At 41.2% G+C, this 576,716-nt stretch overlaps 15 protein-coding genes across 47 annotated transcripts in view; 8 read left to right on the top strand and 7 right to left on the bottom strand.

Moving 5' to 3' along the window:
* Nucleotides 1-14,442, top strand: part of wdr27 (WD repeat domain 27) — a 43,199-nt gene extending 28,757 nt beyond the window's left edge. The window contains exons 23-25 of one of the 2 annotated variants that reach the window (XM_030440914.1): nt 34-136; nt 3,006-3,104; nt 13,556-14,442. In XM_030440914.1, the coding sequence (XP_030296774.1) occupies nt 34-136; nt 3,006-3,104; nt 13,556-13,669 (316 nt within the window). In that variant the 3' untranslated portion in view covers nt 13,670-14,442. The remainder of the gene's footprint in view (nt 1-33; nt 137-3,005; nt 3,105-13,555) is intronic. The other variant, XM_030440915.1, reaches the window with a different exon arrangement.
* A 13,113-nt stretch (nt 14,443-27,555) lies between these two features.
* Nucleotides 27,556-45,856, top strand: thbs2a (thrombospondin 2a). 2 transcript variants are annotated; one of them, XM_030442544.1, is made up of 23 exons: nt 27,556-27,928; nt 28,191-28,262; nt 28,514-29,067; nt 29,487-29,571; nt 31,915-32,114; nt 33,790-33,930; nt 34,016-34,109; nt 34,514-34,678; nt 35,854-36,030; nt 36,367-36,540; nt 37,532-37,659; nt 37,767-37,919; nt 39,154-39,372; nt 39,467-39,574; nt 39,669-39,828; nt 39,927-40,045; nt 40,133-40,367; nt 41,634-41,861; nt 41,973-42,244; nt 42,329-42,426; nt 42,780-42,919; nt 43,754-43,784; nt 44,138-45,856. In XM_030442544.1, the coding sequence occupies exons 2-23, from the start codon at nt 28,196-28,198 to the stop codon at nt 44,139-44,141; spliced, it is 3,552 nt and encodes a 1,183-aa protein (XP_030298404.1). In that variant the 5' UTR covers nt 27,556-27,928; nt 28,191-28,195; the 3' UTR covers nt 44,142-45,856. The 2 variants fall into 2 exon arrangements, with proteins under 2 accessions (XP_030298404.1, XP_030298405.1); XM_030442545.1 differs by lacking the exon at nt 43,754-43,784 and having other exon boundaries at nt 27,560-27,928.
* Nucleotides 45,857-57,487: 11,631 nt separating this feature from the next.
* On the top strand, nt 57,488-62,079 carry agpat4 (1-acylglycerol-3-phosphate O-acyltransferase 4 (lysophosphatidic acid acyltransferase, delta)). Of its 2 annotated transcripts, XM_030442192.1 has the most exons (10): nt 57,491-57,815; nt 58,507-58,690; nt 58,864-59,033; nt 59,126-59,287; nt 59,386-59,539; nt 59,680-59,782; nt 59,891-59,966; nt 60,764-60,962; nt 61,076-61,097; nt 61,575-62,079. In XM_030442192.1, the coding sequence occupies exons 1-10, from the start codon at nt 57,693-57,695 to the stop codon at nt 61,609-61,611; spliced, it is 1,230 nt and encodes a 409-aa protein (XP_030298052.1). In that variant the 5' UTR covers nt 57,491-57,692; the 3' UTR covers nt 61,612-62,079. The 2 variants fall into 2 exon arrangements, with proteins under 2 accessions (XP_030298053.1, XP_030298052.1); XM_030442193.1 differs by lacking the exon at nt 61,076-61,097 and having other exon boundaries at nt 57,488-57,815.
* A 2,288-nt stretch (nt 62,080-64,367) lies between these two features.
* Nucleotides 64,368-85,458, bottom strand: map3k4 (mitogen-activated protein kinase kinase kinase 4). 4 transcript variants are annotated; one of them, XM_030442188.1, is made up of 27 exons: nt 85,228-85,458; nt 79,830-80,020; nt 78,306-79,726; nt 76,395-76,655; nt 76,113-76,265; nt 75,846-76,003; nt 75,570-75,686; nt 75,360-75,459; nt 75,122-75,205; nt 74,762-75,031; nt 73,795-73,944; nt 72,855-73,016; nt 72,498-72,631; nt 71,474-71,552; nt 71,281-71,359; nt 69,519-69,612; nt 69,011-69,133; nt 67,706-67,806; nt 67,527-67,607; nt 67,249-67,440; nt 67,100-67,170; nt 66,877-66,993; nt 66,629-66,788; nt 66,397-66,519; nt 66,031-66,137; nt 65,367-65,546; nt 64,368-65,274 (listed from the first exon to the last, which is right to left on the bottom strand). In XM_030442188.1, exons 1-27 carry the CDS (start codon nt 85,257-85,259, stop codon nt 65,254-65,256), a joined length of 4,761 nt encoding a protein of 1,586 aa, XP_030298048.1. In that variant the 5' UTR covers nt 85,260-85,458; the 3' UTR covers nt 64,368-65,253. The 4 variants fall into 4 exon arrangements, with proteins under 4 accessions (XP_030298048.1, XP_030298049.1, XP_030298050.1 ...); XM_030442189.1 differs by having other exon boundaries at nt 78,306-79,723; XM_030442190.1 differs by lacking the exon at nt 85,228-85,458 and adding an exon at nt 84,944-85,119.
* Nucleotides 85,459-88,988: 3,530 nt separating this feature from the next.
* kcnk1b (potassium channel, subfamily K, member 1b) lies at nt 88,989-97,167 on the top strand. Its single transcript, XM_030442178.1, has 3 exons — nt 88,989-89,549; nt 91,862-92,257; nt 94,325-97,167. The coding sequence occupies exons 1-3, from the start codon at nt 89,195-89,197 to the stop codon at nt 94,573-94,575; spliced, it is 1,002 nt and encodes a 333-aa protein (XP_030298038.1). The 5' UTR covers nt 88,989-89,194; the 3' UTR covers nt 94,576-97,167.
* A 7,028-nt stretch (nt 97,168-104,195) lies between these two features.
* On the top strand, nt 104,196-165,812 carry slc35f3b (solute carrier family 35 member F3b). Of its 4 annotated transcripts, none has more exons than XM_030442650.1 (8): nt 104,196-104,332; nt 107,186-107,400; nt 151,694-152,036; nt 157,410-157,629; nt 160,310-160,435; nt 160,904-161,096; nt 162,438-162,527; nt 162,813-165,812. In XM_030442650.1, exons 1-8 carry the CDS (start codon nt 104,280-104,282, stop codon nt 163,052-163,054), a joined length of 1,482 nt encoding a protein of 493 aa, XP_030298510.1. In that variant the 5' UTR covers nt 104,196-104,279; the 3' UTR covers nt 163,055-165,812. The 4 variants fall into 4 exon arrangements, with proteins under 4 accessions (XP_030298510.1, XP_030298509.1, XP_030298508.1 ...); XM_030442649.1 differs by lacking the exon at nt 104,196-104,332 and adding an exon at nt 105,918-106,260 and having other exon boundaries at nt 162,813-163,054; XM_030442648.1 differs by lacking the exon at nt 104,196-104,332 and adding an exon at nt 106,334-107,088.
* A 452-nt stretch (nt 165,813-166,264) lies between these two features.
* On the bottom strand, nt 166,265-170,025 carry LOC115596846 (5-hydroxytryptamine receptor 1D). Its single transcript, XM_030442270.1, has 3 exons — nt 169,742-170,025; nt 168,590-168,750; nt 166,265-168,476 (listed from the first exon to the last, which is right to left on the bottom strand). The coding sequence occupies exons 1-3, from the start codon at nt 169,890-169,892 to the stop codon at nt 167,169-167,171; spliced, it is 1,620 nt and encodes a 539-aa protein (XP_030298130.1). The 5' UTR covers nt 169,893-170,025; the 3' UTR covers nt 166,265-167,168.
* A 103-nt stretch (nt 170,026-170,128) lies between these two features.
* On the bottom strand, nt 170,129-185,408 carry tarbp1 (TAR (HIV-1) RNA binding protein 1). The gene is made up of 28 exons (XM_030442268.1): nt 184,274-185,408; nt 183,950-184,019; nt 183,448-183,602; nt 183,300-183,352; nt 183,106-183,203; nt 182,869-183,004; nt 182,698-182,794; nt 181,826-181,915; nt 181,576-181,711; nt 181,209-181,475; nt 180,383-180,480; nt 180,115-180,273; nt 179,793-180,007; nt 179,412-179,655; nt 179,100-179,288; nt 178,780-178,979; nt 178,624-178,695; nt 178,370-178,490; nt 177,936-178,046; nt 177,702-177,851; nt 177,537-177,623; nt 177,232-177,437; nt 177,058-177,139; nt 176,805-176,976; nt 176,520-176,705; nt 175,339-175,463; nt 172,768-172,904; nt 170,129-170,900 (listed from the first exon to the last, which is right to left on the bottom strand). Exons 1-28 carry the CDS (start codon nt 185,294-185,296, stop codon nt 170,720-170,722), a joined length of 4,860 nt encoding a protein of 1,619 aa, XP_030298128.1. The 5' UTR covers nt 185,297-185,408; the 3' UTR covers nt 170,129-170,719.
* Nucleotides 185,409-185,594: 186 nt separating this feature from the next.
* On the bottom strand, nt 185,595-195,801 carry LOC115596845 (FERM domain-containing protein 6). Its single transcript, XM_030442269.1, has 14 exons — nt 195,616-195,801; nt 192,526-192,720; nt 192,306-192,396; nt 190,681-190,760; nt 190,407-190,483; nt 190,094-190,289; nt 189,835-189,990; nt 189,322-189,387; nt 188,771-188,839; nt 188,508-188,682; nt 187,688-187,972; nt 187,263-187,394; nt 187,069-187,136; nt 185,595-186,958 (listed from the first exon to the last, which is right to left on the bottom strand). Exons 2-14 carry the CDS (start codon nt 192,601-192,603, stop codon nt 186,668-186,670), a joined length of 1,764 nt encoding a protein of 587 aa, XP_030298129.1. The 5' UTR covers nt 192,604-192,720; nt 195,616-195,801; the 3' UTR covers nt 185,595-186,667.
* A 2,602-nt stretch (nt 195,802-198,403) lies between these two features.
* On the bottom strand, nt 198,404-215,745 carry fam135a (family with sequence similarity 135 member A). 4 transcript variants are annotated; one of them, XM_030442091.1, is made up of 21 exons: nt 215,456-215,745; nt 213,371-213,500; nt 211,333-211,412; nt 210,502-210,641; nt 209,656-209,726; nt 209,367-209,540; nt 208,959-209,085; nt 207,848-208,001; nt 207,218-207,295; nt 205,867-205,916; nt 204,207-204,365; nt 203,996-204,069; nt 203,705-203,859; nt 201,632-203,582; nt 201,353-201,513; nt 201,162-201,253; nt 200,958-201,055; nt 200,489-200,640; nt 200,212-200,322; nt 199,993-200,106; nt 198,404-199,571 (listed from the first exon to the last, which is right to left on the bottom strand). In XM_030442091.1, exons 2-21 carry the CDS (start codon nt 213,445-213,447, stop codon nt 199,366-199,368), a joined length of 4,224 nt encoding a protein of 1,407 aa, XP_030297951.1. In that variant the 5' UTR covers nt 213,448-213,500; nt 215,456-215,745; the 3' UTR covers nt 198,404-199,365. The 4 variants fall into 4 exon arrangements, with proteins under 4 accessions (XP_030297951.1, XP_030297952.1, XP_030297953.1 ...); XM_030442092.1 differs by having other exon boundaries at nt 204,207-204,362; XM_030442093.1 differs by lacking the exon at nt 207,218-207,295.
* A 1,168-nt stretch (nt 215,746-216,913) lies between these two features.
* On the top strand, nt 216,914-237,231 carry col9a1b (collagen, type IX, alpha 1b). 2 transcript variants are annotated; one of them, XM_030441395.1, is made up of 38 exons: nt 216,914-216,945; nt 217,054-217,127; nt 218,101-218,187; nt 218,534-218,666; nt 218,939-219,335; nt 221,003-221,086; nt 221,738-221,761; nt 222,172-222,234; nt 222,334-222,369; nt 222,464-222,526; nt 223,435-223,488; nt 224,238-224,273; nt 224,381-224,404; nt 224,491-224,544; nt 225,536-225,589; nt 225,823-225,855; nt 225,952-226,008; nt 226,099-226,152; nt 228,166-228,219; nt 228,331-228,384; nt 228,503-228,556; nt 228,645-228,698; nt 228,805-228,858; nt 228,952-229,005; nt 229,107-229,160; nt 229,757-229,801; nt 229,906-229,959; nt 230,047-230,100; nt 230,212-230,265; nt 231,550-231,621; nt 231,815-231,850; nt 231,950-231,994; nt 232,118-232,150; nt 232,258-232,404; nt 234,019-234,073; nt 235,045-235,233; nt 235,345-235,422; nt 236,071-237,231. In XM_030441395.1, exons 1-38 carry the CDS (start codon nt 216,929-216,931, stop codon nt 236,265-236,267), a joined length of 2,781 nt encoding a protein of 926 aa, XP_030297255.1. In that variant the 5' UTR covers nt 216,914-216,928; the 3' UTR covers nt 236,268-237,231. The 2 variants fall into 2 exon arrangements, with proteins under 2 accessions (XP_030297255.1, XP_030297256.1); XM_030441396.1 differs by lacking the exons at nt 216,914-216,945; nt 217,054-217,127; nt 218,101-218,187; ... (2 more) ...; nt 221,003-221,086; nt 221,738-221,761 and adding an exon at nt 221,494-221,684 and having other exon boundaries at nt 236,071-236,267.
* A 1,233-nt stretch (nt 237,232-238,464) lies between these two features.
* On the bottom strand, nt 238,465-357,983 carry LOC115596353 (collagen alpha-1(XIX) chain). 7 transcript variants are annotated; one of them, XM_030441378.1, is made up of 56 exons: nt 357,953-357,983; nt 356,091-356,158; nt 348,851-348,972; nt 347,794-347,868; nt 347,611-347,710; nt 341,259-341,382; nt 340,518-340,793; nt 339,893-339,973; nt 338,332-338,451; nt 337,176-337,238; nt 327,801-327,890; nt 325,916-325,960; nt 322,010-322,054; nt 311,666-311,719; nt 309,783-309,818; nt 308,018-308,047; nt 307,886-307,912; nt 307,350-307,403; nt 287,771-287,815; nt 286,148-286,183; nt 282,170-282,232; nt 282,051-282,095; nt 280,340-280,372; nt 276,380-276,418; nt 276,200-276,244; nt 275,478-275,513; nt 274,852-274,896; nt 273,890-273,934; nt 273,358-273,411; nt 271,152-271,232; nt 269,555-269,596; nt 268,119-268,196; nt 267,697-267,732; nt 267,448-267,501; nt 267,155-267,208; nt 266,427-266,468; nt 264,034-264,138; nt 263,849-263,902; nt 263,371-263,424; nt 262,400-262,453; nt 261,987-262,040; nt 261,532-261,576; nt 260,421-260,471; nt 260,215-260,259; nt 258,640-258,666; nt 257,384-257,437; nt 256,211-256,255; nt 255,829-255,873; nt 255,669-255,731; nt 255,236-255,271; nt 253,599-253,643; nt 252,964-253,107; nt 251,868-251,934; nt 251,650-251,787; nt 246,997-247,074; nt 238,465-242,456 (listed from the first exon to the last, which is right to left on the bottom strand). In XM_030441378.1, exons 3-56 carry the CDS (start codon nt 348,936-348,938, stop codon nt 242,356-242,358), a joined length of 3,486 nt encoding a protein of 1,161 aa, XP_030297238.1. In that variant the 5' UTR covers nt 348,939-348,972; nt 356,091-356,158; nt 357,953-357,983; the 3' UTR covers nt 238,465-242,355. The 7 variants fall into 7 exon arrangements, with proteins under 7 accessions (XP_030297238.1, XP_030297237.1, XP_030297239.1 ...); XM_030441377.1 differs by lacking the exons at nt 356,091-356,158; nt 357,953-357,983 and adding an exon at nt 352,513-352,726; XM_030441379.1 differs by lacking the exons at nt 311,666-311,719; nt 356,091-356,158; nt 357,953-357,983 and adding an exon at nt 352,513-352,726.
* A 7,198-nt stretch (nt 357,984-365,181) lies between these two features.
* On the top strand, nt 365,182-436,505 carry lmbrd1 (LMBR1 domain containing 1). Its single transcript, XM_030441431.1, has 16 exons — nt 365,182-365,308; nt 366,993-367,169; nt 368,829-368,892; nt 382,411-382,508; nt 384,027-384,094; nt 388,062-388,150; nt 396,804-396,877; nt 410,581-410,706; nt 411,639-411,791; nt 415,653-415,717; nt 415,890-415,992; nt 420,142-420,246; nt 420,332-420,481; nt 421,351-421,432; nt 434,513-434,604; nt 435,074-436,505. The coding sequence occupies exons 1-16, from the start codon at nt 365,243-365,245 to the stop codon at nt 435,182-435,184; spliced, it is 1,623 nt and encodes a 540-aa protein (XP_030297291.1). The 5' UTR covers nt 365,182-365,242; the 3' UTR covers nt 435,185-436,505.
* A 6,849-nt stretch (nt 436,506-443,354) lies between these two features.
* Nucleotides 443,355-572,312, bottom strand: adgrb3 (adhesion G protein-coupled receptor B3). Of its 10 annotated transcripts, none has more exons than XM_030441366.1 (31): nt 571,426-572,310; nt 568,791-569,559; nt 519,484-519,594; nt 516,820-516,981; nt 510,532-510,696; nt 509,237-509,401; nt 507,252-507,416; nt 506,645-506,746; nt 501,519-501,625; nt 499,650-499,847; nt 497,749-497,817; nt 494,609-494,717; nt 486,324-486,470; nt 485,252-485,327; nt 482,597-482,699; nt 482,058-482,101; nt 467,249-467,375; nt 466,076-466,179; nt 465,862-465,964; nt 456,873-457,023; nt 454,955-455,024; nt 454,463-454,529; nt 451,939-452,042; nt 451,497-451,595; nt 450,990-451,161; nt 450,166-450,261; nt 449,261-449,300; nt 446,870-447,540; nt 446,725-446,760; nt 445,756-445,860; nt 443,355-444,422 (listed from the first exon to the last, which is right to left on the bottom strand). In XM_030441366.1, the coding sequence occupies exons 2-31, from the start codon at nt 569,542-569,544 to the stop codon at nt 444,234-444,236; spliced, it is 4,611 nt and encodes a 1,536-aa protein (XP_030297226.1). In that variant the 5' UTR covers nt 569,545-569,559; nt 571,426-572,310; the 3' UTR covers nt 443,355-444,233. The 10 variants fall into 10 exon arrangements, with proteins under 10 accessions (XP_030297226.1, XP_030297231.1, XP_030297229.1 ...); XM_030441369.1 differs by having other exon boundaries at nt 444,192-444,422; nt 451,957-452,042; XM_030441367.1 differs by having other exon boundaries at nt 444,192-444,422; nt 499,650-499,844.
* Nucleotides 514,229-576,716, top strand: part of eys (eyes shut homolog) — a 313,003-nt gene continuing 250,515 nt past the window's right edge. For all 5 annotated transcript variants that reach the window (XR_003986886.1, XM_030441358.1, XM_030441361.1 and 2 more), the window contains exons 1-2: nt 514,229-514,335; nt 515,020-515,139. The gene's annotated coding sequence lies outside the window, so the exon portion shown is untranslated. The remainder of the gene's footprint in view (nt 514,336-515,019; nt 515,140-576,716) is intronic.

The following is a 576,716-nucleotide window of genomic DNA, read 5'->3' as shown; positions in this document are numbered from 1 at the left end:
ATTTCCCCACCACTGTGTGCATCTTCTCTTCAGGTGTGTGCGGCGCTATGAGAACCATGTAAATCGCTGCCATCCGTGCTTGTCAGCCATCTCGCCATGTGGTCGGTTCATTGCCTCAGGCTCTGAGGATAGCTGTGTAAGTTGTAATACTCTGGTTTACAGTGTATACTTTATACTACCCCTGTATACATGTCCCTAGTTATACTGTTTCTCAGACTGTCAGGTTGTCTGTAAACCTAATTAGACACTGATTATCAGTGTTTTGTTTTTTGTTTTTTTTTCGTTTATGTCAAATTGACGGGGTGCCAAAGCAATAAAGGAGGCTGCCCCCCACCAATGTGGCCTTTTGAAAGCTTTAGCATGGTTGAATATGTACCTAATTGCATGTCACTGTATATCAGTATCTGTCTGGCCAGTTTACAGGGTCTTTGGTAAATCTGTTGTCAAGAAAATAAGAAAATATAGCAGCTTGTGTGATTTCTACAACATTTTGACAGCTAAATCATGCACACAAGACCATAACGCAAAAGGGACGACATTCCTATCTGGATATTTGTTTTCATATATTGGCTGCCATTTGTGTTCAGTTGTAGTTACAGTTCTTCAAAGGCACAAGAAGCCAAGTATACTGCTCACTACATTGAATTATTTTATATTTTATTTATATTATATCTTTCTTGATCTCGTAAAGGGGCATATCTTATTCAGTTTCAACCCTATTTAAGGTGAGGACTGGTTGCGCTTGACTCAGAGGTTTTTATTTGGACTTGCTCCTTTTTCCATAGAAGTCAAATTCAACATTCATGTTGAAGCAGAAACTGTTTAATTGCTTTTCCAGACTGTGCCTTATACTTGCTTTCAAGACATTTTCAGAAGTCTGCCTCCCTTTTCCTTATCCATCTCTCTTTTCTTCTGGTGTACGTGCTTGTTGAAAGCGGTGGAATAATATATGCATGCTGCTGGTTATTATTAATTATGGGGACTCAGCACAGCATGGACATTTGTGAGCATCTCTGTTGAGATCGGACATTTCCAACGTTTCTCGGAAATTGGGAGAGTGTATGGTAGTGAGCTGCACCATATTTATTTGTAGCTGCCCAGAGACTTCCATACGCCAGACACATTTGTACTTGTCTTAATATATCAAATAGCAATCATGGAAAGAAAGAACCTGAATATTCTAAAAAGACTCCCTAGATCATATTACACATTTTCCAAAGAACTGAAGGCCAAAAATTATCTAAGTGGAATAAGATTTCAGTGTGGTTGATATTAACCTGTTGTGTGTTCATTTGAAATATGTATTATTTTCATCCACACTGACTTTCAGTATTTGATCATCTCATAGGAAGTTCATCATTTAGAATATAGCAGTTTTCTTCTTGAAATTGTTAATCAAGACGTATGCTGGTCATTCGGTTTTCAACCCTTCAGTTAGGGTTGATATAAACTGATACATCAGCAGATCCATGTGATATTTAAGCTTTTCTGAAAGAACTTCTGTCTTCCAAGTTTCTAATGCCCTGTTAGGCACCACACACGTCATATGCTTCAGACAGGAGACACTCTACCCACGGACCGTTTGTCAAAGCTCACTTGAAGCGTTTTGCAGGGATACATAATACAAAACAGCTGCAGGAATCTGATGAGTCGTCGTCTGGTAACAAACATCCCCACATCTGTTTTTATCTGTGCAAATGGCACTGAAGCAAATGATTATAAAAATCACTGATTGAAAAGAAATTTAAAAAAGAAAAACTGCAAGCTGAAAATGGAATTACATATCTTTTTAAACATTTCAAATTTAAGTGTTGATTTTAAGATGTCTATACAAGTATTTACATAAGAAAATTGGCCTGCTTTGAGTATGTTTTGATATTTTAGATTTTATGCTGTGTTCAGACCAAATGCGAAGAAAATATTTCTTAACACGGCATTACACTCGCACAGTCTGTTTTTTCCTCCATTTTATGAGCAATTTAATATGAACTGAAAATCTGGTTTTAGCTCAGTAGCTGAATTTCTTGACTTGCTGCCATAATGTAGAAATGTACTCCAGGGTATTGCAGTTCACACTGGCATCACTGTTGGGCATCGCTACAGGTGAAAAGAGGAAACTTCTGACCACACGCATCAGTGATTCTGGATACAACTCACTTGAGCATTTCAATCACAGAGTTCAGTGAAACACCAACTTTTAGTCTGGTATGAAGTTACTCTAAAGAACAGCTTTGTGTATCAACATTTAATGTTGCCTTAACCAAAGCAGTTGATCAGGGAATCGGGAAGCCTTTGCTGATTTTACACAATTCTGAAAAATGACGCAAAAAAGAAGACACAGAACCTGTAAAAGAACTTGATGCCATATTTGCCAACAGTTTCTGATGCTACAGATGTTTTTTTTTTATTACACACTACTTAGTGTAAGTAAGTATACACAAATTTTCTTTAAATGCACTGTTGAACTTATCTCTTAAGTCATTTGGGATAACTGATTCTGGCACAGTATTGGGTCATTTTATGTGTCTGATTGCTGATATCAACAAGAGCCAAGTCTCAATGTCCAGCCAATCTTTGAACATAGTCACAAACTGGCGGTGATCATTGAGAAAATGTTCAATGTGATAATACTGACAGTAAACTATTATGTAGAAGGAACAGTCTATTGTTCACCCCAAACAACCAGTGTACGTGACAGTATGGACATTAGCTGTACAAACACTATCTACATGTGTATGATGTGTGTCTTTGTACGTGGGCTGGAGCTCAAACTCAAATTGTATGACTGCAAAAATTAAACAGGATGAGCACAAAGGTTGCTTCTACTTGTGTCTTTGTATATGACAACTTTGAATGCAGTTATACCACATCTGATATGTGCTTCTGATCACACTTGTGGGTTTATGTATTGTATATGTTTTATGTTCTACATAAGCACATTACTTCATGGTTACAGTTCAGGCCTGCTATTGTTCATATAGTCCATCTCATTCATTTCATTTCAGGCCTATGTGTATGACATCCGTAGCAGCAGCTACCTCCACAAACTTCAAAAACATGCAGACACGGTTCTCAGTGTGACTTTCAACCCAGCCACACCACAGGTAAGAACATTTCTTTAACTTTTGTGTTTGTGTTTCTGTTGTTTCCCTCCTATTGCAGCATGCATCTAATGCTCCATCTTACAAAGGTGAAATAATTCTTCATCTTAAATGAAGTATTAGTCAAATTTCTATACATGCCAGTAAGGGATTTACCAGAGTCAGACAGCTAAAGTGAAACCAGAGATTGATTTTTCTTTCCAGATGTTGACCTGCCTTAACTCTACATAAACACCCCACAGGATATACATACAGGCATCTCACATCAACACATGTGTTTACCATCCTCTCAACTCCTGATTATACATACACATCAATAATTCATCATAAGGAAATTAGTTTTAAAAATGTATGTTCCAAATTTTCATTTTCCAATTTGAGTCTTAATTTTGCATCCCAAACAAGTGACTCTCATAACAAGTGAAGGAACACCACTTCCCAACACACCATGACACATATTACAGTAATAAGTAGATTTTGTCCTATTTCCAAATGTTGTTCTTTATCTCAAGCATCTCAAACAAGTAAAGAAGACAAATGTTTAAAAACAAAACTAAGAGGTCACAGTCAACAGCAGCTTCTGTTAAAGCGTTAAGGCTTTCACTTGGAAATGTTATAATGCACACATTTGGTAATCAGGATACAGCACAGACTACGGTGGCCCTGAGAGTCCTAACATTACAACATTTCAGGAGACTCAACAACATTCCACAAACAACATCATTTCAGAAAATGGAACTTAATTTTCACAACTACGTCAACAGTTGGTTACACAGGTCTGCTCCATCCCTACTTTCTCTGCACTTCAAGTGTTTATAAAGAACGACTGATATCCTGAGGCTGAAGTCTCATAGCAGGGCATTTTATGTGTTATATTCTGTATATTATTCTGTAAGTGCGTTTCAGTGTGTGGACTAAGTATACTGAAATTGCTATCAAAATGTGAACACCCCGGCATGTCAGTGTGTAATTACACAAACAGAAACTCTGCTGTTATCTACAAACAACAACAATAACAAACTTTTTTTTCTCAATGTTACCCTCCTGGACCGATACCATTTTAATTTAAAGTGAATATCCTCTAAATTGCTCTGTGGGTTTAACCACTGGTGGCCAGTTTATAGTCCAATCAGATAATGACTACCGCTCTTCCGTGCCATAACCCTGTGGGATCTAGTGACTCGCTCTGTGCACTGCCGATGCACTTTTATGACAGGCTGCCTGCAGGGTTGTTCCAGCCTGTGATTGGCTGCACAATTCCACAGTCCACATGGTTGTGCTTGTTTAGTTCAGGAGCAGCTTTACAACTTTCCTGTTGACTGTTTAGCATTGTTTACTAGATCCCTTGTAGTTTAATGTTATGCAGTTGTTAAAGCTGCAACAATCAATGGTTTAATCTATCAAATTGCAAGCTATTTTGATAATTGTGTAATCAGTTTGTCAGGCTTTCTCAGATGTGAATATTTTCCGTTGTCTATACTGCTCTGTGATGGTGAACAGAAGATATTTGGGTTGTGGACTGAACAAGACATTGGAGGCATCATCATGGAATTTGGGAAACGCTGATCTGATTTTTCACCATTTTCTGATATTCTATATATCAAACAATTAAACAATGAATCCAGAATTTAATTGACAGATTAATCCACAAAGAATATATATAGTTGCAGCTCAAGCCATTTGGTTCCTCTCTGCCTAAAGGGATATTGAAGTTAGAGTGAAATGCATAAAACTTGTTCCAGTGCTTCAGTTTGTTGCTGTGATCTCTTTATTTCAGGTTGGTGCCACAATGAATTTAAAGCTGTTTTCTTTGTGTGGCATGCAATAAATCTAAACTGTTAGAAACGCATTGAAAATCAGGGACTGGAGGGAGTTTCGCCAAAGAAAACATAAAGTGAAGCTTAACAATGGGCAAAGACTTTTGTCTATCTTGAATTGTCATTACAGCAAAGTAGGAAATCAAAGTCTACAGTGCTGCCTCATACCAGAATCCTTTCAATGTCTCCAACAAAATCTCCAGAGCATTTCTCAAAGCAACAATTCCCTTTGGAAATGCTTTATTGTCAAGTTAATGATTTTTCTTTGGACTTGTTCAAAGCAAGTTGAATTGAAAAAGAAGGCTTTTAAAATAGAGTATCACATCCTCAGCTGGACATTGTTGGCTGTCTTTTTGGACTTGAGGCACATGTTTTTAATCTGCTTGTCCATCTGTGTAACTCCATTCAGTTAAACTTTGCAGCACAATGATACATTCAGATTTCCGAGTTTGAAAGTGGAAAGTTTGATCCATGGCCATTTACTGGCTGAATTACAGTAATCTGCAGAGTTTGAAGACACACTTCATCACTCACATCATGCTCACTCCCCATCAATACTTCTGCACATCCTGTTTTCTGTGATGTGATGTGTGGGCAAAGCATAAATTCCAAAAAAATCAAGAAAGGTTACCACTATTAACTGAACCTGTTTTGTATTTTCCACCACAGGGGTCAGATGTTTATTAAAGATTAAATCAATATTTTGACCAAACTGAAATAAATAATGAATGATAAATTAGGACACAAATGTGAACACTTAAAGTTGCAGTAATGCTTAGACAAATTATTTCCATGTGGAAATCTGGCCACATTTCTTTAGAAATGTTCAAACTTGCTCTTCAGTTTAATGTCATGTATCAAATTATATCTGTTTTTTTCATCTCCTATTGGCCATCACTTGTTTCTGTTCTCAGATTTGTGTCACTGACCATCTCATACTACAAGAGCCTGCCAGGATTTGACCACATTGAAGTCATAAACTCACAGATGTATGAAAAGTTTGGAGGGCTCCAGAGGGTCTGTAACATTATAAAGAGCAGTGGCTCTTCCCATCCTGAAAATCAGGATGTCCCCAAGAGCACACCCCGATTCAAAAAACAATAAAATGACCTTATATAGAATAACAACAGAGTAAAAGACCTAGCTGGGTACAGTACCTGGGTCTTGTGGATGAGTAGAATTTTAGTGGATCTCATGCTACAATAGACTGTACATTAAAAAAAAAGGTTTAGCTTCATGTTTACTTTGAAACTGTAGTCTGTCTCATTCAATTATAAGTATATAGTAGTTGCTCATGAAATAAACAGATCTGTTCTTGATCAGTGACTTAAATCAACATTTACTGTAGCCTTTTGAATCTTTCCAAGGATCTCTTTGAGGGAGGATGATCTCAGAAATTCTTATCACACTAAGATGAAGTTTTTTCCCAGATAGCAAAGTTGTTCCAGACACTGGCCCATGTACCACTTGGAATGATGGCACTTGGGTGATCCACTACGGTTTGCCAGATCTGAGCCACAAAAGAGAGGTCAACCAAGAGTGAATCTAATAAACCAGAGCTGGCCCAAAATCTGGACCAGATCCAGCCCACCAGAATAGAAATGAAGATCTTGACGGCAATTATTTTGTTATCTAGGTTTGAAACCTAAAGATTAACTTTTTATGTAATTTCATTTTCAGACACAATTTTCACAGATTAGGTATAAGGTTATTTGACAGAACAAATACCAACCTTCAGCTTACAACCGTATCACACTGTCTTCAATAGTGGAGGGAGTTTGCTCAGTTGTCCTGGAGATGGATCTTTTGACATTTGAGCTCAGTAAATGTTATGATTGTAGCCATAGCACTTTTTTATGACTTCTCATCTGCATTAGCGAAGCTGAAGAATGGAGGTTCATTCTTCAGCTCATTCTTTACCTTGGAAATTGTAGTTTGACAAAACAATCCCTACTGCGGGCTCACATACCAGCATTTCCCAAAATTGACTGATTTTTCTTTAGCTGATACAGTTTGCTCACTCTCTATGACTCTTCAAAGCTCTCCTTCTGTCATATTTTCATTTTTGTTTCACTCTGAATAAGAGTTATATCATTTGCATTACATTTACTGATTATTTGTAATACAATGGAAGCTTCAAGTACTCAATTTAATTCTTCAAGATGCATTGTTTGAGAAATAATTCAAAATTAGGGCACTATAAATTGTGTAGGTTTCAGTTTTTAATGCTTTCTAATATTATTGACATGGTTGCCCATGAGAGGTGAACAGTAGTTCAGTCTGTGTCAAAGGACAGTTTTGAACAGTATCTGTGAATCCTTGAGCATTTGTAAGTATTTCAAGATGCTGAGTTGTTCTCTAGTCCAGAATCTCACATCTTGGATTTTGACGTTGATGTCCCCAATGTTTATGAGCAGTCTTCTTAATTCTACTGACAGCGTAAGATGGCTCATAGATACACACAGCAAAAGTTACACAAAGCTTTTCAATACAATAACTTATAAGTGTTTGCTTTCTATTCCGCAGACAGTTGATCCTCTAATGATATATTGAGGTCCTGGCTCAGCTTTGTGAGGCTGCTTCGAGTTCACCTTGATCCATAATATCAACTTAAGCATCTTGTGTTTGTGGTCAAAATAGAGACTAGTAAATAAAGTATGATTAGAACTTGAAGAAGCTGTGGGAAATGATTCCTCAGTCTTACAGTTAAGGCCATTTAAGATCATAAATGGTACCAGAGCTGTATTTCCTGTGTTTCTCCTCATCAAGACATAAACAAATACTGTACCCAACCTGTGCTCACCTTGCTTTTTAGCCACATTTGAGGGCCAGACATTCACCATATTTACTGCTGCAAGAACAGATAAAGCAATGCATATTTTCCACTAATTTTTCACTCATGTTTTCCACCCTAATACTTAAAAGACCATCAAGCAGGCAGATCTACCTCCGGGGTTCATTCCCTCAGGTTTATTCCTGTACTTTTCTCTGTAATGAGAGATCCGAACTTTTACTGTCACTTCACTATGTTGTCTTGTAAAATCTTGTGGGATTTCTCCTGGCATACCTCTGTAAAGTTTTGTAAGCTCCCCTGTGTTGGACCTACAGTAAAAGTTAACTTGGAGAATTATTTTCACACTTCTGTCTCTGTCGGTTCAACACATAAGGAGGTTCTCTTTTTAATTTATTTTTGAGTAGATTTGTAGGAGGCAAGCTGTGTCAAATTCGAATAGTGCCTGAAAACAAGGCAGTGGTGAATCTGTATCTGAAGTGACTGAATATCAAAGCTCCAGGGTCATAAGTAAAGGCAAACAAATACTGTTGCCAGAGGCAAATCAACAGTGACTTCAGAGAAACAGGTTACTGTGTCAGACTAAAGAAATAGACTTCATGTGGCTCTGCTCTATTTGGATTACTCATATTTCTGCACTGTCTCACCCCAAGCTGGTGATAGCTCCAATTACTTTGTTCCACATCAGCAGTGGAAACGTCTTTGTGGTATTTGCCAGAGATCAGCTTATTAGCGGTGTGGATTTCTTTCGAAGGACAGTGAGGTGCCCTCTCTTTTTCCTTTGTTTTTTTGTTTTGTTTTTTTCAGTGGACTATGACTGCTGACAAAAATTGTTCTGACCAACTTTGTTTCTGTTGACCCACATCTGTTACTGTTCTCTGTATGATCCAGTTCTTGAGTATGTACCACCTTGTTTATGTACATTTTTTAAACGTAATGATCATATTCTGGTTACATACATGTTAAAAAAATAGCAGTCATATGTTGTTTCAGCCCTTATTAGATGTGATCCATAATACACAAATTGGAACATTTATAAAAGCTGTAACTTTAATCAGTAGGAGACTTGCTTGATATGAACAGAATGGTTACAGATTTCAGATCAGACAACAAGAAGCCGTGATAACAGCAACATGGTGTTCTAAAGCTAGTGCTGAAGCTGTGCATAGCAACAGGAAACAGCAAACCATTAGTACAATTTTAGTTTACCGAATGCTAGCTGCAGTAACAAAAAGTTTAAAGATTGGTGAAGAGTTTAAAAGAGAGAGGGAAAAGGTCAAATAAGCTTAAAAACACAACATCATTGTGTAATCTCATATAAAAACACGTCCAATTAAAAAGTGTTTGAAAAGGTAGAAATTTAAATCATGTGGGAGAAAGGTTTCCTGTTGTTTAACAAGAGTGTTTGTTTCTGTGAAAGTATCCTTGAGCAAGACAATGAACACTCCCTCTGCTTCAGAGACGCCTCTGCACTCTCACATATCTGGTTGATTTTAAATGCATGCACGTGTCTATTTGTTGGAGGATGAGCAACAACAAAATAGAAACAAACAAACAAATAGAATCAGCATGAAGTACTGTTTTTGGTATCAGTCCTTTGATTAAGTGTGAAAGTTCCCTTGAGTACTTCATTCTACTCATCTGCACTTCATGTGTTGGAGGTAGTGCAGGACTGTGACTGCTCACTGACACAAGCAGCTGTCTCTAAAGTTTAGCATTTTCTATCGCCCCAACTAGGAAGATGAACAATGAGTGAATCATCTCATTGGCTTTCAAGCTTAGTGCACTCTCGTCTCCATATGTCAGCATGTATCATCTTTGCTCTTTGCAGGCAGGCGAAAAATGCAGCTGGCGTCCCACTGGCCCTTTTTACTGTATTTTTCATTTGTGGCCATATGGCATTTGAAAAGCTATCCACACTTCCTTTTTTACATATATATACATATATATATCTTATTTCTTCGTTTCCTCTTTGCCTGACCCCGGGGAGAAAACAGCTCTCTTCTTACTTTGGTGGCCAGACAGCAAATACAGAGCTGTACTCTGCCGTCTGCCCCAGAATGTCACGTTAGAGTGAGATACAGACTGAGCTGAGACAGCCTCTCTGGATCAACTGGCCTGTGTTCAGCACAGCTGGAAACGAGAGTGAACAGGATGTGAGAAAATAAAGAGTTTAAGTCCCATTACAAAGTCATGAGGGACATTTTTAAGTATCAAAATCCTTCACATGTACTGTAGTAGATAGCATTTGCCACGGTGTTAGTCAACAGTGTTGTCTTTTCTTTTCTATTTTGTATAGCCAAAATATGAAATGCCACACATTGTGTTTCTAATTAATGAAAATTGCATGACATGGGGGTTCATGATGAAATACTTTGAATGCATGGACCAAATGTATATCTATCCTCAAACTTAATGAAGCAATAAGCCCCAAGTGGCCTTGCTTTACATTTACCACGTCAGTTTTGCTTTTATTATGCAATCATTTAGGTGATGACATCACATTTGCTTTTAATGTCCCTGAGATATTGACGGGGCTAGTGCTCCAACACTGTCACACTGAAATATAATGTGTTTGGTGAGCGTGTTAGCTTTAATAAACATTCACTATCCTTTTTATTTTCGGTTGTTCCCTGCATTTTTTCCCGAGACAGAAATTCCACATGGACATTCTGGAGCAAACACATGGAGTCTCATTTTTCTGTGCTTCTCTGCATTTCCTCACATTCACTCAGGTGGTTCGTCCAGGGCCGACTTTTAAAAGACTGGCCTGAGGGCAGATTTATGAACAGTCTACATTTACTGTTACTTGTTTTATGTTTTGTGTTTGTGTCTTTTGTTTTAATTGCCATAAATATGAGCTGAGGTTTGATTAATGCCAACTTAATCTGATTACGCTTAAGGAAAAAATCTCTAATGTGATGTGTTTCATTTTCTTGAGGTTTTGATTACAGTTTGACAGTGGCTCATATGGCAACAGCCCCAATATAGCCAGTCACTGCCTAACTGTCAGTTTCATAATTGTTAATTGAGAATGAATTGATATTTCCAACAAAAAATAGGGAGCGATATAAGAGATTGAAAAGATCTCTCTGACATCATAGACATACTATCATCACTATGAACAGACAGTTCATGTACTTGTAAGCCCATTAAGCAGGTGACCCTGGAGACCGTCTGTTCCCTTTTCCCATCTCTCATGTAGATCCTCCGTCCCCTCTCAGCATTCTCAGTACAGAACATCCCGGTATGTTGGCATTTGTCAAGTGTGTTCTACCGCTGATAAATGGTATCCTTTGGGAAGGAAAACACATCGCTCCTCATGACTTCAAAGCCTGAGCGATTGTTCATACCAGTTTGTGCTGGCAGACACTTTCTGTAGTCCAGAATGCCGGTATTTGACAAAAGTGATCATGACTGAAAATCCAACCCACATTGCATTCTTAATCATCATTTTTAGTCCTGCTTTGATCTATTGATTTGTGGCCTTTTTTTCTGTGGTACTGAGCCAGCGCGCTGGACAATAATTTAGATTATGTAACATGCATGGCATGCACCGTGCAAGTTCTCGATCTGATTTACGATCCCAGAGTTCCTAAAAAGTGTTGAATGAGTCTTCATTCTGCAGCACATAAAACAAATAAGTAAAAGATGATAAAAGAAGCAGACCTCATTTTTAACATTTTGTCTCATGCATTACCAATTACTTTGAGATCGTTAACCATTGCAAAACTATGCTTGTGAATGCCTTCAAAACCTCTATATCAATGGTGTCATGATTGCATAAGGACATCTGACATTGCAAATAAATCTTTAAACAGAGATCAAACCTTTAAAACCTGAATTTCTTAGAAGTGGGCTGTTGAAGAAAGCCAAATGCCTATCTTGTGATAGCCCAGCATGACCCCATCCTATATGTCTACAGTGAATCAGCTTGCAACAAGTTTGAACATCTGACCCCGACGGCTGCCCAAAAACTGTCAGTCCTCATCGGCTTTAGCTCGCTTCAGCCTCAGTGGACAGAGGTTGAAGGTTGCAGAGATGGAATGTGTCAGATTATAGATGTTTGCTACAAGCATATGTCATAGAAACTCCATAAAGTTGCAAAGATCATTGCAGTAAATCTGTGATTTAGTTTCCAACATGCTGCATGTTTTCAGAGAGGAGTTAAATGCCGAGGTGATTACACAGTCTCATGATTTTGGGTGGCAGTTGATGAAGAGAGCTGTAGTTGATAATGGAGCTGCTCTCTGACCCCCTTAAGTTTTAAGTAGCCATTTTAGCAGCCTTTGGGCGGGACCCAGACTGTTAGGCTATTGTAGATTAAGGTCATTTGAGCAAGAGGTCATAGTGAAAGAAGCCTCTCTTCAAAATCTTCGGGAGCTTGTGAAATGAGCTCTCAAACTGTTTGTTTCGCGGCAGAGTCTCAAACATGTTTATACACTGAAAAACACCAGTAAAACACATGCCTCTGCAGCTGCAATTTTTTAGAGAAATCCTCTCACCTTTGAGCTCTGCAAACGCCTTGAAATCCTCTTTGTGTACATAGGGAAGAGGCTGCAACAATCACTCGTAAAAAGAAATAAATACAAAATGGAATGCTTGAATTTAGTCCTTGTGTGCTTGAGTCATCCTCAGACCTCAGCTATGTTCACTCCCTTTCCCAGCATGGGCATCTGCTTGCTGGTAAAAGATTATTTCTGCTGGTAAAAGATTATTTATTTCTTTTTATGGGAAAAAATGTTGAACCATTGTTTTACCAAATGTGGTTTTTATCACTCCCTGGCAAATTGTTGTTTTCAAGATTCCAGCTGTTACTTAACAAAGGTACTCTGTCTTTACAACGACCTCAGAATATATGAAATCACTAAAAATGTCACCCACACATTCCCATTTAGTTTGCAGTCATTTGTGCTGTTGGTGGTGATTCTCAGTCACCCAGACCATGTTTTATAAAACAAAAAGTGCTATACAGAGGCAACTGGAAGATAAGATAATAATTTGAGATGTTTTTACTTTTTTTCTCATGGGGGATTTGTAAAGTCCTCTTAGATTTGAAGTGGGATCAAGGAGAATACAAATAACCATGGCTGTTAATAGTATGAAATGGGTTTTAAATGATTTGTTACTCACCCTGGTCATACACATCACATATGCTTGATGATTAAGTTCAAATAGAGCCGTTTATGGAATAATATCATACGCTCTACTTTCGGCAGCTGCAGGTATAGATATACATCATGAGCCACGTTCTATGGAGGGTTTTCCGATTGCTATTACTTCTGACTGGCTGTCAGAGGGTTGAGGTAATGTTCCCTCACCCTCATCTGCTCTGCAGGCTGAGATAATCCTCTCCCCATCCTAAGAAATATCGTTAAGATGTGATTGTGTACATGTGCTTGTCTGTGGTGCTGCATCCTCATGTGAGTAGAGTGTGGGATGTTTGTTGGCACATGTGTATGTTTAAGGGAGTGCACTGTGTGGGTCAATGTTAGTTTATTGATGTGTGGGTGTCTAATTAATCAGTAAACAGTTGACTCACCAGGACTAGCGCTGGCAGTAAACTCAGCCCCACTCCTGATTAAAAAGACATAACATTACATAACCAAAGTTCAGGCCAGGATACTTCCTGTTCTTTGTGATAAATGGCAGGTATGGAAAATCAAGAATTTCTATAAGAAACACAGTATGGATCTTGACCTTGGGGATGCAAGCAGGTGTGCTGTTATGCAACTCGGTCCTCGTAACATAGAGCTGTGAAAAGGACAGTGATGTGTGACACAGATCCTGGGAAATATCATCCACAAGTTGAAGGTGACATCATCTTTTTTCTCTGTCTCTTCTAGCTGCTGACCGGGACCCTGGATGGGAAGCTGAGATTGTTTCAGTCCAGCAGTGGGGCCTGTCTGTCTCATGACAACAGTACTGCTGTGCATAGCATCCCCAACATGACTGCATAATTACAGCAGGCTGCTGCAAAGACCATGCAGATTTCATTAAGGCAGTTCCACCCCTCTGGCCAGGATTTTACTGGGAAAGAAGAACGTAAGGGTTTTGTTTTTAGTTGGCGATAAATGAAGATAGAAAAAATAGATACAAGTTTAAAGAGGGTTGTGTTTCTTGTTGTGTGTCTTTTGTGTTCTTCTAAAAGAGTAAAAAGGAGCCACCCATTTCAACTCACTCGTCCTTGTTAGACGTGCACTATGAAGCTCATTACCTACTGAAATTCTAACAAAGATGACTGTTGACTGTCTGTTATTTAACATATCTGTGGTTTAACCGATTATGTTTTCATCTAACCACATTATTTTGATGCAATATTTACTCAAGAAAATTACAGCCAACCTTGCCAAAAACAATTTAATCCGCCATTTTTCCCATCTGTTGTCCATATTCTAATGATGAAGCATCATATTTTGTTTGTTCAGTATATGGAACAGATTTACTCCTATATCACTGGCTACACAGCTATGACCTCAACTGGGTGCAACCTCTTTAGCTGCCAGACACACAGATGCTACTACTGTTCACACCGACACACCCATCCCTATTGTCTGAGCTGTACATTTACTCTTCTCTGCCTCAGTCACAACACAATGTCAGCTACACTGAACTGTAAGAGAACAAAATATAATAAAGTAGGACTCTGACTCAGAAATTAAAACAATAAAAGGGGCCCCATTGTTTGTACTGTGTATGGCAAGTATGAATAAATTGATAAATCTTGGTTAAATGCCTGTGGCGATTATTTCTTTAATTATGTGTCTTTTGTGTACCTGGTATGAATGCAGCTGTGTGACTGCAATGTGTTAGGTGTACCTCAAGGTTCCACTCTAGGACAACTTCTGTTTAAATTTTTATTAATGATCTTCTGGATTGTATTTATTTTTTACTTGTTATTAGTTACTATGATAGTGTATACAATGGTATATACATTGAAACTATGATAAATACACTACATATGATATACAGTGTACTACTGTAATGCAGTAAAAGGATCCCGGACATCCCATACTATGTTTGACTGCACATGAAAATCTTATTCATCACATATCAACAACATGTTTTTGAATTTGACTTTTACATTCTATAAACTTGGTTGTCAGTTCCCAAAGTCAGTTTAACAAAGTCTTACATAACGGTCTTTGGTATGAGGCCGGACCTCAAATCCAAATCCAACTCTCTGGTTTTTGTTTGCAATGGCAGCACATCTCTCCAGAAAGTTGATAAAATTAAAATGTCTGGGTTTATGGATCGACTCTGGACTTTCTTTTAACCACACGTTGATTTAATTATAAAAACATTAACTTTGATATCGATGCAGTGTTGTTCCAATGAGATTTGCCTCCCAAATGACATCACTGATACTGGTCAACGGTGAAACAGTTGATCAAATTTATTTTAAAACGTCTTCCTCTTAGTGTCGTCTAGTTTCTATAGTTTTATGTAAAGATTAGCTGTTTTTTACTGTCTTTATAAAACACTAGTACAACTTGCTTTTCAAATGTGGTGCTTATCTATATATAAATACAGTATGTAAAGCACTTTGATAACTTAAAGTATTTTCTTATTTTTCTTGGCTTTTCTGAGAATGTCTAATTCTTGTACTTTAAAATAATTTGTATTTGTTGTTTGTGAAGTTATCACTGATAGTTAAGCTATAATTTTATCATTTTTAAGCTTGTTGTACTTCGTTATTGAGTTTATAGTTTGTTGTGTGTTGTTTAGTATTGTATTGTTGTGTTAGCTTTCTTGAGTGGGTGTTTTGGGACCCCCTTGAAAATGTTATAATACAAATTAAGGTGTCCCACATATGTTACATTTAAATAATTAGGTACAATAAATTGACATTTGCTTGTTTTACTTGGGCTCATGTCAACAATCAAAAAGATCCTATGCTAAACCAAGTTCATTTCTGTAGACTACATCTCCTATGCCATGTTTAGGTTTAAGATGAAAATACTTCATAAGCTGTAAATAGCTAATTAATATAAGATGAGGACATTTTTCTGGCATAAACTTTATTTTCTTTGTTAAGTGTTAGGGCACAATTTTCACTTCTCCTGCCCGGTACGAAACTCTTTCTACTATTAATTTCCTCCTGCCACTACCACTGCCGACATGTTCTAACCCACAGCTGTCTTCAGAGAAGCTGAAGGAAAACTCTACCTATCTGAAATGGAATGGTAATTTCAAGCCTCACTCACCCCCCGTCCATTAGGAAAAAGATATTGTACTTGACGCATTATCTGACGCTGACGCCGTTGATAGAATGATAAACCCACTGATAGTCTGCCTTGTCTCAACTCCCTCAGACGGAGATGAATTTTCAGAAGACTTGCTCCTCTCTGCCTTGTCCCCTGTCCAACACTCTGTGTTTGATTTACTCTGTCTTTTTGGACTGTGCGCTCTAATTGATATCGAGGCGGACTGCATGTGAAGATTGTTTCTTTGTGCACCACCAGCCTCAGCTAGATCAGATGAAATATGGCTTTGACGTTGCACAATATCAGCTGCCAGGTTTCCTATCACAAAAACTGATGTTCAACATTAAAGAAAGCAGGACGGGGGCTGCATGGGATTTATGGGGTGGTACCTATTCTTTTGTCATACACTGTGTGTGTGTGTGTGGGTGTGTGTGTCTGTGTAGGTGTTTTTTATGCCACAGAGATAGGTATGTACTGGCAAGATTGAGTCTGCCCTGTCACGGTGAGCTTTAGTGTTCCTGCAAGCAGAAAAGACTTTCTACTGGAACAAAACATAATAAATTGTCTATGGGGTAAATTTATGTGGCCATGTTCTTTCTCCGTTTTAATGCACTGGAATGTGTGTGAGTGTGTGTGTGTGTGTTTATGATCAAGTATCTTCTCTTGAATGAATTAACCTGTTACTCACAAACCGACGATATATTTCGGTGGACACGCACATTCCTTGTCTGTGTGAGGTCGTATTGGGTGCACTCCCTGCATTGATCTCACCCTTGAAGAATGACGTGTTTAGATTTTCAAATAAAAGGATTTTTGGGGTAGCCACACCCGTGCAACAAATCGCAATCTGGTCCAAAGTTGGATCTCTCGAAATACTTTGTCTTTCAGATTGACAAAGAGAAGAATTTTGTCTGCTTCCAACTTCGCAGAGAACTAGGACATGAGATATATACGACAGCACTGAACAGAGCAGAGTGTCACGTTGTGGGAAGATAATGTGCAGAAACTCCTTCTTAAGACGTCCATTTCCATCTCAGCATCATCCACAATTCAAATTTAGCGTGTGCTCGCCTGACGTTGGGTTGTTCAATGGCTCTCTGGCCTGAACTCTTAACGAAGGCCTTCACCTTCCCTCACAAGTGCTTATTATAAAAAAATCCCAAAAAACATATACATCATAGAGCACGTGCAGTTTAACGACCCCCAATGGACCTCTGAAGATCTCTGGTCCTTTGTTTTCATGAACTCAGTACAACCCAATGTCAAGGGAGGGGTATATTTGCACATGTCAAAAACTGCCGTCATATAGCTGTGACTCATGCAAGTCTTACATAAAGGTTTTCTAAATATCACATAATGTTCTCTGAATTATTTTAAAGACGTTTCCAGGGTGGTGGACATTAAAGTGATAATCCTGACATGAGCTATGTTTGTTTAATTGTGTCTGGTAGAGCATCATGGTGCTTTGGCTTCAAGGTGACCAACTTGATGGGAGCTTCCAAAAGCTGCCTTTAACGGCAGCTGTAAACTGATGCCAGGATCAGACAAGATGACATCAGCCTGATCATGGCCTGTTGTGAAAGACTTGCAGCATCAGGAACAAAACTGAGCCACAGTTTGCAACAACTGTTTCTTGCGTGCATTGTTGCCTTCTTTGACAACTTTGACGCGTCGCAAACGTGGTGAAGCAAAAGAGGCATAATGTTGTCGATGCCCTCAGGTGGGAGCGGTCAAGTCGGTCCATGGCGCCTCCTTTCCGATCACTTGAGTCACGCTTTCATCATGGTCTGATGTCTGTCTCTCTACCGACTCACAGCAAGGATCTGATCTTGAGAAGCAAAGGAAAAAAATGTATGCAGTCCTGAAATGTTATTGGGATGTGAAAATGTATTACTCAAGAACTGTCCTCACACTTAATTGAGCTTTATTTGAGTATTTCTATTTTCTGCTATGTCCAACAGCAGCAGCACCAGCAGTATGCTTAGAAACCAGTGGTTTGGGCAGTTAGCAAAAAAACAATGCCACGTGCATGGAGTCAAACTTCATCAAGACTCAGTCAAAACTCCCTCCTGGTCCCTCCCTCCCAGTCCAACTCACTGTAGCACCCAAAAGAAATATTTGAAAAGAGCTGTGCAACAACACCGCGGCAGTGAGCAGCGGCACCAAAATTAAAAGCCTTCTCACTCTACATCAGTTTACAGTAACAGGGAGATAAAAGAAGCTCTGAATATGAGAAGAAGAAAAAATCCTTTCTCCCTGTTAACCTACACATGTTAATGTAACAGTTCACATACATATATATATTTCACATCTTGAGGTGTCAGCCGGCCTGTCTTTGTGCTTATGTGGTCTACAAATTAAAATGACTCATATTTTTGGCTTGAGTGATACAGCACCTGTGTCAGTGTTCCATAACTGTTACGCCGAGTCTTTACAGTAAAGGTAACTGTAAAGGATGAACATGGATGGTAAGCTGGAGAGCCACTTGTAAATATTGGTGAAATATCCAGATGGAGCCACGCGGGAAGAGCCAGACAGGGAAATCAGCTTCTCTGTACTTGACTCATTCCCGAGATGTTCTGTGCTGCTGTGTGCAGACGACGACGGAAATACCGATTAGTAGCAGATGGTGTCATCCAGGGTACAAGGCATAAACATTCGAGCGCTTAACACTCAGATAAATCAACACAAAACCCTCATGGAGTTAGCGGGAAAAATGGGGAAAACAGGAGCACGTAACGCGAGGTGCCAGATCGCTGAATAAGACTGGGGCCCCACAGGACCCCTGAAATTCTAAGAGTGACTCACTTGATCTTGAAAATCTTGATCTTTAAAAACTGGCTAAAAAAGATTCATATGTGGATTAGAATTTGCACATTTATTCCTGGCTCTCTTTTCTAATCCTCTTCAGCCAGTACTCATCAAACCCATATTTGCGTCCAAACAAATGTTTTATAATGAGATTTTTTTGCAGCAGTAAAGGTTGATCCAAGCTTTCATTTGAGCCGAAGAAACCAGTTCGTGAAGTGCAAGGTCTCCCTTCAAGGCCTTCATAAGGTTGAGACACTTCGTCGGCTCCATTAAGCCAAGGTGCAAGGGCGAGATGAGATGATGGTTTGGCATCCGAGTGTAAACCATCAAGTCTCTGCACATTTCTCAGGTTCATTAACTCGCCCCGTCAGCCTAAACTCCAACCTTTGCGCTGACACAAAGATAGCATTTCGACATCGACCTCCACCATTAGCGAATTCCTTAGTTTTTATGACTGAATTTATTTCCTGAAAGACGCAATTTTATGTTTTCCTCTCTAATCGTGTTTAACCAAGCTGGAGAATTAACAGCACATGTGGTCCAGCTCCACTTCGGTGTATGGCTGTGATTGGTACACGTGTCTGTGTGTACAGCTTGTTAATCTTTCTGCTATCAATTTGTGATATTGCATAAAGCTAAGCTTTGGTTTGCCTTTTTTTTTTTTTTACTTTTGCCATAAAATTAAGACACAGAAAAGCTCTGAAGAGAGTGACGTGATCTGAGTGACTCCTCAGGTTGAGTGAGCCAGCACCATTTGAAAACGCATCAAAGTGAGCAACATAAAAGTCCAAATATATCATCTGTCTTCCAGGCTCTAACCTAGTTTTCAGGTTGTGTGGTTGCCAACCAGCCATGACTATCACCTGCCTGACTAACTCAAATCTGAGCAATAACTTCAGGTTATGGCATTTTTCTCTATTTCATACTGTGCCAGGTTTTCATACCCTCGAATGAACTCCAATTCAGCAGCGAGGAAAAATGTCTCAAAATCTTCAGCACTGAACGCACGGATGTAGACAAATGTTATTCCTTCACCATGGCTGCATCACACTCGTTTAACCTGAGAGCTTAAAACTTGCGGTGTACAGACAGAAGCAGGTTGCCAGCTACAAAACCTGGAGTCAATAATGAGCAGGAAATTCTCCCCTGGAACATTTGGTATTCTTCAACATATCATTCCTGCTAACTGCACCTATCCTCAGTGTGTTTCCAGTGAGTGTGCTATTGTATCAAAGTCCAACGTGCAGCACATTCCCTTACTAACTTGACAATAAGTGAAGTGCTTCAATTCATGACGGTGCCAGCCGTTAAGTATTATCACATTTGCTCTTAAAACGAGATAAATGTGCCATTATTCTTGGATTCACGGGTCATTTCTGCCTTAAAAGGATAAGTCTGGCGATATTATATATTTTTCCTCCTGTCAACAAATCCAATGAGAAGTCAAGGCCAAAAATTAAGTATTGTCTACATACCCAAAGTCTGAAATTCTACATCTCTAAGTCAGTAATGTCCATTATTGTCGATAAACTTAATCTGAGTCAAGTCATTGCATGGGACGACATTATGATGAACATGGGTAATATGGGTTGTTCGTTCTCAAAAATATCCATTCACTGTCCCACTATGATAAATGGCATGCCCATTTCCAAATTTCCCCCCTACCCCCCTTTTTTTCGAGTGGCCCCTAGCCCCTCAGAACAGACTTGCACGGGGTAGTGGTTGAAATCTCCCCTTAAGATCAATCGTATTCAACCTCGCTTTATGTAAACAGATGAGAAATGCATCAAAATGCACGACGGTCACGCACAAATCAGCGACAGTGTCACTTTAGCTTGCTTGCTAGCTAGCTACCACAACATCAGCATACTAGCAGCGATTGTTTTATGTTTGTCATGAAGGAAAATCTCAACCTGAACCAGAACTCCCTGTCCCTAGGCGTGAAGGCACACAATGGAGTGGTAGGATTAAGTCGTTGGTCCAAGGGGTGTGTTGAAATCGGCCCAAAATGTGTTTTCATTTTTATCTCACCTTTATATATGGCTGACCATACATACTCTTACACAGCAGCTCCCCATTAACAGTTAGATGAAACACGGAAACAGAGTAAAAAATACGGCCAGAGTGTTGGAGATGATGAGTTTATTCCATTTATTAGATCCTTTATTGATTTGTTTGGGGAAAGGATAGGGTTGAGTAGGGACAAATATGAAACAGAACTTTGTAAATACCTGAATTTCTATTTTTTGTATGGTTGAAATGTTGTATTTTTTTTTTTTTGTTCGACTCTGGATGTTTGGTACGTACAGTGTACAGTATTTGACCTCATCTGCAAAGAAGCTGCCAGGATGAGGTCGAGCTGCTGTCGTAAAATACGGCTACCTTTTTCAAAAGAAGAATTTGAAAACGATAATGACAGTTGTCAGGGCATAAAACCAAAGATTTGTTGACCTTCACAAATCCAGATGCCGTGGTCCTCCAGCAGCATAGACGGCGGTGCTGAAAAGAAATCGTGACCATGAAATCGTAAGTCAAGTCCAGTCATGGATTTGGAGAATCATGACAACCATATCTATGAGAGCAACGTTTCTCCTAAATCAGTTCTGACATGGGCTTGCTGTACACCAATCACCGCAGCGTGTCAAGCGTGGGCCGTAATGCCGCAGCAACAAAGACGTAATATAGATCAGCGATTTTTTTTGCAGATAAATAAGTAACAATATCCCTAATATCCTGAACTGGGAGAAGAACTGCTTCGACAATGCTCTTTGTGCATGTGATGTGATGTTTAACATACTTATCAACTCAAACATTTACTTGTTTAGTTCTCCTCCACGAGCCACAACAATGCAGCGTGTATAGGCAGTGGAGCTTCAGCTATGCTGCAGCACCTTCTGTGCCCAGGGACCCAAGGCCAGAGCTCCTCCTCCTCCTTCTCCTCCTCCTTCTCCTCCTCCTCCTCCTCCTGCTCTCCGCTACGCTGAAGAGATCTCACTCTCACTTTGTTCTCTCTCTCTCACACACACACACAACACTGTTCCTGCTGCTCGCTTGAACTGTCCATGCTCATCAATCTTTCTCTAGGTCCCACATTGTTGTTCCGATGGAGATTTTCCTGGTAATACTTGTACACGTTCTCTTTAAAATGAGCCCAGGATCCTCGGAGTACTTAAGCTCTTATAAATTAGCCCAATATATCTTGCTGATCTGCAATACCTCCACACATCCCATCAGGACAAAGGAGGGAAATGGGAGTCTGGAAGTTATTAGCGAGTGATTGCAGAATCGAAAAGGAAATTTGTAAGAAAAGAAGCAAAGTGGTGATTGTTCTTATGCAATCCCCAACCCATTAACCCAAATGTAGGTAAGTATGAGTCAAAGCACTGGCCCTTTCTTTCTTCTTCAAACAGTGCCTCATATTTATTTGAAGTTCGGAAGTCAAACCGGCAATTTGCGGACGTTTTGATTGCTAGTCCGACAGTTCAAATACACATCTGGGGAAAGGTTTCAGCCCGCTGGATTGACTGAAGCCCGATTACATCACTGTGACAGGCAACGCTGCATAAAGCTGGCAGCGCTTGACCCTCGCTAAAACATGGGCAACCAGTAGGCAATTAAACGGGCTTCTCGCAGCCTGCCATCCTTGGGCAACAAAAGGGAGTAAACAAGATTCCCTCTGCTCACCCTTCCGCTTAGGATATTTGCTAATCACACAAACAAAGGTCTGGCAGGTCCGCAGCGTCTGATTTTGTGCTCTCTGTGGCAATAACATCGAGGTGTTCCCCTGACGCTGTTATGATGGCGAGCATAAAAATCACCCAGGAAATATTTGGTTGTGATGAAAGTTACTAATCGTGTATCAACAAATCCCACCCACATAGGTCACGCATAAACCACTCAGATGGAGGATAAGTCAAACATTGGTTATCTCACTTTGATGCAATGCCTGCTCGAAGCCAAGGTATGCGAGACATTTTTATATGAAAACTGGAATTGGAGGCCTTAAAAGCAAACAGGTGGTATCCTGGATAAGAGGTTTTTTTTTTCCGTGCAACTTTTTAATTGTCACATACCAGATTCTGTAGACAGCACGTATGACACATCCCAATGATGGTAAACTCTACTCGTTATATCTAGTCCTGGTTTGTTGAAAGTGTAGACGACTAGAGGACGGCACAAGTGTGTCAACACAGTTAGACCCTCCATCAAAGCAAGAGAGTCAAACTAGAAGCCCCGCAGTGTTGCAATTTAATGATTTAATAGTGTGTACAGATCAGCTCAAATGTTTTCCACAGTTTTCTTGCTCCCCTGTTGACTTCTCAATTGCCTCACAAAAACCTATAGGAGCAAATCACGGAGCTCTGTTCTGTGAAAAGAGGCCTGTCGCATGGCTCCGATGTCGTTGTAATTTACTATCGCTGACAATCCGTCTCGCCATGAGAGGAAATGCTCTGTACGTCCTGTATTAGAAGTAAGATCAGGACTTTTCGGACAGGATTTTTAAGGCAAGACATTCAAGCGATACTTGAGTGAGCTTAGGAGTATCATCACGGTGCCTTTTAGATATAAATCAAGGAGATTTAAAATGTTGCACTGTCAAAATATTATGGCGTTATCATCGCAAAAACACCGGACAGTGAAGTTTCACTGTCACTGATGTAACTTGTTTAGGTGCACAGACTCAATTGAAATGACGTCACATGAGCCAGTAAACGCACACTCGGGTGCTTAAGTTGTGAAATGTGTAAAAACTGACATTGATTTACACAAACTGTTCTGTTATTTTCCTGGTGAGATTCCAATGATGCACAAGAACGATGTCAGCTTTTCACTGCTTCCTGCAGCCCATGGCAGAGGAAAAGGCTTTGATTGGTGGTTTGCTCTGATGCGGCTCCATACATCAGTTCTAAACAATAAACTGTGTCATCATCAGGTTAAATGAGCATGCATGGCAGGGAGATGCTTTTTGTCTAAATTCTGCAGAAAGAAAATAAGCCAAGAGCGCACAAGTGTTTAGGGACGAAACAAAAACAAATGAAGTCAGCGACATTTAAGTTTTACTGACCTTTGTTTGGCAGTGGAAACACTATAATATTTTGACAGTGCAGATTACTATTGTGAGAACTCTTGAAGAACATGTCCGAAACTACAATTGTCTCTGCCTGACTGTATTTATGGCACACTGATGCTTTTGGCTACAAACATTTAGCATGTGTGCTAACATGCTCACAATGACAATACTAAGATGCTCGTGCAGGTCTGTTAAGCACATTCATTATCTTAAACTGGCATGTAAGCATGCAAATGTGCTACTAAGTACTAATCACAAAGTAGGCTACAGCATTTTGCATGTATTTGACATTTTGACATGAAGATGTTGTTATTTAGTCATTGCAATACACCCTGTGGGGATGAACATTGTCATAGTAATACTAAACCAAAGTGATGGACTAACTAACTAAAACTGGCTCCCCCAAAGCCATTGCTACCAATAGCTAAAAGTTACCTTTAAAGAACTAAACATTACAACTACAATTTGATCTATATTTCTTTTTGGGACACGTGCTTCAAGGTCTTGACCCCTATTAGCATATTGCAAGTAAATACATATATCAACCAGGATCATTTTCTAAGTTTAAACTCACCTCAAGAGTAGGCTGGAGAGGGTAACAGCCACATTGGCTTTGCAGCAGTAACATTTCATTTGATCCCATCGCCATAACCACAAGCAAACTAACACCACTAATGACTGTAGTAAGTGAAAAACAGAGCAAAAGAGCAGTGAGGACGGTAACATCCAAAGAAAATGGTGCTACTCTCCAGATATATGAATGCATGCTTTACATTATGGTGCAATTGTCATGCAAAGGGAGCAGTCATTCCATTTGGGAGATGATGCAACGATCTTTTACAATGCCAGCCATTCTGGCCAAATTTCTTTCATTGGCATTACTCAACTTTTGGCATGATTAACTTAAAGGGGCTATTCGAAGTAAATCTTAACTAAAAAGGCCATTTCTACCTAACCTCTAAATTTTCATCATTCCCAGAACTATTGTATTTTACTGATGCTGTGAGATTTGCATGTTACATATGTGTCACTCTCTCCAGCTCTCAGTATTTTAAACATTTCAGGAGCCAGATTTCCTTTTTGGATTGTGCTCCGAGTCACACTGAACCACTTTTATTTTTTATTTTTTGTTAAAAACACATAAACCTCAATGGTGAAGTCAGAGCTTGGAGAAGAGAGCTGGAAACTATAGTTGTTTATCAACCTAACCGACATCCATCACTTTCGTTTCATGGCTCCCCCAGATCTCTGGTATTCGCAGCATTAATGGAGGAGTCCACGTTTATGTGTGATTCTCTGCAAAAAGGTAGGCTCTGGATTGCGGTGTGATCCAAATGACCCAGAGCGTTTTCAAAAATATCTTAAGAAGCGATGGAAACTTGAACCGGGCCAACCGTGCGTTTTGAGGAAGATATTAGAGCAGTGTGTTCTTGACTCTCTTTATGGCACAGCTTGGTGTAAACAAGTCTGACATGGATTTGTTGCTACCTTTTATCCCCTCTCCTCCCATTTATAAATATTAGATGACTTTGCACGAATAAAAGCCCATTACAGCTCCACTTCCACGGCGTGTTTTGTCTGCACTTTTTTAAGAGGGATTTGGAGAATGTCAGAGTTTACATTTAGTCTGAGCCATTTTTCCACTGCTGTTTGTCATAGGGGTAAAGGTGAGTGGGCTTGTAAGTGAAAGCTGTTGGTCGAGGTGACTGGGTGACAGTAATTACATTCTTAAAATAAAGGTTACTGTATTTAAAGAAAGTCTACCAATCAAAGTCCAGCCACTGAAGACTTTTTTTCTCCCATAACTGTCATTCCAGCTTTGATGAATATGATCTGAAAGGAACGAATTCACACTGATTTGAGACACTGCGATTGTTAAACTGTGACGTTTTCGTGTATGCACGAGTCTGCGGAGCACATCAGCCTTTTTCCAGCCGCGACAGCTTTAATCTGATGTTCCCTGGTCACTGCAGTAATGCTTTTATCATCAGCAGACGTCGTAATATCCTCGTACGTCTGACTGACTGCTCACTACTGTTTCTAATTTTATGTCAGGTTAGTGAATCCATGTCGCTGAAAGGCAATCGGCGTTCGGTCAGAAGCTGTCTGCTCTTCAACCCCCCTTTTTTCCCCTCTAAATGGAATGCACATTTCCAATTGACGCACGCCATCCCTGAGACGTATCCTATTGGTACACAAATGCCTACCCACATCCAGCCCTGTGATCCCTCCGCAGGGCTCCAGGAATGAGACGTTGTATCAGCTTTTCTTTCCCTGACACCGCAGAGGGAAGCCTTGGCAAAAACCAGACAATCTCCAGGCACGGCGAGCCAGCTGAGTGGAAGCATCCAAAGTATCCATTGTATTGGAGGTCATTTTCATGATCTTTTTCAAAAGATGTGATTTAAAGATACAACATGTAACATTTCTGCATGTCTAGACCTTTGTTGTATACTTGTGTTGAGATGTGTAATTAACATTTTCCCAAATGTTTCCAACCCTTTCCAAACCCAGGTTTACACAGGGTAACGGTTCATTTCATTTAGTTGGTTGTCGGTAACTTCCAGGAAAACATCGGATGATGTGTCAGTGACGCAGGAAGTCGGTGAATGTGACGAAACGTAGCGTGAATGAAACTTATCAGGTCAAGTGTATAGGATTTAGTGGCAGCCATCAGTGAGGTTTAGTATGCAATAAACTGAATACCGCCTGCCTCACCCTCCCCTACTTTGATCACCATAGATTTGAAAGGCCCTCTCAAGAGCAAATCTTGGTTTGTCCTCTCTGGGCTACTGTAGAAATAAAGCAGTGTGACATGGCCGATTTGTTCCCTATGTTTATATAGGGAGACAATAATGTTTGATAAAGTAACACAGTATAATTAAAAAACTATACAATGCGACACTTTCAAGGCTTTAGAGGCATTAGCTGCTTAGTGATTATCACGAATTAACCTTATACAACACCAATCGCTCTATGAATGAGTATGAGCGCGGTTTAAAGAATTACAAAGAGGCCACAGCGCCCCCTATACAGGATGGCAATCAGTGCAGCAAGAGGATGGTCACAGGATCACAGGGAATCATGGGGACTAGGAATAAGGTGGATAAAAGGCTCCTTCTAAGGTAACGAATAAGCCTACTGTTCTTAGTTTCAGGTGATAACACTACCAAAAACACAATTACGAATATTATATTCCATTTCTGGTGATGGATTCCCTCAAATCCTGCACACTGGACCTTTAATGCATTACCTCGTGTGGGAGCGTGTCTGCCTGAGTTCCATCAGCAGTGGTGGTTGTTTTAACACTGAAGACAACAAACTGCAAACACTTTTTAAAACATTTTTATTGCAAGACCCCTAGTGGCAGAAATTACACAATGTGCCTTTAAATCTCAGTTTCAATCAAAATGCAGTTAACAACATATTACAAAACAAACAAACTGTACTTTATACTTGTGTAGTAGTTTCATTCTTTTTTTAAAGTGACCTACTAGATTTATTTTTTTTCTCTTTTTTGAAAAAAAAAATCATGATAACTTTGCCCCCTTCAGATTAAAACCTCCCTCCCTCCATCTCTCTTCCCCAGTGAAAGTGAACTGGCTCCACACGCACAGAGAGAAAGAGAGAGAGAGGGAAGGTGGGTTTGATCGAAAGGTGGCTGCGGGCATCAAGGTGAGGGAGAGAGAGGAGAGGAGGGGTCACGACGAGCCCCCCCCCCCCCCCCCCATATCAGCCCGTGTGTGTGTGTATGTGTGTGAGCGGATAAGACAAATTACGCCATCGGAAGATAATTATGTAACCCTGTCTCTCAACAACCGTCCTCGGATCGCTCGGAGCCCGGAGAGACTTTTGATTGACAGGCTCTCCGCAGCCTCTATATAAGGAGGAGGGAGGTGGGAGCCTTAGTCACTGCTGAGCCTCCAGTCCTCCACACTGTGGATGTAGTCAACCGAGGTGGATTGTACGGTTTCTGTGCACGAGGTTTTAGGAGAGCTCACCCCCTCTTCATTCATCCGACCACCGGCTCTCCTCGATTGCAACATTCCCTTTTCTTTCTTTCTTTTTTTTTTTTCTTCTGTCGGATATCTGAGTTTTCAGACGAAAATAAACAAAACCGCAATCGCCAGGTAAGTCATCGTTGAACGTCTAGATAAAGTGATAAAGGAATTCATCACCTGTTGAACTAGACAGGCTGATTTGTCAACAGACACTAAACTGCACATGTGATGCTGTGGGCACTTTGTTTGTTGCTGATTTGTCTCCCATTGTGTTTGTTTCTCTCGCTTTATTATTTATGCACGGAGTTGTTCATGTGTCAGGAGGATGCTCAAGTGCAAAGTCAACATTTGAGGAAGTCTAATCAAAGGAATTTCTTGTTGTTTTCTGAAGGAGACATGATTCTCAGGAGGAGTCTCTTCTTGCTGCTCTTATCATTTAATTTCCTCCACGCATTACCTGAAGGTAAGTGGAAAATGACTGTAATGCTGACTAAAAGTAATGATAATGTAATAATATCATTATAGTAATAATATCAATATAATATCAATCATTAATATGATGATAATGATGCTAGAAGCTGAAGTGCAATCATCCATTCCAGTGATTTATTTAAGGTGAAAGTGAAGGCGGAAGCCATTAAATATGTTTCCATTTCAATAGCTGTTGAGTTTTAACAAACTACCTGTTTGTGTTTCCGCTTGTCTGATTTGTAGATGGTGAGCAGGAGGATGAGACGTCGTTTGACTTGTTTGAAATCAGCCACATCACACGCAAGACTCTGGGGGCCAAACAGTTCCGGGGCCAAAACTCAGACGCCCCTGCTTACCGCTTCATCCGCTTCGACCACCTGCCCCCAGTGAGCCCCCCCATACTGAAACAAATCCTACGACAGATCCAAAACAATGAGGGCTTTGTGTTCGCAGCCAGCATACGCCAGGACCGCGCCTCGCGGGGCACCCTGATTGGTTTGGAGGGCCCCGATGGCCAGCGGCAGTTTGAGATCGTGTCCAACGGACGGGCCAACTCTCTGGACCTGGTTTACTGGGTTGAGGACTCCCAGAACGTGGTTTCATTCGAGGATGTGGACCTGTCTGACTCGCAGTGGAAGAATATTACCCTTCATATTCACGGGGAAAATGCAAACTTGTTTGTGGGCTGCAGCCTGATAGACAGCCACATCTTGGACGAGCCCTTCTACGAGCACCTGCAGGCTGAGGGGAGCCGCATGTACGTTGCAAAGGGATCCATCCGGGAGAACCACTTCAGGGTAAGAGAGAGGCTCCGGCTTTTTGAAAGCTAGGCTGGGATTTCCCAGGATACGGGAGTTTTAGTTGGCTTCCTACTTTGGTCTCTTTGAGAGTTTTCCAGCTGGGCTGTAAGAGCTAAATGACCCTACAACATTCTCATACATTACAAGAGACTAAATTGGGGTTTTAAACACATTTCCAGGAGACTAACATAGCCTCTCTTCAAATTGTGGCAGAGTGGCTCCGTGTTGCCCTGGACTTTCTGTGTGGAAAGGACTCTAAATTTAGACTCTAAATTGCCCCTTGTGTGTAGAAATGATGTGTGACCGTGTGAGAGGGTCAAGAGTTTCCCAATGCATGCTTGAATAGGAATAAGTGCACATTTAATGCCAAAGTAGTCCAGATATATAATTACGACGTGCCTTTTCTTTCCCGACAGGGCCTTCTGCAGAACGTACGCTTCGTCTTTGACACCCCAGTTGAAGACGTCCTGCTGAGCAGAGACTGCGAGGTCTCCAAACAAGGTAAGAGTGATTTGTGTGTGTGCGTGTGTATGTGTGTGTGTGCGTGTGTGTGTGTGTGTGTGTGTTTAAAGGTGCTTAAACCAGCATTCACCCTGACTCTCCAACCATACTCTTGTTAGTGGGAACCATGTCTATTTGTGTGATTTTCACAAGCCAGATGATGAGTCAAAATAATTGTATTTGCAAGCTGTTTGAAGCCTGAAACCTCACAGATGTGATTGGGAAACTCCTTCACATGCGATCCTCTCAAAAGCGTGGTATCTGCGTTTCGTTAAGTGTCGACCACGACAACTTTCCGTACCAAACAGTTCAGCGTTCCCAGTCGCCTCTCTTTTAACTCTTTCGGTCGTTTTTAAAAAATGTCTTTTGCAGAAGTGGGCCAGAAAGCTCGCAGGTTCGATATGAGGCAAGATCTCCCACCATTACTTCATGTTTACGGAAACAGCCGTGTCGACGCGGTGGCTGGAGGTCGAGCGGCGTGCGTGGTGAACAAAAGGAGATACAGATGCTTACATTTATTTCAATTGGCAGTGGACTTGGGATAATGCCCTGGGAAAGAAAAGAGAAAAGAGAAAGTGAACGCTATAGCACAGAGAGGGGAGCTTCCACTTCCAGCTACACGCACACACACACACACAATGAAGTCATGAATTGGCTGACTTTGTTGCTTTTCTCAGCTGAAGCTTTGCTCACATGAGGAATAATACCTCTTGATCCTCACGCGAAGAGTGGCTGCGGAGTAAATATGTTGATAATCATCATTTACAAAGCTAAAGAGGCACCAGACCTGGAAACAGCATCCTCGGTTCACCGTGACAAAACAAATCCATATGCCGTGTGTGTGTGTGTGTGTGTGTGTGTGTGTGTGTGTGTGTGTGTGTGTGTGTGGATTAGTCCATGATGAAGAAGGTCGTTGCCACAAGCAGTGTTGAATTCCACCTCAATGAGTTTATTTGTTTAACAAATGTCACCAGGGCCCCTGGAAGTTTTCTGCACGCTGGCTGGTACCAGTCAGGGTTCTGCACTGGTAGCACTCCTAAAGCCAAAAGTCAGTCATAAAGCCCCACAAGCCGCGCTCATAAAAACCTGTCATGTCGGACATTAATGAGCAGCATTAAACCCAGGCAAGCCTTTTCGGCCCGTTTTTGAATTCTTTCCTCTACCTCTCCGAGAAAAGCGGAGACCGTCCGTCAGTGAGAGAAGAATGTGTGAGCGCTTTCGCAGGCGAGCTAGCACGCGTTCACACACACACACACACACGCAGCGTGGAGCCCCGCGGAGATTTGAATGAATCCAGCAGACTTAAAAAAAAAAAAGGGGGAAAGAAAACACAGCAGCGGCTACAGTGGGACATCATTGGGCAATTTGGACGGCTTCGTGATTTAGAGTCCCCCTGCCTGCCATTAATCTTCACCAATTTACATAGCGAGGTCCAAAGCAGTGGCAGATATGCGCTGTGCTTTGGCTGCCGCGGAATCCCGTGGAGCTTTCATATGTGCCTTGTGTGTTTGTTTTCAGCATCACACGGTAGGAAAGTTTTAGTGGGAGCCTCACGGATAGATGCTCGGGACTTTCATATGGTTTAATGCAAACTCAACGCACACATAAGATCCCCCCCCCCCATCCTGCCTTGTGATGTGCATTTCTGTCTGTCTGCGTTGCACAAAGATCACAGCTGGCAGACCCGTTAATCTGGGGCGGGCTTCCTGCTGCAGATTTTACAGATTGTGCAAAGACTCAACATTTAGCCTCTTTATGCCCATCAGACCCGGTAGCTTTAAAACTGCATCCTTCCACATGGGGGTTTTGAGTGTTATGGGATAAATGATGACTGGAGGGATTTTCACACGCTTTGGTATTCTGCTCTGCCAACATCGAGACGAGGGCATCTCCAAGGACAAATCCATCCGTGTGGTCACTCCGGTCTGTTAAGTTCATGTTGGATGTGTCACATTAGCTCAAAGGTTCGAAGAGAGCCACGACAGCAGTGTGGTTTCACACAAGGAGCATCCGGATTTCAGTTTCTTGTTTTTCTTTTTTTTTTAATGACTCCACATAGCCAACCCTGCTGTCATCCCTGGTGGAAAGATTTAACGTCACCCTTTCAAACAGATACATTTCACAAGTCAAACGCCGCTGACCGAACATCTGTTTTTGGGAACACAATAAACATCGTAATCACCACATTGTTGTGAGCGTTTGTCCGCGTACGAGAAAACAGGAAATCTGAGTCCCTGTGTTTCAATCATCGTATCTCTCAAATATGTTTTCCATCACCGTCATCTGTGTTGCTCATTCGTGTACCTCTCTCGCCCTGACGTCTCGTTTTTCCTGCCCCTCCAGATGATGCTAATATTGTGAGCGAGAGCACAGAAGTTGTGGATGTGAGCCCCTCCATCACCACAAACATCATCGGTCAGAAGACGGATGATGTGGGCGCCGATATGTGCGAGCGCTCGTGCGAGGAGCTCAGCACCATGTTCCAGGAGCTCAAAGGCCTGCGACACGTTGTCAGCAACCTCATTGATGGCTTGCAAAAAGTGGTAAGTATTAGAAGTGACAGAGTGCAAATCAACTCACTCCTTACTTTGACTTTGTTTGTGCTGCACTTAACAACCCAATTTAAGTGACGAATGTGAAATCAGCAAAATCTTTCTCTCCAAGAGGGAAGAGAGTCAACATTTTCAAAGAAAATTGACATTTTAGGAAAATAAATGACCCAATCCTCTGTGCGGCAGCCAGGACGTAAGAGGTTTGAATTAGGTTACTAGGTAACCTACATTGGTTTTAAAGCAAACAGTAAGTAGCCGCAGGACTGTTTATAGAGTCGCCTGTGATGGCTGAACCCGCCTGACTCCCGCTATCTGTGGCAGCGTGAGTCAGACAGATTTTATGACATGTTACATGTGGATATAGGAAGTGTTCCCCTGGCAGCGATGGGGTCCGGCCTAATGTCTGGCTGTGTTTAAACAGCCCATGTGTTTCCTTTGGGAGCCTCCCAGCAATAAGAGAGTCTGAGCATGAACCTTGGGAAAAAAAAGAAAGCGACTGGGATGAGAAGGGTCCCTGAGGCTCTTCCAGACCGAGTGGTGTCTCAGATTCTAGTGCTGCACACTGCTGCCTCCTTTTTCCAAATGGGCGGACGCACACACACTCACACACACACACACACACACACACACACACACTCGCATACACACAGACCTTTGGCAGTAGTTTATCGACTGACAGTTCCCAAGTGTTCAGGCGTCCAGCCAGAGAGCCCCTGGTCTCCAATTGGGTTGGAGGTCACGAAGTCCAAAGCTAAGCAGCACTTTTTCAGTGGGCTGTTTTCCAAGCAACAATAGAGACATAAAGAAATTTAAGTGTTTGCAATTTGCAGTAATGAGAAGCACATTTTGAAATTAGTATTTTACAAGGGTTCTCATTAATACAATGGAGTAGCTTTTTTGAGTTCCTTGCTCTTTCTGGTCCGCGAGCCTCTTTGCCCTCATGAAGCTTAAAGAAAGACGTCTCAAAATGATATGATGCTTCACTGAGCCAGTGAGGGATATATGCCGGTAGGACAGGTTCATTAAAAGTATTACAGCACGCTACATTTAGCCCTTAAAGGTCCTGTATGTAAGAATTGGCCACCCTTTAAATTCATACTCCAAAACAATAGGGGGCAGCATATCACATATCACATATGTCACTTATCACATATCACTGCTAACTGTAGCTGCCGTTAGCTAGTTAGCATAGTTAGCCATGCAGTAAGCAACCAGACTGGGAGTTTGGAATGGTTTTATGAGAAAACAGAGGCCGGTGCTAGCCTTAGAAGACATCTCTGCAAGACAGAGACGTCTGAGAACTCTTATTCCTTCACATCCTGTTGATCATTTTAGTTTATTTTTGACATATTGCAACTTGAAACAGTATGATTTGTGTGGTTGTAGCTTTGCTCCTCAGAGAGTGATATTTGTGCTTTAACTTGACTCATTTTAAACACATGCATGTAATGATTTAATATAAGTTAGTATATATTTAAGTAGGGAATACTATCCCTGTGGAAAAGTAACCTCACATGTGCGCTCTTAAAACCGTCTTGTCAGCAGGTGTGCACCCTCACCTCCACGTACTGAATGGAATGCAGCGCACCTTTCTCGTGAGTTAGTCCTCACCATTTCTGACTGATCTGCGTCCTGACTACAAATCTGTCTGTTGTTGTATGTTCAGACGGAGGAGAATTCAGTCATGAAGGAGGCCCTTGGGAGGATGAAGAACACTAAAGAGAAAAACATGTGCTGGCAGGATGGCCGGCTGTTTGACGATAAGGAAGACTGGGTTGTGGACAGCTGCACCAAATGTACCTGCCAGGTAGTGCCAAGTCATAAGGAAACATGTACAGATATACGGTGGATGTCAGTGACCCTGATGTAACTCTAACATTTATGGGTGGCAGGAGTCCAAGATCGTGTGCCACCAGATTACATGCCCCGCAGTGGCCTGTGCCAGCCCCTCATTTGTTGACGGCGAGTGCTGCCCCGTGTGTCTGCGTAAGTAGTCCGATTAGCCAATGCTTCCAGCATATAAACGTGCTTATAAACACACAGAGTTTTACGCATGCATGCTATTTTAAATTAATGGCTCAGTGTGCTGTAAAAAAACAATATTCCACACGTATTAAATTTTTATACCACAGGACCATTGCAGCCAGTTTGTCTTTGTGAGCGAACCACATATTTATTGGTTAAAATATAAGACACTCAGAGAGGCTACTGTGGGTTTTTTTCAGATGAGGTCATGCGATGAACAGGCTGACATGAAGAATAAAAGCAGTGCGCGGCTGTGATCTCTTTTATTGCCCTGTTTTGACATTACGTGAACATTGAAGGGAAGTGTTTCTTATGCCAGCAAAGGACCAAAATGTTCACTGTGCTTTGATGTTTTCCAACTAAAGACAGTGAGGATGGCTGGTCCCTGTGGTCGGAGTGGACGGAGTGCACGGTCACCTGCGGGACAGGAACCCAACAGAGGGGTCGTTCGTGCGACGCAACCAGTAACCCCTGCGACGGACCTTCTATCCAAACCCGCAAGTGCAGCCTCGGAAAATGCGATAGCCGTGGTGAGCATGTTCTTCTCTCGCACAGTTTTTATTTAAAGTTTCACTCCACCGAATTTACATATTCAAAGTGTGTTTACAGGTGTAGAGGAGTACTGCTGCATGTTTGAAAAAGGTAGTGTAAAGCCTTTTGTGGCTCCAGAGCAAACTGCATGTAATCTGATAAATTACCTCCTCTGATGTCACTCAATGGCTACATTGCATTGTGGGTAATGTAGGTGCCAGGCAATATCTCTGGTTCTGCTGTATTGATTATGATTCCAACAGTGTTATAGGAGTGAAAAGTAAGACCTGGACTGCTTTGGCAAAACCTGGCGCCTACATTACCCACAATGCAACCATTGCATGTGTGTCATCCCTGGGGGCAATTTATCAGATTACACGCAGCTTCCTCTGGAGCCACAAAAGACTTCTTATTACTTTTTCACTTATGCATTCGAACTCCCAAGAACTGTAAAAACACTTCAATGTGTAAAATTGGTGGAATTTCCCTTTAGATATATAGCATCCAGTAGTAATATGAGAGAGGCTCGTGACAGAACTATGGAAAAATCAGAGAGTTAAATATGAGATGAGATCCTCCAAAGTGCGAGTTCACGCTTCCATAAATCTGTTGAAAATAGATCCATCTGAGTGAGGCTGAATCCCAGTGAAGAGCTGGATCTCATGGTCTGGTTGCAGGGTGTGCCCAGTCAAGTTAATTCCAAATAAATCATTGGCTGAGAGGGTGTTCCATAGTGCAATGAATCACCACTGCCTGCCATGCAGAAACCTGAAATATAAATGAATTTGATCATTATATGAACTGTAAGTTTGGTGGGGTGTCAGGAGATGCTTGATTTCCAAACTGATGCATCGGGTGTTCGATAAATTGTGAGGGTTCGCATGTTTTATTGCTTGCAGCTAACATTACACTGCATCTGTGTGAGGGACTGAATCAGCCTAACCACTGGAGAACAGTTTACCCACAATGACATAAATGCTGGCGCTAAGTGTCTTAGAACATCTTTGAAACTGAGCCATCGTCGCCAGAATCACATGTTTACTTTTAAAAAATGTTTTCTACTCCTGCAAATGAAACATGCCTGTAACCATTTGACTGAGTGGAAATCCAGCGGACAATGCTTGACGTCTGTTTTGGTTATCTCTGCCTCACGCGTTTGATGTTTGATACCCAGTTCGGCAGGATGGAGGTTGGAGTTTGTGGTCGCCGTGGTCGTCGTGCTCTGTGACCTGTGGAGAGGGACAGATCACCAGAATACGACACTGCAATGCTCCCGTGCCACAGCTGGGGGGCAAAGACTGCGAAGGAAGCGGGAGAGAGACTCAGCGCTGCACTGCCCAGCCATGTCCCAGTAAGGACTTTTTTTTTTTTTACTTGCACGCAAAAGCAGAATCGATTACCGACTACCAAACTTCATTATGCCTAATAGTTCCCTCAAGGCAACGTTCCCCATGTGTTTTGGACTGACCTCTTGTCTGTCTGTCAGGAAATGTTGACTCAAATCAGCTCAATATGTTTTCTCTTGTGGGATTAAATTCCAGGCTTCTGACTCTCCTGCAGCTATCCTGATTTGAGACTTCAAGTGCTGACATGTTTTTATTTAGAAACAAAGAATTAGAATATTTGTGGAATGAAATGCTCAATGTCAAGATTAACTACTGAACAATCTATTTCCGTATGCTTTTAGTTGATGGTGGTTGGGGTCCCTGGTCTCCATGGGCAACCTGTTCAGCAACATGCGGAGGGGGAATCAAAACTCGAATGCGTGAGTGCAACAGCCCTCAACCTCAGCATGGCGGCAGGAAGTGTATTGGAGAGGCGAACGACGAGGCTGGCTGCAACAAAAAAGACTGTCCAATTGGTGAGTGGCATTCACTTTACATTTTGTTTTCAGCCATGCAGTCGGCAGTTGATCCACCATTTTGGTACCGACACAAATATCTCATTTAGATAATCACGTAGGTGTTTTTAATTAGCGAGGTTAGCCTGTCAGCTAGCTAGGCCTTTGTAATTGAAGATATGCTAGACACATAAAAGTTAAATCCCTTATTAAGCAATGAGGTTGTAGCTTTGCTGCTCATACGTCAGTCACTTTGGTTTTTGGCAGCTCTTCCAAGCAACAAGTGTAAAAAAAAGAGCCATAGCGACCTAACGTTAGCGCGTGACTAGCTGACATTGCTAATGCTTATCTGTATATGTAAAAGATAGTGGAGAATTGTTGATGAATAAACTGCAAAATTATGACATAGCCATCAGCCTTTGCTGTGCTTTGTGTTTAGCACTAATTAGCAAATGTTTGCATGCTTACACCCTGAACTTAAATGCTTAACACCTTAATCATTTTACCTGCTAAACACTTGAGCATATTAGCATGCTAGCATTAACATTAACCCTAAGTAGCATAGCTAACATGGCTATAAACTCGTAGTACTGTTGCTTCAAGTATGTAACTTTATGATTCAACATTTTTGACTGAAAGCAGACTTTAAAGGGTTGGTTCACACAAATTATATTTTATAAAAAAAATGTTCTTCCTATAAGAAACAGGGGTTCTGGAAAGAGTCCCACAAACTCAAACCAACACTTGTCTCGGTTGGTTCAGCCAGAAGGCAATAAAAAGCCAATCTAGGGCATATAAAACCCTCACGTTATGAAACCACAAATAATATGTACTTTTAGGCAATTTGGGTGAAAAGTGCGTCACAGCTGCTGGGGGTTTATCTTGAAGCATCATCATTGAGGTAAAAACCATTACAAATTAGAGTTGGAGGCACTCTGTTCAGATATGTCCAGGAATTTATAAATCAATTTCCCTTGTTTGTATCCATTCTTGTCATCCAAATCCCTTGCAGATGGCTGTCTTTCTAACCCATGCTTTGGTGGAGTGGATTGCAACAGCGCTCCAGATGGATCCTGGGAGTGTGGCCCATGCCCTGCTGGTTTCCGTGGAAATGGTACCCACTGTGAAGACATTAACGAGGTAGGTTCTTGTTTTTCTCGTGTGCATAAACTATACATGCGTTTAAGACTTGAATTATGTAATTGTTAGTTTGCATTTTTACTGACGCTTTTCCCTTCCACCTCCAGTGCGACATGGTATCTGATGTTTGCTACAAAGTCGCTGGAACGCAGCGCTGCGTCAACACTGATCCAGGTTTCCACTGCCTGCCCTGTCCCAAGCGCTACAAGGGCACCCAGCCCTTCGGTATGGGTGTGGAAGCTGCCAAGAAGAACAAACAGGTGAGTTGAAGGTCACTTTGATTCAGTGGTAATAACAGACTGCTGATTGGATGCAAGTCAAACAAGTGTGAACAAAATGGGGCAAAGGAAAGGATAAGCTGTGGGCCTTGAGCTCCAGGCACTGTGGATTTTTGAATGTCAGATCCAAATTTATGAATGATGGAAGCAGCAGCACTGGTGATTTATAAGCCTCATTCTTGCTGTGAGAGTGTTTGCACAGAGTTAGAGGGGAGGCCCTGGGCCACCATATATGAATTAGGCTCACCTTGACCCAGTATCAGCAGGCAGAGGGGGACGGAGAAGAGTTGGGTAACTCTTAACAACAAACATCTGTTATACATCTCCTTCACTGTAAGATCAGAGGCAGATTGGAACAGTACTGTATTTCTACTGTAGACATTGAATGGATCAGTGCTTTTATTCAGGCAAAAATTATGTGAAGCCTTTTCTTTACAGTATTCCCACTTTCCACTCCTGTCATAACTCCTGCTATAATTTAGCTGTACGACAGGTATCTTCCAAATATGTCATATTAATTATGTGATTGGAAGACACTTTTTCTGCTCCCTGAATTCACAGAGTCTCTGGAGAACTAAAAAAAACTTGTTGTGCCACTCCATCTGACACTTACATAACATCCCTTGCGGACCATTTTGTCACTCTGCGGCCTCCGCAGCTGCTCGTCTTTGAGATGATGCCCCAAATTCACTAATTGATTTGGGGAAAAGGGAATTGTTTCATCGCTGGCAAAAAGGGGCTCTATTTCACAGTTTCGATGAAAGGCCCGTTCATACTGTCACTTTCTGCTCGATGAGCTCATGGAGTGGCATCCAAACTGGTGTTCTGTTCATCCTCTAGTAATGAGTGGCAGCTGTGAATACCTTGTGCTGCAATAAAGGGGCAACAGTGGGTCATGGTGGGATGTATGATGCATTCACTGGGTTTTTATAAAAATCAACTGTGCCCAGAAGTGCCCCACACTTTGGCTTTGTCCTGCATTTCTCCACAAGACCTTCACTTTAATTTGCAGCAGCCCTCAGTTTGGAGTGCCTATCCAAAAAGAATCATATTAGAGTGGTAGTATAATCTTGATTTAGACATGTTACTAGAACCTGACATCAAAATGGAAACTGTTTTAAAAAATCTAATAAGAAGGACATAGAGCCACATCTTTCCTCTGTTTCAGGCCTGTTTGGATGTGGTTGGTGACAATTCTGCCTTGTTGTTTCTGTAGGTGTGTGAGCCAGAGAACCCGTGCAAGGACAAGACCCACAACTGTCACAAGTATGCCGAATGCATCTACATCAGCCACTTCAGTGACCCCATGTACAAGTGCGAGTGTAGGACTGGCTACGCTGGAGACGGCTTCATTTGTGGAGAGGACTCAGACTTGGATGGCTGGCCCAACCTGAACCTTGTGTGTGGTGCCAACGCCACTTATCACTGCAAGAAGGTATTTCATTACATTTCTTCAGCTTATTTGATTAAATCCTATCCTGCAGTTATTCTAACCTACACAACTTCTGAACTTCCCACTACTATTTCAGGATAACTGCCCCAGCCTTCCGAACTCTGGACAAGAAGACTTTGACAAAGATGGTCAAGGAGATGCTTGCGACAAGGATGACGACAATGATGGAATTCTAGATGAGAGGGTACGTCAGTTTCTAACACATGGAGGACATGTTTAAATCTGATTCATTTTTTGAATTCTGAAGTTCCCTACCAACCTAATTTTTTCCACCACAGGACAACTGTCCCCTCCTTTACAACCCGCGCCAGTTCGACTTCGACAAGGATGAAGTGGGCGATCGCTGCGACAACTGTCCCTATGAACACAACCCTGCACAAATAGACACTGACAACAATGGAGAAGGGGATGCCTGCGCGGTGGACATTGATGGAGATGGTAGATTAGCCGGGCCTAAATAGATCAAATACTGAGCTAATTATGATGTTTGTATCTTAAACTCTTGAGAGTATATCAACTGCCCCTTTTCTTCTCAGAAATCATGAATGAGAACGACAACTGCCCCTACGTGTACAACACTGAACAGAAGGACACTGACATGGATGGAGTTGGTGACCAGTGCGATAACTGTCCACTGCTACACAACCCAGACCAGGTATGGAACTACACTACATAAAGAATTACGTGATCCACGACAGTAGCTACAGCAAGTGTTAAACTTCTGTCCATATTTATCCAACAGACTGATGTTGACAATGACCTGGTTGGAGATCAGTGTGACAATAACCAGGACATTGATGAAGACGGCCATCAGAACAACCTGGACAACTGTCCCTACGTGGCCAATGCCAACCAGGCTGACCATGACAAGGATGGCAAAGGAGACGCTTGTGACTATGATGATGATGATGATGGTGTACCTGACGACAAGGACAACTGCAGGCTGACACCCAACGCGGACCAGCTGGACTCTGATGGTGAGGGTTGTGACATTTAAAGAGTTGAAAAGTTGCAGTGTTGGGGGAATCAAGCTGTGCATATTTGCCCAATAGTAATACCTTTTAATGCAGTGATGCGTAAATGGCAGTACAAAAATCTTTGGTTTTAAAGGGAAACTTAGCCATCTTTGTACAGTGTGGGTTATTTATGCAAATAAAAAAATGTTTAAGTTCCCTAAACGCCTGCATCTAAAGTTGCCCGCTCTAAAATCTGTCACCGCTGTTGCTCAAACTACAGATTGCACTTTTTGTAAGCTTGTCTCCAAAGCACTAAAAGGACTTTTTGTCCATATTGGCTTGCATTGGAGATTAAGAGTTAATTCCTGACCTGGGAAACCACAGTTGACAAATCAACTTCACCATTAATGGCTTATTTAGCATCTTATTAACATTAGTTAGGAGTAATTGACATATGCCTGGTTCAGTCAATGTACTCCATGCAGTCAGACTCTGTACTCATTACTCTGTGTTGTTCACATCTTGCTTTGGTGCGCCTTCTCCCAGATGTTTTTGCAGTTAGCAATTAGCTTCACTACAGCAGGTGTGAAATGTGGTGGCTGTGGAAAGAGTCAATGACAGGGTTGGCATGGCTGATGTCATTCTGCATGACTTCAGTGGAGGGCACACGCCAGGCTGTGAAAGTTTTATTTCCTTTAAGCTTCGCTCGTGATTAATCCACAGCGTCCAATTTGAGCAGGGTTACCTGGAGTTTGTGCAGCTGTCTGTAACTGGAAACAGACCGCGAAAGGAGGAAGGGCCTGGACACTGACACGTTCACTTTCTTCACAGCTCGTCAGATAGTGTTTATTTGATAGAATCATTTTAGCCCCTCGTGAAATAACAAAGTTGATGACAGAAAGCAGCTAGCTACTCTGACACAGTGGCCTTCATTAGCCACTGGCGTCCTTTCCACTGTGAGATCCTGGCCTGCAGTCTGGCCATAATAGACTTCAGGCCTCAGATAGTTTAGAGTATCAGTGGAAGTTGTCACAGCATGAAATAATGGCTGATTTTCCTTACACTTGGCAAATGTAGTAAAGCCAGTTCCCAGGGAGGAACTGCTCTTTTCCCCACATATTATCTTGGAGAAGCTCCTCAACGCTCACTGCAGTGGGAGTATTATGACACCCACATGAGCTGCCATGGAGATTTTCCAAACCTATGGAAAAATAGGATAATACGTCATTTATATCATGCATGTACAATCTTAACAAAGGTCAATGCTATGCATTTGATATATTACAGGCGATGGAAGAGGCGACGCCTGCAAAGATGACTTTGACAACGATAGTATCCCAGATATTCTTGACGTGTGTCCGGAGAACAACGCCATCAGTGTCACAGACTTCAGGAAGTTCCAGATGGTCCACCTGGATCCCAAGGGAACCACTCAAATTGATCCAAACTGGGTGGTCCGACATCAGGGCAAAGAGCTGGTTCAGACAGCCAACTCTGACCCGGGCATCGCAGTAGGTGAGCAGCACAGCATGTTCACTCCCAACAACCACTTCATATTAATTTGCTCTTTGAAAGAGTTTGAACAGAGTCCTAAGATAGCCTCACATACCTCTCACACCCTCACAGGTTTTGATGAGTTCAGCGCTGTGGACTTCAGTGGAACTATGTACGTGAACACGGACAGAGATGATGACTATGCAGGCTTTGTGTTTGGCTACCAGTCCAGTGGGCGCTTTTATGTAGTGATGTGGAAGCAGATCACACAGACATACTGGGAGGACAAGCCCTCCAAGGCCTTTGGCATTTCTGGCGTTTCGCTCAAAGTCGTCAACTCGACCACTGGCACCGGAGAAAACCTCAGGAATGCTTTGTGGCACACGGGCAACACTCCAGGACAGGTGGGCAGCAGTCTAAGTGCTAGTTGGTCTGTTTTAAAAGGCTGTATCTGCAGTATTAAGTGTTGTTAACTTTTTTTTGCTTAGGTGCGTACTCTGTGGCACGACCCCAAGAACATTGGTTGGAAGGATTACACAGCGTATAGGTGGCATCTCATTCACAGACCGAAGACTGGTTTTATAAGGTAAGAGAAAAAGTTGAGCAGAATAGTTGCGATGATCTGCAACATTTTCAACAAAGGCCCCCTCCACTGCAGTGTTTCTGCCTCATGACCTTTTAGAGGATCATTGAAAGGATTTGAAAGATGTAATATTGTGAGAACAAAGAGAAACAGATCACCTCCAGAAAGGTTTACAATAAGAAATTGCTGAAATGTTCACATACACATAGAGGTGTATTTACCAGTTAATATAGTATAATTAAATTATATTTATTCACTTGTATGATTTACATCCCTGAATATAGTGACAGAATATTCTGAACTTTAATAAGCTTTATAATCTCAAAACACTGAGAATTTTGCCTTTTGTTTTGCAGGGTTGTGGTCTATGAAGGTAAACAGATCATGGCCGACTCAGGACCAGTTTATGACAAGACTTTTGCCGGAGGGAGGCTAGGCTTGTTTGTCTTCTCGCAAGAGCTGGTGTTCTTCTCCGACCTCAAGTATGAGTGCAGAGGTTAGTGCCAACACTTTCATTACCTTAAAGTTCCTACCATAAATGTTTGTCCGTCAAATATCATGTGGGGGAGCTGGTCAAGGCAAGAAAAAATATCCTTGGAGTGTTAGGGTTTTGCATAATTCGTAAATGTAAGAAGCTGTACATGCAAGAGCTCAAGCGCTTATGGCATGTGTCCACAGGATCTGTCATTTCCAGGCTTCCCATTCATTGTCTTTTTAAGCATCGTTCCTGGCGAGTTGCGTTCCCCGCTCCTTATTTGCATAAAGTCGAGGTCTAAGCAAATCAGGTACATGTGGCGCCACTTTCTGCATCAGATAACATCTAGTATAACTCACCGTTTTCGATCTAAAATGAAGACAAATTCAGCAACTAGGTGGCTTACTTCTCACCTAAAACATTTTTCAGAAACACATTTCAGCTAACTCTTTTCCTAAAACATAAGGGGTTTCAAAAACGAGCCGCCATGAGTGGCTCTCGTCCATTCAAGCCAGAAAGTGTGCTTGGTTGTAGGAGCGTGTTTATTCTTTTGGTCAAACTACAATCCTGGGAAGCAGGATTGTGTCCAAAAACTCCCCTGTGGACACGTACCATTAGCCTTGGAGGTGATGAGTATTTTAGGTGTTAGCTATGTAGGATCTTCTTAGTCTGGTCTTGCTTTACTTAGTGTGTGTTTGTATGTAAACTGTATGTGTATGCCTGTTGCAAACACTGAAAGGTCAACACACCTTGATATGTATAGAGTGCAATATTAGAAAATGGGGGAGAAAACCTCCTCCTTGCTAATAAAATGACTGAAGTCTTTAAACCTTCAACATCTTTCTCAAACCTCAGATAAGCCGGAGTTTCCAACAGTGTTCACCAGGTAACGATGAAAGGAATTGTGTGTTGTTGTTTGGCTGTAGCAAGAAAAAGAGTCACGCTATGTTTCTGCCTGTCAGCTTGCCCGTGTACAATGCCCCAGATGCATTGTGAAAGACCTTGTGAGTCGGTCCAAGGACTTCAGATCTTCTGTTGAGTGCTAAACAGTGGAAAATAAGCCTGCAGCCTTGTTCACAATCACAGCCACATAACGGAAGGCACGCTTTTTTTTTTGACGCACACAGAGCACATGTTGCTGCCGCACTCTGGCACTTTGACCGTGTGAATCTCATCGACTGTCCTTGATTTGATTATGAATGTGGCGGTAATGGAAGCTATTTTCTCATCTCTTCGCAGATAACTGAATCAAGCCTGATAGGAAAACACCAGAAGGCAAAAAGACAAGAATCCCTCAAAGTAAACATCACGTCATCGCTGAATCCATTTCAACGTAATTGAGACTTTCCGTACTTTCCCGTGTTTTGCCACTGGAGAGGAAACCGTGGCCGACTTCAGTTTTCCTGTTGATGCATTTCCCACGCTGGGAAAGAAAAAACGAATGAGAGTGGACAAGTTTTTTTTTTTTTTTTTTTAAAAAGCCTCGGCAGATTATCTAATTATAACTATTGTACCTATGTCTACAATTTAAAGGACTCATTGTACAACCACTTACATGCTGTATGTGCTCTCCCACAGTTCCCTACTTCCTAAAGCTTGTAAGCCTCTCGGTTGTTCTCTGTCTTTCGGCTCATCCATGGCTTCTGTTTTAAGAACAACTGATCATAAAGTGTCTGACATCTAACATAAACTGTAACCAAAGCATAATCATCTCTCAAGTCCATTACTATTTCTCCTCATTCCTTTCATCCTGAATGTGTTTTATTTTTATTTTTTTTTACATTTTTTTTCTTCTTTTTTTACGGAGAACTTGAGTGAACGATTTAAATAAGCCATTTTAGTAAGTGCCAAAGATGTTTATACTAAGTCTGTATTATAATTCCTTTTGTAAATTATTTATGCTTCGCCTGTTTTGTTTGTTCGCATTTTTTGCTAGAGTTTGTAAATAATTATTTATTTGTTTACACTGACAAAACGCATAATTGAGTATCACGAAAGTAAAAAATAACACATTATATTGCAAGATCTTTTTTTTAGCGTTGTCATGCACTTCCTTTCCTTAGTTAGATTTTCTTTTCCAGATAAACTGTAGTGATTAACTTCAGCTGCTTGCAAGATAGCAGCTGCAGATGAAGGTTTATTTGGGTAGTATGTGTATGTAAAAAAAAAAAAAAAAAAAGCCACTGTTTTTTTTTTGTTTTTTTTTAGCTGTCCAGACAGTGCCTCATTGTCCTCAAAAGTGATATATCACTTTGGTACACGTGAAACATTTCTCAGTGCTTATTAATGGTCCATCGCCAAAATTGGCTGCAAAATGTGCTTCTGGCACTGCAGCACCCTTTTGTTTGTTTTTTTTACCTGATAATGAAATACTTTGTATCTGTAGCCCAAAAAAGAAAGATTAGGGAGAACACATCAGTGTAAAAGTTGGTGAAATAAAGAGAATTGCACAAGTGCCTGATTCCTTTTGGATCTGATATTGTGTACCGAGCGCCAAGTGACATATCACATTAAAGGCTGAGAGTCAGAGGTTCAGCAGGCAGTCATTATGTGCGATGGAGTCACGACGATCAAATACAGTGAAAATGTTTTATACAAATTACTTTTTTAAATGCATATGTTTGTCATCGGTATCTCTTATGTGAATCTTTGCAGTGTCGGTTGAAAAAAAAAAAATTTAAAAAAAAAAGGAATCCCGACGAAGGTCTCCACAAACAAAGTGTGACTGTGTGACTGTGTCGTGTGGATCAAGGACATGTCAGTGAAAAACCTTTCTGTGGTTAGTCTGTATAGCATTCATGTTCTTTCATGTTTGGTTTCCATCTTGTTCATTTTGTTTGAGAGTTTGCAATGCACAAAATGTAAATTTCTTTTGTATACATGTGTTGTTAGATATACATTTTCTACAAACATTAGTGTAAGGTTGTTCTGTTTCATAAATAAATCACTTGTACACCATTTCTGTTGATTATATACATGAGGACCGACAGGCGTCCCATTAATAGTTACCTTCATAGATCTATAGTCATCATACAAGCTAGATCTAAAACAGCTGCCACAAAAAAAGTTAGTTTTATTTTTAACAGAGACTTGATAATTTCCATGCACAGCTGAGCAATGAGGTTTTTAACATATGTTACTCAAACAGAAGTAAATTGTACATTTGTTGGGGACTATTTTCAGCGGCGGATTAATACACATTTGGTGCACTTATGTTGCTGTTTTATCACAGAACATTTTTTGCAAAAAGAAACATTTGCATTTAAGAATCCCCATCTCAAGCAAAAATATACATTTTTAATCATATTCTATTTTCATGGAAGCAAAGAAACACTGACAATGTAACTTCAATTCAAAGAAAGTGCGCTCAATCATATGAGCACATACATTTTTATTTCCTTTTTAAATGTCCCCACATCTCCTCCTTTGAAAGATTTACAAAGCAGAACAAGTTTGCCCTGACCCATGTATGGGTGAAATAACATGAACAGTCCTTTAAAGCCTCCCCTTTTTCAACTTGAAAGAAAGTCAACCTCCCACCACAAGTCCCACTCTGAAAATTCCCTTCATAGTAAGATAGAATTAGAGCATTTACCCCAACAGAAGTCTTTGTTGTAATCTACAATTATGTTTGCACGAATCAACTCGTATGGTTTAGAGAGATGAAAATGTTTTTTTCTTTGTTTTTTTTTTGCTGGTTTTGCACCAGACCATTTGTCTCACAGTGCTGAAACCGTGTAGTGAAAGGGTTAAGTAAATGACGGCGAGGCCAGGAAAAAAATGCGCTATTAGGGAAAGTGGGAAAGTCTTGCTTGCTCTCGTAGCTTTGTGGCAGAGATATTTGGGTTGAGGCTCTTGGAATAGTCCACGTGGCACACACCAGAGACTATATACTTTGGCTATACGGGTCTGGCACTGGTGGCTGGTTCAAAGCCCAGAGCACGTTCCAGGGTGGTTCACACAACTTTGCCAAAGGATGTCAATGTGTGACACAGTAAACCAGCTTTTTCTGCTGAGGCGGGTATTTAGCAACCAGCAAGTATTTTCAAAGAATGAGTAACGTCAAAGCACACTGGCGGCAATTAACTGAGAGAACACCAAGAAAAGTTCACTTTCACCCACAGTTTCCAGGAAAAAGGTGTGTGGTTGGATTTGGCACCAAGTATGCGTTCATCAATGCTGAACTAGTTAAAGCTCAGATAGTTTGGTGTTGATATGTATTCATCACAGAGGTCCAGATGTGGAGCTCAGCAACCAGATTGTCAGAGACACAGAGAGTTGAGGGCGGATAGGGAAGCGTTTTGTTTTTTTTTTGTTTTTTTTTCAAAGTTTAAAGGGAGAACTGCTCTGTGGTTGATGTTCCCCCACACTCACATCGGTGTGAAATACCAGCCTGTCCAATGCCTAGCTACCATTACAACAGATGATTTTCTGCTCACTGACATTCTATACAAACTGCACTTCCTCTTCAGCCTTTCTTTCAGGCCCACGTATCGCCTTGTAATGTGCCTCTATGAAAATGTGATACTCTGATGAGGCTGGGCAGACTGGAATAAGCCCCAGAAAGGGGAGAAAGATGTTTGGTTTTTGTCTGTTAAAGGGTCACTCCACCAGTTTTACGCATTCAAATGTGTTTTACAGGTCTCTGGGAGTACAGGTACATGAGAAGCTACATCAAATTCTTTTTTCCCCCACATTTGCAGTACTACTCCCCAAGACCTATAAACACACTTTAATGTGTAAAATTGGCGGAGTTACCCTTTAAATCAATAGTTTAACATTTTGGAAGGTACACCACTTAGGAGAGGAGATTGATACCACTGTCATGTCAGCGCCGTGTGAAGATCCAGCCAACAGTCTGTTGACTTAGCTTAGCACAAAGGCTTCAAACTGTTGGAGACAGTTAACCTGGCCTTGTTTAATCGCAATAAAAACTGCCAACCAGCACCTTTATAGCGCACAATAAATTGCGTATTTTTCGCAGAAAATCAAACCCTCAGCCTACGCTTAAAAAAAACCCCCAGCCACCCAGCTTGGTGCATCAACGGAAACATATTTTTGATCAAGGACCAGTAGTAGCTTCGACTCACGGGAAGCGCGCGTTTCTTCCTGCTTCCCGGAATCCAAGTGAGATCAACTTTTAGTGTTCCCAACTGGCTCCCGTAATGAGTGAACCTATGTTTTAGCCGAGCGAAGTAACTGAGGGGCCGCCAAGGGCAAGTGTGAAGGAAAGAAGTAGGTCTGTCATTTGAAATAAAGTCAGTCATTTATTTCAGGGCATGAGCTCCTCTAGTCATTGGGAAAATATCCACGGTCCTCCTCGGTGCCAACCTTGGGGGTGCTCACTCATCGCTCCCAGAAAACAGAGGTGCCAGGAGTGTTGGGGCTGCGAGCTGAAGTCCTGCAGCACCGAGGGCTCCAAGCTGTCTGCATGAACCCAGCTCTTTGATGTTACCCACGGGTTTGAGATGCTTCACTTCAGATGCTAAAAAATGACTGACATCAGTTAGCAAGAAAGCAGGGAAGAAGTAGAGGGAATCTTCAAGTGGAAAAAGAAGGAGAAAGAGAGAAGTTTTCCAAATGCAGCGGTGATTATATGTTTGGATGTTTGCTCAAATCTGAAAAAGGGCTCTCATTTTTTTTAAGGGATGTATATTCAACCAACCCAACCCAAGGAAAAAAAAAAAAACATCCAGGGTGTCAGAGCGAGGCTTGTTCCCACTTAGGTCTTGATGGCACCGGTGTGAAACAGGGAACAGCTGCATCGGGTTCCATTAAATCAGGTTGTGAAGTCTTGGCCCGGCAGTAACCTTATGGAAAACAAAGAGACGGAGCAGATAGCTGCAGGCGCTCAAAAATCTGATTTATCTGACGAATAAAAATAAACTCAGATCAAATGCAGCCCTCATACCTTTTGGAAAGTGGAGACAATCAAGATAACCCGTACTTCCTTTCGCTTGGCGATAAATCACCTCTCTTTTGTTTTTTGGGGGGGTTTTTTGGATGGTGCATGAAATTTTAATATTCGGGAATCCGCGTTGGCGTGCGTCGTGGTGCTGGAGCCAATCAAGAGGTCCCGTGTCACCAGATAAGCATTAATCCTGGGAAACAGCGATGTTAGGCACGAAACAGTCCCCGCCTACTGAAGGAGTCAACTGCCCGGGTCACATAGAAGTCAAAGAGAGACTGAACCTTAGGGAAATGCAGCAAATACAATTCAGTTTGCCGAGCGTTCATCCAAACACTTTGTCTGAATGAGGGTCGAAACGTGAAAAGGTTGAGACGGACTCATGAGTTCCAGCTGGAAACCAGACCTCTGCTCTGCCACGCTCGGTGATGGGTGCTGTCCACGGGAGGCATGTGGAGGGGTGTCAAAGCTTTTGGCGCGCATAAACACTTTTACACAGTCCAGACATCACGTTACACTCCGCCTGCACCTGAAATAACAGCTGAGCCAGACCCGCATGGTGTTGAGAATCGCCACAGAACTGCATCTGTCTGCTGCAAACCAACAAAAGTGCAAAATACCCTGGTGGTTCAAGCGGTATCACTTTACTTGGAGATTTAGCAGATATAATCAGTACATAAACAGCTCACAATCCACTCGTACGTAGTTATAAACATATGCGAGTGTTCACCAAAGTGGAAAAAGGCTGCTTTTCAACTTTCCCTTCCGCCTAGCGTTTCCTTGTGACGCAAAAACAGCGTTAACAACACGGCTACATTTATCCCAATATAAACGGGAAACACGGATCTCAGCGCAATGAGAAGGCAAAGTAAGACAGCCGGACCCCTTGGTTAGAGCGACCGACACTTTCCATTGAGGGCCCCAACGCCCGTCGGCTGACTCTTGTTTGGACCTCAGTTTCTACCACTCTCCCTCTTCACCTTATTTACGGCCTCCAGTCGGCAGGATTCTTTGTCATTCACAGCGCAGAGTTTCCACAGTTATTCCAGTTGTTACCTGGGGATAGCGACCATAGAAAAAACAATTCCCCTTCCTGTTTTGGTTGCGCTGTGGCAGCAATGGCGCAACTGGTGTTTTGACATTTAAGGACAGCTGTGATCATATTTAATGACACGCGATTGCAGACACAAACACATTTTTACAGTATGTTATAGAGCATTCTTTACCACGTGCACATTATTCACATTCATTATTTAATGCACTCTATAAATGAGAGCAGAACTCAGCTGTTGTTTCGTTCTTTCAAATCCAACAGTAAACAGAATGATCCATATCTAATACAGGCAACACATCAAACATCTCTAAAAACATACAAAGCAGTTTGTTTAACGATTTGTTTTACTTTGTTTTCTCTCAGTCCTCCTGTATGCTGAAAGGGGTGACCATATTGCATTACACTTATCCACAATGAACATATCCCAGTAGCACCTTTATCTGCCTGCAACTACAAAGTGTATATGGAGGCACTGAGTACGTCTGCTCCAAAGGCAGCAGAGGCACCGTCAGCCTGACGGACGGACACGACAGGAGACGAAGGCCTCGCCGCGTCTGCTCTGTATGAGCGGGACTACAACGCTACACGCTCCCCTCCCTTTTTTCACCAGTGGAAACAAGTGATCACGTCGTATCCTTTTACATCTCTGATGGGTTTTTCAGCCATGTTGCGCTCTGCTGTAATGGAACATCCACTCATGAAAATACACATGGCAGGCTGTTTGAAGATATCAGCCATTCATTCCTCTCCCTTCTTTTTTTCTTTTTTTTCCCGGAACCACTGGAAAATCCGTCAGGGTTTTTCCACTCGTCGTGCCAAAATAGTTTGTATTAATGACATTTGTAGATATGGAATATTATCTCGCATTTCATAATCTTTTTGACTCAACAACTCACTTGTCCAAAGAGTTGTGGCTTACTAAGTAATAGAAGGACTGAAGTTCATATTTACTATTTATGAAATGATGACCACATGAAGCTTTGTAATACTATATTAAAGGAAAGCTGTGGATTTATGACACATGTCTGAGTTTCTATTATAACTTTGAAGAAATTAGCTGCTCCTGAATAAGTTCTGCCTTTGTTGTGTGCGACTTTAGACTTATCTCAAAAAGAAATACATAGAAACATCTGGAAACGTCATCTTCTAACCTCTAAGACTAAGTGTCTAAGTGATAAGAACGTATACAGCTGTTAAGTGACTGACTCCAACTCGGGGCCAACGCTTCACTTTGATGGGCTGAAGTTGAATCATCTCCAAAACTGAGAAAAAGAGAAATTGTAGCTGCTTGCAACATATATAATACATCTTAGAGAGTATGTGGTGAAGTCTCTGGCTGCACTTGCCGCTGTGCCAGGACGCACCGCCTCCACATCTAATGATATAGCTGGATAATATATATAGTCTGGCTAGTTGTGAAGCCAAGTTTTTTATACGTTAACAGCTCTTCCGACTGCCGTGAGAGGGTTGTTGGCTGCGCACATGTTCAGAAGCACAGCTGTTGGCATCGTCTGAAACGACGCAATGTCAGAATGTGTGTGAAAATCTTTCGAGGCAATTCTTGGAATAGTCTTCATAAGCTTTTTTGGGGGGGGGGGAATTAATGCTTGATGGCCTTTTTATGTCCGTTGGAGCAGTAAAAATGGCCACGATAACGTTGGTCATTAGTCAGAGAAGTTGACACAGAACCATGGGAGCTCACTGTATCTGGTGACGAGTGGCTGTGAGGAGGTAGTGACCGAGAGTTTTAGTTTTGGGTGAACCTTCACGTCATAAACGAATCATCACATTGATCTGAAGTGCTACAGGAACACAAAAGCACAAAAAAATAGTTCAAAATGTGTTCTACTATCCCTTTAAATGTTTGATATCATGCCACTTTTGAGCTGGGTTTATATTTTAGGTGTTTGCAGTTTCAGTCTGATTTATGTTCCCCTTTATGTATGTAGCATTTTCTTGGCTAGCTTTTGAACAATTTGCACTCTGGTACTGATACTTACGCTAATAGTGTTCTGCATCGATAAATAAATACGGACATGAAATACGGATCATGTCACAATTTCATATTAGATTTCAGTGATTTAAAGGCCCAGTTTGAAGGATTTAGGTGATCAAGGATAAACCTCTTTCGCTCAACTATCACATTCTGCACAGAGGCAATGAAACGTTAGCGATATAATGCTGCACTAACAGCACAAACTGCTGCTCCCACACATGTGCAGCTCAGTGACCTCATGTTGATTCACTTTCTCATCCCCCAGCATTCAAATCCCAGTTCTGACATCTGTCAGAGGAGGCAGGAGTAAAAGTTGAGAAAGGGGACATGTAATTGCATAACCATGCAGTATTTTAATCCTCCTCACCTTGGTGATGGCATTACATCAAATAACTTCACTCGGGCCAGCACTTTTTGGCACTCGAGTCAGGCCTCGTGCGTGGGCCCCTGGGTGCAGCCGAGCAGGTGTCTCCAGCAAACCTCCCAGTGTTCCACTGACAGTCGGATGTGTCGGTGGGGCCCGCAGTTACTCGGTCTGATGAACGAGGCCGCGGAGCCGAACCCCGGGAGAAACAGACGCATGCATATACATCAGGATCTCATTACTGGCTTACTGCGTATATACACTGTGTCATATAAGGTTTAGGCTCCAGGCTATGTTGTCACTTTTTCTGATTTGTACTTTTTTCCTGTATGTCCATGAGCCCAATGCATGCATTGAGAAAATCTGAGCGCATTATCTCCTTTCATGACCTTCCAGCGCGCAGTCGTCCGGGGGATATTAATCAGATTTAGCGCCTTATTTACTGAAGCCTGCACACAAAAAAACCCTAAATGAACGCAGCTTTTTCCAGGTCAGAGTTCTCCCTGATTTATTCAGACCATTTGCACAAATGTAGTCACTCACAGTTTTCCAGTCAGAATAACAGCTGATGCAGCTGACTGTGAAGTCTGCTCAAATCATTTGCATCGAATTTGTTGTGCAGCTGCACGGCTATTCTTTTTCTTTTTTTTTTTCTCTTCTCACACTTTCAAAGCAGTCTTTACTTTTGCTTGCACATCTGATGATAAATTCACTGCATGATGGTCATTACACACATTGGCTTTCTCACGGTGCGACCCAAAATCCGAGTGGAGTGTTGAGAAACGTCCAGCGACCATTTACCTTAAAGAGTTACGCAGAGGGGTCGAATGAGTGTTAATTTGTTTCGGGTAAAAGGAGTCCACGCTGGTCACAGTCTATTGATGTGGAATAGCTCATAAATCACACTTATGCAGTGATTTCACTTAATCCTCGGTGCATTCTTCATACAGCGTGCTCATCCAAATCACCCCTGTGTTGCTGAGCCAAAAGTATGGCTCTTCCTGGCTGAAAGCTGCTGGCTCGGGGGCAGCTGCATTAACCTGATTCAGCCTTGACCGTGGAAAAAATGCCGGCTGCAGCCGCTGATTTTTATGAGGGCAAGTAATTAATATCAATGAATAAATAAAGGAGCAGTCATCAGCTGTTTAAAAGTTGTCCGGCGACAAAAGAGAGATTTTGAAGATTGAGGAGGATGTTTTGGTGCTGACTCCCCCAGCATTGTCAAGGAGGCATGTTGTCCAGCTTCATTACATCTGGTCTTCAGTTTGATCTCGCAGGGAAGCTTTTTTAAATTATTTTTATAGTCTCTCCCCTTGATTTAACAGCGGGCGATAAATAAGGGTAGGGGGTTGTCATGCACCAAATGTCGAGGGCTGCACTCAAACTCACGACATTACTCTTATATGGTATCCAGTTGCCTGCTGTACCAAAGGAGGGCCCGAGCAGGGCAACTTTAACAGTACCACATAACTCACTTAATGAAAGCCGACATTTCTTGGAACGGGGTAATTTCTTGTGGTGATGTACCCTCCCCCAGCACCTCCCAACACATCTTTCTGAGTCCAGTAACCTCATATCAACTGCACTTTTTTCCGTGAAAGAGTCGGTGAAATGTGAATGAGACTCTCTCCCTCCTGGCTACCCACTTTGGGTAGGAGGCGCGCTGATGGTCGGTCTTTACAGTTTAACAACCGATCTCAAGACGTATGTTCCCACTGTGATTTATGTTTTCCATTCGACGGTCGTTCTCATGGACGGCCTCATGCATAGCTGGGCTTTCGGTTATGTCCTACAGCTACAGCAAGCGAGGCCCCTCCTGGCGTATATCTAAAAGACAGACAGATGTATGAGGGGTTATTTCAGTTTATCTCGCTTCTATTAGCTTGTTTGACATTGAGGCTACCATGTATGTCGCCTTCTTATCTGCACTTAACTTTACATTTGACCTTCATTGTACATAATACACAGAGTTTGAGACTAGAAGGCTGTTTTCATGTTTATCTATAAAAGGAGGATAGTTTTTGTTTGCTCGACGTGTTCGTACGAGCAGGATTTAGGGACATTACACATATTTTGGAAACCAATCATGATCCAATATTGCAACCCACCTTTCAGTGAAGTAGGAGACATCCTCTATCCACATGTCTGACCCAAAACCGCCAACAACAGGAACGACAAACTAGTTGCTACACATAAATCAAGTAAAATTTGTGACTCTGTGACGTGGTGTGATGTCACAAAGTCACACAATTAAAGGCGGGGCTACTGACGTGGCGTTTCAGGAGCAGTGTTTTCTGTGGGAGAGAGGATGCCATTTGAAAGGATTTTTTTCTATGGGATAACTGTACTTTTGCTCTGCACAAACCATGTCAGACACATTAGATCTCCTCTATGTACACCTTAACACATGTGTGGAGGGGACCTTTAAATGTTTGAGAGAAAAAAATACTCTTAGAAGCTTATTTATTATTATTATGTACCTTTAAATAAATCTCAAGAGGATCTTTAGTACCATGCTTACACAAATTACCCTCGAGAGCTCTAGCGGATAAACTGTACAACCCTAAATTAGGAAGTAATGCATTGCCACTTTTAAATGCTTTGCTGGCTGAAAGTGAGTTAGGTACGCATAAATGTTGACTCTGGCCACTTCGTAAAGGTGCTGTGGGATTTATAAAAGCCAACACATGTGATCAACCTCTGAGTGATTCTTCCTCACTCCGGCTAACAGCGTAAAACCTGCTGTGCTTCATCACTTCTGGAGCTACAGAGTCACTTACTGCACATTATTCCCCGGAGCCCCCTCACCCTGCCTTTTGGTATTTGAACATAAAGGGCTTCCTGAGCTACTTCACTGTACTTTTGAACCCCTTCAGACAAGCACATCCTTCTCTTCAAGGTTATTCGGTCGTAAAGGACATGAGGGTTGAAGCGTTATGGGGCCTGTAAAAAAAAAAAGAGAGCTTGGAAACACTTCTCAACAACCCCCAAGGTGGGACGGTCACGGGACCCCAGTGACCTCCTTCAGGGGTCCCTGGGTTGCGAAGAAAAACAATCAAAAAGCTGTTTGGTTTGGCATTGATGTTCCGTATAGATAAAACAGAAAGTCGATGTGTGCAGACTGAGAAGTCCAAGAGCTTTGTCATCTCTATGCAACAGGGAAAGTCTGGAGCTGTGTTAAACGCATCTTTACTTCCCTCTGGGGTTGGAAAAAGGAAATGATCTTGACGCAGGATTTTTTTTGGTCAAATAAGGTAAGCATTAAAAGTGAATGTCCTGGGTTTAACAGCAGTCAGGAAAAGTATTGAGCGTGGCTGTTTCCACTTCAGCTCTATCTTACTTTCAGCTGAGGCATGATATTATTCTGTGTGAGAGGAGAAGGTCTATCTAACTCAGTGTTTCCATGAGCCAGCTCATACAGATGTAATTATTAGCTGCGAAAAGCCTGATTGATGCCCGACTGCTTGACTCACTTGACCGTGACTTCTCGTTGTGCCTCATGGAGAACCTTTAATTTCGGGAAGTGAATAATTTTGCCTGTTTCAAATATTCATGCTGCAGAGTCAGTGGATTGACCTGACTTGACTTTGTGTCCAGAAAAGTGGTTTTATATCATAATTTAACGAGATAGTGAAAGCTCTCCAGGTTCTGAGCGACAAAATCCAAAAGTCAGACAAAAAGTTGTCAGAAACGTAAGAAAACGAACAAATAATGCTGAAGAATTTTTACTTTAAAGCTGCTTGAAGGGAAATTTGAAGGAACAAGTAGTGTTAACAAGATCAATCCTCATTCCGGCTAAAAGCATCAGATTGCCTTCAGATCTCTCAGGCCTGATACTCCTCGCTGTCACTCTCTCCAGGCTAAGGGGGCTCACAGCAGCTGCCCCAAATCTGTGGAACGGTTTGCAATGTTCCCCCTCTGAAGACACTTAAAAGGCTACACTTAAGATGTTTTCTTAGGTTTTTGAGTGACCTTTAGGGCTTTTGTTTGGCTTTTTACTAATTTTCTATCCTCTACTTAGTTATTTTCAGGGATGAAAATGACTTCTTCCGCACTAATTTTGGAGGCAAATATTTTACTTAGTTACTATTACTAGTTACTATGCAGATTGCAGGCTACAGAGGCAAAGTTGGAAAAAGGCTGAACATTAGATCTGATAATCAGCAAGACTGATAATTGGTAAAAGGTACGGGTAAAGGTACAAGTAAAGTTGAATTAAATTCCACATATATTCACATGTATGTAGATAGTGTATACTATACTGTAGGTCCACTGATTACGCACCTGGAGAAATGTAGGATACAATACCCGAGCATTTTTCAAAATCAATGCAAAAACTTGCAACGTTGCCTCTGATGGAGCATGTCATCCACAAAGTAACTAGTAACTAAATTTAAGTAATGTTTTGAGTAAAAGTAAAAGGTGTCAGAAAATGCATATATTCAAGTAAAGTACAAGCTCCTCAAAATCGTACCAAAGTTCAGTGCTTGAGCAAATGCACTTAGTTATTACATAGAAATATATTGTGTTCTTTTGGCACTTAGTACATTTAGATTCGGAATATCACTTTTCATGTTAAGTTCATTTAAGATCAGATATTGAATTCATTTTGGGGTCAACTGCTCCTTTAAGTTGAATTCAAAACGTCGGATGCAGTACGACGCATCACCAGCAGGTGGTGCTGTCCACCAAGCAGCAGCACCGCTCACCGCTTCTCTGTAAACATCCCTGACATCATGGTGAGGATGGAGGAAGCTGCTCTGTAACCGAGGTCATGACTCATATTCAGGCAGAATGAAACAAGGAAGTAGCTTTGGTGCAAAAAATAAAAATAAAAATAAAAGACTTCCTTCCTTGTGATATTATGTTACATTTGTAAAGAAAAGGCGACTGCGCATGTGTCCCACTCCTGGTTTGACACCCTCGTGCCTTTCCTATTACCAATAAAATTAAGGCAGAGAGGGGGAACAGGAGGAAGAGGGCTCACTCGGTTACAGTTCTGTGGCACCCAGAAACACCTCGAGTAATTGCGTTAGAGTGGGAGGAAATATTGAACTAAAAGAGAAAATGGTTCACGTTTTAACGGTTTATGTGGTCCGAGTCACCAAAACCTACATGTAAGCTCGATGAAAAGAGCGATTTGAAGGCTAATTGATGAAATGTGTGACTTATTAAGTTGTTATAAGGCTATAAATATTCTAACAGAGCGGGGACGGTGGCCAGGAGGTGCGGCTCATGTTTCCCCCCTTTCGCATTTTGCGGACTATAGACGATCTTTGCGGCCGGTGTAGCTCCAGAGTTTCTAGAAGGAAGCGCAGCTCTCGTTCTCCATCCCCGGCTCCAGGCGGGGCTCTCAGATGGGTGTGGCCCCTTGAGTGGGGAAGTTTGCTCTCAGCAGTGAGTCAACTGGGGAAGATACAACTTGCTGTATGAATCACGACTTGAAATCTGTCGGAGGGCGGCTGTAACTCCATGTGGCATGGAAAAACATTGAAGACTGGCGCTATTTTTTATTTTTTTTGGGGGGGAAAATATTTGTTCGTCATCTTTGAAAGGTCAGAGGTGTTTGGAGAAGGACAGCTCTCTTGGATCAAGGTAAATGTCACGTGTTTCAGATAAATGTGGGGCTAAGGTGTGTACCTGTGTTTTATGTTCCTTACAGTTGAGTAATGAGGTGATCCCTGCCAAATGCTGAGTCTGTTTAAATAATGTTTGTCACATGTTGTTCAGCTTCATTACCATCTCTCTTAAACCCAGGATTTGACATGTTATTAGATTTTAGATGCAGCTTACTCTGTTGACATGCAGCCCTGTGTTTGACAATACCACAACTGTTTGATGGTAAATGTGAGGATAGTGTGAGGGGCAGATGAAAATGGGAAAAGCTTCCCATGAGCCGTCAAACTACAGTTTGATGAGCATGCATATAAGAGGATATTACTGAACTACAAATCTATAAATAGCTGATGGTAAGAGTTTCTATCCCTGAAAAAGTCATGTGTCTGTCTGTCTGTCTGTCTGCACAGTCCAGCTCAAAGGCTCCATTCAGCACATGAAATGAGTCCAGTCAAAGGAAACCTTTATGTCAGAGTGGGCTGAGTGGCAGCTAACAGTCGCTGTCACGGCCTGGCCAGCACTAGTGGCTGGAAGCTCTGCCCTTTGACAGGGCTGACTAATGAGATAGTTGCATGTGTGTGTGTGTGTGTGTGTGTGTGTGTGATGGTAATGGTGATGGGAGGAGCTGGTGTTGGTATTTTAAACGCTGAAAGTTGTGCAACTCCTGCAGGAAACAATGGGCGTCCTGCAGCTGCTGAAATCCCAGTTCGTGTGCCACCTCGTCATCTGCTATGTGTTCCTGTTCAGCGGCCTCGTCATCAACCTGTTGCAGCTCTGCACTTTACCTCTGTGGCTGGTCGACAAGCAGCTGGCCCGCAGGATCAACGTCAGGCTGGGCTACTGCATCAGTAGCCGTAAGTACTGGTAGATGGTACTGGATGGAAACTTTGTTGTAATGAACATAAAAAACATAAAAAGGCCAAAGAACACGGATCAATCTGCATGAAGCGCAACACCTTCTCACAAGTGCCCTGTACAAAATAATAACAACTGTCTTCCCATGATTTCGTGTCCTGATGCTCCTCAGAGATGGTAGCTGCCCTGGAATGGTGGTCCGGGACAGAGTGCACGCTCTACACAGACCCGAAGAGCTTTCCTCTGTACGGCAATGAGAACGCAATTGTGGTCCTCAACCACAGTTTCGAGATAGACTTCCTGTGTGGTTGGACCTTCTGCGAGAGATTTGGAGTTCTCGGGGTGAGAGAAAGTCTCCCACAAATGCCACCGATCTACCTTGAGTGCGTTCGTGTTTTTTTTTTAACGTGCTTTAAATGTTATTGTTCCTCCAGAGCTCGAAGGTGTTAGCCAAAAAAGAGCTGAGTTACGTACCTGTTATCGGCTGGATGTGGTACTTCCTGGAGATCGTCTTCTGCAAAAGGAAGTGGGAGGAGGACCGAAGGACGGTGGCTCAGAGTCTCCAGAACCTGCACGATTACCCGGAAAACTTCTGGGTACGTTTCAGCTTGCTGTAAAATCAGTATGACTGAAAGTGATGGTTCAATGATTTTGGATTTGGAATAATGCTTTTAATCTGCTTTCCTTGGTCTAGTTTTTGCTTTACTGTGAAGGAACACGGCTGACACCGAAGAAGCACCAGGTCAGCATGCAGGTGGCTGAGAGCAAAGGTTTACCCAAACTCAAGTATCATCTTCTGCCCAGGACCAAAGGATTCTGGGTAACAGTCCAGAACCTCAGAGGAACAGGTGAGTTGATAAAGTGTTCAAACATGGCCACCAGCCTCTGTGAGCTGGATGTCTGTTTGAGGAGGAGGCTGGAGGCATTTGCCTATCAAACGAGCCCAACAGTCACAGTTAACCGCCGCCGTTCGCTTTGTCCCGTACAGCCGCAGCTGTTTATGACTCCACGCTGAACTTCAGAAACAACGAAACACCGACCCTGCTTGACATTCTAAACGGGAAGAAGTATCACGCAGACTTGTATGTGAGGTACGCAGAGATGTTTCGCAGCGAGGATTGCTTCATTAAATTTCCTGTTAACTGGCGTAATGGTTATTTATCAGGCCGAGAGATCTGACTTCCCCCTCTCGCTCGCAGGAGAATCCCTCTAGAGTCGATCCCTGAGGATGAAGCAGAGTGTGCCGCCTGGCTCCACAAACTCTACCAGGAAAAGGTTGGTCTGCTGAGGGTGGAGGTGTCGGATGGATACAGGGTTTCCCAAAGGGGAAGTTGAGGCAGTAACCAACCACACTGATGATGTGATTGCCTGAACCATTTGTATACAACCTGCGGGGGTTTAAATGTTAAATAGATGTTTAAGTGTCAAATAGCTCTGTATTGTCTCTAACCCTCTCTCAGGGGACGCAGTAAAAGAGGTATCTCTGTCTGGTATCGCTGCCCTCTTCATCCAATGAGGACAGAGAACTCCATAACGAGGCAGTAATGTCTGCCTGGGCAGACTGGGCGACGCAGTAGTCAGATACTGCGGCCCATGCTGCTTTACACACGCCCTCTTAGCTTTAGCTTTAGTCTAATAAATGAAGTCAACTCCCTTCCGCTGTGATCTGAGGCAGACTTATTTCATTTTGCCACCTGTTTGTTTGGAGTGAACGTCAACATGTGGCCAAATCTTGCATATCGCACCTTTAAGGTCAATGTTGCATTTCGTAGAAGTTGGGAAGATTCCAATCTGATTTTAGTGAGGTCGTCTTTATTTCAGGTGAGATGGCCTGCCTCCACCATAAAACACTCTTGGGGACCCTGGAATGTAATGTTGATGGTGGATTTGGCTCGAGTCTGTGGCTTCTCTCATTACTTTTCTGTTCCCACACTTCGTGGGCTTTAAGCAACTCATTAACCTGACCTGGATAATGGTAGAATATTACACAAGATATTTAGATTTTAGACTAAGTCATGTCCCTCTGTAAAGGACTTTGGTTTTGAATTGTTTCTGTATGAATGTGTCAACAGGACAGTTTCCAGGAGCACTACACACAGACGGGGCGTTACCCCGGCCCCACAGTGAGCCCTCCACGCCGACCCTGGTCCTTGATCAACTGGCTCTTCTGGGCCTGCCTGCTCCTCTACCCGTTAGGCCTGCTCGTCGCTCAGCTCATCAGCTCCGGATCGATACTGACCATCTTGGCGTCCGTGGCTCTCTGCTCTGCAGGTTGGTTTCATACATTCCCTCCTGAGGTGAATTCACCCTGAAATAATAATTTAAAAAAAAAGTCACCTTCCTTCAATTTAACCAGCTCCTTTTTGTCCAAATGTTCCATAAAGCAGCAGATTTGCCAACTCAAATGTAAGTCTCCTTTTTGTTGAAAGTACGATTCATCAGTCTTGGGAGCATGTCCCTAACGGCGTGCAGGCATGTGCTCACTCAGCAAAGTTCACTAACACTCAGCCATCTGAACAGACTTAGATGTCAAATGGAGAGATAACAGCATGTCAAAGTTTCCACAATGACTGAGGTCAAAATTACAAGCTCACTCTTAAGTATTTATCAAGGAGTGTCGGTTGAATTGGAGCAAAATTTTGCATTTTTTCCAGACGTTGGTTGCAGTCAGACTTTCCCCTCAGCTTCCGATCTGAAAACGCAAACTGAACGACCACGTCAATCGAGTCCCATCCTGAAAAGGGGGGAAATGTACTCAATTAAGAAAGGGTTCGCTGTGGAAATAACAGTGTCTTGTACAGGATCTCGAATCCCGTCACATCTTTTCTGCAGCTTCCTCGAATAACATTCCAGATGTCCCCTCTCTCAATCTTCCCTCCTCAGCTTCACTGGGAGTTCGCTGGATGATCGGCCAGACTGAGATCGGCAGGGGCTCAAGCTACGGGGACAAGGAGGTTCCTTTAAACAACAACTAAAGACTGCAGACCCGCTCAGAACTGCTTCTTTTGCACAGCTACTAATCAGCAAGATTGCCGGCAGCAGAATGTGTAGATACTCCTCTGACAGGATCTGCTGGTCTAACAAGTGCGAACCTGCTTGAAAAGCACAACCCTGACAGTTTAGTGTCGTCTTAACGGTGCGCTTCAGAAGCTAGAAAACCACGAAATCAGACCGCGATGGGGAGGCTTCCTTCAGGAAATGTGAGGCACGATGAATTACGGCTTTACCACATGCTCCTCGAATCAAAATGTAAATATTTGAATACAGTGGAGACAAATATTTTCTCTGGTACTCAGGCTGAAAGTCAACCAAGTCGAAAAATGGACTACCTCCTTGTTTTTAATGTAAAGCATAAAAGGAATTTTGATGGCAGGAGATAATAAATATTCTACTTTTTAAAAAAAACATCTGAGTTTTTGAGTGATATTTGAGGAGGAACAGGAGTTGTGCTGTGTTTCAGTGTGTGCGTTGGGTTGGGTTGTGTTGTGTCCCGCTGCAGGGAGGGAGAGCAGGCCCCGTTAGTCACGAACAGCTAATCGGCAGTGCATCTCTTTATCTTTATCTTTTACGACCGTAACAAAGGCTTGGAGAGCAGGTATTTCAGTGAGTCTCCTCCCTCAGTTATCAGCTGGAGACTCAAAGTTTGCAGCTCTAAAAAAGTATATGACATCACCAACACTGTGAAACATCAGTCCGTATCTCTCCGTGAAGAAAGGGAAAAATGGGTGGGAAAAAATCACATTGGGTAGGGTTTATTCAGTGGACATGCCTGCATTTAAAGGACAATAGTTTGTTGACAATCACTAAAAAACGAGGAAAAGAATATGGAATATCAAGCTGTAGTGACCCCTGGTGGCGATGTCACAATACTGTTGGCTCTTTAAAAAGGAAGCCTAAACATTTGAGTTATTTCAAAGTTAAACACAAAGGCGAGCTAATCACCAAATTATGAGGAAGATGGTGACATCACGGTGGGCACTGGTGGCTGCGGCGGTTCGTTGAGTCGGGCAGTGAGAATGTGTTTTCAGCTTTTCCTCCAATAAACAATTTTATAAGCCAATGTGACTGGTTATAGCGCGGAGCTCAATGAGGACCACAGCTGATTCTGATGTGGCATTCGATTCAAGTTTGACTGAAGTACCATTCATTAAAACTTTAACGTAGATGCATGCCCTTTTACCATATGTTGTCATTTAATAATGACACAATAACTACATACATTAAAAGGAAGAAAAAAATATATTAGGTTTTCTTTATTTTGATTGTCTTTAATTTCTTTATTTCAATATTAAATTCTGCAGTGTTAATTCTCCATAATGTAGTCTTCTGAACTGGACTCAGCAAAGTTTATATTAGCTTTAGAGACATTACAATCAGGTGAGGAGGGGATTTCTCCACAGTCATGGACTGAGGGATCAAAGTGACCAGTAACTCAAATCAGATGCACGTGTGTTAACCAAGTTTTAAACCTTATTTTGAAGACCTGTAAGCACAAGCTAAACCAATAAATCTAGTGACTATACTTTATATTCCAATGCAGAAAAAAACTGAATAAAGCCTCTGACTTTTCCAAGGGGAAAACAATCTTATTCCCAGTGTGCGCACTGAAACCCATAAACAGTTCAGCATGTATCAGAATCATTTACAGTTTGAACACATTTGAGGGTTAGGTCTCTAGTGTGCATGTACTGATTTCACAAGCACACAAACACATCACAAATCTAATATATTTGAATATTAAACCTCTATTCTTCAATGTAAACTGATATCATCTTGACTTTTGGGAAACGCTCTCACAAAACCACAGCATAGTTGGGCATTGGGAGCTATTAATAGTTGGTGGTGCAGCGGCAGTATTTTACTGAAAAGGTCAGCTGCCCGTGTTGGTTTAGTCACACACCAATGTGACAGCTCCATTCAGAATATGAAAGGAGAAAATCCAATCAAAGTTCATCTGTATGTCAGGAGTGGGCTGGGTGCTGTAAGGTCACACCCTGAGACAACACCGGCCTCGAGCTGATAGGCCTGTTTGAAGGAGCAGAGCTGAGCGATATTACACTTGCGGTGTGTGTGGGTGTGTTCCCCGACAAGGTGGCTGTCTCCTTATTGCATTAACAGGAGACATTGCACTACACTGCCAAACATTTGCATTCCGCATTCATTACATGTCTTCAAGCGCAGAGGAATTGCCCAAAATAAACATTTCTTGTTTCTTTTAGTGCATATTGAACATGACATTTTTACTCTACTCACCTTGTGCAATGTTTACTGAACACTCAGCCTCCTGCAGCCGCTGAAATCCAAGTTCTTGTGCCAGCTCAACATGACTCAGCTGCCTTGTTATCAACTTCACCTCTGTGGCTGGTCAGTAAGCAGCTGGCCTGCTGGCTCAACATCACACAGGGCTACTGCGGCCGTAGCATAAGTATTGTTCTTCCTATCTGTCACACATAAGATAGGTTAGCCAGTGGGAGTCGGCTGACGTTTTGCTGCCAGACTGGCTGATGAAATTATGAATCATCTGCATGTAGTAAACGCAGGCAAACTACGTTTTCAACAAAACAGATTTTTCTACTGCTGTCCGACAACAGAATCAACAGTCACCTGTCTAAACTACTGTATTTTCCTGTTGCTTCAGGAGCTCAAAATGTCAAAGAAAGTAGAAGAAAATAGACATTTCATAAAAAAAAAACGATTGGTTTATTAATATTGTTTGTACATAGCAAACACTGTAAGAGCAGCAGAGGACCAGAAGTTGTGGTGTGTGTCAGTGTCTGGTTGTGTGGATGTTCAGCAGCAGGGAGGGAGAGCAGGCCCCGTTTCTCCTCTCAGTTTTGGCTACGCTCCGGTCACATGAACAGCTCTTCAACCGGCAACCAGTAGACTTGAACATTGCTCCAACTTGACATTTAAACTCCTCAGCAAAGGCAAAGAAAAAATACAATTTAAAAAAAAAAAAAATCCTTCCTAGTGCCCACACTTGCAAAAATGATAAGTCATAAATTCATGTAATATTTGGATGGTGTTCGTTTCAGAAACCAGTCCTTTCAGTGAGGCTTACCACACCTTTTTCAGCCTCAAAGGGCAACTGGTTCTTCCCTCCTCTACTCAACTGCCCCTTGGGTAAACAGTTTAAAAGTGCCATAGATTTCTTCCCTCCCACCCACGCCCTCCCATTTGTTTAAAAAAAAAAAAAAAAAAAATCCTCAATGCCTTTTCAGAGGTCTCTTCACCAGTGAGAACAACACATGTGGCAATAGTTACTTTAACTTTACAATATTGTTTATACAAGAATTAAAGCCAATCCTATTCTTACAGTATATACAGTCCCACCCTGACCCCTCCACCCCCCAGTCCATGGGTACATAAAGACACAAAAACCCTATACTTCATAGGTCCAGTTGTCCTCTGAAATGATATTGTATTAGTTCCTCAGTTTAACTCCATGTGCCTTCAGCCATAACTTCTTCTATTCTCCCCGTCCACAGTTCTTTTTCTTTTGCCAACAGCATGTACAGTAGTGCTTTAATTTGTAAACTTGAAAGCCACAGAGGAGGTCCATTCACTCTTCGTCCGTACAAACCTGAAACAGACGAGAGATAGCAGCTGTGATACAGGAGCTTGTTGGATGCTTTCATGTCATTTCACAGGGTTTTAGCCCTGGAAGTGCCTCACCTTGACAAACGGATGGTCTAGCAGCATGCTAGCTGTCCAGCGGCGCTTGGGTTCGCTCTCCAGACAGTGGCCGAGGAAGTCCTTCCCCTCTGTGCTCAGCTTCTCCGGGATGGGGGGTTTGTGGCCCATTCCCACTTTGTACATGATCTGGAAGTTGTGCTCATACTCGTGCCAGGGCCTCTGCAAGGTGAGAGAAAAGTGAGAACGGAAAATGATTTACATGTGGTTTTTACTTCCGTTTTTGGTGGAGGGTATTTTTCTGAAGTAAAAAGAAAGAGGAAAATGAATCAACCACAATATTGGCAAGAACACTGCCTGTGACACGCGTAACTATTGTTAGGTGATACTCAAAGACAACTTAAGAAGTGACTGAAAAAAGCACCAGCACACTTAAATAGGTGCAAGTTGAAAGATTAAAAGAAGATTTTTTCTTTTTTCATTCAATTTTTAACAGTTTACAACTTTTTAAGAAAAACCACTATTATTTAATTTCTCTAGAAGCAGCAAAAATACTAAAGAGCCAACAGCTCCACAGATCTGACGGACTCAAAGAGCAATTTACTGACAGAACAACCAACTTCTTTATTTACACCTCCTTGATTTGAGACAAATAGATAATATACTGAATGTAATTGTGAAATTCTTCTTCTCCGTCACTCCTTACCTTTCCAGTCACCATCTCAATGAGAACACAGCCCAGACTCCAGATGTCCGCTGCTCGTCCATGACCTTCACCCTTTGCTCTGGTGATGACCTCAGGTGCCATGTATGCTGATAAAGACAAACAATTTAATTGAAAACACTCACATTTGTTATGCAATTATATGTAATAACACATGAAAGAAATGCATAAAATGAAGATCGTAAAAGTCAAGTCATTAACTGCATGCATAAAACATCACACTAAACTAATACAGCACATTACTGTAATAAGTCACAGCATGTGGGTAGAGGCCTATTTGTGAAGGGAAAACATTTAAATGTCACACAACAGTGACCCCTGGTGGAGGCACAGGGGATCACTTCTTACCTGCTGTTCCCAGTGTGCTGTTCACCTCCCCTGGCATCGTGTGAGTGTTGTTCCTCAACTTGACTGAACAACCAAAGTCTCCCAGCTTGATCAGGCCTGATGACGTCAAAAAGATGTTGGCTCCTGATATAAAAACAAAAACAGGGAGAGAATAAGAAGCATGTAAATAGTTTTCTGTACTTCTAATAAGGATAAAAACTCGACAATGCGACAAAGAGCGTGTGGCACCGACCCTTGATATCCCGGTGGACGATGCCGTGTTCGTGGAGGACGTTGATGGCTGTAGTGATCTGTTTACTGTAGAGCCTGATGACATGTTCCTGCAGCCCCAGTCTGGACACCTCCTCCAGAGTGCCCTCATCACAGTACTCCATGAAGATGTACATCTCCTCCTACAGGTAAAGCGCATGGAGATTCATACCAAGCTGCTTCGGTAAGCGCCACATGATGCCTGAACTGACATAAACATATTTCTCTTACCCGATGGAGCTCTACTCCAAAGTATCGCACCAAGTTCGGGTGTTTAATGCCTTCAAATATTTTCAGCTCATCTGCGGTCTCCTTGATTGTTTTGTGATCGTTCGGCTGGAAACGGATCTGATTCAACAGCAAGAAAAGAAATGTGTTACCTCAACCTCAAATGTGTGTCCTTTTAGCTATTTTGATAACTACATACAGTAACTGATACCTCTGGAGTACATACCTCCTTCATGGCCATTAGCTCTCCAGTGTCGACATTGATGCAGGTGTACACCTTCCCATACTGGCCCTCACCTGTTGTCATACACAAAAAAACATAACGTCACTGCCTGCTTGTGCGTAACATAACCCACATCCAAACAAAAGTCATACCTATCTTGTTGCCTCTCTGCCACTTGAAGGTCACCTTCCTGAGCCCAACGTGCATGACGTTGTCATAAGACTTGGGTGTGTGGCACACTTGGCCGATGATGTTGCGCTGCTTCATCACGGCGTAGCGCTTGTCCTCAAACTTGCGAATGGAGCGACGGACGGCCTCCATGGGGCTTTGCCTGGCTGCTGTGTCTGAGACAGGAAACATGATTTAAAAAAACGATTCATGACTGCATATTTTTATAGATCCAACATGCCTCATCACTCGACACTCTTACCCTTGGACTGGCTTATAAAAGTGCGGAGCTCCCAGCTTCGCCGTGCAGCACTGTTAGGGTCTCCCTTAGGATAGGAGGGCTCTGGAGGACGGAATCACAAGAGAAAAGTCACCTGATCAGTGTGGTTATTACGCACAATGTAGATCAAAGCATGCAGACCGATCAGTGACTGTGCCCACCTTCTCTGTCCTCCGTGGGGCTGGAGTGACGACTGAGAGATTTGAAATGCAACTCTGCTGCAACTGACGACAGGCGGTCATTCTCGTGGAAACTGGATCCCCTGCGAGGAAACGGAAGAAACTGATGCAACACTGTCGAGTCGAACACTTCTGATTAAGATGGTGGGTCTCAGTCTGGGGGGTTTTCTTTGTTGTTGGCCCGATTTAAGATCATCAGAGTGCCAGGACTACACTTTATTTTCAAGCTCTTGATATAATATAATGCACTTAAGTGTGCCCTTGACGGACACTCCTTCCTCAAAGCATCCGGACTTGCAAAGCAATCAAGAACATCTTCAATATGAGATAAAAATGTTGCCAGGCTTGCTCAAAATGAAAATGACATAATTACTGTAAAGTACATGAATAATTCAGCCCATCAAATACAAACAATTCTGACAAAATCATCTGAAGTTTCAGGAGAAACAAAGATTTTTAGTATGCCTTTTGAAACCCATTAGCAGTTCAGCATGCACCAGCATCATTAAACAGCTCAAACACACTTGAATGTTAGATCTCCAGAGGGCACGTTCTGACTTCAAAAGCACACACAAAAACACAAGCCAAAAATCTAATGGCAGTGAATCACCAGCATCAAAGCAAGACTAATAGCACTAAAAAGCGCAGTATCATAGCTCACTCTTTCAATGAGGTAGAGTGTGTTTTTTTTCCCATTTTCACACCATGCACAACAATCACAGTCTCCTTCCTTGACCAGGATTGTGTAAGGCCGTTTCTCTGATTTGGTGACATTTTGCAGGGCTCGTAAAAGCTACAAGAACGCTTTTCAGGCTTTCTGTAGCCTGCATCGATGCCATGCATTTTATTAAGAAGCATCTTCATTTAAGCTGTAGCCGGTCTAGATTGTTTAAAGTGATCATAGCTGAACAGCCATGTGGTAAATACTGCCTCAATGCATTAGAGATTTAATTTAAAAAAGAATGGTTCCTGTTTTCCAAAGATCTAAGCTTCATGATCAAAATGAACTCAGGCGACCAACTTTGTGAATACAGAAAATAATCCAATATCTGTCTCACATATTCTTGAACTCATGTTACTTTAGATGTAATCAGAGGGCTTAAAGCAGGAATTCAGCAATCTACAAATCAGAATTATGAATCAAAGCTACAAAAGAAAGCAGACGAAAAAATATATATCTTTCTATAATTGTGCTGTCCTATTGAGAGGGCTGTTGTTTTTGTATCTGAGGCTGTGTTTTGTCAGCAATTTCTACCAGGTGACTTGGGGACATGGGGACATGGCTACCTGACATCACTGGGGCTGCTGCTGGGTGCTTTGGTGTGGCTGTGTTCCCCCGGGCCCTGAGGGACGGGCCGAGGGCCGTTGGGGAACAGCTGGTTCCGCAGGTCGCAGGGGAGACTTCGAGAGCTGTGTGGTGAAAAAACAAACTGAGGAGCTCGGCCTTGGGAGGAAAGGTGGCTTTGTGTGGGATGTGAAAAGATCATGTTTAAGGGTGTGGACTGGGTGGCTGGTTGAGGGACAGACGAACACGCCTACTCTCAGAAACTATACACATTTCAAACACTCTCTCTGTGTACACACACACGCACGCACACACATGCACACACGCACACACTCACACACACACACACACACACAGAATCCAACATCACACAAAAGCTGAACAACTACTGAGCGAAAACACCAGGAGGCATAAAGAGCAGAGGTAATGAGCCATGCAGGAAAGAGTAAGGACAGTAAAACACATTAGGCACACAAGGTTATTTTCAAAACTTCAACTATTGTCACCTACCTGAACCCTTCAGCATTAGGGATGAACAGGTTGGGGTTTGGCGGGTCACTATGGCAGCGAGGGACCTTAACAGGACGAGGACTATTTCTGGGTGCTGAAAAGAAAAATATGAAAAGGTTGTTTTAACCATGCCGCTTACAAAAGGTGTTCGTCGTTCCGGGGGAAATCTAAGATGAAGCAACATCACAAAAGGAACATTCATTCAGCTCTGAAGTGGTGAAGTGCTCATGTTTTGACAACCACATACAGCGGCCACACCACTGTGTTGTGTTCCAACATTTAGTTCTCGGCTCAGCTGTTCTAAGATCAAACTGTCTCTTAGTTTGCACATCGGGAAATTATTTCAGCCACATCTGGTTGTCACCTTTACTAGCATTATTTTTATGCAAACACCACTTTTGTATTTCTTTAATGGGGTACTCCATTGATTTGTATGGCACCTTCATAAACAGATGAATTTAATAAAAGAATGGTCAACATAGATCCAACAGGCAAAATATCCAGTTAGCCCTTATGTTAGCCCTTTGTATGTGTAAAATGCTGGATTCTACAATTCCTGGAAGACCAACGTCTTCCAAACGCCACACTTCCAGTCTTGAAGAGAGTACTATTATGAATGTGTAAACTCCAAGCCCAAGATGACATAACCCTCTAGATGTTATAGTGATGTGATTGGGGTCATTTTCTGGGTCTTCAAAAAGCTCCCACAGAGCAAAAAAGAAAAAAGTAATCTTGATCTTGATCTTGATCTAAATTGCAGAAGGGAGACCGTATTACCTCCAGCAAGAAAGCTATAGTTTTGTCTGTAGGATTATGGAAAAACTACTAGGATGAATCCGAGGATGGAAGGTAGTAGCATGGGCCAAGAAACAGAAATTGCATTTATTTTTACTTTTATTAACATTTCCAGTTGGGCATTTGGCCTTGGTGAAATAAAAGCCATATCTCCTAAAATCCAGTGGGTGGTACTTCAATAGTGATAAAAATAATAGCCAAATTGCAGAGATAAAATGGCTCCATAACACAAGGTTAAGGCAGCCCTGTTCTCCGATTGTCATCAACAAATCAATGCAATGTGCACTCCACTGGTGCAGCCAATCACAATGATTGTGTCTTCGAGCAACTATCCCTCTCAGCATGAGTACAGCAAGGCTCAAGAGACTGTAATGATGGTAATATGAGCATTGTGTGGCCGACTACGTCGACTACGAGCACCTTCATCCCTAAACAGCTTATTTCTGTGCAGTTCTCTTTGCGGTTTGAGTTTGCAGCCGCTGTGAAGTTATAGTTTTTATACAATCCCATGTTGTCTGCTTTGGTGATATTTATCCTGCTGTTTACATGGCAGTTATCCAAGTTGTCTTCTGTCATAGAAGAGTTGACTACTGGCCTTGGCAGATGTCTACACTCTACAACTGCCTATTTTTGTTTAGTTTTTTCTGTCCTTATTTAATCAGAAGTGTTTACTGAGCAAACATGCTCTTCTTCAGTGACATCCGACTTCACAGTCATAGTAGCAGACTTTCACACTTGCCCTGCTTAAAGGAGTCTGAGTAATCAGGAAGGTTACTCAGACTAACAAACGTAAGGTCCATCTCTGCTGTTGCATGGGAACTGATTTGTAATATCAGTGCCTATGTGCCTGCTTTGTGTCCCTGTGACACCCAGGTTATAAACTAACAAAAGAATGTAAACACTGAATTAAATTCTGACCTCCAGATATGGAAGTCACCAACCGTTCGGATCACAACGAGCATCTTACCAATGTACAGGCCGGTGACTGGGCTGTGAGGTTTTCCAATCACATGTCCAATACATTCATTCATCAAAGCTTGTAAATTCTGCAAAGAGACATGTACATTTAATGTCAATAGATAATAAATACAACATTTTTCAAGCATGGTTGCTGTCGATTTGTCAACAACAACAAAGAGAAGAATAAAAGGACGTTTTACCAGGAAGTCATCCTCTGGCAGCGCTGATATGAAGGCAGGTTCGATGGCCTGAAGAAAATCAAAACCCTGAGTCGCCCACCTGGAGGTGAAACAGTTAGTTGGTTAATCAGGGTGTCCCAAAAATAATCTCTTGCTGTTCGTTTCATTCTGTCCCTCTCCGTCTTTTGTGTCTGAACAGAACAAAAGATGCAGCTTCATTTAAGAAAAAAACCCAGCCGTCATTCAGGTACAAATATTGGAAAACATCACATAATCATAATAATACCATCATGTAGGACAAAGGACATGGTCTAAGTGGCTCTTTGTGCTCTCCTCTGTACGAGCAACACAGTTTTAGATCTTATAAACAAAACAACTCAGCTCATGCTCTGACATGTGCCTATTTTTGTTTGTATAGTTGTCATATTTATATATAAAAAGGTCTCCGTTATTCTCCAAAATGTCATGCTACTATTTCAGTTGTATTCCATGAAATAACCTAAAGGCTTCGGTCTATTATCAGAGTACAATGTTGCCATGGTAGCTTGTTATGGGGTCACAACGAAAGCTCTTGACAAAGAGGGTAAAAATAAATGTACTTCAACGCGGTGTCTCTCTTCCACAGAAGATTAATATAACTGGTTGAAAATAACACATCAGTTCTATATACTTCTAACTAACAAACAGAAGGGCGAATAAGGAATTTATCACACAAACAAACCCTAATTAACTACTATGAACTTAGGCAGAGGTGTTTTATGTTTTTAATAGCCTGCAGCTTGTTTAATGTGACAGGGAACATTGTTTACTTTTTACCCAAGATTAATTGCCTCAGTAGGAGTGCTCATTAGTTAATGAGGTTAATGCCCCACCAGAGGGCCTGGCTAAAGCATCTCTCAGCCACATGCTCTTACTCATCCCTCTTAAATGCTGGAACATCACACTAGCTAGCAGAATCTGCACCCAACCACAGGGAAAATAAACAAACTAACAAATTACTTAAAAATGTATGCAAGTGCTCAACTGATAGAAGGTAAAGCCTTACCTTGGCTTGGTGCCCCTGCCACTCTCACATTTGGTCAGGACATAGGTCATCCATTTGCGGGCAAAAGCTATGTAGCGCTCCCCGATCCTTTGTCTGAACTCGCCAGACATCAGGCGCACCACCTCCTTGTGGTACTGAAAATAACACAAAGCAGCCAACAGGAGGACATTTTGATTACAGCCTCAACTCAACCTCCCCTTATCTGCAGACTTCACAAGTACACCCAAAACTCAGTGCTACAGAAATGGACACAGAAATTGACTGTTATGTCACAAGCTCAAAAATCAGTAAAGGCATAGATGGGCTGTGTAGCATCTACAGCATCACATTCCTTAAGAATATACTGTACTGTGTTACCTCAAAGGCAAAATTGTAGCCTTGTATCATCGCCTCCCTGTAGTACTGATGCAGAGTGGCCGACTCAGACTCCTCTACCTCTGCCTCAAACTCTGTAGTGAACATGTACTCGACTCGGTCAATGGCAGTGCTGATCTTAATGCACAGCTGCAGTGCCTCATCCTGTGATGGAGAGAAGAATGAGGAGGAAGAGTTTTATTATTGTGTTCTAAAATCTCCAATTCAAGGTGATCAGTGAAAGCATTCAAAACAAAAACTGAGAACATGAGACATCACAAATGTATGAATTCAACAGATACGAAAGTTTAATGACTTCCCTTTAGAGAATCACCTCTAAAATCTGGCCTAATAGTAGACTTGTAGTTACAAGTAGTTACCACAAAAAAGTGGTCTCGAGACCAAGACCGGTCTCGAGACCACTTTTTTGTGGTCTTGGTCTTGTCACGGCCTCGACAGTCTTTGGTCTCGGGTCTCTCAATGCCTCGGACTGGCCGAGCGGTCTCAAAGGGATTTGTTCAATATCATTATACGCCTCCTTCAAGTGGTACCAATCACATGCATTTTGTGACACAGACGGCGTTGGCGCTCGTCCTCTCACCTCACCCCCCCCCCCCCCCCCCCCCCCCCCCCCCCCCCGACCCCCCCCCCCCCGACCCCTCTAAAGCACGGTCATGGATCCATGGAGGAGGACGCAAAATGTCGGCGAATTCGTCAGTTGTCAGACCTTATAGGGTAGAAGTGTATTTTCTGTTAAGATTGGTTTAATTTCTTATCAACAATACACATGAGTTAGTTGGCTGACAGGAGGAGCAGGCATAGTGCTGCAGTTAAAATACAAATCTGAAAGTAGGACACCAACATGCAGCTGTCTTTACAGCAACATCAAATAAACATGGGGTTTACCAGGTTAGAGATTGTCAGCGTGTGGTCACGTACGTACCTTGAGCTCCTCCAGAGCACTCGCGATGAGAGGCTGACTTGATGTTTGCTCCCGGCTGAGAGTGAGCACGTCCTCCATGGACTGCTGAAAGGCCTTTCGCTGGGCAACCAGATGAGCCGACTGCATCACGATCAAGAGCATGTTCTCCACCTGAAAAATAAAAAAGAGTTTGTATAGCTTTATGGTAAAAGCACTTTTCAACCATTTTCAGTTAAGGAACCTGTTTACTTGAAAACAATTAAAATAAGCCCCATTCAAGCTTATAAACCACGCTGAACGAACATGGTCCAGTGAGGGGCTATTTAAGATCAATTAAAAAATGTCAAAGTCCTTCTAGGCAAGTCATGCCACTCGGCGGCCATCTTGGCGACGCCTCGAAAAGCCCAAAGAGACCAGACCTCTATCTAAATGAATGGAGGCATGGTCAATTCCACCCTTTAACGTGATAGCAGGACGGAAAAAACATACAGACATGCTCGCCAGTGAAATAAGATACAAAAGAAAACCAAAAAACATCGACTTTACCGTAGAAATTATGTTTAAAACGCTCTTTTCCGACAGGGAGAACTCCACTGCGCATGCGCGCGGATTTACGACACCGACGTCCATCGTACGGCTGAATCTGTGCCGGCTGCTGTGCTCTGGCTCTACTCTACCTGACCATTGATGTATGGACCAGATAATGTCTAATACATCATTTATTATCATTCACGCTATAAATTAGATAAAGACAGAGACGTGAAGGACTTTGATGGTCTCTGTCGTAAAAACTACTTGTGCGCATGCGCTGGTGAAACAACATGATTGGGCTATAACTTTCCCGATTCGGCTGTGACAACGCAGGTGATTGGCTGTTGGCGAAAGGGGCGGGATATGCGCCATCTTTGGCGTCGCAGTTTTCCCCATTCAAAATGATCAGAGTGATCTGTCTCTACAATAGTAGAACGTCTCTGAAAATGTCCCGTACCTTCATGGCCCTTAAAGTGTCAACAGCTTCCATCTGGGGGACCAGTTTGAGCAGCTCTCCATCCCACTGAGCCCAGTCAGAGTCAGTGGCAGAGTCCCCAGCTCCGTGTTTACTCATGAGCAAATAGGCTTCGTCCTCTGCAATTTCATCAGGCTCTTTGGAGCAGTCTTTGCCAGCGGCAGCATTGAGAAGCTGCAGAATGAGAGGCCGCTGATCCCTCAAACCACAGGGGACAAACACTTGCAGCTCCTCCAAACCTGGAATTTGAACCTAGGTATAAGAGAATAGGGTTAAACAGGTGCGTAAATGACCTGAGAACTGAGGACAAAGATAAATACGTGCAGAACAAAGGAAACGCACCTTGACATGGTTTCTCTTCTTCAGTGCCTCCAGGAGACATGTCACCCCATTAGTGATACTGAAATCTGCAGCAACCTCTAAGTCCTGCAGACAGGGAAGCAAACAAAGTGTGTGTCAGAACACACAGTCCCAGTTCTTTGGTGAGATGAGAAAACAGGGTCACAGACAGACTGCAAAGTCAGTTTTGTTGTGGCTTTCTCTTTCAAGGGAATGACAATTCATCACTGCGGTCTCTCACCTTGCGAAGCATCTTGGCAAAGCCCAGAGCCTTGGACGCTCGCTCCCTGGCCTCGTGGAACAGCTCTTTAAGTGACCGACTGGTCTCGATAACCGACCGCCTCCAAGAATCAAAAGGTTCAAAGTTAAAAAAGCAACAAAAACATCCAATGGGACAAAATATATCAACAGTGACTGAAACAGAAATCTGATAGTCAGTTATTCCTTTTACCTGATCTCATCTGAGGCAGTGCTGTCATCTGCACTTTCCCAGAATTCATTATCACTCTTCTGGAGGCCGGCATCAAGGAACTCTCCAGTGGATTTAAGCAGCATCCCAGCAATGTCACTGCAAAGTCAATCCTCATTTTTATATAAATAAAACCCTCTTAAAGGTAGGTTGAGATTAATGATTAAGAGACTGGTCCACAAACCAAACTCAATGTAAGTGTGGGGGATAAAATCCACAAAGACTTATATCAGTTTTGTTTTCAGGTAGGGGACTGACCAGAAAAGCTTCCCAGACTGGGCCTCCCCTCCTCGGATGTAAGGAGTGATGACCTTGGTGAAGTTCCACTCCTCCTCTAATAGGTTCTTTAAGCTGTGTGAGGCCTGAGGCAGCTGCTGCAACATCTGGATCCAACTGTGCATGTAGTCAAAGTAGACCTACAAAAACAGTGACAGATGTTGGGATAACCATACGATCCTTAGCGTTCAACTTGAATTTCAATAATGCATAGACTGACTGCGACAAATATACAGGATTTAGTCTTACCACCAGCATCTTGTGAAGGTCCTCTTCAAACTCGTCCATATTGGCATTTGTCTGCAAACCCTGATCATCAGTCACTACACCTCGCAGCATGAACTGATAATACTGCTTCATCAGGAGACCACCTTTAAGAACCTCTTTACACTCGCGCACCAACTGCAAAGCACAAACAACATAAGCATTCAACATAACTAAGATTACGTTGGTTAGAAGTAAAAAGGCATTCAGTCAGGAATGCAGCATGTAGGAGTCACTTAAAAACTCTCCATTTCACTCGCTGCTTGCCTGTTTGATGCTGAGCAGTGAAGGCTCTCCAGCAGGCCTCTGTTCAAGTCGCAGTTTAAGGCATTCGTGAATGACGTTGAGAAGGACTCTGCAGAGTACGAGGAACGCCGGCCGGAAGGATGGGAGGTCCATGTCCAGCAAATCCTCCCAGGAAACCTGGTCTGCCTCGAGCTCGGGATGGGCCGGACCACCGCAGGACTCATGGCGCGACAGCTCTGGCAGGTAATCACTGTACAGCATGGGGTCTGGGAAGTCTGCAAACTGCAGGTGAAAGATCCAGTAAAGTTAATTCAGCATATCTAAAAGAGCACCATTGCAAGCCATTAATGTGGTGTTATATTAAGTGCCTGCATACTCGGATTCATGATAAATTCAAAGCTGTTTTTTTTTTATTTGATTTGCCATTTCATAAATTATATTTGAAAAATGACACATAAACAATGAATTGTTCTGTAAAGGGATTAATAAAGCACATCTTCTGCCTCCTCAAACTGTGTTTTCATTGCTTGATCGATAGGGCCGCACCTGCAAAGATTCTGCAAAGTTGCATCCCTGTTGGATTGCACTACAAAGAAACAGCCCTAGTATTGGGCAAATACATGCTTCAGTTTCCAGTGTTGTACAGCTACAATATGCATCTCCTTCATCACGTTCAGCAAATTAGCAGTCTAGGAAGTGCTCACATTCATCACTGCACACTTACAAGAGCACTGTAGTGTCTGTGAGCCTCCACGTTTTGATCAAAGGTCACCAACACGCTGATGAGCTGATAATTCATTGCAATAAACTCAATAACAGTCCTCTCCTCTTTACTGCTCATTTTTTCTTGTATTTGCTTTCTCCATGTGTCAACACATCCTCTGTTGTTCATAGCCTCCTGGGACTAATTGCATTACTAGCATTTGCACTGCAAACATTACATTTTTGACTGTTTTCGCTCTCCTTTTGACAGCAGTTTCATACGGCAGATGTGACTGCTTTCAATAAGTAAACCACACCGTACTACTGTTTTACCTGGATTATGACATGTACAATGGAAAAAATGATATTGCTGCAATAACAAACAGTAGATTAGCACAATTTTGGGAGACCATAGCCTTGTATTTGACAACACATATTAAAACTGTATGTGATAAAGAAACCTTTACATCCTTAAATTTCTGTGACATTTCAGTGACTATTAAAAATATAAATTTTTTTCAAATTGACCTCAGATTCTACAGTATGCCCCTTTTCCTATAAAGTGAGTGAAAATTGGGCATTTAGTTGTACTGTTAAGCAACAGTGCATGCTTCAAGCTTTATCACTGCTTTTTTTTATAAATCTGAAAAGTCCAACAGAAGTAAGCTATTCATAGGGCTTCGTCTGATGACTATTTAATAGTCAATTAATCTGCCAATTATCTATCAATAAACCGAGTAATCAATCCTTCTATAGAATGTCCCCCCAAAAATGGAAAAAATGCTCATTACAGTTAAACAGATCCCAAATTACAATAGCTTAAATAATTCTCTACTCCTTTACCATCAAAACATGTCACAAAAAAGAACATGTCACATGTTTGACATTATCTCTTCGAATATAACTGAAACGAATAATCGATTATCAAATAGTTGACGATACATTTTGTTACAGTCAGCTAATGTACTACTCGTTGCAGCTCTAGTTTTTATTATTTTTTTACAAAAACACAGTTGTGGTCACCTCAAACATATACCAAAATGTGTGACATAGCTGTGATGTAGGGCTTCAGCCAACATGAACTTCCATTACTGATGATTGATCAGATTTTTAAATGATTATTTAATCAATAAAATGTCAGAAAACAGTGAAAATTGTCATCACAATGTTACTGGATATTGTACTCATTAACTGTGTGGGTAAAGAAAAAGGTAAGACAGATATTCGTACCTCCAGTGCAGGGGTGTGGCGGAGCAGTGCTGCTCTGGACCTCTGTAATGAGCGGTCCATCAGTTTGTGCAGTCTGAGGATCAGTTTACGTAGTCCCATCTGTTTCAGAGCTTTATCCACAAACGGTCTGTAGATGGCTGTGGGGCAGAATACTCCCCCTCCTGCAATCACTTCTGTACTTACTGCATTAGCAGTTGGGAGAAACTCATCTTCTGAAAACATTCGAGCAAACTTAGGAGTCAGGGAGGGAGACAACTCTTCCTCTGCTACATGTCCTAATCCGCACTCCTCCTCCTCAGCGTCCCTTTCCTCTCCTTCACTGTCAGCTGTAAAAGTTGCTGTCGAGTCATTCTCCTCATCATCCTCATTCTCCTCTTCTTCATTACCACGGGAGCAGCGAGGTGAAGGGATCTCAAAGACAGGCCACCCGATACGGGATAGATCATGGAGGCCCAGCACAGTGGCCATGACACGCAGCTTCTGGTTGAGGTCCTGGGTGATATTGAGCCACAGACAGAGCGCCTGCACCCTGCCCTGGAAGTCTCGTGCTGCATACTTTTCATAATCCTTCTGCAGGGCCTGCAAAGAGGGGTACAAAGCTTCCACCGACTCTAGTAACTCCATAACACGCTTGACCTGTTCAAATGCCAGCCGCTGGCGCTGAAGGTGCTCCCTGCAGTCAGCACCAGAGCCCAGAGGCTCTGCTGCATTCATTGCTGATGAGGGCGAGGCACTAAACCCCCAGGGATCTACTCCACAGTGGTTGGTCTCTGCTACAGCAGACTCCCTGTCCTCTCCACAGACTAGATCTGGGACACTATGATAGTTCCCTTCGATTGCTTGAGAACACTGGGCCCCTCTCAGGCTGGCATAGTTGACCTTAAAGTGCAGCACCTCATTGATGATATCAGGGATGGCCTGGCGGGCGGTGAAAAGAAAAAGGTCCTGGTCACCTGTGGAGCGTTTTGCATGCCAAGCCTGCAGCTCCAACCAGATGACCTCGTTGTTGTGACCCATGAAGGCCATGTTCTCCAGGCCTCTCTGCTCCTTCTCCTTCCTCTTGGAGGACATAGACGTGAGCTTGAGCAGCAGCCGCAAAGTTTCAAAGAACTTGAGGCGGTCAGCAGGACAGTCTGTCCTGGAGGTCTGGCGGTGGGTCCGGGCCATATGGGGCATAGTCACAGGAAGTTTGCAAGTGCTGCAGCCCAAGCTCAGGTAATGTTTCCTGGGATCCATGTTGAGGGCACCAAAAGGGCTCGACTTTGAGAGTGGATCTAGCATGAAGTTGTCGAAGGTCTTCTTTTGGTCTCTCTCCGTGGAGCGCAGCGCGGCCCTCTGCTTCTTGCCCTGCTTATAGCTGTGCTCCTCAGGAGCCTCCGCTGGCCGGGGACTCTCTCTCAGGCCAGACGGGCTAAGGTCTGCTGAAGTTAACACAGAAAATACATAAACACAAGTTACTGTCATGCATGTGAAAAAGGCAATATGATTTGTGATTTCCATTTATGAATAGATTCATTAACCTACCCTTGTTGGGAGACCGACCAGCACTCCTCGCCTGGCTGTTCCTTTGATGTTTGCCAGACATGCGTTTCATCTGACGGGGGTTATAAGGAGGTGATGTGCCATACACAGCTTCCTCTTCCTCACTGGGAGAGTCCCAGGGTTCACCCACCTCAGAGTTCTGCTGGGATGCATCTTCCGCCCGCTTGGCCCACCTGTCGACATTTAATGATTGCAGCAAAACAGAAAAGACAAACTATCAACATTTGCATATTTCCAATGAAAGTGATGTTAGCAGCAGGAAAAATCTCTGGCGTGTTATTATGAAACTAATTTCAGTCATATCACAGTCACACGAAGGAAATGTGTGTGCAAGGTCAAACAGTGCAGAGTTGTTTGTACCCATAACAGGGAGTGCACCAAATCTCCTCTAATGCCACAGCAAACAGGTTGCTAAACTGCAACTAGACTGAATGTCTGCTGCTACCTACAGCAGACTGACGAGTTGTCTGTCCTTTGGAGCCTGACTGGCTGCCTCCCAAATGTGCAGCGGCAACGCTCTGTGTACGACCACAGCCCTCCAGACGCAGGATAATAAGCTGTGGGTTCCCTACTGGCACCCTCTCATGGTCTAGGTAAACATGGCTGAACCAGAGAGGGAGAAATAGTAACCCTCATTAAATCTGTCTGCTAAGTCATCATCTGTACTGCAAGATTTCGTGGAACACTGATTCACTCACCCACATTGTGTAGATGTGCAAACAAGCGCTAATGCAAATCAGCATGTCACTTTGTGCGATTACTGTTCCAATAACAACGCTGCTAAACGACATTCCGACTGCAATATTGCAGATAATAGAGAGCCGTTACAGAGTACGCTGCGTCTAGTTCTGCAGAAAGGAAACACTATAATCACTTGAAACACTTCCCCAAGGAAAAAAAAGAAAAAGAAAACCGAGAGTGCAGGCAGCACGCCTTTTCAGATTACAATGTCAGAGGCTGAGCTTTATTCCCTAATGCCTTTCTGAGGGGTTTTTAATAGGATTAGAGAGAAAGGTTGGAAGGTCTGACCCGGCCAACAAAAACAAAGAGAGAAGAGGAGGGCCATGAAACGGGCGTTCTATATGCTCGCCACCATGTGTCTCTCCATCGATCATCTGACTGAAAGGCATTCCCCAACACGCGCCTGTTAGCGTCTGTGCAGGCGGTGTTGAAAGGGGCACACACTCTGGGGGGGGACGTGTGTGTGAGTGTTAAGGGGAGTAATCGGGAAAGCGCTTGCTTAAGCTTTTCAGAGAGCCACACAGGGAGAAAGTCCAGACTTCTATTGCCCATCTGCCCCACTGCAGTCTCTATGCACACACACTGAGTCCCCTGGGAGCAGCTGTGGAAGTACATGCAGGGCAGACAGACACCTGCTGCAAATCCTGCAACTTTATTCGACTCCACATGCAATCAAGACTTCATGAATGAAACATACTGCAAAATGGACATGAAGAGCACAGCCATGTGAACCACAGCGGTATTGAAATTACGGAATAACTCTCGCATGAAAGAACACTGGTGCCTTTATGAGTGTATTGTACGGGAAATTGTGAGGGGGCCTGTTCTGCAGGAGCACGACACGACAGTGATCTTTTCAGTATGCAGACACAAAAAGGCACAGTAAGCGATCTTGTGTGTTACAATAAGGCATTTAGTACAACAACAACAGGCAAATTTTGAACATTTCAAAAACTGAAATAGGAAGCAGGAAACAAATAGAAAGAGTACACGCACAGTAAAAGCTCCCCCTGCGTACATCACGAGTAAGATCAGATCGTGAGCATCTGTAAACATTCCAAAATGTGCACGAGTGTGTTAAGTCTGAGGACAAAAATAGTCCATGCATGTGAGAGAGAACGCAAAAAGACACTTCTCTACGCACACAACACCATGACTAAATCATTCAGGAATGACAGCGGAACCAATGACGCCATTGCCGCCGGTTGTTTGTTTGGTTGCCATGAGACACTTGGAGCACAGATTGTGCTGCAGCAGTAAAGACCGAGCAAATTCCTCTTCTGAATTCTTTGCTTTTTTCCTAAACCTACGCGCAGGCCGCACAGACAAAGTTACTGGCCAGCGTGCCCTGCAGTTAACCATAGCTGCACTATGGTCTTCAAGCTGTCCCTGCCTGGCTGCTGCTGGTGAATTATCACTGCAGATGGTGTCTGGCCGGTCTCAATGGCTCATCTGATGGCTCATTGGGGCTCCAATAAAGGCTGGTGGAATGCTAGAGCCCCTAGGCAGAAACACTGAGTGCATAATAAACAGCACAAAATCGAGAGTCTTTTCTGTAGAGCGACTGAAGCAGTGATATCGAGGGCTGCCAGAGTCAGGGGGGCCTGACCTTTGACACCGACCATCCTCACCATTGTACCAGGAAGGGGCACTCTATTGTATAGTGGTGACACGTGGCCAGTGAGGCCCACAGCTGAATAGCACACAGCTGGTTAGTGAGCACACTTGCTCACAATGCCCAAACTAAAGAGAATTTTTTTTCGAGAGAGAGGAAAAGGAGGAGAATGTGGCCGGGGTTTTTGTAAGAGCATACTCTCCACCAATTAGGTCAGGCTGGCACAACTGATGCTCGATAAGCTAAATCCAGATTGTGATGACCTCCCACTGTAAAAAGGATGTGTGTGCTGGCAACTTATTTCAGTGCAGGGTTAACTGGAGAGGCAGTAAGAATAGACAACCTATTTGTGCACATGAACTGCAAATCAAAATGGAAGTGTAGCTTGTGTATGCACCTCTGACCTGCTGTTTATCACTGATAAACAGGCAGAGCTGATGCACAGAATTTGTGCCGGAGCCCGACAGAATTCACAAACAATGTACACGGCGTACTTGACCCCACCCTTGGCTGGAACAGTGTGACACTGCCAAGAGTGGACCTCCCAGCCTCTCCTACAACTGTGCACACTATACTGTACACCCAAAACAGAGGAGTTTGCTCCTACAAAAAGGCTGCAAACAGCCACTTCAAGTCCCAAAAATGAGAACGTCAATGCATCATTAAAACACTGCTTTTATACATGGCATTATAAACCGCTTGACAACAGAGAATATCCTCAGTCTAAGAAAAGGTGTAGACCTTACTGTACCAGTACAAGCTCATGCCATTACCTACGAGTTACTTGATCTAAATGTATCTAAATGTAGACTGTGCTTGCAGACTGTGGGCTGCAGCATGAGGTAAATGGTGTAATGACATGTTTTTCACCTAATGCCACTTGCATCATAAATGCAGTGCAGGCAGAAGTCTGCTCCACCTTGAAAATTCTATCTGAAACTACAGAGAGCCAAAAGCAACAGATTTATCAGTTTCGATCACTTGCAGGTGTGCACATCATAAATGTCAAATCAAACCTACAAACACGTTATGCTGCATAACTTCACAATCTTCCCCCCCGTTACCTTGTCACTTATCTTTTCGCAGCTTATTGGTAACATCAAAAGTGTTAGTAGTTACAAAGATCCTATTGTTTAAGAGGAAATGGCAGATGAGAGTGACAGAATGTGAGAGCAACACTCATTTCTCTAAAGCAGGTGCGGGCAGAGACAGGATGTGGATAGGAAATGCTACAGGATTGTCCATCTGTATTCTGCAGCCTGTGCTCCTGGCAAATGCAGGCATTAATGAGTTCTGCCCCGTGAGCGTGTCCGGGGCTCCAGGCAGCCATCCACAGCTCACAGTACACCACATCCTGAAATCTATGGAATGCTTGTGAGCCACACTGTCTTCACACTGACTCTGAGAACAAGATATTATTGACAAAGGACTACTGTACTTGCGAGGACAGTAGCGGCAGCTCTCTCTCCATTTCCATGCAATCAGAAGACCTTGAACCAACCTCACATTGAGCGTTAACGTACATACACTCATCAAGGAGGATGCAAGAAAAAAGATGACTCATATCGGCATTTTCTGAGGCCTGTTTTAGTCTGAGTAATGAATTTATGTTTTGTTCCTGCAAACTACGCAACTTTGGCCATGGAACCTTTGGTGTTTACAATGGCCCAAGTTATGTATGTTCTGTTCTAATCCCATTACTGCAGATAAGTAAAAGAGACTGTACAGCAAAGCCAAAGCATGCATGCCTTTCACCTCAACGCTGGATGTATATCTAAAAAAAAAATGTGACAGTGAAACACCTCAGCTAATGGTTCTGTGTTTTTCTCTGCGCAACAATGCCAGGCAGCAATTACAGTAACAGGGCCAGTATTGCACAATCACGCGAGCTGTTTGTGTGTCCACTTCGGACTGAGTGGCCACAAGAGAATAACAACTCACTGGTGCTCAATCATGACTGAAACAGTCGGCACTATAAAAGAAGAAAAAAAAAACAAGCTACTAGCCTGAAGAAAAAAAAAAGGATCATAGCAGATGACAGAGCTGATCCTGCGTGTTAAATGCCTCACTCTCTCTTCTCTGCAGACACACGGCTGCATGAGAGGAGGGGGAAGACATAACAGCAGATTCCTGAGGGGTCTGTCTGCCGGCGGTCAGGGGCAAACACTGCGGAATTTCGATTAGGAGATGTGCACGTATAAGAAAAACATCTCGTGTGTGCGTGTCTGTGTGCATTCCCCTGCGAGATTGCAGGGACGCAAATTATTGTCCAAGCAACCTCGCCACCCGAGCACTGCGACTACATTTGCAAGACAATGTACCACCGACTTATAGACATCTACGTGAGATAATAATGACCCAAAAATGCACAAACTGCGAGCCCATGTCATGATTCAGCAGTGGCGAGCAAGACAACAACAATAACACGAGCGCCAAGTCTAGCTGCAGGATTAACAATAACAGTGGAGCAACATGCTAGCTAAAGCCTTGCCGAAGTTAGTGCTTCGGTGTTATGAGGAAATGCATGGGCTGGCACCATGAAATAATAAACAATACACCGTCAAGTCCACTTTGCGAACCCACGCTGCAAAACGTATCTAACCTTAGCTCGGTCAGTTTCTGTAAGCGAACTTGCGGCTGAACAATAAAGTGACAAGCGACAGCTAACAGTAGATGTTAGCTAGCCCGCTCCCTGACATGTTGCACTGTTACAGCGGTGAATAACTGCCCGTAATGTTACCTCAGCATGGGGCGAGCATGTTGCCTCTCTTTCTAGCGACCGACAATCACATAAGCGGTTGATATCTGCAGCGAAGTGCGCCTGAAAACGTTGCTCCAAAAAGTTTGCAACTCTGGTGTGTTGCAAATGCAGTTAACTGCACGCGTAGCACTATTTGGCAGGAAGTCGTTTTCTCAGGGATGCGCAAGCGCTCCTATAGAGCCCGCTGCAGAGTCGCGTTCAGCTCCCTATTTGGCAAGTGCGAGGTCCTGATGGTGTAGTGTCTGTTCAACAGCTTCGCGTACCTGCTGGGCTTGTTACGATCCGGAGGCTCCATAGCAAAGTAGCAGCTTCTTGGTCCTAGCCGTGCATGGACTAAACCATGTCGCAGCGATATCAGACACACTTTGCACCGTTAAATCCTTGCAAGAGAGACGGCTTTGTGTCTCTTTAGAGCACTTTCTATCCGCCGGTACAGTTGACTCTCGCTTGTGCGTATGCCGTCGCCATCTTTCCAACGTTCATTGAGGAGGAGTGCCACAGTCTTGCATTACTACGGCAACTCGGATAGGTCATCTACGGTCATAGCTCTGCAGAGCTTGTTTTTGCCCTCGGAGTACAGTCACAGTGAATCAGTTATCATATGCTTGCCTCTTGACTGAAATGACGAATTGTCATACTGTAAATCACTTGTTATATAGAGCAGTGGGAGATGTGAATCAGCTTCTAATTACTTGTTCGGATCATTTGAGGGTTTTACTAATTATTTATGATAACCTACTTTGTTGGTGCCAGTGGGGGAATAATTTCAGATGGCACTTCACCATTAGAGAGCACTATGTTGCAAACAGAACTACAGTAGGGGGGGATTCAATGTGACATGATGTCAGGGGCCCAGCAACACCCTGTCTACTGCATGATGAATTAGGTCTTTAAGAGTGAATGCAACTAGTTGACAGATTAACCTGCAAGGTGGACCCTGGGTCAATAAATACAAATAAAATAGAATAAAATAAATAGCTGCTGGGCCCCATATCCCCCCATGTTGACCATCTGTAAATTAGTATTACTGATATAACTTAACATGACAAATCCACAAATTGTTTTAGGAACGAACTCAGTTTGCATACAATGTCAGCTGAAACAATCTTCTTGAAATTGATTTTGAAGCAGGGCATCTCTTCAGGATTTGCCTTTGTCCTGGGCACTGCAGAGATGCCCCTGAGCAAGGCACCAAACCCCTTACTGCTCAGAGCACCTGACCCCCTCATTCTAACATTCTCTATACATTAATGCATGTGCATAAACATGTGTATTTCAGACCTGTGTGTACAAAAATGATGTATTTAATTAATAAATTAATATACTTTTTCATCTTCTTCTTCTGAATCTATTGCTTGTCTGTAGATCCTTGGAGAGTGACCCCTCCCCTGTGGCTCTTACTAAAGTTTATTCCATTTACTTCCCCCCTTCTACAAGGCTTTTTTTTTTTTTTAGGACAGACACAGTTGTTCACTGTACATATTGTCAAACCCACTGCAGAAATACGATTGTGATTTTGGGCTGTATAACTCAAACTGACCTGACTTGACTTGTTCTTTAAACAGGTAAACCATAAGGCTGTTCACATGATAGTTGATACTATGGCCCTCTGGGGGCCCCTGGTGGTTTTAGGGCAGTTGCCCCAAGTTTACATTTCTGTTCATGCAATCATATGGTGACACCTAACCATCTGCAAGCTCACGGGAACAAAATCTAAAAGAGTAAATAAATGAGGAACTCATAACTCGAGAATGAACTTTAATACGTTATGATCTTGCATCATCCCCAAAATGTGCCAATGTTGATCAAACTGCTCTAGGCATTTATGCACAAAGGGTGACTTTAGGTCAGTTGCAACTTCCCACTCACCCCCCACACACAAAACATGTCGAATCATCTATAGCTGTTTGTGATTATCAGACACATCCTGTCTTCGCAAGACAAGAGCTACTGTCACAGTATCTACTAAAGATTGTCTGACTCAAGAATACTAAAGTGCAAAGTACTCAGAAATGTCACACAAGAACAATAGGAACATCTGTTTGTCAAGTCTATATCAACTATAACTTCTAAGAAAGGAAAGGAAATTGTATTGTTTGTATGAATAATTTCAGAACAATTACCCCTTTCAGCTAAAACAGGCTACTGATAAAACTGTAGCCTATTTGTTCGTGATCAAAATGATGTGTCATTTAGGAATAGCAAAATGACTCACTGGAGTTTGCTATAGCCTAATAAATAAACAACACCAAGAAACACTCCAGAGAAACAGCTTTAAAACAATTGCAGACATTATTTAGAGAGGCATTTAAACTTTTATGACGTTTTAAAAAAATATCAACACACTGACACTGGTAGGCATTCTAGACTAAGTCTTTATGGAGGATAATACCACAAAGCCTAGAAGTAAATTCTAAAGCCTAAGATAAGAATTTACCAGTCACAGATCAAAGCTGCATCTATTCCCTGCTGTTAATACAAAGTTTTTGTTGCTATATTATAGTGACTGCTACGATCACAGGATCCCAAAGGTATAGAAGCCATTTCTGCAGGTTAATGACTAACACTAAGTTGCTGCTGCCTCTTAAAACATGTTTTTATTGTATTATATTGTATTTATTATATTTATTATATTCTATTGTATTTTACTTGCACTACATTATATTTTTATTTTTACTTAAATTAAGCACAGAAGTACAGTACATGTCACAAAAACATTTCACTGCGCATCCTGTATGAGTATGTGACAAATAAAACCTTTGAATCTTGAATCTTAATGCACAACCCAGCCTACCTCAATGCTACTTTGCTCCTCATGTATATACTGTTAATGTCTTTTTTTAGTTTATTTAGTCTATTTTATTTTATCTGAATTCTTTGTGTCTGTGTAACTAACGTGCTGCATATGTACTTAATGTGCTGCATATGTACCTAACATGCTGACTAGTTTGTGTCTGTGTACAACTACTCCACATGCCTTTAATCCACTCTAATTATGAGATAAAAAAGGTCAACATGATGCGATCATAATGTGAGATGATAATTTGATGAAATAAGATTGATAATTTTTTATGACTTTAATTTAATCATTTCAACTCTTTATCTCGACTTTCTATCACACAACTCTTACTTTTTTGTCTTTATCTCATAATTAAGATCTTTATCTCATAATTCTGACTTGTTTGACCTCATAATTATGACTTTTTGTCTCACACTTTTGATTTCTAATATCATAAACAAGATTTACCAAGGGGATATTTTTTTGTCAAGCTAATTTCTGTCTTCCTCTTTTTTCCTGCCTTTTTAACAGGTCAGTGATACTGCAGTGTCGGCTTTCATGCACAGGAGTAGGCCTATTTCATTAACTACTTTGAAAACTATTTTCATTAATGATTTTATTCTATAATAATAATAATAATTCGTCTGCTGTCAAACCTGTCTTCTTTGCACTCAATCTGATTTATAGCCAGTTCTTTGTTTGTTTGTTCTTCGTGTGATCGTCCCTTTACTAATGAATGAAACTCGTACGGAGCCAGTGACAATAGCTGTTGACGTCTCCGATGGTCGATTGAAACTGAAAGGCATCCAAACACACCCGACTACCTGGGAGGAGAGACAGTCTGACGTCACAGGCCTTTGTGGCCGCCACCACATCACCCGATGCCTTCACCGTCACTTGAAGCTCGGAAAAGTAAAATATACAGAATCGGCAGCCCTTAACTGCGTGTTTTTCTCTGGAATTCAATATATATTTTAATGGCAGACTAACAAATGTGATGCAGTCGCATCGTTTTTACGAGTTGGGTTACAATTTGCTATTTGAGGCCAAAAATAGCGGCAGAGATTAACTACCGTATGTGACAAATGTAATCGCATGCGTCTAATTCTTGTATTGCCAAGTCTTCTTACATTTGTATTTGAATCTTAATGCGAACTCAATGACCACCCCCCACGACCAGCCTATCACACGAAGTAAGTCAGCTCCTAGTCACAATACTGTTCTTCTCATCGTGTAGTTGTGATATTTCCGAGTACGCCTGAACGCCTCAAGTGCCACAGCAGGTTTCGCGGAGGGGGAAGTGAGTCTCCACTTGAGCTTTGTCTTGACAACATCCCTCTGTAAAGGATATATTTCGGCAGCACAGCAGCACGTGAGACGGTTCAGTTAATAACGTTAGGTTATTATTATCTTCATACAGCCAGTAACGTATCACCGAGGTGGTCTTGAAAATGCTCCAGTCTCTAGCCAGCAATTCGTGTGTGCGGTTGATACAGAGTCACAAATCGACGTGGTATTTTGCATCTCTGGTGTTGGGGTACCTGCTATATCTCGTGTTCGGCGCTGTTGTGTTTTCGTCGGTCGAGTTGCCGTATGAAGACCGCCTGCGTCAGGAGCTGAGGGCCATTAAGAAACAGTTTCTCCAGGACAACGACTGTCTGTCGGAGGAGCGTCTCGAACGCTTCCTAAAAGAAGCCCTGGAGGCCAGTAATTATGGGGTTTCCATCCTCAACAACGCCTCGGCCAACTGGAACTGGGACTTCACCTCTGCGCTGTTTTTCGCCAGCACCGTCCTGTCCACCACAGGTAAGAGTTGGCCTTCGCCGGCAGTGTAGGTGATGCTGCAGACCACCAGGTGCGCAGCCAAGGATATAAAATGTATTAATATATATTTTCCAATCAGAATTATTTTTAAGTGGATTCATGTTTCCTTGCGTGCTCCTTTATTGTGAAAAACAGCATCCTTTTGTCTGACTTGATGTGTATCTGGGCTGCAGCTAGGCCACAGCAAGCTATTAATGAGCAAGCTATGGCCTACCCCACTGATGTAACTAGGCAGGTAGTGGCAGCCAAAAATGTGATCTGACATTTAATATCCTCTACTTCATCACTTTGATATCATTTGATTATATGATATCATCCTATTGCAATACTGCTTATCTTAAGATTTCAGGCCATGAAACTGGTTGTAGCGTCAACCTCAAATGTAAAAATATTGGATGCATTTACCCTTTACCGTTATTTGCGTTCTATTCTGGTACAGAAGCTAAAGTCATATTCACTCTTGCATATGTTGGGACAGTGAACACTGCCTGTACTGTAAAGCAGCGGCCCTCGTCCAAAGTGCACAGTATACTTCTGTTTTCAGGTCAGAAGAGGAAGTGTCGGGTTCAGTAGCGCACACACCTGAGCCAGTGTCTATATCAGCCTCATCCTTCTTTTACCCCTAGGCTATCAAGTATTTCAAATATGTAAACATTTTAAACAAATAGTTTGTATATACTTTCCAAAGGCAGTCGGACAGTTTTTGCAGGACACAGTGCATAGAGTCACCTTGTGTTATCTAGCATCTCACATAACAGCATCGCTTGTAGATGAACGTCAGTCAGGATACCTGGAGAACTTTAGTCTGACCACAAGGCAGCTTTTATCTGTGAGGTTTCAACATGCCTGATTGCGCAGATACCGTGTACCCAGCTGCTTAAAACTCCTCTTCTGTTGCTGCAGCAGAGACTTGACAGACATCTAGATCAGATATAACTCTTCCTCATTTGCTATTTTCAGTCTCAAAATCTCACTCTCAGAATTAGTGTGATCTTCTTTTTCCAGCTATCAATGATAAATAAGACACCTGCTGCTGAAGGTTGTTGGTTTTCGTTTCTAATACCTTTGTTATCCAGCAGTGACAGATCTGTTACAAGATACAGCACCATCATGATGGCATAACCTTTCATTCTCACGGTGTGTAGCCATGCATTGACCTTTTTCTTAGCAGAAGTAGTTGTATAGTATTTAATTAATACCGAAGCAGAAGTTAAAAGTGAATTGTTTCGGATTTTCTTACAACATGTCACAGGCAAAGCGACTGCAAATTGCTCATTCACACAGCCGTGGTATTTTCAACACGCTGGCTAGGGCCACTTCACACGAACATGTTATGTTTTCCTTGCAATGCCTCATTCACTTGAACAAAACTTCAATACTTTTGTCAGTTATCACCCTCAATCTACACGTAGTGGCTTTAATTAAACCTGCAGCTGGATTATTGCCTGTTATTCTGTTTAACAAGTCTTGTATTACTTTTTTATGTCCATTAATGGAACTTCAATTACTATGTCTGTTCCATTTATCAAATTAATCAGTGAAACTGTGCTCAGGGGTGTACTGTATACTCATACAACCTAACTTCCCAGTGTGAATAAAATGAAATAAGAAAGAAACAGGCTGAAATACAAAAACTTTTGACTAAGGCCAAGTGCAAATGTGTACACATATACAAGAACAGTATGAAGGACCACACTGACAAAGTCTATTATCAGTGCTTTTTTAATATTTGTCCCAAAAAGGGCTGCATTAAAGAGCTAATTTAATCAAGTTTGAATTAAAACAGTGGGCATTACGATGTAAATTCAAAGTGCATAAACATGATGTAGCAAAGACGTAATGACAATGTTGTGTGCCAAGTCATGATGTAACATTTGCCAGAATTTAGTACAAGAAGTACTCTTTGCTTCTAATGTTGAATACCCAAAGGCAAAATGGTAGGGATTAGTCAAATGAGTTTGAATTTCTGTGTTGGTGCTACCTTTTCACCTTTAAATATTTAACATTTGAACTAAGTGACTTTGTTGCGGCACAACAAACAAAGCGCTGGGCTGACACATCCTTTGAAAGATCTAACTACATTTGGGTTCCATGAAGTTTAATGTCCATAAAATAAGCACAGATACAGTTATTTACCCCTTTTCTAAAGTAATAGTCACCAAAATTCTGTTGTCCTCTGTGTGAGATGGTCGAAACATTTAAAAGAAACTGTTTTGCTCTCATGTCAGTCTGCTCCAGCAGCAGCTTTCTTAATTATAAGTTAAACGTTTTCTGTCCTGTTTGTTGTCCCTCAGGATATGGTCATACAGCACCCCTGTCAGATGGCGGGAAGGCCTTCTGCATCATCTACTCAGTGATCGGTATCCCCTTCACACTGCTCTTCCTTACTGCTGTGGTGCAAAGGATCATGGTGTTCAGCACGCGGAGGCCAGTCATGTACATCCACACGCACTGGGGCTTCTCCAAGCCACTGGTGGCCATCGTTCACGCCACTCTGCTCGCCACGCTGGCCGTCTCGTGCTTCTTCCTCATCCCTGCTGCCATCTTCTCTGCACTGGAGGAGAACTGGAACTTCCTGGAGTCCTTCTACTTCTGCTTTATTTCCCTCAGCACCATCGGTCTAGGAGACTACGTACCTGGAGAGGCTGTGAATCAGAAGTTCAGGGAGCTCTACAAAGTGGGCATCACCGGTGAGTACTGATGATTCTTCCTATTTGGAGTTATTTCTATGGCAAGGTCGTGGGAGCTTTAAAGTGTCTTTTTATCGTTATTGAGGTGTCTGTTATGGTAATGTGAAGCACTGTGAACAGCATACTGTCGAATTACAGCAGCCAAAATATGTTATGTAACAGAGCAGTGTTAATGTCAGTGCCTCTGTTTCTCATAACCTCCTGTACTCCCTGTTGCAAAGAGGATATTACTGCTTGCATTGTGTGCACTGGAAGAACAACACACATTATGTGAGCTGTAAAGCAATAAAACTATAAAAATCCAGTATACGTGCAACCCTGTGTAACATTTAGTATGATGATAGTCTTAGTTTTGTAAATAGTCCGTATGTCTCAGACTTAATGATTTACTGAACATATATGTAGCAGGTTTTATGATGTAGAACTTTCACCTTCCCAGGTGTGACACATTCAGCTCGGTCTATTTTTTGACCTGTTAACCCTTTAATCTATCTTGCAATATATATATGGCAGTGGTTGTTTTATCTCGGCTTTATACACACTAAAATCACAAACTAGTCATTGCGCTTTAATTTATAGTCCACACAAAACAGCTCGGGTTGATTATAGACCAGAGCATATGTGATATATAGTTTTACTGCCCTGACAGATACAATTGGAATCATTGTATAGATTTTAAAATAGACTGCTATTACAAACTTACTACTACCAACAAAAAACTGTTTAATAATACTCTTACTATTAACACTAGAGAGTTAATAACATGACTCATGATATGTATGTTTTCTTACCGCACACGTCTTAAAAATGCAGAGGGTTCAGTTGCGGGTGTAGCTGTGTTTGGGTGGCTTTTGCATACGTTGAATATTTTTAAGCTGATGGACGCTACTGACAAATCCAAATGATAAATCCTAATGCTATTCCCTACATGTTTAAAGGACTATTAATCTGTCAGGTTAGACAACACAGTGCGGTGCAGGAGAAACATCGAGCCAACGGCAACTAGAATTAAAAAAGCAAAAAGCCAAATTCATGTTGCAGGCGTGCATGAATGCCAAACGCTACCCTATTGAGCTGTCACCGGCATGTGTGTGGGCGTGTGGTACGCACCAGCCAGAGAGACGTCATTCTGTAGGCACAATGTGCCAGTCTGTAGGAGGAGAGGAGGCTCTGACAGAGTGCATTTGTTTGCACAAATAACACCAGACAGATTTGTACAACTTCCTCCAAGAAAAATGACACTTCTGTAATCGGAAGTGACATCAGCACTATCTGTGTACCTCTGGGGCAGTAAAAGAGAAGAAATGAACAGTCAGCCACAAACAATTAACAGTATTTGCCTTGCCAGTGCCTTCGGTAATAAGCCGTCTCTCTTGTTGTGATTTGCCACTCTGTGTGCATAAAGTAAGCTCTTCTGTCTTAACTGAGTCCACTTGAAAGAATGTCAGTACCTGCAAATGCCAGACTGTTTTTCTTACATAAAAGAGACTTCAAATATAATTAGTAATCAGTTATCAGACTCAACATGGCCCTGCTAATGGTGCAATACTCCTGTTGAAAATATTAATGGTAATAATACAAGTACAGCAGTTGCATTGCTTGTATGCTTCTGTTGGCCACCGCTGGTCTGGACACATCTGGGGTCTGGTGGGGTTTTCACAGGGTTTTTCATGTTAAATGCCAAATATGGTGAAAAGTGAAAGTGAAGCAATAAATGAAGTGAAAGTCGGCCACCAACAGTTTTTACCGCTCGCGCTGACTAACAAACCCTTTCGGGGGAATTTCCGGCAGCATCTGAAACTGTTTTCTCCCCCTGAAGAATCTCACCCTTCAGCAAAGCACACACTCCACTGCCCTCTTGTGACGGTTCATATTAACAACAGGTTATGGGACAACAGTAAAGAAATGCATTGCTTGTGTTTACTTAGAGATGAATGTTACAGTGCATTTTTGTCACGGCTGAAGAAGCATGGTTTGATCTGCTGATATGTAACAATACCACTCACTGCAGCTAATCACTCATGTTTCTTATAATCCCCTTCCTTGCCTGGGTGTTTGTTTCTTCAGTCTATCTTATCCTGGGCCTGATAGTCATGCTGGTGGTGCTGGAGACCTTCTGCGAGCTGCAGCAGCTGAAGCAGCTGAGGAAGATGTTCTACCTGAAGAAGGAGAAGCCGCAGGACCGCCTCGCCATCTTGGAGCATGATCACTTGTCCTTCACTACTGTGTCCAAAAGAGCCCAGCATGAGGATAAAACCCATCCGTTTGTTAGTGTCTCGACTCTGGGCTCTCCCAACGACGATCCCATGATCCAGTAAACATCGACAGAGCAAGCATCTGCGGAAGGATGAAAATGTGAGAGTAGGGGTTAATGCACACAAGACTATAACTAGATATAATGAGTTACTCATACGTCTCAGCTGTAGGCATTCTGCAATGCTCAATCCTGCAAATTTAGTCATTAAACTAGTTGAGACTATTCAGATCAAGCATACAGTCTCCTTTACCAACTCTCAATACTGATATTATAGTGCTATGCAGCAGATATTAAATTAATGTGTATTAATAAGGGAGAAAACTAATATTTTAACAGTGACGACAAAGACAAATGCAGTGATAAAGAAAAGCCGTCTGCTGTATTTTTGACTCACAGGAGCTAAGCTCCTGTAAGAGCTGAACTATTTATTGCATTTTAGGAACATTTTAGAAAGTAATTGGTCTCTTAAATCTAGCAAAAACATAGAATAACTGTCTGTAGTCGGTCACAAAACAGTAACATAAATATGTATGTATCCTATAAATGCTTGACAGGTACGTGGAATGTACATAATCAGGTAAATGTTTTAGGATGTACAGTATAGAGACATCTAGGATTAACACACCTTTTAAAGATGAGCCAAAGTGTAGACAAGACATAAAGACAACTCGAGTATTTCATTTCCATTTTGGTTGCATAATGTGGGTCAAATTGTCGACTGAAAGAAAGGTTTCAGTTTTCAGTTCCTAAACAAAGTATCTGAAAGAAGAAACAATACGTTTTATGAACAATAAGTGGGCTGAGCTCAGGAGGAGGTATCCTGAAAGTGTGACTGGAAGTTTGCAGAAACAACAGGTGTTTTTGAAGGAACTGCCGATAAGAAACCGTTTACTCTTCAGTCTATGTTTTGATTTATGTTTGGCTCATCTTTACAAAGCTGTTTACTGTTCTGGTGGCACTCCACATTGTCACATTTCATAGTGAGGGAAAATATTTGTCTGTGTATTTTACTGAACATGTTGCAGTGGTATTTCAAAGTAGTCCATGTGTGATAAGAAGCACTATAACTTATAGATTTTTCTGAATGACTTATTGTGTGCTGGACTGTGTAAAAAGGGAAGTGAGGTTAGCCTGGCCTAAAAGGGAACCACACACTAAGGGCCCCGCTGGTCCGTTGCATTACACTGTCAGTAAACAAAGCTCAGTTTGCACATGTTCTGGAGACAGGCAGCAGTACAGAAAGAAAGGGACATGGTTCCAAAGATTTCATCCGTCACAACAGGAGATATTTATATTGGAAAAATCTTCTCTTTTTTTTTGTAAGCAAAGTTCTTTGCTCTAAGGAAAAGTAAAGAGTGAGACAGTTGAACAGAAACTTCTTAACTGTATTTTCATCATTTGAATGTACAAATGTATATTTTTTAATATGACATGAGGAAGGTTTACAAAATTTTGTTAGCAAATAATGAAATTAATTCTGTACTGGGATCGGTACATGAGGAAAACTTCAACAGCAGCAGGAGTGCAACTAAAACTTCCCAGTTCTGATTATATACCACGTTTGTAATCTGGTCAAAAACCAAGTCCATGTCTGTCCATGACTCAAACTTAAACCAGTTGATATACACTTGCAAGTTTGTACGATAAAGCACTCCTCTGTGTATTTTTTTAAAGTATTTGTATCTGGAGGAAAACCGTTATGACAGAATTATACTCATGTCCCATTATCAGTCTACTAATATTCTGTTTAGTGCAACCCCACACGTACAGTGTAGCAAACTGCTGCAGTGCAGGCTTGTATGTCATATAGTAAAAACTTTACTTCATATTTCTCCGCTACATTACGCATCAAGACACAGTCGCAGCCTTTTATGAAGTCTTGAATGTAATGTTTTTATGCCGTTTGCTACAGTGAGAGTGCAGCAAATACGCCTTTGCTGCTTTGCTGGCTCTGTTAGTTTAGGAGAGCTGCGGCAAAGGTGTCATGACCGCTTGCAAAATGAGCTTTGGCAGTGTCATTATCTGATGTCTTACTCACTGATCTTTATATTGTATTTTATCGATCGACGAGGTTATATTTCATGTTTTTTTTTTCCACCAGTCTAGGCCTTCATGTAAAACTGTGAAGCATTGTTCATTTTGTCTGCTGCGCAAAAGGGAGAACTTGAATTTTGTCAGGGTTGTGGTTTCTCTTTTACTGTAAGATGTTTCATGTTTGGTAGCTATATTGAATAGATTGATGTCAAGGCTTCGGCCCTTCAGCCTGACTGCTCTTGGCAGTATTTGTCACGCACATACAGTTTGTCTTGAAGGTACGAGCTGTCGGGATGACGTAGTTCTGTTCAGGGAGTTAGCATTGTGTCAAACGGAAGCACACTGACATTATTTATTTATGCTGACAAAAGTAACGCATCTGGAATATTTTGAATCGTTGGTTTTCTGTACATATCTCTTCAGTTGGCATTGTTGGTGCGTAGTGTGGATTCACATGCACTGTCCAGTATTTAAGTGTTACGATTTCCAATATTGTAATACAGGATTGACATGGAGTACAGAGGTTTTATGTGAAATTCATTTTAGCAGAAGCAGTGAATCCATGAACTGTAAAACATCATTGTGTCTTAAATAAAGTTGGTGGTTTATAAATACTTAATCTGACTCTTGTTAAATCCTTCTTTTAAAAAGTATAAAAACGAGCTGGTTCAGTGTTAGCTTTTGGGGAATTTTGCTCTGAAACACATATGATTATATAACATATTTACCATAACAGAGTACTTGAAAAGAATACACCCAAGGGCGAGAGGTGTGGACAGCTGCCAGGGTTTTGAACACTCAAAAACACTCTGAAGAGCAGGACAAATATGAAATAAAGGTGATTATCTGTAGAGTCTTGGGCAACATGTTTAAAGAAATACTGTTTTAATCATTTGTCTCATCTGTGAATATGAAATGGGGAGTGTGGACTCAGATGTTTGGCTCATCTTTGTCTACGTCACAGGAGAGCAGTCATTAAAGTTGGAGGTGAACGCGAGGGTTTGTAAGAAGCAATGATTTGCACATCAGACTCATTATATGTGGCACTTCATAAAAGAGAGGACAATGTTCGCCGTTGAAAGACACTGAACCATGATAAAAACCTCTGAAGACCAAGAAAGCTTTAAAATGTGCAGTGTGACCTTACCTTCACAAAGAAATCGGTATAAAATGTGTGTAAAATGTGTCAGTATTCCCTCAACCTCAGCACTCACCCAAGTTCTACAGAATATAGGGTGTTCCTTGGCCGTGGGCAGCTCATGTCTCTCCGAGGAGGGTGAATTTAATTAGGTCTGGGGTGCAGAAAGAAGAGCAACTCTTTTTTTTTTAAATTCAGCGGCTGTATATTTTTATTGAACAGAGGCGTAATTACCTCTAACACGCAGGCACCTCTCCGTGCAGAGCCGCTTAGCCGTCATCCATGTTTTCAAGTTTGACTACCTGAATAAAGATGAGGGGAAGGAGCTCCTGGCAAAGTATTTATTGGCTGCACATTGTGTGAGCACAATCACCTGCGGGTGCACACACAGTGAGAATGAATGTTGGGTGTCAGCCCGTTGTAAAAAAATCCACCATGTTCAGAATCAGGATGGAGCAGCACTTTTGGTTGTTCATGTACACAGTGACAAATCACTGTAATCAAATCAGAATCCCTACTTTAACGGGTGTCATCTGTTTGAGTTTATATTAGGTACTGTGCATTTCCAGGAGAAAAACCTATTAGAGAAAAGGGATTTAAACACAGCAACAGAACAGCCGAACGCAATATGCAGCTGACTCCCCGCCACCATTACATTTATGCACTAAAAATAGTCACAGAAAACTGCTTACAGTGTGTTTATATAATAACATTTGCCAGCACTTTTACATAATTTTTTTTTTAAATATCCACATTCATTCACAGCCTCTCTTCTGCGTGAAACACATTGTAAGCTTCATGAAAAACATAAGTTTGATTTAAACCAGCTGGCTGTCGTCTCATTAAAGCCAAATAGACAACCTTCCCGTTCACGAGTTGCATTCAAACGGCAAGTAATTTCCTCATGTAAATGCATGTGATACATCAAAACAACATATTGCATTCTCGTTTGGAAAGGCACGAGGGGCGATGAGAGACTAGCAAAAGAAACACGACAGCACTTTCGGTGTATTAAAGAGGCTCGAGCACGTACTTAAGTACACTTATCACTTATTCACACTCTTATTATTCATTCATAGCAGTGGTTCCCAGCCTCCAGAGCAAATTGTATAATTTCTTTAAAGTCTGAAATCTGAATATAACCAAAACTACAAACCGTTGCTGTTGAAAAAAACTCAGCTTTTTTTATTGATTGCCTGCAGGTGGCAGCGTCAAAAAAATATTACAGCAATAACTTAATTGCCCTGTAGAAGGTGGCATTTTCTTTTTTTTTTTTTTTTTTTTTTTTTTTTACACTCTCATGTTCAGTCTGCTGCTGCTTGCTTTCCTTTGCAGCAGGTGGCGCAGGTTGGCATGTGTGGACCCGGTCTGACAGTGCCCCCCTCTGGTGAATCTGCCGCCCCTGCGAGTTTGTGACATCCAGGGTCTATGAGAGAACTACACGCCTGTCCACACGCAAAGAAAAACAAAAAACATTGGAGGTTTCTGCATGCACCTGCAAAATCTGTTTACAAAATGACTTTGCATCTTCAGAGACTCCGGCAAATTCCTTCCACAAACCAGCTAAAGCACAGCCTAACATTGGGATGTCATATCTAATCCCCACAGTTCCCCTGCTTTATTTACTTTTCATGTTTTTACTCACGTACATACTCATACACACACCACAATTGTCAGAGGCTGTCAGTCAGCAGTGCATCTGGGCAGAACAGGACGATCCCCTAAAGGCCCGCCTCTACAAACCCGACTGAAATGTACTCACCGCTCCTCGTCATTAATATTGCTGTTTGATCTTTTAGCTTCATTCATATGCAAACAGGAAACTACCTGAGCCTGAGCTGTGAAGATAAAAAAAAAAAAAAACACAGTCTTAATCCTGCAACAGGAATTATTCTTTTTCTTCGTGTTCAAAGTGAGAATCCATGATTACAATGAACCTGAGGGCTGTTCTTCAAGGTAACTGGATACTTGCATTAGTGTACAAATAATGCAAGACGCTCACTTCCAGCCGACCCCCAGGAGCACCACACACTGCAGAATGGCCCGGGGGACTGTTGTGTAATGCTCGACATTTCATCCGTCAGGTTTTACAAGCGAGTCCATCGTTGCAACTTGGGCTCCTCATGCACCACTGGTCCGGAGACTCTGGGGTCATCCGGGACAGGGGGTGGGTCGGGCTGAGCTGAGGCGACGACTGACATTTACCCTATAGCACCGCTTTCTGGTGGTGGAGCTGCTCTATTTATATCCTGAAACACACACACACTGGGACTATGGGAATGCAGGAGGCCTCGAGCACAAACATTCCCCACTGCCAACTCTCCTAACTGCACTCATTTGCTACAGCAAACACAATGCGGTCTTTTTGCTGGAGTATAGGGAGTGCTGATTGTATTTTGTAAATGATAATGTGGATTTACTTTTATTAATGCGCCCAACAATTGACCAAAAAGGAGATGTAGAATCTTGCATTTTAGGTCGTGTTTGTGCCTGCTTTCTTAACATAAATGTATATATGTACAGACACTCACAGAGCAAACAGCAGGACACACACACTGCCCTAGTTATCTCTGTCTTGAACGTGTAAGAGGTGAGACAAACTGACAGGACGGGAGGAACAGGAGGGGCGAATGGATGCCGCAGCCATTGGCATGGCCATCCTCCAGTGAAAGCCTCCATCTCTGCAGTGTGTTCTCATGTTTCATGCACAGAAGGCACATGCACACTTTTAAGGTGCTTGGATAACAAACACGGATGCACAAAAAGAGCAACAGGAAAGCAAAATCAAACTGTGTTGTGATGTTGTTTTACCAAGAGTTCATACTTCTGACAACACCCGTAACCGGTGGAAACATCATCAGTCATGAAGCAACTCTCGGGAATGCAGAAGCACGTTCATGTCTTTCTTATCTTGACGCCCAGGTTAATCAGACCTGAGTGTGACACCCAGCTGAGCGAGAATGTGGAAATGCTGTGTTCCACTAATTGGACAACAAAAGGCAAATATAAATGCGCCTTTGACACAAGCATGTGAGAGAACAATACTGACAGGTTTAACTGCCAGGTCAGGTAAGTGGTCTGATTTGGGAAGATCTCGTCGTCGCAGAGCCTTCACACCCCACAACTCAACGGAAATTAATTGGTTATAAATATTCAAAAGAAGCAAACACTTGTTTCTTCCTTCAGGACTCCGGGAGTTCTCCCTTGCCAACATGGGGCGACCAATTACTCCAAATCCCCTTTGGCCAGGACGTGCAACTAAAATGCAAAGCAGACATTTGCAGCGGGAGAGGTGTGTGTTGTCTGAGACACAAAGAGCGGCAGGATTTACATGGAGTAAATTTTCTTTATTCCTTTATAAAGGATGAATAGCTTGCCATGACAGGAAAGAAATAATGAGCTGCACATTGCATAAAACACCTTCTATCAATACTTAGTTCAATCAATTTATTAATAATTAAAGACTGTGAATGTCTAATGGGTAGAAGAGGAGAGAGGAACTCCACCTCAGTCACTGATTACATTTATTTAATGGCAGAGCGGAGTGTATCGTGTATGTGTTAAAGGGGCACTACGTAATTTGAGAGAAGAAATTCAAAGTCAGAATTTTAATATTTACAATATAAATGAGCACATGATATAAGATAATGGATCGAAAATAAGGTTCCTAGCACACTTGTTGAAGCTAGAAAGGTGGCAGGGTCCGCCACATATAAACAAAGTAAAACAGCATGAAAATGTGTTGTGCTTTAAGGTCAGTTTGTTTATTCAGACACGCAAACAAAGAGAGTCTGTTCAGGCACACAGAGTCAGTCAGTAAAGATCTGTCTATTCTGATTAAAACGTCTTTCCCAAAACTACATAGTGCACCTTTAATGAAAAACATTTTCCATGACACCTTCTGTGTGAAGACTTCAGCTGAGAAGATCCTCTGAAGTGCCATCTTTTTCCCCTGCTATTTCGGAAGTGTCTTTTGATATTAATAGCAGCACAACAGAGAAGGAGCTATGCATGGATACACAGTGCTTTATTCGTGTGTCTTTTATTTTCATTTGTCAGCAAAAAACTTAAAAAAAAAAAAAAAAAAAAGGGATTATCTAAGTTTGGAAATCGGGGCAGTTACGGCTGGCCAGAGAAAGAGACAGAGGATGCCAGTCTCCTCCCCCCACCGGAGCTGCTCGCCTCTGCAGTTCACTGGCTCTCCATGCTGACACATAATAGCATCAGCGGGCCCTCTCATCCACAGAGATTCTGGACACTCTCCAGCTGTGTGTCAACCTTACCAATAATGGCAGCTGAATAACAAATACACCCTAAAGAAATCTCGGAGGCCTCTGAGACTACAGGGAGCCGGTTCCGTGAAGGTTATGTTTCCCCCTGGCTGAAATAACATTTCAACAAATAACGTCTTCTTCTGAAACAAGGGAACAGATGTGATTCTGTGGATCCTAACGATGAATCGCTCCTCATTTTGGCACGTGAACATGCAAAATGCACCAATCAAATTAAATGTTTAGAAAAGCTGTAAGTTCACACAGTGATGAATGTCACGTTTTATTACTGGTTCAGAGTTTCACTTCTCTTCCCGCACCGGCCAATCAGCAGGGGTCTGTCACACTGTTTCCAGGCTGAGAGGTGTGTTAAATATTGATAGTGTGAAGCGAGAGGATATCCATCATGCTTCTCTAAATTGTATAAAAAACTGGACACAGGAGGATGAGAGAGATAATGGAAATGACTGAGAGATTGGATGAGGGTTTACAACATGCCGACTTTTGTTTTTTCCGACTGAAGGGTTCGAGTTTTTGATGTAGCAGAGGAGAGCTAAAGGGGAGGTTATGATGAAGGAGAGTGAAATCTTGATCGGGGTCTGTCAGATAGTATCAGCCTGGAGGCGTCTCACTTCGAAATCCCTCTATGTCCTGGATGTATATGGGCTGTCGTTCTGTATGTTAAGAGAGAAGCTGGATACATTTTGATTGCATTTTTTATTTTATTTCCCAGTACTAAAGGTCATGCTCCCTTGAGAGACATGCCTCGTTCCCGAGATGACATTTCATCACGTCACAGTGGAAAAAAGCACGGGCGCAAATACATAAATTAACAATGGGTGAATTCAGTTATACAGATCCAGTTTCAGCATCCTGGTCACACTGCCATTGTTTTTATTGCCACACTTGAGACTTTTCCTACCAGGACAAGCCATTACTCTAAAAGAATATGACCTGTTTTCTAACACAATTCCTCCATATATAGAGAAAAATAAATAATATTTTAGATATCTTATGACTGATAGAATAGCAAAAAAATGTTTTGTATTAAAAACATTGTTGTCAACAATGGACATTAAAGGTGCATTTTGTAAGAATCTGAGCTGAGTTGAAAACATTCCAGAAAGATTTGAAATGATCAACAGAGTGTAAAGAAATAACCCTTTGGACAGTGGGACGTCTATGAAATGTGTTGCAGACATATATATCCTACAGAAATTAGCGTGCTAACCAGCTAGCCCCGACCCGTCGGGTCCAACATTTCTGCACTGGTGGTATATACAATGGCGTAAACACTCTCCTGCTGCTCCGAGCTCCCAGTCTGGACCTCTAGGTTCACAGCTAACCGAGCTAACGAGCTAACAGCGCCTACCATCAGCAGTTGCTCTGGTGATGGGTGCTGCCCCCTGTTTGTTTTGAGTGTGAATTCAACAGCTGGCCAGTTCATATTCTTACATATTGCACCTTTGAATAACCAAAATATGCATTAAGATTCTTGTAAAATTGATAAACAGAAGATTGGATTTGGGCAGGGCTGCACAAAGTTCACTTTGGCCTGGCCAATGTTTCTCGGCGGGAAAAAATGCCATTGAATGTTTTTTGATATGGGATTGACATTTATCAATCAGTGACTCAATCAGAAGCACTTACATTTTTACATCTTGATAATACAATACATTGCGAGACAAAAGGTGTTCGCTCTCGGCCCATGGCCCACAATCAAGCTCCACTGCATGTGTGTGTGAAGCAACATTTGGATCATTCTCACACCATTCATCTTATCTTTCTGGGCCTTGAGCTTTGGCTCCCACTTCAACTCTGATCCATATTTAGAAAGGAGCGCAGTGCCCTGTAGATTGGGGCGCCAATTAAATCGCTATTAGAGGACTGCTGGAGTGGAAGATGGTGCTCTGGATGGCAGTGAATGACTTGAATATGTCAGCAGTCCTTTTATATCAGCTCTTCAGATATTTATGGGCTGTGTCTCACAGGAGAGGTGTGCACATTATTTTAGTTTTGGCAAAGCAGAAGGTCGAACAGTGAGAATTGATTGGGCTTTGGCTGAGCTGTGAAGTTGAGAGGTGCATTATGCAAGATGAACCCGATCCTCCGCTCCCTGAGACTGTCGATGGGGGGTGTTGACCCGCTTATTGATGACCACACTCTACTTTTTTTTGCTCGAGTAAGCACAGGTCCCAGCCCTCGGTGTGAGGACTTTGGAGCTGTGGCCGGTCATTGATCGATGCAAAACCTGTCTTCAAAAAAACAGCCGGCGTACCGGTGCTGCTGTCCGCAGTCAGGAGCTCACAGAATGCAGACGCAATGCAGCGAGGAGACCACAGACCTGGGACCTACGGGCAGGACCGTCATACAAGGTAGAGCTCCACTCATCCTCATTGCGTGAACTGCATGTGCTGCACGGGTTTATCTAGGGACGGAGGGCATATCAGCTAAAACTTTGCCAAACCGACTGCAAAATTAGCATGGACTGTAACTAAAGCTTGGGCAGTTTAAAACGTTCGAATGCCTTGTTAACGGTCAGGATTCACGTCTCTAAAACTACATCGGAGTGTGAAAAACCTTCCACTCGCACTGCCATTGTTGCACATTTCACACGTCTGATCACGAGAGACAGAGACAATCAAACGATTTTAATTTTCAAGCGGATATAATCACCACCAGTGAACATAATTACCCCATCACTGGAGGCACAGCTCTGATTGGATGTAATCAAATCCCTGTAAGTGTCTTTCGATTCTGCGGGCTTTGAACAGAAACAACACTTTCTACCGTTTCATTTCTGCCTCTGCTCAGCCAGACACTTGGAATACAAGCCAGAATGGCTGGCGGTAAAGTAGACTATGAATAATAGAGCACAGGGGACCCCAGTGGCCCATGAATTGTTGAAGAATCTATAGTGATAGTCCTGGCAAAAAGTTGTCAAAATGTGCATTTTGTGCTGAAGAACATTCTGTGATAGTTTTCATGATAAATAAGGGAGAGACCGTTCTTTCACACCCACGCAGCACAGTTACCGTCAGTGAAAAGTAAGCAACATACCAGTCAAACAGTACTTATGTCTCTCCCTCAGGTATCTTGACATGTGCAGGAGTTTTGTTGTTTCACGCCAACACCATTAAGACAATCCTGCTCGCCTCCACCTCACATTACCACCTCTCTGCTTGACAGTCTCTTGAACACCGCTGAGAAAAAACCCAATACATTTTTGAGCCACAAATAATTGACACGATCGGATTAAAAATAAAACACCTACTTCACTCTTCAAAGTACGTTTTTTTTCTCCATCTTAGGTCAGGGAGACTCGCTGTGCCTGTCTGAATGTGACAGCTCGAGACAAGAGGACCAGAAGGATCTCATTTGTAAAGTATGACTGCTGCTGATTGGCATGCGCTCGCTGATTTGACCTTTCGAGCCACAGAAAAGTATGTTTTCAGACATTTAAGATCAGCTGCGGGAGAGAGGGAGAGAAAAAGAGAGAGAAAGAGCTGAGTCAGTAGCAGGACTGCAGCTACGGATTATTTTCATGATCAATTAATCTGCTGATTACTTGTTTTATGAATAATCGATTAATTGTTTGTCTATAGAATGTAAAAAAATAATAGAACAATTCTTTAGATTCATAGCACAATTTCCCGAAAGTGAAAACTGTTCTACTGTCCAACCAACAGTTCAAAACCCCTAAGACTCTTCATGTGTAGGTATAAATGACAAAGAAAAGCAGGAAATCCTCACATTTAACAGTCAATTTAACAGTGTCATCCTTTAAGATCAGTTTGGCTATTCAGTTTATTCAGTCATGAAAATGAACAGAGTTTATTTGTTTAGTTTGTTTAGACATAAAAAGACACCAGTTAAGATTGTTCTCTATATTTTTAATTATATTTAAAAAATGGTTGGATCCCTCTGCTTACATGTCAGGTCAGAACGCCTTGAATCCATCCTCTCTGTATTGAAGACTTACAGATGATGATATGTCCAGTGAATCCGGTAGATGGCGCTGTTGCAGTGCCTCCTGGACGCAGCAGCATCCAGAGCAGAGCGCACCCTTCGTTCGCTGTAGTGTCCAGGCAGGCGGGCAGGCAGGCATATGTTTATGGGGGTGAGAAGGAGCAGGACGATGGTACTTGGCTCCGCCTTGATGAGAATTTAGATTCCCAGTTGCTGCCCTGTTAGTGGCCTTGAGGATGTACGGTGATGGAGAGGGCACCGTGTGGGACCGGGTCGGACGGCCCCATCGGGACTGTATGTGCTACCTTGGACCTCCTACTACTTTAATGCCGATGTAAGCCATTTCAACTTTTTGACAAATGCGGTGCAGCCGGAGGACAGGAGGCAGGCCACACCTGTTGCGCACTTGGTTTGACGTGCGCATCGATGGAGTTAATTAACTTAATTGGGCAGAAGTGTTAAATTATTGATTAAAGCTGTGGGATGTTGTTTTCTGTCAACGCGTTTCATGTTTTAAATGTAACTGAGGGTTTTTTGTTATTGCCGTGAGCCAGATTAGAAATCATTACGCGGCTCTGATTAGGATCTGGCTGCACAGGGAGAGATTTTACGCAGAGTGGGTCAGTAAATCATCCTTTTACCCCCCCACATGTTGGCGGTTTCATAAAAGCTGTCAGGTCACAGCGCTACTTTGCCAGGTACTTCCCACAACAAACAGCTTCATTTGCGCCGCACGAAGCGATATAGTTTGAATTTTATCTCACCTGCTGGACTTCAACCACCAGTACTTATCGCCTCTGCATTAGAAATGAGATAGGAGGCTGTGCGCAGTTTTGTGCCTTTACATGAAGCCTGGATCTGTCACAAGTGTCCCTCCTCCGTCTCCACAAATCACTCGTCGATTCATTACTTTCAAATTCCTATAAGCCTATACTGGGAGTTACACAGGGCATAGTATACAGCAGTTGCAGGAGCAGTCACTCTGGCTTAGTGTCTCTCACACTGTTGTTGTGCCGACGCAGGGCCAGTGAAGGATGATGATTTCTGTACTGTACAAGCGAGGCGCTGCAGGGGCCCCTAACGCTTGTCTCTGTGGGACACACAGCACTGACCCTCCTGGTGTAGCCGAGAAGGACTCTTGTCTCATCCAGGCACATACAAGGTTCACACGCTATACCTTTCTCCTTATCCAGGTGGTCTCACTTTGTCTTTCTAACGCAGCCAACCCCTCCTCCTCCTCTTGTTCCCTCTTCTTACAGCGGGATGCGCAAGTCGCCCGACGTGAGCCCCAGAAGGCTTTCGGACATCAGCCCTCAGCTCAGACAGCTCAAGTACCTGGTGGTGGACGAGGCCATCAAGGAGGACCTCAAGTCCTCCCGCTCAGTCGAGGACATCAACAGCGCGTCCATAGAGGAGCGAATACTGAGGATCACCGGGTATTATGGATATCAGCCCTGGAGTGCGAGCTACAAGAGTGAGTAAACACACAGTGCAGCTGGGTGGCGTGCTGCAGCTGACACGGTCGGGCTGTGTGTGGGAGGACGGAGTGTGAACACAGGTTAAATAACTGCATGGGAGAGAATAATGTGCATACCAACCTCTATGGACAGTGGTGGAAGGAGTATCGGATTCTGTGCGTAAAAATAGTAACAATAGAGTGTAGAAAGACTTTGTCAGCAGAAAGAGCCATACATAGAAGCATCGTCATCAAAAAGTACAAATAGTGAAGGCTGATTTATGAAAAAATGTTTAAACATCTGTTATATTATTGAATTATAATTATTGATGGATTGACCATCAAAGACCTAGAACAACAACTCTGCTGTATGTATTCTGTTTTCAGTCAGCATCAAGTGCCATACAGCTTTGATTCAGGAGAACCTTAAAGGAGCACTATGTAGTTTTTTTAGGTAAAAGTCAAACTCAGAGTTTTGATATTTACAGTATTAATGAGGTAATAATACAAGCTCAGAGATATTTATTTTGTCCATAGCTGAATAAACGAGCTGTTCTCAGAAGGAAAATAAGTTCCCCAGAACACTATTTGGAATCTAGAAAGGTGGCGGGGTCTGCCACATATAAACAAAGTAAAACAGTATGAAACTGTGTCCTCTTTTAAGGTCAGTTTGTGTGTTCGGTTTATCCAAACAAAGAGAGTTTTGTTTATTAAGTTTATTCAGGCATTAGAAAGAAATCAGTAAATAAAGATCTTTCTCTTCTGCTTAAAATTTCCTCCCCCAAAGGTGCACTGTGTAATTTGGAAAAAGAAATTCAAACCCAGAAAGGTCATATCTACAAAAAGAATAATAAAAACTCCGAAATGAATGTGTTTCAGATGTTTATTTTCTTATATTTCCACAAGTGAATAAACAAGGCGGTCCTCTGAGTGTGATAGGGCCCCCTGAACGCTGTGTGAAGTGAGAAAGCCGGTGACGTAGAAGTTTCCTGCAGTAAATGAATTACAACATGTTGTCCTTTAATAACAACTCTCATCATTTAGTTTGTTCTGTGCCGAGAATCAATGAATGCATATTTATAGCTTCGGATTCAAAACTGCACAGTGCTCCTTTAAGATCAAGTCTGGCTTATTCAAAGTCTCGCTTTGTCTGAGAACAGATGAGTACCTCAGAATTTAAAAGAAAAAGAAAAATGGCGGTTAAAATTTGACTCAAACTCAGACAGACCCTCAAGAAGTTTAGCTTCTTTGTTTTTAAAAGATGCATTTAAATGTTTTAGACTTCCATATGATTTTTTGGCTGTTCTTAGCAAGTTACATCCATTTAGTTTAATATTATAAAGGGCTAGCGCTCCACCTGCAGTACAATAAGAGAGCTCAACATACTCACTGTCACTCACTCATCTTAATTATTATTCTCACTGAATCTAAATTTGCACCCTTCTCTCTGATAATTAGCTGCTAAAACGTCAGTGTTGCTGTTGGTTGCAGCAGACAGAGGAGCTAGTGTTTGCTTCACTGGAGCTCGTCGAGTTTGGAGTCAGACAGCGCTCGGAGCGGTTGATTCTTTGAAGAAAAAAAAAAGTTGTTGACGCAGCTTTTTTTTCTCTCCATTTTATTTCCCTCCATCACTTCTTCAGTTCATCTGCACACCACTGGCTGCCTGGGCATGTGGCTGCCTTCTCCTGCTCCTGGCTGGGTGATGGATTGCATTACTTTCTCCGTGGCTTCATCTCGGAGCTCTGTCTTGCTGCGGTGGTGTCAGGACAAACCGCAGATCTAATAACTGTCAATCCTTCGCTCATTTGTTTGTTATTGCCGCTCTGGTGGGGACACATTGAGTGGGATTTTGCCGGCGGATGGCCTTTGGCTGGTAGCCGGTGGAAAACTTTGCAAATTTCATATGATGTGGTGACTGCAATATTAAACAGCTGCAAGGGTACTTCAAAATTCATGGACCTATACGTAACATCTGAACACTGAACACATCACAGGACAGTTGCTGTTCAGAGCTGAATCTGTCCCTGCTTCTTTTTGTTCCACTAGAGTTGCTGTGACAAGGGAAGGGATAGTAAGCTAAAGAGGAATATTCCATTAAAGCCTGACTGAATGGGGGGGTGATGGTGACCATGACACGAGACTGGAATATAGAAGAGGAGAAGAAAACAGGTATTCTCAGGTCCAATATAGTAGAAAGTGAGATTTCCATTTCTAGATTATAGAGCAGGTGCAGCAGCTATACAAATCAAACTACACTACCCTCACACAAAAGCACACAGTAAGCACACAAACCGTGCCGTCAAATGAGGGCTAAACAGTTGCCGCCCTCAGCAAAGCCTTCAGCACAGATGTGGCTTGAAAATAAAACAGCAGAGCCAATGTGGAAACACAGTGGGGGTCGCCTGCTCTGGCCTGCGAGAGCTGACCAATCAGAGCAGACTGGGCTTTATTGGGAGGGGGGACCTTAAAGAGATAGTAGCTGAAACAGACAACCAGACAGAGGGTGAATAGAGGCTAATAACATTAGAGCATGTAAATGTTTTCAAGAATAAACGTATAAACCTAGAAATTAGCACAACACAGCACCTTTGCTTTGATGAAACTGTAATTTAATACATGTATACATCTGTATTACATTCTTTGATACACATATAGGTACTTCATATCTTAAACAGTGTACCTCCACACCCAAGGAAACCGATGACCTCAAAATTACCAAATGAAGTAGACTTCACTTCTACCTTACTTGATAATTCTAAAGGTAATCGATTTCCTGATTTGAAAGTAAAGCAAACTTTAAAATGCGTGTACTGAGAAGCTTTTCAGCAAAGATAAGTGTGACTTCAAAGAGCACCAGGTTAGTTAGTTTTGGTCATGATAACTGCTAAAATACAAAATGGATCAAAAAAGTTGCTGATATTTATTGATGTAAACAGTAATACATGGAGTTTCCACCTAGTTTGTTTACAGGGGCTCAGATAAAAAAAAAAAAAAGATATGAATGGTCTTCTTAAGGCAATGTAATGAGGAGATCGTTTGAGACCAGAGTAGATTATTGTGGTAGGAAAACATTTGCATAATGGTGCATTATTCATTCAATTGAATCAAATTAGATTCATTTCATATAAGTTCCGAGTAACATCTATTGGTACAAGTTACTTTTGTTGCACAGTTTTAATTAATTATCCTTGCAAAAAGCTTCAAAAAACATGTTGCCAGTGTAAATGATGCCTATCTGTTAAGTATACTTAAACCTCTGACTAAGAATGAGTGGTTCTATGTGCAGGTTATTCATACACTTCATGAAAGTGACTGTCAGAATGATTCAAGCAACTCATCATCTTCTACATAACAGCCCATTTTCCATCATCACTGAATTGTAATCACTGTTGTGGAAGTGTAGCTTTGTCAGAGCGGTTGTGTTTTGATCGAACTGTACGAGACACGAGTGTCCATTTTGCCCCAAAGCACACCGACACGTCACACAACATCCGTGTTGAGTCACACCTCGAATCATCCCCCATAATAGTGCTTTGTGGAGCGCAGTCATATTGGGAATAAAATATTTCATGACGAGTTGCACTGTTGCATCAGACATTTTTCTGTGTGCAGGGCAATCAATGGAAGTGTCGCTCCGCAAATAATTGCTGTTGTGTTTTGCCCTCCGATAAATGGTTTCACCTTGTTTCTGTTTCTATTAAACCAAAAAATAAGATAATGAACAGAAATGTTCCATGTCCACCTAGTTCCCAGTTCCTTCTGGACCACCTACAGTAGTTGCGTCTGCCAACTAATGTAGCAAAATATCGTCATACATTGCACACGATTGCATGCCATGCGTTGAACGGAATCAGCCCACAAGGCCCCTCCAGCACACACAACATGACCACTCAGGACCCACTGGCAACTAGACAGCAGCGGCTAATGGCTGGAGAGCGGCTGGCTGATGCCGAGGGCAGCCAATTTCAGGAGAGGTGGGAGGCTGAGTACTTCTCAGTGGAGTGCAAAGAGATGCAGGTTTATTTCATTTGCCACCAGCCTTTCCAAGCTGGCACACTTTGTGCTCTTACGGGATTTACCAGAGTGAGAGGGAAATGGGAGCTGGTAGAGAACCATGATTTGGGCTGTGGATGAGAGGTGGCTGCGTGACTCAGCTGCTCCGTGCGACTTGATACATCGTCTTAGTATCATGAATATGAGACACTAACATGCAGGATGGTGTAATAGCCGCCCCGGGTGTAACTGTCTGCATGTGTAACACAGCCAGATACGACATGAAAACCTGTTTTGTTTATCAAACCTGCATCCAAGCCGCACTCCCCTGAAAGGTGCAAACTCAAAGCGGCATGAGGCAAGATTTTTGCTTTTGATGGATATAGATATAAGTGGATTACATGGAAGATCTGTCCCTTTAATCACATGTTGCCACAGCTTTACATCCAGGCTGTGTTTATGTTAGGACCAAGCTCTTTATGTGCAGCAGTGCCTTTCGTCTAATTTTTTTTCTAAGACTTTTCTCGGGCAACACTCTCTCCTTTCTGTCTCTCTCAATCTGTTGAATAAGATTGATAAATGCAGAGATACCGCCAAAATGCCAGTAATCAATCCTCCTCTCAGTGAAGATCAGCACACATACTCTATCTGAGAAAAAAACAAAACAAAAACACTCTTACTGCAGTTTGAAAATGGCCATAGATGGCGGGATTGATGTCTCTATCAAAGAAAAGGTCACTGGTGAGTGGAGAAAGGTTACTTTAGAGAGTATATTGAGCTTCAATATCTAAATAGTACAAAAACCTTTCACTCAGTTTTTCTTTGAGCATTTTTCTTCTATTTTTGCACAGAAACTTATGGCTAATGATTGGTTCTAGTATGGCTGAGTGGCAAATGTCACAATTAATGATATAGTAGGCGTCACAGTTTCATAGACCCAAACGCAAAACACACACAGGCAGGCAGGTAGTAAACAAAAACCAACCTTTTAATCAGCAAAAGTCCAAAATCCCCAAATCCCAAATCGGAAAGTGCAAACAATAAAAAAAGCAGGAAAAGGAAAATACAGGAACCACAGGAGACGCGTGGACGTAAACAGACAAACCAACAAAGAGTGAGGGAACAACACCGGCTTAAACACAAACAAAACTAACGAGGGGATGAGGTGCAGGTGGAGAGACACTGGGAACAGGTCAGAGCTAACGAGGCTGATGTGAGACAGGTGTGTGTGTGTGTGTGTGTGTGTGTGTGTGTGTGTGTGTGTGTGTGTGTGTGTGATGGTCGTGGTGGTGGGGAGGAGCACCAGGAACACTGGAGGGAAACAGAACCCTGGGAACACAGGTGAGCAGGAAGTAGAAAGTGACAACCAAGACAAAGGATGATACAACTAAAAAATATAACAGGAGATAATTGACCAAAACCAAAACCATGGCAGTATGTGGTATGTCCCATTTTTGCTTGAATGACAACATGCACTTGTGCTGGCATGGACTCCATAGGTCTGTGCAAAATGTGATGACTCGTGTTATCCCAGCATGATTTTACAGTGTTCCACAGAGGTTCTTGCGTGGCTTTTTCAGTCTTTAAGTGCCCTTCATAAATGTTTAACAAGGGCTGAGGTCAGGTGACTGTGCTGGAAATATCTTCTTGCAAAGCTCAAATATTAACACAGTTAGATTTTGAATCATCGGTGATAGGTAACAGTCTGGCAAGTTTAGTGAATTACATCACTTTACTCTCAAGCAGCTTTTAAAATCAGGGAATGATCAAATTTAGGCCATAACACGATTTAATTGATGATAGTGATATAATGTAGATATATTGCTCAGCCGTCCCATCTGTCTTCAGTCAAAGAAGCAGATGTTTGACAACTTAGAGCAGAATCCCTGAGACATCCACTGCTCAGCTTTGATATGAAGCAGCAGAGCATTGATACCATCAGTGCTGCAGAAACTCTGACATCTCATTCATGTCCATCCACCACGGGGGATTACTTCTGCTGAATTCGAACAAAATGCTATCTTATAAGACCGAGCCACATCATGATTAATAAAACATGAATGAATATCCTTTTTCAGGCTTAGCCTGAACAGAAATTGAGTTTGATATTGCTGCTGCAGGTTAAGGCTTAAAGATACCAAGGGAGCTCTTTTCACATGCAGGAAAAATGGAAGGTAAAACACGTCTTTTTAAATTAAGAGTGTTTCCCCCAGACAGACCGAAGAACCATTTTTTGCTGAAATGATACCACTTAACATCGTCTTGAATCAAATGTTTCTGGACATTTACTTGATCTTGTTTTAGTTCATTTTCTCTTCAGTTATCTTACTGATAAAAGTTTTTGATTGCTTATCTTATTCCTCTGCATTCATTAAATCGCACAGTGGTTCTCAAAGTTAGGTTTGGGGACCCCAAGAAGTCCTGGAGGGGGTTTCAGGAGGAGGTCCTCAGCACTTGAGGTCCGCTTTAATTCCATGCATTAATAACGCAATGACATTAAACATGGTACAGTTTACCCGCATCGCCAAGCCACTTTACTCCTGTTATGTCTTCTATTGCACCATACACCCTATCGCAAAATGGTCTCTAGTTTTATCTGATGTCTTGGGGTGTATGGGAGTGATTGACACTGGGATACAATTAATTTTGTGAATGTGGGCCAGGGGCGTGAAGTATGGGGCCAACTGCCCTTTCCCTACTCCTTGTCCCGCCTACATCTGGTGCCCTTGTTCAGACCACACCCATCTTTAAAATTGGCTTTTATGTGGATCTCAGCTACAAACCTGTTAAGTTTCCTGACTGCATCTTGCATAGTTATGATGCTATTAAGTTGTAAAAAAAAATGTATCCACAGACAGACAGACTGACATAAACACAAGGCAGGTGGCCAAAACTTCTTCTATGGTATTTCCCGCTACATTTTGCCTGGCTGGTCACAAGTTCAGGTAGAAAAGTTTGTTTCACTCCAGATCCTCATAGTAAGAAATGGTGCTCTGTAAGATTAGGCCTGCTGCTTGCCTATAAAAATAGTCCCTTTAGGTCTGTTGTTTTCCCGCTGAGAGGTACCATATTTGTCAGACAAACAGACTTTGTTCTCTTTCCTAATTTACTCGCACTATCTATCACAAATGTAACGTCCCCTCTGGTGCAAATTTAGAGCTTCACGAGGCATGAAATGAGGTCGGATTCTATTTAAAGCTCACGGTTGGACATGGTGAGATGCAACAGTGGAGCATCTTGTAGAGGGCCTATGTACACAGTCATTGCTGGCTTGCAGGACAGCTGGAAGGGATGGGCAAGGTATGGGCTGGCTGTGAGTGACGAATAGAACGCCTCCTTTCAACTCAGCGGGAGCTGTGGAGAAGTACGGGGATAGTTATGCAGATACACGCTCTCGCTTGCTCGGATCCTTATGGTTAGATCCAGCCCGCACACTGACTACACAGAGACTACAAACTACAGTTCAACCATTAATAAGAGAACAAAACCAGTTGCACAAGACCAGAATGCATTGCAGCCATTCCTTTAGAATTGTGAGAAAACGGTAAAGCTCAAACTTGTTCTCACATAGAAGAGCATGTTATTTGCTCCCTGTGAAGAATCATCCGCAGCAGAGTTTCACAAGTTTGAGCTTGTTGTCTGAGGTTTGAGAAAGGCCCTCTGGGAAATGTAGTCAACCGGTAGTGGGTTCTTAAATTCTTCATAATCTATAATTTATTTACCTGATGTTGTGTAAACCGTGCATAATAATGGAGCAGCGCTGGCATTTCACTTGTTCTCTTGTCACAATCACAGTAATAGAGAGGTAACATGATGATTTAGTCAGTGGGTAGAAAACATGGTTTGTGTTATCTGGATGTAGAACTATCAGGGTGTGTGTCTTCTGTCAACTTTCTCCACGTCTGTATCCGTTAATAAAGCCAAGCGACTGCAAGCACAGACCAGGCTCAAGTCTTACCGCATAGGCTGGTGTTCAGTCGAAATGGCACGATCATATAGGTCTGCAAACAGAGTCACTGTTTCACTCATATGTGCACACACTCCCATGAACAAAAAGACCAAAAGAAACAGAGACAAAAACAGTGCAGTGTTTAGGCAAACAATATATTCCCCTGCAGAGGTTCATCTTTAATGTTCTTCTTTCTTTATGCATCCATTTTTAAAACCATGTCACATGTTTTAGTGATATGCATAACATACAGGAAAAAACATATACCCAGAGGACTTGATCATCACGATGAGATAAATATTTTATGGAAATGGGGTTATATGGTACTGGGACACATATTTATGAGTTTGTGGGTAGGCTTGCATACCAAATCCTTATGGTAGTCCTGACAAGATCGTACATGTCTGGTTGGGATAATTCAGAGAAAAACTGTTATTTTCCACTTGCGGGTATTTATGTATCAATGACTGTGCAGTCGTACCCATCACCAGAGGAACTGAGGCATCGTCTCTGCAGGGAAACGAGCGCTAAACCGCAAATTATCCTGCTGCAGCCCTCAGTCTCAGTCGACCAAGGGGACTGTGGAAAGAAACAAACACAATTCAGTGCAAGAGACATTTCTAACGCTGTCTTTTGGGTTTTAAGAAAGTAAATACAGATTCACTGAAATACCAGCAGAGATTTGACAGGAAAACCCTTTTAATTTGGTAAAAAATTATTAACATTAATTAGATTAATTTGTGTTTTTGCTACTGCTTTGAGTGTTGTCATGTCAGAAAGTTTACAAGTGAATCGTCGCCTAAATCATAGTCCAACAGGCCCTAATATAATTTGTTTAACAAAACACTGTTTGAACTCAACAATTCAAGTTTCATGTTCCATCCAAGTGGTGCAAGCAAGGCTCCTCTGAACAAGTGTATTTTAGGCTTTTTTTTGCTGCCTCCAGTACAGTAGGAGCGGCCCGTGTTGCATAACATCACATCTATAATTGAGAAGGATGCATAGATCATCACACACACCTGCTCCTGACATCCAGCTTTGTGCCCAGTGGACTGGAGGAGCTGCAAATCAGCTATAGCACTTTTAAAGATGAAAACCTCCAGTCTTGTCTCTGTCAGCTGCTCGTCTTTACTTCGGGTGTCGTCAGAAGTGTTGGAGCTTAGCGCCACGGGGGGAAGAGAGGAGCAACTGAGACCGTCAGTTCAGTGGCTACGGGAAGATTCAGGATAATTCATACAAGACCACTCCTGTATATCTAGCACAGGGTTACTCTACGTGACGGAAAGCGTAAATATTTGGCAGAATAAATGTGTGTCTCTGAAAACCACAGATATGTTGGAAGTTTACGTTTAATTATGTCACCACATTAAAAAAAATGTGGTTAAATTGTGTATTTTATTTTGTGACAGCGCTGTGTTTATTGGTCTGTTTAGGTTAAGGCACAAAAAAACCCTTGGTTAGGATAAGGAAAACATTATTTTCTGGCTTACTATATCTGTTTTTGTCACTGCAAATACAGCTGAAAATTTTTCCGTAGGTCTTGGGACATTGGTACATCTTGGGTACCGTTCACAGTTGAATCAATACCTAGAATTCTGTAGTGGTTCCCAATGCTACATTTTTTTCGGCGCTCCGTAGAAAAATAAGTCACCAGATGTGACCAGCTTTGCTTCAGGAGGAAGCTGTTCAGAGATCTCGATAACTGGACTAAAATTAGCAAATTATCAGACTATATAGAAAATATTAAAACTGTCAAAAGAAACATCAATAACAAACAGATAAATGTTGGTAAGGTATTTCGTTTAGAGCCAGTTGCTGACTATAACCTATACGAACTAGGATAACATCATCCAAGACAGTGAGGAAAGCCCAGTTATCCCCAACAACTAGCCAATTAATTACATAAAGGTGTAGAAGGTGTTAATGCCTCACCAGTTGTGTAGGAGGGTTCAACTCCTCTGTGAACGAGAGAGCCCTGTGTTGCCCTGCTCAGTGTTTGTATTTTGCATTAAAAATCTTGCAGCGAATATTTCCCTGACTCACTGTGACTCGTTGCAGGTTTCACGTCTCAATCTTTCTCTATAACTTTAATCTAAAGATGTGACTTAATTTACCAAAATTTGCCACAGATTTATTTTTACCCATCCCTAGTTGTAACGCAGTCTTGAACTGCGGTCCCGGCCTTCTCTCCTGTAAGTCCGCCACCATCCCCTCCACCGACTGATATGAAAGCCAGGTCATGAACATGTACATGCTATGAGACTTTTTGTATAAATGTCAGTACAATACGTATCCTATGACACGTACGACTATCTTGTAGACTTTTAGAAACGTTAACATTGGTACATGCGGCACATCTGTATCTCTTATGTAATACTGGTTGTCTCAGCTCAGGACTGTCATTGCTCGTATTTCTCAGAATTAATAGTAGGGAGAAGCGTTAACTGAATTATAGCTGTACTGCTCTGTCCTCGGCGCTCACTCTTCCTTGTAATGGAAATCCTGCTAGTTTCATGCCAGATCCTGTCCTGCTGTCATCCCTTTCTCCTCTTCACTCCTTTTATCTGCTGTTAATTAGAAGTTGTGAAGTGATGACTCCTACATCCGCGTAATTAATCCAAGCTCTGCTGTGGCCATACGCAGCTTATCATTGTCTGCGTGGCCACAGAAGAGCGGTGCTCAGGAACAGGGAGAGCAAAGTGTAAATGGGGGGTGTGCAAGTAATTAGGCTTTTATGGGCACCTTGATAGGGGAGGAAGGGTAGATGGCAGCTTGTGGTACTGATTCACACAGACGCAGGACTCCAGTGACTGCTGTTAAGTACTGTTAATCTTGCAAAACATTATTTCTGGTGGGGGGTTTTCTGCGGTCTGAAGACACTGCAGTCGTCGTTAATATAACAGAAACAATCTCAAGAAAGAGAGATGAGACTTTGTTCTTGACACTTGCATTTGTGTCAAGAGTGTAAGTGTGGAGGAATAAAAAAAGAAAGTCAGCTCTATCTATATCTCGGGCCTGTAGTTTTAGCAGTGGTTTGGGAGAAGAGTGTATCAGCTGACCTAGTTTGAAAAAGTTGAGCACCGCTGCCGTATCCCTGAGCCTCCTCTCATTCACTCCTCTCCATTTACATTTATATTCAATCATGATAAGTTCCCGGAAAATTCTAAGCTTCCCGTGCAAGCTTCTGGCCCCTGTGTACATCATATCACCACCACCCTAACCCTAATCCGTTATAATTAGGGGTGTAAGAGGCAACAAGAAAACATACAGACAAGTTGGAAAGCATATCAGTGTTGTTTTTAACTTCCCAATATGGAGTCATATCTGATTTAAAACCACTGTATCACCTTACTAGTAACTTGATTAAGGGGTGGTTGTGGCTCAGGAGATGGACTGGGTCATCCAATGACTGGAAGGTTGATGATTTGATCCCCGGGCCGTGCAGTCTGCTTGTCAAAGTGTCCTTGGGCAAGGTACTGAACCCAAAATTGCTTCCACTGGCTGTTCTATCTGTGTGTGAATAGGTCAATCAATATTCTCATATTCGTAATGGATCCGATGAGTACTTGCATGTCAAACGAGACAACTGTTCAGCTCAGTGCGTTGTTTCAAAACAGCCCACAACTTTAATGTTTTGATGCATTCTTATTGCTCTCACCAACCTTGTTGTAAAACAAAAATAGTTAGCAAAGTTAGCAACTAGCTAGTGAACAGAGCCATATATTTCACTCAGGAATTGGTGGAGACCAAAACATAGCCAAGAGGTGAGCAAACATTAGACATACATGTGTCTGGAAGCCAGAAACACAACTCCAAATTGAAGATAATGTTTTGTGTTGTTGCTAATACCCTCATTATGACAACAATACATGGCGATACATTCCCATTTTCCGTTTACAGCCTGTTTCTTTTGCCTCTAATTGGCCAACAACTGTCTTTTAGCGCTGCTTTATTTGTTGAGATTTATTTCATGGAACCAATCACATTTTCCACTTTGACTGGCTAACGAAGTGATTGTACGCAGCTGTGTGTTTCAAATATGTGTTGAGATAATGAATGCTGCTTCCATTTTCACAAAGTGAAGTGGGATCACAAAGTGAAATGAGGGTGAAGCTATCAAAAGGCCCTTATCACAGTGGCCAAATCAGTAAAAAAAAAAAAAAGGCCAGTCATTAAAAAACAACCAACATGTTTCGCCTACTAAGTCTTCATCAGGGCTCCAAACAACAAACAACGTGATGAAACCTCACTTATACAGAAGCAAAAGCCAATGGGAGGCAATCACATGACCCTGATAATGATATACCAGTGTGAAACAAATAACAGAGTAATGTTAATATACTGTTTCTCTGACCAAACAAATAGATGTAAAAGCCTAAAAGGCAGCGGATAAATCAAAATATTGTATCACATTCATTGGACAAGACATAAATCATCATACAGTCGGTCGCGTAATGAGAGAAAATAGAAACAAGCATTTATTACTCACTCATGTCCAAAACAGCTCACTTACTCACAGATCATAACACAGGGCAGTAAACATATTGTAAACTAACCGTGAGTAGGTCCAGGGTCAACACACTTGTCATCAGCATCAGTGACTCATGTTGTCCAGAGGCTGACAGTGAGGAGAGGCGATGACTAATTCTTCAAGTGTTCGATTACGCTCGTTTTAAACCTGTTGCTCTGCCCCCAAGATAAATCATCCCCGGCAACAAAAGCTCAAGCGTTCCACAAAATGTCAGGTTTCAATGGGATGAACATTTTTTACGACCCCCCCCCCCCCCCCCCCCCCCCTTTCAAAAGAAAGGTTGCAATGCTGCGGGGAATCATGAATAAAAAAAATACAATCATTTGCAAACAAACTGTGTTCACCGCGCATGAATGGAATATATGACTTTGTTGGAGAGAAGCCTGCTCAGAGAGATTTGCTGGCCCTTATTCGCAGTAAAACTGTTTCCATGTTTGGCTCTCATGCAGAGATTAAAGTGTGATTTTATGGTGTAGCTTTTATAACAACAAACCACTTCGAAATGACAAACAGTGTTACCGCCGACCCACTGACACTGACTGCGGTGTCGCACCACACAGCATCATTTCGCTGTACCGGCGGGCATTACAGTGCTCGCCACGATCGCATATGGTCCAAATACGAGACTTTGCTGGTAGCAAAGATGCACAAAGCCACACTCACAGATATTTTAGCCATCAGCAGCTCCACTGTTTACTTTCTGAGGTGTCTCAAATGCATGATTTTCCACAAATCGGTTATGTAAAGAGAAATGTAGATGAAAAGGAAAAATGTGAAAGTGTAGTTTGATTCCCTCCTAGGATCCTCTGTGCGACGCTCTATTATTATCCTCCTTCCTTCTGCTGCACAGTCAAGCAGCATCTGTTCACGCCACTTTCTTATTTTGTTCACTGTCTTATTGTTTGCCTGTTTTGATATCCCATGTGTTACGTAACGCGAGTGTGACTGAATGTGCGCAACAGAGTGAGAGCTGCAATCCCGTCGACCCACCCGTCCGCTGCCCCCCTCGAACCTTCACAATCTGAACTTCGTCTCTCGGCCTCTCTGTCCTCTCTGTCCTCCTTCCTTTTTCAAGGTAAAGAGGCATGTTGGAGAGTAACATGTCGCAGCTGTTTCAGTAACCACTGCAGCAAAAAAATCAAGTTAGCTGAGCATGTGACGCTTGAGATTAATTTGGAGAGGGTTTCTGTTGTCTCAGGCAAAGCAGGAACAAAACGGGAGCAGCCATGCATGGCGTGTGAAGCACGGTTCTGATTAACAGACACATTTTATCCAGTCTTTGCTTGCTTGAAAAAAACAGCACTAACGATTAAACGTGTGCATTTGGAGGGTATTGCAACCCTGAGCTTATTTTCAGCCCGTTGTTTATTGCAGTGCTTCAGGTATGTTAGTGACGCTTTGTAAGAGCAGTAGTGTTTTTTCCCTTCTCTTGATTTAGAGATGGAGAAGAGGCTGACGTGGAGGATGGGTGGGGGTTGTGATGGTGTAGCCTGGGGCAAACCGGCAGGGGGGAAGAGCGCAATTAAGCCCGCAGGATACAGTGCTTGGTGTTACTGCTGGCGGCAGACGTATTCTCTCAGCAAGCTTCCCTGCCGGCATCACTCTGCATGGAAACACATCTTCACTCTGTTTCTCTCAAGCCTGGGATAAAAGACATGGCTCTACGTTTTGGGAAGGCACTTTCTCGTGGGATGAGACAGTTGACAGCAGTTTCATGTCAGTGAATATGAAGCAAACTGTTAGCCAAGCATGACAACTTGAAACCGACGGAAAACCTAGCCTGTCTCCATCCATAAGTAACACACTCTGACTGCCAGTGCCTGTAAAGCTAATCCACTCCTTACATCCTGCTTGTTTAAGTTCGATTTCACTTGAGAAGCGTGTCAGATGATTTCTTAATTGGTTGCCAGGGAAGTGGAGACTCCGGGGGAAAACAGTGAGCGCGAGAAATTGTCTTACCCATCAACCGCTTAAAACCGCAACAACAACAACGACAAGAAAACATTTTTATTTTTTTTTATTCAGTCTATTCCTCAAAGTAGGTGATGTGTTTCCTGACAGGATGCTGATGCTACTGTAAACGTCTGAGAGCGATTTGCTCTCTGAGTCTGAAGAGACGCATCGAATAAAGAGGATGGAGCTCGGAAGAACAACAAAGACAATGAAGTGGATGAATCTATTTTTAGATGATAGAGACCCCCGTGCTGCCTTTGTAGTGTGTATTGGCTGTGATAGGCTTCTGCATTAGAAAAATTATCTTTGGTGAATGTTTGACAGCTCGTTCCTTTTGTCTGGAACTGTTCAAAGGCGAATATTCTTCATTGTGCACTCTGACTTTAATCTTTTAGGAAAAGTTCTTTTTCGCTTTTGTGCGCTACTTGAACTGAGATTTAAGATTTAACGTGGATAGAAATTTGATTAGTGTCCGTAGTTCAAGTAATGAGGAAGGAGGTAATCAATTGAAATAGATAAGGTTATGCCGATTTATTAATATTACGTCTCGTGGGAATCAGAATCACGTTCGTACACTGTTGTCTCTCAGTCTCTGATTCCACCTCACAGATTATTGGTGTGCTCGCAGGAGTATCACTAATGACCGTGTGAGTCTAAGCAGTTGATTTCCTTAGGAGTCCAAAAGCAATGAGCAAGTGCATCCGACCATCTCTCTGGTTCCTCGCTGCTCGGAGCTTTCATAAATGGTGAACAACAGCGCAGTGAGAGCACAGACAACTCCCCGGTTTTCATGTGTCCGTCGGAGATCTGCTTGAAAGCCTCCGTGCAGCATGTTAAAAACTGTTCATCGTGATGAGTAGGACATGACTTGGGTGATATTTCATCTCCCCCCTCTCATGTACTCTTTCAAAGCCCAGCAGCTGTCAGGAATACATTTTTGAGCAAGCTGTTGCTTACGTTGCTTCTGTGAACATCAACACGGGAGTCTACTGTGTGCTTTTGTGGTTTTATTCGACTTTAAAGAGGAGCTGCACGGAAATGTGATGTTTCATCGTGTTCACGTCATGATCTGATGATTCCGTCGACCACAACTCCAAAGTGATAGTAAGCACTTCATCTGTACAGCTCACAAATCCTATTTTTCCAACAGTTAGTCCAAAACTCAAAGATATTCAATTCACAATCAAGAAAATAAAAGCGGCATAAACCTTATATTTGAGAAGCTGAAAGCAGCTGGTCTTTGGCAGGTTAAAAGATCCCCTCCCCACGTGCTCCAAGGTCAAACATATCTTATATGTTTCTGACATGAACTGAACAACAGCATCAAATCCTAAATGAGACATCTACTCCTTTTCCTTCACGGAATATACTGTATCAATGAGTGGGAAAACGGCCTTCTAGTGTCAGACTCTGCACAGCTCAGACATTTCACTGCAGGAACAAGAAGAAACAGGAGGCTGACTATAATGATTGTTCTTATTCTTAATCATTTTCTTGATTGACTGATTAGTAGCTTAGTCCATAAATGTCAGAGAATATGAAAAGAAAATGCTTAATAATAATGCCATGTTGATGTTTAGCCTGTTGATGTGTTGGTTTTGGCATGGTAGCATGAAAATGTTTAATTTTAAATATGTACAGCTGACAGTTTTGCACGTATTAAACCAAAGTATTGGACAGAATTAAATCTCTGCTGATAACTGAACTGGATGAAAAGTCCAAAAAAAGATTTTCCAAGCAAACCATTCAGTAGTTGTAACACAGTTTAGTTGATGTTTCAATAAAACTAATCAATTATTGACCAATTGCACCGACAATGTATAACTTATTAATATCGATTTATGTAGATTTTTGGTATATTGTGTCATTTCAGCAGTTCAAATGAAACTCACCTCTCTGTTCTTCAGCCTTTCTTAGTTTTAAGTTATCCAGTTTTGTCATCCAGCTGCATTACTTAAAGGGATATTCTGGTGTAAATTTAATCCATGGTCTAACACACCGTGAAACTATGTTAGACTCCCTCTCGAGAGATCAAGTTAGCAGACCGCTAATTTACGGAGTTTTATCAACCTCAGAAACGACCGCACGACAACAATACACAGCAGTAAATGAGTCCAAATATAAACCGTCACCAAAAAGACACAAATAATGCTCAGAACAGCACCAAACTCTTCTGTTGCACGGTCTCATGGGGCAAAGGATAAAACACTAAAATCGTGGTCAGAAGCTATTATAGTTGTTAAGAATCTTGCCTATGAAAGGGTGGGTTAATGGGTGGGGGGGATGCAGATCACTCACCAAGGAGGGAACGATTTTCTTTTGAGTTATGTTTGGTTTTGTTTTGTGTTATTTGTTTTATCTTTAGTCAATTAGGTGCCAATATGTGATTTTGGCTGTGGAGTACTTTGGGCTGGGGATTGGGAGTATGGATGAAACAAGAGTATGGGTGGAGGGCCTTGTGGACATGCAGGGATCTGGACTTAAGTGAGAGAGTGTGTGAATGTGTTAGATTTGGGGTGGGGGGTTGGGGGGTTGACTCTTAGACGTGAGAACAAGTATGGCACCTTTGTTTTTGTTTTTTTTATTTGTTGTTTTTCTTTTATATGTATACTTGTGTTTGTGTATATGTGTGTGTATGTGTGTGTATGTGTGTATATATGCATATATGAACATGCGTGCGTTTGTGTGTGTATGTGATTTTTTTTTTAAAAGTTATATATATATTTTTTTTTTATTTTTTTTCCCCCTGTTTTCTTCCTTTTGGTGTGTGTGTGCTCTTCTTTTCTGTCGCTGTTGTTTGGATTTATTTCGTTATTGTTTTTTTTTTTTGTTTTGTGTTTGCTCTTTAACATACAGTCAATAGTATATTGTCTGCCAACGGGGGAATACACCTGAATGGTCTGTATGTTTTTTTTTATTTTTTATTTTTTATTTTTATTTTCTGTTTTTTATTATACTGATTTACATTTTTTGCTATATGTTGACATGAAAAACGAATAAAAAATTGTTAACAAAAAAAGAACAGCACCAAACTTCAGCAACAGTACAAATAGGGTCACAGCACATAGTCCGGGGCAACTAACCTCCGCTAGCTTAGCTGGATTTCTACTGAAAAGCTGACAAAATTTACCACTCTTCTGCAGCAGCTTCCTGTTGACGGGAAGTCCCAACGAGTGGATTACCGAGTGCAGTAGAGTTCCGCGGCTCATGGATGAAAATGTATGATTATGACTCCATGGAAAAGCAATCAAAGTTCATATGTGTCTTACCTGCCAGTTTATAACAGTTATTATCGAGAGCGGACAGGGAAAAGAACGGAATTGATTATTTCTAACCGTACTCGGTAATCGTCGCGTCGGGACTTCCCCGACCCGGAAGCTGATGGAGGAGTTGAAATCTGTTTTTGGCTTCCAAATAGAAATCCAGCTAAGCTAGCGGAGGTTAGATGCCCCGGACTATGTGCTGAGACCCTATTTGTACTGTTGCTGAAGTTTGGTGCTGTTCTGAGCATTATTTGTGGCTTTTTGGTGGCGGTTTATATTTGGATCCATTTACTGCAGTGTATTGTTGTCATGCGGTCGTTTCTGAGGTTGATAAAACTCCGTAAATTAGCGGTCTGCTAACTTGATCTCTCGAGAGGGAGTCTAACACAGTTTCACCGATATTTAGACCATGGATTAAACTTACACCGGAATATCCCTTTAATACATCTGAATGTAGGAGGAGTAATACAGTCTCTCGCCACAGTTCATTTTGCACTGGTACCACCTGAAAGCGCCGGTGTCACATTATCCGTGCGAAACACAGTTTACTCACAGAAACGCGGCCTCAAACGCGGATTTAATTTAAGTATTAAATCAAGGGCCCTGTGTCGGGGCGACAGTCAGTCGGTGAGAGCTGCGATAGTCAAGGGAGTGACTCTTCCCCAAGCATGTCACTACAAGTCATTATTATAACCCCCAGCCCCCAGCGTACAAACTATTCAACGTGGGGTCAGGAAATCAGGCAATTAAGGGAGCTGTGGACATGGATGAGAGCCGACAGCCAATGGGGGAGTGCAGAAGGAGCCAGGAAGGCTTGAACCTCCTCTCCCCCTCAGGGAGCTGACTGGTCCACATCCCTCAGCCCACTACATGTACGGAGCAACCACTTAATCACAATGCTTATTCAAATCAAGCCAGTGCCCTGGCCTCCATTTGCCCATGTACTTACTATGCACAATCACTCCACGCTTTTAAGGACAGTACTCTGACAGAACTGTTTATGGCTGGAAACGATATCAAGCATTTAAAAGCTTTGATTACTGCATTTCATCTCCGGTCGCTGACAGAAATACGCAGCTTTTAAAAAGTCCTTTCCCTGCCTTTCGACCAAGAATAAATATGGTCACAATGAGAATGTACCACGTTGGATATTAGTATAATTTATTAGGGAAGAGCCTGTTGTTTATAGCAGGGTATTGAGTTCATTAACTGTTCAGACGACTTTTAAAGGCTGATTTTATGTCCTGCCTGAACGGTGCAAATGGCCTGAAACGGAGACAATGCAACCTTCAGATGTGGAGCACCTCACTCGCTCTCCTCGGGGTAATTACCGCGGAGAATGGAGCATGATTTCAGGTGGCATTTGTCACCCATATTTCTTACACCACACTTCTAATGAGGAGACTTCCCTGTAATGAGAACCGGTCTCATTGAGATGATGAATTGCCTCATTTTTGGGCGATCCCATCACCAGACAATAAAGACTAACAGCTCTTCCACAGAGCCCATAACAAGTGCACAGAAGCTGGGCATTTACAGCTTTGGGAACGCAAGGACATCAAGTTCTATTTTTGTCCGACACTGGCGGCTCGCTATTTGCCCGGTCATTCTCTCGCAGTTCGAGGCTGGCGTGAGGAGCGGAGATGGAGGATGGAGAGTAGGAGTGTGGATTTTTGCACTACTGACAGCGCACACACCTGCTGCTGGCCCTTTTGAAGGGCCTCCAAACACCTGCTGCTGTTGTGGATGGAGAGACGGAGTCGCAAGTGATCAGGAGCCGGTTTGATCAGCGTTGAAAGCGACCTGGCTGCACTCGGCTCTCAATCCCAACACTTCAAAGACAAAAACTAACAGATCTGAAGCTGGATGCCATTGTGATTATACAGGGTTGAGTGAACCTCTTTCCTTCTACTTGGGAATCAGTAGATATCCTTCCTCCCTCGTGAAAGAAGACTTTAATATTGTTACTGCTGGAACTGCCAACTGTACTTAACTCCGAGTTTTCTGTTTGAACCTATTCCCCAGCTTTGAATTATTCTCCACAAAAGGCAGAGTCTAATTTCTGTCAGTCTGCCAGGCTCAATTATATTCAAGCAAATTGATTCATATGAACAAATCTCTGAATAATTGAGGTTTAGAGCCTCAGGTGTAATATTTTTACTGTTATTCACCGCTCTCGCTTGTGCACAAGATGTTCTCGGCTCTGTGAGCAGTCTCCATGGCAATCTGCAGCAAAGATGGAGATTGATTGAATCCCTCATTTCAGGTCCCGTGTCACCAACAGGGAGACGGTTTCAGCAGGAGAGGATCCAATGAAAAGTGGTTAAAAAAAAAGTGGTCCCACCGCAGCAGGATCCTGGGCTCGGTCACTGCTCAGGCTCAGATTATGTTCTTCTCGTTTGTCTGCGAGGTGATTTAAGTGGAGCTGCGGGATTGGTCAGGCAGTAAGCAAAGGTCGTCTCCAAACTGGATGTTAGAAGTTTGATCCCCTGTGTGTCCGCACATGTGGAAGCATCGCTCAGCAGCATTAATAACTCCTCACTCCGTCCGCGGGGCTTTTTTTAATCAGCAGTAAACTGGTATGTCTCCAGTGCTGCATCCCAATTAGACAGGAGGAACAGAGGATTTCCCGCTGGAGGATGAGTGAAAGTATATCAGAATTTCAGGGGAGAAGAAATACTGTGCAGCTCGTTGAAGTCCAAGTTTCCAGTCGCTGTTATTGTTACTTAACCTTCGTTAACTGCCTGGATGTAAAATGAACTGCAGCGCATGAGTATATAAAAACTGCCTCATAGTGTCAGAAAAGGAGGACTATTTGAGACCAGTCAAGACGTCAGAGATATCACTCTATTATGCGAATTTTTTTATACCTTCGTGTTTTTTACGAGACCAAAAAGAGTATCTCGGAGGAGGTTTGAATAGTTTGGTTAATTCCAGCTCTTCAGGGCTTGCTGCTTTGTTGCTCACACAAAACAACATCAAATTCCCTCATTTAACACTCACTTCTAAAGTAACTTTTGATTATTTTATCAGTATATATCTAAAGGTACACTTCTCATGTACACATATATTTAGAACCCAACCGGTAAGCGATTTTTGCGGCCAATTCTTCTACATCAAGTTCTGAAAAACCAAGTTTCATATCAGCCGATATTGGGAAAACATATACACTGATATATCTGTGACAGGCCAATATCAGGTACCAATACACCTGTCGGGCTTTTACATATACATCAATACAGTATGTGAATGAAGATCAATTTTCATTTGGTTTCTGTGGGTGTTTCATGGGAATGTGGACCTCTCAGATCAATTTCAGGAGCGACTATGGTTTGCAGTTTCCACATTTTCATTGTGTGCCATGCAGTGTGGTACTCACATTGGTCTTGGTCTTGACTCAGTCTCAACCCCTCAGAGTCTTTGTCTTGACTCGGTGTCGATACTGGATCTCGGTTTAGTTGGTCTCTTAGGTATCAGACAAATACCTGTGTATGTCTCAGACACAAAGAGGGAAGGTTGTAACCATTATAGATCATACACTGTATGTGCAGTATGTTCTTTTGTTTAAATCTGAGCTTGTGTTTTGGATATGCTCTCATTCAACCAAAAGAGCAAAACCAGCAATGATCAGTTGCTTAGTAAAGCTTCCTCTGTGCCACTGAGCTTCATTGCCCTCCTCAAAAGAACGTTAAAAACTGAATTATGATGAACATGGGCACTGTTGTTTTTTTTTAAGTAATCACATTCACCTTCCAGCCGCTGTAATACTCACCAGAGAAACAAATGTGTATTAAACCGTGGCTGAAAGTAGTCGGCAGCAAATGCACTATTTACTCCTGTCCGTGTAACATTTGATAGAAAGCCACAGAGACAGCTGTTTCAGGGAATCATTTGGCCTTTCATAATAATTGAAATACATACATTTTCAGGAAGAACAAAGGAACCAAAGAAGGGAGAGAAGTCGAAAAGCATTAAGAGACGGGCGAGCGCATCATTGGATGTAGTCTATCCAAGAACAGCAGCCTCACCATTTAAATAATTTACTTTCAACCTGCAGTTTTTACAAACGATTTGGTGTCTTTGGGGCTCTGCTAGCTGTCAGATGCCGCTTTTAAAACTTGCATATCAAAGTTTTAGAAACCTTACACGGCTGCCAGTGGAACCGCCAGTGCTTTTCCAGGTCACCCTGGACTCGCTGTTCCATTCTGGCACCTCACTATGAAGGATGTCCCTTGGGAAAAAAAAGAAAAAAGAAAAAGACCTTAAATCAAATATGGGAGTCAGTGTCACACAGTGTGACCGAGCTCTAACAATGTCCTTAGAAAGAGAGGAGAAAGTGAGACGTGATCACAATGGGCTGCTGCTCTTTAGTGTTCTGCACCTGTGTGTGTGTGTGTGTGTGTGTGTGTGTGTGTACTCTAGCAGTGTGCTCATCTAAAATCTTTCATTATGGCCGTGTGCTCCTAAATGTGTGTGTCTGCTTTCATTTGAGTGTGCTGGACAGGTGTGTAAGTGGGTCACATTGTCACCTTTCATTATCGCTGTTCCACTTTTTGCTTCACTGCTGGGCTACTGTTTGATTTCTTGGGTTCGGCCTCTCTCATCCAAACCATGAGCGGGTGTCATTATGTGGGGATTTTTTTCATCCGTGAGTGCATGTGGTCACAGTGCCCCCTACAGGCGCAATGGATGCTCTGCAGTGTCAGGGTGTTGTTCCTACAGGTGTGCTAAATGTAGACGGCATATTCGATATGTGTGAACTTCCTTTTATATCATTTCTTATTTTGGATCATAGACTAATGTAAAAAAAAAAAAACAGCAACATGACATATAAAAGGTGCTGTTTATTTTGGAGCTGTGTGTATGAAACAGTTGTTTTCTGCTTCTCCTCACTGGAACAAAACTCACCTTCCTAGAGCGTATTTTCTTTTCTAGAAAATGTTTCATACTAGGATGGAAAAAGATGATATGTTAGAATGTCATGACCGCACTTTTCTGGCTCAGGTAATTACCTGATATAAATGCAAATGCTGGAGAGGAGCTTTTTTGGAAACAGTGCCCCGCAATTACAGGCAATTTAGAACAATTTGAATAATGTTAAGCTCAGCGAGATAGCAGTTTAAAGAGGAGCCACTTTGGCAAAAACAGACGGGAGTCCTTTTTTCTGTTTCGGGACCACGGGCGGCTCTGAATGTTGAAAACACATTAAATGCAAAGTTATCCACTGAACAGGTGCAATATTAAAATCAGATTCACTGAGGACTACAGTACGTTTGTCCTCAGTTTGAAGTTATTTAGACCAGGGGGTTTCAAAGTGGCTTCAGGGGAGCTTCAGTGTATGGAAGTGAAAACATTCTTCTTACTTTATTTACCAAAAGAAGATTGCATAGAATAGCATCAATGTGTAAGATTTGATGAAGTTTTTATTGTTTTTCCCACTTTCCCAGAGTCAGATACACATAAATACCTCAGGATAGACCTCTGTTGCGTATTTGATGTAATCTAAACTGACGTGAAACCACAATTTTAGTCTCTCTGGGCTCAGAGGATAAGTGTCTACTGGATCAAATAAGATGATTTCATGATCCCACGGGCATTACATTGAGTGAAACTTAGCAAAAAAACTAAGGAGGGGTGAAGGAGTGCCTTTCTCCAAGCTTTGTCTGAAGGGATGCCAACAGTTTCACACTTTAAAAAATACCCTGATTTGAAACTTTGCTTAGTGTCTCCGCAGTGGATAGCAAAAAACAACAATTACATAGTCATGCTGTAGCTCGACAACAGAGGGAGCTAGCAGCATGTACTGGAGAGAATATCTCTTAAGTGAAGCTTCTCTCTTTAGCCACCAGTCGGGGTGCAAGGGTCGGTTTCTCTGTTGCTAGAGTGAGAAGGAGTTACATAGCCTCTTCAAGGATAATTTGACAAATGCAACCCTGTTACACATGGAACCACCACTCTCGTTAGATGTGAGTAAAAGAGGCTTGTGACTGGAAGGTAAGAAATAGGTGTGGAAAGTGGTTTTACAGGGCAGTTTCCAGGCGTTACTGTGTGTCATTTTGTTCAAGGTGCGTCTGAAAAAAGGCATTACATTTACCCTGTTCAAATGAATATATATATATACACACACACATATATATATTTGTTTCTTAAGATGTTGTTTAAGTGTGGTCATTATTCCGAGACAACCTGAAGCAGTACGAGTAGGATGTTGGCATAGGACTCATGTTGCTGCTGTGTCTCTTCAAGCCTTTTTCTTGGCCTCAGCTCAAACACAGTCTGTGTGGCTTAAGCTGCCATAAATAGAGACACTAAGATTCTTCTATTCATACAAAATCAGTGCATGTTCATGTTTGGCTGCATTGTACATTGTGATCTATAGGCAAATGATAGGTGATCTGTTTCTTTTTAAGAAGGGCTCCTTGGACATGTAAGATAGAAGGTTCACCAGCTGTTTGGTGAACCTTCTATTTGCCTGCCGATGTGTGGAGTCCATCTTTATTCCTCTGCTGTTTGGCATCATTGTTTTATTCCCATTGTATCACCAGTTAAAGCGTCTCTGCCCACATGTCCTGCAGTCCGACAGCCTCTGGACCTGCCTGCACATCTGCACCACAAATAAACCTTCAACACGTCACATGTTGTAACTCTGGAAAAACCTTAATTGGAAAGGAGAATTGTGCAGTCGTGGGCTGATTCCTCTCGAGGGATGTAAATTTAATGTAGACTCTCTCTCTTCCTGATTAAGTGTGGGCCACCGGGGTAGAGTGTGATTATAAGGGCTTTCACAAGGTATTACAACTTGACGGCATTTTAATAGATGCTGCTGGACTTTATTAGCTGTGGTTGTAATTAAGAGGAAGTCCTATATCACTTGATTTCGAGTGGCAGCCAGTCTGGCTCTTGGTTTTTCCCCGAGACAGCTCTGTGTTCTGAGTGGGAGGTTACAGGCTCTCTGACCCATGTTCCCTTCTCTTACGCGAGCTCACAGTGAAACTATTTATCTGTTTTGTGAAAGGGAGCATATGTGGCGGGGTGTATGTGATCTAGAGATTGTGATACGGAGCATATGTGGATGTGTATGTAATTTAGAGCTGAAGTAATTACACTAAATTTATCATGACAACATTTTAGCAAAAACTGTCCAAAGCTCACTGGTAGCAGCTTCTCAAATGTGAATATTTGGCTGGTTTTGTTTGTCCTTAACGGAATATCTTTAGTTCTTTGACTGCTGGTTGGACAAAACAAGACATTTAAATGGATCAACTTTTGCATTCTTCGTCATTTGATAGAAACACAGAACGTATCCATGGTTTGGTCTGTAAAAACTAAATAAGGAACATTCCACCTTTATGGCTGAAAAACTAAAAGTGCAACATGCATGCATCTTCTCCATATTTTTTTTACCTGTAGGAGGTGCAGCCCCCGACTTTGGGTACCACTGACTTCGACCATCCACCCATATCCATCTATAGAGAGTGTACAGCTTGGAGCTGCCACTGATGCCTTAAATATCCAGCAGTTAAGCTTAACTACTGGAGGCATATCTTCAGACTGCAGAGAAAAATCACTGAGTGTATGAGAAGTTAACGTTTCCTCAATGCAATGTTTTTTTGGAGGAGTTGGCAATATAGACGACTGCCAGCAATAGCATCGCCGGAGAGGAGAGCGAGTCCCATGGAGCGGATTATCAATCATCACATTACAGTTTCATGCTGCTCTTGTCACGGAGAGAAGATGTGTTACAGTGATACGTAGAGGCATTGATTTATCCCCAGTCCACATGGGGTTGATTTGCAAAAGACTAATTGAAAATCATGCCTGAGTATATCCCATGTGGTATGTCTCTCCCGAAAAACATCCGCCTACAGTTTGTGACAAAGCATTTTTTCAGTTTACGGTTTGGTATGAAAGGTCAATGCAAGCGTTGGCTGCCATGTGGCTCTGTAATGTAGCTAAAATGGAGACAGTGTTTTGGCAACAGTTCTCTCCCTCCTACACCCCAGGGGACCCCGCTGAGGCCATTAATCCAATAAACTGCTGTTGGTTGCAGTACCTTGACAGCCGCTTGCCTCCTCAGATGAGCTGTGTCTGCTCTGAAGATGTATTGCGCCCAGGAAGAGGCAAAGTTAATTTGACTTGACCTTTCTGGTACTTGAAACGAGCTGTTATTTAGGACTCCGCGCTACAACTACCCACCACCACCACCCCACTCCTTTCTCGCGCCCTGGGAGTTGTTTATTAAGTGCGAGGGCAGCGAGACAGACTCCTCTTCAGTAATGAACCCTCAGCTATCATGTTTACAGCACCAGTACCTGTTCTCCACGCGAAGCAGGAGCCAGAAGTGGCCCGGACTGGAACAGTGGAGGGAGAGATAGTTCAGAGAAGATAAAAAAAAAAAAAAAAAAAAATCCTCCAACTAAAACAGTGAAGTCGTCTTTTAACTTAAAAGAGAACACTGCCAATATTTGGTATGAATATTGATAACTTCCCCATTAATATTAATGGGGAAATTAAAAGGAATTGACCCATTTAATTTTTGTGTACATAATCATCTGCTTTGCTCACACTGCAAAACTCGATGATGTCGGATCATTATGAAGCCGGGAAAAGTTTGCAAAAAGTCATCAAAAGAATCAAATAGTTCAACAGCTCATTCCCGAAAGTTTCATTGTACTTGGACATGGCCACGCTAGCATCTCCGCATGCAGTGCTTTGAGTTGAATGCTAACTCTAGCATGCTAATATTCTCACATCGACGAGCACATGCTGATGTTTAGCAGGTATGCTCATTATCTGTGTTTAGCATGTCAGTATGCTATTATTTGCTAATCTGCGATGACCTTGTTATGGCATTAAATGAAAAGTATACGGTTTAGTTGCCTACAATTCATCCTGATGGGAACTAACAATAAAGAATCTGTAGAATCCATTTCACAGTTGTTGGGAAATTTAAGTTTGGACCAAGCAGTGGACAACTGATCAGTGCTGCCTTGCCTGGAGCTACACTGCTAGCGTGGCTAATAGCGGAGCAGCCCTTCAACATTATCTTAACCAGACTTTACTGGTTTTAAACACAAATGTTAGGTGAATAAATTAAATTCATGATGCATAGAACTCCCAGAGAAATGACACCACGAGCTGCTTCATGCTATTCTCATTATGCTGTGTTCAGGAACGCAACTGTCTCCAGGCTCTCTTAATTCCAGCTGAGTTGTTATTGCCGTTGGACAAAGGAATTGATTTATCTTAAATCAGGATTAGCTGTGTAATTGGATCGGAAATGCCAATAACAAATCTGTTAATGTTTTGGCAAAGCGGCAGCTACAACAGCTCCAACAGTCTGCACCAAACACCTGCTGTACACAAATTAGGCCCGGCGCCCGTCCTCACATTTACACTATTGGTTAATTTAGATCACGCAGCAAGAAAATCAATTACTCTTACACACTCACCTTCAAACAGTCCAAGTCAATCATCTTCCACTATCAAGTACCCTGGGCAGTCTGATTCGCAGCTGAGGCACTTTTATGCAAAATCAATAGAATAGATTTCAGACCACCTTGTTTTCCTTCTTCCCATCCTGCTCTGTAGGATTACAGTAAACAGTTGATTTGCAATTGTGAAAGTGTTGAATACCCAATGGATGAAGTAGATACAGATTGTTAACGTCTAATTAGCTGGGCTTTTGTAGTGAGTGAATTACGGGGCAAATTCTTGCTCTTCAAGGTCCGGTGTGTGAGATTTAGGGGGATCTGTTGTCAGGGATGGAACATGATATTCATTAATATGTTCTCAGTGGTTATAATCACCTGATTTTAAGAATGGTTGTGTTTTCTTAGAATGAGGTGTTTATATTGACAGGAGGAGCATGTCCTCTTCCACTGAGTCAACCATGTTACACCGCCATGTTCCCACAGTAGTCCAGACTGGACAAACTAAACATTGGTCTTTTGCATTTTAGATTTGGTGCCACTACAGGGGGTATTTTTTGGCTGCAATCCGCAACCACATAGCTATATGAATGATACACATTAAAGTGTGTTGACAGGTCTTAGGGACTGTATATATGAAAAAAAGTAGTGTAATGCCTTTCGTGGCTCCAGAGGAAGCTGCAGGTAATCTAAAACATTTCCTCCAGTGATGTCGCTCGGTGGCTACGTTGCATTGTGGGTAATGTAGGTGCCCCCGATGGATGTTTTATTAAACTATTTAAGGATTTTTAGATTCGGAACATGTGGAATATGTGGAAACAAACGCAGAATTCAAATTCTTTCTCCCACTTAGTTGTACTTACACACATTTCGTATTATACCATATTTAAACCTATGCTCGTTTTGCATCTTGTTTCCTAATTTCTATTAAAGACGTTTCCTTTATCACGCAGCTTTTTCATTTGATTCTTTTTCGCCGCGATATGAACCAAAATTCTTTCACTGGAGGATCAGCTTCACGGTAGCTTCTTTCAGTTTTTTCTATGGCTACAGGGTAAATCTTCATCAAGGTATATTTATCTGTCTTATACAGCTAACTCAGTTTTGTATCATTTTATTTGCTTAAACTACTGTAAGGGATATCATCATTTTAACTTACCGTTCATTTAGCAGTTAGCAATCCGTCACCACATGAATGGGCAGCATTAATCACCAGACATATCTGCAAACAGTAGGATCCTGCTATAGGACCGCCTCTTAACGGAGTTCTCTGTCCTGATTGGATAAAGTGGGCAGAAAATGTATTTTCTCTTTTACTGCATGAGCCGCGTGAGCAGAGACCAGAGAGTCTATAACAGTGATTGCTATTATAGATTTACAGCTATTTACAGCTGCTTTAATAGTTTCATAGGCTTTACGTGAAGCATTTTCATGCATGGTTGATTTGACCTTCAGTGGGAACATTATAGCAGCACTGATTAGTGCAGATAAAGGTTGTTTGACCTGGAAAATGGCTACTGCAGCATCCCTCATTATTCAGCATGAATAAACATTTAAGAAAAGTACAAGAATCTCCTACGAGTGCATCCCACTATACACGGAAGAATAATCGCCTCTCGTCCCCGGATCTGCTTCTGTCAGTCTCTCGGAAGAAAATGAGGGTTTCAAAAGGCTGAGCTGATGCAACCCTTTTACACTTCTTCATTCCTCACACACACTTACCCCTATTCACATACAGAATGTGAATGTGTGTTAGAGAGCGAGAGTTGTTATGCGGCGTCTCAGAGCATGGACCGGTTTGATCCTCCTCCGTGTTCGCAGATAAAAGTCTATGAGTCACTGACTGGGATCTTTTAATGATCTCACCCGCTCCACCTATTTCCACCTCCCTGTCTTTTCTGTCAATAATAGCATGTGAACAGCGACTAAATTGTCTCATTCTCGCCACATAAGTTACTGGAAATTGACAACATTGGTTCCCAAAGACAGCTGGCAGCTGCAGAGCCCAAATGGGACTCAGAAAAAAAAAGAAAGAAAAAAAAAAAGTGGGATATTTCACTGTCACACACGACAATATAACTCACAGGTGACGTGATGTTTATCCGCCAGACATCCTGTGCTTTTAGTTTGTTCACGCTGAGCTCTTGCACTTCATCCATTAGCTCCCATCCACCTTTCCTGACATTTTCCCATTTTCAAACCCAAACACAGGGGCTGGGAAAGCAGTGAAAAAAAAAATACAGTGGAGGATCCAGTGGGTTTTGGTTGCTGGGGGACGACAGAATGGGTCTGGGCAGAGTGTTTTTAGAGCTCCCTGTCCTAGTTAGACAGGGCAGGGGATTCTCACTTGAGTGTGAGGTAGAGTATAAGCAGTGAATAATTCAGAGCAGCTTCCTTTAGGCGTGCTCAGCGGCTTTTAAACACACATGCAGAACCGCTGCCGACACACGTATGTCTTTGAAGATATTAACGCAGGGTCACAGGGACATCGACGGATCAATACCGACCAGTTCAACTTGTGCCACTGGCAGCTATCTGCTTCCCTCTGATGTATTGTCTGTCTCTGCGTAATGGCTTCTCACAAGTAAAATACGAGTGACATGTTAAATGTCATGGTATTACGCAGAAAGGGTGTCGGGCACGCTCTCAGCCGACCAGATGTTTTCGCAGAGCGAGTTGGACAGCTCTCAGTTTTGTGTTTTGTGAAGTGTTTTGTGAAGCTCTGTCACTTCAGGCTTCAAAAGCAATTTCTGTGCTACGTGGAGACAAGAGACATGAGAGCACTTCTCGCCCTCATCGTGGATGAGCCTGCAAAAGTGACCCACTTCACTCCTTCTGTCGGTACAGTTTGAACTTAGATGACTTTGGTAAAATCATGTTTTGTGAAACTAAAAGCTATCAGGGCTCCAGCCCGGATCAGTCTATCAATCAGTCAGCTGGGATTCAGGTCTCAATTGCTTACACAACATAGCTGACAGGAGGTTCTGATAAGCTAATTGCTGAGTCAGTAGTCTGTTCATGGCAATGATTCTCCAGATCAACATCAGCGCCAATACTAAACATATTAAACAGATCACGTACCGGCCTTGACATAACCAAAATGCATTAAACTCTGTGTCTCTGCGATCATTTGCATTAATTCAGTCAAGGTTGGCAGCCAGCCCCAAGTCATGTTACCTTCCATCAAAACATTTTTCCAATGAGTTCTACACAGTGCAGTTTTTAAATACAGGAACAGACAGCAGTCATGGATCAATACCTCGAGCCTTATTGGAATCTGTACCAGGACATAAAGCTGGAAGGGTGCGTCTCATATCTTTCTGTGCTGATTCAGCACAAAACCCTCTGAGACGCAGACCATCTAGCACGTGTTATGATACTGAAGTAAACCAGAGTGAAGTTGTAAGTTAAATATCCAATTTTCATGGAAAATCTGCAAATACCTAATGTTACCATATCCTCTTTATCAACCCCACCCGGCGGGACATGACAACAGAGGATAAGATAAGAAAAGGGAGAACGAGAAACATTAAAGATTTAATGCTCAAATAGGAAGAATCATTTGCCACAAATGTATTTATGAGGAGCAGGTGGTATATATTCTCATGTCACATAAGGAACAGAAAACCAGAAATTAAAGTAAAAAGTCTGTTTAAGACATTTTAAAACAAGTCCATCCAAGCGCAAGTCCAAGCCCATCTACTTAAGTTGGTGAGGAGAATGCACCAATACTGTTTTGCTCCTGAAACGTTTTGTGGACTTGGAAAATTCACCCGTCTTGAGTGGCGAAGGACTGAGTTTTCATTTTTGGGAGAACTTATCCTTTAACCCGCTATACATACCAATTTTTCAGAGATTTCTTTCAATTCCACAACCACACCTTTGGCCATTCCTCTCTGTAGCCTCTGTCTGTGCTTATTTCAGATATTTTTTTTTTTAAAAAACATAAAACTAAAATGCTTTCTCATTGAAGCGTTCAAGCAACACCCAAAACGCCTGAGCAGGAAAAGCCGCTCCTAAAGCCAGTGAAAAGGCTGTGTTACACAGTGGGGGTCTGGGGACCTTCAGTGAGACTTAATTGAATCCACATGGTCCCCAGATAAAAATAAGGATTAGTTCATTTCATTAGCCTGTAATTCGATTCGCCAGAAACAGCTGTAATTAGAGTGTTTATGGGCTAAGCAGCCGCACACCGCCCTCCAGCCTTCACTGCACTGGTCCCATCATATCTGTCACACAGTCCAGTTATGGCTCAGTTATGGTTTCTCGCATGCAGGGAGAAGCCGGGCACTGTGCTTCGGGACAGGAGGGTGGATGGGTGGGTGGATGGGTGGGAGGCGGCTGTGATCGGCTGATGGATGCGTGACGTTGGCGAATTGCAGCAATTGCCCAACTGTACGTGAGGAGAGACCAGCCAGGACGCACTGGATACAGCAGGTTTTTAAGGAGGGAAAGGCGAGTGGAGGAAGGAAGGAAGGAAGGAAGGGGTGGGGGGATACGACAGAGGCAGAAGAGAGAGAGAGAGAAAGGGGTGGAGAGAGAAGAAAAAAAGAAAAGCCCATCAACAGGGAGTTGGATGGATGCGAGGGGACAGAGAGCAGGAGGACAACGGCTCTAGAAACATCAAGGGTCCCATCCAGAGGTCTGGTGTCTGCACCAAATCAGCTTCAGGGATGTAGTCGAAGCGGTTCAGAGCTCTGCCCATCCGAGCTCATCATCATGAAGAAACACTCCGCAAGGGTTGCCCCGCTGTCCGCCTGCAACAGTCCGGTGCTCACCCTCACCAAAGTGGAAGGTAGGGAGACCGTCTGCAGCCCAAACTGGAGCTGTCGGTCTTTTTTTTAGCCCTAAATTTAGAAGCATCCCTGTTTATTCCTGATAGATGTAGGGGTTGGGGGGGATTTCGGCTGTGCCATTTCTCTCAGCGCTACTCACGCATTCTCATTCAAGACGCGGATCAACTTTAGAAAACCTCACCAGCCTTGAGGGAATCAGCCAGGCGCGCAACTTAGCGCCACGGACGCAACATTTTACGCCAACAGGCAGCGTCCCTTTTCAGTGCCGTGCCACCAAATTCAGCCAGCAATGTAATCGCGTTGTGTATTTATTATTTTTCCTTCATCGTGTGATGCTCCTGGAAACCCCCCCAAAAAATGAAGCCCGGAATCGACTTCCATTGTCGAGATAACTCTGGTATCGACGCGTTGGTTTTCTTTTTTTTTTTTCGGGGGGGGGGGGAATGCGCGACCCATTCTGCTCAGATGAACACTGTGCTAAATGTACTGGTCCGTAGGGAGGATCTTAAGTTGTTATTGCAGCAGGGATTCCCCCTCTCTCACTCTCTCTCCATCCTCCACCCATCACAGAGTCACCGCTCAAATACCAGAGCATCGTGACAAGGGCTGCTGGCAGGTGAACCCCAGCAGTCAGAGAACATGTTAGAGATCCCAGTAAAAGCTCATGCAGACTGTCACACCAGTCTCGAAATGGGTCTCCCTGATCTGCAGGAGCACAATTAGGAAACTGACGATTCCCACTGACATCATTAAGGGACCCTCTGCCTCCTTTAAGTGTGTGTTGCTGCATCGCTCTGAGTCTCCACACATCTGTCCTGATGCCTTGACCCAGCATGGTGCCACCACTGTCTTCCTGATTGTACAATGAGCCTCCCCTGACATGCCCCACAGCTTCGTGCTTGTGCAAAGCGGGGATGTTATGCATTTTTTAATCCACCCCTCAGCACAGAGCACTGACTGTCTTCAGAGTCTGGCTGAGAAACACTGGATTGGCTGCTGATTTCACAGCACGTTAGCAGTAATCCCAGGCAGGGCAACCTAAAGAAAGAGTGAGGATTACAATGAATCAATCAATGATCTGCGTGCACAAATGTGCATTTGCAGCCCACATCTCTAAAGCCTCTGTTTTTTATTCACGCTTGCATGATTAAAACACACACACCTGTCATGGCACATGGAAACAGCCCTAAGAGGTTGTAATGGCTTGCAGGTACTGTTTGATCCGCTTATGAGAGGAGGAGCTTTGCTGGTACCTTTGTGCAGTGCGGTAAAGTAGCGCTTAAATGAACGCAGATGACGCAACTTGTCAGACAACTTGCCAAAATAAAAGTGGAGCCTCTAAGAACAAGCTGCTTTTCAATACGAAAGTTGATTACAAAGACAACAACACAAATGAAGGGAAGTTGTAAACTATTTTTGGAAGGTCAAAATTGGAGCTACAGAGCTTACGGACTGAAAGTCAGAGTTGCCAGGGCAGCTCAACTCTGAATATGCTGGTGTTCGGGGGGGTTCACAACAGTCTGGGGTTAAAACAAATGGGAAAATATCTGGAAAATACTTCACTATTCATAATTAATGACCGGAGCAGCTGCTGGAATATGAATGAGGAATTTCCATGCAGCTTTATTCGGACACACTGCAGAAAACTGTCAAATTAAGATGCTCTAGCTGTTTAAACCGCGCTGCATATATTCAGCCACTGCAAGGCATTCTGGATAACCTCAGAATAACTACAGCTGCTGGATTACCAAAGAGTTTTAAGCTTATTAGCGTGCACGTCGGCTCAAAATAGTTTATTTCGAGAACAAGCGAGACGGCGGGCTGTTATTTGACAAGCTTCTGTATGCGGAATTAACAAAAGCCGCGCCGTGACGACGGAGATGGAGAAAAGGATTGTGGACGTGCGCGAGTGTGTGTTTGTGTCGAAGTGACACGGTATTGTAAATTGTCGAAGAGATTCAGAGCTGTAGAGTTTATGATGCTCAGCTCCCCGTTTCAGCAGCTGCTTTGAAGGAGGAGGGAATCACAGGGGTCCACAGCGGATCAACACAGCTTCTCAGAGACTGCTTATGTAACGCCAGCTCCAAAAACCTCTGTTCTCCCCACTAACAACCTGTGCCCGGCTGTCAAAAGAGTAATTCTTTTTCAGTCTCAGATCTTTTTTTCTTGCTTTTTTTTTTGTTTCTGTCCAACTAACAGCCAAAGTCGCGCACAGAATAAGTCTGGCAAAGTCATTAAATGGCAAGTACCAGGCAGAGGACATGTTGTGACATGTTCACACTAACAGACTTTTTGGGATTTGAATGTGAAATTCGAGTTTTCAGTCATTTAGTGCTGTCACAGTATCACCAACATCCCCTCAGGAGCTGTCGAGTCAGATGCAGTCGCGCTGAGGACAGGTGGGACCGTCGCCAATCAGTTTTGACATCAGAGTGGGTGGTACAGTCGTCACCTTGAGGCTAGTAACACGATCGATCACGGTGCAGCACATCCAGGGATCATCCTGTGTCGACGCTGGAGAAAGGTGTGGCTGAACTAACTCTCATTCTGGTGTAATGGGGGTAAACGCCGTGGCTCGTTTGTATGTCTTCACACTAATCACAATGGTGCCCCCGCTTGCAAAATAGTGTCGCAGGGACTTGTTTTGCATGTGGGGAGGCGAGCCCTGGCATTATTTGACACCACCAGAGTTCTATGAGTGAAACAAAAAATAAGAAATCCCAGGTTTGTAACAATATTATCCAATGTAATGTCAGTTGAGGTTTAAAATAGTTGACATATTGTTGACTTGCGATTTTGGCAACAGTAACACGGAGGTAGTGGAAGGAAGGGGTGGACGCCACCTGAAATAAGCACTCAACGGGAAGCTTAAGCTGCATTCACGTTCCCACTTCCACGGCAGGAGGTCGTTACTCCGACTTGGGTGTGTTCATGTGCGTCAAGTCAGAATGTAGGAGCAGCGTGGACACCAAAAAGAGGTTGTTTTACATTTTAATGCTCAGAGCATTTATTGGGTACATACTAAAATACTGTGTGACAGATTTCATGTGGGCAAAACTTTAAAATTTGGCTTAGTTCAAGTTCTTTTTACCATCAACTCAACTTTGACCTTTGTCCGCCAGCTTCAGCGTCATATGATATCAACTTGGCAACGTGCGTACCATAATTTTCTCCCACTTTCTTTTCTAGTTATACTAACCGTCAGATTAAACTGTACCCAAATGAACTCTCCTCCCCTGAATGAGCATGTGTTTGCTTTGTCCAATCCGGGCTACTGTAGAAACGTGGCAATGCAACATGGCCAATGTTCTAATCCTGTTTCCTGGATGTGTCTCGATGTTTCCCTGCTCAAACTCGCCTGATTCAAACAGCAGAATGACCCATTCATTCGAATCGGGTGTGTTGATGCAGGGAAACATTTACCAACATGCAGGACTGAAAAACCCTGTTCTAAGGTGACGAAAACACACCGATTCTTAGGTTCCTGTCGTTACACATGGATGAAAAACATAATTACGAATATTATATTGCATTTACACCACTAGCTCCCTGTTACTCCTACACACTGCACCTCTGCTGCTGAATTTAGTTTGTCACAAAAGCCAATTTCTAGGCGTCTCTACTGCCTACAGCCATAAGTTTTTCATCTGCTGTATTTACCTCTTCCTTGATCTGTTCCTGTGACAAATTCAGCCGGCCAGCAGCCCATGGATGATAACTATTGATTTCACCTCAAGTTTGGTTCTAGTGATGACGTCTATTGGGGAATGTCTGTGTTGCTCCTGTGTCGCCAGGGTGTAAGAAGTTCATAAAAGTCCCTTTTAATCTCTGAAATGTCAATACGCTCTTTGAAACAGAGCAGGCGTGTGTTGGAAGTGATTCAGGGTACATGCGTCCCCCAGGAAGCAGCCAGTCATATTTCACCAGCCGCTGTTATGGGCTCACTAAACATTTCCCCAAGGCTCCACGCACCTTGACCACAGATTACTGCATGTCAGCCGAATGATGGAAAACTAAGAATGCTCACACACGGTGGATGAACTCATTCAACATGGCTTTTGATCTCCAGTGCTTCCCTGCGAGGTGGATAATGAGGAAGACTACCATTCGATTTGCTTTTATTCCGCCTGCTACATGATTTCAAAGATGTTTTAAGAGACGCAGCAAAGGCAAAGTATCAGACGGATGCTTTGTGTGGATGTTGTTTTAAGCGATGGATGAAAGTTGGTTAATTTGGCCCGTGTGCCCTCGCTCTTTGTGCACGCTGTCATCTCCATCTCAACTGAAGGTGCATTAAGCAGCGCCGCAGCGGCGTTTACCACTGAGTGAGTGAGCCACAAGGTAGTGAGATTGAAACTTTTAACACATGACTCGTTTTGTCAATCGAAAGAGGGTGAAGAACACAAAAAAACACCTGAACGGTCGGCGCTGTTAAAAAAGAAAATAACACAGTGTGTTTACTTCAAGCGCGCTCGGGAAAGCACATGAACAGAATCCTGCATCTTGTGCTCTTGTCTTATTTGTATGTAAATGTAAGTTCAGGAGTGTGTTAACAGCAACAGCCACAGTACGGAGATAGGGCTTCACCTGCCAAAAGAAAGGTCGAGCATACGTGTGTTTCACCTGCATCCGTGGTGTTAGCAGATCACCAGGAGCTGTGACGACTTCCTCTACAGGCGCCTTTAAAATGTCTTACTTTCATCCTTTGACTGTAATTAACTCCGATGGCGGTCCGAGGAGTAACATCTAGATTCATTTTGAAAGCAAGTGAAACAGGCCTTTCTTGCTCGATAAGGCGTGCAATGAATGCACAATTACAGGGCTTTTATTTGGGCTCAGTTTCATTGTAATTAATGAGATTTGAATAGACGGATTGATGTGAGGAGCTAAATTGGTTCATTCGAGGTTTGCTGCCATGGCTCGGAATCTCATTCTTATTTTGATATCAGAAAATGCCCTCTGTAGCAGTGTAGTAGTGTTTTCATCCCCGAGCGCAATCCTCTGCAAAAAGTGTAAAAGCCAAACTCTAATCTCTAATCCTAAATTGAAGGAGTTGATCCAACAGCTTCCTTCAGGATGCGGGAAGGCTGCCGGTCCTCTGCAAATGTATAACACAGCCAGTTGACCAGATTCGAGTTGTGGTGTGCCTAGAAGGCTAATTATTACAAAGCTGAAATAACACAAATATTTTCAGCCTCCCTACGGCAGTTGTAGTAACTGTGACCAGCTGGCGTCAGCAAAAATGCGTCCTGTGTGCCTCATTGCGTTTCATCTGTGAAAACGACTTGGCTGGCACTTCGCTCCATCTAAGTCTCATTTAATAAACTCCCTGTTTCTTTCTAATGCATTGAAAAACTAAACGGCCATCAAACTGTGAGGGGGCTTTTATACATACAGGAAAGATTCACATGTATCTAAAAATAGTGAAGTCCTGAGTCAGGTTCACGTGAGTTTGATAGAGTCCCTGCATTAGCGGTGGTTTAAAGGTGCAGGCAGCGAGTAAAACCGCTGTTTGGGCAGACACTCAGAGTGCACACCTGCGGTGGTTGCCTATCCATTACTTCAACAGGGACGCTGTGGCCAATCTTTTAAATATTGATTTGTCGCGGAAAGTGCTGGGACTCTTGCCAGTTTGTTAAACTGCAGGTCCATCACGCTATATTCACTGCAAGAGAGAGGGAGGGATGCTTCAAATCGGTTGGGCAGTGGACCCGCTGCCAAATATGAGTAATTGGTATTGCACAGACACACACAAACAACAACAACAATCTCTGGCCGGCTTGCACTGGCGTTTTGTCGTGTCACCGACCAGTGAGGCATCGGAGGGCCGCAGCAGTGACCTGCGTCGCGAGCATCTGTTGAACCAGCTGGGCGGGCGAGGGCGGTGACAAAAAAGTTTGCCAATCCGAGAGGAAGTCGCCCTGTTGTCCTTTGAGGTTGAAGGAGAAACAGGTCTGGAGCTAAGGAGAATGGGATCAGTAACAGTCATCCCGCCCTTGTCTGCCCTCCTGGGCCTTTATCCCCTCAGCCCTTGTGGTCCCACCTATCAGCTGGTTTGGCGCAGCAGGGTGTGTTTTCTGCCCGTCTCTCTGTGGTGTTATTGAGCAAGACAGGTCTTGTCAGAGGAGCCTGCTGTGGTGTGTTGAAAGGCCTCTGACTGACAGCTTGGCCTGACCAAACTGTCACAGGCAAGTATCACGGACTCCCACTGTCCGTCAGAGAGAGAGATTACAGAGACAGTTACTGCTGCCTGTCTGTGTGCTGCCTGTCTGTCCGACCAAACTACACCATCCCCCTGTCTAATGTCTAATGTGACATTTGTAGTTCATAGTTCAAAGCAAATTCCTTGAAAATGTCTTTTTAAGCAAATACAAACTGCAAGGCTCAGACTTTGACTTGCATGTCAGAAATGACAAAATGCATTAGCCAACATGAGACTGAAGGATTTATTTTTATGAACAGAACTGAAGCAGTGATTGATATTGTGTGACAGCCAAAGATACATTTAAAGATGAGCAAGTGTTTTTATCTTGCATTTGCACAAAGAAGCACTTTCTGCTTTAAAAAAATCTATATTATTCCACCCAAATGTAAAATTAGGTCTCAGCGAGTACTTCTGCATATGGGAAGGAGTAGTATGAAGTATTTTTGGCTCCAGAGGAAGCTGCATGTAATCTGACGAATTGCCCCCAGGGATGTCACTCAAGTTGCATTGTGGGTAATGTAGGCACCGGGTCGTTGCACAGAAGCGATACAGCAGAACCAGATGTTGCCTTTTTTATTCCGCTCACTCTTTTTCCTTTTGAAAACCTGACGCCTACATTACCCATAAAGCAATTTAGGCACTGGATGACATCACTGGAGGTAATCTGTTGGATTAGATGCAGCTTCCTCTGGAGCCAGAAAATAATTTTTACTCCTTTTTACACATAACACAGCAGTATTCTTGTAAACACACTTTAATGTGTAGAATTGGACTTACCCTTTAAGGTCTTTAATATAAACTGTATCAAGGACTTCACACTATAATGTTTAATTATGTGCATGACAGAATGAGTCACCAGTCAATTTATATTCGTCACTGAGCCGAGGCCCAGCAGACAGTTAAACAAGGTGAAGAGTTGCTCTGAACTGAAGTGTGTGTCGGTGATTGATCTGTTTACCCTCTTGAACCACTGAGGCAGAGCGCTGCAGTGCTCTCACACTCCCCCAGAGGTGTTGCCAAACAGACAGACCTCTCTTACCTCGGCGTCTCCAACTGAGTCCCGGTGAAACACTCCCCCGACAGTTGTACGACCACCCCGGCAAACCAACCCTAGCCTGATGTCATCGTCGCTGCTGCCTTCTAGGATCTTTGTCCTGGGAAGCGGCAGGGCGGCAGAGAGAGCGGTGGATGGCTTGGGCGGTGGCCTTTTCAGGGAGCTACAGAGGGACATAACAGGGCTTTCTCGGCCTGACACAGCCAGGTTCTGTGAAGTGAAAGAGCGCGCAGTCAGGCAGGGCTCTGCTGGCACGTTTGGGATTTGCAGCTATCAGCAGGAGAGATCTGCACTGCAGAGTTTGCAGGGGGAGGGAGGAGAGCGGGACTGGGAATGAGCAGGGAAGCATGGCAGAAATGGAGGAAAAACTGGAATACTGGCGAGTTAATGGCCAGATAAATCTCAACACCAGTCAGGGGGAGGGTTCGACCCTGCTGGGAACAGAATGTATACTCAATGGCTGGCCCATGAGGTGCTCAGCATACTTAAAGACCAGAGGCAGACAAATGAGCATATAAAATAAAGATTGATTTACTGTTCCTTTAGTGTTTACAAGACTGATTCATCTATAGATTTTCACACAGGTGGAAACATGTCCCACAAAACAAGTGGATTTTTCACCTCAAAGTTCAGCTTAGAAGGAAAGTGTTTAGCTGCAGTTTGCTGTGAAAGCGACCCAGCAGGTTTAAAATCTTATTGGTAGTGTTGATAAATGCCTCAAGCACAGAGAAAAATCATCTTTAGACCACAGTTAGCTTTTATATTGAATTCCATGGTGTTAGTAGGCCTTATTTTAGCTGAGTGTTTGGGATGAATAGGTTTGAGCAGGCTACAAGGAGAAGCAATACACGGCTGTCAAAGTGGATCCGAAGCTGGTCCTACGAGGATGCCAGACACTTTCCTGCTGTCGCCAGTGATTTCACAGATGCCTGTTTGGGTGATTTAAGTGCATTTTTGATTGTGAATGTGTTGAACTGGTGCGGATATTTATATCTAGAATTTTAAAAATCAGCAAAAAGCTAACTAGGGCTGCATGATATGGTTAAAAAAGATATTCAGATTGTGATATGATTAGCAATGAGTGGGATTGATCATTTGAGCATCGCAATTTGAATTTTCAGAATGATGATGTCTAGTACAGTGCCCATTCAAAACATGTTGTTAGGCACAGATTGTCTGGTAATGTGAGGGGATTACAGATCCAGTCTTAAGCCTCCCAAACTGCTCACAGACTCAACAGGGCCCGCCCCGATAATATCAAACATGTTTGATATTCATGATTTAAAACCTGGATGATTACATCCATGCTTCCCTAGCCAGAAATCAGCAACCCAGACAGGCATCCCAGAGCATCTGACAGTGCTTGCAAGCAAAGGTAAACATTCTAGCCCTTAAGACTGATGTTAGCTAGCATTCTGCTGCTGAGCGAAACTTTAAATCTCACCTCCAATAGAAAACCAGTGACCGCATCTCTTCACACATTCAGACTCGTTTAACCTTCTGCTTTTCTTTTGTTTTTCTCACTGCAATGCATTACAGCAGCAAGTTGTAGCATCATGCTTATCTCCACTTTGTTCATGTCTGTTTCCCCATGAGATCACATGAGAAGTGTTTGCTGTTTATTTGGTGTTTATTGCACCAAACTCGATACTGCACTTCCTTGGATCCTCAGCAACAAACCTGCTAAATGTTGAGTAGATGGGATGAACATATACGAATCACACACAGACAAAGTTTCCTTACTTTACGGTTAGATGTGAGATTCGTTGGGGTTTTTACCCAGCAGAAATGTCTTCTTACATCTGGAGAACATGATTTGTGGGCCAGGGCGTCTCTGCAGTACAACAGTACTTCATTATAATGCTGTTTTGTCACACATTTGACCTTTATCAAAAAATGATGTTGTTGTTTGTCTGTCTTGGCCACATTGCGATTTCAATGATACTTTGATTAATTAAGCAGCCCTTGTGCTAATACATTAATCCACAGCCACTCCAAATACATCTGTTTTAGGGTTGAAAAGGCTGAAATTAATCATGACGTATTAAGTAAAGAAACAACAACAACAAAAAAACACAAAATGCTGCATTGAGGCTTATTACCGCAGTCATCTTTGTGTCACGGTCTGACCTTGATGGTTGACCGTGGATTATAATCTGATATGGTTAAAAGCTTCCAGTTAATCATTAAGCAGTTAAGGAAGGATACTCTTTCCTGGTGAGTCGTGGTAGTAATGGCTTCAAATGTCATTAGCGGAGGAGCCACTCTACTGACCCAGCTCTCTCACACTGATGAGTCCAGTGGTGCTCCAAACTGTTCATCCCCGGAAGTCAAGGTTGATACAGTATCATTAGTCAGCGTCAGGCTAATGTAAAAAAGAAAAAAATGTGCTTTACGTTTGAATAATTGAGTAAGTGCTTCAGTGGTTATCACATGAATCTACATTGAAGTCTCAGCATTTAATCAAAGACACTTTTAATTAATGATTTATCAAATTCAATGAGAGAGCGAATGTATTATATTCCGAGGCTAGTAACAGCTCCATTGACGAGTGCGGGCTGTGTGACAGGAATATGAAATCGCTTAATGTTGTCATGACACTTCACTAAGTGTGTTCACATGTGCCAGAGCTGGAAATGCTTAGCTGGGCCCTGGTGGCTCTCTGGGGGCTGATTGGCTTGGCCCGTCACTGCATTCGGAAGATTAAACTGTGCTGCAGTACAGAGCTGTGGCCAGGAACACTGGATGTGGGACGGAGGCCCAGAAAGGACAAAAAAACTCAACATCGTGAACAAGAGATGACCTTCAATACAAGACAAAGAGGCTCGCGGCTCAGAATAGAGAAACTTAACTCTCACCCTTGCGCACGAGACTTTTGACAGACATCCACTTGTGTCCGTCTCTTTTCCTGGCCTTTGCTGATTCATCACTTCATTGCGATAACCACAAAATGATCTTGAATCACCTTTCATTGCTGCGGGACTCTCAGAGCTGTCAGGTGCTCGCGCAGCAGCAGGGAGCGTTGTTCAGGATGTCCAAATAATGCTGCATAATTTCATCTTAATTGCATCACGTGTTTATTCTTTAGGCTGTAGATAAACAGAGATAATAGTCTAACGTGCGCTCACAGGAGGAGAGCCTGGGGGAGCCGGGGGCATTAGCATAGGAGGCGATAGTCATCAGGAAGTTAATCTGTGATATGATGGGGCCACTCGACAAGGTCAGAGGCAGCTCTCCCAGGAAGAATGAGTCGCCTCATTGGGCATGATGGACACCCTCTTATGCCGCTCTTTTGTAAAATGTGTAGCAAGCCGGTTGTATCAGACAGTAGGTGTCCCTCTGATTACACAAATCACATGAACATGATGCCAACAGTGCATTCCAGTGTTCCTGTTGAAGCTGTCTGACAATAATCTCCACATTGTAAGTCCGACTTTAGATGTATTCTTGTCTCACTGAGGCCAGCAGTGTACAGTGCAGATGAATCGGCAAAAGGCTCCCTGCGGCACATCATTACCTCTGGGGGCAACATTAGGGAGATCCCTCATTTTTTAACTTGCTGGAAGCTGCAGAAGACGTATGGTGCATGTTATACAAGCATTATGAAACGGTTGATCCAGGGTCCTTGTTGTGCTCATGCGGTTTGTCTCTGATTTATTAGGGCTTTACTGATGATAGCGTTGGATGTCCTTTGTTATCTAATGCAGATAACCCGTCCGAACGAAAATCTGCTGCATGATTTATGTATCTATTGTTGTCTGCAGAATAAAGGTCCCCACAGAGGACCTCAACTATTATACTTATTAGCTTTTATATATTCACACATGATTTTTCAGCTTTAACTGACCTGTCTCATGGAGTAGACAGTAAATCCATAAAGAAAGTTTAATGATTCAAGAGAACTAAATGACCTTGGTGAGTGAATCAGTTTTGAAGCGCGGAGTGGGAGTGAGTGGGACAGAAAACAGCACGTCAACACTTTGGTTCAATTCACACGTTATTGAAGAAGTATGGTGGCTATCAGGTTGTGACAGGAGCAATAGAAAGTTAAGTGTTGCTGTGCGTGCACCTCTGTGTGCTCGGGCGAGCACAAACACACACACACACACCCACACACACACACACACACACATGTCATTGTAACTCGTGAGGTGGAGAAGAGGTTGTCTTGGATTGGATATCAGATCTGCCCTCTTTCGTCCTCTGTTAGGCTGCAGCCTGTCACACTTGATCACCACATTTTTAACTCAGATGTCTGATTGATTACCCTCAAGTTCAATTAAACTGGGAAAGTGTCTATTTTTATCTGGAAAAGGATGTCAAGACGCGGGTGACCTGAGGTCCATCACACAGATAGAAGATTGTCCCATATACGTTTTCACTTATTCAGAAAAGAACCTCACAAACAAAGATATCCAACATAGAAAAAATATATTTTTTCTTTTTTAAATGGAAAATTTGCTTGAATCAGAAACGTTCAAGCCAATTATGTTCCAAACACAATTTCAGTATGGCTGTAATGGGTTTATTTCTGCTCTAAATACACTCATAACTCATTGGCAGTTAAGAAAGATATTAAAATTCTTTCTTATGGGTAATTTATTTAATTTTTTCTGCCCATTCCAATGGATAATGAATCTGAACACAAGACACCACCTCATAATGCAAATATCAAGACCTTGTTCAAAAAACAAGTCCCCTTAGTAGAATATTATGTGTACATAATCAATAGGATGCATTATAAGCTGCTTTTATCTCTAGAGAACTGATCCAGAGCAGTCCATTGACATTCCCATCCTGAGTAAAATCTTATCAAATTTGAACTTGTCTCTCTTTAACATCTCATGTTTACTTCAAACATAGTTCATATTAAATTATGTACTATAACAATATGATTAATAGATTAAAATGTGCCTTACACTTCCTCCTTGCCTCACGAAAAAGAAAAAGGGACTGTGACGCTACTGCTGTCCACTCTCCTGGAGACGGATGGTTATGTCCACCGGAATGGAAAAGAAATCTGAACAATTAACAATAACACAATTCCCTCAGTTGAAGCAGGATTGGAAAAAAAACTATTCATGATCATGAAGAAAGATCAGCTGTCAATATTGACGTTTGTGTGTCTGTCTACAGGAGAAGAACGCGCCAGGGAGAATGTGGTGGGCACCACAGACCCACAGTCGACTGGCGGCGCGGCAGGAGCAGAGCCCAGCTCCAGCAGACGGAGGCTCCACTGCTGCATCAGAGTAACAACTGTGCAGGTACGCAAGGCCCTGTGGGGAGTCGCCATGGTGATGTGCGTGTGCTCATCCTGGGCAGGGTCCACCCAGCTGGCCAAGCTGACCTTCAAGCAGTTTGACGCCCCCTTCACCCTCACCTGGTTCGCCACCACCTGGAACTGCCTCTTCTTCCCCCTCTATTACATCGGCCACCTGTGCAAGAGTCCAGAGAGGCAGACGCCCAGGCAGAGATTCAGGTGAGGAGACTGTCACTGCACCAAAAGCAAGCAAGTAAACAATGTTTATAAAGCACTTTTTTTTAAACAGACAACTTTTTAAACAAAGTTAGAGAGGGCCACAGGGAGAGGAGAAGAATTTCAATGTGTAGGGGTCAACTTAACAGCATACTGTGTCCAAACCTTTAAGAAAAACCCGTCAGTGTTTAGTCACTATAATTCTTCGGTTTATTTAATTGCTTAACGTGTTTCCTAGAATTGTTTTTTTTCGCAATGTCACGGCTTACAAGCCAAATACACATGGCACAATATGAACAGAAACAATAAGAGAAGAATATTAACAGTAAATGTCAAGTCAACGACAGTCAGATAGAATTGTTATCTGTCTACACTCGCTGATGATGCAAAGACTTAAACAATCATGCCATTTCACATCAGAGAAAAGAAAGCAATTTTTTCCATCGGCAGCAGCCTCAGTGGACCAGAATGCATAAATCATTTTGGGGAAGGTCTTTTTTCCCACTGATAACAAATAGTCTCACTGTTCTTCTCTGTACAGATAAAACCCACAGCTGAAATAAGCTGAAATAAAAAGTCAAGCCTTAGGTCCAGTTTAGATGTTTCTTCTACTCAAAATGCAGTTTTTTCGAGTGTTTTCTTTAATCCTTGTCTTTTTCTCTTGTAAATGTTGCTTTTCTCTAACTTCTTCAGGCCCTTTACTCACTATCACTCTTTGGCTGAAGTTTTATCACTTCTTAAAAAAAAGTACCCCAAAGCAGACACAGAGGCAGGCAATAAACCAAAAGCATTCACAATCCAAAATGCAAATAACAGAGGGCATTCAAAAAGAGAAATACAACTGACAACAAACCTGGAAGAAACTCAGAGTTCACATACAGGACAGCAGCCAGAGTATATGATGGGCAAACAAAGAAATACCAGGAACAAAACAGGAATGACTTGGGGAACAGACAAAGAGCGTGAGGAAAAAAGATAGGCCCAAATGCACAACAGCTAGTGAACAAATGAAACTCAGGTGTACACTGAGAAAAGGCGGTAAAACAGCCAAAGACAGGAAGTGGAACGGAAAACATGACATATGAGGATATAAGCTATAAGATAAAACAGGAAAAGCCCAAATCATGACAGAGGTGGTCACAAGTCAAATCAGCATAGACATCCAACAGAATAAATCCATTAAAGGTACAATTAAGAGGCCACAAAGCAACATTAAACAGCAGAGATGTATGATATTAAGCTGTTTGCACTCGGGGGTATTTTCCCTTAAGGCAGCAGATGGTTCGTTATGCAGAACCATCTGGGAAGCTGCTGTTAGAAACTGCATGGAAAAGGACAGGCACTTTGAGAAAATGCTTGGTAGGTGATTGGACGAACCATCTGTCCATCACCGGCTAACTGCAACAGGTCAGGTCAGCAGTAGGAGCCGCTCCCACCGGCAGAGCCAGTTGGTCAATCAAATGAATGGCGAAAACATCTTTTCTATCGAGAAACGCCTTCAGTGCCGTTCTTTGCTCGTCTCCCAGTGAAGTACAACAGGTGCTCACTGCCATTTTCAAACGTCACCTCTCGCTTGTCGTCACACCTAAACCACGCCCGTAGCTAACATACTTTCTTTCTGTATGAGGAACACACACTGCAGGTTTAATCTGTTTGGCCAACTGCTTAGAAATTAGAATAGCAGCACTCTGTGAATTAAAGGGCTGAAGTTGTTTATCTTTCCATGTTTGCTGGTTGGTTATGCACATTCACTCCATGTTCATATTTGATTTCCAGAAATAGCCCTTCATTTTTGAATATCACGCTCCCATGCCATCTTTTGTTGTGCTGCCGCAGCAAACAGAGGGGCTGTAATCCAAAGTGTGGTAGAAGTGCTTTCACAGTGGAAACAGTCCTTAGACAAAAGTCTTATCTCTGCTACCTGCTGTGCTACTCTAGCACAGAGAGACAAAGAGGGTGGTGGTGTGGAAGTGCAGTGGGAGGCGGGGAAGGTGCTGTATTCCTGCTGCACATCTGTGATGTAATTCTTCCTTTTTTGAGGGCTTACATGAGGATCTGGGGCTCCCTCTCCTCGGCCCGGAGCCGATGTGCTCCGAATATCAAACGCTCTGTTTCCTTTGTGTTTATTTAAATTGCATCCTGCTGCTGGATCTCAGACAATGCGGAGGAATGGAGACCAGTTGACATTTGTAATAGCTGTCCTGTCTCTATTTATGAAATAGTGGCCAGTAGAGTAGAAGCAGAGGACCAGACATGTTAATGGTAATAGCTGACTTCTCTCCTCACAGATATGAGATGATTCACACAGTAAGAGGGGCGTTTTATCGGTTCATCACAGAGCCTGCTGTGTTGAGATGTGCCTCATACCTGTTCATAAGTCCTCATAAGATACTATTATCATGATGCATTACTAATAGCATGTATTGTTGGATTAAAAGACATGGCACTCAAGAGAAACTTAATAATAATTCAAAACTTTTTGGATGACCTCATGAATCGAGCATTGAATTTTATTCCTGTCCTTAGCCTTTTATCTTACAGGCTTGGAGATTGCTCAGTTGAGTTGCTTAAAGGGGCAATATGTTAAACAAATATGGTGCATATCACTAGAGTACCTCGTGACTGCTACTAACTACAGTTGACATTAGCATGTTAGCTCAGCTAGGACGTGCTGCTAGGTTCGGACAGGGAGTTCGGAACGCCGGGGAAGTGTTGGTGTTTAGCACAGGAGCTTTGGACCGGGATGGGTCCAGCTAACCTGTTAGCATGCTAACTTCGGTAGATATCTCTGCAACACAATACATCACAATGCATACAACTATTATTTCTTCACATTCCGTTAATAATTTTTGTCGATTTTAGAATGTTTTTGACTAAAATTCGTACATATGGCCCCTTTAATTGAGCAAACCATGTAGGAAGTACACCAGATGTGGTCAAAAGCTTGGATAAAAGGTTAAAAAGTAGACCACAAAAGGGTCATTAAAATACAATCATAGAATATTTTCTGATCCACTTTGTAAGTGAATTCATCATTTATCACTAAATCATATTGATGGCGGGGTTCTTTAAAATGTCTAGCACCAGAGACCGAGCACCTAATCTGACATACTTTGGCTTGAAATGCAGTTCCTAGGAGTCTACCGTCAGGAGGTGCTAGAGCTAGTTTCTTTTAAGATCTGCTTCTATAACACCTGCCTCAGCAGCTGGAAGTCTTTCAAAACCTCAGTGCGGGGCCGAACCCAAAGAATGTTCTCGCTAAAACCCTCACAGACTTAGCTGACGTCACCTGGCAAGTGTTTGAACGAGAAAAGGTTCCAAGAGGATGGGAATGGCATAAATAGAAAAGGGAGAACACTTTGCAACATTTCATTTAATGTTGTGGGTTTGGGGTGTTATTTAATTTTTTTTTTTTTTGGAGAAAGGCCAGATCTTAGGTAGTGATACAAAAAAAATCTGTTTGTGAATGGAATGTTCAGTATTAATTGGGTGTTCAAGAGAGCCATTATCTCGATATCATTGTTTTTCCCCTGATAACCCTGTATATAACTTCACAGCACTATGAACTGTGGGTGATTCCCTCAGGCAAAGTCTGCAGGGATGCAAACTTACGAAAAAGTGGCCATAAAGCGCTCAAAATGTCCGCGAGAGAGCCCGCATGCTCGTCACGTTTTACCACTGGGTCAGTCCTAACCCCACGCTGACTCACCAGGGGCGCTCATCAAAGTCTGTGAGTGTGTGAGTGTGTGAGTGTGGACGTTGGGCTGGTTCCAAAATCACACGTCCCTCAAGTTCAACAACAGAGCAGAGACAAACCACAAACTGTTATTGAGTTGGAATTGAGGGTGGCGTATCAGGAATCTGTAATGAAGTGATTATCGACTTTTCGTGTGATTGTCAGTGCATCGCTGTTGTGTTTGTAAAGGCAGTGTGAGCAGTGTGTTTATTTTAGTGCAGACTTAGCCCCCCCCCCCCCCCCCCCCCGGCTCCTCAGTATCCGGCAGGACCAATGTGCTACCTGTCACTCCTCATTTATTGCCGCTTCATCACTTTCGCGGCGGCCAGATGCTTTTGGGATAAACTGTGTAACTCGAAGAACAACGTGAACGGCAGCAGTCAGAGCGCCTCAAAAAAAATGCAGTGTTGCTGTATTTTCACTCGGGGAAGAACACTTCAAATAGAAGAGTGGACAGGATCGCAATCACTTATTTTGATACTGATGCACAATGTTACGGTTGCAGTTTCTCTCTCACGTTACATCGAGTGTGACAAATCGACTGTCAGGCCAATAGTGTTAGACCGTCTGCTTTTATTTAAGGGCAGTTCCATCTATTTGAAACATGTGTAGAGTTAAACCTCTTCAAGACGGAGATAAAGCGCGGACTTAAAAGAGACATATGATGCTTATTTTTCAGGTTCATCATTTAATTGTGGGTGACTACTAGAATAGGTTTACATGCTTCGGTGCTCCAAAACACATCAGTTTCCTCATATAGTCCAGCCCTGCATTACTGTATTCACCCTCTGTTTTAGCTCCTCTTTCTTTAATGTCCCCCTTCCTGAGTCCCTGGTCTCCTCTGATAAAAGGTCGCCTTTTAAGCAGAATTTGGGAAGATGAAACACATCCATGACTAACCTTTATACTAATTGAATAAATTAAGTAAAATGTCAAATTGTTTCAGTTTTTTCTCTACAAAGTATAACTGAGCTGGCTATGATTCCTTATATAATGAGTCTTCGCTACCTTTCCAGAGAGTGTCGCTCGCGTATTTATAAAATATTGACATGTTGGAGCCTCCAGCACTGCACGCATATGGAACTCACCTGGAGACTGAACTTTGAGAGTCAAGGGAAGAAGACGAGAGAAACTTTTTTCTTTAGTCCCAGTAAAACTATAAAATCGCAGATCTTTTGGACAGGGTTTGATATATTGCTTCAGTTCCATTATTTCTACACATCTGCTTAGACATTGCCCCGATTTGTGCTTGTGCTCTAGAGGATAACAACAAACAGGCAGACAAGTCAATAAAACACCTGAGGAGGAGGTAAACACTTTGAGTTTCATGAACTGTAAAATTAGCTCAGAAATATTTAACTTAATGCATCTTTGTGGTCTCACTAGGTAAATAATTAGTTATTTTCTCCAGTAGAGTAGTGTTGGTCCCACAGGTAGTGCGACGTAAGTGTTAATATGGGATTTATTTTTCACACGTATTGCTCCGTGGTCTCTTTGGTATTATTTGTTTATGAAGCTGCTCAAGTTTATGAATACTGATTGAATTCCCAGACCGTAATCATTTTTTTATCGATTCTGAAATGAGTCACACCTCATTTTCAATATGTTAACGCTCTGCTCTGCATTGTGTCTCTGTACAGGGAGTGCTGTAGGTTTTTTGGGGACGACGGGCTGACGCCCAAGGTGTTTTTCACCAAGGTGGCTCCGTTTGGCCTGCTGTGGATCCTCACCAACTACCTGTACCTGCAGGCCCTCAGGAAGATCAACACAACAGACGTGTCGGCGCTCTTCTGTTGTAACAAGGCCTTCGTCTTCCTGCTGTCTTGGATTGTACTCAGAGACCGCTTCATGGGGGTCAGGGTGAGTCCATCTGCCTGTGTGTTAGTGTGTGTGTGTGCGTGTGTGTGTGCATTTTTCTTACCTATTGGGGACCTTGTCTGGCACACGACCATGTCAGGACTGATACTCCCTATGGGGATCAAAGAGCGGTCCTAATGCAGCAACATGATTTCTGAGGTCCTGGTTAAGTTTAGAGGGAAGGTAAGAGTTGAGGTTAGGTTAAGGTTGGGGTCAGGCATACATTGGTTAGAGTTAGGGTCAAGTCAATGTCAAGTCAATGGAAGTCAGTGTAAAGTCCTCACAAGAATGGCTGCGCGCCTTGTTATGCACAGTTTTTAACCACCTGAGAGGAAACGTTGCCGCTGCATTGAGTTGACCACAGGCCACAAACAGTATTTTAATATCTATATTATAGACTTGACTGAAGATCTTGTAACGTGTTGATTATCTGATTCATGAGGGATTCTGTCCTTCACAGACTGATTAAATTTGACCATGTTCAGAGGCAAAAGTGTTCAGTTTCATGAGGTCAAGTCAAGAAATGTACCTGACTGTGTGCAGCAGCAGTGTGTTCTCTCTTCTTTTCTGTCCTGTAAAACATCTCAGCGTCTCGGTTTATCTTGCGAGCCCTCGGAGGGGTCATGACTCTCTGGTTTGGAGCCATCGGCAAAGACCAAATGTTTGCTTTGCTATTTACATTATATACATTATCTGTGACAAGTCAGTATCATCTACTAATATTGACTCACCAGCGCGTCATTCTTTAGTGTGTCTGAGATACACTGCCGCTGCAAAGGGCTCCCTAACAGAGAGATAACAAGATGACCTTCACTCGCCCTCGGGCTTTTTATTGCATCTCTTTTTGCTTTGATGGAGAGAAAAAAGTCTGTTATTTCCTCTCGGTGTCGTGGACTGTGTGTCTCTCCTCTGTTGTGCAGGAGTTCGCTCACGATGACAAAATAAGCTGGTGTCTGAAACCCCCACAAACGGCTTGGATTCCGTCTAACGCGTGATCCGCACACACACGGCACGGTCGAGTAGCACGCGTGTCACCTGTGTGGAAGCAGTAATGTGTCATTCATATGTGCCTCCTGGTGTGTGTGTCCACGCGTGTTTGTGCGTGACTTTTTTTTAGAGGAGCAGCTGGACTATAGCTTTGTGAATTGAGGTATTTCCCCCCCCCCCCCGCTGCATCTCCTCAGATGCTCTCATATCTGCAGCCTGTCCTGCACTCTGCACGATGGATTCCCCCCTCTTTTTTTCTTCCTCGCACACGCTCCCGAGCAGCCCATCTCTCCCTCGTGAATGCCCCTGCTCCCCACCCCCATTATGTGCGATGAAAGGCCTCAGTAAGAGACAAATACTGTAATAATCCTGCTTCTCTCTCTCTCTCTCTCTCTCTCTCTCTCTCTCTCTCTCTCTCTCTCTCTCTACTACACCCACAGCCTCTCTCTCTCTCTCTCTCTCTCTCTCTCTCTCTCGCCTGGTGGTGGGGATTGCAGTGTTTGGATGTCTGCAGCAATGCAGGGGATCTTGGACGAGTTTGTCATGAATGTGAAGGGGGGGGGGGAGAAAGATGGAGGATGCTAAATCATCCTTGTTGAAACAGAGACGTACATTAAAAAGGACGGCTCAGTTTTATTGGCGTTAACGGGCAGCGCAGATCAGCAGCTTGTTAAGTCTGAAGAGCCCTTTTTTCGGTTTATGTGTGACGAGAGTTTGGATTTTTTCGAGCCATGATGGGGAGTCGGGCACGGTTTTAATCCACGCCCACACATTGCGGTAATAACACAGTAAATCGCATGAGCTTCTCCATGCGCAGGTGCCTCTGACCCCTCGCAGCATTGTGCTGAAACGTCTCGAGAAGCTAAAGCACCGACACACGCAGGGTCGCCGACCTTGCAAGGCGAACGTTCCGTCACGAGAAATGCAAGGTGTGAGTGTGTGTGTGTGTGTGTGACTGACAGGCGGCCTGCAGTGCAGAAAGAGCCGTTTTGCCAGAGGTGCCCAAGGGCTTTCGCCCAGCAAAAACACACGGCTCATTTATCTTCCTGACACCTCCTTAATGCAGAGCTAATCCACTCAGCTGGACTGCACCCTGTCCCCCATCGCTGTTCTTCAGCTCGGAGCACTCATGGGCGCTGTTATGGGCGCATGCACTTTAAGATGTAGGAAAGGCAAATGTCATAAAGCACGGATGACAGAGTTCCTTGAAGTTGTGAGCGGGATCAAACAGATGGTGTGTGTTTTTTTGATGCTGTGATAATCACAGAGGCATGCAGTGGGAGTGAGTGTCAGAGGTGGGGATTGGTGGATCGACGGGAGGGTGGTGGGGGGGGGGGGTTGGTTTGTAAACATGAAGAGCAGTGTAACGAAAATCAATGTCAGACAATGAAGCCAACGCTGTCGAAGCCACCCGTCCCGTGTTGGGAGCACTTGCTGTGAATCCAAGGACATTTGTGCGTGTGAGGGGGGAAACATGGCGGCCAAATGAGCCGTCTGTTCACAATAAAACAAAACCAACGTGTTAATTATGCCATTACAAGCCCTGTCCTGCGAGGCTTGTGATTTCTGCGGTGAATAACCAAGTGGAGGCAGCGTGCGCCTGCCGGTGTCCCTGCCCGGCTTTACCACCACGCTGCGAGCAGCGTGTCGTCCATCCGTCACTCTCTGACGTCTCCTCCATCCCTCTCCTCCACAGATCGTAGCTGCTATCTTGGCCATAGCAGGCATTGTAATGATGACCTACGCCGATGGATTCCACAGCCACTCAGTCATCGGCATTACCTTTGTGGTGGCCTCCGCTTCGATGTCAGCGCTCTACAAGGTATCCGCTCACCTCGCCTCCCTCGGTGTGACGCCTTCATTTGGAGCCTTGAACAAAAAATATGTAAAAATAGCTAAAACATATGTATGAATGGGCTGATCTTACGTAATAAATCCTGGACTAGTTCCCCGCCTCCTTATGTAACCAGGTGGCTTAAGTAGAGAAGCAGAGTATGAAATGTGAGACTCGGCTGACAGCAGCCTGTGATATGTGAGGTTTTGGTAGCTGGCCCCCAGGCTGCGATGTCCTGATCAAGGAGGTTACGGGGCAGAGAGCTATATTTTGACGGGGACTCTGGCCTCCTCCGCCCTGCTGTCTGCAATACCTAATGTGATAAACAGACAGCAGCGGCCCTGTGCCAGAGACGTGACAGGTGCTTGGCAGGTGCGCCCTCTTGCAGCACCCCTCTGCTCCTCCAGGGGGAAGAGTTTGTGCACTGACAACCCTTCTCTCGCTGTTTGTCCTCAGGTGCTCTTTAAGATGGTCCTCGGCAGTGCCAAATTCGGTGAGGCGGCACTCTTTCTGAGCATCGTCGGAAGCGCCAACTTCGTTTTCATCAGTTTCGTGCCGGTCATCTTGTATTTTACACGCGTGGAGTACATTGGCTCGCCTGCAGACATCCCCTGGGCGTACCTATGTGGGGTTGCAGGCCTGCTGTTTGGTACGGAAGGATGACATGTGAAGCAATACTGTGCATTAAAGGGTAGCTCCACCACATTTTGCACATTAAAGTGCATGTACAGGTATTGGGAGTACTACTGCATATGCAGGGGGAAAAAAAGTAGTGTAGATGAGAGCAGGCATACGTCACTTTTCTGTAAAATTGTCAGCGGCAGGTTGAAAAAGCTAGTAGCACCTTGCCTAAAAGCTGTTGTTTTGCATTTTATATCAAGCTATAGAAAGAAATACCACAGTTAACGATTTTCTGTATCTCCCCAAAGAACAACATAAAGTAAAAGAAGAACTCTATGGTTTCAGGCCAAATGATAATATTAACCAGCTAATAGGCCCATGTGTCAGACCGTGGCAAATTTCATCACAGGCAGGGGCGGCTCCCATAGGGGGGCCTGACAAAATAATTGGCCACCCGAAGAGCCATCCATTTTTGGAAAGTTTGATTGGCCATGTGCCCAGTGGGAGGTAAGAACTTTATTCAAAGCAACGGTTTGATGAGAAATGTTTAAATGTGCATAGTTTTATTTTGCATGTAGCCTACTTTTGGGAGACACAGTTTGTTTTTGATGACTTCAGATATGCTATGCAACTATGTAAGCTTTATTTTGTGTTTGATAAATCTGTCTCTGGTGTGTTGTGATTGGCAGGACTAAAATGGAGGGCGCTTTGGATGAAAGTGTCAGCGAATCAAATGTGATATAAAACAGGAATGTGATAAACTGTGAGACACTGTAACTAAACTACATGAGTACTATTCCAATCTGTGTGTGTGTGTGTGTGTGTGTGTATACGGGTGTACATCCTTCATGTCACCACTGCATACGTCAGTGTCCCACTTGGACCATCCGAGTCAAAGAAGTCTGGACACGCCCCTGATAACCAGTTAATTAATGATGTGTGTGCCGATTGGACCTGTAGAACGAATTAGATCAGAAAAGAATCTTCGTGATGCTTTTAGAATGGAGTTGGTTAACAGTCTGTCCACACGAAAGACCACAAAACCAGTGATATTGCCTTTTTTATTCCATGAGTTCTTCTTCCTTTTCAATACCAAGTGCCTACATTATCCATAATGCAACTTGGCCACGGAGTTACATCACTGGATGCAATTTATAAGATTTCCTCTAAAAGGCTTCAGATTACTTTTTTTTTTTTTTACCTATGCAGTAGTACTTCTCGACCTGCAAACACACTTTCAATCATAAAATTGTTGGAGTTACCCTTTAACTTTAATGACCTAATCATGAATATCATTTTTGCACGTTTTTGAGGTTCGACAGCCTCATTGTGTCGTCTGCAGCTGCTCTCATTTTGCTTCTTCCAACAGCTTTCAACGTGCTGGTGAACTTTGGCATCGCTATAACATACCCTACATTAATCTCCCTTGGCATCGTCCTAAGTGTTCCTGTCAATGCCAGTAAGTTTTCTTGGCTTTCCTCCCAGAACTAACTTTTTTTTTTTTTTATTTGGTCATTTAATATTTGATGGCAGTGAAATCTCCCCCGAAGTTGCCATCTATACTTGATGGAGTGCAGAATTTAAATTTCAAAATTGGTTTCCGTCTCATTGTATAACTTGTGATGACTCGGTGTGATTTACCTGCCTATGTGAATATTGATTGTTTTTCGTTAATCCCATAAAAAAAAAAAAAAAACACAGTGTTTATGAACTCCTACTAATGCATTTTCATAATTTTTTTCAGTGGTGGACCTCTACACGTGCGAAATCCACTTCAACACAGTGCGCCTCATCGCTGTGTTCATCATCTGCCTGGGGTTCCTCATGCTGCTGTTACCTGAGGACTGGGACCAGTGCATTATCCAGCTCAGCACGAGGCTGCGCAAACGTGATGAGCCAGCAGAGAGCAGCGCCGAGGCGGGCGCCACCACGGGGCTCAACTGGAGAGGGAGAACCAGGACCTCCATGTCAACATTTGCACATTGACTCCATGAAATATGACCATGCAAACACACACACACACACACACACACAGATAGACATAGGGAGGGAGACATATTAACACCTGTTAGTGTTTATGTCAGGACATGTGACCTGCCCTCTGCCCTCTGATCAGTAACACTTCGACCTAGGGGGGGGGATGCAGGAGGCGAAGACTGTGCATCATCCATTTGGCGTCCATTCTGCTCAGAAGTTATCCGAGTTGGTGCACGGACTCATATCAATTGTAATCCTTCTTACCCCCCCGAAAAATCATCAGGTATAACTGATTGAGTCATGTTTTGATTTTTGCTGTACCTCTTAATCATTCCATTTCACGACATCCTTGCGCCTGGGAGCGACTTGCCAACTTGCCTGATATTTTTCAGCTCTGAGAAATAAGACAAACACTTTCCAAGGCAGGCCAAACACATTGTGGACTTTGTCTCTACCATGTACACATTTACACACCTTTAAGATCCAAAGAAGAATGCCTAAAATGCTGAATGCCTGGAAACAAAAAAGGGAGGCCCGCAGCGGCGTCCCTCAGGTGTAGACTTAATGACAAATACCTGCCTTTCATGCACTGTACATAGCTGTGTTTCACACCTTGGATGTCCTCGAGCTGCGGACCCAGTGGGATCATCTGGTGTGAGGGGACCTGTCTGGACATCTGAGGATCAATCTGAGCTGAAGAAGCTTTCAAAACGCCTCACTGTGTTCATCCTGGCCCCCCTGTGGTTATGTGCTTTCCTCGGGACTGAGCTCCCACTCTTTCGATGCTGAAACCCATTGCTCAGGCCCAAAGTTTAGTCACGGAAGATCTAAGACCAGTATCTCTGACCCCATTTACAAGTGGTATTAAAATGATCTGTTTCCAGACACGTTATCCACGTGGCTCGCATCATGTTCAAAAAGCCTTGCTGGCATCTGCACACAACATAACATTAAAATGGAAATTTTGTTCGCCAACCCAACATACAGTTTTGTCTTTCTCAAATTCAGAGTGTGGCTAAGCAGGAACTAGTAATTATACATCTATTCTGTGCCATGGAAGATGCATTATTCAACGCAACTGTGTGGGAAAATGAAAGTAATACCAGTGTGAAATGAATGATACGCACTCGTGTTTGATAGTGTGTGATGCACTCATCTGTGCAGCTGATCTGCCGTTTGTGAGGCATATCATTTATCAAATGACAGAGTAGCCTACAGGCCTGTGCTGACACGGTTAGGAGTATTACATCTGCCGAATTTACAAGAAGGGATACATAATTACGAGTTGGCTGTACACAGCGATTCGCAAAGGTTAAGAAGTTTTCCCTGACTCGAAAACTCGCAAAAATATGTGTTTTTTTTTAAAGGGGATCTGGGGCTGATTTGCGACACATTGCAGCACTGGTTTTGCTCTGAAGGACAGAGATCTGATCTGAGTGAGGACTACAAGAAACCCCCCCCCCCCCCCCCCAGCATAGAGTAACATTTTAATACCAGGTGTAAATGGGGTGTTTTCAGTGCATGAGATATGTGTGTAATGTGAGTGTTTTCAGTGTATCTGCCGTGCACTTGCCTCACATTTTCTGTTGCCTGGCAACAAAAAGTGAAAAATGCTATTAACCGAGCAATACAGGAAAAACATGTATTTACAGCTGTTGTCATTATATATCAGATTGGCTGTTCAAACTATGATGTAACCTTTTCTTTTTTTCTTTTTTTTTTAAAATGAACGCTTCAGGCGCCCCTGTCTTTGGATTGACTAAAAGCACGAACAGCTTATAATATGACAGGCGGGCTTTCGTGAAATACTTTGAACTACCCCTTTAATAACTTTGAACATTACCCGTAGCTATTGCTGAGCCTCCCCTTAGAATTCTTCTCACATTTAACGTTCTAGACTCGTATGCACACAAACTCATCATTCTTTTCCCGGAGAAAATAGCGGACAGTGGACGAAAAACTGTCTCACTGTGGCTTGAGGAGGGGCGTGTCGACACATGAGAATGGCTCACATTTTTCCACCTCTGCCACCTTTGTCCCAAAAAAAAAAAACTAAACAAAAACAAAAAAAAAGGTCTTTCTATGTCTGTTTTTTCATGAATCACATTTCTGAGGCAAGTTAACAGCCGAGACGAACCCGAGAGCAAAAAGAGGCGCACGCCTTGGTGAAGCGACTGGTGGAAACTCTGCCTTGCTGCGAATGTATGAACATCACTCGACCACACACGCTCGCTATCTGTTTTTTACAGCGCCACCACAGACTGCTGCAGAGAGACTCTTTAATACTATCCGTTCTTGTACTCATCTGACCGAGTTGCATTTTTTTTCGGAACAAACTCTCGACGCATCGTACAGGACTTTTTTTTTTTTTATATATATTTTTGCATTCGGTTGCTTACTAACCTCGAGGGGACAGTGAGTGACTTCTGCAGGACGAGCATGCACATACTGTACGAGCAGATACAGCTGACAGAGTCCACTTCACTGCCTTTTCTTTGTTTTGCAATAGAGTACAATAGCACTGTTTCCCATTGTCATTCTCTATGACAATAAATAATAATATTGTATTCCTCTGGAATTATTGCTAGACATAAATGTAAACCTTTGTAAGGAATGATGATTTTTACACTGAGATGCAACATATGATTATCACAACTGAGGCGGAAAAACATTTAGAGCGTGAATAAATGATGGGTTTGTTAGATCTGCTGTTGGGTGTCTTCGAGTGTAATCACATGTACTATATAAAAGATTTCTTTTCAATACAGTTCTTTGTCCAAGTTTGATTTTTCCTTCGTTTGCTTACAACTGGAAATGGCCACAGACAGCATTAGTACGAGTGATCAATCGAAATGAAATCAATTTGCTGTTTGGATCATCTTTGAATATTTTTAGTCAGATCTGAAGAAGAATGCAAACAGCTGCTGGTTTCTACAGCTTTTCTTTGTCTTATATGAGAGTAAACTCAACATTTTGGTCTGACAACACAAGACATAAGCTTGAATGATTGATTGATTGATTGATTGATTGATTGATTGACTGATTGATTGATTAATGAATGAGAAAATTCATATTTTCATAATTGCTTAACCATTTAAGTTATTCCTATTAGCAAAAATGACAAATATTCACTGATTTCAGCTTCACAACTGTCAGGACATAAACTCCTGCACACTGTTCATGTCACTTCCAATCAAGAATTTTAAGAACGCTTCAGTATGAAGATTATCTCGAGGTTTTATTCTGAATCTCCACAAATCTGAATATTTGCTAGTCTTTCTGTGATACCGAAAGTAAACATTTTTACAGTGGTGGAAGACACATTAAGATCATTGACTTCAGGGAAATTACTAATACCACAACACACTCCACTACATGTACACATCAATCAAAAGCTCACATAAGAAAAAGTTAGTTTTATTAGCAAAATGTACTTATCAAAGGTAAAAGTACTTATTCTCCTTTGTCTGTGTCACTATTTTCACATGGCTGAAGCATTGCCTTCCTGAGAACACTTATCTCTAAAAATTCAACTTTTCATGAGCTCAAAAAAAAAAAAACAGCTTGATTTCAGCTTTGTGACACTGCATTTTCCAGCTAATCCAAGAGGATTTGAAAATAGTTTATTTAGCATAAGAAGGTGGAGAATTTCCTCAACTCCTTTTATGATGAAAGTTGGGAGATACATGTTTTTATACTGGATAGGAAGTGTATGACGGATTGTAATCTGCAAAGAAACAAGTTACTCAGGCTGTCAGACAAATGTAGTAGAGACAAAAGTGCCACATGTTCCTCTGAGATGTAACAGAGGAGAACAATAAAATCAGAATAAGAATGCTAAACTGAAAAAAAACAAAAAAAAAAAACAAACTCAAGTAAGGTACCTTATATTTGTATTAAAGTACAGTACTTCGTCTCTACCACCACTGGACTTTTGAATTGTTGACTTTTGGACAAACCAAAACAATGCGTATGTTTTATTTTCTGGCATTTTATGGACCAAATGAGTCATTTAATAATCACTCAAGTAAGTCATTAAGATACAAATTGATCGTGGAGATCAGTGTTAGTTGCAGTCCGAGTCTGAAGGGCCACGGGTGAGAGTTTTTCCGCAGAGATCAGACTAACAAACATCGTGCTCCACTGTCACTGTTATCTGGCCGTAGAAGAAAGTGGCCTGGCGCTCCTGGGTGAGCGCAGAGAAAGGTAGTCTGCTGCCCTCTTGTGGCCGAGAGGGGACGTGCAGGCAGTCCACCCTCCTGTCGGCCCCAGCATCTTGCCACACCGAGTTATTTTCGTGGTGACAGACTTTGCACAGGTGCTCCTCTGTGTTCTGTGTGAAGTCGGTGCTTACGGTGAAAATAGAGGAGGAATACCTGTTGCTGTCGCAGGGTAAAGTCGCCGAACTGGAGGAGGGTGGACTAGGATGGGTGGTGGTCAGGGTGCAGGGGTCGCTGGTCCTGCCGTCCTCCCCCTCCGCCCTCGTCTCCTCTCCCCCCCGGCCCACCACGCTCCCCAGGCGCGCTCTTATTTTCTGCCTCAGTCCCTGGAGAGCGCCCTGGAAGCGCTTGCTGAGCAGAGCGTACAGCAGCGGGTTGATGTCAGAGTTCAGCAGCACCAGCCAGTACGAGAAGGTGACCGCAGAGGGTGGGACGAGGCTGGACTGGCCTGAGATTGCGGTCTCTGTGGCCTGAAGCAGTGCCACGCCGATGTAAGGGGTCCAGCAGAGGAAGAAGGCTGCGATGACCAGGAAGAGACGCACCACTCCGTGATTGTGCTGCTGGGAGTTCTGCAGGGGAGGCTGGGAGGCGCTCTGGGCCAGGAAGGAGAGCAAACGCCTGGGTGAAGGATTATTCTGCTCTGTGGTAGACTCGGGGAGAGCAGGGCTGATGTAACCCCCCTCTTCTCCGCTGACCTCGGACACAAACCGTCCACTTACATGGTAGATCAGCCTGGAGGGGCCCTGCAGGCCCCCGCAGTGCTGATGAGAGGAATCACTCTGTGCGAGGGACGAGTTTGAACTCCTGCTGCGCTGGACAGAGTCCTCCAGTGTGTGGATCCTCCTGGCGTGGCTGCGGGCCACCTTCACAATGTTCACGTAGCAGAAGAGGATGACCACTGCCGGGATGAGGTAGGAGAGAGCGGCCATGAAGGCGGTGTAGCTGGGACTGCTGGCCCAGTTCACCGCGCAGCTGTACATGGGAGACACAAAGCTGACAGAGCTCCAGCCCAGAAGGGGAGGGCAGCTGGTGACCAGAGCCTGCAGCCAGATCCACAGGACCACAGCGCAGGTCCTCCACAGGGTGCAGCGGGAGCTGTAGCGCAGGCAGTCCATGATGGAGTGGTAGCGGTCGAGGGCGATGGCGGCTAATGTCAGGACAGAGGCTGTGCAGTACACAGAGGAGGTGTAACCCACGTACAAACAGAGGTCCTGTGAGACAGCAGAGAGACACAATCTCAATGGAAAAAGTAGGCCTAAGTGTTATTACATGAGAGGTCGACTCTACGGCCTATTCAGATGTCACGGGGAGAGAGGTGACGTACAGTGAAATCCACCCATCCGCGGTTCATGACGGAGAGAGCGACAAAGGGCATCACGCCGACACCCACCAGGAGGTCGCTGATGGCCAGGTTCATGATCAGCACCGACGTCACCGAGTGGAAAGTCTTGGTCGCAGCCACGATGACGATGACAAGAATATTACCTACGCAGAAAGACACACACACACAAACACACAGCGCGCGCACACACACACAGGTTGGAATACAGATCACAACAATGCAAAAAGACAAAAATCAAATCAGAGGGTCTCTCGATTATCTTTCTCAGTCCTCCTTTACTTGCATGATTTTCTTGTTTAATACACACTGTATGAGCGAGGTTTAAGTCAGTCTGAAAACAGGGATTTCACTGCCAGCATAGAGAAAAAGACCTTGAGCCTTTTTCTTCTAATAATTAATAAGGGTTCATGGTTATACAAGCCGTAAGTTTGGCATTTACAAGTGTTAACAAAGTCAATAATAAAAATGTCATGACATTCTGACTTCGTAATTAGACTCATCAAGTCTGATGGCATGAATACAGAGAAATTGGTCTGACTTTCAAATAAACCATGTAGCCCCAAATGTCAAATCAAGTCAGGTAAAAAAACAAAAAACAACTTTTCTCCACAGCTATGTTAATTGTTTTTTCATTAACACATTCTGGTCCAGATGCTTTGTACTGCTTTTCCAGGTCAGATGGTCTTTATGATGAACTAAAAACAGACACTGCAAAAGTCAAACTGGAGGAGGATAAACACCGGACAGATAACTCACAACCTGGTTAAAATTGTTCTTATCAGTAGAATTTATGACTCATTATTTCAGCATTACCAAATGATTCACCAACAAACAATGAAGCCATTGGTTACAAATCTTTTATAAAGCACGTTTTATGAGAACAAATTAAGAATTTTCCATTTGTGCAGCTATAAAAAAAAAAAAAAAAAGAGTATTGCATCACTATTTTAATGGTGTGATATCACTGAGGTGGAGGAACAAGGAAATAAAATGCTAAATTTATGTGTTTATTGCCTAGCTGTGTGGACACGCGGCTCTTATCACAAAAAATGTAATCCGTTGAAAACAGCAGGAATCAAATATTAGATTAAGTCAGATTGGTATTGTTAAAAATAGTAACAGGGAATCGTGTACCTGTCACTGCGCCCAGACACATCAGCACCATGAGGATCTCCAGGACCAGCTGAGCCCGCCGGGACACTCCTGGCCCTGCGCCCTGCGTCCAGCTCGCGTTGACCGCCGCTGGCGCCTGCAGAGACGACCAGGAGCCGCCCTGGTCATCCATCTCCCCGCCTCAGACTACTGCTATCCTCACATGATGGGACACGGGATAAAAAAAGAAAAAGAAAAAACGAGCGTGATTAAACGCGCTCCATCTGCTGCCTCTCTGGTCCGACGGTCTCCAGGTGAACCGCCTCCCATACTCTTAACGGGAGGGAGGAGGATGCAAGAGAACACCTAGTGTACCTTGTTTAACCCCTTCAGTGCTCCCAAGCAAATAAAAAAACAACAACGTGTAAGTAAAATGGATATTGGAAAGTTTTATTTATTTATCAACAATATAAAAAAAAACGACAATGCAAAAGGCCAAACTGCCATAAAAACAGTGAGAACGTCTATAAACAAAAGCAGCTTTTAAACATCACGTGTAATAGCATTATTATGGATATTGTGGTCCAGCCCTGGTGCTGCTGCTGCTGCTGCTGAGACAAAAACTAATTGCTCACATAAACAAGACACCTTCTCCCTCAAAGGGGAACATTTCCATGTGTGCTTTTGCTCTGCCAACACAGAGACTGCCTCCATTAATATTACAGCATGCCCAGTGGAATATTTAGATGCAATAACCACAGCCCATCTCTATTCATGACTCTCATTAAGGCGCGAGAGCAGCAAACTGACGGCTGCTGACCCGAACGCACAGAGCATGAATATCCTCAAACGACTGAATGGAGCGTCATCGTCGCGGTCGGTCGCTGACATATTAAATTCAGTCCCCCGAAGATGCTTTTCACGCTTGCCGGCCGGACAGGAGAGGTCAGAGGTCAGAGTTCAGCGTCTGCGGGTCAGATGTCTCGTCCAAAAAGAAGGCTGCAACCGCCGGCCTCCGCCTCAGCTGCGCTTCGAGTCGGCCCCGGACGGACCGGAGGAGAGGTGCTGCCGGGTGTACTCCCAGATCAGCAGGGCGGCGCTCACGTGCACGTTGAGTGACCGGATGACCCCCTGCTGGGGGATCTCCACACACACATCCAACATCTGGAGCAGGTTGGCAGGAATACCTTCTCGCTCATTGCTGTAAAAGAGGAGGAAAAAAATATGAATATTTAGCATCAAGAACACATTCATGTCTGTTTTTTTCATGTTTGGCGCCCAGTATTTGTTAATGAAGCCACTGAGAGTCAGGTCATCTGGTGCTGACAGGTGCCTTTAAAGGAATAATTACAGATTTTAAGAAAAAATTGCTTTGTTGTTTAGATTTAGATGGGAATCTTGATACCCTTTGTCGTGAGCCAGAGTCAGCAGCTTGCTGGCTGCGCTTAGCTTAGCAGTAAAACCTTCATTTTTATACTTTGGTGTTTATACAGATTAAATAAACAAGATATAACACTTTAATTAGAGAGCTTTAGAAGTGACAGTGAGTGTACTTTGGACAGAGATAGCCGTTTCCCCCTCTATCTGCAGCCTTTGTGCTAAGCTATGCTAACCGGCTGCTGGCAATACTTTCATGCTCCTATCAGCAAGAAAATAATTAGAGATTATATTATTTTTAGTGTTGTTGTTTTTTTACCCTATGCCTTTTTTTCAGGACCGATACCGATACTGGTTATTAATGATCAAGTAGACTGACAACCGATATTTGGGGGAGATTTATATTTGTAGTAAAAATTTTAATCTTAGTGCAAAAATGTAGGCTGTGCATTGTACAAAATGTCTGTATTTAAGTTTTTTTTTTTTTTTTTTTTTTTTTAGGTACTTTATCCGTTTATTTCCATTTGCTGCCACTTTCTTCACTACTTACTTTGCAGGATTTGCATTGGACAGCAATAAGGCGACTGAAATATCCGACATTAACACCAGATCTAATCTAATCCTAACGTGCATCAAATACACCACAATTAACATTTTTGTTACCGGTTGATTTTAATTTCCGCTTTCATTAATCTCAATGATGCTATCCAGCTGATTTTAATTTCAGAGACCCTTACCACGAGCAGCCGAGTTAATCCTTCATTTTCTCAAGTCCTTACCATTATGAGTAAGACGCGTTTTTACGCGGATGACTCATGGGCTTAAACCCGAGAGCAATTCACACTGTAATCAACTGAGTATATAGTGAGATCCAGCAATATGGGCCATGCAAAGCAAACATAAAGAGGTAATGAGCTCGGCAGTCAATGGGTCCACGGAGGGTGGCGCGCAGCAAGGAAGCATGATTTGATGAGCTACACTTATCCTGAGTGCAACTGGGGGAGATAATAGCAACGTGATGAGAGATTAGAGCCGGGCCGTGCTGCGCTGCGCTGCGCGGGAGAGACTGCAGCTGTGAAAGCGCTCAAGATTCAGCTCACCAGCCAACAGCGCTGCTCACACCTCTGTGACAGAACGGGCTGAAACAAAACAGGACACCCACACAGACAACACGATAAATATTAATGTCCCTCTCTCTGCCAGGCCGGCCGCGCAGCTGCAGTTCAGTGAGGCGGGCGAATCCCACAACCACTGCTGCAAACTGCACACTCTTCGAATTTCAGTTCTGAGCGGCTACAGTCGGTTCAACAAAAGGACGTTCTGTTTCCTGTTGGAAGCCACGGGGCAATGTCAGGACTCAAATCCCGCTCGATGAAGGTTAGAGCTTTTTCTGCTGCCGTCATCACGCCGCCCGTGTTAATTCACTTCCAGCGCGTTCCTCCTCAGGGAGAGCCAATTACAGGCCAGCATGCCCCGACAGGTACACCGTGGAGAGGAAAGGCGGAGGGCCCCGCAGGGTAACACACTAAACCGGTGAGATAACGTTTAATATCCTCGTCAGCTCACACCTTTATTTAGGTGAGAGGCCCAGGGGAGGACAAAAGCTTACGTCCATTTACGCACAACTGACTGGGAAAAAAGGACTTTTCTGTGCTTTGACTGCAAGACAGAGAGTTTAAATGCTGTCATACCCCAGAAGAAGCAGGGTCTTCTCGGGGAACTTGTAGTCCTGGAGGCTCTGACTGTTGGCTGTCTGCTCCACTCCAACAATACAGTAGCCTTCGCTCTTCTTTAGCTGCAGGAAGTCAGTGAGCTCCATTGGCTTCACCTAGGGGGGGGGGAAAGAAGAAATAGGTTCTGAGCAGTGGCGGCTGGTGACTGAAAAAATTGAGGAGGACAGGAGGAAAACCAGTCCACGGTGTCATGTTATTTTATACAAGACAACTACTTATCCCTACTTTCTTATATTTAATGAAAACTAAGCAATAAAACAATGACTTAAAATAATTCTTTAAAAAACATTTTATTAAATGGCTAATATACAAGACAAAAAAAAATACCACTGTATATCCCTTACGGAATTTGATCCCCAGTCACCTGCTCTACTCACTGCGCTACCACAGCAATCAATGTACATACTTCAGGACAGCACAGGACATCACACACATCACTCATCACAATCGCCCGGTCGTGCCGCTAACGTTATGTCCTCCAGCAGGACGAACGAAACGAAAACTATGAATTATTTTTCTGACTGCTTCGCTCTGATTTCTCCCAACAGTTTTTTTTCTATCAGAAATGTGCTTATATTTCCTTTGAAACCGATTCCAATATCGCTGAAAACTCCATATTTCTTGTCCGAGCATGGCGAGCAGTGAAAGCTGTAAAATACCATATTGACCCGAATATAGGACGACCCTGATAATAAGACGACCCCTCTTTTCAAGACTAATCATCAGAAAAAGACTCTGATATCCAAAATTTGTTTCACAGTAACAAACTCACACACCTTCCTGTCAATCTCTTGGAAGCGGCCGCTTAGAGGACCACGATAAGCTTTTCTCTTACTGTTAGCGTTTTCAGACGATCTTTTTGGACCCGCCATCTTCGGACGTTACACTCCGTAACTCCATATTTCTTGGCTGGCTGACAGTTGTTTGGCGCCTCCGCTGCATTGATCTCATTATCTTAAAATCAGCATAATAGCTCCGCCTCAGATGTCTGTTAACTTGCCACACTTGATCCACTTTGCTCCGTAAAATCACCGCGTCTCTCCATTTTTCATCTCCTGTCACTTCTTCTCCGCTGTGATTGACAGATAACCGCAGCCACAGTGTCAGTGACGTCTCTACAATAAGCTGGCGCCCTCTGCCGTTGCGGACCCAGACAACTATCAGCATGTGTCAGCGGTTAGACCCCGATTATAAGACGACCAGAGACGTTCTATTATTGTAGACGACCCCACTTTTTCACATAATTTTAATCGAAAAAAAAAAAAAAAACTCGTACTATATTCGGGTCAATACGGTACATAGAAGTATTTTTTGTTTACGGCTGTATAAACGTGAGAATGAAATTTGGGAAATGTTATTGGACCAACCTGCTGTCAATCTTGTATTCTGGTTGCTGATTGGTAAGGGAGGACGTCCTCCCTTAGCGCGTCATTTTACGTGTCTTAGCCAATCATAGATCAGCATGAAAAAATCCTGAATGCATTGAGTGAATGGAAGGAGATCCCTCCCACGGAGGACAGAAGCCCTCCGTCCTCCTCTAGCCCCCACCTTCCTGCTCCCTGCTCCTCTCACAGACTGCTCTGTCTCCTCCGTCTGCAGCTGTCGCTGTTCAACCGTTTTAGGTGTATTTTCTTCCAAAGAAGAAACTTTTTTAATGATATAATATATATATATACAATATTTTATAAATGATACTGAGATTTGGTAATGATTTATTTCAAACAGTTACTCTTTCTTAAAAAAAATGGATCTTCCTCTTGCCTCCCAAAAATAGAGGAGGACCAACCTCCTCTGCCTCTATGGACGAGCGTCCTCTGGTTCTGAGATACCTAATGATTCTCTCCTGGAATAATTCAATGCAGAAAAGTCAATAATAAGACATTTAAAAACCCAATTCAGGACATTATATAAGCAGCCACACAGCGAGAAGATTGTAAAATCATTAAATGGTGGACGAGAAGATGCTACAGACACCAGGATATCAGCAGGTTTCGAAGAGCCAAGTTAAAAACCTTAAATTGTTTCCCTTAAATGTGGGATTTTTAAAAAAAGATTTTGATTCATTTTCTAACCTTGGGTTTTGTGTACTGCCCTTTCCATCTCTACAGTCACTTTACTAGAGCCAGACATCTCTGAACTGAGGAATGAGGCTCAAGTGGAATGAGTCAATGAGTCTGCTCCACAAGTGCACCTCTTTCAAATCAATAAGAATTGATTTTAATCACCACCAAGACGCGCTTCACAGTACGTGAATTTAGTTAAGGAAATCATTAAATAGAATAGTTATTTTCCCAGACTTCAAGGACAGACGTTGACGGCTCTCTTGAAAGTTTTCTTGGCCACAGCAGAACAGAAAGCCATTAGCAGAATAACAGCGTGGTGCCGTGTTGGCTTCGGTATCCAACCGTTACGTCTGCTGCTCTCGACTGAGCTCATTTTAATCTGAAACTGGCCAAGTCACACATTTCCCACATTTCTCAGGGCACTAGCCCACTGGAAACAGCTCTCTTACGGATAGTTTCTTTTTACCTCTAACAGAGGAAGCCACAGCTCGGACGAGACGCTCAGGGACTGAAAGTGTTTGTCGCTGACATGGCGGAGGCTGTCCAGAACCAGAGCGCTGGCACCAAAGATCTCACAGGTCCTGCACAGACCTGCGACAACAAACAAACAAACCAATAAGGACAAAGCCTAAAGGTTAAATCAATCTAAATATGACCTTTGAGTTGGCCTGATGTCAAAGCGTGGTTTCAAAAAAGGCTCCATGACATCAAAAACATAATCGGCAGCCGTCGTGACTCAGCATAAAACGTCCACAGGTCTGTTATCACGGACACGTATAAAAAGCTAAACCTGTATTGGCAATTTAGTGGCCGATTTCAAATGAAACATTTACAGAACGGTTAATGCTCTTTTCTTACATCATCCAGTTTCAATATTGGTTTTCAAAATGGCTATTTTCCTCCATAAACAAATTCTGATTGATTCCGCCTCTTATCATTTGAGACAATAGCACCGGCGTACACAGAGAAGGAGTTGTCCGCGGTGAAAGCTGGGCCTTCCCTCACTGAACTCTGATAAGTGATTTGCTTCAGTGGCAGCTGTGTTTGACCTCTTTGCCCAGACAATCATTGTGAAACCAAACAATAACCCGCGGTGTTGGTTACATAAATCGAGGAATAATTCACTGACATTTCGCGATTATTTACCGACTAAAGGGCTCATTCAGACGGCGGCGACAATGCGTCCCCACTCCTGCAGTAGAAGACCCCTGCACTCCATGACCGCACCTCATCAGGCCAAGATTTGATTGTGAACATGTTGACAGGACGTTTTCGGTGTCAGGGTGCGGTCATGTGGATTAAAAAAAGACACTTTGAGCTTCCGGAGGTCTGCATAATTGCTACCAGTTTCTATGCTGGGTGCTTCAAACAACATCATGCTGCCAGGTGACTGCAACAGCAGGGGAAGAGAAATACTCAGCATTTCCTCATGGAAAAAGGATATTTGGAAGAGTTGCTGCTCTCAAGCCGGTTGCTGGAAACTGGGCGCTATCCAGGGGGAGGTAATTGACAAAACTCCCTCTGTGTCCTCCCACACTGTGCTAATTGCTGCATCGCCTGATTTGGTCTGAATATGGCCGAAGAAGTGCCATAAAAAAATGCCAAAGCATTTGTCAAGTCATGTCGTTTTGTTGCGCTGCTCCCCACCTCCTAAATTGGTGGGCTTGTCAATAAGCGATGCTACCACCAGCAGGGCGCCGTGCAGTTTGCCCAGTCGAGCGGCCCTCTGCTGTGGAGCCAGCTGGAGTTCGGGCTCCTGCTCCTGGATCCCCAACCTCCAGGGAGTGATCTTCTTCTGCACCTCGGCCCAGCGGTCCTCCTTGTTCTGCTCACCTGGAAGACACGACGGCATAACCACCAAATCTGAGATGAGGTGACATTACAGTAGGGTGTGTTAAACCGTCCCGCTGCAGGTGAGAGGTGTTACTCTACCTTTGTCTTGCTGGATCCAGTCTCCGGGCTGGAGATCCCTCAGGTCTGGAGACGGATTCCTCAGAGGAAAAGACGGACTCTCGGAGAAACACGACAGTCTCTCAAACTTCCAGGCTGGAATCCACTCATCATCAGCCACCTCTGACAGGCTGGGGAAAGTGTAGAATATGGTCTGGGGAGTAAAAATGCTAGCATTAGTATGTCACCACATTTTTGTAGGTTTTATCTGCTCAGTAGAAACATATTAGCTAACCTCAAAGCTGTAGTCGCTGATTGGATGAAAGGCACCGAAGAAAAAGTGCTCCTGGATCCTTATCCAGTTCTTGTTGGCATTTCTAAACATCCAAGACAGCGGAGCAAGTCAAATAAATGCATAAAACATACCACAAATAACTTTTTACAATTCTTATAGCTGTTCTGCTCTCACCCTGTGCTCTGCATGGCCTCCGCCTGGTTCAGACAGGCCTTGATCACGGTGGACAGCTCTCCCAAACCAGCGGCCCCTTCCCCTGCCCGCACCTCAGCCAGGCTCCACACCCTCTTCAGGGCCAGTAAGGCATACAGCCGCACGCTGAAGTTGTGGTTGAAACACCACTGCAGGATGACGTCCAGCGCCTTACGCAACTGCGATGCCTTCAAAAACACACAGGGAGGTAAAAAAAGGGTCTTGTTGGTACAGAGAGACAATCAAAGAGAGAGTGTCTGAGGAGAGAAAAACATCAGAGGCTTCACCTCATCCTGAAGGTTAGGCAGGATGACGCTGAAATGTACCAGGACTGACAGGAAGGTGCAGCTGCTTGTCTTTGTCTTTTCATGATCCTGGACACAAAACATAAAAACTGCTCAACAACTGAACTGTTTCACTCATAGCACAGTATTTTCTAAGCGGGAGCCCACCATGCTGAAACAGGCCCAGAAGCTGTCCATGTGCTGCGGGTAGCGGACGAGGATCAGAATCATCATCCACTCGATCAGGTACTTGACAGAGGCCTGGTTACTGCAGAAGCCAGCTTCAAACACACGGCTCACCAGCGAGGTGACGAACTCCTGCGCGCACACACGCACAGAAAAACACACACAGTTGCTCTCCGGGTTTTTATCCCCTGTGCGATCGTGAAGTCATTTTCTTACCTCTCTGAGTTTGGGCAGCAGCAGCAGCAGCGTTTGCCACACTCTGTTTTTGATGCGATGCTGCAGGGAGTTGCTATAGTAACGCACTTTTGACTTTGATATGTCATTATCCTGGGGAGACGGGATGGAGCGGTTGGGGGGGTCGGTGGAAGGAGATAATGAAAAATGTTGTTGAACATTGTTTAAATAGCTGCAACTGACAAGCATCTGTTGCCACACATAAACACAGTACAAACAAATGATGTACTGTTTTCAAATCAGAGCCTGGCATCTGGTCATTAAAGCTGGGAATCAGAACATTAAAGGAGCATTTCCAATAACTCTTAGGATTCAAGGTGAAATGTCATTATTAACTAAATCTTAAAAATTTGAGCTTTGTTTTGGTGTGTGCGGAGCTGACCGCAAAACACATTACTTTTCCTTTCCTCTCCTACCTTTTTCAACAAATCCATAGCTATTTCCTCCATCAGTCTTTGATGCTGCGGATTAGATGAATCCAGGCGGCTGAGGAACGCCAGTACACATGTGCGTGGCAACTGGTCGTCCCTGTTGTCGCTGGAAAATAAAAGCAGTCGACGCAGACAACTGTGAAAACATCTGAACGGCGACAGAGACCTCTAGTGGCGCTACGTTATATCACACTTATCAAACCACAAAGCAGCAGAGAGCCTCTACAAGTGCAGCTCACCTTGTAACCGCAACGTTGGCGGCGCACACCTCGCCGAGTTGCTCCACGTATGTTTGGACATCCAGGACGAGCCTTTGCAAGAAGAACATAAAAAAAAAAGTTAAGAGAACCGTGAGAAACACCCGCACAAATCTGAGGCGTGCTGTCGAGAGTTACCGCTGATCTCTCCTGAACACTGGTCCGTAGACACAAGCCTCAGTGAGGATGCCGACGTGGCTGAAAACGCCGGTGAACGTGGAGTCAGCCGTGTCCCCGCCACCTCCGTCTGTGGGCAGCAACGTCTGACAGCAGTGTTGAAGCAGCACACCAAACACTCCGCTCTTTGACTGAGACAGCTCCATCAGCTCGGTGGCAATCTAAAAAGAATCGCACACAACACCACCACATATATATATAAAATCAGACATTATAGACAATGCTTGTTGAAAGTAAAAATCTCCTTTCATTTTCAGGTCATCCGGTCTGATTTTAATCACCTGTTTCAGGGTGGCAACAAGTGTCGGAGCCTGAGATTCTGTCAGCTGGAGCAGTTCATGGTGGAAGGCCATGCAGATGAATCCTTTCAGGGCCAGCCAGAAGTCATGGGCGTTAGTGGTCAGCCCCTGCACCAGCTCCCAGCCCAGAGTCACGGCCTCCACACAGAGGGCTTCCTCTATAAGTAGCAACTGGGATCGAAACATCACCAAACCAGACATGGATTAGCATTTGTGACAAATTCTTCATGTTATGCCTACAAAGACACCTCAGTTCAAATGTTTAACTGTTGACTTGTATTGATTTGGCCTCACTTGTGGCAGCACTGTCTCCATAAAGGTGAGCACAGGCAGCACAAGGTCGCTGGGCAGCAGAGCCAGGGCCTCCACGCTGCAGCCGAGAGCGGCCTTGAGAGCCTCGGGTGCTCTGGAAGTCTCTACGGACTCGGGAATCCCTACAGCCTTAATTAGGAAGCTCAGACAAATCCACTGGTCCCGCATGAAATTGGCGGCAATGCATCCCCACTCCTGCAGCAGAGGACCCTGCACTCCTACGTCACTAAACATAGAAAGGATCGCAGCTCATCAGGCAAAGATTTAATTGTGAACATGTCTTTTAAGCTTGATTTCTCCTAAATCACTGCAGTCAATCAGTTTTTTATTTGCCATACATTGTAAGGCTTGCTGAGTACTGACCCTGAACCGTCTACCGTCTGTGGTCTTTGGAGCCGTTTATTAAAGTTTCCTAGCGAGGGAGATGATACTGGACAGTAAAAGTAGTCATTCAGTGATTTCAGGCCAGAAATGGTTTCTGATCCCATGTCGATCACTTCCTGCTCCACAAGACCACATACCATAGCCAGGGATGCCATAGCAACTGCTCGAGCCACCTGGTTTGCCACAGAGAGAATCTGGCAATGAAAAATAAAAACAAAAAAAAAGTCAGTGTTGAATAACCAAGGAACAAACTGATTTTTTAAAATCCTGCAAAAGTGTGTGGGGCTTGAAATTTTTGTACCTGCTGGCTCGGCTCTTGCAGGACCTCGAGGCTGTGCTTGACGAGTTTAGGGAAATAGATCTGCTGCATTTTACTGCGGTGCTGTGGTGATGAACTGTACATGACCGCCAGCTGCCTCAAGACACACAGATACAGCTCTGCCCGCTCCACGTCAAACAACTTGTATGAATTAAAAAAAAAAAAAAAAAAAAAGCACATGCACAAATCAGAGCTGAACCACGAGAGGCATCTCTGTTAATTGGAGCGACGGCTCGCATTTGCTGTTTACCTCCTGCAGCTCCCCAAAGAGCCGCCTCAGGATAAATTCCTGGATCGGATCGACAAGTTTGAGAATTAGCGTCTCCATGGCCACCATCAAGTTATCGACTGCAAAAAAACAACAACAAAAAAACAAAAGAGCAGGAAGGGAGAAATGTCACACACTCCTGAGCCATTTAAGCATGACAGCTAATAAGCCCAGCACTGAGGGAATTAAGTTTTAATGAGAGCCAGGATTTGTTCTACCACTAAATTGTGATGATCAGAATTTCTGAAGGCCAGCTAAACCAAACGATGTTATGAAGGTATTTTGGCTTAATTTCGCAAACTTTTCTGAAATGAAAAAAAGACTAAACCTGTTACTAAATCTGTGATCTAAGGATCAAAGGTCCCATATTATTAAAAGTGTGATTTGCATCTGGACTTCCTTAAGACTGTGATGTCACAACGATACAGTCACTCCCCCAGCACAGCTGTGGGTACAAAAACACAGGCAGAGCCGTTGTGGAAACACAGTGGGCGGTGCCTGCTCAGGCCTGTGACAGTTGACCAATCAAAGCAAAGGAGGACATTAAAGGGACGGGAACTAAAATGGAGCATTGAAATGTTCTTTTTTTATACATTAAAGCTTATAAACGATTTCTAGAAAAATTATACTAAAACAATAAACCTGTAATATAACTATAGTCTTTAATATTAAATCACACTCAATAAGCAGATCTCAATCTAAGAAAAAGGTAAAAAAAAAAAAAAAGCAATGCAAGAGTCCACCTACTGCAGAAGCACAAGGGTGGACTGGACAGCTATAACAATGAATCAGTGTTATCTTTACAAACCCTGCTGCTTTCCAGCATGCTGACAGCTTGGCGTTCTCCCGAGCTGGAACAGTCGGAGCACGAGCTGCAGGCTCTTGTCACTCTTGCGCACAGGCAGGTAGATATTGGTGCTGACTCTGCTCAGGGTGTCCAGCAGCGGAGACAGTAATGTCTCCAGAGTGTTACCGATCTCTACCCTGGGTTGACTCCCCTCCATGTCCACGCACAGCAGAATGGCCCTGGCTAACTTGTCAGCCTCTTTCGGGTCAGGTAACCTCTCAGTGTGACCTGAGGAGCAGGGACACCAACTTAATCTCCTACAAGTGTAACCTAAATGATAGTGTCTACAGATTTAACAATGGCTGTCTCACAGTCCCATCAGCCGTACCTGTGCTAGCTGGTACTCGAAGATAGTTGTGGATCTCGCTTTGAACATAGCTTCTTACAGTTTCCTTCTTTGTGGCATCTGCACCCAGAATCATCGTCTTGAAACTGCCTTCATTGTCCAATAGCCAGGAGCACGTCTGCAATGTTATCACAAAGACGTAAGGTAGCAATTAATCAGTTGTACAACTTCCCTAATATGTCAATTTAACCTACACTTTTAGGTTTCTTCTGAAGCATTTGATACAGCGTACCTTATTCCAGATCTGTGTGCCCCGACACAGTGACTCGTCCGCACGAAAATCCATCAGGAAACTGAAAACATCATCTAGGGTCACTGTGCTCTGCAATGAGATATTTTAGTTATACATCCCAAGAGATATTTCAGTGTTTGGTTATGGTTGAGACTGTCAGAGGTGTTCATTTAAACAGGTATACTATGCAGGATTTTACCCCCCAAAAATAATGTACAGACACACTGTAGCCCCTCTCGATCATCACTTATGACCTGCGAGAGGTGTGTGGCAATGTCTGCATATGCAGAGATCCTTCCCTCTGTAGTATGGTATGTAGCCCACAGTCAACAACAACATGCAGGGTGTGAGGTCGGAACAAAAAGAAACAACGTGACCAAGTTACATCACTGTCTCACACTCTGCCTTTCTTTATCTGCTGATCCGTGCGTCCGTTCGACTGAGGGTGAGGCTGAGCAACCGCCTTGAAACCATCGGAAGTGCCCTTTTATTTCTCTGATTCACATCTTTGTTCTCGCCAACGCCGCTCCCTCTGTCATTCTCTCTCTCTCGCGCGCCCGTTGAGCAGGGAAGGTGGGGCCAGATTTGGATGGCGTGTTGACAAACAGCAACAAAAACAATCCTGCGTGGTTGTGCTTTCAATTTGCAGTCCAGTTTTCATGCTGTCGTTCGCGGTGTTGTTGAGCAAATATCCCACTAAGCCTCATTCGGCCATTTGCGGCGGAGGTTGATTATTAGGTTATTTCACTTTCACGAGTCCTTGAATATCAAAACGGTCATTCTCTCAAAATATTTTGACCGTCAACTCATCATCAATCGTATGATATCGTAAGGAGTTATTTTAAGATTACGTACACGATCTGTGTTCTTACCACATCTGTGAGACGGAGCGAGCTCTCGAGCAGGAAGCACTGAGCAGCACCTCTCAGCAGGACTTGATGTGTGATCATGGTGGAGCGCAGCACCTCCCTGCGACACAGCACACATTCAAACCAGCTGCCAGCTACAACACAGTCCATTAAACTGCGAGCACGATGAGGTACCTGAGAGCCGTGAGCCCCTCGACTCCCAGCAACGGACCTGTGGGGAGTTTGGATAGGGCCATGGAGAGGAAGAGGAGGGGCACCGCACACCAGTGCTTAGAGCACAGCTGCTGGATCATCTGCAGCAGCATACGACCTGAAAACAACCATAACAGTGTCAGAGAGTCAGAGATGCTCAGGTATTTTTAGTAATGAGAAGCTCTGTCAGCATGTATTCTCTGTTTTTTTTTTCCGCACCTCTGTGCTCCGATGGCAGGCTGCTGAAGAAGGTGGCCATGAAGACTTGGAGTTTAGCCCCGAGCTCAGGACAGTCTCCCACACTCTGTCCAACTGACCTACATGAGGACAGGCGATGGGTAAATGAGGACTGACCCAAAAAGACACTTTCCTTAAGTTTGCAACTGATGTGCTTGTTGATTTCAAACCCTCACCTGTAGAAGAGCGACGTTTCAGACAGAACATCCATGAAAGGGCCGACGATAAACTGAGAAGCCAAGGAAGAGGAGAGCAAACTTTAATGCGCAAGTTATCCGTGGTTTTGCCAAAATAGCACCGGGTACATCGCGTCCGAGCCCGTACCTGAGAAAAGGCCACCGCAAACTCTGGCTGCTGCAGGACCTGCAGCTCGAGCAGATGACACACTCCCTCTCTCATTAAGGATTTATTCTCACTGTGGAACATCCGCTGGTACACACACAGCAGCCAGGAGGGGTGGAAGAGGTCGTGACCTGAAGCTGCAGCACAGACAGGGAAGAGACTCTATTTTCAAGGGAGTAAAGTTTGCAATGGGTGGATGACTTTGACTTTTTTAGGAAGTTAACTGAAAACTTTCAAAGCAAGTGACTGGATAAGACAAGCAAAGTGTGTGTTGAGGAATTAGTCCACTGTTAATGACAAGTCCATATGATCACTTCAGCCCATTTGATGCATGGAAAAATAAAGGAGGTGAGCCAGAAATGTCGGAAATGCATACCTAATTTGTTGATAATGGGTAGAGGGGAAATAAATCTTTCCAAACATTCACTAAAAAACAACAACAACAACAACAAAAACCTAATAATTTGTCTAGTTGTAGTGTTACCTTGACTGTCATTCACTGTTGTTTGGATCAACGTGTCTATTCTGTTAAGAACGGGCCGGACGACATGAACCTGAGGTAAAAGAGACAAGCAACATTACAAAGCTGTACGTCATGATAACGATGACATAAATAACTTGTGATCTGAAGAAAACCAATAAAATTCCACTTGTCATCATGGGGAAACAGGAAATAATATGCTGGACCTGTTGACCTTTTACACATATATTACTGATACCAATCTCTAATAAATTTATTGTAGGCGAATCTCGGCTAACTGATTTATCGGCCTGCTTGAACAACAAACCAACAGTCGAGGTATTCTACCTGGTTTTCCTCCAGTGTCTCCATCACCAGTGCGTAGTCCTCCCAGAACTCTCTGAGCAACTTGCTCCTGTTAGGAGCCCATCTGAACAAGATCTCCTCTGCAGCAACAGATGGAGAGAGAGGACAGTCCACCCCCTCTTCTTCTGACAGGGCCACGCACTTTTTAAGCAGGTACAACGCCCTCTTGCGTGAAACACCGTCTCTGTGCGTCAGCCCATCCTGGACCATCATCCAGAACTGCAGGTACGGACGAGGATCACAGGTGGAGGAGGAGGAGGAGGGGAGGCTGTGAGGCTTCAGCAGGTGGTCTGACAGGGCGGTCAAACACAGCAGCGTCCGCTCTGTGACCACAGCTGTGCGCTCAGTGCAGTGCCAGGCGCACAGATCACCCAGGATCAACTTGAGGATGCTTGCCAACCCCTCACCGCTGCAGCAGTTCAGGAGGGTCAAGAGAAGCCTGACGGTGATTTTGGAGACCAGCGCATCAGGCAGTGTTTTGATGCAGGACAGGGCAGATGTCAGGATGGTGAGCCTGGTCTGTTCATCCGCTGACAGTGAGGGTATGAGAGCAGCCACGATCTCACTGGCAACCTCAACGCTGAATCGTCCAGGACCGGACACCTCCTCCTCTGACAGCCGGAGTGACGGCAGGACAGACAGAGCTACCCGCCCCGGCACCGCCTCGTCACACAGAGGGACACAGACGCTCACAAGTCGGCAGGCTGCAGCGGTGCTCTCCCTGCACCGCATGTCTCCGGCTTCGGCTGATATTTGAGAGAGAAGAGGTAGACACCGAGTGAAAATCACCGACTCAATCTTACTTTTAACACATTCTCTATTCGTAGCTGACAAATGAGTCGAGTCCGAGTCGGAGAGAAGTGGTCCGAGTCCTTCAATGAAAGCAGTCAGCGCCTCCACCCGCTCCGTCCCCGGCCATGAGTCACTCGGCCAGGACAGAGACTCGAACAAAAGGCCGTAGTCAGGAGAGCTGGACAAGACCGCGTTTATTAAAACAGAGTTCATTTTGAAGCTGCTTCACTGCTGAGAACTGGCAAGCTAACCGGCTTTACTCAGGCTTCCATGAGCAGCACGTTTTCCAAGCGGAATGTAAACTTCCGTAAACGTCATCCCCAAACTCTCGCGAGAAGTGGCAGTGAGTAAGGGAATTGCGCACAGATTTAAAAAAAATACAATTTTTGTTGTGCATACTTGTAATGTACATGTTTAAATAAGTAAATAAATACAATATTAAATAGATTTAAAAAGTAAACATATCATTTACAAAATATTGGTGCAACAGTACAAAGATGAAGAGACATGGTTTCATTTAGTGGCATTAAGAATTTATTTTCACTATTATAAAAACAAACATTGCTTTAGATAAAAATAAATGTTCATATTGTCAATTATCACTGACAATTGTTTATACATTATTGGCATTGAGTAAAGGTTTTCTGTGTTTAATGACTGCCAATCTTTCCAAGGGAGTTCATACTGGCTGAAAACATGGGTTCTTTTGCATACCAATTAACATTAACAAAACAGTGATAATGTTTGACAAAAAAAAGAAAGGCTCTTTGTTTGGGGGTTACATAATACAAAAAATACTGCCGATTCAGTATAAACTGGTTACAGAAATAGTGCTTTACAAATAATACTTTTCTGTTGTACTTGACAGTAGCTTTGGATGAATGCAATACCAGCTGTAAAGAGGTTTCGTTTTTCCACTTTGGCAGCTACATCGCTGTGGCCGACTAATAGGAAAAGCATGGCGCACACTATGCAAAAATAGAGTATATGATAAAATATGATTTTTTTTTTTTAAAAGAGGACTAGGATATACCAACATGAGCACCATGGCTTCTGACGATTTTGCTGAATACAACAAAGAAATCTTAGTGGTTACATTAGCAAATAGGCTAATGGCAAGGAAAGGAAGTCCCATCTTATGAACACCATAAACATTTAAAAATATCTCTTACTGTAAAATGTTATCGACATTCAGACTTTTCAGAGGGTGTTTAACAGCGTGAACTCTACAAAAGAGAAACAAATATGATTCGAAAAGTTTTTGCTTAGAGAAGACGAAATATCATAAAAAAAATAGTGCAAGTAGTATGTACAGAATATACAACATTAATAAATATGCTCTGTGTACTGATGAAATGTTGCAGAATTAGATCTCTGTCATCCAATCTGCAGCTTTTCTAAGAGGAATGAACAGTCCTGTCATTTTCAATAATGTCTCTGCAATTTTACACACACATTCCTCAATTTCATCATCAACACATAGAAAACACCAAGACATTCATGTGTAGGCAACTGACAAGTTAAGTTGCACTGTAAGTAGAGGAAGAGAACAGGCGTATTTGTGGACATCAGCATCTGAAGTGCTCAAAGTATGAATTCCAGGAACTGTTCGTCACCTAACATGTCCAGTGAGAGGCAGTTGGTAGACCTGCGGCCATAGAAGGAAGGTTTGTTTTGGCTGTGCAAAAGGGGGTAATGACTGGGATCAACAGGGTTCTTTGTGTTCACTGAGGCATCTGGGAGCCCAAACGTGTAACTGTGGGAGGAATCAGGTGGCAGCGTCCTCCCAAGGGGTGCCGGAGGTGGAAACAGACGTACGTCATCTAGACTGTGGCTATGCCGATCCACGCAAACTTGTGCCCTAGATTTCATCACCTAAAAACAGAGACAGGAAGTAAAGATATGAGCTAAACAAGGTGAGTAAGTTCCATAGGGAAACTAAAGGAGACTAACAAAAAGAAGGCAGAAGAAGACAGACAACCGACCTGTTTTAACATATCCTCATTACGTAATCTGAGATTTTCATCACTGTCTGCAGGGAACACTTTGCTTTCTGTAGAGCCAAAGATAGGGTTTCAGAAAACAAATTAATAAATTTTTTTTTTGCTGGTGGGTCGAGAAAAAGTAAAATCTTATTTACATGATATCCATATGCATTTCACAATTACATTATTAATACCTGATGAGTTCGTCTCGGAGGGGAGTTCTGCACAATCCACTGACACTCCTTCAAGAAGATCAGCCAGCTGGAACATCTCATCAGTATCATCCACAAAAACCCCCTTTGGATTTACAATATCAGCCTTGATCTCTGTTGTTAAAAAAGAAAAAAGGGGTAGATTCTGATTATTAAAAATCTGAGAAAATGTTTCACTCATTTGCTGTGGGGCATATATCCATTTAAGAGAGCAACAGAACAACAAGTTCAAATTAGAAGATTAGGCATAAAACGTGGAAAAATTACATCTCAACATCTTCATAAGCATATCATAATTAAACAGCACATTTATAACCAGATCAGCATGGGCACATGTCTGCTTTCATGTAAATGGATCGTTTAAAATGTCCAATCGTACAGAAGTTTCAGCATAAAAATCTTCTCACCTTCCTCTTGCCATCCTTCATCTTCCATTCGAGCTTTACTGCCTGCATCAAACCCGGAGGTGCAAGAGCTTCCACGGCTGGCTGCTGAGCTAAAACACTTCTCCGCTCGCCGCTGACCTTCTTCCTCCATGGAGGCCATCTCTGTGGAAATGCTGTGTTGGCGTGCGTCAGCTTCAATTCCAGAGCTGCTGGTGGAGTGTCGGGAGAGGCCAGGGCTGCTCTCACTGCCTGGTGGGTCCAAGTCCAAATCATCACTGATGTATGACTCTCTGTATCGCTTTTTCTCTGAAATTAATAAAAGAGCATAATATAAATCATCTAAAGAAACTAGGGTCACCTTATTTGGTAGAAAATACTGAAGACATACAGAGAATACTAGTTGTGATGGGTAATCTAGACACTGCACTACAGAGCTATCGTCAGTGTCACCCATTAAGGGTTATTGATCGATGAAGACCTATTGATTCTCAAGCTTATTTAAATTTAGACTTTTAAACACGCCACAATACTTATTTTCAACTAAGGAGCATGAATTATGTTTTTATATTAAAAGATGCATTGTATTAAGTGTATCCAGCAGAGATCTATTAGCATTTTTTCAAAAGTACCACAGGACTACAAAATATCACATATTTAAACACCTGCTGTGCTAAAGACATGTTTATTGAGCAGGAACACTTTGATTCTTTGTTGCAGGAAAAATACGTTTTTAAGTTATGCATTGAACTAAAGTTCTCTGCCGAGTACAAGTGGCCCCAAGCCAAACTGTAATCATCACTGATACTAATCATGTCCTCGTATTAACTCCTCCCTCCCCTACCTTCGCTCTCCTCCAGCTGGCGTAGGTGTTTGAGGGCAGGTTGGAGGCTCCTGTAGATGCGATGGCTGTTGCTCAGGTGCAGGAGGAGGTGGCGAGAGCGGAACGAAGAGCCGGTGTAGTAAACCAGCTTTCTGGCTGACGGCAAGCCATCTGGCTGAATCTCGAATTTCTTCCCCTGAATAGGATGACATATTATATTTAGTGTACATAGCTAATGATTCCACCTGATCTTAACAGAGAATAGAAATGTGCAGTGTGCATACCAGGAAGGTGAGACGTCCCACGTTTGTCCAGGGGAAGTCGTACAGCATCTGTCGAATGTTGTTCACCTCCTGTGAAGACAACACATTTAATCTGAAGAAATAGCTCAAATGTTTGTGTGCTTTTGTTTTTGAAAAAAGCATCATAGACTTCTAGATGTGTAATCTACTTGGACTTTTTTAATTTAATGATCAATAATCAATTGTCTTTTTGTTCACAGGAACCATCTGGACTTGGCTAAGAGGCCAAGAGGTTCTCGAGGTATCTCACGGTCTGTTGGCTCTTTAATCAGCCAGGCCTGCAGCCCTAATCCCCCCCAGATGGCCCCTGATGGACAGATCAAACAACTGACGGGCATGGCAGACAGCTCCTATCTCCTGCTGCACTGCTGCTGGTGGCAATCCCACACATTCCTCACACGTCTAGTCAGAGGTTTTATAGCGCCACAGATACAAAGACTGACTTTTTGAGCAAACGCAGATTCACTCTCATGTGCGTATGTGTTGACGCATACAACACTCTGCATTAATAACACACTCACACATGCACGCACCTGATAAACCTGCATTCCTCGCAGGGTCAGACCGAGCAACGCCGTTCCTCTCTCTGCCTTTTTGTCCTGGACAAATGAATGATGAGATGTCAGAGAGGCATCTGAGCGGTTCAGATAAGATAGCTACTCCACAGTTGAGCCCCTCGCCCAATTCACTGGGATAAATTGGGTTGCTTAGGGAGCATATTACGCAATGGATCGGCCAGCCTTCATAATATCACTCAGAGGAGTGATTTTGCAATGGGGAGGACAATAAACTGGAATAGATGGATGAGTTACGTAATGGCCCCACAGTCATTTGTTCAGCACAGCTCAAATGAAGCCAAATTAACAGCATTTGTGTTGAGAAAGACAGTGTTCCAGTCAGAGGGAAGGCTGTAGGCTCAAAAATAGCTGATAACAAATTCCTCTACCCACCAGTCTAAATAATAATTTCTCATTCTACATTTACAAAGTTTAATTCAACCAACTTGTTTCAATTAATGACACAGAAATACTAAATTGACTTGTGACCTTTTGCAGTCTGTAAAACGTGACGGGTACATCCTCCAGCCGACACGACTCCCTGATGAAGAGCAGGATGGCATCACGAGTAGACATGCCCCACAGCTCCTGATGCACCTTGGGCCCATGGCAGAGGAGATAGTTTACGCCACGCTTAGCTATAATCTATGGAAGGAAAAAAGGAAATATAACACATGAAAACCAAAAACTTTTCAACTGCTCATCAAGTAAAGATTTAAAGTACTATTCTCTACACAGTTGCACCTACCCAGGGGGGAAAGTACAGCTTGGGTTCAAAGTAAGGAGTGATCTCCATATCTTCCCTGGGCGGGGGATGGTCACCGAGGTCAGCCTGCATGGCGTAACCTGCCAGCTGGAAGTACACCTCCTCCTGCTGACGACACTCGGAGTGAAGCACCCGTTCCCGCACGTCAGAGTAGTAGAGATTCCGTGCCTTTCGTTCACTGGTACCACAAAGCAAAAGGAAAAAAAGAGAGGGATGTACACAAAAAGATGTCAGAAAGGAGGACAAAGATGGATGCGAAGTGAAATTCTTATAGAACATATAAAGGAGGACATACCAAAGGAGTCTGCCATTTTCTATGTAGTACTGCACTTTGAGGAAGAGCACTAGAGGCAGCGGTCTCTTCTGTAGTCCCTTTACACAGAAAGAGACAGGTTAGAAATATTGTGTGTGTCAGCATCTTTTGTCATGCTAAATGAAACGTTTTGGCATGTAGGCCACTGAACTGTGCCTCCCAATTAACTGACAAATTAGTCTGGTGGGGTCACAGCGTAATGCTTTTAATTTACTTCATTTAAAAATGTGTCGCCCTTTTCAACATGCTGCCGTACCTTTACTGAATCTTGCTTCCATTCCTTAGGAAAGTACTTGGTCAGTTTCTCCTCCATGTCTAAAAATATGTGCTCATTGTCTGGGAAGGAGAAACACAATCAGGAAACAAGCAGACAGTTAGCAAGCAAACAAAACACTGATGCAACCAAGCGCAAAATTCACCCAACAATGGGATTCATTAGGGGAGAGAAAAAAGCTCCTGTTCTTCCATTTGTGAATGGGTCTAGTTGGAAGCTAATGCCAACAATGCTAATGTTAATCTATCCATTCTTTAATTCTTGTGGTAGCATGACGGCACCGAACAAACACTGCTGACAGGAGCTTTGTTGGTTTAACATTCTGTAAAAGCATGAAGATTAGAGCCACAACATTTGGTCGATTCGTTCGAAGTTGATCAAAATAAATTAAAATAAATTTTGGTAATCCATTAACTTTTCAAGCAAAAATGAGTCTTTGGGTTCTGGACTGTTGGTTGGAAAAAAGAAGCAATTTGAAGATGCCACTTTGGGTTTTAGGATAATTGTGATGAGCATTTTTCACCTTTAACAGGCTAAACGACTGATTAGTCGTGAAATTAATCATTAGTTGCAGTCTTAGTGAAGGGATGGGTAGAAGCATTTGGCATATAACTTTTATCCTAACATGTGTCTATTTAGTTATTATGCAATCCCCTGAATATAAACCTTAACAAAATGTAATGTTGATTTATTGAAAACAGGTGGAATTTGTTTAAATAGAGGGGCTTAGACAGCTGTTTGCAACCTGTGCTGAAAAAGAGGATGTCGAATGTTTCCTAGCCTGGTCCTATGAGTCATAACATGGGCATTCTCTATTTGATCCACCTTATCGCTTTTGTTCAACTTTGTGCAGCCTAATCATGCTCTACAAGCTGTTTCACAACTCGCTCCTTTAACCATCCATCCCTCCTTTCAGCCTGTCTTGTTCTCTGTCTGACTCATTCCAACTCCTTCACCTCACATCCTTCATTGAAGGGTTGAGTAAGGCGGCTTGTGTCATCATGACGAGTCCCCCTACCCCTTTTCCCTCCACTCCCACCCTCCTCTTCCCATCATCAATCCATCCCTCCCTGTGGTGAAGAGGAGGAATGCAAGGGTGCATTCCAGGCTTAATGAAGTTAATATTGCAGGAATCCAGGCCCAACTGATCGCTGAACCAACACCACAAAAACAAAAGGCTGCTTGTTCAAGTGGTGAGCCACACAAGATTACTGAGGCATTTCAACGTATTTGTACAAAGAAAGAGAAAGGGAACACAAGGAAACAGAAAGTTCAGAACTTTGTTCAGCAGCTGAAGTGGATTACACCATTCAATTATGCAGACTGGGCGGGCAGAATTTTTTTTTTTTTAGCTCCAGCGCCTTTTGGCTGAAAACATTTTCCTAAATACAACATAAACACGTGCCACCAAAAGAGTAGCACCACAAAGCCCTGCCATAAATCATAATCCAAACATGACGTTCCTGTTTACAAACAAATTGATTCACTGCTGAATTGTGGTAAGAAAACTGCACGTTTGTCAGTCTCAGTCTTCTGACAATACTGCTGTGTGCTCTGGTGTGAACATTTTCAGGTTGACAGGTTGAGGGGTCAGTGAGTGGACTTACCCTTCACCACTGTGAGGCCAAAGAAGTGCAGCTCTTTGATTCCAAGAAGCTCTGCCACACGATTAAAAACATCTTGCCCTGTGGACTTCAGCTGGAGGAGGTGGAAAGACAAAGTAGTCAGAGTTCAATTCACAATGTGCCAAAACTATACATACTGACATGATAATCAGAATTTTGACCATTTGTAAAGACCAAGAGCTAGAGATATATGAACACTCACCCCAATAGTGATGTCCAGCTGGTCTTTGTTGGGGAGGAGAACACAAATGGTTCTCTCCTGCTTTATCGAGGTGGACATGATGTCTTGTGTATGTCTGTGATAATTACTTTCTCAGAGTGAAACTCCTTCAGTCTTCTCTTGCTTCCTTTATCTGTCACTTTTTATCTGTTCCAGGGCAACTTGTCCATATCGCATCTAAAAAGATAGACAATATGGGAGTGAGATAGCAAAGAAATTAAAAAGACATGATCCAAAAACAGTGCAATGTGAATGATGAATGCAGCAGAACAGAATTTAAAACATTGTCAGCTCATGTGTAAAGTGTAAACTGATACCAAACTGAAAGATATTCAACAAATAAGACAAACTCTCCTAGTAAACGTTCAAAGAACTGCTACATGTAACAATGTGCACTGATATCAGCACACTGCCAATCAAAGCAAAAACAATCCTATACTCAGTAGTAAGTGCATGGATGTCTCCCATTATCCCATACACAAGATTAGCTCAATAAGGCTTGTCCCCTCTGAGGGGTTAAAGGACAAATGCTTTAGCATCATCACAATGATCTTCCAGATTGATCATCTAAAAAAAAGAAATGGAATAGCTCAAGCAAATATATAAGCTGGTGTGCCATAAAAACACCTTGATCCAAATCAACAGCAAACGCTGCAGCAAATGCAAAAGTGTATAATTGAAAAACAAAATAAAATGAGCTTAGATACTCTAATCCTAACAACAGTCATTAACTGGAAACAATCAACCAGATAATCCTTGTGAAAACAGTTTTCTTTTGCAATCATAACTACAGCAACACGGTTATAAAAAAAGAAGTGTCTTATTAGAGTCTGCTTAAATTACCAAAACAAATGGTCCATAGTGGACGGGGACAGTCTGTTTGCAACCAAGGCTCACCTGAAGTCTGACCCCAAGCCCCAACTGGTACAAGGTTCATCTGATTAACGTCTCAGAATCAATTAATCAGGTTAATTACTACCGCACGCCGACTCTGATCCCCTATAATCCCGCACAACCCCGTAAAAAAAAATTCAGGGAACAAAAACAAATGATCCCTAACTGAAGCAGCCTGCAAAAAATATCATTGTGGTGTGGAGAAAACAAACTGCTGTTTCTTGTATCAAACTTTTGTCTTTTAACATATCGCTGAAATACGTTTATATCTTGTTTAAAAGCATCAGATGCAGTGTGCTGAGAAAATTATATATTGTATAGGTGTTGCTACCAGCCAGAAAACAAGCTGTGGCAACTGCAGATAAGTGAATGATCTTGACTGAGAGAGAAAAACATTTGTCTCACCAAATATGATTTATGAACATGTTCAAACACAGCCTCACTCACATCTGTGTGTCAGTGCAAACAGTCAGTTCAAAGAACCTGAAATTCCAGTAGCTTCAACATCTGACTTGTTTTTGACAGAGTCGAGCTATACCGTAGGTTTACACTGACTGACACTGTAGCATATTGTAGAAAAACTCAACAGACCCAAGTCGTTTTTTTCACCTTACAACTTATAAACAATTCTTACGCCATTCTCTTCAATCTTTAGTCTACTTTAAGTGTCTCTGAGTACCTCTTAACTAAAATTAATGCCTGTGAGTGTTGTAACTATTTATTCTAGTTGATCTATGTACTGTACCTAGGCACTGTTTTAACATGTGTAGCAATGACACTGAAAACAGAGACAGATTTAAAGAGATAAAAAAAATGCTTTGTGCAGGAACATGGATGGTCTTATTGGCGTTTGTTTGTTTTCACATCTGCCCCGAATCTGCCAACTGTTTTATACTAGACATATCAATAACTAAAATACTTGTTTAGGAAATAAGTTGTTTAGACATTTGAACTATACTTGCAATGCAATGTTTGGCCAATGATTTTCCCCTTTTGTCTTGATGTTTAAGACTTTGTCCCAATTTAACTCGAATGCATATAAAAGTGACTTAAGTGCTCAGTCTGAAAACCATACCATAGTCAATAGATATGATAACCTTCAATGCACACTGATGTTTTAACTCAGACTAGTTAATCAAACAGAATTTATTTACAACAAATAGCCTGTGTTAATGATATAGATCAAACACACAAATACTTACTAAAAGAATAAGCAGTAGTAGTCATCATTGCTGTCATGTTACACCAAAATGTGCCTGAAATAACAACAACTGGGGAAGTCCATAGTAACTAATGTATGAGGTGAAACCATACCAATCTTTCTCAGCCACAATCCCAGAGTATTATCAGGTGTATAAAAACTATACTAGTCTTCCCTGCACCCTCGGTTCACCATCAGCCCAAAAAGCGTCGGCAGACGTCTGCAGACTACTCCCTTGTTGCTGACCAAGGTGGAACCTGGCATCACATGAGAGCAGCCATCTGTATGCCTTAATTCCCCCTCCAAGGCTGTCATAATCCCCACTTCTGAGCACACTGCTGGCTGTTGGAAAAACATCCCTCTGCACTGCCTTGGATCCTCACTGCCCGCTAAAACCATAAAGGAATAAACTGAGAGGGGGGTATGTGAATAAACAGGGGAAAGCCATTTACACTCATCTCACTTGAAAACAATAGCCAGCCTTTCAGTGACTGGGGGAGCTGTGCGTTTTTTAAGGTTTGACTCAGAGCCCTGGCAGGCAGATTTAAATCAATGACTCATTTAGTGCCTCAATCTTTGGCACTGGACTATAGACAAACCACAGGCTGTGGTAGATTTAAAAGGTGTAGTTAACGTTAAACCTCATTTTTTTGTCTCTGCTCCTAGTCGCCTGGTATGTTATTTACGTCACCATATAACTTTAAGCTAGTAGCCGCTAACCTAATTGTGTCAATTTGTTAATTAATACATATTTATGAGTGAGATACAAAGTTTCAGAAAAGAAGCAGGAGATTTTTAAAACCCGTACACAATAATTCCAACGCTGAAAGTTCACTCCCAAACGTACTAACACGAACAGTGTCTTAGGTAAAGTGCGTTGGGTGGGATGGGATGGTAGCATTAACAAACTCAGGCAACAAGTGCATCTCTAACTTCGGCTACTCATACAACTAGGTTTGAAGCAATGAGTTACTTACCGTGACGTTATACGAGGCCAAGAAGTTCAAATTGTTGTCTCTACTTTCTTCAACGCTTGTTCAGACAAACAATCTTCTTATTTATCCGGTTCAAAAATGTTAGAAGTGTGGATGATAGTCGTTCGTTCGCCCCCCTCCCAACGGCGTGTTGTAACTTCTTCTTCAACCGGAGTGGAGCGCCTAACGATTGAGCCGTACCATGTAAGATACTTGTGGGGGTGTAATGGAGGAATCGGATTCTTGTCGGAAATGTACGCACTATGTTATTTTTCTATTCGATAATTATTTGAGTTTTAGCCCATTTGTACTAAGAAATGACATATTTCGTCATACAGACCGGAAAATACACATTATAATGTATTTAAATACAGTTCTAAACTCATATGCCTCCCCATGTATTGTGTTGGGACTAAACAGTCCAGAGCTCTATAATTTCTGCGCATTTATTATTTCGGCGGGACAGAGACGGATCTACGAATACGAGAAAGAAAAGGAAGAAAGTAAAGCAATGCAGAAAGATAAGGCGAAAGAAAGGGGACCTTACGGGAACAAGCTCACACCAAGCGCATAAACAGCGGTATTTGGAGAAGCTCTCGGACATCCAAAATATCGACCCATACGAGCTCCCTGCAGCGGAATGGCACAGAGACCTGGATCATTTACCTCCATGCACATACATGGACATCGTCAGTTACCTTGTTTTTGGTGTAAGTTACTACACATTGCAGGAGTTTAAAAGCCACAAGTCTTTGGAAAGTTACGAGACTTTCTGCTGCGGCTGGGTGCAGGACTTGGCCATCTACAAGCCTCCAGGTGGTGAAAACAGCGTTGTACTAGCAAGAAGACATTTTTAGAGAACGTACCCGAGTGAAAATGCAGAGAACACACTCTCATCGACTGGGGGGTGCGGTCGAAAGTAAGGTCCTTTCTTGTTATTGCAGCCAACCAAGCAATCCGGCGTCTCCTCGTCAGGTCAGAGACTTGCTTTCCTTATGCTGTGTCCATTTCGGCAACCTAAACTGTATCCCATTGTTCCTATGTTTTCCATATGAATCGTGTGAGGTACTGAATCAGTTTTTAACGCAGCAGTGACTTCCAGGCATGGTAAAACAGTGCGGAATTGTAAAAACCTCCACTACTACAGAGTTAAGAACACACGTAAACAATCGTGTTTTGCCGCCGGCATCCTGCCATCATGGCGGAGAGGGGGAAGATCCCGTGAGATCGAGGGAAGGGCTTTGTACCATGACGACAACTCCTCATTCTCAATAGCGATCTCGTGCTAATTACAGGTCCAAAACAGGAATCGTGCAGACCGTTTGGGCCCCTTGTTGTTAGGTGACGGGAACCATCAGGGCTTTCTGGAAATCAATTAGCCTAACAAATGTAGCTTTTGTAATGATGAACCAGAATCTTAAACACATTTATTTTACTTTTGTATACACTTGATCGCTTTCTGGGCTCGACTTGGAAATTATTTATTGTGTAAAAATCAATGAGGGTATCAAAATTAAGTGTAAATGTGTCACCAAAATGTCCCATAATTTTGAAACTAATAACAAAAACTCTGGCCCCACATTGACACCAAGTAAGTAACAAAATTGTAAAGCTGTAAGGATCTGTAGCTGTAAAGATCTTCTTAAAGAGGAATATGCTTGGGGTTGTAAAGGTAAAAAGAAAGACAGAGGGAAGAAATAAAGGTTCCTTTTATTTCTTCCCTCTTTCTTTATTTTCTTTATTTTTTTTACCTTTACGGCCCCAAGCATATTCAATTTGCAGTCATTATTGTGTCTTGTTTTTCTGTTTCACTATATGTAGTACCTGTCTGACGTATATTTGCTTGCTTTTCAGTAAAGTTCATTAATGACAATTTACCCGTGTTTAACTAGTGTATTTTGCATTTTAACCAATATGTTAAAGCAGTCTCAAATTTAATCCGTGACAAGATGCTTTTCATCCAATGGGAACCTACTGAAACCAACCGTCTTTTTCCCTTTCATGTTGTGATAAAAACAATAGAATTGCTTCCCTTGGACTTAAGACTGTTTTTTTTATTCACTATTGTTTAAATGTCTAAGCTGTGCTTCTATGGTGACTAGGGTAAGTATTTTATCTTCCATCATGATGTGAAGATAAATCATGCGTCCCTACACATCAACCAAATGTCTGCCATCTTTACCTTACACTCTCCATCTGTCAGTCAGTGAAATGGTCCCCCTTTTCCAAAAATTACTGCATTAGCAGCACACAATCGTTGGGTTTGGGCTTTCAGACTCCCTTTATAGGATAAGGATAATATATAGAGTGCCTTAGTGGAAATGACAAGTGAAACCCATGTCAAAAAATCCTTGTTCCTTACTTCCATCCTAGAATAATACCAAGTGATTTTCCAAAGTTGTTTTAATACTGTTAGTATTATAACTAAGGTGCATTCATAATTATGGCACTTCAAATTCACATATTTTCGTAGGCTTTTAAAAGAGCACATCTTAGCGAGATGACACTGCCATCTGCAGGGTCATTAGACCCATTGCAAAAAACAAAAAAATTAAATAGAGAAATGCCACCACAGAAAAGAACGCCAGCACAGTAACAGTACAAACGTATAATGAAAGATGGCTGAACATTCTTTTCTTTATAAACTGCAGGTACCTCACTTTCAATCATTAGTCCGCTGAGATTGCATTTGCAGGAAATATGAAATCGCATTGGAACTATTCTGAGACTAGGGGCGACACAACCTTTCAGATCCTGAATAAACCTCAAGAAAGAAACAAAAGTCTTATAACAAACTTCATAATATGCATATTTAATGGTATAGTATGATGATATATAAACAATTTTCCAAGAAACATTTTAATTCCAACCAATACCTTCCAGTTTAAAACACATAAATAATCACCAAATGATACCAACCAAATACTTTTGATAAAACAAGTTCATACTACCAACATGTGCTTGTGCTGAATCATGATCATTGCTTAAAACCCCTGTAATAAAATGCTGTTATGTAGTAGGCAAAGCTTTTCTCTCCCAACACCAGGTTGGGCAAATGTTGTGCAGGATGCTCCAATGTCGAGGAACAGCGTAAAGTATTAAGACCAAAGCCAAGGCTGCAAAGTCTGAGCAACAATCCTATTTCAAATGCAATCTTTGCCCTTAAAAATGATGGAAAAGTGTTGATAAAAAAGTAACTTGTACAAATGACCATTTTCAGTACAAAAGCTTGTAAAATGTAGTTGTGGTGCAAATCAATGCAGTGTCTCTTAAAATCGGTGGAAAAACATTAGCAATGGTGAGGACAGTATGTGCAGACTTGACTTGGGCCAGCTCACCAAAACAGCCGTTTCATTTTCGTAGCAGCTACATTTCCAGTTCAGCATCTAAAATGAAGTGAATAACTTGGAGAAAAATAGTAACTAAATGTAAAAACATAAACACATAAATAACACTGAAAATATAGCATACAATGGGGGAAATCATCCCCAAACACAAAAACAAAACAAAGTGTTAAAAATGGCAGTAGAAAAATAAAAATGGTGAAGTCCGTATCCACCGTGATTCCAATATGAACAATGTGAAATTAAAGAAATTGTGACTTTGCTCGTTTGTCTTTGAAAAGTGAGTTTACATGAAGGTATTCAAAACAAGAGATAATCCAGATACCGTAATCAGAATAAGGTTTAGATGCAGTGAGGTATTAGCTCCACATTCCTCTTGTCCAGCCACGTGTTTGATTCTGTCACTGCTCTACTGAAAGAACTTGAGGCCTGCAACAAGAAAGAACTTCTCCAGGAAGATCTCAGAATCGAGGACGGCAATATGGGCTGCCCGGCCGATGAGGGAGTTAGCTGTGTTGGGCAGGGCATGAATGACATCAAATCGCACTAAATTACAGTCTTTGTTCTGAAGTACTGGTAGCAGCAGATTCTCGATCATCTCAGCGTACACAGGACCTGAAATAGACAAGAGTAAAACAGGCTGAACAGGGCAGAGTTTGGCCTGTTGGATGTTCTTTAGTACACCACCCAATGTGTTGAATTGTACAAAGGTAAACAAAATCGAGTGTGATCTAAATTAGCCAATCCTGTTTTGTGTCATTTTTTTTCATATCAGAGAAAGAAAGGAAAGAAAGACCCGAAGAGAGGAATATATAGAGAAGTCATAAAATCAGAAAGCCTCACCCTTAAGAAAAAAAAAAGTTATGTCATGCTCCAAACACTTACAAACTGCACTGGAGATTGCAAATAATATATTGCATTCAATCAGCCACTTGGTTCCTCGTCTCCAATTTTACAAGAGTGACATTTACCAACACATCTTGTCCTGATGTTTTGTTACAGCAGTGTGCCCACATAGACTCCCGCTTCAACTCACCCGTTTGTTTGTCCTTTAATGCAGTTTTGCACATTTCTATTCGAGCAGAATGATAGGGGACATAGCGATCCTGCAGCGACCCGACAAGAACCACATTCTTGAAAAATTGCAGACCTTCAAAAGCAGATCAATAGAGAAATTATGTCAACATTCTCAGATTCCACACTCACTGCCCAGAATGTCTTCAGTGAAGAAAAAAGAAAAAACAGCAAAGCTAACCCGATTTCTTGCTGAGCTTGTAGAGGAAAGTTTGGCGAGGATCAGAGTGATCGCGGCATGTCAGCTGAAGGAGTGAGCCTGACTTTTTCCACTTCTGCATGAACCAAAGGCCTGGAAACAAAGAGTAAAAAGTTATTCAGAAGTTTTCGCCACACTGACAGAGTAGACAGAGACAGAGCAATAGCAATATTGCAATAGCAATAGCAATTAACAGACTGAAGGGAGCTTTGATAAGATGTATAATCTTACACCACCAGCTAAATGTTTTGCATTTTACCTGTGTTGACCAGAGCAGAGCTGTTGTACAATGTGCCCAGGTGAGGTCCAGAGAGGGAAAGGAAAGTGTGCAACCTGCTCAGGTAACATTTAAACCGAGGCCGAGTTAGCACTGAGCGGACTATGAGGTTCCCCAAGGAATGACCTACAAAGCTGCAAGAGAAGAAAACTTAGAGATCATAAAGACACCAAACATTTACATGCACCTTGGTCACAAACTGAGTGAGTAAAATTGAATTTGAATCACTGTCTTTTTTGCCTCAGCCATCTGAGCAATAAAGTGGGGTTTAAAACATGGAAAACTGAAGTGGTTGCTATGGTAACAACAGATTTGCATTCTTTTTTTTCAACAGTTTTTACATAAATATCTGCATGTCTTAGAAGGCATTTCATATACCATGCTGCTACTTGACTCCATCTTTTTTTTTTTTTTATATTCTATTACATTTGTGTAGTAGACACCCTTTTACCTTATCTTTGAGACTGTGAGGTTGTATATCTGAATGTACTGCACTATTTCATCCAGTAATCGATCTGTCATCTGCTCAAAGTCAGCAAAAGTGTCATTCTGTCGATGGAAAGAGTATAAATTGAGTGTTTAATCCACAAAAGGTGTTGCAGTTCAATAAGGCTGCTATCAAATGACAATTATGTCTGTGGACTTATCCACTCACTTGGTTCCTCTCAGACATTAGGAAGTCTATACGAGCACCAGGCAGTCCAAGCTCCAGGTAAGTCTTCACAAGCCTCAGGTCTGCACTGTTACCTGCAGCGATAAAGGGAACATAAAAGACATCGATATGTTCTTCGATTAATAAGAAAACTCTGAGGGAAGTAATTTACACTGTGAGATAAGGTTTCCTACCATCCAGGCCATGGACGCAAACTATGAGATGGATGCCTTCTTCACAGCTTTCATCTTCCTCTAAGCTGAAGTATGGCACAGTGGATGCCAGCTCGGGTACCTCACTATACAAGAAGCCAGGCAGCTTTAGCTGTTTCATTTCATCCTTCGCCTTAATGAACCTGTAAATGATTTTTTTTTAAAAAAAGGCTTAATAAATATTAATTTATGATGTGTGAGAAATATCTGCATAAAGTATAAGATAAAGTGGGATGTAAGAAAAACTGCAAGATGACTCACGCTTTCATCTGTGGTGTGGGTGCACATTCATACCAGCGCAGGTTAAAGGAGAAGGAGGTGGAGGGACAGGTAGGTCTTCCCGAGCTATGTCCAGCACTGCTGGATGCTAGGTTGGAGCAGATGGGAGCTTTTGATAAATCCTTTGTTTCGTGGAGGTAGCCGATGCTAAGCTGTTCAAACAGAAGGCTCGTCTCTTGAGCTGCTGCATCCCCAACCCCGCTTTGCTCCTCGTCAGCGACACCGTTCACAAAAGCATAGCCGTCCCCTTCCTCGTAGTAACCGTTCTCGATCATCTCGTGCTCTGTCTCATCCTCGTCCTCCTCGACCTGCGGTCCACTCTGGATTCCCAGCGTGATAGCTGATGTTTCTACAGGGCTGATCTCGGAAACATCTGTGCTCGAGCATGAGCCAAAGTAGTTCTCTACCATCCCACGTTTTACAAGGTCTGTGCTACTAGTGGCAGAGTTACTGGAAGGGCAGGCAGTATGAGGCTCACTACGGGACTCTTTAACCACACCAGAAGTACCTGCTCCCTCTAGTCCCAGTTCAGAAATACCCACTACTTTGGGGTCTGCTTCCAAGTCAAAGGCAGGTTTTATAAGCCGAGAATCACCTGCAGTACGGTCAGATGTGCAGGCCACATCTATGGCAGGCCTGCCAGTGACATCACCAGAGAAGACTACACTCTGTTCCTGCACCAAGACACTAGACTTTCTGCCTCGGACTTCTGCTCCACTAGAACCCCTGGAGGAACCTTCGCCCTCATCATCTGAAGGCAGGGAGTTGATGGAAGTAAGAGAGGACTGGACTCCACTGACAACACTGGTATTCTCTGGGTAGAGAATATCTGCTGCGCCACTGGGCTTTTGCACAGAGCATTGCTGAACAGGCCGTGGTGCAGTGCTCAGGAGGGGCCTCTCAGGCTGCGGGGCAGCAACACCTGAGTCAGCGACACCTGGCCCTGCATAAGTCTGTAGTCCTGGAACAAGCTGAGTGGCGAAGGAGCTGGGCTCGCTCTCAATGCCCGAGTCAGAGAGGCGAGACGAGGCACTGGGGGCTCCTCCATCTGGCAGCCTGATACAATCACTTTTTACTTGAACTGAGACCAGACAAGGCTGGACACGCTGTGTTATCTCTTTACCTGGCCTTTCAAACACAGAGTCCACCACAGACTGTTTTGAGTCACTGAGGTCCGTCTGGGTGATCTCAGGAATATTACTGCTTAGAGGTCCATCAGTCCGACACGGCAGAAGAACTGTTACTTTTTCCCCTTGGTATGGGTCCTTGGTGCTTGGTTTCACCTCAATTTGCTTCAACCCAGCAGACCACTGTTGCAACTTTTGTCCACCATGGTTACCTTGTTCATTTTTGAGAAGTGGTTGGTTGCATGTAGCAATAGCCCCAGTACCTGCCTGAGGATTACTCTGTGTGTCCAAGTTTGTGGAAAGTTTGAAAAAACCTTTTTGACAAGCAGCAGTAGTTATATTGTCATCTGCGACAGAATCAACAGCACCAGAATGTGCTGATGTGGCACCAGAGTCTAAAACAGAATTGGCACTAGTCCTTAAATAACTACTTGAGCTCCCCTTCAAGGTATCTCGTTCCTCTTCTTGGTTTAGGGGAGCTTCCCCTTCCTTGTTCTTGGTACTGGTGTCACTATAAGGAGCTTTGAGGTTCTTATAGCCTACCAGAACTACAGAGTCCTTGGAGCCCTGTCTGGTCAACTTCTTGGAGTTCTCGGTCTTTGAATTTTTCTTCAGTTTGACTGATTTGCCTTTGGACTTAGGTGGTGGATCATAGCTGTCTGGCCATGTATTTTCAAAAGGGGTAAACCTAGAGTCAGGTATGGGGCTGGCTGCTGCGCTGCAGTCCTTGGAATTGGGCTTGTCTGTTTTGCTGGACACTGAGCCAGTCCTTGTATTCTGCATGCCCAGCCAAGGTCCATCACGATCTTTGGAATCAAACCGAGGAACACGTACAGAAAGACAGAAACAGAAAGTAAAAGGATTATAAGATAGGCCAATACACTCACTGAATGCATGTCTAGTTGAGCAATTATACTGTATAACTGACCTTCAGTGATGGAATCCAAATATCTATCCTCAAAGATGATCGGCAGGGAGCTTACATCACCATCCAGGTCTGCACATTCCACTGGAAGTGGAGGCAAAGACAGGAAGTAGCTGGAGCTTTTGATAGCATTAGTCATCTGCTGGTGACTGTGAGCACTGATGGAGGGGGAGGGAGTAAAGAAGACGGGTTCGTACTTGGGCTATAGTATTTCAAACAAGTTTGTACTGGCAAAGGCTTGATAACAGCAACATAATATTTCACAATCAAGACCAACATGTCACTGCAACTTACTGTAGTTCCTGATAAGCCAGAGCAGATTGTCTTGGATGTTCGAGACAAAAGAAAGCCTCAGCAAACCGCCTTACCTTTAACAACAACACAGAGTATACAGTCAGGATTTAGTCTATAGGACTGAGTATAGTTTTGGACTTGTTATCATAACAAAGAAGAATAATTGTTCAGATATTTAAATTTGTAGACAGTTAAAGACGTTGGGACTCACTCTTAGTGTATGGTGCTCCATAGCTAGTAGGGCAGCTACGTGCTCCTGCAGGGAGACTACCTCTAGGAACTGTCCCCAGAGTGCCATGAGCAGAGAGCATAGTTGAGCCAGGTTCATATTTACTAGTTCTGCCAGTTCATCAGGAGACTCTGCTTTCTGCTAAAAGAACAGAGACACCGATCGACCACCAGAGGACTCAAGTGAGCATAATTTCTATAAAGACTAATGGCATGCAGCTCTGCAATATGTTTTTGCTTCACAATAAGTAAAATACCGTAAATAGATCTAACTTATTTTGACGGTCAACTCTACAGTTTAGTTGTCATGCAAAGGCCTTCCATACACAACAAGACATCAGTACCACTTTGCTCTGAAACAGATTGTTTACAATGCTTTGTGCAGTGCCACGACAGCTTTTCACTGTATTGAGCAAAGCAGTGTACACTAAAGCTTGCACCAGAAATTCAACCAGATTGTACACCGGGTGCAGCACTGCTGTGACTGGGCTGAACCCAGCAAAAAAATTCCAAAACTCCAAAGACAACTTTATTATCCTTCATTTCCTCCAGGTATTTTTTGGTAAATTGTTCAGCAATGATAAAGGACCATAATAAATTAAGCCACTTCTCTGCACTGCTGTTAAAAAAAATTAACAATCATAAAAACAAGCTTGTTGTAATCATATAAAGCTGTATGAATTCTATATGAAGTCTCAAAATGAAGTAGATCTATTTCCGTTCTTGTGTCAGTCTAACCCCATGTCACTGAATATATAATACCAAATACTACAATTGGAAAGTGCAATACGCTGAAACGTACAAGAGGCACTTGACTTGCTGCATAATGTTCCACCATCATCCACATAAATTTCTATCATTCCACTGTTCTGCACATTCTCTATCTCTCCTGATCTAAGAGGGTCAACTTATCAGGACTCGAGCACCCAACCACTAAAGACTGGTTATCTCACCCACACAAATATGTAAATGCTTTCAGAGACTAGTTTTCAATGCCATTCTACCAACTGTTAGGCAATATCTGAATGATATCAGCTAGCGGCATCTCTTCTCTATAATTTGCTGACACACCTTGAGTCACCTGGCAACAATATGGGATTCTCACAACCAACTGTGGTTAAGCTTTCTGTGCAATGTAGCATCACTTGGAAATCGGAATACTTCCAACTTTAATATTCACTAATACTACATTCTTTGATGCATAAAACAACTAATCATAGTGAACTTTGAATGCACTCCGCCTGGTTATCCTTTGCTTCTCTCTTCTCAACACTGCATCAGTTTGCATGTATGGTAACATTCACCTCTGCCTTTTCAGGGCACTATTCAATTATTCAAAATCCAAGAAATAGCACCAAGGATTAATGCTATGCCAATACACATCCTTATACTTCTATCATTAATAGACCTCAAAATGGTTGCACACTTCCAATAAATTAGGACTTGACGCTTATGCCCTCCAGTGCCATTCCAATAAAATATATTCCAACATTCCTCTTTGGCCCTCTGCCATATTTCCAATTAACCCCTTCTGCCCCATAAACTAACCACCAACTTTATAATGTGGCAGGCTCAGATTTTTTTGCATCAATGCCATCTGAAGAACAATTATGGAATACAGAATATAGCAGCATTCAACTTACCTTGACTTGTTCACATAAATCAGCTAGACGAGCCTCTAAGTCGAGTTGCTCTGTGGAGGCAGAGGAATGGTATTACTAAGATTTACTTTTATAATTAATCTATTTAATTATACAGACAGTTTAGAAGGGCCTGCAAAACAGGCTGAATTAGTAAGTAGTGTCAGAGAGTACTTTCATATGTACAGTGCATTCAAAAAGTATTCTGACCACTTTCCTTTTTCACATTGTGTTATGTTGCAGCCTTATGCTAAAATCATTCAAATTACTTTTTTCACCTCATCAAAGCAGACACAGAATTTTAAATTTTGTCCATGGTGGATTTCATATTCAGGCCTCTCCTGAGTTATTCTATTGGGTTCAAGTCAGGGCTGTGGCTGGGCCACTCAAGGACACTCACAGAACTGTCCCTAAGCCACTCGTGCATCGTCTTGGCTGGGTGTCTGAAACTTTGAAGGTGAAACTTTGGCAGTCTGAGTTCCTGAGCACTCTTGACCAGGTTTTCATTAATGATATCTCTGTACTTTGATCCGTTCACCTTCCCCTAAACCCTGACCGGTGGGCAGCAAGCTCTAGGAAGAGTCCTGGTTGTTCCAAACTTCTTCCATTGAAGAATTATGGTGGTCACTGTGCTCTTGGGGACCTTCAATGCAGCAGAAAATGTTATTTGTAGCCTTCCCTAGATCTGTGCATCAACAAGACCAAAATAGTCTCTGAGATCTGCAGGCAGTTCCTTAGACCTCAGTGCTTGGTTTTTGCTCTGATATGTATTGTCAGCTGTGAGACCTTATATAAACAGGTGTGTGCCTTTTCAAATTATGTCCAATCAATTGAATTTACCACAGGTAGATTCTGGTCAAGGTGGAGAAACATCTTGAAGAGGATTAAGAGAAACTGGAGGCACCTGAGCTAAAGTGTGCAAAGGGTCAGAATCCATGTCAATTTGATATTTCAGTTTCACCTTTTGAATACATTTGCAAACATTTCTTAAATTCTATTTGATGAGGGAAAAGAAATATTGAAATGATTAGCCTAAGGCTGCAACATAACAAAGTGTGAAAACCGTGAAGGGGTCTGAATACTTACTGAATGCATTGTACATTAGACGTTACCAGAGACAGCCTACAATTCTACAGAACCACTGTGTTACAAGACTCTTTGGCCAAGGCCGAGTTATAAAGACGGAAAGAAAGACTGAGTGGTGAAAAGATAACATGACAGCAGCAATTATATTGTCTCTGGAAAGTGGAACATAGAGAGGACATGATGTTTTCTACAAGAAGGAAACTGGAGTGAAGAAGAAAAGGAAGGGAAAGGCAGGCTGATTTGAGGTACTGTAAGGGTCGGGACATACCTATGTAGACGTGTCTTTGACTTCGGGGATAGGGTCTTCTGAGTACTCTCTCATATAGGACTTGCATGCTGGGCTTGGCTAGTAAGATTGCACATATAGGGATATTTAACCTTTTTGTTATTTGGTCCTCTTGGATGGGTTGATATTTGTCCACTTGTGTGGAGTAGGTTTGGTGAGCCATAGTTAGAATGATGAGTTGTGTTTGGGAGCTGTTACAACTTGGCTTTAGTCAACTGGTGAACAGAATTATCTACTGAATGCAAGTATGATTTTGTATAACATAAACTAAGATTAGTTAATTACAGTTAGATCCCTAAATTAACTTAGTGGGGTGCTGGTTGTGTAGTATGTTTAAAGGGTAGAATATGTTTATGTGTGGGGATCGGGTGAAATGAAATGAGAACACAACAAACTTGCAATATGCAACAAACGCCAATGCTGAAAAGACAAAACAATGAAAATCCATCCAAAGCAAAAAAAATGAATCAGAAATAACATAATTTTGAGAATGTCTAAAACTTTCTCAGTGCTTATCATTATTTCAATAAGTCTGGGCATTAAGATTGGTTTACAACCCGCTGAAACCCCACACTCTCAAATGAACTGATGTGTAGACACAGTGCAGTATACCTAGTTCCATACGATGGGAGGAGGGCAGGTCCTTAGTAATAGAGGTGAAGTAGCCAAAAAGGCCCTGGTAGGCTAGTAGGAGGCTGGAGCAAAGGCTATGGTGCAGACTGAAGGCATGCTGCAGACAGTGGTCGGACACCAGGAACGTCCTGCCCTGAGGATCACAAGGGACACAGTGAAGAGGCATTAGATGAAGTCTGTAAACATTGAGCACTGAAGGTAGTTAGCATATGGTTTGTAGCTAAATAAAAATACATCTTGCCAGCTGAAGTTAATATTTTTTTACATGTTCTGCATCAAATCCACACAAATTGATCACAGATAGAATCTGGTGGAAAACAATTTTTTGTTGTGTATTGACAGAAAAAACAGAAAACAGAAAATGTCAAAAATTGTTTGCCACTGCACCCTGTGCGCCTCATTACTTTGCGATTACAGTAACCACGACAGCCCTATCCATTTTGTGTGCAATGTCCACGTGGCGATGCCTAATAGCACAGATCCTTGCAGTGAAATGAATAGTGGTCGATGTGTTGTTATATCCATTAGTGATGCATCCAAGGAGTGATGAGGGGCATTGCCTCTGTTCTGCCTGGATGACTGTGGTACATTCACAGCTTTTGCTGACCACCTATCTCTGACGGGAGAGGCCAATTACTCCTGGCCAAATGTGACAGTGTTCTGAAAGTTTCCTCTTCATCTGTCCTACCAGTCAATAGCCTGACACAACTCCCCTTACTTAGGAAATGAAGGAAACATTGATAAATGAATGCTTTGAGTCTGTAATATTCAAAGCATGTAGAACTGGCAAGCAGCCTGACTTCATCAATACAAACCAAGCTCTTTTTTTAATCCTTGAAGCTTTAGTTCTCCCTCATAAAGGCAAAACAACCAGGTCAACAGCATATATTGAGTCATTATCAGGTTAATGACAGTCATTCACTTTTTATCTAGTGTTTATTTTAGCCTACTATAATACAGCAAAACGTGTAACATAATATGACGGTCAAATATTTCATAGTTTTTTAACAACTGAAAGGTTTTGTAGCATCTACAAATACAAAAGAGATTTCCAAAGACATTATCCTTGCTATGAAGAGGGTTCACTTACATCAGGTGATACTTGCTTGACGTAACTGTTGCCGAACACCACATTCTCCAGAGGTGGGATGACTGAATCTTTGCTCTGTGCTGGAGCATTGCGGTTGAGCCATGTGGTTTTCACCGGTCGAGGCAAACTAGACAAACACACCACAAGAATTAAATTGGCCACTTCTAATCAGGTTTTCTTCCTGTGCATTCACAGCTGCTGACTTGTAGTTTGACATTCATGTACAGCGATGATGTTTACTCAAACTGTAATGTTCAATATGTTGTGTGGAGTAACTAAAAAGGTTTGTGTTGGACTTTACTATAAACAACTATAGTACATGATGGAATGTGTAATTATATTCAGTGCAGGAAATAGCTATCTTCTGTAAGTGTCCACATGTTTCCCTGGGTTATGTAGCAGACTGACCTGATCAGGGGCTGATGTAGTGCCACTAGGGAGGCATGGATAGCTACAGAGATGACAGACAGGTGGAAGTAGTCAAACATGACATTGACATGTTGGTGGATGCCTTGCTGAAGGCTAAAGTGCAAACGAAGTGTGCGCCCACTGATATTCTGTAGAGAGCTTGGATCATCTGGCCTGTGGAAATTAAATAAGGAAGATACAGAAGACCCCATCAGTGCCTTGTTTGCATTAGAGATGCAAACATCAAATTCTCAAATGCTACATTGGTAAAAAATGTTGTAACACCTACGTGTAATCGCCATCTGTGAAGTATAAATCCAAGAAGAGCTGGAAATCCATGTCATTAAGGGACTCTTCCACCTGATAAACAACAAGAAAAACTGTCAAATTTTGAGTGTGTGTGTAAAAGCAAGTGATGCTCCGAGTAAATCTGCACAAGCTGTATGACACCAATCAAGGTATTTTTTGTTTGATGTGTCAGCTCTAATAAACCTCATGGCATTTTGAAACCTTTAGTTGTTTTAATCTGTAGACCAAAGGATGCACCAGCTGTCAAAAACACTCCAACAGAACAGTTGAACCTCCGCATTCATAACACAAGGCTTCTCAAGCGAGTGAACTATGGAATGGCAAATACAGCAGAAGTCATTTCGAAGAGGATAATCATCATGACAGCTGTGCTGCTTTGAGTTCTTAAAAAAAATCCCTTTGTCTCCATTTCAGCTTAATTTTTCAGGTGCACCGTGCCTCTAATGTGCTTAGTTGAAAAATCTGAACTTCCAAATTGTTTTCATGTGGTTGCTCAGGAAAGACTGTCCCAGCATTTCTGCCAAATAGAAGCCAAACTGCTTTCTGAATTTATTTTACACAAAACACCACAGGAGAGAGAAAAGAGAACATCATTCCTCATAAACTGTGATCCAGGCTATAGTCACCTGTCAAACAAACTTTCTTAATTGGACTAGCTTTAAAACGTACATCCACTTTTGGCCATGTGGACAGAGAGTAGAGGCATCACATAGCAAAGCATAAGATTGGGACTAGCATATACACAACAAACAAATCATTTGGATTAGAACCAAGGGCAAAAAAGCAAATTCCTAGCAAAAGCATCAACTCTGTTTGTTAGACTTACCTTCTTTTCATCTAGCAGCATCATCACTTTGAAGAGGAGGACATCGTTGACCACAACCTCTTCATTCTTGTACAGGATCTGGAAGGTTTTGCTGCAGATGACATCATCTTGGACTGAAGCAGGAAATGCCAGATCAGAGCCTAGATTAAAAACAAACAAACTGATTCACTATGTTACAACACAAAATAACACATGATCTTATACTTGACCAGGCAGAGGGGGCCATTGGTGCGTCAGGTGCTGCTATACAGTTCAAAGATGGATATTTTAGATCTAAACATAAATTAGATTATAAATAAGTGCACATGTAATGATTTTCTTGTAACCTGTGCTAGGAATTATCTGACAAAGTGCATCTAATTAGGTCTGCATTGAATATGAAAGTGTAGCCGTTCCCATCTACTCCAAGGTTCATTAGTCATTAAAATGGAAATTATTAATTATAGCATTGAAAAACACTCTTTTGATGATCCTGTTTATTAATGAAACAAAAAACTGAGTGCTTTGTGTGAAAGAAGCAATACAAGTCTCTAGACGAGGGCGTGAGAAACAGGCACAAAGCCGCAGAGAAACGCTTAGAAATACTGAGAACAAGGAGTGGCATTCGAGTGGCCTGCCAGCGCAACATTAAGTCAACCAAATCCATTTCTATTGAAACAGAGGAAATATCTGAGATATATCTGAAATCAAAGAAAAAAAATGTCAGTCTACCTGAAGTATTAGTATGAGTTCATTTGCCTGCATTTATGGGGAAGCAACTAGCAGCGTGTTGTCTTATGCATACTGCATGTTACTGAAATATCGCTTTACAAACATGAAAAGGACCTTTACCTCCTGGGTGAAGTAGACTGGTCTCAACTTTGTGTGGGACTCGAGGTGGCACCTTCAGATTGGCACGAATCTGGTAGAACCTGAAAATGCAGCCAAAGTTTTAAGTGACTACTACCATAGTCTGCGTTATCATTAGAGGCACACACAAAAGGTTAGCTACAAGTGCCTCTGCTTGTAAAATGACACTACACCTTTCATTAATGAATAATGAGCACTTTCTTTTGCAGTCACTCATGTGGTTAACTTGAGCTCTTAAAGCACTGATGAGATGGTAGCTGGGAGTTTTATCTCAGCAAAGTGAAGTATTATTATACTGCTGCTATAAAATAGAATTTCCAGATGCTGAAGACAAAAAACAGCTGTTAGAGCTGTGAGTCATTTTATCTCCTTGGTTTGTTCCATGAAACACTGCAATTCGGTTTTAGCTCCACACCATGTTTGGTAAAAGGAGGGGGTTCGCACCTATTGATAGGGAGCATTATTCCTAACTGACAGTATGACAGGGAAGCACAGGACACCATACAACACAGAACCACAACCAGGACAGTATCAAGGAGCAGCAAGTCTGAGCTGTATTACATTTGTTTCCTGGTGAAAAGCATAGAGTCACTAAGGGAAAGCTATATGGTTTATTTTGTGTAATATATTATGCTACACTGGAGTGTGAGCTCAAACAACAATAGTGTGACATGATTATTTTAAGCTATGTCTGTATTGTATTGTTGTTGGTTTGTTGTTTAAATATTTATTGTAGGGTAGGCAAACATTATTTGTTTTACTTTAGTCATTTAATTTTCTCTCTAACAATAGCAATGACTGTATTAATCGTCTATTCATATTTTGTTTTTCAATAATTATAATGTACAGTATGCTATATTAGGCATCCTAAGAGATACTTTTTATTTCTATATTTTTATCAAGCACATATAGTTTTTAGTATCCTTGCAGCACTATGGCAATCAAGATAAGAGATTAAATTAACTGATACAATGAAGAGAAGCTCCTCCATACCTGTGTCTGTGTGGTACATTTAACACCAGTTCTGATATTTTTTCTTAAAGGGGAATTCTTGTATTTTCAAACCTGGGGTCTATAATTATATATTTTTGTTATATCTAACAGAAACAAACATTTTTGGAAATCCAGCAGGTGCTGAAAGCTGTAATGATTAACTCTGTTTGGACTAAAAATAAACCCTTTATTCAGTGCTGTTAGATGTGATAATATCAGGAGAGGATCAAGGGGGAGGTCGGACATCAGAGAGTCAGCAAGGGAAACCAGCATTTTCACATCTAACTGGGTTTATTTCGACCAAGAAAGAGATGGTGTTTGTTAGAACAGTGGAAAGACAAATTAAGATGATTTGACTTAACTTTGAGTTTGAATAAATGCGTTTCAAAATACAAAAATGACCGTCTGGTGGATTTGGCGAGGGCGACGTAGTAGCTGTTTCTGCTTAAACAAGAAGGATCTTGTTTCACAAAAATGTCTATCATTTCAGGTATTCTTTCCATTATGTTGGCACACGTTTAGAACTACAATGTGAGGCAAAAACAGGGGGTTTCAGTGGCTACTTTTTAAAACATTAGCCAGTAGTTACTGTTAACATATAACCTTGGAGCTTTACCTCCGATGTCACTCTGTCATACAAGAGACCCAATCCTCATTGTCACATAGAAACAGAGTAAAGTGGAAACTCAAACACTGTTAAAGTATACGCTACACGGTCTGAATACAGAGCATTTTTAAACCCCCTGAAGGTCTAAACAAGGTCGCCAACTGTCCCAGATTGGTCGGGACACTCACAGTATACGTGCTGATCTCATTCTACAACAAGCTGCAAAACAAAGCTTGCTCAAGTCCCTTTAAAGTAAAGCATCAATGCTGACCTACTTTAATCTAGGTAAACTTGTCTGTAATGTATGCTAGGGAAAGACATTTATTTCATATTATTTTAAAGCATGACTGAACTGCCACCTGCTGGAAACCCATTCCAAAAAAGGGAACAGAATATTCAGTGTCTAAAGACAAAACTTACCCTCTTTGGAACAGGTCCACATTGTAGAACTTGTGGAGCTCCACAGAGAACTCAACTGTGGCCTGGACTTCAGTCATCTTGGTCTCTACAGGCAAAGATGCCTTACATCATGTGGGATACACCTGTTGGCCTACAGGTAAAGGTAATCAAATGAGTCATTGCAGCTCCAGGAATATCTTTAAAAAAGGGCTAAATCCTACAGGTTTTTGTAAAACTTCTTTTCCACACACTACAGTATTTCAAAGCCGAGACCAATCCCTATTATCTTCAAAAATCCGAAGCCACACTTGGAATAAAACATCAGCAGTAGTCATACAGCCAAGAGAACAAGTACAAGAATAAGACAACTTGTGTGATGGTCAAATATTTAGGGGAATATTAGCAGGAGATGATGAGATCTACATTTGGCATGGAAGGCATCCTCTCCTCTAGGTATAATTGGTTAACAGCCCAGACAATTATAGCAGTAGTATAACAGGACAAGATAAAATACCATGTATAACATTGCAAAAATAAATCTGAAATACAATATCACCAACAAGTTGTGTTAGAAATAAACACAGACATAGTTGTCTTTTAATGCTTACATTATTAGCTCAAGACTTAATTAGATCTAAGAAAGTAAAGGCCATGAAGTCATTTTCGGCTGTAGTAGGGACAAAATAAAACTGGCATAAACAATCACACAGACGCTCCCTAAATTAGTCATGTATGAAATGAATAAATCATCCACTGGGAGACAACATGTCTTTGTGTCCATGCCAGTGTAAACCAATATGAGACATAAACGGCCACCATGAATTTGACCTGGTTGACACAGATGGATGCCTGATGCAGAACAAATAGACTCAGGTTATGTTAATATCAAAATATGTCTCCATTCCTGGAAGAAGCGTTTTACAAGGCTTTAAATCATTTAAAACAAAATTACACTGGGCACGACATAGAGGACATACAAGGGCACCAGTAGTTAGATTAATTATTTGGCTGTCCCTGGTGCATTTATGTATTAACTTAATTTATTATACTGACATCTTGAAACATCCTTGTTTTATGAAGGTGGTTAAAAAAACGATTTGTTTGCAGCAGTAAACAGTTCCCCAGTTACTAATACAGAGATGTGCAAATGTTTACACAGTCAAATCTGCTACCAAGTAATCCGTACAAGTAAAAGATTACGTTTATATTCAGGCTTTCCATTACAGATTTGTGATCCTGCGAAGGTTTGATGTGGAGTTCAAGGTCCGTCGGAGTACCTGGTTTCAGGTTTAGTCTTAAGCCAACACCATTGTCTGGAGAGGCCACACTAAGTTACACTTATGCAACAGCAGTTAGTCTAGAAAATGTAGAAGGAGAAGTGAGCCATAGACTGTTTTCAGTGCTGTAATGTTGCGGTCAATGCGAGCTGGCTGCAGCAAACGCACAACCTCTAAAAGCTCTACTCCTAACTGTACACATATCATACAAAAGAGTCATTTGGATAAAGCCGCAGCAAAGCAAATTGCCACATTTCCCTGTCTAAACTCCGGCAACAGCTAAAAAGAAATGAACTAACGTTAGCACTTAAGACAATTCAAGTCAACAAACGCAGCTCGGAGAAAGTCAAATGACAAGACCCAGCAATAGTCGCATTAAAATTATAGCATATATGGCAAAGGCCTTAACACACATTAGCAGAAGGTTTCTTGTTTAAAAAAGAGGAAGAATTCAGCCAACCGCGAAAACCCAAAACAGACACAGACCAGTTTAGAAACAGCTGTTTGAGTTTTAACTTAGCGACATGGTTTGATGCTATGACAACAGTAAGTGCGCTGTAAAGGTCCCAGATCTGGTGGGTAGAATCTCGGCAAGGGTATCCTTTAGAGTTACAGGTGGGAAGCTATCAAAACAACATTTTGCTAAAGGCCAACAAAAGGTCGGGAAAGCCATACCATAACATACCAGAAGGCACCAATGAAAAAAGAAAAGTCTCACTTGATAGTCATGTAGCTAGCTAATGGTAACCGTTAGCGTAACGTTAGCCACCCACCGAACAGTTGTCCCCGGCTCCAACATTAGCCGCACAGGCAAGCGAACGCTACTCACCATTGCGTTGGCAAGCTAACATTAGCTAGCTAACCAACGTTAGCTCCGATTTCAGTCCTCTCGCCGTCCTTTCAATGTGAGGCTCTGACAGAAAAGACCACTGTGCTGACTAATTTTGTTCCTAGTCTGGCAAACGTTACGGGAGAAACGCCCTTAAAATGATACACGGAGTAAACTGGACGTATATCACTCCAAACAGTGCTGTTTGCTAGCCGTCGAGCTAACTGTGCTCAATCTGAAGAGCTGACAGCAGGCGATGCTCCAGCTGCACGCTGACGAACATTTAACTGCGCGTTACTGCACATACCAGAGACGCAGTTGACGCCACATGCAAAGTCGATACCTGTTAATGGAACATAGAAAAGTGGAATACATATAATATTGTTTGTTAACATTTGAAACACGTTATTCTGATTATGATTATTGTCATGACTATATTTTTATTACAATTTCTGTTATGACTATTATCATTATTATTATTATTATTATTATTATTATTATTATTATTATTATAACATATAATGACACACTACTATTGATAATAATACTAATCATCACCCACATCATAATTCTCATTGATTTTGAGTATTATTAATAGCGATATAGTTATGTAGGTAGACATGCTTTTCTGTGTTTTGTGCTTCAGTCTTCTCCCCTGTCTCTGTGCATGACTTTTACTGTGAATCAGTGCAACCTGGCAACCCAGGAGGCCTGTGGTGTTGTTTGTTTGCGACAAGTGCAACCAACCACAGTTGAGGGCGAATTCAATTAATCACTTGAAACAAGTGAAAAATAGACGGATGTGTGGAGGAAATGTGTGGGAGCGACATAAATGTGCAATCAGCAGTTTCATTTCATAGTTCTCTGCACTAACATCTTTGAGTTCACTGTGAAAACGTCATGAGTGCTGGGCCTCCTGCTAATAAACACAAAGCATTCCCACTGAGTCTGAAAAGGGTATAAAGTATTTTAACGCTATGTTTCAGGAAGTGCGTCCTTTTTTGCCGCTTCTCGGTCTGGGAGAGCAAACACAGCTTGAACTGCTTTCTTAGTCAGCGTCTCCTGATTTCAGTTTGGGCTGCACAGGAAACAATGCTGTCTGAATACCGTGCAGCCATAGAGCGCACAGAGAATGTGCTGGGCAAATAAAGCAAGTGACCCCAGGATAACATCTTTTTTTTCCCAGAGCATATTTATTTGGCATTAGCAAGGAAATAGAGCTACGACTGGGAAACAATGAAAGATTAACGTTAAACCCAAGGTGGGTGCAGGAGAACACCAGTGGAATGTGAAGTTGACACTGTGGAGAGTGTTGACTCACTCCCCCAAATAAATGACAACACAGTCAAACCTATAAGAGACCCCTCACTGTGACCTGGAGGTTTTCACTCCTGCTGAGGAAGCAACTGTCCAGGATCTGTGGAAACATCCTGCAGCAGGTGCACTTTTTCCATTTCGAGACCAAGCTATGAAATGGGTGGAGTCAAAAGGTAAGTCGTGTTTTGATTCCACAGTGACAGCCATAGTGCACACAAATACGTCTCTCGCTCGAGATTGTATGTTAAGTTTGTTTTTTTTTCCCTCTGATAACATTCCAGAAATATCCTTCTGTACTCGTTGTGCTGCTTCTATGTGATCCCACAGTATCTTTGCACAGGACTTCATTCTCAGAGTAAGTGGTCCTCTGCACTGTAAGGTGAACATTGGTGTGAACATTTAATATAAGAAAGAAAAAAAAAAACACTTGATCATTGACATAACAAAATTGCTGCAAGGGTGAGTCACGTCCACTTGCATACCAATTATCAACATCTCTCAACCCACCATACTATAAATCCTATCTCCACTGGTTTAGTTTGTACTTGGGACCTGCTGTTTGTTTCTCTGCTCTTGGCATGTGTTGTGGTGTGTGTGATATTGCATAATGTGCAAAATATATACACAACGGGGCCCATGGAGCTCTGCTGGCTGTTTCATAATGCAGACGTCTTTTATTCATTAATTCAAGGCACTTATTGTTGGAGACTCTGGCATTGCTTCCTTTTCCATGAAGCGTTCGCATTATTTTGTCTAGCCACTGTACACACTGCTGCTCTTATCTATAATTTATGACATGTATCCTTAGTGGGTCTGTGTAGCAGCACTAACACTGCTGTGTCAAGGAGTCTCAGCAGTGTGGACAGAGTTTAACTGTGCACCAAAAACCTGAACTAAAATGCCCTGATAGTGACAACAGACAGCGCATCTAAATATAGCATTACAGTGTTAACGCCGGGTCATACATTTTGAGCTGTGTCAGATGTTTGGTACAGTAGGCGACTTCAGGAAGCGGAGGACGGACGAGATCTGTTGTGTACGAGCTATTTATTCAAACTTGATAAAGACCTTTCACTTCCCGTCCAGATGTGTCAAAACAGGAAAATCTAGAGCTTAAGTGTTAAAGAGGAAACCACAAACAGTCAGAGATAGCCTAATATTTATTCAAGGCAGTGGTGCAGCTTTCCAAACACTGAGCTTTTATTCCCTCGCTCTCTTCCCTCACCACACACACACACACACATACACACACACACACACACACACACACACACACACAAAACACACTTGGACTACTAACGGGGCCACTCTCTGTTTCCATCTTGCAGCTGTGAGATTTTCATCTCAAGTTGGTATTCATCGGGAGCAGCAGTCCGTGTGCCCTCAAATCAGCGTTGGGGAGGATTATTTCCCAGGTGGAGTCACAAACACTGAGCACTCTTTTTGTATTTTCTCGACAGTTACCCTGCCAACATGAGAAAAAAAAAATAATTATATCTTTCCTTTCTTAGAATATATATTTCTGTAAAACCTTCAAATATGCAGATCCTTTTTCATGCTGCTGTCTATGCTTGGACCTCCCTGTAAAAAAGATATTTAATCTCAGTGGGAATATTCCCTAATAAAAAATCAAAATCAAATAAATAAAGAAACTGTCATCTCATAATACTATAGATTGGAAAAGATACAGTCTATTGTTTGACTACAAACACCTTGTCTCCAAAGAATCACAATAACGATACCTCTTCTGTCCTCGTATAGGCTTTTACATTATGTCCCAGTTCCATATTGCTGAGCTGGCGAGGAGGGGCACCGTTAAAAAGGTTACCGGATCATCGCCCCAGCATGTTGCCTATCAAATAGGCCCAGCATTCAACTTCAGAATTAATACAAGGTATGCTGCAAATGGAGATGTGTGAGTGAACACTGACACCTAGTGGTTGAGCTTGTATAGCACCATTTACCCTGTCCATGGTGCTGAATATCAAAGACAGGCCTTATCTGCACCATCGCATTCCCTCTGTCACATTGCTTACAAAGATACAACACAAATGTGACATTTTACATGGTGACAAATATTATGTTGAAAGTGGCTAGCACACTCTTGAGTATTGTCATGAATCCTCATCGGAATATTGATTTTTAAATCCATCCCTTGTGTTTCAGATCAGCTTATCCCCTGGGACTTCCAGAGGAGTTCACGTTTGTGGCCGTGCTGCGCATGAGTGGCAGCACCATCAATAAAAACTGGAATATCTGGCAAATGCAGGACGTGAATGGCAACGAGCAGCTGTCCGTCAGACTCAACGGGGAGACAGAGTCTGTAGAGTTCACCTTCATGTCACTGGAGGCCGGGAGGCAGACTGTTGTTTTCAGCCCCTTGGCTTTTCTTTTCAACGAGCAGTGGCACAGAGTCCTGCTCGAGGTCAGCAGGAGCTCCGTGACCCTCTTCGTGGACTGCGTCGTGATGGGCTCCCAGAATATACCGCCCCGACAGAAAGTTAGTCTGGATGGCTTCACACTGATAGGAAAGCTCAAGGACAACCCGGTGATGGCAATTCCGGTACGTTTATGATAGCACTGAATTCTGCAATAAAGCAAGAAGACCTATGAGTTTCTGAAATTTTACAACAGTGCTGTGAGTTCAGCCACTTTCAGAGGGTCCCTGAACATCCCAGCACCTCATCCTCTGAGGCGGGATGTAATGAATTGTTAAAGCTTTTAACAATTAGTCACCCACCTTATAATTATTTATCATTTTTTAAAAATTACAATGTTAAAATGTTTACAAGCTATCGCAGCAATAATTGATGGTGGGAAGCAGCCAAGTACATTAACTCAAGTAATGTTCCTAAATCAATTTTACACAGAGTGTGTTTACAGGTCTTGGAGAGTACTACTGCATATGTGAAAAAGTTAGTTAAAGCTATTTGTGGCTCCAGAGCAAGCTATATGTGATGTAACAAATTCCCTCCAGTGATGTCACTTAGTTGCCTCATTGCATTGTGGGTAATGTAGGCACCAGGTTTTGAAACGGAAGCAGAATGTGTGGAATGTAAAAGGTGATATCTCTGCTTCTGCTGTATCAATATTTGATCACTGATACACTGTCCATTATGATTCCAACCATGTTACCGGGTGCAATGTTAGTCCAGTGGACCGCCTTCCAAAAAACATCAGTGGACGAAATTTATCAGACTACATGACACGAAAGACTTGATACTGATTTTATTACAAAAATACTCCTCAAGACCTGTAAACACACATTCATGTGTAAAATTGAGTTACCCTTTATGCAAAAATTTGAGGTACTGGACTTGATTATTTCCACATTCTGCTACTTTAAACATTGAAATATTCCATTTTTTAACGTTGTAACTTTTTTGACAACCCTGGTTACTATAGTTCCTTTGCAGATTTGGCTCATCAATGCTCAGTATAATCAAAAAATAAATTATGGTGGCATCATAGTTTTATCCTAATCTATAATATTACATCATAATTTTCCCCCAGGGGATCTACCCAACAGATATAGCCTACTATGTAAACCACATTTTCCAGCTTCAACATCCAAGTGATAAGCACATGGATGCATCTCTGACAATATTGTAAACGATCTCATTTATTCTGACGCACTCTTTTTTTGCACAATGATTCCTGTGTTTGTTGACATTCAGGGGTCTTATGCATGGATAAGTTGGGGCATCCCAGTGTTTTCTCATCCTCCTGTTTGGTTTGTCTGAGACACTGGGCGGTAGTTTAAGCTCGCTGTCTCTCCATTCAAGGCTTTGACGACAAATATGTGGAACTTGTCGCAGGTTGCGGTGAAGAATACGAGCCGTGCACAGGCTGAACCGTCCCTGCGGGTGGTGGAGGGATCTCCGAAGAGTCGGGCGCCTCTTGTGCACAATTACGCACCTAAAATTAACTCACATTTACCATCTTTGGCCACATTATAACGCCAGTGTAAGCGGTTAAACCCCTATGGATATGTTACGATAAGGGATCCCAAAATGTGAAACTTATTAATTGAGCAAACATTTCCTGCTCTCTGCCTCTTACCGAGCGCTGCGGGAAACCCAGACTCGGGCCTTAATTGTTGATGGAAACAGCCTCTTGATCTTGGGATGCGGTGACGATAAAATACAGCTTATTCACTGTGTATCTTTTGTGGTCATACTGTTTTAATCTACTGCATCGCTTCAATTTGTCTTTTTTGCTTAAATCAAGTTTGAACTCCAGTCGATGCTGATTCACTGCGACGTGACGCGAGCCCGGACCGAGGCGTGCCATGACCTCCCAGCCAGGACATCGGTGAGAAGACTTCAGATAACATCACGAGCACCAGTCTGTGTGTGTGTGTGTGTTTGTGTGTGTGTGTGTGTCTTGTATGACAGGTCCGACCATCAGTTAGGCTATAAACCTCGATCATTTGGCTCAGCCTAATTGGGAAATCAAACGGCCTTCATATGAATGTGCGTAAAAAGCAGTTTTTTGACGCGTAAAGTTGGCACGCCTTAAAAAAAAAAAAAAAAAAAAAATAGTTCAATTAGATTCATTTGTGGGTCGTAGCAGAGGTTAAATAACCCGCTGACCCTGCCTATTGGTGGCGTCGGCGCCGTGGTCCCTCCCCTGGGTGTCCCCTCCAATCGCCTCCTCCAGCCGAGCGTGGCATGAATATACATGAGCCCCCTGATGGCTATGGGACCTCGGGCGGTCTAGATAGCCGAAAGGGATTCAGTTGGGTTGTTTTGTCGGGGAGATCCTTCAACCCGACGAATCCCAGCGAAAGGACTTACAACTTTTTTTTACCTTTCCTGCCCACGGGGACATCATGGCTCGGGCCCCCAGCGTTAGAGGGCCTACCCTGGCTCTGCTCCTTCTGCAGCTTGTCCTCATCTGCTCCGCTCAAGTAAGACTAACTATGTTTCTCTCTGTGTCTGCTCTCTCTATTTGTCTCCACAGCCTGACGTGACAGGGGTGCTGCAGGTGAGTGTTCTCCCCGAGCTCCTGCTGAATAACAAGATCCATTTTGCCTGCAAATTGGGTCGAGATTGTTGCTGAGATTGTTTCATCTGGTAAATTTATTGGACATTTGTTCCAGGGGGGGAGAAAATAAGCCAGGGAGGAGACTTTTGTCTTAAGTCTCCTTTCAAAACTTTTGCAGACTTTTATCTATAGCTGATAAATTCTGCAGTCAGAAATCAGCTCTGCAGACTGTTAGCTATTAGTATTAATGTCTTCTAACAGCAAGCAATAGGTGGGTGCACCTGTTCTCTCGTTTTTTCATATCGCCTCTGTAGCGGTGTGTCATCAAAAGAAAAAGCAAACGTTGGTGAGGTTTGTTTTCAGTAATTTAAGATGATATTTTCTCATCATATTGTTGTCATTTTACTCAGAGGACTCAAGGACCTGCCGGCCCTCCTGGACCTGCAGGTGTCCCAGGAGTTGATGGCATTGCTGTAAGTCCCCCCCGGTTCTGTAACACTGCACATAAAACGGTGCCAAATACTGGAAAACAGATCGCCAATAGATCGCTCATTGCTCTTCTTTTGTTTCAGGGGGAAAGGGGAGCAGATGGCGAGGAGGGACTTCCTGTAACTATAACATCTAATACAACATTTAAATGATGCGTTCACTGTTTGGCTTTTTCCACTGATTTGTTTGTGTGTGCGGGACCTTTGTCCTTAGGGACCCGATGGAGATGCAGGTAAACCCGGCTCTACTGGATTACCCGGAATTCCTGGAAATGATGTGAGTATGTTCAGTGTTTTATGTTTTATGTATTTGCCTGCAGAGGGGTGTGATCCTCCCACTGTATGGGTTATGTTTTGCACTTATTAGTCCTGTCGGGTGAGCAGTGATATGTCAGATTTAGCAGGGGGATCTCGGGGAAATGGGGGCAAAAATGTGAGGAATTCACTAAACAGGATGAACAAATCCACATTTCCTTTGTGCCAGGGTAAACCAGGATCCAGCTGCAATTAACTTGGCTCCCTTCAGAGTTGAAAGGAGGGTTAGGAAAACACCAGAACATAATACCGGTGCTTAGAGAGGCTGAAGGTGGATTTAGTTCACTTTTCTTTATAAAACTGTGCATAATTATGCATTATGAGTCATTAAGAGCCTGTTTCCTACATCCGCTAGGGTTCTGAAAACAATGGCAGCTTTGTCGACCGGCCTCTGTTGGTATCTCCTGTTGAGAATCCTCGAATCGGTGTGGAATGATTTCTTTCAGTGCGTTTGTTTGGAATGAGCCAGAGGAATGCTGCCCTCTGCTTGGTTTGCAGTCTGACACCTTTGCCCTCTGTCCCGGCTCTGACTTTTTCCAGTGTGTCCGTGGACGTCATGACGCGTTCAGAAACGGAGGTTTAATCTCGAAGTGACCGAAGCCGCAGTGCAGTTTATATGGAAACACTTAAGAGGAGGGGGTTTAAGTCAAGTTAATCCCACTTAAGACTCCTCCCACTCGTGTATGATTGTGTTATGATGATGTAACGACCATCTGAGTTAGAAAGGAAAGAAGTGCTGCTGGCTGATGTAGAGGCTACATTTGATTTGACCATGTTCTCTTCAAAATATAAGGCGAAAACACACGGATGCCGAAGATCTCCAGGGTTTATACTGATGTGTTAGTTAAGCATGATGTCTCTTCTCTGCAGGGCTTGACTGGCCCTATTGGAGATCCCGGGCCCGACGGTCCCCCCGGGCAGAAAGTGAGTGACTAATGAGCCTTTTTTGCTTTTTCCTGCTTTCCAAAAGACCGTCAGTGAAACGGTGCCAAGCTGCTTTCCAGCCTTTTTGGCATGGCAGCGAGAGCCGCAGTGCATAAACCAATTCCTCATGACAAATGAGACTTAATCCTGCAAGTGTTCTGTGTAATCTCCGTGGGGAATGAAGGGCCCAACATCGGTACTCATTAGGCTAAACATTGCTGGGTCAAGTGTGCCCGGCGCAGTCATGTGATGAGCCGGAGGAATGTTAACTCGGACTGTCTGCAGGCTCACACAGCTCAATCTTTTTACCTGAAAACAGCATTTCAGTACATGTGCATCTACCTAGTGTCCAGTGATAGAATGTAAGTAAGTAAATACACTCAAGTACTGCTAGCTCATACTTCTACTCTACTACATTTTGGAATACTGTACTTTTTACTCCAATCCACTTATTTAAAGCAGCTTTATTAAATATATTCACTTTATACGCAATCAGATTTAAAACTTAAAACACTGGTTCTGATATCGGAATATGGGATCTGATTTACTTTTACTTGCATTATTTTGAGACTTAATGGAGTACATGTAATATCAGATACTTTAAATGTGCAATATGTAAGATTTTTAGTTTATAAATGTTTAAAATATAACTAAAACTTTCAACAGAGTGTGAAGAAATAAGAGTTTTATTACATCTTTACTTTTTTTGTTGTTCTTTACATTTTTATGCATTTACCTCCGTCCTTCAGGGTGAACCTGGAAACGCTGGCCCTCGTGGATCGCCTGTGAGTAGCATTTCTTCTCTTCAGATCACTTCAGACCTTCTCTCCTGTCTTGTTTACAGCCAATTCTCTACATCACACTGAGTCATACTGTGTATGTCTGTCTTTAGGGCGTTGGGCCAGATGGCGCTCCTGTAAGTACATTTTTAAGTCCCAGAATTAATACGCATCTTGGTAAAATGTCTTTAATACTGAAAACCTGAAATGTGACTTTAAACAGGGACCGCCCGGGCCTGGAGGACTTCTGGGTGAAGTGGGAAAAGTTGGACCACCTGTGAGTAGAGACGAATCAATGGACTGTTACCTTTATTTTAAATTCGGGCCACAGGCTAGAAAACACACCGCAGCTTCAAATAGTACCAGCGTGAGCTCTGAGGTGCTGCTACGCTGCCTCTGGCCAATGTCGGAACAAAAGGAATGACAAAAAAGTGAAGGTGAATCCAAGCTGAGGCGAAAAAACAAAACACCGTATGGAGGTGAAGCCTTACGTCTGTACAGCACAGATCTGTATACTGGAAGGTGCTGCTGCTCCTGAACCACGAAACACATCCATCCACTCTGCAGTATATACTGGTTATATCATCAGTACGTGCTGTATCGATGTTTCAAACTTTTCTCGTTCAATCAGAGATAATTTTCAAACATTTGAAGACGTTTCAGAAATTCATTCATGGCCGGAAAATCAACACAAATGATCAATTATTCAGCCCCTTCATCTGACTGAAGTGCCTCTGGGTATTTTTCTTTTTTTCTTTTTTTTTTACTGGTGCTTCATATCCCAGAATTTAACATTTCTAGGTGTATATATAAGACTTATTTCTTGATATATTTTAAGTTTAATTTTGCCCCTTGGCCATATGTCAGCATCAGCGTGCATTGGATTTTATAGCGGTGATTTGAGATGAACAGTTAGGTTGCAATGGTACACTTAAATCAGCAGCATTACCTCTTATTATACATGAAGCTATGGACTCTCAAAGTGAGCATTTCACTGCAGACTTTAAAGTGGTTGAAAGCAGCTCGAGGCACATTTGTTGTACATTTTTTGTACAATTCCTCTTAAAACACTAAATGTGTTGTAGTTCTAAGGACACTGATGCAACACAATACTTTATTTTGGAAAACCCCAATTACTAATGAAATGTCAGAGCATCAATTCTAACACTAAAAAAAGTATTAATATAAATATTTAATGCTACTTTTTTCTATGATAGAAGAGTTTAGAATACATAGTAAACCTTAACATTTTATGCCTTTTCCCGCAGGGGGCCATGGGTGTGAGAGGGCCCGGGGGACCTCTTGGACCAACAGGGCCCAGAGTAAGTGACACAGCTTCATCTGACACCCCATATGATTTGCGACAACGGCAACATTTGACTGTACTTTTCGCAAGAGAAACCATGAATTTAATTTGGCCTTGTTAGCGATGCCGCCAACGCGCCGCTGCACACCGCTGTCCTTCCTCTGGTGATTTACAAGCTCCTTAGATTCATCATGATGTTGATGAATTGCAGCATTTAAGTGTTAACGTGTATTTTTCTCTGAATTTCAGGGTGCAGCTGGAATGCTAGGCAGTGCCGAACTGGTAAAGTTACTTTTCCTGAGATTATAAGAAAGTGTTTTTTTTAGTTTTTTGCATCAAATGTCATGAACATTTTCTGACTTTCATTTTGTTGCTTAGTGTCCAAACTCTTGTCCACCTGGGATGCCCGGACATCCTGGCCTCCCTGGCATGAAGGTGAGCAGCAGAGTTGCGTCGCACTAAAAAATGAATGTTGGTGTCCCAAGATAAAGTGCGATTAATGGCTTATTCTCTGTATGTTTCAAGGGCCACAAAGGTGTCAAAGGTGAATCAGGAGAACCTGGGAAACAAGGCCACAAGGTAAAATATGTTCGGTTTAGGGGGAAATGCTTGTTTGTAAACACAGCCAAGAATTACTAGTCGCGCGAAACGTTATGAACATCCACAAAGTGAATTTACACTCGCATAAAACCTCATGAATAACATAAATTTGCCTCCACGTGCCACGGCGTTCCACATCGGGAAGCAATTATGCACGACTTAAACGTGAAAAAGGAATTCCCGCCGCCTGCGAGACGCTCTTTTTCAAGAGGAAGTGATACAAGCCCGTGTGTAATGCCTCTGACTCCTTGTAATGCACGGAGGATGATTTATTTGAAATGATGTTCAAGCACAACTACCCTCTCCCTGTAATGTGTCTATGCACTATATAAATGGAAATGAGTCCGGGCCCATCTCCCTTTATCACCCCATGCCAGGATATGATTTACTGTCAGTCTGCGCGCCATGCCTGAGACTGATTTTCTCCTTCACTGGAAGTTTCATTCGAGGGCCCCTTTTTTTTTCCCTTCCCCCGTTTTCTACTCGCAAATTCACAAATATAAATTTGAACCAAAGTTAACGATAGAATAAGCAGATGTTGTGCTCGGGTCCAAAGTGTGTAATAATGTTGTGATGTTGAAGGAGAGTACGGAAATGTGAAAAGAAAGTTTGTGTTTGAGAGATGGCACCTTGGCACGCGGGCGTAAACAGAAAAGACTGCTCGACCCTGTTACCTACAACTTCACCACTTATTCTAGATTAACAGAAACTTGCATCCAGTGACTGTTTTCACTGTTGAATTATCTGAGTTGTTTTGTCTATAACAAGTCAGAAAATGGCGAAAAGTGTTGTTCAGTGTTCCACAAGGTGACCTCAACCCTCAGCCCCAACCTTTGAGGACGACCCTGCTGTCCTCAAATGTCTTGTTGTGTCCACAATGAAATACTCGCACATAAGAAGCTGGAATTAGAAAATGTGAGTTTCTATCTTTAAAGGGCACTATGTAGTTTTGGAGAAGAAATTCAAACTCAGAATTTAAGTATTGACAATATTAACGAGGTAATGATACAAACTCAGAAACGTACATTTTTTCCATAACTGAATAAACAAGCTGTTCTCAGGGCAAAATAAGGTCCCAAGAGCACTGTTTAAAGCTAGAAAGGTGGCAGGGTCCGCCACATATGAACAAAGTGAAACATTACGCAACTGTGTAAAGTCAGTTTGTGTATTCAGTCATGAGTGCTTATGTGTTTGTTCAAGCATAAGAAAAGCAAAAGAAAAGTCAATAAAGGTCTTGAAGGTCGGTTATACATTTAATCGTTGTCAACTAATCGATTAAGCAGTTAATTATTGCAGCACTAGAAGCAAAATGTTCCGGCAACTTCTATAATGAGAGCATCGTAAAAATATATGACATTAAACAAAGACAGGAAAATGTTTGCAATTGTTTTTTTTTTTTTAAATCAAACCGCTGTGAATTGAAGACATTCTTTTAATGACTCAACACATTGGCTTTCTCACTTCACTTCTCAACAAAAACTTTGCCTCCATTAGCAGAATATGACTCAGACAGTCGGGCAGAATGAAACATCAGCTCGCATTTCTCTATGGGCTGCAAATTGTGTTCGCTTCTGTAATAATTCATTATCGGCCATGTATTGTTTGCGCGTCTTGATAGCCAATGTTAATAATTAAAAGAAGAAATTGCCTCTTTAACAGCAGGAAATATGCACAGCCTCAGACCCCGGACCACTATCTGTCTTAATGGATGTGCCTCCTCAGGTCCACCAGAGTCAGCGTATAAATTATTCGTAATTTGCAAAGCAGGAGAACGGTAATTTGGAGTTAAATCGTCTGCTTTTTGCCCTCTTGCAATCCATTACAAAAGTGGGTATTAAACACAGTTCGGAGTGGCCGCCTCATTTTCTAATTAGCACACAGCTGATAGGAGCAGCTTCCATTTGTCCTCCTAAATTGTACTTACATCCGCTGCTTGTCTGATTGACTTCACGCTGTCTTTCTGCTAACGTTCCTCCTCTGTTATTCACTCAGGGTGAGGAGGGAGACCAGGGAAGCCCCGGGGAGGTCGGATCCCAAGGACCAACGGTTAGATTCAGTATTCGTTAGAGTCTCCCAAGTTTAAGTTTACTCTATATTGTGTCAGGTTCTCTTTCTTCTGCTCACCGAGGCACCTGTTGGATCTATTTGTTATTTTAGGGCCCTCAGGGAATTCGTGGAGCCATGGGAATGATGGGCTCCAAGGGAGAGATGGTTGGTACCTCCATGGCACCTCTTATATACATTACATTCTTACTGAATTACCTGCAAATCAAGGATAATTCCATTAATATTTGTCTATCAAAATAACACTATTATTCTTCTCTCACAGGGTGCTCGAGGTCTTGATGGAGATCCAGGTCCCCAGGGTGTTGCAGGAGCGACAGTGAGTCCACCCCCCCTTCCCCAAAGTGAAATTTTTAAGTTTTTGTGTGGTGTACATGAGTAGAACATGATTGGATGTATTATTACAGGGCGATCGAGGCCAGAGAGGTGTGATGGGTGAGCTCGGGCCTAAGGGTGAAACAGTAAGTAGCCACATCAACAGCACAGATGCTCTCAGATGGAGGGAAATATAATAACTGGAATCAATGCGTAAAGTTCTAACAAACATACTGTCGCTTTGTTGTTCAGGGCGTTCAAGGGCCGAGAGGAATCACAGGTCTCCCAGGTCCCAAAGGAGGGGCTGTGAGTGTCTGATCGATGATCACAAATAAAGCTTTAATGTTCGGAGGTGTAGTCAGCAAAGAGCTCATTGTTGTTTTTGCTTTTTATCACCAGGGCCTACCGGGTGTGGATGGTCGCGAGGGTATCCCCGGGATGCCGGGATCAAAGGTAGAGCGCCATTTCCAATTTTATTTATAAAACTTTAACCGTTTAATCGAATGCATTTGGCTGCGATGAGCTTCTGTTTTTCACTGTCTGCCTCCCCGCAGGGAAGCGTTGGCAAGGCAGGCGTGCCTGGAGAGGTCGGACTTCAGGGGCTTCCTGTGAGTATGACCTTTAACCCGAGCTGTCAGGACTGACTCTGATTGGATGCACCTGAGTAAACCCATGGGGAACGGCTGAAAGCGCCCTCATGCTGCTGTGCAATATCACACATCACATCCGTGTTGGAGTTATAACGGGAGTTAGAAGAATGTTTTCCTTGCATCTTCTATTGGATAAAATATGATGAAGTTGACCTATTTTCAAGGGAAATCTGCAGAGCTCCATCCCTCTGTGAGAAGCTGCAGTGTGAGACGGTAATCAATGTCTTCCCCAGGCAGCAAAGTGAGAGCAAAGTTTCTCCAGCGCTCTAATCTGTGATTAGTCTAATGAAGAGCACTAATGAGAATCAGTTAGCGAACATGAGCTGCCTGCCTGTGGTGGCATTAAGAAACATTTTGTGAGTGTAAAAGTCGCCACCTGAATTAAACATCCAGAGCACTTTTACGCTTATTCAGGTCAAAGGCATAAACAAACATGTTTTTCCCCACTAAGCTTTCTGTCTTTAAGCTCCAGGGTCTGTTTTCTTTCCAGAATGACCCCTGCGGCTAGAAAATGCTCTGCTTGTAATTGTTTAATCTCTTCTCTGTCTTTTAAGGGTTTGCCTGGTTCACCTGGACCAAAAGGCTTGAGCGGCCCTAAGGTTCCCCTTTTTATCATTTATTAAATATCATTAGTTGTTTTCTTGAATTTTTTTTTTCTTTTTAAGTCATCAGAATCTGAAAGCAGCTGTTTTCATTTTCACAGGGAGACTCCGGTCAAGCAGGCTTTCCTGGAACACTGGGACCTGCTGGCAAAGCGGTAAGTATGAACAACATGTGTTGAAACACTGTCAGGATTTTTGTCACCTCTGATGTGTCACCATGACATTTTCTTGTCACACCTCAGGGTGAGCGTGGAGAACAGGGGGAGGTGGGACCAGTCGGACCTATTGGTGAACCTGTGAGTATTTTTCCTGCCTGCTTGAATTTCTTTTGTCTGTATTTTGTTGGTATGTTTATTTTAAACTCAACCCTTTCACTTTTCTTAATTTCTTGACCCTTTCACTTACAGGGAGCTGTAGGAGAGCAAGGCCCTACAGGTCCAGCCGGCAAGCCAGGTGCCAGGGTAAGTTAAAAACACAAGTTGTAGAACACGATTAAAATACATTTAGACTTGAATTCGACTGATTTTGATTTAAAATTTCTATTTAGTTTAATCATGCCTTTATTTTGAAAAGAACTGCCAGTAACACTTTCATTAAAAGAGACCTATGATGCTTATTATCTCTTTTCATCCGTGTTATTAAATGTTCTTGTACATTGTACACATTTAAAAAGGTCAAATGCACAGCAACAGAAGCTCCTCTCTCCCACAGAAAACATTGCTCCTTAAACGCCTCATCAGTAGTCCCGGCTTTAATTCTGTGACTTTGTGACATCACACTGCGTTACCATGTCAAACATTTGCATAATTTATGCCCAATGGCTGGTCGAGCTCATAAGACTTAATCTAGCGCAGCTGCTCTGTTGTTGTTAGCAGTGCTGGGTCAGGTGTGTCCGAGCTGACCAATCAGAGGAGACTGGTTATTTGGGATTTTATTAAGTGAACTTTATTATTCTTTGTCCTTATAATTCCTCAGAGCTGTTGTTTAATCTAAAAATCGACGTGTTAATGATGCTATTAATGACTTTTTAGAGAACTTGGTAATGTTTGTAAGGGCCTTATTACCAATTACCAAATGCAAAGATTGCATTACAAAGACCTTGAAATAAAAAGTTACCAGCATTGTTTTTCAAAATAAATGCATGGACAGACTAAACACACTCAGAACTGAAAGCTAAAAATGCTTAATACAAACAATACCTAGATGCCTTATGAAAACCTTAGCAGCCAGTGTACATCCAACACCAATTAGCAGCAATATATATAGCAAACCTTTGGTGGGTGCACACAGAAGCAGAGGCACCAGACAGTGTTCAACTTCTTGCATTTTTGTCGCTTTAAAACGAGCGAAGCTGAAAAGCGGGGAAGCCTCAGAGCGGTCAGTCCTGGCTGTTGTTCCACTGGAATGTCTCAGAGAATAGGCCGAGGCTGGATCTCACATGAGGTCTATTTTCACAGTAAGGGGAGAGCTGTTAGCAAGCGGGCTGAATGAGCTCTCTGTTCTCCTGGCATTCCTCAGACAGTCGGCCAGCGATCAAAGGGGCAGCGGCACACAAACACGCCCGAGAAGAATAAGGAGCGATGCTAAGCTGCGCCGCAAGTTTCATTAGGAGCACAGATATATTATGTATCTAATTATTTGCTGTGGCTCAATGTCTCAATATTTGCTGAGCTATTTCAGCAATGTAAAAACAGGTGTCATAACCCTGCTTCTACTCATCAGATGTGCTTGTTCGTTTGTCACAGGGCCCCAAAGGTGACCCCGGTCTCCCTGGTCTCCCTGGTCCTTCTGGCCTGCCCGGGGAGAAAGGAGAGAGGGTAAGAAAAAAACGCCACATGCCCGTTCAGATACCATTTTTGATGTATCGTCTTTAACGGCAGGAGAGAGATTTATGCTCAGCAGCAATCAGCTGATCGGCTCCCTCTAGTGTGGACAAACAAAATATCCCGAGCTTTCTTTGTTCTGCAGCGACTGTTTAGTCAGTTGATGCTTTTGTGTTGTGCATGACAGGGAGGACGCGGAGAACCGGGACCCAAAGGAGAACAGGTGTGAAATCCCGACACTGAATATGAATTCTCTCTCAGTGTTTAAATAACAAATGGGTTGCTTTATTGTGTGAATTATTAACGGAGCGTGTTTTCATAGGGAACGCAAGGTGACGAGGGTAACCCCGGAGACAAAGGGGATGTTGTAAGTCGGTACACCAACACTGACACTGCAAACGAAACTGTTCATCATCTTTATTCACAATCTCACCAGAGTACAATTATCCACGTCTCCATCCTATGTTTTTTTTTATGAACGGTGTCATAGGGTGAGTCAGGAGATTCCGGAGCTAAAGGAGAGGTGAGTGCAGAGTGATTATTTAAAACCTGGTTCCACCGTGTTTTCCTCTGAGATAGGTGCTGCAGATTTTTAAAAATATATTTCCCTACTCTGATTTTCCCGTTAAGGACGGTAACCTCGGCGAGCCCGGCAGAAGAGGTCCTGAGGGAAGCAGAGGGCAGCCCGGTATCGAGGGGCCGCCCGGCACACCTGGACCACGGGGCATGCAGGGGAACCGGGGTGCACGCGGAGTCAGAGGGTCTCAGGGACCTGCTGTAAGTACCAAGGGAAAACACTTGAAGGGAAAAAGTGACAAAGAGAGTGTATAAAAAACTCTGAGGGCTAAAAGTTTCGATTCAGCACCAAGACTTTCAGCTGACATTAAATCTCATCCTTAAGTTATATTATGTCTCGTCTGCACAGTACTCTCCAGTATAGCATTAATATTTTACTTAGGTCCAGTTTTTGAGTATGTCCATTTTCGGCCACTTTATACTTCCACCTGACTACGATTCGCAGGCTAATATTGTACTTTCTACATCACTACATTTATTTGACGTTTGGGTCATTTCTTACTTTGCAGAGTTATAATTATATAATCAGCAATGATGTTACATTATAGATCAAGATAAAGCTTTATTGATCCCTGCGGGGACATTTCCGAGCTGCTCCCGCAGATGAACTATATAAAGCAGTTAAGCCACATTTCGCAGTGCCAGCAATGAAGTGGTGAACACATTAAAGGATAAGTTCACCCAAAAAGGAAAATTCTGTCATCATCTTCTCACCCGCCAGCCACAACACATTTCTAGAGCTTCAGAGTTAAATGAAGGCTTCCTGAGACTTGGATTATGACCAACAAGCAGTATAAAGTCTTTTCATGACTTTGGGGGGTATTTTTATACCTTCTTGAACAAGTCCCCCTTTACTGCTTAAATTAGGATCTTGAAGCTTCTGGAGACTTGGATTGTGCTAGACCGCCTATATGGAGCCATTTCCTTTGTTTGCAGATGCTTTTAGAAATTTAAAATGAGTCCCCATCTACTGCGGTATAATAATTATAATCCAATAACGCTAGGGATTATTCTGTAATATGCTATTTGGCGTGATGAGTACTTTCACTTTGGTACTTTTAGTTTATTTTGATGCCAATGCTTCAGCACTTGCACTTAAGTAAAATTGAAGAACAAATGCACGACTTTTACTTGTAACAGTTTTCTTGACTTGAGTTTTGATCCTTTTCTGTCAAATCATTTCTTTCCATCAGTGATACGTCACTTATTTTCAATTTCTCCTGAGCCATGTACAGGTGTAACATTTTTTAAAACACTACTTAGGTTGACTTCATTAATGAGTCCCTCTGGGTTGAATACCTCTCCCTGCACACTCTTATCTTTGTTATTCTGATCCCTTCCTTGTAACTCTAACTCGTGCATATAAACCCCAACATTGTGAGGCAGCAGCAGGGGAACACATCAAACCGCCCGGGCACGATGCTGTGAAAATTTAAATATCTTTGCACCCACCAAAGGCTCACTCTGATGCCCTTATCAAGATAGGTACAGTCAAATTCAACACCTGTGGTGATGTAAGGGGGAAACCACTGCACCTCCAAAATGTCAACTTCTCCAGAGAGGAGAAAGGAAGGCTCATTTTTTAGCTTCACAACGGTGCACTTCGAGTTTATTGAACAGTTTTTTTTTTTGTTTTTTTTATGAGCCCAGGAGCAGCGCGAGAGAACTCAGTCATCTTTTAACTATTGTGAGAGGAAGTCAGTAAAATGCGACGAGGGCTATTTTCGCTCGATAGCGGCGCCCTCACATCGGCGCCCTCACATCGGTTTTGTCGTCATTGTCGTGAAATCTATTAAGTCATCCTTCTCTTTCCAGGGTAAAGAGCCGAGCGATCAGCACATCAGACAAGTTTGCATGCGAGTCATGCAAGGTAAGCACTCATCGGCCTTTGACCCCCATTTATCATCCCCTTGTGCCTCATTTCATGACTTTAATCTTTCACAGGATGCCTCATTACGCAACCACATACGGAGCCGCCCCCCCCTCCGTTGTCTCATTGATCTGGGCGGTTGCCGAATACCCTGAAGTTTTTCAAAAAAAAGGGAAGGTCTCATAGCCCAAACATGAAATAAGCTTCAGTCTTTGTTTATTTGATGGATGAAAGATTCTTCCTCCGAGCTTTTGGAAAACGTCTCACTGAAGTCGCAACCTCTGTTCTCTCTTCATTCTGTTGCTCTTACGTCCTCACAACTCATCTCCTACACTCATGATTTTTTTATACCCGATGTGCTGAAAAATTAATTTCACCTCCAGCAGACCTGCACTCTTCTCTGCTCCAAGCAAAGAGTCTGCCTGGAAAGGGAATCTGAAGAAGAAAAAAAAAAGAGAAAAATCGGGGAGAAAAAAAAGAGCAGTCAAGCAGCGGCTGCATGAATTTTCATCAGGAGACAGAAAACTGGAATCTTAAGTGCAAAACACCATGCAGGAAGGAGCCACGGGAGATTAATATCAGACCCTTTAAACCATGAGCATACATTTTCTGTCGCTGATTGCTTGAAATAAAGAGTATAATCTCCTTTCCGCCCAATTTACTGAGTTTCTTCGGATAAAGGTTGGAAAACAGGAGAAGCTCGGGGGATATCGTGACCAGTGTTTCACCTCGCTCTGCTTCACTCTGAACTCGAGTACGAGAGCTGTTGAACCATCTCGTCGATGAGAGTTGCTTTGGGCCTTTCAGAAATGAGCCTTCACATGCTACGGCATGATTTATTACAAAGTGTTTTGTCTCAGAAAGTTCCCTTGATAACTGTCAACCACAGCTGTTTGAAACGTGTCTCGGAGTCATGTTTGTTTCTGGCGGTTCATCGGGTTCATTGTTGTCTTTCTGTCGCGCTCCAACAGAACAGCTAGCCCAGTTAGCCGCTAGTTTAAGGAGGCCAGAGTCTGGCGTAGCTGGTTTACCTGGAAAACCTGGACCTCCAGGGCCTCCTGGGACTCCCGGAGACAATGGCTTCCCGGGGCAGAGTGGAGCGAGAGGCCTTCCGGGACTCAAAGGGCCGCCAGGACATTTGGGAAAGAAAGGAGCCAAAGGTAATGAATGTGCTGGCAGGTGTTGTGAGAGAACTACGCCTCAGATTAAACAATGACATGTTTGTCTTTTTATTGCGCACAAATGTCTTCATAACATGATGTGTGTTACAGGTGAGATGGGAGACAAAGGCTCCAGAGGGCCCACTGTACGAGGACCTAAAGGTCAGCAAGGACCTCCTGGACTTCCTGGTGAGTCAGTTTTGCCTTTGAAATCTGCTCAAGTCTGTGTCAAATCAATACTTATATTCTTATGTGTACACTCTCAGTTGAAGGCCAGTTTGAACAGGAAATGCCAACACAAGAAGCAAAAACATATGATCTGACAAGGCCATGTGGGTGTTGTTCCTACAACATCATAATTAATGTCGACCAGTCTCGATTTTTGAAACATCATAGCTTTGTGACTCGGGAAAGAGGATGGGAGAAGTTTTCCTTTCTAACGTGTGGTTATTGTTGAGACTGTTTAAACCCACACCACAAATCAAACTGACAGAAAACTGAAAAATATAAAAAAGTATAATATTAGCCTCTCAGATTAAGTGGAAGGGGAAGTATAAAATATCCGAAAATGGAAATACCCAAGTAAAGTACAAGTTCCTCAAAATTGTACTTAAGTTTACTACTTGAGTAAAGGCCAGTCTCCTGGATCAAGAGGTTGGATCATCAGTTGCATTGAACATTAATTATAATGTTGTGGGGAAAACACCAACACTGCTTTCTCAGACCAAATCTCTTTCAGTGTAATGAAAGTGCACGTGACTGCTGTTGGCTCAAAACATGTGTACCTACCCTTTAAACGTAGCAGCTAGAATCCTAAAATGAGTGATGTCATAACAGGTGAGCCAGGCAAACCCGGCTACGGTCAGGATGGTCGGGACGGGCAGAGAGGACGTCCCGGCACTCCCGGACAGCCCGGTGTACCTGGGCCTCCCGGTTCAGCCGGTCCTAACGGTTACTGCGACCCGTCAGCATGCAACCTCCAGGCAGGGGCCGCCCACCAGTCTCTGGATGTGAAGGGACCTGCAGGGAACTAAAGAGCCACTCTGGCGGAGACAGAAAGACTGTTGGATTAGCTCCCCCGAGCACACAGCATTTTTCACACTGTCTTCCTAAGGGGCTGCGGCTGGTTTGCCGCCGCCGATCCATTCACCTCTAGTCTTGCGAGCACGCTTTGTGCCAGCCACGTCTCCATCGGAAGGAGCCAGCCTCTTTGCAAGTCACCACGAAACACAAAACATTTTTATGTGCTGCGAAAAATCTAGCTCGTTATGGTGTTTTTCTACCTGAGAGATGTTTTGATTATTTTTCAGGACAATGTGCTCGTATTTCTCAGAAGACATGAAATGAACAACATGTTTGTTTATCCCACTCTCCTTGTACCTCCGCAAATATTATCCTCCTTTTTTTTTTTTTCCATTTACACTATTTCCCGTAATAAAAAAGCTCAACATTTCAAATAATCACCCAAAGGAAGTCATGATCAGGATTTTCTTTTCTTTTTGCTTTGTGACTTAAATTTTTTTTTTTTTACTGTGTATGCTGTATGTTTACCAAAGATAAACCTACTGAAACCTTAATACAGTTCCTTCAGCGCAAAATAAAAAGGAGAGAGGATGAAGATGTCATCAAGTCACACTGACTTCAGTTTATGTTGTAAATCTGTAAAAAAAAAAAAAAAAAAATTATGTTTGAATTTTGGTTAATTATATTTCCTACAAAAACAACCTGATGTGAGATGTTGTCTCATTGTACAGAATGACGACAGAGTTCAGTCGTGCATGAATGGAAATATATTTTAGGGATGAGGGTGACCCTCGTTAAGGTCACAAATAAAGAAAACAACACACGCAGTGTTTTATTTATTCTGTATACTGGTATCAGTCTGTGATGATGTAATATTTGTGACCAATATGAGGAGTGAAAAATCGATGTTCCCAATATTATTGAAACTGTTTTACTTCTAAAAAATGAAAAATAAAGTGACAGTTGACAAAAACAGTACGATCTCAAGGCCGGTTTAGTAGCTGTTCTGCACCTTTCGAACACACTGCATGAACGTCCTCTCACAGTCCCAAATGTAGATGCTCAAATTTAATTAAGCTGTCTACATTTTTCCTGTCCGCATTTTCATGAAAACCGATCACACTTCATCTGCTCATGAAGATCATGTGATGTGATGGAAGGCTTACAGAACAGCTCTGAAAGCGTTCTGGACCTTGAGGTGAGGTAGTTTTGGTCAAAAGCTGTTTCCAACGTCGAGAATGATCACTGAAACATACAAAACCTCTCAGCTTTATGTATGTGCTCTCTCTCTCTAAATAAATATAACTGTTTGCTTTTTGCAGTGTTGAGAAAAGTATTAAAGCAACATTATGTAGAGTGATGCCATTCACACTATTACAAGAAGTGACATAACATTGCTTTAAGTTAAAGTACCAATACAAAACTTTAAAAATATTCCACCACAAGTACACTACAGTCAAAACCTTTTTAAATAAATGTATGTGAGCATAATCAGCTAAATGTACCTGAAGGGTAAAAGTACTCATTGTGCCCTCAATTTGCCCCTGTCTGTGTTTTACTGCCAATATTACTGCTCCATTAAAGTTTATTTGTAAGTTCAAGTTTGATCTAATCTTCACTACTTTATACACTGGCGGGTGGTTAGAAGGCTTAATCTACAGCAATGTGTCATATTCGATAAGATCATTATGTTTGTTGTGCTGCTGTCCCGTGAGAACCACAAATCTTAAAAAAGCCAATTCTGCAAGAGCTCAGGAAAACAAGAGCTAATCCAGTAGGGGTTTTCAAACAGTTTCTCAACCCATAAAGGGACACTCGGTTATTCGCGTTGACAACCACCACATTAGAGATATGAAAATGAAGTGGTAACTGAAAGTGTCAGGCAAATGTAGGAGTAAAAAATATAATATGTGCCTCTGAGATGTAGTAGTGTTAAGTATAAAGTTGTACAAATGGAAATACTTCGGTAAAATACAAGTATAAATACAAGTACTTCTTACATTCCATTTTAAAAACAGCTGAAATGCTATCTCAGTTGTCTGGTTAGACAAGGAAACCCTGGTTGTGAGTTTTGCCCACAATATAACACATAATTTAGCTGCTTAAAGGAGTTGTCATCACCGCCGTTGACCACACAGAAACAGATCATAAAACAAGTACCCAGGCCGCGTGAGCACTCGAAAAAATACAACACGAGAACGCAGGAAATAAAGCACTGAATAACATTTATTGCACACGTGTAAGGCAGGTGCCATTAATCAGTGTAAATAAAAGATGCTGCAAAGACAAAAGTGTGAAATATAACCTCTGCTACCTGGTCACCACACACACACTGATCGTCCTCCACAACAAGAAGAGCATCGCTGTTCCTTTTGATCGTGGGGCGACACAGACGTCCACATCCAGGATTGCTATAAATCTGCTTGGTGAGGTCTCAATTGCTTAATTTATTTATTTTTTTTAAGTAAAAGGCAACCGTCAGTGTTGGGATATACATATATATATTATTATTATTTTTTCTGCAAAATAGCTCATGATGTAGACGTGTGGTAAACCAAGACTGAGGTAGATATTCAACAAAGACTTTCAGAAAACAGGTGGAAGTCACTCAGCATGACTCGAGCTTATGAGGCAGCAGAGGGGAGCTCCAGTGAGAGCAGCAGGCAGACATTTTTAATCCGAGGGAGCATGCTGAGAGGCTGATCCATATTTCCTTCTCATTACAAGCTTATTTACAAGATTAGATTATATGTGGCAATGGGATCAACTTACATTATTGTAAAGTGTAATGAAATACGCCGATGAATGAAACTGACGTTATTGTTTCACGTCAATTTAGATTATTTCGATGGAAACATGACACGCGCTTCAACCTGCAACACCTCCATCCATTGAGTTTGCTTTCGTCTGACACTTTCCCACTTAGACTAAATGGATTTTAACTCGGGGCGATGTAAAACGGCTGGTGGCGAAAATTGCCGGTGAAGCGGGCTGTGACATCCGCAGCCATTTTGTGTCCTCCCCAGTTATCGTACTGTTTAGCTAAATTGAAGTCACAAACCGGTGCACATTAATATCAATTCGAGCTAAATTCAATATGGGCAGAGAGTTGCTCTCATCAGCGCACCACAAAAGTTTGGATCACATTAGTTTGCCGATGCCGTCTCATCTGAATTTGGTCAAGGTCGGCGTTATTGTCTCTGAGGGGGAACCCATTAAAACCGAATATGAAAATTAGCGCGATGAAAGGACAGAAGCCAATGGAGGGAGGGGACTTTTTATGTAGCCTATAACCCAAAGAAAGATTGTTTTCCTTTCACATTACAAGCAGTGGGATAATAAATACATGTCCACCAGGGGGCTCCTTCAACTCACAAATGAAGCCACACGCCTGATTCAATACCCATCTAAAATTAGTCCCACTCACACTGATAAAAATTTTGCAGAGATAAAAAAACCAATCCGGCATGCTGAGAGAATAATATATATAAAAAAATGATGCTGTGGGGCTTCAAAGTAAAATGTGAACTAAAATTCACATGTATAAGAGAAGCATGATGATGTGAGACATCAAGAAAAGGGTGTGTGTGTGTGGGGGGGGGGAGTGTCAAACTGATCTTAAAGGATGAAATACAGAAAGAACCGAGTTCTTAATGTCACAATTTTTTCAGATACACCCACAGAACTTTTCAAACATTGATCACAGCAGGACAGTTAAAAGCAAAATTAAAGCCTTTGAGTCTAACTCTCATTAAACAGCGCTCAAAATGAAAGCTCCAGGAAAGTCATATACATGATAATTATTGTCTAATTTTCTGATACATACATTCTCAGTATTTAGCCTGATTATAAAGTTTAGGTTCACTTTCTGGGGGAACAGCTTGTGCATTTACTTAGATTAAATCTTAACTTAAAGCGCGGTCATTTAGAACCAAATTTGAATTCTGGAAACTTTTTGCGGACAGTTTCGGCGTTCCGATTATGAGTTTCTGAATAATACGTTTATAAGACATGGCCTGTTTAAGCAGAATTGACTCAAAGCCTTCTATAATTAGTTGAGAGAATTACAACAACTCTGACACCTGTTACAGCAAATAAATAAATCAAAAGTCCAGTCTTAAGACGCCACCAAAAAAAACAACAACCTGACAATACATAGTGACACACAGCGCTGGTACGCGAGTGAAAAACCAGGATGTAGCCCAAAAGGCCGTTAAAACAAAAGACAAGAAAGTTCAAGTACATTTAGAGGTTGCACCAGAAGAACGAGTTGTAGTGTAGTAGTCCGATTACCATCAAAAATATACAGATAAAACCAGAGGAATCATCATACACAACACTTTGTAAACAAGAGATGTTAACAGTAATCGTAATCATCTCACACGCACAAACACAAATCGTTGACATTCGCAGCAATGTATGGTTGATAAAAAAAAGTGAGAACCTTAATGTATCATTACAACGACAACTTGCTCATGTAATTATATTGTCAGGTCCCATCACAAGCCCTATTAGACAGGAAAAAAAGAACAAAACACAATCAATTCTTTAACTTATTTACAGATTAACAGTAGAGCGGAGTGTGAGGTGACAACATTTAGTACATTCTTTTCATGTGGAAAAAATATCTGCCCTTGATGTATGTCTTAAAGGAGACATATTATGCTCATTTTAGGTTCATAATAGTTTTTTGGGTTTCTACTAGAACAGGTTTACATGCTATAATGCTCAAAAAACACAATGGTTTCCTCATAGTGTCCAGTGCTCTGTTTTGGCTCCTGTCTCTTTATGGGATCTGCTCTGATTGGTCGGCTCACACACGCCTGAGCCAGCACCGCTAACGATGGCAGAGCAAATGTGCTAAATAAACTCTTATTGGCCAACCTAGCTGCTAACCATAAATTATGCAAACGTTTGAAAAGGTGACGTAGTGTGATGTCACATAGTCCCAAAATTAAAGGCGGGACTACTGAGGAGGCGTTTCAGGAGCAGTGATTTCTGTCGGAGAGAGGAGCGTCTGTTAGTGCGGACTTCAAGATCTTTTACAGGTACAAGAGCCGATATAAAACACTGAGGGAAAAGAGAAAAAAAAAAGAAAAAGCCTAATATGTCTCCTTTAAACGGTATGAGTTGTGGCTTTTTTGTATTACAAAAGATATGGCAAACCTCACTAATGAGCACATAACCCACAGAAAACGGTAAGACATTCTTTATCAATGACTACGCAGCAGATTCTTTAAAACATGATTATCATGCAAAATGCAAATGTGTCATGAATGATAATTTCATAAAGCAAAACTCTCAGTGATACAGAAATGCATTAATCCACCTGCCAGTGATGATATCTGTGCTACATTTTCTACAGTCATTAGTACCATCCTTTAAATACATTCTTCAAGAAAAATAAATAATTCCCATATCAGACACATCTGCTGCACTTTGGTTGCATAAGGAGTTTCAGCAATCTGTTATATTCTCACACCTACACATAAAACAAGTCCATTCATTCAGCCAATCTCTCTCTCTCACACACACACATACACACACACGAACGCACACACGCACACTCACACACACACACACGCGCGCGCACGCGCGCACGCGCGCACACACACACACGCGCACACACAGGAGATGTACCTTCTGCCAGCCCACTGGCTTATCTGAACAAGAACAGAAGAGTGAACAGGCATGCCCATTAAGGAGGCAAACAAATAATTAAGATCACGTTATCAGACAGGACTGAACACAATGAAACAATGTCATTTCATGGTCTTGAAAGACATAATGAGAGTTGACAAGGAATGCATTACATCACAGTAGGGGATGTGAAAACAAGAAATAACTTAAAAGTACTGCATCGCAAAAGAAAAAGGCTTTCTATTGCATTCAAAACAAACCCGACACCAACAACAACAACAAAAAAAAAAACAACCTGACTGACTCAAATGTCATTGTAAAGTGAACAAAAGCAGTCAGTGGAGTCCGTCCGATAAACCAGAGCCGAGGAAGCTGTCAGAGACGGCGAGGACGTCCTGTCTTCTGCAGCACTGAGCGGGACATCTGTCCTCGAACCGGCCTGAACTGCTTTGCTGGGTTTCATCGGGATGGGAGGAGACAGTCACTGGGGTCGCATGTCCCGGGAGGTCCACGGGGCCCGGGAGAGCCAGGAGGGCCCGGAGAAGTCATCCCAGGAGGGCCTTGACAGGAAATTAGACATTATTAATTCCTGCGCCAGGCTGCACTTTATCATCGTTCAGTAGAGCTTCCAATTAGTGATAAAAGTCAAAGCTGGCACGCGTTCCCTCACAAAAACACACACAGACACCGTCCATGCATATTGGGTGTTCAGAGAAATGGAGGTTGGGAAAAGCTGCATGCGGCACTAGTTTTCTTGTAGAGATGGCAACACGAAAAAGTGTGTGTACACTGTATGGCAATAAATACTGTAGTAACATATCACTGATTTGCATCCAAAATGCTAGAGTTTACTTTATTTCCACTGAGGATATCTTTAATATAGCTAAATCATTTTTATATATGAGCAGAAATGCTCTTTGTCCGTCAGAGTTTACACCTTAAAACACCGTAATACCCTGTCTTTGTCATTAAAAAGAAATTAATGAATAATTAATTGTTCAGGTTTTTATAATATGTTGGTTACAACAATAGTCCAATTAGATAATGGAGAAACTGAGAAGAAACATTAAAATTGTTCGCTTAATAGGATTGCAGGGATATCGTAGTGAGATGCCAATGCTATAACTATGGCAAATGGCAAAAAAATTAAGTGGCAACCTGTCTACATCCAGTTCTTCCCTGTATTCATGTATAGTTTAGAGGCATTCAGTGATTAATAGATGAGTTATCAACAACATTTTGGGAAATGTATTTTTTGTTGAAGACATTTAATCAAGCAAAAATGACAAATATGTGCTGCTTAAAGCTTCTCAAATGTTAAGATTTACACTTTTTCTGTGTTTATCTTAATTAGTCACCTTGGGCTCTCATAAGTATATGTATATATCATTATGTGTATAATGTATTGTGATTTTAATTTCCAATTTAATTTCCCTTACTAAGGCTTAACTTCAATAGCAACCCATTATGCGTTTCACTTTGACACCTGCAACGGCTCTTAAGAGCAGGTTCCTTTGTTTTTGCAGAAGCTGTAGATCTCACTTTCAGTTAGAAAAGTCTTTAAGTTGACTGTGATGAGAATGAAGGACAGGAAATACATTTCCTCCGTCTCTCACAAGGTGAAGTCATCAGACTAGACGTTCGTGTCTCATGTTACTTAGCAACAACAAGCAGTCCACATTCCCAACTCGTCTCTATCATACTGTCCATATAACACAGACAAAAACAACTGATATTTTTTCAAAAATATTTCTAAAAGCCCATAAGAACTCTCCACAGGAGACAATAACATCAGTCAGTCCAGTCACAGCTCCTCTACGACTTTGTACAATAGAAATCACAGGTACCGTTGTGTCCTTTTCCTACCTCTGAAAACACAACTCACACACAAGCCGTCCACAGTACCGTGGTGCTTTGTACCAACAATACAAAAAAAGGTGCTCAAAACTAACAATTGCAAATGTACAATATTCTATTTTTTTTTTAATTAATCTGTGAAAACAGCTTGAAAAAAAGTTTGGGCTGGTGAAAATAATTATATTACCATACTTTAACTTATTCTTTTTATCTGTGAAGTTTTTGGCAGCTGAAATTGATTTTGATTTGTTTTTATAAAACTAACTTTGGCCACAAGAGACTGAAATGCACCAATACCCCAAGTTCTAAATATGACTAAAGGAATCAATGTTTTCTTTCATGAGAGTTTTAATGTCGCCAATTCATACTTCTGCTGCCAAAATGAGCATTACACTCAGATTCAGTGCTTTCAGATTCTAACACTTTCCAATGTAATGATACTTAAAAGGCTGATCATTTTCTAATTTCTATTTTTTTAAAGTATTTTTTTGGCCTTTATGGCTTTATTGATAGTACAGCTGAAGAAGGTGAAGGTGACAGAAAACAGGGTGAGAGAGAGGGGGAGTGAGACGCAGCAAATGGTCCCCAGGCCGGGAGTTGAACCCGGGTCCACTGCAGCGAGGACAAAGCCTCTGTACATGGGACGCCTGCTCTACCAACTGAGCTAAACAGTGCCCCCATTTTCTAATTTCTTTGTGAGCTCATTGTGACACCAAAAAAACTGTTAAAACTGATTTGTGAGAATCTCCTGAATGTGACTCATACATCCCAGTGTCCATGAACCTGTCAGTGGTCCAGCAGCGACCTGCTCTATGTGGAATTCATGAGCTATGGGCTGTCCCTCATTACGATGGCCGAGCGATTTTGGTCGGTAGAAATCATCTTCGGGCGCACAAGGACAGTAAGTGCACAGGGAAAACTAACACAGAGGCCCAGCACATTCCTAACTCTGTCCGAGATGTGAATACAGCCACCAGTTGTGCCGAAGGTGCTTCCTAATGCTGAGAACCCCTAGAGATGATGTCTTTTAACAGCCATGATTTGTCCTCTCCGAAAGGAGCTACAGCCAAGCTCCCTTTGCCCGACACATGAATTATGCACATACATAGATAGGATGAGTGACTTTAGGTTCAGTGATAAACTCCTGCTGTCACAGGCTGGAAGTCAGAGAGGTAATCCCACTTCTCATCGCTCCATCAGGGCATGGGGAGTTATTATTTAGTTCAAAGGAGCAGGGGACAAGCTGACATGTTGGGTTGCGCGCGGTGAAACTTTTGTTCAGCACAACACTGTACTTTTTTGCAGGCCGGACATCATTGCTCAGTCACTGCAGCATTTTGTCCTCTATCGGGGTCCCATTTATGTCACGGCAGCGACTGAGTTTTAGAAAACAAACTGCCATCTGGGAGCCGTGTTTATCTCCAACATGCTGGGATACCAAATGAAGGCTGAAATAGGATTTAAGGTTTGTGAATCCCAGTTGTCTGATATCACAGTGAGATACGCTACACTTCGCTCTATTCAGCGGAAAGTTAAGAAAAACCTGGTAACTTTTGTAGATGCGGAGGGAGGCAGGGCCGTGTCTGGTCAATCTGTGAAAAAGTGGTGTAACTCAAGCATGAGCCAGAGGTGTCCTTATACAACCCCTGATCCATAAGAATTTGGATTGCTGTGTCAAACATGAATGTGATACTTTGCTTATCATTTTTCGACATATACGCAATTAAAAACAGCCCAAAGGTGATATATTCACTGCTGTTCTTCATCAACTTTGTTTGATTTTTTTGTAAATTTGCGCCCGTTCTTAATGAGTTTCATTGGTGACAGGTGAGAACGTCATGGTCGGGTGTGAAAGGGGCAGTCCAGGAAAGGCTCAGTTGTTCACAAGCAAGGATGGAGCCAGTTCACCACTTTGTGAAACACATGATTACACGCAAGATTTTACTGCATAGCCTCGGGAACACTTGAGACACCTGAAACTGCAGTTGGTTAACCAGGTTCATTTGATAATGACCGCATTGTGTTTTGATTTACATTTTAAACAGAGTCCAAACCTTTTTGGGAATCTGGGTTGTACTACAGAGACACAAATACGTCCTTGTGTTTTACTGGTGTCATGGTTTGGGTTTTTGGTTTAATCATTTTCTGTTTTATTCTCTGAATAATGGTGTGTTCCGTTTACCTCGGAAATTAGAGGTCAGAGCTGGGAATGATGTCAAACCCGAGCTGACTGTGTTCCAATACAACAAGCCGGGATACCAGTTCTAGCTTTCTCAGCTGTTGATTTGCGAAGCAGCCATCTTGGATATTTGTGAGTAGTTGGTGAGGGGTGTCTGTCTTTTTGAGTCTGACGTTCCAGTTGAAAGGGCCGAATGGGAACATGGATGTCATGTTTTACTCCTCATTCATTGCCTTTGTCTGTTTTCCTGCCTTTTTCCTGCTCACCTGTGTCCCATTAGTAAATCATCCCTTTGTCTTTAAGCCTGTGTTTTCCCCTCACTCTTTGTTGGCTCGTCTGTGATCTCCCGAGTCTGTTCCCCTGGCTCCTCATGTTCTCTCCGTGGTCACAGTGCTTCATTGGTTTTCACTTTGTTTAGTTTTTTATCTGCCTGCCTCTGTGTCTTGCATTTGGGTCCATTTTCACTGGTCTACATGTCCGATGGTTAAAAAATACCTTAGTATACTTTGAAGGTTAGAAGTTAAATTTAAAGCAGAATTCATTGTTGTTTCCCACTGGGGGCAGCACAACAATCTGCAAACACAACTTTGACATATCATAGCAGATCCAGAGCAATGCTGGCATTCACTTGGAGCGTTGTCTCCACCCGATGAATCTAAGTCCAATATGAACTCTTCCTTTAGCTTTGTTCTGTTTTCTACCGACACCTGAGAGAAATGTCTGCCAGTCACTGACTTTGTCTGCTGTTTGATGCTGGGCAGGTAGCGTAAAATCGCAACTTTTATGCTAGAAATGGTTGACTGCTGTGGCTGGAGATTTTGTTGATTAAAAAGCGCTAAGGGTGGCTCAGAACAGTGATGTTCAAGCCCATAAAACCAAAACAATGAGCTTAAAGACGGTAAAGGGGGGACTGCAGAGTCTGGTGATAAGTCATGTGGGTCCAGCGCTATGAATGAACCTTCTCTCTTTACACACACTTGTTTGATCCAATGTTAATACAACAAAAATGTAGTTTTTGTTACTCTTCTATAAACATGCCTCTTAGAGCCATGTGCCGCTCTTACCTGGTGGCCCCATGTGTCCTGGATCTCCTGGCAACCCCAGACCAAGCTGGCCTCGTTCTCCTTTCTGACCCCTGTATCCTGAGGACAGACACAACACTCTGGCTGAGTACAAATACTGCAAAAACAAGGTGCAACTATGTGGCATCACGTTCAGTGAGTAGCACAGTTAGTAGGATTAGTATAAGTGCCATAACACCAGGATCCACTTTTGTAGCCTTCATATCTGTCCAGGGACCCATACAAATTAGCTTTGTAGATAATACAAACATCATCAACTTATTCTGAGAAAAGCAGATTTGGTAGTCGATTTACAGACAGGCTTCTCTGGATCCCCCCGTTTCAATCCCAGACCTTTTAATAATAAAAGTACCGACATCCTGTCAAAATAGAAATCATCAAGCAAGCCATCTGTGCGTTAGTGTTCGGAGGAGGAGGAGGCGTTTGTGGGTTTGGTAAAGCTTTCTGTCAACAACAAGGCAACAAGCACATGTTTTTGAAGATTTCAAAGCAGAGCAAAGAGGCTTTTTCATTCAGAGGTCAGATATGTGGGTCACTAAAGGCATTCAGAGAGTGAGGAGCTAGTAAACGATGTCAAATGCAACAGATGCAGACAACAATCACGTCTAGTCATGACAGCTAGACTGGGAGATGTAATACACTGAGAGAACATAAACAGGATCATAAAATGAAATAAAAGCTAGTGCATAAAACACTTGCCCGAGAGAGAGAAAACAGATTATCTCGTGATGAAATTACGTCCAGTCTTTCTCTACACTAGTGGTCAGCTGCTGCATGACCTCCTCAAGACGAACATTAAAAACAAGCAGTATGAACACAAGGACATGCTCAGTCTGTCAGATAAACGGCTGATGAGTAAAACAAAATCAAAGCATCTGGACAAATCTTCTTGGCAGGCCGGCAAGCGCTTTGCTCAGAACCACATGCACACAAAGACATTCTAACTCCATGCAGAGTAAGCCGGTAAATTTTAAGGTTTGAAACAGCAGCATACCGAGTACGAATATGAGGCGCTGCGAAAATATTTCCCCATGAGGCACTTAAAGTAATGGAGTCTCAGGACCGGCGGTTGCATGGAGTGCATCAGAGACATTGACAGGAGTATCAAGCATTGCGCCGCCTGGCCCCAAGGGGAAACGCTCCAACGCTTACATGTCAGAGGGAAATCTCAGAAAAAAGGCTTATGAATGCTCCAAAAGTGAGTCTCAAAGAGAGATGGGGGCTATCCACACATTGCCGCAATAATGAGACTTCTTTCAACACTCACAGAGCCTGGGGCATTCATTCAGGGAGGAGACGTTCCATGGAGAAAAGAGCGCTGTACCTTGAGCAAAAAAAAATACTGAATAGCACACATGGCAATAAGCTTAGGTGGCACGCTGGATTGGTGCACTCCGATAAATCGAAAAATGCCATAGTGTGTCTGTACTCGGTTGAAAACAAAGTGTTTCTATGGGCACTAATGGATAAAATACGTAAATAAAAAAATAACAGAGCCACAAAGTGGTTTGTTCATGCGTGATTGATTGGACTGTAGCCCCGCACCTGTTGTAACACTATTGTAAAAAGTATTAACAACAACATCTATTCAGTCATGCTAGGCCTTACAAAAGACAAAATAACAACTTTTTTTTTTTTGGAACAGGTGCTCCATCAAAGACCAATTACTGTGATATATTTACTGATACTTCCATAGTGTACACTACAGCAACAAAGCAGAGCAGTTTACAGCCTGATATGATAAAAGACAATTTGTTTCAGTCAGTGTTAATAAATATACAGAATGCACTGAGATACAAAATTAAAAATGAATGTTAAAACAACAAGATGTAGAATTTATGGAACATCATGACTTACATCAGTGAGTATTTTCATTACGATCTCAAATGTAAAGGATGAATAGAGAGATAAATAAGCACTCAGTTACAACAAAGGAGGGGGGAAAAAAAAACAAAAAGAAAGAAGGAAAGATGAAATGATGCTCTTCAGCATGCGTCCTTGTGGGTATTCTCGAACAGCTTGAGACTTTCACCCATGTGAAATCAAACCGTGAGTAAAAAAAGAAAAGAAAAAAAGACTGCATATTCAACAGAGGGGTTATTTTTCTCCATAAACAATTCATTTTGGCATATTGGAGAAGAAGTCAAATTGGATATTCCGGAGGAGCACGGTCTCCAGCAGAGGATGACGAGAAATAATGAGGAAATATTACCCCAAACTCTCTCTCCAGCTGAGTGGAGGCACGAGTCAACAAAGAAAAAAATTAAGAAGTTGTTGAGTCCTTGATTTATCAAGGGAAATAACTTTCCTCTTTGTCTTCAATAAATATTTATTGCAAAGCTGCATTAAGAATCACCTATAAAACACTCTTTTGAAGCATAAAAAAATAAAACAGGCTACACAAAGTTCAGGACATGTGGTAATGCGAGTGGCATTAACACAGCACAAATATTCATAGGCGAGTAGTTGCCTACTTTAACTACATTATTCATGAATGAAAGCAGCATTTTATATTATAGCAGTGGGTTAAAGGGTAAATGGTCTTGAATAATGTGAGGTAGATACAAAAGCTCAAAGAGAAAGGCCAATGCAGTGGTGCTTTGATCTGCACCAACACCTAACACACTCCTCTTCTTCAAAAAAGTTAAGATACCGTGGTTCAGATGCGGACACAACACAAATCTAAGCAAGTCTGAGGTATAAAGCCTGACCAGCAAACCATTAGTGTTGTACGAGCAGTCAGGAGGTTGTATCAGTCTGATAAAGAACGTCCACCCTCTTTACTGACTATGCTCCTTTTGTACTTTAGAAGCTTTCTTTCCTGGAGTGAGGTATCAATACTGGGGCTCTTTCCTGTCCACATTGATAACACTTTCTCTTATTCACAGCCAATTCTTCCGTTTGTCTTCATATTTCCCAGAGAGCCGCTGTGCACCACACTCCTGGCCGCCCCTCAGTCTGCATTGATATATGGGTGTAAGCAAGAGAGAGATGCCCATGAATCCCCACAAAATGCAACCTACATTGGTGCCCCCACCCCAGTCCAGCCAGTGTCGAAATCCATCCCAACCCTTTACATTTTAAAGACAAATCTTTAAAGGGACAGTTCACCCTCCAAATCAATCCATTTTTCCCCCTACCTCTCGGGCTATTCATTAATCTGGATTGTTCTGGTGTGAGCTGCTGAGTTTTAGAGATATCGACCATAGTGATGTCTTCCTTCTCTGGATTATATAATGGAACTACATTTGTACTCTGCTTGTGGTGCTCAAAGCACAGGTACATTTGGAAAAGTGAAGAGGAATTTCTCCATCCAAATGTCATGACTTGGTTTTTCAAGATAATCCACAGACCCTGTTTTGTGCAGTTTCATGCACTAACACTAACCATCCAATGAGCTACAAATCACAACTGTATCACTGCACAAAGGGTGCATCTATCAAGCTGCTAGCTCCTCCTCCTCCTCCTCCTCCTCCTACTGCTGCTAAGTTAGCCTACTTTGCAGCATTTATGTTAACATCCTGTGTCGTCACAAGCATGAGTAGATTAACATTATGGCTGCCCAATATTGAATAAAACTGACCTGACGATATTGGTTCTTTGCAATATATATTTGGATATGTAAAAATTCAGGAATTTTCAACTTCTAACTTGAAAAGCTTGAAATAATTAATTATTATTCAGTGATTGGGATGATTATGCTTTGTTTGATAAACTGATCAAGAATGATCAGTGATTGTTCGCCTTGCATGCAGAGCCTGCATGTCACTCACAAGCAATAAACTCCCATTTATCCAAGAACCCAATCAGACTACATTATGTAATAAAAGACACGCTCCTTTTAGAGATTAGTCATGGAGAATGAGAGCCTGGCATGTTGTCCCTTTCGTACCAAGCGTAAATAAAAAAAACAAAAAAAACAAAAACATAGCAGCAGTTAACTTGCCTTACTTGACATTGCACATTCTGCAATGTACCTACTTTGCACCGGCACATTGTGATGTGGATGCTGAAACGATATGCTGTGCTGCCCTGATGCATGTTTGTTTCTGTGTGTTGATAAGATTGTCGGGTGTAGTTCGCAAAAAAAAACAGAAAACAGTCCCCGCAAGAAACTCCTCACGAAACAGTTTGTGGATTATTTTGAGTAAGCGGTTCATGATTACTGAAAAGAGACATCTAACTGGCACTTTGAGCACCACATGCTGAGTGCCATTTAGTTCCATTACATTCGAGACAAGGCAGACATCTCTATGGCCTTTATCTCCAAAACTCAACAACTCGCACCAAAATGATCTAGACTGATAAAAAGCACTACAAGTAAGAGGAATATGTTCTTTTGATTTTGGAGTAAACTGTCCCTTTAACTGAAGGCTTTTGTGGTACAGCATATGTCAGTTGGACTAACTGGTTTATTCAAACATCAATGAGGTAAACACATATTGTGTGGCTACATATACTGTACACTGTAGATTACAATTAAATCAGGTAATGAGGGGTTAATTAAGTTTCACCAATAGTTTTGAGCAATTAAAAGTTAAGAGTGTTATTTCTAGCTTGTACTTTAACAGAGGTGGTTATTTTCCTGAGGTGGTGTTAACATCCAGCAGTTCAGTCTGGCAGCTGTGCTCTTACCTTGAGGACCAGGAGGTCCAGGCTCTCCTGGAGGGCCTGGTAATCCATCGTTGCCAGGAGGTCCTGGAGGCCCTTGGTATTGTGAAGCTACAATTCCTGCATGTGTCTTCTGCGGCATGGCAGCACCCGATTGCCTCGCTGAAAGAAAAATTCAAATTCAGTTGGAAAGGCGTAAAGACGCGAGAAAATATGTAAAATAAATTCGGAGTGATTTGTACCTTCGAAAACCTTCAAAACTTCATTTCTAATAAGGACTCTGAGATCCTCCAAGAAGCCTGGATCGCCCTGTGTGTGCGGCGGATAAAGAAAAGGGAAACTTCACTGAAACATTTTGAACAAAAAAAGAACAATAGCAAGTCATCTTTCATTCACAGTGAATTGGCAGCAGAGAAGATAAGGCAGTTATCACGGCATGAAAATCAAATGGATGCCTGACATGTTGTACCTCAACACAGAGTTTGTGGAAACCATCTGTGCTGAAAATAACAGCAGGGAGGAGAGATTACTGCTGAAATTCACATTTTCTGCTTTTCTAACCATTCCGTGAAATCCCACTTTGCATTATAATATAACATCTGCGCTTTAAACCCAGTCAGAAATAAAACAGATTCAGCCAGGAATATTAAACTACACATTATAACTCAATAAAGGGACTTCTTTCCGTTACTTTATGTCCGAATCTGTAGCGATGCAATGTGCTAACGAGGGAAAAGTGTACTAGCTTGGTATGCTTCGAAATGTCGGTATTATCAAGGCAAACATATAACTATATATGTTCTGCAATAAAAGAATCCAGACACCCAAAATAACATGTTTAAAAGGAGACAGTGCACCTTGTGTCAGTCAAGTCAGCCTTTCACACAAACACTGTCAGAGCTTTCCAACAAGAGTAGCCTTGGACCTCATTGCATTCAAAACAGCTTTTCATCTCTGCTGTGAATGTTGTATAACTGTTGTGACTGCGTACAGTATGTGTAAAATGTCTGTGACACACGGAGGTGTTTTTGCTGCTCTGCAGAGCTCCAGGCACGCCCACATATCTCAGTCTTTCTCTCTGTCTCCATCTCTCTCCCTCTCTGACCTTCTGTGGCGCCTGGATGAGGAGTGGGAAGCGTTGAGCAGAAAGAGAACAGCAGCCTCCCTTGCACAAGCCTTGTTTGATGTTTCATGCACAAATCTGTTGCTGCACCATTTTCCATATGAGAACTGAGCTAGTTACACAAGCTGAGGAGGGAAGCGGGATGGTTGGGGTTACAGTCATCGGGGAGGATAGTCTTTGTTTGCTTGGAGGGTATCTGTGAATTTATAGCTCACCAAGAGGTTTGTACTCCCCAGCTGTCCAGGAGGGCCGGGGTCGCCCTTTTGCCCGATTGGTCCATTTGGTCCAATAGGGCCAGGATCTCCTATGCGACCCCGCTCGCCTTGAACACCTCTCTCTCCAGGAATCCCTGGATCACCCTGTGGTAAAGAAGCCCAATCATGTCTCAGCTCTCTATGACGCAGTACTGACCAGACCGTTTAGATCTGAGTTTGACAGTCAAACGATCAGAGCTACATTTCCTGGCTGGCATAAGTTCCACCACACTCACTACATTCAGTGACTCATGAATCACTTAAGATGCTGTGCACTGACCTATTTCTCCTAATGTGTCCAGTCAGTCACCTGTTTTCAGGTTCTTTTGACCAACTATAGAGCTAAAAGCCTCATTTTGCATCTCTTTATGCAATTGACTAAAGCAAAAGTGTGACAGTGTTGCCTTGCAAATACGATAGGAAACTGCACAGAGCATCAAATGCCTTTATCTAGTGCTTATGTCCTTGTGGGGATTAGTCATATTTGTGCTGAAGTGAAGACTTCCATTACTATTCATCAAAACCTTGTTTGTGCATTAGAGCCTGAGTCATAAAAACTGCTTTCTTTTTAGGAAAACCGGAATGGTTCTACTTACGCGCTCTCCTTTCGATCCTCTGTCCCCTGGTCTACCTGTAGCTCCCTTCAAATAAAAAAGCAGACAAATGTGTTTTAGGGCTTGTTGGTAAAGGAGAAACACCTGGAAAAAGAAGTCATGCTGACCCTTGTGCTTTTCACCCAGTGCAGGCAAAGTATTGATGTTAAATAACACACAGGAGCATTCACAATGATCTATTATTCTGATAGATCATTGTTCCAGACATACGAAGCAGAGATTTCTATTATTTAAGAACCACCTTAAATAATAGCAATATGAGCAATATCGGCATATTGCTCATGTTTGCTGAACTTTCTGCTCTGTGGCCTGAAGAAGCAAAATGAAAAAAAAAACAAAAAAACAAAACAGAGCACGCTTTTTTCCGAATTACTTGACTTTGAGAAACGTACACTTCTCAGATGACTGTGCATTGATTGCTTCTCTCTCAGCTCAGGTGTACTGCTTGTATAATATCTCCCCCATATAGTGTTTCACCTTCTGCAATGTCACGGCTCCTCTGCATCACTCCTATTTTCATTCGGAATGCTTTCCCACCAGCTGTCTCTACTGTACGGTGGAGCTTCGGGAGAAAATACCTGTCTCTGACTTCGTGCCACAACATCTTGTGTCTTCCAATCCCTCCCTGTCACTCCTCATTGCTTCCCTTTACTGTGCTCACAGCAATACCTCTGGGAGCATCTTTGTATCAATTTCCTGCTGGATTACAGGAGCCATGCAAAAGACAATCTGGCATGATGTGGTTTTAAAATGGGCATCTCTTTGTGATGCTGCTCTCCCCTGCCTGCTTTAATCTGCAGTACTCTGTATTCCCCAATGCCTGATGGGAGGCTTAAATCTATCATCTTGCCCACTGAAATGTGCTTCCCTGAGCATTACATTAAACCTCAAAGCAGTGTGCAAGGAGTCAGGGCAGGAAAGCCTGCTAGATGGCACTGTTGCCACACCGAAAAGTCCGCTACCAATGGCAGAAAGGCATGAAGAGAAAACTGTGGAAAGGCTCCATGCAATGCTGAGATTTTTGTGGAGGGGATATTAACTAACAATAATAAGGAAACAATAAACTGCAGGGGCTGTCATTAAGGTGTTGGGTGACAAAAATCTTGTAAATCAGAACAGCAAAACAGGCTCATAGTCGAACCAGTTTTGTATCAGAGCATGTAATTTGTTAGGGATGGGTATTCGTAGCAGATCTGTTCTGCATGCTGTGAGCCCATTTTGTGCGATTATGTAGTAAATAGTGTATAATGTTTTTGATCAGTCACCTAAAAGCAGAGTTTGCTGCAGTATTTGTTTCAATTTTAGCCAGGTTCATCAGGCAGGAAAATGAATATTTAATCTGAGTGTCTGCTGCCCTCTATTACAAACATTTTATCATTGCCTGAATGCATTAACTGTATAATTAGGGTAAAAAGACTAAAAGTCAACAAAGCCTTAAATCTGCTGGATTTCATTTAGTTTCTATCGTTAAAATCTCAAATATGCAAATGGATTTAATGCACTCAGGATGCCGTAGCTTGAGGGGAGGGGGATAAAAATCTGCTGTGCCATCTTTCTGTAGCTCGGCTGATGTAAAGCACTTTCTATAAGGGGATTTGCAGCGCGTTCACTCGACTCACCTTGATTCCAGGAGTTCCGTCTTTACCAGGTCTCCCCTGCTCAAGGAGTACAGCACAAACAAAGACATTTTGTATCAGCTCCCGCCTTCGATTGGATCAGCACTGTTGCACTCCTAGTAATCTCCACAGTTAATGAGATATCTCAACCAAGGGATAATGATCCTGATTGCTCTGCGAACACTGTTCCATTGTGCGCTTACAGCGAAAATTACAGAAACCATCTCTGATGGAAATTACATAGAAAAATGTAATCATCTACAGGACAAGTGATCGCTAACATACATATTTTGTCCATATTGTCCTTGAATCATGTTTGTGTTTTTCCCATTATGTAGCATCACATTCAAAGCCTGGACATTATTGGAAGCTGCTTTAGCAACGTCTAGTTGTGATTATATAGGAAAGAGCAACAGAATTCATGCAGCATCCTTACAGCAACACCTTGGGGTCCCTCGGGCCCTGGGAATCCTGTCTCTCCGAGCGGCCCCCTCTCACCCTGTCAGAGAACAGAGACAGCCGATGTGTCAGTCGGCAGTGACAAAGGAATGACACGTGGATTGACAGCTCAAAGAGAGTTAGAGGCTGCGGCTCACCGGCTCTCCTGGGATCCCTGGTTCTCCACGAGCGCCGGGCTTCCCCTGTCAATCACAAACACAGGAAGAGAACAGACTGCGTTGGACAGGTCCTCAATGGTGTCGTATCTACAGCACCTCTGCAGCCTCCCATTTATAATACACCAACAAGCCCACAATAGCTATAGAGAAAATCCCCTGAACAGACCACAGGTTTGTATCCGAGCTCTTGATTGAAAGAGTGTTATGTTGCGGGACTCCAGTTTTGATAGCTGCTATTCTGTGTATTTATCAAACACCATTGACTTGTTTCCAGCAGCAGACTTAAACAACACAGAGGACTATGAATCAATGACTAGGAATCGAAAAATAAATAGATAAATAAATCAGAAATCTCACTTACTGGAGCACCTGGCATTCCAGGAGGACCAGTCAAACCAATATCCCCCTGAAGGAAACATTGCAGACGTGTCAGACAGTTGACATGCACATTACACAAAGAATACACATAAATCACTGTCATGTCAGGCAGGAATGCAGGCACTGATATGAGAGACTGCCTGAACGTGGGTATAATAAATGTTCCCTGTGCTCCACACTGTTTGGACAACAGCTATGTAAAAAAAAAAAAAAAATTAAAAACAGCTTTTCACAAGTAAGGAGTTATGATTAACAGCCTCCTTAAGAATTTAAGTCCTCTTCATATTTCAGCAGCAAAGACTTTTGCATATGTCACACCTTTGACAGTATGCCCCTAAAGGATAAATGACTCCGGATGTCACAGAAAGTGAAACGTTCCACCCTCCAACTCACACACACACATACACACACACACACACACACACACACACACACACACACACACACACACACACACACACACACACACACACACACACACATATTTCCATATAGAAGTTGATGTAGGAGGATTCTTTTTTTTTATCTTCGAAATGGCACCTATTCCTTTTTCTCGTCAAAATTCCCAGAATATACATGTATGAATATGCTAAATTATGCTGTTTTCAAGTGTAAAGCAACATTATGCAATGTTTTACCTTAAAGTAACAGCTTTAGAATCATTTTGATGGTACAGTGTGTTGTAACAGGGTGAACGGTGTCTCTGTCTCAGCCACTCTGCTCCCCTATCACTTGTTTCTCTGCACTATGTAACTTCAGTGAGAGGGTAGGATCCCAGCATGTTATGTAGAAATGCTGATTTCTACATAATTTTGCTTTAAGGATAATGTGTCCAGTAGCAGCCATTCACTTGTCTCGGTCAACAATAACATGTTGACTCTGTGCTTGCACTTCAGAGATTTCTACCTGAAATTCACACAATATTTCAAAACTGAATTCTCCTAATGATAATTAGTGTACCTCACTCATAACTCCAGCTGGAACAGATAATGTTTTTCACTTTCACATTGGCGAGCATGCTTTTAGCTGGATATCGCTTACCAGATTTAAACTCTTTAAATGTTTTGTAATGAGAATGAAGTACAGAGAAAGCACTTTCCCTCACTTTGTAATCAGGTTAGGTCTGGGCAGATAAGATGCTTTCTCTTATGCTCACCTTGGCACCAGGTAGCCCTTCAAGCCCTGGTAATCCCATGGCCCCCGTCTCCCCCTGTGAGAGAAACAACCCACACGCTGTGTCAAGACAAGAAAAAAAGTCACCACTGATAAAGCAAAGGGGTGCAACTTCACCTGTTTTTTGACAAAGATTGACGCTATTTTTGTCTCAAGGTCCTCAATAGGAGGATGAGTTTGGTGATGAGCTACCAAAAGGTAAAACGTATCATTCCAAGGCTGTCAGTAAACATTACGCGCAAACAAGCAAATACAGATGAAAGCTGTGTGGAGGCTGGTAAATTAAATTCTGCAGGAGCAAAGATTTCACACGTCTTGATGTTCTCGGTCAGGCATTAGAACAAGCCTTCATGTGTCAATACAAAGATAATCCTAAGAGGACAATGCTTCAGCCTAAGCGTATTGTATTACACGATCTATGACACCTGCTGTCACACCTTGTAGGCTACAGATGGGATGGAAAAAGGGCCCCATTTGGAAATCACAATCAGACTTTGCTTTCCGCACTAAAAATAGAGACCCATTCCCAGCGCTCGAGCAAGTGATGGCCTCTATCTACCTCATCTTGCTCTGGCTGCCATGGAGAAATGCCATTACACAGAATGGAGGGGCAACCGGTGCTGACATAGACGGATTGTGCAGGTAATTGTCACACATGTAGATTGTCATGAATAAGCGAGTGCGGCTAAGGTGGAGAGAGGGCCAGCCAGAGGATCAGCTGTGAGACGGATTGGGGCAATTCCGCCACAGCACTGAAGCCGCTCACACAATTTATTAAAATGTCAAATTAACATCCTGGTGAAAAATCACTGTGCAACAAAACAATAAAAAATGCAATTGGCCCCGTGAGAATAAAGAATTCAAGTTGATGGCAGGAGCGTGGAATTGTTTCCACGTCTGTGGGGATTGTTTTCAGGCGTCAGTATGGTTCTGGTGCTGGGGGGGACGGACATTTGAAGTGCAGAAAGAGTTCATAGGCTCCCACTGGCAAGACAATATGGTACAAGAGACAATATGGTACAAGGTTTTGCAGGAGATGCGATCATTTTGTTGCTGTGTGTTGGAGTTCTACTGAGAGTGGTTAAGTGCTCAGGCTTGAGGGTGTATTGACTTATGTTGTAGGGAACCACAGAGACGATGATGAAAAGCAACGGGCAACTCTGGCTTCTCTATTTTTTGGGCAGCACAGAAAATAGACAAATATTTCATTATGTTCCAGAATGAAAGGCTTCAGCTCACCGAGGGTCCTTCATCTCCTTTGGGACCCTTTAAAGAGAGAAAAGAAAGGACCGATTACTCTCATGAATGTGACAAACTCTGCCATAAAAGTCATAAATAAAGTCTGAAATGACACATGGCTACTGTATGTTATTGCCATTAAAATTAATAGTAGTCGTTATTGCTTCTCTTTTCCGCAATTTATGTCAGTAAATCATGCTAGCCTTGTGTTAAGTGTAACTGTGGTCCTTCAAGCAAGATTAAAAACGATCAAGATCATATGGTCAATGATGAAATGTAACTGAGTTAATTTACTCAAGTGTACTTAAGTACAATTTGGGGTATTTGCCCCTTGAGTATTTCCATTGTCTGCTACACCAACTTTAGGCTCATTACCTTTGTTTGCCAGATTTTGTAACTACTATTACTTTGCAGATTGCATGCTGCATCAGAGCCAAAGCAGTACATTTAAATGAATTTATTCCATTGGATATTAGATGATGAAAAAAAATTAAAAATAAACCCACTACTGCCTGATTTTTTAAATCTGAAAAATGCTGAACATCAGATAGAATAATCAGCCTGACCAGTAATCAGTTGAACCACGGTATAAGGTTTGTAGACACATGTAAATATAAGTATAATTTTATTTTTTACTTTTGATACTTAAGAACATTTAAAGAAACATTATGTGGTAATAGCCATTTCAGGTAAATTGGCACCCGACACAATATTTTGGGCCCCTTTTACTTGAGCACTTGCCACCTGGGTGACCTGGCTTCAATCAAAGTAGCATTTTCACATAATATCTTGTTTTTACAAAAGTAAGAATTTTGGGTACTTTTTACAACACCGCATAAAATCCACTCTGGTTATCAAACATGCTTCACAAACACTGGCCATGCATGTGCAAATTCTCAGTAAAGCATTTCAGCATTTTTTCCACGCTAAACAAATGAGGAATAATTGATAAATTGGGCCCCTGTTCCTCTTAACACTGATGAAGATGCTCTCTCATTGATTGCTCCAGAGGAGCTGTTGAGCTCTGATGGATGCAGTGCAGGGAGAAGCATCCGCAAGATTTAGCTGTGCTTCTTGTGCATTGTGCAGTGGGGATATTGGAGTGTCTATTTTATGTCACAACCTTTAGTGTTCACTGTGGTGGATAGATCCCTGCGAGGCCTGTGAGTGAATGTCTCCCAGGACTGGACCAGATTACAGACTGTCTGATAAGGGGGAGCAGGGGGAGCTGATAAGAGAATCAGGTCACTTCGGCTTGGCACCGTGCGGAGCAACTGAACCTCCAGAAGTCCATTTTGCATATCAATGATGTTGTGTGTCCTGAGGCAGGCCAGAGACACCTGTTTGAGAGTCAGGAAGCCTCTTGGCCCGCACCAAACACCAACTCTCAATGAGCATGATTGACTATGATGGGGCCTCAGAAGTCGAGATAACACTGGAGGGCTGTTCAGGTTATTTGTTATTTGGCTCTCCCAGGTTCTGCCGCTCATACAGTATCAACATGCTCGTGCGCTAGAGTTTCTCTACAGTACACTGTAAAGGATTTGCTTCAGGCATACCAATGATTATGCTTACCGGCTCACCAGGAGCTCCAGGGGGTCCTAAAATAGCTCCACCACTCTGAAAAAGACATTTTTTAACGTTATGACTTTATATTTGACAATATGGGTCAAACACATTTTAACCACAAGCATCGATTCTTGCCTGACATTATGACTGACAGCCTTGTATCGTGCATTCGGTGGATCATAATGACATTATCATTGAGTTAAAGTCTTTACCTGCAGCTTGTACAGACTGCTCATCCCGTTGCCCTCCACATAGGGTACACCCTAAAACACAATCAAACAGTAAATCAGTCTTCTGTGAGTTTCAGGCACCAAGAGTCTTTACAAAAAACTGTACAGTAGGTCTCAAGCTTTTATACACTGGTAAGCCCTTAAAAGCTACATGAGAGAGATCAATAGCTCATTTGGTGATTACACAAAGAGAGGGGAAGAGAGTGCGGGAGAGTGAGAAGTGAAAGGAACAAGAAAAACAGAGAAAAGTAGACTTAATAATCCTTGAGGCAGCAGAAAATGGAAAAAAGTCTCAAAGTGTCTCAGAAATACAAAAGGGCAGACTGATTAAAGGAGATTCGGGTATGAGAACGAGGTAATCTAGGCTTCTTGGGTAGTATTAGAACATAAAAAGAATGTTTTTCCCATGATAGATTGGTAGAGGGCAGCTATTGTAAATGTAGAAGGAGTCAAGGTTCTCATTTAGAAGCAAGCGGACGTGTGTGCCCTTTTCAGGCCACTGAGCCATCCCCTGTCCTCCCAGACTGCAGTTTATGAGACCAGGGTGCGCGTGTGAGTGCGTGTGTGTGCTTGTGAGGAGGGGGGCCACGGCAGGTTCAAGGGGACGGCTGATGAATTATAGATTTGCCTTTGGAAGTGCTTACTCACTGGCCTTTTAAAGGGAGGAAACATGCCTCAATGCCAGTGAGCAGGTCGCCACAATTTCATCACATTTGTACCTGTTTGTCAGTTATGTTTCTCTTGTTACACTAAACACTGTTTGACTGAAATATACATCAGGTGCACTGATGGTCATCTGTACTGGAAGAGCCGCCAGAGAGAGGCTTTCTCTCTAAATGTTACTTGATCCCGGCAGAACTAGGTCTTTGGATAGTGCTGATAAGAGCAAGAAAAAAAAAGTGATGTTAAATGTAAATGTAAATGTAACTTTGAGATTTTTTTAAGCAAAATAAAGAAATGCAGCTTGTGCAAAAAAACTTTTGGAATCATAACATTTAAGTACATTTAGGGTACATAAAGAACATACTACCCTCACAGAGGTTTTCAGTGTTGTTTTCAGCACCTGGCTCTTGTTGAGGCACAAGAAACTTACCGGAGGTCCTGGAAGCCCTGGTCTGCCCGGCGGTCCATCATTTCCCTGCCAAACACAAACCAGAGGAATTCTCAAACATGTCTGTGAAAATGGAAATGTTTATCAAGCACAGTCGCATGCAAATGTAATCCAATGATATGGAACGCCGGCTGTGTAAAAAAAAAAATCAAAAGATTCCTTTAAGAGATTTCCTTCATTTTGTTGCACTCAATCCTTTTTATTATAGGAACTGGGGGTCTTCTCAAATTTTACCAGTCTGTCTTCCGAATGTATGATAAAACTACATTTCAGTGGCAAAAAAGCGGAAAAATTATTCATACTCCCACTCAAACCCCATTTATTTATTACAGAGTTTGAGTACACATTCATCCACTGTAAACTGTGTATAAGACCCACAAACGCAGACCCACTACAAACATTATATAGAAAACTGCTTGAGTGGTTAAACCCCTTACCTTTTCTCCTTTTCCTCCCAGTTGACCCATTGGCCCTGGTCTACCCATAAGCCCCTGCAAACAGAACAGCATACTTACAATGTAGTGCACATTTCATGATAAAAGCAGTAAGGGCATTAACCATAAAAGGGTACTTTGTGTCATGAAATAATTCACACAGCAACGATTTTGCACACCTTTGGATTGACTAGCACGTAGGAGAAGACCAAGGGTCGACAAAATCAGAACAAAAAGCTCCAGCTCACCGTTCACCTCAAGTTAAATTACCTGATAAAGGTCTTTGTACAGAAATGTTGTGAATAAAAAATGGATATCCTGTTGCAAGTGAGGTGAATAGTGTGCGGGAGTTTTTTTGTTTCAGCTATGTTAAAAAATGAAAGAGATTCTGTACAATATCAAACCAGGCTACTTACTGGGGCTCCTGTACGACCTGTCACACCGGGAAGTCCTGGTACTCCTGCAGGCCCCTGGTAGAACAATGGATCACAAATTTAAAAGCACGTTTTACACTCAGTCCATCTGTACTGCTTCCATTTATGGCAGAGATGGAACAGAGTGATGCGGGCAGGCAGATACTCTTAACCTAAAGAGCAAGGTGTAATTTATTGATCCAAGCCCCATCAAACCTGTTTTCTTCATGCCTGAAATGGCTCTTCAGAAATCCAATCGCAACAAGAACTCAGATGAAATAATACGACACATAAAGCTTGCAGGTATACGGCAGAGCACACATTAGAAACATTTTCTATTTATTCCAATGACTACTAGGATTATGTAAATTCTTTCTTTCTTCATAGCACCTTTGAATAAGCAGAAGCTGTGAAACGTTTCATGTACATGTAACATCTTTATTAACTTGTTTCGTTAGGGTGCTTTCGTCCTGTTTGTTGTGTTTCAGAGGTGGCACTTCGTGTGTTTCTCTCAATTATTCCTAGTATCAGTGAAAAGAAAAAAAAAACTTCAACAGGGCTATAAAACATGTTTTTATTGAGCTCAAAAAATCCAATACAAACAAGTGTGCCTGTTAGTTAGAAGCTCCTGCCATTGCAGTTCAGTGCTGAAAGCTGACCTGTGAAATGCTTCTCAGCCTCTCTAAAGAGTGGCTCGTTTTTTAATTAGCACACACAAACATGCAGAGCAGGCCACGTTCTTTATAAAGTAACTCCTCCGAGTGCAGAGACAGGGCATAGTGCGCACACAGCACTGCTGATAGCTTTTGATAGCTTCTTTTGAAAACAGAGTTTGAGAGATAAGATGAGGCCGACATTACAATATATTTACATTCTTTTGAAAGACGTCCCTCTCAATGTCACAGTAACTTCTGCACGGTTGGATAACAACTACTGGATTCATTTGTTAAGATTAAACTTTGTTTTCCACTCACCTCATCGCCTTTATCTCCCGAAGGGCCTGGGAACCCTCTCTCGCCTTTTACCCCCTGCAGGAACCAGTGAGGGAGGGAAAACTGAATGTTTTTTCACCAAACATGAAAACGTAAAGGCTGATGGGTATAAACTTCAAAATGTCTCTTCCACTCCCACAACACACTACTTGAAATTGCCTAGCCCTGTTCATTATGGTGCAACACTGTATCCATAGCAACAACATCCACTGCAAGCACATACAGTAAGAGTGTAAGAAGAGTTGTACAACAGCTGGTTAGGCTTCTGGAGATAATACAAAAGGCTATTTATGAGACGTGTTTGTCAACGTAAATCACTATCTACTGGAATCAACACATGTTTCAATAAAGATATCTTAAGACAAGGCTATTCATTTTATACATTCTTTTGTCATGAAGCTGAACAACTCATGACAGCTTTACTTACAGAGCAAATTTAGGCCTGATATTTCCTGCCTACCTTTGGGCCTTCTTTCCCAGGATTACCCATAGGACCTCTCACACCTGGATCCCCCTGTTCAAGATAGAAGTATTCAAAATATCTTACAAGCAACCCAGAAGTGTCATGTAATGCAAATGCAAAATGACGGTCGGTAAACATGTTTACAGTGTCTGTTCAAAATATCCTGCCATGCTAATGAGTACCTTTTCTCCCACCATGCCTTCTACTCCTTGAGCCCCGGGGTACCCCTTCTCTCCCTTCTGCCCAGGAAGACCTGGGACTCTCGTCTGGCACACACTGCAGGCATTCTGCCAGCACAAGACACGACAGGAAGCAAAGAGTGGTGGCACAGATAAGATTTCATCAAGCTGAGCTGGCGCACTGCATTTCGCCCTTTATTATGTCACATCCCCTGGGTGGAGGACAAGACCCCAACTGACACAAAGTGTTCTCTAAATGTCTGCAGAGCAGAAATAATGTGAACCCACCATGAGTGTCTCTAAGAGTGTCTCTCATCTAGGTGAGTGGTGAACTTTGTCAAACTCATTGACTGTGACATTTAGGTGAGAAACTTAAATATCATTGTCCCTAAACCAGTCTCAATATAGGCACTGTGCCTTTCAGGAAATAAGTAGGAGGTCTAAGTTGGAGCGAGGCAGTAGAAACAGGTATAGTGCACCATTAAAAAGCTGCATTAAATCAGGAACTTAGTCTGAAGCACAAAATGGAATATAGCCTGCGTGTCCTTGTCATCTAATTATCTACCGAGCATCCAAGGAAATGTTATCAGTACAACAAAGTAAGAAGAGCAGGTTATTACTCAGGCTACGTATGAAAGAAAAGTGTTTAATATGTTTAGTCTTTTCTTTTTTAGGTGTCAGCAGGGTGTTGAAAGCATTAATTAGACTGTCACTATGCAACTATGGTGAAGGCTGTAACCAGTAGCTGAATCTAACAGGGCACTTAATGGATAAAATAAGTTGACACTAAAGAAAGAGGGTGACAGAAAATTACAACACTTCTGGCATCTGGCTTTATCTGTTAATCATCAGTAATGTGAAGGCATTATATTTATTGTCAGAGCTGACATGCATTATAAATTTCAACACTGTCTATGGTGTGAGCCAGTCTCAAAAGCTTTTCTTATTCATCTCATGCTGTTTTGCATGGGATCTAAAATACAAAGAAGAGTATGTTGAAACTGTGGTGCATACCAGCGGTTGATGAAACTCCCTTACTATCAAGCAGCATTTCAGGTGTATGATGTGCTGCCACGTTTAGATACACACACTTGTTATGCCACCTATATTCACTTGATTTAAACATATCATCACGATACCAATCAACCTGAGCATTTGTAGAAATTCACTGAGATATCCTCTTGTTAATGTTATGTCTGTATCTCACACATCTAAAGATTGTAAAGCCTATTTGATTATAATACAAGTACAACACCATTGGGACAGTAGTAAAGAGACAGTTCACCACAAAATCCCTTTTTTTCCCTCTTACCCAGAGTGCAATTGATCCACCTAGATTGTTTTGGTGGGAGATATCATAAAGATGTTCCTCTTTCGTATATAATGGGACTAGATGACGTAAGGCTTGTGGTGCAGCAAGTGCAAAAAAAAAAAAACATTTGAAGAACTCAACAGAAATGTCACTGTCGCATTTACTCATGGAGGACAGGGCTGTACTCATGACAGCGTGGGATGTAAACATTAATAGTGTCCTCCTTGGCTGTGTCGTGATGTTCTAGCTTAGCCAGCTGGCTTTTCAATAAAAGCAAGAAGAAAGAAAATTGTTTCTACATGAAACTGCTCACAAAAAGGTCTCTGGATTATGTTAAGTAACCGGGCAATGATTTCTAGAAAAGAGACAATACTGTTGTGTTTTTCAAATGTATTTTTTGGGGGGAGCAGAGTGCCATCTAGTTCCATCATATTCAGGAGGGGGCAGACATCTCTAGGACTGACATCTATAAAACTCAGACTAGAACAACACTAGAACAATTTAGCTGGATAAAGAGAGCTACACGTCAAAGGAAAAATATGGATTTTTGATTTTGGGGTGTTTTGGGTGAATGGACCCTTTACATGAAAAACAGGAAAGTCTGGTATGCAGCAAATTCACATTTACCAAAACCTGAAAGCTCTTTTTACATTCGGGATGACTGCTGTGAAATACACTAATGTGAAATGATGTCATAAAGTCATCTCTGTATTTAAGTGTTGCACTGATTATTTACAATGCACTGGTGGGTGTGATCATTCTATATCCCATTATCCTGATTGGGATGCTTGGTTGAACATGTCGTCACACAGCATGGCTTGACTGTGTTGAATGAGCAAGCCTGGATTTCTTGTGAGATTATTTTAATATCTTTTCTCCAGACATTTCTCTCAGTCATCCTGATGGAGGCACTGAAAGGGGTTTTGACTAGATCTCTAAAAAACTGGTAGCATCCATGTATTAACGGAATAGCACCCTTTCAAATAAACCAACATGAATCATTTATAAACACTAACCCAGGCACTCCTTTGCATGTTACTGTTTGTGAAAGCTGTAATTCTCATAAACAATGAAGATGAAATACCTTAAGTAAAGCGCCCATGTCTCCAACAATTGGCAGGGCAGTCTGTATGAAGAGAAGAAAGAAAATCAATGACATGCAACACAACAGGTCTTTCACATTCCGGAAATATTATGCCGTTGTTGGTTTTATGCACTGCATCGTCTGAATTGCTCGAAACATCAATTTAGAAGACCATCTCATAAGCCTTTAAGGATTTTCAGTTTTTTGAGGGAAATAGTTTAATAATTTTGTTGCTGAAAGACAGAATCCTCACATCTTCAAAATATTGTTGTTGTTCTTCAGAGTTGAGGAATACAGTTTGAAATGCAGCCCATGTATTTAAAAAAAAAAATAAAATGGACAATAAATGGGTTTTCCGGGTCAGAGCATGAATATAAATAGGTTAAAATGCTTAATTTACAAGGCTTTGATGCAAAAGCAGCAGCAGCTGAAGCCGCATGGTGCTCTCTCACAGCTATCAGCTATCAGAAATATTGAAAAAAAGTTTCTTACTTGAAACACATGGAGAAACAAGACAGACATGAAACATTTTCTGACAACAGGGTTCTTCCAATTTGTCATAAACTGCACCGTTTTCCTGAAACTGATGGTGGTAATTGATGTTTGCTAATTATCTCAGAACTGGAGCTGACTGGAGTGACTTTGAATGTAAGGTGAGAGCAGTAGGTCTCATTGAGGATCAGTGATGCTGAACTGCATAAGTCAAAAATGTGATCTTTCTTACTTACTGGTTCACCTGGAGGTCCAGCAGGGCCCGGGAGGCCTGGCCTACCAGGGGAGCCCTTTAATTGAGACAAAGAAAGGAGTTAAAAAGCCTCCTGGCTATGACATCAAGCAGACAAGCAAGGCTCTGCTGTCACACCCATCTCAGTTGGTGGGGATTTGCGTCCAAGAGCTTTGATACATCATACTTGATCATGCACAGTGGGTAGCTGATATTCTTTTATGCCTCTAGCCATCTTTTATCTGCAGATGTGTGAGGGAGTGAATATGAGTGGAAGGGCACACTGATCTCACTCACCTCTCTTCCTGCAGGTCCAGGAGGGCCAGATAAACCTGGAGGTCCACGAGGGCCCTGAAAAACAAGCACTCTCTCTGATGATTTTAACAATCTTACCTTATACAGCCAACTAACAACGGGCAAACACTGCAGACTGTTATTTGTATAGTAAAATAATTGAAAGACCATAGCATCGATAAGCTGTAAAGCTGGAAAAATAAACTTGATCATGCTGTTTGTGTGTGTTGGATTCAGAAATGTTCCACAGACCTCAATTCCTGGCTTTCCTGGGGGTCCCATGAGGCCCTAAGAACACATCACACATCTTGTTAACACCATCTGCCCTCTAGCACCCAGGATCCAATAAAGGAATTGTGTTAGACACCTTTTGCTCTATTGATTCTCTGTCTCCAACAATCCTGTTTTTCAAAAATGAAAGCAGACTCGCTGGCAATCAAATCTGTGAGCTTCAAACTATAGGTGCAGAGCATATTGATGAGGGCGGAGTGCTATATGACAGACCCTCACAGTAATGGCCACAGTTTTCTTTTAAGAGTGTATTTAATGGACACTGATCTTGATATTCAAACAGGATTTGGTTCTTCCAATAGACAAAGATCTAAAGGTATCACAGTTTGAACTAAATAATGAGTCCGGGAGACACAGACCAATCAATACATCATCATACTCACCGGCGAGCCTATGATAGTCTCTCCAGGTTCGCCTTTTTCACCATGGTCGCCTGGCAATCCTGGGACACCTCTCTCCCCCTGATAAAAAGACAAAGGAGCAGTGAGAGGATGAATCCAGAAGTCATGGAGAGCTGCTGCACTGCATGATCATTAAGTATTCACACTCTGCCGGAACTCATTTTCCCTTTATGTTTTGCCTTTAGTAGCTTCAAGGGTAAGAAACACAGCTATGTTCAAGGCCAGTGGCATTCACATATTCATTATCTTTTTCATTTGAACTCATGCATGAATTGTGATACACAGTAAATTCAAATACACTGTTAGTTCTACAATGACAAAACCTCTGATAATTGGGCCATATCTTTAGAGCCTTATGTTCCAAGCCTGCTACCAAACTCAGCGTGATATCATCACAAAACCTTGAAATCCCTGCTACAGTTTCAAATTAAGCAGGCCAGCATATGGTTTGTGAGGAATATTTGGCAGCATCAGAATATTATCACCAATACCAAGGTGTTCCCAACCGGGCGTATGTAATGTAATGTAATAAGTTAATGTTAAGATAGATAATCAAAAGCTATGGTCAAACAGTTTAAAATGTTTGCTTAGAGTTATGAATAAAGATTTCAAGTAGTTAGTTTCTGTAATGGATGAACAGTTGAAGAGGGTAAGCTAAAACTAGGCTTTAAGATAAAAGATTGAGATAAAAGGCCACAAATGAATAATAAGTGGAAAATGTTAGCTAAAAAGTAATGGACAGTTTTAATGGTTAGCAAAAAACTGCGAATAAACACTTTTAATAGTTAGCTAACAGCAATGGATTAACAGTTGAGACAGTTAGCTTAACGTTTTGTATAAATGGTTAAAACATTAATCCTCAACCACTCAATGTGGTTGTAGAAATGGAAACCAGAGCCAACTTCCTTAACACTGACAGTCAGTTGTATGAAAATATCATCGTAGGCAAAGGATATCCACTCTAAAATCAATTCAAATCAACACATCTAGAACATGAAAGGAGGTGGAGATGAAGTAGTGCTTGGGGTCATCTGACAGGGTTGTGGGCACAACCACTGACCTTTATTGTACTCAATATGTTTTTGCCAGGACAGCAAAAGCATGAACCACCCTACCCTACCTATGATCGGCTTACCCTGTTCTTCTGACCCTAATTGTCAACAATCTCACTGCTCATGCCTAAACCCAACCAATCTCATCGAACAAAGGCAATGCTAGCCAATCAAAGGAAGAGTATGGTGGGTCATGCAGGGGAAAAAAAATTGTAAACTATACTTGAAAATATTATTTTAATGTAACTTAAGTTAAAACAAACAAAGTTACAATAAATATCAATGACCTAGCTGCAGGGGTTAACGTATCGGCCTGTATAGATTGTTGTGTTGGTGATGCTCCACCACCACCACAGTCCTTCTTACCTTGGGTCCACGCGATCCTCTAGTTAGAGACAACCCATCACCCTACAAAACAACAGGAAGAAGACATCAGGACAGGGGTTCACAGCACATTCATCAGCAATTCCTTTCAAGACCAGAGGTGCAGCCCAAAAAAGCTGTTCAAGTGCTGGTACTCTACAGTGTAAACACAGCGTTGCATTCTGGGTTCATGTTCAGTACTGTTTACAACATTCTGCATAGCTTCTAGAAGCAGACTGATAATGCCATACCGCAGAGAAAAACCTTGATTGTAATTGAGGACTACAGTAAGCATTATTTACTGTACAACTCAGATGAGACATTGATTTCAGTGGTCAGCATGTATTAGTGTTACAAATTGCACAATGTTAATTAGCTGTAGAGAACTTGGATTCGAATGACATAGCAATTCCACAGTTTTAGGGAGAAATGTGCCGGTTCACTCAAGCATTAAAACAGAGAAAAGTTTGTGAGGAACAGCATGTTGTCAGTTAACTAATAAGATTCTATAACTACATTCTGATTTCGAATTAGTTACATTAGACATTATGCATAGGCGAACTACAATAAGAAAACCTTATCTAAGCAAATAACAAAACTTACAAGAAACAAAGAGCAAATTGCTCATTATTCATTTAAAGGCAAAATCAATAAAGTGACATTAACAACTGGAGCAGGCTGACTCATTGAGGACGCTCAGACCATCTGCATTGGGTTCTGTTTATCGCCCCTCCCCTGTCTTTTCTTTGTCTTACATAACAAAGAGCATAGAAAGTTTAGAATACATTTTCCGGCGATGCCTCTGCACAGAAATGACGTTCGTAAAAGGATAGATAGAAAGATCAGGATCTATGCAAAAGGCCGTAGGCTACAATGAACATCCCTCTTTGTTTAGCTTTTCAACTATGCAACCATTTGTCAAAGGCCCGCTGTAAACATATCCTCTTGACACTTACACACATATAGCCCTCTTTTCCAATCCCGCTCCAATTTTCACAGTGCTGGAGTACATTAGAGAGCTTTAAATACTTCTGGCTGAACGCGATCTTTCCCTTATTACTCTGCTCAACTGAACACAGTACCCCTTGCTTGATGAGTAGGCCTGCTGTCGAGCCTAATGTTCAGTTCAGCATTCCCGCACACAAACAAACATGATTGTTTAAAGCCGTAGAGCACTTGCCGGTGATTGAGGAGTGCAAGTGCTCTCATGCAGGACCGAGGCCTTGGCTGCACATGCATCGCATTTTTTTGTGGAGCTGTAATGAACATTTCTATATGCAAAGCCATGTCCATAAAGGAGAGTGCTTCAACAGCTATAAGCTCCAAAATGGGAGGATAGGTGATTACCCAGTGCTCGGCTTGTCCAATGGTGGATTACCTAATGATATTGCATCTGAATAATGTCATGGCAGCTACACAGCTGGAGGAGCTAGTTTCCTTGTAACTTATCTGCTGTTGTTCCAGCTGTTTGAAGATAATATTCTCTGTATACTTCACAAAAGATAACTGTTTGTACTTTTGTGTCATGTAACTCAAGGGCTGAGTTACAGGGCAACATGGTCAGACTAGAGTGGCTGCTTCAACCCAATATGGTACCCACCGTAGATCCCCCTCCAGGCTCTCCAGGCTCGCCCTTCGGACCTGGAAGTCCCTGTGGCCCAATCACTCCACCAGAGTCTCCCTAGAGACAGAAAGACAGACACTATTCAGACGCTAAATGAAAGAAGCTAAATGTCAGACTGACTCTGTCATCTCAACAATGCAAGGCTGTGCTGCATTATACACTGGGAGGTGAATGAGGGAGACTCTGGGTTAAGCAGAGGCAGGAACCATTTACCAGGATCATTTTGCACATCAATTTGTATGAACGTTGTTTGTTTGAGGGGACAGCTTTTGGTACTGCACGGACCCTTATAAAACCATCAAGTGTGTAGGAGGGAAATTGCTCTGTGTCTACAAGGCAGAAACAGAACAGCAGTGTGTGCTTTTTGTTTGCTGCCTCAAATATATTCAGTGACTATTGTTAGGGATGCGGTTTCATTCAAATGTTTTGATGTCCAACCACGAGAGGACCATTTTCTTCACTTGGATTTGAATGTATAAAATAAACATGCACTATTTACTTAAAGTGCCCTGTCTTTTAGCGGCATTAGCACCATGTCTCTATTGGTGGACATGTTGTCTACCACTTTTCAACCTTTTCAATGGATTGCCACAAAATTTTAGATAATTCTTACTGCCTTTGATGAGCCCCTGACATTCCCTCTGCCTGGGGAAAGGCATCCCTCAAAAAATCAGTGTAATTATAACCAAATACCTGCAAAGTTAATGACATTCCCAACAGCATCATTAGTACTTTGTGTTTTTTTGCTAATCAGCAAATGCTAGCATGGTAACAAGCTAAACTAGGATGGTAAACATGGTATTATCATTATCATGCAGTACAATCTGATGAAAATCATCACGTCAGCATTGCCAATGTGAGCATGTTAACATGCTGAAATTAGCATTTACCTCAAAGGCTCTTAGTTTTGTTCTGATGTTTATTTTAGCTTTATAGTTAAACGAAGTGTTTGTTCAATATTATATATGTATATATGTATGTATGTGTGTGTGTGTGTGTGTGTGTAAATATATATATCAGCAGCCACTCTCACTGCTTACGGCCATGAAATAGACTGGCACACAACCCCTCGTAAAACATCAACTTCCTTTTTTATGGACTAAACAAACAATGTGTGATGTGTTAAGTGAGCTTTTAAGGTGCTGTTAAACAGATTTATATTATGCATTAAAGGGAGAGATTGGTGAAAAATCAAAATTCTGTCACCCAGTTGTAGCCCACAAAACATTTCTTAAGTTTCCCGAAGTTCAAAGATAAGACATTGATTTACGAAGATGTTATTGAACCCTCTACAGGTGATCAAGCACCCTCCTATGACAGGGTGCATGCTAACACATGCTAACCCGATTTTCAGCTCAAAAAGAGTGTAAATACGTCTTTTCAAAGCAATCTGGGATTTGGGAAAATTCGATCACACCAGTCTTTTAAATGTTTTTTTGCAGTTTAAAACATGTCCCCATCTACTTCAGCTGTTTCAGGGAATTCTGCAACACAGTTTTTCTGTGCAGTTCCAAAAACTGTTTTGTGAACCACAAAAGATTACTTGACTTTCCATTGCCACGGGGATGAGCAGATAATGAGTACATTTTAATGAACTTTAACAGAGCTCCCTCGTCGCAGTCTTCATGCTAAGCTAAGATAATTGTCTCCTGGCTGCAGCTTGATATGTTGCATACAGACGTCGCCTGTTTTTCCACATGTATTTATTCATAGACTACCACATGAATGTACAACCAGAACTGCCTCTTGCATCAGTATAGCAAAGATGACAAAGGAGGATTATAAATATGAATGGATGTAGGAGGCTTCAGCACTTTAAGTTTATTTCTCTGCCCTCGAGTGTAACAGAGTGACTGCAGTGGGTGGGGAGACTTGAGTGCAGCTTCGTTTATTCTGACAAGTGACAAACCCCATCAAATATGCATGTCAACTGCGCTCTTTTCCACTTTCAGCAGAGCATTTGGAACAAGTCCTATTGCAAGGAAAAAAATACGTACAAATAACAGTCTAGTCAGGGGCATCAAAGGCGAGAACACAAAGTTAGAACATGATTGAGGATGGCATGCAGGACGAGTAATCTGAAAGGTGTCTTCACAAGTTGTCTAGCATGTTCCACCTGTGATAAAACATCATAGCTCCATAGCTTTCTTTGAGGTTCGAACTTGATTTGAAGTTTACCCACCTTTTCTCCTTTCAGGCCATCTCTCCCAGGCGCCCCTCCCTCCCCTGGTGAGCCCTGTAAATAGTGGTGAAAGAGACACATCTATCACCAGGCCTTCATCTCCTCAGACACATTTATCTCCTCCTCCTCACTGCTTCAGCGGGCTGCCGTGTTCCAACATAATTTCCCTTAGCCAGGATTTATGAAATGCCTCTTTCCCTCCCTGCTTTTGAGTAAAGACAGATGCTCATTACCGAAGCAGGTGTGGAGAACAGATTGGGCCTCTGCTGCCATTCCTGGCATAAAGCGCTTAGATTTGCCTCTTTCCACTAATTAATTCTTAAATTTGATTACTGATCGTCTGTGTAAAAATTGTGGACTTTTCTTTCCACTTCCTCTCTGTCTCTGCCTGTTGACCTTTATCTGTTTATCTCTCTCTTTCGTTTTGGCAGACTGAGTCATCGAGTGGAAGATATGGCAAGGTGATAGAAAAAGCAATGAGAGAGAGGAAGGCTTGACATCAAGTGTGAGTGTCTGGTGCCAATATACTTACTGGCTCGCCTGAGAGTCCTGGGAGTCCAGGCAGGCCTTGCTTCCCCTGGCAAAACAGAAAGGAAATCCAATACTTTGGGCTATTTTCTGCTTTTGTGTGGTGACTGAATTGTCTGGGCTTTCAAATGCTATCGCCCAGCCAGCTAAACTGTAGACTTTCGAGAGAATTTCAAATAGCGGCGTTAAGTGCGGCTCCTGCTGCTTTTCTAATAAACCATGGTTAGTTTCACGACAATTACAGCAGCTTTGCACGCATGTGTAATTTCAAATAAGCGCATATCCTTGTTACGCAGACACTCTCGATCAGCTTTTTATATGCTTCTCCTGTTTTGACACATTATTGTCTTTGTATACATGGATGAACTGAATGAGCCACATATTACCATGGAAACTGAGCTTATGTTAAATGATAACAGCTAAAAAAAAAAAAAAAGGAGTAAGGCATTTGTACTCTTGCTGCTATATTTATATACGCTTTTCCATGGCTGGGATAAAAAAGGTGCATTGCTATGACATTTTTTATAATATTTTTCTCAAACCTAGTTCTTAATAAATACTCAGGTTTCCTCAGTTTAATTCATTTCAATGAGTGTGTTAACAGTTAATGCATTTACAATAAATACGTAAACTGAGCATTACCTTGTTAAACGTTACTTATGCAATTATCTGTTAACATTAATCTGCATATTCTATGAACAAATATACTGTTATTCTGGTAATATTATAATTATAACCAAAATTACCTTGACCATACCAACTGAAGAAACAGTGAATATAACAAGATGTTCACCTCTGCGGACGAAGGTTATCATTGCAATGAACCAGCAAGTTCTTCAGCATCGAAATCAAAATTTCAAGAATTATTCAGACTTGAGTAGCCTCACTGTTGTCGCTGCTCAGCCAGTTTAGACGTCTCCATTTGCCTGACACAGCAGACATGACATAAATATTGTAAAGACTCACCTCTGGCCCTTGATCTCCCTTTAGTCCTGGCGGCCCTATGTTTCCCTGTTATGTCACCAAAAGAAGTGAGTAAGAGGGAAGGGGGAGGAAGGAAAATACACAGGATAAAAACATCAGACCTTTTACTTGCCATTTTCTGCGTTTGTCACAGTAACTCTTGAATATATACTACTGACAGATAGCCCGTAGTATGTATTTTGCGCCCTCTCCAATTCAAGATACAGCAGAACTGTTGCACACCAAAGGTTTGGAGGGTTTGGAGGCATACGAGTCGACAACAGAAAGGTCCACTTTAGTCTCCACTGAAAGAAAATTACTTTGGTGTGCTGCTAGAAATTTTATGCCCTCTGACAACAGCTCAGTGTCATCTCTGCAATGTTGTGAGGAAACTGTCTGGATCAGGCTGGACTGTATGTCATTGAAATAATCTTTTTTAAAATAAAAATAGCTTTGACAAACAACTTGAATGCACCATACAACACTGCCCTGTTGTGAATGCTGTCAAACAGACATAGTGGAGGGCCACATCGAGTGGTACTCAATTGACGTTAAGGACATTTGAGCCTTATCTTGTTGGCAGTGGCTACTGATGCTCAAGTTTTAGAGCTAAATCTTCAACAAGTTACCTTGAAGCCCTGCGGCCCTTGAGCTCCTCTCTCCCCCTGTAGGAAGTAAAGGAGATAGACAGAGATCATTTTTCAAGATGTGCCTAAAAGAATCAAGTAAAGTAAGCCATTTCTCTTGCTTGAAGTAGGGGTTTGGAAAAATTTCCTCAAGGACCTTCTTCAAGTTAGCTTTCACACTGAGTGAAGGTTAAGAACATGGAGTATTTCTTTGTGAATAGAATGTGAATATAATCCATGTTACAACTGTAAAACAACAAAAACTCCATATAACATATTTGCTCTCTTACAATTTATCACAGTCATGTTTCTGTGTTCTGTGAGTGTTTGGCTTTCGATGACCACCGTTATTCAGTAAATCTTGCGTTGACAGATTCTTCAATGCATAATCCTATTTTTATTTAGCTGACCGTTTTATGACATTTGGTCAAAAGCTGCGTCAGTGGCCTTTGTGAACGGCTTGCCTCTACTAAATGCTTTTGTTGTTTTGAAGTCCAAACAATAATTATGCCGAATTATATCCTGTGCTCCACCTCTGCAGAGCAACAAGATGACATCAAACCCTGAAGAGCAGGTGATGCTCAATTGTTCTTTTCCAAAATCAAATGTCGGCGCTGCTTTTGTTGATGTTACGTAAGCGATGGAAACATTCTTCTTGCTGCGGTGTGGAATGTTGGATGTTTATAGTTTCTTAACTGAGACATAGTAATGAGAGATGCAGTTACCTGATCTCCCTTTTCTCCTTTTTGGGTCCGCTCCTTTATTTCATCCTCAAAGACAATAGAAAAAACAAAACATCAAAATCTTATTGAAGTGTACCTTGTGCACAGTTTGAAGTCTGAACCACAGAAAATGAGTTACCGTACATAAACGTAACAAGCTCTATGATATAAACAGCTGCTTACAGTTCCAGAGAGCTGTCTCAATCCTTGAGCTGTCATCACCTAGAAATAATGAAAAAGATACAGTGTTCTCTGAACAGTCTCCACTGATCTCACAATTACTGCAAGGGAAAATCAGAAAACAATCTTTTGAGCTTCATCGTTTTTTTTTTAAAGTGTAATTTGTCACAAGTAGCCCGAATTTGAAGGCCACTTCAAAACTATAGGAGGCATAAACGGTTACTGCTGCTCAGTAAGGAGATGATTTACAGTGGCTCTGACCAAGACTATTACTTCAGGGACAGGAAGACACGGCAGATGGGGACTGAAGAGTCAGGCATCAGCAGAGGGTGAAAAACATGTAGAGCCAGAATATTTTTTACATCTTACTCAGTGAAATGAGAATGTATTTAGATGGAACCAGACATCTGTGAATCTGCCTCAGAATCAGAATCAGAATCAGAATCAGATTTATTGCCAAGAACTGTTTTACACCAATGAGGAATTTGACTTTTTGAATAAGGTGCATGCATTGAGACAAGACAAAACAAACAATTGTGACTAGACGTGACTATAGTTCCAAAATAAAGACTTATCAACCCAACTAAGCTCATCTTAGCTTGGTAAAAGAGAGAACATTCACCACAGAAGGTGTACGGTCGTTTTTTTTCTGTTTAGGATAACAGGTGTCAAAATATTTCCTTTCTTGACATTTGTCAGTTTATTTTGTTCAATTTTTAGAATAAGTAAACTTGCTTCTTACATACGTCTCTCCCCTTGCATAAGAAAGTAATATTATGGGACATGATGGAGCGGGGCTCGCTGGTTAGCATGCTAATGTCAGTAAACACCTCTGCAACACAGTACATAGACATTTTTGACTTTGAATGTTTTAAACTAAAATTCTGGCCATGTCTTACATATTGCCGCTTTAAAGCCAATAAAGAAGTAATAATTCTTGATTCACAACCATTTGCGTACTGTCTGAACCTTGATCAGAAAAGAAATAAATCACTATTCTGATAGAATGTTTTTCCATTCCTTTTATATCTTCAGTGAAGCTCAGAGATAGGTTGACAGGGTCACTGGGCAGAGTCTTCTACAACAAAAGTGAGTGAAATGGAAGGTCAAGACCAACCAGCTGAGATGGACCGATGCCTTGAACTGCTACGGGTGAAAAGGAGAAATGTCCGCACAAAATCCCAATTGAAGCAGCAATTGCTAGGACTGTGTTTCTACAGAGCTCCTTGATACTCGTGTTATTCTTTGCACAGGATACAAAAGTTTCTGTTTTTCTAATGGCTTTCCCTACCACTTGAAAATAAGAAGTTCTCTCTTAAAATATAGCTTTAAGAATGGCCACAATTGAGGCACACAAAAGGAAAGTGGAACAGTAACCGATGATACAATATGTTGTTTCAAACGGACTGCTCACATTTGAGTGCTGAAAACATATATCATTAGCAGGCAGCAGAGGCACATCTCGACACGATCTTAATACGAGAGTCACCAGTGAATGTTGGTGTAAACTGCACAAAAAGGTTTAAACATAAGGTCAGTGTTTAAGACCCAGTCGATTGAAAACCAAGCAAAGCTGTTCAGAGCTTTTCAACCACACGTTTCACCCTTTTATGCAACCATACCCAGTTAGGTCTTGGGTGGTTTTAGCATAATGATAAAAGAAGGAAGAGACAATAAAAGCAATCAAGCATCTTAAATGATATCCAAGTCAGAAAATATAGCATTCTGCCATTGCTTTCTCCACTTTTGTGTTTCCACTTTAAGGACTTTCTTAGATTTCTTAGATTTAGAAGTCTAACTGTGCTGTTTTTGTCTCCTGACTAATGTGTGACTGTGAGCCCTTTGAGAGTGTTACTGTGATTAAAGGCTTGTACAGTGCAAACAAGCCCTCTTTTAGCAACATGGTCAAAATAACCTTCAGTGAGGTACTGGATCGCCCACTGTCCCAGTGGAGTGTCTGCGCAATCATTCAACCTTCACCTGCAGTCACTCACCGCAGCAGCTGATGTCAATTTCTTTCGCCCAGATGATAAACAGTGTCTCAGTTCCATCAGTAAGTGAACCGATCAGACACTTCTGCCAGAAATCTTCTCAAAAGCAGTGAAATACCACAAAGAGCCCTTAACTCAACATAACTTAGAATAACAGATTCAGTTTAATATGTTATAAAACTCTATTGTGAAGATAAACCGTAGGCAATAAAACCAGAACAGTCTCCAAGCTGGAAAGACTGTTTTGCCACATTAAGGGTGGTGGGGGAAGTGATGGCCATGCATGCCTGGAAGCCCACTGCTCCTCCCAGTCACTAATAAACAGAGGCACAAGGAGGTTTATGAAGGGAGGGTAATGATCTGAACCCTTACTTCTGCTGTGTAAGGGAAATCAATGCTTAACTGCCAAAATTATCTGCCACGGGAAAGCAGAGAGCACAGACAGAGTCTGGTACTAAATATTCAAACAGCCTCATTCATCAAATGACTAATGTTTTCCCGTGTGCTGCATGCTATAGTACACATCTCCTATATGCCGTGTGGTCCATAGCTCACTACACAACAACTGTGTATCTCAGTTTTGATAGCGCATTTCTTTATCTTTTTCGTCTCCCAGTTGAAACGAAACTTTGAGGAAAAGGGGCAGCTATTCACAAATAATTGCAAAGCAAGACCAATGTTTTGAACGGCTATTAAAACCGCCTACACTGATATCTATTCTCAATAAAGGAGTAGACTTTTTGTTGGTTAGACAGAAACCAGTGGAACCAGTGCAGAGTGAGTAATATGTGCACGCTATGTAATTAAGTTGTCAAATTTCCATATGAAACACAAGCAATGAGAATGAGAACAGGAATGAAAGCCATCAAACTTTGTTTCCAAGCTTAGGTCTGAGGCCTTCATAGGCTCAACAGGCTGCAGGTATTTGGATCAAAACCCATTAGGACGGAGTCATCTAAATGTCAAACCCCTCACTTTGTGACACATTGGCTCCAGTGCATTATTTTCATTTGACATTCTAGACTTCAATTTCTATTTTCTTAATGTAGTTGCAGTCTATCTTTACTGCCCCCTCACAGATCTTTATCTGATTTCTGACTGTGCATCTTTAACTTTAAAACTGTCCAAGCAATGAGTTCTACCATCCCAGCGCCACCCACTCTGTGTCACCTTCAGCGTACATCAGACAACCACCATGACGTCAGGGCTCCTCTGTTTTTAATCTGTCTCCACTAAAAGCAGCACTTATGTCTTCCAACAACATTTTTCTGTAATTTATAATTATGAACATTATGAACAGGTCATGCATGGCTTGGCCCACATCAATTCACGCCATAAAGAATATTTTCTGTGCTGAGTGAAACATTACAACATCAGTGGGCGATGGCTGGCGCAAATGCTTTAATTGATCCTAGACAGAGGAAATCACAGTTCACAGCTTTCGATGACTGTGCAAGCTATTCTGTGCGTGTGTCTCTGCTGTGGGAAGAGCTAAAAACCACTTACTGACAAATACTGGTGAGTTCATTACCTGAAAAAAACAAGAAAGCTCTTCCTCTAAGAAATCCTTCCACACTGCCTGGAAAAAGCTGTCCATGTTTTGTGCCCTTTATAAACATTGATCCACTGTTTGTACAGAGGGAATTGGTATTTTTTTTCTAAAGATAGAACAAATCTCCAGGCTTGTCAAGGAATGGAAATTGGTTACAAGATGACATGCCACCATGTTGGAGGTGTGACAGCAAAGGAACACTGCTGCTGCTGCTTTTTCCTGGTCCCCACATTTCTCATAGTCGGATGTGAACGCAAGTGTGACATTTTCACCAACAAGTTATGTCATGGAAACAAAACACTGGTACTGTAATCGTGTATTTTGTTGTTACTCATCCAACATTGTGTGTGGTCTCTAATGACAAAATTAAACAATAATTGCCAATGAGCGATACTCTGTAAAGGTTGTTATTGTACTTACAGGACCAGGAGGACCAGGGGGGCCAGCATCACCCTGAAAATACAGCAGAGTAAAAACATCAGTCACCACCGACTGATGGAGTAGGACAGACAGACAGCGACAAAGGGAGGAGAAAATGGAAAAAAAAAATACATGCTCAAACAGCTACATCAACAGTTTTTGGAGCAACGATAAAAGAGCCATGACCAGGCTTCAGAAGAAAGAAAACATTCATTCACTGAATCTTGTTTCACAGCATATTGTGATGGTGTGCATTCCATGTGCATCATGCTGTACTTATCTCGTGTGTATACTGTAAACTGCCTCCAGTGATGTCACTCAGTAGCATTGTGGGTAATGTAGGCACCAGGTTTCGAGAAGGAAGAAGAATGTGTCGAATAATCAAGACAATATCTCTGATTTCGCTGTATTGATTTTGATTACTATTTCATAATGCACCCAACAGGGCAATGCTTGACCCAGTGGACTTGTTTTAAAAATCCGGTTCCAACTTTACCCACGATGCAACTAAGCCACTGAGTGACATAACAGGAGGCAATTTACCAGACATTTACATTTACTGTGTAAATAACTACCCTTTACACTTTAGAATCCAACTTAACTCCATTATACCATGCTTGTTCATATTCTATACGTTTTTAACAGTTTCTGCTAGCAGCATCGCATTAGGCTTGGTAATGTCAGCTAGTCCTTCATTTTGGTCCAGGCTGTATTGTCACTGTTTGGTTAATTGCTTTGACATTTTATGAAGACAATCATTGTTCACAGATGATGAATCCTACTGACTTTAGTGGCCACCCCCGACTTTTGAACTAGACGGTCACTTGACCCGTGGAATCCACATACAGTCATAATGTCCAGCAATTTATCCCATGACTTTGGTGAGCCTCTAGCTTGTCCTCTAGTGCACAATTGACATTCACTGGATTCATGGATTGTCGTGAAGTTTCCTTCAAACATTTACATATGTCAAAAAGGAGGAATTGCAATCACTTTGGTGACTTAAAGACATTTCATCTAGCATCATCACCCCCAGGTTTAAAGATCGAGCATGTAGGATCAAGCATGCGGCGAGGTTGCAGATAACCATCAACTGCTCCCCCCATTTTCCACTCTTCCCTCGGGTGACTGCTAAAAACACGAAAAACTTGAGAAAAAAAACCTAGAAACACTACTGTAGAGAAGCGGTGGTGCAACATGGCAGACTCTGTGGAGGAGGACCTGTACCCTCTGTAGATCTATAAAAGGCTCATTCTTTGAAAACGATACCACAACAATCCTTAGTTTCAGGCAATCATCCACTAATTAAAACATAATCATTAATATGATATATGATTATATCAAAAATAAAGCGTTCTTTTTTTAACACATGGCCCAACTTTCCTAAAGAAGTTACAGTATTCTGCTAGGTTTCAGATAAACAAAGAAACTGAGGTAATTAAACAAAGACATCAGGGCAAAACCGAAAACCCCTGCCGCTATTCTATGCCTCCCACTGTGGGTTTCAGAGGAAACAGGAGAAGATAACTAACTCTGAATTCTGGTACATCATACCAATTATATCGTTTGAACTACCTTGCCTCCAACACCTCTATCTCTGCTTTTCCTCAGCTTTTTTTCCCCCCTCCCCGTCCACATCACTTACTGAGTCTCAGGGAGCACAAACAGAGGAGCGTCATCACATATGACACATGACATTGACGTGACTTACTTTTTGTCCTTTCATCCCGTCGGCCCCCTCAGCACCTGGCTGACCCTGTGGGAGGAGGCCTTGGTTAATGACTCTGTAACACCACGGCATTGTAAATGTCACTGCAGGAAAATACGTACAGGGTCGCCTCGGTCTCCTTTCTCCCCTTTTCCCACCGGGACTCCAGACACGCCGTTCTCCCCCTGTATGTGAACAGAGCAGATCACTGACAGTGACTGACAGCAAAGGCAGGCCAAAAAGACAGAGAGCTCAGAGAGTGAAACTAAGGCATGCACATATTTTATGAATAGGCAATCAGAAACAAATGATTTTAATTATAGTCGAAAAAAGAAAGAGGCTATGAGACTGTGGTGTGCTATGTCCAGCAGGATAATGAAAAATTAAAGCCCCTGTTGCACTGCAGCACTTTTCCTCATTTCCAAGGTAAAATCCTTCCCCTGTCTGCCAATAGATGGCACTTTATGACTGCATGTGAGCTCTCCTTCGAGTATTTTTAATAGGATTTCTTCCTGTCAGTTATGTGTAGAATGCTCTAAGTAAACATAACTGAAAAGCAAATGTACTTGCACCTCGGTCAAGACACAGAGTGAATGAATAATCAGCAAAATCCGCGATAGCACGCTTAGATTTTTAAAAAAGATATGCAGGAGACCCATCATACTCCATGCTCCAACATTTCCCACATTCTTAACACCAGTTATTATTTAAGCAGTTCAGCAGAATTAAGTTGAATCATCAGCCGAGTGCATTTGGAGTAGGAGAAATGCATGCTTTTACACCTCCTGACATGCTCAATAAAATTCTTCAATTATATCTGGTTCTTTTCCGAACAGTAACACACACGAGAGAGAACAAAAAAAAAAAAAAAAGAAAAGAAAAAGGTTGTTCATCAAAGATTATTGTTGTTTGGTGCGACATGTATAGAGATTTGTGGGAAACGCTTCAGAGGCTCCGTGCTCAGATGTCATGGAGCATCTGTTTAGCAATCTGAGGAGGCAGGGGGACATCTGAGAAAGGTTGCTCTGTATTTGCACACTCCTTAAGCACCGCCTGGACTTTAACAGACAATAATTGCCATTCACTTGCGGCCCCTCCCCCGCTGCTCACGACAGCCGCCCTGATACCGTTCATTTAATAAGATATAGACACTGTTTCCCCGTCCAAATTATGAGCTGTTATAAAGTCAGCAGACTGCTACCATGTATGAACAGATGGATTGCCCTATTAATATTTTAGGCGGAGACGATGTACTGGTGACAAAATTGACTTTGAGCACTAATTGAATTCTGTGCGGCTTTATCAACCACATGGGATCTTGTGAGTTTACCAGTATAATCCTACCAATTATATCGCTGTTTTCATGTTATTAGTCAGAGCCTGTTATTATTATTAGCCTGTTTCTTAGCAAAGGCTGTACCTATACAGTATCCACATAAGACACTGGTTTCCCTCTGTTGAGGCAGTTTGCAGAGCTATGACTGTCATTCAGTGCACATTGTATTCTGCGATGGACTGGTGGTAAGATATTTCTGTCTTTATCACTGTTAGATCTCCATTGAAAATCCATCAAAGTCAATTTATTTGGCAGAGGGGTATGTAACAAGTTAATAAACCTTTCAAATGAGATTAACTGCAGCACGGCCAGTATTTATCCAGATTATCACTGTATTTACACAACGAGAAAGCCCAGCGTGTATAGGACGGGGAACTGGACCACCTGTGGAAGCTGGTGGGTGATGTTGACTTTCAGACACCTTGAGTCATCAAACTGCAATTAAGCCTGTCTGCGTCCCTCTCAAGTCTCTCCATCAATATCTGCAGCGTTCTGTCAGAGCCCATTTGAGACTGTCAGTGGGAGATACAGTTATGGAGATGTGATTCATGAGAACGCTGTCTTCCCGGCACATCATTCGCCGAGCACTCCCACTTTAAAACATTCACACTCTGCTGAGTGAGCGAGAGGGGGCTCAGCTCACACAGATGTTACTCAAGCTGCAGTTTAGTCTGGCTCGCGTCTGTTTTGTCCGAGCTAAAAAATGCACAAGGACGGCCCCTGAGAAGAAGTGGCGAATCCCCAATGCCGCTCAATTATTTCTGCTCAGGGAATCTGTTACTTCCCATTCCTCTCTGAGGTGTGACGGTTTAGCTCCTCACACGTATCATGTCGGATTGTGTAAATTCCTTTAAATGCACAGCCTTACTTGTTTCCCTTCAGCAGATTTGAATGTGAGGCGATTCTCTGAGACAAGCGAGTTTTCTTGTCATCCACAGTTAGCATGAATTTATAATGACAAGGCTAAGAGTGTATCCGTAATGTAAGGGCATGACTGATTCATGGCAAGGGCAAGGCTGGCATGCACATTTTATGTAAGCATTAGAGCTCGGAAACAATGTTTCTCAGCACCACATCTCTAGGTTACATGAGTATGAGTCAACAGTCTGAAAACAGATGCTTTAATCATATTCTAGACCTTTCATCTAATCTCAAATGGCAAGCTTTGGTCTCCTGCAGGTGATACTTTTTGTCATCCTTTATTCAGTTGAATGGTGTAAGAGCCTACAGGTTTTTCATTTTAATACACTTGTAAACTTTAACACACGCTGGTGCACAATAATTAAAATGTTACATGAATTTGGCTTTATGCGACCTTTGCAAAGGAAGCGGTAAATATGTTGAATCAACAGTCTCAGAGCTGTTTTCTTTTCTGCCACGTGAAGGTTTAAGTTTAATGGCCTCATTTTGCTTCGAGTGAGATAATAAAAACCTTAATGAAGCTAACCTCTGTTTGTCTTTTTATTCTTAAAAGTGCAATGTGTAAGATTTAGCCACCAGTTGAATTCACACTTCAAACACACAGGTTTGGGTCTGTTACATCACCAGAGTGTCAGCCAGCCGCTGCAACTTATATCTGCCATTAGCTTTCTAGATCAGTTAGCTGTGCAGCTATTGGTCCAGACTGGAAGTTCAGAGAGGTAATTGTGAGAAAAGAGAGGCCAGGGTTAGATGTTTAGCATGCTTACTTCAGCACAATATGTAGATGTCTTTGGCAGCAGTCCTCAACTACAATTGTCCAAGGGCTTGATTTTTTTTCAATAAATATGTTAAGGTGTGTCGTTCCTAATGAAATAATTTCCATCTCAACTGTTTTTGAGGTTGGTTCAACATACAGTGGGAAGGAAAACATCTGCTATGTATGTTTTTTCCTCCTTCCTAGCGACCGCAATTCCATTTGTTTTGAGGTATAATAGGTGCGTCCTCATACAGGCAACTTTCTTTTTCAAGGTTGGCCGGTTGACACTTCTCCTTCCTCTGGGCAGAGGGAGCAGGAGGAACTCTGCAGCCCGAGCTGACATCCAGGCAAATGATGTACCTATACATCAAGTGAACAGCTGCGGTCAGGAGGTTGTCCACTACACAATAGCTTTCACTCTCAGCGTGATCACAAAGTGGGCCACTGGAGGCTTGGTGGGTGGGGTTGGGTTTGTGAAGGCAGCAGGTAGCAGGGGAGACAGCGGGAGGGCTGGTAGAGGTTCATGTCTGAAAGTTTTTTGCACTGCATGTCTCATGTGCCTCTGGTGAGCTACAGCACCCCTGGGCTTCATGAAAATGATTGCGGATCCTTTTTGCAAAAGCACTGTACGTAATGGCCATCTGTCTGTTTGGAATGTGAGCCGTGAGTCACGCTGTGCCGCGCTGCAGGAGGCGCATAGTGGGAACAGCTATTTAACTTGCACAGCAGATAGGCTACAATTGACTGAAAGGTGCCATTTGCGGCGAGAGAGCTCTGCCCCTGACTACGAAACACAAAAATGTCAGTCAAGGACAGGAGGTCTGCTTACACATGTGTCTGGCGGCCTTCTCTGAGACAACTACTTACACGCATTACATCTTTATACAGACAACACAGCGCAGATGATTAAAGTCCTCGCCTATTTGGAGGACTGCTACAGTGAAAACTGCTCCGTCATCTTGACAAGTCACCCTTGCTGGAAGTGCAGGTAAGGGCCGGTTTATCAAACGCGGAGACAGCTCAAATCGACTTTAAATGCCACATGCCAGTACTTTGTTTTGTGATGAATAATGTTTTGAGTTATACCTTGACACCTGCTTCTTCAGAGGTTCCAGAGGGACCCTGCAATTACAAGCAATGAAATAGTCTTTTTACACAGAAGGAGGATAAAAAGGATTTCACGTCACATGGCGATTATATGAACACTGGTGAGCAGAATGTTATTTATTTTTCATTATCACTCTTTAACCATCCTAACCCCTATTTATAACGCTGAGTTTGCTTGAAAAAGATGTCCATTTAATACTTTTGGATGACATTTTCTAACCTTTGCACTTACGCTTGCTGTTATAAAGACGTGGCTTGCCCCCAGCAGTCTATAGATTATCTGTGAGCATGTCTTTGTTGCCTTTCAAAGACTCTCCTGTTGTCGCGCGATGGTAATTTGACTTTGAAAAATAAATGCTGCCCCCCTCAACTGTGAGCACTGTCCTGCTGCCAATGGACAAGAGAGAGTGATGCTCTGGTGTGTGTTTTGAATAGATGATTTTGCCCCTGAGATCTACCTCAGCAAAACAGGTGACTCATAAATGCCAATACCAGGGGATGGAGGCAAAGCTGGCACATGCTAAGGGTATCATCAGGACACTGCCATTTAGAAATGTCACACCTTCTACATCCTGTCTTTCTTGTGTCCTACAACTTTACGAGTTATTAAGGAGGCAGGGGATTCTTTGAGTCACGCGGGAGAGGTTTAACAGTGAGCAGCTCGATTATACTAGACATAATTGAACCTATTGAGCATAACGGTGACAGAGGCAGAGCAGAATCTTTCTGGATTTCTGGATGAAGTAAAATAAGACAAACCCTTCGTCCCGATCGAGAGCGTAATCAGGGCAATAGGGCATGAAAATAATTGGACACCCAAAGCATCGAAGCTACATGATGCCTAAACAGTCGTGTTTGTCCTGACATCAAAGCAGTTAAGAGTCTGACAAGCTGTCTCCTTTAACGCATCGCGGAGTTTGTGCCCTTTAGTGCGTGGGTCACTACACAAACGGCGTCTGGGATTGGTTTGGACGCCTGAGGAAAAGACCATAATTCAAGGAGTCAACTGGCCTTACAGGCAGACTTGGCCTACTCATCAATACAGAGCATTCTCAAGTGCTACCTTAATAAACCCCTCATGGTTTTGTGCTAATAATACAGCCTGCTGGCAGCAGTATGGGGCAATGGGAGCCGATTTTAAGGAGATCGATACAGCCTGGGTGATTGCTCTTCTTAAGCTATACTGCATGTCTGCTGCGACTGTGTGATTTCGTTTGCTTGTATTATCACGATAACTTTTCGCAATGTGTCCAATTTTTGCCAGGTTCTCGACTGAAAGAGACGTCGGAAATCTCAGGGAAATTCTTGGTGAAATGAAGTCAAATTGAAATTGATTTTGAATGGCAGAAAAGCTGGAAAATGAGGTGCTGCTATTTCGTACCGTCTGTACCTAGCTGTCAGTGTTAATCTTTTGGCTTCATTTGCAGACACTATTAAGTAATTATTCTTTACCTTGACACGGAAAAATGAAACTAAAAGTGTCTAGTTGTTTTTTTATAGCAGTATTGCAGATTTTTAAGGTGTTAATCGCTTTACTTCCAATCAGACGTCTGTACAAATGTGTGATAATGTCAGAATTACTGCTGTATATGTATCACTTACAGGTGGGCCTCTGGGTCCAGGCTCCCCAGCCTTTCCTCTCCGTCCCTAAGGAAGGCATAAAGAGAAGAAAAAAAAGAATAAGATGAGTGAGATGCAACAACAGGTGTAGCTGGGCATACATGCTGCCAGCAATTAAGGCTAGACAGCAACTCCTGTCGCAGTCTCTAATTTGCTTTTAATTAACAACAAGAAAACAGCTTAATTGCCGCACCCCGTGTGGCCCACTAGTCTTTGTTCCCTCCTCTGGTTTACTGCCTCCATTCCAGCTGTGTGAGTCCCTCGGTGCATTAATCAACCGGAGGAGCAGTAACAGCAGCAAACAGGCCGAGACAGCCAGCGCTGTCCAGAGCCGCAAAAAAACGAGGTCAGAACGAAGCGACTATTTTGATTTCTCTTTTTTGACATTTTGTGAATTGCAAAAGGCCCCAGTGCTTGAGATTCCGCGAGTCCTGAAAAGCTGACATCTTAATGAGATGTAATACAATCCGAACCAAACCAAAGTTGGTATAATTTACATCAAGAAGGGTTTATGTCCCCGCGAGAAAAGAGGATAAAGCTCTGCGGATATCCTCACAGCTATCCTATAAACTGGCAGAGCATCACTGGCTGTGTCTTATGAGGAGTGCCTGGAATTAGCTGGCTTTCACACACACACGCGACGGATATAAAAATCAGCTCAATTAGGAGATGGTAATACTCTTGCCGATATCAATTCACTGTACAGCCGCCGTAATCAACGGCATGAGGCGAGACAATGCGGATATCTGCATCACGGCTAAATATGATTACCTCTTTCTAATGGGAGTTTCATCATTTGACACAATTGCTAAACTGGAATATTTCTCTTCTACTGTATGTGTCAGTGAGGGTGACAAAAACACTTCTTCCCTCCACTGAGTTAGTGGTGGTGTAGATCTGTGGAAAGGGAAGGATCAGTGGCTGCCTAAAGAAAAGCAGAAAATCACAAAGCAACGCCCCCGATTCTTCCCTCTGACACTCCATGTACGCAGACTTTGATTAACTGGGTCGAATTTGACATGTGCGTTTGCCTGCAACAAAGACAAAGGGAGGAACTTCACTGAGAGCCGCTGCTTTTAATCACCAGTTTTCACATGCGCTCGTGCTTATGCGCCTTTCTCTGTTTGTAGTCCACAGATTACAGCAGTATGAAAACAGGGGAAGCCAAGGTGTAGTACAGTAAATATTAAGTTTAATAATGACACAGTAGAACGAGTGTGTGCCTACTCATGGGAGTTGCATGCCGCTGTTTGATGTACCAACGCTGCCCCGGCCAGCCTCTTTTCATCATCTGTGTTAATGTGGCTCTGAGGCTATACGTGCTTTATCAGGAGTGTGTGAAAGCGCTTAGTCGAGAAGAGGTGGAAGATGTCGAAATGCGTTGATGTCCTTTGCTTCAAATGACTGATGTTAAGGTACACGTGGGAATTACCTCTTTGAAATGAACTTGAGGTTGGTTACCTCTGTGGAAAGTGAAGAGCAGTCAGAGTAGCAGCCAAAGTATTCAATCTGTCTATTCAATGGGTGCTACATCAGGTGGAAAAAACACCAGTTTTATGTACAGTAAAGGATCTTTTTCCCAAAAACTGACAATGATGAGCCTGACACTGAATCATTCCTACGTCTGCAAAAAGAGCAGACTGTTTGTTTTGGCCTTGGCTCCTGACACTGTCCTTTCTCCCCTGAACTCCACGACAAAAGCAGATTACACAGATAAGTAATTTGGCTAATGAATATTTCATACACTATTATTCCAAGCAGGTCATGAATTATGCAGTTTTCAAAACTATTTCTCCACATTTGCCCTTAAATCTCTTTTAACAGCACAGCGCTTGCAAGTTTTATGCCCATGTATTTGCATATTATCATCAAAATAAACAGTGGTACTGTAGATCTCAGCTTTCAATAAACGGAGTCAGAACAACTAAATGTCAATCTGGGGTTAAGTCTGAATTATTATATATAGGCCTAAGGTTTAGTTGCACCATTACCTATAAGTTATGAAATGGTTCTCAACAAGGCTGTATGTTTGAACTTTTCTGCTGGTGACAGAACATTTTTTTCTGTAGTACATTGTGCTCACAGTTTATTAGGTGCACCTACCTGTTACCTGATGGCCCTGCAACTTATCTCACCTGTATTTTTTTGATGGTATGAAATGTCTGAAGTTGGCATGCTAACAGCTAGCCCTGACTTATTTCGGCCCAACATTATAAAAAACAGCACTAACATGGCTAACCAAACTAACAATATAATGGCAGCTACAGTTAATGGTTTCTCTGGTGATGTACTATCTCATGTTTGTTTTGAGTATTAGCTGAACAGGCAGCCAGTTCTTACATATTGCAACTTTAATGTACCCATTTAAATTACTTATTGACATTATTTGCTCTGAAATGTTATGTCTTCCTATTGTCGACTGTTAGTTTATTTTAAAAAATGAGCGACCATTGCCAGTGGTAACAACGGTAGTTAAATGCTGCATCTAAGATGAATTTATGTATTCACTATGTGATCGTGTTCACCAGATGAAAATGCAAGCTTAACAATCAGGCATGTTTCTTTTTTTGTTACGCTGGATATTGTTTTCAATAGAGATCAGATAAGGGGAAAAGTTACTAGTACTGTGCAAGATGCCACACATTGTTTCACATATAAAAAAATAAATAAAATATATATATGTTTATATGTAACATTCCAATTTTCCCCTCGGGAATCAACAAAATATTTCTGATTCTGATTCAGCAGCATTCAAAATATGATTCAGTTATTGAGATATATCGTGCTCCAATGTGATTGTGAGTGTTTTCTTACATTTAGACTACTCATCTAGTCTACATTTAACATATACGTTTACGCTCGTGCTAATGAACATTATGGTGACTTGACTTGTTATACATAGAGGTGTTTCTAGTATTTAGTCTACATAAATGGGGTGGACACACCTCTAAGTGTTAGCTGAGTAGCCAAACGTAGAATCTACACTGTAGATAACCTTTGTTAGAGGTAAGTTTTTCTTCTTTGATAACATATCCATTCAATATTTAAGAAAACCAACGGCTCAGACAGTCCTTTTTTCTATAATAAAGCATTCCATGGCAATCCATCCAACGACTACACCAGGTGACCTTGGGGTTAGACTGACACTTAGCACGCTGTCCCCAACAAATCTGTACACAGTGACAAGAAATAATTAGTCCAGAGCGCAGCTGTCATCACCGTTTGCACTCAGTTGACTCTCCAAACTGAAACACCTGCCAGTGACACAGTGAGATAACTGCCGCTGAAGGGACCTGCTGGACATATTAATCAAGATGCCTGCAGCTACCGTAGTGCCCATGAGCATGCTGATATTACAACAACTGTTATCACAAGTTTGTGAAGTGCTTTAGAGTATTAACACAGGGTTCAAAGTTTAATTCTGTGTTAATGCCATTTTCAATGATATGATGAGTTTGAAATGTCATGTTATGACCTCCAAGACTTTTGTAAAGTGTCACTAAAGGGATACTCTGACATTTTTAATAGATGCCATTAATTAATGTTTTTCTTCCTGTATTTTAAAACTGTTTGTTGGCTTGGTGTCATTGCAGGGAATAAATGCTTCTTTGTATTACCTGAAATCAAAAGCTTTACTGAAGTATATACATGATGTCACCCGAGAGCAGCGCTGACATATCTGATGCTCAAGTAATGATGATGAATATTTCTTTGATTAAAAATATAATTATCTAAACTGCTCATTTTCCCAGATTCCGAGCAAATTCCACACACTCTTGACTTTATCTGTCTTGTTGATTTACAGTGTTTCTGGTGAAGGAGGTAGACACAACACATGAAGAACGATAGGGAGAGTCAGAGGTGACATGCAATCCAAAGCAGTCTCTAGGCAACGAGGATGAACAGTAGACTGAAACTGCAGACTTCAACAGCAAATAAGATCATCAAAGAAAGAAAGAAAGAAAGAAAGAAAGAAAGAAAGATTGAAAGAAGGAAAGATTGAAAGAAACATAGAAAGACAAACAAGTGAGAGACAATCTAGAACATGAGAAAAGTGTTACAAAAGCCAAAAAAAAAAAAAAAAAAAAAAAGTTTCTCTGTGATGTAAGGAGAAGCCTGCAGTTGGATTTGGACCATTAGGTAAATGGATATTTTGCTCTGCTATATTCAAGTCTTTATTCTAAACTTAACACCACCTGAGTTTGCCAAAATGCCATAGTAAAATATGTCAACATGATGATAATTATAACTTGGACTGCGAGCCCAGCCAGCAGTGTCTATGAATCTTTTCTTTCATTAAGCCAACCTTAACTTTCTCATTTCCTTTTCAGTTTCCCATTAATCTCTCCCTTTGTGTATAATATCGCACTCCACTGTTACTCTCATCTCATCCCTCTCTGCTGTCTCCTGTTTTTCCTGTCATCTCGCCTTCCTTCTCCTGTCTCCTGTCACTCGCCCCGTTTCTCCCTCACCCAACTTCCAGCTCCTGTTGGATCACCCCTGCAATCTCTGTTGCTATGCAACGCTCAGTGTCCTATAAATTTGACAACATCCTAGTGCTTGATTATTATTTGAGCGCTGCAGTGTGAAGCCCTCCTTCAGGTCATTGCGGTAGATTAGAGGATGGGGGGGTGAGAGAAAAAGAGGAAGGCGAGGAAAGAAATGAGGGATGTGAGGGAGGGGAAGGAGGAAGAGAAAGATGAAAGGATCATGACAGTGAGAGTGGGAGTAAAATGATTAGCTTCTCAGGTAAATGAAAGATGGGGCGGCAAGACCAAACACATATTCAATAGTACTATTCATCTATTCTGTACCGCTCTAAAAACCTGCAAAATCATATAACCGAAATGTGAAAAGCACTCTGCATTAATTCAATAATGGGGCTACTGAAGCTAGAGTGAGTTGAGCTGGGGTAAGGAGGAGGCCTCAGCATACTGACAGCGCATTCTGAACTCCCAACTTAATCCACATGGATCGCAGCCACGACTGGTGTCAACTCCACTACGAGCTGCAAAGTGTAGAAGTGAAGCACAGAAATGGGGCCCGGCTCAGTCCTACAACACAAGCCCCAATCTGAGAGCAAAGTCAACAGTGACAGCGACACACAGCAGAGGCACTCGTTTATGATGACTCCATAATCCTTATCCCAAATGTCAACATCTTCCCTGAGACGTTTCCATGTCCAACCCCGGAACTGGGATAACACAGCGGTATAAAACGCAGAGGCCAGAACGCGATGCGTTTTTTGCAATGAAGTGGATATATCATCAAAAAGCCACATAATCCACCTGACAAATGTCCCTGTCATGAGGGGTCAGAAGATAAGCCAAAGGAGCCGTCTGAAATGAACACCACAGGACCGAACTCCGACCTGAGACACAGAACAGAGTGGCTATTTACCCTTTTATATGCAGAGATGCCTTCAGTAAGTGAATCAGTTTCAACTCATTTTAACATTTGAAGTTATGTCATATTTCAAACACAGTATTTCTTCTTTGATCTTATATCATTATACATACAGTCCACTAGAGCTTCCAGTCGTCACTATCTCTATTTCATATTTACATTCACTCTCAACTAAAATCATAAATCCATTTGCTTATCTTAAAATCGAAATTTAAACAATAATTTATTTACTGTATTTCAGCCACAATACGACCTAATAGAGAGGTTTTGGCCCTCGGGTTAAGGAGAGACCTTCTTATTTCCAGCACACGTTGTACATTAACGTATCAGCGACCAAATGCAGCCCTTTAATATTTTCTTAAAGGAGACATATTAAGCTCATTTTCAGGTTCATCATTTCATTTTGGGTTACCACTACAATAGGTTTATATACTGTGCTTTATATGTAGGCAACACATCGGTTTTCTCGTACTGTCCAGTGCTGCACCATTGACTTCCGCCTCTGTCTGAAACACTTTGTTTGAGCTCCTGTCTCTTTAAGCCGCTTCTCCTTAATGCCCAGTCTGCTCTGATTGGTCAGCTCACACATGCCTGACCCATCATCGCTAACAACAACAGAACAGCCTAGCTTAATCAATTCTTACACGCCGCAGTTGAAGGTGGAACTACTAACAAGGCGTTTCTGTGGGAGAGGGGAGCTTCATTATTCCAGATGAATAATGGCAATGACATCAAATTAAAATAAATAAGAAAAAACAGAAAGAATATTAACACAGGTAATATGAGTAATGACACAGAAATAACACGAACAGGGCAGCAACTAACGTTTATTTTCATTGTTGATTAATCTGTTGATTATTTTTCAAGTTTGACCGATTAGTTCTTTGTCCTATTAAATGTCAGAAAATCGTGAAAAATTTCGGATCCAGCCCAGGAAGATGTGCTCAGGTATCGTTTTGCACATACCTTAAACCTACTCAGTTTAGTTTCATAAAGGAGTGAAGAAACTAGAAAATATTCACAGTTAAGAAGCTGGAATCAGAGGATTTTGACTTTTTTTTTCTTCTTGTAAAATGAATGAAAACAATTAATCGGCCATCAAAGTTGTCGGCAATTAATTTTAATAGTTGAAGGTTGGTGCACTGGACTATTGAAATTCTCAGGGCGTAGAGCTAGTAGTCAAAGCTTGCATACAGATGCTCAACAAACCTTCACTGTTAACCGAATGTAGCCTGCTTACAACAAAGGCTCATCACAGGAAGTCTTTGGTGTGGCGCTTTTCTTTCCTCTGCCTGTCTCATGTGTGACACTAAAGTTTAATGTCCTGAAGGGGAAACTATCTGACATTACCAAGCCAAGTTGGTCTGCGACAACGTTACGTAGCTCATGGGAGAGATGACCTTTTCTTGACTGAAAAACTCACATGCCACTCCCACTCTTTCTGCCTGAGCTGAGTCCTGTCTCCCTCTGGGGACATGTACTCAGGCCACCTGAGCCTTTTGTCTAACTGCTATACTGCGTTTAACTGGAACTGACTGTGTAGCTTGTGAGCGGCAGCTGTATTTGCTTGGTAAACAAATGTGTGCAAAACCGTGAAGATGATGAACCCTCATAATATCAACCTTGTGTCATTTAACAACACACAGAGCAAAAGAGAAGGCGGTATGGAGTTTTTTCTGTTATTTCTGTCCGTGCGCAGCGTGTACTTTAGCTGCGCAGTGAGGGAACAAAGACAAGGAAAATCACACCAGTTGTGAAAGGATGATGTGGACCCTGAAAAACACACATGGACATCCAGAAGTGTGAACTCACAGACGCAGACAGATGCTGCATGCACACAAGTGAGCGAGGTCGCCACAGCACAGCCTGTCACAATATTTGTTCCCTTGTGAGAATGCTTGTCCGCTCCTGGCCTTTTGAAAGATGGAAAGAAGGACGTTGCAACCAGACGCATACGATCCCCCCCCCAGTCCTTCGGTCAAACCTGCTGTCCCCTGGGATCATTTATGGCATCCACATTCAAACAAGATGCAGACAGTTCGGCAAACTGCCACCACAAGCTAATTTATTCTGTAATTAATTCTGAAATGTCATCCTTTCCCCTTGCAAATATTTTCCAATTTCTCATTTAAAAATTTGCATAACGAGCATAAAGAACAGCATAAAGTTTGCACAAAGGATCCCACAAATATCAAGATTTTTGTAGCGACCTCTTGAACCCTCTTACCATGTTTGCAGCTGCTGCATGTATCTGATTATTAAGTGATGTGTCGGGAGTATAAGCTCGACAATATCGGTCTCTTAGAATAAAAGGTTGCTGTATCCGAAATATAGAGCAGAGAATTGAGGAGAAGTCAACAGCGTAGCTCTTCACTGTGGTTTTATGAGAAAAAATAACTATCCAATCGGCACATTCTCAGCTTCACCTACTTTAATAATATTTTCTCACATGTATACTACATCACCCCAGCTGCTTCTGGGCGTCAGCGTCAAAATACCAGCTGAGTATCGGCTGGGGAGGGGGACAAATATTCAGTGAACTCACATCAACTATGCTGCTCGATATGCTGCAGTTGACATATTTCTCACCAAACCTGTTTTCACTGTGTCAAATCAACCAGCAACGCGTCTGAGGGATATATCGATTATACTGCTCGCTTGAAATGTCACAAAACACAGACCGCAGCCTCACCTGCGTCTGATTAAGGATCCAATTAGAGACAGACAGTGCAAACACCCTACTTCTGACTGCCCTCGTCGGTTGCCATCTTAGGACACTGCACAAGCTTAGAAAATGCCTGGGCACTGGAGCTTGCTGAGATCCCTTGCACTTGGTAAAAGCCTCAATAAAATAGGATTTGTTCCAGTTGTTTACTGAGGGTTAAGAGGAGCGGCCGGGGCAGGAAGAGAACGGCAAAGCCGACAGCTGCCTGGCAGGGGCTCAAATGCAGCTTAGCATTTTTCACCATTCTGACTGGCACACAATGCTCTCTTTAACTCCCAGCCATCTAAATATTCAGGGACGTATAAAGAGATGGCTGACACTGCAGCCGACTTAAGACAGAGCTCAGCTGGCCAAGATTGCACCTATAGTCTCTTGGCTGAAGCTTTCCATGAAGGCTTTCCTCACAGAGACTCAATCATACATCCCATGTGACTAAACGGTGATTTGTGCATGTGCCACTAGATGGCAAACTAGCTTCATCACAGATTTTGCACATGGCGGGAGACAGAGCCAATGAGGCGACTGTAAGCTCTCTATGAGAGTGGATGGATGTCCTCAATGCATGAATGTATGATGTGTGTTGGGTAACATCCCTAATTAGGCAGTCTGGCAATTAGGCACAGAATACCGTATAGGAGATTTTTTTTTGTAGAGGGCTTACAACGAATGAGAGAAGAAGGTAATAGACGAGAGCAAGAAGCTGTGTGAGAGTTAGAGACAATCATTTTCATACCGCATTATGCCTCTTTTCAACCGCCACACAATACAAAAGGGACACAGGTGGCATTACAAGGGTACCCAGTCATAGAATGCGGCATATCATTGTGCGGAATAACCATTATAGAGCTATTTCCACCAACATTAAAATCCCACTACCACACAGTATGCAAACACTAGAGGCAAAGGCAAACATGGGAAACGCAGACAGCCGATGTCTATGGAAACTAAGCCAAGGAAGTCCCAAGGGAGCCTGAGAAGAGCTCTTTACAACAGCCACGTCTCTACCACATCTTCAGCGATGAGTTTTAAGAGCTCATTGACTTTAACAACTCCTAAGGAGAGGAAAGAGGGCTGATGATATTATCGGAATTTGCATTTTTATGTGGTGAAGACGATAAATCTATATTAAACCGTGAGCTCAATCCACACCTATCAGCCGAATATCTTTGCAGTGTTCCCATGCAAGCTGGGTGCCTGGTGCACTGGCTCCTCACAAGGCCGGCGCTGCCTCCTGAATGTTCCCATCTCCTAATGGATGCTGTTATTAGTCTTGGCTCTCAGAAATTTCACAGTCTCATCTGGACTTTTTGGCCGTATTATTCATCCGGAGCAGATTGCTCCCGTCCTATGTTTACAGATACAGAGTGTTTCATTAATGCATTATCCAACAAGTGAATGGGAGAGGCTGAAAATCTACTTTCAATAAAACCCTGGTTCATTTTACAAACCAAATATTTGAGTTCAGAGAGAATACACTGTGCAAAGATCCACAGGGCGCTCACTCCGGGTACTGTAGCCCTTGGCGAGTCTTACGCTTCATATCACTCACCACGCATAACAGATTACACTAAGGTCCCACACACTACCATCTGTATAATATCAGGCCACTGTCAATGGGCTGCACCCTGGCATGCCATTAAAGTGGACACAGATGAATGTATCTATATTGGTCGCGGGCAGGACGAGAGTGTGAAGAATCAGAATATAGATGGCAGGCTGTAGCAGTGTGCTGTAAATGATGCAGCCTCCCACTACCGCGCCTCTGTGTTCTGCAGCGTTCAGGGCTACGCCGCCCCCTCCCCGTCCAGCCTCCTTTCCCCCTGCACTCTGAGCTCTCTCTGTCCTCCTCCCTCCCCTTGGCCGAGGAAACGACACACATAGATAGAGCTTACTCGGGTGTGGGGGGGGGGGATGGAACGCTTCAATCCAAGCATCTTGGATCCAAAATGCCATTTTGAAGGTATTGACATTCTCAGAAACTCTATCCCGTCCTTAAAGGGACAGGTCGCCCCCAAAATCAAAAATACATACTCTTCTCTTATGTGTGTTATATATAGATGTTGTGCCAACCATACCACGCACAGAAGGGAGCGTCCTACTCAGGGATGAGAGGCGCTGGATGCAAACATTGATGGTGTCCTCGGCTGATTTATCTAGCTTAGTTATCCTCTCTTCCATGCGTAGATGCTAGCTTACTTTGTGGTGATGGTTTGGTATGAAAGAAAATAGTTCCTATATAAAACTGCGGTCTGTTGATTTTCTTGAATAACCTGAAAATGATTTCTGGAAATACTTTTCTTTTTTTCTTTCTTTTTCTTTGAGCACCAGGAGATGAGGGCCATCTAGTTAAATTACATTTGACAGAAGACAGACATTTACATCTGCTATCTCTAAACCTCTGCAACTCACACCAAAACAATCTAGACGGATAAAGCTACGTGCAAGGCGAAAAATATGTATTTTGGGTTTAGGGCTGGACTGTCCCTTTAACCTGACCCAAAATGCCCAGGAGAATGTCTTTGTACATTACTAGACTGTTTGGAGCCAGAGAAAATCCCATTGTCTGGATGACTGAAGCCAACGGTGTAGACCACGATACCTAGGACAGTCACCGGGGCCAGTCACCTCCTGTCCACTGACATAACTCAAGGAGTCGAGTGAATTCAGTTCAGCTGACCCTATCTGACACACGACACTCCATTAGTGCTGCTATGACCTGGCAGACACTGAAACAACATTTGAAAATGTCGGAGAGGTATTAGACACAGGCCAAGGGGATGCCGGGCCCTGATGAATTCTGACACTAGGGCGGCACGGACACGTCTACTACTCGCAGTGTCCCTGCTGCGCTGTACAGCATCGTCTCCTGAGAAAGTCGCGAGGTTGTAGATGTGCGAACGAGGGGCCGCGCCCTGGCCAACTATATCAAGCCTATCTAATGCTCAGAGGATGTGTTGACCTACATTACCCCTTGTTGAACATCAGCTTTCTACACGTACAAACACACTGACTTACCGACACGCACACACATCGACTATAAAAGCCAGTGAACAATGTGCAATCAAATTGGCCCTCTCAAAGTCTTGCCCCCTGTATTCGTCCCTGTAATTAATTGGCCAATTAATGTGTGTTTATTCTGGACACCCATGGATGTAGCCATACTGGGGGCTCTCTGGGAAAGACGAGAGTCAGACAGATAAATCAAAGCTCTGTGCATCTGTCCTTGCATGCGCCAAACGCTTCCCCCTGTAACCCTCCTGTTTCCCAACTGGGCCCAAATGTGAGACCTTTTCAGAGCCAATCAGGTCAAATCTTTGTTCCATCCCTCCTCCCAATGCACTTGACATTGACAAGATTAATTGCCTTGTGCACTGGGCAAAAGTGTTACCTCCTGGTGTAATACAGGTGTCAAAAGCGGGGCTCTCTGGATTCCCTCAATATGAATTTGGACAGAGAGCGAGAGAAAAGGTGGGAGGGAGGGAGGGAGGGAGGAGAATAACCTATCCTGTCCTGTTCGACAAAGGGTTAACAAATCCTCCCCCTGCTTGTAAAAATCGCACAGGGTGTAAATCTAGCCATAAAATCTCAGCTGTGAGCCCTGCTGACCTGTAAATTCTTCTCTCCGTGCTACTCTGCCATTGAGCTTAGCCGGGGTTGGGCCAGAACTGTAACTACATATCTGCATCACGCTACTGTATTTAAACGCTGCTTTAAAGACACAGACCATCGAAGATGACCACCAACTGTGTCTCAGTGGTTTAACATAGGTGCTACGCGTATGTGTACATGTACAGCAATATACGGTATGTTCAGATGAGTTACTGTGTTTCTTTCCAGTTTGTAAATACGCTTAAATTGATTTATGAAATGAATGAAAAGACGCCAAATGTTTGAAGGTGACACATCTCTGCCAAACAAGGTAGCCTTCATCAAATGAACAACCATGGTCTATCATTTCTACGTCTTCAATGTAAAATATATTAATATATATATCGGGTATATTAAACAGATCAGTAGCATATCAGATCAAAGTCCAATACAGCGATGTATCTTGTACACTGGCTCCTGTTAAAAAAGCTTTTTTGGGAGAAATTAATTCATCAATATAGCTGTGTGCTGAGCTGGACGACAAAAAGCTCTAATTAGATAGCTGCTGCAATTTTATGCATTTACTGTATCACCCAAATCAGCGGCAGCCTCCCGTGGAGAACTTCTGGCAGGAAGGCTGGTATTCTCACCAGGGACTCGTTACTTAATAATCTCGCCCTGCAGGTGCTCTGGTAGAGGTCAACAGTCTGTTACACTTGCATCGCTGTTCATGTCTGCCTCCACCTATGGAGCGGGGAGCCGCTGCCAAATGTTCCAGTCCCCGCAAAACCCAACCATAACTCCTTCCCCTATCACTGTCACTGGCTGCTTTGGTCTCTGCAGACACACAGACTGATCCAAATGATCCTGAGCCAAGCCCATCAGATATAATATGAATATTATATATACTGTGGTGGCTCAATTATCTCAAAACAACATTTGCTGGGCCCTGTAGAGGAGAGGCATCTAAATTCCAGTTACGGCATGCATTTGGCTTTCAGAAACGGCGTACTTTTTCCGACCAAATTGGGTTAAATGACAAAAGCTATTAACTGTGCGATGAGGATACATAGATTGAGTTTTAAAGTAGATGAATGTTATTGTATCTGAACCGACACTAATGTTTTGACCTGCCCTTGCATTATGCCTTCCAGTAAATTGTACCAGTTGGATATTGGTGCCTCACTAAAAGGATTCCTCGCCCTGTGTGGTCCACACACATGTACAGTACATTTTTGAAATGGTCAAGTCAAGCGCACACACATGTGTCTTGCTGAGAGAAAACAACATCCAGCGGCAACCCAATAGCCGAAGTGTTGGTACTGTGTGTTATAAACCATCGATCTGCTACAATGTTATGTTGCTTTACTTTCAGTTTCCCATTTTCTGGTGTGACAACACTGTGTTTATGGTCCAGTGTTGTTGTTGCACAAAAAACACTTGGTTATGGTTGGAAAAAGATCATGTTTTTGATCAAAATACCTTGTTTTGTTACCAAAAAACATGTGTGGAAAATGTCCAGGTTTTGACAGCTGCAGAATGTCCCAACGGACGCCAAAATTACCTGGTTTTGTCGGTTGAAACAGGAGGCGAATGGCCGTCTTGAACGGTGGTCTCACTCAGCTCAGTCAGCTCAAATACACGTAATTGGAACGTAATATGATGCATATTGTACAAATGTTTTTAGTACAAATTGAATGCATTCATGGTTTATTCTGGCAACTGGGCTGCCGATGGACGGACAACCTTTAAGTCAAGTGTTAGCTCGAGGGTGAAGAAGGGCAAATATGGAGGAAAATATTCCTGCTGCGCCGCTGGTCAGGACTTAAAGACAGCTGTCTCAGTCCTTCAGCACAGAGATGGAATGGAAAATGTAAACACCACTATCACTTCCAAAAGACAGCAATTACCTCTTTCTTCTCTGGAAATGTGGACCAGTCCAGGGAGACCAGTCCAAGAAAAGACAGATGATCTTTTCAACTGTTTTGACAGATAATATCTGTGCCACTTCTAAGTGCCTGGGCAGCTGTTGTAGACGTTAGTTCATTGTTTCAATTTTTTGACACAACTGAGGAACTCAGAGTGTGTGTGCACTGCAATTTCTGACATGCAATTGATCTGGGACTATCACATGATCTGAAGTGATGACAGCTGACGAACGTGATGTGACCGCAGTGAACATTCTGAGATGCAAACTTGTAGCTTTTTACAAATAACAACCTCTCCTGTTTAATCGATCCTGTCTTCTACTTAACATCCAACGAGTGAACACGATGTTTACACCTAAGCTGTCTCTGGTTTCATTCAGGATCCGGGCAGAAGGATTTCATGCCTAAGCAGTCTCATGACTTTACTCATATGCACTTCAAAATAAAAAGTAAACTGATGTATGGCTCCATGCTGCTGCAGGATGCAAATATATTAAAAGCCACTTTGAGAGGAAACTCGCTTGCATCTACCAACACATCCCTGTGAAGAAAACTAATTTCATTACAATCTAATAACTGTAGTTCAACAACAAAAGTTTTCAAAATAGATTTATGAACATAACGACTTGGAAATAAATAATTAACAATTTCCTGGACACTGCAATTAGTAACCATGGTGGGTCTGCTGTATAAATGCTGAGGGGGAGCTGATTCAGCAGAGGAGGAATAACCTATTAGTGAAATCAAAGTCCTGCCATATGTCAGAGCTGTACTCTATAATGTTTTTTTTTTCTCAACAATAATTATCTGGGCGCACAGGATAGCATTTAGTGAGAAAACAATTAAAAGTCTCTCTTTTAATGTCTTTTCCCTCCACGAGGTCATCTTAAGCAACGGTCTCTGGGCTTTTACGCCTTTATCATGACTTTTGTCCTCTCTTATCTCCTTGACATATGAGGCAGGCATCTCATGTGGCACGGTGTCATCCACCCACATCCCCAGCTGAGGTATGTGAACGAATATCTCTATGAGTCATTTTATAAGTGAAAGATACTGGAGACAATGAGAAGGCAGTCAATGGAGAATGTCACCTTCTGCCTGATTGTAAATTCTGCGTAGCATCAAAGATTACAGAGTTGAGCTACCGTTCAGCTACCAATCTATATAATTTGCCAACCATGCCAACTACTTCACACTCCGAGCAAACTAACTAACTAAATAAATAACCAACTAACCAGATTTAAATAAATAAATGAATAAATCAGTAAGAGGATCTACACTGCATAATTCATTTGAAAAGAACACATCCGTAGACAGAGCAGTTGCAATGTTGTGCTTCCTCTAGGGCTTGCTGGAGTTTCATCATCTCTGTACTTGCACAGCAATGTCTAATAAGAACAAACATTGTGCAGCACATCTGTCAGACATGTGCACTTTCTAAAGCGGGACACAAGAAGTCCTTGACACAAAGTGGAAGCCTGTAGCTTACTAAAGGGGATTTCAAATGCTTTGCGTTTGCACTATGTGCATTCTTCAAAATGCATCAAAGAGAAAGTGCATCGTTTATCGAGAAGAAAAATATATACAGAATGATCATGCAATGTTCCTAAAATGTACAATTAAAGCAAATGTCTGTCCATTATGGATGATGCCATTGCATAACTTCAATAGCAAACCAAGTGGATCAACATTTGTCAGTGACTTATATTTAGCAGGGACTTATTTTCCTATACAGGTACATTTATACAGCTAATAAGGCTTAATGTGGTGGATTAAAACTCCAAGATCCACCTTGTAATGGGGGATTTCTTAAGGTGATTATTTATTAATCCACAGGAACCTACTACTATAGAAGGGATGAACCCATGTCTGCACTGAACCCACTCACAGCCCTGTGCCAACTACAGAAGCAGAGTATGCTGGGAAGACTTGGCACAACATGAATAAACCGAGCTTACCGCGGTGTTTCTGTATATTTTGGCTGTAAGCATGCAATGTGCATTGACCAAGGTAGGTATTCAGTCCTATTTTCGGCACACACAATTACGTCATTTGGTACTTTCTGCATTGCTTTCTGCCACCAACTCCCACATCATTTTTTTGTATGCATGCAGGACTTTTTATTATACAGTCCCTCATATTTGTAGATGGCTGTCAGGCAGTCGCTTCTCTGCGCTGCATACCTAATACTCAGCTTACAAATGACCACATTGACAACTGAAAATTCCAAGGTTGTTCCCCTTCAGCATTCATATCTTTCGCCTCCTCGACCTCTGTACTGCATTGACAACACAGAGCTTCACACATTGTTACAGCGCCTGGTGAAAATTTTAGCACGTTGTTGCTTTTACTAGTGCTCCCAATATTCTTTCTTGAGCGGGCGTAACGTACCTCTGAATCCCAAAGTCCTACTCTCTGCCTGCCATTCTGTGGCCATGCCATCCATAATAGATAAAACCAAGCCATTCACATTACTATTAATGGCAATGTGTAATGTGGGGGCAATACAGTCCCATAAATTCCTGGACATGGCTGGACTGGCCCTTATCTTCCACCCTGATGAAGTGAACTAGTCATCCATCAAGGTAATAAGATCAAATCAAGATTCTATGAATGTTAGACATGGGGTCACAGAAGAGGGTTGGGTGCCTGCCCTTGATATCCTCTCTTGCATATGTTGCTTTAAGCTCCAGAGAATGATCAGTGCAAAAGGCATCATTCCTCCTCTCCCCACTACAATGTCCTCCACGTCTCCTTGAAGTAAATCTAAATAGCTTAGAGTGGTTGTATTTTGCTTAACAATAAATTGAAGTAGACAGTGTGAAAGATGCTCTAGCTTGAATCTAAGGCCTTGTGAAAGCTTTCCACTCCCGGCTATCATATGAAGGTTGCGGGGTGGTCAGTCCACGTCAAGATACCCTGCATCATTGGTACAGCAGATGTATAACCAATGAGTTGCAAGCATGGACAAGAGTTGCTAATTGGGCGAGAGTCTCTTGCTGTATCAGCTGGCCACTAGCTAGCCCCTGATAATGATACATGTCCACCTCCCTAAAATAGGCCGTCAAACTGCAGAAACACAGGTCGGTCAACAACTTGGAGGCTACATGTGACTCCACGAGCTAAGAATAAGCAGAAACCTTAGCACATTAACAGTCACCACGAAGTCAGCCAGTCATCAAAGACAGAGTATTAATAGATCAGCACTGTGTCTTCAGCAACAACAACAGCAGAAAGTCTAAAGTGACCAGTTTGAAGCCCTAAGGTGGTTTTACCTACAAAGTCTTCAAAGAACTACTGTGGAAGAAATATAATGATATATAGGAAGCCGAGAAGCCACAACATCAAACGCAGAGCGACTTTCTATTTCCTCAAAACCAATTATGATTGAAAGATCCATCATAAAACTTCCAGAAAAAGAGTGCACACCATAATTGATGCCTTTGACTCTCACTTACTCTGACACTCCATCCCTGCTTAAGACAGGTTAGGTATAATTTAACTAATGAGGTACAGACAAAACGTCATAACATTTTTTTTTTAAAAACATCTGCACGAGCCACTGAGCTCCCTCTTGTTGACCGTGAATACATTCCCTGAAAATAGATTCTCTGACTTCACTGCATTGTGAGAAATGATCCACTGAGAGATACAACCGATAGGTCATAAATTGTTAATGCTATTGGAACAAGTTTTGAGTTTGAATGCATTCGCACACAGAAGGGTGGAATTTTTGAGATACTTGTGTCCAGATGTCTCGGGTATTGTGCATCATCGCAGCTCTTGCTTTCTGTGAAAAGAACATTTGCCTGACCTACTTATGGCTGCTCAACCTGCTATATATTTTATACTTCACTGCAGCGGAGCCAAATGTTTTCTTGCTGTTTTATGACCATTCTCTGTGAGACAAACAGGACTGCTCGGCCGCCTGAAGAGCCTATTTTGGATCGCAGTGTCGCAGGCGAAGGTATTCACACCAAGTCAATTAAGCGGGACACAAAAGGACACTCTCTCCACCTGTCCTTGAACACTGCCTCTCAGCTGTATGTCAAGGAACAATAACATTCTCGCTGATGGCAAATCCTCAGCCCACCACAATGTTAGCATGTGTACGTGTTGCTTAAGCGAGAACACCATACATGAATTACAAGTACCTAAGGTGATACTTTATCTTTATCATTATTATTATTTTGCATTTTTATCTTTTTATCTTTATCTTCTTAACCATTATTAAGACGTGGTTAATTAATAGTTAATAAACTGTAGTTAAGAGTGATTTCACTTTTAACAAACAATGAAATACTTTAAGACATGGGTTTTTAAAACATGTCATTGATTGTTAACAGGGGAATAACCATTAACCATAGTTTAATTAACCATAACTTAATCGTTTATTAAAGGTGCACTATGTGGCTTTAGGAAAGAAATGCTAACCAGAAGAGAAAGATCTTTTGCGCCTGAACACACAAAACAAACAAACCCTCTTTGTTTTCATGACTGAAAAAAACAACTGACCTTGAAGGACAACACAGCTTCATACTGCTTTACTTTATTTATATTTGGCGGACCCCGCCACATTTCTAGATTCAAACAGTTTTCTGGGGAGAAGGTGGGCCCTGGGTTACACAGCATATTCATTATTTTAAATACTGTATCTTAAGCAAGTTTTGAAGACACTGCTATAACATATGAGACCTGATGCATGACATAATGCTAAACATTATGTGGAATATTGCGAAAGATGACATGTATTGATAAGCAAGAAAAAAGTTTTTCTGATCAGAGTTAAATACTTTTAAAAAATGGTTCAGAAGCTGTAGTATGAATCTCGCAGCTAGCTTGATAGAGGAAAAGTGGTTAAGTAAAGAGAAATAGTGGATTTACTGAAGTACTGTAGTGTAGTACAATTTATAGATACTTGTACATTACTTGAGTATTTCTATGTAATTTTCCACTAGTTTTTCCTTTCCACTCTCTTTTCAGAGGGAAATACTATTTTATATACTGCATTTATTATTTCACTGCTATACCTGCCATTTACTTTTCAGATCAATATTTTATAGGTACTGTACATAATCAGTTAAAAATCAACAATTCTTTTTAGTTAAAACTGAAGCACAAACCACACAGACAAGGTCTGTTTTCCCTTCAGCTAGAAAAAATCTGTATATCAGCTGCCATATCAGCAATTGGTAGATTTTTCACCTCTCACATCCAATATCAGTCAGACTCTGTAACGTATCACAACAGATTTTATATTCTGACTCTCTGTAATGGAAAATGTGTTATAAGGATAAGATAAGATAAGCTAAAATATGCTATAGCTGACTTTGTGAGCTATGAGCAAAGTGACAGCACTGTTTAGGGGTATTAGTAATTGTATGCTACACTAACGCAGTTACGCAGAGACATGAGCTGTATTTGCTGGCAGCAACAGAAGTGTAACACGAAACAAAAAAAACAAAAAATCAGACACATTACAGACATGACCTTCATAGAAAGTGTCACCGCCACTACATTACAAATCCTGCCACATGTACTCTTGACCACAGTTATTACAGCCAGACGTGACATATAAATAAATGTGGAGTTATGTTTCAGTTGATTCAGTCACAGACATTGTCCCGCTCCCAAATCAAGCTGGCCTTGTAGGAAACTGAATACTGTCCACCTCAGTCACCCAGCCGAACTTAATCATGTGTGCTGCCAGTCACACTGAGTGTGTGTGACCCCTTGACCATGAGGCCCATTCATTAATTGTCACACAACAAGCCCACACCTCCCCTCCTCTCTTGGGGGGGTCCACAGATCATCTCCGCCTCCCCCCAAAACAACAACAGCCACTCAGCTGCTGTTTGGCCTTTCCCTAGGCCAGGTCCTCACAACTGTTGGGGGACTGTTTGTGTTTACTCACCCTTTTGCCCTCTTTGCCTGGTTCCCCTGGCTGACCTGGCACCCCGGCCAATCCCTGCAGAAAAGACATGTATCACACTGAATTGGGTGCTACATTCATGTGCATTGCAGGAAGACATGTTTGTGCCACATGTTCTCAGCAGACCAGTGGAAGTAGTGGGCTTATTTGCACTGATAGGAAACACAGCATTAGCTTAGTTAAAATTGCATGAATAGATGGAAAGGAGTATTCTCACTCATGAACAGTTTCTAGGTGACTTCTCCACAACCCCCTTAATAGGCAATTTGCAGCCTTGGTTGATCGGAGCTTCATTCCATTATCCTGCACAGTATCTAAATCTAATCAAGGAATATGCTGAGTCCGGGTTTCGTTTTCAGGTTCTTGTGCGGGGATATGCTTATGGTGCTTCGGTAATTGCTTGCTGAACCTAAGAGTTGTCCCTGATTGCCTGCAAACACGTTACGTGCACTTTGTCTGACAAGAAAACAGATGAAAATATTAGATACTTTACTAAGATGTGGGGATTAATTTGTTACCTTCTCTCCTTTGTCACCTCGAGGGCCCTGTATGTGACGAAGAAAAATTAATGTTTACCAAAAAACACAAGCGCAATCTCAAGAATACAGATTGTTTGATATTTTTAGTGAACACAATATCACTTATAGTACCTGATCTCCTTTGAGACAGTCCTTCTCAGCCTAGGAATCAAACAACGACACAAGACAGGTCAGTCAGCATGAGAACATGTCTCCTATGAATCATACATGGTATAACAATACAGTTGCCAGTACAATACAATACACTGCCAGTTATAGGCAAGCAACACAATTGGTCATGAGGTAATTATCCTTGGCAGCCATGACCTGGAGAGAAGTTAGGGCATGGTTGTTACAACTCCCCAGACACCCTGCTGGTCACTGTCAGGAAAGGGCAGACAGAGTCGTCTGTCCACCAGGCCAACAGTCCGGACACAAGGCCACATGAAACATCTCGGCTTTCAAATACAAGCAGAATAATTGGTGTCCCATTACAATTGGCATCCAAAAGTCAAACACTTTAGACTTTTCTTGGAAACAGCTGCGAAGATGGACATTCACAGCAAATGTCTTACACATCCGTCAGAAGCCTCATGCAAAGAACAAACAACACAAAACCAATTTAACAAGCAGGCTGACAACCCTCAGATATTTGCAGCTGTATCTATAAAAGAGTGACATCTCTGACCTGTGACACCCTAAATAAAACATGCCTCAGTGTCCGTGCTAATAAATCAATTATTCATGTACAACCGTACGTCTTTTGTCGGCTTGTGAGCGCAGAGTTTTGACCTTGAGTAACGAGCAATACAATGCAAATCCATGAGCAGCAGGTCCACACTGCTTTAATAGCTTCCCCCCAACTTTTTCCGCTCATACGCACCGACCAATTTACTGGCATGTTTTGAGAAAGTTTGCTAAAACTATTGTTCCCTGGTCAGGGAGAGATTGTTATTTCGCTTGTCCTTACAAATGTAACATTAGCATTACAGAATAGTAATGGATGGCCACATGTTGTGTGGGTATCATGGGCACTTTGGTGACATAAAAAGGGACGAGCCAGAAGCAGCGGGGGCACATTTTTTGTATCACTCCAGAGCTGATTAAATCTGGCAGGCTGATACCCTCATGATGTGTTCATAATTAGCCATCCGCCCGCAGTATACCTTTAATCTCCAGTAGCCGTCAACTCTCGGCCTACAATGCAGTGAGAGTATGTTTGTTTGCATCTAAAAACTGAATGTGTTGATATGCAAGCATCTGCGAGTACATGTATCTGCAGTCTGCTGACATATGTACCTTCAAATTGGGTGTGCACTGGAACAATTGTGGGTTATGTTCTCTGTCCTCTGTATTTCACAGGAAACAACACCAGCGCAGCCAGTCCAATTATACGATCGAAAAACCTAAAGCATGGTGTAGCTCTTCCAGGGTGTAAATGCAAGGAGGTCTGCAGGGACATCCACCAACCCAATAAGTGCATGTCTTGTCCATGTAGGATACAGCCGGCGACTACTTGTCAACCTCCACCCCCACCGCGAGGCTCTGAGCGCCATTTTTCTCTGCCTGGCTGCCCATCCCTATCCTTTCTGGGCAAAGTGAGGATACCCACTGAGCCCTGTCTATCTGCTCCTTGTTTGACCCATTCCCAGGCGATGGTAATGTGACACAGAGGCTGCTCACCTGAGTGCCTCACTTTCCATCTCTGCGGGCCACGTTTTAACACTGTGTGTGCGCAGCGCCTGGCGGGCCAAAAAGGCTGTGATATTTACAAAAGCCAAGTCCAGCCATTTCAGGTCACACCTGTGTGGGTACATTTCAACACTTCTAGCGCTTCTGAATGTCCTCACATATACAGATAGCATAATGAGATGTAAATCAAACAGTGTGAACTTACAGGCAGCCCCGGAACTCCAGGCACACCCACATCCCCCTGTGAAAGAAGATAATAATTAGCGAAAGCTCCCAAAACCACAGTCGATAACATCTTGGCTAAAGCTAAATCAATACAATATATTCTTGACTTTTAAACATTTCGCCCTAAAGGCCAGCCATCGTGTGTGAGATAAAAAACTAAAGGTCAGGTGATATAAGATTTACTATGCATAGCGGCAATATTCTGACATATGCACTATGCACTATAGAAGGCCATTAACCGGTATTTACAATATGTCTTGAAATGAAGCCTGACTGATGACTTTAACGCGGTCCGACAACTGGCAGGTGGGCCGGTGCTATTAAATGTGACAGGCCTTAAAATAAACACAGCCGTACTATATCATGTAAAAGCTCTGCAGTATTAACAATGGACAGGTATGATAACATTGTTTGGTGACTGTGACATACAGGCAGCCGGGAAAAGTCATATAAGGGAAGAGGCTGATGTCTTTTGACGCCAGCTTAGCCCAGTGTAAGCAATGATCTCACACGCTTTTTTACTGCCGCTCTTGTTTTTGGTCTTTTCAGATAAAAGTCATGCATCAATGTCTAATATTTTTGCAGTTTTCACCACGAACCCAACGGTACTTCATAAAGCACTGCATTGAGAATCAGTGGACTTTACAGTGGGCAATACCCTTTTATCAGATATGGATGAAAGGAGAAAAAAAGAGGAGGGCGGGGGATATGTGTAGTTCATATCCATTTTGTTGTCTAAATGAATGTCACAGCTAAAATATGCCTGCTATGGGATATTCAGGGGACTCATTACTTTATTCTTCCGAATCTGCCTCCCTCTGTCAGTTTCAATACAAACAAACCTTCTCTCCACCCCCACCCCCCACCCTCCCATCCGGAAAATAGGATAAAATACCCTGTGATTCTCTGTTGTCTTCCCAGAAACACATAGACCTCATTATAACTTCAAGGCTGGCAGACTGAGCGTTGCACCTACAATTATGTGGTGAGTTCTTCCAAAAGACAACAACAACAACGAAGAAGGCCCCGGCACGGGGGGGAAAATAAATAATAAAAAAAGAGCGTGAGATATAGCAACTAATTACAGGGGGGAAAACATTTCATTGCATACATGGAAAAATAATCCCACTGTGGGATGAATAGGAGAGAAAAAACTTTAAAAAAAAGACCAATATTTTCTGCATTGCAACAAGAGTTAATTTAATTCATGTCAGTGAATAGACTTTAAAGGGGGCTGCGGATAAGAACAAGGTTTTGCATCAAGCTCCTCTGCAGCACTTCGATCTTGTCTTAAATCCCAAGCTTATGAAACCAGTCATCTTGCTGCATAGGACACATAACTGTTTTGTTTGTTACAGTTAAGACCAAAAGTCAAAAATATTCTAAAGCAAGAGTCCCTGCAGGGTCCCCAAACAAGATGGCAACAGAATGCAATCCACTTTTTTTGCTGCAGGCTTTAGTCCCATAAAAAAAAAAAAAACTGTTTAGCGAGGGCAAGATAAAGGGATTTTGTCGGGTATGTCTATTACAAACAGCTCTCCCTATGAATATACAAATACTCTGCGAATACAGTGAGTGGGACATTTTCTCTAAGCAGGGATAAAAACTACTCTATATGACCATCAGTGCGGTCTTGCTAAGTTATGACGGCAATAACAGTATACTTTGGCTGGCCATGTTTGGACCAGCAATCATAGAAACACTTCAAACAGATGAGCAAACCTGTTATAGAGACTGTTGTTACAGCTCATGAGGGTCAAGCAGAAATAGAAGTATCTATTCTCATTAAAAAAAAAAAAGAAGAAACCAAAACAACTACAGTGTCAGTTTGTCTGAGCCAGCATGAATGGCAGACTCACTCACTTTGTTTCCTTTAGGACCAACTGGACCAAGTGGCCCTTGGTCACCTTTCAGTCCCTGGGAACAAAAATATACAATACATTTGAGTATATTTCTTTTCATTTAGGAATGACGGATTCAAATGTTAAACGAATTAGCCAGCATGTGTTACTGTATGTCAGTGTGTTGACACTCAGTAGACAAGTATCTCATGCAGGTGTGAGATTCTCATGCCTGTCACAACCAGTCGATGAGAAAGGAGCAGATAATGTCAATCATTAGACGCTGCATGCGCCGCAGTGCTGAGAGATTAACAATCAGCTGGTAACACGGTCTCTACCCCCAGCCTCTCCTCTGTTTTCCCTCGCTGCACTTGCGTCTCAGCAAGGACTGTGATTGTCATTGCTTTAACACCTTGAGGCAAATGACCTGGGGATGGAATTGAACTACTCAAGCTAGGGGCAAAGTCAAGCCTCTCGGTGGTGAAAGAAGAAGGACGGCTGAGATGAGGAGTGATAGCTGATGAATGAGGCTTGACACATATTGACAGACTAAATTTGCAGCAAGCCTTGTTAGGTGTGACACATTTGGGCCAGTAGCAGCATTTCTTTGAAATAGGTTAGAGGGGGGAACAGGAAAGATGGGTAGCGTGAGCGGTCTGTAAAATGACTCAGAAACACAATAATTTGTCATGGTTAAATTTAGAGTTAGAAAGGCTATTAATAGTGAATTATATATCTGCAGAAGATGATTACCTACCTTTATCACATTAAGTCTGGCTCCACCAGAGACGTGACTAATTCATCGCCTATTCCCCGCAAGCCTCGTGTTAAACACCACCATTCAGAAAACAGAAGCCACAGTATTACTGGTGTAAAATAATTACCCCTATGGTGACACCGGATAATACGGCTTGCCTATAAGTTGCACTCAGAGTGACATGATTGTGACATGATTTTATCAGATTGTTTCACTTTATGTGGGCCCCTCAGCCCACGCACACCGTCAATAATAGGGCAGCTGTCTCATATCTGAACACGAGAGCCCAATTCTTTATTTAAATCGACAGCCTAACCACTTTACTGGGGCAATCTGACACAAGGGGATCCAGAAGCAGTTATTACCAGAGCTGCGGCAGAAATGAAGTAGCACCAGAGTGCAAGGCTCATGTGATAACAAGGACGTAAACAACTTCAGCTTCTGTCGATTGTGGAAGAGTATTTGATTAATCTTGTGAAGGTTTTATCTACCGTTTTTATTTTTTTTTTTTAATAAGGACATTGTGTCTGGTTGTTATGGTGAGAAGGGTCCTATAATATAAACATGTTTTCTTACTGTGATCCTTCACAGTCATTATGTGCTTTTTCAGAACACAAGGCTCATGTTTGATTCCATTCACAGCTTTGTGGTCGTGATTTAAGAGCAAATTTAAGCAATTATTTTTTTCACCCACACTACTACGTATTGCTCACTTCAGCCATATAGAATAGAGCTAGGAATCATACATTCTGCATTCACACATTCAAAGCTGCTTTATAGATACTATGATCTATCACCTATGAATCAACTATCAACGTGGGCTGTGTCTTTCTAAATATAATCAATATAACATCCATTCTGTTAGTGTACAAACTTAACTACTCAAACATCATAAGATATACTCCAGATTCACATTAGGCAGTGATGGTGGATACACTGGTTAACACATGTGTCTGAGAACATTTTTCCAAAAATCTCAGTTTGTGCCCATCCAAATGTAGACACAGACAACGGCGTCTGATATATCTACCCCTTGGAGGTTGTTTTCCAAAAAGCCAATTTTCAGTGACCTGAAATAGTGTGTACATGTGTACGAGAGACAAGAAGAAAATCTTTAATTTCAGAAACATTGTGTACTTTTGGAGAGGTCCTGAGTTTGATCACATATTTGCAACCTAATGTTAAAAAAAAAAAAAAAAAAAGCTAGGATTTTCACAGCGGGAAATGTGCGAATTAGAAATGAGATTGTCCAGAACAGCGTGAAATCTAAATCATTCTAGTCTTTACTTTTCTATATCTGATATAGTATCTGTTCAGAAACTGAAGACATGTCTTATTGGTGCTATGATACAAGCCTGTAACCAAGAGCACAAGTAATTGGATTTTAGGATTAATTGTTGTGTCATCGGCCTAAAGTTCAGGGCTGAGCAGGACATTTTTTCTCAATCCAACACTTTGACTATCGCGCCAGATTTCCAACTATCAACATGCACCCCTGTAAAATGTCGTGAAACTCTTGATCCCTCCCTGTGATGTTCTGTTAACTCCTGATGCCTGATTATTCACACTGCAACACAAAGTCATATGAATTCTAGACCATAAGCGAGCACCTATCTTTGCCAGTTACAGGAATGCTGTCTATCTAAACTCAATATATGTTGTATATTGGCATGACTAAGTCTCATATCTCTTTTTGGTGCTGTCCGAATTCATATGCTTGTAATTTACCTGATATGGACCAGAAAAACACATGAAATTAAAGAAAATTACATTGTACATCCTAAACAACATGTTCTGCCTAAGTCTCTCGTTTCTAAATTAAAACGGCTAAATAATATTGTTACTATGTATGATTTTGTTATGAATCATCAATATTTATGGTAATGTTTTATATCACTGTTGCAAAATTACCCTCCCCAGCTTCCTCCACTGCAGGCTGCAGACAAACAAGACAATATGTTTACAGAAGGGTTGACAGGGAGCTGCCATAATTCAAACTGAATAATGCAACTGGAACTCTGCAAGGTGGTGAGTTATTTCTTTCCCTTGGCACGTGTCCTTATCAGAAACCAAATTCAGGTCAGTCAGAAGCTCGGTCAATCAAAAAGTCACTCTATCCCCGTATATTGAATTGCACAGCCTGTTTTACAGCGAGCTTTGCAGATCATCTGTGTGCCACAAGAAATGTTTTCAGCTGGTAAATATTTTAATTACAGTCAACAAAGCGAGTTTTTCCATAAAAGATTCAGACTGTATCATGTTTGCCAAATGCTAACTGCGCACTCTCTCAGTTCCTGCTCAGTGATGCTCACTTTCCCATGAGTCCTTGTGGTTGTTAATTTAGTATGACATAAGGTATTTGGCAGAAAAAGGACTTTTGATGAAAAACTTAATTGTGGGATTGTTCAGACGACTCCCGGACTGCAGCGTTGTCAGTTACAGGATCTGTGGAACTGCACAGCATCTGGACTTGTCTGTAGTGATGTACATAACAGCAACAAGGGCAATTACACTGAGCTCTAACTTTTTTTGGCAGAGTCTTTTGGCATTCTTGCAAACTTTGCATTAAATCTTCCTCCGGCACACACAAAATGAACACAATTAACCACTTTTTCTCTAATTGTATAATTTGCCAAAGTTGTTTCAGAGTCAGTGTTTTCATCACAGTTTTTGGTATTCGGTATTAAGGCATAAACAATTTCTCTATATAATAAAGACTACATATTATAGTTTAATTTTGAAATCTAAATGATCTTTTAGTTTTCATGTCATTGTTGTGAAAGACAGAAAGAAAGAAAGAAAGAAAGAAAGAAAGAAAGAAAGAAAGAAAGAAAGAAAGGAAGGAAGAAAGAAAGACAGAAACAAACAAACAAACAAACAAACAAACAAACAAAGGAAAAAGAAAGAAAGAAAGAAAGAAAGAAAGAAAGAAAGAAAGAAAGAAAGAAAGAAAGAAAGCTGTTTCAGTAATATACAGGTAATTCTCCTCAGGTCAAGACTCTGCTGTCCACTTACATCTGAAGGAGAAAAATCATTCCTTTGAGGACAGCGGTGTAATCATCTTGGCCACAGAAGACAGATGGTTTGAAAGAGGAGTAAAAGAATCCATCTTTGTCAAACTGGAACAACCATTTTTGAACAGAGGAGGTGGCCTACGACACTACCTTTTACCCTTGTACAATGCAGTACTGAGTTCTCTCCCCATACAGCTTAACAACTATTCACACCTGGACTCACCTAGCCCTAGCAACCCACGTGAAGGCTGGTTGATCAACAACCCGAGAGTGGCCCTAACGACTTTGAAACTCAAGAGCTCACACATGTCCTTATCGACTCTGTAAGGACATTCCCACGAAGAGATTAAAATCCTGCAACTCCCCTCCAGTTAGTTAGAACTGATGAAGCCTCTTGGATGGGAGGTGAAACATCTTCATGAAACTGAAACAAGTACAGTTATCTACGATAGAGCTGCATAACTGAGAACCTTCATCAACAATATACAGTAATAATTAATTTGCAATTATTTTGTTCTCATTACAGAAACAGGTTTCAATTTAATAACTGACCCCTTCCGATGGAACAGTAGTTGCAGACAATAAAAAAAGAACTGCATCTAATAAAAACGAACACATGACAAGTTTAGTCCAAAGGCACTTAAAAGTCAGCCAAGTGTAAACTGACATTTTTTTTTTTCTTTTTTACTGTCACTGCTGGAAATTGTGCCAGAACTCTATCTGTTTCCTTCTATTCTTTAAAACCTCCAGCTATGGGGGCTTTTAAAAGTCTCTCTAATGGACTTCAAGTTAAATTTGTCTGAAAAATTGCTGGAAATAGCATGTTATCAGTTAAATAGCAAAACTAAATGTCTACATTAGTTGGAGTAGAAAGGGAAAAGATATAATGTAATTATATTTGAGTTATGTCAAATATTTGAACAGTTTTTTGCTCTTTTTACAAAAAAACAAAACAAAAAAAAACTCACATGATGCTTACCTACAGAAGATTACATACGCTGACTAACTGTTTTAAAGCCAGCACCAATTTGTCCACACATGCAATAGTGGCCAAGGAATTTCAAAGAACCCATTTACATTGTGTAAAATGATGATTTAATTATCAAAATCTAGACAATGCAATGTAATTGTCATGTATACCAAGGAAAAAGAGGATTTTAATGCATTATCTCTAAACTATGCTGCTTTAAATAGTCTCATCTGACCAACTTTAAATTAATCAATTATGATGTATGTTGATGATTGTCAAGGGGGTCCTATCTCTAATGTAGGAAACATCTAATGACCCCTTCAGGGACCCCTTTTTCTTCTTTTTCTTTGTTTTATCATCCTACCTTCCACACCACAGCCTAGTTAAGATGCTGCCCTTCAGTCTCATGGACTCAGCCGTGAGCCCCCAGGCCCAATTCAGGTGCACAGTGACATGGAAGAAGATCATGCAGGATATATTGTCAGCTTTTGTTGCAAGCCGTGGGCTTTGTTGCATTTACAGGCAAGGACAAAGGAGGGAGACGGGGCAGGGAATAGGCTGGTGCTGGCTGTGTAGCAGTCGTTCCTGCAGCACGAGGTCAGAACACTGTGGGGAGCTGTGTACACTTGCCTGCTAATTACACACACCACTGTGTCCCGTCACTCCTGTAGCGGTGGGGCCACAAGACAATCTGGCAACTCCCCAGCACAAGACAACTATAGCGAGCAAAATAAACAGAGCCAGAGAAGCGGGGATGTACAAATGCTGCCTAATTACGTTTACTTATACCTTTCACTAACCATAGCAGCTGCAGGTCACTGCCCCTGTCTGACAAGAGGTAGAATAATTGCAAGTTTTAGTTACTGAGCACAATTTAATCATTGCAAACTGGGTTTGGCCTATTGGGGAGAGGCTAAATTAAAATTGCAGATGTATTAGGTAATCAGGTGTGGTATTAAGTTATTCCAGTGGGGAAATGTTGTAATACTGAATGACAGGCCTTTAGAGCTACGTGGAACAGGATCTCCAAGTAACATAGATATCTTGAGTGCCGGCCTACAAATGCCAGGGAGGTTACAGCAGGAAATGCCTTTTGTGACTTTCCATTTGCTCAGCGATACACCACCACATACAGTGTGGTATACCACTAATCACACTGACACTGGGTGCTGGAAAAGACATCTTATTTGCATGTCGACTACACTTTATGAATTAATACAAATAACTAAGGCAAACTAAACAAAGGGCCGTTGTCTGAGGGTGTCAGAGTACAGTACGCTGTCAAAGATCCTCTAGTGCACAGGATATCATGTTCTATCAGTGGTGCTTGACTCCTTTTCCTATTACACTTCACTCTTCAAGTGAACATCATGTATCCACAAATGTAACTTGGATTACCCACACGATAACACGTTGTGCACTCCGCCTGTCCCATAGGACGTGTATCTGCAAAACGATACTAGATCACATGCTCATACGCAGAATTCTGTCTTCTCCGGTGTCTACTCGAGCCTTAAATAACACACTAGCTTTAAAAATGGAATATGAGCTAATTGCAGTAAAGGGACAGATTGGGTAATAGAGTCTGGTAGTCACAGTAAATAGGTTAACTGAAATCATGCAGCCAAACTATTTGCGCAACGCGGGTGTTTATAATTTGTTTACAATCAAAGAAAGATCCCTGCATCTTCTCCGCTGTTTTTTACTATCTTTACCTTTTCTCTCAATATTGAAGCAACTGAGACGAAATCAGACTGAACCAAATGAGTCAACCACTGCAGATACAGAAGTGTCTAGCAGTACCATTGTACTATAAATTTAGGGCATAGAAGCTTCCACATGGTATATCGATGGCCAAATCTATACTTAAATGCCGCGTTTTGTTTTTTCTAAAGGAGACATTGTGTCGATTAAGACCTCTTAATGGAGCGCTGTAATTAGTCAATAGCGCAAACCATCCAATAGCCGAATGGTCTGTGGGATATCCTCATTACAGTTCTACGGATCATCTGCAGTCTAGTGTGATTAACTGGTTAAGAATGGGCAGTCTTATTTAGCTGATTAGGCTCACCTTCCTCCACTCACTAACAGAGGCACTGGGGAGACCGGTTTTAACCATTAATCCTGCAATGCTTGATGCTTGCCGATGACACATGGGGCTAGATGACCTCCTATCTTTTATCCCATGTGGTGCCTCCATATTAATCTAAATCAAATACAAGTGTTAGGTCAAGAAATCCAATAAATCACAGAAAACAGCACAACTGCGGAAAAAGACTCATAATGAACATCCCATCACTGCTTGATTTACGCTTTAATGTCACATGTAAGTAGAGCGTGTTACATCTTGTCTTTGTTTCCACAGAATTTCCAGAAGGGTGCATATAAGGAAACTGTCATGTACAAATTGTGATAAACTTGGGTTGGAGATTATTTTCTTTTAAAAACCCATGCAGTGTAAAATTGGCAAATTCTGATTAACTTGAACAGAACTACAATCATTAATTTCATGATAACAATGGATAACAATACCAAACTGTAGTGAATTGTGAAATGTTGAGAATAGAATCAATGTTTCCCACACATAGACTTAACTTGGGTGGGCTGCTCAGGAATATTTGCAGCCACCCAAACATATATGTTGACCGATTTTACCACTTTATACTTTTACGACGCCATCCATGATTCCCGACTGACTGGTAGACAACTAGTAGTGCCTGGCTATTGCGATGTCATTCTGTGCATGTTGGTTTTGATTCCTCCAAACACCAGTTGTTCATGTCATATTCTACGCTTCCAGTATAAAGACAGGTACACAATCTACTAGCACTATGGCAAAGCCCAGGTAATTCTAGATACACTAGGTGATTCTGATGTAACTAGAATTCCTGTTTTCATTAACCTAGGCTATACCTGTGCCAGAGCTATGCTTTCATATCGACCATTGGTGTTCGCAAGGCTGGACAAACAAGGCTGCTAGAGGCAAAGCCACATAAATGCAGTTCCATTTCTCAAATTTTCTATGTTTCAAATTGCTCAAGGAAGTGGGGCACAGTATAATAAATCCCCGGGGCATAATGCATGCTGAGCATGACCAAAGGATGCCGAACTGCCCATTTGTGGTGCACAAAGATCAAAAACAAGTCAGGTCTCCTGCTACCCAGCTAGGCAAAGAGATTTGTGTCCCAGACCTACCCTTGTACTGGACACATAGAGGTGTAATTGATATTGATCTTGCCATCTGACTGTGGGCTTAATGGCATCAAAGCGTGCCTCTCAAAATATTGGATGGTCCCTTTAACTGCACATGGATGAATGAATAGCTTTGAGTGCTGACAGGATATTGGTGAAAAATGGAATCGGAAGTTTCTCTATTTCCAATCGCTTACTTAATACGGACGTAAGAACGAGAATCTTATTTTTGCTGACAAAGTTTCTAACTTAGCAGCACTAACAATGACACACAGAGAATAGGACGGCCTCTTGACCATGCGTCTTGGTCCAACGCTGCCAATTTAGAGACACTGCCTGGGGATGTTCTGTCACAGAAGTGACAAATCTAGAAACTTGTGGCGACTTTTGACTTGTGCTGCAGCCTGATGAGCCTCATTGTCAATCAGAATCCCTCCCTTTCCACACAGACCCAGACTCAATGTGCTGATATGCAAATGACATCAACTGTTAACTCCCAGAAAAGTTTTAAGCAGCTGCTTTTCTAGGACAAGGGTTATCAACACAGTCTCATTCTCTACATAGTGAACAAGCTTCCAGCTGTTTGCAGTTTATGTAGCACTGATGTCCAGTCAACTGAAGCCCAGGGTGAACCAGTGAGCAAAGAAAGAAGGGCTGCTCAGAAGCTCTCTCACTCTTTCCTCTTGATTGCTGTAGCGCCGCTACCAATCAATGACAAAAACGTACAAAGCCTGATCCTAGAACCATGTACACTTCAATTTATAGCTCAGAAAATATTATGACTACAACTGTGTGATGTGGATGGAGTTAATTTCCAGTTAGGTGGTCTCTCTCTCTCCAAATTGCTATGTAAATAAACTTGATCGTGTCATTCATATGCAAATATCCACATGACGTCAACTGGCTTTTCAAGCTGCCAGTAGCTACTTACTTCAGAACAAAGCGAGCCATGCTGGTTGTGGGAAGACAAACTAATTCTTTAGTTTGCATATAACCTGCCAATGCTGTTTCTTAATCTTTCTTCAGCCTAAATTTGACTTTTGTACGATTGGATTTAAACAGCACAATAACATTTATCCATGGTAACTGTCTCAGAGTAATTCAGGGAAATACTAATTGGATATCATGGCAGAGGCAAGGCAGCAGAATATATCTTGTCTGAACTGATCCTTCCTTATTCTCTTTAATGAAGAGTACAGTCACAGTGAGCTACCTTTCCTTCCTAGTTATTGCCAGCAGCTGCACCTTTCATAAAAAATAAGGATTAGATTGTTGCAAAATATAAACTGAAGCTAGAAAAGATAGAAACTGTGATAAAACATTTTTTAAAATGTATTTAGTATGTGTCTCCTAAACAAAATAAAGACTATTCATATGTTATTGTATAGATTTGTATATGTTTTATGAAAAAAGAATGTAATCAAAGCCGTTGAAGGTATCTGGTAAATTATTTAAGGTTTTAAACTTTATTATTCAAAGGTTACTCTACTGCGTCTTATCAATGAGACACAACTAACCCAACCAAGGACATCTCTACTTTTCATACTATCATAGTTTTTATTAACAGATTTTTCTATAAACGCTACGCACTCTTGTAAAAGCACTTTTAGTGCATTTTAAATTAACTACCTTCCCACTCGTGCTAAATTGTTTTTTAATCCCAGGCACTTTTGTTATACTGAAGCTCGGTACTCTCTCAGCTACACATACTTGTTTATCCCTGCTTTTCGTTTCTGATTTCTCTCCGAGTGACTGTTAGGGCAGAGTGCAAGTCCAGCAGGGAGGCTGATTTCTGTGGCAGCTGTTTTTCTACTCAAGGGGGTGATGGTGATGAAAAGAATTCTCTTTATTAAGCCACTTTAAACTGACCATCTGCACAGCTAACATCTCTTGAGATTTTGCCATTGTGGGCAAACAAATGCTGTGCAAAATAAAAAAAAAGTCTTTGATTTGAGGAATGTGCACTACATTGGTCCAAAAACTACAGTGAATATTCCTAATGCAATTGGATTAAAGAAATAAAAAAAGAAAATCATCATTTGATTGTTGTTCTTGCTGTGGTTCACATTAATACATTAGTTTCATCACTGCAGCCAGATTTAAAAGCATGCAATAAAGTTTGACCTGAAACGGCGTGGAAGGGGCTTCGAGTAATTTGAAAAATTAGTTTAGTCCATTAGTATGCCAAGCCGACGGTAGCATACATATCAATTAATTTCACTGCAGAAGGACATTGAGGGCTTGAACACGCTAAGATGTACTCCAGATATGACAGGCACCTGAAAACAGCCACACAGAAACTGTGCTTGGCTCCTACCCCCAGGGCATCACGCAGAAAATGAAAAGCCTATAAGAATTGATTCCCTGACGAAACTAGATCTGGCTGATGTGCTATGTATGGAATATATGTCGTTTGGAGATAGTGGTACTTACCTTCTCCCCATCGATTCCTTTTTGCCCTTCTGATCCAAGTTCCCCCTGCAATCACAAGATTGAAAGTTAAAAGGCAAAGAAAGGACCCCTGAAAAGTTCATGCTTTAATCTTTTCTTTTTTCTTTTACTCTCAGTAGGTTTGAACAATTTGGCACAATTGCTTGATGTCACCTTCCTGTCAGCATTAAGGGAACCTACCGCTCTCTAAATTGAGGAGGAAATGGTTACTCCAAAATGAAGGTTTTCAGTGCTCATGATGAGATATTAATCACAGAAGCAAAAAAATACATTCATCCACTAATACATCTACTAAATGTCCACATAGCTCTTCTCATTCAAGTCAAGTCAGGTAAATGCTATTCATTTAGAACAATATCACAAATTTGCATCCAAGGCTGATCTGTCCAGCATATGACACAGATTACATATGACACAGATTACAACCCCATAAAAAAACAGCCAAAAAAATGGAAGAGCAACAGAGGTAGGTTTTTCAGGACAGACAGACATGCAATAGTTGTGTGTACAGGACAGACAAGCATACTAGAATGACTGTACAGAGTAGACAATCAGGATGACATAACAAATAAGAGTGTAAGTGGTGTCAAGAAAACCATTTTCATCCTCATCCACATGCAAATTCAAGCATCAAGGGACATAATCAAATCACACCACTGCACAGATGCATTGTGTGAAGTTGGTGTGATACTTCTCATCACGCTATCATTGTCTATCATTTCTTAAGATATTGGGGTTCAAAGGAATGTGTTCACACCAGGGGTGCCAAAACGTGTTCTCCTACAGGGCAAAAATGGCTTTAAAGCAACAAAATGTAACTTCCTCGAGAAAAATTGTGAATTATTGAGTCTCATCCACAGCTCATCAAATACTGATAGTTAGGGTTGGCAAGTGACCCTAGCTTGTTTTTTTATTGTATTTTATTTTCTTTAATGGTGGGCCACAGGCCAATCCAAACACCTTTTGTATTGCACTGTGAAAATGCAAAAATGGTACTCGGATTCCAAATTCCCTTTATTGACTGACTTCATGCCAAAGTGCCATATTTAAAAAGCATTTTTACCTTACAAAAAAATAAAACAATATGAACACAACTTTGTTTTTCCCTCGACAAACATCTGTCGGGCTAAACTGAACCTTATGGCCGGCCAACTTTAGCCCACAGGCCCCGCTTTGGGCAGCCTTGATCTACACACAGACAAATGCACAGATGCCTCATTGTGTCGCACATGCACAACCATGTGCCAAAGTGGCAGACCATAAAAAAGAAATCCTCTCCAAATTCTGTACAACTATCTATGTAAACAAAACAGTGCTAAAGGGGGTGAGAGTATCTATATTTTTATGTCCTGTGCTCATTGGTACCATAAAGTTAAATCCCAAACTCTAAAATTTACTCACAACTCCTCCCAATTGAGCTTAGCGAGGAACCACGCACTTGCACCTGAGCGACACCGATACAAAAACACACTTGGGAACCAGATACCAAATTCCCGGCAATACTGTTAGCTTAGCGAGCTCACTGCATCGTTTCAGCTTCAGAGAAGTCTATAGCATGCGTAAGATAATATGTTGTCAGGGAATAAGCTGTTAGAGGCTTATTTCCACAAACATCTTCCTGATTGCCGATTCTTCTCAAGCTGCCCAGCCCCGACTTTCCACACACTCTGCCAGAAATGTGTGAGATGTCTGGGAACTTGTTGGCCCTCTTCTGAGAGTGTAACCTATACAGTTTCATGACCTCAGCTGGCCCATAAAACTCAAGCAAACTGCCATATTATGGTGTCCAAGGGCAACCATTTCATTATTCTTATGGTATCGACAGCTGCATGAAACGGTTGTTCTCGTGATATGGCTTCCAAAAGGGCATTTAAATGTGTGAGTCTGAGATTTTTATTTATCTTTTTTATTTTCCAGGGGCGCCATTCAAGACAGAAATGCCTTGTGCCATCTGTGCAGAACACGCGTCCATACACCTATAAATGCAAACACACCCATTCACTCATTCACAATATTGCGAAACAGCCTGTGATCTGCACCATAAGCATGTTCATGAAATGCTCTGACAAGGACTTGAACTTAGGTATAAAATACTACAAGCCAAGGTGCAGTAGCGTGCATTAGCATCAATATCAATACTACTACTGGTGCTGCAATTGACATAGGCTTTTCTTGCGTACTGTTGTGTAACGAAACAGCTTTAGCTGGCTCCTGAACAACATCTCTGAAAGCACAAGTGGAGAGAGCTCTGCCATTAAGTCTTATTCCATTCTCCATGTATCAAGGTTCATCGGCAAAACTGTCACCCCACAGTGAGCTTAACATCTTCAGTGGATATAGGTCCAGGATTAAGTCATCTTCCACAGCCAGGAGTGATTTGATCTACTGCTGATGCATAAACTGCTTCCACAACAATCTAGAGTACAATTGATCACTTTAATGCATTGTAATATCTAGCTGACTCAAATATTTTCTTCATTTTTCTGAGAATAAGACGCCACACTCTCCCTTTCCAAAACATGAAAATAATACATGACAATATCAGCTTAAGACAAGTAAAAACAACGCCCATGCACTGGCAGCACAGTAAGTGGTGGTTTCTGATGACTGGACACACCCTCCTTCACTGAATGAGTTTTACTGTATTTGATGGTCAACAATCTCACTGATGGAAATTTAATAGAGAAAGAGAGCAAGCAACAGAATAGTGATGCCAGCTGAATGTAATTTTACTGAAGGGATTCAAATTCTGGCAATTTTTCTCAGCTCCTCTGGACTGTAACAGCAACAGTAAATTACAAAACAAGCACAATCACGTCTCACAGCTTCAAGTATGCACTTTTCTCCCAGTTTAAATGTCCGACTCCACAGCAAATTCTGCAACTCTTGACGCCCACTATCATCCTCGGGAGAGTTTAGACAGTTAGATATTGATTCAAATATGCAAAAAGTTACACAAGCCCTTTGTTTTTCACCCAACAGCGTAGAGATTCACTGATAGCCCCTTTCCACCTACATGGAACTGGTTGCATTCCGGTTTGCACACCTACATTTTAAGTGTTCTGAGCATTTCGACCCAAATTAAACTGATTCAGATCCTTGATAAGTTGGTTTCCAGCTGGAACCAAAAAAAAAATATTGACCTGAGGTGCCTTGCAAAGAAAACATGTCATAATTTATAGGTCTTTGTGAACTTTGCAAAGACGCAGCCTTGATTACAAAGCTCAAACATGCGGAAACGTGTAGGCTGGTTTTGCTAAATAGCACCTTGGTTCAAATTATCTTGAACAGGTACAAAAACTAGTGCTGATGTATTGTGACACTTGGGCTTACTTTGAGATCTCAGCCCCCTCTGTCCAGACAGGCCGGCCATCTAGTAGAAGTTGCTAGTGTAACGACAAGGACACTGGCTTCCCACCCAGAAATACTGGCAACAGTTTCCAATGGGGCGGCTGGCCAAACCAGCAGCACCGCCGCCTGGAACTGAACTTGTGTGTCTCGAGCAGCACCATTCAACTCGCGCCAAGCCGGCACCCACTTTCTGGTTTGATTTGATTTTGAGATTGCTTTGTTTTCTGTATTGCTGTGATGGGGTCAACACAAAGCAAGCCAGTGATTCAATCCAATGATGTTAGAAAATCATCTCAGAGAGGCAGTGACAGATTCCATAAATCACTGAACAAGAAGTGCCACCTGCTTTTCGCTGGAGCTAAAAAAAAAAACATGCAGTAAAAAACAAAAATCAATTCAAAAACTATAGTTCAATCTTTTAGTTAAAACAGAGTTTGTGTAAATCACAGATTAAAATGAAGCTCCAAGGGCAAAACAGCACAAGGGACTTTTGAGGAATTCAAGGTTTTTAAGTTGTTTCATCAGTGAGCGGCCTACCTTATGCCCTGGGTTCCCTTGAGACCCGGCCTCTCCTCTGTCCCCCTGTGACGGGAACAACACACAGAACAGTTAGTGAAAGGTCTCTCGTTCACACATTAGTGAATAGCTTTATGAACGCTTGTCATTTTGTGAGCGATCTTGCTCTGACAGCTGTTACCCAAGTTCTTACTGACACAGTGGCTCAGCAGCTGCAGACTGGGATACTATTTCGCAACAACTGGAAGACACAAATCTGAACCTTGTTAAGGTTCATTGTATCATTTTGATAATAATTATAATATTTTCAAAAAAAGAGGGCATGACAGGGAAGGGAAGGGCAGGGCAGGGCGATAATGGAAGAAAAGTTTGTCGGTCTCACTTTACAAGGCAGCATAAAACAAGATGAGAGTGGAAAGATAAGGGAACAAATTCTCCATTATATTGTTTAGAGAGAGACGATGGAGGTAGATAGGCACTCAACAAATTAAGCTAATACAGAACTCGCTGCAAGCTAAGAATCTAATTAAACACGATGCTCATTCACGGTCACATCCTCATTTCAAGCCCTGTGTGTCTGAACTCAATAAGCTTGTTTAGGACGAACGAGAAAATGTGGCCAAACCTAATAACTGAGAATGTCATCTCAGTCCCTTAGGTCCCATTATTGTACACGACATACCAAGTCAACCTTTAATAAATTTGAAGCATTTGATTTGAAATAAGCAAATAAAAGACTAGCTGTTACAAATATCCCATGGCCAATGTAACATTTTCCTTGGACTCAGAAATTAAAAGATTTTTTTCAGTTTGTAAAAAGGAAAAGAAGTTCACAGCTGCTGATATTCATTATGAACAGATGAATCCCCATACATTGCACATAGGAATGTACACATTCCACAGGGCTTTAAATTCAGCCTACATTTATTCAAATGTGCTATTCAACTGGCACAAAACCCTTTCACAAACCCATATTATATTTTCACACTGATGAATATATTGGGAACAATGCAAGGTTTTGACAGCTAATCAAAATTCAGTGTCGGTACAACAATAAACCGCCTTGAATAAAACTCCTGGAATTATTCACTTTGGAGGTACAATGAGTGTAAATTGAATTAGGGGGCTCTAATTGAAAACACAAGCCATAGGGGCAGGAGAGCTGTAAATGGTGCAAAACAAATTAAGGGTATTGTAAAAGGAGAAGAAGTTTTAATTTCACCATTATGACTGTGGTTTTTTTTCTTCCCCTTTTGCATGAACATGCAGGAGCTGTAAATCTAGTAATACCAGGGTTTATGTGCAGGGCCATAGAAAATGGATTTCCTTTCAAGTAAGCTGCATTCTTATAACCCAATCCTTATCTGTTTAATTTCCTGGGGGATTCTGGATTAATCATCACAGTTTAATCCCTTTGCAGTGCATTGGAATCCTCCATCAAACTCTGACTGTAATGCGGGATAGTACTTTCTGTTGGAGTAACACAGCCTAAGTAATCCACACACACTTTCCCAAGAAACCCTCAGTGTAGGTCATGATGATTGGCCTGCAGTTCTTATGATGGGTGTTTTAAATGCTCTAAATTGCCCAGATGTCTTTGAATAATCTCTACAAAGTCAAGCTAAATTTCTTAATAGCTACACTCTGACTGCTTCTTAATCTTAGTAGATTGAGATTACCTTATTAACAGTATTTGCTGTGACTTTGTTATCCCCCCTTCAATGTATTATAACGTAAATCTAAAAGAGTGCAGCACCGTTTAACAGTCACATGAACTCCCTTAGAAATTTAGGGATCAATATGAATTAAATGTGTTTCAGCAGAAGTGCACCGCTACCATAATTCATCAGACAGATTAAAGTGCAACAAGGTCAGAGTGAATGAGAGAAAAGCAATTACTACTCACGACAGTGTCATAGCGTGACAGATGCCTCAAAATAACCCACTTCTCTACTGTTTCTCTTACTGGTAGTGGCACAGGAACATCTGCAGATCCCTAGAGACGTGAGAAACATTTACACTGAATGATCAGTGACATTTTGTCATCTTCGAGTACCTGCTGCTCTCACTCCGAATTATGATTCTGTTCCAGCTGCTTACTTTACTTAAATTCGGCTAACGTACGTCAATGGCACACTGCATATACTGCTTTGACATCATATTGTATGCAGCTCTGTCTGTACTATCAAATCCTATATACCTTTAAGGTGCAGTGTGTAAGATATGGCTAAGGAAAAGGGGACAGCGTATCAATGGAAAGCCAATAACTGCCACTCACTATACTCTTGTTGTAGCCATCTTCGGCTGTAGCAGCCGGCTGACGTTAGTAAGTTAGCTTAGCATGTGTGTGTGCAGCTAAGTGACCCTATTAGTTGACTGGAGTCTGCTTGAAACACGGGGCTCACAGCGGTCACCATGGCACAGCTGTCCCAGGCTCGAACATCAATGGAAGCGAGTTTGACGATAGGGAATTTACGGTGGCTCTGAACAGATCTCTGACTTCGTTGATGACAAAGGCAACGAGGGAAGAGGTGTGAGGCGTTACGGCAGCGACAGGATGGTTGGTTGTCACCAGCTTGGAGAAGCAGTTGAGAAGAGAGTTAAGGATTTTTTTTTCCACAGAACAAGAGATGATTCTATTGGATCGTTGACAGTGGAAAGTTAAACCATGACAATTCTGGGGGGTTTCCGATGAGTTTTAAAGATGTGTTTTGTATAATGAGGTAATTCATTGAGACGTGTCCAGTGGAATCAAGCAGTAAATCTACAAACGCTTGCTAAACATACTAACCATGTCACTCGCATTCATCTCCTAGCTGAAACTGGGACAACTGCCTAGGCTAGCTGGCTAACATGCTAACTTTAGAAAACATATCTTTAACATAGATATACATCTTTCTCTGTTAGCGCTTACCATTCTGTTGACGATTTAAGTTAATTATTGAATGTTTTAAACTTGAACTCTAAAGTATAAGTATTAAACATTGCACCTTTAACCTCTTACCATGTCACCAACATAACTTATCTCTAGTTCTTTGTTTAACTATTGAACATCAGTCTATCAAACATAGCAACTATAGTTACTGTGCAAATTAAATTACCTCAAAGCCCTATTGTCAGTGTACTAAATGCTGCAGTGGCACTGAAGCTTCTATGCCTGTAAAGGTATTGATTTGACTCATCATTTAAACAAATGTCTCAGTGCCCGAGATTAATTAAGTCAATATTTAACCAAAGATTACGTGGTATTTTTACACACTGAGAAACCCGCCACCTCTCATGCTGCAAAAACAATTCATTACACTATGCACGTATAAGGGGATGAAGGAGATGAACAAGGGGATTAAGAAGAGAAGGAGGTTGAAATGAGAAAGATGATGAACCTCTCAAGACCCGAGGTGGGAGGAACATATAGGGAGAAGTCGTTGTAACTTTAAACCATAATCACTTTGTCTCTACAATGAAATGAAATGTCAGGACCAGAATACCTAGTTTTCATATTTACTTGAGCATTTAATCATTAAAGTAAAGTAATCTGTAGGAAAAGCAAGAAAAAGGCTAACAGCTTCAGACTCAGAATATTGCCTTTTGATGCTACAATTTAATTTTATGTGCGCACATGTTTGAAACACTTGTTCAAGCCACTTGACATCAGTAATTGAATCCTTATATTAGGAGTTGGTGATATAGGAAAAATAACATTGCAGTAATTACAGTAATATCTTAATTTAGATATGCCATTTTCAATTAATGATTTAATAATGCCACATTAAGAAAAACAAATAGTTTTAGATTGGATGTGTTGGTATGATTAGTCTTAATTAGAAAGAAAAAAGCTGGGGCACTTGTATTGCTCAACTGGCAGAGTGGGCAACTCATGTAACAGAGGCAGCAGCTTTGGCATCTGAATGTCCTTCCCCACTCTTTCCTCAATTTCCAGTCATTCTCTGAACTGTCCTGTCAAATAATGGCTCAAAAGCCAGAAAAATAATCTAAAATAAAGAGTTGTGTGCCAGCCACACATATACTTATATCACAAGCCTTAAACATGACATTTTTCTTGAGTTCAGTTAAGTTTTATTTCAGTGTTGAGAGCAGAGCCCAACTGATACTTGATTTTTGGGGCTGACGCTGATACCGTTATTAGCAAGTAAAATATTCTGATATTGATATATCAGCTGTTATACACAGATTTTTTGCAGTGATCCCTCAAAAGTGGTTTTCGAACACTTGTGACAAAGATACCTACCCTAAAAGCAGGATATTTAACAGTTAAAAATAAACTTTATTACAGTGCACAGTTAAAGTCCGTGTAAAGCAGAAATACATTTGTGTTATGAGTTTGCCACACCACAGAAACATGTGTCACTGAACACTGAGCAAAATTTGAAAGATTAAAAAAATTGCCAAGTATATAAAATTAGGTCTCAAAATCACGGAAAAACAAGCACTTCTCTCTGCTGTGAAACGCTGGGGGCGTGTCAGTTAGAGGCGCTGGAACGACGCAGGGAGGGAAGCCTCCTCCGTGTACTGTACAAGGACGTAACCTACAGTAACAATGGAAGCTAACAGCATCATCGGACGGACCCAGCCGGACCTGTTTGAGCCATCAGAGCCAGACACTGACTCTGAGTCAGACACTGATAGTGCTCAGCCTCGTTCCTCACAGTCCTTGTTTTACATTACACACAAACGTAAAACCCCAGTCTACATATAATTCCTTGTCATAGCTATATTGATGCACACAAAATATTACCTGTAGATTATCATTGTGCTGTCAGATGGACTCCGCTCAGGGAATGAGGCCAAATCATGTCATGATTAAATGCAATAACATTTGCTAACATTACATGGGCATGACAGGATGCACGATGTAAAATCACTTTCAGGATTTGCACCTTCAGCAAAATGCACTTAATTGCCCAAATGTACATCATTTATAACATACATAAGCACACACTTACACTTAGAGCTTAGATCTGGCCCAAAAAAAATCAAGCCTGACCGACCGAGCCGAGCTCGTGCAGTGATGCCGGTAACGCGTTACTCTAATCTGACCACTTTTTTAGTGAGGAGCAATCTTACGTGGTAATATTACCTTGTGCAGTACACGCTTCCCTGTACTGCACAAGGACGCAGCCTACAGCGTGACGGTACACGTCATGTTAATGACGTCGGTGTTTCCCCAGGTGTTCCCCTTGTCTATCTAAACCTGCGGACAGTTAATAATCATATGGATGCTGTTATAATGTGTAGTGATTAAGATCCTGACCCACCAAACATCCTGGAAAGTGACGGAGTTAAGTTTTTCGCGCTAAATTACATAATTATACATAATCACCATCAGTAAACAGGACGCTGTCTGACTCTGTCACTCGCGGGGACGGAGGCTGTTTTCTGGGGGAAAGCTCCCTGAATTCTCGGTCAGGAGGGCTGGCGGTCGCGGTGATTTATTTTTCGTCACAAACACTCGTGAGTCTTTGCCGGTGACAGATGCTGTTTTCTGAGCAGAAATGTGACGAAGAGTCGGGAGGACAGGTGGAGGACTGACACTTCTCCACATACAGCTGTGGTATTTGTTTTCCTCATAAAAGTTGCCAAAGACAGTTACAGTTTCTACGTTACTTTTGTTCGGTCATGTAATGTTGCTTTGTGGGACATTTCTCTGTTTTTAGTTTAGTGAAGGACCTGTGTAGTTATCAGACTGTCAGACCGACACGCCCTCTGTCACACCGCGGTGAGGGATGTCCTGTCTTTGGGTTTTGTCCTGTGAATTTCCAGTTTTATTTTGAAAAGTAACTCTCCTCTCGTTTCAGGTCACTTGCCCTTCCTCCTGTGTCACCAGTCTGGCGTCTCCCCTGATCCCTGATTGTTTCCACCTGTGTCATCCCACCTCATGTGTATATAGTCTTTGTCTTCCCTGTCCTCGTCGCCAGAGTATTTCGTTCGTCACTGTTCGTGTACCTCCAGCCTTCGCTCCAAGTCTTGCCAGTGCCACGCCAAGTTTCAAGTTTGTGCCTGATTTTCTGTTCGCCTCTGAGAAAGAGTGATTTTTTGTTTGTAATTTTTTGGTCAGCCTTTTGAGCTAGAATTGTGTTGTTGCCTTGCTTGCCTCCGTTGGAGTGCCTTTTCTTTACATCCTTTTCAACCTTAGTGCAGTGCAGTTAATTTTGATAGCCTTTTGTTTCTCCTCATGGTGAGTGAATTTTTGTTGTTAATGTTTCATACGAAGTTTTGCTATTTAGATCAGTGTAGACAGTAGTCCTAGTTTTCCTCGTGAGAGTGATTTTTTGTTATTTTCTTTTGTTCTTGTTTTCCTCCCATAGATTCAGGAAGTGTTTAAAAGCCTGTTTTGATTTGTCGCTCATTTTGACGAGGGGACAGTTAGTCCCGAAATAAAGCTTGTCTGAACCGTTCGCCCCTCTGCTTCTGAGTCCTCCTTCTAGTCTCTGCCTGACACCCTCGCTCCGCGCCTCCGGATTATCCGTTCACGCTGGGACGGCTTACCAATAATGCGGCCCATATACTACCGCCACATACCGCCGGTGGGACCCGCCGTCAGCAGGACGGAGTGGGTCGGCTGCGGCGGCCACATTATGCCCAGTGACCAGCATCAACGGACTCTGCAGAAATCCAGACATTACCTGGTGATAGTTGCTGAAACTATCAGGGGTAAAGTGGACACTGCAGAGACGGGTGTTGGTGGTGATGTTTAACTCCCCACAGTAACATTAGCTCCTCTTGACAAAATCAATCCACCGTTTCCTTACGTTGTCCTCCTTAGGAAACTTAAATAAGCTAACAGCGCCGTCACCCTGCACACTGTGGCATCTAGGAAAGATGCACAAGCGATGTGGAGGAGACATGACTGGTTAGCTGACTGGTTGGCTGGTTAGCTAGCTGCAAACTATTGTAAGCAATGCTATCCACGACTGGAGAGCGAGTGGGAGAACCGCTGAAGCTGACTCGCTGAACATATTTATACCACTTCCGCAGCAGGGCCGGGTTTATGCAAATCATATGGCCGCGTTACGTAACGCAGCCATGATTTGCATGATTTCTGACCCGCCCAATAAATCCTGAACACAGAAATGTTGAAAAACAGCTTGTGAGCCTAGCTCCAAAATTAAATTCTAAATCAGCGGTCCTCAATAGGCGGCCCCCGGGCCGCATCCGGCCCGCTGGCCTCCTGTTTGTGGCCCCCGAACTTTTATTCCTTCACTATGAGTTTTGGTTGGGTCAGCACGTGTATACCGGGACTTGTCTCCATGCCAACGATACACAGACAGAGCGCAACTTTTAACGTTCACTTTCGTTTTCGGAGCACTTCGCGTATTCACATTTTGCTGGTGGTAAGAGATTGAATATGGCGTGTTTCCAAGTAAACTGTTATGACAAAGTGGACAATGATAATCTGCAACTCGCAGAAATACGATCTTCAAAGTTGCATTTATTCTGCCTCCAACCGGGACAATCTCCACGTACCTGACAGTGCAGCGGTTTTAAATCCTTCGTCTTACTTTACCACTCGCATAGTTTGACAAATTTTAGCTAACGTTAGCGATCTCATGTATATGCAATGTTGCATAGAGTGTAACGGATGGGGAGTTTCTCCCGGCAAACACCCTTTCACTCACGGTGCCAAAATTTGTATCATCCTTGTTAAAACACCATTTAATCACAGAACAAATGACGTGAAATAACTCACAACCATCTTACATATCATCTTATTCACAAACACATTCACGAACCATAATTACACCAACAACAACAGAATACCCAAGATCCATTGCGCCACAGTCCACAAGTGGCGTTACAATATGCCAGGAGAAGCTGTGATGAATATTTCCAAACGGCATGAAACGGCATTATGAGACGAAGCATAGGAATTTTGAAGAGACAATTCCTCAAAATTCAGAGATAAGCACAACACAAATAAATGCACTGAAATCGTCATATCAAGCTGCAAGCAGGATTCTTGTCACATCTATGTCACAATGAAATAAAAATAATGCATGACTGAAGTGATGGACACAATGTTTGAAGGCAAACCAAAAGAGGAAATATTCAACTACGTATTTTAATTTATGTTAAAATGGAAATTACATTTTATTTTAGTTCATATTTTGTTGTTTAGAATGAAAAGGACATTTTGTTTTGAATATTACAGTATTATTGCATATGGCCTGACCGACCTCAATACATGGACCTCTGAGTCATTCAAAAAAATCTTTGTGGCCCTTTAAGATTTGTATTTGAGTACCCCTGTTCTAAATGGTCGAATGGCTTTCACAAGTAAACACATTTATGACCTGTTTAATGTGTTTAAGAAAATGGCTGATTTTACTTTACATAGACTTTAACTCACTGGGAATTGTTTTCTGCATTAAAATAAAATAAAAAATACTTTTCATATTCACGCATATCGGGAATCATATATGCAAATACAGATATACAGTACATGTGATAGAACAATCACAATAAATATATTGCTCGGGCTCTCATTGAGATTTATCAGCCTGACGAAAAACAAATAACCTTTACCTGATCATTCTAGTGATCCAAAGCAGATCATTGAACGGGTACAATGTCAGGATGGAATTTTAAAAATATTTTAAAAAGCGACAGTGGGTTATCACCTCTGTGTGCTAGGTCACCGAACACAAACTAAAGAGCTCGGTCTGGAACGAGTAGGCCCTGATCAAGTTTTTCCCTTAACTTCATTGATAGAGTGCCCGAGCATGTAATGGGATTTGTTTTGAATTTTGTTGTTCGGTAAGCAAACAAATGGTGCCAAGTATTGATTTGTCGAAGACCTGGAATTAGATTTCAGATGTTAACAGTATGAGTCACTGACTCCCAGCACAAAACATGGTCCCGCAGAATTAATAGAAAAACACGGAATGGCCTGTGCTCCTGAAAATTGTGTTTAAATAACTGTCAAGTATTGTAACATAACAGCTATGTGATTTACAGCTACATGCGCCGTGAACATGCTTTTGCTTTGTTGTACACAGACAGATAAGAGATGTTAGCGTCTGTCTGGTTGTGCTTCGATTCAAAACAAACTTGGAAAAAACTGTTTGTCACAGTGCCTTCTAAACTATACAAGCTGCTTTTTGTGAAATGTGAAATTGCCTTACCAACTGAATGTAGACATAACAATTAGCAGCAAGTAATTAATCAGCAGCACCACCAACACACTCAAAGTGCTCGTACACGGACACATTACAGCTCGAGAGCTGATCCCTGCTAGGTCAATTAAGAGTCATTAGAGGCCAATTATAACACATTTACAAATCTGATTGAGACAATCTGTTGCTACACACACACAGTTTTGAATGTAATATTCAAAACTCTTATATATTATACTTAAAAAATACAAGAAAATGGGCTCCCACATAAATTGTCTCGTATACAAAGATCTACCATTGATTAGGGGTTGTCACCTTGCCATGTATGATAAAAATCATAAAAACTATAAGCTTTGATGCTACAAATCTATACTGACATACATTATATATTTATATAATAGGAATATAATAACAGAAGCTCATTATTCCCAACTTGTCACTGACATGAAGCTCAGCCTAAGTTCAAACAGGAATTCACATTTCTGAATCAGGGGCCAGCTGACTAGGGGCCCTTTATTTCTCTTTCATTTAAACCAACCAGATTTTGCCACATTCACCACCAGCCTAAACTTTAAATCTGTTCTCCACTCTGCTTTCTTCAGCTGTCATTTCAGTACAAGTGTTGCACCCCTTTCACCTCCAGTCCTCCTTATCCAGTACGTGGGTCAAGCTCACAAGAATCCGCTCCCCATTTTATACAGATCTTCTGCCATTCTCTACATCCCATCACCGTCACCGACAGTGTCTAGACTCCATCGGTGGGGTTTCCTTTACTACTCACAGCTTCAACAACCCCCAAATATGACGAATTCACAATGGGGTCTAGCAGACAAAGACTTTAACGTTCTCATTTTATGTGCTCAGGGCAATAAAAATGTATTTGTTCACTCAGAATAATGTCTCTCCTGATTTAAATTGCAATAACTGCCTAAAAACATGCTAGCTAAATGCAAAACCCAAATTGTTCTCTCAATAATCTAAATATGTTTGTCATTTGTGATTTATTTTACACTATTTATGAAAAAACAGCAACTTAATTGTGAGGCTAATCTAAACACTATCAAGGACTATGTCAGTTGAACAGTCACAACATATCATTATGTAGACAGCACAATAAAATAAACCCAGTTCCAAATTCCAGTGCTGAGCTCTCAAGGTATAATGATCTTACAAACATGCAAATCTGCTTTGAGGGAGGAGTAGCTCTCCCGAAGGAAAACAGTCATCCAGCATATCCTAATCCAGTAGCCACATAATGGTAATTAGGACACTGACCCCAAAAGCCATCTGGTCTTATCAGACGTACAGTACCACCACCTGTTCACCCCTGTGAATTCCATTCATAGCCGAACACATTCTCTTCTGGTTCTTTTTTTAACCTTGCATCATCGGCTAAAAGGGCATCTCATACTGTGATTTCTCTAGAGAACAATTTTTTGTCTGGATATTTAGCGGTTCATTTAGTTTTTTTGCTGACCTCCGACCAACACAACGCCCACACTTGTCAGTATCTGGGCATTTAGCATTTACAAATCCACCTGTCTATTAAGCTATCATTGAGAAATTGTTCTTCTCTTTTTGAACTAGCTGTTTGTCTAGGGATCGGACAAATGTATGATTTCCCAATTCACACATCTTGGGAGATTTGGGAGAAAAGTCACCTTGTCAAGATAATTGTATGGTATCATATCTAAAGTCTGAACATGGAACTTTGTCAGACACTACAGCAGAGATATTTGCTTGCTGACGGAGAGATTAATCTCACTGCATCTGACAATGACTTTCAAGCGTCCTGTCCTAAAGGAACTTGCATGCTCGCTTTTTCGACTTCTTGAGGAACCAGTGGTGATGGCCGCAGACAAAGGCATCAGTTGAGAGTCACATTTGAGAACAAGACTACAGTGACTTGCAAGAGGGAACAAAGCCCGGTGGCCCATTGATGATACTCTCCATGATTAAATCAATGTTTCTGCATTATGCATGACTTACAGTGAATTGTGGACGTTGAACTGCCCACTTACTGAAGACCTGACCGCAGTGAAAATATTTCATCTCTAACATTCACTTAACCCCACATGTTTCCTCGTAAGAAAAAATACCAAGACAAATAAGTGCATATATCAACATCATAACAATATCGTCCATACCTTGTCTCCTTTATCCCCCTTTTGTCCTGGCAGTCCAAACACACCTGGAAGACCAGACTCTCCCTGTGCACACAGTTTACATTAGTGGGATTAAAAGATTTCTCATAACCAAAGAGAGAATGTGGCTGTTGCTACTGGATCTCTCTTCAACAGATTGTGCCGTGACATTGAAAGACTTAACATTCATGATTTATGAATTCTGACTATTTATTCAGTGTGAGCCACTCGTTTGATTTGGTCTTCTAGTGGTAGAATGTAAATGAGTACATTTACTCACGTTCTGAACATAAAAACAAAGTTGAGGTACTTTGAGTTTTTTCATAATGTGCAACTGTATCCTTCAGCTATACTTCATCTCAAAGGCAATTGTTTGCTACTGTACATACATTTGTTGTTCAGTAAAAAAAAAACACATATCACCAAATATGGTGATACTGAATCCGCATTTGCCTGATAAACTGAAGGATTCCTTCAAGTATTTAGAAAATTGTTCTTATTCTTCATCTAAATAAACTATTTAAAACCCTTTCTGATTAGACTGTTTTTCTGAGCTCGTGAAAAAATGACTTTTAGAGATACAAGATCCTCACAGGATACTAAAAATACTGCACAGTATCATTTGCCTGAGAAGTAAGAAAATGTATAATCTTTATTATATGACCCCATTCTTTTATCTAAATTGTGTTTATACTGTAGGAAATAGTGTGCTCTAATGTTGATTAGACTATAAACAGTTCATTCTGTTTGTAACTTACAGGCAAAATGTAAAAATCATAAAAGGCGCAGTGTGGAATTGGACATCACCTTGGAGCTGTACCATCTGCTCCCTTCAAAGACAGCTCAAAGCTTTCAGGTCTCAATTTGCATTTCAATCTGACTTTAATATTTGCAGTTGAAAAAATACTTTTGCGTTTTCACAAATTTACAGTGGTGTGCAGAATTACCATCCTTTGAAAGTTTAGGAGTCAAACCTGTGTTTAGGCATATTATGGCTATACTGTTTGAGGTAGACATCCAAAGGAAATTCTGTCCTTTAACTGGTTGTTTAGTGCCTATAAGTACTGACTAAACACAGTGTAAATAAGTGCTGGGTCAGTTTCAAATAGCCATTACACTTACTCAATTAGAGGCCCTTGTGGGGCTGAATTGATTGTACCTTTTCAGCTGGACAGTGACATCTGTCAATTGACTGTATAGCCGGTTGAGACAGCATCTGGGGCAGATTGGCTGTAACCAGGGGAGGGGAAGTCCCATTAAACCTCTCCTTGGCTTCACACTGGATCAATACAGAAATTTCACCATTTAGACACCATCCCATGTCACGTTTTCTTCATGGCAAAAAAAGAAACTCAAAAATCCCATTTAATTCAGCACACTTAACCCGAGGTAACCTGGGTTTTAGCTGGATTATAGTTACAGTATGTCATGCTGCAAGTGCATCCTGTGCAGTGAAACTTAGAAAGTACTAAGCAGACTCACAGCGATAAGTCCTTCTCAAGGTTGTGACAATTCCCTCGGAGTAACTTTACACTGACATGACAGCATGCTTATGGAGACATGTAATGGCAAGGGGTCAAAGGTCATCTCTCCATTTGGAATCACTGTAACACTAGCTCTTATTGATTTATGTTGATGGAAGATGTCTGTTAAGTTTCTATGCAGGGACGCATGCCCTCATGGATGAGACCAAAACCTTTCAAATGCTTTCATTCTCTGATAATGCTGTGTAGGTTAACAGTACTTAAACACTGACCTACTGAAGCACAGCTCTCCCCTCTGTATTCTTTACCCAAACATACTATATAGTGCATCTTGGGTAACACTTTATGATAACTCTCATTGATAAATGCTAAATGTATGATTAATCAAACTTCAGTTAATAGTTTTTTCACTGTTAACAAACAATGAAATGCTTTATACACCATTTATCAAACAATTGTTTCTGGTAAAACTGCAACTGATGTTTATATTACTTTTTAAATGGTTTACAAGGCATTACATTGTTTGTTAACAGTAAAAACAGTCACAGTCTGTCTGGGTTCATTTGATCACTATGGTGGATGATTACTGGAACATAATTTTTCTCCTTATTTCACAATATAAAACAATAACACAGACTTTTTAGCAATTCAGTGACTTCAACAATAGTGTCAGTAGAGCCTTTCCCTCAACAAGGGCAAGCTGAAGGGGGAATTATGCGACTGGGCATTATCAATTCATTACAACCACAGGGGCTCTCCCCGTGAACATTTGTTTCTGTCTCCATCGCTAGCAGCCATGACTATTTCCTGTTGTTTGAGCAGACTACACAAGATAGCCTGAGGAACGCAGAATGTCGCCGCTGCTTCTCGCTGGCTTGTTTTTGGCAGTTTGTCATGAGATTTTGAGGAGGCTACGTTTTTCATTGAGAGAAAATGCCTTCTTTTTTCCCTATTAAGATCTCAGTGTTCATGCAACACCAGTCTCGGATAACTAGATGGAAACAGACAGGTTACCGCGACAGAATTACTGTAGCTTTATTTGTTTTTCCCATGTGTTGTATGAAAAGACACCAAATGAGCATTTGATTACTATACCTAAATTATTTAAACAGTATGATAATGCTTAGAATGATTCTGTTCAAAGCGTTTTGATCCTTATGAGCGGTTGACAGCTACCACTTCATTTTAAATAAGCAGTAGACTTCGCTTCGATGGTGACACATCATAGCACGTTACCTTAGGCTCCAGCAGCTCACAGCAGTTTTCCATTTCAGCCATGTAAGGGTCACAGTAGATCAGAAATTGCTTCATTTCAACCTGTGGAAAACGAGCTCTCATTAAAGGACCATTCCATCAACAGTTTCATCATCACATTTTACTTCTCTTTTGACTGACACAAAAACTGTTGGCTGTTCTAGCTTGAAGTTGTCCCAACATTGTCCTTGCAAGCAAAACTGTTCTAAAACATCACATCTAATTGTAGAAAACTCTTCATGAGTTGCAGAAGAACTTGAACCTGAGCATTTTCTTGGATTTACTGACTTTCAACTTTACAAATCACATGGACTAAACAATTGGCTGTTAATGTTACTTGAGTTTTCCAAGAGGCATCGAGGGACCAAACTGCATAGCTGACCTGATGATTTTTAAGCACTTTGGGGAGCCTCTGAGAATGAGCGTAACATACATGACACAATAGCAGATTTACAAAGATTTAAAAATACACCCCTGAAGTGTGTTTTGAAAAGCATTCCTCAAGATTTCACTGAACCCTTTTGATTGATACTGGAGGCAGGCAATAAAACTACTAAAACAGATGTAGCTTAAGACAAAAAAAAAAAAAAGTTTGCCTGTGACATACATCTACAGGTCGTCCATCTTCCACTCGTGTAGTAATGAGAGTGCGCCCACTGGGGTCAATGCTGTCCTTCTCGTCGGTCAGTCTCCTTTCTATTAGCTTACAGTCCATGTAAATGGAGACTATGTTGCTCTGTACAGAAATGCTCAGCTTGTGCCACTGGCGATCAAAGAGGGCATGTAGGTCACGGCTCTTAAACGTGTAGCGCAGAGTGTTTTTTATCAGGCCCTGGGAAGAAAACTCCACCGCCTTCTTACCACCGTCAACCACAATGGACACCTGAGGAGCAGAGGAGAGTTTGAAAACAGGGTTCTTTTCCATCCCTCCACTAAAATCTTTTGATCGTCATAATATTTGAAGACTACATCGCACATATATATATAACCACAATATACTAAATACACAAAATACTTCAATATCAACATAGCGATTATAATGCAAGGAGTATTGGCACTTTTTCCAAAACATTCCCACTATGAGATCATTGCTAAATAATTACAAGCAATGTTGATATAATCACTCACTGTGGAAAAGACAAGTATTAGACCAAGTAGAACAGTCTGGTTATTTTAAAAAATCATATCAATTTACTGTAAGGCAGTCTTTAAAACCACAAAAAGACAATCACGATATAGTGACACAAAGAGATGCTATTTAGTCTCAAATCCCGATAACATTACAGAATGGATATATATTGCCCTGCTGTACTGATATGTGACATTAAAACATACAGTGTGTGCCCACCTGACTGCCTCCAGACTCGTCGAATATCTGCCAAAGATACCAGCGGTCTTTTTTTGTCGTTCTTCTCACCCGGAAGAGTGTGACGAGGGAGTATTCACTTGAAAGCCCCGTTGGAAATATAACTCTAAAAAAAAACAACAACAATATAACAAACTCAGATTACATTAAAGACTTACCAAACAGAATATGAATACTAAATTTAACATTAGAACATCCCAAAAATTAAAGATAATCGTGTCATCTTTCATTTCTCAACACTGAATGACAACTCTAAATGCTTTCAGAGGCTGAACAATGAACCAGTCAATCAACTGCGATGATCAATAAAACATTTAAATATCTTCTTACCGCAGAGCCATTCACATAAATAAACCTGACAAACTTGGTTCCATTTAGCTTGATGAATTTTATACTGGCCTCCCTGTCATTCATCGATCCCGAGTCACAGAACACAATCTTTTACTTCATGTGCCACAGTTACAGGGTTATGGATGCCTCGTGCAACGCAGCTATAGGTTTCTGTGTGTGACCTCAGCTGCTCTGTAAAGTCAAATAGCAATTCTGTGTGCACAGCTGAAAATGTGTTCCAGCAGAGGCAAAATATGCAGAGAAAATAGGGGATATATAGGAAAAACAATATCATTTTTCAAATCACACCCTCCCTCGTATGAATTACAGCTTATTCAGTAACTCATCCCACAGCCCACAACCTCCCTAATTTTATACATAAGAGCGGCAAAACATTGTACCCTTCAAAATGCCCTAACCCTAGCCCTAACTCCAGACTCAGATTAACAGTGGAAGAGCATAAACATAATAAATCAAGATCAGCAAAAATAATAATAATGCAATGATAAGGTCATTGAGAAGGCAGAGCACAGCCTGGGGGAGGGAGAGAGAGAGAGTTTCTTCAGACAGGTTGGAAATTAGTTTTCACTCCAATATATCATCTCCTATTCTCTCAGAGCTTCATACCCTCTTCTATTGTGTCCCTTGAATTCTTTGAGATTTCAGTGTAAACGGTACATGACTAAAATGATAAATACACCAAGTTAAAGCCCTCGAAAAATCAAACATGTCTCTGAGAGGCCAAGGACTGGGAAGGTTATTTGTTGCCCGAGGGCTAAAGGACTATTTCAGCTGCAAATCAATATGAAAAGTGGCAGGGCAATTTATAAAAATGGGAATTTATGAAATAAACTCAACACAGAATATTACCATGCTGCACATACACTAACTGCTTGTACCAAACCTATTACACATTATAACAAGATGCAGGGAATAACATGAGAGAAAAATATAAAAGAGAACTCCAGGAGCATATGCACTACACTGCAACTGCAAGAAAATAATACATATTAGCGGGTTTAATATAACTGAGAGACTCTGCAGGGTTGTTTTCCGTTAGTGCCTTGGACTTCACACCCTTCTTCTCAAAGTCTCCAACCAAGTGCTCTGATTTCACAACACGGCCCATCTACAGTGCGGCACACTTGATCTCTGAGGGCCCAGAGGGTTAAAGTTCCCGACCTCGTGTTGACGTGTCATCTGTTGCTAAGTGGCAAAACCTAAAACTCTGTGTAAGTTGGTTTGCACACTGTATTTCTGATTCTTTGGAAAAATGTTTAGGTAAGTAATGAGCAAGGAGAAATAATTCATTTTCTCTCCAAGGTCCATTTACTGTTACATAATGACTCTCTCAAATAGGTTTTGAAAGATATGTAACCACCTCCTGGATTCAATTTAATGAGAATGTTTTGCTCCAATGTAAGTGTGGCGACGTTTGTTTACTACAGGGCCGGATTCTACAACGCAAAGTGCTGTAGTGGGGCCTGGTCCAGAGCCAAACTACTGAAGTAGCCACAGCAATAAAGACGGGGGAAAAAACCTCTTGAGTAACATGTCTTTTAGAGAGGAGCGAGTTGTGCCATATGTTGTTAAATAGTGCACATCCATAATCAGTGGAAGGACGAAAACATCACAGCGTAACACCCTGGCTGCCACCAGAGTTATAATCAGAACTAATTCCATTTTTAAAAGGAACGACCAAGTGCTTTCTGGAAACTATCACCACTCTCGGAAAATCTCTTTGACCATGTATATTGCTTGGCTGCCGCTACCCCTTGTATAATCAGAGACAATGGTTTGACAGAATGTCACAGCAACACTCCCGGCCTGGTAGAGAATCTCCCGGAAGCGGCTTTAGTGTCCTGGCTTGTCAGAAATCCTATCCAGGAGGGTTCTTTTAAACAAGTCAAAGGAGTCAGATCGCTGTAGCTGAAACAATCAAACCACAAATGTTAGCCTAGTTGGCTCACATCCCTATCACTGACACTCAATCCTCCAACAGATCAAAGTGGGGCTCGACCATGTTGGTTTACACGGTGCATGCATCATTCATGCTTGCTAGGACTTCCTCTCAGCATGAGTTCCCTTTCCTGTTTAAATGTGGAAATGCTGTGCTTGCCAGCATGAAAGCAGACTGCCACTGATCGAATTAAATCTAATGCATGCCTGTGATCTGGAGGAAGTATAATTTATACAACAGAGTGTACATGTCTGTAGCTGAGATGGGTAAGACTTCTATGTTATCATCAGTTAGTGCAAATGTAAAGATCTTATTGCAAGAGGGTAAGATTTAAAAGTATCCACTGAATTACATCTGGACTACCAAGTACAGATTCACATGAAAATCAAGCTGCAAGCTGTGCCAAATTGCAGTACCTGAGAGTGAATCTTTCTTTCGAGGTATAGAAAGAAAGAGAGATCAAGACTACACCCCTCAAAGTGTGTTTACACTTTCAAAATTCAACACAGCCAACACTTGCTGCAATATCTGCAGTGCCAAAGTCAAAGCAGGCCAGGGCAATGCTCATACCTGAAACAACTGGTCAAACAGAAAATGCATCAAAAAAGTAAAGAGTGTACCATGTTTCATATCCCTCACAGAAGCTGAAGCTGATATCAGTACATCTTCAACCTGCAGCAAAAAGCTCATCCGTCCTTGGTCATAAACTTTAAGTGAAGCGTTGACTGCTTCATCAACCTCCTCATGTTATTAATCAGCTAATTTGTTAAGTTGTTTTTGGAGAGAACTGGCTTTGTTCACTGTCTCTGACGTTATCTTAGCATTTCTGCTAATTAAAAAGCCAACTGTCAGACACTGACTGCATCTGAAATGCCTCAGAAACGTGCTACTTTGTAAGCTAAAAACAGTGTGTGTTTGATATGCCCCATACCTTTGTATGGAACCAATACTGATCCCCCAAGCCAACAATACCAAATTCTTATACCATTACCTGGAACCCGGTACCATTGGGTACTGGTTCCAGTTCTGGCTTCTGTTCAAATGCGAACAGTACCCAACTCTTGATAGAGGCCACCGATAACAGGCAAACATTTACAAAAATAAGTAATCTGCCAAGAGAACTACATGGATTTAGAGCCATTTATTACCTCCAGTCAACCTTGATGTGTTTTCACAGAACGTGCTAATAGTATGACTACTAAACAAGTTGTCACAACGGCTGCCTCAGTTGTGTTCACTTTGCTCCATCCTTGTCTCCAGCCACTTCTCACTTGCCCCAGACACATGTAGATAGTCCGTGTTGCTTTGTGCTTTTTCGGTCTAGCCAATTCAACCTCTGCCTCTAACTCTTGTATCTGCCCAGTTCCTGTTACTGTGTGGATTCTCAGCTGCCTGTACATGTAAGCCTCTGTATTATATTTTTACCGTTAAAATCCTGTCTGCCCTGTTGTCTACACTGGGGTTCTTCTTCCTTACTTCCTCATATATATACCCTGTTTTAACCCAAGTTTCAATCCCTGGATATATATCTGTCAGTAAGTACTGCTGGTATTTATGAGGCCGTAGGCTGAAAGGCCACCGACCTAAACATATACATGGTTACAATGATGTTTCGAAACATAAAATTCAACAAGCGCAGACAGGCATTTTATTTTTCTAGAAATAATACAGATGCTTATGACTTAAAAAAAGATTGAATCAGGTTTACAGTATTGATTGCAGTAAGCCCTCATGATTAATTAACTGACAAGACAGTCGCAAACCCCTGAAGCCACAGACTGATAAACAATCCAAACCCTGGTATATGATGACACTTTTTTTCAGTCTGAACGACTCCTTTGTGAAGCATCTTCACATAATACACACCTTACTGAATCCCATTTAACATTTTACTTGTTACGCGCTGTCTCAATGAAAGCTGGCATTCAATCACACAAAAAAAACAAATAATGAGACACTGCGGTCGCATTCAAAAGAAATGTTCATTCCTGTCCCATTTCAGAAAGAATGCAAAAATTGCATTTGATTTGATCTTTCAGACAGGAACAAAGAAGAAACAGGCCTGTGAATTCTCTCAAGGTACAGCTGACAAAAAAGAACAAACGCATCTGAAAACATATAAAAGGTATAAAGACGAATGTGCTTTCTACCTTTAAACTCCGGTGGGTTTTGTTTTGCCAACTAGGATTGTAAACTCAGTCAAAACAACACAGTCTAATGAGGCTGCGCGCTACCTTTATTTCAAATGGCAAGTAAAGAAAAGGAAACCACTTATTTATTTATTTAAAAGAAAGAAAATGTGTAAAGTGATTAGCTAACATGCACACAGTGAATCAGATATAAATACGAGACAGAAGTTCACATTTGACGTAAAGGCCAAAGGTAGATATGACTCTAAAGACAGACAGCAACTGCAGCATTCTGCTTTATTGCTGTGTGGAAGCATGTTATGAATATGCGTTGCATTTTGTAGGCCAATTTGTCACCTTGCACAAATGTTTCCTGAGTGTGTCAGCTCCAATTTATGCACCATAACGTGTATTGTGCCAAGGAGATGGCAGAACATTAGGCAGATCCAGAGAGTCGAGCATCTATTGCTGCATATCCTCCGAGTTAAGTGAGCAATGTTTTAGTGGCTGTGGCAGGGGCAGAGGGGCCTCCTGCTTCGTGCAATTGCCCTGGCTTTCCCTCCTCAGCTGACATGCAGTATCACCTGTCAAAGTACTTAGATAATTGGATATGAGAGGGATCGCGGTCTCGCCACTATAACCAATGACACTGTCAGCAGTGTCATTGAGCGCCAGCATCTTCTTGCACTATGGGCCCAGACCGAGGGAAGGGCTGAAGTAAATGTATTTTCAGCCGGCTGACTGAACGGGGAAGGAGATCACAAATCACCTGGCTCAAAGATTCTTTCACCTCGCCAGAGAGAGAGTGGCAGTAAATGTTTACAGTTTGCATGTCATGTAAAAATGCTAAAAATATCCTGCCCCTCCCAGAAGAATGACAAAGTGTTCTCTTTCACTGTTACGACCTAAGGACACAAAGCAACAAACGTCTCCAAGTACATTTTTTAAAATCCAAAACATAAAGCTGCTTGGCAACCATTACAGGTCAATATGGGCCACTGGTCATACTTGATATTGCTGAAGGTGCTGAATGTAAAAGAGCCGAAAGGCCCTTATAAATATTGTATCAAATTCAAATCCCCACTATATAATCATATTAGCATCAAGGTGAAACCACAGAGCGGACCGACCAGTTGACCAGGGGAATAAAGGTCTTCAGTAAATGGCACCTCAGTGTGTCATTTATGTAGTTATTTTAATATTCCTATCTTATTATACTTGCTCAGACATTCTTTTTTTCATTCCTGTATGGCCCACTTCTTGCCCTTAGGAGATTTCTAGAATAAACGCAATATATATTAATTCTGTTCAAATTATTCCCTGTCTAACAGCTCACCTCGCTGCTTGCCCTTATTAGCCAAGGCAAATGGAACTATTGCTCTGAGCAGGGTATATCTGGGTTGCCTCAAGTCAACCCTTTCACGACAGCCAGTTATGGCTACACAGATTCTTTTTTCTTAGACTTCACCGGATCTGCAGGAATGCATACATAAATCCTCATCATGGTCTGCACAACTGTAATCTATAATGACATTTAAGCTATTTGTCAGTGTATTTGAGTCCTAAGAAATATCTGCGTAGCCACAACATTTAAATCAGGGAGCAAAAGAGTAATGGCGAAGACGTTAATCAAAACAAACACTCTGGTTTAATACTGTTGATAGCCTTGGCCACACATGAGTGACTGCATCCTATAGTAGGCTTGTATTGTGCCATGGTTCCACAGCAAGAGCAAGAGGGTGGTTGAAATGAAGCAGCATATTGGGAGATTATTTACTGGGTCGTGGCTGACATTCAGGCTGTCTGTCTGGGTTATCCTCAAATGTCATAAGGAGCCAGGGTAGAACATCTGAGTCCAAACGATGCAGAAAATAAACACGCATGCAAGCGAAACGTACATAAGGATGCTACTCACTTTGTTGGCTTAATGAGGGGACTGCTTCCTAATCGAAACGACGGCAGGTCTTCTGTGATTGTTCCCTTTCGCAGGAGAAACTTTTCTGTGAGATCGAATCCTGCAAACGGGAAATTAGAGTCATTAGATCTAGAAGACCTCATGCTGACTTATGCAAAGCAGTTGTGTCCACTCAGAACACACCTGTGAGTTCCAGGGGACGATCTAAAACATCAGAAAACCTGTGATCCTCCACAGTCAGACGGGGACATGAGCCATCTAGAGGAAAAACCAAAAAGAAGTTGGTTTTGCTGGGTATTATAGCAAAGGGAATGATAAACTGAATCATTAAATCATTTCCACAGCGCATTTACTTTCTTTCTAAAAGCAAACTTCCTCCACAACAGAGCAGAAAATCAATTCATAGTTTTTTTTCCATTTATCTTTAAAACTTTAGTTTCAACACTGAAAAATAGCAGATCGAGAGAAGGCTCAGGGATGTAATTTAGAGGCAAGCCTAGATCCACTTTACAGACATTTAAAGGACGATTCAGGTGAATACTGAGGTCCCAACTCTATAGATTTTTGTCAGAATGTTACACTCAGTCTTTTCCAAACTAACTAAAAAAGACAAAGAAAATTAAATGTTTTGAAAAATATTCACAGCATATTTGTATAACAAAAACCTGTTCAAAAAAAGCTCTGTTCAGTGTCGCAAGAGTGTGGATATGTTTATCCTCTACGCGTGGGTTTGGGATGTAAAGCAAAATTACTGTCTATCTAGCTGTTTTTTACCTTGACCTCCACAAAAATGTCTATATCGATATACAGTATATCTGCTTATGAATGCATATTATTTGCAGTGATCTCTCAAATGTGTTTATCAAGTCTTTGTGATAGAGTTATGTACTGTAATGGAGGCAGAATATATTGCAGTTCAACAATAAACTGTATTCTCTCGAACATTAAACTTCATTGGGAATCATTTTCTGCATTGAAATATTTTTTTCATATCGGCACTACCTGACAACATATACACTAAACCCGATATATCTGTGACAGTCCAATAAAGGCCAATACTTCTCACTAACTGACTATACAAGACTCCACGTGACATTAATGAGAGATCAGTCATTTAATGGATAAAACGTATGTAATATTTAAGAGTAACTGATGCAGTTATACTAAAATATAGCCAGTTTTTCAGATGACCCCCCCACGGTTGAAAGACACAAGACACAGAGTTGGGGGCAACACACACCTGATCGTTCATTCACTGCCATTCCAAAAGTGCAAGGAATGGAATTTATAGTCCAAAGGAAAGCAGCCCATCTCAACGAGTAAATCATGGCTCTGACGCGGGAAAGCGGTCCACTTGAAAACCTGGATGCAAACAGAATCGATTTAAAATTCAGTTCAGTTCAGTCATTGTACCTGGCAAAAGTGAAATCGTGAACGAAAAACAAGAGTGCCTACAGCTAATCTTAACTGAATGTTTATCTGTGCGCAAGTGCAAACACATGGAAAAGCTAATGGACTGAGATTAATTGCAGACACAAGCAAACAATGAGACTGCTGGTTTTGTATTTTGAACTTGTTATTCTGCTGGGTGCAACAGCAACTTTAGTTGGAATCAATCTGCCAGCCTGGCACTGAAACAATCTGTTTGTCTGTGTGCCTCCAAAGTTCTTCTTTCTTTTATATCTGGCTGCAATTATATTTCACAGCGTTCTGTCAATTGTCTTCAAAGCAGGTCTTTTCATTTTTCTGTTAAAACTCAGCTGCTCAATAAGATTATGTGCAAGTGGTGTTATTGTGAAATTCAATTTTGACCTGACTCTCCCTTACGCCCACACCCCCATGCCCACTCTACTGTCCCTAAAGCCCCTCTATGTATTTATGTAAAGTCTCCCAAACTGGGAAAGCACTTGCGACTCCTTTCGTTCATTAGTTTTCATGAACACCTGTCATGCGGTGATGAATGGAGATGCCTACACCGCAGCTAAATCATTATACTCTAAGCTATGTTTGTGTTAAGGTTTCGGTTGTTAACTAGCGAGCCAGGCTGCGTCTTGTTCTCCATGGACAGTTTGCAGTTCATTAGGCCTGTGTGTCATCGCCGCAAATTAGATGTGGAACTGCGCCAATGCACTTAATCTGTTCAGAAAGCCATCTACAACAGCGTAAAGACAGCACAACAGGGAGGCATTACTGTGTCTGATGTTGATCTATCGGATGCATGTTAAAAAAAGACAGCAAGGGTAAGCAGTTTTCATCGTTATTTTACTTTCTTTACAGTGTGAGCATCCTATTGCTGGGTGTTCACTATACCCAAAATAAATGTGTTTATATTACATACAAAGTTACAGTTTACAAGTTTACACTATGTGTTACAAAGTAATCATATGATAAGTTACAGACATCTACAATAGAAGACTATTAGCTGTGCGTGTGCTAGATTGTCCGGTTTAAGTCTTAATGCCAAAGCCTTAATCTTTGTTTCTACTCTATTAACACTGTTGAGTTTTGATGAGTAAGCTGTCAGCAGCGTCTCGCTCAAGGACGTCTCATACAAGGATCAAACCCGGGAAAACCTCCAGTTACAAGTAAGTCTCTTAAACAATTTGACGATGGTGCCAAACCAAATCTTCAGCATTACTCTCATGCCATTGCAAAGACAGCACACATTTTTTAGGGTAGAGTCACCCTCGATGGTGAGAGTCTGCTCCGAGGTGAAGTCAGTGTAGTTATTTTCGTGGACAGTTCCAACTCCAGCAAAAAACTTCTTCAGTAGTTTGCCTGTAAAGCCGGCGCAGAGCCAGAGCAGTGATGACTTCAATAGTGACTGAGCTCAAAAAGAAAAAAAACATTTCAAGTAGTTTTTGTTTTTTTTCTTGGACTTTCAAGGACTTCAAAAAAAAAAACAAGAAACTCAATAGAAGCCTGCAAACAGCTTCACACGTGTGTGACACTGAATAGATGACTGTAAAATCTGTTCGGTGTAGTGGTTATTCTCTTTAAACAATAGCACAGGTGCGACCAGTCTGTCAGTCCTACAGAAAACGAAGTGGCAAATTATAACTCACAATGTTTTTGTAGTACCTGTAATTAGGGTTTGACAGGGAATCAACATTGAGTGATATGAGACTATACAGTGTCTTAGATTTTGGAAATTGTTATATGGCATAGGTGACACTTCTTCCTGGTTTTCGAGGCCATGTTGAAGAGATGTAATCGTCTGAACTTTCCAGACTGTTCAACTGTCATCATATACACATGAAACAAAATCTCCTCGTATTAAGGCGGCATTCTGTAGTTTCGGAGATGAAATTCAAACTCCGAAATATTAATATTTTCCATAACTGAAGAAACAAGCTCTTCAGAACACTGTTTGACGCTAGAAAGGTGGCACGGTCCGCTATAGACAAACAAAGTTAAACAGTATGTATTTAGATTGTTTAAAGAATCAGTCAGTGGGAATCATTCTCTTCTGATTAAAATGTCTTCCACGAAACTGCATAGTGCACCATTAATATTTATCAAAGTACCAATCGTCTTCCCCACAACATTGTCGCAATATTGATATTGAAGTATTTGGTCAGAAATATTGGATTTAATCCGATTTTGCCAAGTGCTTTCGAGGAGATTTAACAATATCAAGTTGTATTGTTATTAAAACATCTGCCCTACCTGTAGTGTAGGGTTTTTTGTTTTGTTTTGTTTTGTTTTTTTGACAACACAGTCATAATCCCTTTACCAACACTGTAATCCTTCCTTCCTGCTGCACAATTTATCTATTTCCACTGGGGAAGAAAAGGGCTAAAGCCAGAGCCGAGTAATGAACTTGACCTCCACGGACCATAATACACCCACAGCACATTAACTAAATTTATATGCACACTCTCACAAAGTGTGACCAGCAGTATATTTTCCCTGATACTCTCCTTCTGTAACTGCCTGTTCTTTGCTGTCTTATCCAAATTAATTCTCCCCTCCACGTGATTAATCCCCATGCATGCCACTGTACCAGCACTTCTCCCAACTGGATCCTAAAGTTTTGGGGGGGTTTTTTGCATGCAGGGCCTACAGTGGGCTCATCATGGCGCTTGGAGATGAGGTGACCACGCCACTTACAACTGCAACCATGCATGGGCCGCAGACAAGAAGCACTACAGAGGTATCACATGCCTCGACTGTGTGAAGGCGTCATGTTATTCCCCCTTCGTTCCTGCAAACGCATGCGAGCCCTGCAGCCACAGTCACACCACATCTCCACACGACCGATTCTGATCATTGAGGGGCTGCGTGGGAGTTAAATCGGTACTTTAAGACCACACGTTGTTTTGCCTCATGTAGTGCACCATCTGCTGTAAACCTGCGAGGATTTATCACCTAAAAACTGACACGGTCTATTTATTTTTGCAGGCTTTTATCACTCACGGTTGGTAAAAAAAAAAAAAAAAAAAAAAAAAAAAAAGTCGCTCCATCATTCATTCAGCGGCAATAACTTCGCTCAATATTCAAAGGAGCGTGTTTTTTCTCTGCGCGACCGCTGATTGGCTGATTTTATTTAATTTTTTTTAATACAAATTATTACGAGACGATTTCCAAGCTTGGCGTCTAGCGCGTTTTGGCACTTTGCTGCTCACAAGTGATGCGTTTACAGCCGCTGCAGTGCGTTCATAAATCAGAAATAACCCCCCCTCATGAGGCATGCGTCCCGGCTAAGAAGCAAGTTGGACGGACCGACACATGCCTGCGGATTATTCAAATAATAATAATAATAACACGCGACAAAAAGATGCAACATTTGTCCGCCATGAAGGGAATTCCATGAAATCAACACGCTGATATTTACATATGAACATGTGTTTTGTTTTTTTCTAATTTGCAATGAAATGAACGTGCTCCTGAAGTACTCACAGTTGCTGGGAAAGTTTCCTCTAAGGCAAAAAGAGACGCGAAACAGCGACAAAAGCATAATCCATGTGTGATTACGATCAGTCTCGATTCCGGGATTCCAGGACTTGGAAAATAAAAAGTCACAGTGGGATCTCGCCTGCTGCTAGATCGCGGTCCTTATTAGTTGCACCGAGTGGCCCTCCCACTCTGTCATTATTACTGAAGCGCACTGACAGAGAGACTTGAGCAAACAAGAGGAACACACGCCGAAAAGCTTTCACACCGGGGGGAATAAATGCCCACCGGGCGCTCAGACAAACTCTCTCATTGAACTGAGCCAGGTGCGCGAATTAAAACCCCCGTTTGATGTATTCTCATTTTATCAAACTCTTCTGAATACAAGGCCTGATCCGTTTGGATTTATTCGCCTTTTCAGGTGGCTTCCAGTGTGTTATTATTACTTACTTAGCTGTGTAAGTCGAGCTTAAAAGTACATGTGGGAACAATGCAAAAAAAAAAAGTCTCAACACATCACTCATCTTCAGACGAGTCAGAAAAACAAAACAATCCTACCTGTCTACTCATCACATAACACCCTCCTGCTCCTATTGGAAGTGTATTATGAGCATAATAGGTGATCACACATAATGGAGTGACAGCTCTCAGCTGTACAAGCAGGCCTGCTGCAACAGCAGCACACTCCATACACATACTATTTTAGTCAGAAGACACCCATGTCGCAATACTGTGCTGCTGTGTGGAGTGTGTGTGTTCAGAGGTACAACAGTTAATCAGTTAGTTGTCCACTATCACATTAATCGCCGACTATTTTTATGATATTTTAAAAAAGAAAGAAAATGTCAAGATCCTGTGATTCCAGCTGCTTTCTGCTTTCTGTACTTCTCTATGGCAGAATGAACATGAATATCTTAAAGTTGTGGTCAAAATGAGACATTTGAGGGCACCATGCTGGGGCTTTGTGAAACTCTGATCAACATTTTCTGAACTTTTATAGACCAAACAACTAAGAAGAAAATCAAGAAAATAATCAACAGATTAATGAACTATGAGCACAATCAATAGCTGCAGCCCCCGTTGCAGCGATATACCAATTTCAAGGTCTGCCGAGGTATGAATGTTGATGATTATCATTAAGTGTTCAGCTGCTCATCCACGGTGCTCAATTCTCCTGTATTTGTCTTATCAAAACATGTTAATCCGAGGTTAATATCAAATGTTATTTCTTTCAGGACATAAAATTCTAATAAGGTCTTAATTCAACCTAAAAAAAAAAACCTTCTGATTTCCTTCCTTTAAGGGTTACTGTAACTGAAAATGAATGTGTGTGTATCATACTGTGAAACTCTCGTACCGTTGCAACCCCAGTTGTTGCAAAACTATGTTTGAAGAGCATGAATCCGTTGGTGAAAACTTCATTAAAGTTATAGTGCAGGTACTTTGTCCCCTGAAGTTTCTGTTGAAACACTTCAAGTCACCACACAGAAACAGGTGTTCAGGCACCACACACATCACTGTTTAGACAGATGATTTCAGCACACCCTCCCCTTTCGCCACAGGGACACACACACACACTCACACACTCACACATGCTTTTCAGGGGTGTGATGAAAGAAAAGAGAAACAAAGAGAAAATGGTTTGAAGAACAAGTGAAGATAAAAAAAAACGAAGCAGGTGGCTACGTGTCTTTGTTGGACATTATGCAAACATAACCATTTTTACTTTTAAGTCCTCGCATTATTTTTTTTTTCGGTCTTCTCTGTAATTCTTTTTTTTTTGTCTGAAGTGAGGACTGAATTATTTGAATCACTGGCAAGTGATCAAGCCACAAATGATGTTTAGCTTCCAGCTTATAGTGTACTTTTCATCCTTCAACATCTCCCAGCTTTTACCAGTTATACTTCTTCAGCTGTTACTTCAAACAAATTAAAGCCAGCATTTGTAATAAGCCTTTGAAAAGAAAAACGAAACTTGAAATATTCCACATCTTTCATACATTATAGGTTTTATTCAACTTTTTAAAGCCAGCAATGCAATTTCAGCGTTTCATGGCTCAGCATTCACAACACAACTTCGTTAAAATGTGCCCTCTGTAGTTAACAGTAACAACGGGAAATAACTTTATCTTTTGTGGCTTTTTCTGTTATTGGAATTCCATCATTTTATTTTATTTTTTAAAGTTAACGCTTTGCATAAAAGTGGCGGTGATGGGAGTAATTCTAATTCAAATATAATACGGCAAGCAAACCATTTTGGAGCAAATTGGCTGTCTTTTTCAGCTGCGATGCTGATGTATTCATTTACACTCAGTCACAAAATCTCTAAAAGCCCCAGCGCTCTCCAGTCAATTCAAGCCCTCACTCTCGTTTTACTGGCAGTTCAGGAATGTCTTTTTCGACTAACAATGGCTCAATAACAAGGTTGTTGTGCACGGGCATTCAGAGGCACAGTTTTTAACAAAAAATAGAACACCCTCGCCAAGGGTTTGAGAGAGGGAGCGCCAGCTTCTCTTAAACATGGCATCTTTTTCCTCTTGTACTTCTACTACTCTAATACTTCATATAGAAATGGTTTACTATGGAGTCTGTGGATGGTTAGTTCTGAAAATAAGCAATGTTTTGGTTTTCTTCACCTCCATTGTATTGTATCACACAACTATGTGAATGGCTCAGTACCACAAAGAACATGCTTTTTTTTCCATTTGTGTGAATCGACCCTTTAAGGTTAGGGCAAGATTGGGGCCATGGTGAAATAATGAAAATGGTATGGCGCCAGATGGGCCAGCAGGCTATAGTATGTATCATTTGACAGCAGCTTCACCTGTGTCCTAAGAAGCCTTTATGCTGGCGCGCCTTTACAGATCTGTGTTTTTAATGTTTTTTAACTGTAAGACAAACTCCTGCCTTCTCATATCCAATGTGTGCCGAAGCTATTTCTGGCAACACCTGGTCCAGTTTGATGCAGAAGTATGAAAATCAAACGAGGTGGGTTTTTAATCAAAACAGAGCACGATTTTCATTAGCAGCTTCAAACAATTGCTTTTTGCAGTCATAAAGTTGCAATTTAGAGAAACCACCTAGCAAACGCTCGAGAAACTGCGTCATCCACAGCCCGATGTCACCCCAAACAGATCGAGTGTGTGTCGACGTAAAACGGGTGACAAACGCAGCCCACCAATTGCTGCATCAAGGTAAATGTTCCAAGCACACCAAACTGGAGTGACATCTTATGAGATTTAAGGTCCGCCCGGCACGACAGGAGGCTCTCAAACACCCTGGAGATTATTGGAGTTTGAGAAATTCTCCGTGCAAGTATTTACACAAGAGTACACATCGCTAAGAAAAATACAAAATCAGGGAGTTGAATTTTAATGGAATGTAAATGGGTGAGAAAGGATTGTTTTCCTGATAAGTGCAGATGAAGGGGGTTCATCTGTTGAGATGTTATTCCGGATTCTTGACTGGAGTTCATTATTAGCCTAAACAGATATTACAAACCTTTTATGTGTGGGGAAACAGACTGGTTATTTGAGATTAAAAGTTCAACATATTCCATCTCTGTTTAGAAGTCTTCCACTCACAGTGTTGTGAAAAGCTGTGCCGTTGCTCTCCGGGCGAGGACAGAGTGTGTGGGGGTTTTGTGCCAAACCTGTATGAAAAAAGGGTGAAATTCAGTCATTTGTTAGCTTGAATTCAGGGTTGCTGCCCTGCACTAAACTCCTCACTTAATCACCAGCTGTCAAAAGTTTTCAGGGTATTTATTCGGCGGTTCCAGTGAAAACTTTTCAGTGAGGTCCGTGCATTATCGAGGACCGTGACCAGGACATTGTTTGGTAAACAGACATTGCTGCTGATTTTTGTAATGGTGTGAACAGCTTAAATCCAACAACAGCTCAACAGCTCCTCAAATTTTGTATCAAAAAAAATATGATACTTCGGGGGTTTAAGTGTTGCGGGACTGAGTACAACTGGACAACTGTAGGCCATCTCTTTTCTGTCTTTTACAATTTTTGTCACAGTTTTATTTGGCAGTAACAAATAGGTGAATGCAAGCAACATATCCAACATTTACCTAAAAGGCCATGAGATTCTCGACTTTTGTCTTACACGCAGGAGCACGGGGTAACAAACTATAGCCTACCAGATGTCAGAGGTAAAAAATGAACCCAAATTTAAACTTGAATTTTATCTTAAGAGCAGTTTTTCTCACATTCTCTCTCAGGATAGATGCATGCCTCTGGACCCTTGTAGCAACTCTGGGAAATTGCCCTTTGAAATACTTTTTTCATGGCATTTCAGCTTCAACAGACAGTTCACACATCGGTGAAAAGTCAGATAACAAGGGAGACGGGGGGGGACACAACAGATGGTCATGCTGTTTCTGACCCCAAGCCATTGTATTTACATGTTTGGCGCCCCTCGACATGACTCAAAAAATATTCCAAGTCATAACGTCAGAAATTGCCCTTTTAGAGGTTTTTCAGCCCTCTGAGTCAGTGCACTTAAAGTATTACATGTTTAATTCAGACAAAGTGCTTTTTCTAACAGGTTTAGCTGTTAGCTTGTGCTCTCAATTATTGTTTTGCATTTTGGAGCTTTTGCATCGTCAAAAGCCAACATTTCAGATAGCCTACTTGACCTTTGACAACACTTACCAGTGTTTTGAAGATATTTGAAGTTTCTTTGAAAATTCTTTCTGTCCAGCTGGAGTGAGGAAAAAATAAAAAAAGATTTGCTGCACATTTAACTTTGAGTTACAACTAGCATTAGCAACTGTTGAATGAACCAAGTGAAGATGGCAGCTGGAAGTGACAGCTAACAGTCTACAACAAAAATATAAATAAATAAATAAATGAATGATTAAATAAATAAATAAATAATGTATAAATGAAAAAATAACACGGTAATATGTCTACCTGATAAGAAAACTTATTTATGAAACAAATATTTATTTTATTTGAAATGCAATTTGCAAACGAAAGTCACTTGGCTAACTGACCTTCTTTGACTGAAAAGAGTGACAATTAAAGGTTTGTTGTTTTTTTGCTATATGTTGTATTTAAACCTTCCTTTAATGATGTAACTATTCCTTCTAAACTGAAAAACCTGCTGTAATACTTCTGTGAACTTCTCAGTCGAAACATTCACATGGCATATGACTCATTACCTTGACTACAAGCTAGCTAAGTTAGCATAAGCTAAGCAGTGAGTTAGCAAATGCTAGCAAACTGTTACCAGAGAAACCAAGCGCAGCATGGCTTCTTGAGGGAAGTGTGACAACAATTTCATTCCTTAACTATTTAATTAATGACACACAACTTACCAACTTAGCTAGCTAAAGTTTAAAAAGCTACCCCCCAATAAAAAAGAGAGCATAATTGGCCTAACACTAGCCTTAATTTTGCTAAGGTGCTATAATGCAGTCCGCAAAAATCATGCTCACCTCTGAGTCCTACTTCAGCAAGCACAGGATTTACTGTAGCTATAAACTCCATCATCAGGACAGGGAGCTAATTTGTTGATGTGTATCACTCATTCTTAGCTTATCTGCCCTCTAGTGGCTGTTGCTTGCACGCAATATACACGACTAATAAGGGCTGGACCAGGATCAGTAAATGACCTTTCTGCATTCTAGTTCTCAGTTGTTAGCACTTCCACCAATGAAGTCAATACTGTGGGTACTCCTCTTCAGATTTCACTGTGGATCATAATATCACTATATGTAGACCAGATCATCGTTTGCACATGGTGGCTTTATTGAATGCTCACTGTGCTTACAATGGCCACTAAAAATGTGTGTCTCTATATATACTGAGAGAGAGTATATGTATAAATATAGCCCGGCAGCGAGAAGCTGAACAGAACATTGCGCTGTTATTCTGAGTTGCTCTTTCAGATGATTTGAAGGTGGCGGTTTGATACACGAGACACATTTACAGTCTATCGATCGGCCTGAGACTGCTCTCGGTGATAGTATTCATGACCTGGACACAGCACTGGAACAAAGTGATGGCCGCAGGACAGCAACAGTGCTTCGACTGCCAGAGCTCCGGCGTGCTGCCGTATCATCTGTTTTTGAGCCACCGTTTGCACAGCGTTGACTCGAGATGTAAATGATGTTATCAATTCACCCACTTTCAGCACTCAAAAGCGTTCGAGATGACATGTTGAGCCGAGGCGGCAGACAGACCATCAGGTTTCAGTGCGCTGTGACCAACGCGAAATGCTTCAATGCATTTTGCCGATCACACTGTTACATCCATACCCGGGAAACTTTCTCTTTTGACACTCTTCCTCTTGATTGTGAGGCTAATGATGTTTCATTATTTATAGTACACACACAATGAGACAAATATGTTCCTTTAACTAAAGAGAATAAAAAACAACAATTTACCATTGAATAACAGTGTTCTGCTTCCCTTAACGCATTAATGCTCCCTAAATCCTACAATGAACATGTATAAAGAGAACTCTCCTCTTTTGCCGTATGTGTGCGTACGTATAGTATCATATTTTTGTACCGGGTACATGCACAGCCTCAGCAAACACCATTGTTTTGTTCGGCCGTTTGCCTTGAACGCAAACAGACTAATCACTGTACTCTGATTCTTCATTTCGCCAGCCAAGTGTCTATTGTCGGAGAGGGTTTAGATGCAAAACACCTGTCCGTTTTACAGGATCATTTACTAAATTGACATATGGCAAAGCACTAGACAAAGGCAGCCAACTGTGTGTTACTAATCTGTATGCAGACATAACCATTGATGTGTACCTTTCATGTGCTCATAAAAATCACAAAAGCCATTAAGTAGTCTCATTCATCATTTCTGAGAGCTCACCTGGGCATGAAAGCTTTCAGTATGGGGATGAAAAATAAAAGCAGAAGAATTAAAAAGATACAATAACACGTCAGGTTGGCCTGGAGCGATACTTCTGTGGGGTACTCTTGAAATATGATCATATAACTGACCCATCTATTGAAAGCTAATGAAAGAAAGATCATTTGGTGGCAACCTCATCGGGGTAGCTGAGTGAAACTGGTTCTCTTTGATATCGACCCAAACAGTCAGCGGCTGGGAAGAGGTTCTTAACAAGAGGCGCAAGTGCAGGTAGCACTGTAGACATGATTACTCTGATTAAAACGATAATAAATAAGAGTCCATTTTGACATCTTAAAAGCAATTCCTATGTTGTGTATGTCAAGTCTGTAGAATATATAGTAGCATATATGTATTTTTTGCTCTTCTGGTACAGTTTCTTACAGCAACGCCATTCGGGAATGCTAATTTTTACTATCCCTGTCTGTCAGTTAGGTTCCCGATTACTCATTAGGTTTTCAGAACATTAGAAAACAGTGGAAAATCATGATTTATAGCCCCAAATGATCAATTATTATCAAATGTCTTGTTTATTCTCACCTAAAGATGTATAAGATGAGAAAACACAGCAAAGTTTCGCATTTGCGAAGCTGCAAACTTAAACAATTAATTATCAATATAGTTTGCTGATTGGTAGCAGCTCAGGTTTGGTTTAGGTCGATGGCCCTTTGCTGGGTGTCAACCCCTCTCTCTTTTCACCATTCCCTGCTGAGTTGTAAGCTAGAATCCAAAGTGCAGCCATGGAAGACATTGTTAATCTTTATTTCATTATAACAAATACATTTAGCTTGTACCGCGCGCCTTGTGCAACACTGTTGGTGCTCTTCAGCTGCACGTACTCATGCACTGTTTGCGCGAAGTTTTACATAAATTAACCTATAATGGCCGAAGCATAGAGATACATGAATGATACACACCCTAAGTCAATTCTGTGGTCAAGGTTAGAGTAAGGTGAGGCCACTGAACATTACTATGATGTAGGGGAGGTTACGGTGCAGCTTCAGTCATGCCAAATTAGAAATATGTGCATATGTATATATATATTCCGAGACTGACCCCACATCACCACATCACACATCACGATGACAACAGCGCACACCCACCTGACACCCGACCAAGATTCCTGTGCTTTATCACTGTCTGCTTTAGCTGCCCGGGCTCCATTTATTTTCTCTCCCAATCAGTGAGAGGTCACATTAAATGGTGAGAGTGCATTTTCATTTTCAGAATTAAAGGACAAATTTAATAAGGGGAGCAGGCGCTTCAGGGCCACTGCTATTGGACATGTTTGGGTTCCATTTTTGCGCCATCTCTTTTGCTCTTCAGCCCGGGTGTGAAACTGCTTTTGGATATCAGAAAATAAAAGGAAGAGTGGATGAGAGGTGGATGTGATATTATAATTTTGCTCTAACAGAGCTATCATCCACTAGAGAAACGTGTAATAGACAACATGGGTTTTGTGATCTGCTCACTGCAGGAAACCTTGGCAGCTGACTGGTATCACTATGAAATGAAAAGGATTAAATGCAAGTCCGCCCATACTCAAATCATTCACTGATTGACAGAAAATCCTGACAATTTCCTACCTTTCTTCCCAGCGAGCCCCTTTTAATAGATTTAGGTAAGTACATGGTTTATTAGGGCAACGCTGCCAGGCTGCATGATGAAGGCACTTGCAGTTTTGAAAGGTTGCATGAATTAAGCGGACCTACCTTCCCTGTGCAAATGAATAATAGCTTTTGAACAAATTACATTAGTTTAATTAAAAATCGGAGAGTCAGGGGTATGAAGTTTAGAAATATGGTTACTGATTGTAGTGAGTTGAATGCAAAAGGTGTCCAAACCAATAGTGACCAACTAATTAACTGGTGGGAATGTTCTTGGTTCCAATTAGCAGCGGGCAAATTTCCTCCAATACAATATAGAGAAGTCTTATTTTCACTTTGAGAAACTTTGTAGCCTCAATGTCACCGTGGACTGTCATAGCCTACCCCTTTGCGAAAGTAATTACTCAAGTAATAATGTAATTTTGTCTCAATAATTCCAGACATGGTGAAGCATGACTGCACACTCTCAGACTGTTGTAATTTAAGGGACAATATACTCCATATAAATGGAGAAGACTTCTCCCGATGCTGTTGCACTCAAAACTGTGAAAAAGGGTGCTAGAATGAAAAGACAGCAATTTCTTTATATTGAGATGCCATGGGATCTTTAGGTGAGGTAAACTGGATACGAATGGGAAGAAATGGAGAGTGCGCCTGGCATACGGGTGCACACAAAAAAAAACCCCATGCTGATTGTTACACTTCACATAGAGTCTGGGAAAGTTATATAATCCCATTGCTGCACAAGTTTGGCTCCCCAGCTGAATGAAAGAGAAGCTCATACCTCTAAAGAGTCAACTTTTTGGGAAAAAATTTTGAGTGCTATTGCTTTGGATGCATTTTACTTACTTCAAATAAATACATACAATGGCTTTCAGGGACTCAAGGCCCTTCTAGTTATTGAACCCGAAGAATATAAAAGACGAAAACACCTTGACAAGTTTCTCGAGTCGCAGCAGAAATGTCTGACAGTGCTGATTATTGTTATATTGTGAAACTCACATTGAAATTGACTCAACATTGGCCATAACTTAACAGGTGGTAAAATAAATACTGGTTTTATATATTCCTTAGGCCAGAGTGGAAATGACAAATGCAAATCAAAAGACAGAAGACATACTGATTATTGCCAACAGTGTCAGGGCAGATCTCCGCTCTCCCTTGTAATTTTGGTTTGTAGCCAAAAAAGAGGGCCAGAAGAGAGAATGTGCAACAAAGGAAATGTTTAGATTAAAGAGAAAGACGCCAAGAAAGAAAACTGAGGAAAAAACTTTGTAATGTGACGAAAGCCACAGACACTCTTTCAGTGAGCCACTGGTCAGACAGCTGTGCTAAGATTGGGGTTTTAGCTTTTGGCTCATTAACAATAAGAATTTTCGAGTAATACCCATATCAGCTGAAGGACTACCTGCAGTACCGCAGACAGCGGCTGTTTTCTGTTGTGGGCCACTGTGGTGGATAATTAATAGCAAGTATTACCCCGATGATCTGGCGTACACATGGGAACGCAGCTACAGGTGCACTGCACCCTGATTTACGGTGACCTACTTCTACTTTTCAGCAAATTCAAAGCTTAATGAACCAGATTAGTTTTCCTAATCTGGATGACTACTGAATGTGAGTATGGTGCATGTACGACTTTGAAAATGCACCAACTTTATATCAGTGCTATTGTGTACTGTTTATGCCCCTTTGTGTGAAACTGATGCTCGTGTGGTTTAAAAAGAAGCATACTGAAAGGGAGAAAAATTCAGAGACTGACACAGATAACAGGGTACAAAGAAGCAGGTGAAAGAAACATAAATGTGTTTAAATGGTGGTCTAAATGTATCCAAGGTCATCTTAAGTTCTCCCTGCAGACGCCACATGCCTAATGGATATTGCCCCAGAAGTTCCCCTTAGGTAAGCCAAAGTGCCTGTCTGGTTGGCCCACGCTCGTTTCCCTTTGGCTGGCAGAAATGCCCCATTTCTGAGCACAGGTGCCACCTTGCTGTCCTTTGGGCAAAAATGGACTTAAACGAATGAATCCTCAATATAACACTGACCCTGTGGACATAAATGTGTTTCACCTGCCCTCTTTAGTCCGTAGATGTCAGTCTAAGTTAACCGTGTGCAGTGGAGGCAAGAAAATACACACATTTAGTCTCTTTCACTACTGCGATAAGTAGCATACTGTCAAAAATCATCAACATTAGTGTCAAGAAATAGCAATTTTGATGTCACATCAAAGAAGTCCCTTTAGTGCGTTGCAGATATATTAGCTGGGAAGTAAGCATGCTTACATCCTGCATCCTGTTTCATGAAACCACTTTGTACATTAAGAGGCGATAGTGAGTCACTGTGGCATCCATCGAGCCCTCAGTCCAACAACACCAAAGAGGTATTCTTGCTGGGTTTCACCTTTGGCACCCCAGAGCTGACCCTGCCGTAACCCTCAGCCTCTGGAGGTGTGTGCTGATTGATGCCCAACCTCCCTCTCGCTCCTCTCCTGCTTCATGTCTGTCCTGTCCCTGCATGCACTTGATGTGTGTTTGTTGTCCGAAGTGTCAGACTCCTGATTGAAGCCACTGCAAATCGCCTTGGCACTGTATCTGAAACTGGCTTCTCACAGTCTGGGAGGCTGTGTCTGTCCCGCTCTGGCCACGTTCACTTGGAGGCTGCTGCACCTGTTTCCGTTGCCCTGTCGAATGGCTCCATTTCTGGTGCACATTCCATTGCCTCTCCATTCCAGGCAGAGTCAGCTAAGTTGCACGGTGGAGTGTTCTAACTAGCTAATGGCATAGATTTATAGAGGAACTAGATACCAGATGCAAAGATGGTGCCCGTTCAAACCAATGAGAAGTGCTCACCAAGTTTTCGAGCTTCACCGTTTACTTCCTGGATTTGTAAACCATTTAAATATGTGCAGTAGAGTTTCCCCCTCTGGCCCTGCCTGTGAGTTCCCACTCCCACCATTGTGATGATGTCACATACTTTTAAATTGCTTTTCTCAGCTTGTTGGAAGTTTTAAAAATCTAAAAACTCCAGGGATCAAAAATGAATTAAAGAAAGACCTTATTTGCAGTTCTTGATGTCCTGCCAACAGTTTTACAGACATCTTAGTGGTGTGTTGAAGCCGAAAAAGCCTGACGTCCCAGGAATGGAAATCCCTTTATCTTACGTGTTGTGCGGCCCATTGATCATGTGCACTTGAGATTTCCACCAATCAAGCCTGCTTATTTCTGGTTAAGTGCCTAGCTAACTTGAATGGGGATAAAATAAGTTAATCATTCGGCTCTTCTAGACTAGACTAACTATATCAGACCAAATGGCCCCAGTAAGGGATTGTGACACACATATCCACCATTTTACAGACACTTATGGGAGAAAGTCTTTTTTGGTCACAGTGCATCACGTGGCGATGCAATTACACAGTTTGGCCACTGCAAAAACTGGCTTCATAGCCGGGCGATCTTCCTGGGGGCTTGGGCTTAACGTAACCCTCTGGGGCCTGGCTAACGGCAGTTACAATCAGCAACAGGTAGCAGGTATGATGATTATGCTGCCCCCTATTTGTTTGGAGTATGAATTGGTATGAAAAGGTGACTTACATACAGCACCTTTGAGGTTCTTGCACTTACTATAACTTGAGTAATTCTATTTTGTAATAATAATAATAATAATAATAATAATAATAATAATAATAATAATAATAATAATAATAAATAATAACAACACACAACAACAATTATAATAATAATGAAAATAATAGCAGTTGTAACATTTATAATTCTAAATCTTCTAACATTTTCCTAACAATACTTATATAGTTTTAATCTCCTAACAGCTGACCCTGAATGCCTTGCTCTTTTGTCACCACATTGCCTTATTTTACTGTTGGTAGAGCCTTTGGTAGATAGATAGATAGATAGATAGATAGATAGATAGATAGATAGATAGATAGATAGATAGATAGATAGAATTACTTTAACGATCCCAGACTGGGAAATTATTTTGTTACAGCAGCAGTGGGTCGTGGTAGAAAGGTAGGACACTGAGAAAGCCGCCTCTCTTTACACTTCCGTCCTGTCCCAACACAAATGAAGCTGTTCAATTATACAGTTCACTAAGTCTCCTGTATTAATCAGCACACATATGGACTTATCATCAGACAGATGGACTCTTTGCGGAGACGTCACGGCTGCTGCTCGCCCTCCACCGCGGTGACGTCAAAGGGAGCACGTGGTTTTGTTATTGCAGGAAGTGAAGATGGCGGCGCAGTCGTTGCTCTCCGAGTCTATGCTCGGATGGTCTATTTTCACCTTTATACTTTTGGTAAGCGCACATGAAGTTGCCTAGTCGCCTCAACAAGTAGTCGAGCGTCATGTAATTGGTTTGCGTTGTTTTAGCGGTTGGACAGGGCGCACTGGTTAACGTGTTAACCTGGCGCGACATGGCTCCGGTGTATTAACGTCAATATTGGCTTTGGACTGGGTTTAGCTAACATTAGCCGTGACACACTTACAAGCTGTTGTTTTGTTAGAGGCGCCCGTTGTGGTTAATAGCATGCATTTATATTTTTATACTGGTAGGAACAGCGGTGGGAACTGGGGAAAATAGTATTATTAAAAACCTAACACTTCCGGTTAGGTCTTTATGTCCACCCAGTTAGCCTTCACAACAAGGCTTTAAAGGGAAGTTTACAAAAAATGTGTTCTCCGGAAGGAGTAATTCGCTGCTGTTTGAAAGCAAATGCTGCTTTTCACCACAGGTTCAAACACGTTACCTTCCCTCTCCTGTCAGGCATATATTTTACGTACTAGCTGTAGTAATACCTAAATTAAAACCCTGAAGTTGGACAGCTAGGTAATATGCTGCCCAATTTAGCGCTCATTACCTCTGTCAGTCACATGGCTAGATCAGAAGCCTGCCAGAAGAATGTCTGGATGCCAGTAAATTGCTCTGCTTCCCTACCCGCCACTAGCAGCCCTCTATTTGAGCAAACCTTTCAATGGATCTTATTTAGATGCAAAGCCTGCGTCATTACCTGGCAAAACAAGCAGCGAGAGGCTTAAGGCTGCGGGCCTTTAATTGATCCTGTCTGTGAATGGCAGCCCTTGATCTGAAGGGACTAGTTTTAGCAGTGTCCTCACTTCTTACTGCTTGTGTGCCTGGAATATGACCTTGTCATTTTGGAGCTTCCTTTTTTCTCTTTCTAATTAGTTACTTGCCTGTTACATGACAATCCCTGTCTTTGTAGTCTTTCTCCACTTAGACAGCAACCAAATGTTTACATTCATGAACTTGAAATTTCATTTGAAATGATAATTGTCTTTTAATTTATGCTTCTTATAAAGGGTCAACTTTGCGTTATTTCCTGTCAATACTTAACAGTGTTAGTCAGCGGTGTTCACTCTATGCGGTAAGAGGATAAGAGGAGAGAGTATGATATAATCACATCAGCTGTTTCCGCAGCGCCTGCAGACAGGCTATTCTCGGTATATAATTCACTACTTGATGTGTTAATACTTTAGCTTGAGTATTTCCTTTTTTTTAACACACACGCACAGACACACAGCAACTTGTTTTTCAAGCATTTTTGATCACTCGGGCATAGCTGAGGAGACAAAATTGTAAATGCAGTATTATAAAGCTCAACTAAATATAGCAGAACATCACCGATCATCATAAGCTCACCATAGGTAGAATTTTTTGCAGGGTATCATGTCGAATCGTCTCATTATTTCATTATAACTTCATCTCGTCCTCCTATTAAATTTTATTAAGACAGTCTTTCTGATAATACGTCCAGATGCAAAGTTACCATTTCTTTTTAATCTCTTTAACTGCATATAGTCGCTCATATTTAATGGTAACATTTCTGGCTGTAGATTTGATAGATTGCTCTAGGCCAAACAATTTTCAACTCATCGTATTCCTCATTTTTGCTTGTCTGCATAAAGGTATAATTATTCATGTGTTTTAACTTAATTATTAAACGCTTGCTCTTGCTGTTTAGGTAATCCTGGCTTTCTGTTGGGTCTACATTCGCAAATTCCAAAGCCGACAGGAGAGTGAAGTTGTCTCAACCATCACAGCAATATGTGCGCTGGCCATTGCTTTGATAACGTCGGCACTTCTACCAGTGGATATATTCCTTGTGTCATTCATGAAGTATCCCAATGGCACCTATAAGGTTGGTATCTGTTCTTCTAACAGCGGCAGTAAAGTCAATCTGAGAAATGCGAACGACTTTTCCTGAGGCAGCTTTTAACTTGCCGTTGTAATTCCCTAAGAATTAAACAAAGTGGTTATTGTTTTTGTCCAATCTAAAAGCTGAATGTATTTCTTGGCTCATAAATTTTTTGCCAAGTCATTTAGTCTGTTTGGTTCTATTTGAAGATTTAGCAAAGTGTGTAAGGATATTTAAATTTGAGCTGCAGGTAATTAGTTGCTATCTGTGGGCTGAGAGCTTCTTTGATTACTTAAAGGTTTTTTTGTGTCCTTTAGTCATGGCCACCTAACTTACTCATCATAACATAATCCCTCACTTACTTCATCAAATAAAATTTCTTGATGAACTCTCAATGGTTATTCTTTGCAGCTAGAATGGTGCTCAGTAGAGTGCATACGTCAACCAAGGCCCAACAGCTCCCTTCATTCAATCAAATCTAATCCAATATAAAATGAAACATATATTATTTGGGTTTTTTATTTGGATTTGCATCAAATTGTACTCACGCAAATACACCAGATTTTTTCATCAAGATCCATGGATTGTTCCCTCAGAAATTGAAAATTCACCCTATCAAAACACCCTATTTTGCAATGTGAAAGAAAATGAGAAAAAAAGCCTGGATCCATTCTTTTATTCAGATCCACATCCAAAGTTAATGGGGTTTATTCTGGGCTGAGACACATCCTCAATCCAAGTAGCGTGGATATCTGTTAAGAAGTTTTTGTGTAACCCTGCTAACCAACCTGCTAACCAACCAACCGACGAAGCAATCTCACATGGGCTAAAACATAACCTCCTTGGTGTAGGTAAATACAAATGACAAATAAGCAATGAGGCATGACAGCAAGTGGCTTGTTTGCTGAAATTTGACAAGTGGAAACAGAAAAGATGTAAGAGTAAAAAACTATGAACCTTCTGATGGGGGAAAAGATCATTTCAGCTTGGCTCAGAGCAGTGAGGATCATGACAATGCAGAAATTGACAGGAATGACGCAGACATTTCCCTTAAGGCTGTTACTCTTCAAAAGCAATACCTGGTTTTTAATCTTTCAGAAACTTTTCACAGTTTCTTTTCCAATTGGAGGATTCATTCTTAAAGTTAAAAGCAGGAAATGCAAGCTTCTGATGGACAAATTCCTACACCTGTGCTACCTGCATGAATAAAAATAGATTTTAAGCTCTGACAGCTCTGAGTTATAACTCCTCGGGCCTGTCAGTTTTGCATTATTTTCTGTTTTTGTCTAAATTCAGTTTATGAAACTAGATAAACAAAGATGTCAGAGCACTCTCCTGCACTATAACCCACATGCCTGCTAATTTGGTGTGGCCTTGACATTTCCAGGGCCTTGGATTCATTTAGTAATTAGTGCAATGTGTTTTTTGTTGATTACATATGTCTTGGATTGTAGTAGATTATGGTAAACAAATAAGTGAAAATACATCATACTTGCCTTTGTTTTGTTGTTATTTCTCACACTATAGTGTGTTCTACATTTTTCTTCTTTTCATAAGGTTTATTGGAACTGATGCCTGTTTTTATAGATTTTTATACGTGTATTATTCCTGTTGAACTTGAATGTTATTTTTACCATTGACTTTTGCTTGGGTTACATCCAGGAATGGGCAGCAAACAATGAGACGAGGGGACAAATTGAAGACACTGTGCTGTATGGATATTACAGTAAGTGCCTTATCTAAATACCTATCTACATGGGTGCACACATGTATGGACAGAAATCTTAACTAGAGAGAATTACTGGAGAATCTAATGAATTTACTTTTAGTCAGCCCCTTTGTTTGACTATTTCAATTGAATTTAGCTGTTTTTCGATTTATTAATATGTCTGCTTTGTCATTCTCCTACAATATCAACCCTATCTCCCATTTCAATTGATAGCCATACTTTTCAGTTTAATAACACCTGGGGCCTGCCTGACTCACCCACACAGCCATCTTATGGTTTAGTAGTCAAACTTTTGGATTCACACTGGCTCATCGTCACAATGGTGACTCATTTCCACACAGGGCATCTCTATAGTAACTTGCATCTTCCTGCTTTTGAGCAGTTTTGTTCAGACCGTCACTTTAGGAAATATTGAATGCCCATACAATAGCTCACTGGTTTTAAAGAATTCTCTGGCCTTTAAAATAATTCAGAAAACCTGAATACAATAATAAACTATAATGGGCAGTACTGCTGAATGACACATGCAAAGCCCTTTTCACAGGGTGATGTTAATGGACGGACAGATTAGTTTGTTTTCCATGATGATGAAATATCTCAGAGATATTAAAACATTCACAGTGTTTTCTGGCAAAAAGCCCACTATGACCGTTAAAATGAATGGAATCTGTCAGATAGCAGACAGCCTACATTAGTCAACTATAGCTGTCAATAATAAATTAGATTTAGCATGCATATTAAGTGTGCCGAAATGTTTTAGATTTGACTTATGCATTGGATGGAGCACATAAAATGTTCCCATCACTATGTTACAAATGAACAGAGTGAATAGTTTTTATGACCTTCACATGGAGGAACATTTTAGTGTAATTTATAATTTTCCAGCCATGTCTTAATGATGGACAATGATGATCATATTTACTCACATCTTTACAGTTCACAATGTGCATTCCCTGTTGTCTCCCCTTGTCAACATTTTGCTATTATAGTCTTTCATTATTGGTCCCATATACTGTATGTCCGTTAATGCAAATACTTAATTCATTTCTTGTCTTGTGTTTATGTAACCTTTCAATTCTTGTTTTTATGTATGATATAGCATTATTTATAATTTTTTAATGGTATGTATTTATATAATGTCAATTTTTGCTGATCCCTGCTATGATGCACCTATAGCCGCGTTTCTCCATGGGTAACAGCAATTTCACTGTTTATTAAAGATGCTGCTTTACATATATTGATGTTGCATCTGATTGGCCACTATCTCTTCTTCCTTCATGTGAGGACAGTCTGCTTACAGAGCAAGTAAAAAACTTTGTTTATTAGACCTGTTAGTCAGGTTTAGCATAGTGGTTGTGAAAACTCCCGTCACAAAAATACTCTTGACGATTCTTGTCAGTTTATTTTAGGGCATGTAACACTTTGGTGTCGTCAGTTTTGCATTACAATTTAGTTATTTTTATTGGCTCATGAAATTTGGTGATCTCATAAACAGTAATTTGATTATAGCTGAGGCTAGTATTGCATAGCCAGACCCATCTCTACAGAGCCAGAAAAACAGTCTGACTGCAACAATTCTCATTCTGGAACAGGTAAAAAGTCACAAAATTGGGTGGTGCTAATCCCAGGATGCTGTGACAGTGCCCCCTACGAAATAGTGTCAGGGTGAGCTTGTCTCTCTCTCGACTAATGTGTTTGTTAGTGGGACGTGCACCCAGGATGTAAACCCAGAGGCAAGAAACCTTATCTGGTGCATTCACCAGGCAACAAGTATACTTCAACTGAATAGACACCATCTTTAAGTTCATATCTATTTGTATTACATATCTTTGTTCAAGGGTAACTTTTAATTTTCCACGTTTAGGTTGGTGGCTTGAAGGTAATTGTTGATGCTTCCTGTAGTGACGGAGATTAATCATAACCCTAGCAGAAATGAGAAGAATGCTGCCGGGTTTTTGACTTTTGTCATGTTTTAAAGGACAAAAAATTAGATGTCAACAATACAGCCCGTGACAGGACTTAGTAAATTGATTCTTTTAAAATAAATATAATAAAATAAATATAGAATAGTAAAGAAAAATGGTAAAATAAATCATTTATTTGGCTTTATTTTCGCCAAGAATGTGTTTACAACCTTTGTATCATCTCTCGGCTTGTGTCCCTTGCCCTGTTCTACTTGGCAAAACAAAACAACAACAACAGCAGAAAACACAGGCAGTATTATTTTCCAAGAAAACCACCAGCTACAACTGTTCTTGTATTCTCACCAAGCTAGTCCTCACTTGTTTCACTTGTCCTAATTGTCTTGTTTGGCTTGTATTCAGTAAAACGATACCATTTCACTGGCACTGGCAATTTGGTTTTGGCTTGAGACATGCTGTATTGTATTATTAGGAGGTTTGGACTTATCTTGACAAATTATTTTGTTATGAGAGAGGGCAGGTCCAGTCCCAATGGATTGCTCCATAATTCTAGTATTTTTCTGTAGTTGCAATTCATGGGGACAGTATCCAGGCTGTTTGGCTGATAAATTCCTAACTCAAAGCTATTAGTGCCATTTTATTTATTTATTCTTCTACTGATTGTCATATTAATGGATAACATGAGTGCGTTGTCTTTGACGATAGCAAATTCAGTCATGCCAGAGACACTAGATCACACGTTTTTGAACAGATGCTGGCTTAAAGTGCCTGTCAGCAACACTGGTATGTACCGTCTGTTCAGAAATGCCAAATGCAAGGAAGACAAGCTGTCTCCTTGCCCAGACAGCCCAATCAAAGAAACCACTTCCACTGGTGTGGTGACATCAGAAAATTGGCTTTCACAGACCACAGAAGACTGAATGTGAATCCAGCCATTGAGGCAACGACAGAATAAGGTCCTCTGGACACAGTACACAAGTACAATTTCATACGTAAGATTGATTTCCTCTGTTGCTATCTATACTTTGGGTTAGTTATCTACTTAAATGGAAACTTTGCTTAAAACACACTTAAACAAATGAATCATTCTGTCACCTTAGACTTGAATGCAAGACTGTCCCATCCGTAATTTCATTTATTTAATGGACAAAGAAATGTTAATGATACCGCAGTTACACTCGAGAAATGTGTCACACATCAAATGAAAAGCTCATATAGTTGCTTTAGACGTTTGCATATTATGTATATCTCTATCCGATCAAAAAGTTTGAGAATTAACCTTAAGTCACAGTCTAAAACTTTGTTTATTGTTTTGTGTGACAGTTAGACTTTCTTTGCATCAAAAGGCACTTCATACTGTGGGATTCATGCTATGCCATTTCTAGTCCTAGTCCACATAAATGCTTTGATTAGATACGTTGTTTTTATAGTTTGTTCATGCTTTTCAGAGAAAAAAAGAAATGTGTTTCTCACATGTGCATTTACTTATCCAGCAGAATCTTAGACACACCAACAGTATGCATTCTAGGAGCTAGGGGAGGGATAAGAGCAAAGCTGAAAAGCTTTTGCTGCTTGCCTCAGGCATGTATACATGTGATCATCGCTCGAGGAGTGTATGCTGCGGAATGATCTGCTTGCAAATTTGTTGTGCTGTTGTAACCTTTGGCTGTAGATAAGGAAGGTTGAGTGCTTGTAACACCACCTGAAATACAAAAATCAGAGCCTTGCAGTTTTGATTGATATTGTGAGTTCCTCTGAGCGCATTTTTGGAATAGAGTTACAGTGCATTTTGAATATGGCGAATGTATTCCAAGCTTAGGGGTGCCTTTTATTTATTATTATGAAATGCTGCTCAGGTCATTGCACATGTTGTTATGGTAAGATTTGTAGTTGTTTGCTGTTAAAAGTAGGCGTTAAGTTAGGAGTTATATCAATATATTGTAAGATTGTTGAAGATTGTCTGCTGAATTTATCTAGTTGCCTTGGATATTTCAGGTTAAGTAGTAATTTGTTCAGATAATGGCTTACCATTGATTATTTTTGAAAGTCAAATGGGATTCAAGATGCATTTCTATGTAGAAAGACGTCTCTGCAGCAAATATCTGTTTGTTGAGATGACAGTATAAGAGGACTGTGTGCTGAGAAGTCATACTTTGTTGAAGGCTACAGTAGTAGGCTAAATATGAAAATATGATATCTTATTTTGGCTGCATAGTCTATGTTACTATTTTCTGATTATGTTTATGCATAACCAGAGACTCTTTCCTCTCTGTTTGGAGGGACATTCCTTTTTTATTTGCCAGTAGGTGGAGACCTAGCTCCATGTGTTTTGTGTGCACAGCTTCCTTACAAGCTTAAATCTAACCTTTAAAGTGGAATTTTCTTTAAGGCCATATTTGACAGTACTGTCCATTTTTCTCTTCACAAATAGAATAATTACAGGGTTGACATAAATTACCTATTTCCTCCACTGGAGCATGTTTTTTTGCAAGGCAGATTGATTTGTATTCAGTGGTGATCACACTTAATAAGCATGTGTATGTCCAGTGTTTTTTTTAGCACACTATTTACTTAATATTTGAAATCACTTGATGGCCCTACATAGCTGTCATGTGGTGAATTTCTGTCACTTTCTGGTTCAGAAATGTGTACATTGTACATGTGTTTCATCAAACCTATAATTAATATTGTCATCATTTCTGCAGCACCTTTGAATCCAGTTTCCTGCTGTATAATTACCCTGTGGATTTTTTGAAGCACAGCATTGTCATGGTGTGGTAGTTATTGGAGGTATTTATAGGACAGTTCCATTGTTATTTTAATGTTTCTTCTTCTTCTTCTTCTTTTTTCATATTTTACCAGGTTCTACTCTGTTTTTTAAAAGAAACCCCTGCAGTTATACATAATCAGTTCTTGGTGGCTACAGTACACATTAATAATAACATCATAAGTAGGTCAAGTAAATGCATACCACTTATGTTACATCTTAGATAAAAGCATGCGTTTATGACCATGATGGGTATGCTGCAGTTATTGCATTAAGATGCATATTAAGGTTGAGCAAAAACCAGAACAACAGTGATAAGAATCAGAATGTTGTAATGGCAAAAAAAAGTGAAAATATTCTGTCAAAGTGATTGTTACTTACTGTCTGTAGAGCATGTACCTTCCAGTTATTCACAAATGCTACATAGTGTAATATTTGATAAAATTTTCTTTTACCTCTACAGAGGGCACGAATCTCTGTAACTTGAATGCCCACTTCCTTTTAGAGCCAAAATAGCTTTTTGTGATCTTTGATGAACCCTAAGTTTGAAAGCCTAGCCTTTCAATCTCCAGCCTCTGTCCATTTATACATTTCCTTGGACTGCTCAGTACTTCAAAGCAGTCGTGCATAAGACCCTTAAGCAACAGGGCAAAATACCCCTGGGCCCTTTGAATAAATCATTGCCTTTCTCTGGGCCTTTTTTAACGCCATTTGTAGAAAAGAAGCAAGAGAGGATGCAACCCTCTTGTAAATACACTGCAAGTACTTTCTTTTTGACTGTGATTCTTGTCCTCTAACGTGTGCTGACTGAATTATATTGGAAAGTGGTAGCCTAGTACTTCTTTTAAGAGCATCCTGATAACAATGACAAATTGCAGTTTTATTGTGGAGGACAGTTTGTGTGATACAAAGGGCCTTCAATGATAAGAACATTGCCCAGTGTGCAGAAGAAGGAAAGGGCACTTTTCCTGCCACTATGTGCAAAAATCCCAACCCATAGCTCTTCACGTCTACCTTTTGTCTGCCTCCAAATGTTGACATTTAGACTATAGGCAAAATTTTTGGCATTCAGTAGGGTTGGGTGATCCCATGATTTTTGAAGCCACCCACAATATACTTTTCAGTGATTGTAATATATATTATGATGTCCTCTTAGTTCTGTTTTCAAAACTTCTCATAACTTCATTGACTTGCAGAACTGCACAACTAATACATGCTAATAGAGTTTGCCCAACCCTAGCATGCAGTTACCTCTTAATGATAGAAACCTCTGTTAAAAACAAAATATAATGCAGCTTATAGATAGGTATGCTGATAACAATTTATCTATAATCAGCACATGTTGGGCATTCTGATGTACTGGTCAAGCAATAACATACAGCAGTGTACTCATTTCTCTCATACTCATTTCTTTTTCTTCATGCAGATGCTATTTGTTGAATTTGGCAGAATACATAGTGTTCATTTATATAGTCAACAAATGTTAAATATTTGGTGTATGTTACCTATTGAGTACATGGGGTAACTAACTTATCTAACTTTTAATAAAATCAACTGAAATCTGTTATTTTTATCTATGGACAAATGAAATAAAAATATCTCTATAGACAAAACTAGAATGGTCCTCATCAGAGTGAATACCTCCACCGAGGCCCAGCAGTCCTGTTCAATTCAGAATAAGCCTATTTAATATCATAGTCCGTCTAAATTTCAAAATACCTTGAACTGTTTACCATAAATTAAGATCACCAGATTTATAATCTACACCAAAAAATCTCACTCATAGATACTAGGCACCAACATTTTAATAGGACCCATGCATTATTCCCTGAGAACTTTCCACCAGATCCGCACCAAAAGTTCTGGGTATTCTGGGCTGAGGACCCATCCAAGTTTTGAGGAGAACTGTTCAGTAGTTTTTGTGTAATCCTCCTGACCAACCAACCACCAATCAAACGGGTGCAGGAAAAAATATCCACCTTGGTGGAGGTAACAAGCCAAAAGAGAAAGTCATTAATAATCAATTCTAAAACAATTTTCCCACCGTGACAGTAAATATGATATATGTTGCATTGATGGATGTGTCATTGACTGTTAGCCTGCCAGAAAGCTAAAAATAACATTTCTATGTCCAGCTTTTCAATGATCTTGTTTACAAATAATGCATAAATGTCATCACTTCATGATGAACGTCCCTATTATTGCACATAGATCCAATATGAGGACAAGATTGATGAAAAGTAACTCTTAATACAGGCAATTTTTTTCTTATATGTACTCAATTTCATATTACCCTGGTACCTGATTTCTTCAAAAAAAAAAATTATATTGCAGCGTGGATGTCAGCCCTAATATCCGATGCTAAGGGGGGCTATGCAAACCTTGCATGTGCATGTCTTTAATGGTCCACATTTTTTGATATTTCTTCGCTTTGACAGAAGGATTTTATTATTTTCTTCCTGTAATATACATTAGTGGCATGGTGCTGTATGTATTCTGTGAACCTCCTTTTAGGAAGGTTGGTTGTGCTTAATGATACTTTGAAAATTCCGAGACCGGCTCAAGAACCTTTCGATTATGTGGTGCACAAAGATAGGGTTTGTCTTAAGAGGTTCTTCCATACGAGCTCCCTGCTCATATCCTTAGTAATTACACTGACAAGGTGACCTGTGGAGTCCATTTGTGGCTTCTTTTCATCCCAAAAAATATAGCCATTGATCAATGGAATGAAACAAAATGGTAAAATGTGACAGCAGACTGTTTTCATTTTGCAACAGTTTATCGTCAAGCACATGACAATCAACTACAAAAAAAGGGATTTTACATGCAGAATTAGCATCTGCAAAAAACCTAAAGGTATCTAGAGAGTTTGTTTACTACTCTCTATCTTGTCAGGTTGAAAAAAAAAAAAATGGGTGAAATGTGGGTGTGGGAGAGGTTGGCCAAGAAGTGTAAATCAATGCAATTGAGCATGATAGCCAAAGAAACAGTCAGTGCAAACATGCTGGTAACATACTGTAAGAAATGGGAGTCAGCACATCTCCTGATATGATATTGTTTTAGCACTTACAGTGTTTATTATTTACGTATTGATATACTGTGATTTTGGATTTTCTGTTTTGAGGAATATGCTTATTTGTTATGATAGTAATGATTCTTAATGGTAAAAAAACAAACAAAAAACTGATCCTTCCAGATTCTGTTGGCAAGGTAAAGCAAGTGCCTTTTTTTTGGATGGTGTTACTGTTACTTTGATATGACAAATCTGTGCAGTATTGATTTAGTTCGGGAAATTCCAAGACGCGATAAAACATTACCATCAGCTCAGAGTTCATCATCTGGGACTAGAAAATCCTTTCTGTTGCTAGGTCGTTACTAAGGGTTGGGTTATTTGCTGGAGTCAACTACGTTCTATTACACATATGAGTCTACTGACGTGACTGATTTTGTTTCAGTTATTAGTCAGACCCCATGTGTTTCCATGGAAACGCGATGCACACTCGCAAAAACCTTTAAAATTTGAGAGCAAATTGTCCATTAACATGGATATATTTTGATTATACATTTTATTTTTGTTGGTATTAGTTGTATAATCGCAACATTACCCTCTCGGGTAATATTGCTTAAATAAATAACTGAAAACATTGTTAAAAATAGCAGTTGCATGCCCTAAATGTACAAATGAAAATATTCTGTGATAGCTTTTGTGATTTTAAAATGTTCACTTTAAGAAAATATTGTTTTTTGATACTGAAAATGTTTTTTCTTCTATCTTATCATAGCTTTGTTTGACCTAATAAGAGGCATTAAGTGGCTTAACAACTAACAGCAGTGAGTCTTCATACTACGTGAGACTATCATGTTCTTTTGTCTCGTATATTAGCCAACATCTGTTTACTCACACATAAGAGCAACACAGGCAGCATGTCCTTCATGCTACCTGTCAAATTTAGATCTAATATCCACTTGTGTTTCATCCCAGCTTTGGCCCTCCAAAAATGGTGTCTCCCCTGATGTTTACAGAAAATGAGAGTGCAAGCTTGTAGTGTCATACCTTTCAGCAAGTGTCTGTACAGACAGATAGTTTCTTCAGTCTCTGGAGTCCTTTGTCAGAGACAGTGTTTCTGTGAGATATCTCCCCTGGCATTTAATTTTCACAAAAATGTAATACATTTTGCCAGTCTGCAAGGGACAAGAGTCCAGGTGCTAATCCCTCTGTGGAGGGTCACAGTAAGGTGAGGACAGGGGTCTAATGTTTCTCATTAAGCCATACATTGTGCTGGAAGTGAAACTATTGGTACTGCTCTGATTCAGAGTTAATAATAGTTATAATTAGGGATGCTCCTGACGACTAATTTCCCTGATGTTTTGGGCACGTTTAACCTTAAATTGGTTGACTAGTCTAAAAGCATGAAAACACTCAAACACAATCAAATCGGGCTAAATTTAATCCACAAGGTTAAACATTGCCCGCTGAAATATTGCTTGTGTTAAGTGTTTTGAGTGTGTTGAGCTTTGCACCTTGTACTTTATCCTACAGAACATGACAATTCACTGATGAAAGGTAACAAACAACACTTACTCAATGTAAAACAATATTAAAGATAACAATGTCTTTAAAAACATTTCGGAGTATAACAACTTCTTTACTTTGTAATTGCATAGCATCACTGTTAGTTCGGAATGGATGTTTGTTTTTTTATAAAGCAACATTTTACTAGGAAGTCATGACATCCTTTTAAAAAAAACTTTATTTAAAGCACTTTCAGTGTAAATGTTGAATATATTAATAAGATAATAATAATCAAAAGTTGAACTGCTGACTAGCAATGTTAGCAACGTTTAACCGACTGGCTGACCAATTGTGCACATCCCTAGTTAGAATTGTTATAAATTTCCACAAATAAGTATTAAGATAACAAGGTATAACTATTATCCTTACTTTGTTTACCCAGCTTGCACTCCATTGGTAGACTGTAAACTTTTATAGTCACTTCTCCTACCAATCCTCAAAAATATTATAATAGATTCCTTGTTTTTTGCTTCCACAATGAGTAAGTTGATAAGTGTATATGTTATATATGAACACAATATCTTTAAAGGGTTAAGCAAGGACAATTAATTATTTAGTCCTCTACTCTCTGTCAGGGGAATAAATGTGCTAAACTCTTATCCCTGGTCAGGCGTTCTTCCCAGTAGAAGATCTGCTTAGAGAGTAATGGATGATACATGGTAATGCAGTATGACCTATTCTCTCAGTATGTTAATATTCATGGTGTTATGATTAATTTTACCCATTGCCTTAACCCACAAGCATATGCCAGCGGCTGCATACTGTGCATGGCTTGCATTTATTGGCTCCTGGCATCATCCTAAACTCAGTTTGTCTGCCTCTAAATGAGTGTAAATGGATACCTTAGTGGAGCAATGAGCATGTGTTTATTGAAAGTAATGCCCTGTCACAATCACAGCTGGCAAAAAGCAAGCCACTATAACAGTGACATTCATTTGTCTGCAGCAGAAAACGTGTTTTTTGAAATATAGTCTATTTCACAGGGTACATGTTTGTACTTGCTTGAGGCAATGCAGTCTTGACTGATACAGAGCAGTTGTTTTCCACATGTACATTGAAGTCGAAGTGCGGCGCTGGTGTTATGGATTAAGTGATTATCAGCAGCATGTTTTCGATTTAAATTTGTTGTGTAGTTTATCACGCTATCATCATAGTGCTTGGGGCATGTTTTTAGTAGTTAGTTTTTTCCTATGTAAAGGCCTAAATCTCTTATCGGTTAATGGTTTAAACCCTTTCATTTAGTGTAATTTTTAAATTGAGGCCTGATTCATATTTAAAAACAGCTGCTGTCAGATCAGACCTCTCTCCAAGGAAGAAAAGTGAAATTGATGTGTCTTTGGTGAGCTGTTTGCCTTCCTGCACATTTTTTTTGAGTTGGCATCACAATGTGACTGGTGCTAATGATTCACATTATCACCTCAAGGGGCTATTGAGTTATGCCAACCATGTTGCTGAGCACATCTTTGCGACATGCTTTTCTTTGAGTTATTTTGGGGTTGTCTGGGCTGTCTTCACTGACATCCATTTACTGTGGAAAGAAAAGCCCCAAGCTTGAAATAGCATCTCTCTATTTAAGTGTGTTTGCCTCACCTCCATTCTATGAATTTCTAATGTATTTGAGTGTTGGTCTTTTCTCTATAAAAGCTGCTTGTACAGGGAGAACCAAACAAACAAAAAAGGCTTGGATCAGAGATTAGAAAGTCTTTTCCACCAGGGGCAGGTGTTTTGCATCCTCTTCATACAGAGGGTCACCCACTTAGGTGAATTTAATTGATTTCTGATGCAGATTACCATTTCCTCTTGCAGTGGTCAACATTAAAATGGGAGTGATGATTGCCTGCTTTGTTAGTTCTGCAAAAGCAATGTTTAAGAATTCAATGGAAGATGGATACTGTGTTCAGTACTTTGAGACGACAGCATTCCTAGTTTACTCAGAACACACTAAGCGATATTATTACTGGCTTTTGCAGATATGATATAGACAACACCTGTATTAAGACTGCTATCAATATGATATTTTTGACAGGTAATAGTTGTTTCTGAACCGCCACCTTACCGTGGTGGAGGGGTTTGAGTACCTGAATGATCCTAGGAGCTATGTTGTCCGGGGCTTAATGTCACTGGTAGGGTTTCCCAAGGCAAACAGGTCCTAGGTGACGGGTCAGACTAAGAGCGGTTCCAATGCCCCTGATGATAGAGATTAAAACAAGGGTGTGCACGTTGCCCAGAATGGCGTTAACGGGGCCCCACTCTGGAGCCAGGCCTGGGGTTGGGGCTCGCATGCAAGCGCCTGGTGGCCGGGTCTTTGCCCACAGGACCCGGCCAGGCACAGCCTGAAAGAGCGAATTGGGCCCACCCTCCAGTAGGTTCACCACCTGCAGGAGGGTCCAGAAGGGGCCGGTGCAATGCGATTTGTGTGGTGGTCATGGGCAAGGGGGCCCGACGACCCAATCCCCAGACGGTGACTCTGGCCATGGGGACGTGGAATGTCACCTCGCTGGGAGGGAAGGAGCCTGAGCTAGTGCGGGAGGTTGAGTGTTACCGGCTAGAGATAGTTGGGCTCACCTCCATGCACAGTCTGGGCTCTGGAACCCAGACCGACTACCGGTCGGCCTCGAGTTAACTCTGGCAAACCATCCAGATCGGTGCAGCGGCCGCAGTTGTATTGGTCTGTCGTGGTGAAGAGAGAGCTGAGCCGAAAGGCGAAGCTCTCGATTTACCGGTCAATCGATGTTCCTTCCCTCACCTATGGTCATGAACTTTGGATCGTGACCGAAAGAATACGATCCCGGATACAAGCGGCCAAAATGAGTTTCCTCTGCAGGGTGGCGTGGCGCTCCCTTAGAGATAGGGTGAGGAGCTCTGTCACCCGGGAGGAGCTCGGAGTAGAGCCGCTGCTCCTCCACATCGAGAGGAGCCAGCTGAGATGGCTTGGGCATCTGTATCGGATACCCCCTGGACGGAACTCATGGGTCACTGTCATAAAGAATGAATTATCTGGATCGCTTTACTCCAAGTAAAAGAGAGGAATTTAAGCAAAACTCAAAGCAATTAAACACAATAAGCACAGAAAGAAAGCAACGCACCTTCCAATAGGATGTGATGGAAGCTTTAACATCAGTTGAAATTCTCTCATGTCTTGGGACCGCAAGTTATTTTTATATATCAGATGTTGTTGTGTTATATTAAAGGCTTTTTTGCTTTAACTACCCTGGGTGTCTGCTTCTTTGCAGCTAATGGGAATTGCATCAGTTTTTTTAGTTGCACTTCAATGTAACACAAGCCCCATATGTCTTTGTTTTAGTGGGATGTGGTTGCCTGAAAGTGTTTTTTGTACTTTTTTGTAACTGATAATTTAAGAGAATGCCTAATTATCACACATGTGGTGCCTATTGAACAGTGTCATATGAAAAAGACAACCACAGATGCCGCAGTATTTTGTCAAGTAACAAACTAAACAAATAATTCAGAAAAGAGTAAAGTTATGAATTTAAGGATGGAATATGATACATTTGAGTTATGGTTAAAAATAAAACAACTTAAATGTGTTTATAATTACAAATATGCATTTATGGTTGACTGAAAGTAATTATTTGGTATCAATGTTTCTTGATGAATTGATAAATAATCCAGGCCCTAAATTTGTCATAAAAACTTTTTTAAGGAATGAGGTCACTGGCTTTATACTGTGCTGAATGGATGATAATGTAGGATATGTTAAAACTGTTTTTCTGACATGCTGTGCAAAAATTCAACAACTCATTGACATTTTTAACTTTTCACAACGGCTATTATCATTCATAAGTGGGGGGTATGACTGAAAGGGAGAATTATAGCTTTAAGTTTTTGAGTGTGGTACAACCTGATTAGAGAAATTATAGCATATGCTTCAAAGGAATCAGTTTTGATGTTTACTTTACATTGCCTTTAGCCTGTTGAGGGAAATTCAGCATCATTCCAAGTGAATAAACAGAGCACACCCTACAGTAATATCAAACCTGCATGAGATAAATGATGTTTGCTGAATCATTCAGGCACAAAAAATAAGCAAAATTACAAATCTGAATCAAAAACATTAGATTTGTACTTTTTTATGTAGTGCACTGCAATCTTGTAACATATATGTGTTATGATCTGGGATGTTTACCATACTGTATGCTAGGAAGGGTTAATGATTTTTCAGTTTTGGCAGTTTTTGTCTCTAGGTCATTGATTAAATCTTGCATTTCTATATATCATTTGTGTCTATATAGCACTCTACTCCATCATCCTCTTCTGTGTCTTCCTATGGATCCCCTTTGTTTATTTCTACTATGAAGAAAGGGATGATGACAACGTGAACAAATGCTCGGTAAGAATGCACCCCTCTTCTTCTGCACACAACTCCATGCCATTCTTGAATGCGATAATGTGGAATATGAATTTCATTCAAATGATTTAGGTGAAGCTGACCAATATGTTAATGCTAAAATGCCCTGAAGTAATTTTTAGGTGAACTTCCAACCTGAATCCATTTGTCCACATTTTACTTGACAAGCAATGAAAGCAAATGTCTTTCCTTCCAAATTTATTTTTTTCCAATAAACTGCTTTGGATTCTGCCTGAACATTAATAACAAGATAGATGATATGTTTCCTCAGTATTTTTGCTTTCGTTGATTTGTCTGATGTTTTTGTGAGTTTGTTGTGCCTTGGCACTGAAGAAATAACATCTAATTTCACCTGTATTTTCAATGCGATTTGTTTCTCTGCCTGTACTGTTTATCTAGTAACTATTATTCCTATCAACTGTTCAGACAGGACATAGATATAGCTTATTCCATATTGTTTTTTTGATTGCATGGGTTTTATATAATGTTGATAAAAAAAATAAAATGCAAGTCTCTTTCATATAAAGTCATGCTTCTGCTGACAGTGACTTTGATCAGGGCCTATGCTGGTCATTTTAAATACATAATGCCATTTTATTTTCTATTTATTTTTTATTTGCAGTTCTATTCATACTCAGAAATAACAAGTATGTCCTTGAAAATCATTTGGCTACTGAAAATAACTGTAGATTTTAAGCCACTCGTTACGCTGTAGAGCAATCTTTTGTGATCTCATATTCTGCCATCATGAGGTCACAGGACATACACGTCTCAGAAGGTCACCCATATATACCATAAGAACGAAGGGTGATATGATGCACATTTACACTGACTGCAGAGAACATATCATCAGTAATTGGAGATTATATCTATAAAAGATGAAAAGATCTTTGCTGTAAAAAAACAATTCAAAATAAAGACAAAAAGGTTTTCTTGTTTTTATAAGGTAGACAATGAAGTCAGCATGTTTCACAGGTCACAGGGATACAGACAATATGTCATTGTGTCAAATAAAAGCCTAAGTATAAGGAAAAAAGGTTCAAATTATTTCATATGTATGTAATAGTTTGTGGCACTAAAATGGTCACATTGTCAAACCCTTGCATCCATATTATAAATTATAGGTCTCATATTTTCACCTGGAATTTAAAAAATATTTTAATCCCTATCTTCAGAAGTCTTTTTAGTGAGTGATGTACCAAACCCCAGCTATCTCACAGTGTCTTTTCTTCCATCTTTGTGTCAGTTTTGAGCTGACAGAGGCACTTTCTCTCAGACAGTGAGGTCTTTTGTATTGTTACTTTAAAAGCTCCTTGAATAGCACTGGGAGTGACATGTTATCTCTGCCAGGTCAAACTGGATCTACACTCACTCTATATACCTCTCACTCACCATAGTCGTCAGCTAAATGGAGGATGACCCCTTCCCTCAATCACAATGAATAATAATATTTCACTTTATGCCTACGATTGACCAGTTTAATTTTTTCTTTTATTACAGCAAGTGAAAAACGCTCTGAAGTACACAATTGGATTTGCCATTGTCTGCGTGGTGCTCCTTTTAATTGGGTAAGCTGGAGACACGGATGGCTTCTTCTGCTTCAGTACACGATAGGTGGAGGGGGGTGTGGATATGTCATTGTGTTCAGTTAATGAGAGGAGGACCCCTTCAAACAGCTACAGTACCATTTGTCTGGCCATGATAAGCCATTCAAGACAAAAAAAAGCCATATTCGTCCGTCTAAATATAGGTTTTATTCTTGTCCGTCTGATTCTAAACTAAATTCCTTGCATTTTGTCAATGTGAAGAGAACATTGAGTCTTTTTGTGACATTCTATTAACAAATCTATAGTGACTCACATTCTCAGCCGTGTCCCATTTATCCGCCATTTTTATACTGGTTCTGCTCAGTAGCGCCTGTACTACATAATAGATTTCCTTCACAGCTGTGACAGCAACATGCTTAGAGTCCAACCTATATGATTTGATGTGCTCTCTGGACCATTAAATGGTGCATGTCTGGAAAGCTTACCTGGTTTGGGAAAATAAAGGACACATGACTATACTTTCTTACAGCTTGAAGTTAGAAAGTTTCATAGACATAAGCAATTTAGCCCCTCTTTTTACCTCATGAACTGGAACTATTGCCGCTTTGTTCTGGCAATTGTTGCTTTGGTCCTTTGATTTTCAACAACATGATAGCTTTTATCCTGGGCTGCTTTTCTGATGCCAGGAGACATAATGGCTTTGTTCACTTGTGACTGCTCACTCAGCGAGTCTTTCCTTGATGGCTTTTGTTTGTTGTCTTTAAACCTGGCGAGGTCTTAAACTTCTTAAATGACCCCTGATCTTTCACTGCTACAGGTTTCTTTTAGGTTTTTTGGCAAGTGCAAATAACTTACCTCGACATGTCACTTAGTCTCAAATTCAGTTTTCAGTGCCTTTTGTGATGATCTAAAGAAAATTGATTGATGCTTTGAAAAAGCCTGGATGGCAGCTCTGAAAAGGTGCCTTCAAAGAGAATTTCCCAGTCAATTTTTATTTAAGACTAAAGCAATACAAGCTGAGTTCTGTCAGAGGTTTGGAGTATGTGACTACTTGCAGTATTTTTAAACTCTCTTTATGAAATGATGTCATAGCACACATTTTCTATATGTTTCTGTGTCTCATTTAAAGAGAAAACCTGTTTATATTTATATTTGTGAGAGTAACGTCCTTACTGCAGACACATCTGTGAAGAGTTGGAAAAGGGTGAAGGTCATTTTGATGAGGTTTTTAGTTTTTTTCTGAAAATGAAAAATGTCAAATGACAAATAACATGACTGAAAGGAAGTGCATGAAAAAGATTAAGTGCAAGTGTGTGCCTTTGGGATTATCCACATGATAGCTGGGCAGATGAATCCTATTGGGACTTGAATTCGTTTTTTTGCATGAGGCAAAGGAAAGTCTCTGAGATGCTGATGTAATCTTTTTCACCAAATTTTTTTATTGGACTAACAGATTTTTTTACTTTAGAAAAAGAATCCCTGTAAATTCACAGAGCACTATTTCATTGGATTTTTAGGCTAAATACTAAGAAGGGTTCTGGCCTATTTTTCTGTTGTGTGTCAACAAGGATTTAATGATTGATAGAATCAAAGTCTGCACAGATATGTAGCATCAATACGGTTGACCTTCTCCCTAATATAGTTTGTATAGATATATATTATTAGTCAAAAATTTGGACACATTGTAGATTTACATTGTAGATTCTCACTGAAGGCATCAAAACTATGAGTGAACACATGGAATTATGTTGTAAACAAAAAAGTGTGATATAACTCTAAATATGTTTCATATTTTAAATTCCTCAAAGTAGTCACTCTTTGCTTTGTTGACAGCGCTGTAAACCTTTTAGAATTCATATTATGGCAAGAACCGATCAGCTAAGTAAAGAGAAACTACAGTCCATCAATACTTAAGGAACTGAAGGTCAGTCAGTCCGAAAAATTGCAAAAACTTTGAATGTGTCCCCAAGTGCAGTCGCAAAAACCATCAAGCGCTACGACAAAACTGGCTCACATGAGGACTGCCCCAAGAAGGAACACCAGTCACCTCTGCTGCTGAGGATAAGTTCATCCGAGTCACCCGCCTCAGAAATCGCAAGTTAACAACATCTCAGATTAGAGCCCAGATGAATGCCACACACAGTTCTAGTAGCAGACACATCTCTACATCAACTGTTCAGAGGAGACTGCGTCAATCAGGCCTTTATGGTCAAATAGCTGCTAAAAAACAACTACTAAGGAAAATCAACAAGCAGAAGAGATTAGTTTGGGCCAAGAAACACAAGGAATGGACATTAGACCAGTTGAAATCTGTGCTTTGGTGTGATGACTCCAAATTTGAGATCTTTGGTTCCATCGCCGCAGAAAAGGTGGACGGATGGTCTCTACATGCAAGGTTCCCACCGTGAAGCATGGAGGAGGAGCTTTGCTGGTGACACTGTTGGGGATTTATTCAAAATTGAAGGCACACTGAACCAGCACGACTACCACAGCATCCTGCAGCAACATGCCATCCCATCTGGTTTGCGTTTAGTTGGACAATCATTTATTTTTCAACAGGACAGTGACCCCAAACACACCTCCAGGCTGTGTAAGGGCTATTTGACCAAGAAGGAGAGTGATGTAGCGCTGCGCCAGATGACCTGGCCTCCACAGTCACCTGACCTAAACCCAATCGAGATTTTTTGTGATGAGATTGACCGCATAGTGAAGGCAAAAGGGCCAACAAGTGCTCAGCATCTCTGGGAACTCCTTCAAGACTGTTGGAAAACCATTTCAGGTGACTACCTCATGAAGCTCATCAAGAGAATGCCAAGAGTGTGCAAAGCAGTAATCAAAGCAAAGGGTGGCTATTTTGAACAATCTAAAATATAAAACATGTTTTGAGTTATTTCACACTTTTTCATTTACTGCATAATTCCATGTGTCCATTCATAGTTTTGATGCCTTCAATGAGAATCTACAATGTAAATAGCCATGAAAATAAAGAAAAAACATTAAATGAGAAGATGTGTCCAGACTTTTGACTGCTAGTGTATACTGGTAGTCCCAAAAAGTGTTGACCAAATATGTTTTTAATTTTTTCCCCCTCAACATCAAGGAGCTGTTTAAATAAAACTTAAATATCTGTTCCTAAATAACTGAAGTTGTATTCAAAAGGATACCTTGGCAATGATATACAGTAGATCTGTCTATGTGAGGGATGTATCTATATGGCTACATGTATTTAGGAAAATCGAACTTACAGGATGTAACTGAACATATTACAATATACACTTGCCCATTCAAGGAAACATAGGTGTAAAGGGGTGATTGGAAGTTGTCTTATACTGTTAAAGGGCACAAATATGCAAATAAACACTTGGTGCACAGAAGTGCTAAAGTCACTCTGGAGGTTATGACAGTCATGGTTATAAGCACTAGATATGTAAGGCTATAACATTTGAGATCTTAAGCAGCTTATGTTTTTTGTTTGTTCCTTACCAAAATAAATTGAAAGGGAATGGAGGAGATGCAGAGCTCAGAAGACTGTCCATTGTGTTACAAATAGGAATTAATCCAGTTTTCAAGGGTGCAGTACTAAGATGGATAACCAAAAGGTCAATTGCAATTTCCCTTTATATACTGTATGTAAGAAAATAAGATGTATTCTTACTGTTTTTCAGCTGAACTAGCAGCAGATTATCTATCTGTGTCTATTTCTCTGGCTCTCTTGCCATGTTTCAGAAACAGTAAGGACATTGGTAGCTTTACATATTTGACTGTGGTGGAATGATTTAAAATACATAAAGGTAATGTTTCTTTGTTTTCCTTTATAGGGGGCTTGTAGAAAAACTACACCTGTTGCTGAAACCATCACCTCTACAAAAACTAAGATTGAGCATATTGTATACTTGGGGCAGTGACAGCCTAGAAGTACAGATGTTTCTTGCATTGCATTTCATGCATTGTCCTTACTTCTAATAGATTGTTGTGTCATTGTTTTCAGAGCCTTCGTTCCACTTGAGCCCCCACCCAGTCAGAATTCCACTCAATGGGAGAAAGTACAGTACCTCTTTGAGGAGCTTGGCAGTAGTCGTAAGTATATCCTCTCAAGGAGAAACCTCCTGTTATATTCAATTTGTGTTTTACAGCTGACCATCATATTTTATTTCCTTTATATCTTTTTACGTCAGACTACTTCAGTCATTCCACCCTTCTCCATCATTACTCACATTCATTACTCCCTTTCTCCCATGTCCACGGCTACATCGATTATTCTTTCCTGCTTCTTCCTGTTATCTTCTTTCTAATATCCATTTGTCATCCAGCCACATTGATCAGTGTGAAGTTTAATGGCTGTTTAGACAGAATGGTAAGCATATTTTGCAGGTTAGACCAAAAAGACACATGTCGTGTGTATGGAGGCAGGTAGATTTTGACAGGTTCCTCCCCTTTTATTGCTCTGGAAGTCCAGGTAATAGAATGTTAACCATTAATGGGTAAACTGCTGCAATGTCACAGGATGGCTTACATTCAAAGATCACGTTGCTGCTAGCCAGTGGGACAAAGTGTGATCGCACCAAAGGATTGAGACCGATAAGCTGCCAGTCAACGGTGGTTGTCAAGGGCAAATGTAGTGCAACTCAGCACAAAAGGACAAAATACAAGCAAATCAGTTTTCCAATACTCATTAAGTAAACACACTGCAAATACAAAAACATGCTGCAAATACACACAACAAAAAACAAATATTGGAACATGCTGCAGTAACCACAAAACATGATCTCCAATCCTGATAATTCAAGATTTTTTCCAACCGCCTTTCTTTAACAAAGATGACGGTTCACCACTATCCTTCCATGTTTTAGATAATGCTGTGGACAGTTCTTAACCCAATTTTAGTAGTTTCAGCAGTCTCCTTAGTTGTTTTATTTGCTTGATGCAGGCCAATAATTGAACCCTTCTGAAACACAGAACATATTTTCTGTGCATGTAGCTGCATGAAAGATAATAGAAAACTCAGCATGCCTTTACTGACCAAGGTAATCGTATGAACTTCAGCCTACATCTTCCTTGATTCAGTCGGTATTGATTCACAGTGAGTCAATCTGCTTACTACCAGTGGACCCACCTCTGTAATGATGTCATTGAAAGTTCTTAGATGGACAAGAAATTACATAACATGATATTTCCAGATAGTGTTGTCACGATACCAAAATTATGACTTTGGTACGATACCTGCCTAAAATATCTTGATACCGTTACTGAAATGATACCACGGCTGAAAACTAGAACATCATCAAAAGTAATGGAATAAAATATCAGATGACAGAATGTGGAACTTAAAATGATTAATTTCTTTTTATTAATTAAAACACTTCAAGTCAAAATAAAAATATATATGTTTGTAAAAGCTGCTGAGCTTTATAGCTTCTGTGTCCAAGAAGACAAAAACTGATTTTGCATTAAAAGCTCAGTGCTTGTAGTAGAAAAAAATTAACAGCACATTAACTACAATTTTATTCAGCATAAAAATAATGGACATAAATGACATTAACTGTAAGTGTGGCAATTCATAAAATAAGATAATACTTTATTCGTCCCACAAAGGAGAAATTTGCAATTTGCATTTCATGTTGATAAAGTTCAAACCCTGGATTATTAGCCTGCAGACTACATTATGTGTAGTTTATTGACAAAAATGTACATGCTATGATTATATTACTAGTACTGATTGACTTAAAAAAGATCATTTATAAGTGGTGTTGTTGATCAGCATACTTGAACACCAGCGCATGTTATGGTAAAGTTCATGTTACCAGTGTGAACGTTGCGTTTGCATACAGAGATGTGTGGAACCACATTGGACTGTTAAACAGTTAGCTTTACCCCTGACTGCCTCATGCAACTCGGATGGTGAAAAAAGTTTGCTTGACTTCCATCCAGGGGATATTTAACATTATCTATCGCTAACCTGCAGCTCTTTGAACTCTTTGAACAAGTCCGCATGTCTGTCAGCTGAAAGTGGCGTGAGTGGTCCTTCCGACCGTCCAAGGCTTGTTGAAAAATCAGACGCACGGACGTTGCCGACAGTAAGGGCAAGCCCACGGACACCACAAGGCCCTTCTGTAAACAATGCTTTAAATCCGTAATGACCAAGGGAGCCAACACGTCTGTCTCGCTCTGACTGTCTGTCACCGTGAACCACGCCCACTCTGTCTGCAGGCAGTGAGGAAGCATGAAAAAGCTGCACACACAGACACGCTGCCTCGCTGTCGCACAAAGTTCATAAAGTACCGATACTAATAAAACCTGAAAAAGTATTGTTTTTAACGGCTCGGTACCGTGGTACCTTTCTAGTATCGGTTTACCGTGCAACACTGTTCCCAGATGTCTGTGCCCAACCGTCATTGTGGATTCACTACTTCCTTTAAAATTTGGAATGTCAATGTGCATGCAATTAAATTAACCAGTTAAAGTAAAATAATATTAATGGTTGACTGTGTGATCCCAACCCTGTGAAGAAGCGCTCCTGAGCTCCTGAGCTCCTGAGCTCCTGAGGAGCATTGCCAAATGTGGACTCCTAGCAGTCCTCTGGCCTTTTGCCATCTATGGATCAAGACGGAGGTTGAGCCATCTGCCTCTCTTGACAATAGTGGACCCCTACACGCTCTCCCTAACCTTCCTTCCTTGGCACGGGGGGAAATTGCTTGTCGGCTGAGGAGGAAATGCAAGGATCATCCCTTTTCTAATACCCCATCTCATCTGTCTCCAGATGGGAGGTTAATTGTGGAAAAGAAAGGCACTTTTGCCACATAACCTGCTGACTGCTTTGCAAAGACTGTTCATTAAGGCCACTGCATCCTTAATAGGTCCAACATTACACATGTTCCAATCTTCCAATGATGCCTGAATGTACTTCAGATCAGTAGCTATCAATGTTGGTATGCAAGACCATACAGTGCACTCTTGTTTTTCTGGCCATGACTCAAGGAGGAGTGGAGTGGGTGGGAATCCATCTTAAACTAGCAAAATTACTTGGAAAAGATTTCTCGACTCTTTATCTTTTCCTGCCCATACTCATTATTACTGAGAAAAGAACAAATAACCTCATAATGACCCTGACATACACATACACATGTGAGTGTATGAGCAGAACTGAACCGTAGAAATTATTTTTACCAGTGTATTTGAGTCTCTTCAGACCTCATCGCTTACAGTCGAAAAAATACTTTAATTCAGTTTAGTTATTCTGTGTTTTCCTATAAGGGAATTGACTGGTCATATTTCACCCTGAATCCTAGGGCTCTAAAGATACTATACCATAAACCACATGATTCGGAAAATGGAGGGAAAAAAATGCACAACACAACAAAACATTAACATGAGGACATGTTCAAAGATTGATCAAACAATTGTTTCTGCTTGTTTCAGAGCATGTACAATATACCCAATCATGTATACTATAGCTAATATTCTTATTTAGCAGCGACAAAAGCACACCGTGTGTTTTCAATTATTTTTTTCCTATATCCGAAGCAGCCACTGGTATCCATTCATTTCACTGTAATTTGGCAATCAACTTGATAAGACTTGTAGCCTCTGTAGGGTATAATTACATCATAATGGATATTTTTAAAAAGTACCGCATATCAGTCTGTGCTTTTGAAGACCATATTATGCACAATAATTTAAGTTTTGGAATGAAAAGTAGACGAGATGTTCACTGGACTGTTAATTGATCCTGCGCAGCAAACAGCAGTTCAGAGTACCAAACCCTGTCTGAGTCACTGGGTGGGGTTTTCGAGAGGTCACCACTTTAGGATTCCATAGACCTGCAGAAGAATCCTGGAGGATTTTGTATTTCCTGCATTTAATTACATTACTTTTTATCCACGCTGGTGATGTCTCTTTATTTTTGTTGTATTGACATTGTGACTTCATGGAATACTAATACTAATGCAACCCTGACTAAAATATGTATCTGGATTCAAAATCTCAAAGACCAGACGGCATTTTGTGCAAAATCAGAATTTTGTGTGTTTACACTCTCAGTAATCAAATCTGAGAGAATTGGGGTTGAAACATTTCATTTCAATAACGTGGTATATATACTATATGAATACATAGGGCTGTGCGATAAAACGATCTCGAACATTCTTTCCACGATAATGATGATACATTTAAGACTTTTTTTTTTTGAGTCCGTTTTCCTCTTCCTAGAAAACGCTACACCAACAGCCAATCACACAGAGAAACAAATGCATGTGGTGGATGCATGTTTCTGGCCCCTCCCTCTCACAGCAACTCAGAATGACACTGTCGAGCTGACGAGAAAATGCAGTCTGACTAGCGAAACCGAGTGCAAGGAAACCACTTTGCTTATTTGGAAATAGTTCTCCTACCTGAAGTCTGACAAATGACAGACCAGCATTAGGTGCAAAATATGTCGGCCACCATCCTCTTCCATCATCTCAACAGGTACCGTCCCAAGCAGAACTATGAGAGCATCAGTTGCGGTATCATGCTAGCGTCAGCCTCACAGCAAGTAGCCGACAGACCAGCCCCACTGCTTCCACTAGTCAAACTTCACTTCGACAACCAACAATTGCCGCTGCTTTTCCAGCCATTGCCCCATATGAGAAGAAACAAAGAGATACAAAGACATAACAAGTGCAATTACTTACTGTACCACTAAAGATATGATGCCTATAAGCACAGTTTAAAAACAGGGCTTCGAAAAGCTAATGACGGTCATGGATGCTAAATACATGCTGCGAAACATCAGTCCCTCAGCTGTACCCAGATTGGAGGGTAAAGGTGAAGGAGCAGCTCAGAGATGAAAAGGGGATATCTGGTTGCATGTCCGAACCACATCAGGTCTTGCACAACAGGAGGCTGATGAAGCTGAACTGAACAACTACCTGCAAGCTCAAGAATAAGCAGTATTCACAGACTACAGTAGCATAATCATCCTCAACATTGAACTTTTTATTATTTTCTTTGACCAATGTTCAGTTCAGTATACGACCTCTAAAATGTTTGAGACACATTTGAATCAAGCAATTTGTTGTACATATTTGTCATTGTATTTATTCATTGTTTAACATAAAGCCATTTGGTTGGTTGGTCCTGTTGAATGTTTGTCATCTTGTATCTGACAATAAGTAAATGTGTTTTATAAACCATAATTAACCTTCTGGTTTGTTTTGGGTTCTGTCCTAAGGAGAATACTCTTAAAACTGCATTTTCAATTTAACATTATTATTATTAAAAATTTTTATCGTGACAATTTTATACATCGATCAATGTAAAAAAAAACATATCGTGATAACACTTTTGGCCATATCGCCTAGCCCTATGAATACATTTGCAGCACTGTGCGTTGGTAATTTTTTTAATGTGTCTTGAGAGCTTTTTTTATTATGTTTTATGGGTTGTCCATCCCATCTAGTGATGTACACCAAATGTCATGAACCTTGAGGGAATTTGTTCAAATTTGGTACAAATGTTCACTTGGCCTCAATTTGGTGGTCAAGGTCACTGTGACCTCATGGCGCCCTGACGCATAAAACCACTATGCAGATACTTTAGTTGTTGTACTAACATTTCGACCTCATGGAATACCAATACAAATGCAACCACAACTAAAATCTGTATGTGATTCAAAGATTCACAGACCAGTAAAGCTTTTTGTGCGAAATCTTATTATTGTCCTTTAAAGAACTTTCAGTAATCCACTCTGACAGAATTAGGGTGGAAGCATTTTGTTTCAATGAAATGTAATTCTAGTCTAAATAAGACACCACTTACAGTATATTAATATATTTGCAGACCTATGCATTGGTCAAGTTTTCAATGTGTCTTGAGAGCCTTTTAACTCTGATGTGCATTCATAAAACCATAAAGTCAAACGCATGCATTTTACATTCAGGCTTTATCATTTGTGTAAATAAATCATGCTGTTTGTCTAGAATCTAGATGCAGAGATCATCTAGACTCTAGATGATCTCTGCACATACACAGTACATTTTCAATGGTTTGGCTAACTGAATTATAAAATAGCAAGGATAAAAACATTATTTAAAATACATTTACGGCTTCAATTGACAGATTAATGCAAAGGGGGTTGAAGTGAATTTTTTGCCGGCCCTCAAGTTTGTGATCGTGCTTTATCTGTATTAGCATGGTGTCCCTCAGCTGTGAGTTTAAAGTTACAACATGCCCAAAATATCGTTTTAAACTCAAATTATGATCTAATCCCATTTCCCAGAGCATACTGTAGGACTTTTACAACTGCTGGTGTCTGGTAACATGACCAACCTTGCTTTAACAGCATGCTGTCATAATGCATTGTGGCAGTAAGAGATTATTGTTGCCATCATACAGTAACTATATCCCATCCCTGGAGCATACAGCTGCTTCTTACTGGCTTTTGATGATTCTGCCATTCCACATAAGTAGGGTGCTTAGGACTAAAGGAGCTCCTTAATAAACACCTCTCTGTACAAGTCTCATGCATGCACACCAGCCTGAAGGGCTATATGCAGGATGAGATAAAAGCTACCTCATTCCATTGCTGTTGGAATCAAAGCTGTACAGATGTGGAAGCACCACCGATAATGGACAATATTCCCTCTGATTAATCCCCAGAAAATCTGCTCAAGAAACCAAGAAGAGTGGCAGGAAACACCTATCCTTTGCTTTGTGTGGAGTTCATGAACAGAATGTTCTCCATGCCGAACATGAAGCTATTGTCTATTTTACCAAGCTCACCACTAAACAAAGGCAGCAAAAATCGCAATGAAACACTCGGAAATAGGAAACATGTATTCAAATGTTAATGTTCAGCCCAGCTGTCAGACTTCAAAGTTTTCTTTTTGCACACAATACAATGGGGAGCAGGCATATAATTTATCTCCATTTTCCACTCCTTTGTCCTGCTGGTTGTGAAATGCCTCTAAAAGAAAGTGATAAATGTTATAAACAGGACAAATTATACATGCCCTGAATACTGACTTAATATTCCCTATCAAATGCCACCGTCAAGGAGAAAGGCAAGCAGAGAGCCACCTATGCCCGAGCTGACAGGTGGGCTGGGCACCATGAAGCTACTGCTGAGAGGATGCAGAACAACTCTGTAGCTTTTTACATAGAACCCTTTAACAGGTGGGATCTTGACAGGGGAGAGAGGCAATCAGCCTCTTCATCAATCCCTGTCTTCTAACTCCAGCTCTGACAGCTGGTATGACACCCACTGTTGCCCTTGCCTGATGGGTGGTCCCCTTTATGCCTCAATCAAAGGTGACACTCATCAACTCAAGCTACATACATTGAAAGACCCAGCTGTTTAAAAGCTGATTGTGATCAATGTTTGAAAAGTCAATGATGGCAAAAAGTGGTGACCAGATGTGTCTTTCAAGAGTAAGACTTTGCTGTAGTGCATTCATTAAAGGTGGATAACAGAATATGAACATGATACTTTTTTCCTGTCCTTGTGAATAACATTCAAAGAATTTGATTCCCTGATTTTTTCCCTTAAGAATATTGGCACAAAGATGGAGGCTTTGAAAGGGGTCAACTCTGTCTTTGCAGTCTTTTATAATGTCTTTATGATATATTTTGAGGCAAAACATGCATTACATGTCCATAAGGACATTCACAAAAACAAAAAACAAAAACAAAGTGATATCCAACAGATACCAGAACTGCAGTGGCTCTGAAGGTTAAAACAGCAAATTTCACAAAACACAGCAATTATATAGAAACTGCAACATTTAACAAAACACAACTTGACAGAAAATCATAGATTTTTGTAAAATTCTGTTGTGTTTCCTTACATTTTGTTGTTTTTTCAGTAATATTGTGTTTTGACCTTCAGGCTTTATTTGGAAAAGATAAACCCAAGCTGGGATAGCCCTAATAACACAAATTTATAATTCTGGTTATCCCTCCAGACTAGACATTACACAACTGTTTTCACTGTGTAGTACGCCACATGAAAAGTAAACCAACCCTGTTTGCAAAATCCGTGAGTGCGCTCTTAAACCTCACAAACAAATATGTATTTTCAGAAACAAAGTCCCAGTTACTCAGGATAATTCAAATACTTATTTAGACAATACAATGTTTAACACTTTCACCATCCTTAGTATTCCTTTGTCTCCATTACAGTTTCCACCAGTTTCCACTAAGAAAGTTGTGCATCAAACTCTATCGATCACACCCACTGAAGAGAGCGATTATCTCCTATCCTAGATGTTAGCTGGCTGAGTGAGAGTAACTGACATTTGCTTGCTAATCTATGTTTTCCATCCAGTTCCTGTCGATGCACCAGCTTCAGATTGGTTACAGCAGTTTTGGCTCTGTGCATTAAAGTCACGTTGTGTCTCACCAAGAAACACAGCAATCCTGTTCCTTTTGAATTATATGCACTGCACAGCCGAGGGATTTAGAGCAAACTACATTACGTCAAGCAGTCTTCGGGAAATGTTTCCATTGGATTGTCTGCAGGAGTGCTGCAATGAAATTTTAGAAGCATCTTTAGAATATTCAAATAAATGTATATGCAGTGTTTCTCATTTCATACAGTCCCTGCAGGATCATTTGAATGCTGGAAACATAGCTGTCACTGTTGTAAAAAAAAAAATAATAATAATCAAAGTGCACTCAAGAAACTAGACTTGATGGTTGGCACATGTGGCCAAGAGTCAAAACCCTAATGTCTGTTTTGTCTTTCCACCTGCAGATGGTCTACCTGCTCTGTCCTTCTCCATCAGCTCCTTGACCTTGATTGGCATGTTGGCAGTGATCACTTACACGGTGAGTTGGGGCTTGAGACAAGCGGTTAATGTTGTTTCCTGTGTTCAGTGGAGCTATATCTGCATTAATTAAGGCAAGTCATCCAATGGGGTGATTTCCAAATCTAGCCAGCCCTGTAGGACCTCTGCTCTGCCTGTTGAGACATCTGACATTATGAAAATGTCTTGAGCTATGAAGACTAACTAAAATGTCTTTTGTCAGATATACCCAACAAGATTTTTCAGTGGATATGTCTTGGCTGATAAAGCATGTTTTTGAAAAATATCACTTGAGCTGCTGTGCAGTTTTTTTGTGTAAATGGTTTCCCATCCTCTTGGTTGAAATGTACCTAGTGATGGAGTGGCCTTTCAGTATTAGTAATGCCTTGTGATTTTAGAGCTCTGGCATTCAATTGCTCAAATTGCCCAGGCTGCTGTCTTTCACCCCCAGACTATTGCATGATGTATGTTCTACCTTCACTGGCTTATCAACCACTTATCTGCTGCCTATTTATATATATAGATCTACCTCAGTGTCCATTAATATATGCCTGTATTTTGATTCCCTCAGCATTCTGCACTTTTTCTTTTTTTCCTGGATCGGAAAAATTGACTGTGCTGTAACACTTGTTAATGCTGTCCATTTTTCATAGCTGTTATCTTGCTAACTAGACTGTGAATATTCCCCTGAGGTGGTGGCACTGGTGTCAGGGTGAGAATAACATAGAATAGTGCCTTCTGGGGAAAAAAATGCAAAGAAAACTACTTGGGTATCAACCCAGGGAGTGAGACTAAAAGTGACAGGCAACCCCAATCTATCCAGTTTCTGTTTAGCTCAAAGAGTCATATTTGACAAATTACACAATAATTGAATGTGGAGCTCTTAATGAATAATACACAACCTAGTCAAGTAAATTGTAGAACCAATCTCCCTTAAGGACATGTAATCCGTCTCAGCTGGAATTGTATCCAGTGCTCTCTCACTTTGCTTCTCACATTCCTCTAAAGAGTGGATAATTACCCAGTACATTTTGGGGATAGAAGTGTGCACTGACCCCATGTTGTTATTGAATGCCCTGTGGAAATCAAAACTCCCAGTGTGTTTTTGTTTTTGATGTTTCTTGTTTTGATGAAGTCAATCAAAGAAATCAGGCCTTTAGGCAACAACAGCAGCTGCCCTCCCTGTTTTATTCTCACAGACACAAATGCAGAAGCTCTTTTAATCCCTTCATCGACTTTATTTGCTCTCTCCTGCCTCTTCTATCTACTAGCAGCCAAACACTTCGTGGTGGCAATCCTCCCATATGTGCAAAGAGCAGTGTGATTTAGCATTCTTTGCTCTGTGTATGTTACTATAAAGCCTGATTAACTTAATGGCATGTAAGTGACGGGTTCCATAAGCAGTGGAAATGTTACCCATGACTCATGTTCTCATTTATCACTATGGTGCAGAACTCGCCATCTACCCTTAATGCAAACAACTCTGTGATGTAAACAGTGTGTAACATTGCTATCTCATGCACTCAACATTAACATAAAGTGAAGCTTGAGTGAAGCCGTAGCTTTTCCAGCGTTTTTTGGCTTTTCCGTCAGCCCGTGTCTAGTGGTCTTAAAGTTATATTCAACACAAAAAATTAGTATCCTTTTGTATGACCTTATTTTGTGTCTGCTTTTCCATATCTCTGCTAAACTAAACCAGTGCTTTTACCAGTTTATATATGCAACAGTGTGTCTCTTGCTATAAAAAAATAGTAGTTTACATTGCTCTTGCACAGTGACAGTCCTACAACTGCAGTGTATCAAACTGAGCGCAATGTTCAGTGTTGTGCACCTTCACACTTCACAAGAACTAGAATAAAGTTCAATTCACATAGATTAAAACTAGTTCCTGTTCAGACTTCATAATTTGGAATTTACTATTTTTCATTGTCCAAAAATGAGCTAACTGAAATGTATTTCTCAAGATTTTTTTTCTGTTCCTCTTCAATACAGCCTATAACCCATCCAACCCTAGCCTCCAATACTGTTGGGGTTGGGCTATCATTTTGTAACAGTGAGGCGGTACATCAGTATATCGATTTTTGCTGTAAAAAAAGTCATAATAATGCATTACTAAAAGGCATTCGGTAAAATTATTACCTGTCAAGAAAACTTTGTCGACAGCAAGGTCATATGCGACATCAGATATGTAATATACGACATACTAAACATCACTTGAAAGCTGCATGTTATAATGGTGCCACATTGTAGACTTATTCATCATGAGAGTAACCTACCCAAATGTCAACTATTTAAGGATCTGTACTTTCACTCTTCACTGTTAACTAAGTAAAGAGATGAAATAAATTTAAGTACATAAAAATGAATGTTGTGTGTGTATTTGCTGTATCTACCTATCTAAAACTCATCAAGTTTATTTAAATGGTTAATTAGCTTTGCATTGGATTTGAGCTGAGTGTTACAGCCATTTTAAACTCAAGCAGTCACTTTTTGAAGGTGAGGACCTTATTCAATAATGCAGATCTATAATTAAAGTAAATTTCTTCCACCTGCTCTGGATTGTTTGCACTTGCATAGTCCTTCTTTATTATTTCCCATTTGTTTGATTGTACCTAGCTGTGATGACATGAGACTGATTGGACCCATCTCAAAGCTCATGCATCATGTGAAGTCCTTTGGCTTCGTTTAACAGCTTGCCTTGCATATTGACTTATGACTCTCATGGCTCTGTCTCCCATGGACCTACTTTTCTTTTGCTCTTAAATTGCCAGCCATAAGATGCTGATGCTGAACTAAAGTTGGGAAGATTAATGTCTGTTGATCTAATCACAGGCCTTGAGATTGATCTGGGAAGATGGGGTCTCAGATATTTAAATTTCATATATACAATTTATATTCATTTCCGACCCTCAAACTTTTTGAAGTGTAAAACTCTGTTAATGGAAATTTCAAACATGGCATGTAACATTCATGCGTAAGCGCTAAGTCTATATTTTTATAACACTTTCTAAAAGCAATATACTATTAACTAAGAGGGAAGACTATATATACTATATATAAGTGTGAGGGACCAGAGTGATCTCCCCACGAAAAGGGGATCAGGGCAAGCCAGACTCAGATGGTGGAGGTGGAAAACAGAGCCAGCAAAGCGTCAGGTGCCAAAAGAACAGGATTTTTATTTTACAACAAAAACCCAATAAAAATACACACAAACTCTGAGGACAAAGTCAGGCAAACAAAAATGGCAGGAACATAGCCTCACACCAGGCTACTTCCACTCAGAGCCCCAGAGAGCTGAATGAAGATCCTTTAAATAACGCAGCCTGCTAAGCCCAATTGGGGCAAACCATTAATGAGGGGGAACACCAAAATCATAGTGGTCCACCCATGACATTATATACATAAATATATCCCAGAACAAACAATACAAAATCCCCTTGTGACACAGACAATATTTAACCTGACAAACCAACCTCTCTGCATAAGAATCACACAAACCAATATATAATAACAAAACAAACACCCCTGGGCGACATGGGCTATGCCCCCCTTGCCCCTCGCTCGATAAAGACCGCCCCTGCAGCGGCGCGCGCTTCCGCCGAGGAGCAGTGGATCCAGCCCGGGAGTGGAGGTGAATATGCTGAATGTACGTGAATGTCTGCAGGACCAGAGTCTTTACCAGTGAACAGATGAAGAGCGGGACGAGTAGTGGGTACCTCACTACACGCCAGGATGATAGAGAGGAGTGAAAAACTGTCACAGGTGAGTTGTGGGTGTGGTGAATGCGAGCCACGGCGCACTGCGTTCCCGACGCCGGTCCCGGCTCATGCCACATACGATAACCCCGCACGGCCCAATACACACATTTCATAACCGTACACATCAATATAACATTCTCATAGAGCCCTTAGCATCATATGCGGGAGTGTGTGCGGGTGTAGGAGTGTGCGTGTGTGTGTACAAAGGTCCGAGAAAAGTCTCTCTTCGCTCCCTCGTGGGCCACGCTACACATCGGCGTTTCCCCCGAGGAGACGGTGAGAAGGGGGGGGTGCTCACCTTCTCACAATAAGTAACAAACAAGTAAGGACAGGACAATCAGGATCATTAAGTTGTCTTTCTGTTAACATGTTTATACCATTTCAGCAAGCTGATGGTGATACCAAATGTAGCTGCTCATACGGACAAAGCCTTACAAAGCATTATCGTTACTATAAATTGACCTTGACCTTTAAGTGTGTAATACTTAAAAATCATTTTGGCTGCAGGTGAGGGACTGAATTTATTCACTGAGGGTGGACAAGTATGTGGATTTGCTAAACTTCGTGTTGCTAAAAGAAAAGGTGATCTAACACAGTGGTAGACAGGCCCCTGTCTCAACTTTTTTGGAATATGTTGCAGGCATCAAATTCAGAGTAAGTGTATAACCACACAAATCTGATATATCTTGGTTTTGTACTGAATTTGGTTGATTATGGGTTAGAAAGATTTGCAAATCATTGCATTCTTGTTTTAGTTAAATTTCAACAGTGTCCCAACTTTTTGTCACTGAATTGACTACACTATAAGCTTTTGTCTTGAGATGTAATAGCAGCAAATGACAGTCCTCATGTTCCAGCAGCTCCTAGACAAATCAAAACACAGAACAAGCTGAGCTGTGGTGCACAGCTGCAGCGTAACCTGGGTGACATGTTGGTTCGTAAATTAGCACTGTTTCTCATTGAGGCTCTTGTTGTTGAGTTATTTAGTAGGCCTGCATTGAAATCTATTCATGCCAGGCATCTAGCATCCAGTAGGAATACTTTGTTTTTATCTAAAAAAATTCATGATGCCATTCGCATAAAGGGACATTTTTAATAGCTGGAAACCAGCCTTAATACCACTCACCAGAGGGCCACACCAAATCTCTCAATGATGTGACTGTTTACCAATGTGGCTATTAAAAACTTCATGTCCTTTCTGAGACCTGAATCATACAGGGAAAAATACAAGAAAAATATCACTTAATAAACAATACCTCATGTTAAATTTGGAGATATAGAGTAGATTATTGAAAAGCTGCTCTGCAGAGACAAAGGGTAGAAACATCTAGCTGTAAATATTATTGCATAAGTTACGACCCAGAACAATTAGGCCCTTTTCATGACAAAGCAGGAAAAAAACAGTGGTTGTAATATTGACTGTTTCTGTGCTGATATCTGTACTACATGTATTTGGATGTATCCGAAATACCAAGAAAAGAATGGGAAGCAATATACAGGCAAGCTAAGAAGTTTGTAGCAGCGACACTTCGTGCAAGCTCATTAACAGCATCAACATTTAACTTTGTACAAAAAGTCTGTTCAGTGTCACAGCCAGCACCTAGGGGCAGGGTCCGGAAAATTTAAGTGTTGCAGCATATGCATGTGTGAGAGGGACAGTAGTGATGGTGCGTGGAAACTGGTCTTGTGGCTGGAACTTTGACATACAGTGCACCACCAGAGGGGAGAAGTTGTCCAAGGTGTGAGGGGTTCCGGTCCAAGTCCAATGGAGGGCAGGATGGGACCAATCATTTTTTCTGCAGTCCTGGCTGTCTGTTGTGGTCTGTCTCTGTTCTATTTGGTGGCCAATCCAAACCAGACAGTGATGTGGCTACAGAAAACAGATGATGGCAGTTTAGACCTGGATCGCCAGCTCCTGTGGAACTTCCTGGGCTGGTTTAGAAAGTACATCCTTTGCTGGGCCTTTTTGGTTATTTTGTCAGTGTTGGATACCAACTTTATGTCATGGGAGATTGTGGAATCCAGAAACCTGTAGGTTTTCAGACACAGTGCAATAGAGTATGTTGATAGGGCTTAATGTTGGAGGGGCTCCTCCTGAAGTCATCTGTTATCGCCACAGTTTTGAGCATGCCTGAAGTTGTTATGTATGCACCAGAGTACCAGCTGTTCATCCTCCCTGCTGTATGCAACTCATCACCATCCTGGATGATGCCAGAGTTTAACAGATGGGTCTCCTGAGGTGCAGTCGTTTGTGTAGAGCAGCGGTCCTCAATAGGCGGCCCCCGGGCCGCATCCGGCCCGCCAGCCTCCTATTTGTGGCCCCCGAACTGTTATTCCCTCACTATGTGTTTTGGTTGGGTCAGCACGTGTGCACCGGGACTTGTCTCCATGCCAACGATATACAAAACAGCTGGGTCACTCACTGCTGGGAGCGCAATTTTTGACTTTCACTTTCGTTTTCGGAGCAGTTCGCGTATTCACATTTTGCCGGTGGTAAGAGACTGAAAATGGCGTGTTCAAAGTAAGATGCTATAACAAAGTGGACAGTGAAAATCGGCGACTCGGGGAAATAAGAATTAATATCTGCGGTCACTCTTCTTTCAACCGGGTCAAATCCCACGTATCTCACAGTGCATAGGCAAAGGTAAAATACACTTCGCTTCACGTTTTTTAGCAAAATCTAGCTAGTTTCACCAAGTAACGGACGGGATGTTTCTCCCGGCAAACACCCTTTCACTCACGGTGTCAAAATGTTTATCATACTTGTTAAAACTCAACTCCATTTAACCACAGAACAAATGACGTGAATTAACCCACAACCATCTTACATATCATCTTATTCACAAACACATTTACGAACCATAATTACGCCAACACCAACAGAATACCCAAGAGTCATTGCGCCACAGTCCACAAGGGGCGTTACAATATGCCAAGAGAAGCTGTGATGAAGATTTCCAATTTGAAACAGCATTATGAGACGAAGCATAGGAATTCTGAAGAGACATTTCCTCAAAATTCAGAGATAAGCACAACACCAATAAATGCACTGAAATCGTCATATCAAGCTGCAAGCAGGATGCTTATCACATCTATGTCTATGTGACTGAAGTGATGGACACAATGTTTGAAGGCAAACAAAAAGAGGAAATATTCAACTATGTATTTTAATTTATGTTTAAATGGAAATTACATTTTATTTTAGTTTGTATTTTGTTTTTTAGAATGAAAAGTACATTTTGTTTTAAATATTACAGTATTATTGCATGTGGCCTGACCGACCTCAATACATGGACCTTTGAGTCATTGAAAAAAGTCTTTGTGGCCCTTTAAGATTTGTATTTGAGTACCCCTGGTGTAGAGGGAGAAGAGCAGTGGGGACAACACACATCTCTAGGGGACACCTATACTATTCCTGATTGTCCGGGTGCTGGATGTGATGCCCCCAGCCTCACCTGTTGCCTCCTTTCTGTCCTTTCTTGTCCTCTTTTCTGTGATCCACTGAGAGGTTGGGGCTAATACAGTTAGCTCTGTGAGTTTACAGTGGAGGATTTCTGAAATGATGATGTTTACTGCCAAGCTGAAGTTAACAAAAAAGAGACTTGCCCCAAGGTACTCAGCATGTTGGATGTAGTCCCATGTTTACTACAATGTCCACTGACCTGTTTGCGTGGTAGGCAAACTGCTGGGGTCCAGCACAGGGTCAATGACGTCCATCAGGTGGGGCAAAACCGGGCTCCAGATTTCATGATCACAGACATCAAGGCAACAGGCCTGTAGTCATTGAGCTTTGAAATAAAGGGTTCCTTTCGATGATCGTTAAGCATCTAAAGCAGGAGGGGACTTCGCATAGGGGCCATTTGATCAGCACAGGCTCTCAGACAGGAGAATGACATGCCATCTAGGCTTTGTGACTTCCTGGTCATCTACCTCTGAAAGAGCCAAATCAGTGGTGCAGTTGGTTGTGTGATGTCTGAGTTAAGGCCCCCACACACCACCCAGACTCAAACCAACAGCCAACTGCCTTTATCCGACAACTCTTTTGCCTCTTGTCTGACCCGTTCGGCAGAAAAGTTGCATTGAACATATCGCTTTGACGTGCTGCAGCTCCACAGTAGCGTGTACATTTTGCGCTTGCGCAATGCAATAAGCGGGTGGCGCTACATGAAAACAGGAAATGACGGAACGGAGTGCATAGAAAAACAAAGCGCACACTGTATTCTGCCCATCCCACACACTGTGCTGATTCGCTAGCACACCGCCAATCAGAATGGTCATACAGCTAGCACACAACCAATCAGAGAATCCAATGGCTCAGATGGCCGACAGCCAACCTTCTGAGACTTTGCATGCTGAATCGGAGCAGACAACGTCCGCGCGGCTCCGAAAGCTTCCAACGCAGCTGAACACACCGAACATATTTGTTCCCGACCTCGTCCGAGTCTTCCCAAACACTTCAGACGCCCAACGGTTGGGCAGGTGTGTTCCTGCCTGTGGGTGAGGGGTGTGAATGTTGGCTTATCAAATCTATGGTAAAACACATCCAGGTCTTTAGGCCAGTTGATGGCTCTTCATAGTGTGTGGGGATGATTTTTTTCTGATGTCCTGCAGGCCTCTCAACACTGATGGAGGGTTGTTGGCTGAAAACTTGTTTTTCAGCTTTTCAGTGTAGCTTCTATGATCACCTTTGTCAGTGTGTTTCTGGCCCTGGCCTGGTTGTACAAGATTCTCTCACCACTTCTGCAGGCCTCCTCCTTGGTTTGACAAAGCATCCTGACTTAAGCTGTAAACCAGGGACTCTTGTTGCTGTATTTGCTGGTTTTAGGGTTTTAGTCGGCACACACATCCTCACAAAAACTGATATGATGTCGCAGTGTCAGGGAGTTTGAACAGGCATTGAGCCATTGTCAATGTTTGTATTTTCCTGCTTTGACAAGTCAAAATGTTTGATGTGAAAGGGTCTATCTACTAAGATGACAATCGAGAAGAATATGCTCTAACCTTGTAGCTCAAAACTTTTATGTTAGTTTTCAGTCTCTGTCAAGAAAACATTTGTTGACCTGTCCTGGTTGAACTTAAGTAACCACTGGAAAACCAGATTCCAAAGAATTCAACAATGTTGCATAAGGGGTAACTTAGACAGCTCTGAAACTATTGAAAGAAATCAGGCATCGATTGACCCTATTTCTTTCCCGGTCGTTGTTTGTACTGTAATGTGTTCTTGCACCATTTGTTGAATTTCTCTGCTCCTGAAATGCTTGAGGAGATAGATATATTAAAATATTTGTATTCAAGAATTACATTGAAAGATTGACTCATTTTTTAAACAAAGATTAATAAAACATTTGAAACGATCTGTTAATGTCTGTACTATAATACCAAATTCAACTAAAGTGACTGTGTGTATTTGATGAATACACTTTTATCAGTCTTTGAGATGGTTAGGGTTAGGGCAGCTCTGTAGCATATTTAATTGTCGTTCATGGTTTTAGTGTTTACATTTTTTAACATTTCATTGTGAAGCCATGGGTTATAGCCTTAGCATTCCGATTACAGCAAACAGGAAGAAAAATCTTTCTAAATTATTTTAACTATTTTTGTTAAATATTGAATGTACTCTGCATTCTGAGGATAATTTCAAAACGGTCACTGTGGACATTGCCTTTTGCTGCTTTTGACTTCAATTACTGGTGAACAGATTAACAATGCAGCACAGGTCGATCCATGGAGGGCATGTTCTTTGTGAAAACAAACAAGTTCTCAAGGCTAATTGGTACAACATGGAATAAATTTACACTCCTACTCATGGATATGTAATATTTTTATAAGGTCAAAAATTGAGCAGAAGCTTAGTAAAGGCTGACAAAGCCGTGAACTATGTCTCTGTTACTGTGTCCCATTTTGTGATTTGACCAATCTAAATAATTAAATATATTTAAATAAAACTTAAATATTTAAATACAAGTGTGTTGCCACTATATCACACTTCTTTGTCATTCCTGACCCCCATTATCATAATAGTCAAGCCCTTTAGAAATAAATAGGTGTCCCTTCTACTCCTGGATGTAAAGATTGGTGAAGAACCTGACAAACCAAATTTTGCATTGTCTTCAGTTTGACCATCTTAAATGATCAGCCATTTTCTTGAAGTGGTAAAGAGACCAAAAACATCCATTGAAATGTACCTAATATTACTCAACTAAACATGAAAAGACCTTAAAAACACTAACTACAAAGACACTTTGAAGGCAAACAAAAATGAACTACAACCCCCCCAAAAACCCCAGCATCTTGTATATAAGAGGTGGTGTCTGGATAGATAGAACGATAGATTTAAAACCAGGCCATAATGCCAAACCTCCAATCAATTATTGAATCAGTGGAGCACTCATCTCTGTGGATGGTCTGTAGGTTGCTCAACCTAAAACTGATGTATGTTGACAATCATGGTTGGCTGCTGTGGAGGAGTTCATGCTCCACATGGGAGCAAGAAAACAGTGTGCTAGTTCTGGCAACAGGAACTTTTTAACAAGCAAGCAGTCATACACCTAGACCCTCAATATTCTTGGTGATCCCAAATGCTCCTCCAGTTTCGGCATCTGCTCCTGTCTTGTTTTTATCCAGTACTTCACACTTTTGTAACAAACATGGCAACATGCAGGCAATATTTTGGAGTTCAGTTCCAATTTCTGTGCGACGGGAACCAAATAAATCCATAATAGACTGTAAAGCGTCTCTGTGATTACTGATTAAATGAACTAAACAAAATCCTGAGAAGTATGGCTTATGTTCATTTTTTATCACATTCATCATATGCTTCAGACAAGATGTTCTAAAATGTGACTTGACCTTGGTGTGTGAAAACAGTGACCAGACAGAGCTCGCTGGGGGCATCTGGTATTTAGAGAACATTTCTTAAGATGTGAGAATGTAGGAACATACAGAAAATGTGCTGGAGTGGGCACAGCACCAGGAATTTTTTCTGTTACATTTTGGTTCATAATGCAAAACACTTATGTGGAGGAAATTACTTGTGAAATACCACAGCAGACTGATTCAAATGTTTTAATTATTCACAAATTCAGCAGACTGATTCAAATGTTTTAATTATTCACAAATTCGAGAATATGGCGGGAATTCGGGTGGAAAAACCTGACCCGTTTTTTCATCACTCCCAAATTAAAAAGTAAACAAACAGGCTCCCAGCACTCATGTTGGCGTTTATGTGGAGAAAGGGAAGCAAATCATACACACATTTTCTGAGGATGTCAGAAACATAACCCATTTTGGGAAAACGCACACGATATAATTAAGAACATCCTGGGTTATGAAATACCTAAAGAATGTGGTGTTATGTACCTTGGGAACTTGAATCAATATGTCCTGGTCAAAGACAGATATTTAATAAAAATATTACTGGTCACATGTAAAAAAACAATAACAAGAAGATGGTATAAGACCGAGCCACCAGCTGTGAATGAATGGCTAGAAATCATTAGAGAAGTCCATAACATGGAGAGAATGACATATAGACTTAGAATGAAGGAAAATGTTTTTGTGACTAAATGGGAGAAGTGGACCCGATGGGACACAGTTGGGAATACCTGAAATCTGTCTTATTCATATTTTCTATCTTGGATCTGTATACAGTGTAATTTAACAATGGACACATGTAGCCACGACTGTTGTACTTCTTTTTTTTGTTTGTTTTTGTGTTCTTTTTTTCCAACTGCTCCACACGCAGAATGTAATTCATGGATCTACTGTATATATCTACCTTGTTCTGTACATGTGGAGATGAAAAATTTCAATAAAAATTTAAGTTTAAAAAAAAAAAAATTATTCATCAGAGCATTTTGCTCCACTGCCTGAAAGAAATGCCTTAAAAATGGAGGGGCAACAACTAGTGATCATCTCTTCAACTGTCAATCAGCTGATGTGATTGTCATTTGGCCCAACTTGTGTACAGACTTTGAAAGTTTTGGCTTAAATGAAAACATAGGAGGCACGTATTTAAAGAAAATGAAGAAATAAATAATAGCTTTATAAGGGATTTCTTACTGGAGAAAGTTTGATTTCACGATCTTTATGACCTGTAATCAGCATCTCATTTCTAGCAGACACACATACGCATTAACAAGGCTGTCCTGCATTACGTTTTTGGAGCTTTTCTTTCTTAATGCTCCAACCAGCCGAATTGTCCTATTAATCAAATAGAATTATGAAATGTGTATGTGCTAATTTTAATATCTTTGAATGCATGAGCCTGGTCATTTCACATAAGCCACCTAGTAGACTGAGTCCTTCCAATTAGCTGCATTATACTGGATTGACCTCTTTGTCAAAAGGTATGGAGAATGTAGAGGGGGACCTCCTTTGCCTCCTCCCTTCTGGCTCCATCATCCCAAGTAGAAAGAGCAACAAAGAGGAGGCTTGTGTAGGAGACCCATGTCCACTTAGTTCTCCCTCTTCCCACTCAGCAGTCACATGACTCTCTGAATGATTTCAGCCAGTAACTCCCCCATCAAATCACTCACTCACACACACACACACACACACACACACACACACACACACACACACACACACACACACACACACACACACAAGCCACAAACACGCATACACTCCCATCCACCCTGCTCCAAGCTATTTCTGGTTATCATTGACCACACTGGGTTTTAAAATAACTTTAATGAGCAAGCATGATAATGTGTGAACTATAAATGTGTGCTCCAGCAGAGGGACACCTGTGTTTTTTCCCTCCTTTTATATTTCTCCCATGTAGTTGCACATTTGAAGGGAAGGGAAATGTTTCTCTTGGGATCCGGGACAGGTTTTCCTTTTATGAGTGTGTTTGATATTCGGGACATGCTCCGGCCTTAAGAGCTCCATGATTCATTGCAGGAGGCGACATTCGCCCATAGCAGAGATCCACAGCAGAGATCCACAGCAGAGACTAATAATAGTCTAGCCTGACTTAGTATCCCATGCGACTCTCTTACCGCTACCTAACACTCAGAAACTAGTAAAAGTTGGTTGAGAAAAATATAGGCTCTGACGTTTCTCCACTTGAAAAATAGAAGAAAGAGGGCAGCATCTTTTGACAGGGCTGAAAGTGTCTTCGCACAGAGGGCCCCTTTGTTTTATTATGAACCCATAAAACGGCACTCCTCCAAGTTGCTTAGAGTGAGACGGTACAGGGAGAACAAGAAAGCATTGGGCTGTTGCTGTAATTTTCATTTGTATTGATTAGTCTATTTCCTGGTATTAGAGATTTCCATCATTTTTAATTAAAGTTCAAGCATCCCTTCAGGAGGTTGAAGCCCACTATTAGCTGAAAACAGCTTTTGAACTTGTTGCACATATTCTCTCTCTGCCTTGCTATGCTGTCACTATATGTATGTGTATCTCCTTCATTGTGAATGGCTATCATTGTAAATTATTTATACATTGTATGTGCCGCTTAATAGAGAAGAAAAGCTGATGTTGATTCATTTAAATTCATGTCATTCAATATTGATGGACCCTCGATGCCCACTCCTCTAACCCAGATTTTCCTCCCTAAAATTCTGCCCATAAAAATTTCACCAAATCCTGGATAGAGGATGGTGCTGTCACATGGGGGCACTGTTAAGCTGTAAATTGCATCAGAGTGATATAAGGCAGTGATATCCACACAAAATGGTTGCAGCAAGTTCACCAATAAACCTCAGCACAATTATAGATTCCACCATTTTAATATTCTTTCCTCTATCAAAAATGACATAGCCCGGGAGGCCAGGGACTATATGATTTGCTGTGTGTGTGTTTACTTACCCTCATTTGACTGTTGGCAGGTTCCACATAGTGATGGGTCTGTCATCAGGCAGCCGTGGGTATGTGTGGGTGGATGCACGTGCCATATGTGCCATCCCTCTATGACAATAATGTGTGATTATAATGGTGGGTTTGCACTGTCTTTCAGGCATACGGTATGTCTGTGCTGCCTTTGAATCTGATAAAAGGCACCCGCAGTGTGGTGTACGAACGCCTGGAGAACACAGAGGACATTGATGATGTTGAGCATCAGATAGAAAAGCTGAAATCCAAGGTTAGTCTCACCAAATGACACAAAGCACTAGCACTTTAGGTGACATAAAGACATAGTGCAAATCATATCCATGTCATGGAATAACTTCATAGAACATGACCTAGAGGATGTAGATCATGACATCAACAACAGTGCTATCAATTTAAAATATTTGACTGTTTTCTTTTTACACATTTTAATACAGTCTTCTGTTTAATCACACATTCTTTGAAAGGTACACATGCTTAGCCTCCTGCTGCCCAGCCTTTCTTCCTTATCTTTCTGCCGGGCTCCTAGCATGCAATTATGTATGGTTAGCATTGTCCTTTTTGATGAACCACTTGAACGCAAGCAGCACAAACAAGCAAACAAAGTAGACATGTCTGTTAGTTGCTGTTAGTTGCCAGTGTCAACATGAAGGAATGAGCATTCCTCATTCCTCCTCTGTCCCCCTGCATAGATATAGTAATTGAAAACCAGGTATGGCTGTATGAAAGATTACATACAGTAGGATCTAAAGTGCAACACAGAACACCCACAAAACAGTTTGCTTTAATAGGTGAATGGCAATAGCCAGAATACTTAACCCTGAATAATTTATTCAGCGACTGAAGGTAGAGAAATGGCAACTTTTATAACATAATTTGTAATAGCGCTAATTATAACTGGCAGCTAAATTATACCCAAATCATTAGACCGCAATGTTTAATGCTTCAAAAATCCCCTGCTGACATAATAACTATATCCAAAGAGAATGTTAAATATATTTTCAAATGCAAATCTGTTTTTCTTAATGAATATTTTGGGAATCTCAGGGTAGGTTAAAAACTTCAATTATCAGTTATGCATGCTGTCTACTTTAAATACCCTCATAAAAATTCCATCGATGTTATGTAAGAGTGAACATACATGCATAGGTTGTTTATTTATATGGCTGTTTGTCCTCTCGCCAGTGCAATGATGGACGTCCCCTTTCCTCGAGGGACAGACACAACCTGCAGGAGCTAGAGAGCAAACTGCAGGTCCTCCAGCGCAGGGGGAGACACCTGGAAATTGCTGAAAGGAACTGCTGCACTAAAGTGGGCTCTGCTCTCAGGCCTATCAAGGTGAGTCATGTGATAATGGAATTGGCTCTAGTGTCTTAATATGGACTGTATTGTATACAAACACAAATCCTTTTAATGTCTGTGTATTCGTTGTGATCTCACAAACAACATTATTTAGCTTCATGTATTCAGGCCTTGTTTTAATTGGTTTCCAAGTAGTGCTGGTTAGGGCTCCACAATATACCACAGCTAATTTGATGTATTTTCACTTAATAGTTTTGTAATTTAAAAATTCTTATTTGGCGAAGTATGCTGCTTTTGCTCATTTTCTTCAGCTTCTTTGGCCCCCCAATTGTTTCTTTGTGCTCAAGTTCTAATCTGGACTGCTCTAGATTTACTTTTAGTTCTACTTCACACAACAGCATATTTACACGATTCCCACGGGTAGTCTCTTCACCTAATTTACTCTGAAGTCTCTCAGGGAGACTCACATTTCTCAAGCAGGATCTCATGGTGCCCCAGGGACTCACCAAAGCAACCACAAACTTCTCTTTGATTTTACTTTTTTTTGGGGTTGGGCACCCAGCACCTGGACCTCGTCTATGCATTTTCAATATTCTTGTTCCCATATTCAAATTCGCCCTAAGGAAAGAAAAGGGGTTATACCACAAATTGTTTAAGACTTAAAGGTACCCTATGTAGTTGTATCTTTTAGAGAGATTTCATATACTGAATTGTATGCCTAAACAAACTGAATAAACAATCTCTTTGTTTTCATGACTGAATTAAACTTAACTGAATAAACAATCTGACCTTAAAGGACAACACGATTTCATACTGTTTTACTTTGTTTATATTTGCCGGACCCTGCCACTTCTCTAGCTTCGAACAGTGTTTTCAGGACATTATTTTCCTCTGAGAACAGCTTGTTTATTCAGTTATGAAAGAAAAAAAGTTTGTATTTTACCTCATTAAAATAGTAAAATAGTATTACACTATAACTGGCCCATTCCAGACAAACATCTGGAGACTGTTGCCCGGATCCTCAATGGATACCTTCACTAAAGCACAAGGACAGAATAACAACATCTAATTATATTCTGATATAACTGATCAATTGTTCAGTTATGAACTACACAGTTTCATACAATAGTTTGTGCAGCTTAAATCATCTGGATTGTCGAAAGCAAAGTATGTACTTGGGTCAAGTTGAAAACAACAACAACTTCACAAAGTTCCTATAAAAAAATGTTCATCACAACCAAAATCCCTCAAGGTTGCCTATTCCCACTCATCCTAACTACTTTCTGCATCCTACTCAAACCAAACCACTCAGTTACCGGGGAGCAGCAGCTGTGATCATTAGCATCTTTGTAGTAGGTTTGGCATATGAACAGCATTGCAATTTTTATTTTCCAAAAAAATACCTAATTTGAATTGCACAAAGCCCAGAGGCTGTCATGACCAATATTAGAATAACAGAATCATCATCTGTAATTATTCTGGGTCAATGTGATAGTGGTGGGTGGGGAAAGTAGTTTTTTCCAAAATTTTCCTGAAACCTATCACAGTACAAAATAATTCACCCTTGCTCATTTTCTTGTCACGCAGTAGCTGACTGTCTCTAAGATGTAAATTCTACTTCAAAGGCATATTATCATTCTCTGGCAACATATTTGTGGAGTCATATATTTGTATGCTACCTCTTTACACCTGAAAGACAACCAGCAAGTGATATCTACACCTGCCGCCTGCCAGATACAGGTTAAATGTTGGCTGTGGCAGGTAAAAATTTGAGGTCACCTGCCACCAGGAAAGCTTATTTGAATATCACGAAACAATACTTTAAAAACGAAAGTTAAAAGTAGTGGGGATTAATGTTTCATGATATATTACACATTCCACACTGACTCAGTTTTACAATGCTAACCCTTCTGCCTATATTTCAGAGGTGATTGACGGAATAATGAGCGGTCAGTGGAAATATTAAGAGACCTGCCACATTAGCAGGTGTGGAAAAAAAGCTAGTTTTAGTCTGTGCATTCAACTGGGTGATTTTTCTACTCACACACTTCTTGCTTTAGCTGTTGAACAGGAATAAGACTAATGGACCTGGACAAAATGCAATTAAATGTTTCACTGCAAAAATCTCCACACCTTCCAATTCATTTGTCATATTGCCCACAACTACAGTTAGTGCATAGTGCACATAATAGCATGCATGCTTGACATGTCCTTATTGTCTGTTGTACCTGACAGCACAGCAGTCAAATAACTAATGGTCGATTAAGTGAAGTGAAAAATGAATGAGTGGAGCAAATCACAAAAATGCAGATGCTTTTATACAGGCAGGAATGATTGAATGGTTTGATGAACATAATATTAATGTACCATATAATATAAATCAGTTCAATACCAATTAAAGAGAAGAGAGGGTTGCCAAGACAAGGAGATGTGTGTTGGTAGGCCCTTTAAATTGTCCCACTGTTTTCACATTACATCTTGACTGACCGGAGGAGTTCCAACCTTATTCTCATAGTTCCCATTTTACTTCTGCACTGCCATTCATTTTCCAGTATTTTTCTGCACTGCAGGCATGCACAAACAGTTTAAACCAGTGCCTGTAACAGTTTGTCTTTAACCAATGGGGGTTGCTGCTAATGATAGTCCCCAGACTCAAATTTAAACAGTAATGAGTTGGGAGATTTATTTACTGTATACTTAGGCACTGGTGCAGAGTGATAAGCCAAATGATTGTGATGTCTCCAGAGCAGTTGTGCCACTGTTTCTCAAACACATGCTGTCTTTTTTATATCAACCATGGGTGAGTTAGAATGACTCATTGAACATGTCGAACAGCTCTGGTCACATACTGTAGTGCTTGGACCTCACAAAATAATCACTATGTTTTGATGGGATCATAAAACAAAGGTGAAAAAAGTTTTCAGAGCAGAACAGAGTAAATTATAATACAATGCCATTCTTTTTGTTAGAAAAACAGTGCCACCTTTTCAATTAAGATATTGAAAATAAATCCCATCTTACAAGATTTAAATACTTTTTTTTTTAACTTTTTTAAACCTTGAGTGCAGTATTTCATTTTTAGAGAAATATCTGCTTTTGACTTTAGCTTGGTTGGATTAAGAGATAATGGCAGTTTAATCAGTACTTTTGAATGACTGTGTTTTTCCTCCATCTGGCCGTCTAACATATCAAGTTGTCAAACAATAATGTCAAAAAGTGTGGTGATTATCAGTTTCTTGATTGTAATTGATGCTTTTACTGCAATCATTGAGAAAAAAAAATGAAGAATGTTGTTTCAAAGCTAATTTGGTTGAATAATTGTGTTTTTATAAATAGGGTACTTCATAATTGTTTGTATCAAGCCATTAACATTGAAATGTCAAAGGTCCTAGCATCCTGAGACGTGATGAGCATGGTAACTGGGTCAGTTAGGGGCCAAATATCACCGTGTTTATGATGTTGTTGTTTTAAATGGTGCTATATATTGCTCGAACATCACGTGTTGACATGATTTTTCATCACAACGGCTGGTAAAAGAGATGTTAGCTAACGCCCTCTTGAAGGCGGACAATGATAAGGTTTATTGCCTTTTTGGCTGCCACCCACCTTTTGGCTCCCTAGTTACAACCTCCCCCTCTGTCTGGGCTGTGCCATTGCTCCCCCCTGTCACCTTAGGCAACAGTGCCAAACTGAGGCTGGCCAAGCCATATGGTCTGTCCTTGTCAAAATGGCAGAAAGGTTATATTTTCTGACCCAGTGGAAGCATTTGAAAACATTTATATTCCTTTATATAGGCTTCAGGCATGGGGTTCACTATAAGAGCTGATCCTGCCTTTGGTTGTAGGTGCATATTATGGTTTGGTATGTGTTTTAAGGCATTGTTGTTGTTTTTTTCAGATATTGCTGGGCATTTTCTTCATCCTGGTTGCACTGCTGTTCACTGTCGCCCTGTTCATTTCAAAGTAAGTCATGATATGTCCTGTAACAACATGATTTTTAAAACAATAAAGCTTACAAATATTTGTCATCAAGACGGACAGCGCAACAAGAAATGGACTGTGTAGTTATTTCTATTAATTGTTTTATTTTCAAGGAGATATACACATATATTGAAGTATTTTCTTTGTGTTTCAGTTTGGATAAAGCTCTCCACTCTGCTGGCATCAGCTCTGGGTTCATAGTCTTTGGCACCAACCTCACCAATCCTCTGAATGAACTTCTATTAGCCTTACAACCCGTGAGTATCTGCTCATCTCTCATGGTTAAAATATGATTATCCTCAGTTAAGATATGCTTAAAGCCATATTTGCTTGTCTCCATCATCATTTACCTAAATGAAGCTTAATTTAAAAGCTTCATCCTTGGCTATCTTTAAATGCACTTGTCATATTGTTAAAAACTTGAAGTGTATGGGTTTTAATTTAGTGCAGGTGAACTTTAGAATAACAGAATCTCACCTACAAAAGCAGTGACATTCACCAAGTGAGTCCTTTTGCTTTTAAATGTCAATTTACAGTTTCTTACTTTTATATGCAGTCTGATGATAAGCATGTCTTATAATTTTATCAAAGGCCATAAGAAAACAAAATCACAAAACAGGACTTTATACCCACATAAATCATATTCACAAGTGCACTTTATGCAGTAACCTCTAAATAATAAAATGTTCTAATTGTATGGAAGTAGAATCATGGCATTAATCAAGAGCATAGATTTTCCGTTTGAGAGCATGATTTCATTCCTTTTCAGTGACACAGCTCCTTCGCGTGCTCAGATTTGTTCTCCTCATGCTCACATTTTGTGCTTGCATTTAAATTTCTTCTGCTTTCTTTCAAAATGTCTGCTTAAAGTAAAAAATCACATGCCTGTGTTCACATTTCTCCTTCTTGCACACAAAAATGTCGCTCGCATTCAAATGTGCCCTCTGCGCGCTCAGATCTAAGTGCACGCGCTCAGAACACACACCTGCTCACGGGTCAAGTTCTGCCCTCGGATCTCTCCTCTGCTCACGGATTTTTCTTGTGTTACAACACTGTCAACCAATAGAGGGCCGGCTACTGTTGACCAATCAGATTATACCCGCTTCTTTGCAGGTGCGTTCGTTGTACTTCAAGGAGCGTCGCATACGTACAGGCACTCTTTCTACCGGGTTTATCTACTTCCGTCCTCCAGGCTGTTAAATGTGGTGGTTCCCTTTATTTTATGACGACTTTTGGAATAAAATATCAGTTAATTAATACACGAGCGCCTGTGCTTTTCATTACAATAGCTACATCAACATAAAGTAGAACAATAGCGGCTCTACTTTCGCCATATTAGCCAATAGCCAGCTACCCAGGCAGCGGGATATGTTATATAGTATAAATACTGAGGAGACAGTAAAACTGTGACGATAGTACAGTGGTTAAAAGCTCCTGTTCATGTTGCTTTTTGCATCATGGGACGCTGGTTCGCATCCCGGCCCGGCCGGCACCCTCGCTCGTGTAATGAATGAAAAATACTCTATCATCATAGCATATTTTTCATTACACCTTTTTAATCACGCATGTTTACCCATCATCTCTTGTTAAGTGTTTCAATGACGTCGTCAGGGGGCCCATGAAGGAAGAGGAAGAAAAAAAGAAGACTTGCCACAGGCCCTGTTTTTGTGAATGAAATATCTGGGGGCGGGTCAGTAAGGTAACGCTGAGTGGCCTTGATGCCTGTCAGTCATGATGAGTCGCGTCTTGTCACCTCTCTGCTGTGTCTGCAGCTGAGCACTGTGATCCATGTCTCTCTCCCCGGCCGAGCGAGCTATCATACCGTAAAATACCAAATAATAGCCGGGGCGGTTAATTGACACGCGGCTATTATTTGGTAATATACGGTACATTTACACCCCACTCTGTACGCCGGGCCGGGATGCGAACCAGCGTCCCATGATGCAAAAAACATCAGATTGATGTTCTTAACCGCTGTACTATCGTCACAAACATACTAAACCTTCAGTATTTATACCATATAAGATAGCTATAAAAGCTGTGTCACTGAAAAGGATTGAAATCATGCTCTCAAACTGAAAATCTATGCTCTTGATTAATGACATGATTCTACTTCCATATAATTGCAACATGACAGCACAGCCAGCACTTCCATGAATCTGAGCACATTGGATGATAAATGACAAGAAAAAAGGATTTAAAAAATAATAAATGAAACAACGTTTTTTTAAGGACCCGTGGATCTAAATCCAGTACAGCCCAGCAACCACTTGAAATGTATTTATTTTTTTGTACATTATTGATGGAACTACTGAATGATGGATGTTTAAAACGTTTTAAACTAATTTAACACTGCATGCTCTTCAGGTCTCTCTTAATTTTCATTGTATATATTTCTGAATGTACCAGATTTGGAATTAAAAAATAAAGCTTACAGTGCAGTACCTAAAAGAATTACAGTAAATAAGTGACAAAGTAAACAGTCCAATACCCATAATTACTCTGTACTATGCAAAAATCAAATGACTATTCGCTGATAATTTAATATTGCCAATGATGACTAAATGGCGATAAGAATTTACACTAAATGATTTAGCTTATTACAATTTTGCAATCCAAAATCCATGTTGGTGTTGTTACTGGGAGTTTGATAGTACAGCTCATCGAATCAGGGTATTTATCAATCTCAAAATCAGATTTGAAATGGAAAATGCAACCATTATCACATTCTTTGTTCATCTCATCTTTTTTCATGTGAAATTGTGCAAAATTGTGAGCTTTCAGGTTGCCAAATAATTAATCTATATCATGTTGAAGCATTTTTGTGACATGAATCAACCTGTGGATTCTGTAAAGCAGTATTAGCAATGTGGTTAAAAGTCTAAAGCCTCATTTTAAGATTTTAAAATATGAACTGTTGAGATTGACAGATTATTAAATCCCTACCATTGCTTCTTTCCTCCAAGTCGTTGCCGTGAAAAGAACCACCTCTCTTAAACTTAGTATTCTACTGCTGAGTTTAGAGGAAAAAAATGACTGACAGGTCAGACCATTAAAGAATTGCCTCATAGATACTGGCATTGATTAAATGTCTAAGGCCAGTGTTTAGAAGTATGACCTTGGTATTTAAAGAATTAAGTGCACCAAACCAGAATGGGATACAGAGCTCTATAGGGATCAGGTTTGAGGTTATATCAGATAATTTCAGGTCACAGAACATAATACATATTTATGTTACAGGCACTGTGAGTTCTTTGTCAACGCTATATCTGCAAATAATTTATTTGCTGATTAATAGGAAGAGGACAGGAGTACATATTTTAGAGCTCAACATTCTTCAGTGACCAGCTCAGATGTGCTTCAGATGACTGGGCTTAAACGAGTGGTATTGATGATAGTTACTCATTGACAGCTCCAAGCATCCATCAGAGGCAGCCAGCCTGAATGTTTGGCTCTGAAAGCAATAATCAGTGGTGGAAGAAGTACTCAGATCTTTCATTTGAGTAAGAATAGTAATACCAAAAAGTACTACGTTACAAGTTAAAGTCATGCATCCAGAACTTTAATTGTAGCAACATTTTTTTTTTTTTTAAATAACAGCACACAAATCATTTTGATTGTACAGAGTCTTGTAATAGGGTGAATGTTGTCTCTGTCTCAGCCACTCCGCCCCCCTATCACTTGTTTCTGCAATGTAACTACATTGAGAGGGTAGGATCACAGCGTTACATACATGTTTACTTCAACATACAAGTTTTCAAGACTTAACATTGTTATGATGTAATAAGTGTTGTCTATAGTTAGCACCAACTTTGCATCTGACGAATTGTTACAGTACTGGGATTTGTATTGACGACAGTGGTGTTGAACTCAAAAGCTGTAGGGGGCACCAAATTGCACAACATTTCTACATAATGTTGCTTTCAGTCAAACTACACAAGTATTAGCAACAAAATGTGCTTAATTTACAAAAGGTAAAAGTACTCATTGTGCAGAATAATCATCAATATCTGAACCATGTATATAATTTTATCAGATTATAATTATTAATATATGAATGTGTGCATCAGTTGCATGTTGTTGCTGGTAAATGTGGGTCTAGTTTTCAACAACTTTATATATTTGAATCTTTTATAATCCATCATAATTTATAAGATTATGTTTTGCATTAATAATCTGAAACTTTAAAATACTAAACTTTAACTAAAGCTTTAAATGCAATGCAGTAAAAAGTTCAATATTAGCCTCTCAGACATCGTGTAGTACAAGTATATTAACTTAAACTGTAAATAATCAAGTAATTTAGTTGATGTTTTTAGTTACTTTCCTTCACTGTCAATATTGACTTTATATGTGGGAGTTGGATGTTATATACGTAGCTGACTTGTGTCCTTGGTATATCGCAGGTCTTCCCATTGGATTATATCCTGATTACGGTCATCACCATGTACTTTGTAGTCACATCCATGGCTGGCATTCGCAACATGGGCATCTGGTTCTTCTGGATAAGGGTGAGCAAAGGATGTACTGCTGTGTTATCTTGAAATATATGATTTGTTTATTTTGAATTGCACATTACCGTTTTCTCTTTTTCAGCTGTACAAAATAAGACCTAAGAGGACTCGCCCCCAGGCTCTTCTCTTCCTCTGTATGATCCTACTACTGATTGTCCTTCACACCAGCTACATGATCTACAGCCTCGCCCCGCAATATGTCATGTATGGCAGCCAGAAGTATCTTGTGCAGGTGAGGAAAAGTATCTGTACATCTTGCTGTGGACGGGGCTCTAACGATGCCACTGTCGGACAGTCAGTTGGTTCAGACCATTTCGGTCCAGCTGGGTGTAGGCAGCAGCATGGTCTCCACGGACTGGCAGCAGAGCTTTTAGATGCTTGTTCTTTTTGGATTCTGTCCGTCTGTATTAGACTATGTGGCTATTACTGTGTGGATCTGTTGTTTGACAGTCTACCCTCTGTGTGATCTGATGCAGCTCCTCTTGCGCGCGCGCGCGCTTGCTGTGTGGGTGTATGCATGTAGTTTAGATGCACCCACATGTCTACGCTTCGTCTAGAAAAATCTTTTAAACAACATAATTAAAATGAACCGCAGTGTTGTTTTTGCTGAAACATCCTCTTTTTAAATGAGAGAAAATAACCTTTTTAAAACCAGCTCCATATGACTCACAGGGTAAACATGGCTTATTCTTCTCTGCTTTCACCTCCAGCATTTGAATGCATTGTCTCGCAGTGTCATTAATACCAACCTAGCACATTCAGTGACGTCTGCAGTGCATATTAAGTGCTATGCACAGTAAATTCCTTATATCAGTCTGGTAACCTTTTAAATTCTTCTTGTGTTACTGTAAATATCAGTATAATTACTTGGTGTTTGCGTTAACTTCTATTTAATAAAAGCCTGTTTTGCTCTGTTAGTATCTGAATTAAAACTCAGAGCATAGCATAACAAGGTAGTTCTATAATTCATAAGAAAAAGCCAAATGCTCTTCGGCATCTTAGATTTTCATTTTCTTGAGCCATAAACTGTTTGTATCGCATGAAGAAGTTTGTAGTGCTCCTTTGCTGAATAGATACATGCCTCTTCTGTTTTGTGATCAGAGTCAGATGCCCTCAGCAGGTCCTGCGTCTGGGAATGCTACTTTTGGCACAACGAGGATCTGTGATGCTGACGCGCCTGAGGGTAAGTCTGTTGTTTCGGCGAGCACAGTAAGGTAGCGCTGGTCTTGAGTGAGATGTTGGAAGAACTTACAAAACATCATCAAAGATTTATTCCTCACAAGTCGAGTCTATACTAGAAGAAAGGAAGGACATTGTACACCCCGGCCATATCGTGTAGAACACTGTTCAGTAATCTTTATCACCGTTCATTATTCATTAGAGGAATAATACCAAGGACAAACATTTAGTAATGCAGTACAAGGCCTCTTGCTGTATCCATGCCAGTGCTTATTACAGTAAACCAGCCATGAAAAAACAAACATGGGAATGTACATCACACCAGTGGGCTTTATCATATTAATTTATTCATTTGCTGAGTGCTGAAGGACAGCTCTTGTTGGTGGTTGAGCGGATATGATGCAATGCTCAAATGTATCATTCACATAAAGGCTTAAAGAAAGAAACAAGATCACTTTATTCTTTGATATACCTGTCATATCTCAGATCCCTGCCCTTGTTTTCCTCTACAGTACAACATACACAGACTGACTTTTACACTAGTGAAGTCATTCCACAGGGTCTGTTCTTAACCCATTGGACTGTGTGGGCTCTTGTACATGTTTATTTGTATTAGCGGAGGTGTATTAGCCGGGGGATAATAATTTATTTATTCAAATGAATCAAGGTGTCGGGCCAAAACTGCTCTTCCCGAAGACATCGAATTGCATCGCAATTAGTGAAACTACTGGCTAATGAGTGGGGATGGGTTTAAATGTCAAGTTTGTAATAAGAAATAGAGTTCCTGTGAAAACAATGAGGTAGAAGTAATTTTGTTTACGTTGAATTAAAATGTAAAGAATATTTGATGTTCTCTAAATATCATATGCATTTTCTCTTTCATTTGTCATTTGACTGCGCTAGTCTGAAATCATTGCATTATTGTTTAGTTGAATATATGTTGGAATACAGGTATATTAGGTTGTATGTTTTGTTTTAATTTGGTTGATTATAGTTGGTTTTTTTTATGTTGTTGATGCTAGACGTTTTGCCCGTAATGCATCGGGTTGGTTGTCATCTCTACAAGGGTCACAAATAGATTAAAAACAAAATTCTGCAAACAAGGCTGACCTTTTAAGAGCATGTTGTAGTCTAACTTGATAGTAAATATTGGAAATGGAGTCAAATTCCCAATAAAGCATGTGTAGGGCTTTGAAGTAGACTGCTGATAGCAACTGTAGGCATGGTAACTGTCTTGTTTAATTTACAGTATGTCTTTAGCTATATTGTCACTGGGTCCCCTCTCGTGTCTGTTACCATGGAGACATTTCCTTAAGTGACTCCCATCGCCATTGAGAAACACATGAGTCTGGACCTGTTGTGGCAGCAAAGTTTGGAATGACAATGAGGTGTATGCCTGAATACGGCAAAGATGTTACAGATAGCCATTACTGACTCGGTCTTCATGAATAATTTTCACTTTATCCAACAATAGTGAAAATAACTTGGAGACGGGGTAAGACAGGCAGAAAATAGAAATCTAAACGGACGAGTAACTGCAGAGATCAAAGACATGATATGATTTGTTTACAATAATCTGATGTGTAGTCATATACATTCAGGTCCTCTCCTACCTGTAGGGAGGAAAGACTGTTTCTTTTACACATTGCAGCAAAAGGGCTGTGTGTAAATCATTTGGCTGATAGCTGTCTGGAATAACATAAAAAAGTTTTTGTTGAATCACTGTCCTCGTTGTTCTTTTTTTATTATGTTGCTGTTACAGTATAGAAAGAGGCTGGTGGCATACTGTTGGTAGGTGTGTACAAGATAGGAATTGATTGCACAGTGTCGACTACATGACTTGATTCAGAGCACTGCAGTGCATATTCAAAGCCATATTCTATGACACACCATTTGTCATGAGCCACAAGGTATTTCCCTCTGAAAATGTGGTGCTATACACTGTTGATAAATAGTAATTTCTCATAGAAGTATCTCCTCGAACCTGCAAAGAAACATTGTGATATAATTTATGGGCAGATAGTTACGGTATGATTAATGATGTGTTGTTGAGCTTTTATTTGTAAAATATTAGATTCATACTTGGTGTACAGAAACAACTTTGGCGAACACTTGCTAATACCTCACTCAACTAAATAGGAATAGTTTGAGAGTCATTTTAATGTCAAATATTTGCTCCTTCCAGCTTCATAAATATAAGGATTTGCTACTTTTCTTTGCCATTTACGATAGTAAATGAAGAGAATTCAGGTTTTAGGCGGTCTGTTGTACAAAAGAAGCAATTTGAAGATGTCACTTTGGGCCTAAGGAACCATAAGTGATTATTGTATTTGGTTGGGCTTTGGAGTGGTTGGGCAGTGGATTCAGTTCATGATCGTGACTTCATCAGGGCTTTACAGTTTGGAGGTGCTGATGCTGAATCAGTGGCACCTTGCACTAAAAGCAGCCAGTGGTTGCTGTTTTGTTGGTTAAAGGTTCATGGCTAAAGAGAGGCATAATTAGAAACTGGTATGAATACATTAATTGTAGTGATACTTATGGTGAAACTGGAAAGTTTTTGGAGGTGCATAATCCGAGAAAATACAGTATATATACTAAACAAAATACAATAAAGATGATGTATTTTTTTGGCAGCTTTAATAACATTTACCTAAACAATTATTAACATTGCATTTAATTATTGCTAGGTATTTAGGTGCATAACAATTATAATAAGAGATAATAAAAACAAAACAAAAACATAAGTACTCCAGAACTCAAGAAACTGGAATATTAATCCACCAATGTTTACATGTGATAATAATACCAATACTGCCAACACTGAGCAATTACATATACTGACAATCCCCCATAATACTCTTGTTTACATGACTGCCCAGACAAATTGGGGAAATTAATTGGCTTTTCTTTGTTTGGTTGTTTGTTTTTCTCAAACAAGTAATTTGGTTCCTGTCCCACAACAATCACAACCCGAACAGATTCAGCCATGATTCTTCACCACTTCGTCATGTTGTTTTTATCACAGCCTGGAAGCTGTTTCCTATCTGACCAGAAGAGAAGTTGTAGATAGCGGCTGAAGTTGGAATTAAGTAAGCGAAATAATGTGTTGCTGGCACCACAAGACCCACAGTTTGAAAGTGTCACAGTCTGTTTTTATATATATTCAACTGCTGTTAATTACAAAGGGCACGTGTCAAAGGATTATTGGATCTGTTCATTTAGGCAGACATTTTGGCACACTTCAGTGGTGTTACATTAAAGGAGTCGTGGAGTCACTAGGACAATGGCCAGCAGTATTTCTACTCTTTCCTTTCACAAGCTCAGGAAGGCTGATCCTATTTTGGCCTTCTTGGAAACAGCTCCTGCTTTCATAACAGCCGTTGTACCACCTACCATGAGGAGGAGGAAGTGTCAAGCAGAGACAACACATGCGACTGAGAGGGAACACGATCAAAAGCTTATCAAATGATACACTGTAGAAAGTAACAGGTGAAGGATTTCTTTTGTGTGGTGAAAGAGTATAACTCTTTCTTTCCTAATTCACAGAAATCATATTTTTATAAAGACGAGAGTACCTCAACAGCCATTGGTATGAGGTGGTTTGTTTTATTTTACAATGTCTGAGGCAGTGAAAAGGTTGGAGAGAGGTATGAGTGTAGAGTACTAAGTGGCTACGTGTCAGTTAGTAAACTCATCTAAATGTGCTGCCAGATCATTCATACTGCAATTTCTGTTGGTTGTTTGTGTCAATATGAGCAGCCTCAATCTGGAAAGTCATGATGATTAAATGTAAATGGGAAAGCATTGTTATGGCATTCACATAAAATATGCAATTCATAGGCCCGTATCAGCGGTGGGCTACAAGACTACAGGTTCCACCGACGGCCGTAAATCAAACAATGCGCGCTTTTTCTTTTTTTAATACCGAGCGTTAATCGCGCGTTAAAAAACGGCGTTAAGAGGATGTTGTGTTAACTTTGACAGCCCTAATTTATACGCATGCCTATTCATCCTAGTCAAACCCAGGATTTCTGCACAATTGAAGATAATGAATAGGCTAATATTATTGATATTATACTATTCAGTACAATTAGATGTCATTGTAAGCTACATAACATTGTTTCCGACCGAAATTTGGGAAAATATGTAAGATGCCCACAATTCACACCATGTTTTTATCTAACAAAATATTATGCTTCAATCTTAATGTTGGGTTTTTTGTAGTAGAGAACAGCAGAATGACTGTACTACATTCACTGTTTTTGTTAAAAAATAATGTAGAACCTTGGAATCAGAGAGAGGAGAGACTGAGAAAGTGCATCTGGTACCTGCGTATCAATACAGCTTTTAAAACTGAGCATTGAAACTGTTTAATAACATTTAGAATTGGTATGTGGAGATAAATCAATATTGTTGACAAAACTAATTCAGTACTGGCCTAAATAGGAGAATGTGTATCATATGTACACCTTCTGTATTTAATACATCCATATTCACATTCTTTAACCGCGAGCATAAACCTTATTTTGTTGACATCTCTGACATTATATTGGCATGAATTATATATTATGGTATTCAAATATTTAGATATTGGTTGCATTCTTGTAAGCTCTCTCAATTTATAAAATAAATCAAATCCAGATCTACAGCATTAAAGCAGACAATGTGCTATATCTGTATCTTTGTAAACATGGAAAGAGTACTCCTCATGCCATGTTTCCTGGGGGAAGAAAAACTTTACCGAAGCATGACCAAGAGATTCAGAAACATGAATATGAATTGACAAGGCCCCATGCTGTGGATGTGAAGAATAACAATGGTGATATACTGCGGTGGAAAAAAAACAGGAGAAGAAAGAAAATGAACAGGGCATCTGCAAGGGCATCTCTCTGTAATAACTCTGAGGGCGACACGGGGAAAAAATACAGCAAAGGCAAAAAGAGAGTAGAAGTCAAGCTGGTGACTGATTTGATCAGTTGGTCACAGTGGTGTAATGACACTAACATCTTGGTAAGCAGGTACTCAGTGTCGAGCTCTCCATTATCTACTCCGAGGTCATTACCACACCATTACTCAGTTATTCAGCATAATGGAAATAGAGCTTCAGGAATTAGATGCCATGGCCTCACACACCTTGCACCCTCTCTTCAGTATGTGATTTAACATTGCATGCAGGCATTTTAAGGACAGGAGTTATCGTTACATGAGCTTCTGCTATCCGGACCTCCAACTGAGTAGTGATGCTGTTTTCCTCCTCATTTTAGCAGCTGTTCATTTTAGCTTGGGGAAAGTTTCGTCTTATATTTCATCTTACAGTGGGGTCCAGAAGTCTGAGACCACATTGAAAATATCGATTAACATCACGTATACCTAGAAATAATCCGAAGGAGGAAAGAAACGGGATCAGTTGTACCCAAAGCACGGTCAGGCAGACCCAAAGTGCCTGCACCATCAGAGGATCAGTGCATCAAGCGTAGTGCATTGAGAGATAGAAATGCAACTTCATCACAATACAGAATTTTCTGTAACTCAAAACTCCAATCAGCAAAATGCAAAAGGTGAACGTGTAGCAATTTCTAAACCACTTCTCAGGAGAGGAATCAAGCACCTGAGGTGGGCGAAGGAATACCAGAATTTCATGGTGGATGGATCCAAGTTTGTGATTTGTGTCAGTAACGGAAAGATCGATATAAGGAGACAAACAGAAAAGAGAATGATAGCACAGTGTCTAAAACCCACAGTTAAACAAGATGGTGGCACACTGACACCTGCACAGAACTGACTCCACTCTGACCCAGGAGAACTACTGTACCACTCCACTCCTCAGAGATAAGCTACACCCTGTGGTTCATATCTTTGTGGAGAAGGATTCATACTGAAGCAACATATTGAGCCCAAACGCACCTCAGAACTTTGTAAGCTGAAGAACAGTAAAGAAAGAGGAGTCCTGACTGTCAAGGTCTTTCCTTTTCACAGTCACCTGACCTCAGCCCCACCGAACATTTCTGAGGGCGCATGAAGAGTGAGAAAAGCAGGCCGTCTTGTCATCACAAGAAAGTTTGTGGAACCCTGCGTCCGTAACATGTGTCGTCAGGTTTTACACAAGCTTGTGGAGTCCACGCAAGCTCCAGTGTCTGCTGTCATTAAAGGACATAACAAATAATAACATAATGGACATTTATCAAAGATTCAACGTTTCAACCTTAAACTGATATAATCATTGGTAATGAAGAAAATTGTATTACATTCTACACAAAATAGCATTCTGACCAGTGATATCAGACTTTTGGACCCCACTGTACATCTGTTCTCATTGACACACAAGCTTGAACCCCTGCAGCACTAAATCTCTCAAGTTTGGTTTCACATTGTCTGTGTTTTTATTTTGCTCGGTAACAACTAGTTTTTCAAACTTTAGTGTCTTTATTGTTAAGAAATGTTCAAATAAACGTTCAAACTTTCAGAGAAAAGAACTCCCAATTCCTCTTGGTGGCAGATTTTTAGTATATCCAGTAGTATAAAGGTGTTTCATGTTAAAACCTTTATGGCTTCAAGAAGCCTGACTGAAACCTGATGAATTCTGAGCATTAGTTGAGGCTGCTCTTTCAAATTATTCCAACCACCATCATGCTGCAGCTGATGGTGGGCGAGTCTCTTTGATCAGAACCTCTGACTCTCATAAAAGTTCATCTACATCCCCTATCTGCCCTTGTCAGTAAAAAATGGTAGTCTTTGTACACACCACGCTCTATGATGACATGATCTGTATTTTATGTTTGTTTTTTTTGTCTGACTAATTGTCTAACTGTTGAGGATCTCAGATGTTAATGATTCGTCAGACCCATTTGAAAAGGCCTTCAACTGACTTTTTTGTTGCATTGGATTGTTTTTTTAATTGTGACGCCTCCCATCACAGATTTATCTGTCTTCATGTCAATTTCTAATGATCACTCCTTTGCTCTGGTAATTAACTGTCTCCTCTGTTGTTCGCTGCTGTCAGGTTAACGCCTCCATCATCACATCCGTAACTCCCACTATTGGTTCCATTAGTTTCTCCAGACAGTCTGACCAATGATTTTTATTGACATTCTGTCCATAGCAAACCTGAGTCAATTTCTTTTACCAAACCAAAAGATTCTTTTAGAGATAATTTATGTCAGATTTCCTGGGAAACCCCCGTGCATACATGACAGGTATATTACAAGTCTCTCTACTAGCTCAACATCATTTCTTATTAAAAGGCAGGTCAAAAACATATAAAAGTGTACCTTCGCAGCGAGGAAAGGTTATTTTACACTTAATATCAATAAATCCAACCCCAGGTTTTGTTTTTGACACAGTTGCTCAATTTACCACAACATGCCCTCTGGGTCTCTTTCCTCTCCCTTTTTTATTTTTCCCACATTTAAGGTCGAAACTGTCAGAGATGAAATTAAAAACGTTATGGTGTTAGACCCCTGATGCCCGTCTCATTCTGTAAGCTGCATTCCAACCATGAGCCACCTCGGAAGACATTTCTCAATTTTTCTTGTTTGAATCCCACAGATGAAACTTTACACTGCGGACCGCTGTCTGTTTCCTAGCAACTTGCCGGCTCCCACAGCATTGTTTTAAAGAGCTTCAGGGTAGAAGACGGTCCTAATTTTTATGTGTTGCCTCTGAGATGTCAGGTGCCCAGGCAATTTTCAACAGGAGGCTCCCTCAACCCCAACACAAATTAATAGTAATTGTCTTTGCATCAAGGGGATCATCGTCAATTTGTGTAACAATGGAATATGTCAATCAAAACCTATTCTCTTGGAAGAAAGACGTCCATCTTGTAATTCAAAGACACCTCTTACCTTTCATAGATAGAAAGATGGATAGATAGATGGATAGATAGAATTGGTTTATTTGGTCTTGAATAGACTTCCTATTAATTAATAGAATTAAAAAACTCTCTCTGATCAAGATCAGAAATTAAATGAGTCTAATTAAAATGGCACTTTTTGCTTAAAGCTGCTCCAATCGTTATTTTTCATCTTTATTTCCGGCTGCAGCTGGTACCATTTTATAAGCTGCTGAAAGCAGCTATAGAGACAGCTATTTCCCTCAGGGGATGGTTGAGACAAAAAAAAATGGATAAAAAAGAGATGTACATCCGTCTGTTAAAATCACCGTATGTAATTTCTGCCACTGGGGGTCTTTCAAACAAAGGAAAAACGAAAAACAGAAGTACTGTGGGATCGTGGGGATTGTCGTCATGGTTGTTAAACAACAACCACTGCTGATGAATATCTGTCAGGCGACCAAATTAAACGCACCGTTACCTCGAAAAAGATTACCTAATTCTCTGGGTTTAAACATTGTTGGAAATATTTGGAATAATGTAGGTACACAACTCAACAGAATATACAGTATATGTTATGCTGTTAAAATAGACTGGTGATGTAGATGCATCCCCAGATCTCCAAAATGACCCTGTTGGGTAAAGTCATTTTGTGTCAGAGTTATTTTCATTTCATTCATGCACAGAAAGCGCGACAAATTATCTTTTTTTATTGGGACAAGGTGCATTTTTCTGAGGTTTTGCAATGTGAATGAAGGTGTCTCTGTACAGACAGACTCCTATATATGAGGGAGTTTACCAATGGGCAAGTGGAGCTGTTACATCCACCTGTCCACCAGACTGCTTTGATAAATGCCGTAAATTTACCTTGCAGTACATGGGAGTTTCTGGTCAACCATTTATTTGTAACTCTGGTCTACAGTAGGGGGTTGACAGATATGTTTTTTTTTTTTTTTTTTTTAGGGCTGATATTGATACTGATTTTTAGTAATCCAGGAGACCAATTATTGGAATGGATATACATTTAGAGAAAAAATTAAATGCAAGTCAAACTCCACTTCACTATTTTAATAATTTAAATGAGCAAATTCAGATTATTCAGTGTGCTTGGATATTACTAGAGGCAGAAGGCAGAAGAGGCTAGAAGTAAAAATAAAAAAAAAAAAGGTTTGATTTTTATCTTATCAGCAATCAGACATAAGAAGAAAAAAAAGACACCGATAACTGTAAAAATGCTGAATATCAGCCAGGCTGATGAATCAATCTACCCATAGTCTGCAGTACGCATCATTTCGGTGTGACAAAATACACATCTTGTAAACACGCATATTTGAGCATACAATTCACTTATTCATGTCATTACCAATATGAATAGTTTTGATGTGACGTCTAGGAACAAGACCTGCATTGGAAATAGCTGGAACTTTGTTTCTTTGCTCTCGGTTGGTATAAGGAGTGGTTTAGGATGGGTCGAGTAAGGTCACTTTGACTTTGTGTCTGTCTGCATCTGAAGGTCTTGACTGTTTCTCGAATGGATCTTGTCTGCAAGTAATAAAAAAAAAAATGAAGAAAATATTTAGCAAAGAAGATGCATTTAGTGAACACTTATATGAGGAGCCTGAGATTTGAAAATAGTTCTGTTGAAGGAACGGCAGCATCCTCTAAGGACATTGGAATGAAAGTGCTCTGTTGAAAGTAAAAGTGTACAGTGTAGGAACATGAGTGCTTACCAATAGAGAGGCTTTCACAAAGAACCATCTGTGTGTGTGTCTGTGTGACTGTGTGTCTGTGTTTATGTGTTCAGGGGTTTCTGCATGTGTTTGTGTCTGAACGCAGAGAAGAAAGTTATACATTATGCATCACGCTACACGGGGCACCACTCACCCAGGTATCATGAGTCAAGGTGAAATTATCTGCACTTGCACGCTGCCCTGTGCTCTTATCTGAGCACGGTAATGATTTCAAGGTGAAGTGGGTCAGTGGTGTACATGATAATGTATTTAGGCAGACCACTGTTGTGAACCATCTGCAGGTCCCACTCGGAGCCCTGCAATTCAGGTGAGCAGCTGGAGAGCTACAGATGGCTGAGGCGCTGTAGGAATAGAGTGGGGTCGTGGGGATGTAGATAGACTTGCTTCTGCTATTATCTGTTGATCCTAGCTAAGTGCAAGCCGATTGTTGGTATACCTTCAGAGCCCCGTGAGCCCTTCCCATCTAATCTTGATGATGCATGAAACAGCACAGACCTGGATCTGCCTGGTTTTTTTTTTAAGATTTGAAATTTCAACACTCCGGAGGAGAAAGTTTTGAAAAAGACTGTCTTTTATTGAATAAATTCTGAACCAGACTGAGTTATTGCTTTGGACCTCGATGTCACGCCGCTCGGTAAAACTCTGATTGCACTGTTCATGGGGTTCAAGTCAGTGTGAAGAGCTGTGTAAGAAACAGTGTGATAGGAGCAGCGCAGCAGGGTTAGCGTTAATGCTCCAGATGGCTCTCTAACATAGCCAGACAGTGCGCTTCGTCTTCACTTAAGCTTTGTGGACTTGCTTTCTTGTCTTGTTTTTTTGGAATTGAACAAGTCTTATTAGGATTATATTGAACTGTTTTTCCTTTTATTGCTTCAGTGTGCACGGCTGAGCTAATTAATACATGTGATCTGAAGGGAGGCTTTTTTTTTTTCCCTTTCCCTTCCCCCGTTAAAAACAAAACCAAACAAAAAAAAAAAAAAACAATCAGAGCACCGTACAGAGACCCAGACACTGCACGCATATCATTGGCACTTTCCACAATCGACGTCACCAGCGTTTCCTATGCCTGCCAATACCCATTGAAGCACATGAAGGGGAATGACTCAGCTTAAGAATTCTTTTTATTATTCCTGCCATCTCCGCCAGTCAGATCAATAGCAGTATCAGTTCTGTCAGGAGCTGGAGAGCTCAGACTCGAAGGTGATGTCACCGGCACAAAGTGCAGAAAGCATTCGGGCTTCCTAAGCAATAAATGAGTTAAATTCTTCAAGTTTTAGGTTTTGATGTGTTTGTGTTTGCTACGTCAATATCAATTGAGCTGTCCTTGGTCACAGCGACTAAATATCACTTTGAGAACTTAACAGAATCGAGTTATGCTTACCTTTAGCAAGGTCAGTTTGAACGGCACTATGTGAAAAATTGTTTAAGTAAATTTGAAACTGAAGTAGATTACTGTGTACTGTATAACATCACTTTTTTTTACTCTTTTGAAGATGCTCTTTTCCTAATGTGCTTTCAGGCTTCACACATTCAGTTTCAGTACTTTGATATCAACAAGAACAACAAAAAAAGAACCAACATTCCAAATGTGTTTTTAGTAAATTAGTAAGTGCGCTGCTGCCTGGTAGATCAGGGTCGCTTGCAAGGAAAGCTTTTCGTACGTTTCGCGAGTGGGCTTTTCCATCCTCGGTGTGGCGAGCACATCGCAGGTAAACAGAAATGTTCTCTTGGCTGGTTTATTCATGACTGTGGCTGCACTTAGTTGTAGAATATCAAAGGCTCATGCAAAGATAGATGGAGAGACTTCAACAAGACATCAATCAGAATATAACCATTGATATTAAGTAAAAGCAACAATGAGATATCTTCCTCATATTTGAAGTTGAGTCAAACACATACATACAAGTTCTTCCTCAGATCCCCTTTGATGACAAGATCATAATTTTTGTACTTGTTCGCTTCCAATAATAATCTGCAGAGCCACCAAAGGGTCGCGAACGGAGTTGCACACGCCGTACCACATCAGAGAATCGGGGTTACATGCATAACCCATAACCCACGGTCGACTGTCTTCACAATTTGTTGGTGTCTTGTTGCGTGTCAGTGCTTTTACCTTTTGCCTTTCCGATGTGTAACACTTGATATATTTGGCGCAAGACTCTATTAAATGTTGCATCACGCCAGTTTTATCCATTGGTTAAGCCGTATTCACACTGACAGTGACATGGCTTTCCTCTTTTCAGAAGACCGGTTGTCTTTTTGAGTTACCGTGACAAAATTGCCTCAGGGACTGCTCCGTGTAGTTATAGCAGCCTGCTTTTTTGGCTCTTAAGTGAGCAAAAGCCCCTTAATAACAATGATGTTATAACAAGCGCTCCTCCTGTGTGTGAATATAAACATCAGGGCGGACCGGGGGCCCGGGAGCTAGCAATGTTTCCTCACAGGAAGAAGGTTCAGTTGTTGATTCCCGTCTGGGGCCGAGTCTGTATGAAGTTTTCATGTTCTTCCTGTGTTTCCGTGGGTTTTACTCAAAGCTTGTAGGGGTTTTCTGCGAGTGCTCTGTTTTCCCCTACCATCACAAGCGTGTATTAGGTTAACTCTCCGGTGTCCTTGACCGACGCCTGATGATGGTTCACTGCCCAAAGAAGTTACCTCTCATACTTCTCTAAAGACCAAAAACTCCTGTCTCCTCAGGCTACATATCTGTCTTTCCCCCTCTCTTAAGTCCTCCTCTTCCCGTGCCAAAATATTGTTCTTGTAGCTTCCGGCCTCATTAATCATTTTGGAGGAGAAATGTATTTCCTATGACTATTCCTTTTAATGATTCTGTATCGATTAATACAAGAACTGAAAAGAAGAAGAAATACTCCCGAAGATGTTTTGGCAGAGGGTGCTGTGATTTAGCAAACTTTTTTTTAATTTAAAACATTTCTTTTACAAGTTTTATAAGACCACGTTCCTCTTAAGGAATAGCTCAGAAAGTGAACCTTGATAATATTTTGGACAGATATGTTTTCCCAAGGCCAAGAAAGAGCCTCCACAACAATAATTTGAAATCAGCTTTTTTGGGGAAGGAACGACCTTTAACACCACTTCTCAGACAGCAAGAGATCTCGACTCGAGGCTGGAATCCAAAGTGGTGCTGAACAAACATGGATATAGGGAAACGTATGTACAGTTCAGAGGAGCATCCTCAGCACTGTGAAGGCAAATGCCCTCTCTTGTTTTTTCCATTGTGTTTTAAAGACCAGTGTACTTTTTTTCCCCATTTTTCTCAGTAACAACACATTTTGCTATACTTTAAACTTTGTCAAATCCACTCGGTTGCAGATCGATTAAATGTTTTCTTGTTTATTCAAAGACATGCAGGGTGTCACAATAAAAAGAAAAAAAATCTTAAGCTTTTAAAAACATGTGTACCTGTATTTTTATGTGAATCTGTATACTTTTTATTAACAGATGAGATTTATCAGGATGTTTTTGTGTTTTTCTCTGTCCCCTCCAGACCAGTGCATCGTGACAAGATCCTATCTTTTCCTCCACAAGTTCTGGTTCTTCAGCACAATCTACTACTTTGGTAACTGGGCCTTCATTGGGGTGAGTCCGAGGATGCGGAGAAAGTGTCACCGTCTCGATAAGTAGGGTCAAAATCCCAGTAGAATGTCCTTTTTATGTGTTTGGGCTGTAAAAAGAGCCCACACAGGCTTGAGATTCTTCTCATTCTTTTGGCGGTGATAAACAACGAAGCCGTGAAAATTGTGTCTTTGGAGCAACAAAACATTCACAGAAACAACATCTATAAAACATTTAATTTAGTTCAAAAGCAGTTCAAGAGTGTGTGCACTGGGGACGAGTGCAAGAGCAGAAGCACATAATTTAATTTCTACTCAGAAAAAGGTTACTGGAAAATGATTTTCCAAGAATGCACACAGCTAATCTCCTCAGCAGAAAAAAAAAACATTTAATAGCCTCCTTCCCGGTGCTGTGGATGCATTTTATCGATCAAATGGACCTTACGAAATATTTTCTAATGCGAGCTGTGCTTATTATTATTTTTTTTTTTTAGGCTTTCCTCATTGGGCTGGCGGTGTCCTGCTGCAGGGGGAAGAAGTCTGTGATTGAAGGAGAGGTGGAGGCCGATGACTCAGACTTGAGCGATGATGAATATGTGCACTGAGACGATGGATTTTCCAACCATAACTTAAAGGGACTAGAAAGTACGATTTCATAAGAAAAAAATATAAATGAATGTGAGTAATTTGTCCTCATTTAATGTATTGCTTTTAAGGAGTAATTGCGGTGAATTCCTGCCTTGTTTCGAGTCGACACATCCCTCCCCCTTAATGAGACCGCTCAGAGTGATTGTTGTGTCTTTTCCCAGTCAATGTTATTGATGACTTTGGGATTTTGGGAGCGTCCTCCAACTCAATCCTACCTTGAGAATTCACTTATCAACAGTTTGAAACTGACACAAATTGGTCATTTTTCTGCTGGAGGAGACGGAGTCATATGCTGCTCCCAAACTGTAAGCTTTATTTTGAGACGAAGTTTGGACACAAACTTACTTTTTTTTTAAACCCTCTAAGCACTTTCTAGACCCTTTAAAGGTTATTTTGTGACAGAATCGAGAGCTGGTTGACATTCATTTACCTTTTAAGTGAAATGCTATTAAGACAGTTGAGCCTACACAAACTGTTCTGCTTGCTTGTTTTCTGAAAAAGGTAAGTGGTATAAAAAAAAATAATGATTCCTGAGCGTTGACAGCAGTAACATTTTCAAAGTTTTTTTTTTTTTTAGCTTGTTTTTGTCTGAGGTTAAATAGTTGTAGGGGCATTGCTGCTTCCCCCCTCATGTTTAGGTACCTGCAGTTTCAGACCATCATTATTTAAGCAAATGTTACTGTATCGGCGTACTTGCACTGTGTTTGAAATGTAAAGGACCAACTGCGGCCGGTGTTCTCAGTTATTCTTGGTTTTAAATAAAATGGGTTCAGCCGCTTTTTGCTCTCTGTGTCGGAAGAGCATGAGAAAATTATATTAATCAAAGATATGGATGTGATTTTTCTTTTAATTAAGCAGTACTTGTTGTTTTGCAGTGCTGTGGAGTTGATCAACAGCAGGCGTGTTACATAGAACTATTAATGACTTTCTCTGCTGTGTTTGATTTGCTGTCAGTGTATTAAGTGTCAAAATAAATACACACTGTTGATTTAATTAACAAACTGACACAATATTGTGATGAATGACTACTTTTTTTTTTAATTCGGAGACCAAATGTTTGTGCCTCATGAATGCACAGTGACACGATGGGCACATGGTACTATACATATACATATATATGTAAACATCCCCTAAATTTTGGAAATCTGCCTGAATCTCGTGTTTTTTCTCTTTGAGATCTGGTTAGTGATTAGGAATCAGCAGCTGTTGTGGACGTTGTGTCTATATTTAATTATACCTGTATTCAAAGAAATAAAACAACATGATGATGACATGTCATTCACACTGTTTGAAGTGAGTGAGTTCAGCAGTTCTACTTCATCGTTCCTGCTGTTTGAGTCTGTGTTTCTGCAGTTCTGGACTGTTTGCAGCCATTTTTCCTGACCTGTCCCTTCCTCCTGTCAATTCCCTTCCCAAGCATCTGATCATTTCTCTTCCTGCTGTCTATAAAATGTGGTTGCTATTGAGTCTTTTCTCATGAAATCACTCTCTCGAAAACACAATTTGTGATGAAGACACAAACTAAATGAACAAGCCTTTAATTCTGTGTTACTTACCATATTTATCTTCATTAATCCCTGACTGTAATGAGCGCTTTGACAAACTATTACCGCACTGTGGTCAGATTTAGCAAAATCTATTAAAGAGCCGCAAAGCACATAACCTCCATCGGTAATTCTGTGCGCGAGCAAGTGTATTATGCCGTTTAAAGCTCAGGTTTTGACACTTAAACAAGTTTTAGAGCAATAAGGACACGTATCAAATGAAAGTGACAGTCAAATACATCCGCTCCTGGATTAGCATATTACCACTCGGCGCCCGCCTCGGATGGATTTGCATGAAATTTTGAGTGCGTGTCCAATTAAGAGTTTGTGGTGTGCATACCTTGTCACAACCATTGTGCAAGCCTGCTTTGAGTAAAAGCCATTATGTGATGTGCCACCCCCACATGCACTAATCAACCATATGAGCCTTGAGCCAAAAATCATGGAGCCCCGGAAACTGCAGCGGAGAGGATGATCAACATGTCAGATCAGAGGGTTTCTCGCTGCTCAGAGAGCAACTTTGTCTTGTCACGGCCCTTATTCAAAAGCCAGTCTTGTCTCATTTTCCAGCTCCTTCGGGCATCGCTTTTTAGGTCGTCTCTTGCAAGTTTGTTTGGGAACAATGAAGGCACTTTTAATGAAAAAAACGACAGTATTGGTTCGGGGGAGAAAAAAAAAACCAAATATTTTTGCAGGGAGTCACATTATAGTAAGATCAGCCCAAGGGCCTTTCATAGCATGAATTTGATTTGGACGCAGTTTATGCAGAACTGTTTCATCTGTATTGGTGAACATGATCAAATTTGATCCTACATCGTTGAACTGAAATGTTTATGCAAATTCAATTTGTTCCAGTATGAAAAAGGTTCAGTGTGTAGGATTTAGGGGGAAGGCTGGACTGAAAGAAGTGGAATCTGATTTTCACAATTGTGTTTTCATTGGTGCATAATCGCCTGAAACGAAGAATCGTTGTGTTTACCTTTGAATGAGCCTTTTAAATCTACAGAGGGAGCGGGGCCTCCTAAAAAAAAGAGTCTGCCATATAGCTCCGCCGTGTTTCTACAGTAGACCAGAATGGCTACTGTAGACAAGGGAAGGACAAGTTGTTTCCAGTCTGCAACCTTGCTGTTAGAAGCCACTAAATCCTAGCAGTGATAGAATGTAACTGAGTCCCTTTTCCACAGAAAACACTGCTCCTGAAATGCCTCGTCGGTAGCCCTGCCTTTTAATTTCCTGAATTTATGACATCACATTATATTGCAAAGTTGCACAGTTGCATAAATGAATGCCTAGCAGCTTGTTTGGTACTCAATAATTAATTAACACAGCTGCTCTGTTGTTATCAGCGCTGCTGGCTCAGGCATGTGCGAGCCGACCAATCAGAGTAGAATGGGTATTCAGGCGCTAAAACTGACAGTATGAGAAGATGATGTGTTTTTTCTGAAGATTAAAGCATGTAAACATATTTTAGGAGTAACAGAACAAATTAAAATAGTGTTATGAACCAGAAAAAAATGGATAATACGTCTCTTTTAAGTGTAACTCAATTACTATTCATTCATTCAGCGCAATATTTTTACTTTTACCGAAGTATAACTTTTGGGTACTTTTTACAACATTGAAACCTACAAACTGGACCGTTTAATATTTGACTTGATGATCTTGTGTTTACACGGACGAAATGAACAGGGATGTAGTGAAGCCAGACCTGCCCACCGAAACTCTTCAGACCGGGACATGGCTCTCCAAATCATTTTCAAACCATTAAAAAAGAATTCTCTAAGCCATCGCGAAAGCTGTGGGGTTTTCAGACTCCGATCAATTTGTGACCCTGCAACATTTTCTGGTGTCATTATCTCCCAATCTCGCGTCACACCAGACCATTCTGCCAATTATCAGTCAACAAAACAGAAAAAAATAATAATTCTCTGTCCTTCATTCCATCTGGTTATTTATAATGCAACTTGAGATGGCATGAAAAAAATGGAATGAAGAAACTGCCCACAGTAGATAAAAGGACTGTTTTGAAATAAGGCAGAGATGATTGTGTGGAGTACCCCAGATACCAAGAGGAATTACACAACAGTCGAGCCATTGTCAGGGGCCTCTGTACCCATCATCTATCTTCCTGCTCCACAGGATGAAAGACCATACTGCATTATACAGTGCATGGTAAGTACCTGCTGTGAGGAGCCTCGCAAAGTTTTTGTGGAGGAACTTTTTCCTCCTTTTCCAGTTCAGCTACCTTGAAAAGTACAGTTTTGCAGTTCATTACAGTTTCTTTAACTTGACTTATTTCATCAGACTCCCTGCTGATTGTCTCCGAGTTGCTTGATATTTTTGCCAGCTTCACATAAATATTTAGATCACATTCAAATGTTACGGTGGCTTTTCTAACGCCAGATATTTGATTGTGAGCCGTTGAAATTACTCTATGTGTTTTGAATGCCACTAATAAAGCCAGGCTAGCTTTAGAAACAGACGTTTTTTTGCAAGGGCAGCGTGCTCGCCTAGCTTCGCTCCGAGCTAAATGGAATGCTAATGCGCTCAAAACCAAAGTGTTGGCGTCTAGAGGTAAAGCGGGTTTTAGTGTTTTACATGCTGTCAATCTTCAGCAGTTTAGCATGCTAACACTTTAGAATTAGCAAATGTATAGCTCAGACGTCATTAGCCTGTAGTTATTTAGTAATAAAACCACGTTAACTATTAAAGGACTTCTGCCGAGGTTGTTCTCCCCATCGACCACATTCACATGGCAGCCATTTTCCTCTCCCTCTCCAGCCAGGTTGCAAGTCATAAGAAAGTAGGGAAGCCGACACATTGTTATAATAAAGACGGTGGAAAGTTAAAATCTGGAGGGACATCGAACCATTTCTCAAAGTAAAACAACACTTTTGATGACCAATTAGCTCCCCTTATATAACAGCTAAAGTTAGCATTCAAGCACTTCCTTGCTAACGCCTTTTTTTGATATTGTTAGATGTCATTTTTACCTCAAAAGAAGGCAAAAAAGTCCCTCCAGATTTCCGCTACCCGTCATATTTTTACTTGCTGGTCAGTCAGGATGTGGTGAAATGCTGACATTTTTTCAGATTCCAGAATTTAAACAACTCACCACCTGGAACACAGCTGTGCAACATTATCCCAGCATCCCACCCAGAGCCTGACGCTTCGGGAATATAGTGACTCAATATGAGGGTACTTACTTAAGCTTCTTACTGTAAGAGCTTACTTATAGCGGTCAACAGAAATGAATCATTGATCTCTAACCCTACATACAGTACATCCGTTCGATAAAGCTCCCGTAACATGGCAGCTCTTGACTTTCATACGAAGCGAAGTGATGATTCCCTGGGAGGAAAAAGTCAGGATCGGCCAAAGTTGCAACAAAAGTTGGGTTGAAATTGTGCCAGTCACCGTTTTGCCGGCACTCTTCCTCTTGTCATGATGCCCTCCACAACATCTGCCGGAGTGCTTCCTGTGATTTTTGAATCTTTCCCCCGGGGCTTTACCTCCTCTGACAGGCCTTTGATAGATCAACAGTTTGCCTTACCCCCCTGTCACCCCTCTAGGGAGGAAAGTGACGCAGGATCAATGTGATTATGTTGATTCAGTGTTTGCAGCCCCTCAGCAGGTTAACCTCTCTGCTCTCCTGGGCCCGCGGGAGTTGCCACTCACTCCCAAACGGAAGACTTGTCAACACGTCCCGGCTTCACTTAGTAACGGCATCAGACGCAGAGACGCATTTTACGGCATGATCCGGGATTCACATCTGAAAACAATCTGCGGGATTCTCATGAAACAGCAGTGAAATCTGGAAGATTTGATTATTGGAAGTAAAGTTATGCATTTGTGTGCTGAACGATGCCTGAACGTGTTTTTTATTTTTGCATTTCAACCCGATTAAAGGATAGCAGGAGGGTGTTGACGCAGGCAGAATCTGATGGAACATTAGTCATTTTCTTCTGGAGACTTATCCGCAGGCCGTCAGAGTAAAAGGTGGGAATGTTTTTCACCTCAGCACACTGCTCAGTTATGTTAGACGAGACGGTTAAAAGCAAAAAAATCCCTGAACTGCGCTGCACGACGTCAGCAGAATTTAGACAACAAACACTTAGAAAGCCTCTTCTCTGAGGATCTGTTGACACACACGGAATAGAGGAATGATCCCAAACGGCATATGTAGACAAATGTTAAAATAGGGCCCTCTCAGATGGTTTATTTGAGCGGTTAAAGTGTGTCATGATGATGCTGCTGCTGCTGAGTCACTACGTACGCGGCGCACTCATCTGACACTGACATAATTCACCCAGTCGAGCTGATGAACAACTTTGATCCCGGATCCCCACATTTGAATACCATTAGGTCATATGGCGCACATAAATTATCTCCAGAGGCACCGAAACCGATCCGTTCTCATCACTCTCAGGGAGGATATTCACTCTTGGCGGGAAAAGAAAATCCGCCTGACAGCCGACGCGCGCCGTCGAGCCAACGAGTTCTGCGAGAGGGAAAATGTGCTCGAACAGCTGCACGACTCGTGAATACACGAAAGAATGTTTTGGATAGCTCGCGTCGTGCAGCTTTTCGGAAGGGTGACCATGGCTATTTAAAGCACGGTGGTGGTCGCAGTGCGTCTTGAAGCACCTAACACAGGCTGTTCTCCAACCATTCAGACACGAGGTAACAATAATTCACTGGCGTTAAAAGATGACCTTACCTTTGAACAGTTTTTGAATCCTGACATTGATACAAATACTGTTGTGGAACCTATTGTGACCCCTTATGCCTCAAAGGTGCAATGTGTGCGAATTTTAGATTAAAACATTCAAAAATGTAAGAAATATAAGACATTAACTTTCGAGTTGTGCTGCAGAGATATCCACTGAACTTAGCATGCTAACCAACAAGACTCTGCATTTCCTGTCTCGTAATACTACCCCGAGCTCCCAGTCTGGACCGCTGGCTGCACGGCTAACCAAGCTAACTGAGTTAACTAGCTAATAGCAGCTACAGTCAAGCCCTCAGAAAGAGATCCAGGCTTCGAGGCCAGTTTTTATAGGGGCCAAGCGGTGTAATTACGTGGTCACGTCACACACTGTGGCCCAAAAAGACTTTTCCCTTGAGCTTACATAACATTGTGAAAGAAGCATCAGAGAATGGCGCTAAATGACTATCTCGTAATTTCAGCCATTCGGTCCGATGTCATTTAGAATAGCCGCTTGATTATATTATTTTTATTCGCATTCAGATTAGCCGGCCTCTAAACCAGATGTTAGCCAGCTCGGTTGGCTGAAGTCTCCAGCCTGTGGGCTGCACAACATGGAGGGTCCGGGTATTTTTCAAACGCGGGAAGTCAAACGTATCATCTTTTAAAAGGAGTGAACAGGACGCCATCTCCAAAACTGAACCCAGGTTTGTTGATGGCTACAGTTAGCAGCAGGTAGCGATCCTTCTGGGGTATATGCTGCCCCCTATTTGTTTGGACGACCTTTAACAGGTGGTTAACTGTTACATATTGCACACTTTAACATACGGTTTCCCATCACTCCCTGAAAATGTCTACCATAAAGTTAATTTGTCCCATCCGTTACAAGCTGTCGGGTTTTGTATAAAGACGGATGCTGCGGTGGGGATGAGAGGCGGCTCACTGATGTCGGCACATTAATGAAAAAAATTAATCTCTAACAGGCAGCGGAGGTACAGTATATAATTAACCTGATTATGCATGGTAGTCCAAATTGAAAAGCACTGTTAATTTCATACATTCACGTCTAGACCGAGCACTATGCGTAATCAACTTAATTTATGTTGTGAGGACATCAGAGCACAGCTGAGAAACCTCATTAATGTGAGCTTGCCTTTATTGTCAGCTTCCTCTTTTTTTTTCCCCCTCTCGTCATCACTCTTCACTGATGCTGCAGATCCAAGTCACTCCTCCTTCTCCTCTTCATCCGTCTCTTCCCCAGCTTCCCAGAGGAGGCTCTCATACCGTTGCACTCACCGCCAAATGTGTCAGCCGTGCCGCAGACCACTGGACAGGACAAACAAGATTTTCCCCCTAAGCCCTCGCACCCTCTTCCCATTCGTGCTCCGCCTGGGCCCCGGAAAATCTTCCCTGATCTTATCAGGTGAACCTTCTGGAGGCACAGAAAACCTATTACGAGTTTGAATGTTTCCATCCAAATTCAGAAATCAGATACAGGGGGTGGATTTATGAGGTGAGTCAGGAGACTCTCCGGTGCTCACCTCCAGTTAAATGGAAGGTTTAAATCACAAAAAGGGAATGACTAATCTGAGGTATGAATCATCAGAGTTTCTGAACGGAACTGTATGGGTAATCCAGTCTGTACTGACCTCAACTGGAGATTGGATGTTAAACCAGAGTCCATGCAATAATTTTATGCGTTTTAAGAGAAGTGGGACGAGCACAATATTTTTCTAAATTACCTCGCCAAACGCTCCGGCGGGGATGGCTGTTTGTTCATAATCAGTCACATGTCCATCATCTGACTTCACACATTCAAATGTTCTCCTCACAAACTCCACAACCAACGAAACCACATAAACTTGACACAACCTCTGAAGCAGTACGAACATATTTCCTCTTTTATTTACATTCCTTTTCAAATGTTAACATTTTTCGCTATAACTTTTTGATCAGGTTGGCATTTGTTCTCATTAAAATAAATTGGCACAAGTAAAACATATGTAGACAAAAGTTTATTTACACCATACAACATTTTTGTTTTTAAATATTTTATACAGAGCTGCAGATGAGAGAGCTTGCTGGGATCCTTCAAGCAGATTCTGCAGTATTAAAGTTGTGAAATATATTATTTATATAAAAGTGAGTATTATCTTTATTGCATTTAAAGCAATGAAGAATGTAGCTTGACAAACATTCATTTTAATATGACAGAAAAAATCCTCTTTGCCTCCCATGTTTTATATTATAAAGTAAAAAGTGTAGTAATGGCCAAACAGACTGTTATAAACTTTTTAAAAACCTGCATAAATATATACATTGTGCTCCCGGGTCCAGTTTTAGGAAATCAAAACTGGACCCAATGAAGCTGGGACGACATGGCATGTCATTTTGCTTTGTGAGGTTTCATCTAGAGAGATCACCTTTTTTAGCCAATTCCAACAGATAATTTGAAACACATGATGGTAAATATTGTACACCAGGCTGCCCCACACTAAGTACACTAGTGAGAATACAAAAAGTAACACTGATGTTTTTTTCCCTTTTTTTTTCTTTTTTTCCTCTCTCCTCAGTCCTTATATTGTATTGGCACATAATGTCCCTGCCACACTCGTATTATCCAGATATGTATGCCAAGGCTGTTAGAAAAGTCTGTTGCTTTATTCAGTGCAAAATACATCCCCCTCCTCCTCCTCCTCCTCCTCCTCCTCCTCTTTTTTTCCTAGTTTGCATTTTCTCTCCTTCTTCACCCTTCTAGACCTCCGTCTGGAAGTCTCCCTCCTGGACGTCTAAGGGTAAGTTGACACACTTTTCCCACTCTGCAGGCGTCATCTCCAGTGAGTCCTTGGTGTCAGATTCTAGTACATTCATAGTGGCGTAATTCTGGTACTCACAGGCTGGATTGTAGCTCTCCCATGGGTTCTTGGTTGGCATTGTCTTGTCCTGTGAACATTGCCAGCGGGGCGCGATATTAATGGCATGACATCCTCTGCGGCTAAACTTGTTATATTTGCAAAGAATAAAAACATTCAGTTCATTTCAGAAAGGGCATTATATGAATTCCTACCCATCGCTAATTGAAAATAATGGATTAATGCTGTGGAAAGCATCAAATAACAAAAGGGTAATGGTAGTGTATTAAATGTGACCATGCTTACACTATTATCATGGAGTCGTAGCAGAACTGTGTTTTTTCTTGTCTTTTTTTGTTTTTGTTTCCCCAAGCTCAGAAACTGGTGCATTACATAGGCTTCATGTGGGAGCCATTCATCTGAATGCGCTCTCATCGACAGTCCCGAAGACACTATCGCACGTAAGGCAAAGAAGCCGCTCCCATTCAGGGACTGTAAAATGGATACTAATGTCTGCAGCCAGATCTGCAGCAGATTCATTTGGGAGAAAGAAAAAGAAAAAAAAAAAAAAAGAAAAGGGGGGGGAGGGGGGAGTGAGAATGTACTGTAATATCGTTTCTATACACAAGAACTTGTACTGGTAACTAAGCAACGGGCCTCAAATTACATCGTGCTGTAGGGGTGACTGAAATGTGAGCGGGAAAAAAAAAGCCAAACAGCCTTCTTTGGCTGACATTGTCTAATAGTCTGGCTGTGTCTGGTCACCAGCCCAATTTTCTATTTGCTGCATTCAATACGGTAAACATCGCTGCTTGTCTGAGAGAGATGGATAAAGCTCGACATCCCCCCATTGTCTAACAGCTCCAGCCGGGTGGGGAGACAAGACGCTGGGACTTCGGGTTTGCGGCGAGGTCGAGGGGAATGCTCACGACTCGCCCGAAAGGGAGAGACGTCCCCGCTCCCCGACACAGGTGCGGTGAGAGAAGAGAGCCAACTTAAGGGAATACTTGTATAGATGTTGATAGATTAAAGAATCTGCCATGCATTAATGGAAAAAATGATGGGGTTGCTAAGTAGATAAATGTGCATGTAAATAAAAGTGCATTCATGGCCTTGCATTGGAATGGATGCACTCTGTTGCGTTACCAAAGGTCTTTCTTCCCTGAGACTGGCCTTGTGGAGAAAATGCTTCTGTGCTTTTAAAGGGGCAGCACCCTCACTTGCCCCCCCCCCCCCTGCCAGCTGCTGGCAGGCCACTCTATCTATAGGGAGGCTCACTTCCACATGAATACTTTAGCTACGTAGCTGCTCATTTGCACAATCACACATTATGTGCCCTGCACCCGGATGTCTGAATAGGGTTATTTGGATGTTGCTCTCTTTTAATTGGCTGACCGCCACCCCCCTGGTTTCCTGTTACTCACCATGCTGCCCATATTTGGTATGTCTCGAAATCGGTCCAGGGTTTGAAATTTCTGATTCAGTTCCTGGAACAGCTCCATGTGTCTTTTCCTGGTGTGCATGACTTTCTGCAATGGCAAGGGTTTTTTCTTTGGTATTGACAGCCAATAATGGAAATGCATCTTCTTCTCCACCCCCTCCAACTCTGATCAATTTGTTAGTGTCATGGTAGTTGACTTAAAGGCCAGGTTTGAAACAAATCTACTCGTCCCTGCATATATACACATAAGTGACTGCCAAAATAAAGGAAACACCAAGATAATTAAAGTTCGGGTGATACAACACTATTTAGATTTGTAGCGGTTGGAGTATCTGGATTAAACATAATTCTTAGGTGACAAATTGCCTCGTTTAGAGTTTTGTTGGCGCAAGGGGAAATCCTTATAATCAAACCTTGGCACAAATCCTCCATTTTAAGAGTCGGTGCGCATCAAACAAAATGCACGCCACGCTAAAACGGCTGCCAGGAGCCTCGTGTTTCCTTTACTTCGAAAGCGTGCACAATATATATGCAGCAAAGCCGGATTTAACAATGCAAAGGAAATGCTAAAACCTGCCGAAGGGGGTTTTGCAAGCCAATATAATCATCGTTGAAACCAGTGGTAAAAAAATCAGATGTGAAATGTGCAAATGACTTTAAAAGCATACATTTTGGAAAATCAGCGTATAGCTAATGGATGGAGGAGATGGAGGAGGACAAAATGTAGATGAGGACTGTTGCCCTGTTTGTCAGTTGACAGCCTTGCTTTTACCTTAACGACACAGCAAGTCAATAAATCTCATTGAGTCAAGGCTGTGTAACTCTAATAAGCTTAAGAGGCACAACAAGTACTAATAAATCAAATGACAAACACAACTGCAAAAAATGGCTTTTTTTCTGCATAAAAAAAGCTAGATGCATGTACTGCGGACGGAGACGAGTTTGTACGTACCTCGAAGTCCAGATCAGAATATCGCGACTTTCGTCTCTGTGAAAATAAAACACGAAGGGGTTAATCAGAAGATACGTACATTCATAACATGTATGGGTTATTGCAGCTCTGTGTCCTCTGTGCTTCTCCACAGGAGGATAAGTACCTCTAAGGAGCTCATAGATATTGTCGACCCTGTCTCACTCCTAGAAAGCCCCGCAGATTCCTCCATCTCGGCGAGGAAGTTCTTAACAGCCGTGCGAGGTTCAAAGGGCAGGCTCTGCATCTGCTCCGGAGCGCTCGGATACTGCTGCTCCAGGTTCACATTCATGTGGTCCAAGCCTGACGGGCTGATGTTGAAGTCCGGACTCATCTTGTAATGCATCAGCCTCTCGTGCGGCAGCGTATCCATAGTGATGTTCATCTTGTCCTCTTTCAGGAGGGTGGACGTGTTACACGACCCTACCGCCGCGGAGGCACGGGGCATGACTATGTAGTCTGTCTCCATCATCTGGCCCTGCCCCGGGTGGCCCTCCATGTCGTGGCCGCCCATGTCGTGGTCGCTCTGGCGCATGGCGTCATCGGTGCACAGGTAAACGGTGCGGCGCATGTCGACGGTGCTGTCAGCCATGCACTGCTCCTTCAGGTCCCCCACTCCCATCGTCATGTGCAGAGCCGAAGGCTGCTGGATAATCACTTTGGAGATGATGTTGCCAGGCAGCGTGGAGTAGTTGAGGCCCTCGGGGGCCTTCTCATCCTCCTCGTCATTGAGGGAAATGCGGGAGAGGGTGCCTGTTATGGTGGCGGCGCGACAAGAGCCCATGTCTTTGTGGAGTGCTGCAGGGCAAAGTGATACAAGGATTAGGTGGAATTTCTCAGTAATGAAAGTGGTGTCACAGTTTGAGATTATCCAACATAAGAGCAAAAGAACAAGAGAAATCAAATCAATGTGAGCCAATTCACAGGGGATTTTGTGCTGCGGAGGAGAAACTGTAATAACAGGTAATGACCGTGTAATGCATCACATGTTCTGAGAAACAGACGGTACCTATGAAAATAGACTAAAATTAACCGTTATTTTCATTATCAATGAATCTGCGATCGCTTACATGATTCATCAATTATTTAGTCTATAAAATGACAAAAAAAAGCTTTTCAAATTTTTCTGCAGTTTAAAGTGACAACTTCAAGTTGATTCTTTTGTCAGACTAACAGTCCAAAAACTCAACGACTCAAAATTGATTACCAAAAATGACAAAGAATAACAGCAAAATCCTGACATTTACGACACTCGAACGAGAAAGCGTTTGACATTCTTGTTTGAAAAACTGAAACGATGAATTGGTTCTTTTGAATCGGGCTTTTAATGTCTATCAATCAACTATTTCATAATCCATTTACTGTTGCAGCTGTAATGTAGACAGAGTGAATCTGAACACCCTGCCGTCCCCACTGAGCATTTTCATCTTTTCATGGTGAATTATGTTCACAAAATGCCTGCAAGGAGATCACAAAGACATCTTATGCTCGCCTTTTTGTCTGAAGCTGTCCTAGTGTGGTACTCGCACTGAAGAACTCCTCAGATCACAGTGTACTCTCATACACTGAGGGGATGACGCAGCAGAATCTAACTTCAGCGGCCGAGAATAATCCCTGTTTGTAAACTTAAAACTCTGTGAGCCCCGAGAATTATCTGTAAAGTGCACTCCTCCCCGACTGCGCCTCTCCTTCAGACCGAGTCCGGTCATGATTTATGAATGACAACTGTGCTTGGCCCTTTTTGTGTCGGGTATGTCCACTTTAGCTTTACAAGGCCGCACAGAATGAAGCGACTTGGGTCACAAGAGCCAGACAGCCCTCTTTTCCTCTCTTAACAAGCTGCGTTTCGGGGAGCTCTGAATAAGGGTCAGCGTGGTTATTCCCAGCAGATCCATTTAACTCGCGCTCTTCATTGGTTTGGAAGGAGCCAGAGAGAGGCGAGGCTCACGGCTCCCGCTGCTTGCCACCACTAGTTACACGCGGGATGAATTGCACCATCTCCGAGGAGCATTTATTCACTATTGTTTTATTAAATCATACACTCGTCTGGCAGCAATTACTGTGGCTCAAAAGCAGAGAAGATGCAGGAATCAAGATTGGATATTACCTCACCACTTAGCTGCGGGAGAAAATGCTCTCAAAATGAGACCCATAGCACCTACGCACTTATTCCATGACAGCCTCGACATGTTAATGAAAAACATAATTACAAAGTGCAACTGGCAGAAGACGGGGAAAAGCTGCCGTTATTCACATTTATTGCTGTAAATCCGAAAAAAAAATGGAGTGAATATCCAACAGCTCTCTTTGTACTGTTTTGTTCTCAGATTTAAGTCAGTGTTTTGGTAACTGTGAAAAACCTCCTGTGGGGATTGTTGGTTGTTACGTAACCTCAGCTATTTTTTACTGTCTAACCTCTTTTGTGTTTTGTGTGTTTTTTTTTTTCTTTTGTTTTTTTTTTAACATGCCAAGCAAGAAGAATCTGGTTAACGAGAGAGAGCGACCATCTGTTCTTTACCTGATCGGCAGGCGATGTCCACGTCTTTCTCGAAGTCAGTCTGCAGAAGGAGGACAGACAAATGGTCAGTGTTGCTAAAAAAAATAAAAGCCATTAGAAAATAATGATGCTGTTTCCTGTCTTTAAAAAAAAAACAGAGCTGTTCTCATCTGTAAAAAGCTAGCTGCAACATTAGAATCAATAGTATTTTTTATCTTTTATTCCTGATTCTTTGGAAAAATGCAGAGCGCTCATTTTCACCCTAATGATACATCAATAAAACAACTATGTAGAAAAAAAAAAATTGCAACTGCAGCAGCTGGGAAGTCTTCTGCGCTCTCTTCTAATGACTGTTATCGAACCAGGACACCCATGACACCATTCTGCTATCGTGGAAAGTATATCCGTCGGAGGGGTATTAGAATACTAATGGCAGATCATTGCCACGATGTGCCAGTGGCGGGGTCGCTTTAGATGAAGAGACTGGTGTCCCATTCAAAAAGGTCAGGCGGGGAACAGTCTTCTATTACCATGTGAGAGGAAATGAGAAAGGGGCTGCATGGCAAAAAGTAAGTTAAATCAAACAGAAATAAAGGATTGTGCTCGGGGCCCAAGAAAACCAAAGGGAACCAATGCAATTTGTCAGAGGGCCAAGTGTCCACGCTGCATGTAATTGCAGCCTCGCGAAAAAGCGTTGCGTGGAAAATTATTAACCTATGGGAAACAATGCCTTATGTTTTAGAAGCCAAATTAAACCGAATAATAAGGAAAATGAAAATAAAACAGCGAGAGGAGCACAAGTTAAATTAAGGTCAGTGGAGAACACAGAGGCTTGCATATGTATTATAAATAACCAGGGAACATTGTCTGCTTAAATTATAGAGCATCTAATGGTCACAGATAACAGGGGGGTAAACTGCACCTACCATTATCTGAGCGTGCCCATTCGGGAAGGTTCCTGTTGCATCACCGCTGATCGGGTCTTGGCAGTTTCTGAGCCGGCATCTGAAGGCGTCTTGGACCTGAAAGACAGAGGCCGTCCGGTATTCATCATGTCCACAACACAATAATAATGACATCACATGGTTTTTAAATAAAGTTTGCTTTTGTTAGTAGGTCACGGCCTCTGTCAAGTCTATAAAGATTAAAACCTCCGCCCAGGGTGCCTGTTGGTTGGTTGGTTGGTTGGTTTGTCAGGAGGATTACACAAAAACTACTGAGCAGATTTCCATGAAACTCTCTGCCCAAAATAGACCTCATTAACGTTTGGTGCGGATCCAGATAAAGGGATAGATCCAAGAATGTCTCACTTTCTTTAGGATTGCAAGATAGGGCTTTTGACAATTTTGTTAATTTCTCAGGGGATGATGCATGGATCTTGATGAAAACATTCACGTATTTGGGTGCCTGGGATTTATGAGTGTGTACATTATGATGTAGATCCACACGAAGATATATATTTAAATTGTTTAATTTGATATTGGATGAATTAAAACGGACGTTTTGGCCTTGGAAGAGGTATGCATTCTAATGGGGAAAAAAAAATAGGAAGAAAACAAAAACCGACCAAAAAACTGTGGGCTGACATTTTACCTTATTATACCGTCTTTCTCTAATTCCAAACAACCTCTGAATACAGTTTGGAAGTGACTTAATTTGTATCCAGCAAATCTACTCCCTGCGTCTCTGAAATAAAAAAAAATAAAATAAAGGTAAGAATAAAGAAAGGTGACTTCATATCACCCCCTACCTCTCTCCGTAGGACACAGTGCACCATCACAATGACGAAACCCTGCAGTGAGTCGAAGACGGCAAAGAGGATCTGAAAGAGGATGGAGCGCTTGTCCGTCATGGCGAGCACTGCAGACATCCAGGTCAAAGCCAGCAGAGGTAGGACGACACAGGAACTCCACAGGGACGCCCTGAGAGGAGGAAGAAAGGAAGCGTCGTGTAGAGGAAATAAAAGCAAGCAAATCGTTGTAGATAAGTAACACTTCGATAAGGTAACATCTACATCAGAAGCTTTATTTGTCACCCCTGAAGTAATAGCAGGGATTTCATGTTCATGCTAGTAGTAATGTAATTCTACAGTAAAAGACCCCTGTACTGATCTGATGCTCTGTGGGTGTGATTGGGACATCAGTTTACACTGCAGTGGACTGCGCTACGGTCTATACTGTGGAGGTGGACACGCTGTACATGCAGAGACTCCCCGTAGCACCGACTTATTGATTCAAAGACACTGACAAGCACTTACATTGCATTGCTAGCTGTAGTTGCTGATAAAGCAGTTGTTGATACAACACCACATTTGGCACACTTGAGAGTTAATCCTGTATGCGGCTCACTCATCTGTCTGTGGGACACAGAGACAACAGCATGACAAACAACGCTAACAGCCACTAGTCCGACTTTCAATTCTCCCCCGTCATATTAGCAGCAGCAGAGGCAGCCAGCGCGTGGGCGTTTAAAAAATGATTTTCATCTTGGACTGATTCTGCCAAAGAAAGTACTGAGCCACGTCGTTCCCGAGAGAGATCTGACCTCTTTATGTTTATGCCTCTAATTTTCCTTTTCAACAGTGAGGGGAAAGAAAAGGAGGTCTGAATCTCCATATGTATAAGAAAATCAAAGCATGTTTATACTTTTGCAAGAAGAAGAAGAAGAAATGTTAGGAAATAGAAAATGGAGGTACTAACAAGGACGTGCTGTCATACCCTGCTCGATGCTTCAGCTTCTTGTCCAGTATGCCATCTCTGGACACTAACTTATTAAAGACCAAGATACCGATCACCATGTTCACCTGTCGCCGGGAGAGGAAACAGGAATATTAGTTATCTTTTTAAAATCAGCTGCAACAATATTATTTCAACGTCAAAGCAGACACAAGGAGCTTTCCTCTGTTGTTGATTGTGGCGGCCCCCTTTGGACAAGAGCACCCGTCTTGATCTGACTAGTGTGTGCATTTGTTTAGGGAACAAGTGACGACTACATTTCTTTTTTTAAGCACAGCTGGTTGTGCGGTGCATAGCAATGAAGTAATGTATCCATTTATGGCTGTGTACGATTAATAACTGTAAAATGACGATTAAAATAGCCAGTCTTTTGGCTGATGATCCTATCTACACGTGTTTCGCCATACAGAGGAGAGGCATCTTCTTGAATAGAGCCTGTCTTATAACCAGTTTAAAACTCCTTGTAGTACGTTTAAAAATACCTCCAATTTTCTCAGCTTGACAGTCTACAGCACATAGGTAGCAGATGATTTGATGTCATTATCCTGCAGGCGTTTTTCTTCACCCGCCCTCCCCCTTTTTTTTTTCCATCTATGCTGAGCTTTGACCTCTAGCTTCTATTGTTTGCTCATCTCTGACATTTCAGCCAATGGATGAGGCATGCCCTGGATACTTCGCCCGGCACAACAGCCTCAAGAAAAGATCTGCTTGACAAGAAACACTTGTCTCCTCAAAGGCACCTTCTCCTATTATTAGCAGCGCCTAATAGAAAACAGAGGGAGATTTGCAGGAGCTGGGATGCAAATTCTTTCCAACATTTCAGCTGCTGCTATTTTAAATCCCCCTTGCTGAGATAAAGAGTTCATCAGTAATTCATACCAATTCATTTGGGGACGTTTTTTTTATCCAATAAGCTTTGTTGCCGGGAGACATTTAATTCAGATTCTACAGTATCAATAAAGTGATAAAGGCAGTGTGGCGTCCTTTTCTCACTGCAGAGGCTCGTTTCTGCCACTTTTTGAAGAGATTAGCGGGTGTTCCTCGGAGTTTCATCACAAAATGAAAACCGCAGAACAGCGAGACTTCGAGTCAAGCTAAGGCGTTTAGTCGCTATTTAAAAGAAGAAATATCTGAAATCGCTTTATTTCAAATCCCACCACAGAACAGAGGTTTGACAATGAAGACTGTGACTCAGAATTCACTGTCCTCTGTCCCTCTGACACACACTCAGAGTGATTTGCATAATCACATTCTTTGTGTAATTTTCTCTGTACAACAGTGTAAATACAAGATGATTAAAATACCCCAGTATATTAGATTTTTGAACAACTCTAACGCATGAATACTTTATAACCTCAAAGCTACACGGAGCACCATTATGGTAAATGAAAGGGAATTACTTGAGCACATTGCCTGATGGGACGCTCATTAGTTTGACTTTGAAACCAGAGTGTTCCTCCTGTTAGGCGTTTTCACAGCAACGTTTTGTTGAGTTTCGGCACAGTGCAGTTGTCCCGCATCAGTACCATGCCATCAGTAACACTTAGTTGTGGTTTGTCTTTTCGTTTAGAAACAAGCCTCAAAATGTAGTTTTTTGCTATTATTATCATTATTTATAAGCAATGCCAAGTTGTGTGTATCATGGTGGAAGTTCTTTGGTATTGGTTAAAAGGGACAGTTCAACCCAAATCAAATATATATCTATTTTCCTCTTACATGTGGTGCTATATATATATATATATATACACACATATATATATATATATATATATATACATATATATATATATATACATATATATACACATATATATATATATATATATATATATATATACATACATATATATATATATATACATATATATATATATCCATCCATATAGACTGTGTTGGTGTGAATTTTTGAGATATCATCCATAGAGATGTCTGCTTACCCTCAAATATAATGGAACCAGTTGTCACTCCTGGGGTTGCTCAAAGTGCCAAAAATCCTTTTGAAAATATCAAAAGCAATGTCTTTTGCCAAAGATCATCACATGCTGTCACCCGTGAACACTGCACACTCCCCTCTGTGCGGTGATACAGTTGGCGGGTGTAGTTTGGTAGAAAGAAAATAGTTCCTACAGATGAAACTGCTCACAACAAGGTCTGTGGATTGTCATGAGTATCTGGGTCATGATTTCTGGGAAGAGACGCCGCTGTTAAGTCTTTCAGATGTATTTCTTGGTGCTTTGAGCGCCACAAACCGAGTGACATCTAGTTGCATTATATTTAAAGAAGGTGGTCATCTCTGCAGTCAATATTTCAAAAACTCTGCAAACCACATCAAACCAATCTAGATGGATACGTAGCACTACAAGTTAAGACAGTCAAACACCTGCACATTTTTTTTTTCAAACACTGGCTTTGCCGTTGTAAATCTACATTTCCCTCGTTTTCTCGGCATATAAAAGTTGAAGGCAGACATCTGATTGCTGAAACGTACCAGAACAACAGCAGCTGCGGGTCCAACAAAGGCGTACAGGAGCCCACCCTCCAAAGACAGCCAACAGCTGCAGGGGAAAAAGCAGCAAAACACAGTTAACTCCCACCAAAGACATTAACATCCAAGTTAATGGCGCACACCGGCATACAATTGTATTTCCCCCAATTGTCAGGGGAGAAGTGCCATATGCTGTGACTCTATTTCCAAAGTTTCACAGGATAATAAAATGCTAAAGAGATTTTAAGCAGTGTTTATGCGTCTGGTATCCAGCAGGGATACAACTCACATGAAATTGGGGTCTTGCTGTGCTATTTTGAAATTTGATTGGGTTCAGGGGACTTTGTTTATGGCACTGTTTAGGATAAGTAAGCCACTGCAGAAGCACTTAATCATTACTTTTAAGTGTTACAATGAACCCACTGCGTGTGTGTGTGTGTGTGTGCTGAATAATGAATACAGATTTTTTTTTTAAATAAAAGAAGACAAACTCACTATAAGGGTGTCCCATAGCCCTTTGTTTTGGTGAATCCCATTGAAACAGCAACCACTAAGGCCGGTAATCCTTGAAAAGAGAGAAACAATCAATAGTTATTCGAGCAGTTCCTGTCAGAGCGGAGAGTATGATCCCACTTCAGTGCAGAAGAAAAAGAAGTCGGCCTCTGCGCCTCGCAGTCATTAAACAAAGTGCAGCTACAGTCACTCCATTAGAAGCTACAGAAGGAGACTATACAATCATCTGAGAGTATATGATCAACTACAGTGTATGCATTTCAATATTTCAGTCAACATACTGTGCAGTATTCCATTAAGGGGCGGAGGAGAACAGACTGTACTGTGCTTTGACAAAATGGCAGCAGTGCATCCAGTCCAAGAAAACCACGTCGTGAAATCTCATCACTGTACTGTAAGAAACCCCCCCCGCCTACACACCTCTTCTATGATTTTTTTTTCTTCTTTTTTTTTTTTTTTTTTGCTGTATGGCTCCTCATTATAGATTGGTGTAATGGATTCAGCTCCTTACTACTGTGTGCTCAGAATATTAACGCCTTTTTTCCTCTTGGAGCGGCGCAGGCAGGTGCTATTGATGTAATCAGTTTCCTGGAGGCACGAGGCGAGGACCCCGTGGCCATCCAGTGCCTCTCCGCAGTGCTGAAGAGGTAAAGAGTGCCGAGTGTACACAAGCATGTCATGAATCACCGCGCGTTCAACAGTCTGGCGGCGACGCAGCACTTCAAACAGGCTGAATTAAGAGACAACAGGTACCGCGTGCTGCCTTTCAGAAATCAGTCTTCGAAAATTGTTCTGTTCTGCAGGCTGTAATCTGTGGAGGATTAGTTTAATTTCATTCTCAAATCATTACATGTAATAAATAGCATCCAGATTATGGGAGGCACTTTTATTGTCATACAACAATACCCCGTTGTCTTATTATATCATCAGATTGTGTCTTATGGCGTTTTTTTGGGGGAGAATCTGTGTGATTGTAGAACAGCCTTTGTCCGTTTTTTTTTGCAGCAAGCAGTGGCACTGCAATGACTAAGAGAGCCTTGTTTGTTGCTAGGTAACAAGAAGAATGAGTGTGGGCTCTTTCATAATCAAATTGATTTTTTTTTTTTTAAAGCAGAGATTTCTAGTAGTCTGTAAGAAAGAACCCTTTGGATGAGGATTCATACTGACATTTATCAAATGAAGTGAAAATCGAAATCTTTCAGATTTTGATGCAGATATGTCAGACTGCCTGTGTTTATCAAAAGATATATAATTGTCATTATTCTATATATTTTTGTAATGTGACATGCAAGCGCAGGGAGAGCAGCGTGGGAGGAGGGAGAAACTTAATCATCTGAGACTCAGACTGATTAAAATCTGTCGCAATATGGATCATAAGTACATCATATTGGTTGATCGTTGCCGCCTGTATTTCATTTGTGATATGTGTTACAGGTATGTCAGAATATGTATAACCATACAGCCCACTCTGAAACCAGCTGGAGTGCAATGCATTTTACCTTTGCAAACACATTTCATTCTCCTGAACTCTATTTTTGAGATAAAATGTATTCTGCTGCAGTGTAAAAGCTTGGCTCACGCCCTCTTTATCAGACATAAGGTCATTGCAGCCTGCTACGGGAGAGCCGCACCAGTCTGTCTCCCCCCACTGCTCAAGGCCAGTCCATTCACCCAGCCCTCAGAGAGCTTGACTGGAGCACAAAAGCATCACAACAAAGAACGTGATAGGATGGAGATCTGGCTGCCCCACAGAGGGGAGCAGAGCGGCGGACGAGAAAAAGACGTCCAGTTACTTGAAAAGACACCTTGGCCGGAGACCTTGGGAGAGAAATGGCGGCGGCGAGGTATGAAGGGAGGTAATGAAGAGAATCAGAGGAAAACCTGCCGCTTGCTTACTTACCCCAGCCCAAACACAGAAAGCGCTTGCGGATGAGCCTGGTCCGGACCTTTCCTGTCACCGCCATGTAGGACTGCCAGGCCTCCGTGAGGACCCAGCAGAATGATGCCAGGAAGAAGAAGTGCAGAAAGGCTGTCGTCATGACGCAGACACCCTATTGAATTGAGAAAGAAAGGTCAGAGAGAGATATATTAGCTGACAGGACAACAGCTAATATAAAAATGGAAACGCAGCTGTAACACAACTACAACAAGTGCACCCTGTGGATACACGTTGATTATATTGATATATCTTTATTTCCTTGAACTATTCTTGAAGCACAGACAGCATTTGCCCGTCTAGACTATCCACTGAAATACCACCATGTGCATCGTATGGAACAAAGCGTCTGTTAAAAACTGCAGCAACAGAAGTGGCAGTTGTAGTAAAGATCAGAGCCAGGCTAGCTGACACAGAAAGCCATTGCGTAGCATTCTTCTGCACTAACCCTCATTAGTATGCTGGGGATCCCACCTGGAGGCATGTGAGCCAAGGTCAACTGTTTTACACAGACAGGAGGGGAACAAACCACAACACTGCCTAAATGATACAGAACGCACGCGACGGAGGCAGCAGATTGCATTCGGGGTTGACAACGTAGCACCACTTTTCAGCTTCAATAGCTTGTCCATCTTTGTTCCACGGAGACGAATCTCCAAATGGGATTGTTTAGGAGAGGATTAAAAAATAAAGAAGTATCCTTAGGAATCCTGTCATGTCATTCGTGAGTGAGAAGAGATTAGGTTTATTTTTTTTGTCAGTTCAGATTGTTTGCAGAGTGAAGCTGCAGTAATCTGAGCGACGCCGCACAAAGAGGGGAAGATTGAAGTGTATCATCTCATCCCAGGGCGTCCACACCACACTGTGAGATCTCCCATACACTTTACATCACCCGCTGAGAAAAACCACACTAAATCCATCCATCGCCTGTAGTGTTGGTGGGGTTCATACGGGATAATGATCCAGCACGAAGGGTGGTAAATTGTGTTTACCTACACTCGCGAGGGATGTAAGTTATGTTACTGTGGATTCAGGTAAAATAAAAAGAAAAAAAAAAACTTTTGTCAAAATTCATTGAGGATGCATTCAGGTACAGCAGGTATGTTGCTGTATAATGCCATATGGCTGATGTCTGAGTCTGACCCTTAAATGTAATTGTCAGGGTTGTGGTTTTTTAATGGCCGACTTTAAAGAACATCGGACTAAAATGAATAGCCCATAAAAAAAGAATCACCCCGCTAACATTAATAGGATACATTAAATATACTATGTACGGTCATTTTTCTGGTGCAAAGTGGCTACAGCATGGTGCACAAGCAGCAATGACAAACTTACAACTTAATCTATAATTCTATAAACCTTTACTTTCTGTAACACATGAGTCATGGTGGATTCTGCTTGGTCAGTTCAACATGCACTAAACTTCACCCTTCGCCAACCTGGATGCAGTGAAGATCTACTGGGAAAAGATATGAAGATGTACTGTAAAGGGTGAGAGTTACCTAAGCAAACATGAGTCAGTATTGGCAGCTCCTGGGCGATATACAGGGTCAGCAGGCGGGCTCTTTCGGAGAACAAACACATTTTTTTTCTGATACTTAAATGTTCAAACCCATAGCCACTTCAAATGTACCTGTATCTGCCCAAATGTTGAAGATGCACCCTGAGAGACATTTTTGTATTTTACCAGTACATTCTCAATTGAAATGGAGAGAACGTCAGTACAGCTTTATAGACTTAGGTTCAAGAATAATGTTCAAAGTTTATATATTACAAACAGGACAACACTACTGTAAAAATGACACGCACATCCTGTTATAAATCTTTAAGTTTGAGTGAGAATGAACATTTACTGTGCTGCATCATAGCCACATCGCGTCTATCTATGCAGTGTTTCAGCCTTTTTATGCGGTCTTATGAATTCAGTGACCTGCATGTAGAATACTGCTGTGCTGTATGTGATTGTCACTGGGTAAACCTGACAAATAAATGAAGGAACATCTTATATTAATCTTGTATATCTTTGCATGCTGATTTTGAAATGAAGGAGACAGCAGGGGAGGGAGGAACCAGTGGCAACAGTCTATATTAAAGGCACACAGTATACTCAGCATTGGATAGCTGCTCATTAGCATGCATATATGTCGCATATTCACTCTTTATTAGTCATTATAAAGCAATTATTATTGCCTTATTCTGCATGGCCATATTGTACGAGTGCTAGGCTGTTGTTGAGGACAATTATAAGGTTTAGGGTTAGGTTTAGGTAGTTGGACACTATCAACACTGTGTTAGAAAGGGAGGATGACTTTTCTTGTTATTTATCTACAAAGAGCTTCCTTACTCAGTATCAATGAGCAGTTATATGAGGTAATTGAGGGAAAGCTTATAGGCTCGTAGTTGAAGAATATGGTCATGCAGATGCCTCAGGTAGATGCCTTATAATGAGTAATAAAGCGCCATTGTGCTGCTAATATGCATGCTAATAATCAGCTAGTAATCGTAAATGTGTGTTCCTTAATCTTCACTGTTGCCTCACTGCAGCCAGTATGTATACAGTATAGTAGCTATACTGCCTGTAGTTGCATCCAAGGCTAAATCTGTTGCTCATGTGCTGTCCAGGGTGCTGAAAATAGAGTCTGCCTTGTTTCCTGGAAACAGGTCACATGCGCCCGTTATGTTTCGTGGTTCACTCGGAGGCCTGTACCATGCGGCCTTATTAGTCCTCAAAAATAAAAAAAAACTGTGCATTCAAAAAGAGAGAAAGGTACAGAGACAAGGATGGCACTGGTTGGACAAAGGCAGTCATACAAAAACAAGGTTGAAACCCGGAGTTCACACTGCCCTTTAGAAAGGCAAATGCCGGGAGATGTTGAGCACACTTTATCAGTATCCATGGAAACTGAGGAAGGGACCACATTAAAACATTGCAGAGCTGATAGACACGGAGGTAAGAGTAGAGGCTGTCAGCGAATACTTCAAGCTGGTTCAATAGTGTCCGTTTAAGGTCAGAACATGAATTTTAAAGAATTTCTTTCTGTGTCCGGACTAAACTTTGACTGAAAGCATCTGGGCTGAGCCTCGGTGCTCTCTCAAATGTTAAGAACTGAAAGCCTTGCGGTCATGAACTGTTGCACACTGCTTTATAAGGCAATGAATTGAATGGAAGAAGGGAGCAGTGGCATATTGTTAAAGTGAAATGTATAAAAAAGGGGTTACTTATAGTAAAGCTAAGAAAACCCTCTTTTCTTTTTTTATCTGCCAATCACAATAATTCTTTATTTAAGGTAACTTTCAGTTCAGCAAACACTAACTTTTAATACCTATTTCCTCTATTATCACAATAAGCAAGAGATCTAAGAATAGTTTGCTCTGGGAGATGGTATTAATTGCGCAGTATGTGTAATTTAGTTCTGCAAAGATCTACAACGTTGTTCAAAATGCTGCAGGAGAATCTGAACCAGACCTCATAACACTACTTTCATCTTCCCAACTGTTGTGAATCAGTGTGGGAGGAGGAGGCCGGTTGTTATTTTGACTGAAGCACCCTCCGTTTGAATCAAGCAACAAGTGCCCCAGCGCTTTAAACAGTAGGTGCTTGGGTGGAGGACATTCAAAAGCTTCAAACAACAAAGTGGTGGTGGTGGAGGCAAAGTGTTGTTGAACCGCAGAGAAACTCTGAGCAAAAATGCACAGACTTTGCCACTACAGTACAGAAAATGGCTACTCCTACTTCCTCTTTCTGTGGATGTACCTCCCAGCAACCTAGAGCGAGCTCATACTTAGGACACTTCTGCCCACTTTGTTTCAATATGTAACACTTATAAGGTTGAAAAACGATGCACACAATTACCCTTCAGAGGATCCCTGCAGTTTTTAAGCTGCTTTTACACATGTAGGAATGAGCTGTATGTTGGTCTTGACTGCTTCTATTCATAAATCATTTAGTTTACAGTTTGACTGGAAGGCAGGGATAGATAAAATCTCTCTTTCCTATACATCGCTATAAGGGAGGTCAAGCTTGGTGCACTAAAAATATACTATGGTTCAACTGTGCAAACTGTAGTTACTGCATGTGTAATATACAGCACATATATGAGCCCAAGCATGATGGTTTTTTTTATGGTTGATCTCTTGTATATCTATGTATAGAAACCTAAATTGAAAAATAGATGTAATTCTTCATTTTCTTTAAAAACATCTAAAAGCTCAGTACTCATTTTCAGTTTGTTTGCCAAACTATTTTTTAGAACATTTCTTTTTATCTTTATTGGACAGATTTTGCTGTGGCCATGCAGCATTCACTGTTACCATTCATGCTACCATGGCGCTCCAGCTTTTCCAATTTCGACTACTATCACCAAAGAACGCTGCCAACAATTTACCGTCATTGGAATCATATAGCATATTTAATCCAAACTGAGAATTTTCCAAGCTCCTAATTTTATTTATAAGGATAACGATTTTTGACAAGCTACCAGTTTGATAAGCCATCTGTGCAGATACACGACATGCAGCGTTTAAACAAAAGGTGATAATTGTTAATCTCCTGACGCATCAGGAGGTTTAGGCACCCGAAATATCAAAAGCAGAGAAGTTGTTTAAAGCCGGCTGACCAGAGAAAAACTGTGTCAGCTCAAAATGCTCACCAGATGTGACTTTCTGGCATGTAAAGAGCTGGCGTCTTATCATTAGCCAACTATTTCCTGGTGATGCTTTCATTGTCTTCTCTTGGTAGTTAAATCACAGGTTGACACGCAACAGACCTTGACCGCCAGCCACCTAATGTATAATACATTTTCACCCACTACAGGATGCTCATTTAACTGGAACATCCTCTATATTTCTAACCCCTTCTAATTTTACCTTTGCTCGCAAAACCAACAGTGTCTGCTCCTCTTTGTCTTCTCTCCGTAAACCCAAGACGAACAACGACACGGGACAAAAGGAAAGCACAGGCAGACAAAGGTGACTCACTGACTTCTTGCTCCCAGAGGACACCTCCACACCAAAGAGATGATTTCTATTAGACGATGAGCAAGTCTGAATTCACAAACACCGGAGCCAATTATATGCACTTCTTACAAGAGATGGAGGAAAAACAAGTGAGGCAGTGTCAGGCAGCATGGCAATTAAACCCACACAGGGGCTATGTTTTCTCCTCTTGCTAGCCTACTCCTCAAACACTGGCTTCTACAGTACCTCTGATCAAACAAATGAAATATTTCTCAAATATTATTACAACAGGAGAGTCACAGTCGAGACGGAGCAGAGGGGCAATAGTAATAAATTGTCCTGGAACTTTTATCAACAATATTGTAGATACTGCTTCCTAGCTAGACTGAACCAACAACATTTCACTACAGTTGATGATGGGCCTCAGAAGAGCTGGTTTGGTTTCAAGGTGTCCAATTAAAGCTTACAAATCAGGTTCTTGAGGCTGTGAGAGACAAATATGAAAAATTATGGTTTATCATAACATTTTTATGAATTCTGATTCATATTTAATCAGTCAAGCTTTTTGTATTATTACAAACATTACATTTTACCTTTGATTTTCATATTTTCTTTCTAACAAAGACCACATTTAAGAAGGAACAACAACTTATTAGCAAATTGTAATCATAGAGAAGCAGCATTTGTTATCTCCACCAGGGAAGTTATGTTTTCACCTCTGAACGTCGGTTTGTTGGTTGGTTTGTCAGCAGGATTACACAAAAACCACTGAACAGATTTCCACGAAACTTGGATGGAGGATGGATCTCGGCCCAGAATAGACCCAGTTAACTTTTGGTGAGGATCCAGATAAAGGGACAGAATCTGAATTATTTTCTCACTTTCTTTAATATTGAGAGATGTCTCTGGCTGTTTTTCAACATTTGATTAAATTCCCAGGGAATAATGCATGGATCTTGATGGAAAAAAAGCAGGCATATGTAGTCAGAGAGTATCTATGAGTAAGAACAAAAGGGGGCTGTTGGGCCTCGATCGAGGAGTGCCATTCTTATTGTAAGTATATTTATATACAATATTTGGAACTGCAGAATTTCATCTTAAAGCCTGAATTAAACAAGTTTTCTTGGCCACTTGTGAGCAGAGCAACAAGCTGCAAAAATAATATGGATATATTAAAAAAAGATGATAGCAAATGTATTAGCATAGGTTGTAGCCTAATTATGTATCCAAAAGATGCAAAGCAACATAAGCATTTAGTTGGAATAATTTCTTGCCACCAGATGAATCTATGTCTAATATTCATTCTCCTTTATTCCCTGTATTGGTTTCCACTGACCTCCAGCGGGAAATGTCTGGCACTTAAGCAGCTAAATACTCCATTCTAATCACCAGCTAGCTGCTAACTTTGTCATTTGATGCTGGGCAGGTAACAGATATATTAGACGTGGTTACTGAAAACAGCTGCCTGGAACCACGAGTGACCAGCGCCATAAGAGTTTCCCAAAACAGCTGTACAACCAAAGCAATGCGCTGAACGGGGCTAAAACACTCAACAGAGCAGAAGAGAGCTCCTGAGTCATGTGATTATTCTCTGTTGTTTCATCATTAGAAGCAACCTCTCACGTTACATAGTCATTCCATCCATTGTTAAAATACCTTTATTGATAGTAGTATATGTAATGATTGAAGTGTAAGCATTAATGTTCAGCATAAATAACAATACTGGGACAATTGCAGCTATGTTAGCCAGTGTTGCTTTGGTTTGGCACCGTGTGAGTCAGTCAAGGTTTGTCAAATCACTCTGGGAGAAGCTGAATTGACATCTTCAGTATGTCAGTGGATTTTCCGAAAAACCACCTAATCTGTCGGCAGATTTCGGAGACAGATATCTTATTAGGAGCATGCCGGGTGAATATTCCATGTTAAGTGGTGGTCCTCGTAATCAAGACAGCAGATGACCGGAGCCCTGATTAAATCTGACAAGGCTTCAAATCAGCTCAGCTTTTAAAATGCCCTAAAGCGCCATGCATTCATAGTCTCAGCTACAACTGTGTGCCGGATGCAAGGGCCAGCGAGGAAACAGATGAACTTATCATGTGTGGTTGCTGTTTTTTGTTATTCTGTGAGATCACAGTGTTAATCAATTTACTTTCTGGTGAATGGTAACAGTTTATACATTTTCTCATATATAGTGTCACCAAGCAAGGGAATTTTTAGGTTTACAAAACACACTTTAGACTATTTGTCTTTTGGCTCGTTCATTCATTATCCATGATTCAATTTTCATTGAACACGGGGAAATTAATGGGAGGAAGCAGTTTGATTTATGAGCAGAGTCTGGTCCAATGTGAGCCCCCGACTGCTGGTAGGCCCATCTGCTCCGAGAATAAGTCATACATGTAAGCACAGCATAAGTAGACATGTTGCACTGCACAAGCAAATGCATTTCTAATGATGGAGTACCCCCACAGATATATATTTTTGCGAGCGTTTTAAAAGATATTTGGCTCCGGCTTGCATGTTGAACTCATAAACTCTCCTCTCCTCTCCAAGAGTGTCCAAATTCTGAAACACTGGCTTGTTAATGAGCCGAAAAACTAAGGACAATGCATTAATGAGGAGAAACAGTAGGGCATAATTAGATGAGGGAAAACAACAGTGTGTTCCTTGCAAAAGGTGCAGGTAAGCTGAGAATATGGTTATACAATAAAATGGACAATGTGTCATTCTGTAGTGCTGCCAAATGACTGAGAAGGGCATCTGTGTGGGCAGCCTGTAAATCCCAACTACTGTTTGCCAAACAATCTTTTACATTAGCCACTTGTTTACTGGCCAGTTATGAAGCCGGAGAGAGGGAGTGATACATATTTATTGGACACAGTCCTTCTTTAACTATCGCAGTTGTCCTTTTGAATCCTGCTGACTCGATTTGAACTTCAGCTCTCATTGACATCTGAACAAAAAACAGTTTCATATGCCTCTGTGATGGCTTCGAGTCATTTCAGTAATGCACACTGCACGGAATAGTGAAAGTATGAGAGCCGCTTTTATCAGGCATCTGCTTTATTGTCACCATTATAGGATCCTTTCAGGAGTGACATCACAATAATTTCATTAGTCTTTGATTGACCGGTGCGCCATGTTTCCTGCTGTGCATCATGCCCGCCTTTCTTCTCCTACACTGTTGAATATCCTCGACAGCCAAACTACTCTGACTTGTTAAAAACCGCAGCGCTTCACGTTTGAACCGTTGCGATAAAACTAGCATCTCAAAGTGAACCGAAGGTCTCCCTTTTTTGTTTTCTTCATAGCCTTGCGCTTTTAACTGCAATTAAAGATCATCGCTGTCTCAGCGCCAACAGATTGGGGTTGTTTCAAGTTTACCAGAGGACAATGTAACACCTGAGTGAAGACCAATGGTCCCGAGCCAACACTAAGTAGATCTACATCTTATAGAGGCATTAGAAACGCTTAATTTTCCATTTGGATGAAATATGGAAAGCTTGTCTGCACAAGACCAAAGAGAAAATGAGCGTGTTGCTTGAAAGAGGAAACAGTTATATTCTTGTTTGTACTCTGAATGACAAAGACAACATCTGGTATACAGAAAGGGGCTGTCCTGCAGATGAAACTTCAGGTAAATGAAGAATGAGAGGAAGCGAATCTCAACCTTTTCAAAATAAGAGTATGGTGGAGTAAAAAGAATCTATGGATTGAAAACAGGTGAATGATGATGGACCTCACAATATTTTGTGAGCTGTCAGAGCACACAATCATGTGTTGCAACAGAAAACTGAAGATCTCAAAGAAACACTCACAGTGGCCATTACAGTAGCAACAATTATCAAGCTCTATTAAGCCTATCCGTGGCCACAGTGAGGAACCAGTTAAATCTTTACACTGCCATTATTCCCAGTTAAATCTTTTGATTTATAGAACAACCACTGGAGCCCACATGTTTAAACTGAGCAGAATAAATCTGTAAAATGACACTTACCACGTTGTGGGTCTGCGTTTGTCCGACAAGGATCAATATGTTGGAGCAGATTATTGATAAGCAGAAGTTGAGCAGTATGATGGATCGTTCGGATCGAATATATCTAAAGAAGAACAAAAAGAAAAATAAATCAGTATATTTCTTCAATTTGTATCTTGATGAGATCATTCATCATCATGTGGTTGCATAATGCTTCTAAAGTGTTTGCAATTACCTCCATAGCACGGCATAGATCACTGCCAACGTGATCAAGGCGAGGCAGGAGAGACCACAGCCAACTATCAATGTCACAGATGGGACCCCTGAGTACTCCATGGTCTGTGGAGGAGACGGAGCAAGACGAGGCAGTCAGTGGGAGGTTGGATGTGGTCACGCAGGACAGTAAAGCTTTTATTGTTGCCCGGAGATGGAACCAATCAAAACAAAACCACCGCCAATCTGAGCAGTCCACCGTGGGTCCCTTAATATACTGTGAGGTTTCTAAGTGCGTGCGTGGGCTTGAAGGTTGTTTAGGTACACGGCCAAAACTTTCCACCTATATGTGCTGATAGAGGGCAGTGGGGGGCTGAAGCAAAGAAACCCATTTGTCTGTTTGTTCGACATCTGTCACTTGTTTTTAACAGTCACATTTTGAAATCATGTGAGCCAGCCAATCACAGGCCTGCGATCTGGAGCACACTGTACATTGGTGTGGCTTCATACATTGCATACAGTCGCCACGATTGAGTCTTTCCGGAATGAAAATCTATTTAGTGTCTAAAGTAAGATCATTGAATGTTTCAGGCCTGATGCAGCCGAAGGTAATAGATTTCTTTGTGCCATCTCAATTCCTGCTGTGTACTAATGCGGAGGCCACAATGTAAGTACCCTCTGTTCTCAATGTTAATTACTCCATCTTCTCATAATGACAGGCTTCCGGCTCCTTTACAGTAATCAGATTACAGTATGGCGAGCACAAAGACGTGATTTCGCTCTCCTACAGGTTCCCTGACACTAGTCACACAAATTATTTTTTCAGTCTGACAACTTCTATCCCTCTCAATCCCCAAATGTGACTGATGAGAAGGAGGAGGGGGGGGGGGGGGGGGGGGGACACACACAAGCATCAGCATGCACACACCCTCCCGCGTGCACGCGCACACAGAGTTATCTAAATCTATGTGCAAACTAGAAATATCCCCCCACAATCTCCCTTTACCGCTGAATTACTATTTAACGGGATTAGCACACCAAAGATTCAATTTACATTCGCACCAGCATACACACACACACACTCGCACACGCACGCACGCACACACACACACACACACACACACACGGGTAGCGTTTTCTCCTTTACATTGGCCTATAAAACCCACACTGAATAACAAATCAATAGCCTACTTACTATTTCTCTTGGTTGCTGAGCCAAAATGGCGAAGGTAGATACACGATCACATAAGCATTTTGTATGGGATGCATCTGTGAGCACCGTTTTACATCCTTTTGTGGACCAGGCTCCCCAAGAATCGTTCCTGCAAAGGAAGAAGGCAAGAGAGGCAATTTAGAGGTTTTAATTCCAGCGGTGGCACGACTTCCCGGGACTTATCGACATCGCTTCGTGCGTTTTCTTTTTTTTTTTTCTTTCCTTTTTCTTTTCTGACTTAATTATTTATTTTAATCGAGAGCGAGACAGAGAGAGAGAGAGAGAGAAAGAGGGAGAGAGAGCGAGAGCTATAGAGCCGTATGGACCGTTACGTAAAAAAAGGAGACGAAGAAGAAGAAGAAGAAGGAAGGAGAAAAAAAAAGCGAACAGACACATCGACACGGCTCTTGTGTGGCTACGAGCAGCATTTCAGCTGGAAGCAGATAGAGAGGCAGAGACACGGAGGAGGGGGAGGACGCACGGAGCTGTCCAAGCAGACCGGTGCTGATTGATTCGCTATACGCAGATAAATAGCAAAACAACTGGTATCAAAACAGCATCACTCCCTCTTAACGCTCAACAGATAAGATCGTTCGTATTTACCTGTGTCGCTTTTCTGCGTGATTCGCTATTCCTCTAGATGTTTTCCAAACGATTGTATATTCCTTGTTTTTCCTCCTCTCAATGCACCCTGTTATTCTGTCTTTTTTTTTTTTCTTTCCCCTTTTCGGTTGATTTTTTTTTGTCGCCCCCCCCCCTCTCAACTGTTTAAATTAGCAGCTTTTTGAATGCTTCCTTAGGGGGATTTTCACCCTGGAAACGGTGGACAGCATCAGATTGATACTCTGTTCCTCTGCTAGCGTGAGAGAGAGAGGCGGCGGGGGGGGGCTGATACAATGAGAAAAAGAAACGCACGCTGTCGCAGGATGTGTTTATTCGGCTGCGGGTCTAAGTGATATGACGGGAATAAATGATGTTTTTGGATTATTCCTGAAAACTATTTTCACACGAAAGTCGTCGCTCCTCGACGCGAGGCGCTTTGCAAAAACCCACTGCAGAACTAATACCACCCCGCGGAAGCAGCGCGAATGGTTGCAGCCGGTCCCCCACTTCACACCACTAGCAGGTGAAATGAAAGGAGCGCTTCTCTTCCATTTGTCATTCGCCCCCACTCATTTTCTATCTCCGCACACAAACAATACGGGAAAGAAAAAAAAATCATCCTCATTTGATGAAATGCCTCATGTGCTAACTTTATTTACACGAACACGCGTCATGGCAGCGTTCAGATCAGCCTTTTTTGCCGCAACACGTAACCTCATATTAAGAATCGTGTCGGGCAAAACACCTGTTGTCCCTCCAAGACACATTGCTGTCTTTTCGCTTTACAGCATCCCACTCGTTTTCTGAGATAAAACAAGATTCATGCCGCTGATTTACATCCCTACGCAGCATACTTGTAGTTGATTTGTGCGCCCAGTGGCCTCTGCTGTGTGAGGCAATCCTGCTTTGCCATTTGATCAATATGGCAGCAATATTTATTGTTCCTGGAAGGGGCCAGGGGAGCCCATCTCAAAAATCCAACCGAGGCTGATCACTACTACTTGGCATGCAACTACTTGCATGTTTTCATTGTGCCACCACTCCCGTTGCTATTTCAAACAACTTTTACTTTTTTCAAAAGACATAAGTATCAGAATAAGTAGTTTAAGCCCACATTCTATACAGGCTGTGAATGAATTAGGCTTAAAGAGCCCAAAATCACCTTAGAGGGTCCAGGGTACATGCATTCTACTGATTTTAATTCTCAAGGATTTCTTTGGTGGCTTCATAAAGGAAGGTTCAAACACTGGCATTTCATGAAAGTAGATAAAAGTATTTGGTGAGGCCTTTATAAATTTATCTCTATTGAGCTGCGCTGAACAATATAAATCAATCAAACTTTATTTGTATAGCAGTGTTCATACAGGTTAGTGCGGTTCAAGGTGCCTCACAGGCGACTGACAAGCTGGTAGCAAGACAGAACAGGTGTGGACTAAAATGATGTTGATAGTGAAATAAAAGTTAAGATACCACAGAAGAATAAGTGAATAAAAGTCTATAATAACACTGTTTAAACGTCTCTTTAAACAGTGCCTACTCAAAAGACAGGCTGAAGGGGTAGGTTCTAAGTTTACGTTTAAAGATTACAACACTTAGAGCTGCTCTCAGATCCTCAGTGTCTTGGAGCAGAAAATCTAAAAGCTGCCTCATCAAAGGTTTTAGTCCTGTACTTTAGAAACAACTGAGTCATTCAAGAGGACCTGAGGGGCCACGCTGGTTAACACACTGCGAGCGTGTGAAAACACAAAAAGACAAGTAAAAGAATTTTAAAATCAATGCAACTCTGACAGACAACTAATGTAAGGACTTTAATAGTGTAATGTTTTCTGTGTTCCTTGAGGTGATATAAAGCAGACTTGGTGAAAAACCCCACATGACCCTAAAAGTTCAGATCCAATTCAAATTCCACACCAAGGTTTTATTACTGGTTGCCTTACGGTAAGTCCAAGGGAACTTAATCTTCTTACCAGTTTCTCTCTCTGAGCTCTAGAACCTATGAATTATAGTTCAGCTTTATCCTGGTGAAGCTAAAAAAAAAACATTGTGCGACATAGAGATACTAATGTCTTAAGTACATTTAAAAAGGGTAATGAATTGGTACTGTGGGATTATCAATATACCTGGTGACATTCAAATATGTGTGTCTTTGGCGTAACAATGGAAAGAGATGACATTACTGAGCAGTAACATATATCAGGGTTCGTACACATTTTTCAAGGTCAAATTCAAGTACTTTTCAAGCACTTTAAAGGGTAATTTTCAAACTTTTCCAGTACCTTATCGCTGGGTTAAAAAACATATCTACAGGAATATATATACTCAAGATTATTTTTTTTTTCACTTTTTATCACAATTATGTACATTGTATTATGCTGTAAACATCTAACATTATGTTTCATAATAGCAAAAACTTTAGAAATTAAAGGAGATCACAAAGTTTTATCCAAAAAAAGGGAAGCCACTTGGCGTTCTTCAGGTACACTTGCACCGAGACAAGGAGAGATCTGAGAGCACCCGGTAATTTTCTTTTTTGACATAAACCTTTGTTAGCTGTTCGCTTATTCATCAAAGTTTATTAATATTGAACATGTCATCAGTCCAAATTGTATCAAATTCACCTTCTCCTCAGCCATCCTTCTCTATTGCTACCAGGCTGCTTATGTGATGATACACACACAATGATTTTATTTCTCCTTGTACTAAGCAAACTATCCAGCCTGATCCCAATTTTGCCAAGACACAGAGTTATAATGTCAAGCACTTTCAAGGATTTCAAGCACCCGTACGAACCCTGATATATGGAGTGAAAACCAGTGGGCCCAAAATTGATCCCTTGGGAACTCTGCAGGTTATTTTAGAGAAGTTATCAATGGCAACAAGGAACTCTCTGCTTGAAGTAGCATCAACTCTAAAGGTCATTGGTATCTCGATGTATCCTAACATCACTGAGTGCTTATATCAGGGCTTGCTTAGTACTATGCTTATTCCAAACACCCTATTGAAACACTTTCAACACATTGTTTGAACCAATAAAATTGTCTTATTTAGTTTACACCAGCTTTTCTAAAATTTGACTTAAAAATTGAAGATCACAAATTGATCTGTAGTGGGTATGAAAATGCTTCTTTCTTAGAGTCATCAGAAGTGCAGTCTTGAATGCTGTAAGAAGCATGCCTCATTTCACTGAGTGGCAAAACATTTAAAGGACCTCCTCAAACACTGTGTGAAAAAAAACATTTTTTCAAAAGCAGGCGGGGATTCGGTCAAGGGTGTGTGTGGAGGACGTCAGTGTTATTACCACTACCCTTCCACTTCTACTCCGGGTTTGGACACTAGAAATGTTCTAAGAAACGGTATTACTGTATATTTGAAGAGTTCTTTAAACCAAAGTAGATGCTAGTCATTGACGAAAAAAAGGTGTTGCTGATGGTAACCCAAGGAAACAGAAGACTGCTAAATTAAGCCTTAGTGAAAGCATCGTTTTTTTGCAGCCTTTCCCCTGTTTGTATGTGAGCTTTCAGGTTTAAAACACATGTGAATGTTGGTTTCTGCCAGCCTATGAACCCAATGAGAAGTTGAAGAGTGGCAAGTTCTTCAAAAATGTTATTACTATTGGGGAGGTTGTCCTGTGCATTGTCATACATGATTGAGACCAACATTTTGAGCATGCTTTTTAGTAGAAGTGCAGCCCTTTTATCGTTTGAGGTAATCCCTGTAGGACAGAGAAATAGGCCGTGTCGCTGTGTGACCAACAAGCATCACACCCTTCTACACAGCTGCCCACATGAGATCGCCTTTTGCATACAGAGCTGTTCCACTCTCAAAACATGATTGTCAGATTCAGGAGCAAACCCATTTTCCAATGCATGCTCTCTTGCGATAAGATTGATAGCATGTGTGATGCCTTTAGTTCTTGAAAACTTTGCGATGAATCCACCTCTCCCCCCGGTGAGGACTCAATCCTTGACGTGATCTGTTCCTAACTTTTGACTCGCTAGATGTTTTTCTTCTCTTTTGTGCCCGTGAGAGAAGCTGACAGGAGAACATCCCTGACTGGGGATTTATCTATGCAACGTCTGATGTGTCGTCTGACCTTATCTGGGCTCGGTGGCCTTCGAATATAAAACGTCCCCAAGAGAGAGTGACAGTGTTGATGTTAACCACAGTGAGACTGATGACGTGACATTCATCATATACCCTTTGTTGACCACTTTCTATCCGTGCAATGATGTATTGACAACTCTGTGCTGCAACTTCCACGATTGAAATATGTGACAGAATTTGATCCTGCTCCAACTATAACACATTTAGGTGTCAAGATGCAAGATAAGTGACAGCAGAGTGACATAAAACGTCGACAAAGTTTTAGACACATTCAATATTTAAACCCTTGCGTCTCGCTGAAACAGGGAGATAGACAGTTTCTCAAAACTCCAATTAGGTTTATGTTCCACGCTGAACTTTGACAGATTGAGTTCCTCTAGGCATAGAGATCTTATTACTAAACCCATCACATTTCCAGATGTCCAAGTAGTGCACTCAGGAGCCAAACAGTGAAGCTGTGCCTCCTCATGGTTGTCCATCTAAACAAGCAGCCGTATCGACTAAATGACCAGATTTAGCTGCATTTTTTAACACCTGTGTTGTTCTTATGCATGTCAGTCAACTATGCACATGAGACTACTGTGCACATCATATGCCATTCTACAGTAGCATGGGGAAGACAATCCAAAGAACCTCTCTTAATGCATCACATGCCCACATCAGATTAGCCAGTTACTGGGCTGGGGGCTTAAAGAGTGCCTTAGGCAATGCACTTTAGGCAATTTTATAAAGTCTTGAGAGACTGACACAAAATGATGGGCAGAGGAGGGCGGGGGCAGCGCTGGGAAAAAAATCATTACATCCATTGCGGCTCACTTGATGACGTGCAATTTATATCAGCCTGTGGGCCACACTGCGTGTGCTAACTGAGTGAAGATGAAAGAAAAACAAGTGCATATTTTTATGTAGCATGGAAAAAAATTGCATTAATCCTGAGTGGGACAAAAACCCATCAAAAGGAGGTAGACAAGCAAGAGAGCCTGCTGTTTTGGTTTTAAAGTGAGGACATGAATGACTCCACAGGTGCATACAAAGTGAAGGTGTCATGCACCTGCTAATAGCTCCATTATGCCTATTATCACTGCAGCTAGGTGACCTTACGCTGACCTATAACTGTGCCTGTCCAGATCAGTTGTGTTCAATTTAACACAGCTCATATAAATCTGTTCTAACTCTACGTGGAAGGCAGGCTGGTTATTATGTCCTTCATGAATGAATCAACCATCAAACCTATTAGGTTTGAGAGTAAAGCAACACAATCAAATCAATCACATCTGTTCATTTGTTCGTTGCATGTAGCACCACTGAGTCATCACAGCGCCATTACACTGCAGCTGTACTTTTACTTCATCAATACCTCAGGGTGTACATGTGATTTGCCCCAACTCACATCCTGAGCTGTCACGCACGCAAATACAGAACTACCTCCTGCTGTCAACTAATGCATGGTTAGTGTCCTTATCAGTCCATCACGAGTCCTTGCTGGAACAAAGCTTACAATTACTGTAAACATCGCCCACTTTGTTACTTCTCTTGCCTGCCAACGTCCTTTCACAGAGATCAGTTCAAAGTGGACAAGCTAGCAGTCCAGTGCGAATCCAAAGGTCGTTTAAATTTCATCTAAATGAATCCACCAGAAATAAAGAATGCAACGCTCTCACCATTATCTTCTCTCAATCTGCGTAGACAATTCCTATTCACAAAATACAGACCTAAAAACAACCAAAAAGAATCTTCCTGCACGATGTCCTTGGACTAAATCCAATCATGTGCGTGTCTTTGGAGGGAATGTTTTTATTTGAGGGTCGATGACGTGAAAAGGTTTGACAACTGCTGATCTCAGATATGAAAATGTCAAACAAGCTTGATGTCAAAGAGGGAAACCATTTGGGAGCCTATCAACGGTAGTTTGAGAGACGGATGGAACCAAAAATCAAAGACAACTTAGACATTTAAAATGTAACATCTCCAAATTGAAATGTCTAATACACTGCCAAGTTCCCTTTGATTTATGTTTCGTTTTGTTGCGTACTGACATATCCTTAATCCTTCCATAAATATTCAAACCCATTTGGTGAACATATGAATACAAATTTATGTATTTCATATTGTGTATTTAGATTTAAAGATTACAGCTTGAGATGTGCATTTTGCGCTCTTAATATGTATCACCTGCAGTAGTTGTATGTACTGCTGAATTCCTAAATAAGCTCTAAGTAAAGTAGATTAAAATGATCAAAGTGCAGAGGCATACCACAATTACAGCATGAATCAAGCCTTACGCACACACAACTAGAATGTTACCAGAAGTATATTGGTATAATACAATTATCTCCATCTTTATTTGTATGCTGTGCTTTTACTTTAATCTACATGGTTAATAGATATCGGTTTCTGGATGTTTTTGTCTGATTTTTTGTGTCTGTCACAGAACATTGACAAAGCAAAGGGGAAATCCAAGAGTATGAAACGGCACTCATGTATCTTCTGGTGTCTATGATATATAATTGTTTAAGACAGTGATCAAGAACCACATCTTATGGAAAAGGTTTCTCTTGGTTCTTTAGATTTACTGCAGTTGCCAGTGTCTGGCGTGTCCTGTTTGGCTCAAATCCAGCATCTCCAGATGTTTGTTGAACCTGAAGCTGCCACAGCTGCTTTTCACACCTTGATGCGTTAATGATTCATAAGCTTTGATTCCGCTAGAGTATTCCTGCTAACGTTCATGGTACGAACTGTGTGGCACTGAGTAATTTGAGATGTAGCTACTGAGATGACTCATAAGTAAACCCAAATTTGTTTTCACATCTCTACCAGATTTCTTCTTGCTTTTCTACTATCCTGTATTTTAAGATGAATTCATTCAATGTTTAGCACTCATACTGTTTATAACATTGCAGATAAATCCACTAATAAAGTGCTTGTTTCTGCTCAGTCTTGTTATTACAGGTGTCTCCTACAGCTTTTTATGACAGCCCCTGGGTTGTTATTATTTAGTATATAGCCTTGTACGTTCTGCAGAGTAAATCATCTCAACCGTTTCCAGGTTCAGCACTGGAGTTCTGGCAAATCTATCATACACGTTTGGCCATAAAGATTATAATCTTTGTGGTTACACTGCACCGTAAAAGGGAACTACATTTAATACTTCCAATAGCAACGAGTAATAGTGTAATTTATTATTTTTTGACTGCTTTAGAGAGGACACAAACAGATTATAAAAGGGGAAATAAATCTTTAAAAGTGAGAAACAGGTGTGTGTTGTAAGAAGATGGTTTAAAGAAGGGGCAGGATGCTGTTAATCCTGATGGGCCACGTTGTTACAGGATCTACACGTTTTTAATGATGAAGGTTGTCCTTTTCAGTTTAAGGCTTGGCCTCTATAAGACTCTGCTGGATATTCTCAGAGGGGGTGCTCGAACATCTGCGATTAAAAAGTCTGAGAGACACTCATATGGCTTTCCATGCTCTGCTTTACAAGGATTCAGAGGATTTTAATTGCAGGGGAGAGCCAAAAGGCTTGAACGAGCTTGTAATGTCATTCTGTGATTTCCTTTTTTCTGCGAGTTTAGTGGCAGTCTGGAACAACAAAAGAGCTAGAATTTATGCGAGTGATTACAATACTCAAAATGAGATTAATTCATCTTCCCAAACCCATTTAAAGAGCGATGAGTTGAGAGCTCAGACGGGCTGAAAAGCAATCTCATTCAAACTCATGATGCAATGATGCAAAATTTCAAAGATAGTGCAAGATAGTGTGAGATAGTGTAATATCTCTTGATTTTATTGGTACATTATTCCTCCAAAATATTTATCTTTGAACACAACAGGGACGTTAACACATTTGAAATCACGGGGCTGCATTTCATATTTCTCCCTTGGTACAGTGGTGGGATATTGGTAATTTCAGGCTTGTTTGATAGCCGAAAATATTGACATTTGAAAGAGTAATAAAAGTCTATGCATCTGACCTGTTTACACTTGGTGCTGTGGAGCTGCAGACTTGAGAGTAAATGAAAACAGGATATTGGTTCCCTGAATGCTCTTATGTTTTGATTTTTTTCACACCACGTGGAGCAAGGCATACAAGCACAATAACTTATCTTTGCTTTATTCTTCATTGCATTTATTTTTCTCAGGACATTAAAAGGTAATCACTGTGGCAGCCAGGTGCTACATTTTGCTCCAGTTATCTGGGTTATAAAACTCGTCAAAACATGACAATCCCAGGAAGCATGGCTCACTCTGCCCCACTTGAAACCTGCAACGATAGTTCTGGCAGGTAAATAATTTTGCTTACTTTACTTGCAAGGAATTACGTTATGTTAAAATGGAAATGAATTTTCTTAAAGGTGCAATATGTAAATATTGGAGGGTAGTGACCAAAATTTGCCATATTAAAGCCGATGTTACGAACCATTTTCTGGAACACAGCTGTATTTAAAACCCACAAACTCTATCAAAAAACGTTTTTATTTAAAGATGCGATTTGTAAGAATGTAAGAGAGACATCACTGAGAAATAAACTAAATGTATCACAGAATGTGAAGAGAGTTTTGCATCATTACAAAGACATCTATGTATTGTGATGCAGAGATATCTGCGGAAGTTAGCATGCAAAGCGGCTAGCCCCTGCTTCTCCTGTCTTGTATTACCACTGTGTCCCGCAAGAGGCGCTGATCAGATAGGGAACAACTCTCCCAGTTCTCCGAGCTCCCAGTCCAGTCAGAGTCAGCTAATGTCATCGCTAATTGCCCTGCTAACTGGGCAATCTTGCTAATGGTAGCAGTTATTGTGGTGATATGCTGCACCCTATTTTTTTGACGTATGAATTTAACAATTGGCAAATTGTTATGTTTTGCACATTGTTCGTATTCAAGTGTGTTATCATTCTTTATACCATGGTCTGGGGGAATACTCGATTCTGATTGGCTGCAGGGTGTCCATTAACCCCTGATATATGGACACCTACTAAGTAGTTCCAGTCAAATTGACTGTTCACCGCTGTAAATTAATGCGCTAGCTGGCGCTTCAAATCTTAATATTTTATTTCCAGCACTGAGTGCAGTCCGACTGTCAGTCCTTCAGTGTCTTATCCTCTGAACACCACAGGGTGGCGACTGTAACACACAAGCTGCAGAAAGTTCACTTCCCCTCTAAACTTACTGCTACGCGAATACGCTGTTCAACTCTCTACTTCAGGCTGTGGCCACAGTAGCGTTACACACGGCCGGTTATTTGTTCGTGAAAATCTTGCTATTGATTTGGGGACAATGACATGACTGGTTAGTTAGCTGATCGTGTTAGCTAGCATACTGTCAAATTATATTTACTGTTTGTCAACCGTATGCAATGTTATTGACTTTGAATCTTGCTAGCATAGCGTTAGCTTTCTGGCTCATCGCTGAGCGGACTAGAATATCTGCAGTTGCCAAGTCGTATCTATGGTCCGTCCTATTACTGAACAACGTCTCCGTTGCATAAGAATCTTACGGGAGAGTAATGATTGTTCCAGGTATTAGTCAAACCCTCAGGCGTTACCAGGGAAACTAAGTTATGGCTTGTGAAAAACTTTATATTTTGATTGTAAAACGCATGAAAATGTAAATTAATGGTCCGAATTTCTTTTCTTTGGCAAGTGACCATGGTATAAGCGGGATAATGCCCTTCGAGGTGTCCATAAGCAGAAGTTAATGGACTTCGCGGAGGCTAGGCCTCCGCGTCGTCCATTAACTTCTGTTTATGGACACCTCGTCGGGCATTATCCCTTACTTATTATTGTTTTTATATGTAATATTATACATTTTCTTTCTTTGATGTAATATGAATTTTTGTTGATTTTACTAACTTGTTGCATATACAGAGGTTCTCTAGGTGATGTGCGCTTTAAATAAACTGAAGTTAATGTTCTTCACATAGTGATGAAAGACTGACTTGGATCCTTCACTTATGTTAAAGTTCTAATACAGAGGCTGAAAAGTCTTCAGTTACAATTAAAACAGCATTTAAATGTGCAATTCAATTATTAGTAGTAATGCATAACATTATTGTAGGATTTTAACCATGCAGTTGGAGCTCAATTCAACCTGTTTATACAATATGATGCTGCTTAGTGTTCTCAGCAACCTTACATCTAGCCCTACAACCTAAACTGAACTTGTGTTTTTAAGGTACAATATGATTCTGTAAAACAGCATGCCCTTAGTTTTTATTTTTATCTTTTCTAGAGGAATCTTTGTAAATTGAGATTGTAGATTTAGTACTCTATGCCGACCAGACTAAAAGGATGTGCTCCTCAAGGTCGAAGAATGCACATGATGGTGCTCAGCAGATCGTTACTTAAAATGATAAGGGGATTCAACGAATCACAACTTATATACCCAGCCTTTTTCTCTTATAAGAAAACCTTTCAAACATCGCATTAACTGTCTTTATATAAAAGCTCAGGGTCAAGTTTATTACAGAATAAATGCTATTTTTTCTTGAAGTGCGAGGAAAAAAAGTAATTTTTTATCTCCTTTGAAAATGTTACAGTCAATATCATGCTGCATTGCGATGTGTCTCTGATTTGAGTTTTCGCACACATCCCTGCAGCTTGTATGAAAAAGTTCCTCTTCCTTATACAACCATAGACTGGAATACACATTTTCTATATAATGCCATATTCCATGAACTGCTCCTTTATTTGTGTTTTCCCCTGACTTTCTCTCCTGAAAATCCTCAGCAGCTGCAAACTTCGGTCATGTGGACAAATATGTACGTCTTTCCTTGAACTTGCACAATTGCTTTGAAAGTTTTGCGGGTTTAGTTTTTTTAAGTCAGCCACTTAGAGATTTTTATTATTGTCTATTTAAAATTTTTTGTTGCTCTTTCTGCTGCTTGTCTTGGCCAGGACTCCCTTGTAACAATATTCTGAATGTTAACGGGCATATTGCTGTTTAAGTAAAGGTTTAGAAAAGCTGTAGTTGTCTGATAGATGTAGTAAAAGTAAATGGTTGAAACTATTGCATTTTCTTCTGAAATGTAATGAGGAAGAAGTATAAATTAGCATGAGATTGACCTATACATGTGAACTACAAGTACATGTACCTTAAAATTATACAGAATTTTAAGGGGATCTTGTAGTCGCTACAAGTGTTAATATACTGGTGAGAAAGAATTTTGTTCCATTTCATTGTTTCTCAGAATTATTATGCTGGTATACTTCCCCTAATTTAACACATTATAATATATCAGATTATTCTCATCACACTGGTGCTTTGATTCACAATTAAAAACAGAACAGACGCTCGCTGCCTCTCATTACTTTCCCTCTCCCTTTTTCCAAAACAGAACAATACATTTCTGTAGTTTTGCAGTTATTAAGATTTAACAGCCCCTCATTAAAAATGCACCCAGTCGGTTCACTTTTCGCAGCAAAAATATGGGCAAAAGGACAAACACAGAGAGACAGAAAGTAACTCAAGAAAGCGCAGAGTCTATCACAACATCAAGTTTCAGCTTTGTTGTGATTTCCAGCACTTTGGTCCGCCCAGTCGCTTACATAAAAAGACAAATCACAGCAGTTTTTCTTCTTGTTGTCACATAAGCAGCAGAGACTCAGGTGTGACAGCTGTCTCAGCCCCGCGGCTGTCGCTGCCGCTGCCTTCACTGTTCAGCTCAGTGTTCACACTTCTGTATCTGGACCACAATGAGTTGGTGCGACGGGCAGCACAGAGGACACTGTTCTCCACTTGTGAACAACATTTTCATTCCGCTCATTGTTACAGTGAGCACTCTTATTCAGTTTCAACCAACATGGCTGACAGATGGAGTATGACCCCCTTGATCAGCGCTGAGAGGGGCCGCTACTGTGTTATAGGACCAGCCAACTGTTTGAAATGAACACGATAATCGCACCACAGAGCCATTCTGTGGGGCTCTGATTGAAATGACTTCGTGTGGATCAGAGAAATAAAAACTGATATGAAACACTTGGTTTGTGAAAGTCAGAGAAAGAGAATGGAGCAGAGTTGTCCCAGTTGTATCATTGCTGTTTCAAAAATAGACCAGTTGCCCTCAAATACCATGATAGAGGACAGACCATGCACAATTCACATGCTAAAATAACAACCTCGTGTAAGCTTTCGCCTAAGCTGGGTTACCCACAGCTGATGTCATGTTTCGATTTATAAAACAAGACTAAGGTCCAAATTCTTTTGTGCCCGTCAAAGATGATTGATTGATGATGATTTTGATCATTACACATGAAAATACATCAAATATTTGTTTCAATATACTGGAGGGCTATGGTGTAACATGCTAGTCGGTTTTAGAAAAATATCAAACGTACCGATTCAGTAACCAATCAGTAATTAATCTTGAAATGAGAAAAATCTAAATTTACATCGTGGTTGATTTGGTCATACCTGTGGTTACTAATAACACCGGTCCCCGAGATGCATATGAAAGAGACACTTGCCGACCATTGGGGGAGGCAAACTATCCTCGAGAAGCTACTGTACTTTTTCAGGAAGGCAGCAGAAGGAGAGCGATTATTGTGTTTGCGTACAGCTCACCCAAACAAAACATGGGCTGAGAGGACTCCCCGCATTCAACAGAACTTGTCTTCTGTTTCACCTCTAATGTGTGCATGCATCGTCGCCGTGTGGGTGTGAGTGCAATTTGAACCCCAAACAGGAAAAGCAGCCCAGTGACAATTAAATAGGAAGACAATTACAGCATGCAAAGACAATCGCTCAAGAAATGTTGGCCAGAAATAGTAATAAAAAAATAGGGTTTGCTCTAATGAAAACTTTAAGGCTCATGACTGTTAATAATTCAACAGCTACAGCTTCCTATTTTGGTGTAATTAGTGAAGAGATGCCTCTCAGCTAAAGCAGCAAACGGGCCTCACTGCAATGGAGCAAGGCACGTTGACCTTCTCCAAGCGGAAATGCTCCAGTAACTTTGGTGTTTATCAAGTGACACAGACAAGAACACTGCTGTCAAAACCAAAAATCACTGCACTGCAAACAAGGTGATATTAAATCTCCTCCAACAGCATCAAAACAACAGACTCAGGCAAAACAACTGCAATGATAAAGAGTATGTATAGCAGGCGATAAACATTTCAGAAAAGCATTAATTAATTGGGCGAATGACTAGGATGTGGACAGAATAATGACAACACATTACAACATAGTCTAATGCGACCTAATTCAATAACTTTCTTTGTGATGCCTCTAATGACTAAGTTTTGATGTTTTAAGGCTTTAGTCTCTGCTGTTTGTGTTTCTTTTTCGCAGCTGTGTTTTGCAAATGTCCTCATGATTTTTAAGAGTTTTCACCTCGCTATGTTACATAATTCTGCAGTACTCGCGGCTGATGCTCCAGCACTTCAGGCAGTCACTATCTGGCCCGACTGCAAGTTTCCTTATCAGCGCTCACTTGAAAAATTAGTATTTTTGAGACGCCAGTTGAAGACGCCCCGCGCTGCTAATTGCTTTTTAATTAAACATTCTGTGCAGTACCACTCAGTTATACGAATATCTCTACAATTTACAGAAGTGAACTTATGACTCATGAGTGACTCATATTGTGTCCGCATTGAAGCCTTGACGGAATCATGACGGCATATGCTCAACGACTGCAGCTGTTGAACCAGGCAAACATTGAGTCAGAAACTGAAGATGCCGAAAACCTCTACAAACTGAACAACAACTGGCTTATGCATAAACACCTCATGTTTCACCACTAACTATGTTTTTCTTTCTTTTTTGTAAGGGTGTTATTTGATATCAAAAGGTATTCTTTTATTTTGTCCACCCCCTGATAAGAGCTCAATGCATAATTTAGCATTGCAGGTTTTTTCACCAGCTCTCTTGCTTTGGGTATTCATGCTCCTTTACAAAGATGTGCAAAAGAGAAATTCCTGATTTTTGGAGACGAAGGAACGATGCACACTAACCCATTTTCAGAGACGTGACAGAAAAGTTATTTAGGAAGTGTGTTCCCCTAATCAAAACACACTATTACCTTAATACTGACTACAGTAACCGACAACAGGACACAGTTAGAAGAGTGAAAATGCATGCCCACTTACATGATGGTGTTGTCCCACAGTGCACAGTAAGGGTTCATCGTTCCCTGGAAGGAAGGAAAAGGGACAAAATGTTTATCAGGAAAATTATGATGATAACTGATCATTATCATCATCATCATCATTATACATTAACTGCATATCAGTCCTTCTATGGTAATCTTTTGAACATGTGTTACTTCAGACACACACACACACACACACACACACACACACACACACACTTGCAGACACGTTCAGATCGAGATGCACTTTATCTCCACGATGAATAGAAGGGCTGAATCATAAAAAGGATTGTCCATGTAATTATCTGACTGCGGCGCACTCTCCTGACACCGGATGCTTGCAAATTAATTATGGAGCCAATTAACCGCCATTGTGTGTAGGCTAATGGGCGCTGATATGTGCTGCGGTCATTGTCGAACATTCAGACAACAGACAAAGAACTCTTTCAAGAGTTTGAAAAAAGGGGGGACCTTTAATCTTTTATAGGTCCAAAAGAAAATATTTATCTGTTGATCTATACAACACATTTTTCTTACATTTGCCAGGTGGGCCAGTTCAATCTCCAGGTGGGACTCGGTCACCTTGGGCTCAGGTCTCACAGTCACAGCGATGACCTTTGAGTTCACGACTGTGTGGTTCCTGAGTCAAACAAAGTCACACAAATGTTAGAAGATGAAAACAATTACTTTGATTTGCAATTAGTTAAATTAAGGGTAAAATGCAATCTACCTCATTCTTTTACATAGTGTATGGCAGAAGCTCACATTTAATAAGTGAGCTTAACTGTATTAGCATATTGTACATCCCTTAAAATGTTACGTGGAGCTTATGGCTATAAAGGATGAACATCAGACAACATTTGCAGTGTAGAAAGCCTTAACTTTGGTTTTACTTCAAACACCTGAGGCCTCTTTTTTATGCTCCGTGAAAAAGCATTAACACTTAAGGATTAGGTTTAAGTGCAGGGTCGGTGAGACTTATGTCGGATCTATAAGGAGGGCTGGTATGAAAACTAGATTTAAGGTTTCTGAGAAGATTTTTGTGCACATGTTTTGAATTCAAATTTCTCTCTGCTAGCTAAAGTAATCATTTTACATTTATATGGCATGTTCTTTGAATTAATTCCAAAACTAGCTGTGTATTAGTCCATGTTTTTTTTTCTTCTTTAGTGCAGTGTATTGAACACATATATCAAACACTCCATAACAGGATGATAGAAAAAGCTGCCCATTAGATGTCAAAGCAGCCATACAGGATGTTTGCCAGTAATGGTGTTCAAAACATCCAAGCAGACCAGCAAACGGAGCACATATCAAAGGCTCGGCCTAACCGAACCAGATGTTTCTTTGTATCCTATGCTTTTAAAATCTGGCACTATAGTTCTCTCTCAAAAACCATCTCCAGCTATTGTACAGCTGACAAAATATTTGTTTTATTAGAAGCTGAAATCCATGAGCACCTCCCACTAGGAAAAAACTGACAACTTCACAAAGGAAAGTAGAGGTGATACTGCAGCAGCCCACCGTTTCATCATCACCACTCAAAGCGGGAAATATTTTTGTCCGACTGTTTGGTATTGTACAAGTCAGTTATTTTTAAATGGAATTCAAAGGAGTAAATGGATTCGTTTGTCAGCTGTCGACTTTTGACTTTTGGTGACAAAAAAGTAATTTACCTCTTTGGAAATTCACAAGCTTAAAATTTGGCAAATGGAAAATCTCCTCAAGGCAACTTTGCCATTGCGGACTTCAGTCACATGCACTGCGACGTGTTCTACCATCACTGACAGGCCGTAATGCCACATCTAAAGCCTCTGCTGCTATACATTTCTGTATCATGATGTAGCTGAATGTTATTTCTGACCTACACAATCCATGTAACATTTAAGAACTAAAATGTTTTACACATTTATAAGAATTTCTTTTTGTTAAATGTGTTTTGTTGAGTGATTAAATCTCAAGTCTTGCCTCCAAGCAAAATCTCTAGAAGTCTGCTTAAAGTCTCTTTGAGGGCCCCAGTGGACTGGTTGAATTGTGGGTTTGGACAGCCCTCGGCACTCGCAAACTTCCCTGGAAAACGTCTGCAAAGTCTGCAAGTGCAGTGAAGTCCCGGCAATTGGATTCAGCTTTAAACAGTTGCCACTTGATCTGCTTATCCTCCTGTGAGTCTGGAGAGGGCGAGCTTCAATGTCCCAATATGAGCTTGTCTCCACATGTGCACAGAGGGCTGCTTCACCTGTGACAGCTGGCCTGGCCGGTCATGGTATGACCGCTCTGTCCTTGGGACGTTGGTGCCAGGGACTTGTTGATTGGGGTCTGACACCAGGTGTTTGTGCGGGACAACCCACTGCTTTTCCAGACACTAATGTCATCCTTAATTAACTCCATATTCCATGCTACAGTGAATGTGTTTCGTTTGCTAAATTAGAGTGAACACAAAACACACTTATTTCTCGTTAGTTTTGGATATAAATATAGTGTTTGTTATCATAAAATGAGAAGAATTTGGTTATTAGATCCCAACTCACAGAGGCTTATGATATGGACTTAAAAAAAAGTCATGTAAACACTTTCCAATTTATTTCCATAAAATTAAAGAACATTTAGCAAAAGCTATCTAAATGAATAAATGTTGCAAATTATCCTAGGGTTTCTTGGATGTTCAGGACAAATTCAAACCCAAACCAGTGAAAAATAAGTAATTTGTGAGGCTTAGAATGCATATAAAAATTATCGCACAAATGATAAAATGTAGCTCTGAGGACCAAACGTGAAAAAAAAAGATTATAACTAAAACATTTAACATTCATTTTTACATGATTTTTTTTCGTGAGATAGTCAATGACATGAACTGGAAAATGTTCTCAATTCTGGTTGAGTTGGCATGGAATGACCTTATTATAATAAGTATCTTTAAAAGTCATCAACTTTGACTTAAAATAGCAAGTACATTAAAATAAGTACAGGGGGAGTATCTGGTATTCTCTTTCTCCCGTTGAAACTTTGAATTCGATGTCTTTGAAGAGGATTAATTCAGGGACATTGGAGTCAGGCGCCGCCTGTTTTTAAGACTTGATCTACTACTCTGAATAAAAATGGACACCTCGGCTGCTTCCAAAGGATTAAATCTGTCTCATATTTCCTCTTGCCAGCAGACCAGAAAATACAGACAGGAAGATACGCTGCACTTACTTTGGTGAAGGTAGCATGAGTCCGAGAGTCTTGTAGAGAACAGTTCCCAATATGAAGACAGGCGATCCTTCCATATCTAAAGGGAGAAATGAACAATTCACACCATTGTCTGGTTTTTATAGTGATAGACTTTCTTTTTCACAGGATCAGCAGACCTCATTATGCAACTGGAACATTTTGCCAGACATTCAAAATGTCTGTAGAGTATATTATATAAAATACAGTAAGTTCTGCCATCCAATAACATGGTGAATTTTTTAATTTAAAGGAAAGTCTTGATTTGGAGTAACACTTGGCTCAAGCAAACCTGCAAGTTTGCAGTGCCAAAGCAGCTTCTGCCAATAACACTTTAAAAGAGAATGATTTATTTTCTTTCTTTTTACAAGGAGCACTTTTCGCAACTTTTTCCCACAGACTTTGTTGACTCCAGTAAGAGAAGTGCTAAAGTCTCCAGTCGAATCAGCTTCTTACACCGTCCAAATAAGAGTGGCTGGGATTAGGCACAGATTTCCAATCAATCCCTTGTTTTGTTATCTTTGATATATTCCAGATAAGACTGATTACACCAATTAACCAAATTGTCTGGCTCTGGATATACAGTAGCGACTGGCAGTGTTTGAAAGGATGCTGAAAATGCTGCGTCAACGGAAAACTCATTGACTGAACAAGCGCAGGAGAGCAGACTGGCTTTGTGCGAAGGCTTGTAGCATTACTTCCCAAAACAAGGGGTGATGTAGCATAAAACATAAAGGAAATACCTTTGGCAGATGACTGATGCATCTGTGTGAAAGTCTGTTGTGAGTTTTCAGACAAAGCAATTCAACTAAAGTCATTCTGCTTTTGCTGAGATGTCAAGATACTTGTTTTTCCATTCCTCAGCAGTGACCGTGAATCCATCATTGTCTCTTCACTATGCATTTATCCTACATTTCTACTTGACTTTCCCCTTTATAGTCTAATACTGGAATAAACATAAAGTTTGTACATGAAGACAGTGTATGTTGGAGTCCTAAAGAAAGATGCATTGGACTCGAACTGGAAGTAGCTCTGTGTGATATAATCAGTCACACACCTGCTGACTGGGAAACAAAGAGGCCCTTTGGGATGACCACTTTATCTTCGGAGTTCCTGGCCCAGTCAACCATGCCTTTACGACCCTTCATGGGGAAGTTGATGTCAGTCATCACAGACACTGCGGGGAGCCTCTGGATGCTGGCCACTGCAGAATTCAAACACACAGACCGGTGGAGATATACTGATGATCAATAGACTTTAGGGTATTTATGAGTTTGTCTCATGGAGAATCAACCTTGTTCCATTTATCAAGAAGTTGTCCTGTGATGAAAAATTCTCCGTCACATGTTTTTTCTGTCTTGTACACACCGGTCACACATTCAGTGTGAGCTGAAGTATGGAACACAGACATATAGACACATTTTTTTATTTTTTTTTTTACTTCTGTATTTATGCGTTTTCATGCAATCTATTTATTTTTGCTGCATAGATACTGCATGTTAGCATAATTTCAGACTGATTTGTATGGCTTGTTAATACATTTGAAAAAAAAAAATACACATATCTGTTGCCTGGAACGAACAAGTAATGACATCAAACTGATCAATAACAAACTCTCTTTTAAGAGGTGTATGTGCTTTCAGAGCTGTGTCCATCTTTTGGTCTACTGAGCCATTTTATTGGAATTTTTGTGGTTGAATTGTGAATACCATTTAAAACGGAGACCTGATGCCAGCAGCTAGTTAGTTTTCATGAGGAGTGGAAACAGCTAGTTTGGATCTGCTAGAAGGTTATAAAACTTTCAATAGTCAATAGTGACCATGGTCAATTTTTATTTATTTTAACTGTATCTTAAGAATGAAAACTTAAAAAATAACTTAATGCTATGCTAAGCTAACCAGATGCTCGCTGTAGCTTCAAGTAATAAATAAAACAAACATTCTGTGACATCGTATTGATGGAAGGAGTTTTCAAAGATTCCATGAGTGTATTTTCCATCTTTACAACCTATTAATGTAAATCAAAGCCTGACTTTCCAGCTGTGTAGCAGATGAGAAGTTTCACTCTGCTTTCCACATCTAGTTTGCGTCCTAAAAATGATGCAACATTGCACTCTTAGTGCAATATTACATCACTCTGAGCATATCTTGTTACCTGTGTTCACCTGCTAAATCTTGCACACTTCACATCAGGTGAGCACAACAGAGCTGGAACTTTCATCTATCAGAGGTTGCGCAATGAAAGGTCTTCTTTTTAAAGGCAATTCTGCATTCCAGATACAAACCAAACGAGTCAAAACAGAGACTGAAGCCTGCAATCACTCCCAAATACTTGGTTAAACCACACCACAATAATATCTTGTTACCAATATTTCCAGTTGCTTTTAAAGATCTGTTTGCATCAATAATGTTTGAGGATGACAGGTCAATATTTTTTAATTTTGATAAAGTGTAAAATCCAAGAAAACCTATTTTATTTATCAAAACGAATTGTATTTTTGAATAAGCAGACAATTTAACCGTCAAAGGAAACCAATAATAGGTTGTTAGTGCTTTCATGTACACATTTTACCAAAGAATGCACAATCAAAGAACTGGCACCTGACAACTGGTAGACAGGTAATCACCTTAATCACTCTATTCTTCTCTTGCCTCCCCACTGAGGTGCCATAAAAGGGCTGGTCCGTGCACTAAGGCGACGACAAGGAAAATTCCCAGGATCAACTGAAAAGGCCTCAGCATTACAAGGGGAAAATAAAGCTGCACTGTTCTCTACCTGGTATCACATCCAGTCCCGGTCAGGTGGTGCTTCAGCGAGGGGGAATCTGAGGCTAATCCTACCATTGATGCAAAAAAGCTCTATTGTTCATCGTGCTCTGCCAATAATACAATTTGAATGCTGGCAAGACGCCATGTTTGAGTGAAATCTGTGACAGAAGGTGTGTCTGTGCGATTCGGATGATCCAGCAGCGGGCGTGAAATCACAGAGCGCCACGAGAGCCGGAATTTGCAAAGAGGCCTGTTCACAGCACCAGATGTTGGGAGCAGGAGTGGTAAGAGTGTGTATGGGTGTGTGTGTGTGTGTGTGTGTGTGTGTGTGTGTGTGTTGGGGATTTCAGTCGTGGGGCGCACTGTGAAACACAACAGGGTGCTAGGAAGACCGTCTTTCAGAGTTCTGGGTAATTCTGCAGGTAAATGGGGCTTTGCACTTGCCTGATGGAGCCAGATAGCATAAATAAAGTGATCAGTTAGGACTGTGATGCCTCTGAACAGCGATTCAGAGCATTCTGCATGGCTCATTTTCATAAGAGGGAATTATAGCATTGCTCATTACATCTGAATGCGCTCATGAGGGGTTCAGTATTAAGTAAACTGTTGAAGTCAGACAACACAAACATTTTGCATGGAAAATAAATTAAGGCACATTTGGAGCCATTGTGTGTGTGTGTGTAATTGCAATTAATCACTATTAATGTCAAAATATCCTCCCGACCGTGAAGTACAGCCTCACAATAGACAGCCAGAACAAAAATGTCAAACGCACATGATGTACTTCACCTTCAAAGCGTTGTTTAATTTTCTAACATGTCCCATGCTTCACTTTGTCCTCCAAGTGTTTGCTTGTAAGGAGGGAGGATAAGTTGCCGGAGTGGAGAGCCTTTTGCAATCAAGGTTATTTGACTAAAAGTAGGAGGACAGAGGACGATGCACCGGTGACAGCCAGTATTTATCTAGGTGTCAAGAGGCTGCCATAAATTAGTGACGAAATGATGCCGCAATATCTTACTCAGCCAGATGCTCTCCACTTGGCTTCCACCGATGGATCCACAAAACTTTCCATTCCTTTAATCAAAAGGGCCACTGTGGTGAGAGCTCAAATTACTGTGTGGCCAGCTACCAAAGCCTGTGCTGTGTCCAGGGGAGAAATAATTATCCTGAAAACCCTGTGTCCATGTCCTAGTCATGTATGGTCAAAACAGAGTTTGCCATTTTGACTATTTTCCAAATAAACAATAAAATATGACTACATAAATGCACCTTTTGTATAAAAACCCATTGTCTGTAAGTCATATCCTTGAAATTTGAAAACACAAAAAAAAGCAGTATTTATTTCTTGGCATTTGCAACAAACAGGTAAAGCATGTAGTCTGTACTTTCACTAAAAATGTCTCCCTTCAAGACCTTTATATTTTTCCACCAGCAGCCAGTAAGGTTCTGCTTGATTATAGCCAGAGGCCGCTCATTACTGCCACATCTTCAGATAATTGCTCAAAAGCCAAAAGCCCCTACAGTGCTGGGATTTGACAAAAAGATGCTTCAGGAATCTGCCTGCGTTGCTCCTGCATCACCAAAATAATCGCAATACTACCGGACTTTCAGCATTCGCATGGTCTTATTAGGAGGTGTTTGTCACATAACTGGCTCAGGGAATGTGACAAGGAGGGAGTGCGCACAAAAGATTTACTGAAAAACAAGAGTAAAAAAGCTAAGATCAACACAAACCACTAGACAAACCAAGGGACAATAAGCTTCTTTTTAGACGAGCCAGAACCATACAATTTCAATCACTGTCTCGCTGAGAGCATTGCATGATGGCTAGTGATTTTGTCTGACTTCCTCTGGAGGGTCGACTGTGCGAGACAGAAATCTCGCGGGACAAAGAGAGCTGGGAGCGGCTGTTTCTCTTTACAAGCTGCAGAAGTGAAACGCTTGATGGGGAAGACTCACAACAGTTGTGTTTGCTTCAAAGACACCTTTGAAAAGCCTTTTATGGACAAAACAGTGTGGCACACCCACGGAGCCGGGCTGCGAGTGCACCCAGCCATCATATGTTACTACCAGGAAAAGCTGAGCAAACCCGAGCCTTGTCCTGAAGAGTTGAACATATTTCTACTTAAAAAAAAAACACTAGAAAAACGCAACAGGAAAGGAGTGCCCGCCAGTGCTATTAACTGAACGCTATAATTGGCTCTGCATAAGTTTTACATCACAACTCACAATTGATGACACATTTTTTTAATTATTCCAGAATTTTTTTCTAAATAAACTTAACCAATATCAAATCTATTTAATGAGCACATTTCCACTGTTACCAATTTATCACATTTGTGCAGTCTCTATAAATACAGTAATACCACTGACTCCGAGACCCACTGACCCAAATTGATTGAAAAAGTAAAACGTGGTTATGCTTTTGACATGCAGTATTCAAACCCCCCTGCTACCTTGTTTTGAAATTAAGAAACACTCAGTTAATTTGTAGTTAGGTGTTCTTGGAATTCTTATGCACCCTTAAGGCTAAAACAAATCATTACAACCACTTACTACAAATGGTCTGGGAATTGTAATTTGCTGGGTTTTTTTTACAACAATTGCAATATATATTTATGTTTACACTAATGTCCTTAGATATCATATAGCCTGTGATAAAGAGTCTGCTGAAGAATTTGCCTCCATCTACCACGCCAGCAGGTTAGTGTTCATGTCAGGCTGGAAATCATCTATCTGACATTGTTTGTTACTTTGATACTTGCCCGCAAATGCAGCTACACAATGCAAACTTACAATGCTGTCCTTACAAAATTCCAGCTACTAAATGCACGTAAACCTAAAATTAATGTCAGTGCCAAACCAGAGACGCATACCCAAAAGGTTCCCCTAAAACAGAAGGGTCAATAGCCAACCAAGTCCTTTGAAGTTGGAAACAAAGCTGCAGCAAAGCTAACAAGACCAACCTAAGCATGAGCAACAGTTGGGGACAAATGGCAAAAAAACCAAACTCCACAATAGTATCCAACATGAACTACACAACAACAAAAAAAATAAATTGAGAGAAACGCTCACAAAACAGTTTGGCATAAAACCAAAAGGGTCAAAAACCCAAATTGATCACCAATATACCAATCAATGAATACTCATTCGTTGGATCCCCAGAAAAAAACAAAAACAAACATTCAGCAATAAAATCTCCTGGAACCAAGGATGTTGTCAGTTTTATGTATTTCTACGAATTAGTCAGAAACAAAGGAGGGTCTGTCTGCCCTATTAATGAAGCTGATGAGCAAACACAGCTGCAACTCATTAAGGACATGCATGCAGTAATCAGGAGGACTTCAGTCACACCTGAACTACTCTGACAGGCAAAAACGACAACTGGAAGACTCATTCCTTCAAAAAGTTCTCAATGCCTCTCAAACGCATTCAGTTTGAAAGACATATTCATATTTATTGTGAAGTACATCATTTGATCAAATCTATCGCATGATTAATTCATAGTTCTTTAAATGGGCCTTACATTTATATCTTCATTTAGGCATCGATGAGTGAAAAAACTCAAATGTTGGTGTTGTTTTCACCCCCTCCTCTTAGGTGTAATTTAAACTGCTGATTTAAAATCGATAGCAGTTGTGCCCTCAATGTTGTGATCCAGCCTGTGCAGGTGTGTCATCCTTCACACTTAATTTAGCACTTCCAATGCCTAAGTCTTTAATTACAATTTCAAAATTAAATGTCAGTGTTTTTAATATATTCCAGTACCTGCAGGTCATGACAAAACAGCACAGTTAAGACTTGTTTTTTAATAAATTAACATTGATTATAGCGTAGTTTCCTTATTACTGCCATAAGAGAAATCTGTGACAGGCACAGCCTTTGTGAAGGCCTACCGGATGTTCTCTTCTGTAAGTTTGACCCATTTGCTAAAATCAGAGTGTCTGCAGGTTTCAGCAAGTCCAATTTAAGACTATTTAAGACCTTTTTAAGACCTTTTTGAACTAAATTTAAGACCTACACGAAGTATAAAAAAGTAAGGAAAAATGCAGTCCCCGAATTACTTTCAAAAATAACCAAATGTATTGCCATTCACAGAGCTACTCAGACAATGAAGAACAGATTGAGTGTGTGTCAGGGTTATTACAGTTTTTACATTTTCAGACACATACATTTTATTTTAATTTAGTTTTTCAGTTCGCTTTATATTTCAGTTTATTTTTAATTTAAGTTTAACAAGTGATTAAGAGTTTTAGTTTTACTAAAGTTTAGTTTTTATCCAGGTGATTAATGTAATTAAAAATGAACCCTGGTAGACTGCGCCTCAAATTTAACTCTTGTTAAATTTACTCTTTCCCATAGTTGTAGCAGATTCCGCAGTCAAAGTCTTTCCAGAACTTTTTAAGGCCTAAAACTTTGATTGTCAAATTTTAGACTTTTTAAGACTTTTAAAGACCCTGCGGAAACCCTGTAAAATATATACTGTATTTCTGCCAAACATAATATCACAGTCTTCAAGATTTTTGTATGAGGTATCAGGTAAAGGCACTGCAACACATACATCCTGATTTTGATTTAAAAAGAAAGTAAGCATAAAAACATTTTCTTTCAGATTTCTAAGATTGTGTGATTTCATTTTTATATTACGTGAACTTAATAGAAACTAATGGGACTGAGAAAAAGATGGCACGCTTGGAAAATAGTCAGGTATAATATATGCAATTTGTTCTGAATAAAATGTACCGGAATACTCCAGTATAGTCCTTCAATAATGAGCCCTGATTATGCTAGTCAGTGCTCCCTTTAACCCCTTACAACACAATGCTGAGTTGCACCATCACTCTGTGTCCACAAAGAGATTTCCTGTCACATCATGTCTGACGGATGGACAGGCTTTAATCCATATTCCCACCAATCTGAGCAGAGGCCAGGCAGTCAAAGGGCTTACTAATATAATAAGTGTCAAGTATTTTTTATTCAAGTTTTGCCATGCTATACACACTGCTGCTCAAGGAATTTGTATGAATCCGGATAAAGACTGAACGGTCAATTTAGAGTCAGTCTCACAGAATTGATTGCACATTGTGTGTGAAGCAGGGGTCATGTGTTAATGCTTTTTCGAGCATAAAGCAGAGGCAGTGGTACTGATATTAAACGACAACCATTAAGCCAAATTGGAAGAAGTATAAAATAGGAGGAGGGCACACAGATATTCTCATGTCTGTGAAAGAAGTCATTAATGCTTGGCATTATGAGATGCATTCAAGCCTTATTTCCAAGTGTCCATTACTTAATTTGCCTCTCATGGTGTTTCATAATGGCATTTTGATGGGTGCATTCATTGTACCATGTTTGGTATGCTAGTCTTGGGGGCTACCTATTCATCATTATGGAAATCATTGACCATAAAAAGCCACTGAGTATGAGTGTTTGCTGCAAAGTGGGTCAAATGTTAGCTATTGTAAAGAATACAAGGAAGAAGCCTCACTCCTCCATAGGAATCCCCTACCAGCATAGCCACACATGCTCACATTCACTACCATGAATAAATCACGACCGCAGTTCTATTATTCCATTCCAGTAAGACACCACTTACTGCTGAGTAAGAAATGAAATGCCACAGAGACCTCAGATCATCCGAGAGGCTGCGCGACAAGAGCAAGAAGAACCCACCAGGACATTCTGGAGGAGAAATACTGCACAAACACTCATATCCAGAGACCTTTTATTTTTTATCCAGAGAGGGGGAGTTATAATCTGGACCACGATCAGTGGTGCAGAAAGAAAATGTTAGCAAGCTCATTACAGCTGCGAAGAATAACTAGTATTTTCGCTTCCAATTTTATAGCCTTTTATCAGACACTCCCACAATATATTTTTTAAAGTAACTGCTAATCTCGCATGGAACTGACGAACAATCTTTTTTCATGCTGCTGCACGTCTGCACAACATGCTTTAGGGTACACTTGGCTAATCATGTCTTTCTCATAGGACTGCAGTACATTGCAACATCAGACAGAGTGACTTCAAATATGCCACGAATACTTTATATAATTATTGCAGCCACATCTTTAAAACCGTGGATGGACAGAAAAAGTATATCGCGTTAAGAAAACAATAAAGTAAAAACTGCTGTTATTTTAACACTCCTACTTCAAAACCATTTAGGCAGCTTGTGTTCCCTGAAATAAAATGTCAGCAGAGTATTAAAATATATTATGTTGCAGAGGTGCTGTGTGCATATTTTCTTTATAGCTTCAGTTAAAGAAGTGCTCTCCTCTTGCGGGGGTTCCTTCATGTCACGCTCTTGATTTTGGATTGGGTGTTAAGTGTTTTCATAGGAATTTAGCACATTAAGACCACAAGCTCAGTTTTTAATTAACATTATTGATTTGCAGTAATTTTACTCGCCCACCCTTACCACGCGCCATTTATCCTAAATTAATGGTGGTGGGGAAATTGACACAAGGAGTCAGCAGAGCTCAGGGATTATGTGTCCATGTCAAGCAGAAATAAATGGCGAAACGACCTCAGCGGCTGCGGGGCTGGGGAGAAAAAGTGGGCTGATTCTTACCCAAGTTCCCTGTCATCAAATAGGCATTGTGGAAATCCTTCATGCCCAATCCGACGATGTGGATGAATTCCTCAATGACCTGCATGAGCTCCACCGCTCCGGGATAGATCTGGACAAGATAAAAACAGACGAGAAGAGACTTTTGATTTTTCACAGTTGAAGCAGGAGTCACTATGGCTGGACAGAGTGTGTGTGGAGCATAATATAAAAGTATAAAGAGACAGCAAATAAAAAAAGCAGGTCACAAATACATACAAGGAAATATCCTTTAGTGACATAGTTAAATATGAAAGCTGTAAAAAAATATTAGACATTTTAAAAGTTTCACAAACAGTGAAGCAATGGTAAAAAAAAAAATTACAAAATAGGGAAAAAGAGATATGCATGAGAAGAAAGTTTGAGAAAGTTAAAGAACTTAAGATTCATTTGAATATGCCTTGTGTTTTGCATTAAATTCTAACATGTCTGACATATAACTCATTACTTCCTTATAACTGTGACTGAACCTTCTAGAGCTGAAATAATTGGTCAAATAATTGATTTTCTGATGAACAGAAATGAAAATCTGCAACCAATTGTCGATTAATTGTGGAGAAGTCCTTTTAAAAGCAAAACTGACAAAAGAAAAAATACGTACAAATGATCTTTATCAGTTTTGTGGATCGATTGAACAAAATAAGCAATTTGCATATTGAAACGCGACTCCTGCTAAATCCTGCTGATGGGATTTTAACAAACTTTATGGCTCAAATAATAAGTTGATTTATCCTCAGAATGATGGATGTATAGTGGCAGCCCTAATTGAACCATTCATGTGACATGAGCATCAGAGCTATAACAACTCAGTTTACACACACAGTTGTTGGTTGGCTTCTCCTCTAAAAGGCTCTGCCAAGTCAAGGGTGATCGTCTGGGTTCATGCGATGCTTCACGGACATCAGCGCTCAGTGAGAAAACGCAGAGCCAGGAATTCAGCACCGCGGACAGCTCCGTGGTCCGACCAGTAATGCTGCTGTTCAGGTCAGCTCTTTTCCCCCAAGTCTATAAATCAAAGGCACGCTAATCCAATAAATGACCTTCAAAAGATTGGACCGAGGTCCTGGCTGCCAATTGAGTGGTGATGGGTCAGATCTAATAAGAGGCTTTGATTTGGGGTCCAGCAGTTTTGTCCTTTGACTGGGATATAGTGAATACAGTTTGTAGGACTGTGTAGCTGTGCCATACATGGTGACATTTGTGCCAGACTCTCACACAGTTGCCACAGAACAATGCTGTAACATTTGAAAAGGTCACATTGCTCGAGAAATGTGTCAAATTACACAAATATTATTGCAGGGCTTAGACAAAAGTGTGAGCACAAAGTGATGATGTCAGGCAATTAGAACAGCCTTTTGAGTGGCGTTAAGCAATTAGCACCTCACTCTTGATATTCGACAAACACCTGAGGCAGGTATTTCCCTCCTCGGTAACACCTTGTGGCTCTGTGTGTTTGCACATGCCCCTACATGTGCCGCCGCTAAGCCCGGCAAGCGGATCAGTGATGCTGAAGTCGAGAGCCTCTGACACAGCAGAGTGAAAGCCATAGTGGGGGAGAAAAGCACATCACGTCGCCCCTTCCGGCATGTCTGACGCACAGTGCAGTCATGCTCATTCGGCCGGTCTCCATGGCAACCATGAGATGTGAAGGCAGCGCAGGGAAATGGCTGCAGTGGAGCTTCTGTAGACAGAGCTCTTCCTTTGCTTGCCATGGTAACAGTGACAGGAGGTGAATATATAGTGATCTCCGCACAGAGCCAACTCTGCAGCCAGCGAAAAAACCTCATAGTGAGGTGTTTCATGTGAGTGTTTTCAATGTCCACAGCACGCAGTGTGTGGGTGCTGTGTAAAAATCTGAGCTCATTAATGCAAGAGAAAGGCAAGTGAGAAAAATTGATAACTGTGAAGTCCAAGCATCGTCTGCTGAAATCAGGCAACGTCGCTTAGCCAATGTGCTCACGGTGGAGAAGCAGCCCTTCTTAGACAGGCACATTAATAACTACAGAAATAATTAACACATATCTCTTCTGGGTGTTCAATCACAGAGACAACTTTTCCTATTCCTATATTTCCTCTATCTGCCTGTCTCCATCTCTGACGCATCCGTACTGACGAAACTGCTTATTTGTGAGCGCCTCTCACCGACAACCTACCTTTGGGGCCTGCCAAACCAAAGCTGCAGTGAGTAAACACCTAATTACTGCCCGTGGAGACGCTCAGGACACTCATGGCAGAGTTTGAATTGCCTGCATTCTCCTTCCCATCTTACCTGAAACCAGGCGTGGAGTAACAGGGACAAAAAAAATAGAGCCGACTGATTTTTAAGATGCCATATCAGTCGAGTGTCAGTGCTGGTGATACCTAATTTAAGTCATTTCACCAGAGAAGGTGACAACGGAGCAGATGCCCTCTGCAGACGCGCAAGTCATCACAGATGGTATCTCAGTCAGAGTCTGGATGTGCGCGATTTCAGGGTTCAGGTTGTCTCAGACACTACTGGTGGTTTTGAAAATGATAGTTACCACCTCTCGTGCTGAGAGATGTGTTCGACAGAGGACATGGCCCGAAGCAATTCACCGTGGATACTGTGTGCTGTTCTGTATTCAAACAGCAGTAATGCAGTCTGTTTGTGTCGGATATTGATACTACTATATTGCTTCTCCATTTGATTGAGCCTCCTTACGATGTCAGAGAGAGACACAAACGGGAGGGTCCTGTGGTACAAGCAAGGACAAGTCTAACATGTTTGTTTCTGTTATAAAATTCAGCTGAACTAATGGTCTCATCACACTGGTTGCCATGATCTGTATGAGCTGGGTGAGTCCTGCAGTGTTAATGCTTGGACAGTCTCTGTGGCAGTGCTGCTGCCACCAAGTGGTGCACTGAGGAACTAGCTCTCTAATTGAGGCCAGATGTCTCAACTGCCCAAAGACCTCTCACATTGATACGTGCATGTATAACACTGTCTCAACACTGACCTGACTTTTCTTCCTCTCTGCTCTTCAGATGGAGCAACTGCAAACATGCCTGGAGTTGATTCTTGAGCGGCACAGCGCTCATGCAGCAAAGTGAATTATTTACTAAGTGTGCAGCAACATGCTTACCTTTTGCGCGTCTTCCCATTTCTCCTTATTTTCCTCCTCCAAGAGGTTACTGATGATTTGAAAGAAGTTCTGCGGAGATGATGAAAGGAAAGGGAAAATACGTAACACACCCACACACAAGTATTACAGGCACTGCAGCAAGATGCTTTTGAAAAGCATGACACATACACACCATGCACTCAAAAAGGACTGTTATGGATAATATACCGACATTTGGAGGGATTTCGACATGGAATAATTAAAGTCTCCGCAGGGAAATTTTTCGCCACTGACACAATGATGAGCCATGAGAGAAGAGAAGGACTATGTGGACCAGCTCTGACAGAAATACACCTTGAAGCCCCCCCCCCCCCCGCAAAGCTTCTAGCAAACACTTAATGCTAGAGGAGAGAAGCACAAGCTGCAATCAGAAGAAAAAGATGAAAGGGACTGTGTGAGCAGCTGTGTGGATTGTCTTCTTCTGCAGCGGGGAGCAGGGGCTGCTTGGGGGTGCATGCCTGCAGTAGCAATAGGACCCCCTGTCTGATCTTTAGCCTTGTTATTTCGTCTGGTCTACAATGTGCCTGAGGGAGTGGCTCTCTCTCTTGACACAGGCTATCTTGTTTTCTACTTGAATGCTTATGCTCCCTCTGGTGGTAATGTGCCCACTTTAACACTGCATTAGCGCAGAGACACACGGAGGGGGTGGGCTGGCTGACTGCTCTCCTGTCTGCCCACACACACTATAGAGCTCTCATAATAACCAGAGACAGGATGCTTTCCTCCTCTCATAGATTTTCAACGGTGGGAAAATGGCTGAATGGGCCCTGGATCGCCCATCCATCGACACAACATTTAGGTTTTATTTTTGCCGGAATATTCTCAGCAGACCAAGCGCCTTTCATCCGGTGGAAAACTCCAGTCACATTTTAAACATGTTGGTGATTTGAATACCTTCCTGATGTACGAACTGTATGCCAATCACGATGAATCAGATTTTAAAAGATTCCAAAGCTCAAATACTGATATGTCACATCACTTATGTTAGATACGTTTTTTTCCTTTCTTCATGTAATTGTATTACTCTTCAAAGCTGGAAGACGGTACACAACTAAAATTATGAGAATTTGGGGATGTAAAAAAGATCCAAAACATTTTCATATCCAATGTACTGACACAAAAACTCCCTAGTGAATGAAAACATGACTGTGGAGACATGACACTGTTACAGCAGGAATACTTTCTACTTCCATACAGGATATGGCTGATGGGCAAGATAATACTTTTCTATTTTTCTGGCACTATCAACCGCATCTCAGTGCGGATGGAGGACAACAAAAACATGCTTGACACATACAGAGTTCAGATTCGCAATAGAACAATGATGGATAACTGGAATTTCCATTCAGACTTGCTTTGCTGTAATCATCAAATTGCGAGTCATATTTGTTTCCTTATAATTTAGCTTCATTATCTACTAAAATACGCACAAATTGTGACAGCCACACAAGCCCACAAAGAGTCACGAGAAGGTTGTCTTTGAAAATGACACTGCTCCGAGGACATAAATTATCTTATTGACGATGGAGGCGGAGCTTTAGCTATAATCTCCATCATCCTATTGACATAAAGAGGATCAAGACTGCAGTCGAGCCCAACATGATGAGATGAAACAGCTTAGGACGTGCAGGAGATCTCTTGATACAATAGAGCCGTGGGGCGTTGTTTTTCAGCCTTTGTGCTACTTCAGACATGTTTTCTCCTATATTACACTGTTGGTAGTAAAACGTATCAGACATTACCCGGATCCAACTGATTAATTTGTCACGATAGATACATTTGAAACCACCACACAGTAGGAGACTAATGTATTTTACAAACATCCATGCCTACGTGTCAAATTAAACCCACTGTAAACTTACTTGCACATCGTCTGAAGATGGCTCATAGCTGGCTCTCTTGAATGTCTCTGTCACGTTGCGAAGGATCTCCACAGAAGACAGCAGGTCACCAGCGTAGAAGCTCCTCCTCTGGGTGAGGTCCAGCAGGTTTTTCGTGACCTGCGACATCCCATCCCCCGCCAGCATCCTCTGGCCCTTCGCAAGGTGCCCCTGAACCTCCAATAACAGGAAAGGACAGAACTTGGGGCATCGGTGTCCTCAAGATATGCACTAAGCGACACATTTTGGAGTAAATGGACTGCAGAAAATCAGGAAGAAAGCCTCGACTCTCTGAGGGCCCCTTTATGTGACACTTATATCTAAGCCAGGCCCGAAATGTATTCTGCCTCACGGATGTTTTGAAATGAGCCAATATGAATAAAAGAGTTAACTGGGGCAGAAGACACACATTTAGGGAGAAATTGCGCAGCGAAATGACATTTCACATCATTGCACAGGGCTTATGTCCATAAATACACGTTCACAGGTGCAGCGCTGTATCTGCTTCCTCAGCTCTTCTGATTTATTTCATTTTCAACGGTGATGGAGGGGTTACCAAGTTTGCTTGGTCTAGTGGTTCCAGACTAAAGGCAAACACACTAAAGCAAAATATATTTAATAAAGCTCTCTAAAATGGACCCAAACTTTAATAAAAACAGACTCAATTTCTTTGTGATCTAGGTGTCACATCATACACGAGACGAAAAAGGATGAAAGACAGACAGAGTTCACACCAGGTGATGATGCACCACATCAGACAGACATTTGGAAGCCATTTTTAACCCTTTCAGCTGGAGTATGATGTTCTAGTCACCAAGTGGTGGACCCTAAGGTTTTGCCCTAAATTCCAGTTGTTTACAACCCCTGTATCTCTTACATACAATACATTTAGAATTTTGATGGAAAACCTAAAAAGGTAAAAACTATAAAATTATTTTTAACTAAAGAAGATGTCTGAAATACATTTATCCAGATCTTGATAAGATTTTTCTTGTAATTTTTTTCTTCTGTTCCCTACAGAGGACGTTATGCACCAAAGGGTATATACGATCCTGCCCTATGTGTTATTCAAGATTATGATGTAATTCACACTTGACTGCTTTTATTAAACAGCTAAGTGAAATTGTCCAGTATATAGCCAGGAGGAATAAACCCTTTGGCACACAACTTCCACTGGAGAGGGCAGACGTGTTTTCAGTCACAGAAAAAATAAGATGTGGAGATCACTCTGGATAGAGTCATTTCTAAAATCTTCATTAGTTGAAGAAAGTTATTCCTGAATTATTTTGTATGCCATTCCTGCATGATGTCCACCTTACATCTATGCAACTAAAGGATTTTTTTTTTTTTTTTTTTTTTTACCTGATTAGGAGTAAAACAAACATTTAAATGTTATTGCTTTGTGATTTAATAATTCATGCAAATAGGGGTTTAAAAGAACATAGCCACAATTTAGAGTGTTTCCCTAACTTTCTTATTCTGGTCCAATACAGACGTGTATAGTAATGTATCATAGTGTATGGTATTTACAATGCAGTAAAGTGAAAGTGAGATACTTGTTTCAGTACTCATAAAGGTACAAAAGTACAACAAGCTTAAGCAACACGACAAACACAGACGAGAACATGCTAAAAAACTCTAAATCAAATAATTTAAGGGCTTGACAATGACCATTCATTACACTGAGAAAAATGGCAAAAGCTGTGTTTTAATTTGCTCCTCTATTGAAAGTGGTTAATCTTTGGCTACAGTGTGATGAGAATGAGGGGGGTGGTGGGGGAAAACACAGGGGAGGTAATTTATGATGCATTGGAAACAGAGGCTGTGAGAGGGAGCTGACTTTGCACCTACTGATTGCTGCAAGTATCTGAATTCATTTGTTATGCATCGAGCATAGCTGGGCTGCTCCCAGAAGGCCATACCGCGGTGATCCAAAGAGCAGCGTCGACTAGTGGTGCCTGTAGAGGGGAAAGAGACAGCGACAGATTTGGAGAGGGGGGTGGGGGTGGGGGCGAGGGAGGGATGAGAGGGGAGATGAGGATGGAGGCGTAGAGAGCGTAGAGGGGGAGGGAGGGGGAGTGTGTGTGGGATTAAGACCAAAGGGGAGGCAAAAGAAAGGCAGATGGAAGTGGTGGAGAGGAGAGATACAGGAGAAGCAGAAGGACAAAAAAGGAGAAGGAAGACAGAAATATTAATTCTTTTCAACAGAGACTTATCTTTTTCCCTTTTGTCCATTTCTGTTGCCCATCACTCGTCATCAAAATTTGATGTCGGCCATTAAATTTTGCAGCGGAGTTGAGGCACATTATATACGGGGGGGGGGGGGTATAAGTGCTGCAGTATTTGAACAGAAGTGGTTTCACATTATGAGCTAGAAACACAGTCCCTTGGCTTTTAATATATGCACTGTGTGCCATGTTAATACAACTTACAGTTGTTCAAGCATGCAGCAGCTCAGCTGCGATAGCTGTCAGGCATTTAAACAGTGATCCCGAAATAGCAGAACCACCCAATATCCACCCACATCGCCGTACACATCCCACATAGGGGTCCAACATCACACCTTCCCAGCTGTCGACCTAGTGGAGTGCACTTCACAAGTCACCCCACCGCTCCAACACAGGTGCTTGACATCCTGAAGAAAACTCCCACAGCACAAAACATTTCCCCTGGCATCCGCGCTTCACATAAACCCTTCGCTATCTCTTGTTCTCTCTCTCTACACACTCAGACAGATCAAAACCACACCTCCTACGCCCACCTTCTCAACAGCTACTACCTGGTGATATGCACTGAAGCCGTGAGTGCACACAAAACATCGCTATATGCCGAGAGCGCCCATGCAGCACCATGAGACAGCCCAGAGGGCAGCGGGAGAGGCCCACTGCTTTACACCACACTGAGCATCCGTCTCCTCCTAACCGGCTTCACCTGGGTGGTTTTATTCTCTTTCATAATCCTATTTTTAAGGACACCAGCACTCAAAAGAATACCATCACTTTATTCTTATTCGATCATCTTTCAGGGCCCTCACACTCAAAAGAATAGTTGGCAAAAAGTGTATTTCCCGATGGCTCTGTATTGAGTAATTAGAGATTTACATCAGTGTTTTGGCTCTGACATTCCTAAAGGTCATTGTAAACTCAGAAAGACTTTGTGCTTTAAGTGGGAATCATCAAAAAGACACAAAGCATTGAAAAGAGCTAATGTTCAGGAAAAAATGATAAGCATCTTCGAAGAGTTCTTCAAATGATGCAAATCTCAATTTTTTATTGATTTCAAAGACGACTTTAAATCAAGAGCTACGGAGAGAAGTTTTCAGAGGATGCTTGACGACATTAAGACTGTTTTCATCTTAGTGCTACCACTGTATGATGCTGCAATTCTAATGTGATTTCAGCTGCACTGGAAGTTACAAACTGCCCAAGGCCAAAATCATTTTAATGTGGAAAGCCTCGACCAGAGCTCTTTTTTGTGTTTACACAACAGTTTTGCTGAGAAAAATCTTCGTTGTGGTTTATTAGCTGCGTTAAAAAAAAAAAATAATAAAAAAAAAAAATAAAACCTGAAAGCACACTTACTGACATTTCATAATAAAAAATGTCCATAAGCACTTCTTAAGTGCTCATATGCATTAATGAGGTGGGTATAAGCAACAGTAAAGCTACAGTCAGTGGAGAGAATGACACAACACATCGTGTTTATCAGGATCTACTATCAAATGTTTATTAAACACATAGACATTTTTGTACTTTGTACATTTCCCTTTTATGTGTGCATGTGGTAAAAACCTACATTTTTCAGTGATTAAGGCTTTGATCCATGTCGATGGTGGGATCAAACAAGGTCAGTGATGGCACATAAGGCTTTTGCTTTGATTCTGCATCAATCTGTCATCTCTCCTTGCATCATTAGTGAGGTAGAGTAGGTTGGGTATGAAATATAGGTCAGTGGAGAGGCGCTCAATCAAAACCAAGGCAGCCCTCCACCAAGGCACTGACCTGTCACTGTCCGGTTTTACAGCATCCTCAACTCAGCTGTCGTTAAAAACCAAGATTTTTATTCAAACAGTCCGCCCCAATACAGGAGGCATAAACAGCATTTGGCAGAGATAAGATGTGACTTAGTGTGTTAAATGTCATTCGGAAGTAAAAAAAAAAAAAAAAAAACCTTGCTAGAGGCTATATGCCAGTGAGACAATGAATGCACTTCACTAAAATGACCTCATTTATTCTAAAGGATGGCGTCGCACATGTTCACTGATGATCATTTTTCCCAGGATTTGTTTATCAGCGTGTGATTCTCCTGCTTTAATTGCTCCCTCCTTCAGTTGGCTGACTCAAACTTTAATTGAGATTTGGGGCTCTCATTAGACAGCCACATAAATAAGAGGCACACAGAATCTCTTACCAGTAGGGTAAAACATAAAGTGCATGTAAAAGCTTTTTTTTTCACAAAGCCTTTTACAATATTTGACAGTTAGTTAAATAAAACATACTGGTTACTTGAAAAATTTTTCTCTGTCTTTCGCTTCAGCCGCGCACCATGCCTCGAAGTCACCCAGTCTCTTCAGGAACATCTGACTAGTAAGATGGAAAGGCTGCTTTGTGTATGAACCTTTTGTTGAGTAACACAAAATGAACAAATTCATCTGCTGTGCGTACGTATCCTCTTCACTTTTCCTCTCCTCTCGCCTCTAGTGGCAGTTGTCATCTGTGATGACCGTGGCGGCGCTGACGCCCCTGCACTGGGTGCTGTTTCCTATGATGACCTTGATGACGACAGTGACTACGGCTGAGTAGGCGCAGATGCCCCCTAACACATTTGGACTCTTCATCCGAGCAGCCTTACTGCATTCATGTCGCACATTTTGTTGTCTTGTCTTGCCGATCAATATTTCATCTCTGTTTAGTCGCTCTCAGCAGCATTAGGCGTCTGACTGTCTCAGAAACAAGGAGGTCTATTTGAGAGGCGATTCGTTTCTTTTCAAATTTTTCTCATTAAGGGTTGACCTTGATCTAATTAGCGGTCAAAGGTTGGGAGGTGTTGTTTTCATTTACAGTGTGCTTTGTGAAACCCGCTGACAATTAAGCTGTGATTAATGGCTTTACAAATAAACTTGACCTGACATAAACTATTGTCCATCATGTTCTCTTTTTCCAGTGGTCAGCCCCAGCTTTGACAGGTGGATGCACTGTGATTAAACATGATCTTTGTCTGCTATCTGTTTTTTTTTACCCTTTCATCATGACACTGGTCTTCTGGTTCTCTGTTAAAGTGACATGGCACCGTCATTTTATCTTTGTGTGGGTACTGCCGTGCATACAAATGTGCACCAACACTGAACAAAGAACTTAGCTCTGATATATTGCAAAATGTCAGAATGTGTTGAACTACTGTATGATCATTAAATATAAATAATACACAGACTCCAGCTATCAGTAAATGTAGCAGCATATAAGAAAAACATGTAGAATAAAATCTTAAATGTCCAGGGTTCACAATACCACAATTTTTACTTATAATACAAAATAATAATACAAAAAATGTCATTAATTAATGTGATACTGCTTTGTAAAGAACCCAAATAAGTTTGTATGGAATTGGGGGCGACTCTCTCACCTGAGCTGACTCAACTGAATTAAGGCACGTAAAGACACCTCTTGGTGCAAATGACATTCTTAATTAGTAAAGGTATTATAGTTTCCAACAACATCCTATCAGAGTAGAAGAAGAAGAAACACAAAAATTCCTCACTGAGAGCTGGGAATAGCTTCAAAGTGCCAAACAGTTATTACCCATAAAACTAATGTCATGCTGGAAAGCTAATGTCATGCTAGTAAATCTTACTCTGGGTAACTTTGCCGCGGGTAAGCCATCTGTGAATGACAGCGGGTTTGCTGCTACAGCTAGTTTGCCAGGTCGCTTTTTTATGGTTGCGGAAGAAATGTTGATTTAGAACACCTCAGACATTTAAAGTTCAACAACAGCTTACCGCGTCCAACTAACACGTAACTTAAGCACCAGACGGCGCTACATTGCCCTGCTTTGTTAGCAAACTGGCCTTCAGCGAAAAACAAAAGAATCATGACAGCATTATCAGAGGTTGCATTATTTTTTTTACCCCCACCCCCCACACTCTTTTCTCCTCTTTTGAAGAGCTGAGTGTTAGCCTCGCCCCGTTAGAGGACTCGCATCCTCCGCTCTAATGCTCTTCTCTGCCTGCACATATAAAAGCCTCTGCTTACTGTCTGAAAACAGCCTTCAGTGTGCTTTCCTTCAACAATGCTCTCAAAATCACAGTAACCATTTTTTTTTTCTTCCATCCACTGCACACGCTGTGCACTGGCGGGTGTAGTCAGTTACATCACTGCATGTGGAAATGGGATGAAAAGAAAAGTGCTTTCTCCTCACATGGAGAAACACAATTTTTTGGCACCAGATGCAGTTTTATCATTGCAATGTTTTGGAGATTTTATACACCATGCAAAGATAAGACAGACTTAAAAAGGCTCGATAACTTCCATAAAAAAAGATGACTTACTATGGTGAGAAATCTGTTATTAATCATAACGCAACCAAATGACTACCCCTGTGATATGTGTTCAAACAATAATACCGCGACACTTGTTTAAAACTGCAGCTTAATTCCAACATTGCAAAGTGACAGGCAGATCAGTGTGATTTAAAAAGCCACTCATTGAAATTAAGGCAGATTGAGATTAAGGTTGATCAATCACGTTGTATCATTGGAAAGTTTAGCAAAAAGTTGAATCCTCATCATACATATTCAAATGCATTCCACCATTTTGTTGCCTTTTTGGAGGGCTACATTTTACACTAACAGCATGGGTCAAAGATTTTTTTATTTCCTCAAGAGAGGAATCAGGAGATTAGCCCACAGGGGACCTCTCATTGAACAAAATACCAATTAAGAAACTAACAAAAGAAATTTAAGATAGTGCTGATATCCTTACCTGTGGCATTAGGGGGACATCGATTAAAGGCCAGCTCTCCTGAAGGCGTCCGTCTCCACACCATTGACACTGCGTAGTCCTCGGGACAAATCTCATACGGTGCTGAAAAGCAAAGCAGCACGAGTGTCAATGCAAAGGAGCTTTTCAGCATTTCCAATGTGATGCAACAATTTCTTCACATTACAAGCAGCACGTATGAAAATATAGGGGATCAAAGCTGTATGATGTTGGTGAATATGAGCACTGCATTTAGGGATTATGACAAAGTGTTCCCTCTGCTTTAATCACATCTTTTTCAGGCGTTACTGTATTTGAATGATAATTTAAAAAAAATTGAATCCAACACTCCTTACTTCAGATGACAAAAGTTTGTGACACTATGTTTAAGACTTCACTATAAAAAAGAGATTATTTCACCCGTATGTCACCAGTTTTTAGGCGACTCTGGAATATATTCATTCATCCCTCCTCTGTATCTGCTCATCTGCATCTCCCCATCACTTCCTGTTTTGACTGGTCTCGTGTAAAGAGACGTTTCGTTCACCCTACGCAGATAATTATCTCCACGTTTTCATTCAGATGCGAGTCTTATTAGCCTGTGGCTCACCTGGACAGCGTTGGTCGCTGCACTTTCTGACTTCCTCTCCGGTGCCATCACACTGCTGCCCAGTCACTGCTGCCCCCTGACACACCCGGGCTCGCCTCTGCCATCCGCCGTCGCAGGACTTGGAGCAGCCACTCCACGGACCCCAAGGATTCCACTGGCCGTTAGCTAAAACAGAACCATCATCGGTTAGGAACAGATACTATAAGAGGCATAAAAATAACCAAATAAATTCCAAAATATCTACAAAATAGGACATCTGCAGTATATGCGTTGTGATTTAAGCTTTTAATTAGTGTGTGACATCTACAATATCATTTTTGATTACATTTATTTATTTTGCCTCCCATGCATTCAGTTTGTAGATGCATTTTTATTGGTAACAAAATTGAACAAAATTACTTAGGAGTGTGTGTGGTTTATGGCTACAGAAGCTGATCTGTGAGTGGTGATTATTTGCCTCACTTTGCCAATATTAAAAAGGCATTTATGCTGAAGTTTCCAGACCCAGCAGCACGTTTTATGCCCTTGTAACGAATTGTTAAATTGTGCATTAGACAAAAAATAAAAAAAAACAGATGCTCCCCTTCAGCGATGTAGTAAATCACACGCCCTTGTCTGAACGGAAAGGTACAACACCCTGTGAGCAGGAAAGACTCTCCACTCTCGTTTTAACCTCCACTTACCCCCTCCTTCGCACGTGCAGGACTATTTCGTGTCCTACAACTAACCTCTGTCAGGATTGCTTCCGGAGGAAAGAAAAGAACAGAAACCAGCGTGTGACCTGTCGGCTAAAACTATCTGTGAGACATTGATCAAATCCCAGTAGATAGTGAAGCCTCTGCTCCGCATCAGAGCGGCTGATTCCTCAGACAGATGCAGGCTCATGAGTTTCAAAGAGCTCATTGTGTCAGCAGTCCTGGAGAGATTCTTCCAATTTTGAAACACATAACATTGATTTTGAATCCTGCACAGGCAGCTATTGAACTTATTAGTCTCTTTTTCTTTACTCTGATTTGTTGGCATTTCAAAAGAACGCATGTTGCTTTTTAGCACACGCTATTACTCAACAATATATTTCTGAAAAACATTATGGGTCTGCCTTGAACTCTTTTTGTTTGTTCTACAAAGCAAGACAAAGCGCTCCAGCAGTCATGGACATGGACATGGTGCTGACTTGTTAAATGATGGCTCAGACTGTGCTGTCTCACTAACGTTTGATCTCTCACCTTGGAAACAAATTAGAATTGCTAAATAGGTGGGTCTCATTAAATGGATAAATTGTATAATGCATCCTCTCACTGTGAGGCAAACAACAGCATCTCCCACTTCATTATCATAAAAACAAATTGAAAATACACATCCACAAGCATTTACCAATCTTTCCATGGTCCAAGAGATCATAGAGCTGGAGGACTGGTTACACAACATTTACACTGACTTCCGAACATTTGAGAGGAACCATCTTTGCCACACACATACCAGAGTAATACAGAATAAAACCCCAGCTGTTTTATGCTGCTGCAGTGAAAATTGCATCAGGAGATTATGAGAGTGCTCAGGCCCTTCATATGATCAGACAATTCAAAGCCTGATGGAGACCACTAAGCTGACATCTTTGAGCCTCTAATACATCTATGATGTTGACAGGCAGTTTGGACAGCTAACCCTGAATTATGTGAAAGGCATACAGTATATCTAACTGGATTTTGCAAATCCAATTGATAGAGCATGGTCTTAGACATTATTCTTGATTCTTACAACACAGCTTTGATTCTTGCTGCAGAGCTTTTCGGTACACAAAGAAAAAGGGTAGCAGCTCAGTAAAATCAGACGGCATGTTTTATCAATAGTTGATAGTACTGATTAGGGTTTGATGACAATATGGAACGCACTGTTTTTTGTCTCTTCTTTTCCCTGTGTGAATTAATGTTTTCTCGAATTTAGACATCAAAGCGGATATAGAATTAAGAGGCTCAGGATTTTACCTGTGCAGTCAGGATTATGGCACTCTCTGCTTTCTGCCCAGTGACCGCGACACTCAGATCCCCCATGGGCGGCCGCTGAGCACTGCCTGGTCCTCTGCTGAGTGCCATTGGCACAGGTCACCGAGCAATCGCTCCAAGAGCTCCACTCCTGCCACTGTCCGTCCACTGAGGCACACCAACCACAACCCAACAAGCATGTCCCATGTGAAGGGGGGAGAGACGGCAGACAGAAATGGGAGGAGATATTCAGATCACTATTCTCTCTCAGGGTGAAAGCCAATAAAACAGACATTAAGTGGAAAAGCAAAAAAATATACATGGCTACTAAATTTTGGAGGATTGTCCTGCTTTATTTCACAGCTTCAAATTCAGCCAAAGGCAAGAGCAGAATAACTCATAAAAAGTATTTTTTTGGTCTTCATGTTATTTAGATTATTCAAATATCAAACGGCAGAAACAGTTTTGTTAGCTGCCTTCCATTTTCCCTGTCGGGGCAGAGGGGAAGCATCTGGGATTGAGTGGTTTTCACTGAGTCTCTTACCAGAGCAAAGCTAACGTTTACTGTGTGGAAAAAAACTCATCATCACTAATCTGCTTACCATTCACAGGCAATTGCGGGTAAGTGATTTTGACGTCAGTATTACAGTACTGACTCTCTACAGGGTTTCCTAAACTGCATCATAGTATGAGCAGTAAGCACTATATCTATACAAGCCTGCATTCATCCAGTTTCTTACTCACCTTTGCGATACTATGTTGAATAACTGTTATATAGCTGTGTGTACAGCTGTAGCAATAAGTCTATTAATCAATTGGTCAATCGAAAGAAAATTAGTGGTCAACAGTTTTTGATTGATTGATTATTTAATTGTTTCAGTCCTTTTACAAACAAAATGTTAAACATTGGCTTGTCCAGCTTCTAAAATGTCAAAAATAACTGCTTCTCTTTGTCAGTTATGATAGTGATGAAGATTCTATGGATTTTGTTGTTCTGTTGGCTGGATAAAGTAAGCAATTTGTATACATCCTTCTGGCTATGGTAAATTGTAATGAGCATATTTCAAATCTCGTTGACATTTTAAATACTAAATGATTGATCGTGAAAATAATTGGCAGATTATTCGATAATAAAAACAAATTATTAGGTGCAGCCATTGCTGTGTGTAAGGGAAACTGCTGCCCTTGTGAAGAACAGATCTTTGTAAATGGCTTCATGATGTTACCTCTGATATCCTTCTCATCGTCATGCTTTCAGGGATAATTGTTATTATGCTTAGAGAGCAGACAGGTGATACCTGGGCATAGGGCTATGTTGCAAAGCTTAGTCTGGGTCTCAGGTCCATCACAGGCCCTGCCTCCGTGCTGGGGAGGGGCACACATCCTAGTCCTAGTGCGGTGACCTCGGCCACACGTGAATGAGCACAGGCTCCACGGTGACCACTCCTCCCATACACCATGTACTGCGGGCACAGAAAGGGCGTCAGGCCTAATCAATGTCTATGTCCCCTGCTATAGCATAAACAAACCCATAACAAACTGAAGTGAGCCATAAATGAAATGAAATCAATCAGAAACAATTAGCAACAAAACAAATGTAAATGAAACACTGAGCACACAGACACTCTGGGACCTCGCGTCAGGCTTCAGTCACCTCTGCACATCTGTTTATCATGTACACAATGATAAGACATACAAAGCTGCCCACTAACAATGCTGCATACGGTAGGAAAGGGTATAACATCTGAACAGAGTAACAATAAGACTGGTGGATTTCAGGGTGTGGGTGAGAAGCAGCAGGTCTGCACAGTGTTAGTTCGGTGAGCCTTCTTGGTTGACTGGGAGACTAACAGCAGTGGACCTTCAGGTTAATGTGGGCTGACAATGCTTCTGCAAATCTGCCGTTACACCGACATACTAATCATGCCTATACACAAAGCAATACAGCCCGTAACCTGGTTCTAGACTTCTAAGTCAACACCCACGTTTTTGCGTTCTGTCGAGCAATAAAACGGCTGTTCATACTAAATATCAGGCTAGACAGCCCAAATCCAAAAGGCAATGTATTCACTATGCATGTTCCGTAAGATAAATGTGCCTTATCAATTAATAAAATGCTAGTTCTAAATCTCATTGTGCATGTTGTTATTTTGAACACTTGGGAAGTACTGCCACTTTCATCACAATTTTAAAATCTAAGTTATTAGTATAAATTAAAAACAACTACTAAGGGACGTCCCTATTTCAAAGTCTTGGTCAATTGATGACAACAAATTTCTCCATCTTTTAATTCAAGGAATCATTAGAGTGAGTTTTGAGTTTCTGATCATTTCCTGTGGTTCCTTTTATATTTCTATTAGCAGATCATTTTCTACCACATTTATCACTTAAATTGATCAATTTGAAATTAATCATACTGTGGTTATTTTGACATTTATTGTGATTGTGATATGTGTCACAATTTTTGTGGAAATAATGTATTTTTCCTTTTCACTGAAAAAAATATAAAAGTGTATACAAGCATGTTCCCTTACGAGAGCAGCATCTCAGAAGCATGACACATTGTACCTCTATCCAACAATTGCGATACTGTAGTTTTCATCCTATTTCGGATAGTTTTGCAGTCCTAACTAAAATTGTTATTTTCAATTTAATTTCAAACAATAGTTGGCAAAAGCATCACTCCTCTCACATCTTGCATCCTGGTTTGTGTGTAACCTTAACAGGGTTCGGGCTGACAGATGGTGAGTCTTCTTAGAACTGCAGAGAATGTTTGCTATTGGCTCAAAGTTTTACTTTGCAGAGGGAGATATGTAAATCTGAGAGGCTGACAGAAGTACGACACCTCTTATCTTGGCACTCACAGCGTTCCTGAATGTACACAGTGATATGACATGGTGAACACACTCTTTTAAAAAATGTAAAAGTTTAACCTCTGATATTAGTTTCTGAGGCAGCTGCTGGCGTCTTAATCCCAGCGATAAAGTGGCAGAATTGAAGCTGATGGAAACTGTGTCAAACCCAAATCCCACTGGAGCTATTCTTTAGCACCAGAAGTGTATGTGTCTGCTATAGATGTATTGTATGCCAAGGACAAAATACATTACAGCTGCAAAATCCTTGTTTTTCTAATTAGCTGCAATGACACACAAGGAACTACAATGGGAATAACAGGCTGATGTGTGGGCTGCAGCCATGCCTTTACATTTAAAGCTGGACTGAGACTAAGGCACAAAATAAAAGGCAGAATTAATGGAGATGGGCGGGTAAAACAACATGTGTGGTGGCCTTTTATCATCTGTTGATTGCACATGGGATTTAAGACCTTGGAAGTCTTACTACATTGTCAACAGGGAATTGGGGGTTTGTCTTCAGAGGGGTCACTATCCAATGTTTGTGCAGTGGCTTACAGTTCCAGCAGTAAACAGTTAGATCTCAGGATCAGTTGTAGAGTAGTTGGACCTTGGGATCAAGCCGATGGTCTGCCATGAGGCGAGCTACAGTACCGTCTGTCCCAGACCCTGCCTCCAGGCGCTGCTTTGATGCTCTTAGCTAAGTGTCCCGTGGTGGCCAAAGCACTTACTTTGAAAATTTCGAGTTCAAAGCAGGCAGTCACCACAGTTAGCGATGATGGAATAGGATTCCACTTCTTTGTGTGTATTTTCTCTGAACTGCAGCCCTGATTTAGAGGGACAGCCACGAGTATCTGTATTGTGCTGTTAGAGGTGCAGTTGTTGGACCAGCACGAGATGGTGGACAAAGCGAATGCATTTGCCAAGAATGTTTTCATTAATTTGTGGTAAACTGGGATTTGTTCATCTTCTCATAACATTCTAGTAAGGTTTTACCCTTTTAACTTGTCAGCCTGCCTGTTGTGCAGTATGCTTACACCACACAGTATTCACTATTTTGCTGCAAAGTTCCAATCTCTTTATTGCCACAGAGATGTTTTAGTCAGGTTTGACTGAAACACAATCAAATCTGCACTTACAATACGCACTTATGATCCTTAAGCGGTAGCACAAGGTTGCTTTGCACAATATTGCTCTTGGCACTTATAATCGCACAATCCAAAAATTGCCTTGAAATGCTATTAGATACTATTGGTCTGCCTCTTACATACAGTTATCATAAGGGGTTCGAGGGTCCTTCAAATATCAATAGACAATGAAGACCCACCTATCACTGTGCATTTCCTCATCATATTTAATCTCATACTGTGAAATAATAATTTTCTTTCCTTCTTTTACTGAAAGAAGTTTTTCATATAGAAAATGTAAATCTCCTAAAGTTTCTCAGTCAAACTGTAATGTTACACTAATGTTGCTCTAAATTGTACCAGCATTGTGATGTCTCTTTTTTGTTCCCTTACTGGTTAATAACAGAGGCCAGAACTTCTTCCGGTCTTCGATTTGTCTTTGGTTTGATGTTTCAAAATAACGTTACCGACCCAACACTATGTGTTGTTTTCCATGGGAGCTAGTTTTGCTTATGCTAGTAAGTTAACACTTGTCAACTTAGAAAAAGATTATGCTAATGCTTAAGTGTTTCCTGTTTATTGTAAGACAAGCACTGCCACTGCTGGTGATACTTTACTCTAACATATCACATCCTGCATACGACCATTCTAGCTTATTGGTGGCAGGTGTTTAATACAGCTAACATGGAAACTTCCATTATTTTGTGTCAATATAGTCTATATTTGTTTACCAACTGACAATACAGAGCTACCCTTTCGAGATAAACAGATGAAGTGTTGTTGTGTTAGGTAATTTAGCTAGCCAACAAATGCCATGACTTAACCATAACCAACAGATTATTCAGTCGGAGGTTACTGTCGTCACAACACATTACAAACACAGAGACATACCTTTAAACTTGGGTGACATAATTATTATACTAGCATAGTTAATTTACTCTGCAAGGTATCCGCCGCGGAATTTACGTCACGTTGAGTACGACAGGCGTATCAGCGCATGCTCGGCGAAGTGGTCCGTTGATTACAAACGTCATCACTTTGCTAGATCAACAAGCTAATATAAAATCAAATATGAGCTAGCAGTGCCCACTGAAATGAAGACATGTCTCACTGAAGTTCAAAGGTAAGGCTCTTTTCTGTGTTTTTGACCATTTTCTCATGGCACTGGAGTAGAACACTTCTCTAGAGGCGGACAGACTGCACTGTCACCTGTTGGTAGCAGGGTGATATAAGCTAGCACCTTCTCCCGGCAGCCAAGCATTTTCAGTTTGACTGATGCCATCAGCCAAGTTGAAAATATCTATAAACTCTGTACCCGCAGCTCAACTTAACCGCGCATTGTGAATATTGTGTTGAAATAAATAATGCATACTAACACAAATCAAATGAAATGAGGCTGCCCGTTTTGTAGTAATGGTTTAAAGAGGACGGGGAGTGTTGTTGTGATAAACTGAGTGAGCATAATTACTCTGCAAACAGAATGCTGAGAGCAGCTTCATCTCACTGTACTCTGTGCTACAGTAAAAAACAAAACAACTAATACTGTTGGCTCTGAATGTTAGAACTGGACATAAATCATATCATCTTCTGCTGAAATATATATATAAAAATATATAGATATAATATATAGATATAGATATATAGAAATATACCTATAATGGACTCCCTTCTTCCTGCAGAATAACTGCACCAGACTTTCAAAGAAAGGAAAATAAATAGCTATGAGTGCTGTTGGTTGGGTTGAAAAGGGGAACTACTCAGGTAAAAGTAATATTGTGTAAAGCAGTAGTGTTAATGTGTTCGACAGATGCATTGTGTTGGATTTGCCGCATCTTAGCTTGGATGGAGACATGCTTGATGTCAACCTGCAGCCCCTGAACCGTTGGTCACGGACGATGTTGGTGTTCTCAGTGAAGGTGCCCATCAGGTAGGGTTCCTTCAGACTGAAAGTGACATGTCTATAATTTAAGCATACTCTTTTTTCTAAGGCATCCTTCCACCTTGGCATACTACAGACAGTTTGAAGGAAGCAAATCGATCTGTCTTCCTTACAGAATATTAGATATAGACTCTGTTTCATGTGGCACCATGCCAGGTGGGATTTTCTTTTTGCACCAGTTCTCCTTTTAGGTTAGTGCTATATCAGCTGCTTTTGGAGGATGACTTGGAAAAATAAATTTTATGATCTCAGTGAAAGGTTTTTAATATAAGTGAACGAAAAAAAACACAATCCATCGGATATTACAGGCAATGCAATTTCACAACCCTGCAGGACTACTGTACGTTTGAAAGTCTGACTAAAACTCCATGAAATAACATAATTAATTAAGTATGGTGACAGTTTCCAAAATTGAAAAAGACTCTGAAAAAGACTAACTTTCCCTCTCCTATTTTCTCTAACAATCTGACACACTCTTGTGAGAAACGTCAGAATTGTTGTCGCAGGAATGTATGGCTTAGTTATTTGGTGATGAGTGTTTCTGCATTATTACGTGAAAAAAAATTCTGGATCCACAATTAGCCACGAGCAAACGCCGGATGTCTGCAGGTCTCGAGATAAATCACGGACAATAATGAATTCACATGGACAGCTCTGTATGGTCTGCTTCTGAATGAGTAATTGTAATCTTTATGGAAATTGATGCATGTACCTGGAATTGGGCTGTGTAGCTTCTTATTTCTTGAGAATTAGGAGCTTAAATTCTGTCTGAGCTAAATATAAATCGCAGTAGAGGAGTCGCACCAAGACTGGTATATGGGAAACTGCTCTTTTTAAGTGACTCATTCTTATTCTAGCTCTAAGTGTCCACGCACAGTAAGAGAATGGCCCTTTTGAAATCTGCCAACTTTCCACTTGCACATGCCAGAGCTAAAATTGAATACAGTACATCATCAATCAGTATGTCAGAGGATGCAGCTAGTGCTATTTTTGATCAGCAATAATTATCAGTTAAGAGTTTTTGATGCCCTACACTCATCAGCACCATCAAATATCTTGACTAAACACGAGTTCAGAATCTCATTATTAAATCAACATATTTATCTGCATAAACAGTCCCAGAAAAAAGACCAGGTGCCTGGTTAAGTACGACATTTGGGCGCTGCAATCACTAGTAAAAAAAAACAAACAAAAAAAAACATCTGATGCTGATACCTGACTGCCAGTGACTCATCTGCCCTGCCATCATGGGTTGAGGAAGAAATGCCTTACACTGTGTTTGAAGAAACTCCGCCAAGCTATTTTAAAATGCACGGCTGACCTTCAAGGAAATGAAGCTGACACCACATCAGTATCTACCGCTCCCCGAGCTCCATGCAGAACCACATGTCAGTAAAACCAGTTCAATGCTGATGAATTGCCTTCACACTTATATGAAATGGAAAACACAAAAGTGATAATGAGAAAGAAAACACATTCACAAAATAACATCAAAGAAAATAAAAGCATTAGATTAATAGATATAATAGTAATACCTGCAATGATGATAGTAATACAGTCTTAAATATACACATTGAAAAGTTCATTAAAACACAACAACACATTTCCTCCCATCAACAACAAATGAGCAAAAAACATTAATATTCAAGAATCTGCGGCTAACACTACCTGGACAAGGGGCAGTGTTATTGCAAACCCTTGATTCTCTTAAAGGGCCGCTGCAGTGTGTTCCGTATGGTGAGACACATGTTCTTGTTCGCACCTGCGACCCTTGACCGCATGTTACAGAGCATGAGCTCCACTGGGACCACTCCTCTGCACCTGATTCACCTGTGTGGGAGAAGGGTGACACTAGTTAAATGCAGCAATATGGTCCTGGGGCAGGGCTTACGGGGCAGGGTTGTGCAAGGCGGGCAGGGTTTAGTCAAATGTGGGGAGGGGCCAACATGAGTCACGTTTGGGTGAAGTGGGGTCTTTTAAGATTTACAAGAACACTATTGTACAGTCCTTACAACCTTTTATGTGACCTTTGATAAACACGAAATACTTACTAATGTAATGTGTATTCGACCCAATAAAGAGCTTTGTGTTTAGAATCATAGTGACTATTTGCGATAACAATGGTCTCTGTAGTGCATGTGTAAATGAATCAGCCTTTTAACAACCAATTTACATGTGTATTTATGCAAAGATCACAAAGAGGGCATAGCTGTGACTATAAAAATGGACAGTAGACATTGGAGTTACATCTAACTGATTCATCTTTAAAAAAAAGTAATCCATGCATTTCAATGGAACCCAATAATGTGTGGAAACAAACGGCGAAAATCACCATAAACAAACAAAAACTCCATAAGAACATGGTGACATGCAAGAAGGACAACATCTGAGAAAATAAAATGGAATTTAATGGGTGTTAGTTCAGAAAGAGTTCTGAGATATGGACATCCCTTGCACTGCAGCAAAACTAGCTAGTTTCCTTGACAACCGTGGAGCAAATTCTGTGTTTGAGACGATGGTTTTTCAAATAATTTTCAGATCCGTCTTAGCCTGTTAACTCCCAGGGGTGGAGGAAAATGAGAAAGTTAGCTAGTTTATTCAGCAGATCACAGCTGTTTCCCTGTGTTCCATCTGCTTTCAATATATTCAAATTTCAATTGTGAGTTCGCAGAGGGAGACCTAACAGGTAGCATTCAAGCCACAGAATCAGAATGGATTCTGTGTCAAGGCAATTGCCCCTATATGAAGGTTGGGCAAGCAGACTTTGAAGTAATTTAACTCTGCATGCAAACATATTGTCACTGAATATTTATACATAGTATTTTCTGATAGATTAGTAAAGATTTGAGCCATGGTTGTTAAATTAATTTTAAGATCTTTGTTAAATTAATGATAATAAGAAAAAGAAATTTTCAGTCTTCATGGTCCAAAAGATGGTCAAATATCAAGAAGCCATGAAATGCTAAATAAAGCTGTATATTACGATGAGGCAGTGGGGTGATTTCCAAAGCCATGGTAGGCTAAATGAAAAAAGAATAAATTATTTGGTGACAAGTGAATGAACAGTCAAATTCCTGCGTCAGTAGTCACCAAATAATTGATGTTTGATTATGTTAAACCCTCAGGTGAAGTATTCATTTTCTTCAGGCCTTTATGCATTAGAGAAATAATTTATTACAAAGAGGAATAGTTTCAATTGCAGCTCTGAATACATTTATGTCATTGGAAGTCATCAAATCATGCTAGAATTTTAAGTACAATATGCTCTAAAGTAGTCTCAGAGTTTAGTATCAAGGACACACAGATTCAGCCAAATAGGGATCTAAACCCTGCCCTTAATTTTGCAGATCATAAAATAGACTGAAAGGTGGATCAATTTGTTAAATGAGGCAGTACAGGGAGAGTAAATTGTGTGAGAATGAGAAACAGAAAAGCACAGCGATGCGACTTGACAGGGAAACAACGAACCTACAGCGTGTGTAAAATGAGGAGGTGTTAATGATTATATGTTAGTATTTTTTGTATGGTGTTGCAAATTAAAATGGTCATGAAAGGAGTTCTTAAACAATGACAGCAATTTAAATGGAACAACACATGGAAAAAAATAAAACATTTCCCAGAAATCAAAATAAAGAATAATAATAAAAAAAAAATCTCAACAGCAGCTAGATCTAGACCCACCCACTGAAACTGAAACTTAGAGTGTTTTCAAGATAGATTAAAGCAAAAAGAACTGATAATGAAACCAAAATTAAGGTTTTGTCATTTCAGTACTATCTGATTTGATAAAAAATGCTACGGTGGTAAGCTGTAAAAGTCATTATGAATGTAGGTAATTTCACTTTTTAATTTATTGGATGCTACACATGATTAAGCCACACATCTTCATTTTATCTCTAAGGGCAGCATCTATCAGTTTAACTTTTGCCAAGTGTGTGTTTCATATTTGGCTGAAGGGGTGGGTTTTTCATCAAATGACATTTAATTTATCATGCCTTGGAGGAAATGATTAACTACATCAGGGCCTTCGTTTTTAAACTGCTGTTTAATTAATGTTCTATGAATATACTGTGTGAGTAATCCACTTGCCAACTCACTATGTGACAATAAAACAAACAGACCCACAAAACCCAATTATGTTCCATATTCAAAGTAAATACTCATAGAGAAATTGGAAATCTATCTTCCTAGCTCATATGTAGCAGTAGAGAATGGAAAAAATAATAATGCAAAACATTTCCACTTAAAAAGGTGCAGTACAAGAGAGAGCATGCATGATGAAATTAAGTTTAGTTAACAAAATAAAGTAAAGAAACATAACTATTGTATTACCAGTTTGTGCCATAAATTTAGCAGATTCAGCTTGCTCCTGCAGGGCCTTTGTGTCATGAACTGATCTTGGCCGCTGACTTTTTACTGTATGCTCTCCGATCATTCCATATTCTATGGGACAGATAAGAGGTTCATATGAAAGCTAGGCTTGAGAACAACAGCTTATTATTACATACTGTTTTTCAGGAAGTTCGAAGCAACTGCAGTACATGGCTAGAAACAAAGACCACACAAGTTTGTATTTAATTTCTCCATTACTCTAGGGCATAGAACAATGCAACGAATTTATAAGGGTGAGTTGTATTAATTGAGCTTGAAAGCACAGCGTAGACACATAGCAAACATGCAAATAAACTCACATTCGTTTTATATTTTTGAATACTCTAACACGTCATCAGACCAGCTCCCTCCCTCCCACCCTCCTGCACACCCAGAAAAGAAAACGAAAACAAAATGAAAGTAAAAATGTGTAAGCCATCGGAAAGCCACAGAGGAGGGGGGTCATGGACATAACATGCTATTGATCCACAGTTTCCTCAAAAGTTTGTCATCTTTGTAGGATTTCTTTTTAGTTTACCCAGACCAAAATATTGTGAGCCTTTGTAAAGTTAGACAAATGTATTCTGAGCTGTATTCATTACAATGCATGCCCTCTTTGTTTCCCATAACGGGACAAAGAGACAATGAGTACAATGTTCCGATGCCACAGTGAGAAAAGCGATGCTTGAAATCTTGCATTTAATTAAGAATTTTGCATCAGCACCTTTAAGTAAGTCCGACACACTGAAGCACATTTATTTTACTTAATAGCTCATGCAAATGTTTCTGAACACCTGTTTTGATTAAAAATCACATTACTTTTGGCAGTGTGGTCCTAATGAGGTGATTATATCATTTGCAAATAGGCAATGCAAGTGATGCATCAACAACAAATTCACACATAGCTTATGTTAGTACATTAGACAATACAATGCATCAGCCGTTGATAGGGAGGATGTTTAAGTCATCTCTTCGAATGTAGTTTACTGTTTTTCACTACAGCTAACTGTCGGCTTAGAAAGACTGACCTCCCTCACAGTGGGGCCTCGAGGAGGAAATCTGCTATCTCATCTGATCATGTTCCACTGAAAGATTTTATGACTAATTATACGGTAAATCTCTTGGCTCGAAAAAAACTGTTGTCTGATCCACACATCAGACTGTTGGCATTAAGCAAATCATATCAACAAACATGTTCCATGATTGGATTAAGAAAAATAAATAAATTAATCAAGACCAAAAAGAAAAAAGAAAAAAGCATCCCTTCCCAGTATAGCATCAGGAGAACTGTGTTCATGTTTGCATAAAAAATTTGAATATTAAGGAGGGTATAATGAAAGGAGAGTAAAGCCGCCAGGTAGAAACAAACATCGCAGCCTTTTGATGCTGATTGGGATCTTCAGAACCATGACTGCACAAAGTAACGAGCTTCAGAAGCATGTTCAAAGGTCTTTCATTCTGATTTGATCCTGTGTCCACAGCAAAATTAAACAGAAAGCACAGTGTGAATTCTGTGCCGGACAAAGATTGTGCAGGTACACTGATGGTTGGACAAACAGCGGGTAGTTCATCCAACGTTCAGTCATGTGAGGCTAACTACTGTAGAAACTTTGACATGTTATCTCTTTTTTGTGTTTTTGTGCTCTACCCTGTGGTGTCTTGGATCGTGAACCTATCTCCTATTTAGAAGATAAAAAGAGCTGTCTGGTTTAGTCTGCCTGAATGTGTGCTGCCTTGCAGAGAACCATACAAAAAGCACTGCTTTTTAATGAATTCATGCAAATGAAAACTAAACACTCTAACTCTACGCTACACTCTCATTTCTGCAAACCACCAATATATTCAAATGTGTACATATAATGCGTACCATATTGACATTTGTTGAACATGTATCATATCACCTTCACATTACATGTTTATGGCCTCACTTTCATCTCAGGAGGGAGAGAGGATGGGGTTGGAGTTACTGCCAGGTCCACATTGCCTGCGAGAGTGGCATGTGTATGTGGCAGGACATCTAGCATTTCATTTTAACACCAGTGTTCACGTGTATCATCTAGATATTTAGGGTAAAGCCTGATTTTTCTGATTTACATCTGTGGTTCTCTGCAAAAATGGATCTGAAAACGATCTACGATTAATTATATTGACGGTACACAAGCGTTTCCCCACAGTTTCAACATCTACATCTGTAGAATGTCACTGACATGAAAAATTATATACACAACAGGTGAAAGGCAGTTTTTTTTTAAACTGGTGTGCTTTCTCTCTCTTTGTCTCTTTCGCTCTCCATCGCTTTCAACGCAAAGTATGATAATGTCATCATCTTTATTGATCATTATCAAAGGCGAACTGTGTAGAAAAATAAAGCTTTCAGTAGCAGCCCTGCAGCAGTATCAATGTCTTTGTGGACATACATGTACGTGTGCTATTTTACTAACCCTTACCCAAGTGACCATAACTAAACCATAAGCATGGCATTGTGACAACATGAAACAAAATAAAAAAACATACATTTGCAGCATATCTGTGGTTTGCAAAAACATACATTGCTTACATTTATTCTGCTGATTGGGTTCAGACAATTCATACAGAAAACCTTGGCTCTTTCTTATGCTTCTAGTTTTTTATTCAGTCTTCAGGAATGCAAGATTTTGATTATTTTGAATGGATATTGTTATCTGACAATTACTGTCCCTGCTTCTCATGGCCAGTATTTTGACATTTTTCTATTTTTAAGAGAAGTTCTTAACATGTAGTTTATGTACACCTGAGGGTAAGAAAGGCTAAGATGTTGTGAGCAAAGATTAATGATTAAAATTTCCACAGCACGTAAGATGTGGAGGGTTAAAACTCGACCCGACTTTTCCCCTCGTCTGTGAACGCTTGCGGAACACATATTTCAAATTGCATATGTGTTGCCTTCCTCTGACACTGTAAAAAACGTCAGCAACAGTAACAACAACATGTTTGGCTCTCTTATCTACACTGCCTTGCTCTACCAATGTGCAACAGTGTGACGTAATGAATGCGACAAGTTGTTATGCTTGTTAGTCTTCTTCTCCTTCGCATCTGTTTACAGTATACACAAACCAACTTAAAGTGCAGAGCACCACCTACTGTATCAGAGTGTGTAGATAAGTCAAAGTAAGCAAGCTGCTTTGTATTTATCAGCTGTGATTCAATGCTTAAAAATTATTTATGGATATCAGTAAATACTGAGGTTGTACTTTTGCATTTAGAAGTAACGTGAATAAAAGAAACATACTCTATATGGAGCTGTAGGCTTTTATATTCTATATATTGTCCTTTGTAAATTGTCCAATTCATTGATCATAACTCAATTGCACCTTTAAAAATAATTTGCCTCTGCACAACATTGATCAACTAAGCCTATTAAATAGTGATATTGGCCCTGGAGCCAGTCTCACCTAATCTAATCTAGCTCTCAGCAGCTCATGATGAACAATACAACAAAAGCATTGCAACATGAAAGAGATAATAGAAATGTCATTAAGTCTGATGTCAGTGAGATTCTTGGATGACAAACAGTGACTGCAGAGCACACTGCATGAATCAAACTTCACACATTTTTAAATAGAAGTGTTTCATCATCATCATTTCATGGCTGATGTTTGAGTAATTCTATCCACATCGGTCTGGGCAGGAAGCTATTAAAACAGCTCAACCTGTTGGTACACAAATGAGAAATAAATTAATTTAGAGCACAAGGAAACTCAGTTTATGTGAATGAGACTAGAGTGTCTTTTGATGCCACAAAGCTGAGATTTTCTTCCTAATGTTGAGAGCCCGAGGTAGAATGGAAAAGAGCAGGATGTCGAAACATGACACCAGAAAAGTACTGAGAAACAAGCACAGCGGTTTAATTGAACTACGAGCATTGTATTCAAGCCTGTGGCTATATGACAGTAAACATGAGAGACAAACCAGAATTTTAATAACTGGAGGGGCAGGCTGTTGTCATTTGTCAAAGAAGCCCAAAACAATGTGTCTTCACTGTATATTACGAGGCAGAAAGCGCAGATGATGCATTCAGTGTGTCATTACTCAGAAACATTTCTTCTGTTTGAGACAGCATCATTTTCAAGTTTTGGCCGGTATTCAAAACTTTTTTTAAGTGTGTGCTTTAGAGGAAATGAAGTCTAAGATTTATGAGATGTCTTTCAGTCTGGACTAAAGAGAATAACTTATTATTGATATCAATCAACCATTGTGCTTCCAACAACAAAGGAGAGAAATCAATCACTGTTAGCTTTATTTTTCTTTTTGTGAGAGATTAAATCACTTCTGCATGCACATAACAGTGGCATCCCTCGCTGATAGAATATGCACTTTATAGAAGAAGAATTAAAAACTACAGGTGTTATAATGACAATTAATTTAGCTGGATTAAGGAATAGCAGTGGCATTGCCTTCCTGAAATAGTCGACATAGACTATTTGTGGAGCATTGAATACATTTGCCTAAAATAGAGGCATGAATTACTAAGATGACCTGGGTAGACGGATCAGCAGTAACCACTTTTACTTCAAACTCAATTTAACACAAGGTCAAGGCCATGCAGCTTGTCCCAGCAGAAACCAAAATAATCTTCAACATGCTGGATCAGAAGGACCAGACAGGAATGATTTTCTGCCGAATAGCTTTGCAAATAGTTCTTACAAGTAGATCTCAGTTAGTTTGTATTAAGTACGCATGATAATATACACACAGCATTGGCAGATATAGGCTTTTAAAGTAAATTTTGGCATTGGCCAGAAATGAACATTTCTGCTGATAAGAGTGGTTGATGAAATTACAATTACATTATGAAACGTTGACTTGATAGTGTAACATCTCTATGTGTTCATTTATCTATACGTTTGTAAAGCATTGTATGTATGCATCTGCCATTGGGCCATCACGATAAGAGTACGCATAATATGTAAATTCCACTAGAGAAGAATTGATGTTATCTGCAATTAAGTGGAAAAATCTGTGCAAATATCAGCCATCGGCAATTGCCCAAGATGAGTTGGAAAATGTCGTCTTAACGAATATCAGCAATAATCCAATATCGTTCATCCCTAGTTTATATATTGTGGATTGTGGTTATTTGTAGAGAGCAGTCATATATTCTAAGCTATTCTATCTAGCAGCTTGTGCAAATACTGCAATGGAAATGCAGTCAATATACAGTGTGTGTTGTAAAAAAAACAACAAAAAAGCCCCAATGCTTAAGGACTATTAAAGGTCCATTTACTCTAATAAAGTAGTTGTCTTTTAGATATGGTATACATGGAGAAGCAGGACTTCTGATTAAATATAAACTTGCGCTTTGTGTATACTTATTAAGCTCATTTTAATGCCTCATGTTGAAACAAATTAGTGTTATACTATAAATATCTACATTATTTCCTCTGCGCCATACATTTCCCTTTAGATAAAATTACCAGCTCCATCAAACAAAAGTGTTATGTAGCATCAGGAAATTACTTAACTGAGTCCCAGAGGTTATAATAGCAGAACTTCTGAGAAGTGTTATCATCAGCAGATCCACTGATGATTTTTGTGACTCACTATAGATACACATGAACCAAGATGACTCCTTGTCAGTCTCAGCTACAGTCAATAACAAATCTCTCAGTGATTGTTAGAATTAGCAGTGTCTGTTGACAGCTCACAAGCAGGTTGGAACTAAGGTGGCCAAATTGTTAATATGATGCTGTGAAATTTGACTTTTGACTGACAAAATTATAGAGCTGATATTTTGGAAACCTCTCATGTAGTAATCACTCTCACAGAAAAAAGTAATCTACAAAGTAGATCTATTTCTGTAATATCTAATTAAGAATAAGTGCATTTACCTATACACAACACACATCCTTTTCCCATTTCTCACATGTTTTACATTTTTTTAAAGCTCCTAATTTGCGAAAGGAAGTAGCAGAATTAGCACTACATTCAGTAACACTTTGCAAAATCAAACCTGCAATTACCTCCAGTAAGTGCAAAATGGATCCTTTAAAAGGTGCATGCAAAGATTGCTTACTGCCACCATGCTGTGCCATCAGTTTATAATGGCAGCCATTTTGCCTGCTTTGCAAGGATTATCAACAAATCAGGTGAGCAATAAAGAGGTGGGGAATGAGATTATGTTATTTTGAGCAAAAAAAAAAAATCCTTCCTCTCAACTTTAATAAACTGAAATGATTTGGTTGCTATAGCCTTGTTAGTCAAGCTGTTTTGCAAGTTGATCTTACCATGAGATATATAACAGGCTCCTTGAAAAAGGAAAAAGGAAAACAAGTGTTTTGTTCCAATCATCTTTGGAAGATGATCTCCAGAGGTGCATCTGTTAGCGATGCCAACACTGCATGCTGCAACAGCCAAAACAATGAGAATCTTTGGCCAGAATGTTACAAAATGTCTGCTCAAATTGCAGGCTGTGCAGGCACAGCGACCGAGTCACCACTGGGCTGTGACCTCAGCAGGTGACAGTAAATGAGGGTTAGAACAGAAGCATACCAGGGCTCAGATTTTTAGACAACAGTGTAACTGCATGTGCCTCGGCCCAAACAGGCCTTCATCAATGTGTCAAAGGTGTGCAAACATGGATAGTGCTGGACAGTGTTTATCCTGCCCAGACCAAACTATTTATGCAAGTATGATTTGGTGGGCTCAAAGCTTCTCTGACCCATCACAGCACACTGATGCTTTCAAGCTTAATTAGTAGCCATATTTACAGAGATATTCAAGCTTGATCTAATTAATGTTCAGCTACCAAGCACATGCAGTACACATAACAGACAAAGAAAGACTCAGCACGCAATCAAAGACAATAAGAAATTCCCTGGGTCCATGACCTTTGTCAACATTGCGCTTTGATCCTCTGCATGCAGGGAATTTTAAGCTTTTAGACTGGCAGTGATCATGCCAGCCGCAGAGAGTCCAATGGAAGACATTTCATTTCCAGGTTCATCTTCACTGTGTGGACACGTTCCATGTGTAATTTTATTGAAAGGCAGTAAAAGCCAGCCCCATGTCCAATGACTGATGTGTCTAACCTTGCATGAAATGAGCCTTTACTCAGAGGCCCCTATGAGTAGCTTCTATCAGGGGTGCTCCGCTTACTGCCCTCCATGCATTCCTGCCTGACTGACTGACTGACTGTCACAAATGTAGCTCTTAATGAGAGGCACTTCATTACCACGGCACTTTGAAGAGTGTAAGTTCCCAAAATAGAGACAAGCATACAGTCCATGCAGACCAGGAAGAGGGATACCTCCCTGTACCCAAGCATGTCTTTGATCCATTTCTCTACAGCTGAGCTACTAAGGCTGGCCAATTTTGGTAAAATCTAGAGATATTTCTGGTTTGTACAGTGCTTAAAGTACATATTTAGATCTGTTGGATATCTGTTTTAGTAAAGAGTTTCAATGCAGATATAGTATTTAAATATAAAAAGATGCCAAACCAAAATAAAAGACATTAACCTTTTGAGAAGGTGAGAATGACCAGATGCTAATACAGTTAAATAATGATTCAATGGTCCACAAATTCTTGTTTGTTCGTACAACACCTGTTCACTTGCTCATTCCCTGGAGTTATTAAAACTCAAATATCAATGCAGAAAGATCATCAAAGCCTGTTATAGTTGATTGTGGATTTTTGATACAAAAAATAAACAGAATTACAACTTTGAAGAAGTATATTATAACAGTGAGAGGGAAAAAAATGTTAGAATAACAAAAACACATTCCAGAGGGAGGCATAAAGAATACCAGTCATTATGTGTTACGGTGGAAGACATACAAAAATACTTCACATAAATGTTTTTTTAAAAACTCAAATATACATTTACTCATATGTAAAGTTTAGATTCTATTGTGATGTTTCACTTCGATCCAGCATTTTATAAACTGCTATTCAATGCAAAAACATAATACGAAATTTGACAATGATGATGACATTGATGATGATTATGATGTTATGAAGACACTTCCATATCCAAACCAGGTTTTAAATGTAACTCTGACCTTAAAATTAGGCTGCCACTCAGAGACAATCTCATCAATCTACCCAAATGTCATCACTGTATCTCCTTACAGCCATGATACAAACCCTTCACTATTGGTGGGACCATATGCTTGAGCCAATCTAAAAAACTCAATTAGTCCTTCATTAGGAAAATGAGGGGGTTGCATGGAATCAGATACAAATTATCAATTGTCCTCTGAGACATACAATTATCCATCATATTCTTTCTGCCATCTGTTTGCTTCCTGTTGACTCTCCTAATGACTTAGATTGAAGCCAAATTAGAATTCTGTGCAACTGCCACTGCACCTCATCGGAAAGTCACGTGAACATGCCTAAAAATGGCGCAAGCGCGGTGAGATGAGTACTCAGCGCACAGTCAGATACAAGAAGAGAGGATTTGTTTCGTAGTACTGATTTGTAGGCAAATGAGCGGCTACTGGAGATTGCATTGATAGTTTACAGCACAGTGTTAAATCACAAGGTTATCGAGCAGTACCTCAAAAAGCAACCTAGATGGAGCTCTGACGTTATCAAAGCACTGCATCAAGAAGCCCTGTTGCTGGGTGCCGTGAGCAGACCATTCCTCCTCTTTTCCATACACTTCAGGGAACAGGCTTCAGCAGTCTGGTTTCATGTCATCCAAACGTGTATTAATTGAATCTCTACTCTGTCAAAAGCTTCACAGTTCAGTAATAAACTGCTACCACAAGAATCAAAGGAATCATCCACATCGCTGTGGCTGTAAACAAATGCTTGCTTATCAATCTCCAGAAAGCAGGCTTCATTTTGATTTAAATAAAAGAGAAGGGGAAAATGAAAACAACAACAAATGAAGATACTCATTTCCATCTATTCCGGATTTTCACAAAGATGTACCCTCTGCATGATAATGCGAGCAGTGTGTCGTGCTTTCAGTTCAGCTGCATGATACTATCAGAAAGTGGATCCGCCTATGGTGCATTTTAAAATGAGAGCAATGCCAAGATTGCAGCTTTTAACTACCAAAATCACCAGTCCTTTTCAAAAGGCGACACTGCTGAACCACCCGTGACTAAAAGTGGGGCTGCTGCAGGGACACAAGTGAAAGGACTACTGTGCACCGACGGAAACAAGGATGGAAGTGGATTACTAATGAAACCATTTTAGAAAAGAGAAGTCAGGTTACATGAATAGTATAGAAACTACACATTATACGCTGAGTAAAATACTGAGGCTTCCTCAAATCTGGGACACTCGGCTCGAGCTTTAAGCGTTTCATGAAATATTCTTTTGTAAATTCTAGCCAATTGCCTCAAAAATTGAGAGAAAAAAAGAGAGATTTTCATTTGACCAGCAGGATATGATCCTAATATACGGTTGTAAATTGTGCATAATTATCCTTTGAGGCATCCCTACTACAATGCTCCTGCTGAGGGATATTGGAAAACTATGGAGGCAGCTCTTGGCATCAGTATAGAAACTCACAACCCCAGTAGATGACCCGGCAGTCGCACACACTGCCAAGCTCAATGCCGCCATGCCAAGCAATGCATCTGTCAAGTGAGAAACATGACACATTTTTTAGCACCTTTGCGACAGCAGCCAATTTTCAAAGAGCATACCTTGTCCTTTTCTGAGCCATTTTGCTTGGCATACCAAGCAGTGACCTTAGATTTAATAGAGTCATGGTTTGGCATCCATGGAAATTCCTCACTAATACACTGAAAATGATACACCAAGAAGAAATTAAAAGAGCAAATCACAATATGGACTCTGTAACCATGGAGGCAAATGTGGCTGGATGACCATATTTTAGAGCAAGATAAATCATTTCCAACAGCCCCTAATGAGACCTCCATAATTCATGCTGTCAGCTTTTCCACAGCACCAATCATGTCTGATCCTTTTGCAGTGGTAAAACCCACTGCTTCAGACTGCCACCCTGCATCTATCAGCACAGGGAACATTGTGTCATATGCAAGTTAGTCATGAGGAAGATGCCTGCAACATGCCCTGTCTTTGCTCATTGGCTAAGCTCATGTTAACGCAAACACACGCTCCAAAATAATTACAAGGACACTGTGGCTATGCTGAAATGTCCTCAGACAAGAGCACAACAGCAGCGCAATAGGATTTTTAATTTAATGGATTCTGATGCCAAGTCTGGGAACACGAGAACCATCACAGTTATTGCAAGTTTTCAGGACATGCATGGCTGCACTTGCTGGTAATTACTGTTTGTGTATTTATAACCAAGCACATAGACTATTTGGGCTACATGAACCTAACTAGATTATTCCTTTTTTAAGAGAATTTTGTATTTTGATTTTGTTGAATTTAAGAGCCGCCTGCTCTGCTTGGCCATTCGCGCAAAATGACAATTTGTTTATCTTGTCAGGTTTGTAGTGAAGCTCTTTAATCAAACATAACCAGATGACCAACAGCTACAGTTTACAGTCAAATAACCAAATACAGTATTTCTTGTTTTGGTACAGAGTAAAAAAAGACATGTGGTCATCAGTCTACACTGTGCTGTACATCATTGTTTTAATACCGGACCTACAGCAATCAAATCTTTGTCTTTATTCTGAACAATGGCTGAACCTACGACCTGTCTTTAGTCTGACGTAAGGTCTGTAGTCCTCTCACCTGTGGTATTTTTGGTTCTTTATTTAGACTGTTGTAAAGTGTTGAGGGAGAGTGAGAATTGGAAACACAGGAGAGAACACTCTACAGGGATTCAGTCCCAGGACAAGGGGGCCATTTAGTTCAAGAGGCAGGGGATTTAACCACATGATGATCTGTGGAAGCCCAGAATATTCCTGGGAAAAACTCAACAGCAATGTGATCCTGCACTGAAATCTGGCCCATTTTACATTCTCTAAAATGTCTATTCTAGTCAAGTGATTATATAAAAAGAGGCAAATTAAAAGACAGCTGCCGTTTTCCTCACAAAAACACACAGGAAAATTTCAATAATAAAATATTCAAATGAGCTGTCCCATCTGGCTACAGTACACTTTTCAAGTTTAATGTATGTATTTGCAGTCTTATTTCTCAAACTTCTGCAACCCTATATCAAAGAGATGCAAAGTACTGTTAAATTAATTGAGCAAAGAAGCATTATCTTCATTTTAAATTATGCTGAGCAGTGCTGTTGGAATTATGCTGAGTGTTGGTTGGGGATAATTGTAATTTCAGGAGGGCAAACTAATTGTGCGAAATAAGAAAAGGAAGGGCGCATTAAAAACAGAATAATTAATTCACTGTGTTTTTATTTTTGTCTCCTTAAAAAGGTCTTGGGTTATTATCCACTCCAAGCCTTTTGGAATCATCCATAAAAGAACTGATGAAAGAGCAGATTGTAAACAAGTAGGAAATGCATGTCCATTCATTTTCCATGTTTGTCACTTTTGGGGCTTTTTCCTTAATTTTAAAAAGGAAGTGGCATCAACCAGATGCAGTGTGGTCTGTCTGTGTACAAACAGCTGTGTTGGAGGGAAACAAACGTTGATGTTGTGAGTGAAAGTCGTATTCATTCATTAATATATGAAAAAAATCTGTGATTCGTCACGTACTTAACCATTAACTTGGTTATCAAAGGCATCATTTACAGGAAAATTTGGTTATGCTGATAATGCAATCAAAATATTGCCTCAGTGTGGGAAATTTGCTTTGATATGTTTGTCGTGCAGTGTAACCAAAGCTATTATCCATGTGCACGTAAAAAGATAAATAGAAATGAAAATTCCAAAATTGAATGAAACAAGCTACACAGTCGCCAGCAACCACTCCACAACCAGAAAGTATTTATCAGAGATGGCTGAACCTCCTGGCTCTGCTTTCAAATCATTTCCAACATTGCCCAGCCTCTACCACAGTGAAATTAGAGCATAGAGTTTGCAGTTTATTGAAGTCATCTCATGATTTCTGGATGGTGAACTTGTTACAACTGTCAAAATGTATCTTGCTGCCATGTGGGGCTGCCAAAGTGCAGAGTTGCCCACTGCAGCTTAAAATATACTGTAAACAAGAGTAAGAGAAAAATTTGACTCACTGGCTCGAAGCAGCAAATGTAATCAGTACATGACCAGAACATGACCCTTTAAGCTTTGCAGGGAAGGAGGGAAACAATTTTAAATAAACTCATAAACCAAATGTGATGCCTAAATTCTCATCAAGTGGCTTTTAGGAGGAAAAGTATGTATCTCAATCCAACAAAAGGGCCCCTCTAACTTTGCAAAGCCTGGATCAAATCCTAGATGGGAGTATGGAGTGACTTATCAGTGACAGCCCCTTGTTATATGCAGCAGCAGAGGCAGCCAAGAGTGACATTAGTATTGGAAATTAATTGTTTTTTAATGTGCACGTCTCCATCGTCCACCAGCACACAGCCATGGACCATTACTGTAGTCAATTAGCCATTCAACATCTTACCGGTGGCCAATGTATGGAATTGATTACCACACCACAAGCTTTCCCCGCAGCCTACCATGTCCAGAATATTAAGTGTTATGTAAAAGAAAGAAAAAAAAAAGTTAAACTCAACAAAGTGAATTAAATCAGCTTCAACCTTAACATGACTGCTTAATCGTTTCCCACCCAGAGGCCACCACCGAACGTGCATCAAAAAAAGCCTCAACAATATTTCATATGCCTTAGTACAGCTGGTTACTATAATTACCGTGCAAAACAAACGCAGCTGAAATCTTATAGCCAAAACTTCAGTTTCTGTTCTTGAATATGAGAGGAAGTAAAGCCCCTTCAACCGAGCTTCTGAGCCTTTTTGGCTGTGATGACATTAAGGATGATTGAAGCGTATTATCTGGGCACACAATGGCTGCTGTCCATTCAGCTGTGCTCTGCAGAGCACTGAAATAGGGAGCCGGAGACACACTCACTGCAGAGGAACGTGGAGTTTTAAAGGCGCATGACACCAAAGCCCTCCAATAGCTTTGGCTGAATAGCCTGTCTGACCCATTGTCGGCGAGTTCACGTTATTGTCGATGTACCTGTCTGATACGCAGTCAAAGCTCTGAGGTCGTCTGCCTCTCAGCAAAGTGCCATCAGGCTTGAAGAAAGAAGAGATGATTTAAAACATATCCCTTTCTGCAATTCAATTCCAGGTGAAGCGGTTAATTTGCAGAGAATAGTCTGTCATGGCTGTGGCAAGTTTTCTACATAATGTCTCCCAGTTTATTCAGATTTTGCCTGAATGAATAAGACAAAATTACTCAGTGTTTAAATTCCTCAAAGTGCTTGGAGTAGCTTATTTTTTAGTATCAATTTTGTGAGACACTTGAATAAATACAGCTGTGTACATGCATTTGATAATCAATACGTATTTAGCGTTCAAAATATAGCTTCCAACATTTCCTCATATGAAGGCAACCACTTGTTCATTGTGAGTTTCTCACACAACAAACAATGTGTGATCTGCTCGTCAGCCTGAATGACAAAACCATTTCCTTCCTCTTCCCCTTGCACTTGTGTGAGAGCACACTTAATGAGCTTTTCAATTCAAAAAATGTATCCCCATGCATATATTTTTTTTCCACTCTAATCAGCAAAGACAAAAAAGCCGTCTCCGCATGCACTCTCTTGCTCTAATCTAATTAGAATTTATTAAACTACGCAGAAATTCAAGGACATCAATAGCTACATTTTCTTCCACAGTCAGAGTTAGCTACTCAGACAGTAGAAAGGGATGGTACACCAAATGGGCGAAGGAACCATTTTAGTCCTAACTATCCTTTCACCTTATTATGGCATTTAGAGGCACTGATGAATGCATATTTTCTGTATTTCCTCCTGATTTTAAAACAGGCGGCACTGAATGGCTACATAAATCAACTATATTCAGCCAGTAATTGAATCTCCATGGACATAAGATGATATAAAAATAGAGGGTAATCAGAGGACACAATGCACCATGAGTACTATGCAGACAAGATATAGTACAGCAGGATTATGGCTGGATGATTGTCCTCCATAAACTGTCTACATATGAAATGCAACAGTATTTGAAAAATAAAACCTGCAGTTGCAGAACAGAACATTAAAATATATATATATAATGATAAAGATATTTCCTTAAATTGTATTATATAGAAAAGAAATGCTAGTGCACTGCTCGCTGAAAAATATATTTCAGACGGTCATGGATTTAACATTCTCACAATCACAAAGGTTAGTCTTACATGGTTATTACTAGAGATGCACCGATCAGGATTTTTGGGGCCGATCACCGATCACCGATCACCAAAAGCAGTATCTGCCGATCCCGATATTGCCGATCACCGATCACAGTGTCAAATCCATAAATTCTTCTATATTGTTGTCTTGTGTAACTTTCATATATTTAATTAATGATTTTTCTTACACAACATTGATATTGTATTATTAAGTATAAAAATTAGGAGATGAGAAAGTATCATGAATTGACCACCGTTTTATTGCAGGCTGAGGCAATATGCAATATTTCACACTCTAGAGACTCTCTTAGAGACAACTTGGACTCAGCTTACATAGAGTAACTGTAGCTTACTAGTGGGAATGCATGCAGTCAGGGTGGGAATTTTGTCATTTTAGGGGCAAGTCCATTTGGCCTGCACTTTTTTTTTCAGGGGCACCAAGGCCACATGACAGGGCACAAAGGCCACTGAGAAAATGTGTTGATTTACCTTTCAGACTGATACCATAACATCCTAATTTATAATTAGACATGGATTATGTATTAAAACATTTTTTAAATACCAATATCAAGTTAATGTTACATTACAAAACAGTTTTTTTAAGTAGGGTTAGGGTGAGGTGAGTTTTGTGACACTACACTGAATATTAGTGGTATTGAATATTTCTCCCAAATAGAAATTCCCCAAAATTATGGCAAAGCACATTTTTTCCAAACAAAAAATCTGTAGAATAACCAGCAGGAGACCACTGATGTGTGGAATGATTTTGGTGACACTACACTCTGAATAATAGTGAAGTTACTGAATATTTTTTGTGGTTTCTCTTTTTGGTGTTGCACTTTGTAGACAGTCCCTGCGCCCTCGTCTCACAGCAGGCTGATCATACAGACCAGAGTTAATGTCCAGCCGCTCGTTTTGATTAACATACGGTTGTAGCTCGTTGTCTTCCTCACTACGGTAGGAAAGAGCCGTCAGTTGTGTTTTAACAAGGTTTCACTTATGAGTTATTGATCCGGGAAGTTCGAATCTGTGAATATATTTCCAACTTTACCGGACTAAATCCTTCCACATAAGTCAGTTACGTATCATGTCAAAACTGGCTGCGCTCGCTCGCTGTGCTGTAATTTTCGTTGTTCAGTTTTGAGAAGCTGCTGCTGTGTGAGAGGCTTTCACGTGAGATCATCGTGATGATGAGACTCCACCTGCGCGAACCGCGGACTCACTGAAGTTACTGTGAGTGACTACTGTGCACTCGGGTGGCTGTAATTAAAGGCAAGCCCGCTACGCTGACCGGGCCAGGGGCACAGAGGCCACTGTGGCTGTACGATGAGTTTTTTTTTCACGCTGCATCAAGGCCAAAGTGCGGGGCAACAGCGGCCATGGCCACCGTGAAATTCCCACCCTGCATGCAGTCAGTGCACTGTCTCTATATTGAAATGTCATCTGATCGGCCTGATTTGATCTATTTTGAGAACTCCGATCAAAACCGATAGGGGCATTATCGGCCGATTGCGATCGGTTGCCGATCGATCGGTGCATCTCTAGTTATAACTAAAATATAAATACATAAAGTGTAGAAATTAAAGTGATATATCTGTTTTTGCAAATATACTCGAGTCTACAGATAAAGAAAATATTTGTGACAAAAAAACATGGATATGGATTATTTTTGCAGCTGCAGAAGTGGATAAATATACACGTGATTCACATTCAATCTACAGGGTCTGGTGTGTGCATTATGTATATCTTACTGTATCTATTTTTGCTTGAAACTATCCAGTGGGACAACCAGAAGTTCAACACCAGCGTCCTGAATACAATGCCAAGTTTTGTGAATTGTCTCACAGTGTGCTACATAAATAATCAAAAAGGAGCATTATAAATGTAATGCTTTTAACTGCTTTTTAAGGAGCACTGTGTAGTTTTGGGCAAGACATTTTAATCAGAGGAGAAAGAATTTCATGGACAGAATTTCTTTTCCAAATACTAAATAGACAAACACCTCATCATGACTGATTAAACAAACTGACCTTAAAGGACAGCACAGTTTCATAATGTTTTACTTAATTTATATCTGGCGGACCCTGCCACCTCTCTAGCTTCAAACAGTATTCCTGGGACCTTTTTTCCCCCTGAGAACAGCTACTTAATTCAGAAGGGTGTTTGTATCATTACCTCAGTAATATTGTAAATATTAACATTCTGAGTTTACATTTTTTCTCCAAAACTAGAAAGTGTTAACACACATGACATTTTCATTTATCCAGGATTTTGCCCTACAGCTGCCTTCTGCTGTTGCTGTACTACTTGTTTCTTTTTTTTTTTATAAAACACAAAATGTTGAAGCAGATAACATTTTCAAAAGTTAATTACCTGTAATCCAGCATCAGGAGATGGCTCTGTATATACAAATCATGTTTTATGACAGGAAACAAACAACCATGAGTGTCAATATAAAAACACAGATCTGAAAACCAGAAAATGAGGATACAAAATTGCATCAGAAGAAGATTTTATTAGCAAAAGACAAGAATGTCGTGTGTTTGGATTTTTAGGAATAAATCCCTCAGCCTTATGTGGGATTCCACTGTAAATATGTGTAATTAACAGTGATTTAAACATCTTCTTTTTCATCAATATGGGATTTTTTTTCATTTAATGGCATATTTAACATTGACAACATCAGCTGCTGCTTTAGTTGATGGCACTACCATCCTGGAATAATCAGGATAATCACATCAGCCTCCCATTGTCAAGAAGAGCAGATCTACCCTGCTATGCTGCTGTGCTTCTTAGCAGAGCTGAACAACTGGTCAATTAACTGATAAGTTGACATTTAAATAATTTTACGCCTATTTTGATATTTACACTTTAATTTAAGTAATTTAGGCCAAATGCCAAACTTTCATTGGATCCAGCTGTGCAAATGTCAGGACTTTGCCTTGTGTTGCAGTCTAGTAAACTGAATACCTTTTGGAATTTGGATTGTTGTATGGACAAATAAGACATCTAAAGACATTACTCTGGACATCCATCATGATGGAACATCCCATTTAAGCAGATGTACATTTGCAACACCAACCATATAGTTTTTATCCTTACAATCTTTTATCATGCAAAACCAAAAATACTGTCTCCACGTCAAGTATGTTTTCTAATGCTGCTTCTTCCTCGCCACATTGCAGTGCACCACACCACACCACACCACACCACAATGGGCTCATTACTGCCCTCTGAGGCTGGAAGCTCACTGTCACTCCATGGTATGTGCAAACCACAATAGCACTTGAAGTCATTTTATAAGCGATATGCGGGTTAGCTCATTTTGGACCTGTACCCATCTGATACATTGGAGACAATCTGAACACTTGGGTACAACAACAAACAAATGCTGAGAAAGTTCATTAAAGTGAGATTAATGCATTATATGAACTGTTTTTTCAGTACTTGGTTGTGCAAGAGAAACAACTTCATGAATGACGACTAACGCATTTTGTCTTGTTATCTACCGCACCCCCAGTCACAGATGCTTCCCAGAGCTTTTCTTCGGGACCTTCTGGGACCATCTCCCACGCAGTAGATGAGACAATCCCGCATGGGTTTAAGTAAAGTGTTAGACGGTGTTATACACAGTTTGCACTGCGGTGAAAAATCAATCTCACACACACTAGTAAGATTGTAATATGGGCAAGTACGCATCGCTCAATACAGTATGAGCGAGTACCATTTGAGGTTATGGGTAAAGTGTCAGATTACAGACAGGACAGACTGATTGACTGACTGTCCAACCAATCAATGTGTTCATACCTCACATTTATTGGTTGCTGGCAACACAGGATATTTTCCTGTGCTTAGAACAGCAGCAGTCGGGATGCTGTACTGATGGTCTTGAAATCAAAGAGCCAGATTGACAGAAGTCTCATCCAAGTAAAAGTGGGTTGGCATCAAGGGCAGACAATCATCTTTCAGAAGGATGATACTAATGATACTACTGGAGAGTCCAATGAAAGCACCTTGTCATTTTAACAAGATATCAAGATTACTTTGTTAGCATTTAACACTCCAGATGAAGTTTTGACAGCACGCCATATGGCAGAGACTCATGGGAGCTGTAGTTGTTTAATACTGACAAAAATACTGATTGTAATATTAATAAAGAAATTCACAGACTCCTGAGGACTATAGCATACTCTAAAATAGAGAGATGCTATGCTGGCCTATCTCAGTTGGCTTTTTATCGGATGCTTGGTAGAAGTAGTCCAACAGCACCCACACAGCTCATGTTCTCCAAACAGCCTTCATTTGCAGACCAAATCATAAGTCCCACTTTCCTTACAAGCCAGCTACCCACCACAAGAAGCATGAGCTCATTGGGAAAGGATCTTCACTTGCTAAGCATTTGTTACAAGTGACAGACTTATCTCCCTTTAGCTAAATGCATCGCTAACCTACCCATACCCAAGTACAACAGCATTCCTGTAACTCAGTGACTGGTTACTGACATTTCTGAACCCAAGAACCACTGTATTTTGGATATACACTACATTACAGAATAGCTTAACTCTGGTATACCCTAGATGAAAAAAATGCAGCTACAGATGTATACTAAACTCAATCACTTTTACCAGACTGTGGAGATTACACATAAAAGAGCCACCCAACTTCATAATAGGACAGCCTTTATTGCAATATTGATTTGTCTATTCCTACAAGGCATTTTTTAAATGCTCATTGTGGTTTCTTTATTTAACAAGTGACACATTTCCCCCTAGTGTGTCCATAGACATTTTTCACGGCAACAGTTAGCATTCCATGTTGTTTATTTCCAGTGGCACTCCTGAGGCAGACGGTAGTGATATTTAGGAAGACAGATTTGCTGATGGTCACTTTTTAACACTATAACATTGATGTCAAAACATTTTAAAGGAAAAATCAATTATTTGGACATGGAGGTCAGAATTGAAAGAAGACTGATACTGTTCATGAGTACCAGTTGGGTTGGGCGTAAAAAATATGCATTAATCTAACTGGCAGGATACACAGAAGGATTAATATGAAGTGAGGGGTTAGTTTCCCTTAATGCATAACCACAATTTCTGTCTCTATCTTGGAACAGACAACAAGCTACTTATTTTTTGAGATTCATAACATAACTGTCTTCAGTTAATAATGCCCCTTTCTGCAGTGAGGATAATTATTTGTAAATATACACTTTATACGTAGCTTTCCATGTAATAAACACTGACATGTAAATAGTTAAAACTAATGAGGCCCGACACTTTCTCTATGATTTTATTTATAAGATAATGCAAAATGCAATACATTCATTTGAAGTTAGAGCAATCAGCAATTCCGGTGTCTCTAGGCACCCTACAGAGACAGGAGACAGCATTCATTATATGACATTCTCAATAATTCATGACAAATAAGCCCTTCCTGTTTCCACTTGTTTTAACGTCTTGGTCAACCGTGGCTTGGCAGCTTGCATTAAGTGACCTCCTCCATGATCAACCTATGATGAGCTACAGCTCGCTTATCTAAAAACTACATTATTTGCCAACATTACAGATTTCTTTTCTACTTTCTTCCACATCTTAAGCATGTGACACATGCAGTGGAATTGACTTCCGAGGGGAATCTCACAAGAGGATGAATCAGTTGGAGGTTCTCGCTCATTATCTGTTCATCCCAGTTGTAAGGTGCAGTTATTCAAGGCTGCAGCTTCATCCCTCACTCTCTCTTCTCACTTACTCTATGCTTTTTCTTTCTGTTGCTTTGGAGATCTAGACAATAAATGACTTACCCAGCCCCCTCTTAAAAAAGTACAGTAAACTTTTGAATTGCAAGGTACTGTGAATAACAGAGGACTTCCATAAACCTCAGAGGCAGCCTCCAAAGCTCAGTCAATGCACAACTCATTTCAAAAAGCAATATATATATCACTACATCTATAAAGTACTTCAATTCAGGGTCAACCTACAGTTATATCCAATTATACTGAAACAACTGAGAGAGCTTTATGTGCAATATTTAATGCTCACAGTTCACTGTCTTTTCCAAAACATCATCCTGACTTTGATTACAATAATAATAAAATATTTCTCTTTTGTTGTAGTTTGTACTTAACAATGACACATTTGTGATAAATGAAACGACCTTGGAATATGTCACAATTGACAAGAAATTATTGCATAAACTGAATATGACATTGAACACCCAATGCAACCATCAACTCTGACTGATTGAGTACAATAATTAATTAACCGAGAAATTAGTTTGAAGACATTGTAATTACTATTTACTGCTATATTCCTGAATTCAGTCATTTTTTATATATGCAAGTATTTGGTCAGTAAGAGAAATAGCAGAATTGGAAAAATACCAACAGGATTTCTGCTTGAAACCTGAGCTGAAAGTATCAATCAATTCTCTGGTTACAAATATTTGGAAGACTTAACACACTGAGTTAATTTAGGATTATCATAGAGTGAAGGAAAACATTACCATCACTGATCATAATACTGCAAGTACTTTAAATAGCCATAGGGACGGAGGAATGGTGTGGCGATAACAAGCAGTTCTGTTGGCATGACTCTGGGAATGGCAGGGCGGGTCGTTCAATTGGTCCACCACTTGGTTCCAGACTGAAATATCCACCCAATAAATGAATCTGATTGTTGATACCCATATGCCACACAAGAGCCACATTTTTCACAGAACTTGCCAAGTATCCCAACATCTACAAGATGGATTGGCACAACATTTTGTACATACATTCTTTGTTCCCAAATAATATATGTTGTTGGTCAGCCTATGTTGAATGTTTGCTTTTGAGCATGTCTTCTCGAGGGTTCAATATACAGTATGGTATATTTGTTCTGCTTTTTGCTTGAGTCCTGTTTGTGGATGACTTGTAAACTTTTGACTCATAAACCTGAAAACAATTGTGAGGCAATGACAACCAAAGCACCCAGTCATAAGGTTGCAAACTAAGATGGTGAACTTGGTAAATATTTTTCCTGCTGAACATCAACATGTTAACATTGTCACTGTGAGCATTTCAGCATGCTGACTTTACAGTTTGCTCAAGCAGCACTGTACCTCTATACAGCCGTGCAAGCCACTTCCATATTTAGACGGCAGCCTGTGATTGCTTTAGTTGGATTCAGCTTCAGCAAGTGTATTCATACAAATAATCTATCAAAAACACCAAAGACCTATTGCTATGAATAGCTGTTTCCCAAAACTCTCAGACCTTTCTACTTACATGATGCTTTTCATCCTCCCCCTCCTGCCTCTAACCCACCAGAGTCACGCCTTCTATCTATTCAGCAGCATCTCTAAGTGAACGCAAAGGGAGGGCAAAGGAGACCGCAATGCCACAAGCAGCACAAAGTGCGGCTTCTGGAGTTGGAACAAGAAGACTTTTGTTTGGTAACTCAGTGGGGTTCAGTGCTCTGATGTCTGCTAGATTTAGCTTCTGTCCCAGAAAATGACTATGTTTATTAATGTCAGCTACCGAAACCAGCAATACTGTTGCCACTTTCACTTCCACTTGGAATCTAACTGAGTGAATTGCATGAAGGATTAAAAACACTGCCACTTCACTGCACTCATTTCAATCCTCTGGGTCAAGGATGAGGCAGATGTCTGGTTTGTTTGTGTGATATTGAGCTGGGTCAGTTTGGATTGTCTCCAATGTATCAGATGGGTACAGATCCAAAATGAGCTAACCCGCATATCGCTTATAAAACGACTTCATAATTAAATCTAAAACAGAGAAGAGAAAAGGGAATCACATGCCTAGCTTCTTGTTACCAAGCAACCAAGTCAACCAACGTGCATACCGCTCTGTCCATATTAAAGGCAGGGTGAGGGGAACTGGGCTCCCTGTCCGTTTCCAAGCTCTCTTTTTAACACGTTAAAGGACAAAGCGATAGGAATGTGTGACAACAGATCAAGTCGAAGTGGGGTGTTTGAAATTCCTTTAATGAGAACTTGGCTCTTTTAGAGGCATTATTGAGACTCCCAATTTGATGTGACTTGAATCGAAAGTAGTTTGGCCAGTGGCAATGGTAAGGGCAATAAATTCTCTGTAGGGTTTTGAAACAAGTAGAATTAAGGGAGGGAGTTAGAGGCAAACGAGGGGAAAGAGTTGGTCTTTGTTAGCATTTCCTTTGTCTGTCGTGAGGACAAAGCCAAGAGGAAAAGACCCGCGTTGTAGTAGAAACAACTTATTTTCTGAAATCAGGAATCAAGGAATCACAGATGGAAAGTAAGGTGAGATCCTCGGTTAAATGATATACTACTTCATGCAACTGTTTAAAGGTTCAAATTCATGTAAACAAAACAAGCTGTCCAAAGGTTCTTGTAGCTGCAAAAATATCTACACAAAGCCTGTTATCTCTATCTATCATTTTTACATCTATACAACAGTGAATTAAAATTAATATTATGTGACACAGTATGTCTCTGCTGGGCTGCAGAGCCTAAAAACCCCTGACTCATGCAGTGTTGTAAGCACAGTGTTTTAAAGTCCACAGCTGTCCCATTATACATATGAAAGTGGACAGGAGAGGATGTAAACATCCAGAATGCGTCCGCCCCATCCCAGCCACCCACCCTCACGACAAATATCCATCCTATGTTTATGTGCTTCAGCCTATGTGTCAGGTTCATTTCAGTTCAGCAGCGGGCAGGAAGCATATGACAGTACCACCCACCTTTTTATGGCACTTGACAGCCCCTCTGCGTGACAGATAGCCGAGACACAAAATGCATTTGAATAATGCAGCTGTTCTCTGCGATGCCAGAGCTGAGGTGATGGTCGAAAGGCACGTGGACAGAGTACAACTAGTGCACCTGCTGAACTACCTCTCAACAGACTCGGCTTTGAATGGAAGCTCCTGTTATCACCTGTGAGTGTCTGCAAAGCTCTTTGCTGGCAATGGAGCAGATGGAAAGAGCTGATTTTAAATGTGAGATTATTTAAAATTAGGATGAACACCGAGGTCAGTGAAGCTGTCTGAGGTGACTGTTCCCTTGTTAAGTAACCCATTTCTTTTTCCTTTTTATCAGTTCTTATCTAAAGAACAGTTTTCTCCCTTGCTCCCTCACTGTTTCATTTATTTATTTTTGGCGAGCACCTGCCTCCTCTTAATTCTGCACGCACACCTAGTGGGGCAATTACTGCATATTGAACGCTGCTGCTGTCTGGCTGCACACAGCAGCTATAATACATTTTACTGGCTCAAGTTTTTATTATACATTTGCCTACTGTTCAGACCACCTTCATTAAAACCATCTTACTTTAAAGGGATGAGCTGTCAAAGGCTTTACAGATCACCCGAAACCCTCCCCATGCCATTAATCTAAATTAATGCTCTGACAAATATGTCATAATATTGGGCGTGAAATATGATAAATGCTCACTTCAGCCCATCCATAATTAAGTGTCTTTAGCGCAATGGCAAAATTTCAAATTGCAGAGCTGGCGTGGCCGCTAAAAGCAACAAAGGTGACCTTATGCTTTTACTCTAAACAACCTACTGATAATGGAGATTGCCCTTTAAAAAGATTTGACAGGTGAAATATAGTACAGTGCGGCCGATAATAATAATTGGAGCCACATGTATGTCTGACCTGAATCCATGGTCTCAATGTACTTTTTCTGCATAGCTCATTAAAACAGAATAAAAGCATCATTATAGCAAAACATGATTAATGTTCTAGTACCTAAGAGGAAGAAAAAAAAAACATATTGTGTTTTCTATTAAAAAAATAAATGAGCTATGACTATACTTACTGTACACAGAAGAGGCAAAAGCAAACAGCAGCATGTAGTATGAAGACTAAATCATTTTGTCAACAAATTATTGGTGTAATGTTGCAAGAGTAACAGATTTAAATCCAAGTAGAGGATGGATGCGTATTTGGTGAAAGTCATTTCTGCTTTAAATACATTTAGAATTTGTTTTTGGGCAAAATGCACGTAGGAAAAAGTGACTTTGCATTGTTGTTCAGGAGGGACATGAATATGAGAATATGAATTGGGTCTGATGCTTTTCAGTGAGACAAGAATTATTCCAGCAGTGTGGATAAATATTCCCGCTCTCACCAGCAACTGACAATAAGTGTTCTGCGAGAGGCATGTGGAAGAAACTGAAATGCATGCAGTTTGAAATTCAATCCCATGCATGCCACTATAACATTTCAAAAGAAATCTTACAGCCCCACAACACTTGCCTTACTCGGTTCATTATATCTGTTTTCACAGTTGTCTTCCAAGGTAAACGACATAAGGTATTGTACAGCCCCGGGTGTCGACCTCTAACTAGACTGGGAGGCACGCTCACTTCATTCACTGGCCTTCCTGGTAATGAGGTGGAAGAGAGTGTCAGCCTATGGCCAGCTGGGAGGCACAGTCCACTGGTGAGTCAGACGAAGTTTAATAGGCAAAGCCAAGACATGAAGGGAGACTGCTGCAGTCAGACTGATGTCACAAATGCTGGAGGACAAGCTAATAATAGGACATGTTTATGAAAATATCAAAATATAACATGCCATGGGGTGTTCTGGTTGCTCAGCAAGCGGGGGACATGCATTGTATTTTGCTCACAACCCTTTTTTTTTTTGCACCCCTTTACTTTTTTTTTGTCTTTTCCATGATATCCATGAGCCAAACAAGCCATACATATAACCTTCATATGATATAATGTTCATAACACACAGACAGATGCTTGTTAAGCAGGTCAGTGGATATGATATAATGGACTAAGATGGCAACAGATGTTTCATGTTACGTCTGCCTTTTTTTTTGTGGAGGTCTTTTGTAGCCTTTCCCATCAAGAAATTCATACAGATAATTATGTGAAATGAGAAATGAAACGGCTGCAAACAGATGATATATACAGTAGGTTATGCTATACGGCTAAAGGAAAATTTAAGTATCTGCAGTTCAGTATCGAGTAATGTGGTACAGCGCACAGGCTTCACACGTTTGTTTCCACAATTATAGGCCAATTAATCAACTCAGACAACATCTACGCTATTATGAGCCAGCAAACTGTAATCCAATGAATAGCACCGGAAATAGATGGGAAAGGAAATAACATCTGATGAAGCGTCAGCTGCACTGTGTCTGAACAGTTGTATTGTCACACTCAGAAACAGAATATTTCTTTTAAGACAAAAAATGCAGCAGGATTTGAGGTGCATGTTTTACCAAGAGCATTGATGCTTGTAATTTTACATCATTAATTTGCTTTTGGGAACTAGTTTTGGGTCTTTGATCTGGTTTCCTCTCCCTCTACCACAGTGTTTCTGCACAGACTTTAAAGGGCAAACTTTCCTTTGCTTTTGTCTATCAGAGCCGATTTGAGCAATTTCTAACAGAGCGAGCCAAGTGATGATCAGAACTAGTACAATGCTGGAATAATAGACCCTGAAATCCAGCTCTGATGGGGGGTATGTTAAACTCAAATGGGGACATAATGTAATGCACCAATGCCCACGGGGCAATTTACTTTAATTTTACAGTTTTTAACCTTTCATGAAAACCTGGCCCTGGTGCTTTTGTCTACCTCTAAATGCAAAAATATTTCACTGATTGCCGAGTTATAGTTTCTAGGCTTTCTGTAATTTATTGCAGTAAAAAAAATGTAAATGGATCTGACAGGCTTAACTATTTAACTTCACATCACGCTGAAAAGACCGTGTTAACATTTCTTAAGGTGATTTTGAGGACCCTGGAGTATGAGACGAGAGAATCATACAGCACAATCTTATTCTAAACCAAATTGGTTTAATGATTTGATGCATAGCAGCATGAAAATGGACTGAAAATGTGTTGGATTTGGATTGATTTGACAAACAAATTTACAACTTTTTGCATGTGTGCTGTGGCTTTGGGGCCAAATTACAGCACAAACTATTACTGTCTTTTCAGTGAAAACATTGGTCCCCTTATGGCCCCAGTGTGAACATACTTGCTTGAGATTTTGGCCACAAGTCGAGAGAACAGGTTGTATTCAGTTCTCTACTCTGTTTAATGCAAATAGTTTCTACATGACTTTCACAGTTTATAAAAATAATTCAATGCAGCGCCTGTCCGTAGACATTCAATTTACATTTTAAACTCTCATGAGAAAACGGAGTGATAACATACCAAGGTAGCGACAGATTTGTGTGGGTGTTTACTCTATCGAAGCCAACACTGACATTATCTGATGGGTGGCGTTTATTTTTTCTTGCCAGTCCGAGGTCTTGAATAATTAAACAGGATCAGCATGCTCCTCTTTTTGTTAAAGACAGGAGGTATTCTGACAGTCCCTGTTTGACAGGCTTTGCCCTGCCCAAGGACGTGAGGGGCCTTCTAAACAAAGCTCTGGCTTTGTGCATTAAAAGCAAAGAGACACTGTCTAGACCAAATACCTCTTTCCCACTAAGTTCGCCAATGCCGTTCTGTCCTGAAAGGCAGACTCCGGCAGAAATCTCATTGCTTGCTTTAGATTCATCTGTCTGGCCCAGCGCTGATGGCTTCAGTCCATCTGGGAATTCAGTCAGGCTTGGACTTACACACCTGACATGCTGCAAGAATGGACACAAACCAACACTCCCTCTGAGATGAAATTTGTTTTTTTCACTGTTAATGTCCAAAAACGCTGCAAGTTCAATAAATCAATGCTTTTTTCAGACGAATGTTAGAAGAAATTGATGGAGGGCATCTGTAGGACATGCACAAATAAAGTACTTGCCAAACATCCAAATATGTTCTTCCCTCAAGGACAAAAATAATGTTCCATGATGTGTGAACAAGGGTGGCCATAGGGCGGAAAGCATACACAGACATTTGTTCGGTGTGTTTTGCGAGTGTATAAGGTAAAGCTCATGAGAGCCCTCTTAGCAGTCCCATAACATGGTTGGGAAAACTGCAAATTGATCAAAAAGAACACAGAGAAATGCATCCTGCATTCTCACATGGCGGTGAGACGGAAACACAAAACTAGTTCAGCTCAATGGTTGCTCAAAGGAAGCTGAGATTTCTGCGGCGTCTTCGGCAAAACAGAATGTGATCATTGTGGGAAAAAATGCAATCGATCATTACCATTTTGAGGACAGTCAACAGAAAGTATGATAAGAGAAGCTCTTGCATGAAGTGCTGGAGATTTTTCCAGGAATTACATATTTCTGTCATTCTACCTGTTATGAAACAAATCTGTAATATGCCTATTCTTGCATGATTATGTCATTTTACTTTTGGTCGTCCCAAAGAATCATTTTAAGAAACTAATGACTTGTATCACTTTTAATTGGTGGCATCAAATCAGTTGCTTCATTAAACAAATCCCTGAGTTGCTTCCACTCTCAGCCACAGCCAAAATTGTTATGATGCAATATTGTTGTGTGTATATAGGACATTTGATTCAAAAAGCTGGTGTACTTGTACTTGTAAAAGCTGACTGCAGTGTCTACACCTCTCTGCTGACATGATCATGTGTTTATGTGTTCACCACTTTGATAATATTCCACCCTATGACATCCACACTTCTACTTGCCCGTTTTGTCAAAATAACTCCTGGCTCGATATCTGGATTGTCAAATACATTTGAGAATGGTTCGCTGAGCTCAGCGAGACCCTAAGGAAAATTTCTGATGTAATTTAATCACAGTATAACCTCAGAAAGTGCAAGCAGTGGAGAGGCAAGTGTGGGGAATATCTGGCCCATGGAGGCTGTGGTGGATCATATCCAGCTGTTTGCTCATTGCAGTTGTTTTTATTTGGTGTGGTGTAGCTAAAATGAGCTCATTAATAAGGCTACAGGTGTCTGCATGAAATGTCTCATCACTAACACCACATTGCTGTTGCAGTGTTTAGTTGGACCTCGATGGCACAGGTTGAAGTTTGTCAGTGCAACAGCTACATTAAACCTAAACTGAGAAGATTGAAGAGTTGATTTACACTTGGTGACTGAAGCCTTAGTCGTCATTACTCATTGTTCTGTATAAGTCCCTAGTGTTATGTAAGCTGTTGGTTGGATCTTTTGCTGGTTGTGGTCTGATCCATACAATTAAAACTGTAGCACAGATGACCATCCCCACTAATCGTGAATCATATTACTGTCACAAATCTGTCAAAATATTTGCAGTATCATTTTTTGACCATGTCTTGCAGCCCTTAAGTGGAGTCCAAAATGAGCTTGTTTTGTCCAACCAGCAATCAAAAACTCCCAAATATTCAGTTTGCAGTGATGTGAAGCAGAGAAAAGTAATAAATCATCATGTTTTAGAAGACTGCATTAGCCGATGTTAATTATTTTGGCTTTACTATTGACTTATGATTAATTGAACTGTTGATTTACTGATCAATGAATCACAGCAAGACATACATTGTACTATACTATTCATTGCAATTGTTGCACACTTAAAATAGATCCTAAATTCCCTCAAAACGTTCTCCATAACATTGAATATTAATGAATGAATAGGTAATGATCAATGTTATAACGAGTAAACAAAAAATATTAACTGATTCAAATATTGCTATATTCTGATTGGTGCATTGAAGTACATGATATCACCAATTTCCAAAGGAGCTCTGCCCACTTTAAACCAATCAAAATATCTAGGACATAGCAGTACAGACATAAAGTTTTCATTTAACATGCTATGTAACCAAAACTATCACAACTTCTGCAGAAAATTCTCATGTCTATTTAGCTATCTTATTGAGTAAGAAGCTGATTGAGAAAACAGGCTTTCACTGCCTTTTTAAATGTTCTATCGATTCATTTCTCTTTCTTCTGTTAACCAGCGGTAGTGCTGTGGGAATGCACCCTCCGATAATCTGTAACTCATTAACATCTCTTGCCCACGCTTTACTGCTGTGCCAGCAACACATGTCACAGCTAATATAGCTCTAAGTAAGACACTCCCAATCAGCAATCTGTAGGCTGTGCAAATTATAAGAAATGCACACCGCAGACTGGAGGGCAGAGACTGTAATGGCAAATGGATGGTGAAATTCACCTTATGGACTAAACAGTATGGCCTCATGGTAGGAGACTTACCATAATAGGGTCACGCAGACACGGACACTCCGGAGCAAGCCGCTCTGATAAGCGCTGACACTGGGATGAGCAATCTCTGCAGACGCCCACTGACCCTAACATCTGAGGCTTATTGTAATGCCTCTGTCTGCTCCGAACACCGATAACAAAATCAGACACTGTTTTTCATTTGTCTCTCGGGTCAGTGATATGAGGCAAGGCTGACCTCAAAGCTGCTGATTACACTTTACAGTCACAAAGCTAAGGTGAACTCTGTAATTTCCAAAGTGAAAGTAGAAGACAAAAGGCAGCACAATAAGCCTGTGTGTTATTGTGAAAATATATTCAGGGCCTTATCACTTATCTGGAGCCACTCGAAAAAAAAAAATGTCAACGCTGCATCTCTTGACACCCACATAGAACAATGTTTACAAAATCCTTTGATTTATCAGTATGTGTACGTTCACTCTGCCAAATGGCAAAGTATTCTCTCGCTCTCACTGCTCATCCTTTTCTTTCGCCCCCTTTTCTCTAATTGTCACCTCGCATCAGAGAAGAAAGCTGCAATTATTGCACTTCAGTAACTGTTGAGACAACATCGCAACAGTGGAGCTTTGGACACCGCTGAGCTGATGGTTTGGCAAGATGGTCTGAGAAGCAGAGCTCTTAAACTGGAGGATCTCTGAGCTCCAAGCACCTGCTAAATGATAGCTTTAGATCACTGCGGGAGAGTACTGGAGGGTATAGACATTTTCATATAAATGTGCCCATTGAGGGGTAAGCCCACAGAGCAGTTCCAGGTGTTGGTGCCTAAAGACACCTGAAATGCCTCCCATCACTGCTCAGCAGCCCTGCAGCAGCAGTTTGCTGTAATGTCATGCATTTTTCGGGCTTATGCTTTGAAAGTGAATGGGCACTTTGTTGTAAAAATGGGTGCTTTGTTTGCTGTGTGCCCAACGGCAAAATAACATCACATTCAGCACATTGTGTTCTTGTTTAAAATGGAATGCATGTGACATCCATCATGTGAAACTTCAATGAGGAAATTGCTAATTTAATGGAAATTGTCATAATTCGTTTGTCATAAGTATTTTTTCATGATAACATTTTTTACCTTAGGTTGTGTCAACAACAGACAATCATCAACTTTGTCTCAATCACTAATAGTTCCCGAATAAGGCTGCAACACATAAATTATGTCACTAATCAGATTGGTTGCTCGTGCAAACAAAGACTTTGGCTACTACTTGGACTTTTGCTGTACAGTTACATCTGGTCAAGGAAAACATCTGAGAAATTCATTATTAATACTACCACAAGTGTACATGTAATTTGCTTCAATTATGTTTTCTTCATGACATGTAGAAATACCAGAGAAATCAAAACAACTGAGAATCAGTTCACAGAATGACCCAGAGCATATTAACAAAAAGCTTTTTCTAGGTAGGTGTATTGAAAAAGGACAATACATACCGTGTATATTTGTCAGAGCCTGACAAGGTCAAAAAGAAGTTTTATGTTTATATTGTCACACTGACATTATACATGAACCTTTTGTGAGTCTGGTCTCCTGGAGGAAAGGCCTGTGCGAACTCAGTGCAAATTCATTTCAGCAGGTTTTGACAACATTGCATGGGTCACCTTTACAATTCATTATAGAGGCTGCATTTGCTTTATTAAGAGCGTACTGGTGTATGTATAGCAAGTGTGTATCCCTCAGTTTGAACAATGATTAAAGAGGCTGTGCAGTATGTCACCACATTCTTCTGAATGCATGATCCATCTGCTGCAATGGTTTCCATGGATACCAGTGTTTTTAGACATTTCAAATAGCAACATTAGGCAAACCTTTTTTTTTCCTCTGTCTGTGTGTGTTTGTGTGTGTACAAAGAAAGGCTACCATGCATTTGTAAGATTTGAATTTTAGACTTAAATGTGCCATACAAATGAAACCAATGCTTTACCTTTCGCCATTACACGACCACATGTCCAGTAAATCACATTTTTAAACAGTAAATTACTGCACATTTTTCATCTGTGTTGCTGCAATAATTATCCATCCTTCCATGCAAAAACAGGGTTCTGAACGGGTAAAAAAATCAATAAACCATTATGATTTAACTTTATTATTTCCCCTCTGCTGTGGCATCCGTTCTGTGCCAGCATCTCAAATAGGGCAGCATCAAATATAGATGCCTGAATAAATACATTTATTGATTCAAAATATTTAGCTCAAAAGCCAAAACTGTGATGCAATCACTTATATATTTCATCAACCACATTAAAGATTTCCTTTGTTACATGTTTTCCACAAAACTATTAAGGCACATTTCAGTTGGCACAGTGATAAGGAAGGGTTTTGTGTATGACTGTGACCGTGTGATTCTATGACGCACAAGGATGACCATCAAGTAATGGCCTCCAGCCATCATCCCCGCATTGATACATTCCAGAGCAAAGGAGTGAGGCAGCCTCTGAACAAGGAATACTGATGCTGGTGAATCCTTCAGAATTCAGAATAAGCCTGGTGATGAAGGTTAGGCTTTCAACTATTACAGTGACCTGCACTGGATTTTGCAGCTGAAAAGTTACACAGTCAAACTCTCAACAACTGCAGCGATTAGATGCTTACCGGGATCTAAGCCTCACCACATAATAGGAAACACAAGATATTTTACAATTTGAAAAATCACATGATATGTGCCATGATAGATCCGCATGAACACATCAACACTAACACATATGAATAAATGATTTGAGAGGAACTGACAAAATAACTGATTCTTTAATTCCAATCACAGCAGATGATGCAATTAATTATTAAAATGAGAATAATGACAACTTGATCACTTGCCTGCTTTTTTTTATAACTGCATGTGTAATTCTTTGTAACTATGAAAATGCCATTTTATTTATTTAAATGTCACTGTTGTAGATCTGTTGCCGATCTCATAGACGCTTGCACTCAATAGACCCCACATGTGTTTCGATATTCTATATGTCCTGCATTTGGATACAAATTTTAAATCAGGTACAAATGCATGGCATAATTAGAGACAATTCTCTAATGAACTGAGTGGTCATGAAATAGAAGTTCAGGAAATGTTTATTAATACTGAGAGAAACTAAATGCAGCTCAGAGGCGGGGTAAGAATCACAGGGTGTTTATTTTCTACATTATCATATCGGTGCCATTTGCTCTTTATTCATTAGCTTGATATAATACACACATAGTCACACGGACACACACACACACACACACACACACACAGCAGCAGCTGTGTACATGACCGTCTTTCATAGATGTAAGTATCAAAGAGACAGAATCAAAGGCCTGTACAACTGCTTCACACATAGAAATGGTCTATTAATGTTTCCTTTGGAAACAAAGGTGTCTTTGAATGCACCAAATCAAAGACTTAACAGATTATAGAGAAGGCAGCCTTTACATGGCAGTCATATTTGATTTATATCATAGATGATCCTAGTGGCAGACACTCAGACGCTACCCAGAAGACAGTAAAACAAATGAAAAATACTAACAAATTGAATGGATTTTTGAAGAAATGTGTCAAATTAAACCACATTTGTCCTTGATTCTGTCATGACATGATCAAAAGAATGCATCATTACTGAAAAAATAAATTAAAGATATCACAACAAGAGATGTCAAATCCATAATATCAGCAGGTAACAGTCACTAACTTAAACTGGAAATGAAACATTTTTCGCTTTAACTTATCATTATGAACTAAAGGGTACATGCACAATGTTACATTTTGTCCTGTGTAGTTGTTAGTTTCTACTAAATGATCTGGTTATCTTGCCCACAGCGAGGCCACCAATAATACCTCAAACGCCTGGGGGTGGGGGGTGTCTGCTTTCAGTTTAAATTACTAACTTGCGGTAGATTTATGTAGCTAACAGTGATTGCTGTATAAATTATTTGTCACAGGACATGCAGTAATGACTCTGCAAAGCATATTATTTTCTAATATTAAATATGAATGTTGGCCATCTACCACTATTTCTTCATCCCCTCAAATCCCTTTTTGCATCCTGATTATATTTAACATTTTACCAACATGCACAAAAAAAAAAAAATTGAGCGTACTGTAACATGAATGACATTTGCCAAACATGTCATTTTTCTGCTGCTAAAAACCTGAGGAAAAAAATGTAATCTATGTCAGCTTTGTGAGATGTCCTACATGGAATTCAAATAACCAGACAGTCCAAAGATGACTGGGAGGATGGTTACTAAGGTAACAGCATGGCTACAATTACCAGCAATGGACTAGACGCCTCCATCATCTGAGGGAGGAACGCAGATACTGACACATTATGCTTCATTGACCTCTTGCATAATCCAATAATGGGTTTGTATTGTATAGGACTACAGAATAACAGAGGAAGTCTGTTTTATAAATCCAGCGCTTGGCTTCCACAACTGAGTGCAGCATTAACGTGCCCATTGATACAGCAGTGACAAAATGTTGACTGTATTTACATGCCAGTCAGATCTTCCACATCATTTTCCACCAAGCATAAAATGACAGTTTCATCAGAACCTGATCAGAGCTATGCACCGTTACACCTGTAACCGCCCCTGAAAGTAATGTAACAATGTACTCAGTGCACCCCAAGGACATTTGCTTCATTGCAGCAAAGTGAAGAAATGAATTGACAGAAACCTGTGCCTCCACAGACTTCCTGAGAAGTAATTAAGTGATCCCAGGTGACATGTTAGTGATGTGTTTAGAACTTGATTTGCATATTCAAAGATACTGTAGCTTGTTTTGCCATAGGACCTCTGCACTTAAACTGGATTTACAAAGCAGTGATGTCAGAGGAGAAGAAATCTCAAACCGAAATGCAGGCTTTTACTGGACGCTCTGCTTAAACAGAGCAAGTCTGGGAAGTCTGGACTAGCTGTGGTAATACAGTATTGATTCAGTAATCCAAAGCCATCTCCCAAGTGCTTCTGATTTATCTGTCACATTTCATTATGACTCCTGCGCTCTGAAGCTCTTTCTCTTTAATACAATACTACAGAGAGCAACTAACCATCTGATGTGTCATCTGTATTGGCCGAACGGATAGGTCCCCCCACAGCAGACTTTCACTAATTTGGTGGAGTGTGATTTGCTCATTTTACTGTGTTTAGAGACCTCACACTGAGACTGCCATTGAGACATGAAGAGGAGAGTGTTACTAAATCGACAATTAAGGATTATTTAAGTAAAGAGCCTGTTTCTAATATTAAATACTCCAGTGGAGCAGTTATATTCTCTACGTTACAGACTGGCAGAAAAAAAAAATCTTTGAAATGTGTGTACTTTGTCGGCTGTTGCTAAATTAATGCTGGAAAACAGCATGACTGTGACAGCGTGGGTCGTTTGTGAAAGCAGGTGAAAATGAGCTTTATAATTAGGCCTAACGAGCGCACATGACTCTGATACAAGAGGCCAATGTTGGTTTCCCTCAACCAATGTTTTTTTTTTTTTACCTGGAGATCTAAGTAGTCCTCGATACTAAAACCCTATGTAAACTCTCAATAGCTCTGCAGATGACAACGATGGATGAAATCTGTCGATTGGATGGTCCACCATCTCAACTTAAATCCTCAGAGACCTTATGACTTCTGACGCGATACCCTTGCTTTTTCTGTAGTTCCACCATGAGGTTGACGTTTGGAACACTATTGGATTGATTGCTGCAAAATTAGCTTCAGATCTTCAAGAGGATACACTGTTACCCAGTACTCTAACGATCAAAAAACCTGCAATGACATTCACATTAGCCCAAGCTGTACCTTGTGTTCAGTGCTAGCATGCTGTAGAAATGCTGATCATCTTGCACAATGGTTAAGAGCAACCTCTAACAGGGTTGTGCCAAGATGGTTAAGCCAGAACTGCGAAAGATCTTGGGAGAGTGATAATTTTACCCCAATATTTAACCAACCTTGACCAAATGTTTTGGTCCCAGATTTTGACCACATTTAGAGTTTCAACAATCTGTGGTTCTTATCTGGCATTTACACTCTCAGAGTCCTTCAAAAAACTGTAGGTTAACTTTTTCCCCCCCGAACATATTTGATCTTGGCTTAACCCTCAAAGACCTAGACATCTGGCAGCAGCTAAATGCAGTTAGTGTTCCAAAAAGTTTAACAGCTTTTGAACTGCTAATCCTAGCCATGTGCCCAAAAAAATTCATGTTAAGTGGAATTTCTCAGTTTGGGCTTTTGGGGCTTCCTTTATGAACAGTATAACACCATCACATTCTGGAGCGCATGCATATATGCGTATGTAACATTAACATACAGCGGTTACTGACACCTATCTGTGTCAGTTTGTTTACTTTAGATTAAGAGCCAGACTGAAATTTAAGGTTCTCCTGAGTCAAACCAAGACTATTACATATTGATATTGAAAGCTAGAATAGGGTAGGATAAACATAATAAATGCAGTAGAGTCAGTTGCCCATAATTGTTCTTGGTCCTTGAGGGTTAAAAAAAGGGGCGAGTTAAATGCTCCTATGTGCAATGGTGTTGATAGGCCCTGATATTGATCTTTATAGAAAAACTGGTATGCATTTCGTTCAACAGCAAAGACAGTGGATACAAGCTATCTTGCAAAAAGACAATATCCAGACTGCTAGAAAATCACATTTGTGTTTCCAATTCAATTTCAGGACCGACTGTCCATGCTCATATTTGTAAGTGATCGATTAGGTATTATGTCCATGCATTGTTACCCCATCTGCCTTGGTTGCTACAATAAGGATGTGTGTAGGTATGTGACCACAGTCTGACCAGCATGCTGCAGGCCACGTGAATGCATCAAGATAAATCGTCCCTCTCTTCATGCCACAGCAATATCTAGTTGTGGTGCAGATCCCTGCCACCACACCAGAAAGCATCACTGACAGATGAGTTTAAGATTTGCAGCAATGCTGGCAGGCTTACCATGCTCTGACTGTGACATCAGTGTGGTGTGCTGCTTGCCAGTGGTGTAAGAAACAGTTTGAAATCTGATTGAAACAGGCAGACTGTGGCACACACAGTATCCAGAAATTCTGCTCTAATTTGATTTCAACGCCGCCAGGAATGTGGTTTTAATCTGATTTTCAAATTAAGTTCCCCTGTGTCCAGACTTGATGAATTAGTCTGACTCCTATCTGGATGTGCCAAACATTGGCTTTCCCAGACAGAACCATTTTGTAGTTGCACTTGGGCACTTGTTGTTTCACTCAGGTAATCAAGATCTGGAGCCCAAGCACCTGCAGTCAAGTATGGTTTTCTGTTTTGGTCATGAACTTAACAGCAGCACAAAACATGCTGAAGTTACTTGGATATAAAAATGTGATTGCCATAGAATTTGATTCCACTGTTATCCAATTATTTAAAAAAAAAACAACATCTTCAAAAAATTATCACAGGTAAATAAAAAAATAGATATACATTTAGATTTAGAATAATTTACTTAATCATTGGACTTGCTATTATTATTATTATTATTATTATTATTATTGTTATTATTGTTGTTGTTGAGAGAGACTCACTATCAGAATCGTTTCTGTCTATGCTGTGAAGGACAGAGAGCTGGTGTCAGGCTGACAATCTGGCACAAGAGTGTTGCAGAGTTATAATTTCTGAATCTCATTCCGTATCCGTATTACGTAATACTTTTCCCCACAGTGAGCGGAGGCCGAATAACCACAATGCTCCATGCAGCCATACAGCCATACAGCCAGCACAAGCAAATGTCATCTGTCTCCGTTAGTGATGGCCATTACTGAAATATCCCATCATGCACCTGCATAGCATTAGTGCGGCCATTTCAGAGAGCTGTTCCTTCAAAATTATGAATTTACAATTGATTGTATACCTATAAACAGTTCTGCGTTTGATTTCAACAGTGCCTAAAGACGCCACGTGATGGGGGCATTTGTGATATTGTTGTTTTGGCATGTAGTACCCCTCAAAAACACCTGATAACATATATACTGGGCAAAGTGGAACAGTGGTTCTCAAATGTGTGCAGTGTGCCAAGGGATTTTGTTACAACCATACTTTATTATGTCAATACTTGTGTAGATACATACATACTTGCATACATACATACATGCCAGTAGGGGTGGGAAAAATAATAGATTCTTAGATTAATCGCGATTCGAACGTGGATGATTCCGGATCGATTCACAAATGTCAAAAATCAATTTTCTACACGTTAATTGACAACGGTAATGTTGACGGAACGCAAGAGGCAGAACGCGGAAGTGCAGCGCCCGGACAGTCGCCGGTGTGCACACAACGAAAGACATGGGAATGTCGTGAATGTCTGTACCCCCAAACAACTTATGGGTTGAACAGTCTGAGGCATTTGTTCACGCCGAGCGGCTCGAGAGCAGCGTGGAAACCGCTGTTAGCTGTTAGCTGTGGCGTTGAGTGCGCAGTGTGCAGGTTAACTTGTGACACATTGTAACTATCGGGTATTTCTGTCATTCCGCATTGCGTTCAAATGGTTACTTAAAGCCATCGTTCCCAACCGCATTCATCTTTATTAAGCTGAATCCAAGTCGATGTGAAAACTGTACACTGCCATACAGCCCACACAGTATGTTGAAATCCAGCCTGAACTCAGCGTGAGGTCAGTCAGCTGTGGCAAAGTGTGAGACGTCCAGATCAACCTTTGATACACCTGTATCGGCCGTCGACCAGCTGCAGCTTTATTAATGTACTACATGTATGCTGCTACAGGCACACTTTTCTTTTCCTTTTGGTTCTTTGCTAAGCTGGATTTTTGCTAGCAAATGTAACCTTCCAGTTGACTTGCCACATTTCTTTCATTTGTTTTATTAATTAAATATATTGGAAGTAAATTAAGTATGGATCATTACAAATACTTTGCCTTGAAAGTACCAAGTAGTCACACAGTGAGAAAAAAGTAGGAAGCTATTAGCAAACTCAGATTTAATGATCATTATTTTTTTAAATCATGCATGAAAATTGCCGCATCGAGATGCTTCGAGAATCGTTCTAGAATCGAATCGTTGACCTCTGAATCGGAATCGAATCGAATCGTGAGGTGCCAAGAGATTCCCACCCCTACATGCCAGGGCAGGGGGATGAAGCCTTAGAATGATATTTCGATATTAAACATCCATGTCGGCAGAGATAATGGTATCTTAATATTTTGAAGTCTTCTCAAAAAAATAATATTTTTGACCAAATACCTCAGTGTATTGCAACAATATTGTAAGGACTATTGGTACTTTGATCAAATAATAATGAATTGATATTTTTGGTAAATAATCATCAGTAATGATGATATAAAGACCAAGTGGGTAAAGGCAAGTATTGAAACAAGAAGAACAATTTGGTCAGTTCAGAAAAGGATATCACTTTACTGTAAGAAAAGTCTTCAAAACCAGAAAAAGACAAAACTTAGACCTTATAACAATATCCAGAATCTAAGACGATATTAAGTCTAGAGGTGGGTAAAAATATCGATTCATCAATGCACTGCAATATATTTTTCCCAATTCAGTATCGATTCAGAAAATTCTCTTTTCCTCCTGAATGAGCACTCTCCTCTGGGGAGAGAGAGGGGTTCATTGTCAACGTTTTACCCCCTCACGTCTAGCCGGAAGGGCGGAGGGACCGCGGTTATTTCTATGTTTATGGCAGACAAAAATGGACCATGCAGTCCCAGAAACAGTGGCACTTTCTCAGCTTAACTATGGTTGCACTTTATTAACACATCGTGTGCCTTTGTTTACATTTCAATTCGAACTAGAACTTCCTAGAGGAAAGATTTATAATATAAGATTACTTTTTTGAATTAAAAAATTATCAACAGGTACTTTAATGAATTATTTGTTTTTGTCTTGTATTACTACTTATTACTGAATCGATATTGAAGCATTTAAATCAATATTGAATCGAATTGATATTGAATCAAATTGCAACCTAAAGAATAGAAATCAAATTGAATCGTGAGGTTCTTAACAATACCCAGCCCTAATAAAGTCTCATATCATGATAATGATATATATATTGTGTATTATGCTTCGACCTAATACCAGCAGTGTATATATGCAGAAATACAGACACACACACAAACACATCACTTTTGATTTTGTCATCTGTCTGGTTTAAATGTGTGTTGGTGGTTTCATATGGTATAAAAAAGTTAAATTCTTGAATCATTTAGTATATAAATAGTTCAGATCTTAGAGTTTGGCTTGCTCTTTGGTGTGCACAAAAAGTTTGAAAACCAGAATAAGACAAATTGAAACATGAAAATCTTGTAATAAATGTAATATTGTTTAATTTATTGATAATAAATATGTTATATCCAGTCCGTTGTGTGAGATGTATTCTAGTATCTTTGAGAACAATCAATGTCACTGTTTTCTAAAACTATTCACTGTTAAACTTATGTTCACTCCTCTTTCATATATTTGCATTCAACAAAACACAGCCTTGTCACTCCACGACAGTTGTTCTGCACTTTGACTAGCTTAATATACAATATGCATAGTGCACCCTTCTTAAGAAAAAGACATTTGGCTCAGTGCTGACATATTTTGATGAACACTTGTTTTTCCTATACCTATGTTTTTTTGTTTACTCTATTTTAAATCTTCTACAGAACATGACACGTTCATCTTCAATTTTGTTCAGTTGTGTTGTTTTCATATCAAATTGAAGGCTCGGCGGAGGTTCAAATATGATTTTTTTCATCCTCATTACTTGCCCATGCTTATTATGTAGCTTAGAGCGGATGGAAAAGAGGGCACCCAATAGACATTCTGTGTGGTAGGTGAAAAAAGAAAGGAAAGGTCTGGAGTTGGGTCTGGATTTTCTGTTCCTGACAAATCAGTCGAGATTCACTTATTTCTAGCATGAGAAGAACGTTTTTTAACATTCTAAATCTGGCTTTAAAGGAAAACTGTGAATTATTGAGTGTCTTTTACCTTTTAGTTCATGCCCTTGACCATAAAACTATATTTAAAAATGAATTCCTAAAATCGGTCTGATAGATGTTACATTTGAAAATCTACTTGGAGAATATGGAAAATAGATGATGTTGTCTTGCCACACTGATTATGTAAGTGTGTACGCTGCCCTAGATCATAGTATAACATGTAAGTTTAAAGGCAGCATCCATTACAGCTACTGAAGCCGTTACAGCAGCAGCAGTTACAGAACCCCCTTGAGAAAAAAATTGATTTTGCCTCCACTTTACCACAGACAGTGTCTTTGAGTGACAGACTCATTTGCCAGGTTTTTGTGGGTGGATGTTTATGCAAATGTCTCTCCTCTGTGGGCTGAAATAGCCATCCAGTGACAGGCCAAAACTAACTGGGTTGAAATGCAGGAACATGCAGCCGAGAGGCTGAAAGCAGTGCATAATTTACATCAACATCTCTGGCACTGCACAACAAGGGTTTGATAAAAGATTACCACATTAAGTCAGCCCACACAAAAGTTAGAATTGTTATTATTTAAAAAAAAAAGATGTGCCTATTTAAAAAATGTCAAGAAATGTTTGAGACATCTGACAGTGTTTATTCACACTAAGAGCCTCAAAGCCTCACCCTCACTTGAGAACTGTGGAGCAAAGCCGCAAAACACTCACGTGAATGTTCATGTTTTCTTAAAAGGATGAATAGCACGATTGTGGAGGCCCACTCTGAAGGGTTTTGCATTCAAAATGAAAGTTGTCATATGAGAATCACAATTGTTGCCATCCAGTGTTGTTTGTACAATGAGCTAAATTGTTACTTTAATGCTGTGAAGCAAAGATACCCGACCCTCATTACACGACGAGTACTAGTTGAATTCAGTTGAAGCGAGTTCATAGTGTTCCCTCTTTTTCTCCTGAATGAGGCTGCTGGGATATTCTTTCTTTTTCATTTTTCTTTTTTTTTTTTTTAAGGGCAGGAAATCAAACATGATGGTTACTACTGAATTATGCATATGATGCTAGCAAAAAAAAACAAAATATGTATAATAAGAACATGAGACCGTCTTCATCTACAGAGACTCATTATTGTCATGTTTGCATTCATATATAAAACCTTTTTGAAGGAAACAACAGCATCAACAGTGGATACTCCTTTGATTTGCAAGGTTCACTTATCTGTTACTCATAAATTGCAAAATAGAGGCTGGATGCTGTGATGTCAAAGAAAGATGCGCAATTACGAATGGAAATGTTTCATGATAAGTATGCATTGCTGCTGTGGCGAGGAACCGGCACTATGGCATACTGCATGGAGCCTTGGACAAAGAACAGAATCAGCTCAGCGGTGCATATGCTGCAACGGCACAATTGATGCAGCACCAGGGTGCTGCATGATAAGATGTTAATCAAGTGATTAGAAAACCCAAAAGGTCTTTAATATATAAAGTGTTAACATCAAACATAGTCATTTAAAATAAATGTGCAAAACATTCTTGGGTAACACTTGATATTAACCAGCATTAGTGAAAGTATTTTTTAGAACTGTTAACAATAATGAAATGCTTACCATTTATTAAGCAATTGTAAAGGTTTATAAACATCTGTTGCATTTTCATAATGGCCATCCAAATAATGTCAATAGATGAAATGCACAGTGTTTAACGGTTTATAAAGCATTTCATTGTTTGTTAATGGTGAATTAACTATTAATTTAGGTCTAACTAACTATAAAGTAACCATTTATTGATGATGGTCACTACCAAGTCTTTCGCACTGACATAATCTCACTATTCCTCCCTGCTCACATTTCCTGCAGCACAGCCATTTGAAATACAGACGACATGTTTTGTCTCAATACACGACTTGGTAAAAATTGATGATAATTTTTGCGAATTGTTCAGCATAAGCATGATGAATCAAGCAGCCGAGACACTGATACATAAAAAAAAAAAAAAAACTACTACCCACATTTACTTCTCTTCATTTGTACTGGGAAACCATCAAACCAGCCTCAATTCAGCGTTTTCACTGTCTACAAGGCGGTGGAGGCTTAGATTTGTTGCTTCGTGTTATTTTTATTTAATAGGCAAAGCCGAGCTGAATGAGAGCTCGAATGCTAAACAGGCGAATCTGTGGCATTTCAAGAAGAATTTATGAGTAGTTGTGGGAGCTGGTGTGCGGCGTGGATATACAGGCACACAAATCTACCACCGTTTTGGAATTCATAACAAGAAACGCATACAGGTGGGATACAAACACTAATAAATCAGACCTGCATGTTTTCCGCATTGCTTATTCAGGGTTTTTTACTGGTGAGATGCCACGGAGAGGTGTGGCTGCCTCGCATCAGAGAATTAGACACTGCATTACGTAAGCCATTACTCTGATTACGATTCCTGCTGTAATATGACGTTGTTATAGGCCCCAAATGCTACTCACAGTGTTTATCACATTTGTTTTTATTGTAGGCTGTTAAGTTAAAAAGGAGGACCTGTCACCTCCATGACACTGCAGAAGTGATGGAGATGGGCCGATGCAGTGATTTAAGAAATGTAGGTTTAAGGTTATCTGGACAATTTATTGTTACTTTGTCTTGGTATGTAACCATCAGTGTTGAACTGTAACTAAGTACATTTACTTGAGTACTCTTGAGTACTGTTTAGTATTTATATCAATGCCATGTTCCTTTATTCTTCACTACAGTTCAGATAGAAATCTTGTTCTTTGAACTCCACCTTATCTATATGTATGATAAATATAAAATAACTACTAACTCTGGTTTTAGGTCAAAAATATGATGCAATGATATAGAGTCACCAAACCAAGAGTCAAAATGAGCTCCAGCTCTATCAACTACAGCACATTATTGCATTGATGATTTATGTATTTATAATAACCATCATGACTAAATGGTAAATATGTAGTTAATTAAACTTTAGTTGATGACTATTTTCTGCTTTATAAACATGTATAAAGCAATTGTAAACATTTATAAATATAAGTTGCAACTTTACAATAAGCAGATGGTTTACAGAGCATTTTAATGGTCTTCAGCATTAGATGACTATTAATTAAAATTTCATTAACTCTAAATTAGCTATTATTATTGTGGTTATAAGTGTTACCAATGCATAGTGTTGAACTCTATTTCTTCGTTTGAACAACAACACCAGGGTTGTAAAACATGATTTTATGCTATGGAAGATTTAAAAATAAATAAATAAAGAGTTTTCATTTAAGGTAGTTTCAACATTAATGTTTTTTAATCAGCATTCTGGGAACATGTTAACTGTAACATCTATTCATGCAGTATTTTTTTGCTATGCATGCACCTATTCTCACAGTGAAATGCTTTCTAGATGTCTGCAAACCATAAATCATGTCCACACTTTTTAAATTGTATTTCAGGTTTTTCCCTCCTTCCAGGCTTTCTGCATTTCATTGCATCCTGTCTGCAGTTCAGCTGTGCCAACACAAGGCTTTAATTTACTTTAAGGCAGTTTGCAGTACACAGTCTGGGTACAGCAGAGAGTTATCACTCTGACTTCCAATTGCCATGCTGCTGAAACAGAGCCTCAAGACTGAGATCACAAATCCTTGTCAAATGAACCGCAGAATTCACAGCTGATCTGCATCCACCCCACTGCCAGGTTATCATCATTAGCACTGGGGCTTGGTCTACGTTCTGGAGAGTAGAAGCACAGTAGCTCTAATTAAAAATGAAGAAAATGTCAAATTAGTGTGTGTTGATTATTAAAAATAATGAACTTTGACGAAAAGTAAAGTTTTACAACTGAAATTATCAAAATACCCGGAACAATTGCAAAAATACATGACATTGCCCTTTGCTAATTGAGCCCTGTGAAATAAGTAAGACTAATTTAACTCCAGCATAGAATTTTATTGTTCATATCAGACCCCATCTCTTCTTTTAAGCAGCTAATTGGGAAAATAGGTTTTCAGGCCCTTTTAATAAAGCAATTATCCACAAGTGCTATTGAATATTATCGATAACTGCACAAGTACAAGTTTTATCTTTTTAATCCGTCATCTTGCTGTACAAAATAAAAATCATGCCAGGCCTCATGTGGTGGACCCAATACTTTATTTTATCATACATTTGTAATAGCTGGAAAACTGAGACTTTTGTGGTCCCAGAGAGCCCATTTGCATCCATGTGTGACAGTGTGAGTGGCTTAAGCAGAACTTTAAACATGGCAACAGTTTTTTGCGGTTTTATATCTTTGTGTAACACGACTTAGGAGTCACCTCAGAGCCTCATGAATTTTTATAGCCGGAAACAGCAATCTCGCCCGTTTGAAGAGTATATAGTTTATATATGTACATTCTTTAGCCTCGTGCAGCAAAGGACTGCTCGCTCGCGTCCAGACTCAATTTTCTTTTTTTCTAATAATCACAGTCTTGCAGATCCAGAAGTAATTTTTGACCTCATTTCTGTGTGTTTCACAAAACCGAAGCTGTGTAATTGATTACAGCATAAAACTTAATCGTTCCCCACTCTGCAGCATCCTTTTTGTGTTTTTTTAAATGGGCAAAAATCTAATGTGCAGCTAATGGACAAAAAAAAAAAAAAAAAAGATGGCTGGCACTTTCACGCTGATTCTTCAGGGTCCTGCAGTCTATCACGCTTTTTTGGGTTGACCTTGTCATTCCTCGACAACTTTCTTTGGCATTTCTTAACACAGCTGCCTCGGGAGGTTGAATACAGAAGGATAAACACAGAAGAAGCATCTACTAAACCAACACATCTGAAAATCCATGAGCTGAACCCAGGGACAGTATTTACAGTAGGCTTCAAGGTGGAATAATTCCGCTCAGGATTTTAGAGAGAATTGGGACACGGGATTGTCAAGTTATTTACTATAGCTAAAGACAAATAATGCATGTCGATAAAACAAACAGATTCTGTGCTGTTGAGCTGAGCTCTCTCCTTCACTGAATTGGAACTAAAATGGCCTCCAAGTGTACTGAACAATGGGGGTGAGCATAATGCAGTGTGACTACTGAGTGACTTGACTGAGATCCAAAGTGAATAAAAGGCCTCACTATGTGAGGCAGCGAGGCTGAGCTGCTGCAGTGCTCAGGACTTTGGCGGGTGACAGTGCATTAGAACGCTTCACACACATTTGATTTGCCAATAAAATCCTATTGCCATTTTCCACATGGCACACGGTCTGTGTCGTCAGAAAGTGTAATGATCAAATACGCAGCTGCACAAAGAAGCATCTGCATTTCGTCTGAAGGTGGGTAGGTTTCTTAGATAATATGAAAAGCTTTAGCAGTAAAGGAATGACATCTCTTCCCCTCTTTGTCACTCTTGTTAGACAAAGCAAGAAAATCCAAGATAAAGAATTGATTTATTTTAATATACAGTATTAAATATTGCATGTTAGAATCAAATCAATCTGTGACACTTTTCTCTCAAGTGGAAAACAAGAGGATTGGGACTCAAATCTGTGATGTCACAGTCATTTCTAACCTACTTCTTGTACCAACAATGAATTTAGAAGCCCACTTTTTGGGCTCATAAAATATTAACGTGAATATTCTGCATTGCATATGAGCTTCAGATCTGCGTAGCGTCATCGGGTTTGAAACAAATTACGAACCCGTATCACCACAAAGCATCTCACTGTCGCTGCCACGTTTGTCATCTCTCTCCACAAGCCAATAACCAGCACGGAAACAGGAAGCGGAGCCAGAGATGAACTGAAATATCTGACAGAATCAAAATGATGTTTGCAAGGAAAAATCTCAGATTTCGTCTTTTCATTTTAAAGGAATTACTATGCAAAACAGCCTTTCCATTGGCAATATTTCAGGACACAGAAAGTCACAAGTCTTTCTCCCATAATAGAGAGTGATAGTGACATGAATGTCACCATTCAAGGCTTCATTAAGAGTGAACACCTTGGAAGACATGCAACAAAGCACAACCCTCTCAAACAATGAAACTCTTTGACCCCGATCCTTGAAAACTGGCAAGTTCCAACCAAACGAGACAAAAGATGAGACACAATTCCTCAGGCAAGGGCAGACTTGTTAGACTGAGCCACGAAACAAGACAATGCCTCATGATGTCGCTTATTTCCTCGAGCCAATATTAATTTGTGGATGATTTGAACAGCGCATTGTGAACTTAAGGATTATAAACTTGCACACACGCAAACACCAGCGTTTTCACGGGATTGGACGAGTAGAGGGCAGATATTTTGGGTGAGAGCGTGCTCTAAAATGTCTGCTGTTTGTAGAACGGAGGCCTCTTTATGCGCTTGATTCACCTTTTGAAAATGAAAATGCAGCAGTTACAGCATAGAGAACCTGTAAAACATTTTCTGCTAGCTGTTTTTTTTTTTTTGTCTACTCCAAAACTCTGAATCACTCCGGCCACAGCCAATCTGAGCATTCACTGGATTGAAGCAAGAAAACAGCCAGGACACGTCACCCATCTCGGAGCTGACACAGACAGTCACTCATTCACCTATGGGCAGCTCGGAGTCATCGGCCTACTTGACTCGTGTGTGTGTGTGTGTGTGTGTGTGTGTGTGTGGGCTGTGGGAGGGAAACCCACACTAACAGACGGAAAAGAAATAGACAGACAACGAAAATCCGTCTTGCTGTGAGTGCCACTGCGCCACTGTGCTCCCTTCCGTTTTTTGATTTTTTTTTTTTTTTTTTTACAACTTTTTATTCATGAAATGGAAGAATGTGACACAAATAAAACTGCATAAATGACTCATCTGAGTAGTACATCTGTTAAGGATTTCATTGTATCTCTGCGGCCAAAAATGAAGGGGTGAGGTCTATCTCTGTGCATCATCAGATAGTTAAGCTTAACCTTTAAAAATGTTGTTATCCTCAGTATGTGTGTGAAACACTGGCATGGCGGCGGTACACAACCTCCAGCCCTGCTCTTCTTTGATGTGCTCCAAAGCCATCCTCTACCAGGAACTGAGAAGATCAAAGACGAGCGATTTTATCAAATGGAGCCCTTGTCGACTGTTTGTAATGCTTTATTCTTCATCAGGAACACCCACTCTGTCACCACGATGCCACTGGAGACACAGTGCTCTTTAAAAAACCCAGCGGTGATCTCCCCCGTTATCCAGATGAAAACGGATTTATTCAAACCTCCCATCAACCGGCCCTATAAATAGAAGCTTGTGGAAAATCTTCTGAGAGGGGGGAAAAAAAAAAATAAGCTCTGCTCTTAAGCTGTTATTAACATGCTGATAGAAAAATGTCAAATGTTGTTCTGGGGGCAGAGAGTTTTTTTTCTGTGGAAATTAAGCTGAACTCTTTCCCGGTTGTATTTGTTGGTTTTTGAACAGGAGATTCATTAAAATGACAAAATCGTCAGACCTAAAAACACACAGCTGAGTCATGCCTCCTGGTATTCCTTCACATGCTACTTGACTGCAGGGTGAGTTGTAATGGTAATTTGCATCAAAAAACCGCATGCATTATTGCTTGAGGGCTCTAGTGAAAGGGTAGGTGAACGATACTCAAAAACGAGTTCATCATCCACTCATCCGGCGAGTTTTGAAGGGAGAGTAACTCTCACAGAAGCATTAAAAATACCTTAGGTGTAGTAGTGGAATGTTTCTGGAAAAAATAAAATACTGAATCAGTGCGTTTCAGGAGCATGTGATCTAGCGGCAGGAGTCAACCAAAAAGCTGAACGGCTGCAATCGATATTCACCTGTTCGTCTTGATTAGCAAACTGCCACCTGTTCTCCACAGTGCTAAAATAGCAACTGTTATTTGAGTTAAGTGCCACAGGGGGAAAAAAAAAGCTCCATAACATTCCCTGCTATCATTATCCCCCCCCCCCCCCCCCCACCCCAAAAAAAAAACCTAAAGGTTGACTCATTATTTTTGGTTCAGTGTGTCGTGATGAATGCCCCTCCTTTGTGTGTCACGGTAAACGCACCTCACCTCTGAAGTATGCAGCGAATTCCACAGGGGTTTTATTCTCTATCTCCTGCTATCTGGCATAAAATACAAGCAGCGATGTGCCAAGACGGGCTCCCCTTTGTAATTCAAAAAGGCTACACAAGTGTGTTGACTAGAAAATCTCCCCCCCCCTTGCTACCTGCTGACACTAATGAACAGAACCACTGTGACCTTATTATAAACATTTACTGTTAAATGTTCGTACTGCTAACTACCTGTGTGAGTGGGTGGATGTGTGTTGCGTGTCATTAGTATGCATTTATGCACATGTGTTGAACCACGACTGCAGGCAGGCATTGCCATTTTCTTCTTTTGACTACGTGTTGAATAATGCTCAATTCCAACATACAGTGAAACACGTTGCATTGCTCTATGGCAACACTGGAATAAGTGGCACCCCCTATGTAACAGAGGTCTTTTTTTTATTTATTCAGTCCTCTCAATGTAAACATGTTTAATTATCAGTCGCTGCAGATTTGACTGAGCACTGAAACCATGCGCACGAGTTTGAACCCCAATCCAATCCGACACTGCTGCATCCATGATCCGAAAGGACGTGTCCATGTTGGCCACTGCTGGTCTTTGTCAGGATGACACTGACATAAATGTACAACACACTAAATTTTCTTTGGATTTGCAGCCATTTTAGCTCTATGCCAATGTGTAGGGAAAAAAAACAGCCATTTTAAAAAAATTCACAGCTATGATAGTGCATTTTTAAATGCAGTCCAGCCAAATGAAAGACCCCCTTTAGGTGCTTTGCTTTGTGCTGCTGTGGTCTTTTTTTTTTTTTTTCGCTGCACCCAACTCCTCTGGCAGCTTTTGTTTCTTGAAGTTGACACATTTCTGAGCCAACTGCGGCCTATATCTATGTGTGCTCTTTGTTTCATGGGCCATCACACTTTCAAAACATGCAGTAAGGGCAGAGAAGGGAGTGATTGACGTGCACATTTGACTGCATACATGATTGCTATCTTATCTAGGCATACAGTAGTCCATTAAGTCTACAGTCTATTTTCAGCATTAAGGGAGGAAGAGGACAGGATACTCACCTTCTTTAGGAGGCCTTTTCACTTCTGCACTCAGGTTGCAGGTCTGCCCAGCTTGTAGTTGGGGCGACAAGCAACCCTCCGTTTGTGGATTCAAGGGTAAAACCACGTTGTTGAGCATGAGCATGCTCTCTGATTCTCCATCGCCTAAATGCTGGGGACACGTGCATTTCGTGTACACGATCCCGCACGTCTCCACCGTCCCTTTCTCTAACTTCAGGCAGTTTTCCAGCCATGTACAAAGCACTTGACACCCAAACTGGCTGGGGCTCGCCTTGTTCAACACCAAGAACTCCACAATGGACTTCTCCTCCTCATCCAGCTTCTGCGGCGTCAATCCGTTATAATCATAAGGGAAAACTCTCCGTAGCTGAACGAAATTCTTGTCATACAGCAAAAATACATAAATATTCTTCGAATCGCACAGGTACACTATAGACTCGTTGACTTTCAGCAACTCATTGATCTTTTCGTGCGAGTAATGGTCAAACTGATAAGCAAGCAAAGAATATTCAGAGCAGCTCAAGTCTCGCTTGTATAGCTTCAGGTAGATGCTGTATTTGGTAGGGTCTGGGTTCTCCAGCGTCCATGTACAGTTTGTATAGTTCTTAGGAAACATTTCAGTCACCGAGTACGATCCATAAATGACCCCCTTGACCAGAGTGGAACACCAATAATCTTGGGCACCAGTTAATCCAAACATAACCAGAAGATAGGTGGAAAATATATAAATCAACAGGTTTCGAACAGCCTTCATCCTATGTCATTTGGCCTGCAGGGAGAGATGGGAGAGAATTACACAAAGGGAGTTTTAAAAGCAAGAGCACACAGGGAGCAGGTCAGGTGATTTCTGTCGGGGCTCGATCGGCGCCATTCACACATTTTCTAGCCAGGGTCCTCGCACGAAAATGGAAGGAGACAAGAGGAAAAAAAGACACATTGACCTCAGCAACACGTCTTTTGCATCCCCATGCTGCCTCCTTCATTACTATATTTTGTGCAAACATTGCCACCTTGTGGCTGCCTCACCCGTCTATTTATTTATTTTTTTTATTTTGGGGGGAATGTTTGGGGGTGGGGGTTGGGGGGGGGACTGGCTGGTTGGGTGCATTAATGCGAGTCATTTAGACATTTATAATTGGGTCGTATTTGGGAAATGGCACAATACTTTTGAGAGAACTTCGCGTGTAGCCGATTGGAATATCTGGAAATAAGGGAGACGAAGTGGGTGAGAGGAGCTGTCCAAGTCGGCGCTCACGAGCCTGTGAGGTGACGCGGCTGCTCATTTTTACGCAGTAACCAGGATCTCTCTGAGAACTGGCTGCTCTCTGCCTGATTACAGGCTGCGTCCTCACACCGCAGCTTGAGAATATGAGGGAAGGCAAAATTAACAATGGAAACATCTCTTTCTCTCTGTCTCTCTGCGTCCTGCCTGGTCACCATGTCTCCTCTCCTCCCCTCCTCTCTGCGCGCTTTCGCTCCACTAACACGACCTGCCGAAAATTCTTCCGAAAATTCGGGGCTTGACATATTTGACAATGCAATTTGATAAAGAGCCAGCGTGTGAGTGTGTGAGTGTGTGTGTGTGTGTCTCCCGGTGTGTGTGTGTGTGTGTGCTTCAGCTCATGCGTGTGCGCCCTAAGCGTGTGTGTGTGCGTGAAAGGGAGAGAGAGCTGGCTAGAGAGAGAGAGAGAGAGTGAGAGAGAGAGAATGCAATGCGATGTCCTGATTGCTTTAATCCTACAGGCAATGCAGCTGTGAGCAGTGTCACAGTGTGTGCGCGCGTACATGCGCATGTGTGTGTGTGCGTGCGTGTAGGCGTTGAAAAATACGAAGTAGGCTATGCGAGAGGGACGCTGGAGATTTGATGGATACATTTCGCACTCGTGTTTCCAACTTCTCGCCTTTTCTTGCTTTTTTTTTTCTCCCCCCTCTTGCGCTCAGAGCCGCGCGTCACACCACGTTAGGATAATAAACGTGTTACATAAAGATCTGTGGAAGCGGAGCGAAATCAGCTTTTTAAAAAAAAAAAAAAAAGTCGCGATAAATCCATATGATTCCGCAAGATTCATGGCCAAGGCTACAGGACGGGGTGGTTGGGGAGGAGGTGGTGATGGTGTTGGTGGTGGTTATGGAGGAGGGGAGGGGGGGGGAGGGAGAATCAGTATTCTGGAGACGAGGATCGGCTCGTCAGGAGACGCTGATTTTATAGCCGGGGCTTCGTCTCTCCCTCTCTCACGAGAGGACATCTGAATATAGAGACCACATCTAATGCGGAGTCACTTTCGACGCACGCCGCTTCGCCCCCCCCCCCCCCCCCCCCCAAAGTGATTCTTTTTTATTTTGCTTCTTAAGAGAGAGATCAGCTGTTTTTTTTGTTTTTTTTTTATTCCTTTTGTTTTGGAAATCATCTGTTAAGCACCCTTGGATTAATACGATCGGGATGAAAGCCCTCATGTTGAACAGGCAGGACAAATATTTAACGGAGGAGGTGGAGAGAATGGGGGGAGGGGGGCAGAGGAGAGGAGAGGAGGCGAAACTTTAACTGACAGATGACATATGAAAATGAGCTCCGCTGCAAAAAAATAATCCACAGGCAAATACATACACACACACACACAAAAAAAATCGGTCTTACCTTACACTGCGGAAGCTATGGCTATTTTCCCAACATACTTGACCACATCCTTCTCTTTTTTTTTTATAAATAAATTCTGCAGCCCTCCGGTGAATCGATACTCCCCATCCCCGAGACAAAAAAAAAATATATATATATATATATATTAGAAGTCCGTCCGAGGGTGCGCAACAAGATGGTTCGAAAAAATAAAATTGCGGTTAACACTCCGGTCCTTTTAGTCCGCTCACATCCCCCCCGTCTCCTTCTTCTTCTTCTTCTGGGTTTTTCCCATCAAAAAACGCGAGCGCAACAACACACACGCCAGCCACCGAGGAAGAGGGAGAGAGAGAGGGAGAGAGCGAGAGGGAGGGAGAGAGAGCGAGAGAGGCAGAGGCTGGGAAAGGCGAGAGAGAGAGAGAGAGGGGAGAGAGAGAGAAAAAAGAAGAATTCTTGGAGTGGTGGAAAAGAAAGAGAGGAGATTCTTACAGTATTACCATAAATTAATTCGCCAGACTCCACGTCTCTATTCCCCCACTTCTTCTCCGGCAAGACGCGCAAACCCCCCCCTCCTCCTCTTCCTCCTCCTCCTCCGGAGTAAAAAATACAAAAATAAAAAATAAAAAAACAGTGGGAGGACAAAAAAAGGAGAGAGAGATCCGTAGTGGGTGGATGTGAAGATGTTGGGGGGGCCCGGTGAGTTACAACAGAGAGACAGAAAGAGAGGGGGAGAGAGAGAGAGAGAGAGCGAGAGAGAGAGAGAGAGAGAGAGAGGAAAACAGACGCGCTTTTTTCCGCCTGGTGCTGCTCGCAGGGCTCCGGGAGCAGGCTGCAATATCACGTCACACACTCAGCCGCTAAGATAAAGCACGTACGTACGCTCCCTCACTGCCGCTGCGTCTGGCACCGCCAATACTTTCTTCCCTCTATGCCCTCCTCCTTCCTTCCCCCTTTTTCATTTTTTTCCTTCTCTCTCTCTCTCTCTCTCTCTCTCTCTCTCTCTCTCTCTCTCTCTCTCTCATGTATGCCTCCCCCCCTTTAATTCGAGTCAAAAGGGTTTCCCCCTCCTCTCAACTGGACCCCTCTCACTTTGTGCTCCGTGCTTTTTTTTTTTTTTTTTGGCGGCTGCTGCTGTCCTCCCAAAAAGCAGGAATTATTTCATGGACTTGGGATTTTTTTTTATTTATTTATTTTTTTTTGAGAGGAGGGGGTGTGGGGGAGAGGAGAGAAAGTGCCAAATGGGAGCATATCAGTGGGACCCCGTGCGCTTTGTGGTGTGTTGGGTGATCCTTCCCTCATCTTCCTGACGGGTGGCAGCCGCAGTTGGGTTGATTCCTTTCGCCCACGGTTGGTGGTGTACGGCAAGCTGCACGTCCTCCTGTTCGCCGCCCTCACGCTGCTGGAGGAACAAACGCTTCTGGGGGCCAACTTTTGCTCCCCTTTTGGAAAGTTGTTGTGGGTAGTTCTGCACCCTTACATGTGCACCTCAAGCTGCTGGGGTTTTTTGTGTGTGTGTGTTTGTTTGTTTCTACATCACGTGTTCTCTCAGTGGGACATAATCTTACCTGTGTGTTTTCAAGGTAAGAATAAACAGAAAGAGAAACCCTTTCTGCTTCAAAATTAACCCTCATTTTTTTTTCAAGTGCTTTGCCCTGACATTCAGAGCGGCATTCATTCAACAATCAACAGTCAATTAAATCCACTGTAACCTCCAGGCTCCGGCACTTTGTCACTGACAATGTGGCATCAATGGCCCCGCAATAGCCTTCATTACCCATTGGCCGAATTCACGGGGAGAATGGGACCATGATGGACACGAGGATGGGGAGTTACAGTCATCCACGTCGCTCGCTGATCACGCCGCCTTCCCATTGAGCTGCTGAAGATGGAGGCTTTTTGTTCACATTGTTGGCTCTTTTTTTATTTATTTTTTTATCAGGTGCCAATAAAGCATCAGATTCATAATTATCGGCCTTCGGTCTCGAATGAGAAATGAATGTGCGTGACCTTCACACGTGTAGGAGCTCAGTCCATTTGCATATTTAGAGTTATTTGCATATTCTAAAAAGGAGATTGGTCAGTGCAGATAAAGGCGATTGTTCCCCTAGTTAGAATGTGATCGTGTATTTTCCCGCTTTTTTTTAATTTATTTATTTATTTTTTATTTTGGAGGGTTGGGTCAGCCGCTCTAATCATTTTGCTGTGCTCAGTTAACTCTCATTAGCCTGGCCGTCTCTTTCAGGCCTTGACTGAATGCGTTCCATCTGAGCAGATGCTGCATGAAGAGCCCATTTGTTTATTTATTTCCAGGAAGTTTTTCAGTGTGAAGTGTTTTGCGAGCCAGCCCTTCCAGAGAATGCTCCAGAACCACACAGAGAGTGTCGTCCGCAGCAGTGCGAGAATCTGAAAGAACTTGTTTATATCCCCAGCATCCTGTACCAAGCGGCGTTTACAGCGTTGTTAATCTGTTGCCAAACTTATAAAGGAGATTGGAGTCATTCAGCGCAGTTGGTTGCCGCGGCCTGTTAGCGTGGTAGCTTTTCTAATTCCAGTCTTCCCCAGGCAGCCGGTGGAACATCAGGGGTGACCTCGAGCCAGCCCACTTTCCACGGCCATAATGAAGACTTTGGCGTTGAGGGAGCTTTTGGCTCAGCAAGCTAAGAGGTGGAAGAAATTCATGCAAAGCCTTATTGAACAATGAGAACACAATAAGTATCTCTCCACTGACTCATGGGGAGGCCAATTGCCAAGCCTGAGGAGGAAACACTGCCATCGCTCTCCCCTGCAAAGACGTTTTTTCCGGAGCCCAAATGGCACCCTGCGCGCTTGGTCATTTCGCGAACCAGGAGAGAAGATGAAATTCACGAGGAAATGTGGTTTCATGTAGTCAAAGTTGAATGGGGAATAATGTCCTGAGTACTAAGCCAGCTCGAGGGATGGAACAGTGTTGCATATTTGTGCAATAACAGTGACAGTGGGACGCCTCCTGTAAAAAGATTCACTCCTCGAAACGAATAAACAACATAAATGACATCATGTGGTTTGAAATTATTTTTGCAAAAGAGAGCGTAATTTGCCTTATGTTCGTGTCAAACGTTGGAAGCAGACAGCAGATTGAAAAGCAGAGGCAGGAACCATATTTATAAACATATACACACACACTCATAAAGCCTTTTAGGATTTCCTGAAATGTCCCTGATATTGAATCTGGTTACGCTGCGAGCAGATCAATTTATTCCCTGCTAGGATCTCTAAAAAACAGTTGTGATATTTCTCATCTAATAGCAGTTGCAGAATCTGTCATATTATTCTGTCAACTCAAGAATCTGTTTGAGCACATGGATTCTGAATTATTCATGACCCCGCATAAAGAATAGCCCTATTATCACCTGCTCCTGTTTGTGCGACTCAGCCTGTACTCAGGCGTGTGTGTGTGTGTGTGTGTGTGTGTGTGTGTGTGTGTGTGGGTGCAGGATAGTACGTCTGTTTGATATAATGGCTCTTTCACAGCGTTCATGTCCATTACAACATCTCATGCGATAAACATCAGTCTATTGATCATGTGATAAACATCGGTCTATTGATGTTTACCAACCATTATGAATCATTATAGTTTGACTGCCCTAAGAATATATGAACTCTCAATCTCATTGAAAAATTATGGATTTTCTTTGTACACACACACCATACACGCAGGCAGGCAGATAAGGGTGAGTTCTCCAGGCAGTAGTCAAATGTATTCAGACTTTCGGCTCAGCTCCGTCACCACCAGGTAGTCCATATGTTACATTTGTCTGAGCGCAGTGATAATGGGCTCCTCCCTGTTGGCATCTCAGCTGGATGACTTATTGGCAAACCCCAAATGAGCGCGTCTGAAAGAAGTTTTTCTTGAAGTGCTGAATCATTTTTGCTTCTTCCTGCGATGTTGTGGAATAAGTTGTTATGCCATTTGTCATCGCCGGCGTTGTACTGGATACGTCTTTAATGGTCGGATCTGGGAGTATTTGTTCGCCTCTTTACAACTGCGCCGCTGCTTTTTCTCCAGCAAATGACCGTGCAGAAGTGGTGCATCTGCCTTCCCCCGCTACAGTATGTGAGGGTATTATTATCTACTTGGATAGTTTGATTTGATGATTCTTGTGCACTGAGACAAGTCACCGTTCCTGTTTTTGCTACAAAGTAAGCGCGATTCTAGAGATGGCAACATGTGTCTGTATGAATTTGGATAGATTGCCATCAAGTGTTATACATACATTGGTGCTCCCTAGAGGAGGATAAATCTACTGACTTTTTCATCTGGAACCACCAAGATGTCAAAGTTTTAGGCTCTGAATAAAATATTTTGACCAGATTTGGAGAGAATTAATCCTATTCACTTAAAGGAGACACATTATGCACATTTTCAGGCTGTTAATTTTATTTTGGATAACTACTAGAATAGGTCTATGAGCTTTAATGGGTTAGGGTTAGGCAGACTTTCACCTTTTTAACTTTCAAGATCGTTCTCATGCACAAGACCATCTATAAAACACTGAGTGGAAGGAAAAAAACAAAAAAGCATAACAAGTCTCCTTTATATGATCCCCTGACTTTTTGACTTTTGACTTTAAATTGACTTTTCATCTTGTGCAACCAAAGTTTTCACTCCTCAGTCAAAAATTCGAAAACTTCCTGTAGATTGGTAAAACATTTATATCAACATCCATGTTCCCTAAAGAATGACTCCAAATGAATTTGGGGTCCTCTGGCTTTTATTCTGGCACCACCAGGAGTAGTAGACATCTGTTGTTTTGAGTGACATGTTTCTACAACTGTCAGAGGGATTACCATGCAATTTGGTACAAACACTCACGTTGTCCTCAGGGTGATTTGTAATTACTTTGGTGAACCCTTTCACTTTTCATGTAGCGCCATCATCTGTTCAAAATTTTGACTCACTCAACACTGACATGTGACCAAATACCAACAAAACTAACTATATTGCCGTCAGCAGCAGTTGTACTCAGTGTTTACTGGTAAGCAGCAAACGTAACCACGCTAACAGGCTAAACTAAGAAAGTAATGTAACACTTTATAATAACTATCATTATAGAATGGTACATTTTTATGTTAAACTTGAGTTAATAGTTCACTTTTAACAGACAACAAATGCTTTATAAATAATTTATTCATGTATTTATGATTATTTATTTATTTACTTACTGATTAACTATAACTATACATGTGCCCTTTATTCATGATGTTTATTATAAAGTGTTACCGATGGTGAACATGGTAAACATTATACCTGCTACACATGTTGGTATCTTCTC

Source organism: Sparus aurata, chromosome 15 (genome assembly GCF_900880675.1).
Source record: "Sparus aurata chromosome 15, fSpaAur1.1, whole genome shotgun sequence".
In the NCBI taxonomy this organism is placed as follows: domain Eukaryota; kingdom Metazoa; phylum Chordata; class Actinopteri; order Spariformes; family Sparidae; genus Sparus; species Sparus aurata.
The sequence above is the reverse complement of the archived record's forward strand: the minus strand, read 5'-3'. Positions and strand labels throughout refer to the sequence as shown.

Bases quoted from the DNA above. Each gene is read 5' to 3' on its own strand.
- col9a1b (XM_030441395.1), top strand. The intron at 228,385-228,502 runs GTTGGTACCTCC...CTTCTCTCACAG, and splicing joins TGGGCTCCAAGGGAGAGATG to GGTGCTCGAGGTCTTGATGG. The intron at 230,101-230,211 runs GTGAGTATTTTT...TTTCACTTACAG, and splicing joins TCGGACCTATTGGTGAACCT to GGAGCTGTAGGAGAGCAAGG.
- lmbrd1 (XM_030441431.1), top strand. From the start codon at position 365,243: ATGGCGGCGCAGTCGTTGCTCTCCGAGTCTATGCTCGGATGGTCTATT. The intron at 365,309-366,992 runs GTAAGCGCACAT...CTTGCTGTTTAG, and splicing joins TTTTCACCTTTATACTTTTG to GTAATCCTGGCTTTCTGTTG. The intron at 367,170-368,828 runs GTTGGTATCTGT...GGTTACATCCAG, and splicing joins ATCCCAATGGCACCTATAAG to GAATGGGCAGCAAACAATGA.
- agpat4 (XM_030442193.1), top strand. From the start codon at position 57,693: ATGTGGCATGGAAAAACATTGAAGACTGGCGCTATTTTTTATTTTTTT. The intron at 59,540-59,679 runs GTGAGTTGATAA...TGTCCCGTACAG, and splicing joins CCAGAACCTCAGAGGAACAG to CCGCAGCTGTTTATGACTCC. The intron at 59,967-60,763 runs GTTGGTCTGCTG...ATGTGTCAACAG, and splicing joins ACAAACTCTACCAGGAAAAG to GACAGTTTCCAGGAGCACTA.
- adgrb3 (XM_030441366.1), bottom strand. From the start codon at position 569,544: ATGAAGGCTGTTCGAAACCTGTTGATTTATATATTTTCCACCTATCTT. The intron at 467,376-482,057 runs GTAAGTGGGCAT...CTTCCTTTGCAG, and splicing joins CTGTGGGACAACACCATCAT to GAACGATTCTTGGGGAGCCT. The intron at 451,162-451,496 runs GTAAGTGCTTGT...TCCTCCTCTCAG, and splicing joins ACTACAGCTAGCAATGCAAT to GGCGTCCCTGTGGAGTTCCT.
- tarbp1 (XM_030442268.1), bottom strand. From the start codon at position 185,296: ATGAACTCTGTTTTAATAAACGCGGTCTTGTCCAGCTCTCCTGACTAC. The intron at 179,289-179,411 runs GTGAGGCCAAAT...TTTCGATCCCAG, and splicing joins TGGAGACAGTGCTGCCACAA to TTGCTACTTATAGAGGAAGC. The intron at 178,047-178,369 runs GTAGGAGAGGAA...CCGTCTCCCCAG, and splicing joins CTATGGATTTGTTGAAAAAG to GATAATGACATATCAAAGTC.
- map3k4 (XM_030442188.1), bottom strand. From the start codon at position 85,259: ATGGAGCCTCCGGATCGTAACAAGCCCAGCAG. The intron at 76,004-76,112 runs GTAAGACTAAAT...CTGTTTTTGTAG, and splicing joins ACCTTCACAAGATGCTGGTG to GTCTACTTTGACTACATGCA. The intron at 66,138-66,396 runs GTAAGAAGTGAT...TGTCTTTATCAG, and splicing joins CAGCACACTGGGAACAGCAG to CATACATGGCACCTGAGGTC.
- slc35f3b (XM_030442648.1), top strand. From the start codon at position 106,961: ATGATGATTTCTGTACTGTACAAGCGAGGCGCTGCAGGGGCCCCTAAC. The intron at 152,037-157,409 runs GTGAGGAGACTG...GTCTCTGTACAG, and splicing joins ACGCCCAGGCAGAGATTCAG to GGAGTGCTGTAGGTTTTTTG. The intron at 157,630-160,309 runs GTGAGTCCATCT...TCTCCTCCACAG, and splicing joins ACCGCTTCATGGGGGTCAGG to ATCGTAGCTGCTATCTTGGC.
- LOC115596845 (XM_030442269.1), bottom strand. From the start codon at position 192,603: ATGTCCACCTCGATAAAGCAGGAGAGAACCATTTGTGTTCTCCTCCCC. The intron at 189,388-189,834 runs GTCACAAGTCAA...TCATTTGTCCAG, and splicing joins CGTTTTACAGACTGCAAAAG to GACAAAAAGGCAGAGAGAGG. The intron at 187,973-188,507 runs GTAGGGGAGGGA...TATTAATTTCAG, and splicing joins CCAGCTGGAGGAGAGCGAAG to AGAAAAAGCGATACAGAGAG.
- LOC115596846 (XM_030442270.1), bottom strand. From the start codon at position 169,892: ATGGATGACCAGGGCGGCTCCTGGTCGTCTCTGCAGGCGCCAGCGGCG. The intron at 168,751-169,741 runs GTACACGATTCC...CTTTCTGCGTAG, and splicing joins GTGTCTGGGCGCAGTGACAG to GTAATATTCTTGTCATCGTC. The intron at 168,477-168,589 runs GTACGTCACCTC...GCTGTCTCACAG, and splicing joins GCGGATGGGTGGATTTCACT to GACCTCTGTTTGTACGTGGG.
- fam135a (XM_030442091.1), bottom strand. From the start codon at position 213,447: ATGACTGAAGTCCAGGCCACAGTTGAGTTCTCTGTGGAGCTCCACAAG. The intron at 209,727-210,501 runs GTAAGTCTAACA...GTTGTTTATCAG, and splicing joins TGCTGCTAGATGAAAAGAAG to GTGGAAGAGTCCCTTAATGA. The intron at 208,002-208,958 runs GTAAGTGAACCC...TGTGATCCTCAG, and splicing joins TCAAGCAAGTATCACCTGAT to GGCAGGACGTTCCTGGTGTC.
- thbs2a (XM_030442544.1), top strand. From the start codon at position 28,196: ATGATTCTCAGGAGGAGTCTCTTCTTGCTGCTCTTATCATTTAATTTC. The intron at 28,263-28,513 runs GTAAGTGGAAAA...TCTGATTTGTAG, and splicing joins CCTCCACGCATTACCTGAAG to ATGGTGAGCAGGAGGATGAG. The intron at 39,575-39,668 runs GTACGTCAGTTT...TTTCCACCACAG, and splicing joins ATGGAATTCTAGATGAGAGG to GACAACTGTCCCCTCCTTTA.
- LOC115596353 (XM_030441378.1), bottom strand. From the start codon at position 348,938: ATGATTTACTCGTTGAGATGGGCTGCTTTCCTTTGGACTATAAATTCC. The intron at 263,425-263,848 runs GTAGGCAGGAAA...TGGTTCCTGCAG, and splicing joins CTGGGAAAGAAGGCCCAAAG to GGGGTAAAAGGCGAGAGAGG. The intron at 260,260-260,420 runs GTAAAGACTTTA...TGTCTTTTTCAG, and splicing joins GCAGTCTGTACAAGCTGCAG to AGTGGTGGAGCTATTTTAGG.
- kcnk1b (XM_030442178.1), top strand. From the start codon at position 89,195: ATGCTCCAGTCTCTAGCCAGCAATTCGTGTGTGCGGTTGATACAGAGT. The intron at 89,550-91,861 runs GTAAGAGTTGGC...GTTGTCCCTCAG, and splicing joins CACCGTCCTGTCCACCACAG to GATATGGTCATACAGCACCC. The intron at 92,258-94,324 runs GTGAGTACTGAT...TTGTTTCTTCAG, and splicing joins CTACAAAGTGGGCATCACCG to TCTATCTTATCCTGGGCCTG.